Source organism: Dermacentor variabilis, chromosome 8 (assembly GCF_050947875.1).
Source record: "Dermacentor variabilis isolate Ectoservices chromosome 8, ASM5094787v1, whole genome shotgun sequence".
Lineage (NCBI taxonomy): Eukaryota > Metazoa > Arthropoda > Arachnida > Ixodida > Ixodidae > Dermacentor > Dermacentor variabilis.
The window spans coordinates 81,669,395-82,246,110 of record NC_134575.1 but is presented as its reverse complement, the minus strand read 5'-3'; the positions used below and the strand labels follow the sequence as shown (position 1 = coordinate 82,246,110).

General features: G+C 46.0%; 4 protein-coding genes and 1 long non-coding RNA gene across 23 annotated transcripts; 3 read left to right on the top strand and 2 right to left on the bottom strand.

Moving 5' to 3' along the window:
* Nucleotides 1-55,343: 55,343 nt before the first annotated feature.
* On the top strand, nt 55,344-68,704 carry LOC142591461 (uncharacterized). The gene is made up of 2 exons (XM_075703788.1): nt 55,344-56,399; nt 68,599-68,704. The coding sequence occupies exons 1-2, from the start codon at nt 55,363-55,365 to the stop codon at nt 68,702-68,704; spliced, it is 1,143 nt and encodes a 380-aa protein (XP_075559903.1). The 5' UTR covers nt 55,344-55,362.
* Nucleotides 68,705-108,730: 40,026 nt separating this feature from the next.
* Nucleotides 108,731-150,155, top strand: LOC142591138 (uncharacterized). The gene is made up of 7 exons (XM_075703516.1): nt 108,731-108,881; nt 123,783-123,812; nt 124,487-124,513; nt 126,286-126,312; nt 142,038-142,111; nt 145,085-145,195; nt 149,653-150,155. Coding segments are annotated over exons 4-7 (378 nt in total). The 5' UTR covers nt 108,731-108,881; nt 123,783-123,812; nt 124,487-124,513; nt 126,286-126,310; the 3' UTR covers nt 149,844-150,155.
* Nucleotides 150,156-150,959: 804 nt separating this feature from the next.
* Nucleotides 150,960-238,833, bottom strand: LOC142590377 (uncharacterized). Its single transcript, XR_012830081.1, has 3 exons — nt 238,714-238,833; nt 194,546-194,660; nt 150,960-151,786 (listed from the first exon to the last, which is right to left on the bottom strand). It is a non-coding gene; the product is annotated as an uncharacterized LOC142590377 (long non-coding RNA).
* LOC142590374 (uncharacterized) lies at nt 204,564-375,203 on the top strand. Of its 18 annotated transcripts, XM_075702455.1 has the most exons (13): nt 204,564-204,588; nt 210,563-210,703; nt 226,124-226,506; nt 239,854-239,941; nt 247,023-247,202; nt 252,443-252,537; nt 277,639-277,790; nt 285,113-285,139; nt 291,182-291,208; nt 301,214-301,287; nt 343,639-343,787; nt 352,640-352,778; nt 369,608-369,686. In XM_075702455.1, the coding sequence occupies exons 4-12, from the start codon at nt 239,884-239,886 to the stop codon at nt 352,760-352,762; spliced, it is 885 nt and encodes a 294-aa protein (XP_075558570.1). In that variant the 5' UTR covers nt 204,564-204,588; nt 210,563-210,703; nt 226,124-226,506; nt 239,854-239,883; the 3' UTR covers nt 352,763-352,778; nt 369,608-369,686. The 18 variants fall into 18 exon arrangements, with proteins under 18 accessions (XP_075558570.1, XP_075558569.1, XP_075558571.1 ...); XM_075702454.1 differs by lacking the exon at nt 226,124-226,506; XM_075702456.1 differs by lacking the exon at nt 210,563-210,703 and having other exon boundaries at nt 204,574-204,588.
* Nucleotides 315,872-341,289, bottom strand: LOC142590376 (uncharacterized). 2 transcript variants are annotated; one of them, XM_075702467.1, is made up of 4 exons: nt 341,193-341,289; nt 337,337-337,611; nt 324,825-324,930; nt 315,872-316,084 (listed from the first exon to the last, which is right to left on the bottom strand). In XM_075702467.1, the coding sequence occupies exons 2-4, from the start codon at nt 337,449-337,451 to the stop codon at nt 315,997-315,999; spliced, it is 309 nt and encodes a 102-aa protein (XP_075558582.1). In that variant the 5' UTR covers nt 337,452-337,611; nt 341,193-341,289; the 3' UTR covers nt 315,872-315,996. The 2 variants fall into 2 exon arrangements, with proteins under 2 accessions (XP_075558582.1, XP_075558583.1); XM_075702468.1 differs by lacking the exons at nt 337,337-337,611; nt 341,193-341,289 and adding an exon at nt 327,925-328,043 and having other exon boundaries at nt 315,952-316,084.
* Nucleotides 375,204-576,716: the final 201,513 nt, after the last annotated feature.

Below are 576,716 nucleotides of genomic sequence, written 5' to 3'. Positions count from 1 at the left end.
ATGGCACAATAGAAATAAAAATCAACACTTTGCACCCATATAATGTGAAATAAGTATGTTCATTTAGTAAAATGTTAAAAAACACTTAGGTTTTGGTCAAACAAAAGCGAACTATATTTATTTATTGTGTTGATTTGATTCTATCCCCTAATGCTATCTAAAGTAGGCATTTAGACAGGGAACATTTTCCTAAATTAATCAACAGATAATTAAACAAGACAAACACTAATTACATTCAGGTACATTTCAAGCGGGGATTCTTAGGAAGCTAAAGAATATTTGAATTTAACAACATGCACTACTCTTTCAAACTAAAACAAAGGTGGCTACACACAAAAAAGAAATTAAGACATTCTTTATTCAATTCCCACTGTATTTTCTATACTATTACACAATTGAAATACCAAATAAAACTACTTATTAAGTACTAGCTAAAAAAATAAGTAAATAAAAGCCTGCGCCGGTGCGTGGGAATGATTAGAAACGCGTCATGCGGCAACAGAGATTATTTTTGGACACTCTGTGTCATCTAATGGCACTGCGTCAAAGTCTGCACTTAGCCAACGAGAGAAGTGTGGCGCGTCGGTACCCGGGAACTAAAAGAATTATTCCCTCGCTTTCAGTACTCCCGATAGAACGCACTGAATGAGCCACGTGGGCGCAAAGTTCACTGAAGAGCGGTATATAACCCAGACCTTTCTTGGCGCTGGTCGCTAAGGGTTGGCTTGAAAGGCGCCCACTGAAAAACCGTACACACCTAGGACATTCGTGGTGCGGTTTGCTAATATGTCGCATTCCGGTGCTTGAGGAACTATTGTGCTGTCGCTTCAATTCCGCTCAGCATCAGAGAAATTCCAGGAATATTTTAATGGCGAGTAGCACTATTTCTTTACTTCAGTCGTTTTAACCTGCCGATCTATCTATCTATCTATCTATCTATCTATCTATCTATCTATCTATCTATCTATCTATCTATCTATCTATCTATCTATCTATCTATCTATCTATCTATCTATCTATCTATCTATCTATCTATCTATCTATCTAGCTAGCTAGCTAGTGTTCTTACGCCAAGTCACGCAAGTTGCCTACGAGCTTCGATCATTAGTTATATTTCGTGGTCACAAGGCCATTCTGGTGATTCCATCGTCAGTATTCCATCTTCGTGATCTGTCTCTCATCATGCCGTCGTCTCCACCTCTACTGAGCTTACCACTGGTATAACTTTGTCCGCGAGGCATGCGATTAGGGTCATAAGAATGTTCTGGTCAATGCATTGTCGGCATTGCAGATTTCGCATCCTAGTCTCGTCACAGCGTCGTCGTCATGGATTAGTTGTTAAACTAAAGTGATCGTTCGATCATCGCCAGTCCAGCATCATCTTTCGACTCTCGTCATGCCGTCGTCAGAACGCTATCGTCGTCACGCCATTGCTAGCATACACTAATCATCATATCATTGCATTTATGCGATTGACATGCCATCGTTGTAATGGTATTGTTATCATACTGTCATCTTTATGCCATCGTTCTTTATTCGTCATTCTAACTTAGTCATCCACTCGTCATGCCATCGTCGTGACGCCAGTTACGTCATAAATGTTCGTCTTACCATTGCTGTCATGCTGTCGTGCTCGCACGGTCGTTTTACCAACGTCAGCACTTCAGGAACATCATCCTGTTGTCTCCATGCCGCTGTCGTGATACAACCCAAGTCGATCCATGGATGACATTTCTTCTTCGTCATTCTGTCGTAAGCATGCTGTAACCATTCAGTCGTGATTACTTGCCGTTGTCGTGCCATAGCCGCAATTGCGCCGTGGTTGGACAGTGGCTATGATGCATCCATTGTAAAACCGTTGTCACGTTGCGTTGTACACAGTGATAGCATCATTGTCACTCAATCGTTGTAATCCAGTTGTCACCATATCACCTTCGTGGCGCCGTTGTCTTCATCATATTGTTACGTAAGAAGACGCAGATGAAAAGCTATATACAAGTATATTTACAACGTAATACGCCGCACTTGGCTACTGTCGGCGTCGCCAGGCTCGTCTAGCGGGTAAGGAGACAGGTAGTCAGCGTCCTTGTGTAGTCGGCCAGATTTGTAGGTGACAGTATATGAACATTCTTGGAGGCGTAAGGCCCAGCGACCAAGTCTCCCTGTAGGATCTTTCAGTGAGCATAACCAGCAAAGCGCGTGATGGTCTGTGATAACGGAAAAGGGTCGGCCATATAAGTATGGGCGGAACTTCGCAACCGCCCAAACTAGGGCCAGACACTCGCGCTCAGTGATGGAATAGTTGCGCTCGGAGGGTGAGAGGAGCCTGCTTGCGTAAGCGATAACACGGTCGTTGCCGCGCTGGCGGTGTGCCAGTACTGCGCCAATTCCGCGACCGCTGGCATCAGTAAGGACTTCGGTAGGCGCAGAAGGATCGAAATGGGCCAGAGCGGGAGGCGTTGTGAGAACGTCGATTAGATGCGAGAATGCAGAGGCCTCGTTATCGCCCCACTGGAAAGGGGCGTCTTTATTCAAAAGCTCGGTTAGTGGTCGTACTATGGCCGCGAAATTTTTCACGAAACGGCGGAAGTAGGAACAAAGGCCGATGAAGCTGCGCACATCCTTGACACATTTCGGAACAGGGAAGTGCGTCACAGCATGTATCTTGCCTGGGTCCGGTTGCACTCCGTTCGCGTCAACGAGATGCCCAAGGACGGTAATCTGGCGACGGCCGAATTGCCACTTCGATGCGTTCAGTTGCAGACCGGCGCGACGAAAAACTGCCGAGACTGCCAGGACTGCCGAGAGGCGCTCGAGGTGCGTAGCGAACGTTGGGGAGAATAATTTAACGTCGTCCAAGTAGCACAGGCGTGTGGACCATTTGAAATCGTGAAGAAGGGAGTCCATCATGCGTTCAAAAGTGGCAGGAGCGTTACATAGACCGAATGGCAACACTTTGAATTGATAAAGACCGCCCGGAGTTACAAAAGCAGTCTTCTCGCGGTCGAGATCGTCCACGGCAATCTGCCAGTAGCCGGAGTGGAGGGCAATAGAGGAGAAGTAGCGAGCACCATGGAGGCAGTCAAGGTCGTCATCGATCCGAGGTAGGGGATACACGTCCTTTTTGGTAACCATGTTAAGGTGCCGATAGTCCACGCAAAAGCGCCATGAGCCATCCTTCTTTTTTACCAGTACGACACGTGACACCCATGGACTACGTGACGGTTCTGTGATGTTCTTGGTAAGCATTTTGCGAACTTCTGCGTGAATAACTTGACGCTCAGCCTGTGACACTAGATACGGGCGGCGATGAATAGGAGGGGCATCGCCGGTATTAATGCGATGTTTAACAGCTGTAGTTTGGGCCAAAGGACGATCGCTAAAGTCAAAAATATCGCTGTAGGAAAACAGAACGCGGCAGAGCTCACGAGCGTGCTGGGCGGCATGTCGGGCACAATCATTTTCTGTAAGTCGGCGATGGTACAAGTTGTCGATTGCGATGGTAGAGGAGGAACGGCTGAATTGTCGTCTACCTCAAAAGATGCTATTGAGGGATCCTCGAATGAGCAAAGCTGGGCCAGAGACATCCCGCGTGGCAGCACTTGTGTCGTCAAGCCAAAATTGACCACTGGCAGGCAGACGCAATTCGCCGTAATAGATGAAACGGTATGAGGTACTATGATCCCGTGTGTAAGGAGGACGTCTTGCATAGGAGCCGCGATATAGTCACCGTCGGGCACTGGTGGCGATGACACTAGGTCAACGTAAGTCAGTGCCAAAGGTGGCAAGCGAACGAAGCCGACGGAAGTGAGCCGAGTAGGGTGTTGTTCAGCGGGATCCAGAACAGGCAGGTCGAGGCGGAGAGTACTGGCGGAGCAATCGATGAGAGCAGAATGTGCGGAGAGGAAGTCTAAGACGAGGATAATGTCGTGGGGACAGTGGGCGATGACTGTGATTAGCACAATTGTGGAGCGATCGGCGAAGGAGACACGGGCGGCTCACATACCAATTACGGGGGCTGTTCCGCCGTCGGCGACACGGACAACATGCGTCGTGGCTGGCGTGATTATTTTTTTCAGGCGGGTACGAAGGTCAGTGCTCATTACCGACAAATGCGCCCCAGTGTCTATAAGAGCAGATACAGGAACACCGTCGACTTGCACGTCAAGAAGGTTAAGATGAGTGGGCAACGTCAGTGGAGGATTTGGCGGCATTGGGAGCAATGCAGCGTCACCTTGAGGCGCTGCATCATCTAGTTTTCCGGCTGGGAGTGGCGTCCGAAGGGAGTCGGCGAAAAGGAACGACGAGGCTGGGGAGAGCGAGATGGTCATCGTTGGGGCGAAGGTGAACGAGAATAGGGGCGGTTCGGCGCAGGAGAGTCAGTGGCGGCATTATCGGAGCGTGCGGCATAGGGACGAGAAGGGCCACCTGAGGGGCGAGAGTAGTCAGTATAAGCAGAACGGGTCGGGGAAGTCAGGCGACTTCGACAGTGACGAGAAATGTGCCCGATGCGACGGCAGTGAAAACAAATGGGCTTGTCGTCAGCAGTGCGCCATTCACATGAGTTGCGGAAACGTGGTGGGTAAGAAGATGCGGGACGGGGCGGAATCGAAGAAGCCGGATGGGTATCAGGGCGATGGGCCGAGCAGATGGTGTGAAGGCCCATGTTTTCGAACCCCTGGCGGACAACTGCCTGGATCAGGAAAACGGTGACTGCAGGTGCGTTGGTGGGGCTGGATTCGAAGGCAGCCGGATAGGCGGCCTCAATCTCACGCCGGACAATCTTGGTAGTATCTCCAGTGTTGTTGGAACGAGGAGCGTCGGCACAGGAAGATGTCGCTGGGGTGTTGCGCAAACGGGCAAACTGCTGGTCGATACGTCGGCTTTAGCGAGTTCCAGGCGGCGGCACTCTTTTATAACAGCATCCACCGTCGCGACGTTGTTGAATACGAGCAAGTTGAAGGCGTCATCGGCAATTCCTTTGACGATGTGGGATACCTTTTGTGACTCAGTCACGTGTGCATCAACTATGCAGCACAGAGCCAAGAAGTCCTGAATGTACGCGACATAGGGCACTGTTGACGTCTGCACATGGCGGGAAAGCGCCTTCTGCGCGGCAAGTGTTTGACCGTAGGGGTTGCCGAACAAGTCTCGGAGCTTTTGGTTGAGCGAATCCCAACTGGTGAGCTCATCTTCGTGCCTCCGAAACCAAACTCGAGGTGCACCACCGAGGTAAAAGGCTACGTTGGCGAGCATGATAGTAGGGTCCCACCGGTTATTGCGGCTGACGTGTTCGTACAGGCTGATCCAGTCATCGACATCTTCCCCATCTTTGCCCGAGAATACGCCAGGATCACGAGGAGCAGGGAGAGTGATTTAGGTCGTCGATGTGGCAGCAGGTGTTGGGGGCGGCTGAGTCGAGTTGTCATCGCCGGGAGCCATGAAGCTAGGCTCGCCGTACCGTCCACTGCGAGGCTCCGTGACGAAGTACAGGGAACATCCACCTCCACCAGATATGTTACGTAAGAAGACGCAGATGAAAGCTATATACAAGTATATTTACAACTGAATGCGCCGCACTTGGCCAAGAGGCAACAGCCCGCACTAGCCTCTAGTCGTCGTCATCTTCTTCTTACTGCTCGCCTCTTCGTCATTGGTAATACTATTCCGTAGCAATATTATCCTCATGTTGTCATCGTCACCCTTTCGCCGTTATATTTTTGTCACAATTAAAGAACCATGATTTCATTACCTTCGTGCCGTCTTCGACAAACTTTTGTTGACGCCTCATTGTAACTGTGTCAGCATTGTGAGCTGGAATATGTCACCATCAATAAATATTCTAAGCAGTGGAAGTCTCAGAACAACCGCTAGCTATATCAAATGAACGTGACTAAGAAATTACTATATTGCTAGTCGCATTGCTGTGGACGGTTATCGTGAGATTGTTTCTGCCGTACTTTAATCGTCAATGTATACCTGCACAACGTATACCCGTAATGTATACCTGCGCGCAGGCCGCCATTGGAATATGAACTTGGCAACGTTTAACGCTAGAACGTTATCTAGTGAGGCGAGTCTAGCAGTACTATCGGAGGAATTAGAGGGCAGTAAATAGGATATAATAGGGCTCAGTGAAGTTAGGAGGCCAAACGAAGCGTATAAAGTGCTGAAAACGGGGACGTCCTATGCTACCGAGGCTTAGCGGAGAGACGAGAACTAGGAGTCGGATTCCCGATTAATAAGAATATAGCTGGTAACATACAGGAATTCTATAGCATTAACGAGAGGGTGGCAGGTCTCGTTGTGAAACTTAATAAGAGGTACAAAATGAAAGTTGTACAGGTCTACGCCCCTACATCCAGTCATGATGACCAGGAAGTCGAAAGCTTCTATGAAGACGTGGAATCGGCGATGGTTAGAGTGAAAACAAAATACACTATACTAATGGGCGACTTTAATACCAAGGTAGGTAAGAAGCAGGCTGGAGACAAGGCAGTGGGGGAATATGGCATAGGCACTAGGAATGGCAGGGCAGAGTTATTAGTAGAGTTTGCAGAACAGAAAAATATGGGGATAATGAATACCTTCTTCCGCAAGTGGGATTGCAGAAAGTGGACGTGGATGAGCCCGAATGGTGAAACTAGAAATGAAATAGACTTCATACTCTGCGCTAACCCTGGCATCTTACAATATGTGGACGTGCTCGGCAAGGTGCGCTCCAGTGACCACAGGATGGTAAGAACTCGAATTAGCCTAGCCCTGAGGAGGGAACGGAAGAAACTGGTACATAAGAAGCCGATCAATGAGTTAGCGGTAAGAGGGAAAATAGAGGAATTCCAGATCAACCTTCAGAACAGCTATTCGGCTTTAACTCAGGAAGAGGACCTTAGTGTTGAAGCAATGAACGATAATCTTGTGGGCATCATTAAGGAGTGTGCAATGGAAGTCGGTGGTAACTCCGTTAGGCAGGATACCGGTAAACTATCGCAGGAGACGACAGATCTGATCAAGAAACGCCAATGTATGAAAGCCTCTATCCCTACAGCTAGAATAGAACTGGAACAACATTCGAAGTTAATTAACAAGCATAAGACAGCTGACATAAGGAAGTAAAATACGGATATAATTGAATATGCTCTCAGGAACGGAGGAAGCCTAAAAGTAGTGAAGAAGAAAGTAGGAATTGTAAGAATCAGATGTATGCGTTAAGAGACAAAGCCGGCAATATTATTACTAATATGGATGAGATAGTTCAAGTGGCTGAGGAGTTCTATAGAGGTTTATAGAGTACCAGTGGCACCCATGGCGATACTGGAATAGAAAATAGTGTAGAGGAATTCGAAATCCCACGGCAATGACGCAAGAAGCAAAGAAAGCCTTGGGAGATATGCAAAGGGGGAAGGCAGCTGGGGAGGATCAGGTAAAAGCAGATTTGTTGAAGGATGTTGGACAGATTGTTCTATAGAAACTGGCCACCCTGTATACGCAATGCCTCATGACATCGAGCGTACCGGAATCTTGGAAGAACGTTAACAAAATCCTAATCCATAAGAAAGGGGACGCCGAAGACTTGAAAAATTATAGACCGATGAGCTTACTGTCAGTTGCCTACAAACTATTTACTAAGGTAATTGCGAATAAAATCCGGAACACCTTAGACTTCTGTCAAGCAAAGGACCAGACAGGATTCCGTAAAGGCTACTCAACAATAGACCATATTCACACTATCAATCAGGTGATAGAGAAATGTGTGGAATATAACCAACCCTTATATATAACTTCCATTGATAACGAGAAAGCATTTGATTCTGTTGAAACCTCAGCCATCATGGAGGCATTACGGAACCAGCGTGTAGACGAGCCGCATGTAAAAATACTGAGCGATATCTATAGCGGCTCCACAACCACTGTAGGCCTCGATAAAGAAAGCAACAAAATCCCAATAAAGAAAGGCGTCAGGCAGGGAGATACGATCTCTCCAATGCTGTTCACAGCATGTTTACAGGAGGTATTCAGAGACCGGGATTGGGAAGAATTGGGGATAAAACTTAACGGGGAATACCTTAGTAACTTGCGATTTGCTGATGATATTGCCTTGCTTAGTAACTGAGGGGACCAATTGCAATGCATGGTGACTGACCTGCCGAGGCAAAGCAGAAGAGTGGGTCTAAAAATTATTCTGCAGAAAACTAAAGTAATGTTTAACCGTGTCGGAAGAGAACAGCAATTTGCAATAGGTAGCGAGGCACTGGAAGTGGTAAGGGAATACATCTACTTAGGGCAGGTAGTGACTGCGGATCCGGATCATGAGACGCAAATAATCAGAAGAATAAGAATGGGCTGAGGTGCGTTTGGCGGGCATTCTCAGATCATGAAGAGCAGTTTGCCATTATCGCTCAAGAGAAAATTGTATAATAGCTGTGTCTTACCAGTACTCACCTACGGGGCAGAAACCTGGAGCCTTACGAAAAGGGTTCGACACAAATTGAGGACGATGCAACGAGCTATGGAAAGAAGAATGATAGGCGTAACGTTAAGGGATAAGAAAAGAGCAGATTGGGTGAGGGAGCAAACGCGAGTTAATGACATCTTAGTTGAAATGGAGAAAAAGAAATGGGCATGGGCGGGACAGGTATTGAGGAGGGAAGGTAACCGATGGTCATTAATGGTTACGGACTGGATTCCAAGGGAAGGGAAGCGTAGCAGGGGGCGGCAGAAAGTTAGATGGGCGGATGAGCTTAAGAAGTTGGTAGGGACGACATGGCCACAATTAGTACATGACGGGGGTTATCGGAGAAGTATGGGAGCGGCCTTTGCCCTTCACTGGGTGTAACCAGGCTGATGATGATGATGATGATGGTGACCTGCTCAATTGCAGTGGCACATCCCGGGCTATCCAAATTGTCGTGAAAGACGTTCATTGAAGAGCGGCACATACCTACTGGTATATACGCAGTGACCATGTTGGCAACAAATGAGTTTATCGAAAGCCAGCACAGACTGACTAAAACCTTACTAGTGCTCGAAGTCAAAATCAAGGAGCTTCTTTGGAGAGCGGTATCTTGACAGTCGGGCATCTACACTCGCACATTTTGGTGTGAAGGGGTTCTCTAAAAAGCTGCACTTAGGTAGACATTACCACATACTCAGGCACCCTAGGTGGTCTAACAGCTGGTTTTGAACCCTGTTCCTTCAGCACAGCACAGCCCTGTACGCTAAGAATCCACCACAGACAGTCCAGACACCCAGGCAGGTCGGAAAAATGTTTAGAATATAAAAAACGCACATGCCAATGTACCTAAGAACGACCGCGCACCCAGTCGGTGCCTTCACTACCAGGGGGGAATTGCCAATTTTTGTAAACCCTGATATATATATATATATATATATATATATATATATATATATATATATATATATATATATATATATATATATATATATATATATATATATATATACATATATATATATATATAAAGAACTGGAGCGGTACTACAACAATGTAAACAGAACAAGTATTTAATTTCAACAGTTTCGATCGGTGGAACGATCTTCATCAGGGTTTACAAAAATTGGCAATTCCCCCCTGGTAGTGAAAACACCAGACCGGGTGCCCGGTCTTTCTCAGGTACATCAAACCGAGAGGGGCAGTTGTGGCAGTGATTGACTTTCTGCGCTGTGGCAGATTTACAGATGCCTTTGGCAACTATGCAGTGCAAGGGGAAAGCGGAGTCCCATGTGTGTAGAGCAAAGAGGTCAGTGAGAAAAAAAGGAAGAGAAAAGAAAAAAGCGCACATGGGGAGGGAGACGTACGTCGGAGAGTGAAAGGGGCGGGAAGTAGCGGCAGCTAGTTTCCCGTTGACCCGACGTAAGGAGGGAGAAAACGGTCGTTGTGCAGCACCAGTGCGCGCGCTGGCGTTCTAGAGGGAGAGAGGGCAAGTTGAATCGGGTGGCGGGAGACATAATAGAGAAGGGGCCCAGAAGAAATATAGAACAGCGGCGACTTGTGGAAAGAAACACATTGTCACGGTACGCATACACAAGGCACGGCCCGTTCCGGCAACTCTGTGGTCCAGCTCCGGTGCAAAAAAAAGATATATAGTTCCAAAAAGAATATATGCTAAGGATTCGCAAAGCAAGTGCGCCCCTGGGCTTAGCTTTAGGGCGCCGAGTTAAATAGCCTCCTTGTGGTCCAGTTTTTGAACGTTTAAAATAAAACACCAATATGTGTTCTCCGTTCTTCATTGCAATGTGCGCAGTATCAAAAAAAATCTGAACTTACCGAGTGCCTACCTATCAACCGACAACTGACATCAAGTCAGCTCATGCGGATTCCAAGAAGGGGCAATAGGTCACTCAGAATGACTGCTTGAGTGGCAGGGTGCACGAAAACTGATTTTATTGGTTTTCCGCTCACTCCCTTGAGGCGCATGGGAGGCACGTGCAAGCAGTGGCCAGCGTCTCTATTTTAGAGTACAGAACATGTATTCGCGCTTCCCATGCACTCTCACGGCATATCTCGGAGGCACGTCAGTCGCCCCGGACTCTTATTAATTCCTTTAGCGTACGTTCCATATTGATGGATGAAAAAAGATCCTCTCTGCTCGCGTGCATGGGTGTGTTGGAAACCACACTGCAAGAGCACAACGCTCACACGTTCAAAGGAGTGATCTGGCAGCCGAACGTGCCTGGAGGAGGGTAAATTCAGGAGAATTTTCACATGCGCGTGGTGATTGTTGAACCGCAGGCGGAAGTGGGTCTCTGTTTGTCCGATATATTCGTGCTTACACACCTCGCATCGAATTTTGTACACGACGTTACTAGAATGACAGTCCAGATTTGCGCTAATTTTATTTATGAAGGTCGAGTTCGATGCCTCAGCCGTGTCTGTTGCCGTGATGTGACGGCATACCTTGCAACGAGCTTTCCCACACCATCGACAGCCCTTGGGCGTGTTTGACTTCCACGTACTCGCCCTGAATAACAAATACCTCAAATATTAGTTTCTTCTATACACAATCGGAGGCGGCTGCTTGAATATAGTAGCGAGTCGGATGCTATGTTTCATGATGTTGAAATGGCGGTGCAGAATGGCATTGCCCTGCGGAGCACCGTTAGTGTATGTGAGAACCAATTTCGGATCTGATTGGGTATTGGTATTGCTTACCCTTTCTCCCATTATATGTGCTCCATCTAAGCTGCGGGCGCGTTCAATGGCATCGTCTATTAATTTTGGAGGATATTTTTGGCGTATGAGAGCAGATTTCAGTTTCCGCGTGTCGCTCAATTTGTGCAGATCCGGAACAGACTCTGCTGTATCTGTGGGCCTGGGAGTAGGGAATGCTTCTTTTGCAGTGAGGGGGTGACTACTGTAGAAATGCAGATACTGCTGACGATCTGTGCGCTTTTTGTATAGGGACGTGGAAATGCGACCGCCACTCAGTGACAGAGTGACGTCGACGAAGTGAATACTATCTTGGGAGAAGTTGGGCGTAAATCAGATGGACGGGTGCAGAGAATTGAAATTGGAAATTAAGTCCAAGAGACTTTGTTCAATGTCGGCCCACTCAGAGAAAATGTCATCCAGGAATCGCTTATAAAATATTGGTATTACGGCCGAGTTTGCGAGGAAGGGTATTTCTAAAGATGCCTTAAAGATATTGGCATAATTTGGCGTCATCTTCGTTCCCATGGCGGTTCTGCTGATTTGCAGATAATGCTTGTTGAGTTGAGTTGAGTTGAGTTGTTGTAGGCTACTATTGGGATTAGCCTTGCAGTTGCTGCCGGCAATTGCTCCACCGTAGCGACACTTAAAATAAATAAATCACATAATCAGACACAGACCTACCAATTACAAATGGTCACTCCTCAGTTCATCATGTGGAAGCCAAATCCGTGTCCTGTAGGTAAGTTAACAGAAGGCGAGAGACCTCCTTCCAACACAATCGGTTCCCGCGCTGGAAAACAATGTCCTGAAGAGAGCTGTGAGGAAGTCCTGTGTTCTTGAGGGACCCGAATAACACTCTCCTTTCCGCGTTATACACAATACAGCACATTAGGTAATGCTTTATGTCACCGCACGCACCACACGTTGAACATAATGGTGATAACGCCAGGCCAGTCTTATACTTCCACGCAGGGGTAGGAGCAGAGCCCGTGCGAATGCGGAGCAGTAAGGTGGCTTGGTTTCTTTTGAGACCCTTGATCACACATGGCTTGTGAGGTGAGCTCCACAAAGAACTGAAGTAGCCCGATACCGCTTCTCTGAAGAGTCTCTTGTCGTCTGGAGGCACTTTTCTGAAAGGATTCCGAACAGGTTTAAGCGCGCAAGATAGCGTCTTGCACTTGATAAGCCATATTGAACATCATAAAGCTTTCGGCCTTTCAACACTAGTTATTTTCCTAGACGTATCAAAGGCTTATGATAACGTCCTTCAGAGCTCAATACTAAATAGTTTGCAGGCTTGTTCTCAAACTCAAAGTGATTATATTTCAGTACTAGATCTAGAAGATTCTCAACTGTATCTTTCTCTGATTGCCTATGTTGGCTGGAGCCACGTAAGCTGAAACTGCGGAAGCTATGCCCTAGGCGTGAGGTATGTTGGTATACAAAGATGCGAGATCTATAGTGACAAAGTAACCCCCGCCGGTACCGTCAGGTTTGATACCTCTCGAAGGAAGTCATTTGTGTCTTTAATGTACGAAGGGAATAAAGATGGGATGTACTTGATGAGACAGTCAATAAAGCTGGATATTTTTTCAGTCACTGTTCCATTACTGGAAACGATAGACCGACAGGGATTGTTTATTTTGTGAATTTTGGGTAGTAGGTAGAAACGGCCGGGGCCAGAGTTTGTTGGTATCAATGCTTCGAAAGGCTTATCGGTTATCTCCACTGCCTTGCGCAGAGTGGTTAGGGCGTCCTTTATTTCGCTTTCAGATTTATCGCTAGGATTGCTTGGGAGTTCTGTGTAAAAGTTAGAGTTGCCCAGCTAACGGATACCTTCGGCTATGTAAACACTCCGGTCAAGTACCACCACTGCCCCACCCTTGTCCGCCGGCCTAATGACAATTGTTTGATCATCACACAGGGTTCGCAGTGCCTGCTCTTCCTCTTTTGAGAGTTTACTGCGGATGGGACGATGCCCCTCGTACCCTTTTATAACGTCTTTTTGAACCGCACAAATACACATGTCCAAATATTTGTCGCGTGCCTGCCAGGTGTCCATGATTTTTCGGAGAGTTCAGGTAGCTGATCAACACACCCCTCTGTAGCTTTTCGATCATTAAAGTACTCCCGTAGTCGCACATTCATCGCGAAGTCATCGAAATCTTGAAACAATTGAAACTCGTTGATCCTTCCTGGCACCGAACAAAAAGTTAGACCTTTCGAAAGGAGATTTAGTTGTGTGATTCAGTTGTTGACTGTGATTCTAGTAACGTCATGCACAAAATTTAATGCGAGGTGTGTAAGCAGGAATATATCGGACAAACAGAGACCCCTTTCCGCATGCGCTTCAACAATCATCGCGCGCATATGAAAAGTCTCCCGAATTTACCCTTCTCCAAGCACGTTCGATGCCAGATCACTCCTTTGAACGCGTGAGCGTTATGCTCTTGCAGTGTGGTTTCCAGCACACCCGTGCACGCGAGCAGAGAGAATCCTTTTTCATCCATAAATTTGGAACGTATGCTAAAGGAATTAACGAGAGTCCGGGGTGTCTGACGTGCCTCCGGGATATGCCGTGAGAGTGCATGGGAAGCGCGAATACATGTTCTGTACTCTAAAATAGAGACGCTGGCCACTGCTTGCACGTCCCTCCCCATGCGCCTTAAAGGGGTGAGCGGAAAAACAAATAAATTCAGTTGCCTGCACCCTGCCACTCAAGTGGTCATTCTGAGTGACCTATTGCCCCTTCATGGAATCCGCACGAGCTGACTTGATGTCAGGTCTCCGTTAAAGGTTCAAAAACTGGAACACAAGGAGGCTATTTAACTCGGCTCCCTAAATCTAAGCCCAGGGGCGCACTTGCTTTGCGGATCCCACGCATACATACTTTTTCGAATTATATATATATATTTTACGCACCGGAGCTGGACCACAGAGTTGCCAGAACGGTCCGTACTTCGTATATGTGTACTCTGACACTATGTTTCTTCCTTCAAGTTGCCGCTCTTGTGTCTTACTTATGGCCCCTTCTCTATTGCGCCCCCCGCCTACCGGTTCAACTTGCCCTCTTTCCCGCTACAGCGGCAGCACGCGCACTGGTGCTGCCTAGCGACCGTTTTCTCGCTCCTTGCCTCAGGTCAACGGGAAACTAGCTGCCGCTACTTCCTGCCCCCTTCATTCTCCGACTTACGTCTCCCTCCTCCTGTGCGCTTTTTTCCTTTTCTTTCTTTGTTTTCTCACTGACCTCCTCGCTCCACATACACCGGACTCCGCCTTGCTCTTGCACTGCATAGTTGCCAAAGGCAGCTGTAAATCTGCCAAAGTGCCGAAAGTCTATCACTGTCACAAGTACGCCTCTCGATTTGATGTATCTGAGAGAATGACCGGTCACCCGGTCTGGTGTTTCCAATACCAGGGCGGAACTGGCATTTTTTTTTGTAAACCCCGATGAAGATCGGTCCACCGATCGAAACTGTTGTACTTAAATACTTGTGCTGCTTACCTTGTAGCACCGCTCAAGTTCGTTACGTTTGAAAGGTAGCCTGCAGAATTTCTGTTTGCCTACTATATATATATATATATATATATATATATATATATATATATATATATATATATATATATATATATATATATATATATATATATATATATATATATACATATATATATATATATATATAGCTACCAATATACAAATCCCCTGGAAAATGCGCGAATTACCCTAGGAACGCTAGCATTAGGACCTGTGGTTGTCGCGTCGTTTGGCGCGCATCTTGACAGCTGTGTGACTGCTGCGATGCACACAGCACCAGACCGGGCCATGGAAGTCCCGCAGGATGTGCATCAGCATCTGCAAAAATACTCGCACATAGCCCAACTGTCAATTGGCTGCTGCTCTTAGAGCTCTGCCTGGGCCGTATTGCAGTCAAATTATTTTGCCGCTTGTGTATGTGTTGAGGAATGGCAATTGATCTCATGGATGATTCGATTTTAATGTAGCGCGCGCGTGCCCTCATGAACTTTCTCTTTCTCTCTCACCGATGACATGGTGAACCTTCAACTTTCCGGTGGCGTGGATGTTGGCCGCCTATCTATTTAAAAATTGGCGTTCTGTCAAAGGCAGCACTGTCATCGCATGATGGAGACTGTGTTGACAGTAGTAGTAAGATGGGTGTGCCCTTTCGCATGTTCGTTAGGAGCACACTGCCTTGTCTGGTGTGCTTTAGGCGGTCTTCAGTGCCCGCCATTTATTATTCCATGGTGCCTCGAAGTGTGGCAGTTTTGCGCATCTATGAAACGTCTCGACGCTAGCATCCTTTGGTGGCCCTTTACGACGGGAAGAGCTCATCTGTAATGCCATTCCATATAGACTCCTAAGCAAAATTACACCCTTTGGATCGTATCTTGCCATACAACAATTATAATCATCTGTCTTGTCCGCATTCTTTCCTTTAACGCTGTGAGCCTGGTACTTCCTTGTTAGGAACGACGTGCGTCTTATCAGCATGACAGAGCATTCTCGACAGGAGAGTAGTGAGCGCAGAGTTTGCAAGAAAGGAAATGCAAGCAAGAGAGATGACGATTATCTTTTTGCGGCAAGATACGATCCAAAGGGTGTGCATTTGCTTAATACTATAGGTTCAGTGCTGAGCAAAACAGATCATAAAAATGTGCAACGCACTCGGTATGCAAGTAATGCCCTTGCAACTTTTCTGCATGTATCTGAACTACCACCACCCTCGCGGACGCAGAACCTTTTCCTGAGGGGCACAGCCGTCTGCCAGGTCTGATGAAGACAACAAGCCATGCATCCGCTATGCCCGTGAGATCAACAGGTATCCCCCGAATTTGCCCTGGTTTCTGCGCTTGCTGTATTGTTGTGCAGCCGAATAAGCGTGATGGCTGCTTCTTCTTGTTCATCCTCAGATTCCCACTTAATGGGAAGCTGAAAGCTTTTTCATAAAGAATGAGTGAAGAGCAGTACGCCGTGGTTTTCAACCCTCTGAATTCGAATATCGCATCGAAATTGAGCGAAAGAAAGCGCAAACATACTTTATTTCGACGAAAAGTGCAGCAGAAGACACGCCCAGGTCGCGCACCTCGTTTCCACCTGTGATTGGTCGGGCGCCTCGTGACGTCAACAATGGTGTTCGTCCGGACCGACTCCTGCCGCTACACACGAAGCACGGTGCAAAGTAGTTTGATTGGGTTTTGCTGAGACAGTCATGGAAATTTTCGAGGGCTTGCGTTTCTCTGAGGAGTTCGGCGTTAAGTCCATACTCTACGAGAGCGATTTTGCGCTCGATGGTGACTGGCGACGGCTTCGAGCGACAAAACGGGCTGTCGCTTGAACAAATCGCTCGGTGTTGTCGCTCGATTGCTCGTTTCTAGAAATCTAGAACTCGTCGCTCGTCGCCCGGAAATGCTATGAGTGACTATCCAATTGTGCGAAGCCGAAACTGGATGTACATAACTCAAATACTGCTGTATGTCGCACGGAACGAGCAAACTATAGAACTTTACACGTGCGAGAATAAGAACTTAGTGCAAGACCTTCAGAAATATTTTATGCTCCTTCTTCAGTAAAATATATCAACTTAAATTGATAAAGCATGCGCCACGCTAGTTTAGGCTCGTTTATTGCTGCCCTCATACCGGGAAGTAGTCGCTCAAAGCCGTCGCTCGCGTGGAGTTCGGCTTGCAAAAGACGAGTGAACGCGACAGCAATCGCCTCGCGTGTAGCATTGTCGCTGTCGCGTGCAAGATCACTTGTAAGGGCTTTATACTTGTACATACTACACGTTCGTGCATACTTGTACATACTACTTGTACGAGCCGATTGCGAAGAGCCGGCCTCTCCAAGAAGCAAAAAAAGGCTGGTGCAAGCACTGCTTTCCGCGCGAACGAAGGCGAAGTGTTAGCTTCTCCTTGTATTGGAAATGTTCTTTGGCGAGTATGTTTTTTGCTAAGCTGCATTCAGTTTTCCAGTAAGTACGTTTCCGGGCAAACAACTGTGGTGTTATGTTCCTGCATGCATCCTCGTAGAACGTAAGCGGTGATGCGATCTTCAGCATTTGTGCGCTGCCCCAAAGCTGTCGGCAATCTACACAGACGGTTTAAACGCGGGAGTAGTTTACCGGCTGTTGTAGGTCGTGTGGTATAAAACCTTCATCAGCGCGCCATCCGCACACTACTCGTAACCGGCGAATTCCGTCGGCTACGTGAGATGTTCGGCTTCTTATGTGTGCGAGAGAAGGGGGAGCGGAGCATCTTGGCGTGATGAAGCTTTCCAACACATGCAAACTTTACGCTTGCACTGCGTTATGGTAGCTTCATGCAGGCTGTTTCACAACACACGCGCGAATAAAAAATTCGCAGCGCTTGGTGATGAAACCTGCGTCAAGGGTGGCAATAAACATGCACCTTCCGTTCAGCGTGCTATTTTTTTATTATTATTATTACTATTATTAGTACGCATTATTGACAAACTCTGGTAGTAATCGTCATGGAAGTGGTTAGAGCACAACACTTGTTCTTGTGCGCTTGAAACCCGCCGTGGTTGTTCAGTGGCTATGGTGTTGGGCTGCTGAGCACGAGGTCGCGGGATCGAATCCCGGCCACGGCGGCCGCATTTCGATGGGGGCGAAATGCGAAAACACCCGTGTGCTTAGATTTAGGTGCACGTTAAAGAACCCCAGGTGGTCAAAATTTCCGGAGTCCTCCACTACGGCGTGCCTCATAATCAGAAAGTGGTTTTGGCACGTAAAACCCCAAATATTAATATATTATTAATTGAGCGCTTGAACTTGTTTCGCTTCACAGCAGCCTCCCACTTAGCTGAAAGCTTCTTGTCTTGCAGGAACTAATAGAACATCGGAACATCGTCGCGGCCGCTGGTGTTCGTGCAAGCGTAGGCTGCGGAGAACGCCGGCATGATCGGCCTACAAGTTCAATTGATGCTGCGCACGTCAACTACCACTCCTGTATATACATAAATAAAGGAATCTAGGGTCGAGCGCAGCAGATTAGGACGGCACGCATGCAGAAATAAGCCCGGTCAGGCACGGTCGCGGAGACTGCGAAGGAGCGGAACACCAGTGTTGACGTCACTAAGCCGCGGTTTCCGGTCTCCGCTCGCATCGTCAGCGTCAGCAGCAGCGTGCGGCGCTCGAGGGGGGCGGAGCTACAGCGCAATTTTAACCGACGATTGCGATGGTGGCATTGCGATGCCATTCTGATGGTGCGTGTTTACGTGCCCCTTCTTCATATGTGGCCAGCACATTATTCAGAGGCCAGCCCCAAGCACTCTCTTCGGTCTACAGACGAATGTAGTGTTTACACTATCACAGCCCACCATGGGACTTCCATAGCCAAGCACCTCCATTTGGATCACATGGTAAAGCAAGGACAGCACGTGCCACACGCACAAATGATGAAACGCTGCCGTGGCAGCGCTGGCCGCGATAATTATGATGGTGATGACTATGATTTAATGACCTCCTCTTTGAAACTGGGCTGTGCCAAATAGTCACCTAGCCTGCTTGATTTAATCAGGTACGCTATACTTGTTTTCTATCTAGCATTTATGTACACATCTTCTTAATCTTTCTCTTTTTTTGTGCAAAGTAAAACTTGTACAGCTAGCTATGACTAAGAGATCCGGTCATATAAATATGTTCCCTGCTTTTGCATACCAATACTCTAAACTTCTTGGGCTTGTCTCGACCGCTGACGAGCCGACGTTTCCGTCCACTTTAAACGCGAGCTCTTATGGAAGGTATACCCTACCTACGGTTCTCACTGGGTGAACGCATTCGCATCCAATTAAGGCGTGCTGTGTGGTCTCCGGAGTTTAGCTGCAGTAAACACATGCCTGATCTATTTCCGAGTATTTGCTCTGGTATTTTCTTTTGTCCTTAGGCAACCGGCTCGTGCCTCAAAAAGCAAGGAACTACCCTTTTTGTTATCGTAAAGATTTTCCTGTCTAATTTGTTTCTTCTCAATCATGTAAACCTCCCTGGTCCTTTTTGTACCAATTTTTTGCATCCAATCGACTGTTTCCGTTTCTCTCACTTTCTTATGACTACTGGTTGTCTATTTACAGTTTCCATTGCCCTGTACTTGGTTGCCAACTTTCTTGACCTGTTTCTCCAATCAGTGTCCGCACTTTTCAAGTGCACATACTTGTGGTTTTAGTTGTCCAATTGTTTTCATCCATGTTACCGAGTCTTTCTCCAAACTAATTTTTCATTGTGCTTCTCCAGCTTCAAACGCAGCTCAAAACATGCCACCCTGCTCGAAAAGCCGACCGGCCTACCAATCTTTGGTTGATTTCGGACCCCGACAAGATATCCGATTTTAAGCATAGGATGGCCTTTGCGAACGTTAGTGCTGGCACCATGACTTCTTTACAGATTCCAGGCACCACATCATATTTATTGTGGCTTCACAGTGCCCTGTTTTCGTTATTGCAGCATTCCGTTTCCCCTTTATTTTCAGATTCGCTTGGTGGGTGCTTGAGTAAGGCTTTCTTTCGTTTGCGTATACACCGAGGTAGTTAAACTGCTTGACTTTGGGTATTATTTCGGTTGAATTGGCACCACGTAATTACTCCTCCCTTCATTGAAGACCATAACTGCCCATTCTTCTGTGCTAAACTTGAGGCCTAGATTTGTCGCAGCGTTACGACAGATATTGGCAAGGGTCTGTAAAACTCTTCTATTGTCCGCTAGTAGCAATATGTCGTCCGCATACGTCAGTCCAGGGAGCTTCTGTTCCACCATTTGCCCATTACCCACGTAGGCGAAATCAAACGCTAATTCACTGCTTTCCAGTCGTTTTTCTATGGCCTTAACAAAAGCGTGAAATGCAGTGGAAACAGCAGGCATGATTGCTACAGTCTTTGTTGAATTCCCACGACTTCATTACCTTTGTGACCTCCCCATAAAAGTTGCACTCGGTTGTCTCTATATATATCTAGCAGCAGCTCCATGAAATTGTCCTCTAGACCTTCGTTCTTAAGAAGCTTCCATAATAATTGCCTGTGTAAATTGTCATTGGAGCCTTAATTGTCTAGAAATGCCATTGATAATGGTCTATACAGAGCTACTGAATTCTATATGCACTGAGTTACTGATATCCTCTACGCGTCTGCTTCTGCCTCACCTGAAGAAATTCTGTAGTTCTCCCAGTCCACCATTTTCCTCCACCCACTTCGACAGTTCCAATTTTGTGGGTTGCATTTTCATTCTATATGTCACCCACTTTACTTTCTCTGGCCTGTGCGAGCTCGTCTTACAATTTTTCACCTTTAACTTTGCAGATGAGGTTCATCTTGCTTCACGCCATCCAACCAGAATTTTCTTCCTTCTAATCATTTGCCCTAGGCCATTAGTCAGCAGTTCCCGGCTCTTTGCGCCGAGGTTTTTGATGAGCTGTATTGCCTTGTCATCGGGTCATGCTGCCGTATTATTAGTGACATTTTATTCTGTTTTTTTTTTCGCAATAAGAGCCTCTTGTGCTTAGCTTTGATCTCTTATTTGTTGTTGCTGGATCTGTTTGTGTCTGAACTATGATTTTTTTCGTGACGAAGTTATCCCCAATAATGGATGTGATGTACCGCAGAGCATCGTCTCCTTCGTAGCTTTTAACGTCGTTATCCCTTATAATAGTTTGGAACATTCTAGTTGGAACTCGGAGTGCTCCTGTATGGTTCCAGAATGTTTTTTTTGGGCGTCTTTGTCTCTTTTGCGAATTTTATGCCCCCACCGTTCCCTTCCACATGTAATTTTCTCTAGCACCAGCTCACTCAGCACCTTGTTTATCTTTTCTCAGTATTTGTTCCATCTAAGGACCACCTCTTCGTGTTTTCATCTTTCTGGCTTCTCGGTAATTCCTAGACGTTTGTATCTAGGGATAGCTTCCTTTATTTCCTTGTTGCCCCACATACGTTGTTTCCTCTTTCCAATCTAGCATTTTTCTTTGGCGCGCCTGTCTTATTTCTTGCTGCTGTAGGAGAAGCCTCCATTTCTTTCTGTATATTTTTTGCGATCTGTGTTATTTCTTAATTCGTACTTAAAATTTTGATGCTATTGGTTTGTGTTTGGTTTATTGTGTCTCAAAATCTTTGATGTTAAACGTCTATGATAGCTTTTTTTCATCTTCGTCTATAATCATTTGGCCTCGTTTTTCCTAGACAATTTCTTTGACTAAGCCGAAGTTTATAGATGACTTCCTGTTTTCTCATTGCCACTTTACCAGTCCAGGACACTTATTCTCCCTGTTAACTGTTATAAGGTTCTCGTTCATCACACAAATCGAGAACCATTTTAAACGTATACCCGTCTAAATTATCTATGTGCGCGTTCATATGTCTGACTAATATCTCCTTGCTTCATTTGGTGAATTCATTATTATCTCTTCTAATGCAGTAAATCAATCCCTTATTTTTGTCCTTGCTATCAGTACCTGTTCATAGGTAAGCTATTCTCAGCCACATCTTTTTGCCTTTCCATGAGCCACTAATCAATAAATGCTGCTTACATTTCTCTTTACGCTTTGCCACTGCAGACCTCGCCTAGTGAGCATGCCTACGCCTCAGCCCTTCCTTGACCCAGTCATCCTGTTGCAGCCTTCCCAATATCTTCCAATAACAGGCAGCTGCTACAAATCTCGTAGATGCGCATCAGTCAAGGCGTACATGCTAATCGCGTCATGATTCGCTGCGTTTGAACTTCCAGCAATTTTTTCTATTGCGACCACCCTGCCATGTTTATGTACCAAATTTTGCCTTCTCGTTTCTTATTTTTTGTGCGTCTTTTCGTAAATCCCTGTGGCCTATTACTATCCTTTACTGGTTTGGCGCTACCATCCATACATAATCTTCCTTCCATGATTGCCTGGGGCTCGCCTAAAAAAAGGTACAGCGAGCGCCGCGAATCAACGTACAACCGGTGTTCGTACACTTTCGCTAAAATATATCCCGTCATGCACAACGGCGCCTTCACGGCCTGCTCGGTGCAATTCTGGGTTGGTGTCGAGCATAATAAAATTCCGTGCCTTACCTAGCATGAAAATTTCCCTCTTCAAGCATTGCCATTTCAATTGCATACACTGTATTTCAACATCTGGCTACGTGCACACTGCGATTCGTACTCCCTTTGAATCATTCCACAGCGTGGTAACCCATTTTGCTATTTTCTTTGCGATCCCAGGCCCTCGGGCTTCCAGTACGTCATTCACTGCGCCCGTTATCACCACTAGGTGCATCTCGTTCCTTCCATCCTGCATGCGGTTCTTGGCTTTCGCTATCACCTGCCTAATTGGTTTTAGCGGGGGCGCACTAAACTAGACTCGTTCGCTTGCACCTAGCCTCTCTGTTATCGTGTTCTACTTTACGCATAAAGTTGATGCTTAGGCGAGTAAGTGATTCAATATCGGCCTTCCTGCACGGCTCAAAAGACTGATGTGCCCTTTTTGCTGTTGTAGTATTTTGTGCTGTGCCGCCCTGTGCGCTTGGTGAAATCCCCAACAATGTCAACTCGACGCTTTTACTCCTCGTCGCCGTCGGAAACTGCACCCGAGGCTGTGACGCCTTCCTCTCATTTGTTGCCATTTGCTTTGTTTTCTTCTGCGGCCGGCACGTGAGTGGGAGTCCCTTCGTGACCATCACTGACATTTCCGCCAGCGCTTTCCAGCGTGGTCATTTCATCTTGCTTAGCTGTTCTTACTTCGAAGTCAGCGTCGTTCGCGGTGCTCGCATCGAAGTGTTCACCATTGTTTTGTGGAATGGGGTCCTCACCTTCATTCCTACATTCGGTAGCGTTTCCTCTGCTTTTCGCTCTTGAGCTCAACTTCTAGCTTTCCAACCCCCTTAGCTAGCTTGTCCTTATTCTGCTGTAGACGGTCGAGCCGTGACCCTAGCAAAGATCCTAGCGATAAAAGTTGGACAGTTCGCTTCGCATACTGATTTAAACCGTGTTTCTTCCTCTCTTCGAATGTGTAAGAGCGCTCGCACTATGAAGAACCCACACGAGGGTTCCGGTAGCACGAACTGTCATCTCGGGCCAACAAGGTGCAGTACAAAGTAACCCTACTGTGGAGAAAATACAGTTATTCGTTAGCTACTTGTATCTACGCGAGAAAAACCTTAGAAACTAAAAAGCATGAAAATTAATTTATAAAGATTGCTCGGTTAACCCAACACTCCAAAAAACAAATGAGCGAAATATTGAATGAGAAGCTTGCCGCTTTGACACGCTGCAGTTGCTGCGCTGAGAAGGCTCCTCCACTCGCCACGTCTGTTCCATTCGGCGCCGCTCGCGTGATTGAGGTCAACGTCTCTGTGCACAAAAGAATAATTGAAGGCGTTTGCCAAATCTTCGTTCAGCAACCATCTACCGCTTAAGCTAATATATTTGATTCGATCACTCCTCTGTTTTATATTCATCACAATGTTTAGTCTATTCCACAGTTTGAGTCATTCATAGAAGACGAAAACATCTGCAGAAAGGCGGCATAACGTGCTTTCCGTGTTATTTGGTCAATTTTTTACGAAAAATTTCGGATGTTCTTAAATCAAGAGAGTCTCATGTTTTGATAAATTTGAATATAGTTCGTTACAGTTTTTTTACTTTTTTTTCAAAGAGCTTTTGTTAACCATGGCTTTCTTACACAATTTTTCTTCTATTGATTTTATAAACAACGTATTTTTATACACGGCAACAAACTTGCTAAGAAATATATTATAGGCTGATTCAGCATTATATTCTTGTAAAACATCATCCCCATTAATTTGCTTCCACTCTGTTGAAAAGCTGTTAGGCTATCCTCGGTTACTTTCGGCAAAGTTCCGTTTGTGTCTCTGTGCTAGGTGCTTGCTATTCCAGTTTTGACAAATGTACAAAAAGGCATATGATGAGCAAAACGAGAACAAGGTGAAAGCGGGAACCAACGTTTCCAGAAGTGGACTTGCCGTTTTCAAGGTGACATATGCTTTCCTCGGCACAGTATATATAGGTAGGGCTCTTCTGAAGGGGCGAGGGGGTGAGGTGGCTGGGTGCGACAACCACTGAACGTGTGTTAGTGGCGAGGGTGTACAATTGGTAATATATGAGGGCTGTGCACAAGGACGATGACACCACCATCAGTCAGCTACTTGTCAACGGCCGTGTGTCAGCTGGCGTGTCAATGGCGTGCGCAGCACCCCTCTATATCTGCTTCGCTGGTGCTCGTGGGCTATCATGTCTCTGAAAGAGATAATAAAAAAAGCGGTAGAAACCGGTGCTCTGAAAAAAATATATAAAATAAATACTGAAATGAACAAATAAATAAATAAAACGAGAAAAAGGGGAGGAGAAAAACACTAAGCAATCAAAATAAGTGTTCCGATGAGCACTCAATGCCAAGCCGTTGCGCTATTTCGTTTACCTGAGATAAGTTCTGACCCTCAGTCCCAGGAACTTCATCTATTTCCAGGTTCAGGCGCCTGCTATGCCATGAAAGGGTGTCAACGCCCTTCCGAAGCTTATTGAGGTCTTGAAGAGCCTGAGACCCTTCCATCTTTCCCGCCTTACGCTTCACATTGTTGATGTATTTTCCGTGATAGTCGAGATGTTTCTTAATTTCATCAAAATGATCGCACAGAATTTGCCTAGATTGGTAGAGTCCAAAAGCAAATTAAGCTTTTTATTCATTTCTAGCTTTGACCTGACCCTGTACAAGCGAATAAGTTTTGCTCCATTTTCTTTGACATGTCACACACTTGCACTTTTTCTTGAAGGCTTGTGGTTTGAAATCATTGACGCACGAACACTGTTCAATATAAAATAGAAACCCGCAGTCGGAGCACGTCAATGTCGCTCAGGCTCGACGATTACTAAACCGGCGCGCACAACAACGAGACATTGCAGGAAGCTCTTACGTCACCACAACCTCCAGGACACGCAATTATTGTTATTACTATAGTGGTCGAACGCATTAAAGATAAACAAAGTGCGCAATAACAGGAGGGCTCAAAAACATAGATAGACCGACCTGTAAAACAGAAGACCGTTCAAGCTTTCATACACGATGCGCTCAACCACTACAGCTAAATGGCGCGAGACGCCATCCGCTAAGCTGGCCATGATATGTGTTGTGGATTTTCAGAATGTTTGGCAGCACAGGCAGCTGGGTAGTGTCCAGGCGCGCAGATCCAACGCCAGGTTTCTCTGTAAAACAGAAGACCGTTCAAGCTGGCATGCACGACACGCTCCATCTCTGCAGCTAAATGGCGCGAGATACCCTCCTATAACCTGGCCATGTTATCTGTGGCGGATTTTTAGAATGTTTCGCAGCACAGGCAGCCGGGTAGTTTCGTGGCGCGCAGATTAAACACCAGGTGTCTCTGTAAAACAGAGGTCCGTTCGAGCTGCCGTGCACGACACCCTGCATCTCTGTAGCTAAATGGCGCGAGACGCCCTCCACTAAGCTGGGCATGTTATCTGCTGCGGATTTTCGGAATGTTTGGCAGCACAGGCAGCCATGTAGTGTCGAGGCGCGCAGATAAAACACCAAGTTTCTCTGTAAAACAGAGGGCCGTTCAAGCTGCCGTGCACGATACGCTGCATCTCTGCAGCTAAATGGTGCCAGACGCCCTCTGCTAAGCTGGCCATGTTATCTGTTGGAGATTTTCACGAACGTTGGCAGCACAGGCAGCCAGATAGGGTCTAGGCTCGCAGATAAAACACCACGTTTCTTTGTAAAGCATCGGACCATTCAGGCAGTCGTACACGATTTGCTCAACCTCCGTCCCCGCAGGGGGGTCTGCGTGAGCACGCATTTGATGTGTTGCGTCACCACGTACCCAATTTCACGAGGACTGGACCCTCCCGCGCCTAACCGGGCGTGGCTTGGCCGTGTCCGGGGAAAAGAAGATCCTGGTGGTTGAGCCAATGCCGGGTGTTTGAACCTTTACTGCCCCTCAGCGGCGGCAACACACGTCTTTGGCCTATGCTTCACGTAGACGACAGCCCCTGACTGACCCACCCGGGGGAAATCGGTAGTTGTGTTTTCCTGTCCTCCTCTCCAACCTTCATCTTTCTGTTGCTTTCGGTCTTTCCTACATTCTCTTTGCTTAATTTTACTTCCTCCTTTTCCAACCAGCAAGCGCTAACCTTGCGCGAGATAGCCAACCTTTGTTATACGATACTTCGTTATAGTAGTGACGTACAGCTGGCGCATGCAGGACGTGTCTTCTCACGGTCCTGCAGCTTCCCCTTGTTGGATTCCAAGGTGGGCGGCTGGTGGTGCTGCCGAACTTCCGCATATATCTATGGCAAGTTCTTTTCTACCACTTCCTGATCGTCCTCGTAAATGATGGCGCACCGAAATATTTAGGTTCTATGGACGTCACAGTGAACACTTTCCCAAATATCATGTGATTTACTCCCACAAAAGCACAAAGTCAGCGAGAATGACCTCTCCTTTTCCAGTGCCAAAATCAATAGTCGATGTTTCTGGCGAAGCCTTTAACGTTTCCATTGTTGCAAAAGTAAATCACCTTTTGGAACTCCGAGATCAAAATCAGTATGAAGGGCTGCCGAATCTTGTGTCTTTTGTGGACGTTCCAATGAATGTGACACTGCATCGCAAGATGAACACCAGCCATGGTGTTGTATGTGATAGTGATCTGATTGGTCTGACATAGGCTGAACTACATGAAGGCTGTAGTGACCACGATGTGATCATTGTAAAACGAATCAATATGAGGCGCGATGGTAAATAAATACACACTAAGTATCTCATTCTCCTATTCGCTTCAATTATTCTGCCCGATATAATCGAGGCAGACTATGTGAAGATCAGGGTCAGGCCGATTCCAAATCCGCTCCGACGCTCAAATATCAAAGGTTCTGCCACAGTTCCCGAACTGCCGTGGCCGACTAAACGGTGCGAAATGTAGCGACCATTTACATCCGCACGAGTCATGTGAGAACACTCCACACTGTGTGAATTGAAAAGAGGAGCACCCCTCGTACTCGCAGTCCTGCCCAAGTACGTGGTCATCATCATCATCATCATCATCATCATCATCATCATCATCATAATCAGCCTGACTACGTCCACTGCAGGGCAACGGCCTGCCTTATACTTCTCCAACTACCCCGGTCCTGTGCTAATTGTGGCGATATTGTCCCTGAAAACTTGCTGATCTCATCCGCCAACCTATCTTTCTGCCGCCCCCTGCTATGCTTCCCTTCTCTTGGAATCCAGTCCGTAACCCACAATGACAATCGGTTGTCCTCCCTCCTCATCCCATGCCCCGCGCGTGGCCATTTCTTTTTCTTGATTTCAACTAATCATGATAATCAGCCTATTCACGTCCACTGCCGGACGAAGGCCTCTCCCTGCGATCTCGAATTACCCTGTCCTGTGCCAACCGATTTCAACTGGTGCCCGCAAATTTCTTAATTTCGTCGCATTATCTAGTCTTCTGCTATCCTCTACTGCGCTTCCCTTCTCTTGGTACCCTTTCTGTAACCCTAATGGTCCAACGGTTATCTAGTCTGCGCATTACATAACCTGCCCAGCGGCATTTCTTTCTCGTAATGTGTGTTAGAACATAGTCTATACACATTGGCTCTCTGATCCAAACTGCTATCTTTCTGTCTTTTAAAGATTGCCTAGCATTCTTCGTTTTATCGTTCTTTGCGCAATTCTTAACCTGTTCTCGAGCTTCTTTGTCAGCCTCCAAGTCTCTGCGCCGTATTTAGGCACCGGTAAAATGCACTGATTGTATACTTTCCTTTTCAATGATAACGGTAAGCTCCCAGTCAGGAGCTCATGATGTCTGCCGCATGCGATGCAATCCCCTGCTTTATTCTTCTGTGAATTTCCTTCTCATTGTCCAGGTTCCCTGTAATTAGTTGACCTAGGTAAACGTACTCCTTCACAGACTCTAGAGGCTGACTTGCGGTCTTGAACTGTTGTTCCCTTGCCAGGTTATTTCTCATTACCTTTGTCTTCAGCATATTTAGCTTCAGCCCGACACTTACACTCTCCCTGTTAAGGTCCTCAATCATTTGTTGGAACCTGCCTGCATTGTTGCTGAACAGAACAATGTCATCGGCAAACCGAAGATTGTTGAGGTATTCGCCGTCGATCTTTACGGCTAAGCCTTCCCAGTTTATTAGCTTGAAAACTTCTTCCAAGCATGCAGTGAGTAGCATTGGATAGATTGTGTCTCTTTGTCTGACCCCTTTCTTTATAGGTGTCTTCCTACTTTTCTTTTGTAGAATTAAGGTTGCTGTGAAATCTCTGTTGATATTTATCACGGTATATATGTAAGCGGGCCTGCACTCCTTGATTACGCATTGCCTCTATTAGTGCTGGTATCTCTACTGTTTCAAATCCTTTTTCGTAATTTACGAAAGCCACACAGAGAGGCTTATTATACTCTGCGGTATTCTCGATAACCTGCTTAATGACATGGATGACCTGGGTGTGATCTATTGTAGAGTAACCTTTCCTGAAGCCAGCCTGCTCCCTTGGTTGACTAACGTCCAGTGTTGTCCTTATTCTATTGAGATTATTTTGGTAAATATTTTAGATAATACTGGGAGTAAGCTAATGGGCCTATAATTTTTTAGTTGTTTAACGCCGCCCTTCTTGTGGATTAGTATCACGTTTGCATTCTTACAGTTTACTGGTACCCTTGCAGTCAGTCGATAGACCCTTCATATAGGCAGCCGCCAGTTTTCCTAGCATAATGTCTCCTCCATCTTTGATTTATACGACTGTTTTTCCCTCCATCCTCTCCTGCCGCTTTTCCCCGTTTTGTTCCTTGCAAGGCATTTCTGACCTCATCTTTGGTTATAGGAGGAGTTTCTGTACACTATACATTATTGTTTTGAATAGAGTGCTCCTGAGTCGTTTGGGTACTCTAAAGGTCAGCATAGAATTTTTCCGCTGCTTGTTCTATATGTTCGAGCTTATTGATGATAATACCGTGCTTATATTTTAGTGCATGCATATTGGTTCGCCCTATGCCAAGTTTCTTTCTCACTTATTTCAAGCTGCGTCCAATTTTTATGGCTTCTTCAGTCTTTCTCGCGTTATAGTTTTGAATATCACTTATTTTCGCCTTGTTGGTCTGTTTTGGCAGTTCCGCGAATTCTATCTTACCTCTTGAGTTGGACACTTTCATTCTTTGTCGTTTCTTTATTAGGTCCTTTTTTTACCTGGGAGAGCTTGCCTATTGGTTGCCTTGGTGCCTTGCTTCCCACTTCCATTGAAGCTAGCCTGAAGCCAGCATCGTTACGGTTTCATTCACTACCTCCATGTCATCATCATCATCATCATCTCTTTGTTTTAAAGCAGTACATTTCTTTGCAAGTACAAGCCTAAATTGGTATGCTTCAACCTTACTGCCTCTAAGTTCACCTGTTCTTTCTTGAACAATTTTACTCTTTCTCTGTTCAAATTGAGGTCAATCCTGGCGAAACCTATTACTTCTACATCCTGCACTATGCTGGGATTGGCAGAACTGATGAAATCAATTTCATTTCTTGTTTCATCATTAGGGCTTTTCGAGGTTCATTTTGTGTTGCTGCGTTTCCTGAAAAAAGGTGTTCATTATTCGAAGCTTATCCCTTTCTGCAAATTCTACCAGCATCTCTGCTCTAGGGTTCCTAAAATTTACGCCATAGTTGCCAAGTGCTTGTTCACCAGCCTATTTTTTCACCAATTTTGCATTGAAGTCGCCCATTACTACAGTATACTGAGTTTGCACTTTTCTCATCGCTAATTCAATGTTTTCATAAAACTGATGTACTTCATCATCATCGTGACTGGATGTTTGAGCGTAGGCTTGTACTACCTTTAATCAACACCTCTTACTAGGTTGATTGCGACTTCAGCTACTCTCTCATTATTGCTGCATCCTTCTTCAATGTTACCCGCTATGTCCTTATGGATTGGGATCCTACCCCGTATTGCTTCTTATCTAGGAGACATCTGTAGCAGAGGACATGCCCGTTATGCAGCAGTGTGTCAGCCTCGCCAGTTCTAATCTCGTGCAGGCCGATGATATCTCAAACAACGTCTGATAGTTCTTTGAAGAGTCCTTCTATGCTAGCCTCATTCGAAAGGGTACGGGTGTTAAACGTTGGAAGGGTCAGTTTTCATTTGTTTCTACAAAGATCTCATTAACTTGAGTTTGTTCCCTCACCCAATCTCCTTTCTTCCTATCCCCTCAAAGCTACACCCATCATTCTCCTTTCCATAGCTCATTAAGTCGTCCTCAATTTAAGTAGAATCCTTTGCATAAGCCTACAGGTTTCTGCCCCGTAGGTGAGCACTGGTGAGACACAGCTGTTATGTGCTTTACTCTTGAGGGATAATGACTACTTGCTGTTTATGAACTGAGAATGCCTGCCAAGCGCACCCCAGCCCATTCTTAGTCTTCTGATTATATCAGTCTCATGATCCGGATCCGCTGTCACTACCTGCCCTAAATAGATGTATTCCCTTAGGACTTCACGTGCCTGGCTACTTATCGTAAACTGCTTTTCTCTCCCGAGACTGTTAAACATAACGTTAGTTTTCTGCAGTATAATTTTTCCACCAACCTTATTGCTTTACCTCTCCAGGTCAGTGAGCATACATTGCAATTGGTCCCCTGAGTTACTAAGCAAGGCAGTATCATCAGCGAATCTCAAGTTACTAAGGTATTCTTCATTAACCCTTGTCCCTAATTCTTCCCAATTCAGGTCTCTGAATACCTCCTGTAAACACGCTGTGAATAACATTGGAGAGATGGTATCTCCCTGTTTGACGCACTTCTTTATTGGGGTTTTGTTGCTTTCTTTAGGAGGACAACTGTGGATGTGAGGCCGCTATAGATATAATTCAGTATTTTTACACACGGCTCGTCTACACCCTGATTCCGTAGTGCCTCCATGACTGCTGAGGTTACGACTGAATCAAACGCATTCTCGTAATCAAATAACGCTATATATAAGGGTTGGTTATATTCCGCATATATCTCTAACACCTTATCGTTAGTGTGAATATGGTCTATTGTTGAGTAGCCATTACGAAATCCTGCCTTCTGCTTTGGTTGACAGAAGTCTAAGGTGTTCCTGATTCTATTTGCGGTTACCTTAGTAAATACTTTGTGGGCAAGGGACAGTAAGCTGATCGTTCTGTAATTTTTTAACTCTTTGGCGTCCCTTTTCTTATATATTATGATTATGTGAGCGTTCTTCCAAGATTGCTGTACGCTCGAGGTCATGAGGCATTGCGCATAAAGAGTGGCCAGTTTTTCTCGAAAAATCTGCCCACCATCCTTCAACAAATCTGCTGTTACCTCATCCTCCCCAGCTGCCCTCCTTCTTTGCATATCGCCCAAGGCTTTCTTTACTTCTTCCGGCGTTACTTGTGGAACGTCGAATTCCTCTAGACAATTCCCTCTTCCGTTATCTTTGTGGGTGCTACTGGTACTGTATAGATCTTTATAGAACTCCTCAGCCACTCGAACTATCTCATCCATATTAGTAATGATATTGCCGGCTTTGTATCTTAACGCATACATCTGATTCTTGCCTCTTCCTAGTTTCTTCTTCACTGCTTCTAGGCCTCCTCCGTTCCTAAAACTATGTTAAAATATATCCATATCATACTTCCTTGTGTCAATTGTGTTACGCCTGTTGATGAACTTCGAAATTTCTGGCAGTTCTGTTCTAGCAGTAGCGTTAGATGGTTTCATGCATTGGGTGGGAGGGGGGCATTTCTTAAACAGATCTTTCGCTTTCTGCGTTATCTTTCCGGTATCCTGTCTAGCAAAGCTACCACCAGCTTCTATTGCAAAATAATGATGTCCATAACATTGTCGTTCATTGCTTCAACACTAAGGTCCTCTTCCTGAGTTAAAGTCGAGAACCTGTTCTGTAGCTTGATCCGGAATTCCTCCATTTTCTGTCTTACCGCTAACTCATTGATTGCCTTCTTATGTACCAGTCTCTTGCGTTCCCTCCTCAAGTCTAGGCTAATTCTAGATCTTACCACCCTATGGTCACTGAGGCGCACGTTGCCGGGCGCGTCCACATCTTGCATGATGCCAGGGTTCGCGCAGAGTATGAAGTCTATTTCAATTCTAGTCTCTCCATTCGGGCTCCTACACGTCCACTTTCGGCTATACCGCTTGCGGAAGGTGTTCATTATCCAGAAATTATTCAGCTCTCCAAACTCTAGAAATAACTCTCCCCTGCTATTCCTGTAACCTATGCCATATTCCCCCACTGACTTGTCTGCAGCCTATTTCTTGCATACCCTGGCATTGAAGTCGCCCTTCGCTATAGTGTATACTGTTTGGCTTCACCCATAGTCGATTCGACGTCTTCAAAGTGGTTGTGGACTTGCTGGTCATCGTGACTGGATGTAGGCGCGTAGACCTGTACGACCGACAATTTGTACCTCTCATTAAGTTTCATTACTAGGCCTGCCACCCTCTCGTTAATACTACATTTCCTGTATGTTACCAGCTATATCCTTATTAATCAGGAATTCGACTTCTCGTTCTCGTCTCTCCGCTAAGTCCCAGTAGTACAGGACGCGTCCGCTTTTTAGCCCTGTTTTTGCTTCTTTTGTCCTTTTAACCTGACTGAGCCCTTTATATCCCATTTCATGGCCGCGAATTCCTCCAATAGCACTACTAGAGACGCCTCAATAGATAAATTCCTAGAGGTAAACGTTGCCAGGTTTACATTCCAACAGCGGCCTGTCCGAATCCAGATGTTCTTAACACCCTCTGCTGCGTCACATGTCTGACCACCTTGGTCATCTGCTTCGCAGCTGCTGATGACTGAGGGCCGGGGTTATAATTGTTGTATCCGTATAGGAGTTTGTGGCCGAGTTCTGCACCAGGGTGGCCAATCCTGCTCTGGTGAGGGTGTGCGTTACCGGTTCTGGCCACAGGAATCAGGCCGCACTCCAGGCCTTTTTATTCATGATTACAACGAAGACGCCCAATATAACAACGGAGGAAGGAAGGCGACATGGGACAACCACCTAGGCGCTCTAACAACTGAACGTTTTATTTCTTGACACAGGAATAAATAGTTGCTGTCAAGGATCAAAACAAGAAGAAGAAACAGGGCCGTCGTCTGCATCGCACGACGGAACCACGATACAGAACAACTTCTATGTGCCGCTCCCAAGATACGCCAGTTCCTTTGTCGATAGAGAAACTGAGGCTTCACTGATACAATCGTCATCACGCTTCTTGATCTCAAGCGCTTCCAATATGTCCCATGCCAGATGATCATCAGCTCTTTGCAAAGCACAGGTGCTATCAAAATCTTAAATGCACTTTTGAGCCTTACAATGCGTACTAATGTGACCGGAGAGGTGGTTTTCACCTTAAACTGATGCTAATGTAATGTCATTCAGACATCTGCCCGTTTGGCATGCATATGATGAACCACTCGACAAGGACACCTAATTAACTAATTTCTTTACACATCCGACATGCTTCTGCCCGTGTTTTTTTTTTGTGCACACCTGTTTATTTTCCCGATGTCCTGCGTTCACCTTGGCACACATCAAACAAATACGTTTCGGAGCGGAAAACAAAACCTGAACTCCAGCTCAGTTGCCTACATTCTTTCAGATTGTGAGATATGCCAAGAACATATGGAATGGTAACACACCTGGTTCTGAAGGGCTTGCTCCACCCTTGTTTACAACGTTACGTTCCTTGAGCTGCCTGAGCATTTTTTCTGCAACAAATATGATCATATGTATACTTTTTGTGCGCAAAAATATGATCACATGGTAAGGATAACGAGCCCCTTTGAGGCGACTGACCTGACAATGAAAACTGCTTTGTAGCCGATGCACACATGACTTGTTCAGTGCGTTGGTTAGACATTTCATTTCATTTGATTTTCATTATATTGCCTTAAAGACCCCTTGCGAGGTATTACATAAGGGGTGGGTGATACAAAAATACAGGGGTTTAGCATGTTATTTTACAGAAAGAACACTTGTTACTTCTTCCACGAACGCAGATGAGGTGGCCATAGCAGCGACGTGGTGGGGAAGGCCATTACATTCTTTAGTTGTGCGATTAAATAATGATGACAAGCAGGAGACAGTGCGTGCGCTAGGGCGAGAAACATTTAGTGGGAGACATGTGCACAGCGATATGCGTGAAGGTGGCAAAATGTAAGGTGCGTGAGGAAGCGAACTGATGTAGAATATATGGAATACTGATAAGCTGGTGATACGGCGCGCTAGTGTGTTCAAACCAGACTCTACTTTTAATGGTGATACGCTGATATCATATGAGTATGAAGGGTGAATGTATCTTACGGGGCGGTTCTGTCTGGATTATAATTTGTTACTGAGATAAATCTAGTGAGAGTGCCATATGGGGGATGCGTATTAGAGTTTTGGCCTAACCAATGCTTTATATACTAGTAGTTTTACTTGCTGAGGATCATTGCGGAGGTAGCGTTTCTGAAATCCCAAGGTTTTGCTAGGAGATTATATGATGTTACGGATATTCGAAGACCAGTTTAAATCATGCGTGATCGTAATACCTAGATACTTAAGAGAGTTCACATTGTCGAATGGGATATCATTACTTGTGTAGAGAAAGTCATGCTGATTACGGCTGCGGGAAATTGACATAAATTTACATGTATTATCGTTTAGCACCATTACTCAGTGATCACACTAGGCTGTAATGTTGTTAAGGTCATTTTGGAGATAAATGCAGTCATTACTGTTAGCGATAGTTCGATAGACAACGCAATCATTAGCAAACATGCGAATCTGAGCGGAAACATGCAATGGAAGATTGTAATGTATATTAGGAACAGGAGGGGACCTAAGGCTGAACCTTGGGGCACGTCTGATGTTACAGGAAGGAAATCCTGAGGTAGTATTGTTAACACTAACGGACTGTGTTCGGTTACTAAGGAATGATTTTACCCATGTTAGGACATTGGGGTGGAAGTTAAATCTAGAAAGTTTTAATAATAAGCGTTGATGAGCTACTTTATCGAACGCTTTTGCAAAGTCAAGAAAAATTATATCGATATTAGTATCGAGATTTGAGTGTAGGTCATGAAGTAATGTAGCTAATTGAGTGTAAGCCTAGCCTCTACGTAAGCCTAGCTGCGACGAATGAAAAAAGTTAATACTGTCTAGGAAATTCATTACGTGTGAGTATATGACGTGTTCCATTATTTTGCAAGGGATATATTGGACGATAATTTAAGGGTGAATTACGGTTACCTGATTTGTAGACTGGAACGACCTTGCTCGTTTTGCACTCGTTAGGGAGCATGCCTGTTGATAGTGATTGGGAATAAAGCAGGGTGAGGTACATGGCAGAGATGCGCTTCGTGCTTTTTAAGAGCTTTGACGTGGTATTGTCAGCATCAGCTGATGAAGTTAACCTATGATTATCAATGAGTGCGGATATTCCATCTGGTAAAAAAATGATATTCCGCACTGCGTACATGCCAGCAACAAGGAAAAGAGGAAGAGGCACGTGTGGTTCGATAGAGAAAACAGATAAAAATGCATCGTTAATCAGTTTGGCACAGTCAATATCAGGCAAAATTTCACCATATCTCGAAATTCTGACACCAGGGAATGACTAGGGACCTGCCAAAACTTTTTGGGGTTACTGCTGAGCATGCGAGGTAAATCAGAATGAAAAAATGAGTTCTAATTTTGCCGGATACCTCTCAGGTAGGCGCATTCAGATACGTAGTATTTTTCCCAGGAGCTAGGGCTTGGCCTCAGTTGTGCGGAGCGAAATAGACGTATGACATAATAGTTCAGCTGAAACCCGCAAAGTGGAGAGAAATAAAAAATAAAGGGAATCAGGCATACAGCCGCGAAAGAAAAGCCTCGCAGTTGAAGAAAAACCAACTTCGGCAGCAACGAAGTTAGTTAAAAAATTCCAATTAGGAAGTTGTAAAGCGCTTGGCAAAACAGCCGATTATACAGTTTCTAACTTTCTGTCAGGCATGAGTGTTTTTCGGCTTACTTCAGATGTCCCGAAAATAAAAAAACATATCACGTGACATGTCCACTTGCACGCCGTGTTTGCAGGGCTGCGAAACGCTCCGCGTACAAACGAACGTACTATTCAGCCAGGTGTTCCGCCACTGCGCTTGGTTATTGATATCTTTAACCGCCTCAAGTGAAGCACATGCGTGGCGTAAATCGAACAGTCAACGCCTTTGTCCCTGCCTTTTCGTTTTATTAATGGCAGCACATCATGTTAGATGCTCTGTTCGGTTGTACGAGAAGCGTTTAAGAGCGCTGCAATCCCAACAAGCAAGTGGGCATGTCACAAGCTTTTGCGTTTCCCTAAGATTCGCAATAAGCGAAAAAACACTAATGCCTGATAAATAGAATGTTAGAAACTGTTTAAGCGGCCGTTTTTTCACGTGCTCTACAACTTTCTATTTGGAATTTTTTTCCTAACTCCATTGCTTCAGAAGTTGCGTAATTATTCTGGACTAATTATGCTACTAAGCAGAATAAATAAATAGTGTGACTTACTACATGCGATGGTCAGGAACAAGCATTTGGGCGCGTCGTTTTAGAATACATAGGCATGTTTTCAAACTCAGGCTAAATCTAGCTGGGACACCCTGTATATAGTCCACTTAAGCTGCGATCCCATTCCATTGCATTGTCTCCCACAGGCTGAGTGTATTTTTGGCATACAAGAGCAGATTTAAATTCCTCCGCGTTTCTGCGGTGGTATGACTTTAAAGTGAGGCATAATTTTCTGCGTGCTATCATAGACCAGACCAAGCGTCACGACTAACCTTGAGGGCTCTGCAAAAGTTGCTTGAGCATCACTTTTACTGAGAACGTCATCCTATTTTGTTATGTGGCCAAGCGAAACACTGTGAATATAATAACCGTGTATATAGGTAAACAGAAACTGCGAATTTTAATTGCTATAAAGAAAATTAAATGAAAGTAAATTACCACTGAAAAGGAGAAAAGAAAAGTGTTTATGTATGCTGGGTCGTCATGACTGCTGTGGCAGGGGGAGGCAATGCCAGAGTCTTCCAGGGCTTACGGGGCACGTGTACTATCGTTGTACCAGCCACGGAAAGCACTAGCAATGGTAGTGTGCTACCTCACAGCAGGTGATCCACAACGTCCTCTGCTGTTCATGTTTCTTGCGATAAAAATGACTTATTAGCAATACCAAGAAATGCATAGCATTGTATGGTAAGTGCTTGCAAGGACATTGTGAAACAAGGGCTAATTCCGGACGTGCTCTGGTTGTAACGAAAGCTAAATAGACCTTTAAAGACAGACTATATGTGCGTTACACATTTCTCTATCATTCAAGCTGTAGCTAGAAAAATGTAATAACACTTGGAAAGGGATAGTAAAAGTGGTATGTTTTGCAATGATAGCGAAGCGCTAAAATCAAATGACCGTTTTAGCATTTCTCTGAACCTGCTAGAATGGTGACCGACCTATACGAGGGAATAACGAATCCACAAGGCGCAACAGGTAAGGCAACTTCTACGGCGCAGCATAAGCAGGACCCTGGCATTTACCAGGCCTCTCACAATGCATCGCACATCGGATATTTGTGGGATTGGAATGGCAGAAAACCGTCAGATTGTGCAGCTTGAGCATATTGTACGTCCCCATCCAACCTACGTATACACGCAGCTGTATTGCAGCTGTATTATTTGTGCGCGCAACGCTCCTTCCGGAACCGGAAGGCCGAACTCAGCTAATAGAACTACTGAATGTGCACATGATTCCGCTTGGCTTTGTTTTCTACGAAGTGAAGCAATACGAGCCTGTCGCGTATTCGGACACCTATACCTCTTTATGCGCAAGCCACGCATCGACCAAGACTGCATGGCAGTGACAAGGAAGCCGACTAAAACGCGTTTAGAGCGTCCGTATGTTCGCTATCGCAATAATATAACAAGGCTACAGCCATTTCAGAAGGAAGGGCCTCGTTTTCCAAAGATCTTCCTGCTCTAAATAAATTCATTCTTTTCCGAAGCCATTCTCAAATGTTGCACTCATAACCATATCTGACAAGAAATTTTTTTTGGTTTGTTGATCATCGAACAACGGAAAAAATGTTTTAGGGTTGAAATGACAGTAGTATTCAAAGGGCATAGCTATCGATGAAAACAAAAGAGTTCACTGTAAAATACCACCAGGAGAATAACGACATAGTTCTATGAAAGAAAATTCTAAAGCTAACAATTTCCTTCTTTTTCAGGAAAGGGCATCTGTCTACTGTGGAAAATATTATCTGATTCAGTGGAGCATGACAATACATGCCGTGCTTTGTTACAGTCTGCATGCACAGACTTCCTAGAGTTGGTGCAACATATTCCTGAGTGCAAAGCACGCGACGCTTATGAGAAAAGAGTCCAAGATCATATCACCCGAGAATTGACACAACGTTGAGCGACTTCTCGACTGTAATATTTAGTTGACATAGACTAAATAATTTCGAGTTATCATCTTATGTTTAGCACAAATTTACCAGAATAAACGTTTTGACTTAGCTGCCTTGGAGGTTGATACTGAGTTAATGTGCACGTTCCTTTGGAGAAATGGAACGATAGAACTTGTGGTGTGGACATATTTTTATTGCTTTAAATGTCCTATTTCAATGTAACGTCCATAAAAACTCAGCACAGGTGCAAAACCGGGGCATATGGCTTCATGTTCAAGGAAATGCGCAGTCTGTTTAAACCATGAGCTCCTTGCACAAGTATTTATAATAACTGCAATAGTACTTTACGAAAACTACCAGCTTCGTTGCCACCACTTGCGTGTACCAGTGCTTTGGACGTATGCCTGCACGTAACTGTAGCATAGGATAATGACCATAATCCTTATATAACCAGATACTAACCAGGACTTTTACCCAACATTTTTACGCAGTCTCTAGAGAACATTACACTGCCGCAGGAGTAGAACGTGGGTAACGGAGTACCGCTTTTCAAAACTGGTAATGCTCACTCTGCTCTTAACTACAGACCAATCGCATTAACAAGTACCCCGTGTAAGCTATTGGAGCCCATAATGCATTCTAACCTCATATTCTTCCTTGAATCAAACGCATTTTTAGTCGCGCTCAGCACGGTTTTCCTGAACACTATTCATGCCAAACGCAACTACACTCTCTTACTAACAGCATAGCTTCCTCCCTCGAGCATCGATCGATAATCTACTGCATATATCTCGACCTTGCAAAAGCTTTCGATAAAGTCCCTCATAGTTTGCTTCTTTTAAAATTACATATTCTAAACATTGACCCTTCCGTCGTGCAATGGATTGAATGTTTTCTTTCTTACCGCTCAGTTTGTAAAAGCTAATAACTGTGACTCATCTACATATCCTGCAAAATCCGGTTTTCCACAAGGTTCTATTTTGGCCCCTTTATTATTCGTAATGTATATAAATGACCTTCTGGTGATATATTTACTCATCCAAAAAGCTTTACGCCGATGTCTGTGTTCTTAATCGTCAAATGACTGACCCTTCATGATACCCTTCTCTTGCAATCTGAGCTTGACGCTATCTCTAATTGGTACAACAGTTGGCTTATGACTTTAAATGTTACTAAATGCAAAAGTATGACAATATCCCGCCGTATTAACAAGCCTTTACCCTATTGCTGCCGAATTAACTCGATACCCCTTAAAATATCACTTCCTGTAAATATATCAACGTATACCTAAGAAATAACTTTTCATGGCATGTTCACGTAAAACATATCACCAACAATGCTAATCGCACTTTGGTTTACCTGCACAGAAACTTTTCCCAATCGCCAAAACATCTCCAACTCATTTGTAACTAAGCCTAGTTCGACCTAAGCTTGAATATGCCTCCGCAATATGGGACCCAGCTGTTTGTACTTTAATTGACGATATCGAAGCAGCTCAAAATCGTGCAGTGCGTTCCATACTATCTAACCAGTTATCATTCACATTCTTAGAATAACATGTACACGCATTCCACACGCACACATGTTTATAAATCTACAAGGAATAGTAGTATACACGAAAGAAAAACACATTAAGCAGGGCAACGTCCTACTCCAAAACGCATTGTTAGAAGTTCATAACATTTTGCAGTAGAAGAGTGTTTTGCACATACACATAAATATTCTACTGAAGTCATATTAGAGAGCGCCACGAGCCAGCATATCTCGCCACAAAATCTTCAAGTCTGATAAATGTATTCAGCTGTTGTTAAGAAGGAAATGGCAGTAATTCAATCAAACTATATCTATACATTCTCCCATACTGAATGAAACAATGTTTCTACATAGGAAAAACATAAATATCGAAGGACATAAGAACCCCAAAGTTGCACACAGTTTACTCTCAAGCGAAAATTTCTTCATTCTACAGGTAAAAAACTTCACCTTCTATTAGATACCTTTTGATGCAATGTATTGCAGCCCTAGCGCAGTCCTTTAGTTTTCCTAGCGATTTCGCCATTAGTGCATTGCAAACGGAATCGATGTTGTAGCAAGGAAATAATTTTCCGGGTATTTCATTTGCTTCATAGTGCCAGGTGTCGTCATAGTGAGTTCGAAGTGTTTGATTGAGAAGTTAGCAGTTTCGCTCACAGAGCGAACCATTGGCCTTGGTAGCCAGATTGAGCACTGTGCTTGAACTCCACGGATAGTGTTGTAGATATATCTGTGTGCGACGTACCTTGAAGCAGCAAGCAAGGGAACTTCTGCTGGACATGAGAAGCAATGCCCTGGTACCTACCAGCCGCCTGAGAACTTCCAAGTTTAGACTCGTCCGAGTTTAGACTGGATGAAACCAAGGAAGATATTAAGCTTCTTTGGATGAGATGTGACCAATGGGAAACTCCAGCCATTAGTCAACTCCCAGCATCGTTATTATTAAGGCCATAAATTCCTATCGTATTAGATGCTTATCAGATGTAAAGAACACTGCTCAGTGCATTTTTAGAGCTTTAGCATAAAACACGTACACTGCGAATGAAATGTTCGGTCTTCGATTGCCAAAATGTTTATGATGAAATCAGCCGACACCATGAAACCTGATCAGATGAACTTAGGTGTTTTGATAACAAAGCATCTATCTGAGATTTCGAAGTATCCCTATAAACCAGCAGACCAATACTGGCACCCGCACCGACGGCAAATATCGGGCAGGAGTGTCCATGTAATTGCTGTCACTATAAAATATAATGCAGAAACTTCGCTGGGGTTGTTAAGCATGCGTTAGCATACCCCCAACTTTCAGTTGGCCCATCTCCAAACTGAAGTTCGCCAGCCACGAAATTCAAGCTGGCCCTCCCGAATTGCAAGTTGACCTACCCCGAATTTCAAGTTGGCCCACGCCAAATTTTAAGTTGTAGCACGTCCAAATTTCAAGTTCGTCCACCCCCGAATTGCAGTTGGCCCAGTCTCAAATTTCGAGTTGGCTCACCTTCAAATTTGGCGCACCACCAAATTTAAGTTTGCCTACCCACAAATTTCAACTGCCTCACCCCTATATTTCAGTTGGCCAACCTCCAAATCATTAGTTGACCCAACCTGATTTTTCAAATTGACCCAACCTGCTTAATTGACCCACACTTGCTTTAAGCTTCACAACGTATATTTTATGGAGCTCTATGTATAGGATGGGTACTTTCTCGCCATATTCTTTATTAAATTGATCCCTATCGCTTCAACGCTACTAGTCGTTTTAATAAACACTATAATAACGAGTAAATGTGTTCGCTTTGCAAATTACGCTGATTTGTGTAGAGAGAAGGCATAAAAGTGTGTGCTTGATAGAGCTGGGGTACTCGCCAAAAGAATGCTCACGCATGAAAGGAAGTGCAGGATGCGACCTGGGTACGGTGATATGGTAGACGCGGCGTCATAAACCATTACATCTTGCGAACCTAGTAATCCATTAGACGAAGAGAAAATTATTGGGCTATATATTTCCTCTGGAAGTGAACTCCTTTTGGCTATGTCCCAACAAGGTTCTTGAACGGTGTGATATATGCCACGAAGACGTCTTATATAGACGTGTCAGTAAACCTTGCAAGAAGATTATGCAAAAAGACAATGTTTAGAAGACGAAGAGCGAGAACAGCCAGAAGAACATTATTGTTGGCCGGTGAGCTTTGACTATTCCATATGCCATTACAAATTTCACGCAGTTGCAGTCGACAACATCATGTGCCACTTGCCTGGATAATTGTTATTTTCCAAGGACCATGTGTGCCGACGTCACTGCCACTAATATGGATGTCGTCAAGCCGGAGAGTGGTGTACGCTAGGGCCTCAATGAAATTTCGACCTGTCAGCATTATTGCGTTTGCGTATGCTTTCGTGCGACTCAGCGATATTGACTATTCTACAGAAAATGCGTCGATCGTGAAAATAACGCAACGAAAACTGATGTGTACTATTCTTTGCTGAAAGCCGCTTCCGTGCTCGCCGGGCCAGGTGTCGTTGAAGCCAACATTAATGCGACGTCATGCGGTGGCTTGTGCCGGAAATAGGGCGCATGCTTCACTTACTAGTTTGCGTTGTCAGATAATATTGTGGCGGTAAGAATTTTCTTTCGTTATTTATTTCAATTCATGGGGTGTTCTTGCCACTTCATGTCTTGTAAAGGCTTATACAATAAGCTGAACCAGTATGCGACATTTTTTTCTTACATAAAGCGTTTTCTTTATCGCTAGTATTTTGAGCCCGCGCCGTTCATATTAGCGATAATATCGCTGCGGCGATGACCAAGTTTTAATCTTTACCCAAAAGACACATCTGGCCTTCTTGGGTAGTTTCCGCTACAGTAGGCAAGTATTTCAGTGGAAAAAAAGACCCTGAGCTTCCATGCCGGCCAAATGTCACCGCAAAGAAGCAGAGCGTGAACATCCGGTGGCTTTAGTCGAGAGCGCTGCATTCGCTAACTAGGCTCCTAAAGTATGGTGGCTAGAAGTCACCATACCTGAAGTAGAAAACAGTGGCTGTAGCCCTAGGAACTTATGGAAGCACTGTGGCCCCAATATATAGGGAACTGGGCTGACGAAGCCAGATGGACTTTCCAGCAATAAAGGAAAATATCTTTCGAGAACAACGACATTGCGAAGACTTAAATTGTGTGCAAGAAATTCACTGACGATTACAGTACTCCCTAAGGCAAAATTGGAGCGCAGCTCTACACGTCTTTTCATTTCGCGATATATAGGTTAGCGCGGGCAGTCTGTCTAGTGCTGCACTTTGCAAATGAAGCGAACTGTGATGGGACTGCCTCTCTGATCGGGAGATTCCGGGAGGTAGCGCGTTCGTGACTCATGGGAACGATTCACACCAGCCACCGAAAAGAGACCTCCGCTAATGCGGCACTTTGTTTTCATATATACTATGGCTGGAAGCGCTCGCCGCATATTATCGGTGATAGAGTGCGCGCTACTCTTGTGCCACCTGATAGCCATCGCCGCCGACGAGCGACACATGGCTTTTCTTCCCACACATTCGCCACATCGTCCTCCTCCATTTTCCGTCGCATGCTTTTATTCAAGACTCATACTTCGCTTTCCTTCTCGCGCTCTCTTTGCTTTTCATCCCCCGCTGCGCACCACATTCGGTCTTCCATCATTCGCCCGGCTCGTCCGCTCGGTGACGAAGCCTACGCCGATGCATACCGACGCTGAACGCAGGAACGGGCGCTTAACTGTTGTGGTCTAAAAGTGAACAGCGAATTGCAAGGGCGCCTGTCCGATGCCCATATTATGACAGGCACCTTGGGGTCTTTAAGAGGGCCAAATTAAAACATGAATCAGATGTCTATAAAGGATAATTGGAAGAGGGCACAGGCCTGGTTTAATATATGTGAATGCGTATGTTATCGTAACTTTTCCATGCAGATTCTGGCAATGATATGAACATACGGTTGAATTTCGCCGCCCTCGCAACGACCTGGTAGGATATTCGAGGAACAGAAAAGCCAATACTTCTTTGAGGGAGGGGAGAAACAATTTTCGAGTCCATTTTCTGTCAATAATGTCAGAACATCAGACAAAGGAACCGCTATAAGGTAGCTTCCAACAATTTTCTTGACTTTCTATTTATGAAGTGAAGGCCGTTGCCTGCCCACGCACGCTTATATCTCCTCTCGTTTCTTTACCGCGGGTGCGCTTTAAAACCACGGCACTGCAATTATGCTTTAGAAACTTTCCTTTTCTTTCTTCTTTTCCTGCCTTAAAATTGTTCTCTTAAATACTACACGGAGAGACCAAGCAACAGCGCTTGCATTCGATCCCATAGATACGATATATATATATATATATATATATATATATATATATATATATATATATATATATATATATATATGGAACATTATCAGTCAAAGCACTCGTAGTACAGCCCTCTAGTCTCACTCTTTTTCGAAAGTAGTCTTATTAGGGTTATTATAATTACGCGACGGTATTTCGCCCTCGTGAGCAGCACAACTTCAGACAGTTACTCGGGCTAGATTCACCACGCTAAGAGTGCCGCGCTCGCATCTGTTTAAGCTTTTCCTAGACTCTAGAGCTATACTATGTCCGCGAAGCCTTGAGCGATCGGAACGCACGTTTTCTGCGCTTGGCCGGGAGAGAAGGGGCTTTGTTACGTCTCAGTAAGATGCCTGGTGTGGTCTCGTGCGGACGCTGTCCTCTCGGTGAGCGCATATTCCATTATCTTTTCAAAAGTTCTACAATTCCAAGCATTTGTCTCGCAAACCATACTTAGTTCATGTGAATTTTCCACGTCTCAATAATTTCTCTCGTCGTATTCGAGTGCTGATTGCGCTGTTATCGGTTGTTCACGAAACTTTCTCTGAAGCTTCTAAATATTTTAAGGCAGTTTGTCGTGTGTGTATCATGGCCACGTACGCTTATATATTCTCACGTTTCTCTACCGCGGGTGCGCTTTAAAACCACGGCACTGCAATTATGCTTATGAAACTTTCCTTTCCTGTCTTCTTTTCCTCCCTTAAAATTGTTCTCTTAACTACTGCGCGCAGAGACAAAGAAACAGCGCTCGCATTCGATGCAAGATGTGAGATCAATAAGTATATATATATATATATATATATATATATATATATATATATATATATACATATATATATAATTATCAGTCATAGCACTCGTAGTGCAGCCCTCTGGGCCGTTCTCTCTTTTTCGAAAGTAGTCTTATTAGGGTTATGATAATTACACCGAGGTATTTCGCCCTCGTGAGCAGCAGTCCTTGAGATAGTCACTCGGGCGAACTTTCCACGCTTAGAGTGCCACGCTCGCACCTGTTTAAGCTTTTTCTAGACTCTAGAACTATACTTTGTCCGCGAACCCTTGAGCGATCGGAACGGACGTTTTCTGCGCTTCGCCGGCAGAAAAGGGGGCTTTGTTCCAGCCACAAAGCGCTCCACGTCTCAGTAAGATGCCTGGTGTGATGTCGTGCGGACACCGTCCTCTCGGTGAGTGCATATTCCCCTCATCTTTTGAAAAATTCAATCATTCCAAGCATTTGTCTCGCAAACCATACTTGGTTCAAAGGAATTTTCCACGTCTCAATAATTTCTCTCGCCGTATTCGAGTGCTGATTGCCCTGTTATCAGCTCTTCACGAAACTTTCTCGCACGTCTCTAAAAATTTTAAGACAGTTTATCGTGTGCGTGTCATGATCACGCACGCTTATATCACCTCCCGTTTCTCTACCGCGGGTGCGCTTCAAAACCACGGTGCTGCAATTATGCTTCAGGAACTTTCCTTTCCTTTCTTCTTTTCCCCCCTTAAATTTCTTCTCTTAACTACTACACGCAGAGACAAAGCAACAGCGCTCGCATTCGATCCCATAGATGAGATGAACACACGCACACCCGGATATATATATATATATATATATATATATATATTGTAGTGGGTAACATGCATGTGGCGCTGTGCGAACTGCCACCGCTGCGGCGCGACACCCGAGCTTGGGCTGCTGATGCGAACGCCTAGGACTCGCGATCACGAGCTACTTGCGATCCCTCGTACGAGCTACAATAAACCCCCTTTCATTTGGTGGAGGTGCTGGGTAGACCTCGGAAACTGGAACTCCGAAGCCAGACGCTACCGACTGCTGCGACCATGCCTGACGAAACCACCCAGGAAGATGCACCACAGCCTCCGGCGGTCATCGTTTCCGGTGTGTTGCGCCAGCGTGATCCTGCCATCTTTAGCGGCACCGATGATCATGACGTGGAAGATTGGTTGTCATCTTACGAACGGGTGAGCCAGCATAACAAGTGGGACGACGTCACCAAGTTGCACAACGTGCTGTTTTACTTAACCGGCGTCACGAACTTCTGGTTCCGAAACCACGAACACGATTTCGCAACATGGAGCACATTCAAAACAAGTTTCGCTGAAGTGTTCGGGCGCCCCGCTGTGGGCAAGCTTCGCGCAGAGCAACGCTTACGGGGGCGTGCGCAACATCACGGTGAAACTTTCACAAGTTACATCGAAGATGTCATTGACCTGTGTAAGCGCGTGAATCCGTCAATGTCAGAACAGGACAAGATCAAACACATTATGAAAGGCATTGATGAGGACGCCTTTCAGATGCTGTTAGCGAAGGATCCGCGTACCGTGGCCGAAGTTATGGATTTGTGCCAAAGTTTTGACGAGCTACGGAAACAACGCATCTTAGCTCGGCGCCCACCGCCTACGGAAGATTCGTTAGCTGCATTAATTATTGGCGACAACCACACAACTTTGCTGACGCAAATAAAAGAATTTGTGCGCGAGGAGGTCGCACGACAGCTCTCTATTTTGCCGACCACGGAGAAGCCTTCTCAATGTTTGGCTCCAGCGCTCCGACAAATTCAAGAGCAAGTGACCGAAGCTTTTCCACCTCCGTGTCAGCCGGCTCCCGTGGCCGCGCCTCTGACGTATGCTGAAGCCGTTGCACGGGCGCCTCGTCTACAGGGGTTCTCTCCTCCACCTTCAGCGCCTCGCCCGCCGGTGTTCTCTCCTCCGCCTTCGCCTCGCCAGCCGGTGGATCCCTTTTTCAGTGCACAGCTGCAGGGTCCAAATCCTTGGCGCACTGCTGACAACCGCCCAATATGCTATGCCTGCGGTACCCCGGGTCATGTAGTGCGCTTCTGCCGCCGGCGCTTGCCGGCCTTCGTGGGCACCTCGCGACGACCCAGCTCCGACTTCCGACCTTTCCGTATGCCTTCACGACCACCACCGGAAGTCTACGCTGCTGATGACATACCGGCACCGCAGTCACAGCTCTACGGCACTCGTCGCTCGCCTTCCCCTCGTCGGCGCTCACTCTCACCCATGCGTCGTACACCCAGTGCCAGTACTACTGAGGCGGAAAACTGATTTCCGCAGTTCCTGAGGCACGAACTGCGTCATCGTCGGAACATCAAAGTCCTCGTTTTTCCCCCGCTAACGTCATTGAAGTGTGCGTTGATGGCATCAAATCCCTTGCGCTCGTCGATACCGGTGCTGCTGTATCCGTGATTAGTGAGAAACTTTGTCGTGCATTGCGGAAAGTGACCATGAAACCTTCGGTTCCATTGCTTAGCAGAGCCAGTGCGCAACAAGTACAGCCAGTCGCTATGTGCACTGCCAGAGTGCTGATTCGAGACATTTTGTATTCCATTGATTTCTTTGTGTTAACTTGTTGCTCCCATGATGTCATTCTCGGTTGGGATTTTCTGTCGCGCCATCATGCCGTCATTGACTGTGCACGTGCTGAGGTTCAGTTCTCCGTTTTGTGCGATTTGCCATGTCGCGACTTTCAAGTTCACGACCTTAGCAGGATCTGTGTAACTTCAGATACTGACCTTCCTCCTCACAGTGCTGTATTTGTCCCTCTTTCATGCGCATCGCTTGCCGAAGCGACGGTCATGTTTACACCCGCTGCCGTCTTCATTCGCCGCCAGCCTATATTGTTGCCTTTCGCCCTCCTCACGGTTCACCATGGTGCTGCAGAAATACTGATTTCTAACCCAAATTCGTGCCCTTTGGCTTTGCACTGTGGCGAGACTTTTGGCACCATCGAGTCTGTGGACGCTGACGCTATCGTGCACTTCCCCATGGCCGACGACGTCGATACTGCCAACGTAACAGCGCTGAGGCCCCATGTGCCATTTAACCGAGCCCCACCATATGTTTTTTGTCGCTCCATTGCCGATGACCTCGAGCCGACACAACGTGAGCGGCTAATTACTCTTTTAAATGAGTTTCACGCGTCTTTTGACTGGAACCAAGCATCGTTAGGCCGCACAAGTACCGTCTCTCACCACATTGATACGGGACACCACTCACCATTACGCCAGCGTCTGCACCGCGTGTCATCCACCGAGCGTCGTGTCATCACCGAGCAAGTTGAAGACATGCTTGACCGTGGTGTTATCAAGCCATCCTGCAGCCCTTGGTCATCGCCCGTAGTACTCGTTAAGAAAAAAGATGGCTCGATTCGTTTCTGTGTGGACTATCGTCGCCTCAACATGATTACACGAAAAGATGTCTATCCTCTACCGCGCATAGATGACGCCCTGGATTGTCTACATGGTGCTGAATTCTTTTCTTCTTTGGACTTGCGATCGGGCTGTTGGCAAGTGCCAGTGGATGAATGCGACCGCTCGAAAACAGCTTTCATTAGGCCTGATGGCCTGTATGAGTTTACAGTAATGCCATTCGGCCTCTGCAATGCGCCCGCGACATTCGAAAGAATGATGGACAATATTCTGCGAGGCCTCAAATGGAAGACGTGCCTGTGTTATTTAGACGACGTGGTAGTTTTCTCCCCTGATTTAACCACTCACCTCTCTCGTCTACGCGAAGTCCTTACTTGTCTTGCCACCGCCGGCCTTCAACTTAACTTGAAAAAGTGCCGCTTAGGCGCCCGCCAGCTGACCATACTTGGCTATGTCGTTTCCAAAGACGGCGTCCTTCACGACCCTGACAAACTTCGTGCTGTCGCAGAATTTCCGCGGCCGACTACACTGAAAGAGCTCCGAAGTTTTATCGGCCTTTGCTCGTATTTTCGACGCTTTGTACGCACTTTTGCCTGCATCATCGCTCCTCTGACGAAGCTCCTGGCTGGCCCAGGTGATCTTCGCGATTGGACTCCGGCATGTGACCAAGCCTTCACCACTTTGCGTCGTCTGCTTACCTCACCACCTGTTCTACGCCACTATGACCCGACTGCACCGACCGAAGTTCATACGGACGCCAGTGGCGTTGGTCTTGGAGCCGTCCTTGCGCAACGCAAGCCTGGCTTTCCGGAATATGTGGTTGCATATGCGAGTCGGGCCCTCACGAAGGCAGAAACCAATTATTCTGTCACAGAAAAAGAATGTTTGGCTATAGTTTGGGCCTTACAGAAATTTCGCCCTTACTTGTATGGCCATCCGTTCGATGTTGTGACAGACCACCACGCGCTCTGCTGGCTTGTGTCACTGAAGGACCCGTCAGGCCGTCTTGGACGTTGGGCTCTTCGGCTCCAAGAATTTGACATTCGCGTCATCTATCGATCCGGGCGCCAAAATTCTGATGCCGATGCACTCTCCCGATCGCCCATGAGATCCGACGAAACGCCACCCTCACCCGTAGAGGTTGCTACACTTGCTGTTACTGACATGCCGTCTGAACAGAGGAAAGATCCGTGGATTGTGTCTCTCATTGACATTCTTCACAGCTCTTCGACTGCTAGATGCCCTCGAGCCCTTCGTCGCCAAGCCACCCATTTCGTGCTACGGGACGCCCTCTTGTACCGCCGAAACTATCAGCCGGATGGTCGCAAATGGCTGCTAGTCATCCCTCGCCATTTGCGCTCCGCCATATGCACGTATTTCCACGCCGACCCCCAACAAGCTCATGCTGGCGTCCTGAAAACCTACGAGCGGCTCCGTCAGCGCTACTACTGGCGCGGCATGTATTCTTATGTCCGCAAATACATTCGGTCATGTGTAGCCTGTCAGCGACGCAAGACATCTCCTCATAAGACTGGCCCTCTGCAACCTTTGCCGTGTCCTGCACGTCCTTTTGATCGGATTGGCATTGACCTCTATGGGCCTCTTCCATCCACTGCTAAAGGAAATCGTTGGCTAATTGTTGCAGTAGACCACCTCACAAGATATGCCGACACTGCTGCACTTGCTTCGGCTGCTGCTCGCGACGTCGCCGCATTCATGTTACGGCATTTCATCTTACGGCATGGCGCTCCGCGAGAACTGCTCAGCGACCGAGGCCGTGTCTTCTTATCCGAAGTTATTAATGAGCTACTCGCCGCTTGCCGCACTATTCACCGCACCTCTACGGCGTATCACCCACACACTAACGGTCTCACGGAACGGTTCAACCGCACTCTGGGTGACATGCTCACCATGTATTTTGCGTCTGATCATTCCAATTGGGACGATGTGCTCCCTTTTGTGACGTACGCGTATAACACCGCCGTTCAGGCTACCACAGGCTTCTCCCCATTTTTCCTTCTTTATGCACGTGAACCATCCACTACCCTCGACACCGTGCTCCCATATCATCCGGATGCCTCTGAATTCACCCCTCTTTCCGAAGTTGCTCGCCATGCTGAAGAGTGCCGCCAACTGGCTCGCTCGTTTACGTCGGATACCCAAGGTATCCACACAGATCGACGTGACAACGGGCAGCCCACACAGTCCTTCGCCGTGGACTCTCACGTCTGGCTTCAGCTGCCCTTCCAATCCCCAGGCCTCAGCCCAAAGCTTGCTCCGAAATATCAGGGTCCGTACCGGATCGTCGCGTGTACATCGCCGGTGAATTATGTGGTCGAACCGGTGACGCCATCTTCGGACAAACGCCGCCGTGGCCGCGAGACGGTTGACGTCAGTCGCCTGAAGCCGTACCACGACCCCCTTATCGCGTCATCACCTTAGGTCGCCAGGATGGCTCCTCTTCGCCGTGGGGGCAATTGTAGTGGGTAACATGCATGTGGCGCTGTGCGAACTGTCACCGCTGCGGCGCGAGACCCGAGCTCGGGCTGCTGATGCGAACGGCTAGGACTCGCGATCAAGAGCTACTTGCGATCCCTCGTACGAGCTGCAATAAACCCCCTTTCATTACATATATATATATATATATATATAATTATCGGTCATAGAACTCGTAGTACAGCCCTCTGGGCCGTTCTCTCTTTTTCGAAAGTAGTGTTATTGGGGTTATTATAATTACACGAAGGTATTTCGCCCTCGTGAGCTGCAGTCCTTGAGATCCAAGGGCGGCCATTTTTCCGAGAAAGTATGTCTTCAAACCAATCGGCAAAGGCCAGCAAAAACTAACCACCGCGGACAGTATCAGTCGCTTTCCACGTAAGTACGTGGCTCTGGACAGGAGCTATGGCGCTTCAATGTAACCTGGAGCCTGACGGACCTACCGACTGAGCTATCTTTCCGGGCAACGTCGAAGGGTCAAGAGTTCAAATCGCCCGTTCTCTTCCTCTTTCTTCTTTTGTTTTTCTTCTTTTTTTTCTCCCTCCCTTTTTAATATGTCTTTTCTTTTAGTTTATCACTGTACAGGGACCCTCCTAAAAGAAGGAAAAAGATCTTCTCTATTATGTACGGCCACACATGTGCAGGTCATAAATACCAGGTTCTCTAGTTGAGTGCCATCCATTCGGTATAACCGAGCTCAGATTGGTCAACCTTGAGTGATCAAATAAGGCCCCACTGTTGTTTAAACGAGGTGTACAACTCCTGCGCAGGTGGTAGAGTATCCGCCTCGCGTGCAAGAGGACTTGGTTCGAATCCCGGTGCCGCGCGATTCTCCACCGGAAAAAAACCGTGTGTTGAGAAAATTGCACAAACAGGCCTGGAGTGCGGCCCGATCCCCGTGACCACAACCGGTAACGCACTCTTTCACGAGAGCAGGATTGGCCACCCTAGTGCAGTACTTGGCCACAACCTCTTATATGAATACAACAAGCAAACCCCGGCCCACAGAATCCAGCAGCCGCGAAGCAACTGACCACGGCGGCGGTCAGAACTGTGACCCACCAGAGGGTGCTAAGAATACCTGGCTCCGGACAGGCCGCCATCGGAATCTTAACCTGGCAACGTTTAACGTTAGAACGTTATCTTGTGAGGCGAGTCTAGCAGTGTTATTGGATTAATTAGAGGGTAGTAAATGGAATATAATGGGGCTCAGTGAGGTTAGGAGGACAAAAGAAGCATATACAGTGCTAAAAAAATGGCTGTGGCTTAGCTAAGGTTAAGCCCAGGATACGAAGCATACTAGCCTTTATTTTAGTTGTTGAACCACTGTTTAGCCTGGTGAACTGCTGTTGCTTGGCTATATTTGGTTCGGCTAGACGAAGAAACAACTCATGCGTTACTCTGCTTCGCCTTCAAGAGTGGAACGCGACAGCGTTCCCGTCGACCCGTCAAGGGGTGTAAGACAATGGGCTACGGCGCAGCGACTACGCGCCCCGCATTGGACGCGGTGAGCGTCGAGCAACGCAGCGTTCGGCGCGGCAACGAAATGTGCGCCTGAGCAAGCGACGCGCGGTTGAGCCTTAGAAACAGCTCGTTTCTATGGCAACACCGCATTCACTAGAGGCGCTTTTGTACCGCTTTGAAGCATCGTACTCGTGGCTCAGTGGTAGCGTCTCCGTCTCACACTCCGGAGACCCTGGTTCGATTCCCACCCAGCCCATCTTGCAAGAGTGGAGCCAAAGCCACCTAGAAACAAGCGTAGCTACTTATATACCACCGCGACGCCGCGAGCGACGGCGCGAGTTGGAGCCCCGTTTCTCCTCTGTCGTGACGTCACGGTGTCACGTGGTATTGAAGGCGACACCGCCGCGCCTGAGGAGCTGGGTTGAGCTCTAGTAATATGCTTCGCATAAAAGCGGGATCGTACTGTGCTACCGGGGCTTAACGGAGAGACGAGAACTAGGAGTCGGATTCCTGATTAATAAAGATATAGCTGGTAACATACAGGAATTCGATAGCATTAACGAGAGGGTGGCAGGTCTTGTTGTGAAACTTAATAAGAGGTGCAAACTGAAGGTAGTACAGGTGCACTCCCCTACATCCAGTCATGATGACCAGGAAGTCGAAAGCTTTTATGAAGAGGTGGAATCAGCGATGGGTAAAGTCAAAACAAAATACACTATACTGATGGGCGACTTCAATGCCAGGGTAGGCAAGAAGCAGGCTGGAGACAAGTCAGTGGAGGACTATGGCATAGGCTCTAGGAATAGCAGGGGAGAGATATTAGTAGAGTTTGCATAACAGAATAATATGCGGATAATCAATACCTTTCTCCGCAAGCGGGTTAGCTGAAAGTGGACGTGGAGGAGCCCGAAAGGTGAGACTAGAAATGAAATCGACTTCATACTCTGCGCGAATCCTGGCATCATACAAGATGTAGACGTGCTCGGCAAGGTGCACTGCAGTGACCATACGATGGTAAGAACTCGAATTAGCCTAGACTTCAGGAGGGAACGGAAGAAACTGGTACATAAGATGCCAATATATGAGTTAGCGGTAAGAGGGCCACTAGAGGAATTCCGGATCAAGCTACAGAACAGGTATTCGGCTTGAACTCAGGAAGATGACCTTAGTGTTCAAGCAATGTACGACAATCTTATGGGCATCATTAAGGAGTGCGCAATCGAAGTCGGCGGTAACTCCGTTAGACAGGAGACCAGTAAGCTATCGCAAGAGACGAAAGATCTGATCAAGAAATGCGAATGTATGAAAGCCTCTAACCGTACAGCTAGAATAGAACTGGCAGAACTTTCGAAGTTAATCAACAAGCGTAATACAGCTGACATAAGGAACTATAATATGGATAGAATTGAAGATGCTCTCAGGAACGGAGGAGGCCTAGAAGCAGTGAAGAAGAAAGTAGGAATTGGCAAGAATCAGATGTATGTGTTAAGAGACAAAGCCGGCAGTATCGTTACTAATATGGATGAGATAGTTGAAGTGGCTGAGGAGCTCTATTGAGATTTATACAGTACCAGTAACACCCACAACGACAATGCGAGAGAGAATAGTCTAGAGGAACTTGAAATCCCACAAGACTTGTGGGATTTCAAGTTCCTCTAGACTATTCTCTGTAGTTGGTCCAAATTTCTGGAGTCACCCACTACGGCGTGCCTCATAAACAGGTTGTAGTTTTGGCAAGTAACACCCCCTAATTTTTTATTATTTAAGGTGAGTCCGCTCGCAGCTGCAGCCACACTTCCTCACTACAGCGTTTTTACAGCAAGCTTCTGTGGTATGTTCTGAGATGTGTTCATGTTTGCTTCTGCACGCGTGACACCATACTAGTTAACTTAGTTTGTAATCGTGTGTTTGGCAGTTAGTACAGCAGATAAGTCTGCTATCGTTACTTCGTGTACCGGTCTACAAATTTGCTATTACAATCGATGGATCGCCTTTGGAGTGAAAATACGACATTTTTATGTATTAACAGTGCGTTACCGCGTATTCGAAATGTTTCAGGCAACTCGCTTCTGCCTCAGGTGAATCAGGGCGACATGTTTCAAATGACGAGTTTTTGATAAATTTCAAGTGCTGACGTATGCATATATACGAGAAAAAAATGTTCGGCCGTGAATATATAAGCAGCGTAGCAATTTTACTGGAAAATTTTTCTTTAGCTGAGAGACCTGGGCAAGTATGCGAGTTTTTATAAAAATAAATTGGTCGAAAGAAGGCCCTTACAAAAATTGGATGGCGCTTAAGCTTCTCCTTCAAGAGTGGAACGTGATAGCGTTATCGCACCCCGTTCGCACCGCCCACTCATTCGCTCGGCATGCTCTTGACGAGACGAAGGGGAGAAACGGGCGAGTGGCGCACCACCTGTCGGGAGAGCGCTGTATGTTGCGACTAGGGGGTCTTCTGTGTTTGTCGGAAGATGGCTCTGCGTGTGCGCCAAGCGCAGAAGGAATGGAGCGGAAACGCACTTCGCTACTGGTTTAACTGCCACTCCTGTAATTTATATGCTCATAATTACCAATATACACCGCAGTATAACTTTCGACGGCGTGTTTCTAAGACAACACCGCATTCACTTGAGCCGCTTTTGTCTCGCTTTGAACCAAGAAGACGGCGTTCCGAACGGTCGCTTTTCTCATGTTCTCCGCTTCAAAGGTTTTATCGGCCCCTGGCCGAGGTGCTGCTCAGGCTTCAGCCAGCAGCAATGACTACCGTGTTGTGTTACCCCGTCTTCCTACCGGTAAGCTGGTTGTGGACTCCGTTTTCCTGCATGCTGACTTAAGTGGTCGACCGTACAGAGCCCAAGACTTCAGAGACGCCCTTCGGAACGTTATTGACCTGAAGGAAATAAGTTCCATCGGACAATTTCAGATGTCGCACGTGTGGATGGTGACGTGCAAATCAGGGATGACAAAATCAAAGCTAGTCGCATGCGGGGAATTATCCGTAAAAGGTAGACGCTGCGTCGTCATTGATCCTGAGCCCACGGAAGTTCAAATGAAGCTTTTGTGGCTTCCTGAGCGTTTGGAAGATGACTACATTCGAGATGCGCTTCAGGCTTACGGGAAAGTCAAGTCTATATCAGCAGAAAGCTGGAGAGTATCGGAGATGGAACAAATGCGTACGCTAAATCGGGACGTGGTGTTGACTCTTGCCGATGGAGTGAGCGTGGGGGACGTTCCACATCTACTACCTGTTTGTGGAGTGCAGAGTCTCGTATTAATTCCAGGCCGGCCCCCACTTTGTCTGCGCTGTAACAGGGTGGGGCACATTCGTCGAAACTGCAGAACCCCGCGTTGTGAAACCTGCCGACGCTTTGGTCACACATCTGAAGAATGTGTCGTAACATACGCTGATAAGTTACGACACAGAACAAAGCCTCCGGATGAAAGCTTGCAAGAACACATAATGGACATTACGGAGGTTCTTGACGCGACGGGAGACGTTCCCTCTTCCGCGGAGACCCGCTGTGCCAGTAAGGCCCCTCTGCCTGTTAAAGACAGTCACAATGGCATCGCAGAACTGCCCGTGAAAAACGAAAGTAGCGAAGAGAAAGATGACCAACCGAAGCAACAACCCAAAGGAGCACCCGCTACCACGGAGCCAGCTGCTGCCCAGCAAGCGAATGAGGGAGCCGGAGATGACTCACCTGATGCACCCAAGCGTCTCGACACGTGCGCTGAGCCGGCAGAGGACAGACGAAGTAACGCGGATACTTCAGTTCCGAAGCGCCGTGCGACTAACAGATCGGAATCAAGCACAGACAGCGAGACGACCAGTACCACAAGAAAAGCACGTCGCCGCAAAACATCGAAACACTCAGGAAAGTGCCGTCGATCACGGTCCAGAAGGCCAGGTGCGGTTTTGGAGGGAGCCTCACCGTTGCCCTCTAGGACCGATAGTTGGGAGTCACCATGGCCCTGTCCCAGCAACTTCTATTCGCAACCTTCAACGTACGAGGCCTTCGGTCTTTGCAGAAACAGGCGCAGCTTCGCCGGCTTTTGTCTCGGAAGCACCTCGACTTCGTCGCCGTGCAGGAGACGAAGATTGAGCGTGATGACGAGACAGAAAGGGCTTTGCGACCTTTTCTGTCTGAGTATAATGTTTGCGTTTCAGACGCTCTTGGTTTATCCGCGGGCTGTTTCCTGTTTATGAAAAAGAGCCTACTTTATTCAGCTTTCAGTTATCATGTCGACACTGAAGGTCGATATATATGTTGTGATTTTGTGTTGCAGGGTGTGCCATGGCGCATAGTCAACGTCTATGCATTTAATGACGCTGCAAAACGAACTCTTTTATTTGATACTGTGTCTAGCCTATTGGACTGTGATCGCTGCATTGTTTTAATGGGAGATTTCAATTGTGTATGTGATCCCAACGATCGAAGCGGCATTAACACTCAGCGGGACAGGAGTGGTGAAGTTTTGTCTAACATCATAGAAAATGCAGGGCTCGTTGATATAGGAGTGTCGGGACAGGGAGCTCGCTCTTATACAAGAATTCAAGGTCATTCCTACGCCCGCCTTGATCGGATTTATGTTTCTTCATCGCTCCTCTCTCGAGGACTATCCTGCATTACTATCCCCGTTTCATTCTCTGATCATTGTATGGTTATCGCTAACGTTGGTGAAAAATTTGTAACTAATTTCCGACCACAGTGGGCAGTCTGGAAGCTTAACTCTGAGCTCCTAAATGATCAGGAATTTATTAATCGCGTGCGCATGGCTCTAGCCAATTCTCTTTCTAGTGACTTGCCATTATTTGCTGCTTGGGAACTCTTTAAACAAGAGGTTCGTGCAGTGGCTATAGAAATTGGATCGGTGAAATCATTCTATAGAAAGAATGAAGAAAAAACGCTTCTTAAGAGCCTATGTAGCCTTTATGAGATTGAATGCGAAATGCCAGGCACTTACATTGTTGACATAGAAAACATTAAATGTGAGTTACAAAAGTATGACGCGCTACGTTACAGAGGTGCGCGAATTCGATCTCGAAACAGGCGTGCTCTGCAATCTGAGCAACCAACACGTCAAGCTTTACTTGACGAGCGACGTCACGGTATTTCAAAAGTAATTCCGGAAATATACTCCGAAGGTAGTCTTGTAACAAATACTAATGACATAATTTCTCAGTTCGAAACTTTCTACACTATGTTGTTTAGTGCCCCTCCGGACGATCACGATGCAAAAGTTTTAGAGAGCTTTGTATCTCTTGTCAAACCATTACAGGATGATGACTGTGCAGTCATCAGTGGTAACCTTACGATTCAAGAAATTGAGCTAGCTATTGATCAGCTGCCTTTGTCGAAAACACCCGGCCCCGATGGACTTTCATGTGAATTTTACAAAGCTTTCAAATCAATTATCAGCCCCATATTATTGGTTATTTTTATTTCAAGTTTAGAGATTGACGCCCTTCCGCAGTCTTTTTGCAAAACCCACACAGTTTTAATTCCCAAAAGTTCAGATAAAGAGAAACTGCGTTCCGTTGAAGGCTATCGACCAATCACATTGTCAAACGTGGATTACAAAATTTTTGCGAAAGTTCTATCTAATAGATTGCAATTTGCGATGTCAATTCTAATTGGTTCCCATCAGACATGTGGAATCAGGGGCCGATCAATTCAAACCAACATACATATCGCCCGTACCCTTCTTCAATACTGTTATGGTTCCACTGAGCAGCTTGCAATGCTCCAGGTAGACCTTGCTAAAGCTTTTGATCGTGTCAGTCACTCCTATTTATTTTCCCTTCTGGAGCATGTCAATGTTGGCTCCATTGTGCTTAAAGGCGTTAGGCTTTGCTACACCTGTTGTACTACTCGTTTAGTTATTAATGGCCAACTCTCCGAACCCATTTCTATTTGCTCATCAGTAAAACAAGGCTGCCCGATGTCCCCACTACTATTCGCCCTTTACCTGGAACCGCTATGCTTAAGCGTAATTCAGTCGAGTAACATCCATGGCTTCAATATACTGGGTAATGAAGTTAAAGTCTTAGCTTATGCAGACGATCTAGCGTTCTTCTGCACGGATAAGTCCAGTGTTGAAAAAGTAGTATCGAAAATAGAAGAATTTGGCAGCGTATCAGGAGCGCGAATGAACTCCTCAAAAAGTTTAGGCTGTTGGTTTGGCTCATGGTGCTATACACCAGAACAGTTTGCAGGCGTTAAGTGGACTGATGTCCCGCCAAAGTATCTTGGCGTGCCGCTAGACGCATATAAATTAAGCGCACACTATTGGAAAGAACGGGTTTCGGTACTGCAAAGTTACGCCCAGACATTCCTTCCACAACGACTTTCTATTTTTGGGAAAGCCGAAGCCTGCAATAAGTTCTTGGCAACAAACATTTTCTATGTATTGCAAGTTATCCATTGTGCTAGGCTATACATCCAACGCTTTCACCGTATCTTTGCAACCTTCGTATGGTCTTCAACTTTTGAGCCCATGAGGCGCGATAATATCTTTAGGCCTGTTAGTGAAGGTGGGCTGGGCTTAGTACATCTTTATGTGCGGCAAATAGTGTCTCGTTTCTTCTATTTTCGCGATACTTCCCATCCTGTAATTCGTTCATACATGCAATTCACACTTGTTAATGTGTTACCTGATTTAGTTGTTTCTTCAAGTTTTTCTTCGCGCTTATGCTTGTGGGGGTTCATGCAAGAAGTTTACTTGGCGGTTCGTTTCCTGACAGTTCGGTTTTCCACTGAATACTTGTATTCTGTGTCGCGCAAAACGTTGTACAAAGACTTACTATCCATTCTATTTCCGCCTCCACTTTACCGATCAATATACATTAAATTGCCAGGCCACGATGTGCTAAAGCGAGTTCGCAAAATGTATTTATCCCCTTGCTGCAAAACATTCTTTTATAAAGTTCATAGTGAAACCATACCGGTTAAAACATGGCTACAAAAAAAGGGTATGTTTGTCTCTTCTGTTAACTGTCGCTTTTGTGATGTACCAGAGACAATTGAACATTGTTTTATTAGCTGCACCGACGCCATCCTATTTTGGGATGTCCTCCAACGGACTTTAAAGAAATACTTTGAGATTAACGCTCATACTGTGCGATACCTGCTACCAACCTGTGATAATAGTGCGCCTTTCGATATGTTTTTTGTAATGGGAATGCACAGTTTGTGGAAAACGCGAATGATGGACCGCAACGCCGAAACGGTTGTACCTACAAGGGCAAATTTCATCCAAATGACACTACACCTAAAGCAGGTTTATGATGGACTCGGTGTACAACCGGACTGGTACCCTATTTTGTTGAGGTGCTTATCCTTGCCACCCTTCTAAAGTGACACGAACGTTTCTACTCACAGTATGAACGCTACCTTTTCTGTGTGTGACTTTCATTGTGCCCTCCATCATCTGACTATGCAGAACTGGTGAACGTCTGGTTGAATGGTTGAATGCAACTATAATAAATACCATGAAAGAAAAAAAAAAAGAAATCATGGCTGAGTGGTAGCGTCGCCGTCTCACACTCCGGAGACCTTTGTTCGATTCCCACCCAGCCCTTCTTGTAAGTTGTTTTTACTTATGAATTGCCGCCGAGATTTTTCGCTCACGGCCAACGCTTTTTTGCGACACGAGCTCCTTAACGCTGTCACGGTAAAAGGGAACAGGAGCACATAGAAGACCAGCCTTGGATCAAACGCGCACACTTGAGAACCCTGCCTTGTGAAAGGTTTTCCTCAGCTGGCAAGCTTGGTCGTTTGTTTTCGACACGCTGCTAGCCTTTCCATTCCTGCAGCTTTTCTTGTAGACATGTGGTTATCCGCGTTAAATACAGGCCCGTTTCGTATAAGTCTTCTTTATTTTTATAGAATGTAACTTCACAGCGCGCATGAATAGGCTGCATTTTTCTATACGATGTATTTCATGACGGAATGCTTATGGTACTGGTAGTCTTTGTCACTGTTCTTGCTATAGCCCATGAAGTGTCGGCTTCCCTAAGTCTCGCTCACGCCACTCTCCCGAGAAATAGCAGTAGTCTACAACTCTTTTCGAATTCGTCTTGGCTAAGGCGGCCGCATTTCGATGGGGGCGAAGTGCGAAAACACCCGTGTACTTAGATTTAGGTGCACGTTAAAGAACCCCAGGTGGTCGAAATTTCCGGAGTCCTCCACTACGGCGTGCCTCATAATCAGAAAGTGGTTTTGGCACGTAAAACCCCATAATTTAATTAATTGGTCTGTGGTGGTGGTAAAGTAGAAAATCTGGCTAATCTGAGAATTATGTGGCACATCTATTTGTGTGGCTTAATAAAAAGATAGATTGCGCTAAAACCCATCTCACCATGACTGTCGAATGTAATGCGTTAGCGCTGAATCAATCTATAATAGGGTACGACATTATGAGACAGGACGAGGGGGGATAGGCAGAGTTCTCGTTATTGGAATGCTATAACACATGCACGATCGCGAGAGAAAAATAACCCCATACCTGCGAAGACCATTCGCGTCGTCTGCTTTTAGCTCCATTGGAAGAAAAAAAGTAGAAAGAGAAGCTCTGCATGGTTTTTGCGCTGCTTTACGCGTACACCGTACAAGCACGCAGGTTGTTTGTTTCTAGTGGTGCGTCGCCGCAGGATTCTGTTTTCAGATTAGGCGTATCGTAGCGTCAGCGATGCTTGGTGCAATCTTTCTTCTCGGGGTCACGGTTCAGAGCGAACGGACGCGGCAAAAACGACGCATCGTAAGCTCGTAATAATATTTCCGGCATCAGAGATCACCACAAACAGTTGGGGAATTCACTCTGACGAGGGGCAGACGCACGCGATTGGCGCGACACGACCTAGTTTGAAATGCGGCCGGCCATCTTATAAATAGGCCGCACGGCACATGAGGTCAGTCTAGAGCAAACGCCCCTTTTTTCTAAGTTTTACCCGACTATAGTGACACAACGCACTTCCACCGTGAAAACCAGTTATGTTTGATGCGTGTGCTGCAGCGAGACTCCTATTTACTTGAAGTACTTCTCAGGACTCCTCAATATTTCTGGACACGCTGCGCCATCTAGTGGTGCTGCCGAGGAGTTCGCGCGTTGCCTTCGAGATAACAAGCGGGGCGCCCTGCGTGCTTGCGAACACTGAGACTTTTTCCCTCGCCGGCCACACACTCAATAGCGCATACTCAGTGACCCATGTTAGAGAGAGGTTCACTGAAGAGCGGCACATACCGAGTGCATTCATGGCGCAGCTTGATAAAGCTCTAACTAGACAGGCTTTCATCGAAAAAGAGCAAACATCCACTGAATTTTCAGAGCAGCCCGCAAGTGCAAGAAGTTGGTGTTTGTGAAGAGCCATTCTGACGTGAGTTTGATTCCGCTAAGCACCGGATAAATTTACCGGATCTTTTTTTGACATTCTTGAGTGGCACATTAAGGGGCTCATGCCTAGTTGCGAAATCTGGCGTTAGAGGCGATCATCCAAGCGTGCAACTATTGGCGCATATACAGTGACCCACATTGGCATCAAAGATGTACAACGGAGACCAGCAAAGACCGAACGGCACATTATGAGCAGTCCAAGTCAGCGTTGCTTCGAACATTGGTAACTACCCGGTTTCGCATATCAGTGAGCTATTTCGGTGTGATAGATGTTCGTTGAAGAGCATCACGTGCGTACACATTGTCACATACACAAAATCAGTGACCCAAGTTGGTCCGATGATCGGTAGCGAACCTTGTTACCTCAGCCCAACAGGTTAATGCGATACCTATTCGATTACTGATCATCCACTGACCTTGGTACGCGGGAAAGCGATTAGATACAAACCTACTGTTACGGTTAATATTGAAGTGGCCTTATTTAAGGAACGAGATTGATGGTGAAGTCAAGATGGCATCCCGAGGCCGCACCAGCTAACGTCTTCTTCCTCTTCTCCTCACCCGGCTCATGACGTAGCAATCCCCAGTTGCCAGACGAAGCCCGCTGGGCAAGTCCAAATCACTCGGAAAGCGTATGGGGAAACCGCTTAAGACGGGCAACATGTACTAACTGGGTCCGGCTAGACCGACGACCAGCGGACGTCAAGCGTGCTACCACGTATGTCAAGTCACTCAAGTGATCTACAATGACGAATAGGCCCGTATACTGGGGTAAAAACTTTTCGCATAAGCCACGTTTACGTTCCGGAGTCCACAACCACACAAAGTCTCCTTTAGCGTACGAGACAGACTGGTGTCGGCTGTCATAGCGCTCTTTCGATCGGTTTCGCGATGCTACAGTACGAAGACTAGCGATACGGCGGGCTTCTTCGGCTAGACAAAGTGTCTTGGCAACAGAGTACTCGATGTGAAAGTCAAACGGTAGTATAGTGTCAATGCAGCTTAGCGGTGAACGTGCGTAAAGGAGATAAAAATGACCATAATCTATTGTCTCATGCTTTGCAATATAATAGGCATAGATGAAGAAGGGGAGTTCGTCATCCCAGTCCTTGCGATCGGAAGATACGTATATGGCCAGCATGTTAGTTAGAGTTCTGTTCGTACGTTCTACAAGCCCATTTGTCTGAGGATGATAAGGCGTTGAATGACGGAACTGCGAACTGCAGAGATGAAGCAGTTCTACGGCATCCGCAACGAACTGACGACCGCGATCACTAATGATGACCCGCTGGGGACGATGTCAATGAATAATGAATCGAAGCAAAAACGTTGCAACGGACGCAGCTGTTGAAGATGGTACGGCGACCGTTTCCACGTAACGGGTCAGATGATCGAAACATACGCTCACCCATCTGTTCTCATCAGATGATCGGGGTAACGGGCCCAGAAGATCGATACCCACTTGTTCAAATGACAGGCGAGGTGGCGACAAAGGTTGGAGAAGACCTGGCGGAGCGGTCGTAGGACGCTTGTAGCGTTCACATTGTTCGTAACTGGCGACGTAGTGCATGACTGTGTCCCGCATTCTGTGCCAGCAAAAGCGCTCCTGTGTCCTTTTCGAAGTTCTGATGAATCCTAGATGGCCAGAGGTCACATCGTCGTGCATGGCTCTCAGTATGTCCGTACGCAGACTCTGCGGCACCACCAGAAGGAAGCGCGAGCCTTTAGCCGATTAATTGGTCTTGTAAAGCAGGCCGTCACGGACGCAAAATCTACCGGTGGCTTCAGGACGCGATGCGGCTAAAATAGCGGTTCTAAACTAATATCATTTTCCTGCTCAGCTTTGAAAGTCATCGAGTATGGAAATGTAGAAGAAATGGGAGAAAACAGTCATCAAAATTGTCTTCGTGACACTCCGTCGTCTTCAGAGGAAGGCGGGAGAGGCAGTCCGCATCTGCGAGGCGACGCCCGGACTTGTAGGAAATAACGAAGTCGTACTCCTGCTGTCGAAGAGCCCAACGTGCCAGTCGTCCACTCGGGTCACGGAGGTTCACCAACCAGCATAACGCGTGGTGGTCAGTAACGATAGGGAACGGGCGTCCGAGATATAAGACCGAAATTTGCGGACAGCGAAAACAGCTGCCAAGCATTCTTGCTCGGTCACAGTGTAATTGCGTTCCGCCTTAGTCAAAAAGCGACTAGCATAAGCCACAACGTGTTCTGCTCCTTAAAGAAGTTGCACTAGTACGCTACCGATGCCGGTGCGACTGGCATCAGCCTGCACCTCCCTAGGTGTGGATGCATAGAAGCCACGCAATATGGGTCCTGACGTTAGTAGACATTTTAGCTCGCGGAACGCGTCGTCGCAAGCGGATGTCCAGCTGAAGGGGACGGCTTTTTAGAGAAGTCGTGTTATGGGGTACACCTTGTCGGAGAATCTTTGGACGAAGCGACGAAAATACGAGCATAGGCCCAAGAAACTCCTCAACTCCCGCACTTACTTCGGTGCTTCGAAGGAGCTTACTGCCTCAATATTCCGTGGATCTGGCCTCACATGGTTTTTGTCGACCAGTTGCCCAAGTACTAACGTCTGGGTTTCCCCGAAACGACTTTTCTTCGAATTTAGGATCAAGCCGGCTTGTTTGACACAATCCACAACAAGATTGAGATGGCTGTTATGCTCACTCAATGTGTTGCCGAAAATTACCTAATCATCGAGGTAGCACAAACAAATTTTTTATGTCCTCGGAGGATAGTGTCCATGAATTGTTCGAATGTTGCTGGCGCGTTAGAAAGGCCGAACAAATTCATAAAGATCACCTGGTGTCACGAAGGCCGTTTTCTCCTTATCGTCTGGGTGCATGGGTATCTGCCAATACCCTGATCGAAAATCCAGTGATGAAAACTAGGCAGCGGGATGTAGATAATCGATGACATCATCAATTCTAAGGGAATACACATCCCTTTTGGGGACCGCATCCACTTTTCTGTAATCAACGCAAAACCGCCACGATCCATCCTTCTTTTTTACTAAGATTACTAATGCCTTCCACGGACTAGAGGACTCTTGAAAAACACTTTTCCACAGCATCTCTTTGACCTCTTCAGCAATAACTGTTCTCTCTGTTGAAGAAACGCGGTACGGCTTTTGCCGAATGGGGTACGCAGCTCCGGTGTAAATTCTGTGGCGAGCACGAGAACGCGGGAGTGAAGCTTGGTTGTCGCCTTGTGTGGAATCGAACACAGAAAGATGTGCCCACAAAACTTGTGCGAGAGAGTGGCGCCCATGTGAGGGCAGCGCCTTGTTCATCATCCGTAACATCTGCTCTTCAGAAGTGCTTCGGTGGGGATCCCTAGTATGAGACTGCTCCTCCTCGCCTAGAACTGTAATGGAGCTGTAAGTAATCTCGTCAGATTCAGCGAGCTTCATATCATGCAGAAGAACAGCAGGGACGCAAGAACAATTCAAAGCCCACAAATGTGAGGCGTCATTCACTACTCTCATGACAGTGCGCGGTACAAGTACAACTTTCTTTGCGCAGCTCGACGTAAGTGGCTGGACTTGCGCGTCAAACGATGAAAGGTCGGCATCAGCGAAGTTGACAGGGACACGTGACAGGTAGCAGCAAACCGTTCGAAACAACACAATAGTTTTTCACTGGCAAGGATGTGTCGGCAAGGGTGGCGAGAAGCGCGTTATTCAAAGTAATTTCGCCTGTGGTACAGTTAACGGATGCACCCCAATCCTGAAGAATGTCAATCCCGAGAATAACATCATGAGTGCACCGCGTTAGTACGAGAAATTCTGTTTTAAGATCTTCTCCTCCGAACAAAACACTTTCAACACAAATACCAAGGGGAACTAGGCACTCTCCACTGACACCATGAAACGTCACATCACCAGTCCACGGGAACATAACTTTCCGACCCAGCCTCCCTTTGAAAGTCACACTCATGACGGAAACGGTAGCACCAGTATCCAGTAATGCTGTTGCAGGTATACTATCAATTAACACACGCACTTTGTTCTTCATCATTATAATAGGCAGGGGAGTATTTCGCAGAGACGCAGACTGTCCGGCTACCTTACCTCCATCGGCCGCGCCGGCTACTTTCCCGACGGCGTTGGTGACGTAGCACGTCGCCGTGGTGACGGTGAACGGCGTTGGCGACTGGTTGGGGGCGTCAGGCTGCGGTCTGAAGCTGGCGAGCCACTCCTTCTACTATATTGACGGAAGGTATTCCGGGGTGGCGCGCCTGTGCTGTTTGCTGCATCAGGTTTTGTCGACCAACGGTCGTCATAACTGTCACGGTCAAAATTAGGCCAAGTTGGTGGTGGGCCATATTTTGTTGCCTGTCGGCGCCGGCGACAAAAACGAGCAATGTGTCCTGAGGCGCCACAGCCGTAACACACAGGCGATGCGCGACCGACGTTGTAAACCTCGGGGTCAACCCTGGGACGCTGCGAATAATAAACGCCATCTTTCGAATTCCGATTCGTGGTGGTAACTCGGCGAGTTCATTGATCGTGCGTCATGTCGCCGGGAAAGGTACGTCGGTGCTCTCGCAGCTGATAGACTCGACACTCTGCAACACCTGGCATGGCAGACATGGTGGCCACACCAGATGCCCGTCCTTGAGGTTGCTTGGAAGCGCAGCCGAGCTCTCAAGTTCTTCGTGGACAATTCGCCTTATAGTTGCCGCAAGGTCAAATTGAAAACTGTGGTTGTCATTTTCGTCAACGCTTGCCAACGTTGTGACATTTGATAACCTGCCGAACTTTGGCGTGATACGGCGCAGCTTCAAGGCCTCAAATGTGCGGCAATGCTTGATGAGGTCAGTGACCGAGGCGACACTCTCCTTTCCGAATAAATAATTGTACACATCCTCGGCAATGCCTTTGACAAAGTGTCCAACCTTGTCCTTTTCGGTCATTCGAGGATTGACTGTTCTGCAAAGCTTCAGGATTGCCGCTATGTACGTAGTACGGGTCTCACCTGGGACTTGAGCGTGCTGAAGCAATGTCTGCGCCGCCCGCTTCCTTTTCGTGGTGGAATCGCCGAAGCACTATGTGAGGTGAGTAACGAAGCTGTCCCACGTTGTGCAGGTATCTTCATGGTTCTCGAACCACACTAGCGCAGTGTCTGTGAGGAACAGAACCACGTTGTCGAGCTGAGCCGTGGAGTTCCAGCCGTTGTACTTGCTCACACGCTTGTAGTGGGTTAGCCATTCCTCCACGTGAGTGAGTGAATAAACTTTTATTTGGTCCAGCAAAGCGCGATAAAACGCGCACCTGGAAGGAACAAAACCTGACCAGTTATTGACCAGTTTCCTTCACCCAAGAAGATCACGGTATCGTGACGCCTTCGGCAAAAAGGACTTTCTACGCCCGCCGCCAAGGTCTGTGAGTGGTGGCGCTGGCTAACACTCCCAGCTTTCTACTAGCACACATAAGTACCCAAGAAAGTGGATGGGGAAACGCCGCCGCGGTAGCTCTATTGGTAGAGCATCGCACGCGAAATGCGAAGGTTGTGGGTTCGCTTCCCACCTGCGGCAAGTTGTTTTTTGATCCTCTTTAATTTCCATTAATTTATCGTTACTTTATTTCATTTATTAGGCACAAGTAATTTCCCTTATGTTGTGCATGGTGTCAGTGTTTGTTGGCTTCTCATGATATGACATATATATATTTATATATATATATATATATATATATATATATATATATATATATATAGTCACGTGGTAGGGACGGTGAAGAACGCAGCAAACTAGCTATGAGGAAACTAGCGTTTTCATGGGCGAACCTGTGCCCTGAAAAGCAACTTACATCCAAGAACAGCGATAGCGTCGAATACAGTCGGCGATCGTCGAAAACCGATCAGCGGGTCAAGCGCCTAGGCTTTTATACATCGTTCGTCGGAGCATATTATAGGTTGGATTGCGCAACATTTTGACGCATCACGCAGAAGAGAAACACACCACAGAGCGCGTCTCTTCTTTGTGTGCCTTCAATATGTTGCGCAATGCAACATGTGATATGCTATACCAACACGCCCAGTCTCCAACCTTGGCAAGTCATCGATGGTTCCAGAGTAATCGCAGGGGACCGCGTGTCTTCGAGAAAGTTCTACACCATTCGCGTCGCGCGATGAAATCAGATTACACAAGGTTCGGTGAAAACAAACTGCTGATAGGACCATCGATAACATTCGAGAAACTTCCGATAAATGTAGGCGCATCCTGCGCAGTGCGATAACATTTGTTAGGATGTGAAACCTGAACACGCGATAAAGATAAAGAAGTACACCTGTCAATATCCCCCCTCTTATAAAGCGTCGTCGCGATGCTACAAACATAAGAGAGTGAAACACAAATGGACCCTTAATAAATAACGTAAGAAACCCATAAAGAAACAAAGTCCAGTGTAACGCAGTTCATAAACAGAAGGTTCAGAGTTCAGCTATGCAAAGTCAAAATGTACACTAGCGCTGGTAGAACGGGTTTAATCGCACAGCTTGGACTATTTCAGGTCTTGGGCAGCGCCGCTGTGGCAGCGAAATGCCGCCTGGTACGGCCTCATGGTCGACTGCGCCAATGCATCGGTTGATCTTGTAGCGTTCGAAATAGCGCCGTAAAATCTTCATGCAAAGTCCTCGTCAGCATATTGGGGCACATACCCAAAAGCGGTCCCCGTTCTTGTACTCGACGTAGCGTCGTCCCAGGTTGTAGTGTCGGCTGTAGGTCCTCTGGTGGTTCTTGATCTGCAGGCGGGCTATCTGTAGGGCTTCTTCGGCACGTGGGAGACACGTGGCGACATCAAGATTCTCTTCGTAAGTGACGTGAGTTCTGCATGGCGTCAAGAGTCATCGTCGTGTTCCTTCCGTAAACCAGCTTGAACGGCGGGATCTGTGTTGTTCCTTGCACCGCCGTGTTGTAAGCGAAGGTTACACAATGCAAGACGGCATCCAAGGTCTTGTGCTCGACGTCGACATACATCGATAGCATGTAGGCGAGGGTCTTATTCAAGCGCTCCGTAGCGTCGTCTGCGGGTGATAGGCAATTGTGCTCCAGTAGCTTGTCTGGCTGTATTGCAGAATGGCTTGAGTGGGCTCCGCTGTGAAGGCCGTTCCTCTGTCGTTGATGAGGACCTTTGGCGAGCCAAGTGGCAGCAGGATGATCTGGACGAAGAATTTCGCCGCTTCGGCTGCGCTACCACTCGACAGAGCTTTCGTTTCAGCGAAGCGCGTGAGGTAGTCGGTCTCCACGGCGGTCCACTTATTTCCAGTTTTTGACGACTGAAACGGCCCCAACAAGAATATCCCTGCCTGCTGAAATGGTCGGCAAGGAGGCTCAATCGGCTGTAGTAATCACGCAGGCCTTAGGGGTGGCGTCTTGCGTCGCTGACAGTCTCGGCATGTCTTGACGTAATGGGCGACAATGGTGGTGAGGCGTGATCAGTAATACTTTTCCTGTATCCTCGATAGCGTCCAAGAGAATCCGAGGTGCCCAGCGGTCGGATAATCATGTAGCGAGGGCAGTACTTAAGGACGCATCACTGAGGGAACAACAAGAAAGCAGTTGGTGGGGACTGGTGAGAAATCGTTCTTTACGAGGAGGTTGTTTTGAAGCAAGAATGAATACAAACCTGGCTTAAGTGCCCTAAGGACAACGTCGGTGCGGCCTTCCAAATACTCGAGGAATCTTTTTAGCTGAGGGTCTGCTTGTTACTGTTTAGCGAATTCTTCCGGGATTATTATTCCAAGGAAGGCATCGTCATCCTCGTCATCTTCCGGCGGTGCGTGAATACGGGTGCGTGATAGGCAATCGGCATCGGAGTGTTTTCGTCAGGACTTGTCGATTACAGTGATGTCATACTCTTGCAGTCTCAGGTGCCAGCGTGCCAGGTGTCCTGAAAGGTCCTTTAAATTCCTGGGCCAACACAACCCGTTGTGGTAGCTGAAGACATTGAATTGCCTGCCAAATAGGTAAGGGCGGAAGTTTGCTGTAGCTCGAACGATGGCGAGACATTCCTTTAAGGTAGTAGAATGATTGCCTTCCGATTTTGACAGTGACCGGCTAGCGTAAGGTATCACCCGTTCCAGTCCGTCTTTCTTCTGGATTAGGACGGCACCGAGGCCTAGGCTTGTGGCGTCACTGTGCACTTCTGTATTGGCGTCCTCGTGGAAGTGCGCAAGTACCGGTGGCGACTGCATCCGTCATTTGAGCTATTGAAATGCGCCGGCCGGAGGCGTTTCCCACTTTAGCTTGACATCACATTTAGTTAGACGTGTCAGCGGCTCCGCGACGCGTGAAAAGTCCTTGAAAAAGAGCCTGTAGTGGGCACACCATGCCAAGGAATCTACGCACTCTATTCTTGTCGTTTGGCTGCTGAAACTTCGCGATGGCAGCTGTTTTCTGCGGATCGGAGCTGACTCCAGATTTGATGATGTCGTGGCCCAGGAACAGAAGCTGATCGTAAGCGAAGCGGCTCTTTTCCGGCTTCGGAATGAGCCCTGATGACTTGATGGCCTCTAGTACTATTGCAAGCAGCCTAAGGTGATCGTCAAATTCCCTCTAAAGAAGACGACGGCACCCAAGTAAACAAAACAGGTCTGCTGCGTCAATCCTGCTAACCCCGTGTCCACGGCGATCTGGAACGTTGAAGGTGCTGAGCACAGTCCAAATCGCATGACCTTGATCTTGTAGAGGCCGTCTGGCGTGATGAAGGCTATCTTTTCGCCATCTCTCTCAACGCATTTTATTTTCCAGAAGCCGGACTTGAGACCCATCGACAAGAAGTATTTAGCACTGCAGGCGGATCAAATGCGTCTTCTGTCCGTGATAGGGGGTATACGTCCTTCTTCGTGATCTTGTTCAGTGGACAATATACGATGCGAAAACATGGAGTTCCGTCCTTTTTCTTGACCAAGACAACAGGGGATACCCACGGGCTTTTCGACGGCTGTATAATACCGACGCGTAGCATTTCGTCAACATATCTTATATTTTCACGTGCTCGCGTCGAAACTCGGGAAGGGCCCTCGCGGAGTGGTCGAGCGCACTCTTCCGTTACTATCCGATGCTTTGGGACTGGTGTTTGCGGAATCCTCGATGACGTCGGAAAGGAGTCTGCGTATCGTCGGAGCCGACTTCCGAGCTGTTGCGCTTTAATCATGGGGAGACTTGGGTTTACGTCGAAGTGTGGCTCGGGGACTATGGTCAGCGGGTTAGATGCGGCAGAATCTGAGATGAGAACGGCATTGCTTGTTTCCACAATTTACTCGATGTACACGATCGTCGTGCGCTTGTTCATGTGCTTGAACTACCAGCTAAGTTTGTCAGGACCACCTCCGCTTTCCCTCGGTGCTGTCGAGGGAAAGCGGTTGTGACATCTTGCGACGCAAATTGCACGGTTCAGCAGCAGCCGTTGGTCGCCTTCGATTACGCCTGCTACAGCTGCGAGTCGTTCAGTGCTGACAGAAATAACAATGCTGGAGCGAGGTGGGATGCTTACTTGATCTTCGAGCACACCCAAGGCATGGTGACTATGACAGCTTTCTGGAGGTATCGCTTTTTTTTCCCACCGCGTTATCGACTTCGTATTCAGGTCGATGATTGCGCCATGTTGGTTCAGGAAGTCCATGGCGAGAATTACGTCTCTTGAACAATTTTGAAGGATAACGTAGGTGCAGGGTAGGTCAGGTAATGCACCATAATTTTTTGACGTGAAGATTCCAGTCGGCGGTATGAGGTGTCCTCCAGCTATCTGGATTTGAGGGCCTTCCCATGCAGTCCTAACTTTGTCGAACTGGGTTGTAAGAAGTCAGCTCATCACGAAGTAGCCGACTCCTCTGTGCACTGAGGCGGCCACTGCATGGCGATCGAGAAGCCCGTCGTGGTAGTGGTTTTTTTCTTTTGTCTTGCGTTGCTGTTTGGTCTCGGCGTTGGATCACGGCTGCGTGGTGTTAACGTGTGGCTGGAACGTCGCTTCGTCACTTCTTCGTTTGTCGGCGCATTCTTTGCTTCTAGATTTCGTCGGGACGACAGCGTCTCGTCGATATATCGTCGAGGTCGTCTTGCGGCGTCTTCTTCAATGGCGTAGGATATTGGACCGCTTGACGAACAGCAACCGCACCTCCATCGGTTTAGCTTTCTGGATGTGGACTCGCAGAGCGGCCCCGGGGTGGGCCAGTGTATGGTCGGCGTCGCGGCGACAGGTACGCCTGATAACGGCGAATGGGACGGCCATCGAGAACTCCACTGAGTGGTGGTGAGGTGGTCTGCAACATCTCGAGGACATTAGGGAAGCTGTGGTCGGGCTCGTTAACGGCGAACCCTCGCAGTCCCATCTCCCGCTATGATAATCGTCGTTAGACGTGACCAACTTCTCCGCAGTGGTGGCAGAGCGGGTTGTGGTCAGGAGCGCGCCAAACGTCAGTCTTCCTTGGGTAGTTTCACTGGACGACCGGCGGGCGAGCTGACGGTGGTGGGTGACGGAACTGAGTCGTTATAGCTCCCTTGCACGTGCGAAGAGGATTAAAGTGACAGCAGGCGACGGCGGTGTAGGTCGTCGCTTCAGGCTGGCCTTGTGGCGATTGCGGCTGCGCTTCGGAAGGTTCCTGCGACCGCTGTATTTCTTCTCACGCCGTCAGCGATCGAGGCGATTTGTGGCTGGGATCTTGGAAACATTTTCTGAAGTTCCTCTCGTACGACAGCTCGGATGAGCTCGCGTAGGTCTTCGGTGCCCAATGGATGAACTTCGGCGTTGTTTGCAGTGAATTATGCGGTGGTTCAATCGGCGGTTCCGCATTTCTAGAGTTTTCTAGATGCATGTTCAGTCGCGACCATACCTTTCGATGGTCTTCGTTGTGTTTCGTATCATACTTCCGAAAAGTTCTTTCGTTACACCATGTATGAATAGACAAACTTTCTTATCCTCGGACATTTAGGGTTGGCCTGGCAGAATAGATGGGCTTATTTCTTCTGTAGAGATGGCAACGCTCTTGTTTGGTAGCTGCACTCGTGCTTCCAATATAACTTCAGCCCTTTCTTTCCAGACAAGGCTTGTGATGGTCCTCAGAAAATTATTGCGGAACAAGTCCTACGTTGAAAGGGTGGGCTCCCGATTTTCGAACCATGTCCTCACGGCATCTTCTAAGGAGAAGTATGGATGGCGCAGCTTATCTATAGATGTCCAGTGTTTGAAGTGTAAAATCCTTTCGATAGTCTTGAGCCAGGTTTCTGGTTAGTCCGCTGAAGCTTCGCGGTGGGAAGGTGACGCCCTAGTTGCTGAAGTACGTTGGGAATGCTGAGGCTGTCATTGTTGGTGACTTGGCGATGTTCGTTCTGGTCTGCACGAATAAAGGCCGTACTCCGGTAGCAAGTTTGGTATTCTGCAGCTTGCGCAATGGTGCGGGGAACGCTGGTGCTATCAATGTATATATATATATATATATATATATATATATATATATATATATATATATATATATATATATATATATATATCATTGGCCTAGCAATGCCCACTGCCGGGGAAAGGCCTCTCCCATGCTTCTCCGACTACCCCGTTCATGTGCTAATTGTGACCATGTTGTCCCTGCAGACTTCTTAATCTCATCCGTCCTCCTAACTTTCTGCCATCCCCTGCTACGCTTCCATTCTCTTGTAATCCACTCCGTCACCTTTAATGACCACCGGTTACCTTCCCTCTACATTACATGCCTTGCCGATGGCCCCAGTTCCTTTTGTTGATTTCAACTAAGGTGTCATTAGCTCGAGTTTGTTCCCTCACCCGATCAGCTGTCTTCTTTTCCCCCTTAACGTTACACCCATAATTCCTCTTTCCATAGCTTGTTGCGTTGTCCTCTCTTTAAGTAGATCCCCTTTCGTAAGCCACCGCGTTTCTGCCCCGTAGGTGAGCACTGGTAAGACAAAGCTGTTATACACTTTTCGCTTGTGGGACGCAACGCGTTCCTTGTTCGTTATTCGTTGTGGTCATCGAAATATCTCTCAGTCATATTCAGAAAGTCCTTATCATCCTCTACTGTACCTTCTTCACGGAAGTTAGCCAATGTGCTCCCTGTTTATAATTCTGTAAATAAGCAGTTTAATTGCAGGCCAATTTCACTGACGTCACAGTCATGCAAAATTCTGGAACACATCATTCATAAGCACATCACGCTCTTTCTGGAATCAAATAATTTACTGTCAAACATGCAACATGGGTTTAGGCGTGGTTTTAGCACGTTAACGCAGCTAGTTGAGTTCACGCATGACATTTAATTTAACCTTGATTTAGGCAGCCAAGTTGATGCCATGTTTATAGATTTCTCGAAGGCATTTCTAAACTTATTCCTAAACTTAATGCTGTACTGAATAATCCTCACCTAGTTAACTGGATTTTAAGCTTTCTCTCATTTTGCCCCCAGTTCGTCTCTTACAATTCGACTGACTCCACTACTGTTGATGACACATCAGGTGTGCCTCAAGGCTCCGTCCTTGGGCCTCTTCTCTTTTTTTTTATTATATATAAACGACTTGCCACTTCACTGCTCTTCTAACATCCGTCTCTATGCTGATGACTGAGTCCTATATGAAGTGATTAACTCTTCTAATGATCATTATCGCCTTCAAGAGTCGTTTTCTACGTTTTGAGATCGGTGTAACACTTGGCAAACGAACATTAATTTCAATAAAACCATTCTGATGTGTTTCTGCAACAAATCTTCCCCCTCCCTTTTCAGGTACTCGTTCAGTGGCCATGCTGTAGATAAGGTTTCTGAGTATAAGTATCTTGGTGTCATTTTTACGCATAACATCTCATGTTCCAAACACATTGATTACATGTGCGGTAAAGCACTAAAAAATAGGTTACTTGAGGCAAACGCTAACCCGATTTCCTAAAGACACAAAGTTACTGATGTATAAATCTCTAATCCGCCCTGTTCTTGATTATGCATCTGTAGTTTGGAGCCCGCATAAGCAGTTAGAGATTAATAAGCTAGAAACAATACAGAGAAAACCTGGGCTATTTATATGGCATCGTTCCGATCACGACTTTTCGCCCTCTTCAACACTTTCTCCCTTGAACCTAAGCACGCTCTCTTCTCGTCGCCGTGTCAAATCATTGAAATTTTTGCATTGCATTGTCGATTCTTCGGTTAGGCTCTCAAATGATAATTACATTAACTTCGCGACGGGATCATCAACGAGAAAGAATCATGAGCTAAACTTGATGCCCTACTACGCACGTACTAACATGTTCCAATTCGCTTTTCTCCCCACTCACTCGAAGAGTGGAATTCATTACCTGGGTTCATTCGCTCATGCTCAACCCAAATTTTTGCAATCGCCATCCTAGAGGCATATTCGGGCTCACCCATGCCCGGCAGCATTTGTATAACTTCTTGTGTAATTTCCTTTCATCCGTGCTCTTTTGTAAATGTGTTCACTTGTGTTTACCGCTGTATATTCAATTGTATTTTCTGTACCATTTCTTAACCTACTCCTGCTATAGCGCAAATTGCGCTGCAGTCTGTATAAATAAATAAATAGTAAATAATAAATGGTAACCTGCTGTTCTTGATCTGCGAATGCTTGCCAAAGGCACCCGAGCCCATTCTTATTCTTCTGATTATTTCAGTCTCATGATCCAGATGCGCTAGCACTACCTGCCCTAAGTAGCTGTATTCCCTTACCACTTTCAGTGCCATGCTACCTATAGTAAACTGCTGTTCTCTTCCAAGACTATTAAACATTACTTTAGTTTGCTGCAGATTATTGTTAGACCCAGCCCTCTGCTTTGCCTGTCCAGGTCAGTGGGCATGCATTGCAATTGGTCCCCTGAGTTACTAAGCAAGGCAGTATCATCAGCGAATTGGAAATTACTAAGGTATTCTTCATTAACTCTTATTCCCAATTCTTCCCAATCCAGGTCTCTGAATGCCATCAGTAAACACGCTGTTAATAGCATAGGAAAGATCGTATCTCTCTGCCTGACTCCCTTCTCTATTGGGATTTTGTTGCTTTCTTTATGGAGGACTACGGTGGCTATGGAGCCACTATAGATATCTTTCAATATTTTATATACGGCTCGTCTACACCCTGATTCCGTAATGTCTTCATGGCTGCTGAGGTTTCGGCTGAATCAAACGCTTTCTCGTAATCAATGAAAGCTATATATATTGGGGTTGGTTATATTCCGCATATTTCTCTATCACCTGATTCATAGTGTGAATATGGTCTATTGTTTAGTAGGCTTTATGGAATCCCGCCTGGTCCTTTGGTTGACAGAAGTCTAAGGTGTTCCTGATTCTATTTGTGATTACCTTAGTAAATACTTTCTAGGCAATGGACAGTAAGCTGACGGGTCTATAATTGTTCAAGTCTTTGGCTTCCTCTTTCCTATGGATTAAGATTATATTGACATTCTTCCAAGATTCCGGAACGCTTGAGGTCAAGAGTGATTGCGTATACAGGGCGTGCAGTTTTTCTAGAAGAATCTGCTGTAACGTGATCCTCCCAAGCTAGCTTCCCCTTTGCATACCTCCCATGGCTTTCTTTGCTTCTTCCGGCATTACTTGTGGTATGTCCAATTGCTCTAGACTGTTCCCTCTTCCTTTATCATCGTGGAAGCGACTGGTACTGTATAAATCTCCACAGAAATCCTCAGCCACTTAAAATATCTCATCCATATTGGTAATGATATTGCCGGCTTTCTCTCTTAACGCACCTCATTCTTTCCTATTCCTAGTTTCTTCTTCGCTACTTTTCTCCACTGCAGCGGTGGCGTAGAGGTAGAGCATCCGCTTCTCGTGCAAGAGGACCGTAGTTCAATTCCCGGCGCCTCGCAATTTTCGAACAGATCAAAAAAATATCCGCGTGTTGATAACATTGCAGAAACAGGCCTGGAGTGTGGCCTGAGCCCGCTGACAAGAACCGCTATCGCACTCCCTCACCAGAGCAGTACTTGGCCACAACCTCCCTTATGAATACTATATATATATATATATATATATATATATATATATATATATATATATATATATATATATATATATATATATATATAAATATATATATATATATATATATATATATATATATATATATATATATATAGGGGATTTCTTCAAAGTTGAACACGCAGGACCCGGCGTAACATGCTCAGGAAAGAGACGGCGAACTTTTAGGCAGACTTATGTACTGAACTTTCTCGGCAGGTGGTCCAGCCTTCGTCAGAGTACAGTCACTGTACTCTCTGACAAAGGCTGGTCCAGCAGCCGAAAACGTTCAGTAAATAGGTCTTCGCAAAAGTTGGTCGTCTCTTTCCTGCATATATATATATATATATATATATATATATATATATATATATATATATATATATATATATATATATATATATATATATATATATATATATAAATATACACCTCCTAGTAGGTGACAGTTCAATTGCACGGCCTGAGGCACCTCGTACCTCGGCTCATCCCAGACTGGCATGTCTGGGATGAGCCGTACGACAGGCCGTATAAACCAAGCATGGTAAGAGGAAACATTTGTTTTGTGCTGATTATGCCGCATAAATACACTTGAATGAAAAATCGAAGTTTTATTGCACATACATGCAATGAAGAAATAATTTCAGGATGAAAGATTCTTTCAGATAGAACATAAAGAAAGAATTCACTATACCAGTTCCTGAGCACAACTTATGACGTTACTTATAAGCATATACAGTGCGACTCCATAACAAAATAGTTTGACTAGTTGTGAAAACATGCCCTATGCCGTCGGCTTGATTTATTTCGCTCCGTCGCAATAAATGAATCTTACATTATGGGGTCTTACGTGCCAAAATCACTTTCTGATTATGAGGCACGCCGTAGTGGAGGACTCCAGAAATTTCGACCACCTGGGGTTCTTAAACGTGCACCTAAATCTAAGTACACGGGTGTTTTCGCATTTCGCCTCCATAGAAATGCGGCTGCCGTGGCTGGGAATAAATCAATAAGCGTCCGTGTATGTGCTCCCACAGGGGGCAGTGTTGCGCATAACTTTTCCGGCACCGCTCGCATCGCTATTCGCCGAGTGCTATCACGTGACGCAAAATGACGTCAAAAGTTCAACTACGCAACTAGGAAGCTAACTTTACTCGTGCGACACCGACTCGTTGTTTCCGTCAATGCCATCGACATTTGCAACCAGCAGACCGTCGAGCGTGTGTTGCATTCATCGGCTGGGGGTCCTACGCTAATCTCAAAAAAAGCGTTTGTGCATTTGAAGCTTAAGCTCGTGCCCAACTCGGACGCTGCCTATCGAAATAAATGTAAAACGCAAAAAAGCTTTTCTGAGATAATGCCTGCATCGATTTTAATAAAATATGTTGCATTTGAGAGCGGAATTTCGATTTAGGGCATGAATACTGTGGAAGGAATCTTCAAAAAATTAGGTTCGCGAACGATGGACGCAAAAAGTTTACAAATTAATAGCTCTCTGTCAATAACAGATATCGTGGTTCGGTAAATGACTTTGATTAGATTATTCAAAACGTACAAATTAGATATGTCAATTTATTTTTTACGTGAAAATGTTGCGCCGTCTACAATGGTTCTGCAAATTCTGTATTTACACATTACTAGATTTTATGAGATTCATATGCAGCAAATCAATTTTCTCCGCTTTAGTTGTACTACGAGATTAAATTGTCATAATTGGGATATTTTTAATTGCTGAGTTACGGAGATGTAAACTTGATAGTTTTGTTTTATGAAAATACGCAATTTTGTCCATATTTAGTAAAAAAATTTGCGACTTTATTAAATTATAAATTCGAAGCAAATAGTCACTCGACTTTAAGTTTGTAGCGGCAGCATCATCGGCGTCGCACGAGGGATGACGTAGACGCTCGCGTCTACACGAGGCTCGAGCGGCTGGCGCTCCGGCACGGGCTAGCGTTCCGAAGGAGATCATTAAAAAGAATGCTACGCTAAGAGACGGAGTGTCGGTTCTTCCTCTCCTGCGAGAGCCCGAGACTTTAACGGTCTACGTGGTCGCTCGTCACCACAGTTTGGTGACTCGGGACGTGATACTGCCATACGCTCCTGTGGTAGAGACGACCATGGACCAGACCGACGCTACGAGAGCTCAAGGCCAGAACCCATCCGAGGAACGCGGTGAGCCCTCCTGTTCCGCCATCGCTGTCCGCCTCCCACAGTACTGGGACCAGCATCCTTCGGCGTGGTTTCTTCAGGCCGAAGCGCAATTTCAAGTCGCTGGTATCCGCTCTCAAGCCTCGAAGTTCCATTACGCCGTCGCAGCGCTATCGCCCGCCGCCATTGACGAGGTGGCAGATTTGCTGAACTCCCCATTGTCTGCCGCCGCCTATGACGATCTCAAGGCAGCACTGCTACAGCGCACAGCAGCTTCACAACGTTCTCGCATCCAGCAGCTTCTGTCCGCTGAAGAACTCGGCGACCGACGCCCTAGTCAACTTCTTCGCCGAATGAGCCAGCTGCTCGGAAACAACGCGAGATCCATCTACGACACGCTGTTGCGCGAACTGTTTTTGCAACGACTCCCGGCTAACGTGCAGATGGTCCTGGCGACAGCCTCTACCATGGACCTTACCGGACTTGCCGCTTTGGCCGACAAAGTCATGGAAGTAGCCACCCCAACCATTGCAGCCACGTCACCGTCTCCGGGTGACAATACAACCGCTCTGCAAACTCTTCCCTGCTCTTCCGCAGTGCAATCTCCACTCGACTCCTTGTGTGAGCGCCTGGAACGCATCATCTGTGGAGCGGAACATCGCCGCGCGTCTCATCGCCCACGCAGCCGTTGTTCCAGCAGGTCAAGACGCACGGGCACTCAAAATGAAACCTCAACTACAGCGCCTGGCGTTTGCTACTACCACCGCCGTTTTGGAAACGACGCTCGTCACTGTCGGCGTCCCTGCGCTTGGCAGGGAAACAGGCCGGCCGACCTCTAACGGCGACGAGTGGTCCGGCCCAACACACAAGTCGCCTTTTCTACGTGACGGACAGAGTTACGGGACAACGATTCTTAGTCGACACAGGTGCTGACGTCAGCATTCTCCCCGCCCAGCGCTCCGACCGAAAAGCGACTCCTGTGTCGTTTTTGCAAGCCGTCAACGGCACCAGGATTCCAGTTTTCTCGTCACGCTCCGTCATGCTAAACCTTGGCCTTCGACGAGCATTCCGCTGGATCTTCCTGGTTGCAGACGTCCGTCATGCAGTCATTGGAGCAGACTTCTTGCATAACTACGGACTCCTTGTGGACATCCAACGACGCCGTCTCATCGACTCCGTGACCCAGCTATCCGTTCCCGGCGTCCCATCATCAGGCACATCGCCCATAGCGCCTATTTCTGCCATGTTGGACGAACCTTTCGCCGCGCTCCTACGCGAGTTTCCCACTTTGACGCGCCTGCCGGACTGGACGCCACCGGTACAACACGACGTGTGCCATCACATCGTCACCTCCGGCCCACCGGTCTACTTCCGACCCCGGCGTTTGTCCCCGCGGAAATTCAAGATCGCTCGCGCGGAGTTCGAACACATGCTGCAACTTGGCATCATCCGCCCTTCCTCCATTAACTGGGCATCACCACTTCACATGGTGCCTAAGAAGACGGGAGACTGGCGCCCATGCGGTGATTACCGGGCACTAAACAACGTCACCGTTCCTGATCGCTACCCTCTACCGAACATTCAGGACTTTACGGTAGCGTTGCACGGAGCGACGATCTTTTCTAAGATCGATCTCGTTCGCGCCTACCATCAACTACCGGTCGCTGAAGAAGACATTCCCAAGACCGCCATCACCACACCCTTCGGTCTTTTCGAATTTCTCCGCATGCCTTTCGGTTTACGGAACGCGGGCCAATCCTTTCAGCGTTTCATCGATTCCGTCACCCGAGGTTTGCCTTTCGTTTTTGCATACATTGACGACCTTCTCGTCGCAAGCTCTTCGGCAGAAGAACAGCTTCACCACTTGCGGTTGTTGTTTTCACGCCTTGCCAGTAAAGGAATTGTCATCAACGCCGCCAAGAGTGAATTCGGTCAAACCGAACTCGAGTTCCTCGGTCATATCATCGACGCTAACGGCATTCGACCACTGCCGTCCAAGATTCGCGTCATCGAAAACCTTCCCCGACCGACCACACTCAACAAGCTTCGCCAGTTTCTCGGTTTCGTCAATTTCTACCGCCGATTCATTCCCGAGTGCGCACGACTTATGGCTCCGCTAGACGCCCTCCTGGTAAACAAACGCAAACAAGTGCTTCAGTGGACTGAAGAGGCCACCGACGCTTTCACAAGAGTCAAGTCTGCCCTCGCCGACGCCACGCTGCTTAGACACCCAAAGCCAGACGCACCCACTGCCATCATGACCGACGCTTCAAACAACGCCGTTGGTGCCGTTCTGCAGCAATTCATCGACAATGCGTGGCATCCACTCGCTTTTTTCCCCAAGAAACTGAAGCCTGCGCAGTCCCGCTACAGCGTGTTCGGCCGTGAATTACTCGCTGTTTACCTGGCTATCAAGCATTTTCGCCATTTCCTCGAAGGCCGTGCGTTCACTGTCTTGACGGACCACAAGCCCCTTGTGCACGCAATGCATCGTTCGGCGTCCTGTTACTCGCCCCGCGAGATTCGACACCTTTCCTACATCTCCGAGTTTACAACAACGTTCCGCCACATCAAGGGCACCCACAACGTTCCAGCCGACGTCCTCAGTCGTGTCAATGTCGTTTCCACGTTGACATCGGAACCTTCTATCATCGAGGCCGACTTACTCGCCAGTCAACAGCGTGACGACACTGAACTTCGTACACTCCGGAATTCTTCAACGTCCCTGAAATTGGAAGATGTCGTTGTGACCCCAGATGGTACATCCGTCGTCTGCGACACTTCTAACGACACACCTAGACCATACATTCCGGCATCCCTTCGCAGACGTCTATTCGAAACCGTGCACAACCTGTCGCACCCTGGCATACGCGCGACACAGAAGCTCGTTTCCAGTCGTTTCGTTTGGCCTCGGCTAAACGCGCAAGTTCGCGACTGGTTTCGCTGCTGTTTGTCGTGTCAACGTTCGAAGATCCAGCGTCACCCCATTCCGCCTGCCAAGTCTTTTCTTCCAGCGGATGCTCGTTTTGACACCATACACCTGGACCTCGTCGGCCCTCTCCCACCCTCGAAAGGCTACTGCTACATACTGACATGCATCGACCGTTATACACGGTGGCCAGAAGCTACACCTATATCTGACATCTCAGCGCCCACTGTTGCAGCACTTTTCATGTCTACGTGGATCGCAAGGTTCGGCTGCCCATCCACAATAATCACAGATCGCGGTCGGCAGTTTGACTCAGCACTTTTCAACGAGCTACTCAAACTACTCGGAACGACGCGTTTTCGCACAACTGCTTACCACCCTCAGTCCAATGGACTAGTTGAACGTTTTCACCGGCATCTCAAGGCCTCCCTTATGGCGCATGAATCGCCGGAGAAGTGGGTCGTATATTTGCCCCTTGTCTTACTTGGCATCAGAGCCGCACTCAAGAGTGACCTAGGTTGCTCCTGTGCTCAGCTAGTCTACGGCACCCACCTACGCCTTCCGTGCGATTTCTTTGTCGCCACCCCCCAAACGCCTATGCCATCACCTGCCGACTACGTTGCCGAACTGCAAGCTTTCTTCAGCCAGATGCGCCCCGTGCCTACACGTTCACAAGAAGCAAGGTCCCCGTACGTTTCTCCCGCACTCAGCTCTGCTACCCACGTTTTCGTGCGTAACTGTGCCGTGCGGAAGCCTTTGCAACCACACTACTCCGGGCCATATTGTGTTCTAGAGCGTCGTCCGACGACGTTTGTTGTCAGTGTCAACGGCCGATCAGACACAATTGCCCTGGAACGTCTCAAACCCGCCTACATCGAAGCACCCGCGCCATCTGCTCCACCAGTATGCGACGCGACCCTGCTCCATCCTTCGCCGCCGCCTGCGCACGTGACACCCAAGACTAACGCCAAGACACGCCGCGTCACGTGGACTTTCCATCGTTCGTCGAACTTTCCTCCTCTCTAGGGGGGGAGCCCTCTGTAGCGGCAGCAGCATCGGCGTCGCACGAGGGATGACGTAGACGCTCGCGTCTACACGAGGCTCGAGCGGCTGGCGCTCCGGCACGGGCTAGCGTTCCGAAGGAGATCATTAAAAAGAATGCTACGCTAAGAGACGGACTGTCGGTTCTTCCTCTCCTGCGAGAGCCCAAGACTTTAACGGTCTACGTGGTCGCTCGTCGCCACAAGTTATTCTTTTAAATGCATCAAATCGTGTCAAATTCGGCGCAGTGGTTGCCGAGAAAAACGAATTCTCCTTTTGCATGTATTTAGATAGGAGCACCCGAGCTAAACCTTTTTCTCAAAGGGGCATTAAAGGCAAATAATAAGTCGACGTGCACTATCTAAATACTATTCCAGAAACATCGGAACACTTGTTTCCGGATATGAAAAGACATAGTTTACGAGAAAATTGTATCTGAAGGGTCCGAATACCTTTTTCAAAATTCATATCTCCCTTCTCACAACCAGGGAATGGTAAAATTGCATACGCCGTCACCGTCCTTTGCTGCCGTCTGCGAGAAAAACTGCGCCCGACAGACGGCGGCACCGAGCCAAGACAGAGCGGTGGATTCACCGCTGTAGCTTCTTTTTGGTGAAGTGGCGTAGACCATTCGGGCATCCCGCGACATCACATTTAAGTTGAATTCTTCGCTACTTATAGTTTGTGCGAGTTTCACGAGCCAGCAATACCAGCGCAGCACTTCGCTATCAGCAAAGTACTGAAACACGAAAGCCTGGGCGGCGCAGAGCCGAGTGGAAACGAAACCTTTCGACCACCCGTGTCAACGGTAATTTCAATGAGTTCGTTTTTCTGAACGTGTCATGGAACTGGACAAGTATCACTTTATTTCATCTTATACTGAGCACATGCTGGTGGGTGAGTTGGTTATGCATGATTACAAAGAGCGCCTACGTGTCTCGTGTCTCCTTCCTTCGTCTGTTGTTTTATTTGGCGCCCTCTTTGCATTCATCTTATAATGCAATACAGTGATGTGTAACGAAGAAGAGTAGCCGCCTGCGCCACAGCACCATCGCCACCGGCATGAGCTCGTGGTTGCTGTCTTTCGCCGGACGCTTGTGACAGCTACCCGTTCGCGCCCGTTGCTAATAAATCTCTTAGCAAGTGGTGGAGGTGCGGGGTTTCGACCACCCTGGAACTTCGGAGTCGCACTCTACCCCCCATCATGCCCGACGACGCACGCACTCCTCCTGCTCCTCCAACGGCGCCGGCCACCTTGGTTTGTGCCGGTGCCTTGCGTCAGCGAGATCCCCCTATCTTCTCCGGCACAGATGACAAAGACGTTGAAGATTGGATCTCGTCTTATGAGCGAGTGAGTGCCCATAACCAGTGGGACGACGTTACCAAGTTGAGAAACGTCGCATTTTATCTTACGGACGTTGCGAAACTATGGTTTCTAAACCATGAAGCCGACCTCACTTCGTGGTTGGTCTTCAAGACCAACTTTACCCAAGTTTTCGGTCGGCCTGCAGTAAGAAAGCTTCGTGCAGAACAACGTTTGCGCACACGAGCCCAAGAGGCCGGAGAAAACTTCACAAGCTACATTGAGGACATTGTCGACCTTTGCAAACGGGTGAATGCGTCGATGTCAGAGGAGGAGAAGATAAAACATATAATGAAGGGTATTCAGGACGACGCATTTCAAATGTTATTATCGAAGAGTCCTCACACTGTCGCTGAAGTGATAGAATTGTGCCATAGTTACGACGAGTTGCGCAGGCAACGGCTTCACACCTGACGTCCCACCCCACCCGCCGACTCTCTATCAAGCCTTGGAGTCGACGACAACCATGCTGCTCTCTTCGTAAAAATCCAGGAATTCGTTCGCGCAGAGGTCGCCCGCCAGCTATCTTTGATATCTTCTGTCCAGGAACCACCCCCTGCTTTGCATCCTACGATCCGGGACTTCATTCAAGAACAAGTCTCTCAGGCCGTTCCTCCAGCCGTTGAGCAGACACCAGTCACGGCTCCTCTCACTTACGCTGAAGCAGTTTCCCGATCTCGTCCACAAACGCCCCTGCCGCCCTCTATGCATCGACGACCGACATTTTTGCCGCCATCTATGCCGCTTCACGACCGCCGGCATTTTCCTCCTGTGCCGCTTCCCGACCGACAGCATTTTCCGAATCCTCAACCGCGACTGGGACCTTACCCCCACCAGTGGCGCACCTTCGATGACCGCCCAATATGTTTTGCTTGCGGTGGTGCTGGTCACGTGGCGCGCCATTGTCGTCGTGGCATGCTTCCTCTTCAGAACATCCGGCGAGCGCCACCTTTCCCCGCTCCGTTTTCCTCTTCGCCTTCCAGCCTTCCTACCTCTTCCTTTTCCCCTGACCGCCCAACCGCCTCTACTCGCCGCTCACCATCTCCCCGTCGTCGCTCGCTTTCTCCGATGCGGCGTCGTCCCGTGTCCACCGAGCAGGAAAAGTGATGGCCGCAGTTCCCGAGGCACGAACTGCGTCCACGTCGCAATGCCCAAGTCCTCGTCCCTCTCCAGCCAACGTCATTGAAGTCTCTGTCGACGGAATCGCCGTCCTGGCACTTGTAGATACAGGAGCCGCCGTATCCGTAATTTCCGCCGAACTCTGCCGCACACTACGAAAGGTTTTGACGCCTCTCTCCGACTTCTCCCTTCGAACCGCGATCGCTCAAAATATAACGCCTCTCGCTGCCTGTACTGCTCGCGTCTTCATTCAAGGTCTACTGTATACCGTCGAATTCGTCGTGCTGCCCACTTGTTCCCATGACATCATATTAGGCTGGGACTTCCTTGCAAATAATAACGCCGTTATTGACTGTTGCCACGCCGAACTCGAACTTTCTGCACTTCCCGACGTCGAGCCTATCGAAAACGACCCTTCCAGTGTTAAACTGCTTGTGTCCGAAGACAATTCCGTCCCTCCACGCTCTTCCCTGCTTGTGCCTGTGTCGTGCGCCGCTATTTCTGATGCCACTGTTCTCTTTACGCCCTCTGAGCTGTTCATTCGCCGCCGATGTTCTCCGCTGCCCTTTGCTCTCCTTACTCTTCGCGATGGCGTCACGAAAATGGTCGTCGACAATCCCACAGCCTGCCCTTTAGCTTTATCCCATGGTGAATGCCTAGGCCTTGTTCAACCGGTCGACACCTTTTGCATCTTTGACACTCCTGCCGTTTCTACTTCTGCGGGACTTGGCGCACTTGTGACTCTGCGATTGATCAGTCACTCCTCGACGCTTTCCACTGCTCCATCGACGATGGCACGTCATCTACAGAACGAAGCCAGCTTATTGCTCTCCTGCAGAGGTTCAGCGCTTCTTTCGACAGCCATGCTTCCGGTTTGGGCTGCACATCGACCGTTTTTCACCAGATAGATACCGGCAGTCATGCACCTTTCTGGCAGCGCCCTTACCGAGTTTCCGCCTCTGAGCGCCGTGTCATTGACCACCAGGTTGCTGACATGCTCAAGCGTGGCGTTGTGCAGCCTTCCAACAGTCCCTGGGCATCACCGGTCGTCCTCGTTAAGAAAAAGAATGGCTCTATTCGATTCTGCGTCGACTACCGCCGTCTGAACAAGATAACGCGCAAGGACGTTTACCCGTTACCGCGCATCGACGACGCCCTCGACTGTTTGCAGGGAGCTGAGTTCTTTTCTTCGCTGGATTTACGTTCCGGATACTGGCAAGTCCCCTTGGCACCATCTGATCGACCTAAAACAGCATTTGTAACACCTGATGGATTGTACGAATTCATCGTAATGCATTTCGGCCTGTGCAACGCCCCAGCCACTTTTGAGAGAATGATGGATAATATTTTACGCGGCCTCAAATGGAACACATGTTTATGCTACCTGGATGACGTAGTTGTCTTTTCTGCTGATTTCCGAACCCATCTCAGCCGTCTCGAGCAAGTTCTCAAATGCCTCACTGACGCGGGACTTCAACTTAACTTAAAGAAATGTCGTTTCGGCGCCCGAAAGCTCACTATTCTTGGCCATGTTGTATCACGAGACGGCGTCCTTCCGGATCCAGCCAAGCTCCGCGCTGTCACCGACTTTCCGCAACCAAAGAAGTTAAAAGAGCTTCAAAGTTTCCTTGGTTTATGCTCATACTTCCGACGTTTCATTCGAAATTTCGCTTCCATAAGTGCACCCCTGACAGCCCTTCTAAGTGGCGACAAAGAACTTTCCGCTTGGTCACCCGCCTGTGATGACGCCTTCACGAAATTACGCCACCTGCTAACCTCGCCACCTATCCTCCGCCACTTCGATCCTGCAGCGCCCACAGAGGTCCACACCGATGCCAGCGGCGTCGGACCTGTCGCCGTACTCGTACAACGAAAAGCGGGCTTTCATGAATATGTCGTTGCCTACGCGAGCCGAACTCTGACAAAGGCCGAGGCTAATTACTCTGTTACAGAGAAAGAGTGTTTAGCCATTATTTGGGCCCTTGGAAAATTCCGTCCTTATTTGTATGGCCATGCTTTCGATGTCGTCACTGACCATCACGCCCTTTGTTGGCTGTCTACCCTTAAAGACCCATCTGGCCGACTTGCTCGCTGGGCCCTTAAGCTACAGGAGTACGACATCTGCGTTCTCTACCGTTCCGGCCGCAAACACACGGACGCTGACGCCCTTTCTCGCTCACCGGTCTCCGCTGCCTGCGCTTGCCTATCCGCCCTTGAGCCCACAGTTCCATCTCATGCACTGCGCGACATGCCGTCGGAGCAGCGCAAGGATCCCTGGATCAGTGCTCTCATCAGCATCCTTTCTGATCCATCCACCTCTTCACCATCTCGCGCTCTTCGCCGCCAGGCTACCCACTTCTGCATTCGCGACGGCCTTCTTTATCGTCGTAATTACCTCTCTGACGGTCGCAAGTGGCTTCTCGTGATACCCCGCCATCTCCGTGACCTTATCTGCGACGCTTTCTACACAGACCCTCAGTGCGCACATGCCGGCCTCTTCAAGACCTATGCTCGGCTACGCATCCGATTTTATTGGCGCGGCATGTATAACTACGTCAGAAAGTTCATTCGCTCCTGTGCTCAGTGCCAACGCCGAAAATTACCTCCCGGACAAGTCTACCCATCACAACCCCTTCCCTGCCCTCGTCGGCCCTTTGATCGTGTTGGTATAGACATCTACGGACCGCTACCCTCCACTCCAGCAGGCAACCGCTGGATTATTGTTGCAGTGGATCACTTGACCCGCTATGCTGAAACAGCTGCTCTGCCGACTGCCACCGCCCGTGACGTTGCATCGTTTCTGTTACGACATTTCGTTCTTCGCCACGGTGCCCCTCGCGAACTTCTGAGCGATAGAGGCCGCGCCTTTCTTTCCGAGGCTTTGAAGGCACTACTCGACGAATGCCGAATCGTTCACCGCACCAGTACAGCGTACCATCCGCAAACTAACGGCATGACCGAGCGCTTCAACCGTACTCTTGGCGATATGCTCTCCATGTACGTCGCCTCTGATCATTCAAATTGGGACCAAGTTCTCCCTTTCGTGACGTATGCGTACAATACTGCGACCGAAGCAACTACTGGTTTTTCCCCTTACTTTCTCCTATACGGACGAGAACCTTCTACTAGTCTCGATACCATTCTGTCATACACACCTGACGCCTCCGAAAGTACTCCGCTATCTGAAGCTGCTCGCCATGCCGAGGAATGCCGCCAGCTTGCCCGCTCTTTTTCCACCGAGGACCAGTGGCAGCAGCAATCCCGTCAACCTGCCGGCCGTTCTGCACCAACTTTTTTGCCTGGCTCTCTCGTATGGCTTCGGGTACCCGCTACTACACCCGGCCTCTCCTCAAAACTTGTCGCAAAGTACCTAGGACCCTACCGCGTTCTCGAGCAAACGTCCTCCGTCAATTACATCGTAGAGCCCCTCACGCCATCGACGGACCTACGCTATCGTGGCCGCGAACTTGTCCACGTCTCTCGCATTAAGCCGTACTACGACCCAATAGTAGTCTCTTCGCCTTAAGCCGCCAGGATGGCGCCTTTTTCTGCGGAGGGCGATTGTAACGAAGAAGAGTAGCCGCCTGCGCCACAGCACCATCGCCACCGGCATGAGCTCGTGGTTGCTGTCTTTCGCCGGACGCTTGTGACAGCTACCCGTTCGCGCCCGTTGCTAATAAATCTCTTAGCAGATGTTTTTTTTCCAACGAGTGCTTGAGTACTAATGAAAGAATTTAACTTAGGAGTGCTTTCGTCATCGGGCAAGTGCTTGAATGTCCCGGAGCAGTCTCTAATCATGTCCTACACTTACCTCCATTTCTTAATTATCAAGGCTTTGTTCGCCATAATATCGACGCCTTAGATAGTCCCGAGCTCTAATCTAACAGTTACGCGTGACTTAGTGTTTGCCTTTAGTGTCCGTTAATTCAAGGGCCCTGGTGAAGTGATACGAAACACATCATATTGGCACTTGGGCTCCAGCATGAGAGGGTGCAGTGCACCAAACTGCGCAAACCACACGGAAGGTGGCAAAGTTCTTCACGCAGTGCCGTGTGAACGGACAGATGTGCGCCGGTGACTTGTATGGCTACTGCGTACGGGCCAAGTGGCCGGCTTCGAAAGGGACAGGATACGCTAGGTGCGTTCGCCTTGTTTACACTAAAGCAACATTTATACTAAGTAACACCGCTTTTAATGCCGAGATGCGCACGCCTGGCATGAGAGGTTGTTCACTTTTGAACGATGTTTGGCGTATATGTGCAGCGCGACAGAGACGAGGGACAAAGAATAAACGATATGTCCGTGTCGCACTGCACATATACGCTAAGAATGTTAACTTACCAACTCGCCCAATTTCCTGTGCTGCTTTTACGATTGTTCTGACCATGTGGGTCTCGAACAGTGTGTTCATAACAGTGTAAATACTAGCTGGTACAATTTGCCCGCTGCACCCTCATTTTTCTCGCTTCTGCTTTTTTTGCAGGCGTTGTAATTTTCATGTAACGTTGATTGATGTGCTAGTGTTTGTTTTCGCTTCGTTCGCGATAACCTCGCACGCTCCCGCTAATTAGACAGGTGTGATAGCTTCAGCATTTACCGCCCGCAATAGATCTTCCCTCTTGTTAGATCGGCCTTAGTCGACATGACGAATGTAAAATTCTGTCTGTATGTTTAATAAACGCTGTGTTACAGTAAATTGACCTGCGTAGTGAGAAGAGACCAAGCAAAATGTCTTCTGACATTGCAGTCTGTAATGGGTCTATAATTACTTTGCATGTTTGCCATCTTGGTGTGATTAGTGCATTAAAAATAAGCTGTTACTGGTAATAGCATACTGCTTTTCCAGTGCCTTTGAATTCTGGTCCCCCTAGGCTCTACGAACCATCAACTCATCCCCTGCTGTAAGCAGCGATTAGTTATCCATTCTCTTGCACGAAATAAATTTGATCTAGAAAGTCCTGCACCTTGAATCTTTTTCCACTGGTAGATTTGCTGCTACGAAGCAGCTGTTGAGCCTGCGGTGTGAATTAATTGTAAAAATAAGCTGTGCATAAAATGTGCGCATGTGAACATTTGGAGTGCGTTTAAGTCTACGTGCCTGCAGCGCATATATAGAAAAGGTGCAGCTGCTGTGAAAGACGGTTAATGAGGTTAGTGATAAAGGACGCTCTGATAACGGTCACAGGCATAACTGCAGTAATGATAGTTCGCCTGGCGACGATAATTAATCGTCTGGCTACGGCAGCCAAAATACGCTCACCTAATTCACTACATTAAATGTGTGAAGTATTCTTTAAACATCATTTGAAACATTTCTTGCCTTCCAGTATCGACGAGAAGAGTTCATAAGCTTGCTGAAAAACATTGCACCGCTTTTGTTTGAAGGTACTGCGCGTTTGCACGCGAACTTTTGAGGTGTTTGAGCCATGGGCATAGTCACTCAGTCAAATACCTGACTACCCCCGTGGCTCAAACAGTCTCGATCGCCCTGCGGTCGATGGGGGCTATAGGGGTTGGTAGGTAACCCTATATAACTTGCATATAGGAGTCCTGCCTCTATATGCACGCTATTGCGTGTGTTTATATATGTGCGTGTACATATATGTACATACAAACTAAAAATTTCGGGGGGTTGGAACACTACTCCCTCCCAACTACGCCAATGGTTCAACCGTAACCTGCTATAAAAAGTGCTATCTTGCTCAATGCCGCATGTAGCTCGCGCCCAGCGAACAAAAAGGACATGGAACACCGCGCGGAATTTGCCTCCTTCGCGTGCGAGGAGTGGTTTCACTGCATAGCTGGACAAATGCTTGACCTATGCGCAATTCTGCTCCCTGCGGGAACATTTCCAGTGACACTAAAATGAATACGCTTCAGGTTCCGGCTGCCCGTACGCCTGAAGAGTACTACATACGCGGGTCGCACGCATTATTTTGCAAGTAATGTACGGCGGCTTCAAGCTTCGCATGCGGGATGCCTTGCCACTTCGCGTGCGCTCTATAGTTGCGCGGGCCTAGGGTTATGTTCCCGCTGGTACTTATACAGTGGAAAATACGCTTCTTTCTCAGCGTCAAACGGATACTGTGGAAGTGACGATAAGCGACGTGCCCACTGTTGGCTTTTCGTTGGCGCTCATGCTGTGTTTGTAGCCTGTGCACATTGCGACTTGCGCAGCAGCGTTAGAAGCGAGCTCGACGCAACGCATATGAGTGACCAACCTATACATAGTGGGTTCGAAAGTAAGACGTAACAGTGAGCCGGAAAAGATCGCGGTTTGACCAGCACTATGGTCCCACGCGCTCAGTATTCGGGTTAGTGAAAAGTCACGTGCTATTGAAACACGTGCTTGGCACGGAGAGTGCTCGTCTTCTGCTCTATCCCTGACGTTGCTGTGAACGACTGTGCGCGACTGACGCTTACGCCACCTGCGAGCCGTATCTAATTGATGGCATTCGTTGAAGAGTGGAACGATAAAGGGCGAGCCTGAATCGCTACAAAATTTATGGGGCTGTGTTCCTTCCCAGTTGGCTTTCTGTGCCCCTAGGTGTTCCAGATTTTCCATTCTAAGTTGAGACAGTGGTAATTGAAGATCGCTAACAGAGGCCGTCCTGCAGCGGACATAAAAAATAGGCAGGTGCTGATGATGGGTCTAATTTGCGGAGTCGCTGTGAATTGCGTGGCTGTACGAACTCTCCACCCGAGCTGCCGGCCTTCTTCATAATTCCAGCGTTGTGAGAGCGAGGGCTAGTGGTCATCCAGTGAGATATTTACAGATTTAAATGGCCCGCGCATTAAACGATGCTTGTTTCTTTATGAATAAGTGAATGCTTACTACAACTTATATTGCCGTTATAACTAGCGGCTAGACTCTTGTAAGCGCCGCAAACTTTAGTCCCGATTCTGACGAAGCTAAAATGGGACCGCGCCATTTGACGAAAATTTTCAAATACGTGTATGGAATCTGCTGTGAACGTTCGTGATTACCTTCTCTCGTCATCTAGTACTGACGAACAAAAGGACGCTGCAGGCGAAAATTCGCTCATGAGGGTGATCGGAATGAGAGCAGCGAACGCAATTGCTTATCTGTTGGATTGTGTTTATCACTGGCTGCCAAATCGGGGGTGCGGCCCTTACATAAATGCTGCCTTTAAGCGGTAAGAAATTTTCTTCATGTAATTGTGTTATACCGCCTCGCATCTCCTGCGAAACTGTGGCTTTTTTTTTCACTGTGAGTCCGTGTATAAGAGCTTCTGCGCACCACTGCTATTGATTCTTATTTCGAGTGAATCCGTCTTCGCCTCATTTATGTTACTTAGTGAACTATATATTTATATTTATATATTTATGACCTCTGCATTCAAGTGGCGAGGGTTCGATCCGTAGGAAATATTGCAAATTTTTAGACCATTTTTTTTCATGAGTCATTAGTACAGCCCACTGCAAAGGGAAGCAGTACTGAGACGCATATCTTTCACGTGCGTTTCACACATTGTTGATAAAATATTCTGGAGAAGCAGTGAAGTGTGAAAGTTCTCTTTCAGGATCAGAAAAGCACGCAAAGCAATTTGAATCGAGGCGAACATACTACAGCATATTAATTACCTAGGCTTAGGCTAGGCATACCATTATAAATAACTATTATTTGCTACCTCCTATCTACGATAAAATACAACAGACTTTGACCTGTATATATATATATATATATATATATATATATATATATATATATATATATATATATATATATATATATATTGTGTTTGCGCAGAATGTTCATAATGGGAATTTTGAAGAACCTTGAAGTTAAAAATTGAGATGGGGTAGCCGCCGCTGGTGCTTCAAATGCAATTGTCTTTTTGCTCTCAGGATTTGTTAAAATAAAGCGAAAGTAATCATTGTCCACAGTAAAAATGATTCAGTGACCTTTAAGCTACAATAAAATTTAACTGAAAAGGTCGCGGGAACTCAAAAGAAACCTCAAATGACGGGGGTAACAGAACTCTGGTACTGACAGTTTAGGGTGGGGGGACAGGCCTCGGCATCGTCAAGGGGTGTTTATGCCCCCCTCCCCACGGAAATTTTGTAGGGCACTGGCGTCCGGGAGCCCCCCAGCAGTCTGCATGGCTATGTGAGGATTCCATCGATGGAATCCTCACATAGGATTCACGGGATGGCTATGGTTCCATCGATGTTATCCCAAATTCATTATCCATCCTCAGTGCGTCGGCATGATACAGTAGCCGTCCTGCTTCCATGTTCATGGGCCACTTTGATAAGCGAGCGTGATGCGAAAATTGCAAGATATCGGAATATGCGGCAAATAGTCGAAGCAACGAATGAGGCAGAATTACCACTTCATAAGTTACGTAAAGGTGACTTCAGGAATATGGTCAATCGCTGCATTTCCATATTTCTATTTCCATCAAAGTTTACCTTGATCGTGAGATGAGTTCTGCTGTACTTTATTCGCATTCGATTCCTATGCGAAAGAGTTTATATTCAATTTGATCAAATCACAGAATTAATCGACAGGGAACGACACAGTTAAGACATTAGAAATTGCTTGCAATTGGTTTATTGCCATGTGAAAAACTATAGACCATTGTAACCAACTGGCGCATCAGTTCATCATGAGGCAATTTATGTTCATCCCTCTATATATTATTTGTGTCTGTTGCATGGGACCACATGTGGGAGACCTAAATCAAAGCTTGTCTAGAGTGATAATGTGTTCCGGCGGATTATCGAGTGCCTGTTTTTGTATCATGATGCAGTCGCCAAATGTTCTGGACAACATGGCCTTAACCGGCTGTGTTTCAGGTTTCGCCGCGTTGTTCTGGATAGAGTTCCTGCCGCTCCGCGAACCGTCGTCCTCCTTTAACGGATGATTAAGGAAAAGCAAGCACGCACGTTGGCAAGAACGTACATCATACAACCAACAACTTAGCTGCATGTCATGATTACATTTATTCTGGATAGTGCGATTTTTGCTTCAGCGACCAGACGTCTAGTTTGAACAATTATCAGCGATATCGCAAATGCAACACGCCGCAAAAAAATGCTCAGAACTCTGCCTAAGAGGAAGCCTCGGGCACTGAAAGTCCTCATTTTGTCGGAGTCCATCAAGTTTTTCCCAGTCAGGCTAGGCGATTCGTTAAATCTCTACGTGACAGTTTTGCGAGAAGCGCGCCTTTTGAAATACTGGCTGCGACTTAGATGGGTTACGTAACTCGGGTCTGACTCGATACCGTAGCTTTGTGCATAAACTGAAGTAATGACGCAGCAGGACCGAGTCAACGCCGGGCACGAAAGAAGCGAGGGCTAGTGCACTACGTGGACAAGGTTGCCGACAATTAAAAATAGTCAAATAATGGTAGAACTGCATCTTTGTACGTATATTTAGGAAACTGACGTGTACCTGCTGTGCTCCTTTCCAAAGCCTTCATAAAAGCTGACATCTCTGCGAAAGCGAACGCTGTTTTGCAATCTAAGGTTATTAAGACCAGTTAACAAAAGCAGTCTTCACAAATACTTTGCTCGTAGCAGTTATGTGATCAATTTGAAATTTAGATCTATTATCTGCACCGAGAGCAGTGCTGTGCTGGATCATATGGATATACCATTCTGAATATTTGTAAGGCTACTGAAAAAAAAACACAGAATATTGATGTTGAATAATTTGCGCCTCTATGTAGTTATCGCAACTGATCTCCTAAAAAGAAAGAAATCTGTATACAAAGATTAGCGGGAGCATACGTTGCATCTAATTTATACATTTCATACATAAAATGCCTTCCTGCTATTCACGCTCAATAGAAAAATGCAGAAAGCTTTTGTAGATCATCAATGGCAACGTATATGAACGATTGATGTCATTTGTTTATTCTGTACCATGGAGGACTCGCGTTCAGCTGAACTATTTATTGTGTTCGTTTCCGTCATTTCATTTTTTCCGTATTGTTCTCTTTTGCAATCACCACGATGTACGGTTTACGAGCCGTTAACTATCCTTAGCATATCTGAACAGCGTTGTGCAGTTCCGATAAAGTGTCATATGGAAAGACTCTTGGCTGTACGAAACGGATCACTCATAGATTTAGCGACGAAACGAAGTATTGAAAATAACAAAATAATGATTACTGACACTAATGTATACCTAGAACAATTTGAAATTATAATAGGGCGTCGTCCTCTTGTACCTCAAGCTAATGCTCTCGATCATCGACGCCTGATAGTTTTCACACTGATGACCTCCGTGATTTGACGTCTGTCCAAAATAGGAAATATTAATTATCCGTGAGTCAATACCTGCGTGCTGACGTATTGCTCCCGAGGCTGATGAAAGTTCATATGCTATTAGTTCTCATGAGTAATTCGTCTTGACACTTCATGTTGTTTTTCGAAACATTCATAATACACATCAATGTCGTAGCTAATAATGCTTTCTGTATTTACAGCAATTATAATGCCAGTCACGTCATCATGTTATTTTACATACATGCTTCTTGTTTCTGCTATGATTGTCGGAAATATAAAGTACATTATTAAAATTACAATAGTAATTTTAATTTGATCAAGCACCATAAGTGTAGCCAGAATTTCACGTAATTATCGCCAGCAAAGGTGGGATTTAAAAATTCTCCTGTAATTATGATTTTTATAATTGTGCCGCGAGTGAATTATGCAAATAAAGAATTGAATTCGTTCAATACGAAAACAATACCAATTCGGTGGACACTGCATGGCTATAGTCAAAGCTTCTCGAAGCATTTAACAGTTAAGCGAAGTGAAATTCACAAGTGCATATTCTCATAGTATTCTCCACAGTATAATTCCGCAGTGGCGAAAATCATCATTCGGTTTAGGATCCTTTGCTATGGATCCTAAATTAGGAATGAGCTTCTGGTAAAAAATTTGCAACGTTCGGGATTGAATGCAATGTTGAAAATAGAACAAGCCCTTCTAATTCAATAAAATGGGTACTCCAGTTTCGCCAGTCGGAAATTGTAGCAGCGGATTTGGCAGGAATTCCTACGTGCGCTACTTCAATGGTAATTGAATTGCAAAAATGGGAATTTTATGGCGCATTCTCCATATTTATTCCTATAAGACGAAATTCACAGAAATGTGCTTTATACAGCACTGCCCGAAGAAGAAAGGGCCCTCAAACGTCTCGTTTTAAAGAACAATCATGAAGAGGTCGTACGAAGAAAGCTAAGAAAGACCATCAACCAAAGAAATACTCTTTCGCTTTATATGTTTGAAAAAGGTTCACCTAGAAAAACCATGATACCAATAATGAATAACTTATAAAGTTATTCGTTAAGAAGCTTTAGCTCGGGCCCAACTCCGATGTGGGTTATTCAAATACATGTAAAACACAGAAACACTTTTCTGAAATAACCATTCATCATCATCATCATCATCATCATCAGCCTAGTTACGCCCACTGCAGGGCAAAGGCCTCTCCCATACTTCTCCAACTACCCCGGTCATGTACTAATTGTGACCATGTTGTCCCTGCAAACGTCTTAATTTCATCCGCCCACCTAACTTTCTGCCGCCCCCTGCTACGCTTCCCTTCCCTTGGAATCCAGTCCGTAACCCTTAATTACCATCGGTTATCTTCCCTCCTCATTACATGTCCTGCCCATGCCCATTTCTTTTTCTTGATTTCAACTAAGATGTCGTTTACCCACGTTTGTTGCCTCACCCACTCTGCTCTTTTCTTATCCCTTAACGTTACACCCATCATTCTTCTTTCCATAGCTCGTTGCGTCGTCCTCAATTTCAGCAGAACCCTTTTCGTAAGCCTCCAGGTTTCTGCCCCATATGTGAGTACTGGTAACATACAGCTGTTATACACTTTCCTTTTGAGGGATAGTGCCAACCTGCTGTTCATGATTTGATAATGCCTGCCAAACGCACCCCAGCCCATTCTTATTCTTCTGGTTATTTCAGTCTCATGATCCGGATCCGTGGTCACTACCTGCCCTAAGTAGATGTTTTCCGTTACCACTTCCAGTGCTTCGCTACCTATCGTAAACTGCTGTTCTCTTCCGAGACTGTTAAAACATACTTTAGTTTTATGCAAATTAATTTTCAGACCCACCCTTCTGCTTTGCCTCTCCAGGTCAGTGAGCATGCATTGCAATTGGTCTCCTGAGTTACTAAGCAAGGCAATATCATCAGCGAATCGCAAGTTGCTAAGGTATTCTCCATCAACTTTTATCCCCAATTCTTCCCACTCCAGGCCTCTGAATACCTCCTGTAAACATGCTGTGAATAGCATTGGAGATATCGTATCTCCCTGTCTGACGCCTTTCTTTATAGGGAATTTGTTACTTTCTTTGTGGAGGACTACGGTGGCTGTGGAGCCGCTATAGATATCTTCCAGTATTTTTACATATGGCTCATCTACACCCTGATTCCGTAATGCCTCCATGACTGCTGAGGTTTCGACTGAATCAAACGCTTTCTCGTAATCAATGAAAGCTATATATAAGGGTTGGTTATATTCTGCACATTTCTCTATCACTTGATTGACAGTGTGAATATGGTCTATTGTTGAGTAGCCTTTACGGAATCCTGCCTGGTCCTTTGGTTGACAGAAGTCTAAGGTGTTCCTGATTCTATTTGCGATTACCTTAGTAAATACTTTGTACGCAACGGACAGTAAGCTGATCGGTCTATAATTTTTCAAGTCTTTGGCGTCCCCTTTCTTATGGATTAGTATTATGTTAGCGTTCTTCCAAGATTCCGGTACGCTCGAGGTTATGAGGCATTGCGTATACAGGGTGGCCAGTTTCTCTAGAACAATCTGACCACCATCCTTCAACAAATCTGCTGTTACCTGATCCTCCCCAGCTGCCTTCCCCCTTTGCATAGCTCCTAAGGCTTTCTTTACTTCTTCTGGTGTTACCTGTGGGATTTCGAATTCCTCTAGGCTATTCTCTCTTCCACTATCGTCGTGGGTACCACTGGTACTGTATAAATCTCTATAGAACTCCTCAGCCACTTGAACTATCTCATCCATATTAGTAACGATATTGCCGGCTTTGTCTCTTAACGCACACGTCTGATTCTTGCCTATTCCTAGTTTCTTCTTCACTGTTTTTAGGCTTCCTCCGTTCCTGAAAGCCTGTTCAATTCTATCCATATTATAGTTTCTGATGTCCGCTCTCTTACGCTTGTTGATTAACATAGAAAGTTCTGCCAGTTCTATTCTAGCTGTAGGGTTAGAGGCTTTCATACATTGGCGTTTCTTGATCAGATCCTTCGTCTCCTGCGATAGCTTACTGGTTTCCTGTATAACGGCGTTACCACCGACTTCTATTGCGCACTCCTTAATGATGCCCATGAGATTGTCGTTCATTGCTGCAACACTAAGGTCCTCTTCCTGAGTTAAAGCCGAGTACCTGTTCTGTAGCTTGATCCGGAATTCCTCTAGTTTCCCTCGTACCGCTCACTCATTGATTGGCTTCTTGTGTACCAATTTCTTCCGTTCCCTCCTCAAGTCTAGGCTAATTCGAGTTCTTACCATTCTATGGTCACTGCAGCGTACCTTGCCGAGCACGTCTACATCTTGTATGATGCCAGGGTTCGCGCAGAGTATGAAGTCGATTTCATTTCTAGTCTCACCATTCGGGCTCCTCCACGTCCACTTTCGACTAACCCGCTTGCGGAAAAAGGTGTTCATTATCCGTATATTATTCTGTTCTGCAAACTCTACTAATAATTCTCCTCTGCTATTCCTAGAGCCTATGCCATATTCCCCCACTGACTTGTCTCCAGCCTGCTTCTTGCCTACCCTGGCATTGAAGTCGCCCATCAGTATATTGTATATTGTTTTGACTTTACCCATCGCCGATTCCACGTCTTCATAAAAGCTTTCGACTTCCTGGTCCTCATGACTGCATGTAGGGGCATAGACTTGTACCATCTTCAATTTGTACCTCTTATTAAGCTTCACAACAAGATCTGCCACCCTCTCGTTAATGCTATAGAATTCCTGTATGTTACCAGCTATTTCCTTATTAATCAGGAATCCGACTCCTAGTTCTCGTCTCTCTGCTAAGCCCCGGTAACACAGTACATGCCCGCTTTTTAGCACTGTATATGCTTCTTTTGTCCTCCTAACCTCACTGAGCCCTATTCTATCCCATTTACTACCCTCTAATTCCTCCAATAACACTGCTAGACTCGCCTCGCTAGATAGCGTTCTAACGTTAAACGTTGCCAGGTTCAGATTCCAATGGCGGCCTGTCCGGAGTCTGTCTGAAATAACCATTAGGCCAATTTTAATGAAAGTTGCAGTATTTGAGAGAGAGTTATATTCTACTGACGGTTGGTAGCTGAATTTCGACTGAGGGCTGTAATTTTGTTCCAACAATTTTCGAAAATTTCTAAGGTCAATAACTAAAGCACAAAATTAACAAATTAATAACTCTGTATGAAGATCAGATATAGCGATGCTCTAAACGGCATCTATTAGATTATTCAAGGCGGACCAGTTCAACATGCCAATTTTGTCTTACGTGAATTCGCTACATTTGCACAAGGGTTTTGCAAAAGTTGTATTTCTATTATACTAAATTACTTTAAATTCATGTGTGACACACGCAATTTTGTCTGCTTTAGACGTGCTTTCATATGCAATTCATAGAACTGTGATGTCATTTTTCATTGCTGAGTTACGGAGTTTTAAAATTGATAACATTGTTTGCAGATAATTTGGGATTTTGGCAATATTTATTGAAATATCTACAAACTAAACCAAGAAGTCGAAACTAACGGTCACTAGATTTTTGGTTTTTCATTGGATGAAACAAACCTTGTCAAATTTGGTGCAGTGGTTGCCGAGAAAAATTAACTCTCATTTTGCATGCATTTCGGTAAGAGCACCCGAGCTAAGGCTTCCTCTTAAGCATATGACAGTTTTTCTAGGTGCACCTTCTCCAAATGCATGAAACGCTAGAGTATTTGTTTGCGAGATTTTTTTTATTAGCTTTATTCGTACGTGCTCTTCGTGGTTCCCCAAAACGAAGCGTCCGAATTGCCTTTTTTCTTCGGGCTATACCGTATAAGTAAAAATAGGGGATACGTCATCAAATTTAATCTTCGCTATTTGACTATCATTGAAGCTGCGTATGTTGGCATTGGTGCCATAATGATTGCAACAATTTTTAACGAGCAGCAATGCCCTAGCCTTTATCATCGACTTAGCAGGTCATGCTGTATTTAACATTTCGAATTCAATCTATAAAATTGCAAAATTTTTTGCAAGAAGCACATTCATAATTTAAGATCGCTAGCAATGTACCATTTTATCCAACTATGCTTTTCCCCAATCAGGAATTATAGTGTGGCGAATACTACGAAAGCATGCACTAGTGAATTCCACTTTGCATAATCGATATATACTTCGAGAAGCTTTGACTATAGCCATCCAGTGTCCAACGAATTGGTATTGTTTTCGTAATGAATGAATTCAATTCTTCAATTGCGCTGGAGGTACAAATATAAAAATGATAATTACAGGAGAATTCTTAAAGCCCACCTGTGCTGGCGATAATTGCGTGAAATTTCCGCTACCCTTATGGTGCTGGATCAAATCAAAATTACAATTTTATTTTGAATAATGTAGTTTTATTCATTTCAGACAATCCGAGCAGAAACGCGAATCATATATGCATAAATGAACATGATCACGTGCCTGTTATTATAGCTGCTGTGAAATACATACATTATGATCTAAGATGATGATGTGCATTATGAATGTTTTTGAAAAAATAGCAACTGCCAAAACGTATTACTCATGAAGGTCAGTAGCATATTAAAGTTTATCGATCTCGGGAGCAATACGTTTAGCGCGCAGTTATCGACTGATTGATAATTACTAATTAATATTTAGGACAGACGCCAAAGCACGCGCGTCATCAATGTGAAAACTATTAGGGATCGATGATTGCTATTAGGCCTCGCTGATTGTTCGTTCTGCTTTCTGGCCCTGCCCAGCTCTTCTCGAAGTTCCTTATTCTCTCGCTCCATTTTCTCCATCCTCGCCGCCAGGAGGGAGTCGGGGGCTTCCCTCGTGCTGCCAGAAAGTGGGGTGCTCTCTACAGAGGATCCATTTCTTTCCGCGACTATGTCGGACCAGGTGACCTTGCGCGGCCCTGTCTGTATGTCGCCATGTGTGGCCCGCACGCCGTCTGGCATGGGGCGGTTTCGGTTTCGGTTGCGGCTTCCACTCCGACTCCGGCTTCGACTTCTGTTCTTAGGTCTGTTACGACTTCGGCTACGTCTTCTTATCGGCGAGAGGGATCCGGATCTCGAGCGACTTTGGCCTTTTCCCTGCGCCATACTGTACCCCGATGGTGATAGGGTCCGCTGAGGGGTCTTTCCTTCTTCCAATGTGTGTTCCTTTTCTTCTCTGCTTCTCGCCCGCCACCTTTTCTCCTTCACAATGTGTGGCAACTTATATTTGGCCTTGCACATTCGGTCGGCCGTTGGGTGCGCCTCGCCGCAGATCCGGCACTTGGGCGTGCACTCGTGTTCGATGCTCGGGTTCTTCGACCCGCAGGCCGGGCATAGTTTGATCTCCGGTCTAGGGCATACGTCGGGTCGGTGGCCGAGCCTGCCACACTCTTTGCAAAAGTCAATCTGTTTCCGATACAATGATACTCTTATCATGATGCTATTGAAGTAAGCCCATGTGGGGACTCTGTTTCCCTCATACAGCAATATCACGGTGGTCGTACTGCCAAGCCGCTTGGCGTATGTTAAAGAGGGGTTTCTCGAGTTCAGCAGAGCATGCATGAGCTGGTCTTGCGTATACTTCAGGGGAATGTTGCGGATAATCCCTTTTGCCATTCGCTCGGGCGCCGAAACGTACGCGTTGGTCTCGTGCCTCTTCCCGTTAATCGTCAAAAACTTGATCTTAGCGATTTTCGTCGCAGTTGTCTCGTCCGGTGTGCTTATCACCAGGATGTTTTGCATGGCATTGGGACAGATCGTGATCATCTCGTCGTCGCCCACTACCGCTTCTTTGCGTATCGCCTCGTCGAGACTCGTTCCGCACGTGTTCCTTATATTCAGCCCGTCTTTCGGTCGAACAATTATCTTGATATCATCCCTGGGAAGTCTGGGCATCCTACTTGCTCATAGAACTTTGTTCACTATGCTTCGGCCGCCTCGGGGCATCGGGCTTCGCGAGCGGGTGTCGTCCTTTCCCGCCATCTGGGTAGCGTTCGTGCGGTGCCTTCTTCTGTGTGTAACTTCGATCCAACCGTCCGCAACGCCTTCAGCGTCTTCTCCCACGGAAACGCGTTTTGCGTCGTTGGGTCCGTTTTCCGGGGTCTCCCCAGTTCTTGCCTCGTCTATCTCCATCTCGGTGGTATTTCGTTCAAACCCCGAGTCCAACGAAGGATGCGCCAGGCCCAACTGTCGTTAGGCCTGGCCTCGGTCACACGGGACTCGTGTGATTTTCGTGCCGTAAAAACTCGCAAAGTGTTCATTACTCATAGCTCATTCCTTTCCGCAAATTCTACCAACATCTTCCCTCTAGTGTTCCTAGAATTGATGTCGTAGTTGCCAATTACTTGTTCAGCAGCCTACTTTTCACCCACTTTTGCATTGAATCCGCCCATGACCGCAGTACACTGAGTTTGTACTTTTCTCGTCACTAATTCAGCATTTTCATAAAACCGTTCTATTTCTTCACCATCGTGACTGGAGGCTGGAGCGTAGATTTGTACTATATTCATTTCATACCTCCTATTGATCTTTATTACAACTACTGCTACCATCTCATTAATGCTGTAAAATTCATCAATTTTGCCCGCTATGTCATTTTACATTAGGAATCTTTCTCCGAGCTTTTTCTTACCTAGTAGTCATCTATAGCAGAAGATGTGTCCATTTGTCAGCTCTGTATAAGCCTCACCAGTTCTTCTAACCTCACTAAGGCCAATGATATCCCAATCAATGCCAGATAGTTCCTTAAGGAGTCCTGCTAGTCTAGCTTCACTGAACGGTGTTCTGGTATTGAAAGTGGCAAGGGTCACTTTCCAGTGGCGGCCTGTACGAATCCAAGGATCCTGAGCACCCTCTGCTGCATTACAGGTCTAACAACCGCCTTGCTCAGATGTTCCGCAGCTGTGCGGAACTGACAGTCGGTCACTGGGTAATCGAATGAGGCATATGGGGGGGGGGAGGGCGTAATCAAGTACTGCCCCATGGAGACCAATTCCAGTTCTGGTAAGGGAGTGTCTTGTTGACGCTTGGTGCGTCTCTGATTTGGAAGTACCGGGAATAAAATAGCACCACTTGCTTTCAGCTTTTTTGCCGGTAACAGGCGCCACTCCAAGCCTGGAGATGTAGCGTACTGGGGGAGCTGAGTCCGAGTTTCCCACCTCCAGGGAAAAGAAAACTGCGAGGATTCGAACTTGTTACTGTAGGAACCGAGCATCCAAGCTAGCTCAGTCAGATAATCCTGTGGGTTGTCAGGTGACCTTATGTTTGAGAATTCCAGCCCAGAGGGTCCTACGTTCCTGATACATGCTTGAATTATCCGCGATATACGGGTTTTGCTGATCGCTGCAGGTGGCATGACCTAGTATTTCACAATGGTTCTAACATCGTGGTTTCGTAGTCTCCTGTACGCATGCGGCCATGAACACGGCCAGATACACGATATGTTGTCGGCGCATTTCAACAACATACAAATGTAGTGGGGAAAAAACAGAATTAAAACACACATTTCAGCGCATACCGTCTCGACTTGGGCGTCGCCTAGGATTTCGACTCGAGGAGCTCCCCGCATGGGATCTCCAACAGCTTAAAACTCCTCAGGACCTCAGTAAAGTTCTTGACTGAATGACAGCGCTTACAGGGAATTCAGTAGTCGCGTATAGACGGAGGTACACCAAACAGCTCGCGGTCTCATCAGCCTGCCTCAGCCATCGGAGAGGTCTTTTCGAACGAGGTGGAGCTTATGCTGAAGAGCCACCCAAGGCTGAGGCGTCGGATGAGAGAAGGGTGCATTGGGAGAGACTTTCGCTCGAAGGGCAAATTCTCAGAGTACGGAATGGGCAGTCAAACAATATGGTTATGAGCCGCGATTAAAATTTGAAAACTTGGAAGCGGTCTTGCTCTATGCTTGGAAATCACTTATACGATGCCTCCGATAAGCTACAGGGTATGAATCTGCGAACAGTTAGACATTGTTTGTACACTTCGACTGGTAAAGCTACTGACGTCCATTTTGCCGCCACACAAATAATAATACCGCCGCACTACACACAAGCTGTTATAAAACAAAGTGTGGGTTTCTAGAGCCTCTATTTTTGCATGGCATTCACCAAGGCAGTCACGACAGAAAAACGGAAAGAAAGACGTCCATGAGCGGATTCGTCGTGCAGCTCCTACGCCTGAGGATTACTAACAGTATTCGAGAAAGTAAAAGCAGCCTAAGGTATTAGTCTTGGAGCTAGCTAGAAACACATGCCGTAGAGTGAGTAACGAAGTGCCAGGTAACACTCAGTACGTGAAAGATGCGACAGCGCTGCAGAACATTATCGAATTATGCTATTTGTCACTTGCCTACTTACGGTTGTATAAATTTGTCGAAGCAACTGGTGACGCAACCTGCAACCAGAAAAAAGAAAGTTGTTCTCAGCAATGCGTTATTATTGGATAAAAAATTATAAACTAAATTCTAATGCAGCACTGTCGTCAATTCTAACCCTGTGGTGATGCATTGCTATGAGCGCCATGCCGTATACATGAAAGGGCCGAGATAAAGCTTGACTATTGATGGCATACTTTAAAACGCACTACCAAAAATGGGGACGAAGCGGAATTCGTAGTCGTTGTTGACCTCGTAGACCACAATATGCTTTAGGCGATGGTGCCAGGCTCGGCCTCCAACATTGGCAGATAATTTTGCCCGTGTTCTGCCTGAGTGCTCTGATAAGCACATCGCCATATGCGTATTAAAAAAAGGCCTGTAGTTTGGCAATGGCGGATCGCTTTCATCGTACGGCATGAGGATATTGAGAGATGTTGAAAAGATCTGTCAAATTTTCGAACAAACTTAAACCTACCCAGTTTGTTGATTACCAATGAATGTGGGCCGTGGGATGTAGCGAATAGCAATGAGCGTAGGAATCATTGTAAACATTGGTAGTAAACTTTTCCGTACTTGTGAAGAATAAGAAAAAACACACAGAGAATAAAATGAAAATGACCATCCCCCAGAAAGCTGTAAAAGGGCAGTATAGGAGTAGAGAGCAGACAGTGGGGGGATGCTAAGTAAAGTGACAGGAAGACCTTATTGGAGAGAACACGAAAGCATCCCTTTGTGGTAGTAATCGATACTTACTGCCACATGCCAAATTATTTCATAAATATCATTTGGAATAAATATACTCTCGTGGTTCTGTGAGCACCAATATGGCGTTGCCGGAAAATAAAATATAAATATGTGCTAAATTCGAATGCACAAACTATCACCTTTCAGCTTTGTGATGTTTTGGTATTGACATCGGGAAAGAATAAATAGATGCCAAAGAAAGCATGGTGTAGTGAATAGTCTCACTTTTTTGTAGAAATAGATAAGAAGTTTAAATAAAATTGAACATAAAGATAACATGCCGGACGTGTGGCCTAACCAGAATTGCCATGTCACAAGCGCTTTTTTGTTCCGAGAGGGCCGTCATGGCATGAGCACTCCCAGTAACGTTTCCTGGATATTTTTGTTACGTAAAAAATCGTCCCTTGAAATCTTAGATAGCGGTGCTCACAGCCAAGAAGGCAGATGTGGAGCTACTTTTTTAAGTGCTGGCGTTGGGCAGTATGGGACCTATGTCTCATATTAGCCTGCCAATTATGGCATCTCACCAACATATAGAACCTCTTAGTTCACCATACACACCTTGATCACTATGTAGCACAGTTGTCTCCGGTCTAGAGGCATTGATACCTTGAGGAGGCAAATCTAGATTCAGAAGTCATCAAAGCTTCAATATATCAACGTCTACGGTGTAAGCAATGTCTTACATACACTTTCAATACTCCTCTGGCTAACGATTTGAAAGCCAGTGCAGACATATATGCATATGAGAATTTCAGATGTTGTGTATGGCGTACAACAATCTCCTGTGGCACATTTCATAGAAACGATCACTTTGAAGTATTACATATATTACTGTCAAATCACCTTGACGCGCGGAACACAAAATTTATTACATTTATCAAGAACAATTCTGATGTGTGGCGCGGCACAATTAAGTCTCAATTTCATTTCATTTCATTTCATTTATTGATACTGTGAATCCCATCAGGGATGGTAACAGGAAAGGTTTTATGTCATACATAGGAACATGGTATAAGGTGTTACTTACTAAATCTTATACAATAAAAAACTTTGGCATATAACAATTTGATTACGTGATTATACAAGAGAATAAATAGAACGGAGAGGTTATGACAACGATAATTGCAGTTACAGAAACCAGTTACAGGGTCAGTATTGAGGTAATAACCGCCACGCAACAATCAAGGTTACAATAATGTCAACAAGAAAAGAAATGTATTGCATCACTGCCGTAATTATAGTCAAGCACAAACACCGGTAAAATAACAAGGCAACAAGAAACTACGTAAATAATGTGAAGAATTATTGCTGCAATGCGTATAGTTGATCCGCAATCAGGGTACCAAACGTATCTAAGGATGAGCTGGCAGTGATACTTGTGTTAAGATTATTCCATTCGCGTCTCGCCCTTGAAAAAAATGAGTATTTGAAAATATCAGTGCCGAATGAAAATTCGCTTAATGTGTGTGTGTGTTTATGACGAGTTAGTCTATTCAAGGACGTTGATATGTATTGCATAATAGGCAGTTAAAGTTGATTGTGTATTAACTGATACATGATTTTTAGTCTAGCAAACTTGGCTCTGTTATGCATGGTTAGAAGTTCTGCCCGTTTCAGTAATGCTGTTGATCAGTCTGTGATGGAGTGTTTATTATATATGTATCTCAGCGCTTTTCGCTGTACCCTTTCAAGTTTTTTAATCAGCTTGTTAGTAAACGGGAACCAAACGGTGTTGGCGTATTCTAGAACCGGTCTTATAAGTGTTTTATATGCGATTAACTTTGTTTCAGATGGTGCTAGTTTAAGGCGTCTGTTAATGAAGAATAGCTGTCTTATTATGGTTGATGTGATATTGTTAACGTGATAATCCCACCTGAAGTCAGATGTTAGTGTCACACCAAGGTACTTATGCTCATGAACAGATGCAAGAGGAATGTTGTTAAGGGTGTACTGGAAGGCTGATGTATGTTTTTTTCTGGTTATAGATAATCGAACAAACTGCACGATTGAGATGCTTCTGAGCTAAAATAGCTGCTGGCTAGAATATTCTGAACAAGCATTGAGATAGAGTACAACTAGAGACATGCATGCCACATCGAAAAGCTCTGAGCAGTTCTTGCTGGTAACCTATGTTTCCTTATTTAAATAATTATATTGATCTAACTCGATATGTTTGATATTGATTAGCAAATTACTGTTATGCATAATCATCGTACATAATTATTTGCTGTAGCGTACACATACTTTTATAAACTACACTGTGACTAAATACTTTAAATTGATTGTACCAGCATGCCTAATTCACTAACTTTATCATTCTGATTTATTCCTGTGCAATTTTGAACTACCTGACGTGCTGTTTATTTGCTCATACTATGTTTATTTCATATTTCTACTGCTTTAAACGTTAGTTGAATGCTTAATCGTGTTACATTTCACACATAGTTTACTAGGAGGCCCCATAGACAGTTATTGCTCTGGGACCTTCTTTCGTATTACACTTACTTTGTAACAAAACAAATGTGAGTAACAACATATCAAAAAACTTGTTTTTCCTAGCCGTGCAGCCATTTCAACATTATTGTTTGCGGAAACGTTATAAGAAGTTGCTGTTTTATAGATCCTTGCCATCCACCGCCTAATTTCTTTAGTTTTTTGTTTTCTTTGTACAGTTTCTTCAGAATACCAGCGATGTATATCTTGTGGGCATTTCAGAAAATGTAGACAAACTTGATGATTGTGTCTGCCTGAAGTCTGGATATCAAGCGAGCATAGTGAAAGAAGTCGACCGCACCGTAGTGTGCTACGCATACTTAAATTCTTCGTGAGTATACACTCAAATTGTTTTAGTACCTGTTAAGCAAAAAAAAATTCCTCCACTCGAAGCGAACAGATACGGAAGGCATCTAGAAGATTACCTTATTTCTTATTACATTACCTTATCGACTCTATCCTTGACGGAACTCAGATGCCCGAAGAACAAAAGAAATTGATCGATCGATGACTTAACGAGGAATCTTTATAACAAGGGGGTATATTCTTGTGTTATGCCAATCTCGCAATATTTTTATGTCTCCTACACTTCGAAGTGTAATCTTAAAAATAATAACTTAAAACGAACAGCGCCAAGAGAAGGCTCACAGCAGTATAGCTGGGCTGAGCAAGCATGTGCCATGGCTTTGTTGTAGGCATTTATCTCCAGCCCATTAGCATCAATGAGCGCAAAGCAAAAGGTCTGTTGTTCTCTTAAGTTAAAATTTTACTCCATCTTAAGCAACATTTTATTAAGAAGAGTCATTCTGCATTTCCTAACTTTACGGTGGATGTTTCTGAGATGTGCCTTTTATGAAGAATTGCCACACCTACTGCACCGAATAATAGTCAACCCAACAATCGCTGCAATAATTTATTTATTTATTTATTTGTCGGAGACAGTTCCCTACCTTTTCGTAGCAACGGCAAGAGCGGGCACGTAATTACAATAAAAATTACAAAAATTAAGAAATGCTAAAGTATAAAGGGCCAGAATCATGCAAACCGCAAAATACCAGATAAAGCGAGGGCGTATATCTGACCAGCCCTAAAAAATATTCACTACTGAAGTTATTACGCTAACAGCGCGAGAAATATCAGTGAGGAAAAATAAATTTTGGGAGAACCCGATTTACGATGACTTTCAACGTAGTTCGATTAACACTGCAACAATGTAGCGAGACGCAGTATTGGTAAAGACCGGTTCATTCAGAATTTGACGTATTCATTTTGATACTTCAGTGGCTACAGCTATATGCTATGCATATTACTTCCAGTATTAGCTGATTTCGCTGGCACTCGCAGGCGCATGAGCAGGACGGGATGATTACGACTATGTGACGATGACCATGGACGTAGAAATGACGTCTTTGTAACAAATACGGCGTGAAGACGATCCCATGACGATATTGACGGGGCGATTCTGATGTACTTGCAATGGTGTAGTGACGAACTACCCATGGCTATGGCATCAGAACAGCAGGATGACGAGTGTATGACGACGATGACCTAACAATGACAGCATAACATAATTTACATAATAAAATATATTGACTGCAATGGAAAGGTCACTGTGGTTACGCGAATACGTTACGGCAACGGATTTTAGACATGAATATTAGGGCATGAAAACGACTGTATGACGATGAATGGGTGAAGACGATTCTGAAATATTGACAACGGTATAACGACAACGGTTTGACCACGATCGGCTGGCCACCAGCGTATGCTGACGATGGCGCGACGACAATGCCACGATGGCAACGGTGTGATGACCTCGATTGATGACAGCCAGATGACGAAACGACGACTATGAATCAATCTGCACGCCGTAACAATGCCAGTATGACAACCAATTCAAGGTGACTACTATTCGATGACCACTTCAGACGACGATGGCAACACTACGGCAGTATTATCACGATTGAAGGGCGGCAGCTTGATTAAAATAGAATAGTGAAGAAATGATGGCATTGGAATAAAGAAAACGGCATAATAACTATGGCACGACAACAATGGGATGACGCTCCTGAAGTTCTGACTATAATAACATGATTGCGCTATGAGGACAGCAAGATGACAAAATATAACGATAGAACACTGATGACTCTGTGCAAACAATCGGTGTGACATGATGACTCTGTGCAAACAATCGGTGTGACAACGATGATATGTCGAGAGTTGGATAAATGAGTAAGAATGACGTCGACGAGACGTTCACCATAGCATCACGACGAGGGTATGACAACGAATCCAAGACAATGATGATGAAGCTTGAGTTATTCAGGTATGCTATGCATCCTAATAATTTACAGCGTTTTCTATACATTCCTTAACTTTTTTTCTGTTCGTTCAAACATGTATTTACCTTAAACTTCAGCGATGCCTGTATCGGATCCCGTCGTATGAATCAATTCCCGCTGGCACATTGATGCATCCATCCACTTTAAATCGAAGCATTTCTGGAAGGTGTGTGCATCCCACAGATTTTGCATTCCATTATATTCCATTCTTCCATTCTGTTATATTCCATTTCGTATACTTAGATTACATCGGGATGTGCGGAATCGTCCCCGGATTTTTGCTGCCAATGACACATGCCTTAACTTGTTGCGAATACTTTCTCCGGTATGTTTTTGTCCTTACACAGGTTGTTCAAGCCTCAAATAGCAAGGCACAGCGCTTTGCCATGGTAATCTTGTTTCCATTCTTTGCATACTAGTTACTGTCTCTGCCTCTGACTCTCTCTTTGATGATTCCTGGTTGTCTTCTTACTATATGTTACTCTGTACTTAGATGCTAACTTTCTCAAACTCTTCCTTCATTTTGTGTCATTGGTTTTGGGGAACAGACACTCCTTCGCTTTAGCCATCCATTTTCTTCAACAATGTTCCTTAGCCTTTCTTCACAACTAAATTTGCTGTGAACTCCTCTGACAAAAGAGGCCCAAGTCATGTCACCCGGCATTGCCTCACTTGTGGATTAACAATGGGCTCCCAAAGCAACACAAAGGGCCATTTTAAACACAAAACAAAGGGCCTTTGTGAACGTTTGCGGTGGTACCATTACTCCGTTCCAGAGAACACGCATCGCTTCATTACTATTATATCCACAAAGTTCCCTTTCTCGTTATTGCTGCCATTACACTTCTCATTGATTTTCATAATGCGTTGGTGGGTGTTTGATTAAGCTTTTCCTCAATTTACGTACACGCTGAGGTAGTTGTACTGCTTCACTAAGAGCATGACTCAGTGTTGAAAAGATACCACGTAATTGTTCATATCTTCATCAAATATAATGAATGCCCGGTTTATCTAAGCTAAGCTTAAGGCATAAATTCGTCGCTGCGTTGCCACACATATTAGCAACTCCTTTTATATTTCTTTCATTATCCACTAGTAGAACTATGTAATTCAAGTATATCAGTCCAGAGAGCTTCTGTCGCACCCTTTACCCATTACGTATGCAGCTTAAATAAAACCCCACTTTACTGTTTTCCAGTCATCTTTATTTGTTCTGAACATAAAGAGTGAACAACGCTGGAGGCTGTAGACATCCGTCTTTCCGTCCTCGGTAAAGTTCAGGCCCTTATTTGAATTTCTGGCCTTCCCATACAAGTTGCAATGACTTGTCCCTATACACCTCCATCGACAGCTCCTTGAAACGGTCATCTATGGCTTCGTGCTTGAGAAAATCCTGTAAAAACTGTCAGCCTGCGTTGGCAAAGGCTCTCTTAGTATTATCAGAATAGTAACCGCAGGTGCTGAACAGAACAGACTAGCCGCTGCACGAAATACGACGAATTGACCTTGGGCTAGGGAGGCCGCTTACACACAGCGTAAATACTCCATCATATGTGCGTCTTCCCAGGCGTAATCTTTCGTCCGAGGTTCGCAATTCACGTCCTCACCACTGCGCTCCACTGCGGTCGGTAGATCGAGTTTGTCACCATGCATCCAGGTGAAGAGATAGCGTAAGCAATGGCTGCGGCTCCTGAGACTGCTCGATTCCTCATTGTTGCCCATCACCGTGACCCTGATGGGATTTGTCGCAACGAAGGAGACGGCGTCAACGAATGGGTCGAGCTCTATGAACGCGTCAGTGCAAATAACAGTTGAGACTCAGCGATTATGCTTGCCAATATCAACTTTTATCTTAGCGGCACATCACACGTGTGGCTCGAAGTGCATGAGGTCGCATTATCCAGCTCGAACATTTTAATGAAAGGCTAAGCGAATTGTTTAGCGATCTCTTTTAGCGCAAGATTGCCGCAGGAAAGGCTCGTGCGACTCGAGGATTAGAAATATACAGGTACGTCTCATACAAACAAGGCGTTGTGGCTCGTTGCCGTAAAGCAGACGACAGGATACCTCAAGCAAAGTGGATACATACTAAAAGGAATTCTGGGCAACGCTTTCAGCTTGTTTGTTTTTGCAACTTATGCACTATTAACGCAATCATAAAAAATGTCATCGCCTTTATTAAGTGAAGAGCTTCCGTACGGCGCAGGACATCACGCGTCTGCCCAATGCAGCTGCTACGTGGATTTGTGAGGATCTTTCTCCGCAACGAAAACGCGAGGCACGCGTCGGCGGCGACGAACGCGCTTCACCTCGGCTCCGCCAATGATCGTCTCTAATTGCGGCCATTCAACCCGGATCTCGCAAATTTTGGTACCATCGTCTCCGTGAAGATCAGCGGCACAAGTGGACACGACTTTCATCAAGGTGGGCCCATTTTGAGATTTCGGAGTGCTCGAAACTTTCGCCGACCGCCGCGCCGCTAGGCCTAATGGCGGTGCGGCGTCCGCCAGCCCCCGCCGGAGATTGCCCGGCAATGGCGGCTCCGAAGACTGTGACTGGCTACGATCCTGCTTCTATGCAATTCGTAAGCATGGATACCGCTCAACTCGAAGACCTTCCACCATCCGAAGAAGAATATTTGGACGACATGTTCCGCATGTGGCGACGCAAGTAGAAGCCTCACGTTCCCTAAGTCAGCGGTGCCACCAAGCAGCAACAGACGCTGGCTCGCTCCGCGCATGCTGCGCACGGGGACGCGGCTTGCGCGACCTTGAAAAGCGGAAGCCCGCAAGGCCCCATGGCGGCCGCAACAAACGCCGCGCTTTGGGCGCGACCAACTCGTCGTGGTGCTCAAGCCACAGACAACATTCGATCAGAAGGCGGCCTTCGTTATACATGACTAATACCTCATACGTGACTGTGGAGAGGTGGACGTATCTGTATGGCCTGTGTGAGATCAAATGTGTTAGTGTGTGGACTGAACTCGGCTTTGCCACCGAGAGGCTCCTCGGGGACCCGCGGGGCCTCTCGGTAGGACCGCCATACATGGGAATTGGTGGTCAGGGACCGCCAGCTTCTATACCGTGGACACGCCAAAGCCTCGGGCGACGTCTGCAAGTGGGTCCTCAGGTCATCAATACTGACCCCAACGATACATCGGTCTCCCTCAAGCAAAAGCTGAGGTAGAGGCATGGCGAGATTCTCTCCGTGAGGAAACTGGGCGACTCTAACGTCGCAGTGGTCACATTCGAAGGGAAGAGGGTGCGCCGTCTATTCTACTGCAGTGACTAGGGCATCCCTGTGAGACTGTGTAAGACGATCCCCGCCTTTGACTGCTGTGGCACGGTGGGGCACCGGGCTGATGTCTACCCGAGTCCAGAGTCAGGACGCTGTGGCCGCTGTGGCTCTCAAGTAGCTACCATTTCCGAGGGCCTGCTGAACTTGAGTGCATCCCTCGTTACGTCATCTGCGGGGGCAACCACCTCACCGGTGCTGCCGGCTGTATCGGGAAGTACCGGAAGCCTATGAAAGCGAGGACTCTACCGACCAACGCCAGACGGAAGTCAGCTCCCAAGCAGGCTCCGCCCACCAATGTCAACAACAGGAAATCTACCACTGCGACGGGCAAGTCCGGACAAGTCACGAAGAACGCGAAGTACGGGACCAGGGCGAAGGCACCGACTTTCAACGCTGGGGATTTCCCGTCCCTGGAAAACGTCCAAACCAAGGAGAGCGGTTGGGTTAGGGCTGTTTCTGGGCCTTAGGAGCCCATGCAGCAAGCTGAGGTGGCAGAAGATGACAGGGCCTTGGTCACGTCAGGACTACCAAGCATCTCGCAGTTCTCTGGCAGCACAACAGTCGAGCGAATGCCCATTATAGAGCACCGTTTGGAAAACTTATAACGCACAATTGCGGACATGCCAGGTAAAATTTTAGCCGACATCACGGCTTCCTTCCGTGAACTCTGGGAACAGCAGCTCCTGCACATTTTACAGAGCATAACTCCAGCCGTGATTGACTTTGTCCTGTCCACAGTACAGAAATGGGCTAGCGTCCAATTTAGGAACAGTCGCTCTCGCTCTCGTTCCCCTCGACCGGATTCGCGTAGGCGAGAGGTGGTCACTCGTCAGACCATAGGCTCCCAGGAACAAAGTCCGGCTGCCGCCTCCCCGGAGATCGTGGTGCCTCTTTCTGAGGCCCCATCGCCTTCGGGGAGAGGGCATGCCCCTCAAAAATAAAAACAACCTTCACTATGGCTAGCCTACCTCGGCGGAAAACCCATAATAAAGCCGTAGCAGAGAAATTCGAGATCATACAGTAGAACTGCTGGGGCTTTTGGAGCTGGAAGAAACGGTCGCACCTGCAGCTCTACATGCAGTCCCTCGGTTCCGTGCCGGCGGTCCTGGCTCCACAGCAACCCGGCGCGGAAGCTAAATTCATTGGTTATAGCTCGTTTCAGAGATGTCCAACAACGTGTATCATGGTGAACAAGGCATACATCGCAGTCCCGGTCGATCTCGACTTGGAGATTGAGCAGGAATACACCATGCTCAAGTTCCTACCACTTAAGCGCCATCACCCGTCAATACATATTCTTTATACTTACTGCCCCCCCCCCCGCACAAGCAGCGCGTAACTTTCAACGAAATCTACCGCGCGCTCAAATCGGCTGACAAGGAACCCCTCGTGATTGTTGGGGACTTGAACGCCGCCAGCCTTCATTGGGGATACCGCTTTGAGAAGGCCAGAGGACGCAAACTGGCGGAGTTCATCTCCACACTTCGTCTGACGCTGCTCACGGATCCTGCACGGCCCACACGCGTGGGCAATTCGGTAACGCATGACACATGCCCTGACATATGTCTCGCTAAGAACGCTAAAGGCGCCCAAAAATAACGTACAGCGCGAAGGACAAAGACAGCGATAGACGAGATCCACAGCGCTGACTTCCAACAATATTTTATTGCGTTGCCACATCGTGTGTATATATACAAGAAAGGGCATGCGCCGAAAATGTAAGATAGTCACATGGGGTGTTCTAACAGCAAGTCACTGAACTAAGAGCATGGTCACCTGAAAAAATATAAACATTCAAGCATTACGATTTCTATCTGTTTAGGTACGTGACTTCACTAGGGGTCAGTGCGATAGAGGGCGCACTAACGCAAATACTACATAGTTTTCTGATGAAATCAGCTTCCACAATTTCTCGGGTGAGCTGTGAGCTGTGTCTCGCTAAAACTTCGGTATCTTCAAAGAATGACACGCAGCCGCAGCACCGGCAATAGATACCCAAGTGGCCTTGTAGAGTGCTGCGGACGTTGTTACAGTGCTCTTTTACTCGATCGAGCTAAAGATACCGCCTGGGAGAACCTGGGGGACAGTCTTGGTAGCGATCACTGCCTTCTCCGGATTACTCTTCTGGCGAAGGCGGCTCGCAAAAAGTGAGGCAAGGCCATACTGACCAATTGGCGTAAATTCAGAATGCGGGAGGTACCTCCCGTGCTCTTTTCCGGCGGTTACGCTCAGTGGGCAAAGCAGTTGCACACAATAGAGGAACAACACGTTACGACAGTTCAGACTTCCGAACACATCCACGCAGTGGACAATCACCTAATACACCTGTGGGAGGTGCGCCGAAGCCTTACCAAACGGTGGAAGAAGCAAAAAGTGAATCTGAAGCTTAAGGCTCATATTATCGAACTCACGGAGCAAGCCGCAGCGCATGCTGCCCAGCTCACGGACTCAAATTGGATGGAAAAGTGCAATTCGGCAGCGCGTCAGATGAGCTCGAGAGGGACGTGGCGTCTCCTTAGGAGCCTCATTGACCCCACTCAGACGAGAGGGGAGACGCAACAACAATTTCTGCGGGCTTTGCACGCGTACCAAGGCACGACAGCTCAACTCGCGGACACGCTGTGCGACAGGTATCTCTGTCGTACAGAGGACCCATTGGGCCCGAGTACGAGTACGCGGGCAAGCCTAATCCAAACTTTGATGCCCCTTATACATTCCACGCCATTAGGGCGGCGTTAGCTAAGATGCGCAGAGGTACGGCTCCGGGCCGCGATCGCATAGCAGTGAAATTATTGGCGAATCTTTTGCGCGTTCTGCTGGCGCGAGCAGTACACTCCCGTGATATCACTCTTGGTAAACACTCGTCGCGCTTTGGACAAGTGCACTGTTAGAAAAGTTGAACCCTGGGGGTGTAAATTTGTCCCACGACGATATTTGTCATCTGCCGTGCTTGCGTTTCCTTTCTTGAAAACACTCGGCTGTGTACTTTCCTGTCGAGATGCTATGCCGCGCTGATAACGCGCATGCAGTTCGCGACATGGAAGTACAGGGCTCGCAGCGTTAAAGAAAGAAAATGCAAGCAAGAGAGATGACTATTGCTGTGGGACAAGATAAACTGCCTAGGGTGCAAACTTTCTTTAAGAGTTCGTCAGTAGAGAAAGAAAGTATGTCTTGCGGGGCCATAAAGAGCCAGATAAATATGTCGCACTAAGATCCAGTACACGCCATGGTATATTTATTCTCACGGCCGAGACGCTTTTTGCTAGCTCCCTCACAACGAGAGCTGCGATAAGCGCACCTCAAAAGAATCCGAAGAAGTAACGAACAAATTACAGTAAAGTTGTGGGTCAGAGAACCCGTCACGAACATGCCCCAACTAGTTTCAGTACACGCGAAACTAAGCGTCATACGGCCGTGCTGCTTTTCTCTAACTGCATCAAAAAGCCGGGTGCAGCGAGCGTGCCCAATAACGACCGAAGCAAGCTAAAGTAATGTCGATGCCCATAGAAATAGTCGGAAACATTTCGCAGTACGTGTCAAGCCCGTTTCACATGGAGCGAATTTGACTGTCAAACAAGACTTCTCACCTGGCCGTAGCCCAATACAACAGTGGTGAAGTGTCGAAGTGCAGAAAGAACGCATGAATACGGCGGAAGTCCCAAGACAAGGTTACACTGAAACATGCTTAAGCGTGTTTCAGTGTAGCCTTGTCTACACTGAAACATGCTTACACTTGTCTACACTGAAACATGTCTGCACTGAAACATGCTTAAGCATGTTTCAGTGTAGCCTGGTCTGGGCGGAACGCGATAGTATTAAAAGATTCCTGACTGCTTCTCACTCTTCCCAGTAACTGGAGTGTATGCAATCTTAATGTTTACCGGGAAACGCTGGTCACGAAAGCTCTGCACAAAGGCATGCATCTGGTGCGTCTGTCGCGCTGTTAGCTTGTTGCAAAGTAACTCAAGAAAAATAAATAGCAAAGAATAAATTTATTTGTACGCATAAGTTTTACTTTTAGCGGCAACAAGAAAGAAAAATTGTGTGTAAGCTCATTTCAGATTGTTTTTTTTTTCGATGCTCACGTTAGCTAACGGATCGGGCGAACAAAAAACAGGACGTTTGTCCTGTTGCCAGCTATCGCCGACTCTCCGCTGTTGTTGAATACCTGTATGCTACAATGTTGATACTTTGTCACACTTTACCTACGCTACAAAAGACACCAATTCAAAACCCCGCTTCTATATGTAGTAGCAAATATTGGATGCGTTTCCGATAATACAACGCAACAATAAGAAGCAAAGCATTCCGAGCGATTCAATGAAAGGCGAGCAAAAAGGAGATATAGGCCGTGCGATGATACATTTGCGATGCGCGATAGTCGAGTGAGCCAGCTCTGCCGCATCCATTCAGTAAAACTCAGGGGAGGTTGTGACGCAGCCGAACAGGTGGCACCCCGTTGATCTTTAGCGGGCATAGCCAAACCTCACCAGAGAAAGCGCCATGACATGCTGGCCGTCATGGTTGGACGCATATCCAACTCACCGCTTTGGTGTCGTTTTCTAATGTAGGTGCAGTGCCGCCTGTAATCGCATTGATGCAGTCTGCTACGCGCTCCCGAGATACGTATATTTTGATCATGGGTGTAGGTACTGAAGATGGTCTGACTACCGACCACAAGTGCAACGGCGTCCCCCGAGGAGGTGTTCTATAGGACCGTTTGCGGCCTTGCACTTCATCGTTCCGTTGAATCCCTATTGGGAACATTGAGTGTCTCAATCTGCGCTGACGACATCTTCGCCTGGGCATCAGCAGTGACTCACCTGCGGGTTAGTCTACTGCTTGAGAAGGCAGCGGCGCGGGCATCTCTCGGCGTTTGTACGCAAGGCCCAACGATCTCGAAAGAAAAGCGTGAGTTAGTTGCTTCCCCTCTAAAAGCGATTAGTGGTTATCTAGTATGCATCAATGGCAAGCTTGGCCAGTATAACATAAGGCTTTTCCAATCTGTTTATATTCCAAATTGGCCATTGGCCCTCCGTGATAGGGGAAAATAGGTAAGGCCCTGCCCATTTGGGTGTGGCGCCCGCACATATCAGTTGGACCACAACCATCCAGACCTATCAGGCAGGGCTAATAGCCGATTTAGTCGAACGTCATGACCGATAATTACCTAACCTTAAAGGGTGCCAGACTCCTACAAGAGTGTAATTGTTAGCTTGGACCTCTCCTGAAGCGCTCAGGTTGCCCACTTGAAAACGAAGCTCACATGTATGGGTCTGTCGCGTAGTTCAGCGTGCTCTCATGAAACCTGGCGTTACCGAGCAGTCTGCGCTTGATGCAACCGATATAAGCATAGCTAAAGCTGCAATAAATGCCTACTTTATGTTGGCGAAGCAGCAGTTGCGGCTACTATACGTGCTTCTAAATACTATGCCATATTTGTGCAGATGTTATGCAAATTTTCATTGCACCCTTCACCTAGCCTGCTGCCTCCAATTCAGCATGGTCTTACGGGCTCCCGTGCGGCTGATGAGAATTACCTGAACATTTTCTTGGTTTATTCGGCGTGGTATGACGCCGATGTTCAGCGTGCTCTCATGGGACTTAGCGCTACCGAGCAGTCTGCGCGTGGTGCCAGCTGTGAAACTTTACCCTAGAGACGCCACGAGCGCCTCGCCTATATTCGGCAATCAGCTGATACGGTTCATCATCATCATCATCATCATCACCACCATCAGCCTGGTTACGCCCACTGCAGGGCAAAGGCCTCTCCCATACTTCTCCAACAACCCCGGTCATGTACTAATTGTGGCCATGCCATGCCTGCAAACTTCTTAATCTCATCCGCCCACCTAACTTTCTGCCGCCCCCTGCTACGCTTACCTTCCCTTGGGATCCAGTCCCTAACCCTTAATGACCATCGGTTATCTTCCCTCCTCATTACATGTCCTGCCCATGCCCATTTCTTTTTCTTGATTTCAACTAAGATGTCATTAACTCGCGTTTGTTCCCTCACCTAATCTGCTCTTTTCTTATCCCTTAACGTTACACCTATCATTCTTCTTTCCATAGCTCGTTGCGTCGTCTTCAATTTGAGTAGAACCCTTTTCGTAAGCCTCCAGGTTTCCGCCCCGTAGGTGAGTACTGGTAAGACACAGCTATTATATACTTTTCTCTTGAGGGATAATGGCAACCTGCTGTTCATGATCTGAGAATGCCTGCCAAACGCACCCCAACCCATTCTTATTCTTCTGGTTATTTCCGTCTCATGATCCGGATCCGCCGTCACTACCTGCCCTAAGTAGATGTATTCCCTTACGACTTCCAGTGCCTCGCTGCCTATTGTAAATTGCTGTTCTCTTCCGAGACTGTTAAGCATTACTTTAGTTTTCTGCAGATTAATTTTTAGACCCACTCTTCCGCTTTGCCTCTCCAAGTCAGTGAGCATGCATTGCAATCGGTCCCCTGAGTTACTAAGCAAGGCAATATCATCAGCGAATCGCAAGTTACTAAGGTATTCTTCATTAAATTTTATCCCCAATTCTTCCCAATCCAGGTCTCTGAATACCTCCTGTAAACACGCTGTGAATAGGATTGGAGATATCGTATCCACCTGCCTGACGCCTTTCTTTATTGGGATTTTGTTGCTTGCTTTATGGAGGACTACGGTGGCTGTGGAGCCGCTATAGATATCTTTCAGTATTTTTACATACGGCTCGTCTACACCCTGATTCCTTAATGCCTCTATGACTGCTGAGGTTTCGACAGAATCAAACGCTTTCTCGTAATCAATGAAAGCTATATATAAGGGTTGGTTATATTTCGCACATTTCTCTATCACCTGATTGATAGTGTGAATATGATCTATTGTTGAGTAGCTTTTCGGAATCCTGCCCGGTCGATTGCTTGACAGAAGTCTAAGGTGTTCCTGATTCTGTTTGCGATTACCTTAGTAAATAGTTTGTAGGCAACGGACAGTAAGCTGATCGGTCTATAATTTTGTCTTTGGTGTCCCCTTTCTTATGGATTAGGATTATGTTAGCGTTCTTCCAAGATTCCGGTACGCTCGAGGTGATGAGGCATTGCGTATACAGGGTGGCCAGTTCCTCTAGAACAATCTGTCCACCATCCTTCAACAAACATGTTGTTACCTGATCCTCCCCAGCTACGTACCCCCTTTGCATATCTCCCAAGGCTTTTTTTACTTCTTTCGGTGTTACCTTTGGGATTTCGAATTCCTCTGGACTAATTTCTCTTGCATTATCGTCTTGGGTGCCACTGGGACTGTATAAATCTCTATAGAACTCCTCAGCCACTTGAACTATCTCATCCATATTAGTAATGATATTGCCGGCTTTGTCTCTTAACGCATACATCTGATTCTTGTCAATTCCTAGTTTCTCCTTCACTGTTTTTAGGCTTCCTCCGTTCCTGAGAGCATGTTCAATTCTATCCATATTAGACTTCCTTATGCCAGCTGTCTTACGCTTGTTGATCAACTTCGAAAGTTCTGCCAGTTCTATTCTAGCTGTAGGGTTAGATGCTTTCATACATTGGTGTTTCTTGATCAGATCTTTCGTCTCCTGCGATAGTTTGCTGGTATCCTGCCTAACGGAGTTACCACCGACTTCAATTGCACACTCCTTAATGATGCCCATATGATTGTCATTCATTGCTTCAACACTAAGGACCTCTTCCGGAGTTAAAGCCGAATACCTGTTCTGTAGCTTGATCTGGAATTCCTCTATTTTCCCTCTCACCGCTAACTCATTAATCGGCTGCTTATGTACCAGTTTCTTCCGTCCCCTCCCCAGGTCTAGGCTAATTCGAGTTCTTACCATCCTGTGGTCACTGCAGCGCACCTTGCCGAGCCCGTACACATCTTGTATCATGCCAGGGTGATCGCAGAGTATGAAGTCTATTTCATTTCTAGTCTCGCCGTTGGGGCTCCTCCAGGTCCACTTTCGGCTGTCCCGCTTGCGGAAGAAGGTATTCATTATCCTCATATTATTCTGTTCCGCAAACTCTACTAATAACTCTCCCCTGCTATTCCTAGTGCCTATGCCATATTCCCCCACTGCCTTGTCTCCAGCCTGTTTCTTGCCTACCTTGGCATTAAAGTCGCCCATTAGTATAGTGTATTTAGCTTTCACTCTACCCATTGCCGATTCCACGTCTTCATAGAAGCTTTCAACTTACTGGGCATCATGACTGGATGTAGGGGCGTAGACCTGTACAATCTTCATTCCCCGCCTCGCATCAACACCCGCCTCGCGTGCAAGAGGTCCGTGGTTCGAATCCCGGTGCCGGCAATTTTCCACCGGATTAAAAAAAAATTGGCGTGTTGATAAAATTGCACAAACAGGCCTGGAGTGTGGCCTGATCCCGGTGACCAGAACCGGTAACGCACTCCCTCACCAGATCAGGATTGGCCACCCTGGTGCAGTACTTGGCCACAACATCCTATATCAACACAACACAACAAACGGTTCATCAACGTACTTCTAAACATTACGCACTCTTTGTGTAGCTATGTCACATTCCCTTTGCCTTTCTATCACTGCTTGACTTCGCGGCGGTGGCGTTTTACATAACACCTAGTTTTCGTTTGCATATCACCGACGCAAACAAAATAAAAACTGCTTTTGCTATTTGTACATTCATTGAAAGTAGCTACCTTTTCCGACTAACGCATTGTTATGTTTCCATTTTCTTTCATCCGTAGTCATTTAATCTAGAGTGTAACTACGTTTGGGAATACATATTAATCCTATATTTTATTGGCGCACCAAATCCAGTACTAGGCCATTTCATTGCGTTCAGTGCTCCCATATTAATAGTTCTTACAAGATATGGCAATGCAACATTTTAATTCTTAGGAGGTTATTTCGACTTAAGTTTATCTGATTTTTATGCGCTTGTTTTTTAACATGACAAATCGTCATCTGCCTTTTAAACTTTTCAGCATCGACCTACTAAACACTACACTCTTAAACAAATGTGCACCCTTTGGGGTGTGTATTTGCCACACAACAATAATTGTCATCTGTCTTGCTTGCAGTTGCGCTGCGCTTGCTACTTTCCTGTCGAGAATGCTCTGTCATGTTGATAATGGGCATGTCGTTCGTGACTTTGAAGTACCGGGCTCGCCGCGTTAAAGGAAGGAAATGCGGACAAGGCAGATGACAATTATTGTTGTGTGGAAAAGGGGTGTAATTTTGCTTAAGAGTGTAGTTGTACACGTTGTGCGTCGGAAAGAATTTATTATTACCCCGATTTCGTACTAATTACGGAATAGGAACCTGCTCATTTACAACCATCTCATTCTGGAGACTCTTTGCCCCCCGCTTAAATTTGTTGTTTAAGCGTTATACATTTATAAACCTCTGAATCGTTTTGTTCTCTCATCTCCACCTTTTGACAATGTCCAGCCAACTTGCAATATTATGTGCATTTCGTCGTTTGATGTATTCGTCATTGTCATTATTACACTATGATTTCGCTGTATTGTGCCAAAGGCACTGCTTCATAAGTGTTTCTTTTTTCTGGATCCTTAACCATGTATTTTATGCCCTTGTATGTTTTATAACCAGTCCTACTGCAGTCTTCGCACTATGGAAAAGGTCTGTAAAACGATTTTGCATATCTGTACCATTACCCTTACGAAAAGAATAAATTCTCACATCTGATGAAATTTGGCCCTGCTTCGGAATTCTAAAGAGATTCATAATAATTAAAGCATAGCTGAATTGAAAAATTGCAGGATATGACACATATTGGTGTAATACTAATATATGCAATGCTTATAAAAGACTGAAAACATCCAAAAGATTCTAAATGGATCATCATTAGGTTCAGTGGTACACTCTTAAGCAAAATTACACCCTTTTGTCACACAAAAATAATCGTCATCTATCTTGTGCGCATTTCCTTTCTTTAACGCGGCGAGCCCGGTACTTTCCCATAATGAACGACATGCACGTTATCAGCATGACATAGCATTCTCTACACGAAAGTAGTGGGCTCGGCGTTTTCAAGAAAGGAACGGCGAAGCAAGGCAGATAAGGATTATTCTTGTATGGCAGAGATAGACCCCAAGGGGTGTAACTTTGCCTAAGAGTGTATAGGCAGTGCTGAAGGCTTCGGTCATTTGAATGTACCCAGCGCCTTACAACAGGCAAGGACATTAACGAAAATTGGGATTTCAACTGCGACCTGAAATATTATATTCAATTTACATACAGTACGTACTTTATTGTACTTGCAGTTTGACTAAACGCCTTGCTTTTCTTTACAGAGCCGCTATCGGATCCAACGCAAATGTGTAAGTAAAATTTAAACAATTTTTATTTATATAAATTGTGGGTTCAGTTTTTATTGCACGCTTCTGTAAACAGGGAAACATAAGTTTGAAATTTTTGAGAAACTCAGCCGTTTAGTTCAGTTGGGATGTGTTACAATTGAACATAACACGGCATGTACACAACTGAAAGAAAATATTAGCGTACAAGGGCACTAACTGTAATGAAAAGCTTAAGAAGCTTTTTCTTGCATCAAAAAGCCTCCTACCTTATGTAAATGCCAAGCTCCGCTTTTGAAACCTCAGCAAGGCTACAGAAAATTGTACATAAAGGGTTACATAAACATAAAATCTAACCTTAACATGACTGCTAAACTAAAGTAACAGACAACATTACAGCTGTCTGATTACATCACGCATGAATGGTGAACGTTTCAGGCACATGGGGATCAATTATGACACACGATGCTTGCTAAGTAGAAAACACGATAAAAGATGAAAACATTCAAATGAAAAGAAAATTGATAGGAGAAACTGCAGGCCTCGAGCACGCCTAATGAGCGGCACTTGTGGTACACAAAGACCACTCGTAGTTCCTCGTATATACAGCACGCACATGAACATACCCTCCAACCTTAGTCGAAGTGGCTAAATCGCTCGAAAAGGTGACATTGGCTCGTTCCGTCAGTCGTATGAAGCAATCACGTATGTTTTTCTCGGGATTGCCTGCGCACGTTTTGGAGTCAAATAACTAATGACCTGTATTCTATTACTAATGTGACGTGGCCTTATGTCGTGACGTGTATGTCGTCTATCGCTGTCCTGGTCCTTTGCGCTGTACGTTATTTTTGATCATGAATTACCAACTAGCCCAAGCAACCACCCTAGGCCTTATTCCTCTTCTGGTCGTTAGGACAGCAACACATGAAATTCACGTGCTCTCATCTCATAGTAAAACCAAACGACGTGAAGACGTGCTGAATACATTTGTGCTCTTTGACATTCGCTGGCGTTCTTACCCGTGGCACATTCGAGGCTCCATGCGTATGACTGTGACTGCGAAATATTTACAATCTGGCTACGAAGTGACTGCGCATCGCATACCTATTAATTGCGCGAGTCAGGTGGCCTGATCAGTTATACTTTTCGATTCGCACTTCAATTTATGCTAATGTCAGATTCTTCTGAATATCAAAGCCATTGTCTAGATCACACAAGTGACGAATCAGGCAGCGAGATCAGTTGTACGTTTCGCTTCGCACTTGAATTTATGCTAATGGTACATTTTTGTGGAAGTCAGCAATTCCCTAGACCACACAAGTGGTGAATCAGGTTGCCCTATCAGTTGTACTTTTCGCCTGGCACTTCATCTTATGGTAATGGTACATTATTCAGAATCTCAAAGCAATTTTCTAGATCACACAGGTGGCGAACGATAGGAACTTTCTGATATGTCTAGTTTCGCACTGATTTTTGTGTCGCGATCTGCCAACTCTGCTCTACTGGAAGTTTTGCATAATGTGTATCGTATCGAATTCTGTTGTTTTAGCCCCATTTGATTTGTCCAGTATTTTTTATTCAGAATCTTCTAATATTGTTATTTCGGTAGTTATTTACCAAACCATCTTTATATATCCTTGCTCTTTGTCGCCGCTGTATCAGCCTAACTATGTTTCACAACTTTGTCAAAATATAATCGACTACACATGGTAGATAGCTCCAGCAGTTGGCATTTTACAGCGCCGGACATCTTCCTTGGATAGAGACATCAATAATGCATGTTTTCTCTTTTACAGGCTCTCGAGTAAAAGAATAGTACCTATGTACGTAAACAATAATCTTTGTGCTCATTTAGAGTATACATTTTGAGGGGAAAGGATTATACGAGAATAGACGGTTGATGTATACTACCTGGAATGTACAGGCGTTTGTTTTGCATTCAACACAATTTTGATATTCATTACATAATAGAACACATATGTATTTAGATTACTGAGATGTTTACAATTTTTTACGAGGAATCAGGATGCATTTACAAATTATCAAATTTTAATGAAATACTTTTACAGATATGGCAATTGCTAATAATTCAGCGGTTTTACAAGTTATGCCCGCTCAAAATAAAATTTCAGCAGCATCCCTTAGAGATAAACACTCTTGTAGGTACAGTGAAATCTTGATTCTGCATTGTTATTGCCAAAATGCTTTATATGCACTTAAACTCATACGTATTAGGAACACTAGTGCATTTTGTCTCAAATTTGGGAAATGTTAACTCTATTGTGCGGTCATTCCTAAATATATATTCCGTATGGATATGTTTATTTATTAATTCACTTACATGTTTATTTAATGCTACTAGAGGTGCTTCTTGCAATCGTAGGTATGTTGAAACGAAGCAAGTAAATGAACAATAAGACAGAAATCAAACACTTACAGAGCCTAAATGAGAGAAGACACTAGAGAGAACACGTGATGGAGTCATACTTTATTACGAGGTGAAAATAATATCTTTAGAAATCAAATAGGTATCAAATGGTTAATACGTACAAGCCGATGTTCTACGGTTACGAATTTTCGCATCCATATACATGTGCAAAGGTGATATCATATATATTACACGTTTCACTCCCCACAATTTTTAAACAATTCACTGTGCATTTCCCATCGAACTCCCTTAAATTCTTTAATTAGACTAAAGTTGAGTTCTTATATTCATTTTATGTGTATCACGTAAGTTTAGGGGCATTCAAAACCGAATTTGTTGATACCTTTCTCTTCTCTGCCGCTGTACTAACGAAAGCGTGTTCCTCAAGTTTTGCCCCCATAATCGACTCCACATGGCACATAGCACCACGAGCTCGCATTTTTCTGCGCCGGACATGCCTGAAAATTGCCTCATCACATGACCGCACTGCTGCGATTCTTGCTTCATTATTACTCCTTCTCCGCAGAATGAAACGGCCTTTCATGCAACATTACCGCTATTACCAGCCCGACTGTCTTTATTTTTGAGCTATAACCAATTGCTTCTCGAAGTAAACACGATTATATATTGTTCATCATTTTCTATATTTGAAGCGGTTATATATTTCCACCTAGTGGGGTCTATAAGGTGATAAGCTGCATTGCGTTAATTTATTAATTATAGTAAGAACTCATATTTCTGTCAGTTGCTTTCAGTTAGAAATCACACGCGGAAATTGGAAAAATTGCTGTTGGTAATGTGACTGAACGTCTTTGTTGTTACGTTGCGCTATTTTCTGGAAAAGAGAGGAGGAGGAATAAAATCTATCTTAGTACAGATTTATGACTCTTAGAATCAATGATATTCTTAGACAAGGAAGGAAAGAAGGAAGGAAAGAGAAAAGCAGAAGGCAGGTAGGTTAACCAGCATAACGTCCGGTTGGCTACCCTACACAAGAGGAATGGGAGAGGGCGAAACAAAGAGGATGGGAGGGAGAAGAACGAAGGAAAGAAGGAAATTAGCGATGAGTTCGCTGACGCGTGTGGGCTAATAGTAATTGCATTAGAGAATATTCTCACAAATACTCTAAAGTAGTATTATTGTGCAGTAAATTTAATTCTACAGATTTCTGCGCGGTACATGTGTCTTTAACGTTGTCATGTAAAAACAGCCACATGGTCGATAAAGGTAAAAGTCGAGAAAATAAAGCTCCGCGCAAACTGTTTCACGTTTTTTTTTATTTTTGCAAATAAATGTTGGCTCAGGACCAAGAGGACATCCCCACAGACTATATTTTTTTCTGGGGAGTGTTTCGCAGGTAGTACGTTCCACCGCTGGACATTATAACCTCGATTCAATTAAAGAAAACTACTCTTTACTGAGTTGCTACAATGAGTATAATATGTGGTTTTCCGTTGATATTTTCATAGGCGTAACACCTAGGTAGTTTACTTCCCTATATTTAACGCTATCAAGGTTATTTGCAGCATCAACAGTCTCGAGACCATGTTTTGGCAAAGGTAGTACAACTTTCCGTTATTGAATTCGTAAGCTTTAAACTCATTTGCTACGTCATGAAGAAATCAAATTTAGTGCATTGGTGGGGCTATCTTGTCGGCCTCGGTTACTTAGGTTTAAAAACATTAAGTACCCATCTGAATAAAATGTAAGCTTGATAGGAAGCTAAAGACGTAAATGATCCATAATATCGAAGAAGAACAGAAAGGCTCTGTAGGGAAATTTACTACTGCTTACATGTGGAAATGAAGGTGTTTATGCGCATTTCGTCGTGCACGTTGTACACTTTCGCGGCATTGCTTTTGAAACATTTTGCCAGCGGCACTCCACATTTTGTAATCTCATGATTTGGCATCAAGAGTGTTGTTTTTTTCCTGTCAAGTTTGTGCCTCCTACTCATTTGGCAGATTGGCCAAGAAATGAATACGTCGATAACATCAGTGCCATTTCGTATTGAAGGACCCTTAGCGCATGACTGAAGACGATAGCTGTGACCCGTACACCATCAAAATATTTGTGTGGGCTTTTGCATATAGGGAAGACAGGATGTCGTGGTTTGCAATAAGACACTGAGGAATTTGACATCAATCCGATCATTTTTGACGTGTTTTATTCGTTGAGCCGTTGGTCATTTTTCGTATCATGTTCTAGTTACGATGCCGCCGTATTTGTGCGAAAAGGGTAATATACCGCACTCGCAATAAAAAAAGACCCAGTTTAAGCACGAACGGCATACCATCAAATGCGATAGCAAATTATAGCAAACTAAGGATAGGTTTCCCGGCCGTATAGAGTGCACAACGTTCACTTACTAACCAAATTAACAAGCATGGTGTAAGCGCACACAGGCTAACATCACACTCGATGACCGCGGACAATCGCTTTAAGTACACCGGCTAGAGGAAGCGTTGCAGCAGCAGCGAGCGAAGTCACCTTTGTGATGTGTATTTCATCAACGGAAACTGAGCGGCGAAGACAGTACACACAAAGGTATGAGCCGTCTGCATATCGCTTTTAATATAGGGCACGGGCGCCCTCTCGCGGCATCTGAAAGGACGCACTTGCTGGCGGAGTAAGGACGCCCGTTCCCCTGCGTCCCATACTGTCTTCCCACTTTCCTCTCTTTTGCGCGCGAGATTTAGCCGCGATCGTCAGTGCCCCTTGTGCCTGGTCGCAAAATACGCCTTACTGCCTCAGCGCCACACCATCTTCCTTCGTTCTCTCCCCACTCCCCACAGCCCTTTGTGCTACGGAAGGCGGCGCGTTTTCTGCCAGCTTTACTCCCTCGCGCGGACCACACTGAGCAACCGTCGTCGGTTCCCATCACGTGCTTTCACTCGTAGGTACAGCATACCGTGCGCGGCGACAGTCTTATTGCACTTGGACTTTATCCCAAACATGAAGGCGATGGCGACGCCGACGGCGACGGCAAAATGCTCCTTGGGCGTCTCTATAATTGATATCGTAATAAAATTAGAGCAGAACTCACCTCACAGTGGCTATTGACAGTAATGCAAATAGCAGTCGACCAAATGAGCGACAGGTTCTCCTCCTGAAGTCACGTTTATTGGACCAGTGGAATGGTAATTATGATTTTCCTTTATTCGCCCATATACCACATAATCCAATATTGTCTATCTTTGCTAAGGTACTCACTTGCCAAGGTCATGCCTTCTTGCTCCCCCATCATCAAGATGGCATGGCGAGGACTTTACGACGCTGACGCAGTCACGATAAAATGATGACGGAATGATATTGATGAACGACAAGGACGTATAACGACGACGAAATGGTGTTAATGAGATGTAGATTCTTAAAATATGACGAAGGTAAAATGACAACAACGTGATGAACACGACAACATGAGGATAATGAGATGGAAAGAAATGTATAACGACGATAGAGAGATGATGACGGTATGACGACTGCGGGATGAAGAAGTGGGAGTAACTATGCATGATGAGTGGCTAGATGATGAGATGATATTGACACCGTGGCCAATATAGGAAAACAGTTCATCGTGGACTTGACCAATGCCACCAACGTCTTCGCTGAGGACAGAATTCAGTCAGCTAGATCACAAGCAATGTTACGACATGTTTTGTCGAGACGTCCCCTTTTGTCCTGGAGAAGACGAGCTATTTTTGACTCCCATTCGTACACCCGCATTATGTGAGATATTTGAATCGTGCTTCCTCGGTTCCTAGATTATTACGGAACAAAATCCCCAGTCAACTATGCTGTTACTCCTGTTGAGGCATTTTCGGACCGTCGATATCGCTGTTCAGAGAACGTTCACGTTTCGCGCTTCAAACAATTCGTTCCGCGTTTCCTTCCCGGCTATGTCCCAGCATGTAAGGCCGCTTGGATGCACGGGAAAATTAGTGGGAGAAATATTCATACGCTTCATCTTCCCCTCGGTACATACTCATCATCACTGTTCTGGGTTTTCAGAAATGGTTTTAGGCTCAAAATTAGGACACACATAACAGTATACGAGACAGCATACATGTGCCTAAAACTGTTTCTAAAATCCATGTACCAACTATTTTTTGTGTTAGCCATGTATTGCAAAGCCATGTATTAACTTAAACCTTCCTCACTGAAGCAATGTATACGGTGAACGATTATTAGAGTTGTTTGATGCTATAACTTGGAACACTGTGCCTGTGGAAATAAAAGTAACCAGAAATTTTGATCTTGTATGTAAACGCTTTTTCTTGTCTAGCCAAACCTAACAGCTCTTCCTTAAAGCAAGTACTTGTTCATGTAAATAATGTTCTTACTCATTGAGCCGATATATATTTGGCTGACCTGTATATGTACTTTTGTGTATTGGACCAGCTACTAGCCCATAGGCTATTGGTACACCTATTTCTGTACACATTTCTGGACTTGTTTAAAAAAGCTGAATTTTTTATTTCTTTATTGATTGATCCCAGTAGGATACGTTGCTAAACTGTTTTTCGTCTGTGGCGTGGGGCTCTCGCTCGAGAGAATTCCTGGCAATATAAACATTCTCTCGCAAGACGTGCATGGCTCCCACAAAGTATATGAAATATCCAAAGACTGGCAATGCTATAAAACACTAAGAGTTCTAAAACTTGTTTGAGAGTCTAATTTCCGCTTGTATTTTACGCTAACTACATTTCGCTGCATGGTAGACATGATTCACTCAGGCTTAAAATGTGCATAAATATTCAGGCACTTAGAGGACGTGGTAATTCTTTATGACACGTTTGAGGAGCACGAGGAGCGCCCTGAGGTCGTTCTTCAAGTGAGTAGGAGGCCTAGGCTATCTCCCTATTCATAGTATATTTAGTTTAGGCAAGCAAAACTGAAATGTTTTGATCACGTCGTGAACAATTCCAGTATCCGCCCAGACCTGGAGAAAACTAGTACGCTTGACATTTTGCATACGGTCACTAGTCCAAGTGATATACGCCAATTTCAGTATTCTGTACATACTAGACAAAGCTCACGAAACTGGATGTCACTTTTGCCGAGGCAGAGGAACAGCGTCAGCTATTGAATACAATCTGAAACCATCTCCAATCTTCAAACGTACTAGGTCCTTTTGGCTTAGATACCAGCAGGGAATATCGCATAGACGCTAGCGCTATTGTTCTTCAAGCTGTGTTGCAGCAGTCGCACACTGGCGTTGAATGCGTCATTGACTTTGGTATTCGCACTTTATCACCTGCTCAAGAAAAAAAATTAATGTGCCGTCAAAATCAAATAATGTTTAACCAATGTCCGATTCATCAAAATGCTTTGGCTATTTTGTGGTATCGCGCATTCAGAGTAGTCAGCGATGACCATTCGCTCTACTGCTTTGCTCCAACATCCCCTGGCCATCTGGTGCCGTGGAGCAGACTGTTGCAAGAATTTCTTGTTATCACTTATCACACATCAGGATATAAACACAACGATGCGGACGGCTTTTCACAAGTATCCATTTGAAATAGCATCACTGAACTTGAAAAAAAGTCACTAATGTTTTGCAGCACTGTCAGCATCCGGATTGGCTTACAAAGAGCGCGATGAATTGGAGGGCAACCTTCTCATTCTCTGCCTAAAGGGTGCGCAAGCAGTTCTAACCGTAGACTGGCAAAGCTCCATATCATTGTTTTGTTTTCATGACGGCGTTGTTGGCGGAACTTGAAAACTAGGGAAGGTGTACCTACGAGCTTGTTCTACCAACGAAGCTGCACGAGGACATTTTACACGACTGTTGCTACGTGCCATCTATAAACCGCCTAGGATTCAATGGCACGTTAGAAAGAATTCGCCGCGCCTAATACTGACCGCGTCTTACGAATAGTCTGTAGCAGTGCGTTCACATATGTTACAATGGTCAACTACGCACGACTCTCCGAATTGGCCCAGCAGGATTACGGCAAGTCATAGCTCCCCATCGAGCGCAGTTTCAGTATAGTCGTATGAGCTTTCTCAGACCATTCCCCTCTTCATTACTCAGGCAACTATTTTATTGTGGTCAGCACCGATCCCCTGATGTGTTCAGAAAACCACGAAACCCTACTCCAACGGACATAGTCAACGTTAAAATCTACTGGATTGGCTTCGGCATTGGAGATCCAGTGATAGGCACTACTGATCTTGGGAGACTACTTTCCGCCATGATTCTACAGGAAGTATTCAGTCTCTAGCTCTAGTCTCTAGCCACCCCCAAACAAATGCGTGACCGAACATTTGGAGCGGACTATCTCGGATATGCGCTGTGTGTTTCACGACTTAGCTCATAAAGTTGCACAATATCTTGGCTGTGCAACGTTTTCTTACTAAACTCTAATTTAAGAGACTCCATGCGTAATCTTTTTTCGCAAACTCCTCGGCCAAGAAGCGGCCACAGTTGTTCGACAACCGCCGCGATGACGCCACGAAATTAACCCGTCTTTATGAAACAACTTTCTGCAGATTTACACCAGCATCACCTAATGACCTAGTAACTGCGTAAAATTAAAGCTCCTCGCAAAATTTGAAAGCAGCAATACTCTCTTCCCGGCGGTGCTTTCGTGCTTGGTTCTCCTTATAGGCTGCGCACGGCATCTTTTTCTCCTTGGCTACGCGGATGGGCCGCATCGTTCGATAGACGCGCATAATTTTAGGCCCGTGGCACGCCCCAGTGGCGTCGATAAATTTTAAAATTCGTGATATAAACATAGATAATGCTGAAGGTAACGTTTATGAGGAAATATGTTTCTTCTTAAAGCCGTATGAACTGACCTAAAAGAGCTTTGAGGCAAGTGCTATAATCCTGACATTTTTTCATCGGCATGGTGAGACGAATTACATTGCGCATCTGATAATATTGCTTGGGACACATTCTTCGGTGTTTCGCCTTTCTTTTCTTGCCTGTGCGCGCATGTGCATTGCAGGTATTATATTGTTACGGAAGGATGAAAGAAAAGAGGATGAAGATTAGAGACGCGGGCTGATGCTTGTTGTTGGTGGTCAGCCATCTTAACTACCCTGACTAATCCTGTATATATATAATGCAAATGTAGTCTTTCTATACTCGCAACGTCCCCGTGCCATATTGTTGGGAGGTGCGGGGTAACACAGTTGGAAACTGAGCTCCGCAGTGGTCATCACATCACCGTACCACCATGAATGACGGTGAGCACGCGGGATCAAGGTTGTTGCCGCCTCCAACGTCACCGTCGCTAGCTACATTGCTGTAGCCTTCGGTTGTGGTTGTGCAAGCCAAGGATCATCGAACTTTCTGCAGGACCGATGGCGCCAACATTGAAGCGTTGGTGGCTATGTACGAACTTGTGAGTGGAATGAACAGATAGGACCCAACGCTAATGCTAGCTAACCTGTTGTTCTACCTGAGGCACGGCAAATATGTGGTACAAAAACCATGAAGAGGAGCTAACCAGCTGGGACCACAGCAAAGATGGCAAACCAGCCGGCCGTAAAATGCCGCAAAGCAGGAGCTGGCATCCCGTGCCCAGTCCCCTATGGAGTCCTTTCTCTCGTACATCAAGGACGTGCTGGCACTTTGTCGTGAAGCCGATCACGACATGACAGAAACTGAGAAGGTCGGGTAGGTGCTTAAGTGCATTACTGACGAAGCCTTTAATTTGCTCATGTGCAAAAGCTGCTCTACATTTGATGCTATCATTAAAGATTGCCGACAATTCGAGCAGGCCAGAAGCCGACGCTTCTAGCACGCATTCGCCAGACTTCCCAATACTGCCGCAACGTCGACGTGTGAACATCAACCCACACAGCAGCATGCATCGCCATCAGAGGACGTGTTGCAAATCGTTAGCCGTGAACTGGATGCGATGGCGCCCGCAGCTTTCTGTTTGCGTAACCATGATGCTACCACCTTTTCCGTTTCCCTCGTACAAGCCATCGTTCGCCAGGAACTTGAAAACATTGGTTTACATTCTGTATATGCTGTCGCCAATCCCAGAGCTAACGAAAGCCTATCTACTATTTTAGATCCACCTCGACGCTTCTCTCCGCGTTCTTACAACCCCACTGGAATGGAACCCGAATGGAGAACGGTGGAGGACCAGGCGATATGTTTCCCCTGTTGCGGCATTGGACATGTCGCCCAATACTGTCGCAACTCGTGGGCCTCAACACCTCGCACACCGACCAACCTCAGCCGTTTTGATGCAAATGTCCAGAATGTTTCGCCCACCAACGAGTCTGACAGCGCCGACACTTCTGCTAGGAACACATGGTACAGCCGCTGCACCATCGCCGCGCGGACACCAGCTTTGTTCACCACAAACATGTCGTCCATCTTCCCGTTCGCCGCAGCCAGGTTGCCTTTCGCCCCCTGTGGCGTTTAGTCGCACCCTTTCGGAAAAAAAAAAGAAATGCAGGCCTCGACGGTGGTGCTGCATCGCCTACTACTGCAGCAAATTCTCTGTGTTTGCCCACAAGGAGAAGTTTATTAGACACTAAAATAGACAGCGTACCTCTCCAAGCACTTTTCGACATGGAGCCCATGTGTCTGTGATGAGTGCAAGCCTACATAGACGTTTAAAGAAGGTCCTCACACCAGCAGCGGCCCGAGCGCTTCGTGTGGCCGATGGTCGTGTGCTGGTCGTTCTTGGAACGTGTACTGCGCGTTCAATTATAGCCGGCCGGCCTACTTCTCTCTGCTGTTCTCTACAGCTGCCCTGACGACGTTATCACTGGATTGGACTTTTTATCCGCTGATTCTGCTCTCATGGACTGCGCGGCTAGCGTTCTTCAGTTTGAACTACAACTCACCGATACTCAGCCTCCCAACGTAGTTGTGCTCGCTTCATGGTGTGCGTCTGTCACCCAAGGCAGTTACCTACGTCACTTTGGCCGCCAAGCCACAGGTTCGTGACGGTGAATATGTGCTCCACCCCATCATTTACCTACCTTTTGAACCGGAACATTGCTGCTCCGCGTACCTTGGTCACGGTTGCTAATAATGACGTCGTTCTATCACTTCTGAATTTCAGACTGTGCCCTCAAGTAATTCCGGCGGGTATGTTCTTGGCCAGCATTTCCAGTGGTTACGAATTTCACATTGAGAGTCTAAATGCCGATAGTGGCTTATTAGCGCCAATTGCAACTCACAGCTCAGGTTCCTTAACGGATGACTCCACGAAAATGATGGCACCTGACCTCACCTCTACACGGACCACGGACATACGTCTCCTGCTTGAATCCTACAGTGGCATTTTCGATTTTGGCGACAGGCCTCTAGGCCAAACATATATTGTTCACCATCGCATAAACACGGGAGACACGAATCCTATTCGTCGGCGTCGTTATCGGGTATCGCATGCTGAACATCGAGTAATCCAATCAGAAGTGGACAAAATGCTTCTCAATGGGGTCATCGAGCCATCAGCCAGCCTTTGGGCTTCGCCTGTAATCCTTGTGAAAAAGAAAGGCGGTACCTGGGGTTTTTGCATCGATCATTGCCACTTAAACAAGATCACGCGAAAAGACGTCTACCCGCTACCACGAATTGATGACGTCTTGTACTGCTTGCACGAAGCTAAGCGCTTCTCGTCCATCGATCTCCGATCTGGCTATTGGCAGATTACAGTTGATGAAATGGACCGCAAGACGGCCTTTATCCCGCCAGATGGCTTATATCAGTTCAAAGGCATGTCACTTGGCCTATGCAATGCTCCTGCGACATTTGAACGTATGAAGGGCTCCCTTCTGTGTGGCGACAAATGGTCCACCTGTCTGTTACCTTGACGCCGTTATCGTTTTTTCTCCCACGTTCGCCAGCCACCTTACCCGACTTGCTGCAATCCTTGCGGTCTTCGGAAAAGCCGGCCTTCAACTGAACTCCACAAAGTGTAATTTCAGGCGTCGTCAAATTACCATATTAGGGCACCTTGTTGACGCATCCAGTGTCCAACAAGATCCGGAAAAATGTCGCGCCATTAGCAGTTTCCCTGTGCCACGTTCTGCTTTTGACGTGCGCTGCTTCCTCGGCCTGTGTTCTTACTTTCGCCGTTTAGTTAAAGAATTTCGCCGACGTGGCTCGGCTTTTTATAGATTTTCTAAAGAAAAACACGCCATTCTCATGGGGCATGGAGCAGGCTCACGCGTTCGCCGCACTCATCGGGTTTCTAACCACCGCTTCCATGCTGTCCGTTGTTGATCCATCTGAACCGACTGAAGTCCACACTGACGCAAGCCGCCATTGTATCGGCGCTGTTTTCGCCCAGCAAATGGTACCGAGTGCGTGACACCTTACGCCAGCCGGCTGCCTTCGGTCCCCAGCCGAGAGAAATTACTTCATCACCAAGCGGGAGTGCTTGGCTTTAGTTTGGGGTGTGGCGATGTTCCGGCCATATTTGTAGGGTCGCACGTTTTCCGTCGCCAGAGACAATCACGCACTCTGCTGGCTGTGTTCCCTTCGGGACCCGACTGGACGCCTTGGTCGCTGGGCTTTGCCGCTCCAGGAATTTTATCTTAGTGTCCATTACAAGACTGGACGCCTCCACAAGGACTCTGACTGCCTCTCGAATCAGCCCGTGGATCCTCCCGATTCTGTTGCGCATAATCTGGTGACCTGCGGGATGGCTTTGACTGACATGACCGACATGCGCGCTGAACAACAACGCGACGCATCCTTACACTACATCATCGCCAGGGTGCAATCGAACCACACCGACGGCACGTGCCACATGTTCGTGCTGCATGATGGCAACCTCTGCTGCTTCAATATCAACCCTGACAGCCCTGAGTGGCTCCTTGTCCTTCCTCATCATCTGCGATCTGTTGTTAATGAGCAACTTCACGATGCACCGACGGCGGAACACCTTGGAGTTTTGCGTACATGTGACCGCGTACGACTCCAGTTTTTGTGGCCAGGTCTCCACCGCTCTGTGCGTCGTTATGACACAACTTGCGCATTGTGCCAGCACCGGAAGAAACCTCCCCTGGCGCCTGTCGGACGACTCCATCCTATTGCAGTTGCCTCTGAACCGTTTTTTCGCGTAGGCATTGACCTGCTTGGCCCTTTTCCGGCGACGACTAAAGGGAATAAGTGGATCACCGTCACTAATGATTACGCGACACACTACGCGATAACAAAGGCGTTTCCGAATGGTTTCGCAACAGGCATTGCCGATTTTCCCCTCCACGACGTCATTCTCCACCACCGGGCACCTCGACAGTTACTTACACACCGCGGCCGCTCGTTCTTAGTTCGAGTCATCGACTGCCTCCTCCGCTTTTGTGCCACTGAGCACAAGTTGTCCGCCGCCTACCACCCACAAACAAACGGTCTTACGGAATGTCTCAACCGAAAAATCAGAGACGCTGCCGATCTAGATCTCCAACGATCAAAGCGACTGGGGCGCCACGCTAGCTTACCAGGCGTTCGCGTATAACTCGTCCAGACATGACACAGCCGGATATACACACTTTTATCTCTTGCATGGTCCCGTCCCCACATTGCCGTTTGACACCATCCTCCCTTTTTTGCCGCGTGTTGCAACTGAGTGCGCTTGTGAAGTTATCCATCGCGCTCACATTACACGTCAAGTCGCTAGATCTCGTTTATTAGCCTCGCAGGATATACAAAAGACCGTGACGACCGCTGCCATTGCGTTGTTAAACTTGCACCAGGCGCTTGGGTGCTCTTCTGGCCACCATGTCGTTGGGTTGGCCTCTCCCAGAAGCTTCTCTCTCTCTACACAGGGCCTTATGAAGTCCTTCACCAAGTAAACGACTTAAATACGAGATTTCGCCGCTAAATTTTGATGCATCCTGAAGTCAGATGCATGTTAACGTCGTGCACGTTTCGCGGCTGAAGCCATACTTCGCTCGCAATTATTGGCCTACCATGCACCGAGACGGCGCTTCACCACCCGGAGGTCCTGTTACGGAAGGATGAAATAAGAGAGAGGTAGAACATTCGAGCCTCTCCGTGCAGTGTGTTGTTGGTGGTCAGCCATGTTAACTACTCTTACTCATCCTGTATATATATATATATATATATATATATATATATATATATATATATATATATATATATATATATATATATATATATATATATATATATATATATATATATATATATATATTGTAAATATAGACTCTCTATACCCGCAACATCCCCCTAACTTTATTAGGCGTGCCCGCTTATAGCGAGGTAGTCGAGAATCTATCGCACGCCCATGTGTTTGCCTTCTTCATTTGAAAATAACCTTTGAGCTGTGGTTTCCAAGCTGAATAGGACGTTTACGCAATTTAGGTGCTAGCACGCGTGCACTATCATGTGAATATCCTTTGAACATTGTGCATCTACCTCAGAGCAAAGTAAATAATCATTGTCAATAACTTATGCGTGCGTACGTGGCAGCCCAATTCAAAGCAAATTCAAAAACCTAAAAAAACGTAATTTTGTCTAGCTAGCGCTCATAACCTGCAATACCACGGGTATACTTGTTATAAATTTTTTTCAGGGACTTCAATTCATAATATCTAAGTGACCGACGTACAGATCCAAATACGTTGGAAAGAAACCTTCATGAGGTGCTATTTTACTTTCAGCGACAAGCAACGGATCCTAACAATCTTAATGATGCGCACTAGAGTCGGTATCTTTGCACATAATTGTCCACAGCACGTGGAGAACCTACAGCGGTGCATTTCGGTCAGAATAAGAGCAGACGACGTGCGAGTTGATGACGTCCCAGCAGAACATTCAGCATGCTGAGGACAGCCACATTTTCATCCAGCGTACAAATTGTGCAGAAAACACTGATGAAGAGGTCGGAAAAATAAAAAGGAAGTTGTTCAGAAACTCCATTGGAGTTGTCTAAGTATGTGCACGCATACCGCCCTATTTCAGTTGTCTTATCTTCGAATTTAGGCTAGCCAACTGCAAATTTTAATTCGGTCACCCCTAAATTTAATATTAGTGTGCAGAAAACTAAAGTAGTGTTTAGCAGTCTCGGAAGAGAACAGCAGTTTACGATGTGGTAGCCAGTAACTGGAAGTGGTAAGGGAATACATCAACTTAGTGCAGATAGTGACCGCGGAGACGGATCAGGAGACTGAAATAATCAGAAGAATACGAGTGGGCTGGGGGGCGTTTGGCAGGAATTCTCAGATCGTGAAGAGAAGGCTGTCATTATGCTTCAAGTGAAAAGTCTATAAACTCTGTGTCTTACCTGTACTCGCCTACGGGGCAGAAACCTGGAGGCTTACGAAAACGGTTCTACTTAATTTGAAGACGATGCAACGAGCTATGGGAAGAAGACTGATGGGTGTAACGTTAAGGGAGAAGAAGAGAGCAGATTGGGTGAAGGAACAAACGCGAGGTAATGACATCTTAGTTGAAATCAAGCGTGGGATGGGGCAGCAGAAAGTTAGTTTGGCGGATGAGATTAAGAAGTTCGCAGGGACAAACAACGCCACAATTAGTTGAAGAAGTATGGGAGAGGCCTTTGCTCTGCAGTGGGCACAGCCAGGGTGATGATGATGAACAAAGCTAAAATGGGCAACCCTACATGGCAGGTTGGGCCACCACCAAATTTAATGTTGACGCAGTTCCAATCTCCAACTTCGCACACCCTAAAATTTACCTTAAGCCACCCCCAAATTTAAGTTCGACCACGCAGAAATTTCAAGTTGGCCCACACACCAACTTAAGTTCGCCAACCCCTATATTTCAAATTGGCCCACCTCTAAGTTTTGGTTGTCGAACCCCCAAATTTAAGTTTGCCCACCCCTAATTTAATTTGGTCCACCCATACTATGGGCTTCGCCATGCATTCTTGGACCACTATGTATCATGATAGGAAATTTCTCTAATCACCCTATTTTTTATTTTGTTTTTATCGTTTTGTATAGCCTAGGATAATATGCCTAAAATAATATACATTTACACAATCGTAACGTGTCAATGACATAACTTCGGAACTGATGTATTTTGTGTAGATACAAGAGCATTAGAGTTTTCGCGCAACGGACTGGGATAGTCGCGAAAAATATGGTTACGCATTAAACATGCAGCATTAGGTGTCACTTTCACACCAACAATAAGGAAAGCACCTTACTTGGCAAACAACGCTGTTCTTGTCGGAATAAAGTTACTTCAGGCAATGTTGCGCAGCCACTGCTTCTTGTCTAAGACGTCACCTTTTCCTTGGGGTATCATGAAAACTGTATAACCATCTACAGGTTTCCTTCTGCAGTTACATGCAGCCTACTTACAGCAGATTCCTGCTGCAGGTAGGCTGCAAAGACGAGCACGACCTCAGTAACAGTTGTGTTAAGCCATCAAAATTCTTCAGTGTAGTTCAAAAAGATTACATAGGATTGCATCCGTGACAGCCTGTTGCACTGCACTGGGCTGTGGTCATGTGGGCTTGCTTTGTTGCTTAGGACATAGTGAACTATGCATTTCAACAGTGCTGCGCGCTTAAGTGCTGGGATGGCCTCCGACGCATATACCCTGTATAACCAGCTGAGGTCTTGTCACAACCTCACAAGACAAGCAGCTTCCGAATTTTTAGATTGTGTGGTACAGCGCGAAGTAGCCCAAAACTAGCCCAATCCGTCACCATTCTAAGTATCTGAATATTGGAAGTACAAAACCAAATTTGATGTCGCCACTTTGAACGCAATATTACGTCCTGCTTTCGGCATACGTAGACGCCTAAAATATCCCCGTTGCAGATACTTTGGTAGACGTTCATAAAGATATCTATGAGCATGATATTTACAAATATCCAGCCAATGGTGGCATTCTGGCACCATTGCTTCGTCAAATGCGGTTAAGATGGCGGGGGTCGAACAAAGCCATAGGAGAGCATGACTGATCTCTACAGTAGCTAAATATATGTTTCCGGCTGCAATGAAGTGAGGCACTTTTAACTCGGGTGTTCATGGCAGCATTGTCTTGTATGTAATATGAATAACTCATTATGTTTAAAAATGTTGCAGGACCACTTTTAACTTCACGCTCACGTTTGCGTTTCGTTGCTTATTTTAAAGACAAGACCGCCTGAATAAAGTGCATTTAAATGAAAACAACGTCGCTTTTGTTTTCAGGACGCAGTACGTCGAATTCAGTGTCAAGAGCAAGGGCGATCAGGCAAGCGTCGTTCTCCAATATGCACAACTCCGTGAGATGTCATTTCTTGCCTAGTAATATTAGGCATGATAAATTTGCCCGTTTACTATCATAATTATTTATAGGCAGAAATTGGTCTCAATAATCTCCCTCTTCATCAATAGAGTGAGAACTTGGTAGATGCAGAAGTAATAGCAGTTCCTTTCCTTGCTTGTACATTTAATAAAACGTTCTACTTGTAGCACATGTGCAAGTTTCCTAATAATATTTGTTCCGCAGTTTATTAAAATACGTCATTCTTGATTAGCAAGCCATGAAATTGTAAGCTCGAAGAAAAAAATAGCACGCATACACAAATTGAGACTCTGTCTGCTTTTGCTCAGCAAGAAGGAACGTACTAGGCCACAACTTGTGCTGCCTCAGTGATTATCATAAGTCGCCACAACAAAATGAAAAACAATTTCAAGACAGAAGTACATCAATGATGCCTATCTCACTCACATAAGCTAGCTCTATCATGGTTAGGTTTGTGATCATCCGACTCGACAGAGCCGGTATGAATTGCATATGCAAAATACCTCGAAATGTACACTGGTCTTGAGTGCATGGTTTATGTCTGCGTAAAAAGGCTAGTTCTAGTAGCTATAATATGGCGTGCAATGTTGTCTTAGCGCAAATAAGTTTTGCGCATAGACACTTTCATTCACTGCGTTGTAGAAATAGTGACTCTTCTTAAATGCCCTCTTTCGCCAGGGGCGAAGCATAACAATAGAAGCAGAGTATAGAAGTAGTGAGAACATTTGAAATGAAGAATTTTTTAAAGTCATTTCGCAATTAGTTATTGATTGCGCATTGTATTTATTAAGTGATGCACCAAACTGATCGACGTTAGGTTTGCTTACAACTTCGGGAACAACATTTGGATTGAAGTTTTTACTACAATGCTGTAACCAAGTCTTTGCAGCTCGATGTTATAGATTTGTTATATAACTCTCCAAGCGCTAGGTATGTGTAGTTATGCTGGTATGCGTGTTCGTTTGAGTTAGTCAACCAATTATTGTGACACTGTCGCCTCCATGCGACTTTACCACTTTGTTAAGCTCTTTCATTGTACGAGTATATGTGATGAGTTCTTCCATGCACCGAAGTGTCGGTTGGGGTAGCAGTCGTAATAACAGTAAATAGTTGAAGAAAATTTTAAGAATATTTAAAATATGTGACAGCACTATTATTCAAACTGTGCTGACATTTAAATGGAACCAATACTGAGGAAGAGATTTCTGAAAATCCTGACGCAAACTGTTATCAAGCGTTCATTACCACAGAAGTGAACCAGTGCAGAATAATTGGTGTAGCACTGAGAATGCTCAAATACCGTAATACAATGAGGAGTGGGTGAGGACACGCGTGCTAACTTGCAACTCAGCATACACATGGTAACAATCTTTCTTTTTAACAGTAACGCATGCATAAATCAATAATTTCTGCACAGTGCGCTGCTGTCACATAGTAAGGTCACTATTGTGACTGCATTGTTCGATCGTATTCAGTTACACGCTTTGCAAGGCGGGTTATAATAATAATAATAATAATAATAATAATAATAATAATAATAATAATAATAATAATAATAATAATAATAATAATAATAATAATAATAATAATAATAATAATAATAATAATAATAATAATAAAACAATAATACTTTCATTCACGAAAACAAGTGGTACAAAGTGTCAAGGCATAAGAAAAAAACTTGATACAAAAAAGTAACTTGACTGGCCCTATTAACCAGCAGGTCCAAAAGACCGCAGACATCTGGGAGCGAGAAAAAAAAAGCAAAAGAAAAAGGGAATGAGGAAGAACGAAAAGAGAGAAAAGAAAAAGTGCGTAAAGGCATGTAGCACATAGAGGGGAGGGGGATCTCATTTTAACAAATTTGCTTCGCACATCAAACAGCTCGGGACAAAGGAGCGTGTCCCCCTATCCCTCCCCAATTGAAGCTACTTATATACCACGAACAACTACTTTGTGACAGGTGTGTAAGTGCTGGTGGCTTGGAAGGAAGGAATTCACCCCGGCTTGGGAGACGATAGCGACTTCGAAACTATGGCACGGCTTAACTGTTGTCCAATTGGATTTCTGACATTGTGTTATTATAACAGGGACTCAACTATAGCTATTGTCTTATTGGATGCTTACGTACACTCTATGTCAATAAGCTGATGCCGGAAGTGTGTATTTGAATGCAACGTGGCAATGTTGCTGGAAAAGTTACTTCTACTATAAGAGGCCAACAATAATTTAGGATATTCTGTACTCATGCGGCATTTTTGACATAGTAAATTAGTACCAGCGTATGTTTAGACGCACATTACCACAAATATTGGTCAGTAGTGCTCTCTGTCTTCCTTATGGCAGCAATTTACCAGATTCCGCACGCGAAATATGCGGCCAAGAATGGCGGCGCTGTTAATTTGATAGATATAAACTCACATACACCTGACATGCAAAGCTCTTGAAATCTAACGGTGCTAAGGAAGCTGGAATTATTAATCCTACAAAACTACATTCTCAATTAAAAATTGGCCAATTAATTTTCGTAAAATCTCGCATATAGGTAACTAGAAGACATACAAATTACCTGCGAAAGCAGGAAACATAGTTACAGAATATGTATTAGGGTAGAAAGCATTATATATCAAATGCATATTGGCAGGATAGTTTTTTTACAAAATAAGGGATCGTGGTAACGGCGTAACTTGCTCTAATATGTCTCTAAATAGACTGCGAACTCTGCATCTTAGAAAAGGATAGACAACGAAGTTTCATTCTTTTATTTAGGAGAGGGGAGCGGGAGTTGAAATGGTTTCTGCGAAATTCTGAAGTACTGATTTGCCATGTAGGGAGACGCATGAGCAAACTCTCCCTTAGGTGTGCTCTGAGTTACTAGAAATGTGTACGCTTTTTTGGGATGTTTCGTATTCCGAGCAAAAGCAATAATGCACACGCCTCTGTGTTTCAGCGGACACCGTGAAGCATTTAAATGAGAAACAGTTGTACGTGGGCGGTGAATTCACAGTCATCCATGTTGAAGAAGATTGCTTAATGGTGGAACTTGCGCGCGAAAATGAAGGTGAGAACTGCTCTACCAGAGCAATTTGAACTTAGTCACTATAATTTATTCTGCAAGCTTGGAGGGACGCCTGTGACAGGCAAAACATGCCGAGAGTGAGTGGGGCTATACTAATCCACGTACACCAAAATTAGGAAGGCCCACTAAACTTCAACAAGACACTCCTTCACCAGAACAGAAATTGTCCTCCCTGGTGCAGTACTCGGCCACTCCCTCCGAAGTGACTCACTCAATTACCCAATGGCCCTCAGACCCCAGTAGCTGCGGAGCAGTTGCTGGGGACTGTGGGCCATTGGGTAAATGGTAACTGGGCCAGCAGCTGTGGAGCCCTGTAACGCAGCAGAGGGTGCTAAGAATCATTGGGTCCGGACAGGATACCAACGGAAACTCACCCTTGCAACGTTTAACATCCGAACCGTCTCGTGTGAGGCTAGCTTAGCAGGACGATTTCAGGAACTATCAGACATTGTTTGGGATATCATTCGGTCTTAGTGACATTAGAATAACTGGTGGACCTTATACAATGCCGAATAACGGACACGTCATCTGCTATAGAGGTATGCTAGATAAGAAACAATGCGTGTTCGGATTCCTAATCCATAAGACTATAGCGGGCAACATTGACGAATTCTACAGCATTATTAAGAGGGAACTGTAGTCATAATCAAATTTATTAGGAGGTATACATGAAAGATAGTACAAGCCTGTGCTCGAAGATCCAGTCACGATGATGGGGAAGTAGATCAGTTTTATGAACATGTCGAAATAGCGATGACGAAGTGCAAACACAGTACAATTTATTAATGGGCGACTTCAATGCAAAAGTGGGGAAAAAGCAGACTGGGGAACAAGCACTTGGCATCTACGGCGTCGATTCTAGGAACGCTAGAGGAAAGATGCTGGTAGAATTTGCGGAAAGGAATAAGCTTCGAATAACGAACACCCTATTCAGGAAGCGCAGCATCAGAAAGTGTACCTGGAAAATCCTTAAATGCACTTTACTTCATACTTTCTCCTGATGCCAGCATGTTGCAGGATGTAGAAGTGATAGGCAAGGGTAAAGTGCAGTGACCATAGGTCAGGTTGAGGATTCACCTCAATTTGTAGAGCAGCTGATGAGAGCTGATGAGCAGGCTGCGTTGATGGAACAGCAGCAGAAGCTGGCTGCGTCGTCCGTTCGGCCGAAGAACAGGCGGCATTTGATGAACGTCACCTGGAACTCGCCCGTGAAAGGGCTCGTCGCCGACGTGCCCACCTCGTCGTGAGGGAGCGTGAAGCCGAGGCGTCACGACAACGAAGACCAGCGGATCGCGAACTTCGATTGCACCTCTCTTCAAGTAGTGAAAGGGCGGTCAATTTTTTCCTTTTTATTTCGAAAGCTGGCTGCTATGGGGGGGGGCATAACAAAAAGGCAAATCATGAGTACACGATCCAATTTAATTAGCGGTAGCGGTAGCTAGCTTCCCGTTGATACCAGGCAGGGAAGGAGGAAACAGTCGCTGCACAGCACCAGCGCGAGTGCCGCCGCTGTGGAGGGAGAGGGCTGATCGAATAAAGCGGTCCGGGCGGGGGGGGGGGGGGCGCAGCAGAGAAGGAGTCCGGAAGGTAAACCGAAAGGCAACAACTTTCAGGAAGTAACACATTCTTACAACCCACATATACAAGTAACGTCCCGTTCCGGCGATCATTGTGGCGCAGCTGAGGTGCTATAAAGAAAAACATAGAACATGTACACGCGAGTTACAAAGCGAGTACGTAGCTGGGCCTACAACTTTAGGGAGCCGAATTAGGGAGTCGCCGTGTCCGTGTGCAGTTTTTTATGTTTTGCGGACAACTGGCACCTACTCTACTCGTGTGGATTCCTAGAAGGGACGATAAGTCACTCAGAACGAAGGCTTAAGTGGCAGGATGGGGGAAGCTGGATTTATAAGTTTTCCGCTCACCCCCTCAGGAGTACGTGAAAGAAACAGCAAGCGGTGGTCAGCGTCTAAATTTTCGAGTAGAAAGCGTGCATCCGCGCTTGTCTCTGTCATTGCATAACTCGGAGGAACATCAGGCACCCAGCACTCTCATGAATTCCGTTCGCATATGTTCCAAATTTAAGGATAAAAATATAGTCCCTGTACTCGCGTGCATGGGTGTGTTGGAAACCAGAGGAGTGATCTGGCAGTCTAGCATGCCTGGAGAAGGGCGTAAGCTCGGCAGACTTTTCCCATGCCCGCGGTCGTCATGCAGGCTAAAAGGTGTTTCTATCCGATACATACCTGCTTGCACACCTTGCATAGAATTTTGTACATGATGTTACGGGAACCCTTATGAAGCTTTTTATTAATTTATATACAAAGACGGAGCTCCATGCCTGAGTTGTGTCTGTTGTCATGTGGCGAGAAGCCTTGCAGCGGGGTCGACAACTCTTTGTCCGAATGGGCTTTGGTGCTCTCGCCCTAACAATTCCTTGAATTTTTTGTTTCTTCTGTATGCAAAATCAGGCGATCGCTGAAAGATAGTAGCGACTCGGCTGTTTTTTTTCCTTGATGGTGAAAGTGCGGTACAGTATTGCATTGACCCGGGGAGCACCGGTGGTATATGTGAGGACCAAGTTCGGGTCTTATTGGGTATCGATCTTGTTCCCCATTTCACTCATTACATGGGCTCAATCTGAGCGGCGGGCCCGTTCAGTGACATTTTCTCCTAGTTGTGGAGTCTATTTTTGGCATAGAAATATGCATTGCAGTTCCTCTACATGCCCGTGGCGGTGCGACTTTTAAGTCAGGGATACGGTTCCACGTGCTATCATAGACCAGGCTTGAGGCCTCTGCGACAGTTACTTGAGCATGAATTTCACTTCAATCATGGAAGTTTTAATTCACCAAGCGAAACGCGGAATATGACAACGGTATGTATAAGTAAACACCAAAGCTCAGCAAAATTATATTGGATATAACAACATAAATGAAAGCAGGTTACCACCGAAAAAGGTATAGTCTATCGGTCTGTTTGTATGCTGGATCGTCAGGGCTGCTGCGGCAGATGATGGCCATGCCTTGGTCTTTCAGGACTTGTTGGGCAGTTGTGCTATTGTTTTACCATGCACTTATTGCAATACTATTCATACTGTGTTACCTCAGAGCGGTTGACACACAACGCCCTCAGCGGTTAATTTTTCATGCAATAAAAATGATCTATTACAAAAACCAACAAATGCATAACAATGTATGTTAGGCACTTGGAGGTGCATCGTAATACAAGGCCTAATTCAAGGCATTTTCATTGTGTAGCGAAACTGAAACATATTTTTAAAAAGAGAGCTTTAGATTATATCTGTCTTGCATTTTTTTTTTTGCAAATATCATTCAAGGTGTAGTCGGAAAACTGTGCACTTACTTGGAAAGGGATAGTAAAAATGAACAGTTTGGCTACGGTGAACACTAAAACATGTACTAAATTCATTTGAGCGATTTAGCGTTTCGCTGAACCTCCTAGAATGGTATTCGAGCTATGAGAGAATAAGGTATCTATTCTATGGAGCACGCGAGGCAACTTCTGTTGCGTAGGATAAGCAGGGCTCTTGCACTTACCAGGCGTTCCACAACGCTGTCATGATCAGTGCCGCCAGTATCTTTACAGGCGTCGCACATCGTTGGTTCGCGAGATAAGAATAGGGAGAATTATCGTCTTGTGTAGCCTAAACTTACTGTATTTCCAGCTATGGCTTACGCACGCACACAGCTGCATCGCAGGAGCGCTTGTGTTTATGCGCAAAACGCTTCTGCCTGCACCGGAAGGTCGAACTGAGCAGATAGAACTGAACTTGACCATGATTCCATTTGGCTTGGTTGCTTTTGAAGATAAGTAATGCAAGCCTGTCGCTTATGCGGACACGTGTAACCCTCCATGCGCAAGCCACGCCTAGACCGAGAAAGCATGGTGGTGAAAAGGCAGAGGACGAAAACTCGCCTAGAGCTACGCTGTAATGAATACTTGTTGCGCCAAAAAAGGAAAATAAAGACTTGGGTAGGAAGTGCACGAAACTTTCATACTCTTTCTTTCCAAGTCTTTATTTTCCTTTTTTGGCGCAACAATGTATTCATTAGATCCCAACCAACTCGCCCAGCAACAACTTCTCCTCAGCTTCGCCGTAGTTGCTATCACAACAAAATAACAATCCTACAGTTCTTTCAGAAGGAAGTACCTAGTTTGCCAAACTTTTTATGCTCGGAATCATTAATTTTTCTCTGAAGCATCGTTAAATATGGCGCTCATTACCGTATATGATCAGAAACATTTTTTTGTTGCCAATAGAAGCAACGCCCATAAGGCGTTACACGATTGAAAAGGGAGTATAACAGAGTTTTCAATAAGAACAAAAGCAAACGCTTCAGTATAATATATGAAGAAACACTAAATTCTTGACGTTAGCTATGAAAAAATTCTAAAGCTATTATTATTTTTTCCAGGAAAGCGCAACTGCCTATTGTGGGAAATTCTCGGTGATTCAGAGAACCACTCCAGCAGCTGCCGTACTAAGTTAGAGTCGGAGTGCACACCTATCTTGCTGGACTTGACACAACATATCGCTGATTGCAAAAGAAGTCACGATTACGAGAAAAGAGTCCAAGAATACGCCAACCGAGAAGAGACAGCATAACTTTTTGCTATTTCAACTCTTATTTTCAGTTAACATAGACTACATCAAACCGAGGTCATTGTGTTGAGCAGAATTTTGCAGGAATGAACTTTTCGACCTACGTACCTTGGAGATTCATGTTGAGTTAACATAGATGTTGTTCTGGACAAGCGAAACTATAGAACTTGGGGTCTATGCTTCATTTTATGCTTCGCAGAAAAACTCATCACACACATAAAACCATCGCAAAGACATCCGTCTTCAAAGAAATGTACAATCTGCCTTAACCAGGAAATGGTTCCACAACGTTTTTTAATAAACTGCACTAGTACTTCAGAAAAAAATGTTACGTGCCTTGACACTCTCTGTACCTACCGGTCATATGGACGTGTACTTGCACATACCTAGGCCATATGATAATGGGCCAAACCTTACATAACCAAATATATAGATGTAGATAGCGACCACATCATGCCTACGCCAAGCTTACGTGGACTACGGCAAAGCGCAAAGAATAGTCTTTTATTTGAAACGTCCGAAATGCATTTCCACGAATCAGGTGTAAATTATTAACACAAAGAAAAGCAAACTGTATCCTAAAATAATTTAGAAATTGAAGTCACTCTGTACATCAACATACATATTTGGAACAGCCATCTTGAACCATCCAACACTCGATGCGTTTCAACATTTCCGCGTGATCTGGAAAAGAAATAACCCGCCGTGGTTGCTCAGTGGCTATGGTGTTAGGCTGCTGAGCACGAGGTCGCGGGATCGAATCCCGGCCACGGCGGCCGCATTTCGATGGGGGCGAAATGCGAAAACACCCGTGTACTTAGATTTAGGTGCACGTCAAGGAACCCCAGGTGGTCGAAATTTCCGGAGTCCTCCACTACGCCGTGCCTCATAATCAGAAAGTGGTTTCGGCACGTAAAACCCCATAATTTTATTGATCTGGAAAAGAAATACTGCCCTTTTCGCTGTTTATTGTCTTGATAGAAGCGGAAATGAAGCACAATATAGAGCTGACTGTACAAAGACCCAGATATTCTTCTCATCCCTACAATACCATGCACACGCATACTAGAGACACACAAACAACAAATGGCAGTACAAACGAAACAAAAAGAAGCTAGGCAGGGTGAAACCCGATACAAAAATGCCTTGTTTGATGTTCATGCAGTTATTAAGTAAAAAGTTAGTTATGCAGGGACACATGAATCGTGTACTAAAGTTATGCTCGAAAACACTCAGGGCAAGTATATGTCGCCATCAATGTTGCAGGTCAAACAAAAATATTCAGCTGCTACTCAGAAGACTCAGACTAGCACACGCTACTCAGACTAACATATGTATTGCTCTGAGCAAGCAGCTAATGCGAGTGAAGTACGGTAAATTGCGTTCTTTACGTTCTGCGCAGACACATTTCACATATACCTGTGCTCTTCAAAATCAACCCAACGTGCTTGGGCTTATGGTTTATTCACAGTCACATTTCTTCTTACTTACAGGTAATAACTAATTGGCCAACATTGTCAGCTGGCACTCAAGGGCATTGATTTATGTCCCTTATACTTACTGGCATTGGGCTGAACTTGCTTTCATTCACACTCTTGTAAACTAACTCTTGTGAAATGCGCAAAAATGAGCGAGATGCCTCTTGAATGTGTGTTAACCTGTAGTGATAGCAGAGCGCGTGCAAATGCTTCAATGTCATTCCTATGCGAGCAATGTTGAAACGCTTGTGTCTTTCTCCGCCCCACCCCTCTTTTGGTATGCCATCAGCATTTTCTTCGCGTGCTTCACCACAAGCAGATTAACTTTGTGAACTGCAATGAACAACCATTCTGGGCCTGATTTTTCCTTAGCAGCGCTATGACGAACTCTGTAATTGCACTGTAGAGTCGGGTGTTTTGCATTCTTTGATGGCGTCGTTATTAGTGTCGACCTCTTCCGCTTTATTCCTGTATAGAAATAAAGCCGGTTAGTTTAGAATAAAAGGAAATTTCATAAATTTGATAATTCGAAAAGCAAAAGCTGATAAGAAGGTATTAGGCCTATTTTGGGGCTAGGAGGTACGGAAAAGCCAAAAGTAACGCCACATAGCAATAACTAGAGAAAAGAAAATGTCTAACTTGTTGACATATTTATCTTTGTTGTTTCAAAGCTTTTTAGCAATGCAGCACTGTTTTCTCACCTCATGAGATGGCGCAAGTACTGAAATTTACACATTTTTCAATCTGCAATAGAATTATTTAGCTGCTAGCCCGACGGGAGATAATACGCCGTTGAAATTTCGCCCGTAGCACAGAGTTTTGCCCCTTCTTTAAGTAGTAAGTGTACTGCTCCTCACCAAGAGATATTGTGGAAAATCTAGCTTCAAGCCCAAACCGACACTTCAGTGCGTCTGCGTTTTTGAAGTTAAATGACTGTTATCACATCACGCAAGCTTCGAGCTAACTTGGGCATCGAATTCCAGTGAACTCGACCCTTGAACTGTAAAGACAGAAACCCACTCAAATCCACACATTAGACGGAGGAAAATGCGTAACACTACAAAAATTGTTCAATATAAAATCGTCGTTTGACCGACGTAAATTACCAAATCCAATGAAGTTATCTCGCAAATTTCACGAAAGGGATAAAAAAGAACGAACGATTTATTGCTACACGCCATTACTGAGGGCACGATAAAACACAGAAGCATTATGAAAATCCGCGCAAGAAATATCAACGAAAGGACACCTTACTGCGAAAGAAAGCAAGTCGCCAGCAATAATGCGATTGGAGGAAACCGAAAGGGAATTAGGCCTGCAGGTATAGCTAGTTCACACGCGAAAATTTGAACGCGTGTGTCCGCATTAGTACTACACGTTAAGATGTTTAAACCACTTACGTTAGTTATCTGCTGGTCCAAATAATGCAGCGACGGACATTAGGCCTTTAGTAAGTGTAGAGCATGGAAAAGGAAAATCGGCCTACCGACTTGACACCACCAATTCACAGCTGTACAGGACGCGCTCGCTAGGCCCGACGATCCGGCGCACATGGCCGTTAATTCAGCGTGGCTATCACACTGCCACGAGTTGCCAAAGCTGCACTGGCATCTTGCGATTTCCCGTAACATCTGCGGAACTGAACATCATTGAGATCACCGAGAGCGCTCATCGACGCGGTCAGGTGACTTCACAACGCGAGTGCAGCCGCATTACATCCTGGGTCCAAAATATGACGATAATTACCGCCGACAAAAACCGCCTTGTGTGCCAGCTGGCGCCATCTTTCTGCTAGTTCCCGGCCTGCACTATCTTTCCTCCTCCTCCTCCACCATCAAAGCTACGCACTTAGGCGACGACTTCTTCTTTGGTCTGTTTGTTATCTCCTTTCACTTCTCTTTCTCACTGACTGCTCCTTGCAGCTGTCGCTTTGGCACACTCAAATGTTTCGCCACGCTTTTTGGACACCAGATTTGCAGGGCTACATGGAAACGTTGCGTCTGCTTATCGGCGGCGTACAGTCGGTCGCATTTTCTCACGCATGCTCTCGCTCTAGAATACGCTTACATGCAGTAGTCTGGACTAACTCGAGAACACGCCCCTTATACGGAGGCTATTATTCAGGACTTGACTAGACTAAGAGTGCACAGACGATTCGCACTACTCTTGGGCCATGCCGTAGGCATCGTCGCCGCAAACCCAGTCTTGCATGGCACTACGCTTTTCTTCTCAAATTTCCGCAATACCCACCTCTTCCACTTTTCTCCTCGTGCTCTTTTCGCTATCACTGTCCTTCATTTCCCGCTGTGATCCGCGTTCGCTTTATTGCTTCGCTTTAGGGCTGGCGTTCACTTTAAGGCTGACGCTTGCCGCAGGAACGGGCAACTGGGAGCTTAGCTCTGAAAACTCACCAAAGGTATGATACGCACACAGTCTTTGCTTTACACACGCGACACTCTCACTAACTGACCTACAATGGCGCCGTTCTCTCATCCACGTTCTGGGGTTTTTATATTTATCGATCATCGCCAACCCTGGGAATCTAGTTAGTTTTTTTTTTCATATACTAGAAATAACGCAACCTCGCTTAATGTGCAGACGTGTGTGCGTATCCCACCTGCGCTTAGGTAGTTTTTTACGTCAAAGTAATTTCTATTTATTTATCTTTTTTATAAGTTCAGTTATAGACTAGAATTAATTACCCCTATGCTGTCCTTGTTCCCATTGTTTGTTGCCTCCTTATGATAATGATTATTAAAAGCTGGGCACCTAAGTTTTATTTATTCTCATTCATTTTGTCATGATACTTCCCTCTAAAGGAGTGTCTACGAAGAAGGCGCTTTTGTTCTGCCTCGAACCATATGGTTCAGCGCTTGATCGATTCGATTATACATTGTAAATAGCTTTTCCTGTTGTGTCTGCGTCCACCTAACACCTTGGTGGAGGTGCTGGGGGTCTGACGCAAGATGGAGCTCTACAGCGACCGTCAAGTCACCACTCAAACAATGACTACCGGCGCTCAACCTGCATCATCGGTGGCCGTAATGCTAGCCTTTATACTGGCTCCACCCCGTCACCCTGCGGCTTTTTGAGGCACTGATGCCGACAATGTCGATTACTAGATTGGACTTGCACACCGAAGCGCACATCCAAGAAGGGACCCGATCTTGATGCGGGCGACCATTACATTTCACCTAAAGGGAAATGCGAAGGCCTGTTCCATAACAACGAAGAAGAGCTCAAAAGCCGGAGCGCTTGTAATACTAAACTCCGCGACTTGTTTTGCCAACCTGCAGCCTGCCAGAGTGCCGCCAAGAAAGAACTTGCCTCTCGAGTGCAGGCGGCTACTGAGTATACTTGACGTACATTCAGCACGTGCTGGCCATTCGGCGAAAATATGACGCCAATACGACAGATGCCGATAAGGTCGCGCACCTATGAAGTATGATCACGGTCGATGCGCTTAATCTGATCGTGTTTAAAACATCTTAGATAGTCAATTGGTTTATTAGTGCAGGTCGCCGATTCGAAGCTGCTGAATGTCGACATATCGCCCTCCACTTCGCCTGCCGTCCGAACACGGAAGCCTTCAAGGTCGGAGACTAGCACCCGAATCTTTGGGAGGGATATCGAAGGCGCATCACCTGCACTCTTATTTCGCGGAGAGCCCCATTATGCCTGAACGACTATATCACTTATACGATCCATTGTTCGTCAAAACTGGGAGACATGGGTCTGCAACCTCCTGCTCTGTGAATCGCCCTGACATTTACCTATGCGCCACCCTAAACTCTGTCCAACATCGTTGTTCTAATCCGAATTTCCACGCCTGAATGCGTGGAGGACTCCTGACGACAAGCCAATTTGCTTCCGGTGTGAACGTGTCGGACCCATTTCATGGTATTGGCGAATTCCTTGGGTCTCGCCTTCTCGGACAAGCTACTCCGGCTTCCACTCTCCACCCTGAAGTGTGCACCAGGTACCAATACAAGCTGAACCAGAAATGTCTAGCGAGAACGCTATCAAAGCCACCCAATGCAGCGCTCGCCCTTACCACGGAGTAAACCTTCGAGTTCACCTCCACCACGCCGTTCCCCACCAAGTTCTACTACTAGCGTTTTCCTTCGGGAAACTGACAGCTGCAGCTTCTGGAGGTGACGCCGCTACTGCCGCCTGCCCTCGAATCCCTCGGTTGACGCTCCCTATCAATGAGAACCTGATAGATGTTGAAGTTGATTGTGCACTTGTTACCGCTTTAATCGACATCGGCACCGATATTTCTTCCAGGAGCTCTCACCTTCATCAAGCTCTCAGGAGCTCTCACCTGAGCAAAGTCATGACCCCTGCTCTATCAAATGTGGGAGTTGTGGCCGACGGTGGTGTGTCTCCTGCTCTCCTGCAGCTGGCCTTTGAGCCACATGTGCCAGTGTTGCTGGTGATCAAACTTTTGTTTCGGTAATTGTCCTCACCCCCTGTTATAATGATGTCACCCTCGGTCTTGACTGTTTTTCTGACCATTCCGCCCTCATGCACTGTCCAGCTGGTACTGTACAGCTTCACGTACTAAGTGTTATTGTTCAATCCCGAACAATCGAGTCACCTATCTTCCTGAGGACAACCGTATGCCGCCGCAAGTCGTGACTTCACTTGGTCTTACGCTTGCCCCTCTAATACATAGCATATGTGCTCGATCTTTTCACTGCTGTTTTTTTAACGCACACTATTGGTATTCCACATACTGTTATAACTCTAGGCGACAATCTTGTCTTTCAGTGGGGTATTTCAGCCTGTGCTCACGAGTGTTCCAACATGGCATTTATCTCGCTATACTGACGCCCTCCTACAATAAAGTTATAGCGGCCTTGGATCCAGGTGATGCTGCTCGCCCGCAACCTGCCGATATACCGTATTCCTCATCAGATCCGTCTCCTACCCACTTGAACAAAATAATTGCTCCAGACATCTCGCACCATCAAGCTTACGATCTCATTCGCCTCCTCTCTTCTTATCTGAACGTATTTGACCTTTGTGAACGTCCTCTTGGTGAAACCTGCGCTCTCAAGCACCGTAAAAACACTGGCGATTCCCGTTCAATCCACCGACAGCCATACCGGGTATCTCTAGTTGAGCACCACGTTATTCAAGAAGAGCTTGACAAGGTGCTCGTGAAAGATATAACCGAGCGGTTCTGCAGCCCTTCGGCTTCTCTTGTGGTTCTTGCTAAAAAAAAGACGGCAATTGGAGATTTTTGGCCGATTACAGGCAACTTGACAAGATTACCAAAAACGACGTGTACCCGCTCCCACGTATACATGACGTCATGGATTGCCTTCAGGGCCCCAAGTATTTTTCTTCCGTCGACGTCCATCAGCACTCCTGCACCGGCGCTACAAAACCTTGTATATGCGCAGTGAACTCACGCAAAATGTGCAAACCTAAAAAGCAGACCACGAGAAACTTGCTGCACGAGCGAGAGCAGCTGTCAGGTTGATTGCTTTGGGTAAATTGAAAACTTGGGACCAAGCCGGAGCACTTGTCAAACGTCGCTAAGAAGCTTGAAGCCCAGAGTGAACCAGTAGCCATTGTCCTACTAGTCGGCTCATTTGAAACTTGTACAACGCAGTGTTATTAGTACGTGTTTCAATAATTCCCTTATGAACTCCTGCTTTGACTCTGTAAATGCCAGCACTTTCACCTAATCACATTGCTTATACAATGGAGGTCACCTTAAGCACATTCGAGTATGCGTTACCGAAAGATAGCTAAAGCCACCGCTTTCGCACAATTACGCTAATGCTGTGAACAATCCTAGAGTCCAAGAGCAGGTTGGAGTAGTGCCATACTTAAAAATATACTCCTAACGGCATAAAAAAGCGGGAAGCACATACAAGTGCAAAAGCTTTCTTTTCTGCGCATGCAGATACAAGGCAGTGCAAAATCATCAATCCGTGTGGAAGCAATATGCAAGGGTTCATTAAACTGCACAAAACTAGCTATGTTGTCTCAAAGAGAGCGTAGTATATTCAATAGCTTTCAGTTGTGTTAGATATTGCCTAGGGCAGACATGTAACTACCCACCCAAATGACAAGCTTATTGAACGTGGCAGCATTGTTCACTGAACTTCTTCGAGGCAGGCCTCGAAGAGGTAGTTGTGTGACATACGGCATATGCATACATCAAAGACTCTGTCACAGAGGGAGGCGAACGTAAAATTTCTAGATGTGAAGTCTCCTTCCATCACACTTGGGAGCAAGGGAACACCACAAGGGTCGGTGCTATCCCCCTTCCTATTCAACATAGCGATGAGGGGGTCTCCCGGCGGAACTCAATAAGATTGAATCGATAAAGTTTAGCATGTACGCGGATGATATCAAGATCTGGGTTAACAATGGGAGTGACGCAGCCATCGAACTTAAACTACAGATAGTGGCGAATACGGAACAAATGTATGCGGCCAGCAGAGGCTTGGCCTGCTCCCCACAGAAATCGGAGCTAATATTCATTGAGCCAAAACATCAAAGGGGACACGCTGAAAACTGCAGACCCATCAATGTTTTCGTAAGCGGAAATGAGGTTCTCTAGTTGGAGGAAATCAGTCTGGGCACGTAACTCCAGAGAAATGGATATAACCTCATGACAATCAAGAAGTTAGAAGGCTACGCGGCGCAGGTCACGGGGATCTTTAGGAGAGTTGCACTCAAAGGCAGGGGCCTCAAAAGAACAGCCTCCTCGGACTCATGCAAGCCTTTATTACCAACCGAAGAGCGTATGCCACACCGTATCTTGTGTTTAAACAAGAAGAAAAAAAGAAACTTGATGCGATCATTAGGGAGACGTTAAGAGAGCCCCAGGGCTCCCAGACTTGACCTCGACAGACCTCCTTCTCAAAGTGAGGTTTCACAGTCCGCTAGCTGAGCTCACTGAGGCAGTACGAGTGTATCAGTTGGAAAGATTAAACCTGTTCTAAACAAGGAAAAATATCATGGAATGGGTAGGATTCCAATGCGACAGGGGTGCCCCATCTGGCAAGAAGAACATTTTGTTGGACGTGTGTAAACGCTTCCGAATTGCACCCCCCCTCTACTTAAATTATGCATCCTATCTACAACAAACAGAGCAGAGCTCACAGCGCTCAGGCTCTAGTAAATAAACTTAAAACACACCGGCGCATCAAGTACCGTACGTGGACGCCACTTGCGGCAGAGACGGGGCTGCAGTATCGACGGTGGTTGATGGTGACGGGTGGGTTAAGATAGCGGGATCCACGTGCACGAAGGACACCTTTAAAGCCGAGGAGGTTGCAGTAGCTCTCGCTTGAGCGGGTAGAAAAGCGGGAATCATATTATGAGATAACCAATCATCTATTCGAAATTTTAACAAAGGGAGAACCTTGGAAGAGGTCCTCCAAAATCTACTCGACAACCCCCCAGGGAAGGACATAACTTTTATTTGGGTCCGGCCCACGAAGAAGTCCCAGGCTACGAATCCGCTCATGAGCTCACCCGAGCACTCTACCATCGGGCAACTCTAGAGCAGCCAGTTCCACGGATCAAAGATAACATCATCACCTACAGGAAAATTGTATATCACTACAAAGCCCAAAGAATCTTTCCACCTCCGCATCGGCCTCTCTCTCTAGTGCACACTCGCATTTGGCGGCGCCTATACTCGCATTTGGACTCCAGCGCACACTCGCACTCCACTCGCACACACTCGCACTCTAGTCTCACTCTACTACACTCGCACTCACAATCATACATCACGATATTGGATCTACTTTACTCAAACGAGGGGCTTTAACGGCGTTTTCTGCAAAATTTGTCAAGAGAAAGCTACGCTAGATTGTGTAATATAGGAATGTACTGGCTCCACAGGGGCCAAGGAAAATATTGACAGTAGAGAAGCCTGGGAGGCCTTGCTCCAGAGCGAGGCTTAAGACGACCAGTGTCGAACAATCCACGTGGCTGTTGAAGCTCTCAAGGCAGCGTCCGAAACGCGCGGGGATTGCTTCTTCCTCCCCCCATCCTGCGTGTAGGGTAAGAGGCGGGCGCCCCAGTTTGGTGGAATAATAAAGTTTTTAATCAATTAGTCAATGTAAAAATTTATGGTTCTTTAATCGTGATTAGTTTACGCATGGCGTGTAAGACACTTCAGCGTCATTTGTATACTGGCGGACAACTTTCTGTGGCTATGAACGGAAAGCTGAGGGCACGCGGCTGTTGCCCATGTGTTGCCGCGCCACGTAGTCCGGCAGCATTTGACAGTGCTTTTGCTTTCTCGCAACAGACAATGAATCCACTCAGCTTCCACGCAGAAGGAAACAACCGCAAAATAAGCAAACCGTTACACTTAGTGACTTGTTTGGTCTTATTGAACTGTTGCTAACACGATGTTTATGATTTGTCTTCCCGAGCTTAAACTAACGTGGATTAAAACGCGGGACTCATTTCTGAAGCGCTTTCACTTGTGCGTGCTTTGCTTTCCTAGCTTTTCCTTCATAGTCACAGAAAGTTATCCGCGAGAATATATGTATATACAGGGTGTCCCACGTAACTTGAACCAAAGCTTTAAAAATTAAAGGCGCGCGGGCAGGAAATTGAACCGAACGCATACCATTCGCAATTACCTCAAGTAACTCAAGCAAGTTTTTGTTTTCTTCATAACTCAACAAATACTTAGGTTTTATCACCCAACTTTTTAATAATAGGTTGAAGACTACAAGTATGACATGCATACTGTGAGCACTTTCACAAACCTGCGATTGAGTTATTTCTGTCAGACGTAGTCTGCCGTAGTCTAATGCGTCTGATACGTCTGAAGTCAGACCTCAGAATAATCTTGATTGTCATCGACGCCTAATAATTTTAACACTGATGAGCTGCATGCTTTGACGCCTGGCCACAATGCGAATTACGAATTTTCCATGCGTGGAGATCTCCGGTGCATACGTATTGCTTCCGAGAACAATGAAAGTTCGAATGCTATTAGGCTTTATGAATAATGCGTCTTGGCACTTGCTGTTCTTTTCGGAAAGAGTCGCTAAGCGCAGCATCGTGGTAGGCAATAATGCTGTTTACCCTTGACGGCAGTTATATTACCATCCACGTGTTCGTGTTAGTTATGTCCATATACTGCGCGTTTCTGTTCGAATGTCTCAAGTAATTACAAGTACCTAATTGGAATGAAAATGACAACGTTTCTTTGATGAAGCACTATAAGGGTAACGGGATTATAATTTCCTCGATTATCACTAGGAAAAAACAGTATTTAAAGATGTCCCTTTAATTACTATTTTTCTTACTGGACGTGGAGCGCTTTATACAATTGATGAATTGAACTTAGACTTTATCAATAAGATACCGTTTTGTCAGAAACTGCATGACTGTAGTCAAAGCTTCTCGAAGCATATACCGATTAGGCGAAGTGAAACTCACTACTGAATGCTTTAGTGCTATTCTCCACAGTATCATTCCGCAGTGGGGAAAAGCATATTTCGTTAAGCGGTGCCCATTTCTACAGATATTAAATTAGAAATTAGCTTCCTGCAAAAATTTAGTAATATTAAAGATTGAATTCAAAATTATAAATACGACATGCACTTCTCATTAAACGAAGAAAGTCTATTTCTGTTAGTTTGAAATTGTAGGATTGATTGTGGGAAACATTCTAACGTACGCAGCTTGAGTGAATTGTTTCTAGAAATTGTACTAGAAAGATGAAACTTTATGACAACCCTTATTTTATTGCTCTGAGACGAAACTAGCAGAAATGTGCTGTATACAGTAGCAGAAAGGGAACCCAGGCACTTCGTTTTTAGGAACAGCCAGGAAGACCTCGTGCGAATAAAAGTAACAAAAACAATCACGAAAACAAATACTTCAACGTCTTATGTTTTTGAAGGTGTACCAAGACTATCCAAGAAAAAAAAGCGTCATATCAATTATGTAAAACTTGGGAGACGTCGTATTAGTAGATGCATTCACCATCGGCTTTTACATCTCCATGCTTCTAAGTATTTAGATTGCATGGCACTGCGCTCCTTGTAGATATTTGAACAGTGCACCCGTCTAAATCTGCCTCCATGAGCGTTCTTTTCTCCCTTTCTCCATATTATCTATAGCTTCATGCGGTGCTCCCGCTTTGTCGTTCAGGTCAAGTACCAGCCTGTGCGCAATCGTAGATTCTTTGTCTCGAGTCCCAGCCACAGCGGCCGCATTTCAATGCGGGCGAAAGCGAAAACACCCGTATACTTAGATTTAGGTGGTCCAAATTTCCGGAGTCCCCCACTACGGCGTGCCTGATAATCAGAAAGTGGTTTTGGCACGTAAAACCCCATAATTTATTTTTAAGATTCTTCGTTCACGATGTGTTGTAGCAAACGTTTAGAATCAATGGTCTTCCATGGTTGTTATTTTGTGCCTCGTCATTACTAATAGAATGCAGCTAACGTAGCTAACTCGAAGCGCTCTGAATAACTGAAGTACACACGAGCTGAGGGGTTCCGACTGGGGCGTGTAATGGAAGTTGGCGCGGCATATACGGGATGTCTTTTAAATGCGAAGCCTTTCTTAGCAAACAATGGTACGTTGACAGCATCTACCCATATCTATCTAGCCACCTAACTCATTGTACTCTCCTGATCGTTTCGTTAACTTCGTGCGTACCAAAATTGGCATAATATGACATAAGTGCACGACGAACATAAATTATCGGTCATAACAAGTGTATCATGATATGTATGTCATGTAGGTAATGAAACATGAATGTCATAACAACGCATAGGCATGTCAAGACTTCGTAGGCCCCCGCACACTCCTCCGCATAACATCGACTCACACTGGGCGTGGGGTCTGCCGGCTTTTTTTTAAGCACGAAATCCTTTTAATTTCCGTTGTCGGCAACCTTCAATTGGCCTTGAACCTAAAGCCTGGGCCGTCATCCTGGCGCTCAAAGAACATAGGGGCAAGTTTCGGCAAAAAAAAAAAAAAACGTTATCGGCGGGCCAACGAGTCCAAACTTAAGAAAATGACGTTTCTGGCCCCCTATCTTTTGTACAGGGCAGCATTACATACGCTACTTACTTCCCAAACTATTTACAAAAACAATTCTTTCCATTCTTCCTAATTTTTGATCATAATACCACTGAAGCCGTAACTTCTAGTAGGTTGAAGTCCATTTGTCATTTCCAATGGCGACATTCTAAAGCCAGGCACAGGGCGCCATATACTTCATTGTCATATTTTGGCGCTGAGGCAGGGTTGCCTGTCAGGGTATTTACAGGGTGCCTGTTGACAGGGTGCCTTTGGACGCCAGCGGTCCGTGAGTTCCGCGGCATCAATTTTGCGTCACCTCGACAGATGGTGCCACGCTGCGTGACACCCCCTTCAAGCGCTTTTTCTTGTAGCTGAGCAGTGTGCGCGGTCTCCCTGGTGTTAAGGATTGTATGCGCTTTGCAATCGTAACTCTAGCGCAGATCAAAAAGTTACAGTGACGTTTCACTTCGTGAACGCGGGTGACACGCAAGGGCATTGGTGCTAAGCCACACACGACACTATGTGCCTTCGGAGCGCCTAGCACCTACACCGTCCGCATCGCGGATCGTATTCAAGACAGGTGTCGCGCGGGCGCGCCATACGGAGCAGCTGTCAGAGTAGAAGGCCCCTTTGTAAACATTTGCCTACTATCTAAACTTACGGTGCATGGTGGCCGAGTAAAGGCAAAGATTGGCACTTCAAACTAATGGACGACCGCGGACACTCGTCATGAGAACACTCGCCTGAGGACGCGAGGCGGCAGCAGCGTTGTTGTTTACACGTCTTTATTCACATTTTTGTCCTTAAAGGACAGCGGTGAATTGGCTTGGGAAGTGACGGGAGTGAGAAGGTAAGGGAAATAGTGATAAGGGGAACATCATCTCATTATCATCATGATTATCTACATCATGGGGTCTGATGCTTTCGATCGTATGCTCGAAATGAAGAAGCGTGGTAACAGTGGCTGGAGCGTCAGGCTCATCCAGGAATCCAGGTCTGCATGGAGGTTGCTCTCCATTCCGTTGCGAGTGAAGCAAGGGCCCATTGCCTGTGGCCAAAATACAGCGGGCAGTCCCAGAATAAGTGTTCGAGGTCCGCCCTGGTGTTGCAGGGGCTGCAGGTTCCCGCACGTGAACATTCCAGGCCACGAAGATCTTTCTTCCTGCGAAACCGCTGCGCGCGGAAGGGAGTAAGGAGGGTGCCAGTCTGTACCTCCCAAAGCAGAACCTGCTGTCGACGAGTAGCAGCCTGGGAGGAAAGGGGAGGAATCACCATGGGATTTGAGGTAGTGATAAGATAGCTGCGCCGGTGGCGCTTCGCTTCGGCTATTGCTTTCAAGGGATCGTACCAATGAGTGTGTATTTCCGTGTCTTCAGGTACGTTGTTCAGTAATTGTTCAGGCGGTTTCGACTGCGCGGATAGTAGCGTAGCGCGTGCTAGTCCATGGGCCAGTTCATTTTCTGGCATGCCCGTGTGTCCCTGGATCCAGTGTAACTGAAAATCATGACTTTGGTCACGCAGACGATACACGTGGAGGCGGAGCTGTGGGACCACAGCAGTGGTTGTACGAGTGTCCTTACGAACTCTAAATGCATTTTGAGGGTCCGTAAGCACTCTGTGGTGCTGCTTAGCATCTCTTGGAAAGTTGTTGGCAGTGGTGTTCAGCATGAATGGCAAAATCTAGGATGATACACAGTTCTCCCGTAGAGCCCTGAACGAGATGTCTTGTGAGGTGAAGTTTACTGGCCTGTTTGGTTGCTTCCATATTTGTCGACGCAGTAGTGAACATTGGCTCCTCTTCTGTTTCCGCATCAGAAGCATTCACATAGGCTATATAACAGCTGCCAGTACTCTTTTCCCTCACGTAGTTGGTGCGTATATTTCTTATGGCGTTTGGCGTGCGCCTGCCTTCTTGCCAATTGATCTCGTCCCATGTTCTTCGGCAGTGGCTTGGGTTCCGCAATTGGTACGTGCTCCCAAGGAGGAGACATCCGTGGAAGTGCCGGAAGGTTATACATGTCATGCCCAATTTTAACCAACGTGGCGCTTCCTGCGTTTGTGGACTTAAGGCGTGTCACATGACTATGCTTGTGCGTTGAAATACGAACAGCGATGTCACCCAATGCGCTGCAGCTCATGAATGCAGGGAGTGGCATGTACATTGGTAATCCTGTCATTACTCGCCTTGCCTCGTTTTTGAGGCTTTCCCGAGTATGTAGCAGTGTTCGAGTAATGGGTTGAAAAGGGGTGCCGTACAGGATGCGAGTATGTAGGAAAGTCTGCACAAAGTGTCTCATTTCTATTTCTTTAACGCACCTTGTGCGCTTGGCAATCCTCCGAAGGATTTCGGTGGCCTGCTTAGTGACCTTTACTGTTTGATTCTACCACGTTATGGACATACACTGCTCACCTAAGCACATTCTTAGTGTGCGGATGACCCGCTTCCGGAGAATGGGTGTCTGTCCGATCAGGAGATGAACGCTGGCTTTATCGGCGTCCATGGACTTCGAGCTTTTCCCACCATGGATAACGAGAAACTCGGTCTTCTCCGATGCTAGCGTAAGCCCTATCTCCCTCGTGGAGCTTTCGATGTTATTCAATGCCGTCTGCGTCTCCTCTTGTTAATCCAGCGAACCTCGAGTAGTCCAAAGCGTCGCATCATGTGCGTAGATAGCGTGCTCAATGGTTGTAATTGTCTGTAGTTTTGCAGGAAGAGCTACTAAGACGATGCTAAATAATGTTGGAGAGATGATGGCTCCCTGTGGGACTCCAACAACGTTATGATTATAGAAGCTACCTTCTGTCGTGTAGGAACGCAGCAATAATCGTGTGCATGTTGCCTTTAATGCCCATTTCTTGTATCCCTGCTTGATAGAGACGTGTGGAAGGCTGTCGAAAGCTTTGCTAATGTGCACCCCCCAACTATGCGAGGACGAGACGACGAGGCATCGAGCACGTCATCGTTTAGGCGGAGCATAATAGCCTGAGTAGAAAGACCATGCCGGAATCTATGCTGAGTGTGAGGCATACGACAACTTACCTCGAGCCATCATATTTAGCTTGTGTTCACAGTGCTCCCCAAAAGTTTGTACGGAGATGACGGGAGCGAAATTGGTCTCAACTTTCCCAGGCAGTTGGGCGGCTTGTTCGGTTTCCGAATAGGCTTGAAAATAGAGTGACGCCATTCTTGTGGGAGAGTTTCTTCGTTCCATATACGGTTAAACTCCGCCAGAAAAACATTTTTGGATCGTTCGGTGAGGTTTTGGATGTGCGCTGCTGTGATTCCATGAACCTCTGGCGCGCTACGGGTGTTCATTCGGCTTATGGAGTCTTCGAGCTCGCTGGCCGCTAAGGGCTTGTTTAGATCATCGTGTCTGTCTTGGTCATGGTCCCTCGCATAGGTTTTATTTGTGGTACTATTTGAATGGGGAAAAATTTATCTGCCGCTTTTTCTGCAAGTTCAGCATTGATGATGCCTTCTTTCAAGGCAACATGGGCTGCGGCGTCTGCGGTTTTACGGTGCCCAAGAGATCTCAATATAGCCGACACCCCGCTTGACTTAGTCGATCCACTGATTTGCTCGCACACCTGCATCCAATGCTCGGAAGCTAGCTTTCCCGTATACTTCTCAATTTGCTCCTGTAAGAAGCGTATTTTAGTTCGTAGTGTCCGGGGCCACCCCTTCGCTCGATAAGACAGAAGACTCAGCCTGCGGTTCTATAGATGCAACAGGTGCCTATCCGGATCTTGTTGGTATGGAGAAACCCGCAGCGTCTTAGTTTCTGTGCGCTAGGCACGCGTCATTGTTTGCGTTAAGGAATCAAGATAATTAATTGGGCCGTTTTCTTCTAGCAGCATCCAAATATCTGTGCCAGTAGGTAATCGTACAATCCCGTTTTTCAGACGACGGGCGGCACGAGGAACCAATTGTTCTCACTGTGATGGCAATTGGAAGATGGTCACTGCTAAGAGAGTCCTCTAGAAGTTTCCATTTGCAGCTTCTGGGTCTCAAGGACCATGTTAGGTTTCGCGTTGTGTCTGCTTGACTTGTGTACTGTCCGAGCCTATAATGCGATAGTCTATAGGCAATAGTCCATAATGGTCAAACTCTTCCATGATACGACGACCGCGTGGGCTGTACTTATTTTATGCAATGCTTTGTAAATATTATATTATATTATTTTTATTGAAAGGCCAATATTGACGATTCTTCTTTAGCTATCATTTTAACTTCCTGTTTGAATAATTCCCACACAGCAAAGAGCGGCAAGTCCTTGCGGCATGACACATGAGCTATAAGTTCTGTAACACGATTTAAGAAACACTCACACGAAAGTAATTGGTTATTAAACTTCCACAGCTCCCAGTACATACGCCGACTTTGATACCGACGGCTGCCAAACGATGCTGAGACTAGGCAATGGTCACTAAAGAATATATGGTGCACAGTGCAACCATAATTGAGAGGTAGCGTGCTAAGCGAAACGTAAATTCCATCAAGCCTTGCATGCGAGGCACCCTGGAAGTGCGTATATCGACATCCCGCCTTTTCATTTTCCCCATTGTCCGCAAGCTTATGATCACATATCAGGCGTTGCAATGCATCACTACTTGGATCATGCCTCAGCTTCAGTGACGTACGATCTTGCGCGTTACACACACAATTGAAGTCACCAAAGAGGACCAATGCACGATCAGTACAGAAATGATGTTCTAGAGATAAGAAGAAACACTTGCGATCTGTACAAGTACTCCATTGTTTCCTTCGAACCTTGTCGAAGTTAATCTGTTTTGCCATGTTCTTCGCTTCACAGCAGGCATGAAATGGGGCCCCACGGAAGGCTCATTACTGAGACTTTATCAGTGTCTTTTCGTAGGCTACATTCGATGCAGCCTTCCGATACTCTCAAACTTGACCATTTCCTGCTTACGGACATTACAGAGCGTTCAAGCGCAGGCACTCAAAATATGCCTCCGGTTGCCACGGCGTACCTCCAACAAAGGCACAATTGAGGATGCCCGCGTATGCCCGTTATCGATATACCTGTCCCACGAACCACTTTGGGTGTATTTACGCTTACTGACGCGACACCATTGCCATCCATTGACGTCGGTTCTACATGAGCGGCCGGAAAGCACTTTCACAAGTGCACTCCCCTGCCATCTACCCCACATAACATCAGGCTATGCCCTTCTATATCACCCCGTCAAACCACCGTTGCTGATGTTTCAACCTTCCGTATGCGTACATGTCCCCGGCATACTAAAGAAATCACTGGTTCCCGTATGTGGACTACAACAGCTTGCTCTCGCGTACATCTGGTCAGAATACCAGACATATGCTCATGTTTACACAGACGGCTCCGCGTCACCAAAGGCATCAACAACAGCTGTGGTGATACCAGCCGAACAGATGACTCGGGGTTTCATACTAGACCATAATTCTACATCAACCGCTGCAGAGCTTGTGGATATTCGGGAAGCGATTCGCCATATCTGCGGGGAAAGACCTCAAGAGTGGTGCATTTTCACGGACTCAGAACCCGCGCTGCAAATTTTGCGATGCTTCCTGCGCCAGACCGCATATCAGGCTCTGGCACTGCAGATCACTGAGCTACTTTCATGCGCTCAGGAAAAATACCACCGCATAATGTCCCAATGGATCCCGGGACACTGTGGGCTCAACGGTAATGAGATGGCCGATGCTGCAGCAAGGCGCGCCCTCAGCAATGGCCTGCGAACTGTAGTGCCATTCTCCAGACCAGACATCACATGCCTCCTGTCGGAATTGATGAGGAGTGCGACAAGGAGATACTGGGCCCAGCCAGACGCTCGTCACGTCCGCCTTAAAAGGCTGGATGCCGATATGAAATTTCCTATTCTGTGTGGAATTCCTCGCCCTCGTACCTGCCTGATACACAGACTGCGATTAGGCGTCGCCTTCACGCGCAAATATTTGCACATTATTGGACGGACAGACTCCCCGGACTGTTCAGTGTGTGGCGCTGTAGAGACTATAGAACATGTGCTCGTGGTGTGCCCTGAGTATGCGCGCGAAAGACTGAAAATGGCAGATACCTTGAGACATTTACACAATGGACCACTGTCGGAGGACCTCTTGCTAGGCGCATGGCCACAGAGTTGGCAGACGACAGAGACAATGCGTGCTCTTTCACGTTTCCTAGGTGACACGGGCCTGGACTCACGCCAGTGATACCAGTTGTATAACGTGTCCTTCATCTCGTTCCTCTCATTATCATCCCCCATTGTGACACTTTTTCTTCCCCTCTTTCCTTACCATTAGGTAGAGTAGCAGGCCAGGTACTCCATTATCCGGCCAACCTCCACATATTACAATGATTAAAATGCTTCTTACTGTTGACGGGGTCCCTAACGGTGCGCTAATTGATACTGGAGCAGCCGTGTCTGTCCTAAACAAACGCCTCTCTTGCGCTTTACGAAAAGTTACGACGCCACTTTCTGGGTTTTCTTTTCGCACTGCAAGCGCCCCGCCAGTTCAGCCTTCAGCAGCATGCACAGCTAGAGTTGTTATTCAGGGCGTTCACTATATTGTGGAGTTTGTGGTTCTCCAGTCCTGTTCGCACAACGCGATCGTTGGGTGGGACTTTCTTTCGCGAAATAACGCCGTCATCAATTGTGCACGAGCTGAAGTCGAATTATTGCCTCTGTGTGACGTGCCCCTCGTCGGCGCCACTTCTCTTCCCGCTAAGCTAGTTCTTCGAGAAGACATCGCCAAAGCGCCGTACTCGTCTGCCGTTGTTCCCGTCTTCTGTGGCGCTGTCTCTGAAGGCGCTGTCCTCTTCACTCCGTCAGAACTCTTCATGACCCGCAAAGACGCTCCCCTGTCTTTCACCGCGCTTGACGTTTCAGCCGGTTTCAGCGCCATCGTTGTCTGCAATCCGCTTTCTACAGCCCTGATAGCTCTTCGCGGCGAAGCACTTGGCCATGTTCAGCTTATTCATGACATGTTTATAACCGACATGCCGGATGCTTCGTGTGCAGAGCTCACCGACTTCTGTGCACTTTCCACTTCTGCTCCGCCATCACCTGACTTATTCATACCTTTCATTGCCGATAACCTTGCTTCCAAGCAGTGCTCCGAGCTTCTTCACCTGCTTGCCCAGTTCCGCTCTTCATTTGATGTCGCTCAGCCTACTCTGGGTCGTTCGTCAACTGTCAGCCACCACATCGACACTTGCTCCAACGCGCCATTGCGGCAGCGCCCGTACCGCGCATCCGCCAAGGAGCGTCAGGTGATCAGTGAGCACGCGGACGACATGCTTCAGCGCGGCACATCCGACCTTCCAATAGCCCGTGGGCACCACCGGTGGTTCTCGCCACAAAAACAGATGGTTCCATTCGGTTCTGCGTCGATTATCGCCGTCTCAGTAAGATAACGCGCAAAGACGTCTACCCTCTACCGCGCATTGACGACGCTCTGCACGGCGCTAAATTCTTCTCTTCGTTGCATTTACGCTCGGGCTGCTGGCAGGTCCCGATGTCAGCAGTTGATCGCCCGAAACTGCATTCATTACGCCAGATGGTTTATACGAATTTAATGTGATGCCATTTGGCCTCTGCAATGCGCCTGCTACCTTTGAACGAATGATGAACAATATCTTGCGTGGCCTAAAATGGAGCACGTGCTTGTGCTATCTCGACGACATCGTTGTGTCCGCCCCTGATTTCAGCACGCATCTTCTTCGCCTTAGGCAAGTGTTGACAACCTTGACCAACGCACGCCTGCAACTTAACCTGAAAAAGTGCCAGTTCGCCACGCACAAGCTCATCATTCTAGGTCACGTCGTTTCACAAGACGTCATTTGCCCCGACCCATCAAAACTTCGCGCCGTGGCAGAATTTCCGAAACCTAAGACACTCAAACAACTCCGGGCCTTCATCGGCCTCTGTTCTTACTTCCGACGCTTTGTTCGCAATTTTGCCTCGATAATATCACCTCTGACACAACCCTTAAGTGGCGCCAATGACCTATCCTCCTGGTCTCCTGCATGCGACACCGCGTTCTCGACCTTACGCCGTCTCCTGACGTCTCCTCCTATACTGCGACACTACGACCACACCACCCCAACTGAAGTTCATACCGATGTCAGTGGTATTGGCCTTGGCGATGTCCTTGCGCAGCGCAAGTCTGGCTACTCCGAGTACGTCGTTACTTACGCCAGTCGTGCACTGACCAAAGCGGAACGCAATTACAGCGTCACAGAAAAAGAATGTCTGGCAATCGTTTCAACACTCGGGAAGTTTCGCCCCTACTTATACGGCAGGCCTTTCAATGTGGTTACTGACCATCACGCCCTTTGTTGGTTATCCTCTTTAAAAGACCCGTCTGGACACCTTGGCCACTGGACTCTGCGCATTCAAGAATACGATATACATGTCATATACTGCTCAGGTCGCAAGCACACTGACGCTGACGCTTTGTCCCGCTCTCCGCTGCCAGCCGACACGGCCTCCCTCTCCACCATTAAGGCGGTATCCTCGGTCGACATCGACATCTTCGCGTCGGAACAGCGCAAGGATGCTTGGGTGTCCTCTCTTTTGGATCTCTTTTCTGGCTCGCCTGCATCTCCAATCTCCCGCTTCCTGCGTCGCCAGGCTGTCCATTTTGCTGTCCGGGATAAACTCTTGTATCGACGGAACTACCAGCCCGATGGTCGTAAGTGGCTCCTGGTTCCAAGGACTTTGCGTTCCGACATGTGCGCGTCTTTCCATACTGACCCACAATGTGCACACGCAGGCCTTTTGAAGGCGCATGTGCGCCTGCGGCAAGGTTACTACTGGCAAAGAATGTTTACTTTTTGTAGTGGGTAATATGCATGTGGCACAGTGCAGACTGCCACCGCTGAGGCGAGAGACCCGAGCTCGGGCTGTTGATGCGAAGCGCAAGGACTCGTAATCTGTAGCTACCTGGGATTCCTCGAACGAGCTCCAATAAACCCCATTTCATTTGGTGGAGCTGTGGGGTAACCTTGAAAACTGGAACTCCGAAGCCGGATGCTACCGACTACTGCGACCATGCCTCACGAAACCACCCAGGAAGATGCACCACAGCGTCCGACGGTCATCGTTTCCGGTGCATTGCGCCAGCGTGATCCTGCCATCTCTAGCGGCACCGATGATCATGACGTGGAGGATTGGTTGTCATCTTACGAACGGGTGAGCCAGCATAACAAGTGGGACGACGTCACCAAGTTGCACAACGTGCTGTTTTGCTTAACCGGCGCTGCGAACCTCTGTTTCCGAAATCACAAACACGATTTCACAACGTGCAGCAGATTCAAGACAAGTTTCACAGAAGTGTTCGGGCGCCCCGCTGTGCGCAAGCATCGCGCAGAACAACGCTTACGGGGGCGTGCGCAACATCACGGTGAAACGTTCACAAGTTACATCGAAGATGTCATTGATCTGTGTTAGCGAGTGAATCCGTCAATGGCGGAACAGGACAAGATGAAACACATTATGAAAGGCATTGATGAGGACGCATTTCAAATGTTGTTACCGAAGGATCCGCGTACCGTGGCCGAAGTTATCAATTTGTGCCAAAGTTTTGAGGAGCTACGGAAACAAGGCATCTTAGCTCGGCTCCCACCGCCTACGGAAGATTCGTTAGCAGCACTGGTTATTGGTGACAACCACACGACTTTGCTGACGCAAATAAAAGAATTTGTGCGCGAGGAGGTCGCGCGACAGCTCTCAATTTTGCCGACCACGGAGAAGCCTTCTCAATATTTGGCTCCAGCTATCCGACAGGTAATTCAAGAGCAAGTGACCGAAGCTCAACCACTTCCGTGTCGGCCGGCTCCCGTGGCCGCGCCTCTGACGTATGATGAAGCCGCTGCATGGGCGCCTCGTCTGCCGGGATTCTCTCCTCCGACTTCAGCGCCTCTCCAGCCGGAGTTTTCTCATCCGCCTTTGCCTCGCCAGCCGGTGGCTCCCTTTTTCAGCGCACAGCAGGAAGGTACAAATCCTTGGCGCACTGCTGACAACCGCCCAATATGCTATGCCTGCGGTACACCGGGACATGTAGCGCGCTTCTGCCGCCGGCGCTAGCCGGCCTTTGTGGGTGCCGCGCGACCACCCAGCTCCGGATTCCGACCATTCCGTATGCCTCAGCGACCACCACCAGAAGTCTACGCTGCTGATGACATACCAGCACCGCAGCCACAGCTCTACAGTACTCGTCGCTCGCCTTCCCCTCGTCGGCGCTCACTCTCACCCATGCGTCGTAGGCCCAGTGCCAGTACTACTGAGGCGGAAAACTGATTTCCGCAGTTCCTGACGCACGAACTGCGTCATCATCGGAACATCAAAGTCCACGTTTTTCCCCCACTAACGTTCGTTGATGGCATGAAACGTCTTGCGCTCGTCGATACAGGTGCTGCTGTATCCGTGCTTAGTGAGAAACTTTGCCTTGAATTACGGAAAGTGACCATGATGCCTTCGGTACCATTGCTTAGAACAGCCTGTGCACAACAAGTTAAGCCAGTCGCTATGTGCACTGCCAGGGTGCTGATACGAGACATTTTGCATTCGATTGATTTTTTTGTGTTAACTTGTTGCTCCCAAGATGTGATTCTCGGTTGGGATTTTCTGTCGCGCCATCACGCCGTCATTGACTGTGCACGTGCTGAGGTTCAGTTCTCAATTCTGTGCGATTTGCCATCTCACGACTTTCAAGTTCAGGATGTTACCAGGATCAGTGTAGCTTCAGATACTGACCTTCCCCCTCACAGCGCGGTATTTGTCCCTCTTTCATGCGTATCGCTTGCCGACGCGACGGTCATGTTTTCACCTGCTGCCGTCTTCATTCGCCGCCAGCCTATATTGTTGCCTTTCGCCCTCCTCACGTTTCACCATGGGGCTGCAGAAATGCTGATTTCTAACCCAAATTCGTACACTTTGGCTTTGCACTGCGGCGAGATAATTGGTACCATCCAGACTGTGGACGCTGACTTTATTGTGCATTTCCCTGTTCCCGACGACGTGGATACTGCCAACGTAACAGCACTGGCACCCCATGTGCCATCTAACCGAGTATCACCGAATGTTTTTTGTCGCTCTATTGCCAATGGCCTCGAGCGGACACAACGTGAGCGGCTTATTACTCTTTTAAATGATTTTCACGCCTCTTTTGACTGCAACCAAGCATCATTAGGCCGCACAAGTACCGTCTCTCACCACATTGATAGGGGACACCACGCACCATTACGCCAGCGTCCGTACCACGTCTCATCCACCGCGCGTCGTGTCATCGCCGAGCAAGTTGAAGAGATGCTTGAACGTGGGGTTATCAAGCCATCCTGCAGCCCTTGGTCGTCTCCTGTAGTACTCACTAAGAAAAAAGGTGGCTCGATTCGTTTCTGTGTGGACTATCGTCGCCTGAACAAGATTACACGAAAAGATGTCTCTCCTCTACCGCGCATAGGTGACGCCATCTTCGGACAAACGCCGCCGTGGCCGCGAGACCGTTCACGTCAGCCGCCTGCAGCCGTACCACGGCCCCCTTATCGTATCATCACCTTAGGTCGCCAGGATGGCTGCTCGTCGCCGCGGGGGAAGTTGTAGTGGGTAATATGCATGTGGCACAGTGCGGACTGCCACCCCTGTGGGGCGAGACCCGAGCTCGGGCTGTTGATGCGAAGAGCTAGAACTCGTGATTTAGAGCTACCTGCGATCCCTCGAACGACCTGCAATAAACCCCATTTCATTTTGTCCAAAAGTTTGTCCGCTCGTGCCCGAAATGCCAACGCCGCAAATCTCCGCCTCATCCTGCCCACGGATTATTACAGCCGCTTCCGTGCCCTACTCGTGCCTTCGACCGTGTGGGAATTGACCTGTACGGGTCGCTACCACTAACACCCGCTGGAAAACGATGGATTATTGTCGCAGTTGATCACCTTACACGCTATGCCGAAACCGCTGTTCTGTCTGCAGTGACCGCCAGTCACGTTGCATCCTTTCTGCTCCATCGCTTCATTCTTCGTCATGGCGCACCTCCGGAGCTGCTGAACGATAGAGGCCATGTGTTTCTGTCGCAGGTGGTTGAAGCTCTGCTTGCTCAATGCCGCATAATTCACCGGACTACCACGGCGTACCATCCTCAAACTAACGGACTTACCGAGCGTTTCAATCGCACTCTTGGTGATATGCTCGCCATGTACGTTTCATCGGAGCATACAGACTGGGACATCATCCTCTCATTTGTCACGTACGCATATAATACGGCTACACAAAGTACCACAGGATTTTCTCCATACTTTCTTCTCTACGGTCTCGATCCTTCCCATACCATTGATACGGTTTTGCCTTATGTACCAGACGCGTCAGAATGTGCTCCCGTTTCAGCCGTCGACCGATACGCCGAGGAATGTCGTCAATTAGCCCGAAAGTTCACCTCCGCTCACCAACAACGACAAAAAGCCAATCGTGATGGCGACGCTACGAATCCGAACTTCGCTCCCGGCACCCTTGTCTTGTTGTCCGTGCCTTCTACCACGCTTGGATTTTCAACAAAACTTCTCTCGCAGTATGATGGACCATACCGCATCGTCAAACGGACCTCTCCGGTCAACTATGCCATAGAGCCGCTTACATCGACATCCGACAAGCGCCGCCGTGGACGGGACGTTGTTCACGTGCCCCGCCTGAAACAATTCTATGGCCCGCTCGTCTCCGCGTCGTAAGTCGCCAGGATGGCTCAATTTTTGCACCGGGGGTAATTGTAATGAAGAAGAAGAGCACAAGAACAAGGCCAGCGAGATCGTCTCGTCCATGCCTGCTGTACAACCAGTGGGCGAGCCGGATCGCCAGTGCTTGGCAGGAGTGTGAGCCGTTCGGGCAACCAGCTGTTCCTCCTCTGCGTCACCTGCCTCCTCGGTTACGAAGAGACGTTACCCTCGGAACTGTTCAGTGCACGCATTACAATATATATATATATATATATATATATATATATATATATATATATATATATATATATATATATATATATATATATATATTGTGAGCCAACGTTTACGCCGTCAGGCTCGTCTTCATTTTCTCCAGCGAGAGCCCTGCGACAGAGCCCCACAACCGACTTGGTGAGTATGTACAGGGGAGAAGATGCAGCGTTTGAATCATGCTCACACTAAGTTTCTCGCGCGTGAGTGGCCAGCGAGGTCGGGACTTAGCCAGGAAGGAACCACCGAAGGAATCGTTTGAGGCGCGAAACGTGAATGATGTCCAAAGCACGTTAACGTCAGTCCGAAGAAACCTCAACGAGAGCAACACGATAAGTCACTGAGGTTGTTTGATCAGTAATATTATAGGGTCGAAGAAAGCGTGATTTAACCTGCTCAGACAATCTATTGTGCGAAAGGGCGTCCACAGGAGCACTCACGTGGCGGTAGAAGGCCAGAGCGCTCATCCACTTAAAATCCGGTATAGCCACGTCATTCATCCTGTTGACGGCGTCTGCAAAACCTGCAAATGTGGTCATGGATGCCGCAATAGTAGGAAACAGGTCGAGGTGGGCTCCGGGCGCTGTAAGATTGAAGTGGTTGGGGTCTTGTTGTGAGAGGATTCAGAAAACCGTGCATTGCAGGTGCCTGCGATGTTGTCTGCTGGGAGGGTGATATTATATAGGCAACCTGAGCGTAATATGGCGTAGGTATGAGGTGTGGGCTCGGCACTTGCAGGCGTGACACGGCAGCTATTTCCTCCCTCACGATATGGCGTAGGCTACCACCAGGAGGCGTCACGTGTACCTCAGGAGGGATTGACGAAATTTTTACCTGCATTTCCTTTCTCATAATACAGCGGATCAGTGCACGCAACTCGCCATCGTTGGACGCCCTGAAATCAGATGTGTCAAGGTGTAAGGGCATCATATTGTTACGGAAGGATAAAAGAAGAGAGAGGAAGAAGGTCACGAGACGCTGGATGCTGCGTGTTGGTGGTGGTCAACCATCTTAACTACTCTTACTCATTTTGTATATAAATTGTAAATGCAGTCTTTCAATAGTCCCGAAATCACCGTAACAATATGGAGCTCGTCGCGGCGCTGGCGCGTACTGATGATGTCCAAGGTCGATCCAAATAGGTAGCGAAGCTTCGCGCGAAAAGTGGTTCACAACAAATTGTCACCGACATCGTCAACGGTGGTTATGGGAGCAGCGATTGAAGCGCGACTATGTTTGAACGGAACAAACCTTGGGGAAAAATAAAGCGTTTTCTAACTAAAGGGAGAAATATTGAGATTCGTTCTACAAAAATAAAATTCCGGGATAATTTAATGTAGGCGTGACGAGTAAAGCAACACTGCTTTATTTTATTTTATTATTTCAATTAATATTTTTTTCAGTGCGCCCATCGTAAGAGGGACGCTATCACTTGCAATGCAATGCAGCTTGTGAAGTGTGCAGAATGGCGCGATCGTAAAGTTCACCTTTTACAATACGCCCCGGTAATGCGTTGTGTTGTTTTGTTTGTCGACGTTTCTGTGAAATTAGTGACGCGGGTAACGTCATCGTTGCTTAACCTGTTAAGTAATAAGTAGTAAGTTACGACCTCCACACAGTTGTTGAACTGTTTTTGTGCAACTGCGCTGGCCGACTGGCTCGGCTTCCAATGATCAGACTAGCACTCTGCACCTAAACCTTTCATCAGGCTCCAAAGAAAGTATGTTCTCTGCAGGAGTGCGATTTCGAGAATCGTATGGCTGGCGTTTTCCTGCATCGCTTTATAAACTTAAAACTCGAAACACCCATCACGTCGAATGACGGGGCATTTGAATATAGAGCTCGAATGGCAGGCCAGCAATACAAATCGCGTGCCATCGAGAACAAAATGACATCACTTCTGTTTTCAACGGATATGTCGTCACACTAGTTTTTCTAGAGCCGGAAGTGTTCACTCGTAACACAGCTGGCGCTAAGCCCCATGAACTGGCGATGAACTGCCATGTTTTAGCATATGGGATTCCATGGGAGCTTCGCTACGAGGTATCTTGTGATGTATGCGATCGTTGTTGGGTTCTGCATCACAAGGGCATTGAATGCCACAGCGCCAATACTTTTGAGCAGGGGGCGCACACGGTCACTTTCCGCCAATGAAGTGATTACACGGCGGCAGGGTGCGAGGACATCGTCTCCGTACGAAGTGTAATGCTCTACCGTTCGGTGTACCCGCTCAGCAGGCTCCTTCTTGGCTATATTTGAGCGTACATAAGAGTTCGCGGTAGTCTGGCATAGGTGGTGTTTAAACTTGATCCAGTTTACAAAATAGAACTCATGGTGCTAAAACGAAGTTTTGCGAAGCCTCTTAGGTAAAATGCGACGTGCGCAAGTTTTTCAAATGTGTCAGAATGGTTAGAAAAACCCACGCGCCTTTACTGCTCCAACCACTGTTCAACGTCGTCACCACGAATTCCAGCCAACACTGGTAGATCCTTCGGAGGGGTGGTTCCTGTCGGAGCAGGCAAGGTGGATGTCGCGGTACTGGCCTGCTGGTATTGCGACATGCTCCAGTGCAGTTGGTAGAGGCGGTGTCCTGAGGAGAGCTCCAGGGATGTAGTGTAGGTGCAGCTAGAGAGGGACCAGGAGCGATAGGATTGAGCAGCCGGGCAGCACATTCCACCCACTTGTAAAACAACGACGACGACGACGACGACGACGATGATGATGATGATGATGATGATGAGGGTTGTGGTGGTGGTGGTGGTCTCGTATTATGGCTCATACCCACAATGGGGGATTGGTCAAGAATTTTGGGCTCAAGTATTTAATTACTGTTTTGAAGTTTTACACATTCAATATGAACAAGAAAAAATGCGTACAAAAACAAACAAATCAGCAAAAACATTTCAAAAATTCTTCGTTTAGTTGATTGCATGTAACCGCAAACAGCGTCAAACACATTCCTGTGGTTGTGAATGGACGGACGGGCGCACCGACAGGGAAAGAGAGACTCGAAATGCCTCAGCAAGGCAATGAGTTAGAGCCGCATCAATAATAGACATTGCGTATATGCCGCACGAATTTCCAATAAACGTGCCAGTCAAAACCGCTTAGCTCCTGTGTACTTCATTTGAGCAGAGCGCGCTGCGTTAGCTACGTTAGCTGCATTCTACTGTTAATGATAAGGCAAAAAAGCCCTGGAAGCCCTTTGATCGGGAAAAGTTTGCTACAACACATATCTAACGAAGAATCTACGACAGCGCAATAGCTATGACTTGACTTCAACGTTGAAAGAGACAACAGGAAAGGTGATGTCGTCCAAGCGGAAGCGCAGACTGGGAACAAAAGGTAGCTTATGGTGACTCATTCAAGCAGCTGCATCGTTTAATTATCCACAAGGAGAGGAGGACCGTGAAATCTGAATACTTTGACGCATGAACATGCGAAAGCCTTGGCCGAATTCATGAACCCATCAATTGATACCACATCTGCCAAGTTATGCATTAAGGATATGACGGTTCTTCTAGGTGCACCTTCTTCAGAGGCAAAAGAACGCGGGAGTATATCTTTTCGAGATTGTTTTTCTGAACTTTATTCGTACGAGCATTTCATAGTTCCTAAAAAGAAAGCGTTTTAATTGCATTTTTTCTTCGGGGTATACCATATTAAGCGTGTTTTTGTGACTTTCGTCTCATAGAAAAAAAAAAGAAATTTGATAGATCATAAAATTTAATCTTCGCTATTTGAGTATCATTAAAGCTTCGTGTGTTCGAACTGGCGCTATATTCATTCCTACAATTCTTTACTAACAGGATTGCCCGAACCTTTACCATTGACTTAGCAGGGCACGTTCTTAAGAAAATTCCGAATTGAATCCCTAACGTTACCAAATTTTTGACAAGAGGCTCATTCATAATTTACAATCTATAGCAATTGACACAATTTTATTGAATTATGCGTTTCCCTACTGTGAAATTATAGTCTGGCGAATACTGCGAAAGCCTACACTAGTGAATTTCACTCCGCATAATTGGTTAATGCTTCGAGAAGTTTCGACTATAGTCATGCAGTGTCTAACAAATCACTATTGTTTTGGTAAAGACTTAATTCAAATCTTCAATTGTATAAGCACTCAAGATCCAATTAGAAAAAACGATAACTACAAGAAGAATTTTTAGATGCTATCTGTGCTGGTGATCATGGTTCGAGTTAAATTTCCACTACCACTACGGTGCTTGATCAAATCAAAAGTACTATTCATTTCAAGCAATCGTAGCAAAAGCGCGAAGTATACATGCATAAGTTACCATTATGGCGTGGCTGGTATTGATACTGCTGTCAAATGCAGACAGCATTCTTAGCTACGACCATGGTGTTAATTATGAATGTCACGGAAAGGAATAGATAGTGCCAAAACGCATTACTCATGAAGGTTAATAGCGTATGAACTTTCATCGATCTTGGGAGCAATACGTCTGCACGCAGGCATTGACTTATCGATATTTACTAATTCATAATTTGAACAGACGTCAAAGCACGCAGGTCATTAGTGTGAAAACAATTAGGCGCCAATGACCGAGAACATTAGTGCGAGGAATAAGGGGACGACGTCCCATTATAATTTCAATATGTTCTAGCTATACATTAGTATGAGTGATTGCTATTTTGTAAGTCTTCAATTCATAGCTTCGTTTTGTCACTAAACCTATGAGCGATTTGTCGCGTACAGCCAAGAAAATCTTTCCGTACGACAATTTATCAGAACAGGACAATGCTGTTCAGGTATGCTAAGGATAGTTAACGGCTCGTAAACCGTACGTCGTGATGGCTGCAAAACGAAACAATACGAACACAATGAAATGCTGGCAAACGAACACAGTAAATATTTCACTTTACCTTAGCTGCTCCTTAATTCAAGAATCAACGAATGTTGCACACTACTGTTCATGATCTACGAAATCTTAGTGAGAAATAAGGGAGCTCGACTCATCTTCTTTTATTCTCCTGGTCACCGTGACGTACCTTAAAGTCCAAAGGTTATACGAATGAGCATCGTTGGTGCAAGGAAAAGCACATAACAGTCAGCCGAAAAGGGTGCCGGACGATGGACATTATATTCCCACGGACTGAATATTCAGCGTTTGGTAGAGCTCACGTGATCAAACGCGCGCTTAAAAAGGCGAGTGCGCCTCTTGTCCCCTATCACTACGGTAGCTGCGAATGAATGTGCCCGGCTGACGCTTACGCGACCAGCGAGCCATATCTAATTGTTGGCGATCTTTGGAGAATGCAATGATAAAACGCTAGCAATGATGACTGGTAACTTCGTGCACGCTGTATTCCGTCCCGGCATGTCTTTCCGCCCCCATAATGCTTCAAATCGTGTAGTCTAAGTTAAGAGACAGTGGCAGTTGAAGATCGCTTGCAGAGGCCGCTTTGCAGTGCACATAAAAATTACCAGGCGATGATCCTCAACCTAATTTGCAAAGTCGTGTTGAATCGCGCGACTGTTCCGTCTCGCTTGCTCTGTGTTGTGTTTTTCGGTGCTATAACCTATTCTGGAAACATGCACCAACTAGCCCCCCAACAAGTATTACTCTGTACAAACCATACACACCCGCTGCCGGCGTTCTTCCTAATCCCATCGTTTTGAGAGCGAGGGCTCGTGGTCATTTATTCAGATATTTACGGGTTTATATGGCCCATGCATTACACTGTGCTTGTTATTTTAATTAGTAAGTGTGTGCTTACAACAATTTATAAGGCCGTTATAACTAATGTATATACTCGTGTAAGCAATGCATCTTACCTTCGCGATTTTGACTAGCCTTACGTGGGACTGGGAGATTTGACCAAAATATTCCATTACATGTATGAAATCTATTGTGAGCCTTCGCGAGCACCTTCTCTCACTATCTAGTAGCTGCGCGCAAAAGTACGCTGCGCGCGAAAATTCGCTGTTGAGAGCTGTCGGAATCAGCGCACCGTACGCGATTGCCTCTGGGTCGGATTTTATGCAATATTCGCTGTCCAATGGGGGGCGCGGCCCTTACATGTATGTGGCCCTTAGACGGATTTATACAGCAAGAAATTTCCTTCGTATTATTGTATCATACTTCGCTATCAACTATACTGCTTCGCTTCTCAGACGAAACTGCAGCTTTTTTTTTCGCGGTCAGTCGGACTGTAAGCGCTGCTGCGCATGGCAGCCTGCTATTGATTCTGATTTCGAGTGAATCCGGCTTGGCCAACTTTTCGCTTAGTGAGTGAATTATATTTATTGTGAGCGCAACACATCCCTGACTTCTATGTCCGTTTTTTTCTAGATATCGGCATTCCTTGCACGTTTTCATCCGTATATATCAACACGAGCTGCACAGCTTGATCCTCGTGGTGGTGCAACGGGCGCGGCTGTAATGAAGTGGTTCCTTAAAAGGGCAACGTGATTATATATATATATACATGGAGATCACACACACACATGTGTGTGTGTGTGATCTCCATGTAAGTGTCCATGTTTCCATCTCTAATGACGGTTGTGCATTATTAGACGAGTTTTTTTTCCAGGAGTTCAGGCTCGTCCGCAGGGCAGAAAGGATGGCGAGGGCCAGCGGTGCCTTAGAATAGGGGCCCGACCACACGGCGTTACCCCGTTTTTGGGGCAACGAAGTTTTTTCTACGAATAAAGTTTTGTTCTTCTTCCTAATATTGTCACTAGTCAAGATAAGCAATACAGAGACACATATCATTCAGGTACGTTTCACAAGCCTTTGTTAAATATCCCTGATAAGGAGTCATTGAAGTCGGCAAGCTTTCATTCAAGATCAATAAACCACCCCAAGGAAGTTGAAGCGAGCTGAACACGCACAAACATATTCATTATTTAGACATATGCCATCCATACAGTTAGAAACAATTGTTAGTTGGCTACCTCCTTCTCAGGAAAAAAAAGTATAGTAAGTACTCAAGCTTTGACGTGTACATACTTTAATATATGGTGTTTGTGCACTAGCTTCATGGCTTAAGGTAAGAAAGATATGTTGAAGTTGAAAAATATGGATGATTACAAAAACTTAATTATGGGGTTTTACGTGCCAAAACCACTTTCTCATTATCAGGCACGCCGTAGTGGAGGACTCCGGAAATGTCGACCACCTGGGGCTCTTTAACGTGCACTTGAATCTAAGTACATGGGTGTTTTCGCATTCCGTTCCCATGGAAATGCGGCCGCCATAGCCGGTATTCAATCCCGCGACCTCGTGCTCAGCAGCCCAACGCCATAGCCACTGAGCAAAATACGGATGAGCTCGCGGCCGCTAGTGCTTGTAATGCGCGTCTCCTCTTATTGTGCGAAATTTCAGAAATAAAGTGCAAGTATGAATTAAAAGCTATGCACGTACACGCCTACAATAATGTGGTGACATTTTAGCCACAATAAAATTTAATTGAATAGGTAGAGACAACTCAAAAGAAACTTTGAATTAAGTGGGTCACAGAACTCTGGTTTGACATATTAGAGGGAGGAGGAGGGGGGGAGGTTTGGGCATCGCCGGAGCGTTGGGCCCTGCCCCCCCCTCCCCCAGGCTGGAAAACTTTGGAGGTGGCTCACACAACATAGACCCCTCTTACTTTCCCCCCTCCCCATTGTCGGCGCCTCTGTCGTTCCATTCATGTCATTGCTTATTCAATCTTGCATCGTCACTGCGTCGGCGTCATTAACTTGTCGTCATGCATCCATGCTCATGGACCATCTTGGTATGCAAGCACCGTAGTAAGATAGGACATCAGAGTGTGTGGCATATAGTCGAAGCTACGAAAGTCACAGAATTACCGCTACACATGTTACGTGGGTGGACTTCAGTAATATTGTCCATCGCTGCATTGCTCGATTTCTGTTTGCACCACCATTGGCATTCATCGTGAGATGAGATAGGCCGTACTTTATTCGTATTCCATTCGTAGTCGAAACAGTTTATAGTCCATTTGATCAAAGCACAGAATAAATTGACAGGGCCCGAGAGAGTAAAAACACTATAAAATTATGACTACAATAACGTTATCGCCATGCGGCGAGCGAGAGACACGAGTATTTAACTAGCGCACCAGTTTATCCTCAGCCAGTTTATAATCGTCCCCCACTATAACATTAGTGTGTGTTGTAAAGGTAAGGTGCGCGGAAAAGCAACTGGGAAACCTAAAGGAAGGATAGGTTAGAGTAAGAGTATGTCCTGGCGTATGACCGAATATCTCTTTCTTTGCAGCAAACGAAAATTCAGCGCAAGCAGGCTTTACCTACTGCGTACCAGGTTTCGCCGTGTTCTAATGGAAATAGTTCCGGCCACTCCACGAACTGTTGTTCTACACCAACCAATCGTGAAGCGAAAGCAAGCACCCATCTTGGCCAGAAGACCGCTCATGAGTCTAATACCTAAATATTGAACCAACGACTTAGCTCCACGTAATAATTACGCTTATTCTGCGTAGTGTCATTTTATGCTTCAGCGACCAGTAACCAAGCTTGAAGAATTGTCAGCTATATCACATTTGCAACATGCCGCTCCAATCGTTCAGGCGTCTGCCTAAGGGAAGGCTTGACCCACAGAAAGTGCACTCGTTGTTTAGAGTCATAACTTTTTACGAGTCAAGTCAAGCGAATCTTTTAGCCCTCCACGTGATAATTTTTTTAGAAAATGCGCCTTTTCAAATACTGGCTGCGACTTGAATGGGTTCCGCCACTCGGTTCGCACTTGATAACAGAACTTCGTGCATAAACTAAAGGAGTCACGGAGAAGGGCTAGATCAGCGCAGGACATAAGAAAGAGTCAAGGTTAATGCACTACATCCCCAAAGTTGCCAACAGTTTGGAAAAAAGAAATGTCAGATAATGGTACAGATAGATATTTGTACATTCATTTAGGATAATTGATGCGTGCCTGCTGTACTTCTTTCCAAAGTCTCCATAAAAGCTGATATCTCTGCTAAAGCGAACTCAGCTTTGCCCTCTATGGTTATCCATACCTGTTTGTTATCAAGAGCCGTCTTCACAAATACTTTGCACATAGCAGATGTGCGATCAATTTCTTATTAAGACCTCTTTGTGTTGACAGAGGTGCTGTCCTGGGTGTTCTCGATGTACATTTCTGGAGATGTTTTTAGGTTAGCGAAACAAACAACTGTGTATAGGCATGTTTGATAATAAAGGTCTCTATATTTATATATTAACATATATCGCAAGAAGTAAAAAGAAATCTGTATACTATGATTAGCCACAGCATTCGCTGTGTCATATCTAGTCATTCCATACATAAATAGCGTTCCTGCCATTCACTGCACATCAAAAAACGCAAAACGCTAGGGTCTCTCCACGCAGGTTGGAATGCTTCTCTTGAAAAAATCCATATTCGAGGACGAGACGCGGCACATCGAAGGAATAATTGCACTCGACCTCGCTAACGCCTTTGATAAGGTGGCTCACGAACACATCTTGAACGAAATTTCCTCTCTCAACCTAGACCGGAAATTCTTTACTTCACTCTCTCGTACCTATGGGAAAGGAAAGCGTTCCTTCGACTAGTCACGATCTCGAGCGGTTCTTAAGAACTGGGGAACTGCAGATCCTCTCAAGGCTCGGTCGTGACTCGGTCGTGACTAGAATAGAGGTAATGGAAGAATTTCGTACATACACGGGTCGCAAACTTTCACCAAACAAATCCTAATTCTTCTTCTACAGACAGTCCTGTCATGGCGCTAGGGACCGCGAGCCTCTGGAAAGGCTGCCACTCAGAATAACAACACGAGAAGGGCACCCCATTCCGAGGGTGAACTCCATCGAAATTTTAGCAATATTAATCAACGCCAAAGGCTGTTATACCAAAGCTCTAAACCAGGTAGGCGTGCAGGCAAACAGTATACTAAAACTCATCACTAGAATCACAAGCAAGAGGGAAGGATTCAAGGAGGACAGCTTACTCAGGGTCTTCTAAGCTTCCTTCACCGTTCATTTTACTTACGCGGCAACGTTCCTCAAATCGAGCAAAATTGAAAAAGAACAAACTCGACACGCTGATAAGGTCCGGCGTAAAATGAATACCCGGAATTCACAACACCAAAGACGAATTCGTCGAAGCACAGTTTACTGCACAGATTTCCAGGTTTTCATCAACTAAACCGGGCATTAAGATTATTGATGAAGCTGGTGTACTCCCTACACAGCCACTTCTCGACAGATACTTCTGTCTAAATTAGCCAAGGACTGTAAAAAGGTAGAGCCCGTACCGAGGAACATCCACCCGGTATATAACGAAGGCCGCAGAAGAGCACGGGATAGAGCCATCCTTCAACAAATCGATCCTCAAGGGGCAGATACATTTTTTGTCATCGCCACCAAATACAGCAGCGAAGAGAGGTTTTCAATCTCGGTCGTTGACGCGCGCGCGTCGCTTGTCAGCGCCGCGTCAATCTACAGTAAGCACGCGAACGAGGCGAAGGTAATCGCGTTAGTATTGGCTCTTCAAGCCCCAAAAGGCCGGAAGACCATTGTCGTCGACTTGCGCACGGCGGTCAGGGCTTTCTCGTACGCTCTAGGTTCTAAATACACAACCGACATCGTGAAAAGACAGATCCTTTCGTATTACTACGGGCGAAGAAACTGGAGGTTAGCGTGGTTCCCGGCACCCCTGAACGATATAACTAACCAAGCGGGTTGAAAACCTAACGAGTGGGCCAACTACCTGACGAGTGAATTCACGAACCGCGCCCGAGCTAACGGTCCGACTCTGTGACAGGATCGCCCCTTCAAAGATCCTCGTACCACCTATCACGAAAATACGTCGCACTACAGAAAATCAGGAGGAAATTCCTTGGAAACTTAGCACGGTTCAGGCCGGTACTTTCAGGCTCTTACAGACAAGATCGTACCTCACCCCCGGTGCGCTTAGTTGGATAGACCCCAACTTCCGCATCTGTGCTCCAAATGTGGTCCATAATAAAGGTCACGCATGCTCCTCCTTCGACCACACGCTGTGCCTGTGCCCGTACAAACCGAGCACTGAACTTCAATACAAGTCCAAGTGGGACGCCTTGCTGAAGAGCTCTGAATTCACGCATCAACTACAGGCCGTCCAGAGGGCCTGCGACACCGCAGAGAGTCGCCACCTGCCGGTCCCATCGTGGGTGGAGTCACCAACTTTATTATGGAGCTTTCGGCTCCCTCCAGTCCAGTTCCTCAGGGCACTTTCATAAAGTTTTTGTCTGTTGTCGATTCCAATGATTACGAACCGCTATGTGTATGTAAAAAATTAACGACACCCGCTTATTCTTGAAATAAGGAGGAGCTACGGTGAGCTGAAGACTTTATTGAGTTCATTTTCTGTGATTTCGTTGTTTCGTTATTGTTCTCTTTTGAAAATATCGTGATGTAATGTTTGCCTGCCGTTAACTGCCCTTAAAATATCTGAACAGCATCTTGATGCCTTCATACAGTGTCAAAGAGAATGACTTCCACGGCTATACGGCGGAGACCGCTCACAGAGTTAGCGACGAAACGAACTTACGCATTCAAGAATAGCAAAATAGCAATTAGTCACGCTAATATATTCCTAGAACATTTTCAGTTATAATAGGACGTCGTCCCCTTAGGCGTTGCACTAAGGTTCTCGTTCATCGACACCTAATAGTTTTCAAGCTGATAACCTGCGTGCATTGACGTGTGGCCAAAATATTAATTAGGAATTATCCATCATTCGACGCCAGCGTTGCGAGCTTATTGCTCCCAAGAGCGATGGGAGGTGATATGCTAATTAGCTCTGTGAGTAATTCGTCTTTGCGCTTTACATGCTTTTCGGAGAGTCGTTATGGACAGTGTCGTCGTAGCTAATAATACTGTCAGCACTTGACGGTACGTATAATACCAACCACGAGATCATGTTAAGTTATACACATATACCGCGCGTTTCTGCTAGTACTGTCTGAAGAACTTAAAGTACGTTATTGAAAATAAAATATTAACTTTGGTTTAATCAAGCACCATAAGGGTAGCGGAAACTTTATTCGCACCAATAACACCAGGACAAACGGATTTAAAAAGTCTTTTGTAATTACAATTGTGTAATTCTACCTCAGGGTGCCCTACAAGGTTGAAGAATTGAACTCAATCATCGCCGAAATCAGATAATTTTCTTAGAAACTTCACGCTTGTAGTTGGAACTTGTCAAAGTACATACCAAATGCGCAGTGAATTTCACCAGTACATGCTTTCTGACTATTCTCCACAGTACAATTCCATAGTTTGGAAAAGAAAGATTCGCTACATCGGGGCAATATGCTACAGATTTTAATTTAGGAATGGGCTATGTGCAAAAAAAGAGTTAACCTTAGGGATAGCATTCGGAATTGCTAATACAACATGCCATCTTATTCAATGAAAAAGTTAGTCCAGTTACACTAGTTGAGAATTGTAGGAGCGATTTTGCCAGAAATTGCAACGTGCGCTGCTTCAATGATACTTTGGTTGCAAAAATGGGAATTTTATGACTTATTCCCAATTTTTATTATTCTGAGACGAAATTGACAGAAATGTGCGTCATACAATATTGCCCGAAGAAAGGTATTGAAAAGTATTAGAGAGTATTGCCCGAAGTCGCAAAAGTGTGCTTTATATGGCATTGCCCGAGGAAAAAAGGCCCCTGAAAGGCGCCGTTCTTAGGAATATTCATGAAGAGCTCTCCCGAACATAGCTAAGAAAAGAAATCACGAAAATAAATAATCCAACTGTATATGTCTTTGAAGAAGGTGCACAGATAATAACGATCATATAATTCATGAATAGCTTGGCAAACGTGGTACTCAATGTCAATCGATGCGTTCAAGAATTCTTGCAAGGCTTTCACATCTCCATGCGTCAAAGTATTCAGTTTCTATAGCGATATTCTCCTTGTAGATATTTGAACAGTGCACTCTGAAGGCTGTCACCATAAGCGGTCTTTCCTTCGCTGTCTCCATGACATCCGTAGCTTCGAAGTATGCCTCCAATTTGCCACCATATGACCTACAGTTGATTCTTTCTTTGTTCAAGCGAAGTGGCAGCCTGTGCGGAATTGTAGATTGTTGATTTGCGCTGTATTGCAGCAGGACTTTTGCAAGGAAACACTTCCACGATTTTTCAAAGCGAAGCTTTCTTCGTCTTATTGATTCGTCCGTAAGCACTGAAAATGCACTGCAGGACAGCCAACTTCGATATTTGTGTAAAACACTGCAGTTTACGTTCGCAATACCGTCAGTACCGCGCCAGCGTCGGCATGCCGGCCGGTCGGTCCCTGACAACGGCGCCAACTGACGCCGTTACTCGTTAGCAAGAGTAGCGCATGTGCACAAACTTCACTGGAAGCGCAAGTTTCGTCTGCTAGGCATGACACCACCCATGTCGATATTAACTAAGCTTCCCTGCTTATCCCAGAAGGCTAGAGCGCATGAACGGAGGCTCGCCTTAGGCTCAGGAAAATAAAATCAAAGCCCCTTTCTTAAAGGAACGATGGTTGAACGCCGCACTACCAAGACGAACTGCATATATCTGCATTGCATTACGCGCGGCACGAAATGCATTCCTGGTCGTCACCATGGGTAGGCCGCGGGTGCAGCGCATGAGAGCAGAAGAGGAAGCCGTACGTGAATGGGAGTGCGACCGTGCCCGTAAAGCCGATATCGTGTATAGGCAATGGCATGCAGAAGCAACGTGGGAGACGCTTCCGCATTCGAGATGCCTATTGGTCTTTTGATCGTCAGCGGGTACATCAGACCGAACACGTCTAGTTGTGACGCCGAAAGTTCCTGTTAGAAATGATGAGTACCTTAAAGCCACATTCTACGCCGTACCTCGTGTGCGGTGACATTAATATATATCTGGCGAAAATCTGCTGAAATCTGCTGAAAATTCGCTGAAGCTTAAGATGCTACAAATACCCACGACGCAAACCGTTCCTGCATTGATCTCAGGTTTGCAAGCAGGCTGTGACAGGTTACGATGGCAGAACCTCTGACTGCCTACCAGAGCGATTACAAGTCAATACTGCGAAAGTGCAGAGGCGTCTGTAGAAGTGTGAGTGCGTGCGCGTAAGCAACAGTTGCATGATCTAAATCTATGCAACCTAATGAAATGTGTATTCATTCAACTTCAACGTTCAAGAAATACAATCCAAAATAGGCAATGAAATCTCAAATTCATAGCATCAGGTCGCTCAACGTTTCTTGGATTCATTGCGTGGTCACTGGCTTCGGACTTTCATTCAATTTGAATTGGACGGAAAGCTTCGCGTTAAACCATCTTTCTTTAAGGAAATGGCTGTGATCCTTCGTGAATGGTCGCTACTAATAGAATGCAATTTACATAGGTAAGGCCCATTGCTCTTCACAAGTACACGTAAGGTGAGCGGTTCTTACTGGTGATCTCATTGGAAGTTGACGTGGCATATACACAATGCATATTAATGCTGTTAGCAATATTTGCCTACTTCAGAAGTTTCGAGCCTGCCTGCCTGCTTGCTTGCCGGTCTGCCTTACACTGTCCTGCCCTGTCCCGCCCTGTCTGTCTGTCTATCTGTCTGTCTGTTTGTATGTCTGTCCTTCTGTCTGTCTGTCTGTCTGTCTGTCTGTCTGTCTGTCTGTCTGTCTGTCTGTCTGTCTGTCTGTCTGTCTGTCTGTCTGTCTGTCTGTCTGTCCAGCCAGCCAGTTAGTCAGCCCACCTCTTACGCCGACATAGTGAGTACCTGTCGTCTACCATGTTGGAACTCGAATGATGCGCTTTCAGTCACGATGACTTCGTAGTCGTTCCATCGTCGTCATGCCAGCTTCGTTAACCGTCTCTCTTCACGCCGTCGTCCTAACGCATTCTACCCTGACCTAGTAGCTGATGTTATCTAATTAATTTGGACATTAGGCACATGCTCGTGGTGGTTATGCTATAGCGGTCGTTGCATCGTTCCCAGGGTGTACAGACTTCATATCCTCGGTTTATAGTTATAGAAACACGACGGAGTAGGACACGCCACACTGAAGCTACAACACATGATCACACAGATCTTGCGCATAAGGCAACGAGTTACCAGCAGGAGGAGGGAACTCAAGGAAGAGGACCTGATCCGGCTAGTACAGACTCTGATTGTCAGCGGTGCTACGTAATTCGCACTATATCTAAATTTCCAAAATGTGGAAGTTGAGCCCTTTCGACCGGCTTATATGCAAGGCATATGAGCAAGTGCTTGGACTCCCACCCAGAAAGGGCAACTTTTCAGTACGAGGAGACAGGGGTGCACAACAAGGTACAGGACATTTTAAGGCTACAGCACACGGCAGTGGCAGGCTGCTTCTTCAAACCTCTTTGATATTGCCTACAGAAGATCAGTGCACCGACAAAAATGTGCAGAGGAGTAAAAGTAAGTATGCACGCCTCAGCAATTTTCAGGAACATGCACCAGATCTTCCATATCGGACGGCGATGAGGTAGAGCTAAGACACTCGGGAGGATTTAGGAAAATTACTCCAATGTCTTGTTCGTAGACGCACCTGGAAACGCAAGAAGCACCGCATTCGTCACCAGCGTAATCCAGAATTCCGAGACTGAAATAAAAATGTTGTCGTTTCCCGGAGCGAGCGCTGCGGAGGCACCTGTATAGCGCAAAGCCATCACGACGAGACCGGTATGGGCGTGCGCAATAGTTCAGGCGTACCTTCAGACGACACGCAGAAATTTTTTCCAGGCCAAAAACTTCCGGGGCAGCACGTCGCATTCGGAGTGGGGTGCCCCAGCTCCCACCATACAATCAATGTATGGGCTCCGGTGCATGAATCTTTACGCAGCAATCAACAGGCGCACGCCTATGCCCGAGCGCATGCAGTCCGGGAGCCGCGAGTTCGACCCCTCTAATAGTTCGCCCACCCCACGCCAATGCTATTAACCTACACGCCAATTCTACAACGTCATCGGCTTTCACGAACCACCCTGCCATCGCCTCTTAATTCTGTCACGCGATGAAACTTCAGTATGGCAGATACCCTCAACAAAGACTTATGGCAGAACCTTCAAACAAATAGATATCCACGATCTTGTCGGCTTGCGCAAGCAAGCAAGAGATGGTGATGATATGTGTTGACATGCCCTTGGAAATTGGCTGGTGACAAATACATAACCTGCTCGAGCGTCTAAGGTATGCTATACAGATGCATAGCACACCCCACCACACTGGAATGGGAGGCAACGTTGCCTAGTTCGACGGACAAGCTCAGCATGGTCAGCAGAAGAACGGCAGGTAATGCCGTTGCATTCTAGGATTGGGGGGACCAGCCACTGCATAGCGGACGGCTACCTACGCTAGCGTGCTCTCTAGTGTAAAATCCGTTCCCTCTCTCTGATCAATCTAGCCTATCAACGAAATATTTCCCTGCACTTGTCAGAAAATCGTCGCCATGCAGTCGTCGTGTGCATGCTGTCACGTCGCAATCAGGAGGCCATTGTAGACCTCCATCGTCTTAACTACAGCTTAATCATACGACTCTTGTCATGCCGTCATCGCCACGCCATTGTAGTATTACATGCTTCGTTATACAGCCGTCTTCACGCCATTTCCATCATACCGTTGATATTACATCATCTTTATGTCGTTATGATCCGTTCATTGTCACGCACTCATACTCGTACCGTCGTGATGCCGTCACGTACCCTATATCTATAGGTATACTTTGTGGCCCAAAATACATTTCTTGAAAACGGACAGAAGAAAGGAAGACAGTGAAGATGTGAACAAGGTGACATGGAACATCGCGGCAGCCACATGCCAAGCACGCTATCTAGGCTTCTGCATAAGAAAAAGACAGGGGGGGGGGGCACCACGTGAAATCACATTGGCGCTTCACTGTCTTCCTTTCGTCTGTCCCTTTTCGAGAAATGTATTTTGCGCTACAAAGTATACCTAGGAAATCTAAGCACCAATTTGCCAAAGAACAAGTCCTTTTGGAGTGCCCTCTATCGTCGTGATCATATGACGCTCTCCATGTCGTTGTCGTGATGCCATCATCGTCACACATTCTTCGTCATATTATTATTTTCGTGCCATTGTCGACACGCTATGGTTACATTAGGGTCGTCATTCAGTCACATCATCACATTGTTATGACACGGCGCTCGTCGATCCATCGACGTTGCTGGGCTCTGGTGCGAGTGAGATGGTTCATGATCTTGAAGCAAACTTTCACCAGCGCGAAGAAAAATAGAAGAAACACCAGGAACGAAACATAGCGCTCGTCTGCGTTTCTTCGTGTTCGTCGTCCTTTGCCTCGTTTTCTTCGCGCTGTTAGAAGTTTGCTTCCATACCATCGACGTCAATTCTTCTTCGTCACTCTATAGTGATTAAGCTGGTGTCGTCACGCAGTCGTCCTTCTTATGTAGTCGTTAGAGTCGCTATTATGCTTTCGTTGTCATATCATCATCGTAATGCCTTCGCGGACGTGCCATCGTCGACAATTTATTCGTAATGCTGCAGACGTTACACGACCGTAGTCATACATTAGCCACTGCCCACTTTAGCACATCATACATTAGCACATCATACATTAGCCATTACCCACTATCCTCATTCCACTGTCCTCATACTGTTCTTATGCCGCAGTCACTATGTGGTTCCCATGCACCGGTCGTGGTATTTTCGTTGTCATAATTCTGATCTCTGATAATATAAAAGATGTAGCTTCAATTTTTATCGCAAACGTTGGCATTCTGTAATGTGAGCATTGTCTTTTTAGCGCGCAGGTCAAGCAATAGCGATATAAAATTAGCACTGCAGTATTGCACATCAGCCAAATGAAGGCAATTTACCCATCCAAATCGGCCTCATGCAAGAATGAAACTACAACATAAATTTGCAGTCACCCTAACAGGAATACCTTATCTTTACAATTGAAATGCAAGTAAAATAGGGCCGCAATAACCTAAACCCATTCCAAACTTTTCTATTCTAATTCTGCAAGCAGCCCTCCACGATTAGTCAAAAGCTTTTTTGGACCACCCTCATTTCACCTCTCTCACGCGACCTCACGAAATCTATCCGCAATAGCTTTCCATCTGATATGACGTGTACACACAGATTATGCGTGATTTGACCGAACAAAAGAAAAAAATTATTTCGGATTCGACACCTTTTCGCCATTAGCCCTCGACTAATAATCCAAAGTTTTCGGGCTGCCCCCACTTCAACTTGCTGTCACTCGACGTCACAAAACAGCAAAAACTCACGGCGTCAAAGTGAAGTGTACGCGGTAAAGATGCTATAGTATGCCGAACACAACTGAATTTCCTTATAAATGGCCCCAGGCTGCCCCGTTCCGAAAGGCATAAAAGATGGCTGCCGCTGATCGCTCAGGCACTGGTTCCTCGTACCTGCCGGAGAGCATGCGTTTATTTCAGTATAATAAAACTTCTGTGTGTGGCCATGCGACATTGTCGAACACTCTCGGCACGTTTACGACCTCGTTCTGTCAACTCTTCTTTGCTGAGGATCCATTTAAGTGACATTCTTAAGCTTCCGTTGCATGCCGCTGCGATTTTCGACCAGCCACCGCAGGCTAAGTAAGGGAAAGCGGACCAATCGCAGACGCCAGCACCACCCACTTCATCCGGTTATCAATTTTCAGTGCGTTGGCTCGGCCCCTTCAAATCCCCCTCCACTTGAGCGTGCTCCTCGCCCTTGTCAGCTAAGGAGATAAGACAAGCCACTCAGTGCAGGCAATGTTATTCGTGTTTCAAGCAAACAAAAGTGACCTCCTATGAACGAGGAGAGTGTTTGATTCGTCTGCTCACGCAACACTGCGGGTGACCGCCCGATGCATGCGTCGGTGGTTACGCAAATTTGACTATTTCATATGTAAAAGTTGGAGCGATTTGATTGCACCAGAAAACTAGAGCAAATTAACATAATTTCTCACTGTTTAGCTATTTTGCCGGCTAGACCACAATCCAATGACATCATTGTATTACCTCGGGGAGCCTAATTGGGATTATACATTAACACCTTCGCATATTGCCACATCTGTAATCTATTATACATGGTATAATATTTAAAGGGTGCTTGTATACCAGAACTCCTACGCCACTAACAGTGATCACCCGCACAGCTTAGTATATGGTCAGGAATCAGACAATAAAAAGGTGAAAGGAAAAAAATCCACTCACTTCGGAACACTCAATTCGCACCACAATCGCAGCACTATTGCGATAGCTTGAAAGACATAGGCATATGGCCGGCCGCAGACCTCTTCTCAGTTCTAGTAGGACAACAGCAACTCGTCTATCAATAAAAGAAAGGGATGAATTAGTTAACTTATGTTACCTTGTTCCTGCTAGGTAGCATTCCATTTATCTGATTTTCATCCATATCTAGTCTCCGCTTTAGCTATACAAAATGCGTATTTAAAAAATAAAGAATATGATGGTTGCAATCACCTCTCTGGTATGTCAAGTTTTTTTTTTTTTTAACTGATAGGACATTTACGTCTAGCTTAGCGACATGAATGTCGTGACTGCCCAGAAATCACTCCAAGCGAAACGTCTTGCTACACTGCAAGCATAAGGGCTTGTTTCAAGAGCAAATTATGAGCGCGCATAGACTGTTGAACATCCGTTAAGGGCATGCTATCGCATATCCAAACGCGTACTTGCAACCGAACACAAAATAAGTTCCTCGATGTAGCACCGTACAAGTTTTAGATGAAGTGAAACACATCTAGCGCAAATATTCTCGCGCTATGGCGGCACATTACCAGCACACAAGCGTACACCACAAAGCGACAAGTTATAATATGCCGAGTCAAGCAGCGTGCCCACCGATCACTTTCACTGTTTACTGTTCTTCGCTCTGTTCTCTCTGTTCACTTCGCTCTGATCCCTGTTCTTCACTCACGAAGCGTGAATCTCCGTTCCTTGGAAACTTGCTCCGCTGTTGAGTACAAATCAAGACACATTTGCGGTAAATTACCAATTTTTGCAATAAAGCATGATAAAAGCTGGCTGACCATACATTTGCAGTTTCACAAAACGCTCGTTAGATGCTTTGGAATGTTGCCGTCTGGTCATAAAGGTAAACAGCCACAACTCAAGACAAAAGTAGTGAAATGTATCCAAGTCTTACTTTGGCGCCAGACTTGTCGTCTTCTGAAGAAGAAGCGATGAGTAGCATGAAATCAAGGATGCGAATGTGCATCATGGCATGTAAATGCTGCCAATAGTCAGTAATTAGCAACCATTTTACCAACCAGGTTGATACCTTATCACTAAAGACACCCCCGAACTATATTGCTTCCATGCTCAAGAAGATCGATATCTTGTTGACGAAACCCACCGACAAGCTCGTAAAAGTTGTGCTTTGAAATTGTGCCTTCAAAGTTCGTTGCAAGTTCTTCAAACATAAGTTTTCAAGCTCATGAAATCATACCGAAGGATCAGTGATATCGTATTTTTTCGCGTGCCTTACGGCAGGACGAAGGACGCACGGCACACCGCACTTGTGTTTGCCTTCGTGTATGGGTATATCTGTCGAGACATGCAGAAATTATATTTGAGGTCTTCTGCTTTACCAAAAACTGTGCCAAAACTTGAAACTGTGTCAGTGTACTGTCAGTGCCATGTAGTGACAGTGCAAACATTTTCAGTTCTATCTTTCCCTTCTCTAAAAATATGTACAGCGTTTTTATAGGCTTCCTGTCTGCAGCTGCTGTGGGCAAAGTAGTCATGGATCTCGCGAACTATTTTTTCTACGGATGAGTGAATTTCGTCCATTTACTTGGATACTTCAAAGAGGCTGTAGCACGAACGCAGAAGTGATGTTTTGAAGAGGTCTGCTCAAAGGAATCTTGTGTTGCCCACACATTACATTCAATCCATAATTTCATATTTATTCCATCTAATGTCTGCTTGAAATGTCGAGAAAAAACATTACTGAAGATAGCTGTGCATTTTGTTATGTGCATCTCAAAACCAGCAAATCCTCGCCAAATTCGTTAATGGCTGTAATAAATCAGTGCATGGCAACGAACAGGGGAATTCATAATTAACGAGCTCTTTTGTAGGTAGCATGGCGGTAAGTGCAGAATGAAATAACATGCATGACACCAGTCATTCTAGTTGGTACTACATGGCACTAGTTAAACAAGAAATAAGAAAATAACAAAAGTGAAAGGTGAAGTGCAACTGAAGTATGCAAGAAATTGACATATGCACAGGAGAAAAGAAAATTTTATCCTTAAAATTTGACTCAGCTATTGTTGTGAAGAAGGAATAATTGCGCATTTACACCGTTCTATGATTTCGGCCTGTTCAAAAAGATACTGAAAATGGGAACGAATCTTGCATTTACAGTATTTGCAATTAACAGTGGTCCCAGTTAGAACCAGTGGCACCAGGCATGCAATCCGCTTTGATGTCTTAACCAAACATCCCAGTTCCTTAGCCTGCAACTTCTGCACGACAATGCGAACAAGCCACGTACCATCTCTGCTATAGTGAATACGAGCGAAAAGTCCATGCCATATAGCTATTTATTTTTCATAGATGACTATAGAAAATGATGTTTTAGACGTTGTACACAGCCTATAAATATATAGATTTGTTAAAACGACTTTATAAATACATACCATGGATAATCTAAGTTCCATTCAAATTACGTTGCTGAAACGTTGTAAGGATATTGCAACTTCACCTATGTGATTTCTAAGTGAGGCTCACTTTAGTGCACGCGAATCGAGCATCAATTGGATATTTTGTAGTTAACGCTAGCGAGCTATCTTTGCAGGTGCTACAGCAGATGTACTATCAAGGACAAATTCGATATTATGTTCGTAGTAGATGCTGCATGCGGCAGAACACCCACACAGCAAGGTCAGATACATCACGTACACACATTACTCAGCATGCCCACCACGCGAACGCACAGCGTATAGTCAATCTTCGTCATCTCTGTCTTGACCCACTGCACACTTTGAATCACCGAATGTTTTGCAACTAAATTGTTTGAGAAAATAGGCGGAGCAGATGTATACATATGACATGCGGAGATGATAGTTTCGGACTTTACTTTTTAGAAATGAGAAATTATAATGTTGTCGCAGCAAAACTAAAGAAATGCCTATGTGCAAGAGGAGGGGACTATTCATGTGTAGTCCGGAAAGAAGTATGTTTGTCATGCGATCAAAAAATTATGCATTAGATGTCATGTGACCAGCAGCGCAATGCCATAACCACGGACTACTATTTTCTGAACAAAAATCCCGAGATAATTTTCGTTGTGCCTTCACTTTCTAACATGAGCTTATCGGGATCGGCTATTGCTTCTGAAAAATTTAGTTCCCACATTCAACGTGAAAGGCATTTCATGCACAACAAAGCTCCGCGAATGTAGTGTTTTTAAAGATCTCGTCACATAAAAGCTTTGCTAACCAATAATTGCATCTCCTAAACCGCCACGGTATTTTAAACAAATCCTCAAGACAGGTAAGGAGTATTCAACCGATATGACGTAGCGCGTACAACCCTATAACGTGAGCATGTAATGTTCTTGAACAGCCTAATGCAAATGTAGAATAAACGTCAATAACACATCGGCTACTTAACACTTGCAAAATATGTCAGTTGGACGTTCCTTAGATGTTATGTCAAGATGTGCACGAATGGATCATACCTGGTTGTTGACAGTATATAAGCGGTTCACTGGGGCATGCGACAAAGATAGAAAAGATTCTTGAGCCCGATCCCTCAGTCACCTTCCCCTTTTTCCTTACCCATTTCAATAAATTATACAACCACCATCACCAGTAGGTGGAGGCCAAGGAACGCGACACTGAAAAACGTTGTAGGCAGCTATGCGTGCTTTCTCAAGCGCTTGAATCATTAGCCATATATTTTGCCAAAATATAAGCCAACAGTTGCCAGGAAATTGTCAGGGAGGCAAAGAGCCAATCTCAAATATTAAGCGGCAAGCACTCCGAAAATGCAGCTTATCTAGCGCAAAGTAGGGACCGAAAGCAAAACATCCTTCGAAACCGGAAGCGCAGCGTGGTGCCACCTGGGGCCGCGCTCTGTCAGCACGGACAACAAACGAAAATCGGTTTGATTTTCGCATTTATGCTATGTTTGCTGGAACAGTAAAATACTGCATGTCACCTAATATTAATTCTGAAACAGGAGAAGACTTTCTCTCGCGCAAGGCAATACATTTTGTACAAAGAGATCGAGAAAGCAATGGAAGGAAAGGAGAATTGATTAACCAGACGAGTGTCCTGATTTGCTACTGCGGATAGCAAACCCCAGCGTTGCACTGTAGTGTTCGGTGATGCGTCAATAGGCTGTAGAATTGGTGGCGTCGACTTACGAAGTCGCCATCTGTCGGAAACGCCTCCTTTGCGTTGTATGAGGGATAACGCGGCGCGTTGCTCATAGGTTTGGCTTGCGGCGTTCAATAAAAACACCACCTGGTGATTTCTGTAAGTCCTCTCAAAATGCCGGAAGCTTTTTACTGTCAAAATAATAATCTTGGGGAACTGGAAGCACAGAATCGTTTACAGACGCTATCTGTTTGCCGAATATGTAATGAACGCCACAGCGCGCGGTCACCGCGATGGAGTCTCCCGAACCGTCTTCTTTCGTGAAAGGTGGGCAAACGCTGAGAGTAAACTTTGAAATATGTCCTAAATTATAATGGTTTCTCTGTATAAGCGAATGGAGCATAACAGAATGACGCCTCAAATCAACGATTGCACGGGTTCGCAGCGACCGACTGTGCGTCTTCATGAATGTCTTGCACGCAATTTTTTTCTTTCGCTGCGAGTGCGTTTTCGCACCGCACCGTGAGCTTTAGGACGCAGAATATGAGCATTTGGCAGTACACAATAAGCAATAGGTGCGTGGATGCTACCAGAGTTGTTCAAAAATAATTTCGTTATAGATAGTTCGGCGCCTACTGTGACTGTGATGTGCCGCCGAAACAATTCAATCTTCTTTTCTATATTCTTGGACTTTTCAAGATTACTTCTGAAGTTGCATCGCACTGTATGTTTATCGTTCTTCTCATTGTCCGATTTCCTCCTGCAATTTTTTTCGTAATCCAGTACATTATTTCATAACACAAACACAACCATGAGGCGTCCCTTTATAATGTGCTTCTTGTTGCTCCCCTTCCATTTGAGTGAACTTGCCAGAATTTCGCATCAGCAAGTTCATAGACCAAATAAAGCGTCCTGACATTAGCCAGGCAGTGGGCGCGGGCGAGCGATTTAGTGCACGTTTTCTGCTACTCACCGAACATCGCAGTCTCGACGCCGTAGCAGCCGTCTTCCTCGTGTCTATGCTTGCTGCATACCCGAGTTGTAGCCGATGGCTGTTTGCCGGTTCCAAGTTTCGCGAGCCAAGCTTCACGCAGCTTCGTATCGTACGGCTACGTGTGAATAAGGCTGAAACCACGCTCGGTTGCGCACGTCCGGAACTGTGGCACTGAATGTAGCTGACCATGCTGCACTCCTACGAAGGCAGCCACTACATATTATAGCGCTTTCAAATGCTGTCATGCAGATAGCCAAGACAGTAAAACCTCACCGGCTGATTAGAACAGCAGCGGAGGAGAGACTTTAAATTTTCGTATTCAGTTCGCTTCGGCGCTTCCGAGGCAGCCGAGGCGGCCGCTGTGTGCACGTGATACATCATGCCACGTCACGCCGACTGTGACGCCAGCTTATCCAGTGGGGAAAGTCGCCCACCATAGTGCTAATTGGGCTGGTAGGTGCATGCGGTTAAAGGGTAAATAATGAGTGTTGTCTTAACTTTTACAGCGAAGCTGTCAGCCTCTAGTCGGTCGTTATTTTTCGTGTCTACATCCGTCAGCAAACTTGTAGGCTGATGCGGTAGCAGTGCTGTGCCAGCAGCACTGGCTCGTAACCTCTAAGGCAAAGGCTTCAAGCAGTCAGTAAAGTGAAGCGAACAGTCCACATATATTTTGGGATCACGCATACAACATACCGAAAAGCTTACATTTAAATAAAGAACAAGCACAAAACAGTCACCCCTACCATATAATTGATGACAAGGCACTCTTGATAACAATGCCAAGCTTCCCGCATACGCTTCCCGGTAAAGATTATACTGTGGCCAAGGTGCCGCGCCGACTGCAGGTTGGTGGCGTAGTGACAAAATTACCATTACTCGCAATACTAAGGTTACTCGGAATTACCCTTACAACTCTTACTTTCAAGCAAAAAAAATTGCAAATGACCCTCCGCAGTTGTAGCCGTGATTTTCAACAGCTTCGCTAGAGATCCACTTTCGCAGGGCAAGAATGGGGAAACAATTTTTTTCCCTATTGGCAGAATAAATCTCTTGGTATAAATTGTCTTGCATGTGGGATAAAAAGAAATAAAGGTTGAATCCTTACGCCAACTCGTCACTGGCATTTGTTTTTGTCTCACTAAACACAGTAATGGGCCCCTCATCGTTGGTCTTCTTCATGTAGCTATCACATATATTGTGCATGTTCGCAAACTTTGTTCTCCGGTACAAGAACATGGGTGCTCGACGGCCTTGTTTTGAGCAGAAGGGACAAATGCGTGTGATTTTACTTTTCCGTAAGCATTGAAAACACATGAACAGTGCAGGTTATGCGTAACAGAAGTGTGTCAATGAATGTGCAGCTATTGTGAGAGATGAGGTATTTTGGACTACTCTAGGGTCGTTGAAACCAACTAGTGCACAGTTCAGTAAACTATTTTCCCTATTGGCATTTAGCACTTTCATGTGGCCGTAGTACTTAAATCTACATGCCGCCAATTCCCTTCGGGACCATTCGATGCCCAATGTGAATGCAATCACAGTCATACCACTCCCCGCTTTTTCTACTGGTTAACAGGGCACACATTTTCTTGCGTAGAATACAGGTCAGCTGCACCTGCGCGGCGCAAGTTTGTGTTCCAACTCTTTTCGCTCACTAGAACACACACACACACACACACACACACACACACACACACACACACACACACACACATATATATATATATATATATATATATATATATATATATATATATATATATATATATATATATATATATATATATATAGCAATGCTCTAAGCCTTCACAGGTTCATACAGCAGTGGGTAAAAAGCAAAGGCAATCACAACCTTGTGGGCCAGAACAGTAGAAAGTAAGAAAATGCTGCAATGAACTGCGGAAGTGACGTGAACGGTGTGACTATGCAAGTATGGAGTTTCCTCAAAGTACGTCAGATGATCCTGGCCATGCGTTTTAAACAGGCTACCTGCCGCTATCTGGCAAACGCTTATATCTTAGTGTGAAAGTTTCCTTTTACAAAGACTTCATCGTTGATGTATACTGCCAATAAAGTGTTGCTGTAAAGAAATGCCAAGCATAAAGAAGTGTCAAGGGCCAATCTGGCAAGTGTAGTGGAATTTGCGCCACAACCACATCCTGAACACTGTCCGAACAGCAACCACGTTATTCCTACACCTCAAATTGAACAGTGGGATGCCAAAACACCGAAACTATCGTCAAGCTAGACTTAAGGAACTCATAGTTAAACGAGATCGATGCCAGATTTGATCACGGACCAGAGACCCATGTCTTTTTCCACCCGTTCCCATACGCTTCTCCCGGCACGTTGGAAACAGCCCTCCCTGCCTTGAGGTTTCCTTACGCTAGACAAGTTTGATTTCCATAACCCTGGATGCGACGTACTATTCAGGGATTATGATCCAGCGTACTGACATTCCGACAAGCTGCTCGCCTGAATACCGCGTTTCAGGTACTTTGTTTTGCATCATGGCACCCATGCCCACAGCGGCACCCAGTCAATACTGACCTAGTTGATTCCTCTAGTAGCTCCAACACCTTCAGATGGTCGCACAGTACCTATGCAGCGGGCCATGGAGTAGACCAGGGGTGAGATGCATGAGCACACCATATATAAGATATTTCCCAGAACCCAGACCTGACTTCGTCCAAAACCGTCCTTCACCTAAGGATATAGGGAAATACATTTTCGCCCCTTTGTTCACTGCCGCAATGATTGGACGCTCTGACACAGGACACCCCGCTTCGACCTGACGGCGAAGTCGACACTTTCTACCAACTGCAGGATAGGTACTCCATAATTAGGAACTATGCTTTAACGCAATTTTCTTGGATGCAAACGAGTCGTGAGATGGCTCGTTTCACTTTCGCTCCTAATCAGCCTCCCTTGACTTCCGATTCTTCTACATCAAAGATGCCCATGACCGACAACTTAAATGACATTGCTTATTTATGGCATTCGTGCAGTCCGTTGGAAGAGATAGAGCCAATGACCACCATATGGTGAGCGCGTGTTAGCGCGTCGCGAAACGCATGCTAATCGGCATATACTTTAAGCCAAGCAGCCATGAGGTATTCTAAATAGTCTACCTTGCGGCCACTCCCAGCTTGTTAGCTATACGATAATTTCAACTTCATATAAAATTATATTTAGAGGGGTGCTCATTGACGTTTTCACAAACCACTGGCTCCGCCGGAAAAGCAACTGAACGAAACTGAGATACTTGAACTTTCGAAGCAACGCCACAATTATGCGCGCACAGACGCCCTCTTGCTACATCATCATAATCATCATACCATTTAGGCCCACTGCCAGGAGAAGGGCCTCTCCCTGTCATCTCCAATTACCCCTGTCATGCGCCAACCGATTCCAACTTGCGCCTGCAAATTTCCTAATATCGTCACCTCGCCTGGTCTCCTGCGATCGTCGACTGCGCTTCCCTTCTTTTGGCACTCATTCTGTAACTCTATTGTTCCCCCGATTATGCATCCTACGCATAACATGGCCTGTCCGCCTTTCTTTTTTTCCCTCCTAATGTCAATTGGAATATCGGTTATGCCCATTTGGTCTGTGATCTACACTGCTCTTTCCCTGTCTGTTAACGTTAGAACTAATATTTTTCGCTCCAGCGCTCTTGGCGCGCTCGTCTTAACTGGTTATCCAACTTCTTTGTCAACCTCCTGGTTTCTGCCTGACATGTTAGCACCAGTAGGATACAGTAATTGTACACTTTTCTTTTCAAGGACAGTGATAAGGTCCCAGTTAGTATTTAGTAATAACTGCCGTATGCACTTGAACCCATTTAAATTTTTCGCTAAATTTTCTCATCGCGATGAAGGTCGCCTGTAAGTATTTGACCTAGTAAACGTGCTCCTTTACGGACTCAAGATGCCAATTGGCGATCCTGAACGGAAGTTGTTACTTTGTCAGGGTTTCTTTGTCTCCTTCATATTAATCTTTAACACCACTCTTGCACTCCGTCTGCGGCGGTCCTCAATTAGTATACGTCATGAGGGAGGTAGCGGCCGAATACTGCACAAGGGAACCGAATTCCTGTTCTGGTGATGAGGTGTCTAAGTTGAAGCTTAGGGGCCTTCCTAATTTTGTTCCATCTGGACTATTATGGCCCACGTGCTCTCGGCATTTTTCTTCCTTTTTCCCGTGGTTAAGCGCTACCCCAAGCCTGGCAACTTGGTGTTGCATACGATCTATGTATTCTAATCACTTTTAACAAAAGAGGAAGGCGAGTTATGACAGCTAAAGGTTCCGGGCTTAGCTAAGGTGTACGTCAGGATATCTTGCCCCTTATGAACTTTACTATAAATATGGCCTCCACAACTTCTTATCAAATAGTTGCGTCCGTTCGTGAAGCTAAAAGGTGCAGTTAGATACATACCTAATTTTATTTTACCAAACTTCTCGCCACATTTTGTCATGAGCATTTCAAGATGTCTTTTTGCTGACAGTTTTTAGCGAGTCATTTATCAACATTGTATGCCACAATATATTATTCACCATAAAAGATGAGCGAACAGTATAAATTTCGAAGCACGTCATTTACATGACAGGTATTGTCTTCAATATGTCCTATTAAAAGTGCACCTTTGTGGGTGTAATTGCAGTTACAATCCTAGTAAAAATGCCTAGCGTCATATTTTTTAGTGAGAGTGACTGAGCGGATTCTCCTTGTTATTTTTTTATTGCTATAGCTGACTCTCATTCATATCAAAGTCAACAATCAATTATGACGGCGGGCAAAATGTCAACTTGATATTTTATTGTACTGACTCTAAACGTATATAAGCTGCTTAGCCGCTATCATTAGGAATCTTTGTGAACTGTTCTGGCGGTCAACATCGGCAAGGGTGAGTTTATGCTGGCTTGTATTCTCTAGTATTGACATGCGCGTGCTCTTAGGGAAGTGAAAACAAAGAAAAGCTGCCAATGGGAACCAAATTTTCCTACGGCTTTGTCTTCCGTACCTCATTGTTAACGAAATATTTTAGGCAAGAGTACAATTGAAGTTCCATTCGTGCTAACTGCTCGAAGTATCGGAATTTCTCAGATATCATGTCTTGATTAGGCTGCATAGCATGTTTACTAATATCCTTAAGGTCCTCAAGGTTTTACAATTTCGCTATTTAGCATCCATTATGATGTATTCTGTTGATTTTGAAATTGCTTTATCGGTTGCGAGACATAAAATGCTATAAATAAGTAGCTACAATGCCTTCCTACTTGGGTGCTACGCTACGACAATATAGGACAGCAATAGTTCCACTCGTCTTCTGCAAAAGGAATTTAGAAAATATGGAGAAATAGCCGCTGTCTCTTTTGTGAGAATACCTTTCTTTTAAAACAGAATCTAACTAGGTCCATGCCGTTTCTGTAGTTAAAACAACGTATCCAGTACAATATAATGTGGAGAAAGATTTTTCGCGATTATTACGCTAGTGATCTTAATTATACACAATACATTCCTAATTGCTTGCATTGGGGCCCATGTGTTAGTTGGGAAACTGAAGCCGAGGGGAACTGAAGCGGTGTCTCCGTAGCAGAAATCTGAACACTGGCACCACTTTCAACACAAGTTCCTTCACAATTTAGCAAAAAGAAAATATCTCGTCATACATGTTAATGTTGCATCTAACTGTTAGAGGCATGTGCACTTTTCGGAAAGTGTTTACGTATTGGTGTAGTAAAAAAGTTGAAATTATCCCTGTATCCTATTGCCTAGTTCGAGCAAGCAATGGTAAAATATACTGGCGGCTATAGTTTGGCATTTCATTTGCATTCCAGATATTCCTGTTCATAGTGCTGGCATATATATATATATATATATATATATATATATACGTATGTATTGCCGAAGACAAACAGATATTACAGGGTGTCCCGCGTAACTTCAGCCAAGAATTCAAATCACAAAAGCGTGTCGCAAGCGAATTGAACCGAACTCATACTAGCACTAGCCTATAGTTACTCAGCCAATGTTTGTTTTCCCATAACTCACAAATTATTCGTGCTTAATTACCCAACTTTTGAATTATTGGCTGATCACTCCTAGTGTGATAGGCAGATTTGCAGAGCACCTTCAGAAACCATCGATCGAGTTGTTTCCTTCACGATACGTCTAACGTAGATCGTTTCTCCTCGTTGCAAAGAAACCCCGCGAAATATGAAAAAAAGCCACGTGACGGAGGGTTTCCGCAATGGTATTGTGCTGCACTCAAGTGTGCGTTCGGTGAACAAGGTCGGCTGCATCGTGACTGGCGCCGAGGAAGCGACAGGGCGTTCTTTATCTCATCGGCAGTGCTCGGCTAGCAGCATACATTTACGCCGTCTTCCGACGGTAGCCGACACCCCCCCGCCAGCCATGTTAAACACAATTTCTCAACTCGCCCTAGTCCAATAATTCAGTGCTGCCCTCTCGAAGTGGTGCCCTGTCGAACGCAAGAATACGCCGAGAGCCCAACACACAGGCTACCTTGAAAGGAGAGAGTTCGTCTAACAGGCGAACTTCTCATGCGCAGCCGGCCTCGCTCGCTTCGGTGCCGTGACTGGCGAATGACGAATGCATCTGGCGTGTCTAGCGTGGCGTTAGCTTGTTGCTGGGTATGGTATGGTATAGTATGATATAGTAAAACTTTATTCTGGTCATTCTCAACGCGCGTCAGCACGTCGCGGCGGGTCGCGGACTGAATGTACCCCATATAGGTGTGGTTCAAGATCGGGGCTGCATAGGACCGGCTCCCATTTGGACGACGTGACGCCGTCGCCGATGCGTAATGCGGGCGCCACTAAAGCACGTGTTCCTCGTTAGCTGCGTGTGAGCATAGCTCGCAAATATTGGTCGATTGTATTTCTGGAAAGATTCTGTGTAACAGCGCGGCGTTAGGGTATACCCCGACCTGGAGTAACCTGGGTGTTAAAGCCTGTGTACTGCCTTGTTTCTTATGTGGCGGTGGATATCATCTCCATCCGATGTAAAAAGTCTGATAAGTTTGTTATATGAGAAGGGAGCATCCCGATTGTCCATAACCTAAGCGCCGCGCCGCCCGGCATCTACGCAGACGACGACTACTCGCGCAGCTCTATGGGCCGACTAGTAGAGGTTTGGAGGGGTCCCCTCGATGTACCCTGTGTGTTCGGGGAACCATATAATCGCGTGGGGCTTGATATCCTTTCCCTGCAGAATACTCAGGACCTGCGCCAAAATGGTGCCCTTGGCGATCGCTCGGACAGCCGTCTTCCAATCGCCGTAGATCGTGGTCCATCTGTCGTCCAGCAAGGTCAGGGCTTTCATCACCTACTCCGCCACCCAGACCGACTTCGTTCGAACTGTCGTAGAGTTCGTGATTTTCCCATCGTGATCGATGTCCAACGCTATTAACGCCGTCCCGTCGGGGTACCGGGAAGCATTGATAAAACAGCAATCCCAAGTCCGTTTGTGAGCCTCGATAAGGCGAGCCTTGACCCTATCTCGTCTTCGGCCCACGTTAAGTTTGGGATGAATGCTGCGTGTAATTGGATTGACGACTATGCGTTTCCGCTGTTCCCGAGGGAGATAGCAAAAGCGACACTCGATTTCCACCGGAGGTATCACCAGCTCCCGAAGCATGCTCCTACCTGTTTGGGTGGTGGACAACCTAGCTTACCTGGCCGTTTCCTGCACTTCCGCAATCTCTTCCCTCTTACTGTGCATGCCGAGACGCATCAGTCCCTCTGAGCTGGTGTATATTGGGAGGCCGAGTGCCCTCTTGATAGTCTTCCTGATCAACCTGTTCAGCTTGTCCCTCTCCGACCTTTGCCAGTTCTGCATGGCCACCACGTTAGTAAAATGGCACATCACAAAGGCGTGCACCAGCTTAACGAGATTGTCCTCTCTAAGACCCTGCTGCCAGTTGGCAACTCTCCGTATTTGTGTTATGGCATTATCTGTTTTCTTGGCTAGTTGGAGCCGTTTATTTGTAGAGTGATGTCGACGTCCTCCACCGGCTTCAAACCCTTCGATTTGAGCCCCCTTCCTATGGGTCTGCAAAGGAGAAGTTCTGATTTCCGTGGTGAACACCCTGGACCAATCGGCTTGAGATATTCTTCCGTGATCTTGATGGCTTCCTGCAATGCAACCTCCACCCGTTCATCACTGCCTCCGCTACACCTAATGGGGACATCGCCTGCATATATTGTGCCACTTTTGCTGTCGACTTCGGCGAGTCTCCTTGACAGACCGATCATTGAAAGGTTGGAGATATGACAGACCTATGTGGCGTCCGTGTGCAACCCAGCCTAACCGAGTCCGAAACGAGGTCTCCCACCCTGAGAGTGGCTTCTCTGTCTGCAAAAAACTATCTCGTGTAGTTGTGAAAGTGCTTGCCCAACCCGAGGCTAGAGATTTCGTTAAAAACAATGCTGTGGAGAACGTTATCAAACGCCTTATCCATGTCTATTCCTAGCATGGCTCTCGTGCCCTTAGTTTTACGGTCAATCTCTCGATCTTTGATCAGCTTCATGGCATCATGTGTTGACAGTCCAGGTCGAAAGCCTATCATATTGTGCGGGTAAGTCTCTCGATCTTCCAGGTATTGCGTGACCCTGTTTAAGAGTGCGTGTTCGGCCATCTTGCCAACGCACTAAGTAAGTGAAATCTGCCGGAGGTTGTCGAGACTGAGGGGATTGCCCGCCTTAGTATGAGGATGGTTGGAGCCCTCCTCCTCATCTTCGGTACTCTTCCATCTTTCCACATCTGCTTAATGACGTCCGACAGATACACCACTGACTTGTCGTCCAAGTTCCTCTATGACTTGTTTTTAACTCTATGAGGACCCATGGCCGATCTGCCGTTTTAATCGTGCAGGAACCACCGAATCTCCTCGACACCAAACTGCGCATCCAGCTCCGAATTGTTGCTAGGTGACGCAAAAAAAATAAGTCCCAAAGTATAAGTTCATTTGTGCGCAAAGCTTTTTAGTTTTGGCGGCAAGGAATGAAAAATAAATTCAAACCTTGTCTATCAGTTCATTTCACATTCTATATTTAGCGATGCTCGTCTCAGCTAACGGATGTGGTGAACACTAGGCATGAAGTGTTTTCGGGTGCCAGTTTTCTCCGAGTGTGCCCTCATGTTGAATTCTTTTCTCTATGACGGAACCTTGAAACTTAGAAATCTAATGTTTTCGCCTAAGAATCGCAAAGCATTTTTTCGCTACCTGAAGAAAGTACAATAAATAACTACACATCGCTATGCTGAGGGGCAACCGGGCCCGGTCACTAGGACATGTAGCACCGGTCTTGTGGACAACCGCCTCCTCTATATTGTGAGGAGAGAACGCAAGAACGCGCACAGAAGGACGAAATGTTCATTTTCTTATTCTTATTCTTTGTTTGTGCTGTTTGCTCACATTGTGAAATCAAGCTAACTAGTCACACTCTCATTCATGACTTCTTCGCTATGTTATTCATCACATCATGATAACCGCTTTCTTATAAAGACGGGAAGAGAAGGTAGCGTACTCCTTGCCTGCCTACAGGATACACAATTAAAGCAATTGACATGCCAACTCCAAGCGGCTAATCTCTCGCAGATTTCCGCATGCGATCAACGCTCGCAAACTTGGAACCTTGTAATGCACATCAGCCTCTGTTGGGTTTTGATGGTTCTTCGCAGAAATGAAGCAATCAACAATGCTTGCTTTGTTGCGTACTCAAAATTGGTTGGGAACGTTCATGCGTGTGACCTTTTCTGACTTCGCCCCTTTCTTTCTATGGGGTCCTCTCTTGCAATCCTAAAACCTAAAGGGTGAGAAGGTGTGGCAAAAACAATCATTCTTCACAATATCTATATCCTGACCTCTCCTGTAGGCGACACTTCGCCATTACTTGTTATCAATTCATTTTCCAGGTATACATCGTACGCCTCGCCTCTAACAGCTAGCCCTCATCTTTTCATATGGTCACGCAGAAAAACCGGTAGGGCGATTGTCGAGATCAGCGTTAAGACGGTCTACAAGCAATATCATTTTGTTCTTATCCATGCCTCATCACCTAGTTTATATTAGTGGGCGTTTTGTTGAAAATGAACCTTGTGAAAGCATCCATCACATTCCCGTACCGCAAGTTGACGTTCTCTAGACGGGCATTACTAAACGAGTCAGCCTCCTCCAGTAAAGCCTCCATCATGGCTGTCAGGGACGTGAAAGCGGTGTGGTGCGGCTGCTGCTGTTGATGACGGTAATTCATTGCCGTCTGCTTTGAAACAGGGTGGTGACAAATAGTTGCCTAGCCTACTTATCTCAATCAGGGGCACTATAAAGTAAAGCTATTTCAAACTTTTCTATTCGGATTCTGCAGTTAGCACTCCACGATTGGCAAAAAAAAGATTAGAGCCACCACACACTGCGCCTGTCTATTACGTAGCATCGCGAAAACCGCAGAAATGCACCGTCAAATATTGCATGTGTTCACATATTACGCATGATTAGACCGAAAGAAAGAAAAATAATAATTTCTCACTAGAGGCCTTCATAGCCACTAGCGAAGAAGGCGTCGTTTGAGGAAGTGCTAGTGGTCAAACTTTTTTCGGGCTGCGCCCAATGTGCCTGTCTGTAACACGAGGTCACAATACCGCGAAAGCTCACCGTGTCAAATTGACGTGTATGCGTTATAGACAGATTAATAAGCCAAACAAAGCTGAAAATTTTTTTTGAATACCCGGAGACTGCCCCGTTTCGAAAGGAATAGAAAATATCTGCCTGCCGATCAGATCACTGTGCAACTGGATATTTCAGCTGCCGGGTAACGTGGATTTATTTGGGAAGAATAAATGGTTTTTCTTTGCAGTATAACGTTATGGAGACCTTTCCCTACGCATGCGACATTGCTCTGCCAACTCTACTTTGCTGAGGATTCATTTTAGACGGATTTTCCACCTTAGGCCGCACTCCGCCGCGACATTCTACCAGCCACTGAAAGTTAAATAAGGTAAGCGGACTAATCACAGGCAACGGCATCACCCTCCTAATCCGGTTGTTTACTTGCACTGTGCTGGCTCGGCCCCACCGAAACGCTTTCCACTTGAGGGTGCCCCGCTTCTCTTCTCAGCCAGTTGCACAACAAAACCTGCTAAATGTAGGCAATGCTATTCGTTTTGAAAGCGAAAACAAGGGACCTTCTATAAACGTGGTGCGCTTATGATTGGGCCTCTCAAACAAGTCTGCGGGCTACTGCCTGGTTCTTACGACGGTGATTACATAAATGTTACGTTACGAGATGGGAATAAGAACGATTGTAATAGTTTTATGTTATAGGCCCTAGGTATGCTGCACATGGTTTTCATTCCATCATTTTAGCGCTTCAAAGACTGTTGGTGCCCCTTTATGGATGAGGATGGAACAATTTAAAGGGGATTTATTAGCGGGCAGGAGCTCACCACTTGCAGTCCAATGCAATTCCTTTGCGTGGCTCCTCCTTTTTGATGGTTCTGCCCGATGACAGGAGAAGCCACAACGGTTCCAAGCTGTTTATCGAAGCGCAACTTGGGCACGAAAATACACCCTATATTGACACACATTTAGGCTGCATGACCACCAGTATGCACCCTGAGATCTATCTGCTTGGTTGTCGAGAGCTCCGGTATAAAAAGAAGAGGTCGTGTCGCGAAATCGTTCTGCGTTTTTATGAAGATCATAAACGTAACTTCGAGCTGGCAACTTTCGTCTGCCAAATTCTTTGTTGGCTTTGGCAGCTTTAGTGTGATTTAAGCGTTTAGAAGAAAATTTTGCGTAAGCACGCAAAAGTGCCGGGACTACACAGAATTCCGCAAATTCATGGTGTTGTTGTGAGTTAGCCACCATCGCAGCTGGTAGAGAGGCTGAAATAATCTGACGTCAGAAGCGTCCATGAAATAGCCCTTTTGTCCACATCAATTTCAGCCTGCATGATGTTTTGCTGAATCGCCATTGCAGAGATTTGGCATCAAAATTTGTGCTGCCATTGGCCGCGTAGTGTATGGCGATGAAGGGCCACAAGCACTGGCCGCCTACGGTTGCGTGCATCACCACTTTTTCGCCGATGTGTAGAGCAACAAAATTTGTTCGATCCTGAATCGACCTCACAGCGTCTGCATCGCTGTCGCATGGCGTCGGAATTTCTCTTTTAAGGCTTAATTTCTTTAAAAAAACGTTATAGAGTTGCCATTGTTCAAATCGTAAAAGCTTTCCCAGTTTTGGCTTGTCATTTGTGTTGTAACCAAAAATAATGCTTTTCCTGTTCATTAGACAATTTTTTATTATAATTGTGAAAGAGATGTATGCAAGGTGGAGCCTTCAAACTTCCTCTGGAATCGATGCCTGATGCGCCTAAGCAGCGAAGTGAATTAGAGATCACTATGGTGGCGCTTGCTTTATAGAAACAGTCGCCTGCGGTTTCAGCTTATCACCATCGAAATTATTTGGATATTTTTGTAACACTTTATTAATACACTACTGCTTGCATACAATGGAGTGATGTTTCTTTTGAGAGCTCTTTGAGTTTATTTGAGAGACAGTGAAGCCGAGCAAAGCTTGCAGTGGGGCTACCGGGCTATACTGTGTTGCTTGCATGGATCTTGCAGCTAGCCATAGGGTGTACGTTACGATTTTTAGCAGAAATGTAGGCTACAAATGAGCCACTTCTACAACCACGTGTTATGCTACCTCAAGGAGTGCTATGGCGGCATTTACTGTGTGTCTCAGCTAACGTTTCCCAAGCTATTTAGCGAAACAGATAAAGACACTATACGACAACCTTGCTAGTTTTATCGCAAGGATGATTTTTGTCTTGAAAATCGAATCAGATTTTTTGTACTTTCCACAAGCTTACTTATTGGATAAAAATTCCTTGCGCGGACAACGTTTAAGTGTACCTCAGCATAATCAGAGAACTGTTCTGGCTGGTATTCTATACCCCTCTTTCACTTTTATTTTCTTGATATTCGGCCTGTAGGTTTCATGATTCGCTAGAAACTCCTCCTTGCGTTGAAAACACGGTAGCTTTGCGCCGCGGCCGCTTGAGGCGCTAATTGCTAGTTCATAAGTCAAAATCGCAGTGTGCGCGGAACCAGAGAAAGAGGTGAAGAATGTACGTAGAGGACGAAAAAGCTGGCAACAAAGTACAGGGTAATTGAAAGTGTAAATATACAACGAGGAGTCATCAACAAGAAAATGAGAAAAACTAAGACAGGCAGTGTACCAAAGGGATTGCAAGAATAGGAAGAAAGAATTAGAAGGGAGAATGATTACGGCGACACCCATGGCAGTGCGTTGCTATTTAATAACCGAGCAAGTTGCCTGCGGTCACAAAGATACTGGAGCAGATATACGCAAAAACATAATCCATGTGTCTGGGGTAGAAAATTCAAGAAAGGGACATGCGAATGTATTCACCAATTGATACTCCTTGGTGACACCATACCGAAGTGCTTAAATTTAAAGTGCATGGAGGCATCAGCCGGTCCCAAATCATGATAAACAAGATGTGTTTAGAGTACTGGTGGCAAAAAGGCAGTGAAGAAATTCATACGACCGGATAGGTTGTAGGCATGAAGGCAGCGATACGAGGTAGCAAAGTTTTGAAGATGGGAGGGCAGTTTGAGGAGATGTGCCGAGAAATGGTAGAATGAAAAGCGTTTATAGCATAGTTGACTAATTCATGCCGGCTATGTGTCTATTTTCATTACGCTATTTCAAATTAGATGTCAATAAATCATCATCATCGTCTAGAAAAGCTGCTCATGAAACATACATAGGATAGATAACTATCAAGTCAAAACAAATTAAGCGCGAGAGAGGATCCTGGTTCCGGCATGACGTGTTTCGCAGTTGTGGCAAGCGCCGGTGCGCCACGCGTTTCATATGTAACCTCCGGCTTCGCGGCTACTGCGCTAAATGGCCGACTGATATTAGGGAAGGGTATATTAGGGACTGGTATTAGGGAAGCGCGAACGAGGAGTCCAGCTACACAAAACCTATTTTCCTTTTGAAGCTTTGGCTGATTGCCCAAGATAGATTCGGAAGATAAAGTATGTGTTTGTGGCAGCAAAAATTACGAGACAATTCAGCATATCATAATGGGATGCAAATGTACTTAACCAGTGAGACCCGTAGACAACCTACACCTTGCAGAAGTGTTTTGATTGAAAGTGAATGGAAGGCCGGAACCGCTCCGCATTTTAGATAAGCAAAATTCGTAAAGAATATTCGTTAGAAAAGAAAAGCAGGAAAAACATTGACTGGACCACAATCCGTTACAGGCATAAGTAGCGGCAGACACTAGATGTAGACATTTTAGGAAAGAGAATGCTGATTAAAAAGATGGGTACAAAATCAACGAATAAAAGAAAATGTATAGCATACCTGATTAACTGAAGCAGGCTATGAGGCTATCTTTCATTACCCGCTTTCTAAAGGAAGGCCAATAAATCTTGATTGTTGCCTAGAAAACTGTATAAGAAACCTACAAAGCTTACACTACGATGGAGTCACTACGCAGCGGCGCCTGCCCACGAAATCCGTGAAAGAAAAGAGAAAACCAACAAAATCCGTCTCCTGAGGATTGTTAAATTTAGTACGATTAGCAGTGAACAACTGTGGCGACACACTATGTTGCCATCACCGAAGCGCGTCAATTATGTGGCGCATGGAGCAGGCAAACTCCTCTCCTCCTTCCCTCAAGACCCGCAGTGCCATCTAGGGGTGCCGCGGCGAAGTCTGCGCATTTCTTTTCGTAGGTTCTGATATTTCGCCGGTGGCGCACCAGTGTATAAGAACCATGCACTGCTGCTGCGCTCCTCTCTTGCCCTTCCTTCTGGACAAGATTTGCCACCTATCCGTACCCCCGCAACGCCCACGTGTGGCTTCGAAGATGCGCTGCGTGTCGATGTGCACGATGCGCAAAACCTGAGGATTGCTCCCTTAATTCCATCGCTACTCATGGGGATTCATAGTGTAGTGCCCTGAAGCATCGAGCTGCATTTATTGGAAAATCCGTGTAACAGTGTTCGACTCCGCTCAGCCCTGGGGAAGCTATAAATAACATTTATTTGACATTGGTATTTCTTGCCAACTTGAGTCCCGTTGAGCCTCTCTACCTAGCCTTTTATGTCAATTTAGTAATCAATGTTTTCTACTAGCTTCAGCGATTAGGTATGTGCTAATATTTAGGATGTGATGGAAGTTACATTATCATTTTTATTTGTGCTATGAAACCCTCGCCATGCCGTTGTCGTCTTGCTATATTTAGTTACCGCAATCCCATCGTCATCTCACTGTCGCCACATGCCGCTGTTGTCACACTTCTGTTATGCCATTGTCATCGTACAGCACGTCTGTAGTGCGGCAAGGACGATGACAGGAGAATATATCGGCATATAAAGGTCCACAGTTACGAAGCGACTAGCCTGCAGTAGAAAATTACCGTCCTTGTTATATATGCACATCGCTTCCTGTTCTCCTGCCATCTATGCAAAGTCTTTCAAATTAGCCGATAGCTCGGGCCACCTGTGTAATGCTTCTTGAACGTGTACACCCTGAATAAACAAACAACTCTACTTCTGCTCTCAACTCCGCTTGTCCTTTGTCGGACTTGATCCAATAGCAATAAAACATAATTATAACATGGTGTCAGAGTAATCGGAACCATCCCACAACTATGGTCAACGCATTCCTGCACCCACCTGCACACTTCGAGCAAGGCGGCAATCCGCATCAAGCCTGGGATGAATGGAAAGAAGCGTATACCTGCCACGAAGAAGCCTAAGCTTATGCCACAAGACCCGCTGCCAAACGAAAGGCCTTACTCGGCCATTTACACAGGGCCCGCGGCAGCCGCGTCGCCAAGACATTTCACATTCCACCTCCATGATGGACGGCATGCAGCCGACTGATCAAGCTACCTACCTTCTAGAACAGTTCGACGCCGTTCGCTAGCCATATAAAAACGTAATATAGGCGTCATCTGGCTTCAATATAATAAAGGAAAAAAAAGAACACACGTTCGACGAGTTTGTAACAGGCCTTCGGAGGCAAGAAGAATGCAACAATGAGGCGAAAAAAGACAGACTCATTGGCGGCCACCTAATTGCAGGGATAAGGCACGCAGTACCGCATGGATGCTGTTTCCACGAATCGGACTTCATGATCGACAGAATAATAACCATGTGAGAGGCAGCGGAAATTTAGAAAAAGTACGTCAAACCGCTTGAAGAGACGAAGCTTGAAGTGGAAGCCATAGGAAAGCAGAAAGAGCTGAAATAAAACTCGTAGTAGGCAGGAAGTTCTAGGAACCAGAAACTGAAACCGCAGGTGAAACCACAAGAATTGTTCCTGCTGTGGAACAATGCAAATACCGCGCGAATGCCAAGCATATGGCTGCAACTGTTAAAAGCATGAGAACTTCGAGCATATATCCAGCATGGATAGGCAAGGGCAACCAGACAGCATCACCTCCCGCCAGCGCATAGGTCTCCTCGACGATCCACAGCAGCAGGATCACCGATTTTTTCTCCGATTGTCTAAAGCGCTACAAACTAAACTCTGACTGGTTGGAAACAATCAACGTAAATGGGACGAACGTCTGACAAGCTAGACAACGGCTCAGACGTAAATCTAATTTCTAAGGATCAACTCGGCACATGGCCATCGGAACATGAATCCAAGCTAAGTACGACACGACTCACTTCCCATCGACACTGATTGCCAATTGCGCTGATTAACTAAAGAAAACGAGTGCACACTAAAATTTCTTTTCGTTATCCAACCGCTGAAAGCAAGTTTGTGCGCACATGGATGCAATGTATTTAATCTCATCACGAGAACACAGCCGCTTCGAATAACGTAGCTGCGTTCAAAGCAACGGAAGTGCTTCAAACCTGCACGACGACCTTCCTGGTGTAGTTGAAAGCATCGGAAAACTGTCTGAAGTGTATTCCATACAGCTAAACGAAGTAACAACCACGGCGTTCTCTGCACGCCGGGCGCCTGGTGGATTAGAGCACAAAGTCAAGGCAGAACTCCAACGAATGCAACAGATTGGAATTATCGTGGGTGTCACGGAGCCTTTCGACTGCGTTAATCCGATTGTCATGATGAACAAAAATGGTAGTGGCGTTCGACTATGCTGGAACTTGAATAACGCTATATAAATAGAGAGAAAAATAAGGGGCAAGTAGCGAAAGGGCTCTTCGAAACCCTGGTGGCACAAACATTTTCTGTGTTCTCGACGCGAAAAGTGCATTTTACTAGCTAGTCCTGGGTGAAGCAGGTTCGCGCTTGGGCACGTTCACGGCGCCTAGGGGAGTATTTCAATGTTTTCCTGTTTTATTTGGCCTCGGAACAGCTTCTGGGCTCTTCTAAAAAGCCATTGAGAATGTCTTCGAACGCCAAGTCGCCGTCTAGGCCTTTTTCGACGACGTTATAGTGGCGTCACGAAACATTCAAGACCACGCAGCGGACTTCGGAAATGTGTTCACACTAGCACGTGTTGACAACCTTAAGTTAAGCAAAAGTAAACTCCCGCTAAATTTAACGATAGCCACGTATCTGGGTCATCAACTCACAGCTGAAGTGATTGCTGCAGGCCCAGGAAAAGCAAAGACCACTGAAACCACAACACTTCCATCGAGGGGGAATTGTCAGTGAGGAATCAGCCTCCAAACAGCCACTTGAATGAAGACGACGGCCGCAGAGGAAGGCAAAGACCTCACAGTGGTGCTGCTTAACCATCCATCAACGTCATTTGTAGGAGAACCATGTCCATCTGAGCTCATAACAGTAACGAAGCTGCGTACTTTCCTACCTGCCGTGTCAAGCGCTCAGAAAAGGAGCATCCCAACTTCACCCCGCCATGTGGTACTCCAGCAATGGCAAAAAGAGCAGCACAGACATGCAGACTACCACACAAGAAATCTACCACCACTAATGCCAGGTTAGCCTGTGTAGCTTCGGCGCAATCAAAACTAAAAAAAGCTATAGAGATACTTAAGTCCACTTACATGCACTGAATGCGAAAGCATTCTGGCTTCCGCGCGGTAGTTTTCTATTTGCCATTTGCTGGAATTTGGCAATGACAATTTTGAAGGAAGGCCGTCCTTGTTTTGCGGGTGGGTAAAGTCGACTTTCGCAGTGTGCCAGCTCGGTTTTGAACGGGGGTAATCGTTCCGAATTTTTGAATTGGGCAAAGCAATTTTTTTTTTTGCGTGGACTATGGCTCCCGTCTGACGCCGTGGCTATTCCCCGCAAGCCGTAGCTCGTAAAGCGTCGGGAGCGTGACGCGTTCACTTGGCCACATAGGTTTAGTCAGTATCGGATGTTTACGCCGGACGCTTGCCCCACTTTCCGCTTCATGGGGCGTATAATGATATCGCATTAAAAAGGCACAGTGCTCAACAGCGGTCTAGACTTTCGTACATACGCTGTAAAGAGAAGACACCGGAGGCTTCTTCAGAAACTGCATCCCCCTACTACCGATAGCTGTAGAGCGGGCTGTCACTGAAGCTTTACCAGAGGACTATGACATAGCTGAGCCAACTATAATCAGCGTTCACCCAAGGGTATCCACCAGTTCTAGCTCAGCAAATTCAACCACCGTCACGTTCACCTCAAGCTAGTCGTTCCGGAAATAATGTCAAGCCTCATGCGCGACACCCCTGCTTGGGAAATGACTTCACGTATTTAGAATAAACGCCACTTACTATTTCCCTAACATGCAATAAATGTAAAATCGGCTTTTATAAACAACACATTTGTTAGCTAGAACGTCGACTCTCAATAACGTGAAGGTCATGTTATTTGTGCCCATTGGTTCGTCTCCCCCTACGTCTCTGCAACGTCCTTCAAATTAGCCGAGAGCTCGTGCCACCTAAGTAACGCTTCGAGAATCTGAACATTCTGAATGAACCCAGTTCTATTTCTGCTATCAACTGGGCTGGTCCTGTGTCCAAGTCGCTCGAGCAGCAACACAACACAGAAGTTGTTACAGTTTCTGCTGATTAGTGCTTTTTGCACTATAGCTGCTGACGCCACCATATTGGTGGAGGTGCTGGAACCTGAACACGATGCTTGGGGCCCATAGACTCAACCTCTTGTCGCTATTCGACTTCACCAATTATTTCGCAACCTGTTACGCCTGCGCCCGAAGTTCACCTCCGGTTCACCAGCATGGAAATTCCTACGTCCACGAATCTCCTATCTTCACAGATGGTGGCCCAGCTTTCGCACGTAACTTTTGGTCCTCCTTGCATTGCAGGCACCTTTCATGGCAAAGCATTCCGAGACAATGGCAACTAGCTTGGCTAGCTGAAAAGGGCTCCTAAGGTCTTCAACTGGAGCGCGAAACAAAAACGTTTCCATGCTTATTTCAATGTATAGAAAACAGTGCTCGTAAACGGTTTAAGAAGAAGAAAGCGCTCTTCCAAACGTGTAATAACTGGCGTCGTTCGCTCCTTGACATACTCTTCAGGTCGGACCAGGGGATTTGGAGCAACAGCGTATTGAAGAGCACCTTGAGAAATCCACTGAAAGCGTCATCATGTTTGCTGTGGATATAGCCCATTTATTATGCTTAGCTGACCCCAGTATGCCCTAGAATGTGTACCATCTTGTACGATCGATTACAGCCCCATTCTTGACAGGCTGGGCACGAAATCTACCAATCACGGTAGCCGAAATACAGTAGCCGATGGATATAATTGTAATGGGAAGGACAGCTTGGCAATAACCGGTAATTTCACCACCTCTACAATAAATAATTGTTGAGCGCCGCCACTCCCAATGAGCAGGGAGAGCTCTCTGCAAGGACCGATTCGTAGAATAGAGCGTGAGCAGCCACAGACACTGGTTTTTGCTTCTACCGAGCAAGAAGTTCTTTTGTCGTCGCTAGGAGCTGAGGCAAGCGTTTCCATCGGAAGCGACCTTCATAGTAACAACTGACTTGTGGAACTCTTCACTTCGTCAATAACTTTTTTACTGAAGCGAGCCGGGCCACCTTGACCGTTAGTTACATGGGAGGCTTTTTACATCCTCGCTTTGAAGACCGTCAAACCAAGGACGAGCATCACGTTACGGCCAAACAAGTTATTTCGCAACGTCGTCGCTGGTAGTCTCCGTCGCCTATGCGTCACTCTTCCCCGAGACGCCATACTTTCGCTGAAGTCATCAGGGGCCGTTGCACTAATCGACGCCGGCGAAACTAATGGTAGTTTCATCCGGTGAAAAACGCTGAATAGCTTCCAACTGCCGGAAAAAGGCCATATGGCCAGGACGATTTCTTGCAGGTGACGAAGCTGACAAGCTGACCTAAACCATTATATTAACGGACATTATGCAGTACTGGCTTCTTGATTATGCGTCAAAAGCTTTCTGAACTAGAAACGTGAAAACACTATCGGCAGGGCCACACATAAGCAGTTTCTGGGGCAAGGGAATCACGCCAACGGGTAAGTGTACCGCCAGACTCCGCATCAATGATCCCAGCTTCTTTGATACGTTCGGCATCCTCCCCGATGCTGCAGAAAACTCATCCAGAGGTTGAAATGATTGCGGAACGGTACTAACTATTTTGCAGCGTTTGGGCACATTTTCCGCGAGCCAATACGAAGACAGCATCAATAAAGGATGGCGCTAGTGTTTACGAATAGCAGAATGCGAAACAATACTGCCACGAACCAGCTGCCATGTGTCTTTGTCTTGCGAGATGCCTTAACAGCGTCATGCGAAAGCATATTGCTCACGCGTGTTTATAATTATTCCCTTAATAATCATCCACAGGCTGCCATCTTCTGAAGAGAAATTTGGCGTTTGCACGATATGTACCGCATGCTTCACGGCCAATCCCTTGTTGTGGATATGTAGCATAGTATAGAAAGCATCATCATAATTAAGCCGTGGATAAGCTTCTTGGCCGATCCCCGTTAAGGGAATGTACCACAGTGAGAAAATCATCCTCATATTCAACATGGAGCGACCACATGAAACTGCTAGTTGGTGTTCCACACGAAAGAACTGTACATCGAACTTTGGCTTAGTAAAGACCGAAACATACTTCGCCAATAGCCGGCTGTGGATATGTAACATAGTATACGAATCATATTCATCAGCATGAGACGATCATCTCAAAGGACTACTAGGTGTTAGTACAACTACCATAGTATCGTTGTATTCTCTAAAGAAGTGCACGAGTGGTTGTAGCCTGATCAGGATGCGGACATTCTTCATGGCTAATCGACCGATGTGAATATGCCTCTGCCTTGGTATTGGAATCATAATCATGAACAGGTGACGATCACATTGAAGATCTAGTTTGCGTTGGTACGACATGTACTGCCCGCTTCATGGCCAACACTACGTTTAAGGTATCTGGTATAGCATGAACATCATCATCATAGCCAACACGCGGCGATCATCGGAACGTGATAGTTCTGTTGGCATCAGAGAATCGGTGGTGTACTTGTGGCCTAATGGTTAAAGAGTCGTGCTGCTGGACTGGGGCAGCGAGGTTCGAACTAAGCCACCGGACGCGTTCCTTTTTTAACGTGAATAAGGGTATCCTCGGTGAGCACCCGCAGAGCCCAATTATGCAGCAACGGCAGGCTCCAGCGCTCTCAGCCGACACCTTGCTGGTGGCTGCGAAAGACGAGAAACATAACGATGGGCAGTGCGTACTTGACCCGCAAGCACGACACGTGCAGATCGTCGGCTCCGCCTCTTTGTTGAACGTCTGACCATTTCTAAACGGCAATTCCATCACGTATCCGCTTCGACACATCGAAGATCTCATAGGGCCCATGGAAAAATTAGACCCTCTGAAAAGCGGCCCAAAACTGTATGACGTCCGTTAGGCATTGAAACAGCCATCATAGAAGGCCATGATGTAACTGCGCCTCACGTTACCAAGAATCCTCTATCGACGCCGAACCTTTTCTATCACCTATGCCCACTTGAAACCCCCCTTGGTGACAGAGAACAATAAAAATGCCGCCTAAAAAAGCGATGATCCTACGTAACCACACGGGAACAATTCAATGGAGCTGACATCCGAAGTCCCGAATTAACTGCCAAGCAAGTTGAACAACTGACTTGAATGTGCCCTTCAACAGCCGCAAAGTCACTGCTCTGGTGCATAACTTAGCCGCGTACACTGTTATCCGAGCATGCTAGACTACCATATTCTAAAGGTTCGAGACTGCATGGAATGGCTCTCAAGTCTCAACACCCCTGCCCCCGCCGTTCATCTGGATTTCATATGAAAACGCTACTTACAGACCTTCGTTGTCTTCTATAATAAAACCTACACTGCGACATTTAGTTAGGTAACACGGCTTCACTGAGCTTATCTGGACCTTGAACGTCCTTAGCGAACACTGCCCACTCAGTACTACCCGGCAACAACAATAGCGCCGTCTGCGGAACAAACTATTTGTCAGTACAGGACTTTCAGGCAGCATTCTGGCTGTATTGGAGATCAAATAAGCGTTCCACCTAACTTCGGCATTAGGCTTTCATCGACGCTAAAACATCCGCACACACGCCAGCATGCGCGAGGGCAACGAGTATCCGCTGCTCGACATTGAAATATGCGTGCCAAAAACCACTCAAGTGCACGGAAAGAAGTGAATTTGGAGAAGAAAAGCTTAGCGAAGAATACAAAAGCCCCAACAAAAATTTTACGACCACATACATAAATGCTGCACGTTTGCTATTTAAAATTCAACGTCGATATCCGAAAGTGCACGTTCTTCAGTTAATACTCAATGTTAAGCAATAAGAATTTATTGTACAGCGTTAAAAGGCTCCAACTTGACCAACGGACTATTTTGCTTGTCGTAACTGTTGTGCTTTCAGTACAACTTCACAAAAAAAGTGGTCCCAAAGACTCTGTTGTCAGACACAACCGTACGACTGATCAAAACAATGTAGCCCGAGAAAGCATCGGGGAAATAAAAGTAAAGCCTTAGACGAAATTTCGAAATAAGAGGTAGAAGAAAACTGGCCGGCAGCTTGTACATTATGCGTCCGCTACATTATCAAAAATAAAAGTAGTGCCGGTGCTATCTTGTAACCTCTTTGGTTATTGGTATAAGTGTACATCATGCACAGGAGGTCCCCTTTGAGTTTCTAATTACGGGACCTCCTTCTGCATATCCCGATCTTTTTCATTCATATACTGATTGCGATTCTTAACTATGGGGAATGTTAATATGCTCTACTGATCACCAATGTATGGTTTCAAAGGTTGTCGAAGACAGTATAAACGCTGCATTGTTATACAGTGCACCTGCCTCTCCTATCCAGCAACATAGGTAGCACAGAAGAGCGGCGTGGATTTATACTCAGGGTTACCGCACTATATCACACAGCAGCTAATGGACTAGCTTAGCGATGCTTTCTTAGCATCAAACGCTACATACAAAATGCATACGCACTTCTCAGCTTGATGTAATTGCGGATTTGAAGCTGCACTCACTTATTATAACCGTCCCTATACAACTTTGAGATGAACACTGCCCCTTTCATGATACCGGGAAGCCTACTTAATTACCAGCCGGTAGCTTTCTAAGAGTTGAAGCAATCTTCCATATAACAAGTACGAAGACCTAAGAGAGCGCAGTTGCATTAGTGGATGAAAAGAAACACCGACAAAAAACGGATGACACTGATACCAAAAAGGTGGGTAGGAATCTTGGTGGCAGTGCGAAAAGGATTGTGAATCTCAGTCTTAATCACACAGGGTTGCTCTCAGTGTGTCAAAACAGCAAGCCAGCAAGGAAATTTTAGGGTGTCTTGTACTCTTTGTAAGCCCCAGTGACACCGTGAAGCCAGGGTACTTAGCAATGTTTTAGATACCATCTCAGGCGGGATGAAAACAAGGGCTGGCGAGTAAAGCCTGCTCAGACAGTTCTTAAAACAGGAGACAATCTACAGTAATGAAGCTGAGTGGGGTGGAGGAGAGTACAAATAATAAGATTGAAATGGCAACATGAGACGATTGCCTTTTTATCTAATGCGGCCTTGTTAGAAATAAATTGATCGTATGGATTCGCGAGACCTACTAATAGATATGGTGTCTCATGTCTTGAAAGGTCAGTAGAAGCACTTTATCAAAAGTGGTAAACGAACTTCTGCCACTTGTTTCAGTCATTGTTAATGCGCTCCACCTGCTTAAGCAACATGTAGAGCAATAACTGCAGCGCTGAGTAGTTGGTACAACAGGGTGTCTGGCGGTGTATACGTTTACTGAGTGAATTTCAGTGTACCTATATCTACCATGTTAAAAATTCTGCACTACGAAAAAACATCAAAACTGTTGCGAATTTCTGATTGCGTGGTGATTGACTGGCTTTGTTTTAATATGTCTTTAGGCAACAAAACGTCTCGTACCTGGAATAAATTTGGTAAGCTTTACTGAAATGCTGGAGGAAGGCTGACTGTGGGGCTAGTTGGTCTTGCATAGTAACTATGGAAGATTAGCGTAAATTCATAACGGACGCATAGAAGCAAAGGGCACAAAGGGCAAAATCGGACGCTTAGGACAAGGAAGACAAGGATGACGTTGACAAGAGAGCGCCCATTCTTGTCCAGTTTGTTATTTGTGCATGTAATAAATTTGAGCTCATAGAACATAGTTCAGTCATTGCTTCTTAGATTAGAAGGTATACGGCTTGCACTGTAGTTCATTAATAGTCCGGAAACAAAAGAAGTAGGTCAGGTGCAAACAAATGTATCGTACACATAAGAAAAACACTAATTACTGAAATGAAAGTAATTTTCACGATGTGTAACTGAACCCGTCGTGCTGGTTTGCGCAGTGAAATTGACCACGGACATCAGTTCCCTATAATGAGGAAAGTGAAAACAGGAAAAAATACAGGACCGTATAAGAATGTGTTAAGTACATGTGAGACAGAAGTCAGTGTACAGGATTTATTTAACCAGAGACTGTAATTGAAATGGTATTTCCTATAAAATAATTATAGAGCTATGGGCAGCTAGATTGGAGCCATAGCTGAGTTCTGCTACGCACGGAAACGCGGCTAGGTAATGATAGTTGCCAACGACAACGAGTTCTTGGGTCGAAGCAATTACCCATCACCGATATACCGGGCACTTTCACTCATTGATACTTCTCATTACAAGAAAACCCAAAATGTAAGAGTGTAAGTTGTTTAGCTGATATTTAAACCTCGCAAAGGAATGATAGTACAGATGTACCAAAGTGAAAGGAGAGGCGTTGCACCTTTCATTACGCTGTCACAACTGCAAGATAAGCCATAAAAACATTTCATCCTAAAGGACTTGTCATGCCAATCTGCAATATTGACATCTTCTGGAGTTATGAAATGAAAGCTTTATTCAATTCTTCGTTTTTTCTTTCGTTGACAGACATTTTATTTGTAGGTAATTCTGTAATATTTCCAGTCCATTCTTCTGTCAATGTTTAGACTAAAGTGTGTGCCACTCAAGCTAGAGCTTTCCACCCGTTTTTATTTAATAACACGTGAACGCATTCGCGGATTATTTCTCACTAAATAACCTTGTGACTAGCAGTGAAAATAAAACATTCGTGCATTAGTCGTAAAGCAACAACCAGCAATGTGCTCTCATTCGAAAGAAATAATAACGTCTCCTATCAAAGCTTTAGGATCCCTCATTTGGCTTGTGTACATATAGTGAACGCCGAACTGAAATTTATGTCGCATTTGAGGCCCACGATATTTATTTATGCGTATTACCACGATCACAGCTGATGTATTGTGTGAAAGAACATACTCCGCCGAGCGTGGTAAAAAATCGGGAATGTCAAACGGGATTACTTGATTATCATTGCTTGAGCTAGCTGGGCGCAATTAAACTTCGCCTAAGCATGTACCTTTGATTCAAAACAATCGCCAATTGTCACAAGAAGCTGCAAAAGTTCCAAATAGTATTGCAATGCAACGCCATTTCTAGTGAAGCGAGATACACTACATGGCATCAAAAATCACGAGAACATATTTAACAGGAGATCTGCTTCAAAAGAAAACAGTTTCAGCAAGCTTCAAGGAACTGCCTGTTGAGAATATGTGCTCTCTTTCACTTCCCGACGAGTATTTATCCAGCAGTACAGTTTGAGATCTCTCCCTGTGAAATTCTTTTGTGGGATTTTTCTGTGCGCCCAAAGCTGTCAGAATGATTACATAGAGATCAATTAGATCTTTTGTCGTCACACTCTAGTTGAGTTCCGTTGTTGCCCTCTACAAATTTTTGTGATGCCCAAACGGTAATGGTATTACCAATGTGACACAAAACACCCTTAACGGTATGAAAATGTTGTAGTGTAAGGCATGAGCAGATAACATCGATAAACCTGCTGTATCTTCCATTTTCCATGCAGGCTACAACAGTTCGCGTTGGACAGTTTCGGAAACATGTTTGCGGGACCTTGACACTGCACCTTGATCTTGTTTTTCTCTGATGGTTGCTGAATGATACTTTAGTTCCGACTTCAAATCGACGGGTCATGGCTGTCTGATCATAATACACCTTGGACCTACACTGGGCTTTTCACATCGCTTCTCCTGACAACTTCTGTGCCTTGCTTGAGTGTTGCAGTAGTTCAAGTACCTACTCGACAACAGCTGGGTCTTCCCCTCGTCCTTCCCGTGATTCCCGGAGCATTCGCAATGGCGATCGCCGCGAGCGACCTGTATACAAGTTCTGCTGAAGAAAAACCGTTGGCTTCATGCGGCACAGCCCTCAGCGCAAACATGGTAGCAGGTAAGCAGCGCTCCCAGTCTGTCTTCCTTTCGAAGCATAACGCCCCTAACGCGCGCTTCATAATAGAGTGTAGCTTCTCTACGGAATCGGACTGCGGATGGTACACTGGGCTATGAGTGTGCCTTACACCACACCATTCTAGAAAGGCCGTGGTTAGGGCACTAGTCAACATGGCACCTTGGTTTTATTTGATTAATTGACTTCCATCGACACACAAGCACAAATCAGTGGTAAATGGAAGTTAATAAGGGGGGCAAAGCCGCACAGTCGCGGCTTAGGACAGCCTCACCCCCTTAGGTACAGTATATACAGTAAAAGTGTTGGCACCCTTAAGGATGTTTTCTTGTGGAACTGGTAACACTCTTACTGTTAGCCTTACAAAATTTATACAGGCCAGCAATGAAGCTCTAAATAGACGTGAGATGACAAAAGCCGTAGTAGAGAACTATGTAACCATTCTGACAACCTTGGGCACACAGAAATATCCGACAAGCGAATTACACACAGTAAGATATGAAACTGTCCCGTCGGATATTTCTGTGCGTCCAAAGCGGTCAGAACGAGAACATAGTTTTCAACTACGTATTTTCTTATCGCACGTCTCGTTAGAGTTCCGTTGTCGTACTTTATAAGTTTTTGTAAGGCCCTAACGGTAAGGCACTGACCATTGCCACAAGAAAGCACCCTTAAGGGAGTGAACATTTTTACAGTGTCGCTGCATGGAATAGGACATGAATCACCTTATATAATATGTTGACACAGTGGCCATCAATCATTGCATTTATACAATATATGGTCGGACTGTTCTCGGTGCCAAAGGCAAGTTGCGCGAATATTAAAAGGTTAATATTAAAAATATTAACCATTTTCACTGAACTGTTTAAATGGGTCCACTCCGAGAAACTTAGTCGCAAGACAAATCGCCGTAAAAATGTGACCGTACCCCGACCCGGTTACTGGAATTGGCCTTACTGCGTTCACTACGAGCCGGCGATAGGGCTCAATGATGATCGGCACTAGCTTCATCAGCGCTCTTGCCTTTTCTCCAGCTTCCCCACGCGCTGACAGGTGTCGCAAGTTATCACAAATGGCTGTGCATCGCGGAAACAACTTGGCCTATTATAGTCCTGAAAGAGTCAATCCTTAGTTTCGTTGACACCTAAGTGATAAACGCCAGAGCTTCCGTCTCGACAAGCGCAGCAGATCCTGCCGTTATGCCTGGGGTACGAGCAGCTAGTCAAAGGTGACACCCCTGCGATCTGCATACTTCCGGTACAGTGGGCTGCATCTCTCATACAAATGCACGTTTTTCTGTGCTACGCCCTCGATTAGGTTGCTTTGAATGTTCCGCTGGCTGGGGTCCTTGTTTTGTTCGGATTAAGGCTTAACTCTCTACATTTCACAGCCACTGTAGGCCTTCCAACGTAGGCGCTGCAGACGAATATGGTGACTGCTCTTCCAATAACGCTGCTGCTGCCACTACCGGGCCCTCCGCCTACGTTGATCCAAACTCCTCTAGTTCCAACGTGGAGGCGTTCCCGATTTCCGCTTCCTGAGCTTCCCAACTAGCTTCCGAACTGGCATCCACCTCAGTTAGTGCAGTTTCCCCGGCTGTTTGGCAGGTAAGTCACAAGATGTCGCTCCCGTTAGTGCCATCACGCTAGCCTCCCACAACATTAGTCCTTTCTCGCGCAGAACCTGATCCGACCTATTTGAGAACAGGTAAGGGCAGTGCGGAGGAAGCGCTGGTGATACTGCAGTTTCCGTCTCAAGTTTGCTGAAAGGACCTTTAATAGATACCTTTCCGAGCGGAATACATGCACTGTCAGCTTCTTCAGCTTGCTTGATCCAGGCGAATTCACCCGTGAACACCTCTGGTTCCACATAAGAGCTGTGAGCCACATCCATAGTAGCCATGCAGTCACGCAGTGCGCGACATCATTTACCGTGTACCTCAGAGTCACGTATGTACGGTTCGAGCAGCTTCATGTTCGCGTCATTGCAACCGACCGATGAGAACACTACCTTACCCTTGTTACATTGTGCAGTGATGTGCGTTGGTTTGTGACGGTTGAAGCACAGAAGCAAATTTTTTTTTGCTGCTGTGCCTAAACTTAGGGGTCCCTTTCGTTCAGAGAATATTACAGTTTCAGGTACCTTAAATCATAGGCTCGTTCTTTCTTTTTTCCGGCCTGGGCTTCCCCTGTGAAGCCTAAAATTGAGATAGTCTTTTCGACCGTCGCTGGCATCGCGAGCGCGATGCGCCACAAATTGCTTGGCTAGTTCAGCGGCTCCGGCTATCGCGCTATCCTCTGACCTATTTTCAATCTAGTGCCATACGTTCTCAGGTAACCTGTTAAAAACGTGTTCAAGTGCAACGCACTGAACAACCTTCGCGTTACCACCACAGGCATTTTGTTCCGTGAGCTAATGCTCCATCTTTTACATGAGCTTGTATGCAAATTCTGCAGAGGACTCATTCCTAGCCTTTTCTATATCGCGGAACTTCCCCCGGAATGATTCCAATAGCAGCCTATACTTCCTCCGTAAACTGGACTTTACCTTGTCATAATCCTGAGCTTCCACCCTGGTTAAGCGAGTGATTACGTATGTTGCCTCACCCAGTAACAGTGTGACCAGACGATGTGTCCATCTTTGGCGGGATAACCCTTGCTTCTCGCACGTCCGTTCCAAATTCACCAAGAATAAGTCAGTGTCTTTTCAGATCTTAAAGGGCCGCATTAGCTCTATCATCTTTAACGATACATGCTCTCGAGCACTGTTTCCACCACTACTTTGACCTGCTGAACGAGTACGTTCCCTTTCAAACTCAAGTCGCTTCAATACAAGTGCGTGTTCATTTTCCTGAAGTTACCGCTCTTTCTGTACTTTACGTTCCCCTGCCTGACTTGCTGCAGTTTCCCTCTCTTTAAACATCTCCAGGTATTCGGTAAACACGTCATCCTCAGCCTCTAGAGCATGAATAGTCTCAATCAGCTGTGATTTTCGGAGTTCATGTGTGACATTCAGGTACAACACCTTCGCTAGCTCCAACACCTCCGGTTTAGGCGATCACTTCAAATTATTGGCTGGTTTCAGTCCTGCTATCTCTGTTTTATACAATTAAATTGGCGCAACCTAACTAGGCGACAAGAATAGCTCAAATTACGCGTTCTGTTCAAACTCTTCAACGAAACCTCACACAATTCCGCAGCGAAAGTACCACACTCACCATCTTGCAGCCAAGAATCGAGCGCAGAACATCGCCAACGCTGCATTCACTTGTGACTGGGTAGACGGGGCTCATAGATGCATACCACTCGATTGCTTTCCACTTCCTAAGGCTGCCACCAATTGTTACAAGCTGGTAGCTTCATTTACTACGGGGAAGTGGTTTCGGTGACATTCAGCAGTGTCTGCTTGGAGCTTGAATCAAATTGAGCATCAGAGAGTGGTCGGCAGGGAAGACGGTATGATGAAAAATAAATAACCGAAGTTGAAGGCATCGTTACGATTGAGTGATGTACTCCATAACAAAAAGCACAAAAACGTGCGGCGTGCATTCTCCTGCAGGCAAGCGCAGAATGTGTCGACCTGGTGCTTCGCTGGCATTATAATAACCTACACCATCCGGGTAACCTCATTCACTCTTGCTTCGAGGTAGAGAGCCTTGCCAGTGCACTGGTCAGCTCACACATAGTAATTCGGAAAGAAACCTCTCCCTAGCGTAAAGTGCGTGAACGTAGTACAATGGAAGAATATGCTTTAGAAAAGTACATAATGCCATCCCACACATTTTCCAGACAAGTCTTTTCATGTTCACGAGCGGGACATTTAGGTACGTCGGATCGTGGTCGCCACACACAGTGAACAGCAACTCCTCCAAATTTAATTTGGCCCATGTACAAATTTCAAGTTGACCGAACCACAATGTTCCGGCAATGCTAGCCCGTACCCAGCGCCTCCACCAGTAAAATGCCACGAAGGGACCGAAGACGGGTGCCCCTAAACAAAACAGCCTTCTTTAATGATGGCCGACACTCAAAAAGGCCCGTCGCACAACTGCGTCCTTCGTCGCCTTCTCTCTGGCGGTCGGTGCCTGTAGTGGGCTGCTTACCTTCGTGTCAGTATTCTTTTGTATGGATGGAAACAACTTTATTCTGAATCCGGCAAATTTGATGACCGGGCCCAGGTCTCCCATGAGGGGACTTCGTAATCGCCGAAACTGACCTGAACACACACACACGCACGCAAATATATATATATATATTAGCGTTATGTCCGCGACCAATAGAACCACGTCGTTGTTACGGTCATCAGCGACGACACAAATTGCCCAAATGACAAACCTATCTGTGCCGTTGAACAAAAATGCAGACCATGATCAGACATGTGTTCATGTGAACCTGGCACCTCGGTACAGATGCAATTCCGACACGTATCCGCGTTTGACTTCTTCTAAGGTGAAAACGGTACCACTCTTCCATCTTCGTGTACCTATAATCGGATTGACACCAGCACAGCTCACCCTATCCGGCCGCAGCCTTAGTGAGCACCTTTATCATAACGGGTTATTATTGCTTAGAACTTCAAGATATGTTAAAGAAAAAGATCATCGAAGAGTCCTCGACCCGTGGGCAGCACCAGTTATCATGGTGAAGAAACATTTACCAACGATTGCGATACTCGCTAATGCGAAATTTGAGCGCAGCTCTTACATATCTTCTTTTCGTGATATATTGGCTTACACGTGCAATCTCACTTGTGCGACACGTTGTAAATGGAGCAAAGTGTGATTTGACTGCCTCGCTAATTTGGAGATCATGAGAGGCAGCGTGCGGGTGGGGCGCGATTCACAGCAGCCGCCCCTGGCAGACCTCCCAGACAACGTACTCTACTCTGTGATGTATCGCCAACTTCATCGTCATCTTCATCGTGCCTTCATCGGCACTGCCATAGTCATCATGACACGTGAGCAGCGGAACACACGGACGCAGGCTGCAATAAAGCTGCGGGGCTTGCAGCGTTATGTCTGATTGATGTCAGTGTTTTTAAGCCTAGTGCGACATATCAGTGGCGACGAGGCCTAGCGTCGCTAGGTGAGAAGACCCGCGTCAGCATGAGTGCTGGACGGCCACCGGAATTTGCCGATGCAGAAGGTACGTGGCCTACGTATCGCGTTCGCCTGGAGGCGTACTTTGAGGCTCATAGCATCGTGGACCCAAAGAAGAAGCGAGCGCTGCTCATCGCTTCGCTCACGGACAGTGCAGTGCGTGTGGTGCAGGGCCGGTGTCAACCAAAAAAGGTGACTGAACTGAGCTATGAGGAAGTCGTCGGGTATCTGGAAGATCACTATGCTCCGGAGGTCAACGAGATCGCTGCAAGTTATGCTTTCTTCATGCGTTCGCAACACGACGGGGAAGCTGCTCAGGACTTCATTGCGGACATTCGACACCTAGCTGAGCAGTGTAACTTCGGCACGTCATTGGAGCGCATGTTGAGGGATCGAATCGTTTGCGGAGTGCTGGATGAAGACGTTCGGCGCCATTTACTGACGCGACGGAAGCTCACCTTAGAAGAGGCTGAAGACTTTGCTGTCTCGGCACAGAGAGCTGTTGAAAATGCCAGGAGCATGAACTCGGCGCACTCAGAAGTACATTTTGCCCGACAAAAGAGCCATTCCTCGAAGCGACTTCCCAAGCCGGAACAACGCGACGTGTGTGGAAGGTGTGGAGAATCGCATGCTGAGGATGAGTGCAAACACCTTCGCGCGGTGTGCCACCGGTGTGGAAAACGAGGACATCTACGTCGGATGTGCCTGTCTAGCACAAATAGTGACCGTCGGCAGGGATCTTATCCAGCAAGACAACGGCGCCAGGGTTCGTACGCCATGGCAGCCGGAGAGGACACAAGCTCGGACGACAACGACGCCTTGCACACGATTACAGCGGTTCTCCATCACGCAGCCAGCATCCGCAAGGTTAGGCCTATTTACAAGGACATCAGTTGGAATAACGTTCCGCTCACTATGTTGGTGGACACGGGGTCACCTGTAAGCGTCATTCCCGTAACGGTGTTCCGCAAGTACAAGCAGCTCTGGCCTCCGTTGGAGAGTTCACAGCTCAAGCTCTCTTGTCTCTTGGGAGAACTTCCAGTTGTCGGCCAGATTAGCATGACCGCTACGTGCGACGGGAAAGATATTCCTGGTACTGTCATAGTGGTCGACAGCTCCGGACCATCTTTGTGCGGCAGAGACACCATCAAGGCGTTTAATGAAGTTGGAGTGGCAATGTTGTCGAATGTGGTAGCGAATCTGCAACCGGCTGGAATACAGGCTGTCAGCACAGGTCTGCAACAGCTGCTTGACGAATATGCCGACGTGTTTGCTCCGGGACTCGGCCTGTGCAAAGGACCACCGGTCACATTTCAATTGAAAGAAAACCCGTGTCCACGGTTCTTTAAGGCCCGTACTGTGCCCTACGCTCTCAGAGATAAGATGTCTGAATCGTTGGATCAGCTGGTCGCGGAAGGCGTTTTGACGCCGGTAAAAACCGCTGAATGGGCAACCCCTGTGGTACCCGTTTTGAAGGGCGATGGGTCCCTCCGACTGTGTGGAGACTTCCGTATGACTGTGAATGCGGCCACTGTGGTAGAACAATACCCGTTGCCTCGAGCGGACGACATTTTTGCTAGGTTAAACGGTGGCGAAGTATTCACGACCTTGGATTTGCGTCAAGCCTACAACCAGTTGCCATTGGATGAGGAAGCAAAGAAGATAACAGTCCTCAACACCCAGAAGGGTCTTTTTTGTTTTAACAGATTACCGTTTGGCGTAAGTTCTGCTCCAGCCATATTCCAAAGGCGAATGGACAGACTGCTGGGGGATATTCCTGGAGTGCAGGTGTACCTGGATGACATTATCATCGCCGAGAAAAAACATGATTCATCTAGGCTCAAAACCGTGCTGCAGCGGCTGCGGGAGTATGGTCTCCGACTGAACAAGGGAAAGTGCAAGTTTCGGCAAGACGAAGTCACATTTCTCGGTCATCGTATCGCCGCGAAGGGTCTGCGACCGAAGGACGACAATATCAAAGCCGTTGTTGAAGCCCCAAAGCCCACATCGGTGAGTGAGCTGAAAGCTTTTCTCGGTCTCATAAATTACTATGGCAAGTTCCTGCCCAATCTGGCCACCATGCTAGCTCCGCTACATGCTCTCTTATCCAAAGGAGTCAAGTGGCAATGGAGCCAGGAACAGGAGAAAGCATTTCGGCAAGTTAAGCAGGCAATTGTGGCTTCCAAGTTTCTGGCTCACTTCGACCCGGATAAGCCACTGCGGCTGGAGTGCGATGCATCACCAGTAGGCATTGGGGCCATTTTGTCGCACCGCGTGAATGGTGTTGACTACCCCATCGGATTCCGGTCCAGGACACTTACCAAGAGCGAGCGCAATTACTCGCAGTTAGAAAAAGAAGCTTTGGCACTGGTATTCGGCGTCGCCCGGTTTAAAGACTACCTGTACGGACATCAGTTGGTCTTAGTAACAGACCACAAGCCTCTTACTGGTTTATTCAATCCAGGTAAAGCCATACCACCGATGGCGGCCGCAAGAATACAGCGTTGGGCCTTGTTTCGTGGCAACTACAACTACACATTGCAGTACCGGAAGGGCAGTGACCATTCCAATGCTGATGCCCTCAGTCGGTTGCCCTTGCCAGTAATGGAGGAGCCGCGGGACTTTGCTGCCGACGAGTACGTTTTGTATGCCCACTCTCTTGAGGAAACAGCGCTTTGCGCCCGCGAGGTTGAACATCTGACTAATCGAGACACCAGCCTTCTGCAGGTTAAAAAATGGATTTCCCAGGGATGGCCGTCATATCTTCCGCAGGGCCATGAGCATCTCCGGCCGTACTTCAACAGAAGAACAGAGCTTACAGTCAGCCATAATTTGGTGTACTGGGGACATCGCATTGTTCTACCCCTGGCAGCGGCAAGGCGTGTGTTGCGTCTTTTGCACGAGACACACCCCGGCATGACAGCCATGAAAACCACAGCGAGAACGTTGTTTTGGTATCCGGGACTGGATTCCGACAGAGCGACTGGTGAACTCATGTTCCACATGTGCGCAGGCTTCAGCGATGCCACCAGCACAGATACCTTTGGCCTGGCCAGCCACCGGGGAGAGGTGGAGCCCGCTGCACGCAGATTTCGCAGGCCCGTTGGACGGACAAATGGTCTTAGCCGTCGTCGACTCGGAAACGAAATGGATGGAAGCCATTCCAATGAAAACTGCCACTTCGCAAACCACGGCCAACGCGCTAAAATCAATATTTGCACGGTTCGGCCTTCCAAAAACCTTTGTTTCTGATAACGGACCACAATTTGTGGGCAAAGTTTTTCGTGAGTTTCTGGCACGGAACAATGTGCAACTACTCACAACAGCCCCTTATCATCCACAGTCGAATGGGTTAGCCGAACGAGCTGTGCGTACGCTCAAGGAAGGACTAAAGAAGAACCCCGGAATAGACCTCAGAATACGCATAGCGCAGGTTTTATGTCGATATCGCCGAACGCCCGTCAAGGATGGGAAGTCACCGGCGGAACTCTTATTGGGGTACCAAATAAGAACAAAGCTGGACTGTATCGCTCCCGATGAAAGGTCACCAGAAATCCAACCACGAGTTGGAGGGTCTCCAGTTCAGGCAGGTGACCCAGTCTGGATGCGCGATTTCCGAACAAGTCGTCACAGGTGGATACCAGGAGTAGTGCGAGATCAACTGGGGTCCAGAATGGTCACTGTTGATTCCGGGAAAGGAATTCAGCGGCGACACTTGGACCAGGTGAGACGTCGAACTGTCTCAGACTCTTTCTCGACACAGAGGGTAGCCGTAAACACTGCAGATAGCACTCCAATCACGTCGCGACAAAGTCCAGAAGTGGCCCAGACGGATAGCTCGCCACCGTTACGAAGATCGACCAGACAGCGACGGCCTCCTGAACGCTTGGACCTGTAAGAGGGGGAGAAGTGATGTATCGCCAACTTCATCGTCATCTTCATCGTGCCTTCATCGGCACTGCCATAGTCATCATGACACGTGAGCAGCGGAACACACGGACGCAGGCTGCAATAAAGCTGCGGGGCTTGCAGCATTATGTCTGATTGATGTCAGTGTTTTTAAGCCTAGTGCGACATATCACTCTGGCGCCATCTCGTAGCCATTGTAGTCACAGAACGCTTTTCTTCTCACGCTTTCGCCGTACGCTCCTCTTCTGCTTTCCGCCTCGTGGTTTCGCTGAACCCTCCTCCTCTGCTTTCCTCATCGTGCCTTTCAACTCCCTCTGCGCACCGCGTTTGCTGTTTCATGCTTCGCTCTTCTCGTTCACTCGGTTACGCAGATGCCGACGCTTGCCGCAGGAACAGGCGCCTAAGACCTGCCCTCTAAAAAAGATGGCTTTTGGAATATTTGCAATAATAAAAGGTAGCTAAACGCGGACACAAAGAAAGATGTGTACCCTGAACCTCCACCAAAGCGTTTACGGATGTTTGTTTGTCAATTTACAGATTAAGACTCAAGGCAATGATCGATCGGTAGAATAGCTGTTGAAATTCTGCTGCTCGCAACAGTGACCGTCATCACCCTCCTCTTCTTCAACCTCTTGTTCCCAACGTGCTACAATATGGCATCCGTATATAGTTTGAACAGTTTGGTGCATCGTGCAGGCACTTTTAACAACATATACAATGCTGAAATAGTGCGTAGAATTCCTGAAACAGAATCATATTTTCGAAAAAGGTGACACGAGGAAAAAAAAGATGCACAATACGCCGGAAACAAGAATTTTTAATGTAAACACTCACCTGACAGATAGCCTCATTAGAAATTATGTATGAAGGCAGTTGTATAAGACGCATTCGGGTACACTTTTTTTTTCTTTATTGCCTGGCTGTGGTACATAGTTTCACAAGAGGCAACGCTCACCAAAACGAATACAAAAGTAGAATATACATTTTCGGTATGTGCACATATTCAACCAGCATTGTGCTGGCACAGTCTAATCAAAATTCGCGCAATGCAACCAACGGTTCTACTCTTGGGAGCCAGTCGGGTGGTTCCCCTGCCGCTTTATGGATAGCGACAAACCAGTGCATGTTTTCGCTGAAATATATACGTGCAGGCTGCGCATCTTTATCGACATGGTATCCTGCCATTCTCGCGCGCCAAATACAATGGAGGCCCGAGAGCATAGTTAAATCAAAAAGCACCCCATCCTCATTATCTATGCTTAAGTAACGGATGCCATACGGGTCCAGTGGAAATTATTTCTTTAGTGTCCTCTGCAATACATCCCAGAAGAACACACCTTCCCAACAGTTTAAAAAAAAAACATGATCTATTGTCTCTGGCTGCTTGCAAATTAAACAGTGCGTTCCCCACGGTACACATGCTAAATACGCCCAAAGGTTATAAATAGGAAACTCTACCGCACCCGACGTGAGGAGAACGAGTAACGGGACGTGCCGCGTCGCGTTTCTAGCACATCGCACTCATGCAAAGAGTCGGGATCTGTTATATGGACGACCGCACGCCAAGTTTCATCCTAGACACCAGCGCTCGTTTCTCCCGTGGCGGAACGATTTCACCTCCAACGGGTGTAGGTTTCCGTGCGAAACGTCTCTTGTTTGCAACGGCGTCCCTTCGGATGACCGGAAATTATTATTGTGTTGATAACTGTCACGACAGCAATGTAAACATGAAAAGGGTTGATGCCACCAGTGAAATTCTGCCGATTCACAAGAAAGTGGTACGAAAAAAGCAGACGACAGACATGGTATATTGCGGTGCGCCGAGCGAAGTAAGCAACTGGCAAACGAAGCGAGCTCGTTCATTGATCACTTCTGAGTGTATGACGGTTTTTATATGTAGCCCACATGAATTTAAGAATTACTCGGTACTTAATCCTTTTATTCATATAAAAACTTTCAGTTCGACGAGCGCTTGTCCTTTCTTCTTTCTCCCGTTTCGTTTGTGTGTGCGCTGCCCAAGAATGGAAACCACTTTTGTTGTATGCGCTAGCAGTGGCCGAAGTTCACTCGTGCCGAGGAATTGAATATGTGCACTATACATTGAACATGACCGGAGTTCATTCCCGCTTCACCACTAAACCGATCGATCGAGTAACTGGACGATACACGCCCGCGTCTTGGTCGCGCCGGCATTGCTGAAGCAGGAATGATTACTGATACTTTCAACTTCCGCCTCTTGAGCACTGTTAAAATATGGCCCAGCTGTCTACATTGCTGCGTGTATTCATATTGTAGGGGACGTACTAGTTAAAGTTGTGTGCGCATGTCGTACTTGTGCTATGCAGCGATATATTTTGTTTATTTCCGCATAGTGTCGATGGAAGTCCGTTGTCGCCATCAGAGACAACACGGATTTGTAACAAACATATTGTGAGAAACTGCAAAAATGACTTTAGCTCGTATATGCCGTATGCATGTGCCGCATCGTATGTGCTGACGGCTTTTCCGGCGGCGCATACGATGTCGTTTCCAATTACCTGCTCAGCGTCACTTACATGGTTAACCAGACGCTGCCCTTTCGCCGCAGTGCAGCCATAAAAATAATCAAGCGTACCGATCTTCTTAAAGGCAAATACAAGCTTGTACAGTCTGTTTCATATTTAGGTGAAAACTCGGAACGTATTGCATCGCGATGCGGCAAGCAATGGAGTCGTGCGAATAATTCACTACACCAGACAGACCCTGCCCGCCGGCGGGGAATTGGACACGTCACGCTCGGAACTTCGGTTAGTATCTCGTCATGTCCCCAGCGGCAGCGATGACAGCGCTCATCCTGGAAGGCAGTGAAGTGTAGAATGACTTGATCAGGGATGTGTTCATTCGCAGCACGTCTCAGTCGCTGACGATGGTGGATCGAAGCCTAGCCGCGGGCGACTGAGAGGGAATGGTGCGGCAGCGATACTTTCAACGAGCCCTAGACATTTTAAATGATGTTGGCGCACGGGGATTGAGGCGACCACTCCAAGAGAGTGACTGCGCGCTCTTCCAGCAATTCTTGCACAACACGAGCAGTGTGGATCGGCGACCTATCGCATTAGAATATATAATCGCCTTCCAGAAACGGACCGTCAAGAATGTGTGGAATCACTACGTCGTCTATGACTGCCCTGCAGCGATGAACTTACCTTCGAGGCGTATCAGTGGGCGTCGCACAACGCTTAGTAAAGAATACCGGCTCATTTCACGCAGTAACGATGAGATCGGCGCCCTGCAACTGACAGTAGACGGTTTCCCGACAATGCGGCCAGCGCGCGCCGCCGTAGCAGACGACGCCGTTCAAGATCCCGCCCCTCGAGCACCTGCGCGAGCTGCTGCCGCCGCCTGACTCAAGCGCTCGCCGCATCGCGATGCAATGCGCTCCATGTTTGCCCCTAAATGTGAAACAGACTGTACACCGCCCTTCGAAGGAAATGTCCACGCGCGCACACGTAGGCACACACCGCGCGCGCGCCACGAAACGTGCCCAAACACGCGCAGTGCAGGAGGCAATCAAGGCGGTGCGAACGAGAGATGGGAGAAGGGTACCACCCGCTAATAGAATTTTGCTTCGGATGTGGCGCTCTCAACGCCGGTGCAGCAGCGCCGCTCCCGGTGCCGTTCTTGTCCATAGGAAGGTGAATGTGAGTACTGTGATAGGAGAGGATAATACGAGACAGGATAAGTCGTCTCGCATGGTGTATGTTCAATCGCGGTTCGCACTGAGGCTGAGAGACGGCTGCCACAGTTTGGTCTATTCCAGTCATAGACACAACGCAAATTGTTGAAGACAGATCCCATGTTGTTTGAGACAAATTAGAATGAACTCCATATAATCACTGTCGCATAATAATTACTGTGATGTCTTAAATAAGGTGACACGCTAATTCCTTGTTTGTGTAAACGTGGCTACACCAGCAAGTATCCGTGACATATATGCAAGTTGGAAATTTTCTGGCACTATACTAACTTCTAGAGCACATTTTTGTCCACTGAAGTAATCTTGCGCCGTTCTCTTTTGTCTCATCTTGAGCTGAAGCAGAATATATAATTTACTCCTTATTACTATGTAGTTCATTATGAAACAGCATTCACAGTAGGTGTTTGTTCGCAATGCTTATAGTGGTAGCTTTGCGCCACAAATAGCCATACTATTTTCTTGATTTTAATGTTTCGTAGCACAAGGTGCTAAGGTAATGCACTAATAAAACGATGCACTCTTTCGATACAATGTGTTATGCGGCGTTATTTCATTGTAAGCATGGTTATAATTTCAATGTGTTTTGCAGTGCTCAGTCAGTGGAAAAAGAAGAGCTAAAATGAAGGCATCATTCTTGACTCTACTTCTTGCATCGATGGTGTCTCCTCTAATGGGATGTAAGTGTGACCCTTGCACAGTTAGAGAACCACATTCATAGCTGGATGAGCAAATTAATAGGATCAATGGAAATATCAAAGACAAGAACTGTCCAGGTTTATTATATTCAGATCTTGTAATGCACCAGAATGGCATAAATATAGAAGATAGCTCATGCATATATGTAGTTATTTCCTGCCTTTATGAAATCTGTAAATTGGTGTTGGATGAGCGACTATTTTATGCAAGTAATTGAACGCAATGCACGATATTGCTAAGATTGAAAATAAAATGTTGCAAATATTGTATGAAGTGACACGCAAACATTTATCTGTCTTAGTAGAATTGATCTGTTATTATCTAAAGAAAAATAGTGCTCTTAACGTCAGTCACGCTGAAGCCCCAACCCAGCTTTTGTAAGCGGGCGACATGCAACAGTTGGGCGATCATGGCATCGGGAGCTGTGGTTTGCGATGGCTAAATCTTTAGGTAAAAGTGCTCGAGGTCCCTAGCATCAAAGCTTTAATTTACAGTCACAATTACTAGCCTCGCTACAATGCACTGAGTGCGCTACTATGCAAAGCTCCTCTTCAGAAGACTCACAAGTCACTCACTACCTCTTATAATTATCATAACCGTCACTGTGGCATTTGCTTGGTTACTTCTTTCATCTATTTTGCCACATACCAATAACTAGGCTAAATATTGTGAACAACGTTTCATTTATAGAAATGTATTTGCAGTGCCATGTAAATATTTTAACGGATACGAAAGGCACGTACAAGAAGAAAGAAGCGAAGAGAACCAAGAGCCTGAGAGGCCTAATTTCAAGAAACTATAGCATGAAAATTCTTAATAACCATTACATTTCATTTTATATATCATTTCCCGTTAAAAAATAACCTATTTAGGTATTTATTCTTTTTCGCCCCACTGCCACCCGATTCATGGCCCATTCCCCGTAGTCGGTTGTGCTATAACTACAGGCACCAAACCAAACCAAACCAAGCCGGTCTCCGCTACGAACACGCTACGATCATGGTCCATCTCCTGTAAATAAAACAATTTCTTCGCAACTCTTCGTAACAGTGGTGGTGGAAGGGTCGTAGTAATCGAAACCCGAAGATGGAGGCTGAACCAGAAGTTCTTCGGCGGAGCTGTCGCCGTGCTGGACTCCCACCGAATCCTCCGGAGTTGAATGCGTCCCACGACGCAGACGAACAACGGCCCATTCCAGCTGCTGCGCCGACATGTTCCGTTCTACAACTGAGAGATATGCGTCCCTTCTCCGGAAGATCGGACGAAGGTATCGAGGAATTGCTCATCCATTATCACCGGGTGGGGGCCACCAACAAGTGGAACAGCGCTTCTCAGCTTTGGATCGTCGTGTTCTTTCTAAGGGATACTATATTGTTGTGGTTCGACAATCACGAGGAAACGTTCACAAAATGGGTAAGATTTGTTTCGGAAATCAAAGAGCGATTCGGTGACTCCGCGTCGAAAAAGAAAAGGGCAGAACAGACGCTACTGCAACGTGCGCAAGTGCCAGGGGAAACGTGCACGACCTAAATGGAGGCAGTAATAAAACTGTGTAGGATGGTGGAATCTGGAACGTCTGAGGAAGACAGATGTTTACAGAAGATGTTTACAATTTCCTCAACTCAAAAGACAACCTGGCTTCCGTCGCTGACATCATTCGGCACTGTCGCACTTTCGAGCAACTGAAGTCGAGGCGCATCACGCCGAATTTTCGCAGGCTAGTCAATGTGACGACAGTTGCAAGCATGGACAGCAACCAGCCCCTCGATCTTGCATCAACGATCTGACATAAAGTTCAGGAAGAGCTCAGCCTGCAAGCGCAAGTGACACATTAAGGCACTCAGATTCCGCCTAACACCAGATTTCGAGCCAAATGTGGCATCCTTCTCCCCGTATCCTGTGGCGAGGGGCACTGAGGAATATGAACTCGCGCCCCGAATGCAACCACGTCTCTACGACAGAGGCCCTACTTATGACACTGGGCACCAACGAGAGCAGCCGCGTTTTTACCCCCGAGGCCCTGTGAGTTCTGTCAGGCCACGACAAGAACAGCACCAACCCTACTACTTATGAATAATATAACGGAGTTCAGCAAGCAACTGAGACACGTTATCCACATGACAACGAACTTTCTCGCCCCAGCATTCGTTTCGAGGAAGATGCTGTCGACAGCGACCCTCCCGTGTGCTACAACTGCGGTTCCACAGGCCATATAGCTCGGTATTGTCGCCGTGACCGTCAATCACGGAGGACACCACCAATTTACTCGCCACCGGGAACCCTCACCTCATATGGCTTACGAATGACCGATTTGCTTCCAATGGACCACTTTGAGTACAGTTTCACGCCACCAAATCACCGCTACCTTCGCTTTCCGTCCCTTCGACGCCGTTCTTCCTTACCGCCGCCGGGAAACTAGCATCCGCGGCCAAATGAGGTGAGGTCGCCGGACGGTCTTTGCGAGAAATACTTCTGCCTGTTGTGATGCTCAAAAACACAGTGAATGCATCGATTGACGGAATACCGACCATGGCGTTAGTTGATACAGGGGCAACTGTGTCTGTGATGAGCATGGCTTTCAAAAACCGTCTAGGTCACAAAGTTGTTTTCTTCGAACGACGGTATTACCTTTCGTGGAGTAGGCGGCGAGTGGCTTCATCCCCTTGGTATTTGTGCTGTGAGCGTTTTGTTCACCGGAAAAGTGTTTGTGTCGGAATTCCTTGTCCTTCCTCGTTGCTCGCACGATGTTGTTCTTGGTATCGATTTTCTTGAACAGTGCGGCGCTTCCGAGGAATGTGGTTGTGGCGAAATATCATTGAACAAGTTGTCTATATAAGCACATTCCGAAGAAAGCTCGCGTGGCAAAGACAGGGGCACAGACATACTCAGTGTTCTTGATGTAGTGATTGCACCAACATGGTGCCTGATGCCCGTGCGTGTTTCTGCAACTACTGTGGAAGCTGATTGTGTCGACATTGTAGTTTGGCCTCTCCGAATAAACTGTGCTAAAAAAGATATACTTGTGCCCTGATCTGTCGTGTGCATGACGAAAGGAGTCGCCACATTGTGGGCGCTGAACTGTTCCGCCACGCCGGTTGTCCTTCCTCGCGGCATGAAAATCGCGCTCTTCAATGAAGCAGCATGTACCTCAATAGCGGCCCTCACTACGGACGTCTCTACAGCTTGCTCTCCTTGCGATAATAGCCATTCTGAAGAGCTAATCCTTGGCATGATCAGCAAGGCCCTCGACACATTGGAACGGCAAGCACTGGTGCAGGTCCTTGCCAGGCATGAGGCTGCATTCGAATGCACGCATGGAGGTGCACCCCTTGATTTAGCATCGTCCCGCGCTCGTCACAGAAGGGATACCGGCTCAGCACACCCCATCCGCCCGAAGCCCTACCGAGTCTCATTCTTAGAGCGCAAAGTTATTGCAGAGCAAGTCAAGGAGATGATGAGCAAAGGTGTCGTTCAAGAGTCGTCTAGTCCTTAGGCAGCCCCAGTAATGCTGGTCCGAAAGAAAGATGGCTCCTGGAGATTCTCCGTGGATTACAGACATATAAACTCAGTGACGAAGAAGGATTTCTATCTACTGCCGAGGATCGATGACGTAATTGATTGCTTACATGCTGATTCTAACTTCTCAACCCTTGATTTGCGATCAGGGTATTGGCAAATACCTATGGACCCTGCCGATAAAGAAAAGACCGCTTTCGTGACTCCAGATGGCCTACTCGAATTTAATGTTATGCCTTTTGGCCTGTGCAATGCTCCTGCCAACTTCGAGAGAGTAATTGACACAGTGCTACGTGGTCTAAAGTGGTACATATGCATGTGTTACCTCAATGATGCTCTAATCTTTGGCCACACGCTTAACGAACCCCTCATCCTTGTTGTTCTCGACGGCATCGAGGAAGCTGTACTGGTTCTAAACTAAAAAAAAAATGTCGGTTTCGCGACCGTCAAACATTGGTCCTGGGACACTTAGTTGACAAGAATGGCGTCAGACCCGATCCTAGTAAGAGTGAAGCGGTGAGCTCCTTCAAGCCACCGCAGTCAGCACGAAAACTTCGCTCATTCGTTGCCCTATGTTCGTATTTTCGTCGTTTTGTTCCCCGGTTTACCGACATCGTTTACCCGTTGACAAGTATTTTGCGACAAAATGCATCCTTCAATTGGACACCAGAGTCTGACTCATCCTTCTCAGAAGTGCAGTTGGTACTAACGTCAGAACCCCTCTTGCGTCACTTCGATCTATCTTGCCCGACTGAAGTTCACACTGATGCTAGGGCAATCGGGATAGGAGCGGTGCTTGCACAACGTCACAGTGGCGCAGAACATGTGGTCGCATATGCCAGCCGTTGCCTGAGAAAATTTGAGCGCAATTATACGGTTACGGAACTGGAATGCCTGGCAGCTCTTTCCGCCATACAGAAGTTTCGGCGTTATCTTTACGGTAGACGATTGAAGATTATCACCGACCATCATTCTTTATGCTGGCTGGTCAGTTGGCGTGATCCCTCTGGTCGCCTTGCACGTTGGGAGCAGCGCCTCCAGCAATACCACTTTGTGGTATTGTACAAGAGTAACCGCCGTCATGCTGACGCAGACAGCCTTTCTCGGATTCCTGTTGCGACTACCGACTGCGTCGCTGACAATTTTGACGATTGTGTCGCTGCTGCTACTTCTACGAACCCTGACGCGGCAGACTTTCAGCGAGCACAACAGAATGATGTTACCCTCGATCCGCCTTTTGTTGCCGCCCGTACTTCTCAAGGCAGCGGTCGCTTTACTGTCCGTGATAAATTGCTCTACAACACTAATTACTCCGGGCGTGGAGCGCGTTTTCTGCTTGTTGTCCCTGAAAGTCTCCGCTCCGACGCTCTACGCGCCATGCATGACGATGTGGCATCTGGTCATTGCCACTTCGTACGAACGCTACACCGCACGCAGGAGCGGTTTTACTGGCTCAAGATGTACGAAGCAACCAAGGGCTACGTCGCTAGTTTTTAAACGTGCCAACGTCACATGCGACCGACCACTGCAGCCCCGGGTGCCCTTCGGCCATTGACACCCCCATTATGCCATTCGAGGAAGCAGGCATTGATTTTTTGGGTCCATTCTCGTTATCTAACAACAAGAACCTTTGAATAATTGTCTGCGTAGACCACCTTACATGGTACACAGAAGCTGCAGCCATACCGTCTTCAACCGCTGCTTGCGTGGTCGTTTTCCTGCTGCGTTCCGAGGTCCTTCTTCATGGCCCACCACGTGTCATCATCAGCGACCGTGGTCGCCACTTCACTGCTGATGCCATTGAAGAGTTACTTCGTTTGTGCAGTCCACAGTTCCGTAATTCCACGTCGTGTCATGCACAGACCAATGGCCTCATTGAAAGGACAAACAGAACGCTGACCAGCATGCTTGCCATGTACGTCTCCTCCAATCATAAGAATTGACACGACCTGCTACCCTTCATAACTTACGCACACAACGGGGCGAAACACGAAACCGGGAACTATAGCACATTTTATCTCCTGTATGCAAGGTTACTGCAATGCCCCCTGGACGCTTTCTTACCCGTCGTTCTGCAAAGTGACGATTCTGTATCGAAGACGCTGTGTCTCGCCGAAGAAGCCCGTCGAATAGCTCGCCTTCGTACTCTGGCCTCGCAAAGTCGTTCGAAAGAGCGGTACGACGACCGTCACGTACAAGTATCGTTCGAAAAAGGTGACTTGGTCCTTCTTTGGATACCGCAACACAAGCGTGGATTGTGCCAAAAGTTCTTGTCCCAATTTTGAGGCCCATTTGTAGTTGTGGACCGCCTGAGCGAACTTATTTACGTTATAGCTCGCCTCCTGTGCAATGGTCGGCGATCAAGCGGAACTCATCTTACACATATTGCTCGCCTGAAGTCTTTCTACCCTGCTTGTCCATCCTGACTCGCCCCAAGGGCTTTCTCTGCTTGCGGGGAAATGCAACGGATACGAAAGGCAAGTAGAAGAAGAAAGAAGCGGAAACGAAGAGAACGAGGAGCTTGAGAGGCCGGTATGCGCTACGATGAAGCTAAGATCATCGTCCATCTCCTGTAAGTAAACCATGTATTCGCAACTCTTCGTAACAATATCTTCAATTGCTATATTCCTAACTTTTTATATAGAAAACAAATCCACACTTGCGGTTTAACGCCTTGCAAACATGACATTTTCTGAAAAGTATAAATTACCAAAATAGCTGTGTCTACTTTTAAGCATCAGATGCGTCTTAAAAAATCCAAACTATTCTGCTACACATAAATAGAAAGTAAATTGGCCGCACTATAATACGCTCTTTTAGCGTGCTTGATATTTTATTTCTTACTATTTTTCTGACATTTTTCGGAAATATATTGAGGAATGAAATTTGCTGTTTTTTGAACATCGCAACAAAGCAGGCTATAAAGTTTATAATTTACGTACCGTGTTATGTACCGCAGGAGCAGGTTTCCCTTATTAGCATTCACAATGCACTGCAGCTATAGCCGCCGTTTTTTTTTTGTCGCAATAACAAACACACCAGGTACGTTCTTCGTGTTTGATTTAAATATAGTTAAAAGAATAACCATCTCAGCATGAACGTTGATACAAAGTTCCCTTTTGTACTCTAATAATTGGTTTACTTCCACTTCACGTATACTCCCGCTTTTTATTTGTTCGGACGAGTTCCTTGCAGACATATCAAATAGCTGCTAATGCGATTGCCTAATATGCAGCATTCTGCAAAACTTCAAGCAGACGTAGTCTTCATCTACATCCGTCAGTTGTCGACAGAGTAGTTGCAACCTTCGGAAGTTTGAACAATAAATGGCAGTTCTCGCATCAGAGACCGATGCCTGTCGGTCAAAATGACCACATTACTTTGAAGGCGTAGTCTACCCGCACAATAATTAGAGGAATGGCTACCATTTGAATGCCGCATAGATAAAACAATTGCCATATGCAGTCGGTTTCTCGCTGATATAGGCAGCGCAATTGTGCCGGACTATACATTGGAATTACCACTTCCGCGCTTTCTTTTCTTCAGCATGCAAGGACAATGAAGAACCTATGTTCTGCAATGGAGCTTCCTATATCCCGCAAGTATACTGTGACGATGCAAATCTTGAAGAATGGCAATGCTCACAAAAGGAAAATGTAAGGTGCGCGTGCGGACCAGGCTACGCCCGCACAAAGCATAAAACATGTGAGCCGGAAGGTCGTTGCGGTAAGTCACAAAAACGTACAAGGCCTGCCATTTAGATGTCGCGACATATATTGTTTGTTCAGCTGCAGTAATTGCTCACAGATGTTTCAGAAAATGTGTGTGCAACGCTACTATTTAAAACAAAAGGCGCTTCAATAAATCGTTGCTTCTGCGAACAAGGTAACCATTAGCACTTCTCGGCAGTATTTCTTTAGTTCTACCCTTTTCAAATCGCTTACACACAGATATTAGCACTACAGGTAGTGTCTCAAACCTCGGAAAACTAGGCCAAAGGGCATACTAGAAATCTGGTTTGGTTCAACAATCTGAGCAGGAACTAATCGGAAAGGAGGCCAGAAATTCTGCGCCAGGAATTAAGGGGGTGTCGCGATCAGGGCTTGTTCGTACGCTACATTGGAATGCTATTCTAGATGCACCAACACGAAGACTATAGAAAAAGGACACAGAAATACTGTGCTACATTGCAGCAGAAATATTTATTACCAAGTACCGCGAAATACGTATGCCTTCATAGCTACGGTGTTACGGAACACGTATACAAGCGGAAACGCATGTGCAGCACCAAAACCAACAAGTGAAAATGCTGACGCTCATAGCTTCTTCTCAGCCCACCATGCAGGAATTCTAGTTATTTCACAAAGCAACAAAAGGTTTACTAGCACAACCATGAACAAGGATGGCACTAAATTTTGCGTTGCTTTTATGCGCAATCCAATTGCACCCATTTCAGCCAAAAAGTACGTTGCGTTTACTTCATGGATGGCCGCTCCAATTAAAACAATGAAGGAACAAGATATTCTCATGCCGTTTTGTTGTCCTTATTAGTGTGCTTATTTATTTTGACGTTCGAAAAATTTAACTATTTTGTCAATGTCCACTTTGATAACGTAATGGGGCGTGATATATAACAGCATTTCAAAATTCATACTCTCTGCATTTGACAAAATTCATACCCAGCTTCTTTTTTTACCTATCCCTTTTGCGTCTCTTACTGCTTTGTTTTCTTGAACAGGCTGCCTAGCTTATCTGGCACTGAAAGCAAAAGCTTTTATGGCTAAGGCCTTTTCTGCGCATAGTTCTTTCGCGCTTATCTAACTTGCTACATATTGCGTGGAAGGTGCTTGCAATCCCCAAGGTCTGGAACTCCGCAGTCGGAAGCTGCCGCCTATCTTGCCTTACGATGTAACTTGAACACCACCGCTGGGCTCGCCTAACGTTCTCTATTCTGACTCACTGCGTGATACTCGAGCTTAACGCAATATTACAACTCACGGGCGCGACCAACGTGCGGCTGCACCACCTCCAAGCTGACCTGCACCCATGGGCCAACTCAATATGAGCTTCACGCCAGTCTTTGGTCGTCCTGCACTGCGGAAGCTTCGTGCTGAAGAACGCTTAGGAAGAAGATTTAGCTTGGGTCCAAATCCAATGCCGCCTATTAAAATACATGTAAAACGCAGAAACTATATTATTAGATAACCACTGGGCCAATTTTTTTAACTTTGTTGCACTTGAGAGAGAAAGTAAAAGTGTAGTGACTTTTGTAAGCAAAATTTCGATTTACGGTTTGAATTTTTTAATGGAAGTTTTAAATATTGATAGGTATGAAAAAGAGAAGCACTTCGTTTACAAATTACTAGCGCTGTACCTAGAACAGATATTGCAGTTCTGTTAACTGCATCCATTAGAGCATCCACGCGGACAAATCTGATATGTCAAATCATATTTGTCGTGAATCTGTTACAATGTGTACAAGGGCTGTGCAAACATTCTAGTCACGACTTGGTGGTCTTCTCGATAGCCATCTATAATAAAACAATTTTTTTCCGCTGTAAATGCACTAACAGATGCCATTTACAAAACTGTGATATTGCTTTTCATTCCTGAGCTACACAGATGTGAACGTCATAGTTTTCTGAAAACTGGCGATTTTAAACAATCTTTCGGTTTTGTCGGTTTTGAAGAGTGTCTAGAGACGGGATTTCTACACGCTGGATACAATAACACTATAATGCGGGCGACAATTACAATTCGTCCATTAGTGTTGTTATTATTCTGACGGAGGGTAACAGCCAGTATTTGGAGAACTAAGCATAACAACACAATTTTGGTTGGAAGTACAACAATACAAAAACAGATTTTCTCTTTAACGCTATGCCGTCGCTAAAATAATGGCGTTTTATGTGCCAAGAGCATGATCTGATTACGAGGCACGCCATAGTGGAGGACTCCGGCTTATTATTGGCGCCCTGGGGTTCTTTGGCGTATACCTATTGTATGTACATGAACATTTTACGGCGAAGCTGTATACGTCTACCATCCAAGGAAATTTTCGTGTCATTGCGGTAAGCAAGAAAAACTCCCCATACGTGAGCCGATCCCGGAGACAGTGCAATGGCGGACCGACCCACGGCGAGGGGGAAGCAGGCGTTAAGCACTCCCCATACATGGGCCAATTCCGAAGATAGTTCAACGCCGGCCCAACCCACGGCAGAGGTGAACCAGGTGTTAAGCACTCCCTATACCGGGGACGATGCCGAAGATAGTGCGATGCCGGGCCGACACGCTGCGGAGAAGCAGGCGTTAAGCACTACCCATATGTGGGCCGATGGCGAAGATAGTGCAATGCCGGGCCGACTCGTGGCGGAGGTCAGTTCGCTATTAGGGGCCCGCATATGATCCTTCTTCATAGTGTAGAAGGACTCTGAGATTTTTTTTGCACATCGCCCCCTGTCAAAATGCCTACACCGTGGTCGGAATTTGATCTCGTGACCTCGTGCTTAGCAACGTAAACTACTGTTGTTGCGATAAAAATAAGATCGTGCGCAGTGACATGATGACAATGCTAACTAATTGTCAATCACAGCGATGCAGATTCTTTGGCATGCGGAACATAAGCCGAACGCACATAAAACACATCAAGAAAGAGGCAGAAGAAAGGAAGTGTTGCTGAGTACCAGTTACCCGCTTAAGGACAGTTTCAGTTTGAGTGACGTATTATTTGAACACTCTACGTGTTTTGTGAAAATCTTTGGTATTGGAGGTGCAAAGGAAGATGAAGATGGCGATCGGAGTTTGGAACGAGCTTGCTTCCATCTTGGTCTCTGTATGCAATGCTCTTTTAAATAGAAATAGTTAATTCCTAAGCTTTTACTCTTTGCGCGTAACAGTATAGAATGAAGTTCGCACAATTGGCGCGTCCTATCACCAGACCATCGGTCCTAATCACCCACTACGAAGCATCATCATGTACAGGCGTGGCCACTGTTAGAGGTAACACGGCGCGCGTGGCCGCGCTCCTCGGACCACTAAGCGGGCGCCGCGAGAAGTGTTACGGCGCAACCGCAATCAGCGCCAGAGGCGGAGTTTGCTGCGCGTTTACTACGGTCCCTCCCACTTCGCCACACGCGCTCTCATACAAAAGACTGTAGTCATGGTGCTGGAAACGAGGGAGACCATCTAAGCTTCATCTGCAGCCGTGGTCTGGGCTTCTTCATGTTTACCATACAATAAATCTGAAGCACAGATTCATAAATATGCCTCAATTGTTTGTCGTGTGACGTTTGACTTCCTCAGCAAGTGAATTCTGAAATCGACCCTCTGCGACAAATAGGACCTTTTAGAAGTAAAAGGCGCAGTTAAAATTTTAGGCGTGCCGCATGCCTGCGTGCTTTAATAACTGATTTATAATACTACCTGTTGAAGCACCATTGCTACAGGGTTTGTGTAGTCCAAAGCACGTTCGCAATCTAGGTTTCGCTGCTCGCACGAAGTGGGAGGAGCCGTAGCAGATGACGCGCCGCTAACTCCGCCCCTGGCACTGATTGCGCTTGCGCAGCAAGACTTCGCGCGGCGCCCGCCGTGGCGCTTCGCGAAGTGCGGTCATCTAACAGTGGCCATCTAACACCTAACAGTGGCCGCGCCTGTACATTTTAATGCGTGCCAACAACCAGCTATTTAGGCTAAGGCGGTAGTTTGGTCTCGCGGCCAATAGTGGCACTCGCGCGCAGTTCAAGCACCAAGACAAACTTTACCACTGTTGCCAGTACTTCGCCTGCAGGTGAAACTACTATTGTTATTGCGTTAGCGTTATTACGTTACTTCACTTACTTTCCGTGTGCACTGTATGTATCTGCCTATCTATTTATGCATCTATGTATCGCGCCACTTTCCCGCCCACCTGGATCTTTGTAATCTCTGGTCCAAAGGGTAGCGCATCGGGCTGTTTTGCTGAGGGAACAGGGTTCGAAGCTAACCATCAGACCAGTTCAAGTCCGTGAGTATGTTGGCATTGCGTACATACACGCAGCTCTTCAACGTACCTCTTTCACGCCGACATGGGCCAGTGTAGACTCGGGACAGGGAAAGTGCCACTGCTCGAAGAAACACTTCGAGGCCGACTTGGAGCACCATGGGTATGAGCCACTCGATCTGTGATAGCCTTAGATGAACCTATTTGATGCCAACTTGGGTCAGTGGATATATATCAGTAGGTGTGCGCCAGTCTTTAATGACAGTCTTTAACGCCAACTTGGGTAACTATGCATGTACCACGGGGATCGTGCCGATCTATAATGATGAAAACGATCCTTTATATTTATCCCATGCTGAACAGAATCGAACCCATGTCACAAGGGTTCCTCAAGGGCAGAAACCCGACGCATTATCAGGCTATGCCAGAAATGCACTTTGTATGTGCGGCTTACTATGAACACTTGGGGAGGTGTACCTTAACGCTTAAGGGAGCGGCACCATGAATGCACTGGGTATGTTCCGCTCTTCAATCAATATGTCGCCAACTTGGGTCACGTAGTAACTGCCACTGGGTAAGCTGCAAGCTAAAGAATAATTCACAGTGTTCGCAGGCACCGGCGCACCCCGCTTTTTGTCTCGCATGTAACGCACGGACATCTCGGCAGTGCCACTAGAGGGGGCGGGGTGTCCAGACAGACGCACGAGGGATACATGAAGACACGACGGGTTGCTAAGCGTTTGCTTACACCAGTGCGCCATGCATTTAGGGGGCAGCACACTGTCTTCGCAGTGACGGTGCAAGCTGGCGCCAGTGTTCTTAGGGAAGTACAGGCACTAGTAAGGGTCTGTGCTGCAGTACAAGCCTCACACATAATTTTTTTCGACGGTATGTATATGTCGCACTATTATTTGATTTAATTTTAAGCACATTACCATGGATAGCCATTCTGAGATATGTTCGTCCTCTTTTTTTTTCGTTAACGCAGCAATTCATGGCAAAGGACCTGCAACAACAAATACACCGGCAGTGGAAGGAACTGACAGCGAACAACTCAACGATATTGGTAAAAAAGCTTTACAGGTTAGTTAACCTCTTGTGTGCATTATCTTTTGCTTTGCGACAATATGCTTTGCTTATTTAACTTTCCTTTCATGCTGCCACGCTTACAAATTCATTTTTATTGTGACTGTCGTTTATTTATAACAAATGCTAAATATTATCGCTTTGCACGCGCTGCGCCTTTCTGAATCGGAAGTTTGTCGAGTGTTATCTCTTATTCTACATGTCACCTATGTTGTCGCCGATCGAGCCTTGGTTAATGAGACCCCATGAAGTTGCTGAGTGGCTATGATTTTAGACTGCTAAGCACGAGGTCGCAGAATGGAATCCCGGCCACGGTGGCCGCTTTTCGATGTGGGCGAAATGCGAAAACACCCGTTTACTTAGATCTAGGTTCGCGTTAAAGACCCCAGTTTGTCCAAATTTCCGGAGTCTCCTACTACGACATGCCTCATAATCAAATCGCGATTTCGCCACGTAAATCCCCATAATTGTTTTCTAATCGGACTGCGTGCGCGTCTCGACTAGTGGCGCACATTCTAGAACTCACGCGATCGCCGACGATAAGGCTGGCAGGGTCATTGGGCCATGCATACACAGCTATGTATAATATGCGTCTGATCCGGAGATCAGAGTTTCGACGACCGATGCATGTGCTGGTTATTAGCGTTCTACCCGAGTGCAACTTGCTTTTTGGGCAGAAAGGTTTAGCCGTTATAGTGTTTTGAGCTCGCCGTTTTTCCACGATATAATTATACAACATCACGAAACATCACATCTGATGGAGGTGATTTTGCTTTCATGTACAGGACGCCCCTTTACATCACGTCAACGTCCCCCTCGACTATAGAGCTAGCGTCTGGGCACAAAGCTTGCCCTGCAGCACGGTCCTCTGCAGAGGAACACGAAAAAAAACCAAGATCATATCAATGGGTACTATGATGGACCAAGCTTCGCCTGCCGCCGCCGTGCTAAAGCAGCCCACGGTGCCACCGTTTCTCCGTACATCATAGTTGGACAACTCCAAAAGCTAACTGGAGACTTACGAAAACGTAGCGGCGTTCAACAACTGGTGCTGCGAGGGAAAGCTGCGCTACCGAAATTTCCATTTCGAAGTTGGCGCTAGGGCAACGTCGGACCTGTTTCGCACCACGCTCTTGTGCACCTTCATGAACTTCGTGCGCAAGGAAGCGACAAAAGCTCTGTTAGAAGCTCAGGTGTAACTTCCTAATGCGAACACCGCAGTCTTCACTAAAGGAATGACTTGCTTCTTTTGACACACCGATGCACACATATCGGCTAGAAAGAAAGTTTGCTTCCTGGTGCGACATGTGAAAGAAGACTACTTCGCAGTAATAATTCGAAACTCAACTCATCGGAGCCTGTCCCAATCAGCCACATCCATTGTGATTACACCGGGAAAGCTGACCAGATATTACAACCATGGCACTTTGACATCAAAATACGCGGAACCTGAAACAATAGGCGCCTGCGATTTCCAGGAGACCATCAGAAATATTGTGCCCGGGGAACGGGAGAAGCTGTGGTCGAGGCCGCTGCCTCAAATACTCTCCATCGCTGACTTAGCTGGGAAGACCTTCTAAATTTATTTGCAATTCTGGAAATGCAGCATGAATGGAGATTTTATTGCGTAACCATTCTTAGGCATCTCACCCGGGAAATCTGCCCATCTGTTTGTGCCGTCTTAACGCGTAAGACGATGTGTTTCATAAAGAAAAACAAAAAGAAAAGAATCGAAAGGAAAAACGTTGGCGGTGTTAAGTTTCGAATCTACCACGCCAGGCTCCGAATGCGAGTGTCTTACCCACTGGGCTTAACAACCGTGCTTGCTCAAGGCGAGCATATCTGAACCATACGAATGTATTGCACCAGTGGCACAAAACGACTGTCGAAGGAGAGCAGTTTCTATGAAGGCTTTCTTAGATGATTTGGTAATAGTGAAATGGAAATAATCTCTGGGGCCACATGTAGAGCCGACATAGAGGCATGGAGACATGAGGAATATTGCCGTTTTGCCAAAACTTACTGCCAAAGACACCACAATCATGATGTGTTTTGGTGGTCATTGGATACACCATCTGATGGGGCGCTGCTTCGCTACAGAAATGCCAGCGGTCTCTGAGGGCTCATGCCCTACGCGTCGCGCAACACAGACACATGAGCAGTCAATCAGCTGATAAAGATGATAAGCAGTGATATGGGCCTGTATGAATGAATGAATTCTGGAGCTTTGCGAGCCAAAACCAAGCGCTGATTATGAGGTCCGCTGGAGCGGAGTACTCCAGAATAATTTTGACCAACAGAGGGTCTTTACCGTCCCTCCAGTGCACGGGACATGGGCGGTTTTGCATTTCCCCCACGGAAATGCAGTCACTGCAGCCAAAATTTGATCCTCCGACATTGTGCATAGCATCGCAACACCATAGCCGTTAAGTCACCGCGCCTGTTCAAGGAGTTGTACAATTCTTATCCCGGTTGACACTTTCGGGCACGAATGCATAATGTGTTAAAGGAAGATAAAGGCTTACAACGGCCGGATCAATTTTGATAAGGTTGATAAGAATCGATGGGGGTTGATAATGGTCGCATCTAGTCCGATAAGCTTTCTAAGTACAGATAAGGATGGATAGAGGAATTCGAAATCCCGAAGGTAACGCCGGAAGAAGTAAAGAAAGCCTTAGGAGATATGCAAAGGGGGAAGGCAGCTGGGAAGGATCAGGTAACAGCAGATTTGTTGAAGGATGGTGGACAGATTGTTCTAGAGAAACTGGCCACCCTGTATACGCAATGCCTCATGACCTCGAGCGTACCGGAATCTTGGAATAACGCTAACATAATCCTAATCCATAAGAAAGGGGACGCCAAAGACTTGAAAAATTATAGACCGATCAGCTTACTGTCCGTTGCCTACAAAGTATTTACTAAGGTAATTGCAAATAGAATCAGGAACACTTTAGACTTCTGTCAACCAAAGGACCAGGCAGGATTCCGTAAAGGCTACTCAACAATAGACCATATTCACACTATCAATCAAGTGATAGAGAAATGCGCAGAATATAACCAACCCTTATATATAGCTTTCATTGATTACGAGAAAGCGTTTGATTCAGTCGAAACCTCAGCAGCCATGGAGGCATTACGGAATCAGGGTGTAGATGAGCCATATGTAAAAATACTGGAAGATATATATAGCGGCTCCACAGCCACCGTAGTCCTCCATAAAGCAAGCAACAAAATCCCAATAAAGAAAGGCGTCAGGCAGGGAGATACGATATCTCCAATGCTATTCACAGCGTGTTTACAGGAGGTATTCAGAGACCTGGATTGGGAAGAATTGGGGATAAAAGTTAATGGAGAATACCTTAGTAACTTGCGATTCGCTGATGATATTGCCTTGCTTAGTAACTCAGGGGACCAATTGCAATGCATGCTCACTGACCTGGAGAGGCAAAGCAGAAGAGTGGGTCTAAAAATTAATCTGCAGAAAACTAAAGTAATGCTTAACAGTCTCGGGAGAGAACAGCAATTTACAATAGGCAGCGAGGCACTGGGAGTCGTAAGGGAATACATCTACTTAGGGCAGGTAGTGACGGCGGATCCGGATCATGAGACGGAAATAATCAGAAGAATAAGAATGGGCTGGGGTGCGTTTGGCAGGCATTCCCAAATCATGAACAGCAGGTTGCCATTATCCCTCAAGAGAAAAGTATATAATAGCTGTGTCTTACCAGTACTCACCTACGGGGCAGAAACCTGGAGGCTTACTAAAAGGGTTCTACTCAAATTGAGGACGACACAACGAGCTATGGAAAGAAGAATGATAGGTGTAACGTTAAGGGATAAGAAAAGAGCAGATTGGGTGAGGGAACAAACGCGAGTTAATTACATCTTAGTTGAAATCAAGAAAAAGAAATGGGCATGGGCAGGACATGTAATGAGGAGGGAAGATAACCGATGGTCATTAAGGGTTACGGGCTGGATCCCAAGGGAAGGGAAGCGTAGCAGGGGGCGGCAGAAAGTTAGGTGGGCGGATGAGATTAAGAAGTTTGCAGGGACGGCATGGCCACAATTAGTACATGACCGGGGTTGTTGGAGAAGTATGGGAGAGGCCTTTGCCCTTCAGTGGGCGTAACCAGGCTGATGATGATGATGATGATGATGATGAAGGATGGATAATGGTCGGAGCATGTCCAAAAACGTCAATAAGGATAGGTGAGAATTGATAACGCTTGAATTGTGATAAGGTTGATAACGACACATAAAGATCACATCGACTCTGATAAGGTTGATAACAACTGATCAGGGCTGATAAGAGTCGGATTGTATCTGAAAAGTTGATAAGGCCCGTTAAGGGTTGATAAAGGGGTTGTTTACTGGTGGTATCAATGATGATAAGAATAATAATGACACCTGCCGGTGAAGAAGTGAGCAAGTGGCACAAAGCTTACGCATACTTTTACAAGTTCAGTGGAGTTTCTGCGTATTTTTTTTCATGAGCGCCGCTGCGTTCCGAGGAAAGAGGCGCCATCTACGCTCATTTGGGATGCTGGTTTGGGTGAGCGCTCCATGTTGTATGCCAGGTACATGTTCGGCGGCAGTTTCTTGTAGTTGATTTTGTGCTTGCGCGATCTGTTAATATGGTGTCACATGTTCTACGCGGCAAACGGTTCTCTGATAGATATAGAAGTGTTTGAGATCGACAAAGCCAGAGTTTCTGCTAGCGTTGAGACAGCTGAACACCCAGCGCGATGTCTGCTTGCGTCTTGAACCTACGATAAGTTTCGCAGTTTAGTTGTGTACTTTGCAAAATATCTTTCACGAATGCCACCTTACTGCACCATTGTTTCTGTAGTTGAGAGCTGTGGTTCAAGCAGCAAATAGTGCCAACCTGTGACTACCCTAACAAAGTGGGTACCCTGATGCTGCGGAATAACTTGTGCTGTTTGCTTTGGCAAACGTTCGAATTGTTATCCTTTCATAAATTGCGCGACTACGTTCTTTGATGGATGAGGTTTTCACTGGCAAATAAAGCAGTTTTGGTGAGTAGGAACAGGATATCGCACCGTGCGAGTGAATCGCACTTATCGAGTGGGCGAGCGCCCAGCTGCTGACTGCGCGAGGGTCCGAGGCAGTGGTAAGAGCTGGTATAGATATCTGTTTCTTGTATATAGCGCATGGTTCAAGCACGCAGCATGATCATGCGAGCCCTTATTGCGGCGGTAACTAGTAATCTCGCGAAAGTAAATTTTCAAAAGATTTTGTTCTCGGGTCCTGTTCGTTCCATCCTCTACGACGCACTCACTCGTTTTAGCGCAAATTATGTCATACAAAACGTCTGTTGCGTTCTTTTTATGGGATCCTCTTTCGATATTAATTGTTTACCAGGCTAGAACACCATCCCGAAGCACGAAGCTTATAAGTGCCATGCTGGTTTACCAAAATACAGTGATGTCATTGTTTAACGAAACCGTGCGTTTCATACATGAGGCTAACCTTGGCATACCATAGTGAATTCAGTCTAGAAGACTTGTAATGCTCGAGGATGATGCCGGTGACTGACGCGAATATTATATAATGAATGACGCCTAGGCGTTTCGGGTCCAAGCGATCCGAATGTGACAAAGTTTTTCAATTCATGCTAGCAAATAACAAAGCAGCTGCACTTCGTCAAGCAAAACCCTATACAGATAAAATAGTTCACAACACGTACAACATCGTGGCTGATGAGGCAAATCGCATGTTTCTCCAGCCAAGAAAAGATTCCGGATATTCTAGTTACCGATTTACAGAAAAGTTACGCAGTGTTTCTTTGATTACTTTTTTATGAACTAACAACACGCCACAGCCACATATTCAAGCAGTGTGGCGCCTGGTCGCACAAGCCAGACCGGAGGAGAGGCTCGCCACGGAGTACCATAGTATATGACTGGAGAGGTTACTCAAGCGATTTTGCGGCCAAGCTATGGAGCTATGGAGGCGGTACGACCAAGCAGGTCTGAAGCACAGTTAGACCTCATCGCCGGGCTCGCGACGTCGTTGATCTGTGAAATGTGCCCAAGGATCGCTGTTGGATTCTTCTTCCACCGTCTGACACTACTGCTTCGTCGCCGTTTGATGGTGACGCCGCAAGAAGTTATCTTGTGCGTTGTTAAATACTATTTCTATCTCTATTTCCTTGCGTCACCGTTAGCCCCTGGAGCTTCTGAAGAAGGGAGGCATGGAGTGCTTGAATTCATAAGCAGCTGCTGCCCATTTGTACCGTTAAATTTCGTTTTGTATTCTTTTTTATCATGCTCAGCAACTAGTGGTGATTACATCGTTAACCGAGACGGGGCAGCGTGTGGGCTGCGTCGCAAGCTTGAGGTACTGAAAAAGTTCGAAAAGGAAGAAAACTCAAATGATTCGTTAAGAAATACGACCTATCAAAACATTTCGTTCGGTGCAGAGGGTCTTATGTTGATTCTTAAAGAAGGTTTCGAGCACCGTTTCCGGAAAAAGTATGTTGCGCCAGTTTACCAAAAAAATGTGGATATTTACTATGTCGTACACGTGCACTATTTGCAGTATGGGAATAATGGGAGCTCTTTGAACCTCTGTACGATCCTATGAACGCTCGAGCGTTAATTGTCTTGCATTGCGCTGAAAAAAACGTGGTTTCTTGTCTTAATCGTGAATCGTGTAGGTAGTCCTTACACTGGAAAGTTTTTGCTCTTTAGCATTTATAACATTGCTTCCTTGACAGCCATTCTTTCTAACAATATACAATAATATTCGTGCCTTCGTACAATATGCATTGTACGAAGGCACGTAGCATCCACATTCGAAAGCTTCGAAGGCTCCAGTATTGCGTGCCTTCTGCCTGTCATTCTATGTACTGCAGAAAACTCCACTATTCCTTCCTAAATAGGAAGATACTCTACAGCCCAAGGACATCATGCATATTCAAGCGCAAGTTTCCAAATATTATAAGAGAAATAAAAACTTCGAAGATTGCACGTGAAAACCGTCAGCAAAGTGAAAGTGCTTATTTGCCTTCGACGGCAGTATCTTGCATCTGTTTAATGAGGGACTTACTGGATTGCACAATAGAGACAACCATGCTGACGCGTAACCAACTGTTTATGGAGCCGTTTTATTCTCTTACGCAAAACTTCCCATAATTTGTTTGCCTTATTCGTCCTCCTTCACAGACGTACAAGAAAGATCATCATATTTATTCCTTCTAAAACAATTCCATGTGAAGTAAATAAATTCTCCCCTTTTTGTACAGTTTTTTATTACCTGAATACTTGAAACACGTCTTGTGTGTGTTATGCATGTGTTAAGCTCATTGCCATCACGCCATTCATTTCCGAGTATTCTTCATTACTTGCATTTCGCAGTTTCGTTCTGCTTTGATGTGTCTGACACTTTTCTCACAGTCGTGCTGGAAAAAAATTATTCTCTGACACTTTCGTGTACTTGGCTGTCCACCAAGCTGACTGATATGGAAGGAACATGACATATGTATTTACGATACTGCTTTTGGTATGAATAACTAGTACACCATAGCAAACAATCAAGTTCTACTTCCTCAATAACAGTTCGCATGATTGTAGCGCTAAGTTACTGAGGGAAACACAGCGAACATGAATTTGAAGAAGACTAACCTAAACTAAACAACAGCGTTGTGCGCCTGCCATCGCAACAATTAAGCAGCGGCACAAGCGCCTCCATGAAAACACTTCACGTTGCATGTAACGTGCCCAGTAAAAAAAGGCAAAAATTAAATTACCGCCTGCAAGATTCGGTGGCTTGCGGAGGTCATTTTGGAAGCTGCGGCGTTTCGCCGATTCCTCTGGGTACGCTCCGAGCAAAATTCGGTCCCAGGTGCAGACAGCAGTGTCCACTCTTTAAGTTTACTACATTAGTCAATGGGCTCGCCGTACGCCTTTTCCTCGTTACCCGAAGAATAGGTTGCAGCTGAAGCTCCAGCCGGGAGCGATGGACAGCGGCAGAGCTGCTACGGTACAGTGGCCCACGAAACAAGGATGTTTCGCTCTCCGCCAACAACCGCTCTTTATGGTATCCTGCGAAAAAGCCGTCTACGTCTACCGCAAATGCCTATTTTGTGATGGGGAACACCGATGTTTCTCCATCAACGCGTTGCGTCCTCTGGAAGGCCAGTGGTCTCGTGAGATCGCTGTCTAGTTTGTTGCCACTCAAAGGAATTCACGATGACCATTTCGTTCACCGTAGCCAAGACGCTACCTTTCACCGCAATGTCAGCAGTACACTGGCCCAACCAATGACCTGTCTGTCTGCTCTGATTTGGAAAACTCAAGCAGCAACCAATAGAAATGCAGTTGCTATTCGTTGAAATACAGATGATTCTCCTTTAACAACTACGACGCCGCAAGAACCATCTCGACGGTGCACCAACGACACGCCATGATCCAGAGGATGGCTCGAAGGAAAGAAAATGCAACCGAGACAACACTTTACTACGAGCCACAAAGAGAATAGGGCAGTGAGGTGACGGCGTTGGGTCGCGGCCGCGACCCAACTCTAACTTTACCGCAATGCAAGAAAAAGAACCGCGGACTCCAACTGCGTCTCCACTCCTGTGAAATTACCGCTCTTGTAGACAAAGAAGCCGACAATTACATTATCGGTGGAGTCTTCTCCATGAGATTGAAGAAATTAAAGACTTCAGGAGGATAGCCAATTGCGCTAACTGGAACCTGCAAGGCAAGAGTTATAGTTGGTGAACAGATTTATCTTATAACCCTTGCTATCCTTCAGCAAAGCTGACGGGTTCTAATACTCGGCATTGACTTCCTCACCAAATACAGTGCAGTCATCGACTCATCGACTTAAGATCGCAGGTGATAAGGCTGTCGAGGAACCAAGCGGTACCGCTGTATAAGGCTCTCTGTTGGCATTCCTTGAATCTCCTCGAAAACCAGGTCGCTGTGCTATCTTGCACCCGCCCCTTCATTTCTGCCGGCACCAAAACAACCGCACTCGTGGAACGCATCGCCGAGGGGGACCAACTTCAGCTACTCTACCATGAAATTTCTGTGACAAGAGCAATCGCTCCATTGCACAGAGGAAAAGCGCAAGTTATGCTCACATACTTCAGCCAGGTGTACAGACAGCTCAATAAGGGCGTGGCTATTGCAGTAAATGAACAAACTGTGGAAGGCAACAATGCGTTCACCCTCTCTGGTTCTGCCGCATCTGCCTCAAAGACCATCGTTCCCGAAACAAAGTTCAATATCAATCCAAGTATCCCAACTTATAAACAGCAGCAGCTAAATGGTGTTCCCCGTAAATACAAGAACTATTCATCAATTAGATAAAAATTAGATAAAGAACTATTGCAATGCATCGCATAACTGAAAAAAAGCGTTTGACTGCTCCGTCAACGCGATAAAGCAATAAGTTGACGAAATGCTGACCGTCCAAACATCCAGCCGCTTAAGAGCGTGTGGCGTCTCCAGCAGTTTAGCAAAAACGTATGATTCCCTAAGCGTTAGCACGAATTGTTGTCGCCTAAAGAAGATCAAAAAGAAGGGCGTGTACAACCTCCCATGAAAGTGGACGAAAGGAATCGCGAAAAAACTACGTCACTGAAGATGGACTCGACGCGTTCAAAATTATGCTCGAACCCTGGAACGTTCCAGGCGTAATGGACTTGGCATTAGCACGATCCAAGTGACGGACGTGTCTTGACTACATGGATGACGTCGTCGCCCTCACTGTAAATTTTGTCGATTACTATAGCCAGCTTGGACAGTTGCCACTGGCAATCAATTCATGCGGGTTTCCTCTGAACTAGGAAAAGTGTCACTTCGCTTACGATAAGCTTACTGTTGCTCCTGAGCCGCATCATATGCAAATCTGGAGTCCATCTTCATACGCGGAAAATATCTCCCATTACTAGGTTTCCCCAGCCCACCGACAAGAAGGGAGTGCGCGGATTTCTTGGCCTGTGTGCCTATTAGAGGCGCCCTGCCCAAGGCTTATCACGCATGGACGAGCCACCGACCGGTCTAACAAAACCCGACGATGACTTCAAGTGGGGAACGTTGCAGATTGAAGCATTTAAAGAACTTAACAGCACCAGCCATTGAAACCAGTACTCACACGCTTCGATGAAGTCGCCTATACCGAAGCAAATACCCACACATGTGGCGTAGGTATCAGCATAATTCCCATTCAGAAAAAGACTGAACAGAAAGGGCCCTTACTTACGCATTATTACGCGCACGCCGTTATTCAGATCCAGATGGACAAAGCAGACTTCACACTTGAGGAGCTGCGATATGCGCTCAGCGCCTCCAAACACTCCAGGGTCTTACATTTGGCCAGTGTGACGTGCCAAGCACTATGGAGCATTGAAAAGGCTTTTCATGACCGTGTCATCATCTTCATCATCATCAGCCTGGTTACGCCCACTGCAGGGCAAAGGCCTCTCCTATACTTCTCCAACAACCCCGGTCATGTACTAATTGTGGCCATGCCGTCCCTGCAAACTTCTCAATCTCATCCGCCCACCTAACTTTCTGCCGCCCCCTGCTACGCTTTCTTTCCCTTGGGATCCAGTCTGTAACCCTTAATGACCATCGGTTATCTTCCCTCCTCAATAAATGTGCTGCCCATGCCCATTTATTTTCTTGATTTCAACTAAGATATCATTAACTCGCGTTTGTTCCCTCACCCAATCTGCTCTTTTCGTATCTCTTAACGTTACACCTATCATTCTTCTTTCCATAGCTCGTTGCGTCGTCCTCAATTTGAGTAGAACTCTTTTCGTAAGCCTCCAGGTTTCTGCCCCGTAGGTGAGTGCTGGTAAGACACAGCTATTATACACCTTTCCCTTGAGGGATAATGGCAACCTGCTGTTCATGATCTGAGAATGCCTGCCAAGCGTACCCCAGCCCATTCTTATTCTTCTGATTATTTCCGTCTCATGATCCGGATCCGCCGTCACTACCTGCCCTAAGTAGATGTATTCCCTTACGACTTCCAGTGGCTCGCTGCCTATTGTAAATTGCTGTTCTCTTCCGAGACTGTTAAACATTACTTTAGTTTTCTGCAGATTAATTTTTAGGCCCACACTTCTGCTTTGCCTCTCCAGGTCAGTGAGCATGCATTGCGATCGGTCCCCTGAGTTACTAAGCAAGGAGATATCATCAGCGAATCGCAAGTTACTAAGGTATTCTCCATTAACTTTTATCCCCAATTCTTCCCTATCCAGGTCTCTGAATACCTCCTGTAAACACGCTGTGAATAGCATTGGAGAGATCGTATCTCCCTGCCTGACGCCTTTCTTTATTGGGATTTTGTTGCTTGCTTTATGGAGGACTACGGTGGCTGTGGAGCCGCTATAGATATCTTCCAATATTTTTACATATGGCTCATCTACACCCTGATTCCGTAATGCCTCCATGACTGCTGAGGTTTCGACTGAATCAAACGCTTTCTCGTAATCAATAAAAGCTATATATAAGGGTTGGTTATATTCTGCACATTTCTCTATCACTTGATTGACAGTGTGAATATGGTCTATTGTTGAGTAGCCTTTACGGAATCCTGCCTGGTCCTTTGGTTGACAGAAGTCTGAGGTGTTCCTGATTCTATTTGCAATTACCTTAGTAAATACTTTGTAGGCAACGGACAGTAAGCTGATCGGCCTATAATTTTTCAAGTCCTTGGCGTCCCCTTTCTTATGGATTAGGATTATGTTAGCGTTCTTCCAAGATTCCGGTACGATCGAAGTCATGAGGCATTGCGTATACAGGGTGGCCAGTTTCTCTAGAACAATCTGCCCACCATCCTTCAACAAATCTGCTGTTACCTGATCCTCCCCAGCTGCCTTCGCCCTTTGCATATCTCCCAAGGCTTTCTTTACTTCTTCCGGCGTTACCTTTGGGGTTTGGAATTCGTCTAGACTACTTTCTCTTCCATTATCGTTGTGGGTGCCACTGGTACTGTATAAATATCTATAGAACTCTTCAGCCACTTGAACTATCTCATCCATTATAGTAATGATATTGCCGGCTTTGTCTCTTAACGCATACATCTGATTCTTGCCAATTCCTTGTTTCTTCTTCACTGTTCTTAGGCTTCCGCCGTTCCTGAGAGCATGTTCAATTCTATCCATATTATACTTCCTTATGTCAGCTGTCTTACGCTTGTTGATTAACTTCGAAAGTTCTGCCAGTTCTATTCTAGCTGTAGGGTTAGAGACTTTCATACATTGGCGTTTCTTGATCAGATCTTTCGTCTCCTGCGATATTTTACTGGTATTCTGCCTAACGGAGTTACCACCGACTTCCATTGCACACTCCTTAATGATGCCCACAATATTCTCGTTCATTGCTTCAACATTAAGATCCTCTTCCTGAGTTAAAGCCGAATACCTGTTCTGTAGCTTGATCTGGAATTCCTCTATTTTCCCTCTTACCGCTAAGTCATTGATCGGCTTCTTATGTACCCGTTTCTTCCATTCCCTCCTCAGGTCTAGGCTAATTCGAGTTCTTACCATCCTGTGGTCACTGCAGCGCACTTTGCCGAGCATGTCCACATCTTGTATGATACCAGGGTTAGCGCAGAGTATGAAGTCTATTTCATTTCTAGTCTCGCCGTTCAGGCTCCTCCACGTCCACTTTCGGCTATCCCGCTTGCGGAAGGAGGCATTCATTATCCTCATATTATTCTGTTCCGCAAAGTCTACTAATAACTCTCCCCTGCTATTCTTAGTGTCTATGCCATAATCCCCCACTGCCTTGTCTCCAGCCGGCTTCTTGCCTACCTTGGCATTAAAGTCGCCCATTAGTATAGTGTATTTAGTATTCACTCTACCCATCGCCGATTCCACGTCTTCATAAAAGCTTTCGACTTCCTGGTCAACATGACTGGATGTAGACCTGTACAATCTTCATTTTGTACCTCTTATTAAGTTTAACAAGACCTGCCACCCTCTCGTTAATGGTATAGAATTCCTGTATGTTACCAGCTGTATTCTTATAATCAGGAATCCGACTCCTAGTTCTCTTCTCTCCGCTAAGCCCTGGTAGCACAGGACGTGCCCGCTTTTTAGCACTGTATATGCTTCTTTGGCCTCCTAACTTCACTGAGCCCTATTATATCCCATTTGCTGCCCTCTAATTCCTCCTATAGCACTTCTAGACTTGCCTCACTAGATAACGTTCTAGCGTTAAACGTTGCCAGGTTCATATTCCAATGGCGGCCTGTCCGGAGCCAGTGATTCTTAGCACCATCTGCTGCGTCGCAGGTCTGACCGCCACCGTGGTCAGTTGATTCGCAGCTGCTGGGGACTGGGGGGCCGGGGTTTGATTGTTGTGTTCATATAGGAGTTTGTGGCCAAGTACTGCACCAGGTTGGCCAATCCTGCTCTGGTGAGGGAGTGCGTTACCGGTTCTGGTCACCGGGATCAGACCACACTCCAGGCCTGTTTGTGCAATTTTTATCAACACACGGATTTTTTTTTCTAATCCGGTGGAAAATTGCCGGCACCGGGATTCGAACCACGGACCTCTTGCACGCGAGGCGGGTGTTCTACCTCTACGCCACCGCTGCATGACCGTGTATTCTACGGATATAGTAAAGCGTGGAAAACTTGTGTAAACTCTCCAGAATCGAAATCATGCGTGGTAATAACAAGTTTAGAAGCCGGAAGCCCTGCAAAACGCCGCGTCCTGGCGGTAAACATCCCTATCTTCTAATTTAATCAAGGTAACAGAACGAATGGCCCTTTTCGCGTATATTGCAGGCTCGAGAAGCTCAATTTTGTCTCTCGATGTTGTGAGTGGCTTTCAACTCCGCCATTCCAGGCTGAGGAGCATTGCATACCTTGTGTCAGCGGTGGAAATTACTAGAGAAAACTAGCACTCCGCATTCATGCTATCCCTGGAAATGCAGCGAGGTATCGACTCGGCCTCGCGTAAAGTAATTATTGACCTCTTGCGACCGGGGTTACCTCGCGTCATTTGCTCCGTTTAGTGCACGGTTGTGCATGTACTTTCGTCGGAGCGCCAGACGAAAGGGCATGTCGAAAGAATAGCAAATGAATCCCGCACTGTGAAGTGAGGGCTCCCGCAACACAGGGTTTCATCGCCGCTTCTGTTTATCAGCCTGCTCCCCGCCGTGCCAAATATCGCTTCCCTCAGGAAAGTGATGGCTTTGACAGCTATCTAAGGTGATGATGTAGCTCTGTGTATAAAAACTCCTTCGCACATTGGCCCTCGGCGTCGCGTAGGACTGCAGTGAGCCCTCAATGCAACATTGTAGTACTTGAGTGAAGTTAGCCTGCAGATATAACTCGCACGCAAGTCACGCTAAGTCGGATGAAATAGCAAATCACCCTTAACATCGCGCTTGATGAACCATGAGCCGACTGTACTCCAGACGCTGATATATTCTGGGTGTTTAAAACACCGCTATTTAGCATCCATCCTGGATTATCGTTTCCTTGACGTCCTGCAGTTAAATTTGTACAGCGGAAATAGCAAACCTTCCTTAAATATTTGACCGCCTTGACTAGAACGGTTGTGCAGGTGTACCACTCAACTGTTCTTTCAGACATGATAAACAGGATACCATTCCTGAACGTGTTCTTTTTCTGAGGGCCCAAGTGAATTACATGTATGGAGTACCTATAAGGTGCAGTCTGTTGCATACATACAGAAGCACATCGGATAACCCTGACGCTACAAGGGGGGCAGAGCGCCCTATGCCACATCGAGCTTCTGCACTGCGCATTGAATGGCCAATCGTTCCTTTTTAGGTTCACCAACCTCCCATTTTGTCGCGTGGGAAAAATGGCAGCATCATTTATAACCATTGCTGGCCGTTCTGAACATGCCGCTTCAGTCACGCCTCCGTAAGACATCAGCAAATGTGTATTCTTTAATAAACTGATGCCTGTTTGTGTTATGCCTATTTCGTCCGTATTCCTATTGGCTCAGTCATACCTATTCGAAACTTTTGAATGTACTCGAAAGAATTGACAGATTTATCTGTAAAATCCGATGGTCCCCTCTGCAGTTTTCTTTTGCTCACTTTCTTTGCTCACTTTGCTCACTTTGCTTTTTTCTTTCGGCTCACCTACGACGTATATTTCAAGCACCCCATCCAGACTCATCAATAACTGCGGAGCTAGCAGTGATTGATGTTGCACTGAAGAACAAGCAAGATGAAAAACCGAGATCGAACATTGCCATCTGTATGGACTCCTGCGAAGCCCTGAGCAGACTACGACGAAGTCACATCGATTGTTGCTTTGTGGGCCGTATTTCTGGCACTGCCAACAAGATTGCAACACGTGGGGTATTTCTTGCTGCCCGCTGAAGACATTCGAACTTAGGATCGCCAGAAATTAACAGGATGATTGTCTTAAACTTTCGCCCATAACAACAGTGACAACCAAGAAATTTTGCACAAGCTTGATGAGGCTCGTCTGCTCGTTTGTTGCCACATACGCGAAGAGCACCCAGACCAGCGTGTCACAAGCTGAACATTTCCGTACCTTAGTCATGGTCGAGGCTTGCTTGGTCACGGGTCAGTACAACTGATCAAGCTAAGAGTAGGCTGTGTGAACGTGCGCGAACGTTTATAACGGCAATTACGTCTGGACAAGCCATCGAGTATGTACTGTGGTTCCTGTGGAACCATTAAACACCTTCCATTGGAGTGTCCTGCTTTCTTTGCGCAGCACACGCCACCTGTGTTGTACGACACACGGGTGATGCTACAAACGTGAACGTAAGTTAGTTCTAGGAGAATAACTTCTTCTTCGAGTTGGTATTTTCCTAACATGCTGCTTTCTGGAACAAAACTGCAAAAAGAAGACACTGGCAGGTAAAAGCAAAACAGAAAGAAAAGGGAACACGGGTGCTCGTTTTTCCTTTCATTTCGCCTCTCACTGTCTTGTTTTTTTCGGGTTTCTTGTGCTTCTAGGAAAGCAGGGAAAGCGCAATGAGCTTAGCCGCGTCAAGATGGACGGCAGGTGCTGTCTGTCTAGACGCAATCAAGATCATCGCGATCTCTTTACTGTGATAGTGCTAATTCAAGTTCACGTTTGCAGCTTATTCTTGTTTTCAAATGACGAGACCTCAAACAATAGTCCTTCTATTTTAACCATTTTTAGTACCCTGACCTACAGGGAATGGTTCCAATTTGCGGCATGTCACGGCATATCACCGGTTCCCCGTGGAAGCAAAGTCATAGACGGGGTATATAAGCCAGTTGGTCGTTATGTACACAAGCGAACACAGCTAAGGAGTAAGGGTCTGGAGAATGAGAAAAAAATATTTATCGGCTCACAACGACACACATTTTAACGAAACAAAAAAAAACAGTACAACACTAACACATGCACTTAATCAAGATCAACGAGCACGAGGTCGCGGGATCGAATCCCGGTCACGGCGGCTGCCATTCGATGGGGGCGAAATGCGAAAACACCAGTGTACTTAAATTGAGGTGCACGTTAAAGAATCCCAGGTGCTCGAAGTTTCCGTAGTCCCCCCCTACGGCGTGCCTCATCATCAGAAAGTGGTTTTCGCACGTAAAACCCCATAATTTTTTAATCTAGATCAATGATGAAGACAAAATAAATACAACGAAAAGGTAGCAGTAAATATAGAAATTTACACTACACAAAACACATCTAACGGTGGTCAACTAAACAGTGTTCATTAGAAAACAAGTGATGGCATACGCATGGCCGGGCAGCAGCAGCAAGTCCATAAAGCGTGGAGTCGACGGCAGAGCTTTCCCGAAGAAAGCCGGCAAGCCGATCTCATTGGGGTGAATGTGATTGCTGGGCAGGGTTTCCCAGGAGTCAAGGCCTGACGCCCTCCCTCAAGCAGGCGGAGCTAACTTGAGGGGAACTACCGTGAGCTTTGTTGCAGACGTTGATTTGTCGTCTCTTACGACAAATAGTAACTTGCAGTTTAGACACTAGGCGGCCCAGGCGATACTGTACGACACTAGCTCCTTGACGCTTCTCAGCAGTATATAGGCTCATCTTCTAGCCTGCTTAGCTAGGTCTAAAACCTTCGTTTAAATAACTTCTCCTCTCCCAAGGTCACTGTGTTCCGAAACGGCATCTATTGGTGACGATCCCATCAAGTTTAACCAAATGTATCTCGGCTGATCCCAAGTTCTTGACAGCGCTCCTTTTGATCTGGGGCGAGGGAATGGATGATATCCCCTGCTGTTAGAGGCGCCCACTTGTACTGCACCACAGACGCACACCATTGAGTCCATGGCGGGCCTCTATTGTTCGTTCACTAACACAGGACAAACGATGGCAGCCAGTGACACGGTGCTGTTGGCACACATACACTCTCAACAATTTGTGGACACAGGATTGTACAGACGCCACATATTTCGGAGCATTCGCACCCCTACCTTCGTTGCAAGCTTCTCATGCACGTGCGAGGCAGAGAATACACAGGGGTTCCTGCAAAAAGCCGTTGGGGCGTCATAGTCGTGCTAACAAAAAAATTCCTCAAAACCTTCGCGTGACTTCTTTTGGCTGCTTGCTCGAGTGGCAGTCAATAACCGTGCTGCTCGTCGGTTACTATTCCTACGGCGTTTTGGCGCCCGTTGTTCGACGCTTCGCCGAACGGAATAATGCCACGCCGTTACAACTGCCCCCCACCCCCATTCAGAATATGATAAATCATATTCGCTTTCACAAGCGGCATTTTCGAAAAAGAAGAGCAGAAGCACCGTTCCATGTATACAAAACCCTAAGCACACAATACAATATGCGTACTACACCAAAATTAAGTTAAACAAACAAAATATACATGTCTATGTATACAACATAAAGGCCTTCAACTGCAGAAAAACCCTATAATCGACTCAAATAATTGGCTCCCACATTCTTGCTTACATTAATGTGGGCGGAGTTCAACTATTGCTCCTGAAGCAGTAAGCTCCATTGAAGTACCCGACCGTTCAATAGTTTCGCTCGTCAGATGTCGCTGAACGGTGCGAGGTCGGTTTGGACGAAAAAATGAATGCCATGCAAGTACATGGAGAATTTTCGCACCCCCCCCCCTCCGACCCACGCTAAACGCTCGCGCTCCACTGTGCTATAGGTGGCCTCCAGAGGAAGTAGCTTTCGTCTGGCATAAGCTACGGCGAGGAGTTCGTTCTCGCAGGTTTGCATGGGCACCATACTCAGACCCGTGTCCGATGCATCTCTGTGGAAGATGAAGGGCTGATTTAAATTCGGGAGTTGCATTATTCGGTCCTTGTGGATCTGTCGTTAGGGTTGCCGAAACGCTCCTTCGCAAGCTGGTATCAATTTGACACAGTTGCTCTCTCCCTTCCGGGTTAATTCCGTAAGGGGAGCACTGATTTCAGAGTACTTCGGGATGAATTCCTGATAGTACCCGGCATTACGTGCATCCTTCCAAGTGGAACGTGTGGCACTCTGCGCTTTGGAACTGTGCGCCGATAAATATCGCAAGAAGCGACTAACCTTTTCACATCGGCCGTGATGCACGGCCAATAGAATTCTTCAGAAATGTAATCCTTAGTCTTCGGAGTGGCTGAGTGAACAGGCATTATACCGTCGTGTGGTTTTTTAATACAGCGTTTCGACGGCACCTCGGCACGACGAGCTTACGCGCTGACCGTACGTTCGTCTCCATGTAGCACCGATAAAATAGCTCCTTTTCCTGTTTGAATTTGACACTTCCCATCTCATTTGAGCATGTCTGCTTCTGTTTGATTCTAGCGAAACACTGCTGAAGCGTCTCATCACTTCTCTGCTCACTTGCGTGCCCGTCCTCGCCTGGTAACTCCGCCGCGGCCTCGCGAGCCTGGATTTTGGGAAGCGGTTTCTGCTGCCCCCACGGGTTCTTGTTTCATCTCGTTCTTACCGCCATATTCTTCGGTATATTATTTCGGACCCTCTGGGAACCTTGCGCCTTCTATATTTTCCACAGTTAGGTCGCACAGTGGTTCACGCATAGTTAGCGCTGTAAGGGGGCTGGTAATGCACGGAGTGTCGACTTCAATTCGCCCCTCACGCATTAGCTTTCAAGTTGCGTCAACCTAGTAGACGAGGCCACTTGCGCCCTTTAGCTGGTCTTCGTTCACCAGGTAAGCCTTTGCAACCACCGTGTTGCACCCTGTGTGCCGCATCACTGAAGTATCTCTCCCTCCGAGGGTCCTGGAAGCAACCGGAAGGGCCTTGGCGAGAAATTTTGGCTGCGTCGCCATTATCGTGTTGATGACGGGAACCTCGGCCCCGTTTCTCAGCTACAGATAGCCGTCGCGTATCTGGTCCTGGTGGTCTAATTTGATAAGGCTGTAAACGCGCGAAGCCTGTAGTCTCTTATTAGAGGCCGCTTGGCAGTTGTACGGTCTGTGATCCTTTCCGCCACACGTGTAACAGACGGTGGCCATGTTGGCCACGGGTTTCTGTCGACATAGCTGGGGTGGGTGGTTTCCCCGATTGCTGAGTTTAGATAGCCTAACTATCTAAATGCGGTAGAAAAAACGAAATATCTTTTGGTTATTGCATTTAATTTATAATCTCGTAACCACAACTACTTGTTTTGATTTGCTCTGGCATTCATATTAGCATGTTTTCTTTGAAAACATGCTAATTCTACTCCTATATTCATACATACTTTCATACATTCATACATACATACATACTTCTCCTATAGGTTCTTTCTTTGTGGTCGTCAACCATTTGCGTGCTGGTTGCAATAAATAATGCTGAACTTGACAGCTTCGCCGTTCTTGTAAACACAAATACGACTGAGCTTTTGTTATTTCACTCCAGCCACCCTTTTTCTTTGCTACATCAGCAATTTAATATGGTTGGACAATCATAGTCATTAAATAGTTGCATATACCGACGGACCTATTCCTTCGATTATCTTGCGCTGCTACGTATGAACTGGCTGCTGTCTTGAGGAGTTGAGAACATCAGCAACTGGATAACGAGTAGAGAGCTTGTTGCAGACTGATGTGTTGACGTAGTTGTTAAGTTGGCCCGCTATGTATGCGACTGAGCAAGCAAAGTTGTCTCTTAGCATGTGATATTGGTGTATGCCATTTTCGCTAATGTCACAGAATGAAAGTAAAACAGTGAGATAACAGGCGCAAAGCCCTAGTTACATGAAAAAAGTTACCGCCCATGCACCCCGTACAGATGGTAAACCAGCGAAGCTGAAATGCGCAGCCCCATTGTTTATCGCTGGTTTAATTACGACGGTTTATTAACCTTGTTTTCAATAATTGGTTACGTCTTTGTGTTTCTTAATGAGGGTACGCATATTGTCACGTGGAGTGACGTGTGAAGAACACAGTAGCAATACTGTGAAAGACAAAACTAACTTTTATTGGGCGAACCTGTTCCCACAAAAACAGGCTACACTTAAAGAATGGCGACAATGGGGAACACAGTCGGCGATCGTCAAAATCTCATCAACAGGTCAAGCGCGTCGGCTTTTATACATCAATCGTCGAATGTTCCAGACTAATCGTTGGGACCCGCGTGCCTTGTACAAAGTTCTACACCATTCGCGTCAGGCGATGAAATCTGATAACATAAGGTTCGGCGACAACAGGAAGCGGATAGATGTATCGATAACTTTCCAGAAACTTCGGATACATGCAGGCGCGTCCCGCGCTGTGCGATAACATTTGTTGGGCGGCGAAACGTGGTCGCCCGATAAAGCTAAGTACACGTGTCAATATTCTGTCGCGGCATTACTTCATAGTGTGACTCGCGGCGAGACGGACCCCCCTGTGTATGATGATATGCGCGTAAAGGTTTGAAAACGAATTTATTTGCAACAAAATCATATTGCACAAGGAAGCATCCGCTGAGTTCGACAAGCATCTTTGATAGTTTCAGTCACTGTTTTTCTTGTAATGCAAATTTAGGGTCCAATAGCCACCGAAGTACATGTTTACATGAAGTAACCACGCATAGGTAAGTTGAAGCGAAGAGTGAATACAGGAATGTCTGAACCTGCAATTGTCGCATTGACTGATGTTTTTTTGCGGGAGCTAGGTTTACTTTAGAGAAAACTTAATCAGCAGCTAATTCTTTATTACTGTCTGTCGCTCGAACAATTCGTTTCTGTAATGGGTGCTTTGGTTTATGGTTTTTGGTTTAATGGGTGCTCTGTGTTTTTTGTAAATTTTGCCCATTTGGGGAGAGGGGCATGGTGGGATTTTCAAAAAATTTAGGAGAATGCACATCTAGCAGTGGATACGATTGTGACGCAATAGTTTACGCGCATTAGTAAAACACGTCAGGAAGCATTGCAATTGTAGTTTCTGAAATGCCCATAGACCCATCGCGCTTTCCAGGTGTTTGTTGCAGAGAGATGCATCAGAGAGATCCGCTAAATAAAGACGTGTAAAAACACTAGTTAATAAAATGAGGGCAGACGCGGGGCCTTTTACAATGGAGATGGATATAAATGTATTGTGCGTCTCTCTAGTGAGCCAATCTCCTGCTCTTGCGCCGTTCTTACGCTGTCGGGTGCAAACACCATGGTGCTTTCTTGAACCGTATGTACATCCACCAAAAGTGCTCCACAAGGTCGCGCTTCAAATCATCCTAACTGAACTATATAGTGATGCTCATACTTAATTTTACAGACCGAGAATTCTGGTAGCGATTCGTTTGATCTCCATGCGCGAATTCTTCAGGACTGTCAGGGCTTCAGGGCTTTCGTTACGTGTGTTACAAATAGGCACAGTGGTTAATGAAAGTGATCGGAAGTGCATGCCTTGCGCTAAGAATGCATTGCCTCTATTCACTCAACCCATGTGCCAAGAAATGCACTAAAAGCGCCTTTCTTGACGTGTAGTGTGAACAGTGTGCTGTTGAAAATAGAGCGTCAAATTTTGCAGTAAATTGGCTTTTTTTTACGGGGTGTTTTATCTGAAATTTCCCGTCGCAACCGCGATCTCACCGAACACTGGTACTGAACTGGTCCATTGAGGTGCAGGTGGACTCGTACGTCCTAAATATTTGACAACGCGCACCTTGCTTGCCAAGAAAGTCTATTCAACATGTTTCTAGAAGCCATCTAAATGCAGTGTGATGTTGTAACTTGCGCCTTTGGTAACTTTAATCGAACTGTTTGAAAAAACATGCTTAATAAACACGATGTAAGAAACGATTATAATACCTAAGCGGCTTGATCGTCATAGCTGCCACGACCAAATACCGTAGGTATTATAACTGCCCAGCGTTATTTATATGCTTTTTTCTCCTATCAACTTGGCCGACGGTAGTTGGGGCATCGTATTAAAGGGAAGCTGAAACGGTTTTCAATTTCCATGAATTGCTGGGATTGGGAAGAACAGACCTAATAATTTACGGTTCCGAAATTTTTTTCTTCGTTTTCTTAATATAAGAGGCGGAAATCGCTTTCTAAATCACCTCCGCGGACACGCCCTCATCGCTTCCCGGAGCGCCGGGTGAGGTGGTTGCCAGAGGAGAGAACCGGCGAGAGTGACGTCACGCGCGGGGACCGAGCTGCCGGACCGGCGTGCTGGCATGTGTTGGCATGCCTCTTTCTGTCCTGCCCTTTAATGAACGACGCTACGAGAGATTTGCCGCCGCCAACACCGCTCACGTTTGTTTTCTTTTGCAATTTTCGTAAACTGTTCTTTCCTTCGGTGCTGCGTGAGTGCCTACAGCCAAGGGCGCCCAACATGCCCTCGTTCTGTGCAGCATTCGGCTGCGCGAACACAGGCGGGCGAGACGATGTGGTGTTTCACAGGTTCCCGAAGGACAAGAAGCTTGCAGCGCAGTGCGATGAGGAGAGATAAGTTCGGGCCGACGAAATCAACTGTGCTGTGCTCGGACCATTTCCGCGATAACCGGATAGCCTTACGACAAATCCGGAAACGCGTTGTTGCTAGCGTTGCTATACTCCGTTTGATACATCAGGTGCAACGCTGTGGAGGCTTGAGATACTTCTTGCAGTGGCTGCGTTCGCACTTAGAAAAAGTTCGGTGTTTCTTGACCCGATTTTTGAAAAACATTTTCATATATAAGCTCAGTCCTGAATGAAAAAAAAGAATTTACCCATAGAAACAATACGGCTCCTAACACGTTCTTTTAAAACAATTTTTTTGGCATATTTTAATTGCAGCCCGTCGCGGCAGCTTCACGTGCATGCTCGCGCGAGCAAACGCCGCTGGCACGGTGCGAAGCATAGCCGGAAACGCGCGCAGTAATAAATTTTGGTGACAAGACTTCGTGCGCAGCTTCCACAGCGTTGCACCTGAGGTATGAAATGGAGTATAGGTGTGCCTAGTGACATTCGACGTACACTTGCAGTTGTCGTGTTTACCATACGGTGGTGCTAAAACTGCCTAATATCTTTATGTCAATACTAGCATGGAGCACGCATACCGATTCTTGATTGAGCCACAACCGCAAAGTCGTCGAACCATAGTATGAATATTGCACATATTGTCACGTGGTGGTGACGTTGAATAACACAGCAGCAATACTGTGAACGACAACACTAACTTTTATTGGGCGAACCTGTGCCCACAAAACAGGCTACACTTATAGCACAGCGATAGCGGCGAACACGCTCGGCGATCGTCGAAAATCTGATCAGCGGGTCAAGCGTGTCGGCTTTTATACAACAGTCGTCGAATGTTCCGGACTAATCGTTGGGAGCCGCGTGCCCTCCACAAAGTTCTACACCATTCGCGGCAGGCGATGAAATCAGGTAACATAAGGTTCGGCGACAACAGACAGCGAACAGAAGCATCGATAACTTTCCAGAAACTTCGGATACATGCAGGCGCGTCCCGCGCTGTGCGATAACAATTGTTAGGCGGCGAAACATGGTCGCCCGATATAGATAAGTACACGCGTCAATATAATACCTCTGGCCATCTCTGCATGTGTATGATAAGCAACTTCCATAACTGTACCTCGCAGCACTGCATGTGCGCGCTTTGAAATGCGGCACTTATGTTCGCGATCGTGTATCAACACTGAAAAAACCACTGCACTTTAGACAAGCAGCGGCAAGGTGCTTGACATCGCGGAATTGCACCCGTGTTTACAATCTAATGAGAAGTTAGAGCTTCGCCATTCTTCCAGCAGCAAGTTCCCAGTGACACATTAGCGCATTTTTTCTCCCGTCATTGGAACGTGCAGCTACATGAAAAAAAAAAAAACATACGTAGCAGCTAAGATTTCCAACGCGCGAGAAGGTGCACACATCGCTCTCGCTTTTGTCACACTCAACATCGTCGTTGCCGCCGTTGCCGCCATCGTTTTCCATATCGGCTGTCGGTTCGAACATGTACGGCGAAAATCCAAGCTGTCCGAGACAGCGAGAACGTTCCATAATGCTTACAACTCAGCTATGAAGCCAGAGCAGAACAGCGTGCTTACGCTCTAAAACGACGGCGCCGACCGGCGACTGCCGCGAGTGACGTCACAGCGGCCCCGACCAATCACGGGCAACAACGGTGTTCGCGCGATACCCTGAGGCGCTGGTGCGCGTTTTCACGAAGAAACAGCCGCTTGCACTTGTTTCCGCCTTTTTTAACCAGATATTCGTGTTCAGAGGACTCAAAACTGTAGAATGCCGTAGAGAACTCATTTTTTTCGAAACGTTTTTGAGCTTCCCTTTAATATTACGCTTTTTTATTAGCGGTATTATAATTTTACCCGTGATCGCTCTACTACGCAGGCTTTGCTTTCAGGACATATAAAACCCGCCGTTGTTGCTCAGTGACTATGATGTTGGGCGCCTGAGCACAAGGTCGTGGGATGCAATGCCAGACACCACGGCGGCATTTTGATGGGGTCGAAATCCGAAAACACCAGTGTACTTAGATTTAGGCGCAAGTTAAAGAACCCCATGTAGTCGAAATTTCTGGAGTCCTCCACTACGGCGTGGCTCATAATTAGAAAGTGGTTTTGGCTCGTAAAACTCCATTATTTAATTTATTTAAGGACACATTCATAAACTTTTTCTGTAGCTGCTACATTGCCTTGAATGACAAGAGACTTTCTGGTGAAACTAATGTGGAGGTGTTTTTCTGATGCAGTTTGTTCAACATAGTGAAGATATTTATCTGGCGAAAGCTTCAAGTGAGGTAGAAATAAATGGGGAATGTCTGTGTCTGAAATCAGCATTTTCTTCACGACTAGTTAATGGAGCGGTACGCACAGTGGAGTGCTACTACTACATCTCTTCATCGTAAGTACACTGTTCCGATATTTCATTTATAGCTACTCTCTTTTTAATCATTGAATTCCTCAGTGCTGAAGTCTCTGACACAACTTCCCCCAATGCTCTCCATGAGATTAAAGAAGTCAAGGTAATTGACTGCAAAGTGAATATGACGCTTATGCATACTTGAAAACTAGAAAGAGAATACGCAATGCGCACGCAATATTTAAGTTCTTCTGCTGCATATCAACAAAATAGCCTGCGTGATCATGCAAAATATTAATTTCAATGCTGCCCAATTGCAGCTGCGTTACAACCTAGCAGATATATTTCTGACTTAATCTGTCGGAATCGGTTATCACGTCCTCTCTTGAGATGACACGACAAATTTTTGGTCAGATGTGTCATCTTATGATAATTGGCGGATATGTGTTTTACGTCTGTTGTCTATATGGAAGGTATTTTCTCAAGATATAAACTAAATTCTATATATCTATGGAAATATAGATATTGTAATAATTTAGCCATGGTTGCCTCTACAATAGCTGTAGAGGCTTCGAGGTTTTAAAATTTCTTAGATTGAGATAGCTAAGATAAAATACCGACAAATATTACGACTGCTGAAATCACTAGCGCGGCTTCTCTAGTCGCTAAGAGATTTTGACTTGCAAAGCTATAACACTTTTCTTTGTCAGTTCTTAATTTAACCTACCTTAACAGGAAAGCATAAACTACTTAAAAGCAATAACGCGACACTATTGCCAGATACCGACGAGTGACGTGACTGTTCCCGTTTTACTATCGGGTGACCATGAGCAGGTCTCGCTATCAGCCTCCAATCTCGCTCATTTTATGTTCACGCTATGGTATGTAGGCAATTTTCCACACTGTTTTGCTTACAAATATTTGTGGATATTTAGGAGCACACAATGTATTCATTTTATCAGCAGCCAGGTAATATCTTTCCCGCTTGCGTACACGTCTGCCTACTGATACTCCATGTTTTGCCTAAGAATACTTACTTTTGCATGTGTTGATTAGTTAGACTCGTGTGCCGATAATAGGTCCTTTTAAAACCTTCTTCAAGGCCAATATTCCTTGTCTGAACGCACATATTTGTGTAACGTCTGAAGTACCGAACAAATGAGCTGTCAGAGGAATAATCTTGGACATACCTCATTCTGTACAATACTTTATAAAGTAAGGAAAACTTGCTCAGTTAACGTACATAGGGTTATGGAATATGCAAATTTTTCAACTTATTGCTGAATAATATAAGTGATCAGCAGTGCTTAAAATCCTGGTTTCTACTAAAACTTCTTTTCTGCTGATAATATATAAGGAATTCTTCCAACAGCTGCTTTGTTTGCAAGTTTGAATGCAACCGCGACGGATTTCGACGCATAATGAGAGTTTCAGCACGATATGCAGAAGGCTTTTGAGAAAAATAATATTTTTTTTAATCTTTTAGGAGCCTCTAGAACGTCTCTCACTTTTCAACTGTCTAGAATTGGCACGCTCTCGTCCAAGTGAATGATAGTCTCTTAATCTTTGAACTTTCTTTAGCTACAATGGCCACATTGTATGGTGGAACCGTCTCGCACAAAAATCTATGCGAATCTTCCCACGACCTGTGGGAATGGGGTTTAGGCGAAACTTTTATTTTTGCTTGTGAATAATTCTATGCCGGTTTAGCCATCATCTACAAGTAGAGATAGTGCTACCAAGTTTGACTTAATTTCACTAGGAACCGCTTCGTTTAACATAAAGCTCTTGCGCTCGTACATTCAGTACATACCACGCATGAATAGGATGGAACAGCCATGGCGGCATGATGATTATTGTATGAGGACGATGATGGAATGACGACGGCATGATGACAATGGCATCACGATATTGCATTCACTCCACAAATATTACAATGATGCAGCGATGAAAACTATACACCTAAAAGAATGGCCTAACGACCATGGGATTACGATGATGGAGCTACAACGATGGTATTATAAGGACGGCCCGCGACCACGGCATAATGATAGCATGATGTCGATGGGATCACAACGATGGTATGGCAATGATGGTGTAACATCGGAATGACTGAGATGAAATGATGACGACTTCATGACAATTCGAGGATGGTGCCGAAATGCTTGCAGTGATGTGACGACCAAAGCCTGTCGACAATGTCAATCACTACGACAAAGTGACGCTGGTCGGACCACCGGGATTATACGACGACGAAAGCATTACTACGGTGCAGAGGTGGTGACGGCATGACGACGACTAAACGGCGATAACGAAAAGACGACAATGGCACTACGACAGTGTGATGCGGGCGCTGGAATTTGTCGACGAATTAACGGAAGCGATGATGGAGTAACGATGATAATGACGGCATATGGCAATAACAGGAGATTGAAATGATCTGACAACGATTTCTTGACAATAAGGCAATAACTGTAGGACGACCATACAATGACAACGATGACGCCTTGAGAATGGAATGAGGTCAACGCTATAATGACCACAACCGAATGACAATAGTATTAGTCGAATCGATGCGACAAATTACGACAATGGAGCAACAACGGTGTCATGACGGCGGCTCCGCGAAAATGACGCAAAGAGGAGCTGACCAATAACGAAGCAACGACAAGTGCCCATGACGATGTAACGACAATGGCTCAAATGTGACGACGTGATGCTAACAACATGACATGAAGTGACAGCGACAAAGTGAAAACAACAGAAGGCTGACGTTGACATAGCAACAGAGGAACAATGACAACGGCATGAAGACGCAGATACGGAATGATGACGATGGCATGATAAATATGGCGCACTCCGGTACGAGCTCACGTGTGGGCTGATGTGCATCACTTGTCAACGCAAGCTGCCTATTTGAACTATATTCGCTTTTTTACAGTATGTGGAGTATTATTGAAACGTTAAAGAATGCAACCAGCAGCCAGAACAAATAAAAAACGGCACCATGACGACGGCATAATAATGACTTCATCCAGTATAACCCACGCAATCTACAACAACTGTTCGGTAAGATAGCCGCAGCAGAATAGTCAACGAAAGAGGCTGAAAGTTTTTTCTTATTTGCGTCGCAATTTTATATCACTTTCGGCGCTTGAAGCATTGTGCGCTGGACACACTTCCATTCCGGTGCATTCTAGAAAGAGTCAGCCACAAGTTATTTACGGGTAATTGGGTCCGGTCTAGTTACAAATAAATGATAACGGCAGGTTACAATAAAGTAACGACGAAATGGTGTGGTGAAGGTGAACTCGCGTTTCCAGCAATTATGGGGATGTGATCGATGCGGTACTTGTCATTGGGAGCTCACAATGCAGAGGAATTCTGAAACTGTGGTGCAAATTTTGACGCGAGTGAAAGTGGAGTGGCAAAGTTTGGCTGGTCATGCGAGTAGGGACATGCGGTGTCGGTTTAGGGGCAAGGTGTTTCGCTGCTAAGCCTGAGGGCGCAGGATCGAATTCCGGCCATGGCGGCCGCAATTTTGCGGGCGAAAAATGCAAATACGTCCGTGTAACGCGTTGCGCAGACGTTAAAGAACTCCAGGTGGTCTAAATCATTGTGAAGTTCCATACTCCCGCGTCACTCGTATATGTATTGTGGTTTTGGGACGTAAAATCCAGGAATATTAGTTTTTATTGGAATGGGGGAGCCGAGGCAATAGAATTAATACTCATGTTTGGTGATTTTCCTGATGAAGGCTGCTTAGACTCAATGTATTGCAACCTGATGTGGACTGAAAGACTTGGGTTACACAGCCGTCATAGAGCCTTCATAGAGTTCACGCCACACCAACTTACACGTAACATTATCGCAGGTTGTTTTTGGGCAACAAAGAGGTTCACATGCCAATGTCGCTACTGTATTCTGAAGGTGTGTACAGATGAGCGATCTATCAAATTATGGCTTGTTCAAGGCGTCGGCATACCCTAATAATAGCTGACAGTTATGTAATATTCGTAATCGCAACAAAGTAGAGAAATTGCAATAATAGTACACTTCTGAGAAGCTACGTCTCCGATTTTAAAAGCAACTCTGCCTCCATTCTATGGTATGATAGCTGATGTACAGCAAAGCTGGTGTGAACGTTAGACAAATACCACTACCCCAGCTGACATTCGACGACGTTACAGAAGCACCACCACCAGAAGCGACGCACGTCACACGTGCACGTACATTTGCGTAGGTGCAGCATACATCCTCATTCTACAAGGCTGTTCGTGCACAAGTGGCTTATTAAACTAAAATAGTGTCTAAAAGTAAATTGCGTCAGTAACTATATTTAAAGTTCGGCTTACACAAAAGCTGTAGACATACCTTTGCATTGTAATACAAATCTGCCAAAACAAAATTCTGTTTAGAAAATGTTCATTTGGACGAAACACGATGAGAACACTGAGTCACAATTCCACCAGGACGACCACATTTACAATGTACCGATTTTCGTATACACTGTACGTTTTCAAAGAAATGCCCGAGTCCTCAATCACTAAAATATAACCACGCACAACCACGGAAACATTGAGTTACACAAAGTAATGGTCACAATATATGAAATAATATTGTGTCGAGTACAATGTACGTTGTGGTTACGTAGAATGATAATGTGAACGATGCGCTTCACATAATTTTGCACTGGTGGCGTGTATATGTGTGTATGTTTATATATAATAATTATTGGTGCCCATGAAAGCATGCGCACACAGAAGTCATGGCGAGCTATATAATATGTTCTTTCAATGAATACTTCAGATGGCCTGGCTACATGAAACAGGTTGGTCGAAAATTAAGCCATATACGTCCAGCAGCCACCAAGAGGAAATAACACGGCCACTGTCGAAGGAACTCTTTTTTCTTAAGGAAGAACAACTCCTCTGACAGAAGCGGCAGTAACTCAGCATAAACCCTCTCCACAACGGGTGCAAGTTACGCCACAGGCCTTGCACCCATTACGCCATAGGCAAAATGCCACCACTGCAATTAAAAGTCGAGCGGGTCGGCCACGTGAGCAACTGCCAGATGAAAGAAGGCGGTTTAATCTGAGTCCACGGAAATCAGCATATTCCACCCTCCAAATACCATAGCAACAATGAATTGCAAAATCCCACGTTCGTTGTATCCTAAAAGAAAGCAAATGGGACACAGCGAAGATGGGACCATGTCCCACCACTTTAGTCTCTCGCTCATTGGGGGCACCTACCAACCTAGACACCGCATGAAATCGTGTAGATGTCCAGAAAGAAAGGACGGAGTTATAGCACTCCACGACACATTATTTGAACGTCCGCGGCGCTCGCGGAAGCAGAGGACGCATTAAGGCAGACCTTCTATCCTCGACGCGGTTTTCGAGGACGTATACATCAGGACATGCCTAGAGTGCGTGGCGCTGAAATGTCATGCCCGAAAAGCAAAATGCTGGCGCGTTTAACCCTTGTGGCTCGCGATTGAAGTGTACACTCAGCAAGAGCTAACGACATTTTTATTCGAAGGAAATAGCAGGCAAGTTCACGAGAGGTATCTGATGAGGCTGTAACTGGCGGAACAGAAATTGGAGAGCATGAAGCAGGCAGCGGGAAGACAGGAATGTAAACACGAACCCGCCGTTACAGCGTGGCGGCCGCTAGCCCCTAGCGACAGACCAGTTCTGCGCAGCCCGACCAGAAGAGGAAACCAAGAAGGGACTGCAATGATTTGGTAACTTCTCTTAATGGCTGTAGGACATGACAAACACAGCACACAGGGCCGAAATAAACTATGCTACGTATCTTCTTTTTATTATGAGCATCCTGAATATTTCACCTTACACCTTCAAGAACTGAGATCCAGACAGAGTCTGATATGCCATGATAACTGTAATCAAGGCCTAAAATACGATTGGACTAGTTAGTTTGAACACAGAAAATGGGATTTAATCGTGTCTGTGTCAACCAATAATAAGAAAAAAACATTTTGAAAAATTAAGCTCAACACCTGAAATATTTCCAGACTTACTGAACATTTCAAGGCTGCGGTATAAGCTGTGTTCGCTCCTCAGATACAATATGATGCCATCAGCAAAGGTTGGTACCTTCACAACACCGCTACCAGGAAGTCGGAGACCACGCATGCGAGGGTTTCGGTACTGAGCGCGGAAATGCCTGAAGCATGAGCAAAATGAGCACTGGGGATAGGGGGCACTCTTGAATGACACCACGAGTAACGGAAAAGTGTATTTTCATGACCATCAAGAAAAATTGTACTTCGGATATTTCAATAGGTATTCCGAATAAGTGCAACAATATTTGACGAAAAGCCAGACGATGACAGCACTCTAAATAAACGGCTATGTTCAAGGCGATCGAATGCCTTTCTGGATCTAGTATAACCAAGAGAACACGTGCTGAACTGGTCAGCGTGTACGTCATTATGTCACGCGTAACGAACGAGAGACTGCGTATCTCTCTGCCAGCGATCGAGCGTGCCTGATGGTGTCCTACTAAGGAAGGCATCAGGCTCCTCAAGCGAGTCTGGGAAGGTTACGTAGTCAACGTTGAGAAGCGTGATTTGTTGCCATACCTTTGGACGAGGTGATGATGGATCGTGCTTTCGATACTAACGCAATGTGACCATCGCAAACGCTAGTAGGAAATTCAAAATTGTCTAAGCAGCGGCTAATACCATACATGAAAGTGGTTCAAATATCTTTCTAAAAGGTTCAATAAAACCCGTTGGGCCCTGAAGCCGAGTCACGCTTCATGGAAGATAACGCCGCCTTGGCCTCATCAGCTGACGGTCGTGTACAAAGGCAGTCTGCAACCTCATGTGCAGCCATAAGTAGCCCATTGAACATTGCAAAGTAACGTTGAGTGCCACGATTCATTTGCATATGCGCACGCGCCAGCTTTTCAAACTGCGTTAAAAGGGAGTGAACAATTACGCGAGGCAGGTGCCATAGCAGAAATTGATACTGTGATATCACAACAGAATGATTTTGCTGCCTAAAAAGCGAGTTCCTTGTAGAGCGCACAACTTCAGGGTGTGCGCAAGACTGCCGTGTTGTCCGTATAACCTCGACAACAGGGCGCTACCGGTAGAAGGGCCCGCTGTAATTCCTCGCAATCTATATTACTGGCAATGTGCAATTGAACCATATCTTTCACAAGGTTCATTAGTAGAATGCAGCATAAAGGCACTTTACCACAGTAACACTTGAATGATCAGTCAATGAAATAGTGACTTTACACTTCAACTCTCCAATCAAGGTTAATTCATTATAAAGTTTTACATGACAGAAGCCGTATACCTGCATTTCTGGCTTTCTTTTCCAGGGCTGGTCATGGATCAAAAGCGCGTGTGTAAGTAATATTTAAGCTTTCGCAATTACCGCCAATACAAATTTTTGACCACTTTGCCGTGGCAATGAATTCCTTTACATAGATATTAAGAGCGCACGCAGGCTGATGACTTTGTATCGCAGTGCTATTTTGGCTTCTGTTCAGCGTAGCCTAATTTTTGACACATTCGAAAGAATAAAAAGCTTTACGCCGTATATATTTAATTTTTTTTCCTTCGCGTCTGATTTACTATTAGGTTGTTAGGCCATGCCCCTCTGATATGCGCCTTCGCAATTAAAGACAATGAAATCAATAAACCATATACATTGAAACCTTCAAATGTTTTAAATGTATTTTATTATTTTTATTTAGATTTAAGAAATAGATGAGAAACATGTAGAAGTATTAACTTTCGCATATTATGAATTCATTTTTCTATCTGTAAAAAACGCATCTGAACCTAAGGCAAACCTTTGAACGCCAAATCAGAATCCACAGTAATATTCTAATGAACAATTCTTGACATCCTATTTTAGGTTCCTTGGCTCTATCGTGGCTGTGTGTTTGATATTTTGTAGTTGCTAATTCAGAAGCAAGTTCGGCGGCTACACAAGCCCATATGCGATTTCCGCAAACTGCTTTCAGATTCATTCTTGCTGGTCACTCTTGCTGGTCTTCCAAATTGAGCTGAATAAACGAGACTTCAGAAACAAAACTTACGAATTAATGCCTAAGATAAATACGAAAGAAATCGCACTTCAACGAAGCATAGGCAAAGTAACCTGTTCTATTATACCTACTGATAACTACGCTCCAAAGACAATCCGAGAATCTGCAGGTTGCGTTGATGGCGGTTTTTAAATAACGGCTCAGATTGTGTTTCTTTATTCTTTAAGTATACGAAGAAACATACGGAAACGAATGGTAGAGCAATACGTAACCGAGGCATCCGTACCAGTTCAAGAAGAAGATATAGCATTTCAGTTACATAGTGACAACTTCACAGAATTTAACGGGTAGCAAAGTGTAGCAGCAAGTTGAAAATATATTCTAAAAAAATGACTCCTGTGGATTTAGCTGCCAAAACTACTTTCTGATTATGAGGTACGCCGTAGTGGAGGATTCCGGAAATTGGACCATCTGGGGTTCTAAAATAAATTTCAAGAGTGAAAATGTAGACCTCTTGGTTGATTTTGATTAGATAAAATTTGGCCCCTTGCTTCCCTTTCTTCTGGTTCATTGCATAGTGAGGGTCTCAGCTCCAGTAAGTTTGGCGCGTTCAGATAGCATGAAGCTTATAAAGGACACATGCTACGTGGGGCATCGGGCAAAAAGGTGGTTTCACAACCACTTCGCTTGTCTGAGCGGGGCGGGCTAACACTTCCAGGGCTACACATTTACGGTGTCCCTACTAATATGCACCAAGATTTAGAGTAAAGCAATTCCACACAGCTGTAGAGAACCAAGGTAATGGTATTTTCCATCGCTCGGAGATCCTCAGATTATTATTTGCATTCATTCTAATTACATAGTTAGTATTAATAATAATCGACTTTTCAAATAATGTAATTAGATCAAAAGTATCAATTAGAAAAATGCAGACGAATATGAAAAACGCCCGATAGGGGTTTCAGTTGATCAATACATGCTACTTAAAGTGTTTTTGCGGCCGTGAAAAAAGCCCGCGAATACACAAAAAATTGCTACGCGACTGGCCACTTGAGGCATTTTGCGGCGCTAGTCAAGTGGGAGCGCGAGATACTAGTCCTACTGCATAGACGCCTTATACAAGACTCGTGTCATCAGTTGCAGTAAGGTACGTCCAGGCATTGTTTCAGTGGTAATCGCACTAACGTTGGCATTCATAGTGGTCTGAGTTGTACCTCTTTTTTTTTTGTTGCGTCCTTGAAGAGAAGGAAAAACCCCGTGACTCAAGTTTGCGTCAAAGATCACTCAAGAGCGGCAGCTACCGCGGTTGTTAGTGGCTGTGGCTTTTGCCTCTTAAGCACGAAGTCACGGGATGAAATTTTGGCCGCAGCGACAGCATTCCGATGGAATGCTGTCGTGTTTCCCGTGTTTTAGATACGCGGTAAAGAACACAAGGTGGCCCGAATTTCCGCAGCCTTCCCAATAAGGCATGCCTCGTAATCAGATCGTGGTTTTAGCAAGTAAAACTCCATATTATATTTTTTTACCTGAAGGGCAACGCGTACACAGTAAGCGCGAAGGAGTTTCATTGAACAGCGCACGTTCCCAATGATCCCCCCCCCCTCCAGGTCCCCACCCCGGTTAGGTGAAAAAGGAGGTTTATTGAAGACCTTCAAAGTTTAGTCCAGCATACCCATCAGTGGAAGTTTGCTTGGTCTGACGGTTGATTTTGAGACGCGTTACCTTTGCAAGCAGACCACTACAGACCAACCAGTGACCGAAAATAGGTTCGGGCCACGGCAAACGATGAGAGAGGGCCGCATATAGTTATAAATAGCTGTTTGGTCGTGAAGTTTCATAAAAATATTATTCGGAATAAATCCTGCCCACGTCTCCATGGCTATCAACGCCCAATACCGACCACTAGGCAGTGTGTGACTTTAATTGCGGCAACTTAGTTACTGGCTGCTCCACGTACAGTTAGACTTCCATGCCACCATAGGCAGTGCTGCCAACCTCTGAAGCCATTTTCCTGTAAATTTGATGAAGGAAATTTCTGTACTTCCTAGATTTTTGTAACAGTCCATTGTTCAGTTTTCTGCATGTCGAGTAAGGGGGGGGGGCGTTGTCAGGATAAATTATTATAAGCAAATAGACTGCTCATTAATATGTAAAATTAATTTCTAAGCTCATTCTGTTATATTTACATAATAGTGTTGATGCACTAATGCTTAAATGATGTTGCGCTAAGCCTCAGAACACAGCCTCCTGCGTGGACTCATATCTCGATAAGATGCCAAAACTTTGTAGTGTGCTTACATCCAAGGCACGTGCAGACAAAAGGCAAGATTAACATGCAACCACACTCAAGGTGTAATAAATAGGAGCGTCGGACCTTGCTTGCGGTACTTAAAAGTGTAAGATAGTGTACTATTCCCCTTAGGGTATTTTAAGGTATGTGCATATTTTTTTTTCAGTGTCTTCAAGTGCTGGGGGGGGGGGGGAGGGGGCGTGGCACTACTCCGTTTGCGCACTTACATATGCCGTTTGCGCACTTACATACGACCACAGGAAATCTCCACTTTGTCGTTTGCTTGACTAGATAATTGAAGTGCGCTGCAGTAAGATCATAGGAGATACATATCAGCTGTTGTCGCACTTCTGTGCGTTTTTCTTCCACGTACTAAAGCAAGGTCTCTCTAGTTGTGGATAAGTTTTTGTATTGCCCTCAACGAGACTTATATCAGGGGCATTTTTAAAGGTTCTCCGCAATACTCGAAGGTGTTGAAAGCAGCATGAAGACTCAGTCACTCCTTGCTGCGCTCTTCCAATCGCTGGTCTCCCATCATCGTCTTCCTTCACCAGCATACGCAGCGAGTCTTCTTTAATCTTTACGCGTTCCAAAGCTAGACTGGCTAGGCCATGACTACAGTTCGTTCATATTAGTGACCAAGTTGCCGACACATTGTGGTTGGCAATCAACAAACTCCTTAGATGTTCTCTTTGCCGCTGAACTAACGAATTCATCGACAATATAAACACAAGTTTCAAGCCCGGCATTTATAACACATCTATGACACCGATGGTAACAAAGGAGGCCCCGTCACATGGGGCCCCGTCAAATGGCGCCCCGTGTGAACGGCCGTGTGTCAGCCGGTGTGTCACCGACATTTATACAGCGCTCCTTTATTGTCAATTCTACACCCTCGCCACCAACACACCTTGCCTCATTGCCGCACCCACCCGTCATACCCCCTCTTCCATTTAGAAGAACCCTACCTATATATACTGTGCCGAGGAAATGATATGTCGCCTTGAAAAAGACAAGTCCACTTGTCGAACGTTAGCTCCCACTTCTACGTTGTTCTCATTTTGCTCATCGTCTTGAATTTCCATCTCCCGCCTTCCCCTGGTTTTCTATACCTTGACAGAACATTTTCATTGCTCTCTATCTTACACGATTGCAATATAAATCCGTCTCCATCATATGAACTCTGAGGAAGTCCTGCCATTTGTAAATTGCGCGTTCAGTACTGTTACAAAATCCACAACAGCTTCTTTCATCGTTTCACCTCCGCTACTACTCCTGACGAACTATTATCCTAAATTCCATTTTGCTCTGGGCTCATGTACCCTACGCCACTGTCGAGTGCACCCTTCGCGAAGCCCAAGTGTTTTTGACAAAAATCGGAACAAATACACTATAAAAATTAACAGGAAAACATTGTTGAAGGGAACTTATGGCAATGTTATAAAACACCATTCAATTACTTGCCTTAGAAATAATCGCCATTCATGCAAATCGCAGTATGTATCATTGCTTAGAAGAGACAAGGTGCTTTGTTGCGTTTTTTAAACCATGGGCATATTATGCTCATATATTCCCTAGGTGTCTGAGAACGCGCGTTCCTAATTCATAATTTTTATACAAACGTACGCGGCACCTTCGCGCCTCGAGCACCCGTAAAACATCACGGGTGTTGTCACGTTTCGCTGCTATCGAGAGCGCGTGTGTGATCGGCGCGTAGACGATTGCCGAAGTTCAGCAGGGGAGGAAGGGGAGGTTTAAAAGCGGCAATGCAAATTGGACCTACCGTAATGCTTTCCTCAGTCAGCTGCGCCGTAGCGAAGGCGTCGGTTAGGTCTCCACTGCTGGCGTTATCGTTTTGCACGACACATTATAATTCGCGTTGAAGAGCTCTGTGAGTTTGAAGACACCATGGTGTTTGTCAAGCTCAAGATCTGCGTTTCTTTTCTTGAATGATGACTTACTCCGACAGTTTTCTTTTGGTCTCTTTCTGCACCATATAACTGCAACACCTGCAACGCCACTCGCACAGTCCTTATATTGTCAGCGTTCTCACGTGCATTCAGTGCAGTGCCAAAATCTGCTACCGCTTTTACTGTTTCACCTTCGGGTAAAAGTGTTCATCTTTAGTGTATTTATCTGTAAAACAGGAAAAAAAACCTGAGCTCCAAGTCAGCGTTGTGGTCTGTATCGTGTTCATTGTTTACCGCTTCATGGGATACAGTTGCAAGAGCTTTACTTTGCAAGGCCACATAATTGAATGGTCGCACACTGGCAAATGTTTGGAGAATTGGAGTTGGAGAACACCACATGGAGAATTTAAACCTTACTACTGCTGAGTCACGCAAAATAAACGAATGTACAGTCTATATTTCAACTGTAACGATTATAAACCATGGTGTTATGCAGAATTATTAATGTTGTACATCTCCTCATGTAGGCGTTTTTATATATTATGCCTAAATCGCATAACTGAACCTACTTATTCTTTCTAAATTGCAAAATGGCTGTTTTTTAAATGCAAGCCTGCACACACACCAACTGCAGTGTAAAGCCGTAGAACGGATGCGGGACCTTTCGCTAAGTGTCCTGTTATGCTTACCAAACCTTGTGTGATTGCTAGGCAACATTTGTCTACGGTAGGCTTTTTCAGCATGTGTACTTATACAAGCTTCTGCCGTGGCCACATCGACATTGTATGATTAATAAAAGAGAAATTTAATTTGTTTTGGCCGGCAAAATCCGCTGCCCATGAGTAAGAAATTTTGCTAACTTCTCAGAAAAAATGTCTTAAAGAGCAATTGTTGCGCTTCGGTAGGAACAAATTGTGAATGCCACAAAAGTTCTGGGAAGCGATTGTGTAAACGTTTTAATCTGCTACGACCCACTAATCTTCTTCCCTTTTGAACATTATAGAGGGTGTAGTTTGTTCACTCCTTAGTATCAAACAGATTCGTAGCAAGCGTAAAAGTTCTCGTGAACTTTCAAGAGCAAACCTAATGAGTTGTTTTTGCTGTCTAATTTTTAGTTTTGTGATAATTGTTAGTTTTCTTTTGTGGCACTAAAGATATTAACATTGATCATGCATGTTCATTTCTCTATTTCAGATTATCTAATCGGACCATATTCACTAGGTATGTAAAGAGAGTGCGACGCGATTTTCTCTAACTTTATTTAAACCCTTGGATGAAAGAGTAGTTTACGTAATGCCAGGCATTTGGCACTAGTGACAAGCGTAAAACATTCATTCATTTAATGATGTCTTCCTCAGTCTATATGTTCGGCACATAATTACGAAATATAATACGACCTAAAAATATACGGTGCCAAACCTGAATGTGCAGTTAGTGTTTAGAAAGTAGACAAATTTTACAACGATTTATATATGATACTAATGAAATGTACATAATCACGGAAAAATAGAACAAACACAGTATGTATGCATAAATTTATAACTACCAACGTTGCTTATGCGTGTTGTCACCATTAGGGGAACCAGTTATCTTATCAGAAATAATTCTGATACCCCAATAAAGTGCTGACAAAGCTGTGTGCAGCAACCATTACAAGAACTGAAAAATGGCATTACCATAAATTTGTGCAAGAGTGGCATGGCACATGACTTGTTATATTGAGGAGTAATATTATGGCTCAATGGGCAAAAGAAATTGCGCATAACAACTTTTAAACTATGAATACCACTCACTGAGATTCCGGATATAACTCTGATACCCGACCATAGAGTTGGATAGTAGCAATTATTTCAAGCTATAAATTCCGTTCCTTCAAGAGCACATTGAACGAAGCCTTTAAAAAATTATCTAATCAAGCCCAGTTTGTGTAGTCTAAAGATATTGTTACGGGGTTAAAAACAATCAGACGTATATTTACAAGAAATTTACAATAATTATAGCACAATTGTAGCAATAATTGTAACATGGTAGACAGCGCGCGAAGTCCAGAGAGTCGTCTTCTTCCGAACAGGATTAAAACATTTTCGTCATCGTGTCACGTGACCTCCGGCGGCTGAAGCATTGGTTCGGTGCTGGTTAGGAGGCAGGCGAATGATACAACTTAACACGCGTGACGTGGACCACGTCGGAGCGTTGCTGAGCCACGGTTGGCTCAAGAGGGGCGATTTCGTACTTGACGTCAGTTACTTGACGCAAGACACGGTAAGGGCCGGAGTAGCGTGAAAGTAACTTCTCCGATAGGCCAACACGTCGCGACGGCGACCAAAGGAGAACCAGGGCGCCCGGTGTGTAATGGACGTCAAGATGGCGGGCGTCATATAAGCGGCGCTGACAGTCCTGCGACTCCACAAGTCGACGCCGGGCAACATGGCGTGCTTCTTGTGCTTTGAGTATGGCTTCACGGGCGTACTCGGATGTGGAATTCAGACTCGCAGGCAGAGCGGTGTCGAAAGGTTGTGTAGGGTCGCGGCCAAGCAAGAGCAAGAATGGAGAGTAGCCTGCGGTATCATGGCGAGACGAATTATAGGCGAAAGTAACAGACGGCAGCACAACGTCCCAGTCGCGATGGTCAACGGAGACATACGTGGACAGCATGTCAGTAAGGGTGCGGTTAAGGCGCTCGGTGGGACCGTTCATTTGTGGATGGTAAGCAGTAGCAAGTTTGTATTTAGTCGCGCACGAGTGTAGGACGTCATTGACATTTTCAGAAAGGAAGTAACGGCCTCGGTCGGTGAAGAGCTGTAGAGGGGCGCCGCGGTGAATGATGACGTTCTCTAGGAGGAACTTGGCAACATCGGTTGCACAGCTTGTCGGAAGAGCCCATGTGATTGCAATCACATATCGGGTGGTGTAGTCTGTTGCTACAGCAATCCACTTGTTTCCCGAAGCAGACGTAGGGCAAGGGCCTAAAAGATCAACACCGACACGGAAGAATGTTTCTGATGGTACTTCAAGTGGTTTAAGGTGACCAGCAGGGAGTGTGGTCGGCTTTTTGCGTCGTTGACAAAGGTCACACGCAGCGACATAACGGCAGACGTCACGGTACAGACCAGGCCAAAAGAAGCGCCGACGAACGCGGTCATAAGTCCGTCACACGCCATGGTGACCTGCAGTCGGTACATCATGAAGCTAGGCGAGAACAGTCTGACGCAGATGCTCAGGCACAACGAAAAGTTGGGCAGGGCCGTCCGGGCGCATGTCAGAGCGGTACAATGTACCATCTTGGAGTTCGAACATGAGAAGGGAAGGATCGGGCGTCTTTGAAGTGAGCCGTTGAATAAGGTCTTGTGAGGAGGCGTTCCGACGTTGTTAGGCTCCAATATCGCTAAAAGCAGCCTGAGAGAGAACGGTGACAGGTATGCCCGCCGCAGGGTCGACAGGATGGCGGGACACGCAGTCTGCATCTTGATGAAACCGGCCGTTCTTGTATACAACTGAATGGTTGTATTCTTGAAGGCGGAGTCCAGCGGCCAAGGCACCCTGAAGGATCTTTGAGGGACGAAAGCCAGCACAGACGTGGTGATCAGTGATGACTGTGAATTGGCGGCTGTACAAATAGGGGTGGAATTTACCCACTGCCCAAGCGAGAGCCAGACACTCGCGTTCGGTGATAGAATAATGGCTCTTCGCAGAGGAAAGAAGGCGGCTGGCGTAGGCAATAACACGTTATCGCCCTTGTTTCTGGGCCAACATAGCGCCAATACCGTGGCCACTGCCATCGGTACGGACTTCTGTTGGAGCTGACGCATCAAAGTGAGCGAGAATTGGTGAGGACGTAAGCAGCTAATCAGCTCGGTGAAAGCACCAGCTTGCTCAGGGCCCCAAATGAATGCAGCGTCTTTCTTGAGGAGCTGATTGAGAGGGCGCGCAATGTTCGCAAAATTTTGGACGAACCGACGGAAGTAGGAGCAAAGGCCAAAGAAGCTTCAAACATCCTTGGCACATGCTGCCACGGGAAATTCTTTCACTGCCCGTAATTTATCGAGATCACGGCGTGCACCAGAAGAATAGACGAGATGCCCGAGCACCGAAATTTCCCGGTTACCGAAGTGGCTCTTCGACGAATTTATTTGTAGCCCCGCCTGACGGAAAACAGATAGGATCGTCGATCGGCCTTCGAAGTGCGTCGCAAAAGTAGGCGAAAAAACGATCACGTCGTCCAGGTAGCAGAGGCAGATGGACCACTTGAAACCGTGTAGGAGGGCGTCCATCATTCGTTCAAATGTGGCCAGGGCATTACATAAACCGAAAGGCATCACTTTGAACTGATACAGGACATCGGGAGTAATAAAAGCTGTCTTCTCGCCGTCCATGTTATCGACGGCAATTTGCCAGTAGCCGGAGCGAAAATCAATGGACGAAAAATATTGTCCTCCATGCAGGCAATCCAGGGAATCGTCAATGCGTGGTAGCGGATAGACGTCTTTCTTTGTTACCTGGTTGAGGTGCCGACGCAGAATTGACGCAGAATCGACGCAGAATCGCCAACTGTTGTCATTCTTTTTAACTATTACAACAGGCGATGCGCATGGGCTGCAAGAAGGTTCCATGATGTTTCGAGAAAGCATATTGTCAACTTCATGTTGGATTATAGGTCGCTCAGTAGGCGAGACGCCGTAGGGTTGCCGATGGATTGGGCTCATATCACCGGGGTTTATTCGATGTTTTACTAGAGATGTGTGTCCTAGAGGGCGCTCTCCAAGGTAGAATATGTCGCAGTATGAGGCAAGGAGGCAACGTAGTTCTTGAGCGCGCTGGGGCGGAAGATCTCGAGCAATCATTTTTGTTAGGGCATTCAAGTCTGAAGGGACAGGGGGCGATGTAGGCGTTGAACACGAGGAGCTGTCACAAGTTAAAGCCGAAATGTGGTAGTCTCTGACTTGCGTTATTTGCGCCAGGGATATTCCGTGCGGGAATACTTGTGTACAGTGTCCAAAGTTTACAAGCGGACGGCAGGATGTGTTGTCCGAAATGATAATGACGGTGTGAGGAAAAGCGACGTTATGCGAGAGCAGGACATCCGGGTTAGGGATTACGATTTAGTCACCGTCTGGTACAGATAGAGCGGAGGAGACACCTATGTAGGTAACGGCACGGTGAGGGAGGCGAATATGCTCTGCGGAACATAGCCGTATCGCAGCACTATCGGGAGGTTAAATAATATTATAAAAACAAAATAAAAATAGAACGTTATGTTAGTACAAAATATGGCGCCGAAATAATGTTCAGAAATAATGTTCACCTGCAAAAAAATGGAAAATTGGTCCAAAGAAATTATGTTGGCAATAAGTGTAGGTGACCCCAGATGAGGGATTTTATTGGAAGAAACATAATACTCTTGTTATTGCGACTATATTATTCGTGCCGGAAAACTGTACTGATATAAGGCAAAGAAACTTTCCTCGAAGTATTGTCCTTCTGATACGAGGTCACACTGTTTCCGATCTATCTGAATTACAAGTATTGAAACAAACAGTGGTCTCAGAAATATAGACTCTGCGGCTGAATTCATTGAATCAGCACGTGCGGTGCTAATGTTAAACCTAGAGGCGAGGAGAAATTTCTGTACTGAGATTCAAAGATTCCTTTGGAGGAATTCTGGAGTGGAGACGCAGAACAAGATTCCAAGTAGAACACTAAATGTTGCTATCAATGTGAATGATTCACTCTTCTGTTCCGATTGCCACTTTAAAAAAAATAGTACTGACAGTGCCATTAAGTCCTTAGTCATAGCAGTAGAGGACACCGCGATTGATACTCCCGCTAGGGGAAATAATCATCAGCAAATAGTTTGATTTCGGAAGAAACCAGGTGGGAGGCCATTATAGCATATGCTAACGGTCCGGTGACCGAGACATGGTGGTTGGCCGAAAGGGACAGAAAATGTGTGCGTATTTGAACGGTTGGTAGTTGTATGATTGCAATAAGATCAAGTTAATGTTTATCATGCTTATATTTCGAAGAAATGCACGACTATAAACCGAATCAAAAGACTTCTGGAAGTTTAGCAATATGCAAGCGCTATGCATTGTTAGCCGCGGAAATCAAGTCATTAGTAAAGAGGAATAGTTGCGTTTTGCAAGAGTCTCCTTGTTAACACCACGCTAACTCTTCCGGAAAAGGTTGTCGAGTTCGAGAAGACTGATTTGGTTAGAGCATATAATGCGCCCAAGAAATTTACACGCGATGCCAGTGAAATTGATCGCCCGTTCATTAGTTCCGTTGTGGGAAGCAGCGCGCAGAGTTAGCCGCCGTAGTCATCGTGTATTTAGGCCTGACACCCATGGTGCAGCGGATTCCAGGGAGTGGCTACAACGCGATCACTCAGATCGAGCACGCTAGCGTTTTCTCGCGTAACCTGCTCGTGAGCCTCTTTTTCGCCTGCTTTGGCGGCGATAGTAGTGCCGCTACAGGGCCTCCTGCTAGTGCGTAGCACGATTAAAGTCCGATGGTAACTTCAGGTAAAGTACGCAGATCGTGTTGTCGTTCATTGTTTCGGATTCACACAATGCGAGACAGACGTACCCGGCAGCACTGGCAGCGCAGGTTGTGAGCGAGGCGCAGCCACGATGATAGAGCCGTGCGAAATGACGACCTGCCACAGGTTCTCGTAGAAGCCTGGGCCTTTAGAAGTCGGGGCTCCAAAAGTAGACCATCTGGCAGCTCGGGGCTTGCGTGGAGATTGCGCTTGGGTTGGTAACTTACGAGGTACACGTGGAAGTGATGCTTCAGCTGAAGAAACCAGATGGCAGAGCTGCTCCTATAAAACTTCGGTAGGCCATGCATCCGCTGAACGTGTGAATACAGAACGTCAGACGGCTCGCCGGCTCCTTCCGGTGAAATCTCGAATACCGATAGCATCAGGTTTGAGATGGTTGCTGAAGGCACCGCGAAGGTGGTGCTTGTGGCGTCGCCGTTCCTACAGGAGTGAAATTTGTGCCTAGTGAAGCCGGTGAGAGAGCCTCTTTATTGATGATTAGTGACGTGCGCCCGAATGGACCATGGACAGCTTGCCGGAAAATCCAAGCAAGGAGAGCGGCGGGCCGTAGAATAGGCGAAAGCGCATACGTTCGGCCCAGTGAATATCCTGCAAAGAGTCATCATGCAGCTGCTTGTGAGCTGAGGAGAAGGCTCGCGAACCGAGTATAGGTCCGATGATTGTGTTAGCGCGTTGGAACGGGTGAACGCACGCAATGTGAGACGACATGACGTGGAAGGACGTGGCGGTTCCAATTTCGAGAAATGCTGCGATTGAACGCTCGAGGTGGCGTAGTGAACAAGGACGGCTGCCACCAAGTACACGTAGAAATTGGGGCCGGGGCAAGGCAACCGGTGCCTTGAACGCAGCCGGAGCCTGGAACCTTATTCCGAAGGAAGTGGCTATCCAGCTGCATGAACAATTTTGTCCGGCATGTCGGTGTAGAATTCCTGGACGCCCGCGGGAGGTGTGACCGCGCGAGGCCACGTCACTTGCCTTGGTAGAGTCGGTGCGCTGACGCTAGCATGGCTTGCCTTGGTCGTCCAGGTGACCAATATTTAGGCTGACGTTGGCATGGCTCGGCTCGATCGTCCGGGCCGCCAGTTTGTGGGCTCACGCTGGAATGGCTCGGTTCGATCGTCCGGGTCAACAATTTTTGGGAGGTGGTGCAAACTGGTAGCCTCTGTAGCCATAGTTTATCAAGACCCGCCAGCCATGGTGCAGCGCGTTCTCGTGAACGGCCGATACCGCGGGCGCTCAGGTTGAGCACACGACAGTGCTCTATTCTCGCGCTACCCGCCTTCGAGGCCATCTTCTTCATCGCCTACTTTGGAGGTGACAGTCGCGCCGCTATAGCATCACTTTCTTTATGAGATGTATTAACTTAGTCACCTTTCCATCGATTGGCAATGTTATTCAGTGCAATGAATTTTTTCAAAATGCGGAAAAATTACTATGCCAAGAAATGACAGTCTGTCTTTAGAACGGGAGTAATTTGGTCGGCAGTAGGTGCTCACATTTTTAGGCTTAGCTGGAGATTAAAAAGTCTGAAATTATCACTCGTAATTGTGTCCAAGGAAAGAAGACAAATAGTAATTGGGGTTGGTAACATGGTAGAGAGATAAAAATATTTTTAAGTCATTCTGTAAAACTTCACCGCAGCACCCTCTTCAGTTACTAAGTCATGGCCGTCACAGAATCATAGGTTTTTACTGAATATGCATTGTTTTTAGCGGTTTCTCCTCAAGAAATAAAAGAATTGTATCGTTAAAAATGCTGTGTGATTGCGTGTTGATGCTTACACTGATACTCGGACGTTGCACTGCGATACTGTGCCCACCTATTTGTTTTACCTGTTGTTAAATTCCTGCCGCACAGCTGCTTTTCTTTTTACCTAAGTGATGAAGAGATAATGTGAATTGTGCTAAGAGGAATGCTGCTCAAGCAGTACGCGCAGAAACGTGACGTTGTGTAAATGAGGTATTCTTGGTTTATTACCATTCTTTGCCTACTTAAGACACTTTGAGGGTACCTGCCCATACTCTTACAACCTAACATAGGCGCCAAAGTTTCCTAATAGATTGGGCCACTAGGTATAGGCCCATACACATTTTTTTCTGGCTTGTGTTCCCGCTCACCTTCATGCAGTGGCTTTCAGTAGGGCATCACGTAAAGCTCCTTCGGCTCTCACGTCTACCATCTCACTGCTACGGAATGTTACGCACCGTATAGATAACCCATGCTTTCTCTGACTCGGACATCAAGTGCCTTGCAATGCGACTCGAAAAATTGGATCAACCACGAGAATTTACTATCAGTGCATTAGCTTTTGGCTGAAAAATCATCTTCAATAAGCGTACGCCAGCTTTACATGTCTCTATCACAAGGAGATGGATGTGGACGCTATGGACATGGATTGATATCGGCGTGGACCACTTGGCGCGGCAACGTGCTGAAAACACGATGAACTGTCCCCTTTCTTGATAGCCTAATAAATAGCTTTACCCACCCCCTAGCTCCTCTACACGCCCCCCTTCGTGGCATACTTCCGACTTACATAATCTATGACTAGCAACATTTGAACCTGATACTTCAATTCGTGACACATGGGGTAAATGTAGACACTTAGCAACAAAATTAAATGCCTCGTTTCTTTCTTTTCTAAGCATGTAAGACTTGTTCCGCTATTGATACCGTTCATTTGTACGACCCTAACGCAATCAAATATAATCTCGCTATTACACTGGCCCCGCGCAATACGGATCGCCGACACCTCGCACGTTTGTTTACATCGTTGGCGTACAGCTTCCAGAAATACCGTTTTAGCATTTCCCAGCCTTCTCACACATTTTCCGTTGGCTAGCTCACGTGCATCTTAATTCCATGTTATGCTCCTGGTCTGTCTCTTATGTTTTCTACAAAAAGTAACGGTCATTATGGCATCGTCAAATTCACAAAACAGGTAAATTACAGAAATAAACCGTTACTTTCAACATCAAAAACGCTGCTGTGACTGCTATGTGTCACCAGAGGTGCTCTGCTGCGTCACGTGGACCAGTCAAATTACCATACAAATAATTATACGTGAGACGCTAGGGAAGATGAAATGAGCAGCTGTTTATACTTTGAATCATAGCCTGTACTATTCTTTGCCAATTCATCCGTGTTATTATAAGCCATTCAGAAAGAGAAATAGAGCAATTATCTTTATTTAGCCTAAGCACGGCTTCGTTTGCAGGAGTGGTTGCTTCTTCTGGGGAATCCATGCAGCGTCTAGGCTGCGACCGCCCTCTCAACGAAGTGGATCCGGTCTGAGAGGCGGGAGCTGGACAGTAACGTCTCACACTGCTTTTGGGGATGGGGTGGGGGGGGGTAGGTGGTAGAGGAGGCAAGACTGCATTTTTTTTGCAATCTATGACATGTACCGGAGGATTCCTAGTAATTGGCAGTGTTTACAGTGTTCGTCGTATTGAGTAGGGAACATGAGATGAAGCCACCTTGAATGAGGTGACCTGTTGGCTCAGCACCAAGGGCGGTGCGAAGCAAGAGCAGAAGCCCTGCGCAGGAGTTACGGGGTCCTCTAGGAGGTGGTCTACACAGATGCAACGGCACACAGTGGCTGAAGAGCCAAATCCGCTGTGGTGACGACAAAGACGGATCTTCTCGTCCACGCCACCATACCAAATACAACAACAATGGTAGCAGAATAAATAGCCTTGGCAAAAACCTTCACAAAGACTGCGGCTACAGTCATTATAACTGGTTGCCAAGAAGTGTGCAAGAGCTTTACGTCGGGCTGGATGGCGCCAACAACTTAAACAATACTAACATTCGAACTGCCAGAAAGAAATGTTAAAATATTGCACGCAATCACGCCTCCCTGGAGGGCGAAAAACTCACCCACTCCGAGGCCCCAAAACTTATTGACCAGATCCAGGAGGACACAGAAGCGCTCACTACACTGACAATATCCCAAGAAATCACTCAACACTACCGACCCAACCGCAGAACACTCCTACCACCGCATCCACAGCTCACGAAGACGCAAAAGACAACACTCAGATTGTTGCCATTCTGACGTAAGGCTCTCGCTGCTCATCTGCGCTACCATCAAACTGGTATGAAACTTAAGCTGAGGTTTTCGGACTTCCACTGTACTTTGTGGCGCGGCTAAATCTCGCAAATAGGTTGTGTTACAGTTGGGCAAAAGTTAAGAAGGACGCTCTTGACTAGAGGAAAGTTCCAAAACGAGCCTAAAATTGATGTGCCCGGAGAAAACGCAGTTTGCGTTCATTAATGCATAACATAGACACGAAAGGGCACGATTGAGCGAGTATTAGTGTGAGTCAGCTTGTGAACTCACACTTGAGAGATCTTATCTATTTGATGCCATGTTTCAACATAAGGAGTATTATGAGGTTAGTCATAAAGAATTAGTGATTACGGATACGTGAAATATAGGGCTAATTATTTTGTCAAAAAGTAACAGTGATTTTCAATTAGTCGCATATCAAGGTGCGCAATTTTGTTTTTGCACTTCTTTGTCCGTCATAATATCAGAGTGAAACAAAGAATGTTATTGCATAGACTGGAGTATTTTGAATTAAAAGCCATGGAGTCACTATTTTTATAAGTACAGGCCAATTAAAACGTACTACACTGTAAATACTATCTTTGTTTTGTTCCAGGCCGCATTACGCCGATTTCATTGTCCAGAATGCGGGCCATTCGGCAGTTATCACTGTTGGCTCCACCGAACTCCGTAAGGGTTTATGACATGACTTTCTTTATCAATGACGCGCGGTATGTTCGTCGATCTTTAAAGGTTTATGTGCTAGTCAAAAATAGATACATATTTGTGGTCACTGTCATAAAGAGGAACATGAAACATGCATATGTATTACGAGTGATGCAAGTGAATGCGAGCAAGCAGTATTGGCTCTATAAGTTTTATTAGGTATGCATGAACCAGTAAAGTTAAAATCAGAAGGACAGCACAGGAGGGCACTTTTTGGCTACTTTGCACGTCAGGTTTAAAAACACTACTAAAGAAGAGCAATAGACGTCACATATACGCCCTACGCATAGCAAGTGTGCGTATCCAAAACTTATGGGCTAGAAAGTTCACATACCTGAACCATCACTGCATATAGTTGAAGGATTTGGCTCAAAGGCCAATACTTGGTGGCATGAAAAATTTTGAAACATTCAACAATCGTTGTACGGACCGTGGCTCTCAGGTTGTGTTCTGCAGCACAAGGAGTTTAAAACCTCTTAAGTTCATTCTCGTTATTTCTTTTTCTGTTTTATCTTCACTTACTGGAGTAAGCAAAAGTACGAAAAGTACGCAATGTAAATATTTTGCTCTTATACATTTTATTCTGCTGATTAGCCAATGCTTAACGTAACCATTGCACTAAGCAGCTGCACAAATCCATATCAGCAACAAGTATATGTCTATGTCGTCCTTCTTTGCGTGCTATATTGAGAACTCTCTTATTGAGTACTGGTGCTGGCAACACAGTGAAAAAACAGAGATGGCTAAAACATTCAGGGTCGCGGCGTCTCTTACTATCCAATCGCTTGGTTCCCTGCATAGGTTTCCTCTTTTTAGCGTTAAAGCGAAGCGTTTCGTCGAAGCCTAAAAGGGTCCTTGCTGCCAAACGCCTTATCTTAATCGGTCTCAAAGATTATAGGAACAAAATAGGGAGAATAGTTGAGCTGTGCGTGCAAAAATGCGACTGGCCTAGCGAGTGCATCGGTTTTTTACGTCGTGAGCTGTTATGCGTGGGCTGATTACATTAGCCGCTTCGGTTGGCGCTGTTTTCCGCACCGCCGTCGGTGTACGTCTCAGCTATCACTAGCAAAGGAAAAAAAAACATTTTCGCCGGGATAGAACTCAGGCCCGCTACGCAGGAGCCAGCTACTGTACCATTGAGACACGCCAGCGTTAGCCAGCTTCCAATCACGTCCTAGAGCGCGACGAGATACGCGATGTGACATGCGCGCCGCATACCGTATATACGTGCACAATTTGAATTGCAGTAGCATATGACTAGAAGTCGCACGCCATGTCGCAATTGCATAGGTAGCGGTACAAGGTATATAGAGAAGGTTTTAGAAAGAAAAGGTTAACGAGATGTATAAAAAACTGCTAGAATGAAAAAGAAGCTGTGCCTTATAACCTCCGCCTGAAGACCCAAGATCATAGGCTCGATCCTGACCAAAGGTCGCGGCTTCGACGCCTACCAGAAATCGTGGGCTCCAGTGCCTTAGTTAACTCTATCTTGATTATACGTTACTAAATTAACACCAAAGGTCTTGGGTTCGCCTCTCAACAATGGTAGAGGGCTCGACGATTTTATTCGTGCCAACGCTGAGAACCACCGCATATTATCCTCCTGATTAAACATATAATGCTTTCGCAATATAAAGCCACGACCACCATCATCATCATTAGCATATTATTGTGCCACTTGTCTTGCGATGTGAGATGTGAGATGCGCACCGTGTAGTGTCTATACGTGCGCTCTTTGCATTATGGTTGCACAATATTCAACCAGGTAGCACGTCATGTAGCAGTAGCAGGTAGTGGTGGAGAGAGAGAGAGAAAGAAACGTTTATTGTACGAAACAGTGTCCCGAGCGAGGACGGGGATCACCCTAAGGTGGGAAGGCTCCTTAGTCCAGGAACCCTCTGGCTTCGACTGCCCTCTTGGCCCTGGCGACGAGTTGTCGTTGGTCTTCCAGGTCCCCGAGGGTTAGCTTGGCCTCCCACGTTTCGAATAGGTCGTTTGATTCTATTGCTCGTTTTGCGTGCGTCTCTAGTTGCATTTCGCTGCCTTCCTGCCACGGGCATTCCAGGAACAAGTGTGCCAGAGTGTCGGGTACGTTGCAGAGTGCGCAGAGGTATCCGTAGAGCGTCGGGTAGAGGCGATGCATTATCATTCCGTGCGTGTACGTATTACTTTGCAGGCGTCTGAGGATCAGGCTTTCTTCTCTGTCGAGTTTAGGGTGCGGTGGAGGGTACACTCGACGCTCGAGCCTGTAATGTTGCAATATGGCCGAATAGTTGGTGGGTACGGCCTCCGTCTCTTCTGTCGCGGGTCCGAGAGCGCGTGGGGAGAGGGGAGCCCGGCTGACGTGCTCGCGGGCAGCGGCGTGGGCCGCTTCGTTCCCCTGTAGTCCCTCGTGTCCGGGTACCCACGTTACGGAGGTGTACGGGAGCGGAGTGCCTCGTCGTTTTAGTATCTTGAGTGCATCGGCCGAGATGCGGCCCCTCAAGAAGTTGCTGCAGGCGGCCTGAGAGTCAGTGAATATAACCATTGAGTCTGTGCATGTAGTGGTGGCGAGGGCGATGGCCGCTTCTTCTCGCCTTCCCCTCGTCGGCGCTCACTCTCACCCATGCGTCGTAGGCCCAGTGTCGCTACTACTGAGGCGGAAAACTGATTTCCGCAGTTCCTGAGGCACGAACTGCGTTGTCGTCGGAACATCATAGTCCTCGTTTTCCCCCCGCTAAGGTTATTGAAGTGTCCATTGATGGCATCAAATGTCTTGCACTCGTCGATACAGGTGCTGCTGTATCCGTGATTAGCCAGGAGCTTTGCCGCGAATTACGGAAAGTGACCATGATGCCTGCGGTACTATTGCTTAGAACAGCCAGTGCACAACAAGTTCAGCCATTAGCTATGTGCACTGCCAGGGTGCTGATTCGAGACATTTTGTATTCGATTGATTTCTTTGTGTTAACTTGTTGCTTCCACGATATGATTCTCGGTTGGGAATTTCTGTGGCACCATCACGCCGTCATTAATTGTGCACGTGCTCCGTTCTGTGCGATTTGCCATCTCACGACTTTGAAGTTCAGGATGTTACCAGGATCTGTGAAGCTTCAGATACTGACCTTTCCCCTCACAGCGCGGTATTTGTCCCTCTTTCATGCGCATCGCTTGCCGAAGCGACGGTCATTTTCTCAGCCGCTGCCGTCTTCATTCGTCGCCAGCCTATATTGTTGCCTTTCGCCTTCCTCACGGTTCACCATGGGGCTGCAGAAATACTGATTTCTAACCCAAATTCATGCACTTTGGCTTTGCACTCTGGTGAGACTATTGGTACCAAGCAGACTGTGAACGCTGACGTTATTGTGCATTTCCCTGTTCCCGACGACGTGGATACTGCCAACGTAACAGCGCTGGCACCCCATGTGCCATGTAACCGAGTATGACCGGATGTTTTTTGTCACTCTATAGCCAATGACCTCGAGCCGACACAACGTGAGCGGCTTATTACTCTTTTAAATGATTTTCACGCCTCTTTTGACAGCAACCAAGCTTCATTAGGCCGCACAAGTACCGTCTCTCACCACATTGATACGGGACATCACGCACGATTACGCCAGCGTCCGTACCGCGTGTCATCCAACGAGCGTCGTGTGATCGCCGAGCAAGTTGAAGACATGCTTGAACGTGGTGTTATCAAGCCATCCTGCAACCCTTGGTCGTCTCCTGTTGTACTCATTAAGAAAAAAGATGGCTCGATTCGTTTCTGTGTGGACTATCGTCGCCTTAACAAGATTACACGAAAAGATGTCTATCCACTACCGCGCATAGATGACGCCCTGGATTGCCTTCACGGTGCCGAATTCTTTCCTTCTTTGGACTTGCGATCGGGCTATTCGCAAGTGCCAGTGGATGAATGCGACCGCTCGAAGACAGCTTTCATTACGCCTGATGGCCTGTATGAGTTTACAGTAATGCCATTCGGCCTCTGTAATGCACCCGCGACATTCGAAAGGATGATGGACAATATCCTACGAGGCCTCAAATGAAAGACGTGCTTGTGCTAGTTAGACGACGTGGTAGGTTTCTCCCCTGATTTCACCACTCACCTCTTTCGTCTACGCGAAGTCCTTACTTGCCTTACCACCGCCGGCCTTCAACTTAACTTGAAAAAGTGCCGCTTCGGAGCCCGCCAGCTGACCATACTTGGCCATGTCGTGTCCAAAGACGGCGTCCTGCCCGACCCTGACAAACTTCGTGCTGTCGCTGAATTTCCGCGGCCGACTACAGTGAAAGAGCTCCGAAGTTTTGTCGGTCTTTGCTCTTAATTTCGACGCTTTGTGCGCAATTTTGCCTGCATCATCGCTCCCCTGACGAAGCTCCTTGCTGGCTCTGGTGACCTTCGCGACTGGACTCCGGCATGTGACCAAGCGTTCACCACTTTGCGTCATCGGCTTACCTCACCGCCTGTTCTACGCCACTACGACCCGAGTGCACCGACTGAAGTTCATACCGACGCCAGCGCCGTTGGTCTTGGAGCCGTCCTTGCACAAAGGAAGCCTGGCTTTCCAGAATATGTGGTTGAATATACGAGTCGTGCTCTCACGAAGGCAGAATCCAATTATTCTGTCACGGAATAAGAATGTTTGGCTATAGTTTGGGCCTTAAACAAATTTCGTCTTTACTTGTATGGCCGTCCGTTCGACGTTGTGACGGACCACCACGCGCTCTGCTGGCTTGCGTCACTGAAAGACCCGTCGGGGCGTCTTGGACGGTGGGCTCTTCGGCTCAAAGAATTTGATATCGGTCCGGGCGCCAACATTCTGACGCAGATGCGCTCTCCCGTTCGCCCATGCTATCCGACGAAACGCGAACCTTCATCCATAGAGTGCCCGGTTGCTACGCTTGCTGTTGCTGACATGCCGTCTGAACAGAGAAAAGATCCGTGGATTGTGTCTCACATTGACATTTTTAGCAGTTCTTCAACGTCTACATGCCCTCGAGCCCTTTCTCCCCAAGCCACCCACTTCGTGCTACGGAACGCCATCTTGTACCGCCGTAACTATCAGCCAGATGGTCGCAAATGGCTGCTAGTCATCCCTCGTCATTTGCGTTCCGACGTATGCACGTATTTCCATGCAGACCCACAACAAGCTCATGCTGGCGTCCTGAAAACCTATGAGCGGCTCCGCCACTGGTACTACTAGGGCGGCATGTATTCTTATGTCCGCAAATACATTCGGTCATGCGCAGCCTGTGAGCGACGCAAGACATCTTCTCATACGACAGGCCCTCTGCAACCTTTACCGTGTCCTGCACGTCCTTTTGATCGGGTTGGCATTGACCTCTAGGGGCCTCTTTCATGCAGTGCTAACGGAAATCGTTGGATAATTGTCGCAGTAGACCACCTCACAAGATATGCTGAAACTGCTGCACTTGCTTCGGCTGCTGCTCGCGACGTCGCCGTATTCATCTTACGGCATTTCGTCTTACGGCAAGGGGCCTCGCGAGAACTGTTCAGTGACCGAGGCCGTGTCTTCTTGTCCGAAGTTATTAATGAGCTACTCGCCACGTGCAGCACTATTCACCGCACCAATACGGTGTATCACCCACAGACTAACGGTCTAACGGAACGATTCAACCGCACTCTTGGGGACATGCTCACCATGTATGTTGCGTCTGATTATTCCAACTGGGACGATGTCCTCTCTTTTGTGACGTACGCATGCAATACCGCCGTTCAGGCTACCACAGGCTTCTCACCTATTTTCCTTCTTTATGGACGTGAACCATCCACTACCGTCGACACCGTACTACCATATTACCCGGATGCCTCTGAATTCACCCCTCTATCCGAAGTTGCTCGCCATGCTGAAGAGTGCCGCCAACTGGCTCGTCGTTCAGTCAGATACCCAAGGAATCCGCAAAGATCGCCACGACAACTATCAGCCCACACAGTCCTTCGCCGTGGACTCTCACGTCTGGCTTCGGCTGTCCTTCCAAGCTGCTGGCCTTAGCCCAAAGCTTGCTCCGAAATATCAAGGTCCGTAGCGGATCGCCGCGTGTACTACCGCTCTGAATTATGTGGTCGAACCTGTGACGCCATCTTCGGACAAACGCCGCCGTGGCCGCGAGACCGTTCACGTCAGCGGCCTGAAGCCGTACCACGACCCCCTTATCGTATCATCACCTTAGATCGCCAGGATTGCTCCTCTTCGCCGCGGGGGAAATTGTAGTGAGAAATATGTATGTGGCACAGTGCAGACTGCCACCGCTGCGGCGCGAGACCCGAGCTCGGACTGTTGATGCGAAGTGCTAGGACTCGTGATCTAGAGCTACCTGCGATCCCTCGAACGAGCTGCAATAAACCCCCTTTCAATATATATAAATAAATAAATATACATATATATATATATATATATATAAATATATATATATATATATATATATATATATATATATATATATCGTCCGGCGCGCGCGATATTGGGGCCTGCGCGCCATGAGCCTAGAGCGGAGACTACAATTATATATATATATATATATATATATATATATATATATATATATGTTGTAGTCTCCAGTCTAGGCTCACGGCGCGCAGGCCCCAATATCGCGCGCGCCGGACGACCACCGCGGGTTCGAGCACTCCGAGCCGCCACGCCCGCAGGGCACCGCGTCTGCGCCCCACTCTACGTGCCGATGGGCAGCTGCATAATATATGGGCAGCAACATAAATAAAAGAGACATCAAAGGAAGAAAAGCAAGCTATAGAATAAATTTAATAGGGAGGTCTGAGGTACACAACAGCAACACAAAAGAAAGTCCACGCGAACCCACGCTTTATCGCGAACATGCACAACAAAAGCATCCACCGAAGAAAATGTAAGAGTAACAATACAAGAAAAACGCTTAGAGACGTTATGACATTTGGACACAAACGCGGACAAGGGAAAATAACAAAACGTTGGCCTATACCATCAATCAAAGCAAAAGAGAATAACAAACGGTTCAGAGGATGTACATAGAATGTCCGCGCTAAATATCTCCGGCGAGCACGAATAAAGCCCGCATGCCACTCGTGCGACTCCAAGCCACTTTAACAGGCTCCGGCAACGGCCTCTTGTGCCGGTGCTTCTGGCGGTGTCCGCTTCACGGTACAGCCATGATCCGCGCAATCGTCGTAACCGCACCGCCCTATCCACAGCCCCGCCGTCGCCAGGCTTCGATCCAGGTCGACATCACCAGTTGACGCAACACGGCAGCGAAAACATACGCGAAACATTCTCGAAACGCAAGACACATAGATACAAATAAATCACTAACACAAAAGCAACACGAACCATACCCTAGGAAACACATACACAAAAGCGAAACGAAGACGGCTAGGTAAGACACAGAGAAACAAGTAGCCTAACGTAGAAACACTGAACAAAGGGAAAACAAGGACATAGAAAAGCAGATAGCAGCCTGCCTGATTGCAGCGAAGTGGATAGCTGAGAGCTTTTTGAAGAGGAATGGTTGGCTGACCCAAAGTTGTGGATCCGCATAGGCATGCCTCATCTCAGTATAAATGGTTACTCCGTCTGAGTTCAGCCGGACAAAGTACACGTGGTCTTCACTAGCGCGATGACATACGACTTCGACGCTAGCGGAAATTCCTTCCACGGACGCACACTGTCCATCTGCGACACCCCAATCAAAATTGACTTCGACTACGCCATGTCTATGTAACGAACAGACGTGGAAGGTTCGGCGATGGACGAAGAGTCGCTCCACGCCGGGCCAAGTCACAGCGCGAATCGATTTTACCGCAAACCTTGGCGCTGTGACGACCGTGCGATACTTGCCGGAGTGGCGCTAAATCGCGTTTCTCCGGCGCCTTACCACCTTGAACACAGCTTTCACATTGCAGTTTTAGCGGGTGGCACGCGATCTACATCGGCCGAGCTCGTTGTGACCCCGCAGAGCGAAACCACCAAGGGCAACAGCGACACACGCTGTATCCGGCCCCCCGCGCCCGTTGCAATGCCAGCAACGCTACGGCGCCCGCGCCCGTGCAATACCAGCCACGTTCCGGCGCGCCGCCTCCCCGAGGCCGTCGAACAACTATGTACAATTATTTACAAACGGGTCACTCTGCGGTCCCTTCGGCGCTCTTCGGGCAGTTTAAAAAAAACATAAAACAACGATTCCGACACCCTAGTGGGGGTAGCTGGTTTCGCTATCCAGGCTGGCTTTCCACCCGGGCTGTCCTCCCCGTCATCGCGGCGAGGTTGCGGGGGAGCGTATCCTTCTGCGCGCGCAACGGTGGGATGTCCGGGGCGCTTGCCTCTTCGCGGAGCGGTCTTGTTTTGTGGCCTTTGTCTCCACTCGGCTATTGCGCTGCCAGTTTTGCCTCTCAATTGATGGTGCAGAAGGTATTACCACTAACCGGTCGGCCTAAATGGAGATTTTCGCTGACAGAGGGCATAATAATTGTGCGTCAGCTATCACGGCTTGAATTTTTACGAGGAAAGGCACGCATCAACTGAGAACTGCCGGGCAGGCCACTGAGCCGCGCCAACAATAGCAAAAGCGCGTATACTTGCAGAATTAGCCGGCGTTAGAGGCACTGTTCCCAAGCAGTACGCGCAATTAGCAGCCGCCAGAATGGTAATGATGCTAGAGACCCACGGAAATCTGTCGGACTCACCGAATCGTCGAGCAGATTTAAGGACGGAAAAGCCATCCCTCCCGGTACGAATCGGTGAGACCTCCGGCCCCGCATGGTCTGCACAACCGAGGACGACTGCAGCATTCCGGTGGCCACTTGACTCTGTCCTCGTCCACGCTTCGCAGCACGGAACTTCGAAGCGGTTGTCCGATACGCTTACCAAGCTACTTTTACCGAAGCGAGGTATGACAGAAAGAGTGTGAGGAAAATAGACGAATTTAGCACACGGACGAGAGACATGGCTCGGTTAACAAAGCGCGTTCGCAACGCAGCCTCTGCAACGCAGCAGCCCGGACATTCAGCGACCAGAGGCTGATTAGGCCCCTGGTCCCACGTCGGGCGCCAATTTGTGGTCACCACCCTACGCTCCGATATCGCGCGCGCCGGACGACCACCGTGGGTTCGAGCACTCCGAGCCGCCACGCCCGCAGGGCACCGCGTCTGCGCCCCACTCCACGTGCCGATGGGCAGCTGCGCGTGTACGCGCCCCGCCGGCCGCAGCTTAGGAGAAGGCGAGACCGCGCGCGCACCAAGGGAGACCGTAGGCAATTTCTCTCGAAGTCACAAACAACATTTATTAAGGTTGGACTCAATACAGACACACGTTTTACCATCACGTCCGAATCTGAAGCTAATTAATACACAAAACATGACCAAATGGTCGCCGGTGGCCGCTAACGGCGCACCGCGACAGAGAGAGAACAAAGAACAAAGAACCCCAGCTGTAAGAGGCTGGCTATCCTTCGGTCAGCGCCTGCCATCGCGCTCCCCACAGCAGAGAAAAGGGAAACAGAAAGAAACGACTTACGAACAGACGGGGCCACGATCGGCAGACGCTGCCTACGGACATCGAGACGATGGAAGAGTGCGCGCGCCCGCCGGGGCCGAGACCCCGACGAGCCGAAGTCACTATCGGCCGGCGGCGGGCAATGGGGACCGCCGCCGGCGGTCCCCATTGTATATATATGTATATATACATTGTATATATATATATATATATATATATATATATATATATATATATATATATATATATATATATATATATATATATTGTAACGCGGAGCAACGTATGCACTCAGCAAGCATGTGCAAAACGAAACTAACTTTTAATGGGCGAACCTGTGGCCACAAAAACTGGCTACACAAGCAGTTCTGTTGCAACACGCACCTAAAGAACGGAGACAACAGCGAACACAGTCAGCGATCGACAAAATCTGGTCAGCGGGTTAAGCGCGTCGGCATTTATACAGCAGTAGTCGAATGTTCCACACTTATCGCTGAGGCCCGCGTGTCTTCCACAAATTTCGACACCCTTCGCGTCACGCGATGCAATCAGATAACGCAAGGCTCGGCGGCAACAAACAACGGATAGAAGCATCGATAACATTCCAGAGAGTTCCTATACATGCAGGCGCGTCCTGGGCTGTGCGATGAAACTTGTGAGGCGGCGAAACGTGGTCTCCCGCTAAAGATACGCAAGTGCTCGTGTCCATACCCCCATCCCTTTTTTAAAAAGCATCGTCTCGATGCTGCAAACAAACGAAAGTAATAAAGGAAAACACCCGTAGTAACGAAATAACAAAACAAGGAAGTCTGTCAGCGTACGTAAAAGGTTGCAAGAAGCACCACGTGGACATCTTCAGGTCGTGCGCCTTGCCGGTGTGAAAGCGAAATGCCGCCTAACACGACCTGATAGTCCCGGGCGCCAGTACCCGAAATGACCTTGTAGGGTCTGAAATAGCGTCGCAATAGTTTCTCAATGAGTCCTCCTCAGCGTATTGGGTTCCCAACCCAAACATGGTCGCCGGGCTGGTGCTCGGCGAAGCGTCGTCTCGAGGTGGTAGTGTTGGCGGTCGAACGCTGCTGGTTCTTGATCCGTAGGCGGGCGAGCTTGAGGGCTTCTTCGGCGCGCTAAAGATAGCTAGCGACGTCATCATTCTCTTCGTTAGTGACGTGCGGCAGCATGGCGTCAAACGTCGTCTTCGGGTTCCTACCGTAAACCAGCTTAAACTGCGTGATCTGTGTTGTTACCTTGCACCGCCATGTTGTAAGCAAAGGTTACGTACGACAGGACTGCGTCCCACATGTCTTGTGCTCGACGTCGACGTGCATTGCTAGCATGTCGGCGAGGGTCTTGTTCAGTCGCTCCGTGAGACCATTCGTCTGCGAATGGTAAGCAGTTGTCCTCCTGGGTCTTGTATAGCTGTATTGCAGAATGGCTTGGGTGAGCTGAGCTGTGAATCCGTTCCTCTGTCAGTGATGAGGACTTGTGGGGCATCATGTCGCAGCAGGATGTCCTGAACGAAAAATTTCGCCACTTCGGCAGCGCTGCCTTTCGCTAGAGCTTTAGTTTCAGCGAAGCGGCTGAGAAAGTTTGTCGCCACGACGATCCACTTATTTGCGGATGTTGACACCGGAAATGGTCCCAACAAATTTATCCCGGTCTGCTGAAATAGTCGGCAAGGAGGTTTGATCGGCTGCAGTAATCCTGCTGGAGTTTTCGGTGGTGTCTTGCGGTGCTTCCAGTCTCGGCATGTCTTGACGTAACGGACGATGTCGGCAGTAAGACGCGGCCAGTAATACTTTCCTGTACCCTCGACAGCGTTCAGGAGAACTCGGCGTGCCTAGCGGTTGGATGGTCATGTAGACCGTACAATACTTGTGGATGCAGCGCTGACGGAACAACAACAAGGTTGCTGGCACGGCCTGGTGAGAAGTTTTCTTTACGAGCAGGTTGTTTTCTAACGTGAACGAAGACAATCCGAGCCTAAATGCCCTAGGGACTACGTCGGTGTTCCCTTTTAAATACTCGACGAGGCCTTTTAGCTCTAGGTCTGTTCGTTGCTGTTTAGTGCAGTCTTCTGCGCTTATTATTCCTAGGAAGGCGTCGTCGTCCTTGTCGTCTTGCGGCGGGGGATCGATGGTGGCGCGTGATAGGCAGAAGGCGTCAGAGTGTTTTCCTGCGGACATGTAGGTTACCATGACCCATATTCTTGCAGTATGAGGCTCCACCTCGCCAGCCGTCCTGAAGGGTCCTTAAGTTATCTAGCCAACACAACGGGTGATGGTCGCTGACGACTGTGAATTCTCTGCCATACATCTAAGGGCGGAATTTCGATGTAGCCCAAATGGTGGCATGGCATTTGTTTTCAGTCGCAGAATAATTGCGTTCCGCTTTTGACAGCGACCGGCTAGCATAAGAAATCACCCTTTCATGGCTGCCTTTCTTGTGGATTACGACGGTACCGAGGCCTAGGCTACTGGAGTCACTGTGAATTTCGGCATCGGCGTCTTAGTCGAAGTGGGCAAGTACCGGCTGGGACCGCCTGCGTCGTTTTAGTTCTTGAAATGGGTCGGTCTGCGGCGTTTTCCACTTCAACTCGACCGTAGATTTGGTTAGATACGTTAGCGGCTCAGCGATGCATGAAAAGTCCTTGACAAAGCGCCTGTTGTAGGCACAAATGCGAATGATTGTACGCACTGCCTTCTTGTCGATGGGCTGCGGGGACTTTGAGATGGCAGCGGTCTTCGGTGGGTCGGGGCGTATTCCGGATTCGCTGATGTCGTGGCCTAGGAACAGACGCCGATCGTAAGCGAAGCGGCACATTTCCGGCTTCAGAGTGAGCCCGGATGGTTTGATGGCCTCTAATATGTCGCAAGACGCCCAAGGTGGTCGTCGAAATTTCCGGCGAAGACAACGTCCTCATTCAAGTAAACAAGACACGTATGCCACTTCAATCCTGCTAACGCCGTATCCATGAAGCACTGAAAGGTTGCAGGCGCCGAGCGCACACCGAATGGCATGGCGTGGAACTCGTAGAGGCCGGCTGGCGTGATGAAGGCGGTCTTTTCGCGATCTCTCTCGTCGACTTCTATTTGCTAGTAGCGAGACTTGAGGTCCATCGACGAGAAGTATTTAGCTTTGCAGAGCCTATCCAATGTGTCTTCTATGCGTTGAAGACGGCATACGTCTTTCTTCGTGATCTTGTTCCGTCGACGATAGTCGGCGCAGAAACGTAGGGTTCCGTCCTTTTTCTTACCCACAACAACAGGCGACGCCCTCGGGGTTTACGTCGGCTGGATGATGTCGTCGTGGAGCATTTCATCGACTTGTTGCCTAATCGCTTGACGTTCCTGCGACAAAACTCGCTAAGGGCTCTGCCGGAGTGGTTGAGCGCACTCTTCGATTATTATGCGATAGCTGACAGCCCTTTCCTTCGGCCATGGCCAGCGGACTTTGCTGCCAACGAGCCACTCATGCTGAACGAGCCCAGACCGGCGGGCGTCTCTTCCTCTCCTGGTGCATGGGCCTGGCAGCTTGGCCTGCCAACATAGCCGCGGTCGTTCAGTCTAACGTGAAAACTTGCCGTGACACTGCGTGTGGATCAGTCGCGGGCGGTGAAGAAATGGACACTTGAAGTCGACGAACTCTAGTGCGTAGCCACGGATGATTAAATAGGCGCCTGGACGGCACGTTTCCATTTTTGCTAGGTGTTACATGTTTTCGTGCGTATTGTGCGCTCGTAACTGACATACGCATTCTATTACACGGCAGATAAACGCAATGTCGGGTCGCCGCTTATTACTCACTGTGAGTTGCGCCGTTTGGACCACGAACCGCTGCTATCACGGCCACACACCACGGTGCACGATGTGCAATCGAACCCGGGACCACAGCGTGGCTGGTCCTGACCCTACCGCTACGCCACCAGGTGTGGTTGCCTTACTGGTTGCCTCATTCTTAACATAACCATAAAACGTCTCGGGCTTCTGCATTACATTCAGAGCGCAGCTCTCAGGCGCACGCTTTCCAGGCGTGCGCTTTCCAGGCGTGCGCTTTTCTCAGGCGCACGCTTTTTTTCAGCGTCGACGCTTTCCCTCAGGACCAAGCGAACCAACACAACGAAAAATGAAAGCGGAGCGCAGCGGAATATGAAGGAGAGAGCTCGAGGAGGAAAGCGGAAGAGGAGTGTGCAGCGGCACGATGAGGTGGGCAGGACAGGAGTAGTGTATGGCGAAAGCGTGAGAAGAAAAGAGTAGTTCCACGCAAGACGTACTTTGCAGTGACGATGGCTGCAATACGGCACAATGTTAACGCCCATCGTCTGGAACGAAACGAAGCGCTGCGTGAGCCGGCGCTTCGTTTACGGCGGCTGATGTGAATAGCGCCAACGCGCACCTTCTCATGATGTCCCAATTATCGAGCCTGTTTGGCGAACTGCGCTCCGTTTGCGACGTGCCGAAGCAACAGGTTGTCCGCGCCACCCAGTATATCACGAAAAATAAACAGGTTACCGCTGCACTCAAATTTCCCATTATGGGGTATTACAACCGTAGGCGAATTTTTGTTGATTTCAGCTTTGAGAAGGCCGATTATCACGCACTTTATGAAAATTCTACTTTAGGAATTTGTTAATAAAGGACTTAACGCATATAGCCACTTCTAAATGCTTCTTGAAAAAGTGCTAGCTTTGATCGTTGTCAAAGTGAGCTAAGCACTTCCGTTCTCCCTATTGGTAGCACATTATCCCAGTTAGCACATTTATTTACGGGCTGGTAGTTGTTTATGTTAAGCAACACTTCTGGCCACTGCACTTTGGTGGTTGTGCGTAGCTTCGTGGAAGCAGGTCCCCGCAGGGGCGTCTGCGTCAGCAGGCGTTTGGTGTGTTGCGTCACCACGTACCCGAGCATACGAGGGTTGGACCCTGCCGCGTGTAGCCGTGCGCGGCTTAGCCGTGTCTGGGGAAAAGGGGATCCTGGGGGTTGAGCCGAAGCTGGGTGTTTGGACCTTTAAGGCCCCCCGGCGGAGGCAACACACCTCTTCGGCCTCGGCTTCACATAGACGGCACCTCCAGACTGACCCACCTCGCCGTGTAGTTTTTGATGTTTTCCTCGGCAAACGTTTCTCTGAAACACAATTTCTAAAAGCAAATTAACTTTATTGAATGAAAAAGAATATTGAGATCTTGCAGAGTCTAGCAAACACGGTCGTATCTGCAGCAGATTGGATACTTCTCCTTTTTTCGATGTAAACAGTCTCCTTCAGGTCTTGGATTTGGGCAGCTGTAGGAAAAAACAATGTAGACAATTAGACAAGCGTAAACTGATGAAACCTCATTTTTATTGACAAATGCTAAATAGCTGGATTATTTTGCAGATTTTCCTGACATTGAAGCGCAAACAAATGCACGAATACCGAAACAAGCCAGGCGCCTAATAAAGCTCGTTCTTCCGACTCATTAAATAGCTGCAGTAGTTCTTTTTATAAAGATAACCAAGGAATACGCGGACCCTACATAACAATATACATTTTCGACTAAATTCGCCTAAGTGGCACCTATTGATGACGTCAGGATGTCTATTGGCTACATGACGGCAGTTGACTCGAGCCATGTAGTTCTACAGAGAAGCTTATATGATGTTTCCCTCAAAACAATGTAACTTGTTCTTAAGCTGGTTGGTTCATTGTTGGTGCAACCATTGTTGCACAAATAAGACAGACACAACGAATAAAAGAGCGGTCACCAAGGGCGCTACGTCTAGAATACCGCATGGATGCCTTCCAGAGAGGCTTTTCTAAAATGTGAAGAGAAACAGACCTTAAGAAAATTTGTCAGCCCATAAGGAACACTGTGCGTAGTGGTGCCTCACGTCAGTAGAAAACGAGAAGAAAGGAGGTTAACTGAGGGGCCCCATTTTTTGTCAGTGTTTTTACTCTTCTTATGTTATGATGACGTCTGCTAGGGATATAACAACGTCATGAAGGTTTCAGGTAGGCATTGTGTTGACATGTATTTTTCTTTCTCTGATGACGCGGAAACTTGTTGGCCTAAGCTCATACGATTTAAATGAAAACAGTCAGCGCGAGTGCCACATGAAAATTGACAGCCTATTGGCGAAAGGCGCAAGTGGCGTTGTTTACTTGATGCCGTTGTCATGCGAGAAGGTCGAAACTGGTGAAACCGCAGCATGCATTAAAAGCCGCAAATGGTAGCCCAAATATTCAATAACGAATAACGGCAATGCGCACCTTCCTGCACTTTGCAAGGTGTAGGAATGTGGACCACGGTTTTGTGAGACTCAGATGCCGCGAAGAAGCAAGAAAAACTACTGCATATGAACTTTCGGATAAGTTTCATGTCAGAAAGATGCATGCACTGCTTGTACGATACTTGTGTGTGTCTGTTTAGAAGCGAGGGAGCAATTGCTTTATTACTTCCAGCAGTAATGAACTTCGTCGATTTTGCATCTAATTGTATATTTTCGTTTTAGCTTTTATCTTTGCGTAAACAAATGGGAATAGCGATCTAGCTAGTTGGTATTTTTCCATGGTGTAAATTTCCGCAGCGTGAACCACTGAAATGCGAAAAGGCATGAAATGGCGAAGGAAGAATGATTAAGTGAGGTGCGAGTGTAAAGCCGTGGTCTTGCATACTTGAAATTTCGTTATTTGCGCTAATGGCTTCGCCTAAGACTTCTGTATATATCGAATGTGTCCAATAAATAGGTTTTTTTCGGGCACACTTCACCTGTAAATCTCCGTGCATATTGGTTGGCATTCGCAAAAAACGTCTCCCACCATATCCCGACATAATTATTGCGTTCACTGCCCTTGCAGTTTCCCGAATTGAGGGCTCACAAAGGAGTTTGCATTTAAAATCAAAATTATCTTAGGTAAATTCTGTATCACGGGTAAAAAATAGGAACTATGACCCAAACCCAAAGCTACGACAACAGAATTTGCAGCAGCTTAAATTTACGCTAAAACAAAGCAGCAAAATAAATGATAGAACTTCTCGGATTTTTCCCCTTGTCCTATATAACATCTTCCAGTGTGAAATATATTGTAAAAATTATGGGAAACAGTGAAGTGTTTGATTTCATGTAGGAGGGTCCTTCCAAACTGCCTAAACGATAGTAAATCTAGTGCAAATGTCACCCAAAATTTCTACGCAACAAGCTAATTTACGGTTGCGAGAAGAATTATATGGGAATTTCAGGCACATCCTTATCGCCACTGTTGGCGTTGCCGTGATTTTCCTTATCAATTCCAAGGGCGCTAACGTCCTCCCCACTTACTGTATGCCGTATGTGCGAGGGAAACGTGCGAGGGCGAGGCGACGACGGCGGCTCAATCTCGCATGCGCGAGGGAGGAATGTGGAGGGGAAGTGCGGTGTCTTAAATCACACGAAAGACACCGACGCGCGAGGAGGGAGGTGCTTTCCACTGCGGGGGCTGCGGCGTATGGCGTGGCCACAAGGCGCTTTCTTGAAAGTGATGACCGATGAGGACACAGTCTAGGCATCTATGCGCACCGGCGGCAGTTAGCTTGAAGTGCTCTGTGTTCTCATCGTTATGACGACACTCGGTGGCAGCGCGGGAGAGAGGAGGATGGAACGGCCATAATTCGCTCATCTATTTTTCCGGACGAGAATCGACCAGTTCACCGCAGACCAGATCCTTCGATCGAGCGCCACCGATTACCTGTGAACTAGCGTGCACCGCAACAAGGAATAAGCCACTGTAGATCTTTCGCCGGGAGTGGTGAAGTGCGCGGGACGCAACGGTCTTATCTTGCTCTTTGATTTCTTTAGGTTGGTGACCGTCTGTCCGCCCTGTCTTTTTACTTTTGCTGCTGCCATCATTGGGCGAAATATTGTGCTATAGCCTAATGGTGCATTTTTCGCGATGTGTGGTTGTTACTGTTGCCGTAAGGTACTACCCGACGTTGACTCTGTTGTGACTTGCTGTCAATGTGAGTACTACATTCATTAGGATGAATGCTCTGGAGTAAGCGAAAACAAGCTGAAGCGTAAACGGGAGCATTAGAGCAAAAACTGCGAATGTGAGGCCTGAAAGACTGGCGTAGGTAAAAGTGCACCACCAGCCTGCAGGCGCCAAGGACAGACTCAGAGATTTTTATGACGTTAGCATAAACGGACCATAAGCTCAGTTCACTCGTTGTGATACCAAAGAAATTGAGAGAAATCGAGAAATATTTCATATGCTATGCGACCAATTTGACAAAATACAGAATCATCAAGATATACAAGAGAAGGATATCAAGGAAGTGAAATTTAAGATGGAGAGGACTGAGAACAGTGGCGGTTCCAGGACAACTTTCACTTGAGTCGGACCTTGAAGCACGTGAGCGATGCAGTAGAAGGCGGACCAATGAAACACATGCGATTGCTGAAACCGAGGGGAGCATCTACTCAAGAAGGTCCGTGACCTACGTGGAAATGCAACCTATCCCAGCAGAGGATGCAGTTGCGAATCACAGAAGTTGCCGTTCACAGATTACGTGCTAAGTGACCATGTCCATGACCTTCAAGTGACCATGTTTTCCTTCATGTCCCAGGTGACTAGAGACGCTTCCATTGCCAAACGAAAGGTTGTGAGAGAAAATAGGAACAGGGTTTTTATTAGTCGAAACCTAACGTGGCCAACCAGACAGTTCCAGACAGAAGAATGGGCGAAGGAGGCAGACTATCACTTTGTTTGGCAGGCAAATGTTAAGGTACATGTGTGCAAATCGGGCAGTGAACCAGCGACGGTAGTGAAAGACGCGAATGAAGACCACGCTACTAGTACCTGAGTCTTCCTTTCATATCTTACTGCTCTCATTACGATCAACCAGCTTGGTCATATCGATAAACATAAAAAGTTTTCTTCTTTTTTCGCAATTAAAGGCGCTTACACACGAATGTACATTCTGGTTGTAACAAACTTGGTGAACTAAAAACCTTTTGCGACGACCTAAATGATCTCTCTGACTTTCTTATATTATGAGAAACTGGATACACAAATTATGTAAAAATTCTTCGACTACTGCAAAAGAAAACATTTCGCCGAAACTACTCGGCATGGCAACGGTGTATCTCTACTGCTGAAACATTCCATAACCTGTGGCATATTAGAAGACTACAATAATACCACCTAATGGTTAGACCGCGTGCGTTCAGGCCAATTGCATTATACTCGTCGTCTGCTATCGTCCGCCAAACTGTATCGTGCGGGAATTTCTCGCCTTTGTAGATCATCTGTTAGCGCATGCATGCGAAAAGAAGCAAGAAAGTAATCTTTGGTAGCGATTATAATATCGACACGAGTGCATTCGTAGTGCTAGACAGCATGAACTATTCAATGTAATCTTATTGAACGGTTGTATAGATGATACAGAAGGGAGAACTAGAATTACTATTTATTCTTAAACTATGTTAGATGTATTTATTACTTAGTATGACCCTTCATATGTAAAACGCGGTTTTGTTAAGCTACCAAATCGGTGATCATCATCCAATATGCATTTTTATCTGGCGTTTACTAAAAGAATAACAAAAATAAAATTAAGGGATCTCAAAACATCAGCGAACGTACAAGGACAGTCTTTCAAACAGAGCTACAACGATTAAGTTGGCAGGAAGTACTGGAGGAAAATATTGCCTAAGCCGCTTGCAATAATTTCATTGAAAAATTCTTATTTGTGCGTAAGAAACACTTTACCCTCAATCAAAATAAAACCATCTTGACTAAAATCATGGATAACAGTAGAGATTTTAATGAAAATCAATTAACGAGGAAAGTCGATTTCAGTGCGAGGTTCATTAAATCTCATCAAATTGTGAACATTCTAGAGTTTAAATATTATTGTAACAGCCTGAGCAAGAAAATAAGGAACACCAGAGATTATTGTTATCTTCAATCTTTCTTTAGCTTGGGAAGCGAGCACAGAACTGTGTATGAGCATTATTCACACAATGGAGTGAACGCAACGTACAGAACCTATTGAAAAAAATTGGGCTAGAAGATTGTTTAATGTCCGAAACAGACATGGTAAATCCGTTTAACGAACACTTTATAAAACGAGAAATACAAACGTATACGAGGCCCAAAGCCGCTCTCCGCCTAGCTCGAAGATCAAACATATTTTTTTTTCTTTCAACAGATCTCCCGAGTTCTGCTCTGTATTCATGGCAATGTAAACTCGAAAAGGTGTGCTCCTGAAGACCTGCAGCTGAGGCCCAACACATATGTCATACATGATATCGTCCCCATTCTAGGGCATATCTACGATACCTCTATTGCTGAAGCCAGCTTTCCATGAAAAATGAAGATTGCCAAAGTCACGCCAATATACAAGAACACAGATGGGATTAATATTCCCAAATAGCGCCCTATATCAGTTTTACCAGACATTTCTAAGGGACCTAAAAACAATATGAACGCCATTACCGTCTCTCTGTGAAAAAATGCCGCACTATCACGAAAGTTCAGCATCGCTTTCAAGATAACTGAAAAAGAAATCAACCGAGTAAACCCTTCTATACCAGGAAGACCATACTGTAATATTTTGAGAGGAGATACGGAGAATAGGTGTATTCATATACTTTACTCAGGCCTTATATCATATTAACCATAAATTATTATTAACAATACTTGAGACATATGGTATCTGGGGCATCCCGCTACAGTCCTTTATGTCTACTTAAAGAAACGACGCCAATGTGTGCACATAAATAACATTTATTCAACAATCTAGAAACGATGTTGCTCTGTTGTACCACAAGCGGAAATTCATCATATATGCAGACGATACTAGAGCATTTACTTCACGGGCAAGTTCATACTGGCTTAATGAATAGTGCAGATGAGTTTCTCCAGAAAACATTCACAAGGTACACAAAAAGTTTAGTAACACTAGAGTCAAATAACAGCAATGCCGGATTTCTTATGTGGAAGGCGAAAAGGTTCTACAAGGTAGATTTTAAACATGAAAACGAAAGGATATAAATAGTGAATGAAACTAGAGCACTAGGCAAGTACTACTCCAGTACGCTACAGTGCGATCCACGCAGTCTCTGCAGTGCGTCAGCTGAGCCTCTTCACAAGAATGCTAAACAGGAACAGATATCGTCTGCTAATAACATTTGAAGAATATCAATTTTCTCCTCACCATTACCATCTCACATCCAATACACAAAACGTATGTGGGGTACAATAGACAAATGTAACCTCAGAAAAAGAAATCAAAAACAGAAAAAAGATAATACGTATCATAGCTAACGTATCACAAACGACTGACAGCGAGCACCTTTTCAACATTACAACACCCGCACAATTTGCTCCCTGCACAACCGCTCTCGCCTTCGTAATGGCACTAGAACCTAAAATTTGGAAACAGCGTATTGATGGAAATTGCTTGTCTGCCAAAAAAGTACAGCTACCTGTACTACCCCTCATGGAGAATTTTGGACTATGCCCCTTTCAAGAAGCAACTACGGCTTGCAAATGAACAAAAATTTCCAGGAATAACTTTGTAAAGAATGAAAGAGAAGGTATGTGCAACTTTGCTAGAAAAACAGTGGTCGTGCATACGTGGCTCGGAATGTCGTTCGAAATTCTTTTTGCCGGATTTTCTCCGACATGGCACCCTTAACGCTGTCGCGTTAAAAGCAAAAGTAGATCGCGTTGAAGTGAAAAAGAAGCAGCGCGAAGGTTCATACGCTCGCAGCTGCACCTGCGCTTCCTCACTCCAGCCTCCAGCAGCGAGTTTCCGACGTCATGGAGTAAGATGTTTTCATGTTTGCTTGTGCACGCGTGACACCATGCATGGTAATTTAGTTAGTAAGTGTTCGTTAGCAACTTCATACAGCCACTCAAACTGCCATCATTGCTTCGTACAGCTGTCTAGTAATTTTTGGTCGCAATCGATGGTTCACTTTTGCGGTGAAAGTGCGACATTTTTATTCATTAACAGCGCGTTACCTCGTATACGATATGTTTCAGGAAACTCGCTTGTGCTTCTGATGAATCAGGGCCACTTGTTCCGATAGCCGAGTGTTTGATAAATTTCATGTGGTGAGGTATGCATATATGAGAAAAAAAATTAAATGGGTGTAAATATATCAGCAGCATTGCCATTTCAGAGGAAAACTTTTCATTAGCAAAGAAACCTAGGCAAATATATGAGTTTTGATAACAAAGTAGTGGTCGAAAAAAGGCCCTTACAAAAGTCAACAGGAGCACATACAAGACCAGCCTTGGATCATATCTGCACACTTGAGAACATGCCTGTAAATGGTGTTGCCAAGCTGGGAAGATTGATCGTTTCTCTACTACACAGTACCAACATTTTCATTCCTATAGCTTTTCTTGTTGATATGTGCAGAATTGCGCCAAATTCAGACCCATTGCATATAATTCTTGCTTATTTTTATACACTTTAAGTTCTCTGCATGTATGAATAGACTGTATTTTTCTATACGGTGCACTTCTTGACAAAATACATCTGATACGGGTTGTCTTGACCACTGTTTTTGTTATAATTGATGAAGTGTTGGCTTCCGTATGTCTCGCTCAAGCTGCTCTCCATAAAAACAAGCAGTTGCCTAACGTCCTTTTCGAATTCGTCTTTGGTGGTGGTAAAATCGAAAATCTGGCTAATCTCAGACTTTAGCGGAAGAGCGTTTAGTGTGAAAAATATTAAGAAAGAAACCCATCTCATGAGGGCTGTCGTCCTTCATGAGTTAGCGCTGACTCAATCTAGCAACACATCGCATTGCCACCATGTAAACGAGTTATGTAGGAAGCGTGTACTGCAGCAAGCCTCCTCTTTCGCGTTTCCCCAAGAACACTCGGTGCCACCTTGGGCCGCTGCACCAAAGCGTGAGCCTGCCCTACTGTCTTTAAGGCGCGCCAGTGCGTGCGGACACCGACAAGCCCGTTGCGCGACAGCCAAGCTAATCTCTCGTGCTAATTTCTGGACATGCGGCGCCATCTAGTGGCGCTGCTGAGGAGTTACCACGATGCCTTTCCGATTAGCAGGGGTGCGCATCCGGGGCCTGCGAACGCTTAGACTTGTTCTCTCACTTTCCACACCCTCAGTCATGCATATTCAGTGATATAAGTTGACCAGAGGTTCACTGAAGAGTGGCACCTATTGAGCGCAATGATGGCGGAGCTTGCAAAAGCTTTAACCTGGAAGGCGTTCATTGAATAAAGGACACACATTCAGTGCATTTGTGGAGGAGCCTGAAAGCGCACGGGGGTTGCTGTCCTTAAGGAACCATGGTGATGTGTTTGATTGCGCTAAGCACAAGATGAAATTAATGGATACTTTTGGAATTATGGAGTAGTAGATTCCGAGTGGCACATGCTTGATTACCTAATGAGGAGCAAGAAACGATCACCGATGAGCGAACATACTGGCGCCTTGCCAGTGCCCAAGACGTTGATTGGAGACCAGAAAAGACTGAATGGCGCATTCCCAGTAGTCCAAGTAGGCGTCAGAGTTTCTTCGAACATGTGGTGCTCACCCAGATTCACGTCTCAGTGACCTTCATCGGCACGAAAGTTGTTTGTTGGTGAACATCACGTACATACGCATTGCTACATACGCATACTCAGTGACTAAAGCTGGTCCGTTCATTGGTAGCGAACACTCTTACTTCAGCACAGCAGCCTGATGCGATGCCTATTCTATCACTGATTATAAAGGGACCCAGGTAGGCTGGAAAACGATCGGATACAAACATATACACATACACAGACACAAAATAAATAGATAGTTTAGATAGATAGATAGATAGATAGATAGATGGATAGATAGATAGATAGATAGATAGATAGATAGATAGATAGATAGATAGATAGATAGATAGATAGATAGATAGATAGATAGATAGATAGATAGATAGATAGATAGATAGATAGATAGATAGATAGATAGATAGATAGATAGATAGATCCCAAGAAGTTCGTGAAGAACCCCAAGAATTCCAGCCCATTCAGAATGCTTACTCTGAAAGCGTCAGTCCTCCGTCTTTGCAGAGCAAACCCACACAAGGGTCCTGCAATCCCAACGTATTTCCCTCATCGATCCTTGTGTAATTAAACCAGCACTCCGCTGTAAAGGAAGAAATATTAATACACATTTTCGACTAAATCTTCGCATTCTATTTATTGTCCCTCTTAAAAAGAAGGCTCAGAAGTATTACACAGACTCGCCTGTTATTTCTTGAAAAAAATGAAGGAATTTTTTCGATAAAATGATTGTTTGCTCACGATCTTTCGTTTCTACTGGACCGGTGAATTCTTCACAATAAATTCTCGCTCCAAGGTAATGTGATGGTAATGAAGTTTGTCTTGAAATACTGATCAGACCCTTGCTAGTAATTGGAAGGCGGAACGAAAACAAGGCCTAGAGCATCAGGTAAGACACGAACAGCTCCAGTATGTCTACGTATTTTGTTTTATCATGACTTCTGCTTCGTTTTTCCATTTCAAATTAAGAATCTGCAAAGTCTGTCCTGGTCAGCTTAAGCACTCATGGATGTGAAATATCGGAATTTAGGGGATTATGATAGAATATAGTCATGTCCTGGTAGTGCTGGTGTCAATGCTGCCGCGGTACATGAATAAAAGGATCGTTATCTCAAGATACAGGAATACCCATTAAACCAATAGCGATTGGCTGATAAACGCTGTTGGTTCTTGCGAAATGAGAATTACCCAATGAAAGCGGAAAAAAGCCTCTTGTGCACTGTAGCCCGGCCGCCAACAGCTAGCATACGCCCACAGACACACAGGAAAATTAACTATTTTGATCGAGAATTGATCGGAAGAATAATATATATTATAAAACCTTCCCGTTGAAGCAAAGGGTTTTCGCGAGAGTGCAGGAAATGTGCTGTTTTTTGCGTTTGAAAAACTCGGATGACACCTAAGCTTCGTCTTTCATGGTGGAACGCGATAGCATTCAAAGATCTGTGACTGCTTCTCGCACTTCCTGGCAACTGGCGCGTATGTAACCATAATGTTTACCAGGAAAGGCTGGCCGCGAACGCTATGCACAAAGCGGTCTTCGTGGTAGAAACGTGGCCTCTTGCGTTGGCAGCGATGCGGTGGAGGTGAGCGCCATGTCGAGGTACTGTAAGCAGCCGGGAGCCTCCGATATATGGCCTCCGATATATTCCGATATGTGGCCTCCGATATATTCATGCGCCGGCGCGCGCAAATGACGGACGCCGTTGCCGGTATATAATTGAATGAAACGCTGGAAAAGGGGTTTGTTAGAGTTTTCTCGTAACAAAACCACGTTTTCTTGCTAAAGCTACCATGTGTGACGCTACCATGTCTGTAGTTTGTCTGTAAATAGTACTTTCCAATTTTCCTACGTATTTTAGCTTGACAAATTGAATTTGTTCAGTGACTTTCTTAGGACACATGGAGGGCCTGGGTATGGGTGAATCGAAAACCGTTCTGTCGAATTGACGTCCGAAGCCGGACACCGACGCCGTATTTCCTGCGACACGGGGACTTAATGCTACCGCGTTGATATTTCGAAAGGGGGAGACGCGCGTTATGAAGACGGCGCGAACAGGTAGCGGTGAGTCTAAAGATACGTATATACCGGGACTAAGACAATATTTGGCGCGTTTCTCACATTTCGTGGCATTTTTGTTTCTTGTTGGAACGCGCTCTCCTTTGCGTTTTGAATAATTAGATAACGTGCGCTGGCTACGATTAGGCTACAGCTGTTCTTTTTCCCCGCTAATCTATTAAATGATGCACTCACCGTTTTCGGACTGCCATCATTCATCGACTACCATAGCACAAACTGCATTGAATCTCAGGTTGCTGCAATATTCTTCTATTTTTACATATCGCCGCAGGGCAATAGAGAAGGCCGTATAAAGAAAGGCGTGAATTCCACTTTTCTACAAAGGGCTGAAATAGACGCGTCGGATGCCGCAGCCCATTTTACTTTAAGCAGAATATGGTGGCATGCCCAATGAAATAAGTGTCTGAAGCTGGCTATTGCGCACTGTTACATGAAACTTCGCACTGCGCTATACCACCTGGACGTAGTCGGTTGCATGTATGGTCCACTTTGGGAAATATCTGCTCCAGCTGTTGGATCACTGACAGTGATGGTTGTTTCTTTTCGCTGGAAGCACTGGGTGTCTTTGAAGGGGCACAGGGTGATTCCGGTTTTCCACGCGATCTTCCATTTCAAGCAGGTTGCCGTGCCTAATGACGCCTTGCTTGCCAGTATCTGTAAGTCGCTGTCGTAGTCATTGATTCAATGATGAACGGCACATGTTCGTTCGGACGGTCGCCTGGTGTTTCAGCTTTTAGCTCCTTGTTATGAAATGAATGAAGCCTACGAATTTTTGTTTCTTTGTCTTTAACCCATTCACCAAGCAAGGCAGCAGTTCTCTCGAGCGACGCTGTATCTACCATGAGGCTATCCGGTTTGAAATCCACACCATCTACATATAACGCGTAATACCTCAAGTAGAGAAAAGCTCTATGCATGGCTTCACCTACGACTGCAGCTGGCGCAGTTATAGACGTGGGCGAGTAATTGGAAGTGCATGAAAAAGCATCGAACAAGAGGAAACGCATAAATTAGGAGAGCCATAAAGCATCAGTGCTGGTTTTACTGGGCCATCACTTTTGGAAATATCGTTATCCCGTGGCTAGCTTATAATGTGTTGCAGTCTGCGGGCGACAACCTTCTTGGTGCAACACTAAGCACTTAGATACAGCACAAATTGAGGAACGTGGTGGCCTGCACATTCCTACGTTCTCGGTGCTAGTGACGTCAACACCCGCCGAAGTAAAGAGATCCATGAAACCGAGCCCTAATGAATACCACACCGGCTCAAAAAATTAATTATTATCATACTTGTGAATGGGCGCTGTCTAGCGGAACAAATGAGAGTTTAAACCCGGTGGCATTGCCGTAAACATCGTTAGACAGCTAGCCTTACGGTTCGATATCAGAAAATCGCATTTTGCATCAGTTAGACCAACAACAAAAAGTGAATATTTTGGCGGGTTTAGAATAATTTATATATTCCAAGTGTTCATAAATCAACAAAACGCCACTTACCCGTTATCGTCTCAAATTGCAGCATGGCAGCAAGGAGAATTACAACAATAAATGCCTGAAGCTTTGCCATGTTTGTCAAAGATATTACTTCTTGTTTGGGTGAAATAAAGCAATTGTATCATTAGTAACTATTTTATCAAAATTGCATCTAATGTATTTCTTTATCATGCCCAGAACAGCTTCTCTCTGACGACGATTTCGACGATCCGCAGCGCTATCTAAAAACTTGCTCATGCTAATAGATGTGCTCCATCGTCTTTGTCCTCTTGTGGTGAATCTCACACAGGCACCGTACTCATTTTTCGAGTGAAAACTGATCGTCTCCCGGAAACTGCTTGCTGATTGTACGGTCTCACTCAAGGGTAGAGTGACTGTTCGGCTCCAGCAAGTAGGCGCTGTTGTCGTCCGATAGTACTGTTATGATCCAATTTTTTTGAAACCAAGGCGATGCTTTTTCAGTCTAGCGCCCGAGAAACAGGACAAGGTGTGTCTCAGCCTGCCTACTTGTTGTTTTGGTCCCGCTTGCTGCCTCCAAGTATATTGTGCGAGCAACCTGCTTGCTTGAAAGTCTTATTATCAAACAACCTTTGCGAGCTGTCGTCCAATATCACAAGAGAAATTTCTTTTTAGTCTAAGCTATTCATCATTATTGCAATTAGTGTACTGTCACTGTCGCTGTAAATAACTTTTTTTGTAGCCTTAAAGCTTGTGGTTCAGTTTCTTCTGGGCATCAGGATAAAGATTACTTTGCGGTGCAGCAGAACACACTTTTTTTGCGGTTTAAAGATGGATTAATGTTCAGGAATTACAACCGAAACCAATGTTTCTCAGACTAATAGACGTAAAAGTGTACTGTTGTTAATTTTTTATGCCCAGCGCTATGGTCCAGCCTTGAAATATCTAAATTTGTGCTCTATGAAAACTCTAAATAAAGGCACTTTTCAATTCAGTTGGCCTTTGTGAGCGTTGGCAAGGGATATATCTACAAGGGCATCTAACTGAAATCGATATTATATCCCTAAAAGGCGTGGTACACCAATGGGTGATAGATTATTGGGTCAAAACCAAGTGGGCAATGAGCCATCATTCTTGTCTCCCTGTTTTGACTTGGACGTCGGCGCTGTGAGAGCTTTTCCCAGAGGCTTTAAGAGGTTCTTATTTGTTCTTCAATGCGAAAGCATTGTATGCTCCATTATGCGAAAATCCAACGTTGTTTTCTGGCATGCGACCAAAAGATTAAAAATTGGAGGACGCTTAAGCTTCGCCTTCAAGAGTGGAACGCGACAGCGTTCCCGTCGACCCGCCAAGGGGTATTGGGCTACGGCGCAGCGACAACGCGCCCCGCATCGGACGCGGTGAGTGTCAAGCAACGCAGCGTTCGGCGCGACAACGAAATGCGCGCCTCAGGAAGCGACGCACGCCTGAGCCTTCTAAGGTAACACCGCGTTCACTAGAGGCGCTTTTGTACCGCTTTGAAGCATCGAACTCGTGGCTCAGTGGTAACGTCTCCGTCTCACACTCCGGAGACCCTGGTTCGATTCCCACCCAGCCCATCTTGGAAGTTGCTTTTTATTTATGAAGTGCCTGCCGTGATTTATCGCTCACGGCCAACGCCGCGGACGCCGACGCCGACACCGACGCCGACGCCGACGACACCGGCTTTTCTGCGACACGAGCTCCTTAACGCTATCGCGTTAAAATATGCGAAAACAAAAAACAACGCAGTGCTCTTCCACTCTGGGAAGAAAGATAACCTGCCTACTGTGTAGCAGGTCGCAGGTCGGCACGGCAAAGCGTTATCTCCGGGATCGGCTCACGTATGGGTTTTTTTTTTGCTTACCACGCCAACGACACCAAAAATTTCCTTGGAAGGTAAAGGTAGACAGCTTCGCTGTGAAAAGATGGAGGACGCTTAAGCTTTAAGAGCGGAATACGATTGCATTCAAACATCCCTGACTGCTTCTCACGTTTCCCTGCAACTGGAGCGTATGTAACCGTAATGTTCACCGGGAAACACTAGCCGCGAACGCTATGCGCGAAGGCAGGCTTTCTGGTAGAAACGCGGTTTCTCGCCTTTGCCGCAATGCGTTGGAGACGAGCGCCATGTAGTGGTACTGCGAGGAGCCGGGAGGCCGTTTCGTGGCGCTCGATATGCTCACGTGCCGGCGCGCTCAAATGGCGGTCACGATGGCTGGTCTATGAGTGGTAGAAACGCTTGAAAATGCGGTTTTTTGGTTTTGCACGCAATCAATTGTTTTCTTAGTGCAGTCCGACCCCCCCCCCCCGAATTACAAGCTGGCCATATAATATCTGTAGGTTGTGTGTTATTCCCACTTTATGATTTTTCTGCGCCTGTTAGCTTCAGAAATCCGATTACCTCAGTGCATTCCGTTCGCCACATGCAGGGCTGGGGTATGGCTCGTTTGAAATCCGAATGGGGGTCGCTAACGCCAGATTTTGTGGGACACGGGGCTCTTAATGATCTCGTGTTGATATGCTCGGATTGAGGCTTCGGTAAGTAATGTCAATTCATCCAATTGAAAATATAGTTTGGTGCACTTTCGTCTGGGCGTTGATCTCCCGCGGCGTGCGGGTGCCGTTTATTGAAAGCAATCTGCGAGTTTGCAGAGTACGCCTAGTTGTGGTAGCTTCGTATAGGCTGAGCTTTCGAAGTGCGGTTCGCGTTGGATGCGACACGAAGGTCAAATATATATCTTCTGATGCCACGATTCCTCACTCAAGCATTTGGACAAAGATATTCCGCCCTCATCGAGCGAGATGTGTTCATGCTAACCTTTGCGCGCGTGACTTTGTGCTTGTTAATTTAGATAAACCATGTTGGTGGGCTAGCTGGCTTGAATTCTTGATAGAATGAGTCAAGTGGCACGTAAAAAGAAACAGACACACCGAGACAGCTGTGCCTGTGTGTGTCCGTTTCTTTCTCTTCTCTTGTTCAGCCGCGTTTATACATTCTATTCCTGATAGTTCAGTTAGTAAGCGAACGTTTGCGAGTTTATAAGGCCGGGAAAGCCACTATCGTTACTTCATAAAGCTATCTACTAATTTCTTATCGCAATCGGTGTTTTGCCTTTCCGGCGAAACATTACGTTTTCTTACTATTTGAAAGCTTTTATAATTTTCGGTGCTTTCTTTACCATCCAATTGTTATTGTGATAAGAATTACATGGACACTCCGGGCAGGGGTGTAGCCAGTAGGGTGAGGGGGCTTTTGGGGCTTTTGGGGCTTTTGGGGCTTCAGTTCCCCGCGCCCGCAATTCTTTCGTGCTGTCCATGCACCGCCGACTAAAGCAACCCCCGGCGTCGGCAATCATTCTGGATTTTGTCTAGAATGGTATTTTTCATGCTCGAAAAGGCATTTCACCGTGAAGATTGCGAGCTCGTGTTGTACATCGTGGCAACACCCACGCACGGGGATTTACATAACGGAAGCAGCCCCATGCGTGCACAAAGTTTTAATGGCCTTTTGATGACAAACGGGCTCGCCGCGGCATCTCGCGGAGGCCGCACGGATATCAGTTCCGAAACTTTGGGGGTATAAATCTCATAAAATTTTCATGTCGACGGTGAATTGACATTTCCAAAGTTGTGCTTTAGATTTTAAATTGCGGAAGTTGTTTAATGCTGTTATAAACATTTGACGCCAAAGATGCATTGATTTTTCTAAAGTCTTGCATCGGAACATACAACTAGACAAGCCATATGAACAAACTATGAAACATGTTGACAACAATAATAATAATAGAAACTTTATTGCAATGGAAAATATTTGAACGAGGGGTGGTCCAAGGCCCCACTGGCCAAGCACCCACTGGGAACGTCCAAGGCCCCACTGGCCTCTGCCGCCTGCCTGACCTGGCCTATTAAGGACTTTTGTCCTGCCAGGTTGGAGCGCGCGATCTTTGCCTCCCACTGCTCCATTGTGTTGCTGGTATTTCGGCTGAGGGTGCTTAGTGCACCCCGAGTTTATACGTATTAGGCTAGGCATGCGACCAAACCAAGGACAGTTTGCCCTCTAAGGAGTTGGATACATGGCGTTTAGCAATATGAAATGGGGGAACACCCCGGTCTGTATTCTACGCCAATCGGCGGCCTCTTCCCCGCTAAGTTGCGGGTGAGGCGGCGGATATTTTCTGCCGACTCCGCGCTCATGAGCACGGAGGTCTTTGGCATTTAAATTTGTGGAATTTTGTGAGGGATAGTGCGGGTGGTTGGGGTTCGAAGAGGACGCCGTCGCTCGGTTAGTGAACCCTCGAGGTAACGCGTTAGCCTTTTTGTTCCCCTGTAAGCCCGCGTGGCCCGGGCACCAGAGTAGGCGATGATGGTGGTTGAAGGATTTGGAGATTATCGCGAGGCTAGCCGCAGTGACGTGCCCCTTGAGAAACGTGCGACATGTCTCCTGGGAGTCCGTGACCACGACCGCGTCCCTTTGCGAACGCTCCGCGTGAGCGAGTGCGATAACCACTACTAATATTTCAGCCGAGGGAGGGGGGGGGATCCAGCCGTGGCCGACGCGGTAATTTGCTGTTGGCTGATGGCGTTCGCGACTGCCAGGGTGCACCTCCTTTGGTAGCGCTGCCCGGTCGCTTGTGCATATACAGCTGCGTCCGTGTCGTACGTGTTGTACCTATGGTTATTAGAGTACGCTGATTGAATGTGTTGTGCGTGTGCTTTGCGCCTTTCTTTGTTGTACTCGGGAGTCATATTCTTTGGAATTGGGGCTACTGTAATTTTGGATGTCGTCAAAGGATGGAGAGGTATGGCCTGCTCTTTGAGATAAATGGCGTATGCTGGGATATTGAGTCTAGCCAATATTGCCCTACCAGTTTTTGTGAAGCTCAGGCGCTCCCTCTGTCGCATCAGGGTGGCCTGCCTCAGTTCGTCGAAAGTATTGTGCACTCCCAAAGCTAACATGCGCTCCGTTGAAGTACACTTAGGCAGGCCCAGAGCAGCTTTGAAAATGGTTCGGATTATTGTGTTAGCCTGCTTTTCCTCCTCCCTGTTCAGGATTTGCTGCGCTAAGCCATACGTGATTCGACTAACCAATAAGGCCTGTACGAGCCTTAGGGTATCGTCTTCTCTCATTCCCTCTTTTCGATACGTCACGCGACGTATCATTTGGGCTAAGTTGTGGGCGCTGGATTTAGAGGTCTTGAGTGTCTGCAGTGCTCTCCCGTTGCTCTGAAGCCACAAACCCAGGACTCGCATCGTGGGAACCTCTCGAGCTGATTGGCGCTCAACCACGATGTTAATCGATCCTCTGGATTTGTAGCCTTTCGCATGTATCCGGATCACCTCAGATTTTTCGGGTGCGCACTTCAGGCCACTCCATGTAGAAAATTTGTCCACCGCTAATACTGCGCTTTGGATCGTATATTCCTTATCCCCTATGAACCTCTGCTCGTCCACAGCGTGATGTCGTCCGCGTAGACCGTGTAACCTAGGTCGGGTATCCGATCAAGATAGCGCGCGAGGCGACACATCGCCATGTTGAAGAAAAGAGGAGATAGTATAGCTCCTTGAGGTGTTTCTTTGTCAGGCATTTTAAATAAATCCGAAGTGATTTGGCCAATACTGATGCTCGCCTCGCGGTTGGAAAGGAACGCTCTTAAGTAATTCTATGTGCGCTCACCACAACTCGCGAGTTAGAGTTCCTCTAACATTGCGGTGTGAGAGACGTTGTCGATGGCTCCTGTGAGGTCTAGTGCTAGGACTAGTCTCTCGTCGCCATACGGTATATTAGTTAGAATTTCCTCTCTAAGTAGGAGGAACGCGTCCTGGCAAGATAAACCCGTGCGAAATCCTATGATGGAGTCTGGGAACCAGCTACGCTCTTCCAGGTATCGCTGCAATCTGCTATGGATAACCCTTTCATAGAGCTTACCCAGGCATTACGTGAGCGACACCGGCCGTAGTGTATCAATCGAGGGATTCTTTTTTGGTTTGGGGATCATGATTATTTTAGACAGTTTCCACTGCTGGGGCAAGTCTCCCTTGGCCCAGCACTCGCTATTGAAAATCTTTGTTATTTTCGCTAGGGCTACCGAATCCATGTTTCGAATCATTGCATTTGTGATCGATTCTGGACCCGATACCGAGTTCTTAACTGCGGATTGTGCCGTCTCATAAACTTCCGCGTACGTTATTTCTTCGTCTAATTTAGGGTTCGCTTCCCCCGCGTATTGTCTCTTCGCGTATGACGATCCCGTGGCAGGTGTACTTTGTACTTTTTCTGAACAGCATGGACTAGATCTTAGTCTGTGCCCTCGAAGTTGTCTGCTATAGTTTGGAGCTTCTGGTTACTCTCAGTACGCGTGCTCATCGGGTCTAGCATGCTTCGTAGTATTCGCTACGTATTGGTCGTTCCCAGAGTTCGTGATAGGGTTCCACAGAACGTCGCCCACTCATTTTTAGCGAGCTCGTTGGCGTGGCCTTGGGCATGCTCTGCCAAGACAGCGATGCGTTGTCTGAGGTTTTTGTTGAGACGTTGTCTTTTCCACATGTTGGCCAGTTCCCGGCTCTCTTCCCATAGGCTGACCAGGTGGGAGTCTATCCGCTGTACGCTCAATGGCTTTAGTGGTGTCCCCGTGTGCTCGTTGAAGGAATTCGGTCCATCCTCGCATGTTGGTCGGGGCTGTATTCGACTCCTCCAGTGCTCTCTGGAGTTCTCTATAACGAAGCCAGTCCGTTAATTTAGTCATTCCTATTGTTCTCCGTATGTTGGGCGTGGAGAACACTAAACCGATAATGTCGTGATCGCTTCCCAGGTTTTCGCCAAAGGAGACCCATTGCGCGTCTCTGGTATTAATTGTAATTGTAAAGGCACGGTCGGGCGCCGTGTCTCTGCTGACGCTGTTACCCGTGCGCGTCGGTTTGCCGATCTGAATGATTGCCCGTAAGGCCAAGACCGTTGCAGTGCGCTCGACTAGGCACCCTTTGGACGACGTTTTCGCGCATACCCATAGTATGTGTGGTGCATTAAAGTCACCCACTGTCACCGCCTTATCCCTGGTGCCCGCTAAATATTTTGTTGCTGAGAGAATGTGGGGTAGGTTGTCCCCTTTGCTTTTGGGATTACTGTACAGATTTGTGATTATTGTGTGGGCCTTACTTCGTTTCTTTGGCATCACACTGATAACTATGGAATAAGTCTCTCCGTCAGTTTGCGGAAGTGTTATTAATTGAGCGTTTATCGACTTGCTCATCAGCGTGGCGACCTCCGAAATTTAAGGATCGCTCAGGGTGTAGTATCCCTGCAGTTTGGCCGGCTTGGCCCCGACCTCCTGCAGACATATCACGCCCATAGCGATTACGCAGTTTTTGATAAACTGGTGGAACACTGCTGCTTTCCTGGAGAAGGAGCGGCAGTTTCATTTCCATATCTCTAATTGTCCTGAATTTTGTATTCGTTGTGATTTCTTAGCGTGATTAGCCACGTTGCCCACTCTTATTTTAAGCCCGTGACGTTACCGTATTCGAGCCGTCAGATTCTGTTACGCAGTGGCTTATTTTAGTTTTTGCTGAACCCGCTCCTATCGTAATTGCGCGTTTTTTGGTGGAAACAGCCTTCGAGACTGCCTTAAGCTGTTCCGCCACTAATACCTTGTGTTTCTCGAAGTCGTTCGTGCATAGTTTTTGAAATTCCATTAATCTTTGGGTAACTAAAGTCATCGTTTCATGCATGGATATTTTCAAGTTTTCCGCGATCATTGTCTGGATCTGCGCTGCCGTTATCTGTTCGTTATTTGAAATTGGGGTTGTTGGAGACTGCGCGGAGACGGAGTTTATATCTGCTGCCACTTTCGTTTTGGCTATTTCTTCAGACTGACGCTGCGTTTCGAGCTGTTGTATTGTGCTATTGAAGCGCGCCTCTATTTTTTTCTCAAGTGATTGTCATTTGTGTTCTTCTCCTGAGAGCTGTTCTCTTAGTCGCGCATTTTCCTTTTCCAATTTCTGAATACGTTTATCATTTTCATCATTATTCCAGTTTGGGGCAGTGGGAGAAACAATCCTCGTCCAGCTCACCTGCTGTTTTTTAGGCAGTGGCGAATTCGACCGCAGCGAAGCCCTGGAGCTGGAGTGGTCCCTCGAGGTGGTATTGCTCTTCGCTCTGCTTCCGTGTGTAGATCTGGATCTCGATCGGTGCCGGTAGAAGTCCTCCACTTCCGTCGACTCGAACCAGCGCCCCGGTGCCTTTTTGGTGTTCTGTCCCGACCACTCCCGCGAACGAGAGTGGCGGGAATCACTTTGTTCGGGCACCGACGCCTCTCGTGCCCCGCCGCCCTGCACACGGCGCACGTCACTTCACATTCGTGTCCTTGTGGGGGTGGATTCTCGAGTCCGCCCCCACGGCATATATTCTTGGGGTTCGGACAAACGTCCGAGTGGTGTCCTTCTTGCATGCACTCCAGGCACATTTGGATTCTTGGCCTGTACTCCGTACACCGCATCTCTACTCCCATTTAGTACACGCATTTGGGGCGCGCCTCCCGAGAAGGTGAGGAGAGCAGTGTTTGAGCTTCCTAGCATTCGGGCCCTTTCGATGGTGACTCCTTGGGTCCTGAATCGCAGGTGTTGCTGGAGATCTGCTGATTCCGCGTGTGCGAGGAATCTGTGCACCACCCCTTTGTAGCTATCGTCTGGATCCGCTACGTACACTTTGAAGGGGTGTCGATTGCCTCGCAGCTCTATGCACGTGATTCGACGAATGGCGTCCGCCACTTCCAGTGAAAGTGTGGAGACGATGCTGATATTCGTTCCCTCTCGGATTCGCACCATGAAATTCTCTCGGGTGATGTTTTGCTGGTTCGGTCCACTTCCTGTGATTATTGTCCCGATAGCCCGAATAATCGCTTGCGGTGTTTCTGTTCTCAGATATTCATCCCATGGGGCTTCAGTATTATCTTGATGTCATTATTCGGTAATGGTGGCAGAGGCTTCCCCTCCGTTGGGCGCATGTTGCGACGACCGATTTGCGCGTCTCCTTTCGCCTCGCGTGCTGATGGCTGTCCGTTTATGTTATTCTTTTTGTTGGAAGCCTTTTCCCTGTCGCTGTGCTTGACAGCCTCTCACTGTCACCGTGATAGAACTAACTGCCAGCCGTCAGTCGCCTGGTTGAGGGCGGCGATCTCTTGGCTTGTGCTAGTCCCCGCTTCGGAAATTATTCTTGTGTCCCCGTTTTCGTCCGCGTTCTTAAGCGGATGCCGGTGGGGGGGGGGGGGGGGGTATTCTGAGGTCCATGTCTTCTGATGAAGCCATCTCCTACGCACGGCAGAAGCGATCCGGTTATTAAGGGGTGAGGCGGTCGCTCACGCGCTAAGTCAATCGAGGCCTAACGGGGATTCCGCCGCTTCGAATTTTCAAAGTCGCGTGGAATGACGAAAAATTCACTCACCAACTTGAATTTGGTCTTGAGACAGAGCGTTTGTCGAGTGGAACCCGATGGGATGGTCGAGGCTGGTGCAGCTGACGAGGTTTAAGCTAGAACGTCGATAGTCGGCGTAGCCCATATGAAGAGCGTGTTCTGCCGGAACTTCACCGTTGCCCTCATGTTTCGTACAAAGCCCAAGGGCGACAACATCGTTACCGAGTGCCGCATGCTGTATGTCCGGGTGAAAGCGTACGGGGGGGATGCGCTGGACTGGATGAGCCAACGATGGTGACTAAGTCCTGTGTGCGCAAAGGAGTAAAGCGGAGAGCAAGCTAGCCGTCTTCCGGTAGATTTATTGGATACATATATGTATATTTAAATACCTACTTGCGAGGTTTTGTGTATACGTGTACTGAACTTTGTTTACAGTGACAGTCTTTTTGCCCTTTATCAAGCTCTATCTTCGCATTTGTTGATCCCATTGTATCTTCGCATTTCTAATATACGAGGGCAAGTCAAATGAAAGTGAGCCTACCTACCCAGCGCCATAAGGGTCCGGTTCCTTATCTACTAGTCATGTGCGTAGAAGAGAGGGATGTCTCATTTACAAAAGTTACACGCAGATGAGAGGGTAAAGGTTAGCTAATGCTCTCATAGACTGCGTTGAACATGGTTGCCTGACATAGTAGGAACCGCAAAGGATGAACAGCGTCGTGCAGTGAAGTTTTTGACTGCTGAAGCCATTTCCTAAAAAGAAATTAGTCGCCGTATGCCTGCCGTATACGTTGAACAACGCATTTCATCGGCCACACTGAATCGCTGGAGCAAACGGTTCAAACAAGGACAAGAAAGTTGCAAAGGCGATCCAAGACGGGGCTAAAGCCATCGTGAAATCACCCTTAACAAAATAGCAAAGGTTGATGAGCTGATGAGACAAGAACGCAGGATAAGCATCGATGAACTGGCAGAGCGTGTCAACATCAGTCACGGTTTGGTTCACGCCGTAATTCATCAACACCTCTGTTATCGGCTATTGTGTGCGCAATGGATGCCCAAGGTTTTGCGCCACCGTCAGAAGACGGAGAAGTTCGGTGCTGTCTTGGCTCATCTGATCCGGTATCACAATGAGGGTGACGACTTGTTGTCTGCAATTGTGAATGGGGCCGAACTATGGTGCCACTACTACGAGCCTGAAACATGAAGGCAAAGCTTACAGTGGAAACATTGGAATGTACCACGTGCAAAGAAACCAAAGGCCGTCATTTCCGTCGGAAAGGTGTCCTTGACTTATTTTTTTTTATCGTCAGGGACCATTACGGATAGAATTTGCTAAGTCTTGAGAGAATATCAATTGTTTCCGATACAGTGAAACGTCGGAGCGGCTGCGTGATGCAATCAAGAAGAAACGACGAGGAAAATTGACGAATGGCGTCATCTTGTTCCGCCACAATGCCCGGTCCCACGTCGCTGATGTGTTTCATGAAAAACTGATAAAATTCAAGTGGGAAACGCTGCAACATTTGCCATACAGCCCAGACCTGTCGCCTTGCGACATCCACATTTTGACGCAACCGAAAAAACAGCTCAAGGGAAGGACATTCGTATCGGACTACGACGTTAGTTAGTCAGACTTTTGGAAGCAGCAACCCAAGGAATTTTATGATACCGGAATCACGGGACTCCCTTGTCAATGGGACGAATGTCTAAATGCTCATGGAGACTACGTTTAAATAAACTACCCCGTTTGTCATATATTCGCATTGACTTACTTTCATTAGACTCGCCCTCGTATATTTTGCAGAGCTCCTGTTTTTTCTACGTGCTCGCTGTTGCGGCTATAATTTTGGTGCAGTTACTCACGATACTTGACCGGTGACATATTGTCCTGCGTAATACGTTGAAACAAATTCCAGCCTCATTGATATTTTTCACTGGCCGTTGCACACGTAGATGAATGTAAACACGGTTCTTGAATGACATTTTCATTAGCAAATTTGCCCTCAACGTGTACATTTCATGGCCTTTACATTTTCCATATCAGTAGCATGCACGGCTTTGCTGGTTTCGAACTGATGTAGTTCTAATGTTCGTGTGATATTTTGTTTACTTATTAAATAGGCAAAAAATAAACATGGAAACATTGATGTCAGTTAGTTTGAGCACAGTTTTTGGCACATACGAGTACATTCTTTTATGAAAATTATTTAATAGGAGTCTGAAGCTCGGGCCCAATTCCGACGGGGCCTATTCAACTATATGGAAAACACAGAAACACTTTTCTCTGATAATCTCTGGATCGCTTTTAACGAAATTTGTTGTATTTGAGAGAGAAAGATAAATTCTAGTGCCTGTTGAAAGCGGAATTTCGATTACCGGCTTGAAATTTGTTTGTTTGTTAGAAATCGCAGAGTAAACGCGCCGTCTTCTGTCGTCTGAAAGGACGTGGGGAGGAGGGAGAAAGGGAGGGGGGGGCGGCGTCGTGCTGCGGCTTAAACTACGCATTTCGCGAGCGGGCGCAAGGGGAACTGACGATCGCGGCTCAATTTCGTGCGCCATATATACATCAAAGCAGGGAGGTCGCGCGGGGAGAAATGGGGGCTGCTTCGAATCCGCGAACAAGCGCGTACTTTTCACTGCCGCGCGCTGTTGCTGGTGCCGTATTTTGAAAGAAATCCGCAGACGGCTCATACCTTTGTGCGCGCTGTGTTCCCGCCCTTCTTGCGTTGAATTGATAGACCCCGAGACGGTCACCTCGCCCGCTGTTGCTGCTGCTGCTGTATTTGCTCACACCGCAGTCTTCAAACCGAGTGGCATTCATGTTTGCTCGTGTGGGTGAACGCTATGTTTGTTAACTGAGTTAGTAAGCAAGTGTTTCCAAATGCGACTGATAAAATACTACCCTAATTTCTTATATCTGCCTACTGATTTCCTATCGCAATCTATGCTTCACCTTTCAGGTGATACTGCGCGTTTTTTTTAATATCAGCGAGTATTTGTGTCGTACATAAGATGAGCGAGTATTTGTCTCGCACTTAAAGAACACTAGAAAGAACACTCGACATCGCGGATTGCTTGGTTCACCTCAGGAGTCACTGACTTCATAAGAACAAACAAGTCAACACCTACATAAAAATTATTTCTCCGATGGCGAACTGCGTATATAGCATGGCTGTATTACAATTTCATTCAAGGCGAACTATAGAGGCAAAATGTCAAGCCAGTTTATGCAGCCAAGTTGAAAAAAATGCAACGCTATTTGAAATATTGCTGTCGTTCGCGAAATTGCATATTAAGGAATTAAAGGCGCACTCTCGCAAGGAGTTAAAAAGCGAGGTTACCCTAGATATTGAAGTAAAATTTAGGAGGGTGTTCGAAATACGTGAGAAGCTCAAGTTACTGGCGAATACAAAATTGCCTGCTCAAAACGTACAACGCAATGGGGCGTCTGAGAGTCAAGACCTGTCCTTGCTCTCAGGGCCCCGCTCAGGTACCAATGTGAAGTGTGTGTTAGGCTTTAGGTCTCTCTATGGATGAAATTTATACTTTATACCCATAGAAATGAAATGCATTCCAACGTTACTAAATAAAGTTGAAATCACTCATAGACAGCACTCGCCCCCAAATTAAAAATGTTTTTTTTTGCGTGTGTATCAAGTTGTAGAGCAGCGACCAAGCAGGACATGTGCCCATGTATCAGTCAAGCAAAAGTCCCATGAATTTGAGTCGCTGCGTGAACAATTTATACGCTATAGATAAAAGAGAGCATGCCATATATGACCTTGCCAAGTATGATCTGGACAAAGAACCAGGTAGCATAATTTATCGTGCTCTTATTTCTATGGTTCCTGCGAAGGCGATATTATAAGGCTTCTGTGCTCACCAATTCTTGTGCAGAGATGGGATGCTCTCTTGATGTGTCCTTGCTGAACTGTGAGAACCTGATGGGACTACCCTCCTTTTATTGCTTGGTGGAGTGCAGATGCTTTCCTCCTCAAGGCATTACCCTCGCCGTTATGAGCTGTTAGCTTTGACATGTAATGAGTTATCTAAATTTATCATGGCAACCAATACTTGACAATAGAACTACTTTGAAAATGGATGTGTGCATTGTATGCAAATAGTTTTCGGAGCTCATATGAAAGCTTGAACGCTTTGCTTTGTGCAGGCGAGACGACAGCTTTAATACTACAGAATTCTTCAAGAAACAACCAAACATGCAAAGTGAGGAATAAATGTTATCACCACCACCATGACAATTGTCATCATCACCATCAGCCTTATTTTACGTTCACCGTTAAGACGAAGGCCTCACCCAGCGATCTTCAATTATTCTTCTTTTGAGCTAATGGATTCTTGTTATGTCTGGAAATTTTCAAAGTTCATCACACGTAATTTTCTTCTCTCGGCTGTTATTCCCCTTGTTTCACACCCATTTTCTAAGTGTGATTAACCAGAGGTTATGTTGCCTACGTGATTTCACAACCAGTATGAGCAAAACTGCAAACCTGGAGCTACTAACTGACCGAAGAAAAGCTGTCAGATGAAATTTTTTCCCCACTATTACTACGGGATACAACGAAAAAAACCGCGCGACTACATTATAAAGAACACATCTCGAATTTTGCAAGTCAAACACGCCAGTATATTGAACGAATATTTGCGCGAAGAAACTTTTTGAAATACTAATCTTTACAGAAAACAATCAATGATTGGAATGTTTTGACCGGGAAGTCCCGCTTGTGACAACGCCAAACTTGATGTATTTATTCACTCTCGTTTTTCGTTACCCTTGTATATCTTTGTATGTACGCTTTTCTTGTATTTGCTCATATAGCCCCTCCTGTTTGCACAGATGTCCGTCGTGTTCTACAAATAAAATAAACAATAATTATCTTTTTCCAAATGTTAACTAGAACAAGGATTAGCCTCAATTGCTACGTAACCCAGACCGCTGTCTTGCTATCTCAAGGTTAAACCTCACATTTATCGTTTCATCTCTCGTTCCGTGCTTCATAACTTATCAAACTTCTTTGCTGATCTGCAGTTGGTTGCCTTGTTTGTTGATATCTCTAGAATGAAAAGATTGCACATCTTTTGTTTGAAGCATAGCGGTAAGCGGGACTGATCTAGTGATGCCTCCCGTATGTGCTGCACCATATATCTCCTCGTAATCATTGAAGGGGAAAAATCGACACTGTACTTTGCTTTTTGGAAGGTATATATTGATTGCAGGAAATATTGAATGCAACTTACCTTTCTTTATTCAAGAAAAAAATGGTGTATCTGAGAAATTATTATTTAATGTGCATATAGGCCTCATTTAGACAACCAAGAAGTGTTAGTAAAGGCGTAAGAATAATTTGCAATTCCGCCTGATAGGCGAAGCACCGACGGCGACACGAAATTAGTAGATACCTGTGCGAAGTAAGGATAGTTGTTTTATGAGTCGTATATGCTTGTTAACATTCGCTTACTACTAAATAAACAATGATAGAATTTGTAAGCGTGACTCAACGATGAGGTATAAAGAAACATACACACAGAGACAGCGCTGTCTTTGTGTGTCTGCTTCTTTGTAGGCCCTTGTTCAGTCCACATTCTATCATCGATTCGAACCAACATGCCCGTCAACGTGTTTTAACTAAATTAACTAGCACGGTGTCACGCACGCGCAGGTAAACATGCACACATGTACACATGTCGCTGGATGACAGCGGAAACTGTCTGTGAAAACGCTGGAGTTAGGAATCCAGGCAGCACGCGCAAGCCGATTGAGCGCCGTGCATCTGTCACTTCAACACGAACTGAACGTCAAACGCACAGCGCATACGAAGCTCTGTAACATTGCCGATCGATTTGAAGATGATGCCCGCGCGGGCGCGAACTTTGGCCACGTCTCCGATCGCGTTCAAGACACATAAGTCCAGCAACGCGTCCCTATGGCGTCCGCGATTTGTGTGCCGAGCGCCGTAGTAGACGCCTCGTTTGTCTCCACTTTTTACGAAGTGGTGGGCTGGAGGATATCGAGGCACCGCAGCAGCCACCGGAGAACACCTCTCCTTGCTCGCCTGATCCCCCCCCCTTTCTGCCTCGCGCTTAACAGAAGACCGCACGCAATCGGGCCGCGGTTCTCGCTCCCGCACGCGAAATGGAAGCGCGTTCGCCGGCTCACCCTCACACGCTTTCACTCATACGGAAGCTAACGGCGGTGGCATCGCTGACGTCAGAAATGCGTCTGGAGTGTCCATATAATTGCTATCGCTACAAAAACAAACTGCAATATTAGATTTCTCCTCATTGTTTCCTCGCTTCCGAAACTATTTCAGGCAATCGGCACAACAAAGTCGGGTGCGCTACCACTGAAGAAAGGTCACCACAGTTAATAACCACAATAAGTAGCGATCGCGATCTCCAATTTTTGTCCAATGGAGGACAACGGCAGCTTCTACAAGCGTCTTTTAACCTAGAAACGCAAGTAAGTCCATGCTCTCCGGCGTGTTCGCATTGCCAGTGCCTCAGCGATCGGCAGGCAGCCATCTTCCATTACTTCCGGAACAAGGCTGTCTCCCGCTGTTGATGAAAAAGAAATCAGTTTTCTACTGTGCATTAATGCATCTTTAACGCGTATACATCATTACGACGCGGTAAGTTTCCGCGATTTGTCGATGTCGCGTGGCACACATGCGAAGTGCACGCGTCCGGTAACTTTTCAGCACTCGCAGAAATAATTATTTTTTGTTTGGTCTATTCATGCGTAATCATTGTGTACACACCATATGAAATGAGTGCTATTGAGCCTTTTTGGACGTCGCGGGGCACAGGCGAAGTGGGGTTGTGCCGAAAATTTCTTAACCAATCGTAGAGGGCTGTTTGCAGAATTGGAATAAGAAAACTGTTGAAACAGCTGTACGTCATAGCGCTTATGTACTGAGAAACGTTGTCGCTTTCCACTCTTAAATGCGAAGTTTAAGGGTCCTCCAAGTTTTATTCTCCACTTGGCACTAGGCATGTTTGGAAGGTACATGTGAGAAGAATCGCTGGAAAGCGTGAAGTGTCAGGGAATTGGCGAATATAGTGGATGCCGTCTAAGCATTCCTTTCTCTCTAGCAGCCGAAATCACACTAGGAATGTTTTGGGCTACGTTGTTGCGAGAAACGAGGAAGCTCGAGTTTGTACAGTTTAGTAGGTTTCGTCAGCTCAGTTACAATTCCATTTCTGGACTTTGCAATTCTTCTTAAGTACAGCGGAGGGTTGCGATTCCGGAGACGCCCACCATTTGTGCGTAGGCGCGAGTAAAAGATGGTGCAAAAATGAAAATGTGGGGACTTTTGTTCCTTGAATGTCTGACGTTGCCTCGGCACTACGACGGACAATTGCTTTTCTGGTGCTTTATGTGTTTGTGGCGAGTCTCGCGGCCATTGCAAAGTGGTGGAGAGTTTGTTTACGCTCCGACGCTGGCTCCCTGCGCGTTGAACCACGTGAAACAGTGGGCACTGATGGCCCATTTGGTACTCACTGTTTGTAAAGGTACGTTGGACGTACGTGAAGGCAAAGGTTCGTCGGACCAACATTCTCGGGCCTGTGGCTCTCGCGCTGAGTCAGTCATGCCGGGATATACCTTTCTCACTACTTACATAGCTCTACCTAACGAAAAAAAAAGCTCACTCATCCCAACGGGGGAGGGGGGGTGCTTCAGGGGCCGTAGTAGAGGCCTGCTCTTCTAGAGGAGGATCGTCGCTGATGCCAGGCTTTTTGTATGCTGCGGCTCATTACTTTTCAGGAGCATTTTCTAATGGTCGACTTTGAAAGAAATACACACGTTTGTGGACAAACACGTGCGAACATTGCTAGGTGGTCTCCGCGGAGCAAGCGAAACAAAAGGAAACTAGGTACGTGGAACGTTGCATTAGCCTTGTGCGAGCGATGATACTGCTCCAGGAGAGCAGGTACGTCCGTCTCTATTGCGATCCTTACTTCTCCCCCAGGAAAATCAGTGATGTTATTTTTAAGGTAGAGCGCCATAAGGCGCGAGAAACGCGTTATTCAGTATGACTGACCCAGCATGATCACAGGCAAGAAATGGCGCGTCAGCGCACACTACTCCACTTGGTTCACCGCGCCGGCAGCCAGAGTCCGAGCGTACGAAACTGAAAAAACGGAACACAAGAAATAATGATGTCAAATTAAACAACTTTTTGTCAACATCATCATCACCATCAGCCTGGCTATGCCGACTGCTGGGCAAATCCCTCTTCCATACATCTCCAACTACCCCGGTCATGTGCTAATTGTGGCCACGTTGTCCCAGCCAATTTCTTAATCTCGTCCTCCGAACTAACTTTCTGCCGCCCCTGCTACGCTTCGCTTCTCTTGGAATCCAATGCATTACACTTAAAGACCATCCCTTGCCTTCCCTCCTCATTGCATATCCTGCCCGTGCCCGTTTCTTTTGCTTCATTTCAACTAAGATGTCATTAACTCGCGTTTGTTCCCTCACCCTATCTCCACTTTTCTTATCCCTTAACATTAGACCCATCATTCTTCTTTGCTTAGTTCGTTGCGTGGTCCTCAGTTTAGGTAGACCCTTTTCTTAAGCCTCCATGTTTCTGCCCCGTACGAGAGTACTGGTAAGACACAGCTGTTATACACTTTTCCCTTCAGGGATAATCGCAACTTGCTGTTCATGATCTGCCAAACGCACCCCAGCCCATTCTAGTTCTTCTGATTATTTCAGTCTCATGCTCTGGATCCGCGGTCACTACCTGCCCTAAGTAGATGTATTCCCTTACCCCTTCCAGTGTCTCGCTATCTACCTTGAACTGCTGTGCTCTTCGGAGACTGTTAAACATTAGTTTTCTTGCAGATTAACTATTAGACCCACCCTTCTGCTTTACCTCTCCAGGTCAGTCAGCATTGCACTTGGTCCCCTGAGTTACTAGCAAACAATGTCATCAGCGAATCGCAAGTTACTAAGGTAATGTCCATTAACTCTTATCCCCAATTCTTGCCAATCCAGGTCTCTGAATACGTCCTGTAAACGCGCTGTGAATAACCTTGGAGAGATTGTATCTCCATGCCTGATGCTTTTCTATATTGGAATTTTGTTGCCTTCTTTATGGAGGATTTAGGTGGCTGTGGAGCCTCTATAAATATCTCTCACTATCTTTATATATGGCTCGGCTACACCCTGATCCCGTGATCCCTTCACGTGTGATGAGGGTTCTATTGAATCAAACGCTTTCTCGTAATCAATGAAAGCTAAATATAAGCGTTGGCTATATTCCGGACATTTTTCTATCACTTGATTGACAATGTAAATACGGTCTATAGCTGAGTAGCCTTTACGAAATCATGCCTGGTTCTTTGGTTGACAGAAATCTGCGTTCCTGATTCTATTTGCGATTGCCTTAGTCAATACTTTGCGGCAACGGACAGTAAGCAGATCGCTCTATAATTTTTAAAGGCTTTGGCGTCCCCTTTCTTATGGATTAAGATTATGTTGGTTCCTCGAAGATTCCGGTACGCTCGAGGTCATTAGGCATTGCGTATAGAGGGTGGCAAGTTTCTCTAGAACAATCCGCCAACCATCCTTCGACAAATCTGCTCTTACCTGATACTCCCCTGCTGACTTCCTCCTTTGCATAGCTCCCAAGGCTTTCTTTAATTCTTCCGGTTTTACTTGTGGAATGCCAAATTCATCTAGGCTATCCTCTCTTCCATTGCCTTCGTGGATGTCACTGGTACTGTAATAATCTCTATAGAACTCCTCAGCCACTTGAACTATATTATCCATATTAGTAATGATATTGACTGCTTTGTCTCTTCACGTATGAATCTGATTCTTGCCTATTCCTTGTTTATTCACTGGTTTTAGGCTTCCTCCGTTCGTGAGAGAACGTTTAATGCGATCCTTATTATACTTCTTTATGTCAGATGTCTTACGCTTGTTGAATAACTTGGAAAGTTCTGCCAGTTCTATTTTAGCTCTTGGGTTACAGGAATTTGTACATTGAGATTTCATAATCACATCTTTCGTCTCCTGCTATAGTAGTACTGGTATCCTGTCGAACGAAGTTACCACCGACTTCTATTGCACACTTTTTAATGATGCCCATGATATTGGCGTTCATTGCTTCAACTACGTCTACGAATCGAGAAAATAACAGACGAAGCCAGAAATTACTCAAACGAGTTGACGCAGCGAAGTTGGCTACAGTTTTGCACCTCGCTCAATGATAACCTGAGTAAGGCGCTGACCTGGGCCATCCTACGTTGCCTGATCGAGCTCGACAAGGCGAAATCCACAACCAGTCGGACGCTTCTAGAAATCGCTCACAAGTTTCCCGGAAACGACCAGGATCAGATTGACACCCTAAAAACCAGATGCCTGGGTAGGGACCCCATACAACCCTCCCTCCAAAAATATGAAGGAGAACCAAGACCAGAACTGGACGCTCCGATCACGGAGGAGGAGGTGTATGCCGCGGCACGAGCATCACAGCGCAAGATTGCTCCCGGGGTTGACAAAATCACCAATGCCATGATTAGAAACCTGTGTCCGATGCGCATCCAGGACTTGACCGAATACCTAAACGAGGAACTCTGGAGCAAGGGCCACCTACCGAACGAGTGGAAACGCGCGGATATCGTGCCCATTCCCAAACCCGGCAAGAAGCCCGCGATCGACGCCCTGCGTCCCATCTCGCTGACTTCGTGCCTCGGCAAGCTGTACGAGAGGGACATCGAAACCCGCCTCCAACTTTACATAGAGGACGGTGATCTCTTCCCGCACACCATGCTTGGCTTCAGGCCGGTACTTTCTGCTCAAGATGCGTTCCTAATCATAAGGGAAGAAGTTCACAAGGGCATCCCGAAGGGAGGAGAACACCTGCTCGCACTCGACCTAAAAGGGGCCTTCGATAACATCTCCCACGAGGCCATTCTCAAGGGACTGAACGACATCAGCTGCGGGGAGCGCATCTTTAATTAGGTTAAATCGTTCCTGACGGGCCGGACGGCAACCATTGGAATAGGAAAGACTCGATCGGATACGATCGACATGCCGAACAAAGGAACACCGCAAGGGGCGACAATTTGCCCGATTCTCTTCAATGTCGCGATTACCAAAGAGCTGCGGAAGATCCCCGACCTAGGTTACGCCCTGTACGTAGACGACATCACACTCTGGGCCACCAAGGGCTCCCTTGCGCGAAAAGCGGCTACCCTTCAAGACGCCGCGGCGGCCGTTGAGAGATTTGCGGCAGCGAGCGGGATGCGTTGTACGCCCGAAAAGTCCGAGGTGATCCGGGTGCACGGAAGAGGAATCTACAAGTCCCCCGGCCCTATCGACCTCTATCTTGAGGGCCAGACGATAACGGAAGGCAATATGACTAGGATTCTGGGTTTTTGGATCCAGAGCAACCTGAAATCCTCCCACACCATCCAGACCCTAAGGTCTGCCACCAACCAGATCTCGTGGATTATAAAACGAATTACAAGAAGCTGCAAGGGCATGCGAGAACAGGACACGATTCGCCTAATCCAGGCTCTGGTGATCAGCAGAATAACGTATACCATGCCGTATCACTATCACTCGCTAAACAAACGCGACCAAGAACAAGTCTATGCCATCATCAGAGGCGCGTGCAAAATGGCCCTGGGTCTCCATGGCACCACCTCAAACGAGAAGTTAGCGGCCCTCGGGATCCACAACACCTTCGCTGAGCTGTCGGATGCGGTTATGGCTTCGCAAAAGGCCAGACTACAGAACACGGCGGCGGGCAGAGCCATCCTCCACCGGGCCGGAACGGCAACGGAGCTCCGTGCCATCGATGGGCAACGAGCACTCCCGCCTGAGGTCAGAGTTAAGATCAAGGCGAACCTGATACCGAAGCACATGAGTCATGAACTCCATGAAGGACGACGCAAGGCTCGCGTCGACAGACAGCGCGGACAATTCAAGGGTGACCCGTACGTAACGTACGTGGACGTGGCGGCGTACCCTGTAGGGGGCCTCTTCGTGGTAGCCGCCGTGAACGGGAGAGACAACTCCTTGGCCCTCGCGGCCTCCGTAAGGGCAGAGACCCCAGCTGCGGCTGAGACCATAGCCGCGGCGCTGGTAATAAAGCAAGAAGATAGGGTAGGCAGGGAAGACCATGTCGTTGCCGACTCGCAACAGGCCTGCCGTAACTTTACGAACGGACGAACACCGCTGCTGACGGCTCAGATTCTAGGCCCGAGGCTGCAAGAATACCATGAAATCACGTGGACGCCGGGTCACGCGGGTCTGGAGGCGAACGAAAGGGCGAACGCCCTAGCTCGAGCGCTAATCAACCGAGCGGGGCAAGACCAATCGTCTCATCAATCCCCACCGTTTATCTTCATGCCCCTGCCATCCATTTACTGCGACCGACTCGAGATCCAGCGACTCAACCACAGGATTTATCCTCCGCCTCACAAAAAGCTCAGCACTGACGATGCCGTAGCTCTCCGACTTATACAGACCAACACATTTGCAAACCTACACAGATAAAGTAAAATGTTCCCACATACATATCGCCGCATCTGCCCCTGGTTCGGCGACACACGCTTTACACTCTTTCACATCTTGTGGGGGTGCGAGGGCAAACCTCAACCCTTAAAGACTCCTAGCACGCCATTTGAGCGGTGGGAGGTACAGCTGACCGGCGATACCCTGGCGGGAAAAGAAGTTCTCGTCCAGCAAGTACGTCGAACAGCCATTGCCAGTGGAGTCCTGGAATGAGGACGCCGCCCATTCGACCTTAAGAGCAACCACCCCGATGGTCCGAATAAATGTTTTTTCTCTCTCTCTTGCTTCAATACTAAGGTCCCATTCCTGAGTTAAAGCCGAATGCCTGTTCTGTAACTTGATCAGGAATTCCTCGATTTTTCCTCTTACTGCTAACTCATTAATCGGCTTCTTATGTTCCAGTTTCTTCCGTTCCCACCTCAACTTTAGCCAAATTTGAGTTCTTACCATTCTATGTTCACTACAGCGCACATTGCCGAGCACGTTCACATATTGTATGGTGTCAGGGTTAGCCCAGAGTATGAAGTCTATATTATTTCTAGCCTCGCCATTCGGGCTCCTTCACGTCCACTTTCAGCTATCCCGCTTGTGGAAGAAGGTATTCATTATCCGCATATTATTCCATTCTGCAAACTCTGCTAATAACTCTCGCCTGCTAATGCTAGAGGCTATGCCATATTCCCCTACTGACTTGTCTCCTGACAGCTTCTTGCCTACCCTGGCATTGAAGTCGGCCATATTGTTATGTCTTTACCCAGTGCCGATTCCACGTCATCATAGAAGCTTTCAACTTCCTGGTCATGAGTGGAAGTTGGGCGCAGGCCTGTACGACCATCAAACTCCTTTCCTAACCCTCTAGTTATCTCCCATAAGTACATCCCGATCTTCTCCTGATTGCATACTGTGCGATGAGAGAGCTACCCTCCATCATAACTTTGGGGAGTCAAGGAAGATCCCCCACCTCAAGTATTACGGGAAATCCTGCTTCAAATGACTGGGAAACTTTGCTGTGCCTCTAGGACACGGGCATCCAAGACCGGATCCCCAAGCGCGTCTAAGACATCCCCAGTAGACTTGACCTACTGGCCAACTGTTAGGGATATGTAACCCGGCGCTCTGTAACTATCTGGATAAGCAAATTGCTCTTCTCTCTCTCTCTCTCCCGAGCAGCGTTTGTCGGCACCCTCCACTGGTGCGCTTGGAAGCTCATTCCTTCGTCCGGAAGCAGTGTCTCGCTGTCGTTCAGCTTTAGTTGACTTCATGACGCGGCGCAATCGCGGGTAATTTTACTTAACTGCGCCTGTGGCGTTGCCTATGTGGAGTGGTACTGCTGGTATGCTCTGTGTCGCGCGCAACTACCTCGAACAACAAGTTGAGGCGGACTTTCATCATTGCTCTCGCGAAATGCAACTCGATTAAACGTCGCCGATGTAGCTTCCGCGCGTAAACGCGGTGCCTTGACGGATGGAAAAAGTATAAGCAGGGAACATGACGCCGGGCAGCTAGCCTCGGTAAGCCAGCCTTCTATGATGTCACCCCAAGGCATACTCTCCTCAACCAGCCTGTGCAGTGAGTGTTCAGGAGTATGCCCTGCACGGTTATTGCGATTTTCAAACACTGGATCATGTTAGGTTTCAGTTGCGCGCTCCATTCCAGGAGATCGGTCAATAAAATTATTGTTTTCGCATCACGTGGTGAAGTCCTGTTTGTCGTAAACCTTTTTTTATAGATTTGTCAGTATACTACGACAGCATCGCCTGCTCCCTATAAAATCTTTTCCATCCTCCGTGTGTGATGCTTATGCTCAGCGTGATTGGCAGCAAAAATGGCTGTCAGCAATATCACTGTTTTAATTGCGCATGTACAATTATGACGCGTATATAACGTCTTTTGCGGCAATGCCCAGCAAGCTGGGCCATGGACGCAATGGGTATGTGGTGGTCTTCAACGAACCCCTCGCCGGCTTGCGTAACAGAGTGTGTGCTACACACTGTGCGCAAAGCTAGGGAACACATTTCAGCGTCTACAAGAACGAGCGCGGCAGGCTTCCAGTCACAAAGGGCACCCCCACACTTCTCAACAGGGCCACCAGAAAGCGCGGTATGTCAATACAGATCAACGAGATCTGGCCACTCATCGCTTTATTCGCGACCACGTTGGCGTCGCCGTTCGCAGCTAAATTGTTGCACACACATTTCGTGTGCGTGCCACTCGAAGTGACAGGATTTTGTTCGGTAGTTTTAAGGTTTTCTTGGGAAGGACTGTAGGAAGACGTGACTTGTGTATGTCAGCAAACCTGTAATGCGTTTCTACTAACCTGAGACGCGTTTCTCAGCGTTAATACGCGCGCGCCATGCATTTCGGAAACCACGTGCAGGCTTCGCGGCAGCTGCCCATGATTCTGCTGAGTGTTTATATGAATGCGCGAAAGAGGAGTCCTGCTGCCGTATTCGCCTCATAGATAATTAGTTTCGATGGCTTCAATACGTTGTCGCTGCATTGATTCAATGGTAACCAAGTACCGCCGACAGTGATAGCAAGATAGGTCCCACCCATTCTTTTGTTTAAATTCCTAGTTCCTATTTCTATATTTAGAAAAATATATTCCGCAGAACCCATCTCACGGTGACTATCGACGGCGGCTACCGGAATCGGTATGAGTGAAACAGTATGAGATCGGCCTCTTGGATTCAAACGGTAGCTCATCTGCAATGCCATCGAATATCTGCCTGATTTTGAAATATTGCTGTTAAACAATAAGGGTATTTCATGTGCAGAACCACCATCTGATAAAGAGGCACCAAGTATTTGAGGACTGTGCAACGATTGGGACAACCTGGAGCTCTTTATTGCAAAATCAACGAGCGGTACCTGGGTGTTCTTGGATGCCGCCTCCATAGGAACTTGCCCACAGAGGTAAAAAATAAACCCAGTATTTGGGGCTCTGTACTGCAATATTATTTCCACTAAGCTACACCAGAAGCCATGAGGCCAAAATGGGCGCAGGCTTGCCGGCGGGCGAAGGCTCGTGCGCATGCGCCTCACGCATGCGCAGGTTTGCAGGAGAACTCATAGGCGTCGAATCTCGGCCAGAGCAAAGGTATTTGCTGCAAAAAATTATCTGTCTTCTAAATGCTTCACAAAAATGCAAACCTATGTGTACCAAGGCGAAAATAATGAGCAAAGGTGGCCCATGCTCACATGCATCTCCTAGGTGCAAACCGCCATTAGTCGCGAGGCGCGGCAAACGCTAGTGGCGTGGGTGCAAGCTTTCGCGTTTCCGCGCGCGTACCTGTAGTTTGGCCTTTTGCCTTACAAGTGTGATACTTTGTCTACCGGCACGATAACAGCTCCATGTCGGCATGCAAGCGACCATGCTAGCTATGTGCCCTAAGGGTTTCTTTAATTTTTAGTGTGTGCTGAAATTTCATTGTACTGTCATTTTCGCAGCATATTGTAAGTTCCAGAAATTATGGATTGGAGAATTTTAGTCAGTAAAGACGTTAGACATGGCAGCTAAGTATCGTTAAACTCAGTCGCAGAAAGGAGGAAGACATACAAGGAATGCGTCGCCTCGGTCTATTAACTATTCTTTTGTCATGATCGATCCAGGGATTCAAGATTCAGAATATTCATTGCACAAAAGCATATGATTTAGGATTGGTACGTTAGGCTTTAGTCTTATGAAACGTTCAACTATGCGCATCATGCGCTTCTTATTCGAACAAAGGTACTGGTTTAGTTGTCACGACCTCAGCAACATTTATGTAGCTCACAACCATCGTAGCATTGCAAGTTGATGTCGCTTTTGTTGTATTTGTCATTGTGGAGATGACTGACGCTCCTTTGACCCCCTAGACATCGTTAAAAGAATTTGTTAACGTCAACAAGTGATACCAGCAAATAATTCGTCGTTAATCTGCTTCATATACTTTGTATCAAAGGATGAAACGCTGCTTCATATTTCAGGGATTAGTTATTCATGTTTAATGCTTACAATGTATTCCAGCGAAACTTCAATGCGGTCCTTCCTTCTAACGTGGCCTTGCGTGAGAAGGCTATGCGTGAGAATTGTCTAAATATGTACTGATTCAAGGCTGTCTTATTGAACAGCACCAGCGAAATTTTAAATAATTTTGTTTTTGCCTTTGAACCGAGGCACAGACCTAACTAAGCATTAAAAATGTTCATTGACGAGCACCTCATAACGCGTGCGACATACCCAACAACATACGCTGGCGTGAAAGAAGTAATAATGGCTGTTTCTTACCGGTGAAGTCACCCATTGCGCTAAGACATTCAAAGAACAGTGACTCAGTACACGAACAAGGCAAGCGCGATGCCGAAAACCTAGCGAACATCCTTACCCACCGTTCCAGTAAACATGGATGGGCCGTTGAGGTTCTTTCTGACGACAACTTCAGGGAATAGATGTATCGTCGGAGCTGCCGACTAGCTTATTTGCTGCGCCACAACGAAAGCTCTGCCCAAAAAAAGTGCGGGCGAAGCGGCCAATTTCTTTGTCTGCAATGTTCTCATTCGACAAGGTACTTCTGAAGTCCTGTTTAAAGTCAGAAGAAATAAGTTTACAGGGAAGCATATTCGAGAGATCTTGAAATACAGCGATACAAGGAGCCTCCGGGAAATCGTCCAGCATTCTCTGACCAATGACGTTACGCAGCGAGTGAATAAAACATGTTAAGAATATACCTACACGCCTAACATGGGGCGTTAGATGCAGTCTTTCCGTGAGCAACTGTTGCTTACTATACAAAAGTCCGAGAAAGAACTTTGATGACCGCGTTGTCGGTGTTCTTCAAAAGGATCCCGGAGAATTAGCGTCCTGCCATGCCTTCGAACGTAAGCGTTGAAGACAACCTCGGCGTCGCTGCATATCTCCTGAGCGTAAAGAAACCATATAATCGCCCACCAGCATAGCGCACATTATGCTACCTAATGACCTAAAGGCTTATTAGCAATAACGGCGCCATGTGAAATACGAGTCCCGCTTAGGTGTTTGTGTTGGGACAAGACACCGCGACGTCATGGTGCAGAGGACTATGAGTCCGCGTCAAATGGTGTTGCATAATCACAGCATCGCTATTACGAACTGGAAGTTTGGGACGTAGCGCGCGTTTGCTCCTGCTACGTGGGTTAGCAAACTCTGCAACTTTAGTTCATAGTTGATTGTTGAAGTACTTGATTTCTATGTGTACCGTTTGTGCGCATATCTGTTTGCACCATTGTGTCAATGCTTTCTAAAAGGAGGGAAACAACAGGCTCATGTTGTTTAGTTTTGTATTAACAATTTCACACCATATAGCCAAGCTTACAAGTTCTCACTCGGTGCGAGGCGTGCCCGCATGGATGGAAGCTTTGCAAATGTTCATGTTCATTCATATTCATGTTGCGTGCTAAGCAAGAGTATTGGTGTACATTCAGGAATCATGAATTTCAGTGCCATGGGCGCTGCTGAGTGGCACCACTATTCCGGAATAGGTCAAACAATTACAGCGAAGCAGGCAGCCTACCGCACCGCTACTGTGTTCCTCGCACCACGAGCAATATATCCGCTCCCTTCATCCGTTCAAACACAAGAACGACTTGAGAGAAGTCAGCGAGCAGTGGGTTATTTCGAAGCAAGCTGCCATAGTAGAGTCACGCATAAAGTCATGTAGGAAACCTCGCATGGTCCAGCTTTGAGGCGAAGGAAACGCTAGCGAGACCCCGAATGATGGCAAACTCCAGCTGAGGGCCAGAGAACACCTTGCACGTAATGCGTTCCATTCCATCAGGGCTCAGTGCGTCTTCAACCACAGGATTAAGCGCATTCAAAATCTGCGCCGGAAATTCGGCTTCTCGGCAACTCCATTTGAGAGGAAGATGAGCAAAAGTGGAACGGAGGAGTGTAGAAACGTGTTCGCATTTAGGTGAGCGAGGCATAGCGCCTGAGTCTGCAGTCAATGTTCACGCTGTAGCAATACAGAGCTTGGAAGACGGACATCTGTCTGGAGCTAATGTGAGATAAGAGCGTAGGTAGCAGCTTGTCATTCGAGGCGCCGGAACGAGCCCTTCGTATGCGCTCAAGAACGCAGGTTTTGAAGTAATGAGCATGAATGTTATAAAATAAATACAAACCCAAGCGGCCTCGTGTGTCATGCTGACGTATCTACTGCTTTACGTACTATGAGATCATTGGACCACGTCATGGTAGTTCTTTTGTGTATTTGCATATGTTTGCCTTGCCAATTAGGCTGTGTTTTTACTTATTTTTTCTATCCCCTTGAGGAAAATGTCTTAAATCACGTGATGTTTGTACCACTCCTGCCTGCGCTTCCAAATGGGAACCGGCAGTATTGTCAAATAAAAAATAAATAACATTAACATCTGTTTGCTACACTTGTCTCTAAAGTGACAACTTAATGCTTTCGTATCTATATAGTTGGGACGTAAAAAATATGGAATGTTGAAAGGGTACACTAAGAGGAGTTTTGCAATAGTGTATTAGGTACAGGTACAAAATGTAGTTGTTTCGAGACGCAGCGGATCGTAAAAATCTTGTTAAGTGATATCCTTCACGCAGACACCTCCTCGAAAGGCGTCTGCAGGACAAAATGCTCGAAAGCACCTGATTTAAGTCCAACTATTGCCGCGCATCCGCGCGAAGCAACAACGCCAAGCTCTTTGAGGTAGATAGAACAGCGTCTAAAAATTCTGTGAATGTAAATTTCGGGTGTTTTTCCGGAACACGCAGTGCCTTACGACTTAGTCTACAAGTAAATTAGTTTATACCCGCCGTGGTTGCTCAGTGGCTATGGTGTTGGGCTGCTGAGCACGAGGTCGCGGGATCGAATACCGGCCACGGCGGCCTCATTTCGATGATGGCGAAATGCGAAAACACCCGTGTGCTTAGATTTAGGTGCACGTTAAAGAACCCCAGGTGGTCAAAATTTCCGGAGTCCTCCACTACGGCGTGCCTCATAATCAGAAGTGGTTTTGGCACGTAAAACCCCAAATATTATCATCCGGATAACATCGAGGTCCACTAACAATTCACTATATATAGGTGTCAATATTGCTGAAGGGGTTAGTGCTGTGTCTAACAAAAAGATGGTTAAGCTAACTGTTAGATATATTTTCAGGCTCTGTGATTTGGAGTATTTTTAGAGATGCAGGAAAACCCGCTACTCCTTAGGGGCTGCCTCCGCTGTCTCACAGAGTGACTGATTGTCTGAGGGCCGTCATATGCGTCATGGGTTTAATGTCTACAGTTTTGAAGCACACTTGCACGAGGTCTCTCACTCGCACATGTTTGTCTAAACGCTACATAACTGACTAATGTCATAATTGTTGTTGATGGTAGCTATAACTAAGAGCATAAAAAGCTGTAGCCACTGAAAGCGGCAGCGAGAGTGCGAGTAGTAACGACAACGTTTTGGCGTCATCACGAGATTATATATTTTTTTTTCTCATCACCACAGGTGAGTGCACCGTTTTATCCGAAGTAAAAATGCTGGAATTTGTCTTTTCTTTCTCCAACTAAATGGCGGAAAATTGAGTTTGGAGCTAATGGAGCACTGATAGCGCTTATTCACATATGAACTAACAGAAATTGAAGAAGAAAAAAAAACTTTTGGCAATATAGCTAGAGTTGGTTTACAATGCAATCGAAAGTTGTTTATTTTATTTTTAGCTTGCGCATGGAAATTTGAGCGCATATGCTTTATTTACCGTGAATATTCAGCTGACATGTTTTAGCTCGAGAAGCATAACGTTAAGCTATTCCACTGATACTCAAGGATAAGCACAGCACAACAATTGTATATGGAAACCACGCACCCACAATCAAACATTTGGCATGGAAAAAAAACTAGCAATTTATTAGAAATATAACAGCATCCCGAACATAAATTCATGTTGAATCTAGTTCGCCATACATAAGCCAGGCATTGCAAGAAGAAGAATCAATTTCGTGCTGTTAACAAACACACTTGTTGCTCGAGAAGCATTCCCTGTGGCTTTTTGGTGCATTAATGTAGGCTCATTTAACTAATTGCGAAATGTTGTAATCAACACTAAAGTTTTTTGACAATGCCAGTACGGAACGGCTGCGCCGTCAATAGAAGACGTGACCTTATGCCTTACAAAAGCAGCATAATTCTGCTTCTATACCATCTCCGCAATTTAAATGGCATTTCGTACTTCTAGAATTTTAACATCGCCTTCCTATGATTTACTGAACGATGCTTGCGCATGAACGGGACAACCATGAATCTGAGTTGCATATGGTAAGTCGGAGTGCGAGTGAGCCAGGATGTCTCAAATTTTGGCTAGTGTGAGTGCGATTCAACCCTGCGTAAAAATAAAATATTCCATGAGTGAGTATTAGTGAGTGTTGCTTTCTTTGCCGACCTAAGGACAAAGAAAAACGCACCTAAATTTGCGGTAGCGATGACAATATAGTACTGGATACATCACACGAGTGCACAAAAAATTATGAAGAACGGTAATGTGCATCTTTGTTCCGCAACTGCGATTTCCCCCTCCGTTTCACAAACGCGCGCTTACACTTTTACCTGCGTCTTTCGCTGAGCACCCGCAGCGAAAGTCGACACTACAGCGTCTTGACTACTTGAAAACAATCTAGAACCTTTATCATGTTCCTATATTGGCTCATAAAGCCCGACTTATCCTCCCATTCTTCTAGTGCACTTAAATATTGTGCTACTATAACGCTACACTCCATCCGAGCTAGTGGGCGCATTCACGGGAAATACCTTTCCTTAATGCGACGCAGCGTGATTAGAGTAAATCAATAAGTACGACCAATTAAAATAAAAAACTTGAAAAGAAATTGTGCGAGATTTCCAAACCAAGTCGCAAATAAATTTACACTAAGGCTTTTTATCTTCAGCCTACTTGTCCCTCATTCCCCCCTCACGGCACACGGGAATCGGTTGGGGACAGTCTAACATTATCTCGAAAATTTCGTAGCCACCGGTTTTGCCGCTGCTAAGCCGGTCTCGCCACAACACGTGACGCCCAATCCACGAACACACGCGGCCGCCTTCCAACCGTCACGCTCCCGGACCGACCACCACAAGCATCAAGATGGCCTGGCGAGATGAAGCGTTCCGCATCTGGCAGTGGAACCGCGGGGGTTTTACTACGCGGAAAGCCTCCTTTCAGCAATACCTACGCAGTCACGACGCTTAGCCCCACGTAATCCCACTGCAATAAACTCCAACACGCACCGCCACGTTCAACTGTTACCAGTGGTTACCAGGCCTCGCGGGAGGGCGTGGTATCGCCACGCTGGTCTCTAAAAAGCTCACCTGCCTCGCGCATTTCCTCGGCACGTCCGAGGTGGACAACGTCATGACGGAGATTCTCCCAAGCGACGAGTCCCGACAAAGTGCGTACATACTCAACCTGTACAGCAGCCCCAGACAAAAGAGTCACCGTTTCCGACGTCTCTTCCATGGAGCCATCCGTCTTGCAGGCTCAAACCCGCCTGTGATAGCTGGCGACTTCAACGCTGCGCATCACACCTGGGTAACGTATATGACATCCCGAAGGGCACCGCGCTGTGGCGCTATGCGAACGAGCTTGACCTCACCCTAGTGACAGACAAGACGTTCCCTACCCACATCCGCGCCTCCACGCACAGAGACACCACTCCAGATCTCTGCTTCGTGAAGAACAAAGCCGATGCCCGCTGGTCCAATCTTGCAGGGGATCTTGGCAGCGACACTTACCCAGCATCGCCAGGAAGCCCAAGTCATACACGTGGGTAGACTGGGACCTCTTTCGCAAGACTGGCGCCTCACGACTCCCTCTAGACACTGCCCCGAACCTCGAGACGTAGACGGCTCCGCTCAAGGCCGACGTCGGTAAGGCCACGAAAACATTCAGCACGGATATGCCAACCGAGAAGATGGACATCCGCCTCGCCCACTAACTCGAAGCCAAACAGTCTCTACTGACACGATGGAAGAGCCAGCGTCTCAACCGCAGGCTCCGCAAACGCATAGCAGAACTGAACCAGACCTTAATTTAATACTGCAGCACCCTATCCAAACAACAATGGGATGAGATGTGTAACTCGGTTGGCGGACAGGTCCGCAACGGGAAGACGTGGAACCTCCCCAAATACTTGCTCGACGACACCTACAGGCGCTCGAAATTGCGCCACTCGCTCACCAAAGTCCTTCATAGGGCCAAAGGCACCGCTTCGCCGGATGAAATCGTCAAGACGCTCGTCTATAAGTACCTACCAATACCCACAGGCCCGCCGACCCTATATCCCGATTACAGAAGTACCGACAACACCCTCCTCGACGCCGTACTTTCCGTCGAAGAGATACGCCGGACTCTCTACTAACTAAACGGCCATTCCGCCCTGCGGCCCGATGGCATGACTAACAAACTCCTGCGGAACTCAGACGACCCCTCGGTCGGGTACCTCACGGGCGCAATCAATGACGTGTGGGGGCGGGACGAGTTACCTGATGCCTGGAAACTCGCCCAGACGATCCGCATTCCGAAACCGGGCAAGGCGCCTGACGTCGATAACCTTTGCCCCATCTCGCTCACATCGTGCGTGGGTAAGGTGGCCGAACATGTCGTACTCAACAGGGTTGACCGGTATCTTGAAGACCAAGACTCTTTCAGACACCACATGATCGGCTTCCGACCCGGGCTCTCGACGCAGGATACTATGCTTCTCTTGAAACACCAGATCATAGACGCCGGGGCTACTTGGGGCACCCGCGTCATACTCGGCCTTGACCTGCATAAGGCTTTCGATAACTTCCAGTACTCGGTAATACTTAAGGCGATCGCGGACTTATGGCTCGAGCGCCGGTTCAACGATTTCGTCCGCTCCTTCCTAACACGCCGAAAGGCCGTGCTCCGTGCCGGAGACCTCACGTCGGAAGAAGTCGAACTCGGACAGCGTGGCACCCCCCAGGGCTCCGTCCTCTCGCCGACGCTCTTCAACCTGGTAATGATTGGGCTCTCCGAACGCCTCTCGTAGACACAAGGCCTCAACCATACGGTATACGCGGACGACATCCCCATCTGGAGCTCCACGGGGTTGGAGGCCTTTATCGAATCCGCTTTGCAGAAGGCAGTCGAAACTGCCGAATCCTACTACGACAATACGGGCCTCAAGTGCTCCTCCGCCAAACCGGAGCTGTTGTTGTGCAGCCCAAAACGTCAAGGCACAAGTACTAACGGATGGAAACCACCGACCGAGCGCAACATCACCGTCCGGACTAGGGACGGTCGTCCAATCCCTAGGGACGAGTGCATCCGATTGCTCGGAATGATTATCGAGGTGGGCGGATCAAACATCCAAGCGGTCCACAAGCTGGCGACAAAGACGGGCAACGCAACACGACTCGTACGCAGGGTGGCCAAGCCTCACCACGGCCGCAAAGAAGGCAATCTGCTGCGTCTCCTACACGCGCTCGTCCTTAGTCACTTTACCTACGTCGCAGCAATGCATAAGTGGAAACAATCGGAGCGTGGCAAACTCAATACACTCATCCGAAAGGTAGTGAAGCGGGCCCTTGGGTTCACGATTACGACGCCGACGTATTGACTCCTGGAGCTCGGTGTGCACAATACCCTCGAAGAGATCGCTGAGTCTCAGGAGAGAGCGCAGATGATACGACTGACGATGACGAAGACCGGCCGTCATATGTTGCGCGAACTCGGCTACTTCCCACTGAACGCCTAGGATCTACCGGAGCTTACGCCGTTTCCCCGCGAGCTCCGCGACCTGATCACGATCGCGCCCATTCCGCGAAACGTCCATCCGGAACACAATCGAGGCAGGAGCCTAGCCTGGGCCATCGCATTCCTCAAACGAATAAAAAAGAAAGCGGACGACGTCACTTTCTAGGACGCAGCAACCTACCGATGCAACCGAGCCTACGCAGCGGTAGCGGTCTCGTCCTCGCAACGGACTTTAAACGCCGCTACGGTACGCGCACGTGACACCGTCGTGGCGGAGCAAGTGGCCATAGCCCTGGCATTGCTCGACGATAAGCGAACGACAATATTCAGCGACTCGAGACCGGCCATCAAAGCGTTCGAGAGACAAGTCGTCTCCGACAAAGCGTTACGCGTCCTCGACGGCGCTGATCCGAGCACCCTCAAACACGACACCGTCATCTGGTTTCCCGCCCACCTGGGTCGGATCCCATGCGCACCGCCCAACCTCAACGAGACAGCCCACGACGCTTCGCGCGCTTACAGACCGCACCGTCCCCCCCCGGGCAACCACGTCTCGATGAGTTGGAGGCACGGACAAAGCAACATTTGGGAGTGGAAACTCCGCTGTTTGCGGCGACTAGAAAAGGTCACAAGCCCGCGGAGCCGTTATCGTGCTGGCGGCACCTGGCGGCCTGGAAAGAAATTACCGCCGTTGAGAGCGCGCCAAGCCGCCTGCCCGGGCGCTACATTTTTTTTTCGCTGCGGCTTCTACGACGCGCCGCATGGCGCCGCCCCTGTATATGGTCCCGTCGGCGCATACAACAACTGGGACTTTATCTGGTCGCCCGCGCTCGCTCTCTGTGACGGGAGTTTCACCTCCTAAATGTTTTACTCTGTGGTTGGAAGTGAACAGGGACGCCCCAGTAACCTACAATGAAATCACGAAAGACTTTTACTTGGGACGTTGTCTGTTTCCATTCCCGCACCCCTAGCTAAAGAGCCCGCAGGCGCTAACGCTACGCTTATTACTGAGATACCTAACCAAACCCCGCCACCTTACACATCATCTACCCGTATGTCTACACCGACGATGCGTGCCCCTCGTGCGGGGTCACGGTGACACTCCCACACGTGCTCTGGGAGTGTGCAGAAACGCTCCGCCCGATTCTACCTCCGACAAGTGGCAGAAGACCATACGAAGACCGCTCCTACAAGACCAGCAATGGGCCGCCCAGCAGGCTCGCGCAGTGGCCGCCAGCTACTCCCTGCCGGTCCCTGCGTCGGAGACGCCCATTGCGTGCTGAAGTCCGTCCTGCAGGACCTTTATTGAAGTTTTTCCAATCCAATCCTACGTGTCCTTGTAACTAAATAAAACGAAAACCCTGACGCTTTCTCTAGTGTTCAACAATCACGTTTTCATGGAAGTGAACAAGACTAAACCAGAAAAGTAAAATTTACCATACTCCGCGCATCGATGTCGTCTGTTTAACAAAAGCTTGTAAGACGTTCAAAATTTATCTCGCAGAAAAAATAAAGCTTATGAGCGCAATATGCAAAACGTGATTCCGAATAAAAGAAGAAGCTCCCGCTAAAGCATAACTTTTCAAGCTGGGCGTGACCCTATAAACTAGATGCAACACTCACTCTGTTTGCGTTACAATGCTACCCCTTGCGTCATGTATACTTTCCCCTTAATTTTTTTGATGCCACCTGAGCCGAAACAAATAAGAACCTAATAAAATGTGGTATTCCTTAAGCTTGTGGAATGTTCAGCGCTGTACAAATCTTCCACAAAATAAATGCTAAAGAAGATTGTGTATATATATATATATATATATATATATATATATATATATATATATATATATATATATATATATATCGTCACGTGGAGGGACGTATCAACACAATAGCAAGACTGTGAAAAGCGAAACTAACCATTACTGGGCGAACCTGTGCCCACAAAAACGGGCTACATAAGCAGTTCTGTTGCAACGTACACCTAAAGAACGGCGACAATGGCCAGCGCAGTCAGCGATCGACAAAATCTGCTCAGCGGGTTAAGCGCATGGACTTTTATGCAGCAGTCGTCGCATTTTCCAGACTTATCGCTGGCACCCACATGCCTTCCACAAATTTCGGCACCATTCGCGTCACGCGATGCAATCAGATAACACAAGGCTCGGCGGCAACAAACAACGGACAGAAGTAACGATAACATTCCAGAGACTTCCGATACGTGCAGGCGCGTCCTGCGCTGTGCGATGAATTTTGTGAGGCGGCGAAACGTGGTCTCCCGATAAGGATAGGCAAGTGCACGTGTCATAACTACCCCTGGTAAAAAGCATCGTCTCCATGCTGCAAACAAACAAACGTAATAAAGAAAAACACCAGTAGTAAAGAAATAACAAAACAAGGAAGTTCGTCAGTGTTCGTAAAAGGTTGCAAGAAGCACCACGTGGACAACTTCAGGTCGAGCCCCTTGCCGCAGGGAAAGCGAAATGCCGCCTAGCATGACCTGATAGTACAGGGCGCCAGTACCCGAAATGATCTTGTAGGGTCTGAAATAGCGTCGCAATAGTTTCTCAACGAGTCCTCATCGGCGTATTGGGTTCCAAACACAAACATGGTCACCGGGCTGGTGCTCGGCGAAGCCTCGTCGGAGGTTGTAGTGTTGGCGGTCGGAACGCTGCTGGTTCTTGATCCGTAGGCGTGCGAGCTTACGGGCTTCTTCGGCGCGCTAAAGATAGCTAGCGACGTCATCATTCTCTTCGTTAGTGACGGGCGGCAGCATGGCGTCAAACGTTGTCTTCGGGTTCCTGCCGTAGACCAGCTTAAACGGCGTGATCTGTGTTGTTTCTTGCACCGCCATGTTTTAAGCAAAGGTTACGTATGACAGGACTTCGTCCCACATGTCTTGTGCTCGACGTTGACGTGCATTGCTAGCATATCGGCGAGGGTCTTGTTCAGGCATTCCGTGAGACCATTCGTTTGCGAATGGTAAGCAGTTGTCCTCCTGGGCCTTGTTTAGGTGCATTGCAGAATGGCTTGGGTGAGCTCCGCATTTAATTCTGTTCCTCTGTCAGTGATGAGGACTTGTGGGGCACCCTGTCGCAGCAGGATGTCCTGAACGAAAAATTTCGCCACTTCGGCAGCGCTGCCTTTCGGTAGAGCTTTAGTTTCAGCGAAGCGACTGAGAAAGCTTGTCGCCACGACGAGCCATTTATTTCCGCATGTAGACGCCGGAAATGGCCCCTACAAATCTATCCCGATCTGCTGAAATAGTCGGCAAGGAGCCAACACAACGGGTGATGGTCGCTGACGACTGTGAATTGTCTGCCATACATGTAAGGGCTGAATTTCGCTGTAGCCCAAATGGTGGCGTGGCATTCCTTTTCAGTCGTAGAATAATTGCGTCCCGCTTTTGACAGCGACCGGCGAGTAAATCACCTGTTCATGGCCGTCTTTCTTCTGGACTAGGACGGTAACGATGCCTAGGCTACTGGCGTCACTGTAGATTTCGATATCGGCGTCTTCGTCGAAGTGAGCAAATACCAGCGGGGAGCGCATGCGTCGTTTTAGTTCTTGAAATGGCTCAGCCTGCTGCGTTTGCCACTTGAACTCGACCTCAGACTTGGTTAGATACGTTAGCGGCTCAGCGATGTGTGAAAAATCCTTGACAAAGCGCCGGTTGTAGGTACACATGCCAAGGAATCTACGCAGTGCCTTCTTGTCGATGGGTTGCGTAAACTTTGCGATGGCAGCGGTCTTCTGTGGGTCGGTGAGTATTCCGGATTTTCTGATCACGTCGCCTGGGAACAGAAGCTCATCGTAAGCGAGGCGGCACTTTTCCGGCTTCACAATGAGTCCTGATCATTTGATGGGCTCTAATACTGTCGCAAGCCGCCTAAAGGCCAGAATACATGGAGCGAATATGCGACGAATAGTCGGCGTTCGACGCCCGGCGGCGTACGCGCGACGCGCGGCGGCGGAGAAAACGTCGTTCGCCGCCGATCCAGCCGGCGCAGAAAAGTTCGTCGGGCGGCGACGATACCGGAAGCGGCAAACGAGCGGCGCCCCAAAGCGAGCCAATCAGGCCTCACTATACGACCCGACTTCCGGCTAGGCTTCCCCGCTTGTCCGTGTATCCAGATCCCGCTGTATCGTTCACGCCGGTGTCCCGCTTTTTGTATTCATGGCATCCAAAGTGGCGCGGTTGGAATTTAACAAGTTAACAACAGCCATGGTTAGACAAGCTCACATGCGCTACTTTCGGGTCTGCTTGCTTCGGCCGCGCGCGTTGAGCCACAGAACAGAGCCGCGGAGCTGGAGAAGCCGAAAGTTGTTTACCCGCCCAGTGTCGCCACAACGCAAAGCATCGCCGCTTTCTTTAAACTACATCGGCACATGAATGTCTCAAACACATAAAAACGACTAGAAATCATTTCTAAACAAAATTTTACGCGTTTTTAGAGTGTTCCGTAATTCAAAAGCGATAATAATTGTCGGTAAAGTTTTTTTTTTTTGTCATGTGTTTCACGACAGCGTATTTGCCTCGTCTAGTCACAATGGTAACAACGCAGCGACTCGCTGGCGGCGGCCGGCCTGTCTTCGCTCCATGTAGCGCAGCCCGGCGAACATACGGCGTCGCGCCGTGGCAGATTTTCTGCCGCCCGAACTTCGTCATGAAAGTTCGCTCCATGTATTCTGGCCTTAAGGTGGTCGTCGAAATTTCCGGCGAAGTCAACGACGTCATTCAAGTAAACAAGACACGTCTGCCACTTCAATCCTGCTAACACCGTATCCATGAAGCGCGGAAACGTTGCAGGCGCCGAGTGCACTCCGAATGGCATGTCGTTTAACACGTAGAGGCCGTCTGGCTTGATGAAGGCGGTCTTTTCGCGATCTCTCTCGTCGACTTCTATTTGCCAGTAGTGAGACTTGAGGTCCATCGACGAGAAGTATTTAGCGTTGCAGAGCCTATCCAATGCGTCTTCTATCCGTGGAAGAGGGTATACGACCTTCTTGGTGATCTTGTTAAGTCGACGATAATCGACGCAGAAACGTAGGGTTCGGTCCTTTTTTCTTCACCATGACAACAGGAGATGCCCTCGGGGTTTACGTCGGCTGGATGATGTCGTCGTGGAGCATTTCATCGACTTGTTGCCTAATTGCTTGACGTTCCTGCGACAAAACTCACTAAGGGCTCTGCCGGAGTGGTTGAGCGCACTCTTCGATTATTATGCGATAGCTGACAGCCCTTTCCTTCGGCCATGGCCAGCGGACCTTGCTGCCAACGAGCCACTCATGCTGAACGAGCCCAGAGCGGCGGGAGTCTCTTCCTGCCGTGGTGCCTCGGCCTGGCAGCTTGGCCTGCCAACAAAGCCGCGGTTGTTCATTCTAACGTGAAAACTTGCCGTGACACAGCGTGTGGATGAGTCGCGGGCGGAGGAATAATGGACACCTGAAGTCGATTAACTCCAGTGCGTAGCCACGGATAATTAGATACGCGCCGCGAAGGCACTTCTACGTTTTTCCTAGGTGTTACATGTGTTCATGTGTATTGTGCGCTCGTAACTGTCATACGCACCCTATTATAAGGAAGATAAACGCAATGTCGGGTGGCCACCTCTTCCTTACTGTGTGCTGCGCCGTTTGCTATCGTTGCTATCACGGCCACAAACCATAGAGCACGACGTGCAATCGAACCCGGGACCACAGCGTGGCTAGATGAGATCCTACCGCAACGCCAAAAAAGGGTGATTGCCTAACTGGTTGCCTCGTTGTTATCTTAACCATAACACTGCTCGGGCTTCTCCATTACATTATGCTCTTGCGGCGAGCGGCGACGTTTTCCCTCGGGAGTAAGCGAACGAACACAGCGAAAAACGAAAGCGGAACGCAGCGGAATATGAAAGAGGGAAATTGCTGAGAGAGATGGAGGAGGAAAGCGGAAGAGGAGTGTGCAGCGGCAAGATGATACGGACAGGACAGGAGTAGTGTATGGCGAAAGCTTGAGAAGAAAAGCGTAGTTCCACGCAAGACGTAGTTTGCTGTGACAATGACTGCAATACGGCGCCAGGTTGGCGCCCATTGTCTGCAACGAAACGAAGCGCTGCGTCACCGGTTGTCTGTCTACGGCGGCTGATGTGAATAGCACCAACGTGCACCTTCTCATGATGTCCCAATTTTCGAGCCTGTTTGGCGAATTGCGCTCCGTTTGCGACGTGCCGAAGAAACGGGTTGCCCGCGCCACCCAGTATATCATATTCATACCATATTTGTTGATTTTAGTTTTTAGCAGGCCGATTATCACATACTTTATCCAAATTCTGCTTTAGGAATTTGTTAATAAAGAACTCAACGCCTATAGACACTTCTAAATGCTTCTTGAAGAAGCGCTAGCTTTGATTGTTGTCGAAGTGAGCTAAGCACATACGTTCTCCCTCTTGTTAGCACAATATCCCAGTTGGCACATTTATTTACGGGCAGGTAGTTGTTTATGTTAAGGAACGCTTCTGGCCACTGCAATCCGGTGGTAGTACGCAGCTTCGTGGAAGCAGATTTCGAAAGAGCTGTCGCATAATGGATACACCTTGTATTCAACAAGACAAACTGGATCGCTTGGGTTTGCGTCCGACGTACATTCAAAGACTACGTTAAGAAAATACGTGAAGCTTGAATATGGCCGTTTCAAAGGGAAGAACCATTAATTCAGATTTATTGAGAGGCTTGCTACGTTGCTTGACCTGAAGGTGCCAGTGGACAAGCGAATTGCCTAGAAGGGACATAGGATCGAGCATCTTTATGGAGCTTGGCGAAGCCAGCGAGCATACAAAGCCTCCGTAGTTTAATTCTGATAGTATGAGGCGCTTCTACATGTTCATTAGGCACAGTTTACAATATATTGTTTCTGACATGATCTTAAGAGACTTCATTGTCTTAGACAGTGGTAATTATGATACGTTATGCGTGGAAAGAAACTTTTAGTCTAGTATGATTACTAAGAATTCGTTCAGCGTTCATTATGTGTATGTTATACACGGAATTATACGTTGTGGTATACAATAAGACCTCTATTTTGTTTGAAAGAAACAAGGGAATGTTATTTGTGTTTAGTTTAGAGCCATGTTCACAGTCCCGTTTAATGCATTGTTCAGATTAAGTTGGGTTTACCGCTCACAGATTGCAACGCTACAGGACCTAAGTGCTATCTGTAAGTCATCTAGATTTTCCGAATAAAACATACTGCTTGGTTTTTCTGTACCGAAGCAATTGGGTCCAGAAGAGTGTCAGGGATAGAGTACTACAAAATCTGACTTGGAATGTACTGTTTGATAAGCACTTTGCAATGGAGAGAACGTTGTTACCTGAGATACACACTTTCAAAAGGTCTAGCGAATATCCGTTGCCTGTTGCCTGTTGTTGCCTGTTGCCTGTTGCCTGTTGCCTGATGCCTGTTGTTCTATACGTTGTTTATATCGATGAAGGTAAACAGAAATGTATGCTCCAATAATGTATCGATGTATTTATGCTTCAGTGAATGAATGGATGTATGCTTCAATGAATATGAGATTTTCAGCGATAGATCAGCCTTCACTAAGACTACTATAGAAATCTAGCAACTTATTTGCATAAAGAAATTGTACAACACGGCAATTTATAATTTTTCAAATAGAATACAGTGAGAACTTGATAGTGCTCAAGGGCGGTAACTTGCCAATCGTTAGTCACCGTGTATGTTTTGTTGTTTTCCTCGGGAAACGTTTCTCTGAAACACAATTTCTAAAAGCAAATTAACTTTATTGAATGAAAAAGAATATTCGGATCCTGCAGACTTTAGCAAACACGGTCGTATTTGCAGCAGGTTGGATACTTCTCCTTTTTCCGATGTAAACAGTTGCCTTCAGGTCTTGGTTTTGGGCAGCTGTAGGAAAAAACAACGGAGACGATTAGGCGAGCGTAAACGGATGAAACCTCATTTTTACTGACAAATGCTACATAGCTGGATTCTTTTGCAGATTTTCCTGACATTGAAGTGCAAACAAATGCACGAATACCGAAACAAGCCAGGCGCCTAATAAAGCTATTTCTTCCGACTCATTAAATAGTTGCAGACGTTCTTTTTATGAAGATAACCAAGAAATACGCGGACACTACATTAGAGAATACATTTTTGACTACATTTACGATTACATTCGTCTACATCACACCTACTGATGACGTCAGGACGTCTATTGGCTACATGACTGCAGTTGACTCGAGCCATGCTGTTCTACAGCGAAGCTGATAAGGGCTAGTTACCCCTGGATCGTGTCCGTGCGTCGGCACAAAATCCCGAAGATAGTGCAAAGCGAAGCAGAGCTGTGGCGGAGGTTAAGCAGCCGTTAAGCACTCTCCATATGTGGGCTGATCCCGTAGATTGTCCATCACCGGGTTGACCCGAGGAGGAGGTGAAGCAGGCCTTAAGCCCTCACATCCCGATCTCAACGACAGTGCATTGCAGCGCCGACCCGCGGCGAATGTGCAGTGCGCCATTAAGAGGCCCACATACAGAGCTTGGCTGGTCATCTTTCTTCACAGCGCAAAATGGCATTCAGTTTTTTTTCTCGCGTCTCTGTTAGCCGTCCTCAATGATGTTTCCCCCAAAACAGTGTAACTTGATCTTAAGCTAGTTGGTTCATTCTTGGTGAAACCATTCTCGCGCAAATAAGACAGACAGAACGAGCAAAAGAGCAGTCACCACGGGCGCTACGTCTAGAACACCGCCTGGATGCCTTCCAGAGAGGCTTTTTTAAAAGGTGAAGAGAAACAGACCTAAGGAAAATTTGTCAGCCCATAAAGGACATGGCGCGTAGTGGTGCCTCACGTCTGTAAGAAACGAGAAGAAAGGAAGTTAACTGAGGGGCCCCATTTTTCGTCAGTGTTTTTTCTCTTCTTATGATATGAAGACGTCTGCGAGAGATATCACGTCATGTAGGTATCACGTAGGTATTGTGTTGACATGTATTTTTTCTTTCTCTGATGACGCAGAAACTTGTTGGCCTAAGCTCATACGATTTAAATGAAAACAGTCAGCGCGTGTGCCAGATGAAAATTGCCAGGATATTGCTGAAAGCGCAAATGGCGTTGTTTACTTGATGCCTTTGTCATGCGGGAAGGTCTAAACTGGTGAAACTGCACCATGCATTAAAGGCCGGAAATGGTAGCCCGAATATTCAATAACGAATAACGGCAATACGCATCTTCTTGCACTTTGGAAGGTGCAGGAGTGTGGACCACGGTTTTGTGAGACTGAGCTGCTGCGAAGAAGCAAGAAAAACTACTGCACATGAACTTTCGGATAAGTTTCATGTCAGAAAGATGCATGCACTGCTTGTACGATACTTGTGTGTGTCTGTTTAGAAGCGAGGGAGCAATTGCTTTATTACTTCCAGCAGTAATGAACTTTGTCGATTTTGCATCTAATTGTTCATTTTCTTTTTATCTTTTATTTTTCCGTAACAAATGGGAATAGCGATCTAGCTAGTTGGTATATTTCCATGGTGTAAATTTCCGCAGCGTGAACCACTGAAGTGCGAAAAGGCATGAAATGGCTAAGGAAGAATGATTAAGTGAGCTGTGAGTGTAAAGCCATAGTCTTGCGTTCTTGAATTATCTTGATTTGCGCTAATGTCTTCGCCTAATACTTCTGTATATATCGAATGTTTCCAATAAATATGCTTTTCTTAAGCGCACTTCATTTGTAAATGTCCGTGCTTATTGGTTCGCATTCGCATAAAAACGTCTCCCACGATATCCCGACATCATTTTTGGTTTCACGTCCCTTGTAGTTTCCCGAATTGAAGGCTCACAAAGGAGTTTGCATTTAAAATCAAAATTATTCTAGGTAAATTCTGTATCACGAGTCAAAAATAGGAACTATGACCCAAACCGAAAGCTACGACAACAGAGTTTGCACAAGCCTAAATTTCCGCTCAAACACACCAGAAAAATTAAACGATAGATCTTCTCGGATTTTCCCCCTTGCCCTACACTAACATCTTCCAGTCTGGAATATATTGTAACTATTATGGGAAACACTGAAGTGTTTGATTTTATATAGTAGTGCCCTTCAAAACTGCCTAACGATAGTAAATCTATTGCATGTGTCACCAAAATTTTCTACGTATCACGCGAATTTACTGTTGCGAGAAGAATTATATGAAAATTCTAGGAGCATCTTTATCGTCACTGTTGGCGTTGGCGTGATGTTCCTTATCAATCCAAGGGCGCTAAAATCCTCCCCACGTACTGTATGCCGTATGTGCGAGGAAAACGTGCGAGGGCGAGGCGACAACGGCGGCTCAACCTCGCATGCGCTAGGGAGGAATGTGGAGAGGAAGTGCGGTGTCTTCCATCACACGAAAGACACCGACGCGCAGGAGGGAGGTGCTTTCCACTGCGGGGGCTGCGGCGTATGGCGTGGCCACATGGGCGCTTTCTTGAAAGTGATCACCGATGAGGACACAGTCTAGGCATCTATGCGCACCGACGGCAGTTAGCTTGAAGTGCTCTGCGTTCTCATCGTTATAACGACACTGAGTGGCAGCGCGGGAGTGAGGAGGATGGAACGGCCATAACTCGCTCGTCTATTTTTCCGGACGAGAATCGACCAGTTCACTGCAGACCAGGTCCTTCGATCGAGCGCCACCGATTACCTGTGAACGAGCGTGCAGCCGCAACAAGGAATAAGCCACTGTAGATCTTTCGCCGGGAGTGGTGAAGTGCGCGGGACGCAACGGTCTTATCTTACTCTTTGATTTTCTTAGGTTGGTGACTGTCTGTCCGCCCTGTCTTTCTACGTTTTGCGGCTGCCATCATTGGGCGAAATATTGTGCTATAGCCTAATGGTGCGTTTTTCGCGATGTGTGGAAGTTACTCTTGCCGTAAGATACTACACGACGTTGACTCTGTTCTGACTTGCTGTCAATGTGAGTACTCCATTCATTAGGATGAATGCTCTGGAGTAAGCGAAAACAAGCTGAAACGTAAACGGGAGCATTAGAGCAAAAGCCGGCAACTTGAGGTCTGAAAGACTGGCGTAGGTAAAAGTGCACCACCAGCCTGTAGGCGCCAAGGACAGACTCAGAGATTTTTATGAAGCAAGCATAAACGGACCATAAGCTCAGTTCACTCGTCGTGATACCAAACAAATTGAAAGAAATCAAGAATTCTTTTCATATGCTGTCCGACCAATTTGACAAAAATTCAGAATCATCAAGATATATAAGAGAAGCATATCACGGAAGTGAAATTTAAGATGGAGAGGATTGAGAGCAGTGGCGGCTCCAGGACAACTTTCACTTGAGTCGTACCTTGAAGCACATGAGCGATGCAGTAAAAGGCTGACCATTGAGACACATGCGATTGCGGAAACCGAGGGGAGAATCTACTCGGAAAGGTCCGTGACCTACGTGGAAATGCAACCTATCTCAGCAGAAGATGTAGTTGCAGTTCACAGAAGTAGCTGTTCACAGATTACGTGCTAAGACGGAGAAACTTCACGTGATCATCTTTTCCTTCGTGCGCCGTGTGACTAGAGACGCTTCCATTGCCAAACGAAAGGGTGTGAGAGAAAATAGGAACAGGGTTTTTATAAGTCAAAACCTAACCTGGCCAACCAGAAAGTTTCTTGCTACCGCTAAAGAATGGGCGAAGGAGGCAGACTATCACTTTGTTTGGCGTGCATGTGTGAAGGTACTTGTGTGCAAATCGGGCTGTGAACCAGCGACGGTAGTGAAAGACGCGAATGAAGACTGCGCTATTAGTAGCTGAGTCTTCCTTTCTTATCTTACTGCTCTCATTACGATGAAGCAGCTTAGTCATATCGATAAACATTATTAGTTTTCTTCTTTTGCCGCATTTAAAGGTGAAAGCTGCTTACACACGAATGTACAACCTGCTTGTAACAAACTTGGAGAGCTAAAAAACTTTTTCGACGACCTAAATGATCTCTCTGATTTTGTTATTTTATGGGAAACTTCATACTCAAGTTATGTAAAAATTCTTCGACTAGTGCAAAAGAAAACATTTTGCCGAAACAACTACTCGGCATGGTAACGGTGTATCTCTACTGGTGAAACATTCCATACCCTGTGACTCATTAGAAGACTACAATAATACTACCTAATGGTGAAACTGCGTGCGTTTAGGCAAATTGAATTATACTCGTCGTCTACTATCGTTCGCCAAACTGTATCGTGCAGTAATTTCTCACCTTTTTAGATTATCTGTTGGTGCATGCATGCGAAAAGAAGCAAAAAAGTAATCTTTCGTGGCGATTATAATATCGAAACGAGTGCATGCGTAGTGCTAGACAGCATGACCTATTCAATGTAATCTTATAGAATGGTTTTATAGATGTTACAGAAGCGAGAACAAGCATTTCCATTTCTTCTTAAACTATGTTAGATGTATTTATTACTTATTATGACCCTTGATATGTAAAACGCGCTTTTTTAAGCTACCCAATCGGTGATTATCATCCAATATGCATCTTTATCTAGCGTCTAATAAAAGATAGACAAAAATAAAATTAAGGGATCTCAAAACATCAGCGAACCTACAGTGACAGTCTTTCATACAGATCTACAACAATTAAGTTGGCAGGAAGTACAGGAGGAAAATTTGCCTAAGGAGCTTACAATAATTTCTTTGAAAAATTCCTTATTGTGAGTAAGAAACACGTTACCCTCAAACAATATAAACCCGTCTTGGCTAAAACCATGCATAAAAAGAGTGATATTAAAGAAAATCAATTAACGATAAAAGTCAGTTCCAGGTTGAGTTCCAGGTTCACTAAAACTCGTCAAATTGCTAACCTTAGAGAGTTTAAATAGTATTGTAACAGTCTGAGCAAGAAAGTAAGGAAAACCAGAGAATATTGTTATATTCAATCAATTTTAGCTTGGGAAGCGAGCACAGAAGAACTGTGTATGAGCATTATGGACACAATGGAGCGGACGCAACGTACAAAACCTATTGAAAAAATTGGGCTATAAGGTGTTTAATATCTGGAAAAGACATGATAAATCCGTTTAACGAATACTTTGTGAAACGATAAATACAAACGTATACGAGGCCCAAAGCCGCTCTCCGCCTAGCTCGAAGCTCAAACACATTTTTTTTTCTTTCAACAGATCTCCTCGAGTTCTGCTCTGTATTCAAGGCAATGTAAACTCGTAAAGGTGTGCTTCTGAAGACCTGCAGCTGAGGCCCATCATATATGTCGTACATGATATCGTCCCCATTCTAGGGCATATCTACGATACCTCTATTGCTGAAGCTAGCTTTCTATCAAAAATGAAGATTGCCGAAATCACGCCAATATACAAGAACGCAAAAGGGTTTAATATTCCCAAATAGCGCCCTATATCAGTCTTGCCAGACATTTCTAAGGGGCTTAAAAACAATATGAACGCCATTACCGTCTCCCTGTGAAAAAATGCCGCATTATCACGAAAGCTGAGCATCGCTTTCAAGATAAATGAAAAAGAAATCAATAGAATAAACCCTTCTATACCAGAAAGACCATACTGTAAAATTTTGAGAGGAGATACGGAGAATAGGTGTATTCATATACTTTACTCAGGGCTTATGTCATATTAAACATAAATTATTAATAACAATACTTGAGGCATATGGTATCGGGGGCATCCCGCTACAGTTACTTAAGTCTAGTTAGAAAAACGACGCCAACGTGTGCACATAAATAACATTTATTCAACAATCTAGAAACGATGTTGCTCTGTTGTACCACAAGAGGAAATTCCTCATATATATGCTGACGATACTAGGGCATTTACTTTACGGGCATGTCATACTTGCTTAATAAATGGTCCAGATGAGTTTCTCCAGAACACATTCACATGGTACACAAAAAATTTAGTAACACTACAGTCAAATAAGACCAATGCCGGATTTCTCATGTGGAAGGCGGAAATATTCTACAAAATACATTTTAAACATGAAAACGAAAGGAAAGAAATAGTGAATGAAACTAAAGCACAAGGCAAGTACAACTCCAGTACGCTACAGTGCTATCAACGTAGTCTCTGCAGTGCGTCAGCTCAGCCTTTTCACAAGAATGCTAAACAGGAACAGATACTGTCTGCTAACATCTGAAGAATATTAATTTACTCCTCACCATTAGCACCACAGATCCATTACACAAAACGTATGTGGGGCACAATAGACAAATGTAACCTCAGGAAAATAAATCAATTACAGAATAAGATAATACCTATCATAGCTACGTACCACATCCCACTGACAACGAGCACCTTTTAATCATTACAACAAACGCACAATTTACTCCCTGCAAAGCGCTCTCGCCTTCGTAATGGCACAAAAACATAAAATTTGAAAACAGCGTATTGAAGAAAATTGCTTGTCTGCCAAAAAAAGTACAGCTACCTGTACTACCCATCATGGAGAATTTTGGACTATACCCCTTTCAAGAAAGAACTGCGGCTTCCAAATGAACAAAAATTCCGGGGAATAACTTTGTAAGGAATGAAAGAGAAGGTATGTGCCACTTTGGTGGTGCATGCGTGGTGGTGCAGCTTTGGTGGTGCATGCGTGGCTCGGAATGTCGTTCGAAATTCTTTTTGCCGGATTTTCTCCGACATGGGGCCCTTAACGCTATCGCGTTAAAAGCAATACAAGTTCGCGTTGAAGTGAGAAAGAAGCTGCGCGAAGGTTCATGCACTCGCAGCTGCAGCTGCGCCTTCTCACTCCAGCATTTTAGCAGCGAGTTTCCGCGGTCATGGAGTGAGATGTTCTCATGTTTGCTATTGCACGCCTGACACCATGCATGCTAATTTTGTTAGTAAGCGTAGGTTAGCAACTTCATACAGCCAATAAATCTTCCATCCTTCCTTTGTACAGCTGTCTAGTAAGTTTTGGTCGCAATCGATGTTTCACTTTTGCGGTGAAACTGCGCCATTTTAATGCATTAACTGCGCGTTACCTCGTATACGATATGTGTGAGGCAACTTGTTTCTGCTTCAGATGAATCAGAGCCACTTGCTCCGATAGCCGAGTGTTTGATAAGTTTCAAGTGGTGAGGTATTCATATATGAGAAAAAAAATTAAATGGGTGTGAATGTATCAGCAGCATTGCAATTTCACTGGATAACTTTTGATTAGCAAAGAAACCTAGGCAATTATGCGAGTTTTGATAATAATGAAGTGGTCGAAAAAAGGCCCTTGCAAAAGACAACAGCAGCTCCTACAAGACCAGCCTTGGATCAAATGTGCACACTTGAGAACCTTCCTGTAAATGGTGTTGCAGAGCTGGGAAGATTTATCGTTTCTCCACTACACAGTACTAACATTTTCATTCCTATAGCTTTTCTTGTTGATATCTGTCGAATTGCACCAAATTCAGACCCATTGCATATAAATCTTGCTTATTTTTATACATTTTAAGTTCTCTGTATGTATGAATACACTGTATTTTTCTATACGGTGTACTTCATGACAAAATACATCTGATACGGGTTGTCTTTGCTACTGTTTTTTGTTATAATTGATGAAGTGTTGGCTTCCGTATGCCTGGCACACGCTGCTCTCCAGAGAAACTAGCAGTCGCCTAATGTTCCCTTCGAATTCGTCTTTGCTGGTGGTAAAATCGAAAATCTGACTAATCTCAGACTTAGCGGAACAGTCTTTACTGTGAAAAAATTATAAGCAAGAAACCCATCTCAAGAGGGATATGCTCCTTGATGAGTTAGCGCTGACTCAATCTTGCGACACAAGGCATTGCCACCATGTAAACGATTTATGTAGGAAGCAAGTACTGCAGCGAGCCTCCCCTAGCGCCGCTGCACCGAAGCATGAGCGTGACCTACTATCCTTATGACGTCCAGTGCATGCGGACACTGACAAGCCCGTTATGCGACATCCAAGCAAATCTCTCGCGCTAATTTCTGGTAACGCGGCGCCAACATTAGCGCTGCTGAGGAGTTACCACGTTGCCTTCCCGATTAGCAGCGGGGCGCATCTGTTGCGTGCGAACGCTTAGATTTGTTCCCTCACTTTCCACACCCTCAGTCATGCATATTCAGTGACATAAGTTGACCAGATATTCACTGAAGAGTGGCACCTATTGAGTGCAATGATGGCGGAGTTTGCAAAAGCCTTAACGTGGAAGGCGTTCATTGAATAAAGGACGCACATTCAGTGCATTTGTGGAGGAGCCTGAAAGTTCAGGGGATTGCTGTCCTTAAGGAACCTACGTGATGTGTTTGATTCCGGTAAGCACAAGATAAAATTAATGGATACTTTTGGCATTATGGAGTAGTAGATTCCGAGTAGCACATGCCTGGTTACCTAATGTGGAGCAAGAGACGATCACCGATGAGCGCACCTACTGGCGCCTAGCCAGTGCCCAAGCTGGCATCACAGATGTTGATTGGAGACCAGCAAAAACTGAATGGCGCATTCCCCGTAGTGCAAGTCGGTGTCAGTTTCTTCGAACATTGGTACTCACCCAGATTCACGACTCAGTGACCTTCATCGGCGTGAAAGATGTTTGTTGGTGAACGTCACGTGCATACGCATTGTTACATGCGCATACTCAGTGACTAAAGTTGGTCCGTTCATTGGTAGCGAACACTCTTAGCTCAGCACAGCAGCCGGATGCGATACCTATTTTCTCACTGATTATCAAGGGACCGGTCCTCATCATCCCTCATCACATGTTTATGTCCCCGTTCCCCCTCCCCTTGTGCAGAGTAGCAGCCAAGAGCGCCTTAGCTCAGGCCGACCTCTCTGCCTTCTCTCAATTAAATTATCTCTCTCTATCAAGGGACCCAGGTAGGCGGGAAAACGATCCGATAACAACACATACACATAAAGAGACAAAATTATATATATATATATATATATATATATATATATATATATATATATATATATATATATATATATATAGATAGATAGATAGATAGATAGATAGATAGATACATAGATAGATAGATAGATAGATAGATGCCAAGAAGTTCCTGAAGAACCCCAAGAATTCCAGTCCATTCAGAATGCTTACTCTGAAAGCGTCAGTTTTCCGTCTTTGCAGAGCAGGCCCACACAAGGGTTCTGCAATCCCAACGTATTTCCCTCATCGATCCTTGTGTAATTAAACCAGCACTCCGCTGTAAAGGAAGAAATAATAATACACATTTTCGACTAAATCATCGCATTCTATTTATTGCCCTCTGTAAAAAAAAAATTCCGAAGTATTACACAAAGTTCGCACGCTGGCCTGTTATTTGTTGAAATTAATCAAGGAAATTCTTCGATAAGATGATGGTTTGCTCCCGATCTTTTGTTTCTACTGGACCGGTGAATTCTTCACAATAACTTCTAGCTCCAAGATAATGTGATAATAATGAAGTTTGTGATGAAATACTGATCAAACCATTGCTAGTAATTGTAAGGCGGAACAAAAACAAGGCCTAGAGCATCAGAAAAGAGACCAACTGCTCCTGTATGTCTACGTATTTAGTTTTATCATGACTTCTGCTTCGTTTTTCCATTTCAAATTAAGAATCTGCAAAGTCTGTCCTGGTCAGCTGAAGTACTCATGGATGTGAAATATCGGAATTTAGGGAATTATGATAAAATATAGTCATGTCCTGGTAGTGCTGGTATCAATGCTGCAGCGGTACCTGAATAATACGATCGTTATCTCAAGATGCAGGAATACCCATTAAACCAATAGCGATTGGCTGATCAACGCTGTTGGTTCTTGCGAAATGAGAATTACGCAATCAAAGCGGAAAAAAGCACCTTGTTAACTATAGCCCTGCCGCCATCTGCAAGCATACGCCCACAGACACACAGGAAAATTATCAATTTTGATCGAGAATTGATTGGAACAATAATATAAATTGTAAAGCTTTCCCGTTGAAGCAAAGGGTTTTCGCGAGAGCGCTGAAAATGTGCTGTTTTTTCGCGTTTATAAATTCGGATGACACCTAAGCTTCGTCTTTCTGGGTGGAACGCGATAGCATTCAAAGATCTGTGACTGCTTCTCGCACTTCCTGGCAAGTGGCACGTATGTAACCGTAACGTTTACCAGGAAAGGCTGGCCGCGAACGCTATGCACAAAGCGGTCTTCGTGGTAGAAACGTGGCCTCTTGCGTTGGCAGCGAAGCGGTGGAGGTGAGCGCCATGTGGAGGTATTGTGAGCAGCCGGGTGCGCCTCTACGTGGCCTCCGTGATATTCATGCGCCGGCGTGCGCAAATGGCGGACGCCTTGGCCGGTATATAATTGGTAGAAACGCTCGAAAAGAGGCTTGTTTCAGTTTTGTCGTAACAAAACCATGTTTTATTTCTAAAGCTACCATGTCAGACGCTACCATGTCTGTACTTTGTCTGTAAATAGTATTTCCTGGTGCAGTAAATAGTACTGTAAATAGTAAATTGTCCTAAGTATTTTAGCTTGAGAAATTAAATTTGTTCAGTTTCTTTCTTAGGACATATGGAGGGCCTGGTTATGGGTCAATCAAAACCGTTCTGTCGTTATGACGTCCGAAGCCGGGCGCCGGTCACCGATGCCGGATTTCCTGCGACACGGGGACTTAATGCTACCGCGTTGATATTTCGAAAGGGAGAAACGCCGTTATGAAGACGGCACGAACAGGTTGCGGTGAGTCTAAAAATACGTATATACCGGGACTAAGACAATATTTGGCACGTTTCTCGCATTTCGCGGCATTTTGGTTCTTGTTGGAACGCGCTGTGCTTTGCGTTTTCAATAATTAAGTAACGTGCGCTGGCTACGATTAGGCTACAGCTTTTGCTTTTCCCCGCTAATCTATTAAATGATGCACTGACCGTTTTCGACTGCCATCATTCATCGACTACCATAGCACAAACTGCATTGAATCTCAGGTTGCTGCAACATTCCTCGATTTTTACATATCGCCGCACGGCAATAGAGAAGGCCGTAAAAAGAAAGGCGTGAATTCCACTTTTCATACAAAGGGCACCAATAGATGCGTCGGATGCCGCAGCCCATTTTACTTTTAGCAGAATATGGTCGCATCCCCAATAAAATAAATATCTGAAGCTGGCTGTTGCGCACTCTTACATGAAACAGATTAACAGAATAGAATTTATTGATAGGAAAGACAGAGAGGTCGACCTGAGCTAGTGCGCTTTGGTCTGCTACTCTGCAGTGGGGAAGAGGGAAGGGGAGTGAAAGTATTGGGGTGGATGATGATGATAAGAAAAGTGGTGAGTGCTTATGTACATGAGACAGTTGCCTCGCTAGAGCCGCTCGTCGAACTTGGTGTCCTGCAGGAACTTCAACAATACTTTTGTTGCACGCATTGAAATTGCAGTGTCAGGCCATGGGCGGGTGATAGCTTCCTCCGACAGTAGTTGTCTGCCAACGCTGGCTAGGAAACTGTCTAACGTCCTTCGCTCCAGCGTATATGCTGGGCAGTCGCACAGTATGCGTTGCAGTGTTTCGGATATCTGGCAGCTTACACAATCAGGGCTGTTCGATTGGCCGATGAGGTGCGCGCAGCGACGGGTGAAAGCAACGCCGAGCCTAATCCTGTGTAGCAATGATGTTGTGCTCCGTGTAAGCTTTGGGGGCAAACAGAACTTACCGTCTGGGTCAATCGTATGTAGACGTCTGTGAATGTTATCAGAGTGGGCTCAGTAAGCCTTTGTAAGGCCCTGCATGAGTGCCTTGATCATAGAGTTGGTTTCAGGTCGCGAGAAGGCAATCCGTACTTCATCAGAGGCAGAGGAGGCCGATCTTGCCTCACTGTCCGCGAGTTCATTACCAAAAACACCACAATGGCTAGGCACCCATGGAAAGGTGATCACGTGGCCACTTAACTCGGCACTGTGATAAAGTTCGGCGATTTCCAGCCCGAGCAGATAGTATGGTCCTTTCTTTAAAAAGTATTTTAGCGCCTGCAGCGCTGATTTGGCATCGCACAATATCGTCCATTTATGCGGTGTCTTCGTTCTCATAAAACGGACAGCCTCCCGTATTCCCACAAGTTCCGCAGCGGTAGATGTCGATTTGTGGTCTAATCGAAATCGTTGAGTAATTCCAAGTTGTGGGATGACAAATGCGGCCGTTGTGGCAGATGGCGTGACCGAACCATCAGTATATACTTGTACGGTCCCACTATATAATGTAAATATATGGCACAGGGTGAGCTGCTTCAATCCAATGGAAGAAACCTGAGATTTCTTCCTAATTCCGGGTATCTGAAGCCTCACTAGTGGTCTTGGCCATGTCCATGGAGGTGTCAAGGGGATGTCGGTGGCCTGGAATCTTGCAGGTACAATGCTTGCGTGACATGCAATAGCTTTGGGAAAAGCACAGTCAAGGTTGGTGCTTGGAAGTGTTGACAGTGGATGGTGTGAGTGTCTGGTTAGCAGGCGAAGATAGGTTCGCACAGGTTCACAAGACCTGTATATGTCAATAGGACAAGCCCGTGCTTCCGCTATTGTGCCCTTAGCTGACGTGCAGCGTGGCAAGCCAAGACATATTCGTAGTGCTTGAGCCTGAAGGCTCTCCAGCGTGCGTATACAAGATGACCACATGTTAGATAACACAGGCATGCTGTAGCGTATGTAGCCCACAAAAAGTGCCTGGTACACTTGGAGCAAACTTCGCTCAGACGGGTCCCATCTCAGTCCTGATATTACACGAAGAACGTGTATGAAGTTGGTCAGTTTAGCCCTAAGCGCAGTAACATGTTTGGTCCAAGAAAGACTGCGGTCCATTATCACGCCAAGATATCTCGTGTGAGTGACTAAAGGGAGCGGCGTTCCGTCGACAACGATTGGATAACGTGACATTGATTTGCGCGTTAATGCCATGACTGCACACTTAGTTGCTGAGAGTTGCAGGCCTCTACGGCGCAAGTACTTCGCCGTTATGGTAGCCGCACGTTGGAGCCTTGCACGCATTTGTGAACGTGTGACCCCAGATGACCAAATACAGATATCATCCGCGTACGTACTGATACGCGCTGTCTCAGGTAGCTCGTCTGCAAGGCCCACCAGTATGATATTGAACAATATTGGGCTGCACTGCGCTATACCACCTGGCATGTACCATCCGCATTTGAGAAATATGTACTCCAGCTGTTCCATCACTCAGAGTGATGGCTGTTTCTTTTCGTTGGAAGCAGTGGGTGTGATTGAAGGGGCACAGGGGGATGCCGGTTGTCCACGCGATCTTGCATTTGCAGCAAGTTGCCGTACCTAACGAAGCCTTGCCTGCCAGTATCTGTAAGTCGCTGTAGAAATCATCGATTCAATGATGAACGGCATATGTTGGTACGAACGCTCGTCTGGTGTTTCATCTTTTAGCACCTTCTTATGAAATGAGTGAAGCCTACTAATTTTTGCATGTTTTTCTTTAACCCGTTCACCAAGCAAGGCACCAGTTCTCTCCAACGGCGCTGTATTTAGCATCAGGCTATCCGGTTTGAAATACTCTCCATCTACATAAAAAGCGTAATACCTCAAGCAGAGAAAAGCACTATGCATGGCTTCACTTACGACTGCAACTGGCGCGGTTACAGAAGTGGGCGAGCAATTGGAAGTGCATGAAAAAGCATCGAACAAGAAGAAACGAATATACTAGGAGAGCCATAAAGCATCAGTGCTGGTTTTACTGGGCCATCACTTTTGGAAATATCGTTATCCCGTGGCTAGCTTATAATGTTTTGCGGTCTGCGGGCGACAACGTTCTTGGTGCAACACTAAGCTGTTCGGTAAAGCATGAATTCAGGAACGTGGTGGCATGCACATTGCTACGATACCGGTGCTAGTGATGTCAACACCCGCGAAAGTAAAGAGATCCTTGAAACCGAGCCCTAATGAATAGCGCACCGGCTCAGAAAATTAATTAAGATCATGTTTGTGAATGGCAGCTGTCTAGCGGAACAAATGAGAGTTTAAACCCGGTGGCATTGCCGTAAACATCGTTAGACAGCTAGCCTTACGGTTCGATATCAGGAAATCGCATTTTGCATCAGTTAGACCAACAACAAATAGTGAATATTTTGTTGGTTTTAGAATAATTGATATATTCCAAGTGTTCATAAATCAACAAAACGTCACTCACCCGTTATCATCTCAAATTGCAGCATGGCAGCAAGGAGAATTACAACAATAAATGCCTGAAGCTTTGCCATGTTTGTCAAAGATATTACTTCTTGTTTGGCTGAAATAAAGCAATTGTATCATTAGTAACTATTTTATCAAAATTGCATCTAATGTATTTCTTTATCATGCCCAGAACAGCTTCTCTCTGACGACGATTTCGACGATCCGCAGCGCTATCTAAAAACTTGCTCATGCTAATAGATGTGCTCCATCGTCTTTGTCCTCTTGTGGTGAATCTCACACAGGCACCGTACTCATTTTTCGAGTGAAAACTGATCGTCTCCCGGAAACTGCTTGCTGATTGTACGGTCTCACTCAAGGGTAGAGTGACTGTTCGGCTCCAGCAAGTAGGCGCTGTTGTCGTCCGATAGTACTGTTATGATACAATTTTTTATGAAGCCTTAACGCTTGTGGTTCAGTTTCTTCTGGGCATCAGCCCAAGGATTATCTTGCGGTGCAGCAGAACACACTTTCTTTTTGTGGTTTAATGATGGGGTAATGTTCAGGAATTACAATTGAAACCAATGTTTCTCAGACTGACAGACGTAAAAAGTGTACTGGTGTTTATTATTATATGCCCACCGCAATGGTCCACCCTTGAAATATCTAAATTTGTGCTCTTTGAAAACTCTAAATAAAGACAATTTTCAATTCAGCTGGCCTTTGTGAGCGTTGGCAAGGGATTTATGTGCTAAGGCTCCTCACTAAAATCGACATTCTATCCCCACAAGGCGTGGTACACCAATGGGTGGTAGAATATTGGGTCAACAACAAGTAGGCAATGAGGCATCATTCTTGTCTGCCTGTTTTGACTTGGACATCGGCGCTGTGAGACCTTTTCCCAGAGGCTTTAAGAGGTTCTTATCTTTTCTTCAATGCGAAAGCATTGTATGCTCCGTTGAGAGAAAATCCAACGTTGTGTTGTGGCACGCGACCAAAAGATATTATCAAAAATGGCAGAGAGTGTGACGAGTAACATCATGCGCAAAAAAAAAACTCCGTGCTCTTCCACTCTGGGAAGAAGGATGTCCTGCCAACTGTGTATTTGGGACCCTTAATGGCGAACTGCAGCTCCGCCGCCGGTCGGCCCGGTATTGTATTATCTCGAGGATTGGCTCACGTATGGGGAGTTTGTCGCTTACCACGCCAACGACACGAAAATTTCCTTGGACGGTAGAGGTAGACAGCTTCGCTGTAAAAAGACGCATGACGCCTAAGTTTTAAGAATGGAATGCGATTGCATTCAAACATCCCTGACTGCTTCTCACTTTTCCCTGCAATTGGAGCGTATGTAACGGTAATGTTCACCGGGTAACACTGGTCGCGAACGCTATGCGCGAAGGCAGGCTTTCTGGTAGAAACGCTGTTTCTTGCGTTTGCCGCACTGCGACGGAGACGAGCGCCATCTAGAGGTATTGCGAGAAACCGGGTGGCCGTTTCGTGGCGCTCGATATGCTCACGTGCCGGCGCCCGCAAATGGCGGTCACTATGGCTGGTTTATGAGCTGTAGAAATGCTGGAAAATGCGTTTCTTTGGTTTTCGCGTAAAATAATTACGTTTTCTTAGTGCAACCCCCCCCCCAAATTACAATCCGGCCCTATAATATTTGTAGGTTGTGTCTTATTTGTACTTTATGATATTTCTGCGTCTGTTAGCTTCAGAAATCCGATTAGTTCAGTGCATTCCTTACGCCACATGCAGGGCTGGGGCATGGCTCGCTTGAAAATCGGATGCGCGTCGCTAACGCCGGATTTTATGGGACACGGGGCTCCTAATGCTCTTGCGTGGAAATACTCCGATTGAGGCTTCTGGATATACAGTCCATTCATGCAATTGAAAAGATAGTTTGGTACATTTTCGTGTGGGCGTTCTGCTCCCGCGGCTGTTGCTTACGGCGAGGCGTGCGGGCGCAGTGAATTGAAAGCGATCACGAGTTTTCAGAGTGCGCGTAGTTCCGGTAGCTTCGTATACGCTTAGCTTTCGAAGTGTGGTTTGCGTTGAAGTGACATGAAGGTTAAATAGATCTCTTCTGCTGCCACGATTCCTCATTCAACCATTTGGACAAAGAGGTTCCGCCCTCATCGAGCGAGATGTGTTCTTGCTAACCTTTGCGCGCGTGACTTTGTGCTTGTTAATTTAGATAAACCATGTTGGCGGGCTAGCTGGTTTCAATTCTTGATAGAATGTGTAAGCACGACTCGACTGGGACGTAAAAAGAAACAGACACACCTAGACAGCTGTGCCTCTGTGTGTCTGTTTCTTTCTCTGCCCTTGTTCAGTCGCGTTTATAGATTGTATTCTTCATAGTTCAGTTAGTAAGCGAACGTTTACGAGATTATAGGGCCGAGAAAGCCACTATCGTTACTTCGTAAAGCTATCTACTAATCTCTTATCGCAATCGGTGTTTTGCCATTCCGGCGAAACATCACGTTTTCATACTATTTGCAAGCTTAATAATTATGGGTGCTTTTTTAACATCCAAGTGTTATTTTGATAACAAATATATGGACACTTCAGGCAGGGCATAGCCAGGGGGGGGGGTGTTTGGGGTTTCAGCCCCCTGCCCCCGCAATTCTTTTGTGCTGTCCATGCACCGCAGACCACAGCAACCACCGGCGCCGGCAATTATTCTAGATTTCTCTAGACCGTATTTTTCATGCTCGAAAAGGCATTTCACCAACAAGATTGCCAACTCGGGCTGTATTTGCGGCAACGCCCACGCACCGCGATTCACATAACGGAAGCAGGCCCATCTGCGCACAAAATTTAAGGGCCTTTTGATGACAAACGGGCATATCGCGGAGGCCGCGGAATCTACAGAGCGCATGGATACCAATTGGGAAACTTTATGGTTATCAATCTCATAAAATTTTAATGTGAAGGGTGCATTGGCATTTCCAAAGTTGTGCTTTAGATTTTTAAATTTCGGAACTTGTTTAATGCTGCTATAAACATTTGACGCCGAAGGTGCGTTGACTATTTCAAAGTCCTTCATCGGAACATACAACTAGACAAGCCGCATGAACAAACTATCAAACAAGTTGACAAAGAACAGAGCGAGGTCCAATGAGACGAAGCGTGGTAGTAGTTCATCTGTGCCGTCAATATGTGCCGTCAATATGTTCATCTGTGCCGTCATGAAAAATGTCAATATTCTTTCACCACTTCCTTTGCGGAAAATATAGGGCCAGGGGACGCCTCAGTTACCGGATAATCTTATATTATTGCGATAGCAATATATATTGTCACGTGGTGGTGACGTTGAAGAACACAGTAGCAATACTGTGAAGGACAAAACTAACTTTTATTGGACGGACCTGTGCCCACGAAAACAGGCTACACTTATAGCACAACGATAGCGGCAAACACGATCAGCGATCGACGAAAAATCTGATCTGCGTGTCAAGCGCGTGGGCTTTCATACAGCGGTCGTCGAATGTTCCAGACTAGTCGTTAGGACCCGTGCGTCTTCCACAAAGTTCTCCACCATTCGCGTCACGCGATGAAATCGGATAACACAATGTTCGGCGACAACAGACAGCGGGATAGAAGCATCGATAACATTTCAAAAACATCGGATACATGCAGGCGCGTCACCCGCTGTGCGATAGCATTTCTTATCCGGTGAAACGTAGTCACTCAATAAAGATAGGGGAGTGCACGTGTCAATATGGGCACTCCAGGCGCATTCCTGCCATCACCGTTGCTCTCATGTTTCGTGCAAAGCCCAAGGGCGATAACATCGTTACTGAGCGCCGCATGCTGTATGTGCGAGTGAAAGCGTGGGGGGGGAGGGGTGTTTGGCTGGACTGGGTGAGCCAACGCTGGTGACTGAGGCCTGTGTGCGCAAAGGCGTAAAGGTGAGAGCCAGCTAGCCGTCTGCCGGTCGCGCGCGATACATCGGGCGGAGTGGATGGAATGCGGGCGGTATCTATATATATAATATAATATAATATTTGGGGTTTTAGGTGCCAAAGCCACTTTCTGATTATGAGGCACGCCGTAGTGGAGGACTCGGGAAATTTTGACCACCTGGGGTTCTTTAACTTGCACCTAAATCTAAGCACACGGGTGTTTTCGCATTTCGCCCCCATCGAAATGCGGCCGCCGTGGCCGGGATTCGATCCCGCGACCTCGTGCTCAGCAGCTCAACACCATAGCCACTCAGCAACCATGGCGGGTGCGGGCGGTATCTAGGATTCTGTGAATCTGTGATTTCGCAACATGTTTATTTGCCTTCTTTGAGGCATTATATAGCGTTAGGTTTTCTTAGATACATAGATTTATTGGACACATATACGTGTATTGAAATATCTACTTGCGAGGTTTTGTGTATACCTGCAGTCAACTTTGTTTACAGAGACACTTTTCTTGCCCTTTATCAAACTCTATCTTCGCATTTGTTGAACCTATTGTATCTGCGCATTTCTAATGTACCGAGGCGAGTCAAATGAAACTGAGCCTTCCCAACGCGCACCATAATGGTTCGGTTCATTATATGCGAGGCATGTGCATAGAATGGCATGTCTCATTTACAAAAGTGACTTGCAGATTTGAGGATAAAGGTGCTGTAATGCTCTCACACACTGCCTTGAACATGGTTGCTTGACATAGTGGAAACAGCAAAAGATGAACAGCGTGGTGCCGTGAAGTTTTTGACTGCTGACGATATTTCCTAAAAAGAATTTAGTTGCCGTATGGCTGCCGTGTACGTTGAACATCGCATTTCATTGGGCACAGTGAATCGTTGGAGCAAACGGTTCAAACAAGGACGAGAAAGTTGCAAAAACGATCCAAGACGGGCCTAAAGCCATCATGAAATCACCCTTAACAAGATAGCAAAGGTTGATGAGCTGATGAGACAAGAACGCAGGATAAGCATCGATGAACTGGCAGAGCGTGTCAACATCAGTCACTGTTTGCTTCACGCTATAATTCATGAACATCTCTCTTATCGGCTTTAGTGTGCGCAGTGGATGCCCAAGGTTTTGCACCACCGTCAGAAGACGGAGAAGTTCGGCGCTGCCTTGGCTCATCTGATCCGGTATCACAATGAGGGTGACGACTTCTTGTCTGCAATTGTGAACGGGGGCGAACTATGGTGCCACTACTACGAGCCTGAAACATGACCTCAAAACTTACAGTGTAAACATTGGAATGCACCACGCGCAAAAAAAGCAAAGGCTGTCACTTCCGTCGGAAAGGTGTCTTTGCCTCATTTTTTTCTATCGTCAGGGACCATTACGAATAGTATTTCCTAAGTCTTGAGAGACTGTCAATTGTTTCCGATACGGTGAAACGTCGGAGCGGCTGCGTGTTGCAATCAAGAACAAACAACGAGGAAAATTGACGAATGGCGTCATCTTGTTCCACGACAATGCCCGGCCCCACATCGCTGATGTGTTTCATAGAAAACTGGTAAAGGTGAAGCGGGAAACACTGCAACATTTGCCACACAGCCCAGACCTGTCGCCTTGCGAGATCCACATTTTGAGGCAACCGAAAAAACAACTCAAAAGAAGTAAATTCGTATCGGACGACGCAGCCATCCAAGGAATTTTATGACACCGGAATCACGCGACTTCTTAGTCAATGGGACGAATGCCTAAATGCTCATAGAGGCTACATTTAAATAAACTACCCCGTCTGTCATATATTGGCATTGACTTACTTTCATTTTACTCGCCCTCGTATATTTTGCAGAGCTCCTGCTTTTTGTACGTGCTCCCTGTTGCGGCTATAATTTCGGTGCAATTACTCACGATACTTGACAGGTGACAGCTGCTCCTGCGTAATACGTTGAAACAAATTCCAGCGTCATTGATATTTTTCACTGGCCGTTGTACACGTAGATGAATGTAAACACGGTACTTGAATGACAGTTTCATTAGCAGATTTGCCCTCAACTTGTACATTTCATGGCCTTTACATTTTCCATATCAGCGGCATGCACTGCTTTGCTGGTTTCGAACTGATATATTTCTAATGTTCGTGTGATATTTCATTTACTTATTAAACAGGCAAAAAATAAACATGGAAGCATTGATGTCAGTTATTTTGAGCACAATTTTTGGCACATACCAGTACATTCTTTCAAGAAAATTACTTAATTGGAATCTTTAGCTCGGGCCCAACTCCAACGGGTCCTATTCAAATATATGGAAAACACAGAAACACTTTACTCAGATAATCTGTGGATCGCTTTTAATGAAATTTGTTGTATTCGAAAGAGAAACATAAATTCTTGTGCCTGTTGGAAGTGGAATTTCGATTTACGGCTCGAATTTTGTTTAAAATATTTCGCAAAATTCGGAACTCCGAAAATATAGGAGCTCGACGTTTACAATTAAACACCTCTGCACCAAGAAGAGGTATCGCGGTTCTGTCAACGGCATCTAGTACAAGAGTCAAAGCGGACAATTTTGGTACGTCAGTTTTGTATCTTACCTGAATTGGTTACGTTGTGTACAAGTGTTCTGCAAAAACCGCTTTTACATAGTACAAATTTTTTCTTTAGATTCATATGTAACAAAGCTATTTTGTCCGCTGTAGATTTGCTATTGGATGAAATTCACAGAAGTGTGATATCATTTTTCATTGTTAAGTTGCAGAGTTTAAAACACGATAGCTTTGGCCAATTTTTAATAGTAAATTGACAACCTAAATAAAAAATTTGAAGCCAGCAGTCACTATAATACCCCCCTCCAAGTTATACAGGAAAGGGTTGGGGGGAAGGCCGCGCGGGAAGGAATGGGCGCTGCTTCGACTCGGCGAACAAGCGCGTACTTTTCACTGCCGCGCGCTGTCGCTTTTGCCGTATTTTGAAAGGAATCTGCAGACGGCTCATACCTTTGTGCGCGCTGTGTTCCCGCCCTTCTTGCGTTGAAGTGATAGACCTCCCGACGGTCACTTCGCCCGCTGTTGCTGCTGCTGCTGTATTTGCTCACACCACAGTCTTCAAAGCGAGTGGCGTTCATGTTTGCTCGTGCGGATGAACGCTATGTTTGTTAACTGAGTTACTAAGCAAGTGTTTCCAAATGCGACTGATAAAATAGTATACTAACTTCTTATAGCTGTCTACTGATTTGCTATCGCAATCTATGCTTCACCTTTCAGGTGATACTGCGAGCTTTTGTAAGATGAGCGATTATTTGTCTCGCACTTAAAGAACGCTAGAAAGAACACTCGACATCGCGGATTGGTTGGTTCACCTCAGGAGTCACTGACTTCATAAGAACAAAGAAGTCAACACCTATATAAAAATTATTTCTCCGATGGCGAACTGCGTATATAGCATGGCTGTATTGCAATTTCTTTTCAAGGCGGACTAGAGAGGCAAAATGTCAAGCCAGTTTATGCAGCCAAGTTGAAAAAATGCAATACTATTTGAAATATTGCTATCTTTCGCGAAATTGCATATTAAAGAATTAAAGGCGCACTCCCGCAAGGTGTTAAAAAGCGAGGTTACCCTACATATTGAAGTAAAATTTTGGAGGGAGTTCTAAATACGGGAGAAGCTCAAGTTACTGGCGAATACAAAATTGCCTGCACAAAACGTACAACGCAATGGGGCGTCTGAGAGTCAAGACCTGTCCTTGCTCTCAGGGCCCCGTTCAGGTACCAATGTGAAGTGTGTGTTAGGCTTTAGGTCTCTCTATGGATGAATTTTATACTTTATACCCATAGAAATGAAATGCATTCCAACGTTACTAAATAAAGTTTAAATCACTCACAGACAGTACTCGCCCGCAAATTAAAAATGTTTTTTTTGTGTGTGTGTATCAAGTTGTAGAGCAGCGACCAAGCAGGACATGTCCCCATGTATCAGTCAAGCAAAAGTCCCATGAATTTGAGTCGCTGCGTGAACAATTTATACGCTATAGATAAAAGAGAGCATGCCATATATGACCTTGCCAAGTATGATCTGGACAAAGAACCAGGTAGGATAATTTATCGTGCTCTTATTTCTATGGTTCCTGCGAAGGCGATATTATAAGGCTTCTGTGCTCACCAATTCTTGTGCAGAGATGGGGTGCTTTCTTGATGTGTCCTTGCTGAACTGTGAGAACCTGATGGGACTACCGTCCTTTTATTGCTTGGTGGAGTGCAGATGCTTTCCCCCTCAAGTAACAACCCTCGCCGTTATGAGCGTTTAACTTTGACATGTAATCATTTATCTGAATTTATCATGGCAACCAATAGTTGACAATACAACTACTTCGAAAATGGATGTTTGCATTGTATGCAAATAGTTTTCAGAGCTCATGCAAACGCTTGAACGCTTTTCTGTGTGCAGGCGAGACGACAGTTTTAATACTATAGAATTCTTCAAAAAACAACCAAACTGCAAAGTGATGAATAAATGTTATCACCACCACCATGACAATTGTCATCATCACCATCAGCCTTATTTTATGTTCACCGTTAAGACGAAGGCCACTCCCAGCGATCTTCAATTATTCTTGTTTTGAGCTAATGGATTCTTGTTATGTCTGGAAATTTGCAAAGTTCATCACACGTAATTTTCTTCTCTCGGCTGTTATTCCCCTTCTTTCACGCCCATTTTCTAAGTCTGATTAACCAGAGGTTATGTTGCCTACGTGATTTCACAACCAGTATGAGAAAAACTGCAAACCTGTAGCTACTAACTGACCGAAGAAAAGCTGTCAGATTAAATTTATTTTGCCAGCCTTAGTATGGGATACTAGGAACCCAATTGCGCGACTACATTATAAAGAACACATCTCGAATTTTCCGCCTCGAACACGCTGGTATATTGAACGAATATTTGCGCGATGAAACTTTTTGAAATACTAATCTTTACCGAAAACAATCAATGAATGGAGTGTTTTGCCCGGGAAGTCCTACTGGTGATAACCACCCACTTGACGTATTTACTTCATACTCGTTTTTCGTGACCCTTGTATATCTTTGTATGTAGGCTTTTTCTTGTGTTTGTTCATGTAGCCCCTCCTGTTTGTACAGATGTCCGCAGTGTTCTACAAATAAAATAATAAATAAATGTGTTTTTCCATATGAAAAACTAGAACAAGGACTACCCTCATTTGCTGCCTAACCCCGACGGCTGTCTTGCTATCTCAAGGCTAAACCTCACATTTATCGTTTCATCTTTCGTTCCGTGCTTCATAATTTATCAAGCTCCTTTGTTGATCTGCAGTTGGTTGCCTTGTATGTTGATATCTCTAGAATGAAAAGATTGCACATTTTTTGTTTGAAGCATAGCGGTAAGCGGCAGGTCATGATCTAGTGATGCCTCCCGTATGGGCTGCACCATATATCTCCTCGTAACCATACAAGGGGAAAAATGGACACTGCAGTTTTCTTTTTGGAAAATAAATGTTGATTGCAGGAAATATTGAATGCAACTTACCTATATTTATTGAAAGAAAATTGTGTATCTGAGAAATTATTAATTAATGTGCATATACGCCTCATTCAGACAACCAAGAAGTATTAGTAAAGGCGTAAAAACAATCTGCAGTTCTGCCTGAAAGGCGAAGCACCGATGGCGACACGAAATTGTAGATAGCTGTACGAAGTAAGGATAGTAGTTTTATGAGCCGTATAAACTTGTTACCATTCGCTTACTACTAAATAAACAATGATAGAATTTGTAAGCGTGACTCAACGAGGTATATAGATACAGACACAAAGAGACAGCGCTGTTTTTGTGTGTCTGCTTCTTCGTACGTCCTTGTTCATTCGACACTCTATCATCGATTCGAACCAACATGCCCGTCAACGTGTTTAAACTAAATTAACCAGCACGGTGTCAAGCGCGTGCAGTTAAACATGAACACGTGTACACATGTCGCTCGATGACAGCGGAAACTGTCTGTGAAAGCGCTGGAGTTAGGAATTCAGGCAGCACCCGCGAGCCAATTGACTTCCGTGCATCTGTCGCTTCAACGCGAACTGGACGTCAAACGCACAGCGCATACGAAGCTCTGAAACATTGCCGATCGCTTTGAAGATGACGCCCACGCGGGCGCGAACTTTGGCCACGTCTCCGATTGCGTTCAAGACACATGAGGTCCAGCAACGTGTCCCTATGGCGTCCGCGATTTGTGTGGCGAGCGCCGTAGTAGACGCCTCATTTGTCTCCACTTTTTCGAAGTGGTGGGCATGGAGGATATCGAGGCACCGCAGCAGCCACCGGGGAACACCTCTCCTTGCTCGCCTGATCCCCCCCCCTCCCTGCCTCGCGCTTAGTAGAAGACCGCACGCAATCGGGCCGCGGTCCTCGCTCCCGCACGCGAAATAGAAGCGCGTTCGCCGGCTCATCCTCAGACGCTTTCACTCATACGGAAGCTAACGGCGACGGCAACGCGGACGTCAGAAATGCGCCTGGAGTGTCCATATAATTGCTATCGCTACAAAAACAAACTGCAATATTAGATATCTCCTCATTGTTTCCTCGCTTCCGAAACTATTTCAGGCAATCGGCAGAACCAAAAATTGGAGGACGCTTAAGCTTCGCCTTCAAGAGTGGAACGCGACAGCGTTCCCGTCGACCCACCAAGGGGTGTAAGACAATGGGCTACGGCGCAGCGACTACGCGCCCCGCATCGGACGCGGTGAGCGTCGAGCAACGCAGCGTTCGGCGCGACAACGAAATGTGCGCCTGAGCAAGCGACGCACGCCTGAGAAGAAACAGCTCGTTTCTAAGGCAACACCGCGTTCACTAGAGGCGCTTTTGTACCGCTTTGAAGCATCGAACTCGTGGCTCAGGCTATACAAGAGATGAAAGTTGAAAGCGAGGAGCAAACAAACAAAATGGAAACACCTTTCAGAACATATTATAACATATGCACATGTCACGCTATCGGCACGTCTGGTGGATGCGCTGTCTTGGTTCGAAGGGGTATTGGTATAAATGAAGATATGGTTACTGTGAGCGAAAGTGGGCGTTTTATTGTTCTTGATTTTTCTTTTAATGGATCACAATGGAGGATTATATGTGTGTATGCACCAAATGATATCAATGAAAGATGTCGTTTTTTTCTCGAATCTAGAAGAGTACCTTCGTTGTGACAAGTACATCATCTTTCTTGGTGACTTTAATTGTGTGTGTCATGCAGAAGATCGTGCTAAACGTAAATTCCCGCAGGACAAGAGTGCAGTGATATTGAACACCTCAGTAAATGACTACTACCTAGAAGACGTTGGTCGCCTTTTGGCCGGTACTTTGCAGCCGCAATGTACGAACTATCAACGAGATAGCCAAGCACGACTTGACAGAGCTTACATCTCGTTAGATCTTGTGCCTCTATGCGATAACTATGTCGTGAAGCCGGTGTCCTTTAGCGATCACAGTATAGTGTGGTTTGCACTCGGTGCCAAGCCAAAAAAGCCGCGGTTCGATTGGGCACTTTGGAAATTCAACGAAAAACACTGAAGTGATGACAAACTTATAAACGATGTAAAGCACGAAATTCAAAGCATGTTGAGTAATGAGAGTGTACCTTGGGCAGAAGTATGGGAAGACTTTAAGGTTCGCGTTAAAATGGTTGCGATTGAAGTAGGAACTGTTAGACGACACAATGAAAAAATGAAAGAAAATGAGCTCCAGAAGGAACTAAATTATCTGATTTCTATGGACAGTGCGGAACCTGGAAAATTTAGTGATGAAATCAGAACAGTTAAAAACGCGATGGAAGCTATTGACACGGAAAAATATAGAGCAGCAGTTATTCGGGCACGGACGGAAAGACTGTGGGTTGATGGAACGCCGAACAAACGCGCCATTGCCGATGAAAAGAGGTACGCAAGGAAAAATGAAATAAGACAGATTAATTATCGGAATGAGGTTACTTCCGACTCGAATATGATTGAACAGGCCTTTACTGAACACTACCGCAAGTTGTTCGGCGTCCCAATCCACGTGGGAGCAGAATTTGAAGCAAGTTTCGTGAATTTTATGCCGCGCGTTGATGACGACGTAAAAGCCAGTCTCGAGGAACCGATCAGCGTCCGAGAAATAGAACACGCGATCGAAGAACTTCCTGCAGGCAAATCACCGGGTCCCGATGGCTTAGGAGCCGCCTTTTATAAGGCTTTTGCACCTGGGCTTGCTCAAGTGTTGGAGCATGTATACTCTGAGGCACATAAATATAAGCGACTGCCACCTTCTTTCAGAAGTGCACACATGGTTTTAATACCGAAAACAGATGACCACAAGGCGCTTTTATCGGTTGGGTCATAGAGGCCAATTAGCCTTACAAATACCGATTATAAAATACTCATGAAGGTATTGGCAAAGACACTTCAAACAGTCATTACAAATCTTGTCGGTCCGCATCAAACTTGCGGCATAAAAGGCCGCACTATTACTACAAACAGCCACGTAGCGCGAAGCGTTCTAGAGTGTTGCGACGTCTTCGCTAGACGCGTCGCTTTGTTGCAACTCGACCTGGCGAAAGCCTTCGACCGTGTGTCCCACGATGCTCTTCTTCTTGTTTTGGAATATGTTAACGTAGGGAAAGTAATCTTAGATGGCGTCAAAATGGCCTACGACCAATGCACGACACAGATTATAATCAATAAGTCCCTCAGCGAGAAGCTGTCACTCAGATCTTCCCTTAGACAAGGGTGTCCACTAAGTCCATTCCTTTTTGCATTGTACCTCGAGCCTTTCTGTTTAGCAGTGATGCGCAATGAAAACGTCCGAGGATTTCGCCTACAGCTTTCTGGCATACGCCAGGTACTGGCATACGCTGATGACATCGCAGTCTTCTGCGAGGATCGTGATAGCGTACTTGAAGTTGTACATCTTGTAAAGAAGTACTGTGAACAATCTGGGTCCCAGATCAATTGGCAAAAAAGCATCGGTATATGGCACGGTCATTGGGACATTATACCAGCTCACTTTGCAAACATCCGGTGGTCAACAACGCCAACTAAGTACTTGGGTGTGCCGCTCGAGCACTATAATGATACCGCACAGTACTGGTCCGATGAAGCTGATAGAATGAGGGAAAAATCAAAGGGTTGGCTTGGCCAAGATTTGTCAATGTTTGGACGTGCATCTGTGTGCAATCTCTTTTTAGTAGTGAAAGTGTGGTATATTATGCAAGTGTTGTCAATGTGTCGCTCAAGTGTGCAAAAAATGCATCGTGTATTTGCCGTATTCATATGGGCTTCCAGTTGGGAGAGGATAAGCAGAACCAATTTGTTTCGTTCAGCTCGAAGTGGTGGGCTAGGTCTGTCGCATTTGTTTATCAGACAAATTGTGTCGCGTTTTCTTTTTTTTCGGGATCAGAGAAATGATTTTCTACGCACAGTAATTCAAGTTCGTTTGGGAAAAGCACTGCCGCAATATGTTGTAACGACCAGTGATGTGAAGGGAGGAAGTATTAGGGGATATCTGCGCGAAGTGGTTGATTCACTTCGTATGTTGCGTGTGCGGTTTTCCATGGAATATCTGTGCTCTGTGACAAGAAAAACACTGTATAAAGACTTAGTTGATACAATGTTGCCAATACCATTGTACAGGTCTGTAAACTACGGAGGCCAAGGAGATGATGTACTTAAACGGGTGAAAAAAATGCCAGTTAGACCCTCTCAAAAAACGTTTTTCTTTAAGCTACACACAAACACGCTACCCGTAAAAACATGGTTAGACGAAAAAGGAATATATGTGCCATGGACAGTAAACTGCTTACTTTGTAAAAAGCCAGAGACCATTGAACACGTTTTCATCGATTGCTGGGACCCAACATTTCATTGGGATATCTTACAACGTACACTTAAAAAGAACTACCGATTACACCTCTTGGTATTCGATATTTGCCAACCGATAACGAAGGAGGAGTTCCGTACGATATGTTTATGCTCCTTGGCCTCCACAGTCTGTGGAAAACGAGAATGGCAGTGCGACACTCGGATGTCGATACCCGTCCGGCGAGAATAAACTTCATCGAAAGTGTCGCGTATATTCGGGAAATATATCGTGCCCAGAGTGAGCCTCCCGAGTGGGTGGCTATTCTTGATGAACTGATCAAGCTGAAGCGATTTTAATATATAATGTTAGCCAAAGTGTGGTTGACATGTTTTAGCATTTGAATGTGTTCTTGGTTTGTGCTGCAAACAGGCAATAAAGAAAAAAAAAACTCGTGGCTCAGTGGTAACGTCTCCGTCTCACACTCCGGAGACCCTGGTTCGATTCTCACCCAGCCCATCTTGAAGTTGTTTTTTATTCATAAAGTGCCTGCTGGGATTTATCGCTCACGGCCAACGTCGCCGACGTCGATACCGACACCGACGCCGACGACACCGGATTTTCTGCGACACGAGCTCCTTAACGCTGTCGCGTTAAAATCGGGTGCGCTACCAAGGGTCACCACTGTAGATAACCACTATAAGTAGCAATCGCGATCTGCAATTTGTGTCCAATGGTTGGCGACGGCAGCTTCTCCAAGCGACTTTTAAGCTAGAAAGGCAAGTAAGTCCATGCTCTCCGGCGTGTTCGCATTGCCAGTGCCTCAGCGATCGGCAGGCAGCCATCTTCCATTACTTCCGGAACGAGGCTGTCTCCCGCTGTTCATGAAAAGGAAATCAGTTTTCTTCTGTGCATTAATGCATCTTTAACGCGTATACATCATTACGACGCGGTAAGTTTCCGCGATTTGTCGATGTCGCGTGGCACACATGCGAAGTGCACGCGCCCGGTAACTTTTCAGCACTCGCAGAAATAATTATTTTTTGTTTGGTCTATTCATGCTTAATCATTGTTTACATATCATATAAAATGAGAAGCTATTGAGCCTTTTGGGACGTCGCGCACTTGGCACTAGGCATGCTTGGAAGGTACATGTGAGAAGAATCGCTGGAAAGTGTGAAGTATCAGGGAATTGGCGAATATAGTGGACGCCGTCTAAGCATTCCTTTCTGTCTAGCGGCCGAAATCACACTAGGAATGTTTTGGGCTACGTTGTTGCGAGAAACGAGGAAGCTCGAGTTTGTTCAGTTTAGTAGGTTTCGTCAGCTCAGTTACAATTCCATTTCTCGACTTTGCAATTCTTCTTAAGTACAGCGGAGGGTTGCGATTCCAGAGACGCCCAGCGTTTGTGCGTAGGGCGAGTAAAAGACGGTGCAAGAAAGAAAATGTGGGGACTTTTATTCCTTGAATATCTGACGTTGCCTCGGTACAACAACGCACAATTGATTTTCTTGTGCTTTATGTGTTTGTGGGGAGTCTCGCGGCCATTGCAGATTGGCGTAGAGTTTGTTTACGCTCCGACGCTGGCTGCCGGCTCGTTGAACCAGGTGAAACAGTGGGCACTGATGGCCCATTTGGTACTCGCTGTTTGTAAAGGTACGTGTGAAGTACGCGAAGGAAAAGGTTCATCAGACCAACATTCTCGGGCTTACGGCTCTCGCACTGAGTCAGTCATGCCGGAATATACCTTTCTCACTACTTACATTGCTCTACCTCCCGAAAAAAAAAGCTCACTGATTTTAACGGGGGAGAGGGGCGGCTGCTTCAGGTGCTGTAGTAGAAGCCTGCTCCTCTAGAGGAGGATCGTCGCCCATGCCAGGGTTTTCGTATGCTGCGGTTGATTACATTTCAGGAGCATTGCTAGGTGGTATCCGCGGAGCAAGCGAAAAGCAAGGAAACTAGGTACGTCGCACGTAGCTTTAGCCCGGTGAGAGCGACGATACTGCTCCAGGAGACGAGGTACTTCCGCCCTCTATTGCGGTCCTTACTTCTCCGCCCGGAAAATCAGTGATGGTATTTTTTAGAGCGCCGTAAGGCGCGAGAAACGCGTTATTCAGTATGCCTGACCCAGCATGATCGCACGCAAGAAATGCCACATCAGCGCACACTGCTCCACTTGGTTCACAACGCCGGCAGCCAGAGTCCGAGCGTACGAAACTGAAAAAACCGAACGCAAGAAATGATGCTGCCACATTAAACAAATTTGTCGTCATCATCGTCGTCATCATCATCATCATCATCATCATCATCATCATCAACAGCCTGGCTATGCCCACTGCAGCGCAAATGCCTCTCCGATGCTTCTCCAACTACCCCGGTCATGTGCAAATTGTGGCCATGTTGCCCTTGCAAACTTCTTAATCTCGTAATCCCAACTAACTTTCTGCCGCCCCCTGCTACGCTTCCATTCTCGTGGAATCCACTCCGTATCCCTTAAAGAGCATCGGTTGCCTTCCCTCGTCATTACATATCCTGCCGTTGCCCATTTCTTTTACTTGATTTCGACTAAGATGTCATTAAGTCGCGTTTTTTCTCTCACCCTACCTGCTGTTTTCTTATCCCTTAACGTTACACCCATCATTCTTCTTAGCTTAGCTCGTTGCGTGCTCCTCAGCTTAAGTAAAACCCTTTTCTTAAGCCTCCATGTTTCTGCGCCATACGTGAGTGGTACGACACAGCTGTTATACACTTTTCTCTTCAGGTATAATGGCAACCTGCTGTTCATGATCTGAGAATGCCTGTCAAACGCACCCCAGCCCATTCTAATTCTTCTCATTATTTCAGTCTCATGATCTGGATCCGCGGTCACTACCTGCCTTAAGTAGATGTATTTCCTTAACACTTCCAGTGTCTCGCTATCTATCTTAAACTGCTGTTCGCTTCCGAGACTGTTAAACATTAGTTTTCTGCAGATTAACGATTAGACCCACTCGTCTGCTTTACGTCTCCTGGTCAGTGAGCATACATTGCAATTGGTCCCCTGAGTTACTGATGTAATGTCCAATACCTCTTATCCCCAATTCGCCCCAATCCATGTCTGTGAATAACATTTTAGAGATTGTATCTCCCTGCCTGACGCATTTCTTTATTGGGATTTCGTTGCTTTCTTTATGGAGGACTTAGGTGGCTGTGGATCCTCTATAGATATGTTTCATTATTTTTACATATGGCTTGTCTACACCCTGATCCCGTAATGCCTTCATGACTGCTGAGGGTTCTATTGAATCAAACGCGATCTCGTAATCAATGAAAGCTAAATATAGGCGTTGGTTATATTCCTTTACGAAATTCTGCCTGGTCCTTTGGTTGACACATATCTGTGTTCCTGATTTTATTTGCGATTGCCTTAGTAAATACTTTGTAGACAACAGACAGTAAGCATATCATTGTATAATTTTTAAAGTCTTTCGCGTTCCCTTTGTTATGGATTAAGATTATGTTGGCGTTCCTCCAAAATAACGGTACGCTCGAGGTCATGAGGCATTGCGTATAGAGGGTGGCCAGTTCCTCTAGAACAATCTGGCAACCATCCTTCGACAAATCTGCTGTTACCTGGTACCCCCACGCTGCCTTCCTCCTTCACATAGCTCCCAAGGCTTTACTAACTTCTTCCGGTCTTACTTGTGGAATGCCAAATTCCCCTAGGCTATTCTCTCTTCCATTGCCTTCGTGGATGCCACTGGCACTGTAATAATCTCTATAGAACTCCTCAGGCACTTGAACTATATTATCCATATTACTAATGATGTTGCCTGCTTTGTCTCTTAACGTATGCATCTGATTCTTGCCTATTCCTTTTTTATTCACGGCTTTTAGGCTTCGTCCGTTCGTGAGAGAATGTTTATTTCTATCCATATTTTACTTCCTTATGTCAGCTGTCTTACGCTTGTTGATTAACTTGGAAAATTCTGCCAGTTCTCTTCTAGCTCTAGAGTTAGAGGACTTCGTACATTGACATTTCATAATCACATCTTTCGTCTCCTGCTATTGTGTACTGGTATCCTGTCGAAAGAAGTTACCACCGACTTCTATTGCACACTCCCTCATGATGCCCCTGAGAGTGTCGTTCATTGCTTCATTACAAAGGTCCTCATCCTGAGTAAAACCCGAATACCTGTTCTGTAGCTTGATCAGGAATTCCTCTATTTTCCCTTTACTGCTAACTCATAGATCGGCTTCTTATGTTCCAGTTTCTTCCGTTCTCACCTCAACTTTAGGCAAATTCGAGTTCTTACCATCCTATGTTCACTACAGCGCACATTGCCGAGCACGAGCACATCTTGTATGATGTCAGGGTTAGCCCAGAGTATGAAGTCCATGGTTCTTCTAGTCTCGCTATTCGGGCTCCTTCACGTCCACTTTCGCCTATACCACGCGTGGAAGAAGGTATTCATTATCCGCATATTATTCCATCCTGCAAACTCTATTAATAACTCTCGCCTGCTAATCCTAGAGGCTATGCCATATTCCCCTACTGACATGTCTCCTGACAGCTTCTTGCCTACCCTGGCATTGAAGTCGGCCATATTGTTATGTCTTTACCCAGTGCCGATTCCACGTCTTCATAGAAGGTTTCAACTTCCTGGTTATGAGTGTTAGTTGGGGCACAGGCCTGTACGACCATCAAACTCCTTCCCTAACCCTCTAGTTATCTCCCATAAGTACCTCCCGATCTTCTCCTGATTGCATACTGTGCGATGAGAGAGCTACCCTCAATCATATATTTGGGGATGCAAGGAAGATCCCCCACCTCCAGTATTACGGGAAATCCTGCTTCAAAAGACTGGGAAACCCTGCTGCGCCTCTAGGACACGGGCATCCAAGACCGGATCCCCAAGCGCGTCTATGACATCCCCAGTAGACTTGACCTACTGGCCAACTGTTAGGGATATGTAACCCGGCCCTATGTAACTATCTGGATAAGCAAATTGCTCTTCTCTCTCTCTCTCTCTCTCCCGAGCAGCTTTTGTTGGAACAATCCACTGTTGCGCTTGGAAGCTCATGCCTTCGTCCGGGAGCAGTGTCTCGGTGTCGTTCAGTTTTAGTCGACATCATGACGCGGCGTATTCGCGGGCCAATTTGCTTAAGTGCGCACGTGGCGTTGCCCATGAGGAGTGGTACTACTGGTCACTATATGCTCAGTGTCGCCCGCAACTACCTAGAACAACAAGTTGAGGCAGACTTTCATCATTGCTTTCGCGAATTGAAACTCGATTGAACGTCGCCGATGTAGCTTCCGCGCGCAAACTCGGTGCCTTGTCGGATGGAAAAAGTATAAGCAGGGAGCATGACGCCGGGCAGCTAGCCTGGGTAAGCCAGCCTTCTATGATGTCACCCCAAGGCATACTCTCCTCAAGCAGCCTGTGCAGTGAGTGTTCAGGAGTAGGCCCTGCATGGCTATTGCGATTTTCAAACACATATACATGTTAGGTTTCAGTTGTGCGCTCGCCATTCCACAAGTTTAGTCAATAAAATTATTGTTTTCGCATCACGTGATGAAATCCTATTTGTCAAAACCGTTTTTTTATATTTTTTTGAGTATACTACGAGAGCATCGCCTGCTCCCTATGATATCTTTTCCATCCTCCGCGTGTGATGCTTACGTTCAGCGTGATTGGCAGCAAAAATGGCTGTCAACAATATCACTGTTGTAATTGCGCATATACAATTATCACACATATATAACGTCTTTCGCGTCAACGCCCAGCGAGCTGTGCTATGGACGCAGTGGGTTTTATGGTGCTCTTCAACGAACCCCTCGCCAGCTTGCGTCACTGAGTGTATTTTCCGCGACCACGTTAGTGTCACCGCACGGGCGCTACATTGCTACACGCGCATTTCGTGTGTGTGCCACTCGAAGTGACAGCATTTCGTTAGGTAGCTCTAAGGTGTTCTTGGGAACCGTGATTGCACGGTTCAAGGTAACACAAATTTGTGTACAAAATGTGCATCCAAATTTAACGATTTCATGCACACTCACCCACAATATATTGCGGTGTGCGCGAGTGCGTGGCCAAACGTCCCTCCTCCCCTTCTAGCGGCGAAGCGCTGGTGTCGAAACGCATGCCTGCGCGCATGCGCCTCCCTCCAAGACTGCAAGCGTGCATGTTTCCGTGCTTCCCCCTTTCACGCCATATGCGAATGGAGCCGCGAGCTTGTTGGGATATGCGCTTTGGCGGCTTCGACGTTCAAAACTATGTAAAGCATGTTTAAAAACGTGAGCTTGCGCGCGCCGCTGCGGCCGCTTTTTGTCGAGTCACAAGCGCTGACGTATAGGGCCAGGTAGCGAAGGCCAGAAGATTTTTTTTTCTGCGCTGCAGCTTTGGCATAGAGTGAGTATACCAACTATACAGGAAAAGCTGGCACGAAAAAGTGGGAACCGCTAGGGCGCCGTCCTGTTACTACTGGTAAATGTGGCCAGCGCAGTTACTATTCAAAGAGCTGAAAATAAGTACAGGTCACCTTATGATTTGCCTTTTAATGTCGCATACCTTATGGCTTTATGATGGTGATGCGTTAAGTTTAGAGAAAGGGCTTGCTATGGTGAGTCACTTATGTAAACCACGTTGTACGCATTCATACAATAAAGGATGACACAAATTTCGGTGTCGTATCTTTGTTTTTATGGTGCCAAGTAGTTTCGTACAGTTTAGATTTGACATGCGATCGCGCATCAACATCGGATGCTGCGGCACATTCGTGCCCTTTGTGACACAAAGCCCCGAAGTTCTCTGGCAAAAACCTTCAGATATGTGAAGTAAACGAATGTATCTTCTTGTTCAGGACATCACGCGGGTAGACAGTTCTTGTGATGCATCACAATCGTTTGAGAAGCGTCACAGTAGAGCATTTGTTTTGCATGCGGAGCGGTGTTTTTATTTGCAGGTTTCCCTTCAGTAGGAAATTGCTGGATAGGCGGATCAGCGCACCGGAATTGCACAGGCGAATCCACAAGCAAGTCATAAAATCTGGTTAATTGTTGCACTTTGAAGAATCATGCTTCTACAAAGGCCACATAAGAAAAGCGGCCTGATGCCAAGTATTTCTGGGCCACGAAGCAATCAAGAGGCGAGTGCTTAACACGGACGAACTCGAGTGCATAAACACACATATTAATTGCGTAGGCGTTTTATTAACAGTGCAATATTTTCATCGCCTACTTGCATGCCATCTCATGCAGCGTATCTTTTCTGGTCACAAATTCGTGCAGTGAATATATTTTCATAATCGACTCCGGGCCTGTGGGACCGTTCACTTGCACTTGATGCTGAATCTTTGACACGTATCCATAAACTGCAGATATGCAAGTCAGATCCTTATGAGCATTTTCAAAATTCAATTCTTTTAGGCAACACTCACATATGCAATACTGACAATGTCAAATACCACTAAGCAGGTGGGACACATTTGTGTTGAGTATACGCGCAGCTAAAATAAGTGGATTATGTGGACCGCTCCAGTTTCCTTAAATAAGTGTGTACAAGGGGTATGCAAAAATAACTATTTTCTCACGCACCAATTATTTCGCTGTATATGCAAGAGAAGCCACCACGTCCGGGTAACAAATTCTGTAGATCACACTAATATGTGCTTTAATTTACCAATTGAGATGTGTTACTTTTGTGGCTCATTCAGTCAAATCACATTGCAAGCTGCATTCATCAATCTTCTATTGGATGTTGCAAATGTTTAATGAAACATGTTTCCCTGCTATGCAGTTATGCAATGAAAAGCCTCCCGAGTGTTCCAGCAGTAAAATTTAAGCTCGGGATTAAAGAAGACATTTCTTATCAGAAACAAGAATAAAAAATGGCGAATGATAGTATCAGAAGCCCAAGGTACAGAAATTATGAGAAGTGTCGAATGAGTTTGAGGAAAGAATGGTATTGAAAATGCAAGACTTTAGTGGAGGTCAAGCAAGTCAATATAGGTAGAATACTCTGAAAAATTATGTGAGTGATGGGTTGGCAAAATATGGGTCAGGAAATGCGTTGTTTTTCTGCAAAAGAAAAGCTGATGATTGTCAATACATAAGCCACTTTAGCATCATGAGACTTCTGCTTGATAAATTCAGATAAAAACCAAAAACCCAAGACAGGCACAAATAAAAAAATCAAATTAATGATGCTCTCTTCACAGCGAGATCAATAAAAAGAACGGATCACATCTTATGTGGACATATCAGACGCCTTCTGAAACACTAAAGGAAGAATTCAGTTTCGAGCTATGGCACTTGCCGCATAGATGTGGAGGGCCTTGCACCAATAGTGATGGTTACCACTGCATTAAGAAAATGAAACACTCATGCAGAAAAGGATGGTTTTTTATATTTTTGGATACCACTTCAAATGCCTCCACCAGGTGTTACAATGCTGCATGCAGCCATACAAAGGATCTCACAGCAACTCCTACAGGTGGAAAGTAAAAGCAGTCAAAATTCTGGTGTATTCTGGACACTATGTTGGAAAAGCACACCTCGAACAGCCACCTTGACTGCAGGTGTGTCACCATAGTCGCCAAGGATGCACTTGGGTGAAAGCGATAGGCAATGTGAACAGCCACATCTCCATGTAAACGATGCAGACCCATGCAGACCATGCAGACCCCACCAACAAAGCTGCCACCGAGGTCCGTGCAGGTCAGAGGCAAGAAGCAGTGGCATTGGTGTCTACATTCAGCCAATTTCTTTCTTTTTCTTACACTGAGGCAGCTAGCACACTTCGAACGGTCGCCTTGACAGCGGGTGTGTCAGCAGATTCATGTTATACATATGCTCATATTATTCTTCAGTAAACTTGAGCTTGATAATAAACTTAAGGGCAAATGGCACATTGATGCATTGCAGTTTTGAACATTTAGTGTGCACATACATGTTATTCTTTGCAGTGCTACTGAGCGTATTTTGAAGCTTTCCTCTAAATTTTTCACCTTTAATTACGATTGTGTTGTGTGGCCCTCAATGCAGCTCATATTGTAGCATCTGGTCTGTCTGTGTATTGCACGTTGGATTAAGCTTCTGATATCCAAATGTCCAAAAGGCCTGTACTTCTCTCCCATATACAAAAAAACGTTCTATGTAGTCCTCAGTGTTACAATAAAAAATAAAAGTAGGCAATCCCCTTGTCGAACTGTGTTTATTACAGTAATTCATATGACAGGTATTGGCAAGTTGACAACGTGACCTGGGCAATCCGTCATGGTAAGGAATTGTATGTATACATGTAGGAAAAAGGGGTTGTGTGTTTGAGCTGTCCGTGCGAAAACTCCCTGGCACACACCTGCCTCGGCGGCCCCGACCTGCGTGCCGAACAGCTTCGAGCTTTGATCCCCCCACTGTCTCTTGGGGGCCCGGCAGTTCCTGCGCCGCCTGCCTTATTATAATCTCAAGTGCTCTCCCGAGACTTCCGTTTGTCGGTTACATGTGCCCTACTGCTGGATCACTATTTGTAATAATAGAAAAACAATCTATCGTCGCGACGATAGATAGCGACAGGAGCTGCTGCAACATACCACGCCAGTGCGAAGAGAATAACGGAAAACCAACAAGGAATTTTACCACAGCTTTGAGCTTCTACTGGTAACCTGGTCGAGTGACACACCTGCATGAGGTGTGACCGCTGAAAACCGCAAACTCTGGAGACTTCAACAGGATCATCCTTCGCTTGCATAATAGCCATCTGCACGGCCAACATGACAGCATCCACAGCATCGCGCCACATAGAATTAAGAACCAACTTATGAAAGCCAAAACACACGGCTGCACGCACACCACATCACCAAACCACAAGCGAGACGCCATGCGGCTATGCTGCTACGGTTGCCAGATTAAAACTCACTACTGCCACCAAGTCTAGCAAGCGTCTGTGGAACTGGCAACCTCGGCGCGTAGGAACATGGCGGTGTTCTTGCGGCTCCCGATTTCGATGCATGGACCCTATGGGTAGCTTGTCCTCTATAGTCAGTATAGTAACTCAATGCCTCTTGGTGGCCAATCTTTCTTGTTTGTTTGTTTTTGCGAACAGGGTGTTTGCCGCAGAAGAGCGTGGCAGAAAGCCCGCTCTATACAAGGAGACAGGCAAGCCGAAATTGAACTCTTGATCTCCATTGTATAAACGAAGGTATGCCCATTGAAGCCGTCATAGTGCCAATCGCAAGAGAGGCACCTCGTGGTTACATTCCGATATCGCCGGCGCTCAAGCAGGAAGCGCGGAAACATGCACACTTGCTGTGCCGGAGGGACGCGCATGCGCGCAGGCGTGGGTCTCGACACTAGGGGTTCACCGCTGGAATGGGAGGAGGGTCGTTTGACCACGCGCTGGCACATCCCGCAATATTTTTTTGGGCGAGTGCACCAAGCCTAGATGCAGGTAATGTGGGAATGTTGCCTCCTTAGGTGGCTTCAGGGCTATGCGGAAGGGCATTCACATCCAGCCTGTCATGAAGTGCAGTTCGCTTTCACTTAACATTTTGATTTCTAAGATATTTTATCACGAGTTATGTGCGCAATGATGCGCTAATGTATGTAAACTGGAATACGAAATATTTCTATGGAATACGGAGTTGTGTATACTGTGTGCAACGCTGGGTTTGTTAGTGCGAACTTTGTTGCAGCTGGTTATTTGCGGCTCCCTTTCAGAGCCTTCTGCAAATGTTTCAAAACGGCAGTCTAAGGTGACGTGCGTTGGGCTTCGTTTGAAGTCCGAGAAGCGCAAAGCTGCATTAGCTGTGGAGAATGACCCAGCAACGTGGATGAAAATAAATGCGCGGTTAATACGATCAACTATCTGTACTTTAAATATATGGGCACAGAATCGAGAAAAAGATAAGAAAGTTGACAACCAAGGACAGGGATGTTGAAGCTGTACGTATACAGCCAGGAGTCATCAAAACGAAAGTGAGAGAAACAAGACAGTGATTTGCATGCAACCTACGTAAACCAAAACGGAGTGTGGATATTTATAAGAAAGACAAGAAGTTAACGAAAGGGCAAGTCTGCACGGTAACACGCAGGGAAGTGCCTTCCTGCTTGAAGATATAGTCATTTGCCCCTTGCTAAAAAGATACCGCAGCATATACTTGCAATAAGATCAGGAATACATGTGCTTTAAAGAAAATCCGCAGACAATTCAGCACATCCTAATAGTATGCGAACGAATTCTTGCATTGAGATACGTAGAAAACGTGCATTTTCCAGAAGTCGTTTGATTTAAAGCGGCCGGAATCATCAACAGATCGGCAGTCGAGATAAGCAAGAGAGATGTAGTGTATGGGAGGAATAAAAACAGGGAAGAGATTGAAAGGACAGGATTCGATCAGACCTAGGCAGCGGAAAATATAGATAAGGAAGTTTTTGCATGTAACGAAGGGGTAAATAGACCTATGTCATAACATTTACGCATGGCTAAAGCGGATAAAACAAATGGTGTTGCAGGCCGGGTCAAAGATAAATAAAGCTCGAAGCATCACGTAAACTCGGCACTGGGGCGTTCTTTCTTTCTCTGCGCGTAGAGGTGATATAAAAAAATGGTGTTTAGAAAAGAAATCAGGGATCTTTTTAATTTAGTAAGAGATTCGGCGTATTAATATATGATATTCCGCGTAAGGAAAAAAATAATGAAAAGGCCACTTAGGAATGATTTCACACGAGCTTGGTTAAATCTTCTTCACATGAAATTGAGATCGCACGTAATCCGAGTTCCTACCTGACAAAAAATCTTTCCATCGGACGACCAGACAAATTTCTAACTCAGCTTGCAGTTGCGCAACTATCACCTCCAAAGCTAGCGAAGAAGATGGATTCACGTGTATGTATTGCAAAAACTAAAATACGCTTGCGTGGTTTCGGCCACTCCCGAGAACCTTCTGCAGCATTGCCGAGAGGCCTAAATAAAGCGAGGCCAGGTATGCCAGATAGGGGCCAGCGTCAACCCACATGCTCATTGGCCTTGGTCTTCGCCATGCAATGAGGTTTCATGTTTAAGGAAATTAGGTTACCGAAAATCCGAATAACATCGTTTACTCTCCTTAGTTCAACATGTTTGGCCATTCAAGCGGCTTTCACAGATAGCCGCGCAAATTTAATTCATATAAGAGGCGGTTTTCCCTGAAGTGACGACAATCACAGCATGTAGCATAGTGGGTCTGGTGGGGATGACCGAGCTTCTTCGTGTGGTCATTCACTTTCGACAGGATATCTTTTTCATTGACAGGCATGCCATGAACTTCTAGGTTTAGGGGGCGGCCTTATTGCTAAAAGACATTTAGGTGTTGGTTTAGCCCGATACATAATTTATACGTTTACCCGACTACTGGCTCAAACCTGGCTTTATACCTCTCTCGTCCAAGGTTTCAGGCTGATCGGTGGTGCCCGCTGGTCTTCCAGAGACTAGCACTACACAATTAGTCTCGCACAGACAATCTAAGTGCGTGTGGTGGTGGGGGAGAACATACTAAATCAAGGATAACATTCCAGTAAGTTGTTAATCACGTAGGGGCGGATTGCGCTGACCTAGAACGTTAAGATGTTAGCGCGTGAAACGCACACTCGGATAAAATCATAAATATACACACGTGTGAATACCATCGCGCAATGATGGACAACCTGAGTGCCAAAGTCGTCAGCCATACTATGCAAAGAGTAAGAGTATTAAGAGATGTGGTGGAGTCATTACTTTGTTAGTTCTGCACACGTAGCGGCGGTCATCCTTCTGGGCACTTCGTAGAATTGTGGTATTTTTTATTTGTTAGGAATGTTTCAGAAATTTGCGGAAGAAAAGACGCTATGAGGTCAGATCCAGCATTTCTAGAGATCAAGGTTTTAGTTCACGGGGGTTTCAGCAAGTTGCGCCCGACGTTTGTATCTTTAAAACACCCACCATTCGCTCAAGCTAGCTCACAAAACAAAGACACTGAAGTTGACCGAGATGCTCCATACGCTGCACTTATATACAAGGAGAGCAATGTTAGGCTAATGTAATTTTTAAATATAGCCTGTTGCAGACAATATAATTGTAGTCATTGAGCAGGAATCTTTAGATAGGTGGGCAATGCTTGAACACGAAATCGAAACACACGTTCAACTAAATAATAAAGGTGTACTTCTTACCTTTTCAAATAACTACTATATCGTACATAATGCAATTTAAAAATTGTAGCTGGTAAATTTGCAAGGCATATCCAACTGGACTGAATTTCCAAACAATGCCACTTTGCAGACATGCGTAATTGAACTCGCCGTAAGGGTACACTGTTGTTCCACTTACTTTTTTTAACAAATTGCTCTTTTATTTATCGAAGCGCCAAAGTAAGTGGAACGCCCATGTATTTCGCCTAACTTTGGAAAAAATATCTCGAAACTGGTGTCATCCAGGAAATTCACTTCGAGCGGACAAGTCGGGCAATCTCACCGGATACTGTTAGTAAATTGCAATATGTCCCCCAGAGTGGACAATTCAGAAGTTATTTATTGAATATCTTTTAAATAATGTGACTATGGGTTTCGATAACTTGTGCCAGTAACGGCCGCCCCTTAAGATATTCTAACTCAGCGAAAATAATTATGCTGTGAACAATTAAATGAGGATTTAAAAAGAGTAACTGTGCAGATCCGCGCTTGGTAAATGCAAGAGCAGAATCTCGCTGTGCGAAACAGCTACTTAATTCGACAGTTCTCTAGCAGAACCACGAATTAGACGGGCAAAAAGGTGGCGATGGACGCACAAAAATTTCGAACAGCTAAACATCGATTTGGAAAGTGAGGCTTTCAATGCCGACCTTCCCCTGGGTTTGGTGGTGTGCCATAGTGCTCGTCGTATATCAAAATACATGAGTTTTGACCAATTAAGAGAAGCGTCAGTCATCTCTACTCGAAGCCCTGGCTCGAAACCATCAAATTCACGCGTGATATATATATATATATATATATATATATACGCAGATTTTCTAATAATAATAAAGCATAATAAAGCACAAGAAAATCTGCGTGTATATATATATATATATATATATATATATATATATATATATATATATATATATATATATATATATATATATACGCAGATTTTCTAGTGCTTTATTATGTCGTTTACGTTTACCTCTCAAATCGATTCCACCAGAGTACACTTATTTCACATAACTGGCGTTTTTTTTTTCGAATTACATTTTCTCGGGCGTCGATTATTCGAACTGCAGACTACGCTATGGAGTCGTATATGCTGAAAAGTCTGAAAGAATGTCGTTTTGAATGAGGCCATTATTTTAATATTATTCCAATCAACGGAGGCTAGTTGCATGGATGTATATACCGAGGACAGTCATATAACGTTCCATGTTCAACATTGTAGGGAGATCCTCTTTTCAAAAAGGATTCCTGATGCCATTCTTTTCTTTGGCGCGAGAGAGCCCGAGTGACTCAAGCGTTTAATTCATAGATGACTGCATATTATTATTCGGATTTTCATTGGTCGCCTCTTTAATCAAGCGGATTACAACGAAGCTGATGAGAAATCTTTCCATCAGGTGACCTCTGGAGTCGAACCCGCAGTCTCTCTATGAAGTGCATGGGTCACCGAGATCTCCCACGAGTGCGTCTGGTTCTGGAAAGTGGTCAATGTGGTCGTAGAAATCTGTTTTGCTAAGTTTCAAATTTGGAGGAATATATCAAGAGCAGACAGTGGCCAATGTATCAAACAGGATAGCCCTCGATGACAATACGTCGAAGGGTGTGCATAGTGGTAAATGCTGACAAGCTAGAGACATGTCCACGATTATTACCACACCACGAGATGAGACGCAGGCATCATCACTGTCTTTGTAAACAATTTAATTTTGCAGGAAAGTTGTATGCGTTCGTTTTAAGTCCGTCAATTGAACACACAGCACATTTGGACTATATTTATAGAGGAGTTCTCAGATTTTGCCGAGGTTACAGATAAGTCCTCTTGCACTCCGTTATAGAGTCTTTATTCATAGTAGAAATGTTGCGTGTTTATAAAATGAACTGGGCCATTCCCGGGTTCCATGGAGCGTGGTCTGCCTTTTTTGGAGCGCACGGTAGAATCGCTCTGCTCATTGAGCGCTCACTGCACCGCCAAGCTCGGTGTTGTTTCCATCGCCTCTTACGATTCGCTGGACTTCCGCTATGGCGAGCTGCCTTCTTGCTGTGAAAGCCTCGCATTAAAAAATGGGACGCCATCCACCGAAACGACGGATGGCGTCATCTCCACATTACTGTGCGTGGGCCGAACAGCCATCGCTTGCCATTGTGGCGCTGCTCCATGACGCGTCATTCCGGGAAAGCTGCTTTTTTGGTAGGTATGATACCTGCCTTGCTTCTTCCTCAATGAAATGTTCTACCTGACTTGGGTCCTTGCAATCTCTCTTCTTTTGACTATACAGGACGGGCAGGGCCGCAAATACGCGGCATGTTTGCTATCGCTGGTTAGTATTAGTTGTGCAAATGCAGCGGTGGTCATCGTTCCGGGCACTTACTTCGAAATCAACAAGAATACTGCGGTATTGCGTCCCATCACCATGATCTGATTTTCGGGCATGTCGTAGTGGGGAGCTCGGGATTACTTTTGAACAACTGCGGCTTAATATTTTTCACCCACACGAGCATTTTCAGACTCTGTCCCCATATAAATGCAACTACTGCCACGGTGATAGAAGCCGCGACTTTGAAATTGATAGCACACCGCCACAGACAATAAGATACCGGGGCTGCTTGCCCTTCCTTGGTTGCTGACATTTAGGAATTATACTCGCCTCTTCAATTCAATGATATTTTCTTTGTAATGGTGAAAAATGGTCATCTAGCGCGCTTTAGGAAATCAAGATATTTACGCATTTTGTTCAATCTAGGTTTTGTCTACTTATTTCTAATATTTTGTCTGCTACCTATTAGCTATTAATTTTCCTTGTAAAGTTGCCTAAGATTGCTGCCGATCAGGGCGTAGCAACCCGTTCCCCATTTCTCAACAATAATCGTAAGGTATTTTCCTTATCACGACGGCCAGTCTAAGGCAGCAAAAATGTCGGCCCTAACACTTGATGTGGGTCATCTGTTTTACCTCTGGCGTCTCGTATTATCTGAGCTTTTTACAAGACAAGTTTCGAAACATGCAATTACTCTGCATGCATATAAGTGTACTTTTCTGCTAAAATATCTAAAGAAATGTGATATTGCTCAGTTCATATATTTGCGTATTTACGTATATGTGAGAATATCTCACCACTTGTTCTGAGATAATTATCTCGAATATTCTATATAGGCCTTAAATAGACCACTTTTCGTCAGTTCTATTCTATTTCTGCGGAGATATGGCTTGACTAACGTCAAATCTGTTCAATTCCTTATGTGGTCATATCTACATTTTCCAACCTTGCGCCCAAAGAGCGCTTAGTTGTACAAAAATGTAGTTTACTAATATAACAGCGCGGTACACCCAATTCAGATGGTAAAAAATTTGTACATAAATTTTAAGCTTGCGCATAGCTATTTATCTAGAAGAGGGAAAAGAGAAAACAACACCTCATTGAAATGCACAATTTCTAGCGTGCGTGGCATATAAAGCCGCCCGGCGAGCTCCGCTGATACAATAGCTTATTCAATACCTAAAGCTATCCCCCCATCGCTGTTCATTTTGTTAAAGATGGCTGCTGAAAATATTGTAAGTGACCGTCAATGCCAAAATAACCATAATAGTCCAAAAGGATAGACATTTGGGCGAGTTGGTATGTTAACATGATTTTGGGTTCTAGCGCGAAGTGAAACACGGACACAGAAAGGAAGCAGACAGGACAAGCGCTAACTCACAACTAAATTTTTATTGAAACGAAGAACATATATAAGGGCGATTGCAAAAACCGTAGCATGAGAACATGACAAAGTAAAAAGCATCAGTTAAACATATCAGGGGGTATGGAAGTCAAAGAACAAAAATTATTTCAGATTAGTACACGTATTGCGAAGGAACTCAAATTCGCAATCTAACGGAGACAACGAAGCATGACTGACGCAAGTGTCTCCTAATCTTTTTATGTGGAAAGCCTCGATAATTTCCCGCGTGGTTTGGCATCTATGTCTAGAAAGAATTTTCGTGTCTTCAAAGAAAGGATTGCAACCACAATCGAAACAATGTGCCGCTAAATGTGATGCGTTAGGGTTGTTTAGTGAATGTTTGTGTTCTTTTAGTCTAATGTTAATGCACCTACCACTCTGTCCAATGTAAGCTTTCCCACACGCTAGTGGAATGTGATAAACTATACCCGTGTTGCAACCTATTCAATCCAGAGGAAGCTTTAACTAGGCGTCAACTCCGATTACCCTATGCAATGTAGAAATATTCTGATGCTGCGCACGCTTTATGAATCTCAGTAAAATATCCGGAATAATTTAGAAAAATGTGTGTTTTGGTGACCACCAGAGGCAGTATTTTTATTTCGGTCATTGTTTATTTCTGGGGACTGAGGGTCGAAGAAAAGTAAACAAACCTCATCAAATTCGGTGCTGTGGTTACTGAGAAAAAACATTTCTTTATTTCCATGTATTTAGATAGAATCTACTAAGCACCGGCTATCTCTTCTGACGATGGTCTAATCTAAATTACTTAAGCTTCTTTACATTAAATATTATAGATAGGCACCTGAGGCCCGCTAACATTAGATCAGAAAACCTTGCCTTCACCTGAGAAAAAATGCATGTTGTCACGTTTAAAGATGGAAAAGATCGTATGATTGAACCAATTATAAGAATTTTGAAGACATTGTTACATACTTGCACGCTGGTATACAACGATATTCAAATAGTACGTCTTGCTGTGCGCATACAGCGAGCATAGAGAGCACCGGGACGAGATATCTTTTATCGAGCAACGGAATCTTTTCTTTACTTGGTAGCTGTGGGTCGGCCACATACGAATGTATTCTGAGAGTGACATTAAGTTTATTATACGGAAAGGCGTTTTTGCGAAGTGGGTTATTACTTTGGCTGCGCAGCAGGGAATCGTATTCTATGGAACCACAAGCGCTTTTAAAGTATGAATTATGCATGGGAAGAACGACGCTTAGTTTTGAAGCGACAGAAGTACGTAAATAAGACTATACATCACTAGCTTCGTTGACATCTACAATATCACAGAGGATCCACCTCGGTTAAAGAAATTCTACCTTTGCAAAGGCTGAGCTTAGTGATATCATACGTATTTATATTAAACTTATTTCGCATCTGTTAACTGAACGACAGTTCGCGAACCACATTGCTATACGATATATCATAAGAAGCCAACAAACACTGACACCAAGGACAACATATGGGAAATTAGTTGTGCCTAATAAATGAAATAAAGACACGATAAATTAGTGGAAATGAAAGTCGATGAAAAAAACAACTTGCAGCAGGTGGGGAACGAACCCACAACGTTCACATTTCGCGTGCGATGCTCTACCAACTGAGCTACCGCGGCGCCGTTTCCCCATCCACTTTCTTGTGTATTTATGTTTCCCTTGAAGAACCATGCGAGCGTTAGCCAGCGCCACCGCTCACACACCTTGGCGGCGGATGTGGAACATTGTTCCTGCCGCAGGCATTTTTCATCCTCGTTTATTTGTTTCATTTTCATCCTTTTGTTTTCGTCCACTTTACTTTGTTTTTTCATCCACTTTAATTTCCAAAAGGTTGTAGTTGCTTTATTTTATTTATTAGCCGCCCATTATTTTCCCCACGTTGTCCTTGGTTTCAGTTTTTGTTTGCTTCGGATGGTATGACTAACAAAAATCGGGCCTTTCGCTTAACCCGTTTCTTCTCGTTTATAAATGAGGGTCTCGAATCTGGCAACACTGATGCCTCCAGGTAGCACGTGTGGGTTTATTGACCAACTGCTCTCAGCCAAAAGTCATGTTCTTGAGATGCCGAGAACGAGAAATGTCGGGAAAGTTTACGTGAATCGAGACGCCGCTCCTTATCGTCGTTCCGACGCTCCGTTTCTCATGTATGCCCCCTTCCCATGTCCCTCTACAAAGTCCATAAAAGAAACCAGTTCAGTATTTCGAGAGAAAACTACGCGTTTCTGGCCTGTTATCAAACCTACTGGTTTCCAGAAAACATGTTCTTGGTGCCTGGGGAAGATGTGCGATAATTTGTTTAGGCTGACACGGAGCTGCTATTTCTGTTACGGGTGCGAACTAGTGCTCTCGCCTCCTTTCGTTGAACAATTTATGCGTGGAGCGGATGTCGTAATTATTTGACCGTACGGCGCCATGTACATCACGCGTCATCATTGACAGCATCCGTAATCCCATACAGGTGGCGACTTTATTCCCTTGCGGTCATAAACTCACTTTTGGTTGGTACTTTCTCTAGCCGACATCCGCTTTTACTTGTTGACATCAAATGTGTCGTACATATGACCGGGACCAACCATCCGACTGGCGTCGACGGAAGACGATTGCTTTTCCTCATTACAGCCGAATATGTCCTGCCTCCCAGCCACGAGCAACGTCTTGCCATTTCCTCTGCCAACATCACCGATGGCGACGTGTTTCTCACTCATCACAGCCGTTTTCTTTCCGGCATGTGTTAGCGTCAAGAGTCGTGGCCTCAAAGATGGCACTGAGTGATGAAGAAGAAAAAAAAAACATGAACATGGGTAACCGAAAGATATTCCCACAAAAGCAACTATTCTTTTTTTTCATTACGAAAGTATCCTCACGGTACCCCACCACAGCATTTATGCTACCTAGCACACGTAGTGACGCATTCTTAAATTGTGACTACGTGTGCTAACGTGTTGCTGGATCACGCTAAGGAAAGTTAAAGCTGTGCGATAGAAACGACGACAAGCGTAAGGAACCCACAACGCACCGCGAGCATAGTGGTTGTACTTGTTTTTCCTTACACAGTTTTAACCTCCGCTTACATATGAACCAACTAAACCTCAAGAACGTCCTACGCCCTGTTATGCCGTGCGGATCTCCTTTGTCCTACATAGATATTAGGCCAATCCAGTTTGTGCGCTTCAAAGTTCAACACGAAGTTCACTACAAAGTTCGCTACGAAGCCGAGTACGAAGCACGTGTAGCCAGGAGCAGTTGCAGTGAGCACGCGCTGGCGCCCATTCCCTTGTAAATGCTAACATCTATTTATCGCGACGTGCAGTAGGCCTAGCCTACGTATAGAGTGGGCTTAAGTTTCGCGCAGTCCGAGGCTAGCCGGGTGTTACATAGTTATCGAAATGAGCGAGAGATGACGGTTACGGCACCGTTCAGCAGTCCACCCAAATTTTCGTTCCCACGTGGGCGGGCACAACCGAGCGTGAACAGACGATAGTCTGCCTAGGCATCTTGACTAATGTTAGTGTTTGGCCAATAGCAGCTCTATGGTTATCTACCATATGACGAATTAGGTCAGTGGCCCTTGCCCCAAAGGGGGAGAAGAAGGCTTCGGTTTACAAGAGTATTTGATAAAAAGGTGACTGGGGCTCCGTACGAGAGATCCACACCCTGCGCACGTGCGCTGAAGTTCCCTAAAATGTTCCCTATGTATGTATACGCGGATTTCTTTCACCTAGCTAGGAGGAGCTGGTTCAGGAGCCTTTAAAGAGGTCACGTGATAGCGGTTAGGCAGCAATGCACCAGAGTGAGGGTGGTAGGTTAAGACTGCTGATCGCATCTTCAACCTAACGTAATCGTATAATAAAGTAACGAACCATCAACAAAACTTTGTTCGTACATTGATAGAAGTACGAGTACATTTTTCATACGCACCCCTCTAAATTTACCGACGCGGACGGTTAACCAATTCTACGTGTGGTCTGAGAACAATACCACACGAATACTGATGCGTGGTCCATACACGACACGGAAGCAGATATAGTCACTTTCATAGGGATAATTACCTGGTACAATTCAGTAGAATTACCAATTTTTCCTAAGTGATTCATCAGTATGCGTGAAAAGATTGTTACGGAAGGATGAAGGGGATAGAGGAAGAAGAATATTGCTAGACGCTGGCTTTTTCGTGTTGCTGGTGGACAGTCATCTTCTTTTCGCTGACTCTTCCTGTATATATATTCTAAATACAGTCTTTATATATTCCTAACATCCCCATACCATATTGGTGGGAGGTGCGGGGTACCACGGCTGGAAACGAAGCTTCGCAGTGGACGTCACATCCCCGTCCGCACCACGAACGACGGTGAGCACGTGGGATTAGCATCGTTGCCACCTCCAACGTCACCGTCACTGCCTACGTCGCTGTCGCCTTCGGTTGTTGCAACTCGTGGCCCTCATGCTGTCACAACTCGTGGCCCTCAACACCTCGCACGCCGACCAACCGGAACTGTTTCGATGGAAATACCCGCAATATTTCGCAGTCGGTCACCTTCGACTGCGATGGTGACCTCGAAATACGTCGAGTACAGTCGGTCACCGTCGACGCATGGACACTAGTCGTGCTCACCGTAAACACGTCACCCATCTTCCGGTTCGCCGCAGCCACGTGGCCTTTCGTCCCCTGTGGCTTTTGGCCGCAACTTTTTGTAAAACTAAGAAAGGCAGCCATCAGACGTGGTGCTGCATTGCCTACTACTGCAGCAAATCCTCTATCTGTGCCCATAAGGAGAAGCGCAATTGACGCTAAAATAGATGGCATACCTGTACAAGCACTCGCCGACGCTGGAGCCCATGTTTGTGTCATGAGTGCTAGCTTACGAAGACGATTAAAGAAGGTGCTCATGCCAGAAGCTGCTCGAGTGTTTCGTGTGGCCGACACCGGCGTGCTGGTTGCTCTTGGAATGTGTACGGCGCGTTTAAGTATAGCCGGCCGCCCTACTTCTCTTCTGTTTGCTGCGATGGAGAACTGCCCTCATGACGTTATCGTTGGATTGAATTTTTATCCACTCATTATGCTCTCATCGACTGCGCGACCGGCGTTCTTCAGTTAGAACTGCCTCAGCTCGCCAATCCTCCGAGCACCGTCCCACCGCACTTGTGCTCGCTTCACGATGTGCGTCTGGCCCCCGAAGCAGTTACTTACGTCACTTTGACCGCTCAGCCACAGGTTGCTGATGGTGCATACGTGCTTCGCCATATCGTCAACGTGCTTTTGAACCGGAACGTTGCTGTTCCGCATACGCTGGTCACGGCTACTAATAATGATATCGTTCTACCACTTCTGAATTTCAGCCTGTGCCCTCAAGGTATTCCGGCTAGCATGTTCTTCGGCAGCGTTTCTAGTTGTTCCCAATTTGACATTGAGAGCCTGAATGCCGAGAATGGTTTCTTAGCGCCTATTGCAGCTCATAGCGCAGGTTCCTTAACGGATGACCTCGCGAGAATGATTGCACTCGAACTCACATAGGCACATGCCACGGACATACGCCTTCTGCTTGAATCGTACAGTGACATCTTTGATTCTGGCGACATGTCTTTAGGCAAGACATCTGTTGTTCGCCACCGTATAAACACCGGAGAAACTAATCCTATTCATCGGCGTCCCTATCGTGTATCGCATGCTGAACGTCGAGTCATCGAATCATAAGTGGACAAAATGCTCCGCAAAGGAGTCATTGAGCGATCAGCTAGCGCTTGGGCGTCGCCTGTCGGTGTTGTGAAAAAGAAAGATGGTACCTGGCATTTTTACGTTACGTTACGTAAAACGTTACGTTAAATAAGCTCCGCTGATGCCGTAGCTTATTTCATACCTAAAGCTATCACGCCATCGCAGTTCATTTTCTTGAAAATTGCTGTTGCAGGTATTGTAAGTGACGTCAATAACAAAATTACCATAATAGTCCATTTAAATACATGTAAATGGCTCTGCCCCTAGAAACGTTTGCTGGAGCCCGCAGTTGGCTGCTCAGATAACAGAATAACAATGAATGCTCTGATTCCAGCGCCATGGCAACTGAGATGTTTTCCTCGAAAATGCCGTTTACAGCTGCTGTAATGCATCCATCTTCTCATAAATGCCGGTCAGCACAGCTCCAAAACACTTCATTTATAGCAACTATCCGTCTTTCTTACCCCACTCATTAGGACGCTTGCATCAATAGAATAGTTTTCAACACCTTTTTGGCAAAACAAGTGCGAATTATTCCTTCCTACAATGAGGTACTGAATATTTAAATGATCTTCCCAATGACATTGCAAACATTGTTGATCCCGTGACATTGAGAAACATATATGCAGCCTTGTTACCTAATGTTCATGTGTTGTTTCAGTGGAATCCACATAGGAAGGAGTAGGTTATCGTAAACATAACAGCTAATATGCGACACATATTTACGTCTAGATCAGGTGTCACACGGGATAATCGCACATGCATTTCCACGTTTGATTTTACACTGGGTAACCATGTAGGCTTCTCTTCGTAGGCGACGTACCTCCAGAATGTTCATGTGTTATCTTTTGCTAGGATGAGGCGTGCAAGGATATCAGCACTCAGACAATATATTAAACAATGAATGGACGCTGAAATAGGAGAGGAGAGTGAGCAAGCATGTGCCAGGACGCGCGAAATAAAATTTCAATTAGGGTTATTTGCCGTGTGCGACGATGCGTTTCAAAGTAGCACTGCACTCCCAACTTAGTGCTGATATTAAAATCGCGAGGAGTCACCCGAATGAATTTGGCTGTATTGCTCACCTCACAAACTAAATACCTCCTTTCCCGCACCTGTAAAGTCGGTACAAACTTCAATACGGATCCCTCGTTGCAAGAGGAAGCTAGAATTGACACATAACAATCCTTGCAGTTTGTTCAGAGAAATGGGAGAAAAACTACTACCGTAGCGTTTTTCACATTTCTTACAAGCGATGTATCATTGATGTGTTGTGTGTCTGCCCAAAAGATAGGTCCCTATGTAGCATGAATCGTCGTTGTCCATGCAATTACTGAACTGCGCAGCATGTCAGCGATGTGTGAGGGCGTGCGTGACAAGGAGCTAGAAGACAGCACGATAACGAGGATGGCGACGACGACGACATGCCGGATGATTTCTTGCGCTCCGGGGTAGAAACATTGCAACCTATTCCATTCAAAGGAAGCTTTACCCAGGGGCTAACTCCTATTATCCTATGCAATCTGGAAATGCTCTTATGCTGCACACGCTTAACTGTTCACAGTAAATTATCCTGCATTATCGAGAAAAATGCATGATTTGGTGACCATCTGAGGCAGTCTACTTATTTTGGGCATGGTTTATATGGGGGACTGAGGGCGATTTGTTTATCGAGTGAGTCCACAAATCTCATCGAACCCAGTGCCGTGGCTGCCGAAAAGAATGATTTCACATTTCCAGGTATTTACATAAGTTATATCAAGCACTGACTATCTCTTCCGATGATGATCTATATTTAAATTAGAGAAGCTTCTTTATATTAAAGTAATATATGCAGCCTTAAGGCCCGCTAACTTTGGGTCAGAATACTTTCTGTTAGGCTGATAAAAACGAAATACATCTGCTCACTTCTCACAAAGAATAAAATCCTAAGATTTAACCAAATATAATAAATTTGACGACTAAAATGATATTATTCAAATAGTACATCTGGCTTTGCATATTTAACGAGCACCGCAAAACAGCCTAATTATATCGCTCAAAACCGTATATTTAAATCTTAAAATCTGTTCTAGAAACAGTGTCTTTGCAAGCCAGTTTCTTGCCAACGCCTGAATTTATTATTTTGTAGATCTCACAGTAAAGACGAATATATTTTCGGGAAATTTAACAACAAAATAAAAAAAGTTATGAGCCAATCTACTCTGTGAAGTTGGTTGGTCAGCGATGCTGCTTGGCATACGATGTGGAGGTGACACAAAATTTTCAACAAAGGTACGAACTCGTTTATTGTCTTGATGGGTGGTCACTCTAGAGAAAGCAGGCACGCATTTATTTTCTTGTTCGGTGGTCATTAGTTCACTCGCAACTGCAATCACATTCTTAGATTATGTGAAATCGATGCATGCACGCCAGTGGGTGTTCGGTTGGACCGGGTCGGTGTCGCATGGAACCGTCGGCAACACGGAACGCGAAAACCGCTCCCTTTTCAGTACCGACACATCTATATTTAAATTAACGACGACGACAACAGGGGTACTGTCATCGCCGCTAATCTACGCAAAGTGACTAGCCATGGACCTTACGGGACTATGAATCATTGCATTTTTCGCTTGCCTACAGAGGTATGAGCCATTGCTCACGGTAGTATGAGCCATTGATGATGACAGTATTTGGCACGCTGCTCCGTCCGGCGTACCTGACGAGAAGGCTCGGAGCTTCACCGTGCAGAACTCAACTTTTCTGTGGCACAGCTATGCGGGCCTCTCTGTAAGGAGAGACACCCCCAGAACATGTGTACTAAATGAGTTCTTTGTCGACAGCATGGGCAGTCCGGACTAAAGGCGTTTGGATAGATAGAATGAAGTAAAATCAAGTTTGAATACAACCCTGTCTGAAGCATGCGCAGGGTGCATTCTTGGCCACATCAGCGGGCCAAGCCGTGTAATATTTTGTCTGAAATACTCTCTTTCCAATGATCGCTGGTCTTGCTACAGGTTATTGGCAGTTCGACCGTCAGAAGTGTCGAGAAAAACAGTATGCGCTGATACTGCCCCTTAAGGGTTGCTGCAAGGAACATTGGCGTATGCATGAATGAAAAGCAGCAACCGTGAAAAAACAAAGTTGAAAGATAACTGCCTATTAGCACATGAACCAATGTCCCATCATTCACTAGTCCAAGTAGAACAATTGCGGTTAGAGACTGCAAACCGAATTACAGAAAAGTCGTTTTTCTTTCATCTCTCTGCGACAGACCTGCAATGACTGTTGTGTCAATTCTAGCTTCGTCTTACAATGAGGGTTCTATGTTTAAGTTTCTTCATACCCTACAGGTGCGCAAAAAGTAGGTATTCGGTTTGAGAGGTGAGGTATACACCCACCTTCATTGGGATGTTTTCTCGCGGTTTGAATATCAGCATTTGGTTGGGAGTACAGAGCTACTTTGAAGCGCACTGTGGCACGCGGCAAATTTTCTTAAATTTTATTTCGCGCGTAATGGCGCATACTTGCTCACTCTCCTCACTTCGTTCAGCGTCCATTCATTGTTTATTATATTGACTTAGTGCTGATATCCATACACGCCTGAACCTTGCAGAGACAACACGTGACCATTCTGGAGACACATAGCCAACGAAGAGAAGCCTACATGGTTAGCCTGTGGGCAATCAAATGTGGAAACGCCAATGGAATTATCACGTGCGATATATCATGCAGATGTAAATATCTGTCGCATAATAAATGTTATATCCAAGATAACCTACTCTTTCTTATCTGTATTCCACACAAATAAAACATGTACATTAGGTAACAAGACTCTATATACGTTTCTCATTGTCACAGGATCTCACAATGTTTACAATGGTACTTGGAAAAACATTTCTAAATTCAGTGCTTGGTTGTAGGACAGATGAGGCATTCGCGCTCGTTTTTCCAAATAAGGATTGAAAAGCATTCCAATTATGCCGGCGTCCTGATAAAAGGAGTAATAAAGACGGATAGGTGGTATAAATGAAGTGTTTTGGAGTCGTACTGACCCACATTTATGAGAAGATGGATACATGCCAGCTGCTGTAAACGGCATTTTCAACGAAAACATGTCAATCATCATGGCGCTGATATCAAGACAATCACCGTTATTTTCCTATCTCAGCAGCCATCGTGGGGCTGCAGCAAGCATTTCTACTTAGAGAGACATATACATATCTCTCAAATGGGATATTATGGTAATTTTGTTTTTGACGTCACCTACAATACTTGCAACAGCCGCGCGACTTTGTGTGACACGCAAGCTATAGAGCGTGCATTTCAATGAGGGATTGTTTTGTGTTCTTACTCTTTTCGATAAAGGGCTACGCGCAAGCTTAAAGGTTATGTATAATTTTCACACCATCTGAGTTGACTGTACCGCGCTCTTATCTTAGTTTAAGAAAACGAGTTTCATCCTAAAGAAAACTCAATTTTTGTGCGACTAAGCGGTCTTTGGACGCATAGGTTGGAAAGCTTTAGATGTAGCCACATAAAAGATTAAACAGATTTCACGTTAGACAAGCCACATCTGCAGAAAAAATTGAATGGAAATGACGAAAAGGAGTCTCCTCTAGGCCTTTATAGAATATTGGAGATATTTATCTAAGAACAACTGGCGAGAAAAATCATCACATAACCGTAAAGACACAAACATATGAAGTAAGCAATGCTACATATTTTCTTTAGATATTTTAACAAAGATATATTTATATGCATGCGTTGTTGGACAGTTGTCTGCTAATAGGCTCACATAATACGACACGCCAAAGGTAAAACACATGACCCACATCACGTGGGGGGCGGACATTTTTGCGCCTAACACTTGCCGTCGACATAAGAAAAAGACTTTAGGATTAATGTTAACAAAAAAGAGGGAACGGATTGCTAGGCCCTGATCCGCTGCTATCTTAGGCGACTTTATAAGGACGATCTATAGCTAATAGGCAACAGACAGAACATTAGAAGTAAGTAGGCAAAACATAGATTGAAAAGAAATGCGGCATATCCTGATTTGCTCAAGTGCGCTCGATGGGAATTTTTCACCAGCCCATCCCAAAGCGAATATCATTTAATTAAACGGGCTAGTACAATCCCTAAATGGAAACAACCAAGGAAGGGCAACTCGTCCCAGTATATTATTGATTTTAGCGGTGTCCTATCCACTTCGAAGTCGCTGCTTCTATCACAGCCTAAGTAGTTGCATTTAAATGGGGAGAGAGTGCGAAAGTACTCGTGTGGGTGCATAGTATTAAGTCACAGTTGTTCGGAGGTATCCCGCAGCTCCACAATACGGCGTGCCCGAAAATCAGATCATGGTGATGGGACGCAATACCCCAGAATTCTTTCTGAATTCGAATGAAGTGCCCGGAACGATGACCGCCGCTACATTTGCACAACTAAAACCAACCTGCGATGGCAAACATGCCGCTTATGTGCAGCCCTGCCCGTCCTGGAATGAAAAATGAGAGATTGCGAGGATCGAAGTTAGGGAGAAAATTTCCTTTAGAAAGAAGGAAGGCAGGTATCATACCTGCCAAAAAAGAAGCTTTGACGAAATGGCGCATCATGGAGCAGCTTGTTGCACACGGGTCGCAAACCCCAAGGGTAGCGTTGGCCTAGCGGCCTGGGGCGCAGCTGGAAGCATCCGAAGCTCCTGCCAAAGGATGAGTCGACTACTAACAGAACAACTTGTTTATTCTAGCATCGCAAAAGAGCGGCCGGTCAGGTCGACCAAAGTGGAGAAACGGGTGACCACGTTACTCGACTGAAGAAATCGAAGCTTCTCTCTCGGCGTCCGGGGGCAGCTGCTTTTATACTCTCAGAGTCGAGGGCAAGAAGGAACGCCTCGATAGAGGCGCACGTGACGGCGGCGCACGGACACGTTGTGACAAGAAGTGACGTATCCGCCGGGCCGGCGCCGGTCTGACCTCCTCGCTTCACAGTTGGGTAGCTCCTCTCCCCGGCTGCCGCGCTTTGACAAGCGTGGGCACCAACATGCACACGCACACACGCACACACACGAAGACACGTGACATTGAAACATGCCTGGACGCGCTTGGTAGGAGGCGTTGGGGCAGCGCTGAACTGGCCAAAATGTCCGCCGCTGTAAACAAAGCCCCGGTGTCCGTTGCATCCGCGCCGGCTATACCGCACGTCGGAGGCGAAACGTAACAGACCGCCCCGCCGGGAGAAGGAGATCGCGATGGTCAGGGGACTGCATCCGCTGACCGGAGGGATGTCGCTCGATGATGCTCATAACCGAAGTCAGCCGTCCCTCGGCGTTTCTTGAGCGCAGCGCACAGACAAGGCCTCGTTCTCACGTTCAGGTTCACACAGGACACTGCGAAGTGACTTCAGGAGAGTTGCCATTTCTTTTCGCGTTCCCAGCAAGCGTTAGAACTACGCCGAGACTTAACCGCTCAGTCAGCAAGCACGACACAACTCTCACTAAGCCATGCCAGGCTGTTTCCCCTTTTATACTACTGCCTAGTTCCTTACAGTAGTCTAGCAGCACTCAAAACGCGTCCACAAATTGGAAAATTGCACTAGAAAGCACGTCATGACTTTGAAACACTAAACAAAAGCAATATGTTAAAAATCCTGCCTTAGGAAGAAAAACTTCAGTAACAAACAACTTTGAGGCTGATTCGTACGTGCGGGGGCCTCGACTTAAGCCATCGGCGTTAGTGTTGAGACTCCCCTTTTTGTAACGCACCTCAAAGAAATATTGTTGCAAAGCGAGGCTCCAGCGCAAGAGGCGGCCATTTTTGGAAGAGATGGTCTGCAGCCATTGGAGAGAGCAGTGATCCGTCTCAATTATAAACCTCGAGCCGGCTAGGTAGCATGACAATTTCTGAACGGCCCACCCGAGACACGCGCACTCTTTCTCGGTGGCGCTGTACGCCTGCTCACGACTGGTCAGCTTACGACTAGCATACACGACGGGGTGTTCCACATCTCCATTTTCCCGTTGGCACAGTACAACGCCCATGCCTCGCTCATTAGCATCGCACTGAACAACGAACCCTTTTGTGTTGTCTGGCGATCGTAGCACAGGCTGGCTTTTTAGGGCGCTCTGAAGAGCGCTAAACGCTCTTTCCTTTGTCTCGTCCCAGACGACTGTTTGGGGCTCTGTTTTTCTTAGAGCATCCGTAAGGGGAGCCGCGATATCAGAGTACCTGGGGATGTACCTCTGATAGTAGCCGGCGACACCTAAGAACGACCGAATATCGGTCTTCGTGCGCGGTTGCGGGAAGTCTCGCACAGCGGCCACCTTTATTTGAGAGGGGCGGCGACGACCCCATCCAATGACGTGGCCGAGGTAGACAACCTCGGCCTGTGCTAACTGGCACTTGGGAGCCTTGACTGTCAAGCCCACTTCGCGCAGGCGGGTTAGCACTGCGCGCAAGTGTGCCATATGCTCAGACCGGGATGCGAAGAATATCGCTACGTCGTCTAAATACGGTAGAGCGAATTCTTCCAGTTCCCGCAACACTTTGTCCATGAGGCTTGAAATGCAGTACGACGAGTTCTTCAAACCAAAACTCAAAACTTTAGGACCGAATGTTCGCATTGGTGAAATGAACGCCGCGTACCTACTAGCCTCTTCTGGAAGTGGAACCTGCCAATAACCCCTGACAAGATCTAGGGTGGAAAAAAACTGAGCGCTACGAACTTTCTCAAGGCGCTCCTCGATGTTAGGGATCGGATAAATTTGATCCTTAGGGATGGAATTAAGCCTGCAATAGTCGACGCAAGGACGAGGTTCTTTGCCCGGTACCTCAACTAAAATCAAAGGGGAGGTATAATCACTCTCACCCGCCTCAATAACACCGAGCTGTAGCATTTTCTTTACCTCAGCCTCCATAATATCGCGCTGGCGGGGTGGCACCCGGTACGCCTTGGATCATACTGGCCCTGGGGAGGTAAGTTATATTTCATGAGTAAGGACAGAAGTCCTACCAGGCCTCTCAGAGAACTGACCTTGAAACTCTTGTAAGAGCAGGTGTAGTTCGGATTTCTGCTCAGGCGACAGCGGTGCTTTACAGATTAAGTCACTAATGACTTGATCGGTGTCTTCCCTGTTCGTCACTGAGCCTAGTCCCGGAAGCTCAACCGGAAGCTCTTCGGGAACCTTTACCATAATACACACCACTGCTTCCCGTTGTCTATAGGGTGTCAGCAGATTACAGTGGTAAACTTGCTGTGCTTTCCGTTTTCCTGGCAGACTCACCGCGTACTTAACGTCCGACAGTTCTTGAACTACCCGTGCTGGGCCCTCCCACTGCACGTCGAGTTTGTTTTTTAGCGATGTGCGCAATATCATTACCTCATCGCCCACCTCAAAACGATGGGCCCTGGCTGTCCGATCATAATAAACCTTGGCCCTCTGCTGGGCCTTTGCCATTGCTTCACCTGAGAACTCCTGTGCCTTTCTTATGCGTTCGAGGAGCCTAAGCACATACTCCACCACGACTGGGTCGCCGCCCCTGCCTTCCCACGAGTCTCGAAGCATGCGAAGCGGAGACCGCAGTGAGCGACCGTACACCAGCTCAGCTGGCGAAAATCCCTTAGCCGCATGCGGCGCGGTCCTTAATGCAAACATCACCCCAGGCAGACATAGCCCCCAGTCAGTTTGTTGTTCAAAACACAATGCTCTCAACACGCGCTTCATGAGGGAGTGGAGCTTCTCAACGGAATTCGACTGTGGGTGGTACACTGAGCTGTGTAACAGCTTTACCCCGCACCTTTCGAGAAAGGCTGTCGTCAAAGCGCTAGTAAACACTGTGCCTTGATCCGACTGGATTTCCGCAGGAAAACCAACTCGCGCAAATATCGACAGTAGTGCATTGACTATCTCAACTGAGCTGAGTTCTTTAAGCGAAACTCCTTCAGGGAACTTTGTCGCTGGGCAGATCAAAGTCAAAATGTGTCTGTACCCAGTGGTTGTTACCGGCAGAGGTCCCACTGTATTAATAACGAGCAGTCTAAAAGGCTCCGTAATGATAGGTACCAACTTCAACGGCGCCCTCGATTTGTCCCCTGGTTTGCCCACCCGCTGACAGGTGTCACATGTCCTCACAAAGTGTTCTGCGTCGCGAAAACACCCTGGCCAATAGTACTCTTGCAAGAGAGGGTCCTTAGTCTTCTTAACTCCAAGGTGTCCGGACCACGAACCTCCATGCGACAAGCGCCACAGATCCTGACAGTAGCACTGAGGCACGATCAGCTGATCGAACTCCACTCCCCTGCGGTCTAGATACTTTCGGTACCGGACCCCACTTCTTTCCACAAAACGAGCATTTTTCTTGGCGATACTTTCCTTGACATTGCAGCGCATGTTTTCTAGGCTGCCATCCTTTTATTGCTCGGATATCAAAGCCGACCGGCTGACTTTTAGCAACCTATTAAGTCCATCTGACGTAGGCGCGATGAGCAAATCTGCCGATAGCTCTGCTCTTCTAACTTTTCCGTGTCGGGCATTTCCTCTCCAGTATCTGGTGCCTTCAACGCTACAGGCTCAATTTTATTCAGTTCGGACGTGCTCTGAATATCAGCTTGCTGCGCCTCCGACCCTTTCTCATTGTTCGACAAGGTCGACCCCGCAACTACCACCTTTGCAGCGAGCTCCCGAACTCTCGATCTGGTTAAGGCCTGAACGCTAGCCTCACCAAACAAAAGCCCCTCGCGCAGGAGGTGATCGGACCTGTTCGAAAATAGGTACGGGTGCTCGGGGGGCAGCATAGATGACACTGCGGCCTCCGTCTCAAGTGCTCCGAAAGGTCCTTCAATAAGCACTTTTACTACGGGCAGACACAGGCTATGACCTTCCACGGCTTGCTTGATCCATGCGCACTCGCCTGTGAACATATCGGGTTCTACGTAAAAGGGGTGAACTACATCCATTGTTGCTGCGGAACCACGAAGCACTCAGCACTCTTTCCCGTTCACGAGGAGGTCTCGCATGTAAGGTCCGAGAAGCTTTGTGTTCTCGTCAGTGCTGCATAATGACAAAAACACGACTTTTGTTTTTGTTTCTGGACACTGCGCCGAAAAGTGACCCGGCTTCTGCCACGTATAACACACGCGCGCTTGCCTTGTCTCGAGCCGCTTTCTGCGTTCGGCTTCGGCTGCCGCGGTATCCTTACGTTCGGTCGGACTCCTTTCACTCGCATCCGCACTACGTGTGTCCCCCCTTGCTCTCATGGATGTGCACTTGGGCCTCTCAAACTTGGAGCCAAATTCACCCTTTTGGCCGTCCTTAGTTCCGCGAGCCCGACGCGTTACAAACTCCTCGGCTAGCTCGGCGGCTTTAGCCACCGTGCTAACGTCTGGCCTATCCAAGACCCAGTACCACTAGTTCTCAGGTAACCGACTATAAAACTGTTCCAGCCCGAAACACTGCATGTTTGACATAAGCCAGTAGGCAAACTCTGTATATGACTCACTGTGCCTTTCTCAATTTCCCGAAACTTCCTACGGAACGCCTCCGCTGACAGCCTGTACTTTTTTAGCAGACTCGATTTCACTTGGTCGAAATCCTCTCTCTCCTCTCTGTTCAAGCGAGCGACTATGTCGGCCGCCTCGCCGGGTAACAAAGGGAGCAAGCGCTATGGCCACGTTTCCCGAAAGAACCCCTGCTTCTCGCACGTTCGCTCAAAGTTAACCAGGAAAAAACGAATGTCCTCTCCAAGCTTAAACGGCCGCATCAGGTCAGTCATTTTGAAAGCTAATCGTTCTCCTGCACCGTGTGCCTGGCTTCCATTACGAGCGCGTTCCATCTCTACCTCGAGACGCTTCATTTCCAAAGCGTGTTGACGGTCGCGCTGCTCTTTCTCTTGTTGCTCTCTCTCTTTCTCTTTCTCTTTTTGCTCTTTACGTTCGCGCTCCTCTTTATCTTGTTGCTCTTTACGTTCGCGCTCCTCTTTTTCTTTTTGCTCTTTACGTTCGCGCTCCTGTCTTTTTGCCGTCTCCCTCTCCTCAATGGTCTCAAGGCATTCCGACAGCTCGCAATCCTTAGCGTTTAACTCAAGAATAGCCCTTAGCAGTTCTGGTTTTCTGAATTTGTCTGAGACATCCAGACCCAACACTCTTGCAAGCTCCAGCAATTTCGGTTTGCGCAACAACTTCCAATCCATGGCTGCTCTGAAAGCTGCTTTCTCTACTGCCTTCTATTGTCTTGCCGCAAACTAACCCTGCAGCAACGACAACCACAATTACCTGCTCTATTTCGGACACTAACAAAAGCCTGGCAAAACTCACAAGAAAATCCCGCACTCACCAAACCTCGCAGCCAAGAATTCAGCGCAGTCGTTCCGCTGCAGGAAACCAGTCATCACACAGGGCTCGTTGCACTGCTGCCGGATGGTCGTTGTGCTGCTCAGCATACAGTCGACCGCATATCTTCGCTGCTGGCCTCCGTTGTCGCGATCTCACCGCTGGCAAACAGTTGTTGCAAATGGGTCGCAAGCCCCAAGGGTAGCGTTGGCCTAGCGGCCTGGGGCACAGCTGGAAGCATCCGAAGGTCATGGCAAAGGATGAGTCGACTGCTAACAGAACAACTTGTTTATTCTTGCAAAGCAAAAGAGTGGGCGGTCAGGTCGACCGAAGTGGAGAAACGGGAGACCACGTTACTCGATTGAAGAAATCGAAGCTTCTCTCTCGGCGTCCGGGGGCAGCTGCTTTTATACTCTCGGAGTCGAGGACAACAAGGAATGCCTCGATAGAGGCGCATGTGACGGTGGCGCATGGACCCGTTGTGACAAGAAGTGACATATCCGCCGGGCCAGCGCCGGTCAGACCTCCTCGCTTCACAGTTGGGGAGCTCCTCTGCCCGGCTGCGGCGCTTTGACAAGCGTGGGCACCAACATGCACACACACACACACGCACACACACGAAGACGCGTGGCATTGAAACATGCCTGGACGCGCTTGGTAGGAGGCGTTGGGGCAGCGCTGAACTGGCCAAAATGTCCGCTGCTGTAAACAAAGCCCCGGCGTCCGTTGTATCCGCGCCGGCTATACCGCACGTCGGAGGCGAAACGTAACAAGCGCCACAACGGCACCTGATGGCTCTCCCACCCACACACAGTGAGGTGGCGATGGCGCTATTCGCGCTTTCGGTGGATGGCGTCCCATTTTTTTATGCGAGGCGTTCACGGCAAGAACACAGCTCGCCATAGCGGAAGTCCGGCGCATTGTAAGAGGCGATGGCAACAACACCGAGGGCGACGATGCAGTCGGCGCTCAAAGAGCGGCACGATTCTATCGTGCGCTCCAAAAAAGGCAAAGCACGCGTCATGGAACCCGGGAATGGCCCAGTTCATTTTATAAACACGCATCATTGTTTATAACTAAAGGTGCTATAATGAAGTGCAAGAGGACTTCTGTGTAACCTCGTCGATATCTGAGAACTGCTCCATAAACATAGCCCAGAAGGGCTGTGTGTTGAATAGACAGACTTAAAACCAACGCATACAACTTTCCTGCAACATTCAATTGTTGGAAAAGAAAGTGATGATGCCTGCTCCTCACCTCGTGGTGTGGTGATAATTGTGGACATGTCTCTAGCGTGTCAACATTTACCACTGTGCCTACCCTTCGATGTAGTGTCATCGAGGGCAATCCTGTTTGATAGGTTCGCGACTGTCTGCTGTTGATATATTCCTCCAATTTTTAAACTTAGTAGGACAGTTTTTTTACGACCACGTTGACCACTTTCCAGAAAAACAGGCACTCGTTAGAGATCTTGGCGCTCACACTACTCCCTGGAGAGACTGCCGGTTTGTCTCGAGAAGTCGTCTGATGTAAAGTTCAAAGGATCAAAAATGATTGCAATGTGACTGGGAAGATAATTTCAATATTCGGTAGCTTGTTGAAGGGCGGATGAGTTATTCGCGCTTTTTTGCGAAAAAGGGATAAAAACTATTCTATTAGGCAGGTGTCCTGAAGAGGAGGGTGAGGCAGAAGATTAGTTGTTATAAATGAAGTGTTTTGGAGCTATGCTGACCCTCATTTACGAGAAGATGGATGCACGCCAGCAGCTGAAAAGGGCATTTTGACAAAAACAGGTCAGTCAGGATAGTGCTGAAATCAAGATAATCATCGTTATTGGTCTATCTCAGCATCCGCCATGGGGCTGCAGCAAACATTTCTACGTACACAATCATTTACATATACTTTTAATGTGCTATTATGGTAATTTTGTTGTTGACGTCACTTACAATACTTGCAACAGCCATTTTCAAGAAAATGAACTGCGATGGTGTGATAGCTTGGGGTATTGAATCAGCTAAGGCATCATCGGAGCTCGCCGGGCGGATTTGTATGCCACGCACGCTAGAAATCGTGCTTTCAATGAGCTGTTATTCTCTCTTGTGTTCCTCTTCTCGATAAAGAGCTACGCGCAAGCCTAAAGGTTATGCATATTTTTTTATTACCTGAGTTGACGGTACCACGCCATTATATTTGTTTAAGAAAAGAAGCTTCATCCTGAAGTAAACTCCTTTTTTGTAGAGTTAAGAGTTCATTGGGACTCATAGGTTGGAAATTTTTAGATATGGCCACATAATAAATTAAACCCATTTGACCTGAGACAAGCCATATCGGCACAAAACTTGAATGGAACTGACAAAGAAGAGTCTCCTATAGGCTTGCATCAAATATTCAAGATATTTATCTATCAACTGTCGAGATATTGTAACATATACCTAAAGATGCGAATATTTGAACTAAGCAACACTACACGTTTTCATCTGATATTTTAACAAAAAACGTACGACACGCCAGAGATAAAACACGTGACCGAAATCTAGTGTTGGGGCCGTCATTCTTTGCTCCCTAACACTAGCAGTCGAGAAAAAAGAGGTATTGAATTGGTATGTCCTGATCCGCTGCGATCTTAGGGAAATTAACAAGGTAGGTTTTTAGCTGATGGGTAACAGACAAAGCATAAGAAATAAGTAGGCAAAAACCTAGGTTGAAAAAAATGCGTAAGTATCCTAAGTTGCTCAAGCGCGCTAGATCGCCATCTTTCACCAGCCCATACAAAAGAGAATATAATTCAAATAAAGGGGCTAGTATAATTGCTAAATAGAAACAACCAAGGAAGTGCAACCCTCCCTGGTGTCTGGTGGTGCCTAATGCCTTTCAAAGTGCATATAATTAAGCTACAGTTGTTCAAAGGAAATCCGAAGCTCCCCACTACAGCATGCCCAAAAATCAGGTCATAATAATTGGACCGAATACCCCAGAATTTTTTTTTGATCTCGAAGGAAGTGCCCGGAACGATGACCGCCCCTACATTTGCACCGCTAACAAAGCAACGAGCCCCCCACATCTGTTAATATTCTTACTCTTTGCATTGTATGGCCGACAACTTTGGCATTGAGGTTGTGATACACTGTACGATGGTATTCACACGTGTATTTATTTATCCTTTTCTCAGAGATTCCGAGAGGGGGCTAAGCAGTGCTAATGCAGATCGCATGGGCTCCGGCATTTTTTGGCAATCTTCTGGAAACCTGCTTTCATGCATCGAAACTGTGGCATCGACGGAATCGTCATGGAAGTGGTAGCGGAGGATATAAATTTTACGAGCGGTACGTGGAATTACCGTCATTTTCTGCCATTTGAAAGTTTCACGCCACGCTTGCGGATCTAACATTACAAGGCTAAGCGGCCAGCCGAACGCGCGTGACCAGTGACCCGCGGAGCGTGTCCCGTGGATCGTGATCGCTCATGAGCCACCGCTCGCTCTCTTCGAGAGCGACTCGGCACTGCCGCTGACTACGAATGACTGACGCATCCGACGCAGCAAGAACTGCACGAGGACTGAAGCAGGAAAATAACAGCATTGAAATGCAGGTGGAGACGATACAAGAGCCGCAACAACTGGAAGCTGAGTGGGCGTAAGACGAGAGCAGCGGAAAGGTGATAAGCATCCAGGGAAAATGGCGCACATGGGTGAGGAGAGGCAAGAAGACTCAGATGCATATAAAACCTACAGCCTAGGAAGCAGCCCAACTACAAACGCAGCAAGCTGGAGCTAGAATACGTATTGCGGGAGACATGCCACGTTATAGAAAAGCGAGATTTCCGCCTTTGCCAGGGGACGACACGAAGGTCATCTACAAGCCTAAGGCGGGATTACAACTGTCCAAATGGACATTGGTGGCAGTGACACGTGCCATCGACCGAGCTAGCAAGCTGTCCCAAACAGACTTCTATGACAACATCCGGATTCAAGTGCAACATGCAGAGAATATAATAATCGCAAGTACACCAAACAAAGACATAGTGTACGACATGATCCCCAAGATTACCAGCATCCAGCTTGCAGGGTTCATTTACGAATTTAAAGCCCATGTCACGACACCAGAGGGTATCAACAAATGCGTAATCTAAAACATCCGGCCAGGCACGAGCGAAGAACTACTACAAGGGCTACGAGTATCCGCAAGATACACGGTTCTTACTGCACGCATGCTGGGACGATCATCCACAGCACTGATCGGCTTTGATGGATCGCACGTCCCATGCAATATCACATATAAATGCTGTGACTACCACTGCAAAGCATACAAGAAATCCGTGCAATACTACACAACCTGCGGAGAACTAGGGCACCGGCAAGATATCTGCCCGAAACCTCTTATCAACTTGTGCTACATATGCGGGATGGAAAATCAACCGGGTGACCATGACTGCCAACCCAGCTGTAAAATTTGTCAACGACCCCACGAGACAGCAGGAAAGGAGTGCTTACGTAAACTGAAACCAAATCCACCACCATACAAGATCAGACTGCAATGGGAAAACAAGATCCAAGAGCAGCAACGCAGATGAAACTCAAATTCAGACTCACACTTCCCGGCAGTATCCGTATCAAGCAGTACCTCACTACACGGTCCTCGCCGATCCAAAAGTAACTCCAAATCAACGGGTGGTCAAGCAAACGATGGACCCCGGTCAAGATCACGGTCTGGATCACGTACACGTAGCGCACAAAAGCGAGTCACGTATGCAGGCGCTGTAGGAGGAAACACACGAGCACAAGAACCTACGGAAACCGAACAAGATCTGTGAGCACAACTCCAAAATCAGCAAGCCCGCATTGACAAGCTCATACAAAGTTGCAAAGAACAAAACAGCACCAATCATGTCTCGTTAACCTCAAGGAATGCCAAACATCCCACCGCCCTTTACGGAAGGAAGAATGAAGGAAATTGTAAGAATGGAGGTGCAGAGCAGATACAGGAGGCCATGACCACTGTTGTGAAGGAGATAACACAACAGCTCCACCAACAAATCAGCGCTCAGCTGGCCACCATCCATGCTGCCCTGCAATACCTCAGCAACTTCATGTCCTATGCCAATCAGGACCGCGTAACGAAAACCGCAGTAGAAAAGCTACTCAACACCGACACGGCTCGCAAGAATGCACGTAAAGAACTCCACAATGCAGCCAGACCGGAATCCACGGCCCGGGGCGAAAACAACGCTATCGAACAAGATGGCTAGTAATACCAAGAAGAGATTACCATAATTACCAATGAAGCTGTGGCAATGGAACTGTCCCTCTACCCGAACCAGAAGAACAAACCTCCAAGAACTGACCAAACTGGAACATACAAATATCATCGCTATCCAAGAAACTGATCACACCAATCTGCGCATAGAGGGGTATGTAAACACACCGGATCTCAGAGAATAGCCGTCCCCACGAAGAAAAATCTCCCCACGCAAGATCCCACAATCCAGAGAGCAACCGTTGAGCACACCCCAGTGGAAATGTTACCTGAGAAAAAGACACACCACAGACTATACGTAATATGCTTATATAGTCCACCCAAGGATCCGTTATCCGACATTGTAAATTTCATCACGCAAGCGAGAAGTCCATGTAAAGGCCATAAACTCGTAATAATAGGGAATTTCGATGCCCCCCCACACAGCATGGGGTTACCAGCACACAACCAAGAAAGGAGTGCGAGTTCACGATTCGGCGCAACAGAATCACCTCACCTTCTGGAATGATCCTAAACTAAAGATTCGAATAGGCAACACTGTGTCCAGGGGTAGAAATCCCGACCTCAGCTTTAGAATAGAAATAACCAAGGCGGAATTGACCCGACTGGAAGAAAATCTCAGCAGCGACCACCACATCCTTCAGCTTTAAATCCTGAAGCTTTAAATCCTGGCAAGGCTGGCGGACTGGAAGGCCTTCTGAAAACATGACATAGAAGAAAACAACGAAAATATTGAACAGTAGTTCAATGTAGTGGTCAAAACGGCGGAGAAGCACACTAAAGTAATGGAACTCACAATGGATACCCCGGGCGTAGACTCTCACCTCCTACATATTTGGTATGCTGGAAGAAGACTACTGAGGCCGTGGAAAAAGATGAAACTTAACCGCAAAGTGCAGAAAGGGATCGCTCATATTAGCAAGCAAGCAGAAGAATACGGAGATAGCACCTTAGAAGAAATGAGTGAAGGGCACAGAGCCAGTTACATGGAAAGCCTTAAGCTGACTCAAACAAGGAGTGCAGTACTTCGCAAACTCGCATACAGCGAAAACTTCATAGCAGACGCAGACGCGAAATGCCGACGGCTGCCACTTCTTCGTGACAGAAGACAAGCAAGAATTAGAGCGCTCAGCAAGAAATACTCAATGAGACCCAACACGAGATATAAAGATGCACCAAATGTCTAGGTAGAAGAGCATACGCAATTACACTGACCAACAACCAAGGGAATGAGCTAGTCGCTGCCACCATACCGGCCAGAAATCCCTAAACGGCGGAGGAAGTGGCAATCGTCCTCGGCATCGCCACATGGAAAGACACAGCAATCATCTTGAACGACTCGCAAACAGCAAGTAGAAACCTACGAAAAGGCCTAATTTAGGCCGCAGCAGTTAAAATTCTAAAAGAAATGACAAGACGCCAAGAACTACCCGAAACCTACGTCGCATGTTTCCCAGGCCACGAACACCTGGCAGAAAACAAAGGAGCACATGCTGTCGCCCGAGAGCACACCAGCCGGGATTTCCTGGCGCACGGTTTTCAGAAAGAGACGAGGGTGGAAGACATTCCCATCAACTACGCCGTAATATTGCAACATTAGCGACTGAAAAGAAGAGAATGTCCTGCACCACATCCAAAATTAAGCAAGGAAGAAGCCACCGCCCTCCGCAGACTACAAACGAATACGTATATCCATGGAATTATCATGGAACGAATGGACCCCACTAAATTCTCATACCAATGCCGATATTCTAATGTAGCAGACACCCTCCAACACATGGTGTTGGTGTGTTAACACCAGGAGAAAAACATTCAGGATAATGCCTCAGAACGGCAACAAGCGACCGAAGAAACATGGGAGGCAATCTTAAAGGCACAGAGCCTGGAAGATCAGCGTAGTCTGGTGGACCGGGCCCGGGCTGCGGCATTAGCCAACGGCATTCTGGACTAAGGCAGCCGCCCACCTAGGGGAAGAAAGAACATTTTGTCGCTGTTTCTCACAATAAACGTTCATTCCTCCTCTTACTAAGAGACTGCGTTTCGCGCGCTAACATCCTAACATTCTAGCTCAGCGCAACGCGCCCCTGCGTGATTGAGAACTTACTCTAATGTTATACTTGATTTAGTATGTTCCCACGAAATCTTGCGCAATGATATTGTATACGCGAGATGAATTGTGCAGTACTACTTTCTGGATGACCCGCTGGCACCACCGATCAACTTGGAATCTTGTACGAGAGATGTATAAAGCCAGGTATCAGGTTGTAGCCGGGTAAACGTATGAAGTAAATATCAGGCTAAACCAGGACCCAACTGACTTTTAGCAATAAGGCCGCCCACTACACCTAGAAATTCATCGTGTGCCTGTCAATGAAAAAGGTCTCCTGTCGAAAGTGAATGACCTCGTGAAGAAGCTCAATCATCCGCACCTGTCCCACTGGACTGCATGCAGTGATTGTCGATACTTCAGGGAAAACCGCCTCTTATATGAATGAAATTTGTTCGAATATTTGTGAAAGCTGCTTGGGTTGCCTAACGTGTTGAACTAAGGAGAGTAAACGATGTCATTAGGATTTTCGATAACCTGACTGCCTTAAACAAGAAACCTCATTGTATAGCAAACACCAAGGCCAATGAGCTTGTGGGTTGATGCTGGCTTTCCTGGCCTCGGTTTATTTAGGCCACTCGGCAATGCTGCAGCGGCCGGTGCAGCCCGAACCAGCTTGCATGTTTTATTCTCGCAGTACATGCACGTGAGCCCATCTTCTTTGCTTGCTTTGGCGGTGATAGTTGCGCAACTACAAGCTGAGTTACAAATTTGTCTGGTCGTCCGATGGAAAGATTTTCGTCAGATAGGAACCCGGATAACGTGCGCTAAGAATTTCATATGAAGAAGACTTAACCAAGATCGCGTGAAATGTTTCTTGTGTGGCATTTTCATTATTCTTTTTCTCATAAAAATATCATATATTACAGTGCCGAATCTTTCATTAAATTAACAAATAGCGCTGATTTTCTTTCTGAACACCATTTTTCTTTATATAACCCCAAAGCACAGAGAAAGAAATGACGCCAGTGCCGAATTTGCATAATGATTCGAGATTTTTTTTCTTTTTGACCCAGCATGCAACACGTTTCGTTCCATGTGCTTTACCGGCGGGTAAATGTTATGACATAACGCTATTTACCCATTCGTTACACGAAACAACTAGCCCAAAGTTGCACCGTAATGGAGCCATTGACTCATTGCAGTGCACTTTTTTGCACTGCATTGCAACACTGGGGTTTTCTATCCCCATTTGCACACCGTCTGGTTGACCTCCCTCTCTTTCTTCTTGGATTGTTGATCTCTTTATAAAAAATGCACTTTCTTGTGGGAGAGAAAGCCTCCTCATCTTTTAGAATTCAATCACTTGTCAAGGAATTATTTTGCTGTTCCAGAAACTAGAACGCAAATGCGAAAGCGAAACCGATACTGTTTTGTGCTCTTTGCAGAGGGCACCGCGCGCTGCGCTTCCGATCTAACGAGCGGTAGACAATGCCGCACATGTGTAGTGAGGCGGCTTTAGCGTTTCATGCTTTTAGTTTACCGCAAAAATGTCTTGACTTGTACAGAGTGCAGCAAGGCCCCAAGGAAGAGACATTGGCGCATCGGTAGCGAAGAACAGAAGCAATGGATGGTTACTCTGCTTGAGTCTCGACATGCTCGAGTTGGCAAAGTTCCGAATTTGTCGCTGTGTGATGCACGCTTGTGTGCTCGTCATGTGCCGTCATAGCACGGGGATGCTTGCGCTGAATGTGTTTCACTTCGTCCACAAATATGCATGCATCGAAGAAGTTGTCTTGTGTTCGGGTACCACGTATGCGCTTGGACACCCATAACCTGCTCTAGATTGATGTTCAACAGCCTAGGCGGGCTCTGTACTTGCTCATGAGCAAAGCCCATTTTAATTTATTAGGTTTGCACAACTTAGGTGTAGAAATGATGTGCGGTAAGTCCGCGTCCCGAACTGAAATGCTGTTTAACAAGGCCGCGAACCAGCGTCTTAGGGCAGAAATGACGCATAAATGAGGAAAACGATCACCTATCTTTTCAGATCGATTTTAATGGTAGCGCGATCGGCTCAATCGTGATCGTAAGTTTTCATGTGATACTTATAAGCTCTTGCGTACTTGCGTTAGGAGGGTATAATAAAACTGCATTCAGTGGCGCACCTGTATTGATGCTAGTACCCGCTTGAGAGGATACTGTATCTTATACGGCAAGAACTTCTGTTACAATAAGGAACTAAACGTTACATAATAGCAGTGGAGCTCACTTCGTGTGATCGTTACTTTCTTGCTTGGATGCAAGTTTTAGTGTAGAGACAATTAAATTTCTTCGCTGTGGCTGCCCCGCTGTGTGCTTCCTTCGTGCAACAGTTTGCGGTTCATGAAAACGTTTTGCTTCCATTGATATCTGGGCAGTCAAGGCATTGGTTCAATAAGCAGGCTGTAGATGTTGTATCAGTTGCCAAAAAACTTTGGACATACAAGAGAAGCGGATGTACTCATCATAGACACTATTTTACGTATAATTCAGTCGTATTACTGAACCAGAGAGTAGATATGCACGGAAAGGATATTGTATTGATACTCAGAAGGAACTAGGAAACTTATCGTTATGAAGAATCATTTTCTTTTAGTGAAAGACTAATTGCTGTTGTCCTGCTAGAGTTGAGAAGAGGTCTGCTGCCTGGAATGGGTCCATCGCTCTGAAGTTATCGCAGCATAGTTGCTCTCAAAGTGAGCGGACTTTTTTCTCACAATTTTGCTCCCGAATCATGACCAGCTACTTAGCTATTAGGTGACCATGATTAGTGACACGGGAATGCTGGTGCACAAGCACCCCTTCTTTATTGCGGCACATATGACGAAGTGCAGCTGTGGCAGTATGCAAAGGTGCTAATATCTAAGACAAATTAGGTTCTCTTAGTAAATATGTTTATAGATTGATGTCTTTGGATTGTGCTCTAGCAGTCAGAAATGGTAAACGACGAGAAGTAATATTAATTTGTCCTTGTGAGCTGATGTAATCAAATCAATTAAGCTCTTACACATGAAATCCGACATTTCCATATGCGTTCTACAATGCTGATGTCTTGAATAGCTTTAGAGGTAAATGATGCCCCTATAATTTCTCTGTAAAGGTTGCAGCAGGTTCAGCATTGTAGGAGGCTGGCATAAATGCTGGTCTATTGGCTGTGAAGTTCAAATGAGGTGTTCCTGTTACGGTGAATACATAAAATTTGTGCTTTAGTTCTACTTTTGTTTGAGGCAGACAAAGATGGGAACATTTATTTGGTTTTTACAATGACAGAAGTGCATTATCGCTACATTAATCGCTACTGTTTTACCATGTGGTGCCCCTGCATGCAAAAATTACAGGGCTTTGATTGAATAATATATCAACTTTTGTTGTACGATTAAGCCAACGGTTTTTATAATGCAGTTTTCTCTCTTTATATTTTCAGGCACATCAAACTGCAGCGAGCTAAACCAATGGGCAGTAATACTGCAATCGCTACCGCGTGTGGAGCTGTGTTTAAAGAAACACTAGAAAACACGGCTTTGCCTTGACTTTGACTTTGACTGACTGTCTGACGGCGCCTCTGAAATAATGCATGTCCAACAAACCTTAGTGCCATGGAAGAGCCGTCCACTTCAATACGTTGCTTTGGGTTTGATTGCGGTTTCACGTCACATTATAATTGTAATCTATATGTTCTTTCCCTAAGAGGTTCATGGCCTCCTCTTGTGTTATATATTCAGTTTCATTATTTCGTCGAGGTTAGATTTTATCCCAAAGTAAGCTGATAGTACCTAAACAATTCTGTATAGCTGGGAACCAAAGCCCAGCTGCACAGGTGCACAATGTACCTCTTTAATTCTTGCTGAACAATTAAGCTATGTGAAAAATTTATATTTATGTACCTTCAGCGACGTCCTATTGGCCATTTATCCTGCTCTCAGCAAATGTAGAAAATTATCACGGCATTTCTTTTTCAAACTCATTTTTTCTTACAGCCGTGGGATTACGGCGTGGGTAAGTAGGAAACGAATGAAAGGTAAACAAAGCCAACAATGTGTAAACTTCGTACTTTCATTGTGTTGTTTGATGACTCAGAAGAAGTAGAAGTAAAGCATAAACAAACGACAAATAACTTTTACTCGACACAGGGCTAAAGCGTACAGTAGCCATACTGTGTGCTCATAAAGTGTCACGTAAATTTAAATTGTACTGTAAATTTGCAGTGTATCCTTCTTTTGTTGCAATCTGTCAGAGCACTGGTAACATGTCTTACACGTCTAGCAACAGTACTAAAAATGTGCCAACTGCCATTTTTAATGATTTGATAGAATATGCAGGCAGTTCGCTTAGAAAAATAAAGCCATAGAATCAACGCAGTACAATGTGACTTACTCATACTACTCATACTCGAAATCAATGCTGAACATACTCAAAATCAATGCTGAACTGAGTTTTTTGTCCCCTTTCTCGACGCCAGCTGAACATCTGGTAAACTATTCCCAAAGCAGAAAAACAGAGGGCAAGGGCTCTGAACACATCAAATTTTAAGGTGTCTGGTAGTGGGAAAATCAAGTACTGTGGCATAGTAGACTTGAACAAGGCAAGCTAGCAGCCAAACGGACTGCTGATTTTTTGCAAATGGCCAAGATAATGCAAGCATGTTGAAGTTTTAGGTTATTCTTATCGCTTAATGTTTAGTGAAGACAGCTTTCACAACTGGAGAAGAAGCTATGGAGGTACGAAACACTTCACGAAACCAGCTGCTATATATCATGTCTACATCACATAATTTCATGGCTGCGTGAGTAACCTCACTGGCAAAAATTTAAATACGTTCATGATGTCGCCATCCATTATCCGCTTTATCTGCAGGTCAACCCAATTTCGAGACTTAAGCTGGTGTTGCCTTTAGAGAAAGTGTGGCTGAGATCTTGCATTCTGACTGCCGGCTTCTGAGAATACAGGCTGAGCGCAACAGCTTAAATGCCAAAAGAATTATTGTGGGTTGCAGATCGAGAATCTTCTTGAAACCCCATTTATTTGGTGCTGTTATTATTCTGTTTAAAGTTGATTGTTAGCTACATGTCGTGCCCAAGAATTGCGGTAAAAACTACTACACTTGGAGTACATGGCAAGGGTACTTCATAAAAACTTATTTCTGGGCGAGTTGGTGCATACTTTATTTTATTTTTTTTAAAGCAAGGGTGTACTTCATATGGTCCTGTGGCTTTCTGCTACATTTTCAAGAATAACTTTCTTGTTCAGTTGAGGTAGCCATATCTCGCAGTCTTTATTAGGTGTTGTGTGGTGCATTCTTTTTCTACAGCTTCTTAGGTAAACATCTGAACAGTGAACAGAACTTGACATTTTGCTTGATTTTCTAGATTGCCTGCCCTTCCTACAGAACAATTTAACTTCAATACTGCTTGCACCTTACTGAAAGAACCATATTAAAGGACCGATAGCCACTAAGAAGGCGCACAACGTGATTACGGAAATTCTAATATTGTTTGTTCATCTCCAGGGTGTCCCAGCTATCATGCATGAAGATTTAGTAATATGTAATTGCCATGTAACAGGACAGAATCAAGGCAACCTATGCTGTCGCTTGAAGAAACACAGATTAATTTTACATTCATCCCAATTACATAAGCAGTCCCAAATACTTATTAAATGAATCCAATAATTATATGAAAAGTGTCAATGAGGACGTAGAGGAACATGAAAGCCTCCTGATACAGCTTTCTGTTGCTAATTGTGCACTTCATAAAAATGTTTGTCCAAGAAAAAAGCCCGCGAATACACGTCAAGGGCCTCGAGTGGCCAGTCACTGGGCAATCTTGTGTCGCAAAGCTGCGAATACAACTTAAATTTGTTCTTTTAAGAAAAAGACATACCTCACAAAATTATCCTTTTTTATTGGCAGCCTGTGGAGACAAGGTTGTTTGGACATGAGCATGGCCCTCAAGAAAGATGCGATGCCACAGCAGTTGACTGCAGCAGCCAATACCACAAGGTAGTGTCTCCAGCGACAGTGAAAACATCCTCTGGGACACAAGTGTAATTCGGTGCCACCAATTTTCCCCTGCATCTATTCTGCCTACTTAGCTAACCGGGTGGGTCAAAGATGGCAAAGGGCATCATTATGGCAAATGTTCGCACATAGAACTTGCTCACGCTCAACGCAGTTTAAGTGTGAAATTCTCGTTTACCATTTATCAAAAAACGGGAAATAAGTAGATGGTATGGTCTTCATATGGCCACATCTTTCCCGTAGAAAATCAGCAGTGGAGAAAAGCAGCTTATGAAGGCTTGAATATCGGCCAGGATGATTTCGTGTAGACGGGATAATGATTCAGAACGTTTCTGGCGGAGGTAGTGGTAGGAGACTGTATGATGAAGGAGTTTAAATTTAGAATAGGAGAAAGATTTGATGCCACTGCCAGAATTTTTAATCATTTCAATAAGTCCTATTAGAAAGTTTGTATGTGTCGAGTCACAGTGCTTCCTGATAGAGTGCTTCTTGATACTTGCTTCTTGCTGACATTATTCTTATGCCGCATAATTCTCCTGTTTTAATTACCTGTGTCTTCCATAGAACTAAATTTAAATTCATTATAAGGAACATTGTAGATGATTTCCGGACACTTGCTAATCAGAATAGAGTGCGGCATGCAGCGCAGGCTTAGATATGCATTCAAGAGCCTCTTATCTTGGAAATGCTTAAGATATAGTTTTGATAAGCAAGTTCTCGGTATCATCCACAAGGTTATTTACGAATACGAATGTGCCTAAATTGGGAAAACAGTCAATTTAAAACATGTCATGCGATATCGCTGACAATGCATACACATTCTAACTGAAATAAATAAAAATAAATATAGCACCAAATGCAAGAATCATTGTCATGATGCCATTCTTTCAGTGAAATAAAATTTGCGACAAGAAATATACATAGGGTTGCGACGTGAAATATACGTATTGTATTTATTCCTCATTCTTTTACTATTAGAACCGATGAAGCTTAAATAGCAGTGAAAGAACTTAAGTGATATCACTTAAAGCTTCATATTGCTCCAGAAATCAGTTTCTCTGTGGACCGCAGCAGCCCGAACTATGAAATTTTGAGAGAAAATGTGAGGCCGAAGGTACATAACATTTAGGGTGGTTTATTCACTTTGATTGTTTGTGAATGATGATCACAGTGTACATGTTATGGCCCTACGTGTCATTACCTTTACGCAACAAAAATGGGGGTACTACATTTTGAAGAACTGCATGGAGGATTTTACTGTGTGCAGCATAAATTAGAACCCTTCAAAACTGATACTAAATGCACTTTACATAGCCTTATGCGACACAGGTGCATTAGTTTGCACAGAACACGTTCTTCGTCTTGTCACGCCCCAGGCGGCGATTTAGTTTCTTCAAAGGTGTTTCATTGTATGGGGTGGCACATAGCGCTTCACTCATTTGCAGACTATTGCATTCCGGCTGTGTCATATGAGCTATATTTATTGGAGAGTTTTAACTTCCTCTATAAGTAATACAGCTATGTACCGATAAAGTGAAAGCTGCTTGCAGTAACTACAGCTTATGGAAGAACAATTGTAGCTGCCATAATATATGTGACTGCTAGTGAGCAAGCATTGGCAACAGCAATGATTAGTCTACACTAGTTTCTTCAACTCTGGAGAATGCATCCTCCACCACACAATAAAGTAATTCCCTCCTTTTCCTCTACCAAATTGGAATATGAAGCCGGGTGTAATTTTAGGGCATACTCAGGCATAAACATCATAAGCAGTTCTCCATGTCTGTGGCGCAGATCATTGTTGCTACGACTGAAAGCACCCGTCTGTGAACCTATAAAGAAGAGTAAGCATAATGTATATTCGGATAATTTTTAGTAATTTTCAACACATTTTCCACTCTTGGCCTTCCACTGTGGTGTTTTTCAAACTCTAAGGTTGGCACATATGCAAAAGGTTTGACTGCACGATGTCATTTTGCGCGAAAGATTGCACTTCTGTAAAAAACACCTCATGGGCAACGTTCTGCTGCACAGAATGTTATGAGCTTTCGTATGCATTGCTCACCATCTCACAAACCGGCTGCTCTTTTGTTAGTTGGAACGTAAAACTATTGTAAAGCATATTTGATGTTCTAACAAAAAGAATTGTTCCCTCTGATCCCCTAATTCTCCTCAATTATGGCCAGTGTTATAATCAGTATTGTGAAATGCTGTTTGGTGTTCTTCACTCATTGTTACCAAACCTCACATTGGTTGCGCCAACATGTATATCGCAGTTTGCGAACGCTCCTGCCAGCATATATAATGTGTAGGCATCTGTGTTAAAAAACATCAGCTAATGGTTTGCCAGGAGGTAACGTCCATTAAGACCGTTAAAGTTCGAACTTACACCTGTGGTTATTAGTGCTGAAGGAATACCAGCCCATGCGAACTTCCCAAAACGTTTCGTTCTATTTTAATTAAGCTAGAGCTTTTAACAGCATTTGAACTAAGGCTTGTTTAAAATATTACCCATTTCCTTGTTGAAATCGGAAAAAAATTGATTATGGGGTTTTACTTCGCAGAACGACTTAATGATTACGAGGCACACCGTAGTGGATGACTCCGGAAGCTTCGATAAGCCGCGGTTGTTTAACGTGCACCTGAATCTAACTACACGAGTGTTTTCGCATATCACCCCCATCGAAAGGCGGCCGCCGTGGTTGTAATTCGATCCCGCGACCTCGTGCTCTGCAGTCTAACGCCATAGCCACTGCGCAACCGCGGCGGTTTCTTCAAGTAAGGCAAATGTTCCACAGGAAGACTGAAACTTGAAGTCATCACGAGTGGCATGATTATGAACAGGACTCAAAGTTTCGGAAACTTGCACCTGGTTGCCATATTACCCATCCCATTTTTTTTCAACGGCTGTTGTACTTTACTATTATATTGTCACATCCAGTTTATTTTTAATTGTCTATTTTATATATTGTTTACTATATGCATTTTTAAAATTTTTCAATTCAGTAACACATTTCTTCTTGATCGCTTTTCAACAAAATGTGTAATAATATTGTGCCTTCATTTACCGTTTCCACTGAGTTTAACAAAATGCATCTTGATACAAAATTTAGTTTCCTTCATTCTTCGTTGCTTATTTTTCAAAATGTGCAAACAGCTTATATTCATTTCTACTTTGTCTTGTGGACAACCTAAGCCTACTGGAAATATAATTGCTTCCATGTGTAGATCATTCTCGATTTGTTCATGCCTACTCTTTTCGAGAACTGGCAGCAGCGCCCCTACCCGCTCCGTCACGATCACCAATGCTAAGCACACCCTTCCTGCTTAGATTTTAACACTGTGGCTTCTCTTGACCTATTATATGCACCAGCTTCTACCCAATGAAGGTATAATAATAATAACATAATATTTGGGGTTTTACGTGCCAAAACCACTTTCTGATTATGAGGCACGCCGTAGTGGAGGACTCCGGAAATTTTGACCACCTGGGGTTCTTTAACGTGCACCTAAATCTAAGCACACGGGTGTTTTCGCATTTCGCCCCCATCGAAATGCGGCCGCCGTGGCCGGGATTCGATCCCGCGACCTCGTGCTCAGCAGCCCAATACCATAGCCACTGAGCAACCACGGCGGGTCCAATGAAGGTATGGGCCAGTGAGCTATGCACAAAATAATGCTGCCAAGAAAAGCATTTGCTACCCTGATTAGAAGCACCTTTGTTGAATTGTTGGCTACAGCAACATTCCATGTTCCAACAGTGTTGGTCTACGTATGTTTTTCTAACACAGAAGCTACTTCTTTGTTGTGGTCTGTAATAATCCATTTTTGCCACTCTCTTTACGATGGAAATTCACGAATACTATTTGTTTCTCCTAAAAGCAGCAAGTTTAGCCTTGCAAAGCCTTTGGGGTCTTTCACAAGGAAAAAGTGCGAGATGAGCGATTAAAGAAAGTATGGTTGCTGCTGTGGTCTAAAGCTTCAGGACTGAAATTTTGCACCATTTTGTATATACGAGGTGTGACACAAAAATAATGAGACTGATCCAGTAACTTATTGTACACACTGAATCAGTTCTCTGTGACATTATCACCTTCAAAGTGGTCCCCTTCAGCATTCACACACTTCTGCATTCGGTGCTGCCATTCCTGGTAACAGTTCTAGAACGAGGTCTTTGGAAGGCCCTTCAGGAGATTTTCTGTTTTTGCCTGAGCCTCTTCAACTAAAGTAAAATGGGTTCCCTTTAAGCAAGATTTAACTTCAGGAAATAAAAAAAAGTTGCATGGAGCCAAATCAGGGGAATAAGGAGGAGGCCCCATCACAGTAATGTTTTTGCTGGTCAGACACTGCTTGATAGATAGGGCCGTGTGAGTGGGTTTGAGTGAGAACGATTGAGTGGGTTCCCAGAGGTCAGACTGTTAATCAACTACTACATTGAAGTACTAAAAAGTCTTCGTGAAAAAATTAGGAAGAAGAGGTCACAGCTGTGGAGTGATGGATGGCTGTTGCACCAGGACAACGCACCCGCTCACACGGCCCTATCTATCAAGCAGTGTCTGACCAGCAAAAACATTACTGTGATGGGGCCTCCTCCTTATTCCCCTGATTTGGCTCCATGCAACTTTTTTTTATTTCCTGAAGTTAAATCTTGCTTAAAGGGAACCCATTTTACTTTAGTTGAAGAGGCTGAGGCAAAAACAGAAAATCTCCTGAAGGGCCTTCCAAAGACCTCGTTCTAGAACTGTTACCAGGAATGGCAGCACCGAATGCAGAAGTGTGTGAATGCTGAAGGGGACCACTTTGAAGGTGATAATGTCACAGAGAACTGATTCAGTGTGTACAATAAGTTACTGGATCAGTCTCATTATTTTTGTGTCACACCTCGTATATACAAAATGGTGCAAAATTTCAGTCCTGAAGCTTTAGACCACAGCAGCAACCATACTTTCTTTAATCGCTCATCTCGCACTTTTTCCTTGTGAAAGACCCCAAAGGCTTTGCAAGGCTAAACTTGCTGCTTTTAGGAGAAACAAATAGTATTCGTGAATTTCCATCGTAAAGAGAGTGGCAAAAATGGATTATTACAGACCACAACAAAGAAGTAGCTTCTGTGTTAGAAAAACATACGTAGACCAACACTGTTGGAACATGGAATGTTGCTGTAGCCAACAATTCAACAAAGGTGCTTCTAATCAGGGTAGCAAATGCTTTTCTTGGCAGCATTATTTTGTGCATAGCTCACTGGCCCATACCTTCATTGGACCCGCCGTGGTTGCTCAGTGGCTATGGTATTGGGCTGCTGAGCACGAGGTCGCGGGATCGAATCCCGGCCACGGCGGCCGCATTTCGATGGGGGCGAAATGCGAAAACACCCGTGTGCTTAGATTTAGGTGCACGGTAAAGATCCCCAGGTGGTCAAAATTTCCGGAGTCCTCCACTACGGCGTGCCTCATAATCAGAAAGTGGTTTTGGCACGTAAAACCCCAAATATTATGTTATTATTATTATACCTTCATTGGGTAGAAGCTGGTGCATATAATAGGTCAAGAGAAGCCACAGTGTTAAAATCAAAGCAGGAAGGGTGTGCTTAGCATTGGTGATCGTGACGGAGCGGGTAGGGGCGCTGCTGCCAGTTCTCGAAAAGAGTAGGCATGAACAAATCGAGAATGATCTACACATGTAAGCAATTATATTTCCAGTAGGCTTAGGTTGTCCACAAGACAAAGTAGAAATGAATATAAGCTGTTTGCACATTTTGAAAAATAAGCAACGAAGAATGAAGGAAACTAAATTTTGTATCAAGATGCATTTTGTTAAACTCAGTGGAAACGGTAAATGAAGGCACAATATTATTACACATTTTGTTGAAAAGCGATCAAGAAGAAATGTGTTACTGAATTGAAAAATTTTAAAAATGCATATAGTAAACAATATATAAAATAGACAATTAAAAATAAACTGGATGTGACAATATAATAGTAAAGTACAACAGCCGTTGAAAAAAAATGGGATGGGTAATATGGCAACCAGGTGCAAGTTTCCGAAACTTTGAGTCCTGTTCATAATCATGCCACTCGTGATGACTTCAAGTTTCAGTCTTCCTGTGGAACATTTGCCTTACTTGAAGAAACCGCCGCGGTTGCGCAGTGGCTATGGCGTTAGACTGCAGAGCACGAGGTCGCGGGATCGAATTACAACCACGGCGGCCGCCTTTCGATGGGGGCGATATGCGAAAACACTCGTGTAGTTAGATTCAGGTGCACGTTAAACAACCGCGGCTTATCGAAGCTTCCGGAGTCATCCACTACGGTGTGCCTCGTAATCATTAAGTCGTTCTGCGAAGTAAAACCCCATAATCAATTTTTTTCCGATTTCAACAAGGAAATTGGTAATTTTTTAAACAAGCCTTAGTTCAAATGCTGTTAAAAGCTCTAGCTTAATTAAAATAGAACGAAACGTTTTGGGAAGTTCGCATGGGCTGGTATTCCTTCAGCACTAATAACCACAGGTGTAAGTTCGAACTTTAACGGTCTTAATGGACGTTACCTCCTGGCAAACCATTAGCTGATGTTTTTTAACACAGATGCCTACACATTATATATGCTGGCAGGAGCGTTCGCAAACTGCGATATACATGTTGGCGCAACCAATGTGAGGTTTGGTAACAATGAGTGAAGAACACCAAACAGCATTTCACAATACTGATTATAACACTGGCCATAATTGAGGAGAATTAGGGGATCAGAGGGAACAATTCTTTTTGTTAGAACATCAAATATGCTTTACAATAGTTTTACGTTCCAACTAACAAAAGAGCAGCCGGTTTGTGAGATGGTGAGCAATGCATACGAAAGCTCATAACATTCTGTGCAGCAGAACGTTGCCCATGAGGTGTTTTTTACAGAAGTGCAATCTTTCGCGCAAAATGACATCGTGCAGTCAAACCTTTTGCATATGTGCCAACCTTAGAGTTTGAAAAACACCACAGTGGAAGGCCAAGAGTGGAAAATGTGTTGAAAATTACTAAAAATTATCCGAATATACATTATGCTTACTCTTCTTTATAGGTTCACAGACGGGTGCTTTCAGTCGTAGCAACAATGATCTGCGCCACAGACATGGAGAACTGCTTATGATGTTTATGCCTGAGTATGCCCTAAAATTACACCCGGCTTCATATTCCAATTTGGTAGAGGAAAAGGAGGGAATTACTTTATTGTGTGGTGGAGGATGCATTCTCCAGAGTTGAAGAAACTAGTGTAGACTAATCATTGCTGTTGCCAATGCTTGCTCACTAGCAGTCACATATATTATGGCAGCTACAATTGTTCTTCCATAAGCTGTAGTTACTGCAAGCAGCTTTCACTTTATCGGTACATAGCTGTATTACTTATAGAGGAAGTTAAAACTCTCCAATAAATATAGCTCATATGACACAGCCGGAATGCAATAGTCTGCAAATGAGTGAAGCGCTATGTGCCACCCCATACAATGAAACACCTTTGAAGAAACTAAATCGCCGCCTGGGGCGTGACAAGACGAAGAACGTGTTCTGTGCAAACTAATGCACCTGTGTCGCACAAGGCTATGTAAAGTGCATTTAGTATCAGTTTTGAAGGGTTCTAATTTATGCTGCACACAGTAAAATCCTCCATGCAGTTCTTCAAAATGTAGTACCCCCATTTTTGTTGCGTAAAGGTAATGACACGTAGGGCCATAACATGTACACTGTGATCATCATTCACAAAGAATCAAAGTGAATAAACCACCCTAAATGTTATGTACCTTCGGCCTCACATTTTCTCTCAAAATTTCATAGTTCGGGCTGCTGCGGTCCACAGAGAAACTGATTTCTGGAGCAATATGAAGCTTTAAGTGATATCACTTAAGTTCTTTCACTGCTATTTAAGCTTCATCGGTTCTAATAGTAAAAGAATGAGGAATAAATACAATACGTATATTTCACGTCGCAACCCTATGTATATTTCTTGTCGCAAATTTTATTTCACTGAAAGAATGGCATCATGACAATGATTCTTGCATTTGGTGCTATATTTATTTTTATTTATTTCAGTTAGAATGTGTATGCATTGTCAGCGATATCGCATGACATGTTTTAAATTGACTGTTTTCCCAATTTAGGCACATTCGTATTCGTAAATAACCTTGTGGATGATACCGAGAACTTGCTTATCAAAACTATATCTTAAGCATTTCCAAGATAAGAGGCTCTTGAATGCATATCTAAGCCTGTGCTGCATGCCGCACTCTATTCTGATTAGCAAGTGTCCGGAAATCATCTACAAGGTTCCTTATAATGAATTTAAATTTAGTTCTATGGAAGACACAGGTAATTAAAACAGGAGAATTATGCGGCATAAGAATAATGTCAGCAAGAAGCAAGTATCAAGAAGCACTCTATCAGGAAGCACTGTGACTCGACACATACAAACTTTCAAATAGGACTTATTGAAATGATTAAAAATTCTGGCAGTGGCATCAAATCTTTCTCCTATTCTAAATTTAAACTCCTTCATCATACAGTCTCCTACCACTACCTCCGCCAGAAACGTTCTGAATCATTATCCCGTCTACACGAAATCATCCTGGCCGATATTCAAGCCTTCATAAGCTGCTTTTCTCCACTGCTGATTTTCTACGGGAAAGATGTGGCCATATGAAGACCATACCATCTACTTATTTCCCGTTTTTTGATAAATGGTAAACGAGAATTTCACACTTAAACTGCGTTGAGCGTGAGCAAGTTCTATGTGCAAACATTTGCCATAATGATGCCCTTTGCCATCTTTGACCCACCCGGTTAGCTAAGTAGGCAGAATAGATGCAGGGGAAAATTGGTGGCACCGAATTACACTTGTGTCCCAGAGGATGTTTTCACTGTCGCTGGAGACACTACCTTGTGGTATTGGCTGCTGCAGTCAACTGCTGTGGCATCGCATCTTTCTTGAGGGCCATGCTCATGTCCAAACAACCTTGTCTCCACAGGCTGCCAATAAAAAAGGATAATTTTGTGAGGTATGTCTTTTTCTTAAAAGAACAAATTTAAGTTGTATTCGCAGCTTTGCGACACAAGATTGCCCAGTGACTGGCCACTCGAGGCCCTTGACGTGTATTCGCGGGCTTTTTTCTTGGACAAACATTTTTATGAAGTGCACAATTAGCAACAGAAAGCTGCATCAGGAGGCTTTCATGTTCCTCTACGTCCTCATTGACACTTTTCATCTAATTATTGGATTCATTTATTAAGTAATTGGGACTGCTTATGTAATTGGGATGAATGTAAAATTAATCTGTGTTTCTTCAAGCGACAGCATAGATTGCCTTGATTCTGTCCTGTTACATGGCAATTACATATTACTAAATCTTCATGCATGATAGCTGGGACACCCTGGAGATGAAGAAACAATATTAGAATTTCCATAATCACGTTGTGCGCCTTCTTAGTGGCTATCGGTCCTTTAATATAGTTCTTTCAGTAAGGTGCAAGCAGTATTGAAGTTAAATTGTTCTGTAGGAAGGGCAGGCAATCTAGAAAATCAAGCAAAATGTCAAGTTCTGTTCACTGTTGAGATGTTTACCTAAGAAGCTGTAGAAAAAGAATGCACCACACAACACCTAATAAAGACTGCGAGGTATGGCTACCTCAACTGAACAAGAAAGTTGTTCTTGAAAATGTAGCAGAAAGCCACAGGACCATATGGAGTACACCCTTGCTTTAAAAAAACAATAAAATAAAGTATGCACCAACTCGGCCAGAAAGAAGTTTTTATGAAGTACCCTTGCTATGTACTCCAAGTGTAGTAGTTTTTACCGCAATTCTTGGGCACGACATGTAGCTAACAATCAACTTTAAACAGAATAATAACAGCACCAAATAAATGGGGTTTCAAGAAGATTCTCGATCTGCAACCCACAATAATTCTTCTGGCATTTGAGCTGTTGCACTCAGCCTGTATTCTCAGAAGCCGGCTGTCAGAATGCAAGCTCTCAGCCACACTTTCTCTAAAGGCAACACCAGCTTAAGTCTCGAAATCGGGTTGACCTGCAGATAAAGCGGATAATGCATGGCCACATCATGAACATATTTAAATTTTAACCAGTGAGGTTACTCACGCAGCCATGAAATTATGTGATGTAGACATGATATATAGCAGCTGGTTTCGTGAAGTGTTTCGTACCTCCATAGCTTCTTCTCCAGTTGTGAAAGCTGTCTTCACTAAACATTAAGCGATAAGAATAACCTAAAACTTCAACATGCTTGCATTATCTTGGCCATTTGCAAAAAATCAGCAGTCCGTTTGGCTGCTAGCTTGCCTTGTTCAAATCTACTATGCCACAGTACTTCATTTTCCCACTACCAGACACCTTAAAATTCGATGTGTTCACAGCCCTTGCCCTCTGTTTTTCTGCTTTGGGAATAATTTACCATATGTTCAGCTGGCGTCGAGAAAGAGGACAAAAAACTCAGTTCAGCATTGATTTTGAGTATGTTCAGCATTGATTTCGAGTATGAGTAGTATGAGTAAGTCACATTGTACTGCGTTGATTCTATGGCTTTATTTTTCTAAGCGAACTGCCTGCATATTCTATCAAATCATTAAAAATGGCAGTTGGCACATTTTTAGTACTGTTGCTAGACGTGTAAGACATGTTACCAGTGCTCTGAATGATTGCAACAAAAGAAGGATACACTGCAAAGGTACAGTACAATTTAAATTTACGTGACACTTTATGAGCACACAGTATGGCTAGTCTCCGCTTTAGCCCTGTGTCGAGTAAATGTTATTTGTCGATTGTTTATGCTTTACTTCTACTTCTTCTGAGTCACCAAACAACACAATGAAAGTACGAAATTTACACATTGTTGGCTTTGTTTACCTTTCATTCGTTTCCTACTTACCCACGCAGTAATCCCACTGCTGTAAGAAAAAATGAGTTTGAAAAAGAAATGCCGTGATAATTTTCTACATTTGCTGAGAGCAGGAGAAATGGCCAATAGGACGTCGTTGAAGGTACATAAATATAAATTTTTCACATAGCTTAATTGTTCAGCAAGAATTAAAGAGGTACATTATGCACCTGTGCAGCTCGGCTTTGTTTTCCAGCTATACAGAATTGTTTAGGTACTATCAGCTTATTTTGGGATAAAATCTAACCTCGACGAAATAACGAAACTGCAAATATAACACAAGAGGAGACCATGAACCTCTTAGGGAAAGAATATATATATTACAATTATAATGTGACGTGAGGCCGCAATCAAACCGAAAGCAACGTATTGAAGTGGACGGCTCTTCCATGGCACTAAGGTTTGTTGGACATGCATCATTTCAGAGGCGCCGTCAGACCGTCAGTCAAAGTCAAAGTTAAACAAGGCTAAGCCGTGTTTTCTAGTGTTTCTTTAAACACAGCTCCACACGTGGTAGCGATTGCAGTATTACTGCCCATTGGTTTAGCTCGCTGCAGTTTGATGTGCCAGAATATATAAAGAGAGAAAACTGCGTTATAAAAGCCGTTGGCTTAAACGTACAACAAAAGTTGATATTATTCAGTCAGGGCCCAGTACATTTTTGCATGCAGAGGCACAGCATGGTTAAACAGTAGCGATGTAATGTCTACGTATACAAGTATTACCCGTGCACTTCTGTCATTGTAAAATACAAATAAATGTTCCCATCTTTGTGTGCCTCAAACAAAAGTAGAACTAAAGCACAAATTTTATGTATTCACCGTAACAGGAACACCTCATTTGAACTTCACAGCCAATAGACCTCCATTTATGCCAGCCTCCTACAATGCTGTGCCTGGTGCATCCTTTACAGAGAAATTTTAGGGGCATCATTTACTTCTCAAGCTATTCAAGACATCAGCATTGTAGAACGCATATGCAAATGTCGGATTTCAAGTGTAAGAGCTTAATTCATTAGATTACATCAGCTCACGAAGACAAATATAATATTACTTCTCGTCGTTTGCCATTTCTGACTGCTAGAGCACAATCGAAAGACATCAATCTATAAACATATTTACTAAGAGAACCTAATTTGTCTTAGATATTAACACCTTTGCATACTGCCACAGCTGCATTTTGTCATATTTGCCGCAATAAAGAAGGGGTGCTTGTCCACCAGCATTCCCGTGTCACTAATCATGGTCACCTAATAGCTAAGTAGCTGGTCATGATTCGGGAACAAAATTGTGAGAAAAAAGTCCGCTCACTTTGAGAGCAACTATGCTGCGATAACTTCAGAGCGATGGACCCATTCCAGGCAGCACACCTCTTCTCAACTCCAGCAGGACAACAGCAATTAGTCTTTCACTAAAAGAAAATGATTCTTCATAACGATAAGTTTCCTAGTTCCTTCTGAGTACCAATACAATATCCTTTCCGTGCATGTCTACTCTCTGGTTCAGTAATACGACTGAATTATACGTAAAATAGTGTCTATGATGAGTAAATCCGCTTCTCTTGTATTTCCAAATTTTTTGGCAACTGATACAACATTAACAGCCTGCTTATTGAAACCAATGCCTTGACTGCCCAGATATCAATGGAAGCAAAACGTTTCCATGAACCGCAAACAGTTCCGCGAAGGAAGCACACAGCGGGGCAGCATCAGCGAAGAAATATTTTTGTCTCTGCAGTAAAAACTTGCATCCAAGCAAGAAAGTAACGATCACACGAAGTGAGCGCCACTGCTATTATCTAACGTTTAGTTCCTTATTGTAACAGAAGTTCTTGCCGTATCAGATACAGTATCCTCTCAAGCGGGTACTAGCATCAATACAAGTGCGCCACTGAATGCAGTTTTATTATACCCTCCTAACGCAAGTAAGCAAGAGGTTATAAGTATCACATGAAAACTTACGATCGCGATCGAGCCGATCGCGCTACCATTAAAATCGATCTGAAAAGATAGGTGATCCTTTTCCCCATTTATGCGTCATTTCTGCCCTAAGATGCTGGTTCGCAGCCTTGTTAAACAGCATTTCAGTTCGGCACGCGGACTTACCGCACATCATTTCTACACCTAAGTTGTGCAAACCTAACAAATTGAAATGGGCTTTGCTCATGAGCAAGTACAGCGCCCGCTTAGACTGTTGAACATCAATCTAGAGCAGGTTATCGGTGTCCAAGCGCATACTTGGTACCTGAACACAAGACAACTTCTACGATGCGGGCATATTTGTGGACGAAGTGAAACACATTCAGCGCCAGCATCCCCGTGCTATGACGGCACATGACGAGCACACAAGCGTGCATCACACAGCGACAAATTCGGAACTTTTCCAATTCGAGTATGTCGAGACTCAAGCAGAGTAACCATCCATTGCTTCTGTTCTTCGCTACCGATGCGCCAATGTCTCTTCCTTGGGGCCTTCCTGCCCTCTGTACAAGTCAAGACATTTTTGCGGTAAACTAACAACATGAAACGCTAAAGCCACCTCACTACACATGTGCGGCATTGTGTGTATAAAAGCAGCTGCCCCGGGACGCCGAGAGAGAAGCTTCGATTTCTTCAATCGAGAAACGTGGTCTCCCGTTCCTCCACTTCGGTCGACCTGACCGGCCGCTCTTTTGCGATGCTAGAATAAACAAGTTGTTTTGTTAGCACTGGACTCATCCTTTGCCAGGAACTTCGGATGCTTCCAGCTGCGGCCCAGGCCGCTAGGCCAACGCTACCCTTGGGGGTTGCGACCCGTTTGCAACAAGCTGCTCCACGATGCGCCATTTCGTCAAAGCTTCTTTTTTGGCAGGTATGATACCTGCCTTCCTTCTTTCTAAAGGAAATTTTCTCCCTAACTTCGATCCTCGCAATCTCTCATTTTTCATTCCAGGACGGGCAGGGCTGCACATAAGCGGCATGTTTGCCATCGCAGGTTGGTTTTATTTGTGCAAATGTAGCGGCAGTAATCATTCCGGGCACTGCATTCGAATTCAGAAAGAATTCTGGGGTATTGCGTCCCATCACCATGATCTGATTTTCGGACACGCCGTAGTGTGGAGCTGCGGGGTACCTCCGAACAACTGTGACTTAATAATATGCACCCACACGAGTACTTTCGCACTCTCTCCCCATTTAAATGCGACTACTTAGGCTGGGATAGAAGCAGCGACTTCGAAATGGATAGGGCACCACTAAAATCAATAGTATACTGGGACGAGTTGCCCTTCCTTGGTTGTTTCCATTTAGGGATTGTACTAGCCCGTTTAATTAAATTATACTCGCTTTGGGATGGGCTGGTGAAAAATTCTCATCGAGCGCACTTGAGCAAATCAGGATATGACGCATTTCTTTTCTATCTATGTTTTGCCTACTTATTTCTAATGTTCTGTCTGTTGCCTATTAGCTTTAGATCTTCCTTATAAAGTCACCTAAGATAGCAGCGGGTCAGGGCCTAGTAATCCGTTCCCTCTTTTTTGTTAACATTAATCTTAAAGTCTTTTTCTTATGTCGACGGCAAGTGTTAGGGCGCAAAAATGTCCGCCGCACCACTTGATGTGGGTCATGTGTTTTACCTTTGGCATGTCGTATTATGTGAGCCTATTAGCAGACAACTGTCCAACAACGCACGTATATGAGTATATCTTTGTTAAAATATCTAAAGAAAACATGTAGCATTGCTTAGTTCATATGTTTGTGTCTTTACGGTTATGTAAGAATATCTCGCCAGTTGTTCTTAGATAAATATCTCCAATATTCTATAAAGGCCTAGAGGAGACTCCTTTTCGTCATTTTCATACATTTTTTTCTGCAGATGTGGCTTGTCTAACGCGAAATCTGCTTAATCCCTTATTTGGCTACATCTAAAGCTTTCCAACCTATGCGTCCAAAGACCACTTAGTCGTACAAAAATTGAGTTTTCTTCAGGATGAAACTCGTTTTCTTAAACTAAGATAAGAGCAGGGTACAGTCAACTCAGATGGTGTGAAAATTATGAATAACCTTTAAGCTTGCGCGTAGCCCTTTATCGAAAAGAGTAAAAACACAAAACAATCCCTCATTGAAATGCACGATCTATAGCTTGCGTGGCACACAAAGTCGCGCGGCTGTTGCAAGTATTGTAGGTGACGTCAAAAACAAGATTACCATAATATCCCATTTGAAAGATATGTATATGTCCCTGTAAGTAGAAATGCTTGCGGCAGCCCCACGATGACTGCTGAGATAGAAAAATAGCAGTGATTGTCTTGATATCAGCGCCATGATGATTGACATGTTTTCGTGCAAAATGCCGTTTACAGCAGCTGGCATGTATGCATCTTCCCATAAATGTGAGTCAGTACCACTCCAAAACACTTCATTTATACCAACTATCCGTCTTTATTACTCCATGTATCAGGACGCCGGGATAATTAGAATGCTTTTCAATCCTTATTTGGAAAAACGAGCGCGAATGCCTCATCTGTCCTACAACCAGGCACTGAATTTAGAAATGTTCTTCCAAGTACCATTGTAAACATTGTGAGATCTTGTTACAATGAGAAACATATATTGAGTCTTGTTACCTAATGTTCATGTTTTATTTGTGTGGAATACAGATAAGAAAGAGTAGGTTTTCTTGAATGTAACATTTATTATGTGACAGATATTTACATCTGCATGACATGTCGCACGTGATAACTCCATTTGCGTTTCCACATTTGATTGCCCACAGGCTAACCATGTAGGCTTCTCTTCGTTGGCTATGTGTCTCCAGAATAGTCACGTGTTGTCTCTGCAAGGTTCAGGCGTGTAAGGATATCAGCACTAAGTCAGTATAATAAACAATGAATGGACGCTGAACGAAGTGAGGAGAGTCAGCAAGTATGCGCCATAACGCGCGAAATAAAATTTAAGAAAATTTGCCGTGTGCCACGGTGCGCTTCAAAGTAGCTCTGTACTCCCAACCAAATGCTGATATTCGAACCGCGAGAAAACATCCCAATGAAGGTGTGTGTATACCTCACCTCTCAAACAGAATACCTACTTTTTGCGCACCTGTAGGGTATGAAGAAACTTAACCATAGAACCCTCATTGTAAGAGGAAGCTAGAATTGACACAACAGTTATTGCAGGTCTATCGCAGAGAGATGCAAGAAAAACGACTTTTCTGTAATTCGGTTTCCAGTCTCTAAACGCAATTGTTCTACTTGAACTAGTGAATGATGGGACATTGGTTCATGTGCTTATAGGCAGTTATCTTTCAACTTTGTTTTTTCACGGTTGCTGCTTTTCATTCATGCATACGTCAATGTTCCTTGCAGCAACCCTGAAGGGGCAGTATCAGCGCATACTATTTTTCTCGACACTTCTGACGGACGAACTGCCAATAAGCTGTAGCAAACCAGCGATCATTGGAACGAGAGTATTTCAGACGAAATATTACGCGGCTTGGCCCGCTGATGTGGCCAATAATGCACCCTACGCATGCTTCAGACAGGATTGTATTCAAACTTGATTTTACTTCTTTCTATCTATCCAAACGCCTTTAGTCCGGACTGCCCGTGCTGTCGACAAAGAACTCATTTAGTACACATGATGTGGGGGTGTCTCTCCTTACAGAGAGGCCCGCATAGCTGTGCCACAGAAAAGTTGAGTTCTGCACGGTGAAGCTCCGAGCCTTCTCGTCAAGTACGCCGGACAGAGCAGTGTGCCAAATACTGTCATCATCAATGGCTCATACTACCGTGAGCAATGGCTCATACCTCTGTAGGCAAGCGAAAAATGCAATGATTCATAGTCCCGTAAGGTCCATGGCTAGTCACTTTGCGTAGATTAGCGGCGATGACAGTACCCCTGTTGTCGTCGTCGTTAATTTAAATATAGATGTGTCGGTACTGAAAAGGGAGCGGTTTTCGCGTTCCGTGTTGCCGACGGTTCCATGCGACACCGACCCGGTCCAACCGAACACCGAGTGGCGTGCATGCATCGATTTCACATAATCTAAGAATGTGATTGCAGTTGCGAGTGAACTAATGACCACCGAACAAGAAAATAAATGCGTGCCTGCTTTCTCTAGAGTGACCACCCATCAAGACAATAAACGAGTTCGTACCTTTGCTGAAAATTTTGTGTCACCTCCACATCGTATGCTAAGCAGCATCGCTGACCAACCAACTTCACAGAGTAGATTGGCTCATAACTTTTTTTATTTTGTTGTTAAATTTCCTGAAAATTGATTCGTCTTTACTGTGAGATCTACAAAATAATAAATTCAGGCGTTGGCAAGAAACTGGCTTGCAAAGGCACCGTTTCTAGAACAGATTTTAAGATTTAAATATCCGGTTTTGAACGATATAATTAGGCTGTTTTGCGGTGCTCGTTAAATTTGCAAAGCCAGATGTACTAGTTGAATAATATCATTTTAGTCATCAAATTTATTATATTTGGTTATATCTTAGGATTTTATTCTTAGTGAAAAGTGAACAGATGTATTTCGTTTTTATCAGCCTAACAGAAAGTATTCTGAGCCAAAGTTAGCGGGCCTTAAGGCTGCATATAATACTTTAATATAAAGAAGCTTCTGTAATTTAAATATAGATCATCATCTGAAGAGATAGTCAGTGCTTGACATAACTTATGTAAATACCTGGAAATGTGAAATCATTCTTTTCGGCAACCACGGCACTGGGTTCGATGAGATTTGTGGACTCATTCGATAAACCAATCGCCCTGAGTCCCCCATATAAACCATGCCCAAAATAAGTAGACTGCCTCAGATGGTCAGTAAATCATGCATTTTTCTCGATAATGCAAAATAATTTACTGTGAACAGTTAGGCGTGCGCAGCATAAGAGCATTTCCAGGTTGCATAGGATAATAGGAGTTAGCCCCTGGGTAAAGCTTCCTTTGAATGGAATAGGTTGCAATGTTTCTACGCGGGAGCGCAAGAAATCATCCGGCATATCGTCGTCGTCGCCATCCTCGTTATCGTGCTCTCTTCTAGCTCTTGTCGCACACGCCCTCACACATCGCTGACATGCTGCGCAGTTCAGTAATTGCATGAACAACAACGATTCATGCTACATAGGCAGCTATCTTTTGGGCAGACACACAACACGTCGATGATACATCGCTTGTAAGAAATGTGAAAAACGCTACGGTAGTAGTTTTTCTCGCATCTCTCTGAACAAACTGCAAGGATTGTTATGTGTCAATTCTTGCTTCCTCTTGCAACGAGGGATCCGTATTGAAGTTTGTACCGACTTTACAGGTGTGGGAAAGCAGGTATTAGGTTTGTGAGGTGAGCAATACAGCCGCATTCATTGGGGTGATTCCTCGCAATTTTAATATCAGCACTAAGTTGGGACTGCAGTGCTACATTGAAACGCACCGTCGCTCACGGCAAATAACCCTGATTGAAATTTTATTTCGCGCGTCCTGGCACATGCTTGTTCACTCTCCTCTCTTTGTTCAGCGTTCATTCATTGTTTATTATATTGTCTCAGTGCTGATATTCTTGCACGCCTCATCCTTGCAAAGACAACACATGAACATTCTGGAGGTACGTCGCCTACGAAGAGAAGCCTACATGGTTACCCAGTGGAAAATGAGACGTGGAAATGCATATGCAATTATCCCGTGTGACACCTGATCTAGATGTAAATACGTGTCGCATATTAGCTGTTATATTCACGATAACCTACTCCTTCCTATGTGGATTCCACTGAAACAAGACATGAACATTAGGTAACCAGGCTGCATATATGTTTCTGAATGTCACGGGATCAACAATGTTTCCAATGTCATTGGGAAGATCATTTATATATTCAGTACCTCATTGTAGGGCGGAATAATTATTCGCACTTGTTTTGCCAAAAAGGTGTTGAAAACTATTCCGTTGATGCAAGCGTCCTAATGAGTGGGGTAAGAAAGACGGACAGTTGCTATAAATGAAGTGTTTTGAAGCTGTGCTGACCGGCATTTATGAGAAGATGAATGTATTCCAGCAGCTGTAAGCGGCATTTTCGAGGAAAACATCTCAGTCACCATGGCGCTAGAATCAGAGCATTCATTGTTATTCTGTTATCTGAGCAGCCATCTTCGGGCTGCAGCAAACGTTTCTAGGGGCAGAGCCATTTACATGTATTTAAAAGGACTATTATGGTAATTTTGTTATTGACGTCACTTACAATACCTGCAACAGCAATTTTCAAGAAAATGAACTGCGATGGCATGATAGCTTTAGGTATTAAATAAGCTACGGCATCAGCGGAGCTCGCCGGGCGGTTTTGTTTGCCACGCACGCTATAAATCGTGCATTTTAATTAGGTGGTGTTTTCTCTTTTTTACTTCTTCTCGATAAAGAGCGACGCGCGAGCTTAAAGTTATGCATAATTTTTTACTACCTGAGTTGGCTCTTCCTGAAGTAAACTCCATTTTTGTACAACAATGAGGTCTTTGGATGCATAGGGTGAAAATTGTACATACAGCCACATAAGAAATTAAACTGGTTTGACTTTAGACGAGCCATACCTGCACGACAAATAAATGGAACTGACTGAAATTCATGTCCTATTAGGATAGAATATTGAAGTTATTTCTGTCAAACCTGCTGACATATTCTCACATATATGATCTAAACTAAGCTACATGTTTTCGTTAGATATTTTGACAGAAATGTACATCCATATGCATAGCAATTACGTTTTTGGATACTTCTCTGCTAATTAGCTCACATATTACGACACGCCAGAGGTAAAACACGTGACCCACATCTATTGGAGGGCCGTCAATCTTTGCTCCCTAACACTGGCAGTCGAGATAAGCAGAATACTTTAGGATTTTTGATAAAAAAAGAGGAGACAGATTGCTAATCCCTGATCCGCTGCGATCTGAGACAACATTACACTGTAGATTTATAGCTAATAGGGAACAGACACAATATTAGAAAAAAGTAGGCAAATACTACCTTGAAGAATATACGTACACTTCAGGATAAGCTCAAGCACGCTTGATGATCACTTATCACCAGCACATTCCAAAGAGAATATCAATCCACTAAAGAGGCCAGCATAATTTCTAAATTGAAACAACCAAAGAAATGCAACTCGCACCGGTGTCTTGTTGTCTATGGCCGTGTCCTATCAATTTCGAAGTCGCGGCTTCAATCACAGCCGCAGTAGTCGCAATGAAATGGAGACAGAACGTGCAAATGCTCGCGTCGGCGCATAATATTCAGCCACAGTCGTGTAAAGGTAATCAGGAGCTCCCCACTACAGCGTGCCCGAAAATCAGATCATGGTTGTGGGACGCAATGCCCCAGAATTCTTTTTTGATTTCTAAGGAAGTGCCCAGAAGGATGACCGCCGCTACATTTGCACAACTAACAAATTATAGAGACCACCAGATCTCTTAATATTCTTACTCTTTGCACAGTATGGCTCACGACTCTGGCACTCAGATTGTGAAACATTGTACAATGGTATTCACACGCGTATTTATTTATCCTTTTCTCCGAGACTGCGTTTCACGGGTTAATATCTTAAGGTACTAGCTCAGCGCCATGCGCGCCTGCGTGATTCAGAACTTACTCGAAAGTTATCCTTGATTTACTATGTTTCCACCAAATCTTGCGCACTTAGATTGTCTGTGCGAAACGAATTGTGTAGTGCTACTTTCTGGAAGACCCGCGCGCACCACCGATCAGCCCGGTACTTTGGACGAGAGAGAGGTATAAAGCGAGGTGTCAGCCAGTCGCCGGGTAAACGTATAAATTATATATCAGGCTAAACCAACACCTAAATGACTTTCAGGACGAGGGACGCACCCTAAACCTAGAAGTTCATGGCGTGCCTGTGAATGAAAAAGATCTCCTGTCGAAAGTGAATGACCTCGTGAAGAAGCTCGATTATCCCCACCAGACCCACTGTGCTCCGTGCTGAGATTGTCTTCAGGGAAAACTGCCTCTTATATGAATAAATTTGCTCGGCTATCTTTGAAAGCTGCTTGGATTGTCAGACGTGTTGAACTAAGAAGAAAAAAACAATAAATTATGGGGTTTTACGTGCCAAAACCACTTTCTGATTGTGAGGCACGCCGTAGTGGGGGTCTCCGGAAATTTCGACAACCTGGGGTTCTTTAACGTGCACCTAAATGTGAGTACGTGGGTGTTTTCGCATTTTGTCCCTTTGTCCCCATCGAAATGCGGCCGCCGTGGCCGGGATATGATCCCGCGACCTCGTGCTCAGGAGCCTAACACCATAGCCACTGAGCAACCACGGCGGGGGAACTAAGAAGAGTAAACGATGGAATTATTTTTTTCGATAACTTGACTGCCTTAAAAACGAAACTTCATCACACGGCAAAGACAAAGGCCAATGAGCTTATGGGTTGACGCTGGCATATCCGGCCTCGGTTTAATTAGGATTCTCGGCAATGCTGCAGCGGGTTCTCGGGAGCGGCCAAGAGCACACACTAGTGAGTTTTGTTCTGGCAGTACATGCACGTGAGCCCATCTTCCGCGCTTGCTTTGGCGGTGATAGTTGAGCAACTGCAAGCTGAGATACAAATTTGTCTAGTAGTGGGATGGAAGCATCTTTGCCGGAAAGGAACCCGCATAACGTGCGAATAGAATTTCAGCCGAAGAAGACTTAACCAAGACCGCATGAAACCATTCCTAAGTGGCCTTTTCATTATTCTTTTTCTTATGAAAAATATCATATATTACTACGCCAAATCGTGATTAAATTAACAAAGAGCGCTGATTTCCTTTCTGAACAAATTTTTTTCTTTATATCACCTCAACGCGCAGACTGAGAGGAATAAACGTGAGGAAATCGAAAGTGAATTGGTACATTGATGATTTCATTTTGACATCATGCTTTAATTGAAACTTCGTTTTTTTCTAATACGGAAGTACTTAACATTCAAGGCTACAACAATGTATCTGTCTTTCCTAGTGGGAAACGCGGAGGCGGTATGTCGCTGCATATAAAGAAAGCCTTGATTATGAATCTTGGTGTGATGGTTGCACAGTGTTGCAGTGATTATGAAGCAGGCAGTGTGATGCACCGTAAAAACCCTGTAATATTTGCATACCGACTCTCCATTTGCAATACTGATGCATTTCTTGGATATAAAGAAACTCTTATTCAACGTGTGACTGCTAACAAATGGTTTACAGTGGCTCCTAGTGACCTATACCTATCTATTTTGAAAAATAGCCCTTCGCAATTAAACCTGTTCGAAATAATGGTATTGTATGGCTGTGAAAATGTTACTGTTTCCCCTCGGATAAGCCAGACATCAGAAACGCTTATGGATGTATTTTCATAAATTTGTTCCCTCAAAGTGCTTCGACTGGAGTATTTTGGTCTGGTGTAAGTTGCACTGTAAAAATTTTGCGTCGGCATACGAAGGATTTCCGTTGTTATACGCAGGAATTGCAGGTAAAAATACCGAAGAGCCGTGGACATACCTGCAAATGTAAATAACTTGCGGCACTCAGTTGCCGCACTCTACCCCACCGCAGCGGTGGCGTAGAGGTAGAACACCCGCCTCGCGTGCAAGAGGTCCGTGGTTCGAATCCCGGTGCCGGCAATTTTCCACCGGATTAAAAAAAAATCCGCGTGTTGATAAAATTGCACAAACAGGCCTGGAGTGTGGCCTGATCCCGGTGACCAGAACCTGTAACGCACTCCCTCACCAGAGCAGGATTGGCCACCCTGGTGCAGTACTTGGCCACAACCTCCTATGAACACAACAATCAAACCCCGGCCCTCAGTCCCCAGCAGCTGCGAAGCAACTGACCACGGCGGCGGTCAGACCTGCGACGCAGCAGAGGGTGCTAAGAATCACTGGCTCCGGACAGGCCGCGATTGGAATATGAACCTGGCAACGTTTAACGCTAGAACGTTATCTAGTGAGGCGAGTCTAGCAGTGCTATTGGAGAAATTAAAGGGCAGTAAATGGGATATAATAGGGCCCAGTGAAGTTAGGAGGCCGAAAGGAGCCTATACAGTGCTAAAAAGCGGGCACGTCCTGTGCTACGGGGGCTTAGCGGAGAGAAGAGAACTAGGAGTCGGATTCCTGGCTAATAAAAATATAGCTGGTAACATACAGGAATTCTATAGCATTAACGAGAGGGTGGCAGGTCTTGTTGTGAAACTTAATAAGAGGTACAAAAAGAAGATTGTACAGGTCTACGCCCCTACATCCAGTCATGATGACCAGGAAGTCGAAAGCTTCTATGAAGACGTGGAATCGGCGATGGGCAGAGTGAAAACTAAATACACTATACTAATGGGCGACTTTAATGCCAAGGTAGGCAAGAAGCAGGCTGGAGACAAGGCAGTGGGTGAACATGGCATAGGCACTAGGAATAGCAGGGGAGAGTTATTAGTAGAGTTTGCGGAACAGAATAATATGGGGATAATGAATACCTTCTTCCGCAAGCGGGATAGCCGAAAGTGGACGTGGAGGAGCCCGAACGGCGAGACTAGAAATGAAATAGACTTCATACTCTGCGCTAACCCTGGCATCATACAAGATGTGGACGTGGTCGGCAAGGTGCGCTGCAGTGACCACAGGATGGTAAGAAAAAATACAAGGGAAGGGAAGCGTAGCAGGGAGCGGCAGAAAGTTAGGTGGGCGGATGAGATTAAGAAGTTTGCAGGGACGGCATGGCCACAATTAGTACATGACCGGGGTTGTTGGAGACGTATGGGAGAGGCCTTTGCCCTGCAGTGGGCGTAACCAGGCTGATGATGATGATGATGATGATGACTCAGTTGCTCGTGCACTGGGAATTACAGTGGTGCTCTACGCCTAAAATGGCGCGCAATATAAGTCAGTTCCGACACGCAGGTAGTGGTATAATGACCGTAACTGCTTTTATATTTAGCAACAATTTGTCTCGAAGCGAACTGGGGCATTATAAGTACAAGCACAACGGCTGGATGAAATTTTCTAATGCAGGAAGCAATTCACCCAAGAGTGAACGGGCTTTGCTGAAATGCAATGTCGTTGGTTTAACTCAATGACATAACAGTTATAGAATATCTAATTTCTCTCAATAACTGTCCATTCACTGACCCATCACGATTACGCATAATCTTCACTGTTCATGTGTTGTCAATTCCTCTGGTAAGATGTTATCGAAACATTTGGCGCTTCATCTTGAAAGAAGACCGGTGAGCGTGCACTTTCTTGTACGGCAAAATTAAGATCGCGAACATGCACCGACATGTGTGCAAACTACGGAAAGGTGACTAAATATGAAGAACGTAGTACAATGATAGTTCTGTGTGTACCGTGAAGGAGAAAAAGAAAGAAAAAGAAAAGAAATAACACCATGTGCGCCGTTTGCATAATGATTCGAACTTTATTTCTTTTTGACATATCATGCAGCACCATTTGTTTCATGTCATTTACCCATGGGTAACTGTTATGACAAAACTCTTTTTACCGCTTAATTACATGCACCAACGAGCCCAAATTAGCACTATACCATAGCTCATTGACTCATCGCAGTGCACTGCTTTGCACTGCATTGCAACAATGAGGTTTTCTGCCCCCAGTTACATACCGTCTGGTTCCCTGCCTTTGTTCTTGCTTTCTTGATCTCTTTGTATAAAATGCACTACTTTGTGGGAGAGAAAGCGCTTCCCTCTTTTAAAATTCAATTATTTCTCAAGCAATTGTTTTGCTGTTCCAGAACGCACGCTCACAGAGTGCGTGCCGCACTCTGTGAGCGTGCGGAGGGCAGCGCGCGCTGCGCTTCTGATTAAAGGAGCGATAGACGAAACTGCACATGCGCAGTCGGCCGGCTTTTATCTTTCCATGTTGTAAAAATTTTTAGTTTACCGTAAATATGTCTTGAAATATACTCAAGAATGGAGTAAGGCTCCAAGGAAGAGAGACTGACGCATCAGTAGCGAAGAAGAGAAGCGATGGATGGCTACTCTGCATAAGTCCCGGCATGGGTCCCGGCATCTTCGAATTTGTCGCTGTGTGGTGCACGCTTGTGTGCTCGTCATGTGCCGTCGTAGTGCGGGGATAGTATTGCTGAATGTGTTTCATTTAAAATATGTAAATGCCACATAGCTGGACAGAATCTAGTAATCTTCTCTGCTGTCGGGGCTTGAAGATACTCAGATTAATTCCTGCACTTCACCTAATTATATAAGTAGCTTTAATTGATAACGCAACTTCTTAAATAATATAATTAGGTGAGAATTGTGGAAGAGAAGATTGTATCGCCACTGAAATTCCAGATGCAGCTTTCTGTTGCTTGCAGAGTGTATTTGTGAGTGTGAAAGAAGCCCGCGAATACAAGCGAAGTGCCTGTAGCGGCTAGTTGCGGGGTAATGTTGCATGTTTTCACGCAAAATAGTTACGCATACGTAATGTTGTGGTGCGTACATACCATGGTGGAGAATAATGTCATGAAGGAGAAAATCGGAGACTGCGGTTGCGCAACTAGTCGGCAACGCCTTTGTTAACCCGTAGCCTGTCGCGTAATCAGTAGCGACGGACATCCACTTATTCCCTCTAGTCGTCATCGGAAGAGGGCCAAGCAGGTCAAGGCCTACGCGAAAAGACGGTTCAGAAGGAACTTCAATTGGATGGGGTCGTCCGACAGGTGGCAGGGGAGGTTTCTTCCGGTGCTGACACATTTCGCGAGCTGCGACATAGCGACGCACAGAGCCAGACCCGGTCAGAAGAACCGCCGTCATCATCATCATCATCATCATCAGCCTGGTTACGCCCACTGCAGGGCAAAGGCCTCTCCCATACTTCTCCAACAACCCCGGTCATGTACTAATTGTGGCCATGCCGTCCCTGCAAACTTCTTAATCTCAACCGCCCACCTAACTTTCTGCCGCCCCCTGCTACGCTTCCCTTCCCTTGGGATCCAGTCCGTAACCCTTAATGACCATCGGTTATCTTCCCTCCTCATTACATGTCCTGCCCATGCCCATTTCTTTTTCTCGATTTCAACTAAGATGTCATTAACTCGCGTATGTTCCCTCACCCAATCTGATCTTTTCTTATCCCTTAACGTTACACCTATCATTCTTCTTTCCATAGCTCGTTGTGTCGTTCTCAATTTGAGTAGAACCCTTTTCGTAAGCCTCCTGGTTTCTGCCCCGTAGGTGAGTACTGGTAAGACACAGCTATTATATACTTTTCTCTTGAGGGATAACGGCAACCTGCTGTTCATGATTTGGGAATGCCTGCCAAACGCACTCCAGCCCATTCTTATTCTTCTGATTATTTCCGTCTCATGATCCGGATCCGCCGTCACTACCTGCCCTAATTAGATGTATTCCCTTACGACTTCCAGTGCCTCGCTGCCTATTGTAAATTGCTGTTCTCTCCCGAGACTGTTAAGCATTACTTTAGTTTTCTGCATATTAATTTTTAGACCCACTCTTCTGCTTTGCCTCTCCAGGTCAGTGAGCATGCATTGCAATTGGTCCCCTGAGGTACTAAGCAAGGCAATATCATCAGCGAATCGCAAGTTACTAAGGTATTCTCCTTAGTACCGCCGTCATACGCGGTCGTATGTACGCAAACCTCCAAGGTGTCCCGCCGTCGGTGCATCGTAAGATTGTTCGAGAAAGATGGATCGCAGATTGCGATAAAGGACAAGGAACAACTTAGGGTTGTCAATGTTGATATTGCGGCGGCAGAGGATGCCGTCATGCGGTATGAACAAGCGGCACGTGCCGTCAGTGTTGCCAGATTGCACTACGGTGATAGTGGACTGCAAGGATTCGTGGTGTTGTTGTTCAGAGCGCATGATCGTCATGTCAGTATAAGCCATCATGCAGGTAACCGGATCATGCGAAGCAGGATCAGGAGGATTGACGGGGTGACGAGAGAGGCAGTCAGCGTCCTTGTAAAGGCGGCCAGTCTTGTAACTGACAGTAAATGAAAAGTCGTGGAGCCGCAAAGCCCAGCGACCACGCCGTCCTGTTGGGTCCCGGAGTGAAGAAAGCCAGCCGAGTGCGTGGCTGTCTGTAACGACCGAAAACGTACGGCTGTAAAAATATGGCCAGAGCTTGTCGACTTCCGAAACTCTCGGCGGGTTTCACCTGGCGCCTGGCGTAGTCTATCAAGCGCTCGGTACCATTCTGTTGTTGGACGAGAACAGCGCCGATGCCATGGTCGCTTGCGTGAGTGTGAACTTGCGTTGGCGCAGATGGATTAAAGGGGCAAGTATGTTAGATGCGGTCAGAAACCCGATGAGGGCGGCCAACGCGTGCGCCTGCTCCGGGCCCCATGAGAATGGCGTGTTCTTCTTTAGAAGATTTGTCAAAGCCCGAGAAATGTCGGCAAAGTTGTTGACGAAACGTTTTTGACGAAGTTTTTGACGAAGTTTTTGACGAAACAGCGCACGTCGGAAGGAGAACGTGACACATGGAAACTGCCTACGGCGCGAACTTTTTCTGGGTCTGGTTGACCAGCGGATGCGTCAACCAGGTGTCACAACACGGTATTCTGACGGCGCCGAATTGATACTTCGGGGAGTTCAGTTGGAGGCCGGCTTTTCGGAAGACCGCAAGAATGGCCGCGAGTCGGGTAAGGTGGCTGCCGAACGTGGGAGAAAAAACAATAACGTCGTCAGGGTAGCAAACACAGGTAGTCCATTTGTAGCCTCGTCGAAGAGAGTCCATCATACGTTCAAATGTCGCAGGTGCATTGCATAGGCCAAAGGGCATGACTTTGAACTGACATAAGCCATCCGACGTATGAAGGCCGTCTTCTCGCGGTCCATTTCATCACCTTATATCTGCCAGTAGCGGGATCGAAGATCGATGGACGAGAAGTATTTAGCTCCGTGCAAGCAGTCTAAGGCGTCATGGATGTGTGGTAATGGGTAGATGTCTTTCCGCGTTATCTTGTTCAAGTGGCGATAGCCGGCGTAAAAACGCGAGGTACCATCTTTCTTTTTCACAAGACCGACAGGCGAGGCCCAAGCGCTAGCTGATGGCTCGATTACTCCTTTGCGGAGCATTTCGTCTACTTCTGATTGGATGATTCGACGTTCAGCATGCGATACACTATAGGGACGCCGACGAATAGGATTCGTGTCTCCGGTGTTTACACGGTGGCGAACAACAGATGTCTGGCCTAAAGGTATGTCGCCAGAATCAAAGATGCCACTGTACAATTCAAGCAGGAGGCGTATGTCCGTGGCCTGTGCCGATGTCAGTTCAGGTGCAACCATTCTCGCGAGGTCATCCGTTAAGGAACCAGAGCTATGAGCTGCAATAGGCGCTAAGAAACCATTCTCCGCATTCAGGATCTCAATGTCAAATTCGGAACAACTAGAAACGCTGCCGAAGAATATGCTAGCCGGAATAACTTGAGGACACAGGCTGAAATTCAGAAGTGGTAGCACGATGTCATCATTTGTAGCTGTGACCAGCGCATGAAGAACAGCAACGTTCCAGTTCAAAAGCACGTTGACGATGTGGCGAAGCACATATGCACCGTCAGCAACCTGTGGCTGAGCGGTCAAAGTGACGTAAGTAACTGCTTCGGGGGCCAGACGCACATCGTGAAGCGAGCACAAGTGCGGTGGAGCGGTGCTCGGAGGATTGGCGAGCTGAGGCAGTTCTAATTGAAGAACGCTGGTCGCGCAGTCGATGAGAGCATAATGAGTGGATAAAAATTCAATCCAACGATAACGTCATGAGGGCAGTTCTCCATCACAGCAAACAGAACAGAAGTAGGGTGGCCGGCTATACTTAAACGCGCAGTACACATTCCGAGAACAACCAGCACTCCGCCGTCGGCCACACGAAACACTCGAGCAGCTGCTGGCATGAGGACCTTCTTTAAACGTCTCCGTAAGCTAGCACTCATGACTGAAACGTGGGCTCCAGTGTCGGCGAGTGCTTGGACAGGTATGCCATCTATTGTAACGTGAATTACGCTTCTCCTTGTGGGCACAGATAGAGGATTTGCTGCAGTAGTAGGCAATGCAGCACCACGTCTGATGGCTGCCTTTCTTAGTTTTACAAAAAGTTGCGGCCAAAAGCCACAGGGGACGAAAGGCCACGTGGCTGCGGCGAACCGGAAAATGGGTGACGTGTTTACGGTGAGCGCGACTAGTGTCCATGCATCCATGGTGACCGACTGTACTCGATGTATTTCGAGGTCACCATCGCAGTCGACGGTGACCGACTGCGAAATATTGCGGGCATTTCCATCAAAACAGTTCGTGTTTGTCGGTGTGCGAGGTGTTGAGGGCTACGAGTTGTGACAGTATGAGGGCCACGAGTTGTAACAACCGAAGGCGCCATGGCGTAGGCAGTCGTTTCTATCGCACAGCTTTAACCTTCCTTAGCGTGATCCAGCAACAAATTAGCACACGTAGTCACAATGTAAGAATGCGTCGCTACGTGTGCTAGGTAGTATAAATGCTGTGGTGGGGTACCGTGAGGATACTTTCGTAATGAAAAATAAAGAATAGTTGCTTTTGTGGGAATATCTTCCGGTTACCCATGTTCATGTTTTTTTTTTCTTCTTCGTCACTCCGTGCCATCTTTGAGGCCACGACTTTTGACGCTAACACATGCCGGAAAGAAAGCGGCTGTGATGAGTGAGAAACACATCGCCATGGGTGATGTTGGCAGAGGAAATGGCAAGACGTTGCTCGTGGCTGCGAGGCAGGATATATTCGGCTGTAATGAGGAAAAGCAATCGTCTTCCGTCGACGCCAGTAGGATGGTTGGTCCCGGTCATATGTACGACATTTTGATGTCAACAAGTAAAAGCGGATGCCGGCGAGAGAAAGTACCAACCAAAAGTGAGTTTATGACCGCAAGGGAATAAAGTCGCCACCGGTATGGGATTACGGATGCTGTCAATGATGACGCGTGATGTACATGGCGCCGTACGGTCAAATAATTACGACATCCGCTCCACGCATAAATTGTTCAACGAAAGGAGGCGAGAGCACTAGTTCGCACCCGTAACAGAAATAGTAGCTCCGTGTCAGCCTAAACAAATAATCGCACATCTTCCACCGACACCAAGAACATGTTTTCTGGAAATCAGTAGGCTCGATAACAGGCCAGAAACGTGTAGTTTTCTCTCGAAGTACTGAACTGGTTTCTTTTTTGGACTTTGTAGAGGGACATGGGAAGGGGGCATACATGAGAAACGGAGCGTCGGAACGGCGATAAGGAGCGGCGTCTCGATTCACGTAAACTTTCTCGACATTTCTCGTTCTCGGCGGCTCGAGAACGTGACTTTTGGCTGAGAGCAGTTGGTCAATATACCCCCACATGTTACCTGGAGGCATCAGTGTTGCAGGATTCGAGACCCTCATTTCTAAACGAGACGAAACGGGTTAAGCGAAAGGCCCGATTTTCATTGGTCATACCATCCGAAGCCAACAAAAGCTGAAACCAAGGACAACGTAGGGAAAATTATGTGCGCCTAATAAATAAAATAAAGCAAATACAACTTATTGGAAATTAAAGTGGATAAAAAAACAAAATAAAGTGGAGGAAAACAAAAGGATGAAAATGAAACAAATAAACGCGGATGAAAAATGGCTGCGGCAGAAACGATGTTCCACCTCCGCCGCCAAGGTGGCGGCGGATGTGGAACATCCGCTTACTGGTGGCGCTGGCTAACACTCCCATGGTTCTTCAAGGGAAACATAAATACCCAAGAAAGTGGATGGGAAACGGCACCGCGGTAGCTCAGTTAGTAGAGCATCGCACGCGAAATGTGAACGTTGTGGGTTCGTTCCCCACCTGCTGCAAGTTCTTTTTTCATCCACTTTCAGTTCAACTAATTTGTCGTTTCTTTATTTCATTTATTAAGCACAACTAATTTCCGCTATTTTGCCCTTGGTGTCAGTGTTTGTTGGCTTCTTATGATATATCCTATAGCAATGTGGTTCGCGAACTGTCGTTCAGTTAACAGATGCAAAATAAGTTTAATATAAATAAGTATAATATCACTAAGCTCAACCTTTGCTAAGGTAGAATTTCTTTAACCGAGCTGGATCCTCTGTGATATTGTAGATGTCAACGAAGCTAGTGATGTATAGTCTTATTTACGTACTTTTGTCGCTTCAAAACTAAGCGTCGTTCTTCCCATGCATATTTCATACTTTAAAAGCGCTTGTAGTTCCATAGAAGACGACTCCCTGCTGGGCAGCCAAAGTAATAACCCACTTCGCAAAAACGCCTTTCCTTATAATAAACTTAATGTCATTCTCAGAATACCTCCGTATGTGGACGACCCACAGCTACCAAGTAAAGAAAACATTCCGTTGCTCGATAAAAGATTTCTCGCCCCGGTGCTCACTATGTTCGCTGTATGCGCACAGCAAGACGTACTATTTGAATATCGTTGTGTACCAAATAGCAAGTATGTAACAATGTCTTCAAAATTCTTATAATTGGTTAAATCATACGACCTTTTTCTTCTTTAAACGTAAGAACATGTATTTTTTATCAGCTTAAGGCAAGGTTTTCTGATCTAAAGTTAGCGGGCCTCAGGTACCTATCTATATTATTTAAATATAAAGAAGCTGAAGTAACTTAGATTAGACGATCGTCTGAAGAGATAGCCGGTGCTTAATAGATTCTATCTAAATACATGGAAATAAAGAAATGTTTTTTCTCGGCAACAACGACACCGAATTTGATGAGGTTTGTCTACTTTTCTGGGACACTCAGTCCCCAGAAATAAACAATCACCGAAATAAAAATACTGCCTCTGGTAGTCACCAAAACATTCATTTTTCTCAATACTGCAGGGAATTTTACTGAGAACAATGAAACGTCTGTAGAATAAGAGCATTTCTATATTGCATAGGGCAATCAGAATTGTCCCCTGGGTAAAGCTTCCTCTGAATGGAATAGGTTGCAGCGTTTCTACGCCGTACTGCAATAAATCAGCCGGCATGTAATCGTCATCGCCATCATCCTCATCCTGCTGTGTTCTAGTTTTTGTCGCACACGCGGTCGCGCATCACTTACATTCTGCGCCGTTCACTAATAGCTCGCACAGCAACAATTCATGCTACAAAGGCAGCTACCCTTTGGGCAGACACACAACTCATCAATGATACATGGCTTGAAAAAAATGTGAGAGATGGCACCATCGGGCATTCAACGAGTGTGATCCGGAGTGCACTCCACATAGATCTTGCTTCAAGAAAAAGAGAACATTGAACCATGTTCTCTACATGTGTCTGTCTTTAATTGCAATTATCATTCTTTGCCTACTTCACGCGCGTAGCGCTCCTCTAGCTACCTTTTCTAACATGGTGACCCAGTCACCCAAGTTGTATCCAACTTGGGTTGCTGAGCACGAGCTCGTGATGGAGTCATGGTCCTTCCGCCATCGTTATCCCTGATATAAGATCCGACTCGTCTTATGACGTCGACGTCACGTACTCTACGCCACATCAGTGGCCAAGTCGCGTAATAGCTTGTCTGAAATACTCTCTTTTCATTGAGCGCTTGTCTTGCTACAGCTTACTGGCAGTTCGTCCCTCAGCAGTGTCGATAAAAACAGTAAGCGCTGATAGCCCCCCTCAAGGCCTGCTACAAAGAACATTGGCGTATGTGTGAATGAAAAGCAGCAGCCGTGAAATAAACACAATTGAAAGATAACTGCATATAAGCACATGAACCAATGGCCCAGCATTCACTACACCAAGCTGAACAATTGTGTTTATAGAATGTATACTGGATTAGAGAAAAGTTGTATTTCTTGCATCTCTCTGAGACAAACCTGCAATGATTGTTGCGTGTCAATTCTAGCTTCGTCTTACAATGAGGGTGCCATGCTGAATTTTCTACAGACTGTACAGGTGCGGGAAAGGAGCTATTTGGTTTGAGAGGGGAGGCATACAGCCACTTTCATTGGGATGTTTTCTCGCAATTTGAGTACTAGCATCAAGTTGGGAGTGCAGAGTTACTTTGGTGCACACCATCGCACATGGCAAATATTCCAAAATGAAATTTTATGTCGCACCGTCTGACGCATACTTGTTCACTCCCCTCCCTTTGTTCGGCGTCCATTAACTGTTTATTATATTGTCTTATTGCTGATATCCCTACATACCTCATCCTTGCAGACACAACACGTAAATATTCTGGAGGTACATCGCCTACGAAGGGGCGAAGCCTGCGAAAAGCTTTTAAAATGGGTAAGGAGCCCCGCTAAGAAACAAGAACAAAAAAATGTTTGCTGTGGTGCCCTATGTACATAGATTATTCCATGATTTACGGAACATGGCCAATAGATATGATGTCGATACAGTTTTCTTGGCCCCCGCAAGTTGTCTATCATGTGCCCTACGATAAATAGGAAACTTGAACACGGTGACAAAAAAAGAAAAGATGATTGCGGCATTAGACATGTGTTCCCTTTTGTGCCTTGTAACACTGGTATAGTTTATCAGATTCCCATCAAGTGCGGGCAGACTTACATTGGACAGAGCGGCAAGTGCATTAATATTAGACTAAAAGAACACAAACGTTCACTTATTAACCCTAATGATTCACATCTAGCGTCACATTGTTTCAACTGCGGTTGTAAACCTTTGTTTAAAGGCACACAGATTCTTTCAAGACACAAATGCCAAACCACACGGGAAATAATTGAGGCATTCCCCATTAAAAAAAATTAGGAGAGACTCGCGTTAGACACGCGTCTTTGTCTCTGATAGAATGCGAATTTCAGTATCTTCACAACGCGTGTATTAATCTCAAGTAGTGTCTTTTTGTTGGTTCCTTTCTTGACTTCCCTACTTCCTGATGTTTAACTGATGTCTTCCCTTGTCGTGTTATTATACTGCGGTTTTTTGCAATCACCTATATATAAATGTGTCTTCGTTTCAATAAAAATTTAGTCGAGAGTTAGCGCGCGTCCTGTCTGCTTCTAGTGTGTGTCCGTGTCACTTCGCGCGACAATTCAGGAACGTATGCGAACAAAACATGGCTAGTAATAACTAGTGAGCACTTCACAAAAGTTGAACATGAAAAATAGTAATAGTAAAGGCATATACTTCGCTCAGCTGAACTGCAAAATCTTGAAAATATCACAAATACAGCATAAAAACTGGGCAAGACAGAGCACTGAGTGTTAGTTATAGTTGCAATATGCACACCAAATCTAGACATAAAAAGGCAGAACTAAACTGCCGGTAATGGTCATGTCTCTCCAAGAGACCACTGAGGAACAAAAGGTATACTTTTTATAAATCCATCTCATATTGAACTGATCTATTAAACTTTAGACACATGACCCCTTGTGTGTCACAAATATCCTGTTCTCATTACCTTTGTATGATTACGAGCCTTGGTGAAAGAATGACTTGCACTAATGTTTTGAAGAAACACCGGTAAATATGCTGCTTCTTCTCAACTTTCTGCTGTGACAGCACACTAATGTGCAGTTGTGAACGCAGTTGCCTATAGGGTTCAAACAATATGTTTTGGCTGCACAGGTACCGTCTACCAAACACCTGGTTCAAGATAGCTTGTACCCGCCGTGGTTTCTCAATGGCTATGGTGTTGAGCTGCTGAGCACGAAGTCGCGGGATCGAATCCAGGCCACGGCGGCCGCATTTCGATGGGGGCGAAATGCGAAAACACCCGTGTACTTAGATTTAGGTGCACGTTAAAGAACCCCAGGTGGACGAAATTTCCGGAGTCCTCCGCTACGGCGTGCCTTATAATCAGAAAGTGGTTTTGTCACGTAAAACCACAAAATTAAAAAAAAGATAGCTTGCATCTCGGAGTGTGCCGCCAGACTGGTGGCACAGCATTCTTTTTTCACCTTGCCAGTTGACAAAGTCTCAGCAGCTGCAATCACCTGCGACTGCTCGTAAAGGTGCCATAAGGTCAGGCAGCAAACAGATACCACGTAGCAAAACTTTAAGAGTACATTGTGTGAGTCGAGGTGTGTAATTTGCACTTTAGTTCGGCAGCATTTCCACAGTCACAAATATTCATTGCAGCTCCTAAATTTCAACCACATCAAGAAAATAAATTAGGACACTTCATTCAGTACGGTGGCAGATGCTCAGCTGCAGGCTTTCTAGAACCATGCATTATCGTCAGACAGTGCTAGTATAGCCCATAGCAGATCTTTCAAGCACTCCAGACAAGTACACCGATTACATTGTACACAGAGCATCTGGTGTCCATTTACCTATAGAGGCAAGGTAGCCCCTAGAACACGCTTTGTGACAGGCATACTGGACAGTTTGTCCACTGAAATGCAAGTGCTATTTGGTACTTCAGTGCCTGTAGTGTCCTTTACATCTAAATTAATATTGAATACATAGTAACAACATCAAAAGGACAAAAAAACTATCAGCCATCAAGTGTGTGGCAAATCTGAGCGCAAGCTATTCTCTTATCAAATATACCTGTAGGCATTGCGACCAATGTGCTCCCAAGGTGTATGAGGCATTAGTCATTGCAGAACTGTAATGACATGACAATCCTAGGATGATTATGTTCTCGAGGCTTTCTTCCCCACTTTCCATCTTTTGAAACGTTTATACTACAGTCATGAAAACAAAAATGCTACAACTGGCGTGCGATAAGTTTTGCGTCTTATTTCCTAGCAGCTCATGGAAATGAGCCACTATGACAAATTAAAATGCTGTTACATCATCAGAAATTCAAATTTCTTAAACAGTAACAAAACGAGATAGGCATAGAGTGAGCATCACCTAAATACATTACACTGGTTTAAAGTTATTGCACCACTTTGTGCAAGGTAAAAATGTTAGAAACATGAAAAATGTTCAGATTCTACGGCCAACCGTGAAAAGAAAATAAAAACATCATTAAGCTTTCTGAAAGGGGTTCAGAAGCTTTACAACTGGCAGTCTTGGTGATGGACACGCTGATAGATGAGCTACCATTCCACTGAGACGAGAATGTTGCAGGTTTCGCATGGAAGTCTGCGAGACACTGAAGAGTAGTTCTTGGTCCACATGAAGGAGGTTGCTTGCATACACGTCTGGGCCACCATGCTGAATGCATGGTGTTACCGGAACCTTTTGTCCCTGCGTTGTGATAAGAAAGCATGGTTAGATTTAGACTATATTTAATATGCAAAAAAGAGGTGAGGCGTGCAGACAGGACACAAGAGTGGAGAAGTGGACAACACGAACGCGAAAAACACGAAAAATTTCATGAAATTGTTTTAATACATAAAATTTTTGTACTATGTGTAATTCATTATGAGGGTTCATAACCGCAACATATTTCATATATAAGCAGGTAGAATTATCAGCTTGGTGAGTTTGTGCAAGCTCGTTTGAGGCAAGAAATCGAGTTTCACAGGCAAGCTCAACATTCTTGATTGAAAAAGGAACAGCTCAGATGACATGCATTCCTTTGAGGGGGAATTGCACAGTTCAAGAAAAACAAATTAAAACTGGCGCACTGTTGCTGAAACAAGAATAAGCACCTGCTACTGCAAAAAGCTAATTAATTGATAGATTTTAATAGCACAAAGGCAGCTTTGGCCAAAGAGCGCCAAGTGTATACTGCAAAAGATAAACTTAGCGCATCTTTACAAAGCAAATATATAAAGATGACTGATGCCTCTCTGCACTACAGTTGCTTTGCTCTAGCATGAAGTAATTTTAATGCATGCACACGTACATATCCAAGTGTAAAAGCTGCAGAATTAAAATTGGGCAGCAATGAAGTCGGAACCTTTAACCATTGATCCTGAGCTGTACTAATGACTGGAGGTAGTACCAATATCGCCAATGACGAGTCGCACTATTTCTGCCCGATGTTATGCTGCTCTTATTGTCAAAGATGAGTTACAGTCGGCATTGAGGGAAAGCTGCCCTCAAGAGCAGCTTTTATTTTTGTGGTATTTCTAACCAGAAACCAACGAAGTACTATATATTTAGAATGAGAATGACACCGAAAAAATGAGTACATAAAAAAATTGGAAAATTTGGTATATTTACCGGAACTAACTTGGGGGTTAACGGGTAAAGCGGCAATCCTTGAACAAATTTTGACATGTTTGCTACCAGTGAATGCTAGAAAATATGTTGGCATTCTGTAGTTTTGTACCAAATGCAAAAGGGATTCTTAATAATAAAAGAAATAAATGGAACGGTATCATGAAGTATATTTCGTGAATGTAATGCAGAACCACTCAACTTCTCTTACTAATCTCCACTCGATTAATCTGCACTTTCTGAACTAGTTCAGGAGGTGCCGCATTTCATTACTCGCTCCACCAGTTCAACACGGCAGCAACTGCACGTTGTGAATTGTTTTACAGGCTTTGTACAGGGCGAGCACACAGCATTTCTTCCACTTGGCCGAAAGGTAGTGCATGTCTACGCAGCAGGTGTGGTGCCGCATCTGCACGAGCGAGGTGCAGAAATTAGTTTCATACAATAATTGCTAGAGGGCACTCTGACGCTAGTGTGTACAGGAGATGAAACAAGAACGGTTGTACCAGCATGGGAATTACGGGAAGTACATTGATTTGCCTAAACTTCGTCTGTTGGCTTAAAACGGCTTTGTGACTTTGTAAACTAGCCATCTTGAATAATATACTGCGTAATAAAGAAATAAACATCATTAACATTGTCCGACGACAGGATTCGAACACAGGAACTCTAGAACAGAAGTCTGATATTTAAATCATTAAGCCACGGAGGCACGTAACGACAAGCGAGTGCAACGCCCTGAAGAATTTATCGCGGGCATACCAGTGCCTTGAGACGCTCGGTGCGTTTCGATTTGGCCACCTGGACAAGCTCAATTGTTGCAATTATTAGCATTTATGCACGTTGGCGGCGTCTTCTGTACTTCGAGCAGTATAGACTGCGCAAAAATTTACGACAATAAGATTTATATAGCGTGTAATATACAAAGCCACAAAAAGGTCTGAATTCACAAGCACGAAGATCAGAGAAATCCATGTGCTTCCCATCATTCCCATGGTGGTACAACGACCGCAGCGCCAGAGTTCTCTCTAGTAATTACTGTAAGAAACTGTATGGCAGAAATAACCGAAGTGCCTGGCATTTTGTTCTGGAGTATTAAACTAACTTTTGCTGTCCCATAATTCTTACTGGTCATTAATGTCTAGTAGGCAATTGTGGTATTTGGCATAAACGTTGCAGAGCCAACTGTGATGAAAGTTCACTCCGGTAAATTGGTTATGATCGAGCAGCAGACTACTGAAGCAAGCTCAGCTATCTCTGGAAGGCTAGTGAAGTAATTTTCTTATTAGCAGCCTTTAAACAGCATTCGAGCATATCACACATGCACCTCAGATATGCAGATATTTCCTTGACTCAGCAAGAAGCGATGCTTCATATTCCACAAGGCTACTTCAATAAACGCAGTATTGGTGCTGTCTAAAACAATGCCAATGCAGATGATCCAAATATATTTCAGGGACAACAGTTATGCTGAAATCATGTTAGTTTTTTTAAACACATGATCAGACCACGTTAGAAGTGCTTCTTAAAATCCACCTATTTATTAGGCTAGTCATATCTCTGTACGCAAAGGCTACTAATTAGGTCCCATGCTATATCATCATCTTAACAAAAGCTTCGCTTAGTAATACACATGCTGTGGTAAGATTTCTTTGAGACGACCATGAGATGCCGTACAAGTAGCATTCATTATTTTTAAAATGATGCTCCTGTTCTTCCAAACGAGAAGAAGGGGGACTGAGGTTCAATATTTTTCTTAATGACAGCTGGGAGATGACAGCGAAGGCACGTGGAAACTTATTTTTAATATTATATTTTATTGCAGAAATGATAAATTTAAATAAAAATGATAAAAAAGACAACCAGCCATGGGTGGAGAAAGAACCCACAACCTTTGCATTAGGCATGCAATGCACTAACCACTATGCTACCAAGGCAGCATTCAACCGTCCACAATGGCCCCTCAGATTGTCGACGCTCGAACACGGCCGTAGTACCACAGCGGTTAGTATGTCACATGCGTAATGTGAACTTTATTGGTCCGTCCCCCGCCCACAGGTGGATTTCCTTTCATCCACTTTCATTTCCCTTTAATTTATCATTTCTATACTTAATATAAATAACTTAAAACATGTTCCTGTTTGCTTTCCTTGGCCTCATTATCTGTTGGCTTCTTCAAGTTCTGTTACTTCCAACACATACATATTCTTATCTAGTAAGTAAACAGCTTCTGCATGACGCTGGAATGCAATATAAAACATTATTGCAGGGCCGTGTTACGTAGAAAGCCTTACATTGCCCAGTGTGATGACCCTAATATGGGGGCAACGGTTCGTGTACTCAAAAGGTTCTGATGGTTCTCTTAGGCGGAGCCTCCGAGAACCGAATTGAGGACAAAGCAGCTCGTTTCGAACACACACACAAACGTTTAATGGAACTAAAGAAGGCTAAAAAATAAATTGAAGAAAATAGCAAACATAAAAGAAACACTCAAATACACATCAAGACACACATTTGGGGCTAGTATGGAGCTAAGTAATGCGCGAGTCCGGGCTTGCCACGACGGCAGGGATACATAACAGTCTCGAAGCTGCGACGCTGAGAAAAGCGGGTGAAAGGAGTGGCGCCGTTCTCACCAAAGGTCGTGGTCTAAGTTGGTTGACCGGGCGACCGGAGCTGGCCAACTCTGTCTCGGAGAAGTAAACCAGGCGGCTTGGTGACACGAGCAGACGGCGGTGGCGTTCTGGCGGGGCAGCTGGGTGTAGAGCTCGGGCCCGTAGCCCGACTGCTCTTGTCCTGCCCACGGGCACAGAAGCTCGAACGCCGGCCTCGGGTAGCCGGCGACACGACAGACGGGGCGGCGTTCTGGCTGGGCAGCTGGCGTAGAACTCGGGCCCGTAGCCCGACTGTTCTCGTCGTACCCACGAGCACAGTAGCTCACCGGCCTTGAGGAGCTGGCGGAACGCTCGGGTAGACGGGCGACGCACAGGAACAGGTTGGCAGGAGGCCCCGGTCGGGTGAAGTCCTGGTGTCTCAGGTCCGAAACCCGACGGCCCGTCTTCAACGCCCGCTCCGGTGGTTGACCTCCTCCTGGCGTCTTTTCCTGGAACTCTCCTGGCGTCTCCCCTGCGTCTCCTCTCCGTCTCCCCTTCTGCCAGCGCACCACTGTTTTTCTTCTTTCTGGCCGATTAGGCATTCTCCGATTGGCTGCCTGATGCCCCGTGGTTGTACCTAATTGGTTTGCTTTTCTTCTTTTAGTTGTTTTTCTTGCGGCGCGCGTTCACGTGCCGGACGCTCTTCGGCGTTGTCATTTTTCACCTTCCAGCACGGAATTTGCCTCAACGCGCGCACTCCTTGCCGTCTGCTCCTGACCGTCCCGATCACCGCACCATGCCGCGCACCACACATCACACCCAGACAAGGTGTATTAACGTAACTCTGAAAAAAAGGAAAAACAATTCCCACTCTAGACAGCAATGCTGTGTACTGCTGTGTGCAACAGGGTTTAAAGAAAACAACTTGTTCAGAAATAAAGCCAGCAAACAACAAGGAAATATGAAAACTAGATGAAAATTTGTGCAGTTGCATGTGAAAAATTTAGCACAGCAACAGACGAAGACATAATGAAGGACGCGCGAGGGTGGTTTATTTTAGAAACACGAGGCAATATACTTGAAAGATGCATATGAGCTTGCATGTGGAGAAACATTGTTTATGTAGCAGCTAAACTACGAACATGCCTAGAACACACTGATAACAGGTGTCGAGCATGCAAATGTCATCGTGCCCTTAAGTAAAAAAAAACATGGCTTTCTCATAATTCGCTACACATGGCTGGCTCACACAACGTAGCCGGTTCTAATATGCCTTGTAAGTACCAGTTGGTCTGTGTGGCTTGTGAAAGCTTTAAATATGTGCAAGTGCGACGTAGCTGGACAGAACCAAGGTAATGTCGTTTGCCATCGTTTTGAGCAAGTGAAACGAATTTGCGCATTTTTCCTAACTAGGTAATTAGTTATTAACGATTATTTAACTGCTCAAATATTATATGCAAAGTAAAAGTGTCAGTGCGAAAATTGTAGAGCATCCTGAAAAATTCCCAATCCAGCTTTCTACTGCTCAATAGCTGCGATACAAATTTTTTTTTCAAGCTTGACAGAGGTTCGTGAATAGATGCAAGAGGTGCTGTGCAATTAACCACTCGTGCACCTGAACACCATTTGGCTCCCTCTTTCATGCTAGAAAAAATTACTCTTTGAGAAGAATATTCTAAAAATTAATTATTATTGATTTTGTTTTAGCCAAAATGTATGAAACAGTGTAACTGCCACCTCTATTTTCAGCGACATTAATTGACTCCCTTTTCATGTCCAAATCCAGCTATACATTGTGCGTGTTTTGAGCTGGTTCTGTAATTTAGGCTGGTTCTGACTAATTGAAGCTTCGCACCTTAATAGCGGAGTCTACAGCCTAAAAAGAAATTGGTGCATAAACGGTCGCTGTCAGTACTCCATACTCCTTTAACTTAGTGCAAAGTACTTGTCATCCAAGAAGTTGGTGGTTCTAAGCAGTATTTCTCATTCTGATGTGGTGTTGTAGCCCAGTTACTATGACGCCATGCTGCTCAGTCATGCTGGTCACAGCCTCAATCTAGGCCATGGCAGCTGCCCTCCAATGGGGGCAAAATGAAATAACGGTTATGCACTTAGATTCAGGTGTAGATTAAAGAAGCCCAGGTTCCCAAAACGTCAGGTTGTGACTTTGGAATGTAAAAGCCCTTTATTTAATTTTAAAATCTAAAGGGGCTTTATTAGCAGCAGGACATCATCTTGAGCTTTTACTGCACTGCCATGGCACCAAGAAGCTCCGAGTAAAAAAAATGTCTTAGACAGTCTGCATCTGTTGCAAACATATACTAACACTTCTATGCATGCACGTCTGTTGCTGTTATATTTAGTTCCATATGCCAAGGCGGGTTAGGATGTTAGAACAACTTTGAAACCTGTCTTTTTTTACTGCTTTAGGTTGTCGGTTATTTTGCATCCCTGTGTGTTCTGAATGCAGATTTCAGTGCATCAATTTCTTAATAAAGTGCACTCTTTATTTATTTGTGCATGCAAAAAAGAGTTCAAAAGAACTGCTTTCTGAAGTTCTGTATAACAAGCAAAAAACAATACTATGTAGGCTGCACAAAGAGAAAGGATTATTTTGCAAATATGTTATTTAGTTCTTAAAAAAAGGCAGCTGTCAGTATTCTGTTCCAGAGTGAAAATTGCGCCTACCTGGCTGTGCTTCATTTTCCAATGTTGATGGTCCATTCGGGGGCACTCAACTGACAGGCTGCACTTTGGCCATGTGCGGTGTGCTGTCACCAGGCCCAAGGTCGATCGACATCCTCACCAAAAGTCGAGTCCGACCTCTATAAAAGAAACAACTAATCATTTTGCTATCAGTTTTGTCATTTTGTGTGTTTCACACACGGCCGTCAGTAAAATATTCCGTCACTTGGATAATGAAAAAAATTCAAGCATTTTCTGGCAGCCAAGCTGAATACACTATAAATGGAGAACATTAAAAAGCAAATACAGTTATCACATTATATTGATCAAGTACAGCAGAAATGGAAATAAATCAGTGATACTGTGTCTGTTGGCTTTGAATGCAAGAAACATAAAAACAGGAACTTGCAGCCACGCCACTTTGAATTTCCCGTGTTTGCTACACCTCACAACAAATTTGGCATCATCCGGTACTGGGGGATAGTAATCACTTCAAAATTAAGATGAACGAGCGTCGGCATAAATTAACATGATACTTAACCGGGCAATATTTCCGCATAAAACAACTCACGTAGCGAAGCTACTGTCAAATATCCAATGATGCGTCTGCGGGCGGTGCGGTTTGGGCGAACAATTCAAAAAGGAATGCGAGTTTCACTTGTTTCACGCCTACTAAGCTAAGATAGAATTTGAGTTTCCTACTACACTATACTGGATATCTACGCTCCGAACAAAACGCTGGAAATTTCGTTACATCAAATTGCATACGTATGAAAGTGAGAGAATTGCTTTTACTGTATTCTGCCCAGGCGGCATGTAGCAGCTACCACTCTCATCCAACAAAAGCATGAAAGTGGTACTCGCGGAACGGACAACAAACACATTCAGCGCCAGCGTTAGGCCTCTTGGAGTAAGAACTAAGCACGATCAAGATAGTTTTCTAGCCTTCATAACCCCATGAACACGACCAACCATCGAGCGAAACAACTGCCTGCTCTCGAAAATTATTACCGCTTCCATTTATATACCAATCGCTGCCACAAGCAAAAGTCAACGGGCTAGCTGTCCACAAGCCGCAGGTTAGACTGACAGCAACATATTACGGTAACGTAAAACAATTTCCTCGCTGACTTAGCAGTTGCAGTGTGCGCTAACTGCCGGAGTTCTCGTTTGGCGCTCGAAATTACACCATGATGACGGGCACTGCACCTATCACATGAAATTTTGCACACTTTGCTCCGGAGCTCAATAGGAGGGCGAAACGCATTTGCACGTACCTGAAATCCGCATGCCGGACAGCTTCCTCGACGCTTCCGAACCCCGTACGGCCGCTTCACTTGGACGGGAGGCACCTCTATCAAACATCTCACATGCGACATGTCTCACACCGATTATGCGAACACGAGAAAATGACGCAGGCCGCATTGCGACACCGTGCAGCCGTGCATCCACCGATGAGCTGCGTGCGCGGACTAGCAGAGAACAAAACCATACAAAACATTATGCGCGAGAAGATGGCGGCTCTCATTGCGGAGACGAAGCAGCGGTGTAACCATGGAGGAAGGAAACTGAAGAGAGGCGCTAACCCCTCCGAGCGCCAGAAGAAAAGTGTGGAGGAAATTACGTAGTAGGTTCTCTTCTTTTTTGCTGATTTTGTATTTATTTGCCGTGGCGGCCACGCCTTTCGGCGTGCGTCTATTTGTCGTACAAAAATCCCTCACGTGACCTGATCCTAGGTGCCTAGGGGCAGCATCATTTAGGGATTTTTGAGAAGGCGCGATGCTGGCGCCGAGCGACGCCGTGGCGTGTTCGTCCTCGGCGGGATCGTTTTCTGGACCGCGCGTTGTTCAACATTGCTCATGTGATTGTACGTGCGTTGCTTGTGTGTATGTTGTAGGTTCTGCGTTACTTGGCGGAAAGCCGCGAGTACTGGTGGTGCGGCAGTGCGGTTTTCGCCTCGGTGAGCTCTGGCCGTAGAGAATCTGCGTTGTGTGACCCGTGCTTCCTTGACAATTGAAATGTCGAAGTGGCCTAGCGCCTCGGCAGCGAAGTTCTGCGAACCGCGATGTGGCGTCGCCGTGTCCGACTTTGCTTAACGGACATCGAGGGATGTGCTGCTCGCTACAAGTCATGTATATGCGACTGCGTCGACCGCCCACTGTTCAGTGCTGAATGTGTGTTAGGTGTTCTGTGCTTGAAACGAGTGGTTCAGCTGTGCAGCGGGGTGTGGTGGAGGAGCAGAGTGGCTTAGGGTCTCCATTTGCACGTTCACAGATATGTGCTCCCGTTTTGGTCTCATTAGCGGCTTCCGCTGGATTGTGGTGTGCTCCTTGCCTAGTATGAAGTTTACGATGCTAATACACAGCATGTTCACGTTTTTCTGTGCTATATGTCATTTGCATGACGACCGAGTTGAAAACAAGGCATATGTCTCTGTTGTTTCCGTTTGTGAGTTTGTGATTCCCTTAAGACACAGCTTCGAGTCTTGTTCGGCAACCCCTACGGCAACCCCTAAGGCGCTTTCCGGCCGTGTGCAGACGTCCACAGAGCCCTATGTCACGTACATTCAGGACGTCTTGGCTCTGTGCCGCAAAGTTGACACCCACATGACTGAGTCAGACAAGGTTTCCCACATCCTCAAAGGCATTGCCGATGACGCCTTCAACTTGCTCGTGTGCAACAACGTAGCGACGGTGGATGCTGTTATAAAAGAGTGCCGCCGCCTGGAACTCGCCAAAAGCCGACGTATTGACCAGAAGTTTGCCCGTCTGCCCAACACCCCAGCGACATCTTCCTGTGCCGACGCTCCTCGTCCCAACAACACTGCTGATGTTACCAGGATCGTCCGGCGTGAGATCGAGGCCGCCTATCCGGCTGCCTTCGACTCCAGTCCCACTAACACATCTGCAGTCACGGTCTCACTGATCCAGGCAGTTGTCCGCCAGGAGTTCGAAAACATGGGTCTTCACACCATCTGCTCGGCCCATCGCCCTGATACCCGCCCGGCTTCTTCCATTCCGCCCCGTCCCGCGTCTTCTTACCCACCACGTTTCCGCAACCCATCTGAATGGCGCACTGCTGACGACAAGCCCATTTGTTTCTACTGCCATCGAATCGGGCACATTTCTCGGCACTGTCGCAGTCGCTGGAGTTCCCCGATCCGGTCTACTTACACTGCCTACTCTCGCTCCCCAGGTGGCCCTTCTCGTCCCTATGCCGCACGCTCCGATAATGCCGCCACTGATTCTCCTGCAACGCGCCGCCCCTATTCTCGTTCGCCTTCACCCCAATGACGACAATCTCGCTCTCCCCAGCCCCGTCGCTCCTATTCGGCGACTCCCTTCGGACGCCGCTCCCAGCCGGAAAACTAGACGATGCAGCGCCTCGAGGTGACGCTGCATTGCTCCCTACGCCGCGAAATCCTCTCCTGACGTTGCCCACTCATCTGAACCTAATTGACGTGCAAGTCGACGGTGTTTCTGTGTCTGCACTCATAGACACTGGGGCGCATATGTCCGTAATGAGCGCTGACCTTCGTAACCGGCTCAAGAAACTTATCACGCCCGCCACGACGCCTGTTGTCCGTGTCGCCGATGGCGGAACAGCCCCCGTTATTGGTATGTGTACCGCCCGCGTCTCCTTCGCCGATCGCTCAACAATCGTGCTATTCACAGTCATCGCCCACTGTCCCCACGACATCATCCTCGGCTTAGACTTCCTGTCCGCACATTCTGCTCTCATCGATTGTTCCGCCAGTACTCTCCGCCTTGACCTGCCTGTTCTCGATCCTGCTGAACCTCAACCCAGTCGCCTCAGTTCCGCCGACTTCGTTCGCTTGCCACCTTCGGCACTGCCCTACGTTGACCTAGTGTCATCCCCACCAGTCCCCGACGGTCACTACATCGCGGCTCCTATGCAAGACGTCCTCCTTACACACGGGATCACAGTACCTCATACAGTTTTATCTGTTACGGAGAATTGCGTCTGCCTGCCAGTGCTCAACTTTGGCTTGACGACACAAGTGCTGCCACGTGGGATGTCTCTGGCCCACCTCTGCTCCTTCGAAGATCACTCAGTAGCATCCATTGCAGTTGACGACACTTCATCCGATACTCCTCTACCATCGCAGTCGGCAAATTGTACCATCGCCGACTTCCAGAAAATGATTGCCCCCGACTTGCCGTCCGAGCACGCTCGTGAACTCTACCACGTTCTGTTTTCCTACCACGATATTTTTGACTTTAACGATCGTCCTTTGGCCCAAACTACAGCTGTCAAACATCGCATTAATACCGGCGATGCCCCTCCTATTCATCGCCGCCCGTATCGAGTGTCACCAGCTGAGCGTCAAGTTATTCACGCAGAAGTTCGCAAAATGCTTGACAAGAACATTATTGAACCATCATATAGTCCATGGGCGTCACCTGTAGTACTGGTCAAAAAGAAGGATGGCTCATGGCGCTTTTGCGTGGATTATCGGCACCTTAATCGGGTTACCAAAAAGGACGTGTATCCCCTACCTCGGATTGATGACGCCCTTGACTGCCTCCACGGTGCTCGCTATTTCTTCTCTATTGACCTTCGCTGTGGCTACTGGCAGATTGCCGTGGACAATCTCGACCGCGAGAAGACTGCTTTTGTCACACCCGACGGTCTTTATCAATTCAAAGTGATGCCGTTCGGTCTATGTAACGCCCCTGCCACTTTTGAACGCATGATGGACTCCCTTCTTCACGGATTCACATGGTCCACGTGCCTGTGCTACCTGGACGACGTCATCGTGTTCTCCCCAACGTTCGCCACGCACCTCGAGCGCCTCTCAGCAGTCCTGGACGTTTTTCGTCGAGCCGGTCTGCAACTCAACGCATCCAAGTGCCAATTCGGCCGTCGCCAGATTACCGTCCTTGGACATCTCGTTGACGCGAACGGAGTGCAACCGGACCCAGGCAAGATCCATGCTGTTGCGCACTTCCCTGTTCCGAAGTGTGTCAAGGATGTGCGCAGCTTCATCGGCCTTTGTTCGTACTTCCGCCGTTTCGTGAGAAATTTCGCCGCCATAGCACGACCACTAACCGAGCTTTTGAAAAAGGACGCCCCTTTCCAGTGGGGCGATAACGAGGCCTCTGCATTCTCACATCTAATCGACATTCTCACAACGCCTCCGGTTCTGGCCCATTTCGATCCTTCTGCGCCTACCGAAGTCCGTACTGATGCCAGCGGTCACGGAATTGGCGCGGTACTGGCACAACGCCAGCGTGGGCACGACCGGGTTATCGCTTACGCCAGCAGGCTCCTCTCACCCGCGGAGCGCAACTATTCCATCACTGAGCGTGAGTGTCTGGCCCTAGTTTGGGCGGTTGTGAAATTCCGCCCATACTTATATGGCCGATCCTTTTCCGTTGTCACCGACCATCACGCGCTTTGCTGGTTATGCTCACTGAAAGATCCTACAGGAAGACTTGGTCGCTGGGCCTTACGCCTCCAAGAATATTCGTATACTGTCACCTATAAATCTGGCCGACTACACAAGGACGCTGACTGCCTGTCTCGCTACCCGGTCGACGAGCTTGACGACGCCAAAAGTAGTAGCGCCAACGGCATTTTCTCTGTGTCTGCCTTCGCTAACATCGCCGATGAGCAGTACCGAGACCTATCGCTGCGAGCACTTATCGAGCGTCTGCGCTCTACACCTACCGACGCATCCGTTCGCCGATATGTCCTCCAGGGCGGCATTCTGTATCGAAGGAACTTCCTCCTTGACGGCTCTGACCTTCTTCTTGTCGTGCCAAAACAGCTACGACAGACTGTGCTCTTTGAGATGCATGACGCACCCACTGCAGGACATCTTGGGGTAACCCGCACGTACGACCGCGTCCACCGCCGCTTCTATTGGCCTGGTCTCGCTCGCTCCGTTCGACGCTATGTTGCTGCCTGTGATCCCTGCCAGCGTCGGAAAACACCTCAGGTGCTACCTGCCGGTCATCTCCAGCCGATCACCATCCCCATGGAACCGTTCTTTCGTGTTGGATTAGACCTCCTCGGTCCCTTTCCCACGTCATGCTCTGGGAACAAATGGGTAGCCGTCGCGACTGATTACGCCACCCGATACGCTATCACTCGGGCTCTCCCTACCAGTTGCGCCACTGACGTCGCGGACTTTTTCTTGCGTGACATTATCTTGCTTCATAGCGCCCCGCGACAGCTCCTTACTGACCGTGGTCGAAACTTTCTCTCGAAAGTTATCGCTGACATTGTGCGTTCCTGCTCCATTCAACACAAACTGACTACCTCATACCATCCTCAAACCAATGGCCTGACAGAGCGGTTAAACCGTACTCTTACCGATATGCAGGCCAAGTACGTTTCCACGGACCACCACGACTGGGACATTGCCCTTCCTTACGTAACATTTGCGTACAATTCTTCCCGGCACGACACCGCTGGATTTTCTCCCTTTTATCTACTGTACGGTCGCGAACCTACCTTGCCCTTAGACACGGCACTTCCTCCTGCTGCGGTCTCAACAAGCGAGTATGCGCGCGACGCCATCGCCCTCGCCGACCATGCACGCCAGCTTGCCCGTGCTCGACTGACGGCCTCACAAACCACTCAGCAGTGCCAGTACAACGCCCGCCATCGTGACGTACAGTTTTCGCCTGGGGCGCTCGTGCTTCTGTGGTCGCCCACTCGTCACGTCGGACTTTCCGAGAAGCTCCTTTCGCGATACACAGGGCCCTACCGCGTGCTGCGCCAGGTGACGCCTGTGACTTACGAAATTGCTCCTGTGGGTTCAACCTCGTCCTCTCCTCTGGCATCTAGTGATGTCGTACACGTCAGTAGGCTCAAGGCCTTCTACACTGCTTCCGAGTCCGATCTTTAGTCGCTCCGGGACGGCGCTTTTGCCGCCGGGGGTAGTGCTACGGCACAATATGTGCGATCACGAAAGGCGAGCAGTGTGAAGACGACGACGATTAGAAGCTAGCGCGGGCTGTTGCCTCTTGGCCAAGCGCAGCGTATTGCCTTGTAGCCTTGTAAATATACTTGTAAATAGCTTTTCGTCGGTGTCTTCCTACGTAACATATTAAGACATATTATGTAATTAGGCGGAACGCAAGGAACAATATGGGCAATTCCAGCGACAGCAAACAGCATTACCTTGATTCTGTCCAGCTTCATAGCATTTGCATATTTCTAAATATTGATGCATGATAGCTGGACACCGTGTATAATATTTACGAGAGAACATTAAAGCGCCTGTTGGTATACATAATAATACTGACACAAAGAGTATCTTCTTTGTTTTCTGATCCCGTTTATACCTCTATCATTTCTTGATATACGTGCACTTTATCCACTTTGCTTCTCCTAATGGAAACGCACAAAAAATTTCGGATATAATGAGCCGTTGGAATCGGCTTTCGCGAAGCTTCTATGGACGTTTTTCAAACATGTTTCTTTTTTTCTTTTTAAGTGACCATTTTGAGTTGTTGGGCAAACGAACAGTTTCTACTAATTTAGGACGCGAAAGTCTTTGATGAACTTATATGCCATGGAGAAGTTGGGGAACCGAGTGGCCACGGGTGTTCCACGGCTGGTGATGCGCTGATGCCGGGCAAATCATACGTTCAGAACATCATGCATGCGAAAAGAAATGAAGGTTTTAACGATAAAGTTACATTTTATGGCGCACACTAAGGGCTCGACGATTCTCCAAGCACGCCAAATGTCAATATCTTTACAGGTCTGGCCACCCCTGACGCAATACTCCAAGCTCCTCTTTTCAAGGACTTCATTTGCCCCGTTTTTCTCGACAACAGAATTGAATGTCTTTCTATGGGCCAATCAGAATTATTGCACTGCCCACAAAATACAGCCGATGGTGTCGCAACACCCTGTCAGGATTCTTTTGTGATGTAAACTGTCGAAGGATTTTCAATGAAATCAAGCGGCAATTACATGTGAAGCAAGCGTTAACGCTGTTTTCACGAAGTCGTTGATGCTGGCTCTTTGCAGCGCTTAATGGGTTCTTCGTAACTGTCAGCGTGTGGCTTATCCAACAGTCTCGTCTTGACAGTCGCTACCGCTTCCGAAGGATGCGGCGGTTGTGCTCATGTAGAAGGTTGGTTCTTCAACTCCCGCCAGCCATCGCCGCTGGGCTCTGTTGTCATGCAGGTGGTCACTTGTGAAGTGTTCTGTTCGCGGGAAGCACACGAAGAGTGTTCTTGCCGTTTATAGACGCAACACAGCCGATGACCTAGTGCTGTTTTGTGTCTCAGAACTAATTCCGCTAGTAAGCTCTGGGGCGTTGAAAAGACGAGACAGCGACACCCAGGCGCGGTCAATTATGGTCAAGTGACGCTGGTTTCCTCGCCAGCTCTTTGACCTCGAAATAACCATGAGGAGTGGATGACATTGTATAGCATCACACTCTCTGGTGAAGCACCTTGTGACCAGTAGGAAAGCCAGGAGCAACAGTGCGGCGCTAAATCATGCACAAGGCAGGCGCGATCACGCATGGTAAACAAGTACGGCATGAAGACAATGTCAAGACAACTCTAGAGGGATGACGGCATGGCAGCGATGGCATAATGAACGCAGGGCGGCGAATACAGGACCACGATACTTGAATGATGACGATGGCCTTAGAACATTAAAATCACCACAACATAATTACAGCGTTGGAAAAAACACGACAGTATAACGAAGACTGTATGACGACGGAATGACTACGTTGGTTTTAGGTTGGTGTGTTATGACGACGATTGACGATGACAGTGAGAACTGCGGAATGATGAAAATGGCAGGACCACGAACGAATTATCACGACAGCATAAAGGTGATTACGTATATGCTGTGTTGCCCCATGCAGCCTCGATTTGAACTACCTCTCGAGCTTGCTTGCAATATATCCTGTAACTTCCAATCATGAAAGACAAACAAGCACTCAGGAACTGGAAAGGCGAAGATTGCTTTGGTTTTGTAGCTATTAAGTTCTTGCCTAGAAAAACGACTCCTCCATTGACGTGTTTTTAGAAGGAAGCTCCTGAAGAAAAATTCATGTCAAAGGCCCAATAAAAAGAAAATCCTTGCGCACATATTACACAAGAAAACACTTCCTATAACCAGATCCCGAGCAGAAGGGTTGAAATCTGGGCCAGTTGGTACATACTTGAATGAAAAAAACAGTCAAAAATACAAAGGACAAGAGGAGAGGTTCACACCGCGATGACTGGGTGGTGTGGTTCCACCAGTGGTGGTGTGTGGTGGGTGGTGTGGTTCCAGATCCCGACTTATGATTCACTTTTCCTGCGTACATGTGGACTATGTTTACATAATATCACCGTGGTTTTCATAAGCGGTGCGGCGATGGTGAGGGCCAATGTTACATTGAGAGAAGTACGTCCCCAGTGCGAAAGATGAGCTTGGTATCTGATAATACTGATAAGATCGCTCCCCGTGTGCCGTTTTCAATGGGTAAGCGTGATTTAAGAAGGCTCCTGGCGCCCGCCTCTCTCACGTGTACATTGTTGCAGGTTGCGTGATCAAAATAGTAACGTTTGAAATACAAGGAAATATATATATATATATATATATATATATATATATATATATATATATATATATATATATATATATATATATATATATATATATATATATATATATAACTTGAGCGGTGCTACAAAATAAACAACACAAGTATTTAATTTCAACAGTTTCGATCGGTGGACCAATCTTCACCAGGGTTTACAAAAAAAGTGGCAGTTCGGCCCTGGTAGAGAAGACACCAGACCGGGTGCCCGGTCGTTCTCAGATACATCCAACCGAGAGGGACAATTGTGCCAGGGATTGACTTTCTCTCGGCGCTTTGGCAGATTTAAAGCTGCCTTTGGCTACTCTGCAGGGCAACAGGAAGGCGGAGTCCCATTTATGTAGAGCAATAAGGTCAGTGAGAGAAAAAAGAAAAAAAACAAGAAGAAAATAAAAAGAAAAAAAGCACACAGAAGGAGGGAGACATAAGTCGGAGAGTGAAGGGGGCGGGAAGTAGCGGCAGCTAGGTTCCCGTTGACCCGAGGCAAGGAGGGAGAAAACGGTCGCTGAGCAGCACCAGTGCGCGTGCTACCGTTGTAGCGGGAGAGAGGGCAAGCTGCATCGGGCGGTGGGGGGCACAATAGAGAAGGGGCCCAGAAGGAAGACAGAAGAGCGGCAACTTGTGGAAAGAAACACAGTGTCACAGTACACATATACAAGGCACGACCCGTTCCGGCAACTCTGTGGTCCAGCTACGGTGCGAAAAAAATATATAGCCCCTGGGCTTAGGTTTAGGGAGCCGAGTTAAAGAGCCTCCCTGTGGTCCAGTTTTTGAACGTTTAACCGACAACTGACATCAAGTCACCTCGTGCAGATTCCAAGAAAGGGCAATAGGTTACTTAAAATGACCACTTGAATATCATGGTGCAGGAAACTGGATTTATTGGTGTTCCGCTCGCCCCCTTGAGGCGCATGCTTAGGATCGAGCGAGCAGTTGCCAGCATCTCAATTTTAGAGTACAGAAGATTATTTGCGCTTCCCATGCACTCTGATGGCATATCCCGGAGGCACGTCAGCCGCCCCGGACTGTGATTATTTCCTTTAGCGTACGTTCCAAATTAATGGATGAAAAAAGAATCGCTCTGCTCGCGTGCGCGGGTGTGTTGGAAACCAGACTGCAAGAGCACTACGCTCGCGCGTTCAAAGGAGAGATCTGGCAGTCGAACGTGCCTGGAGAAGGGTAAATTCGGGAGACTTTTCACATGCGCGCGGTGATTGTTGCATCGCAGGCGGAAAGGGGTATACGAGGCGGAACGTACACACTTCGCATCGAATTTTGTACACGACGTTACTGGAATCACGGTGAAGATTTGCGTTAATATTATATACGAAGGACGAGTTCGATGCTTCAGCCGTGTCTGTTGTTGTCATGGGACGGAAGCTATGCCCGAGGGCATAGCTTCCGCAGTTTCAGCTTACGCTGGCTCCAGCCAACCTAGGTAACCAGAGAAAGACACAGTTGAGATTCTTCTAAATTTAGTGCTGAAATATAATCACTTTGAGTTCGAGGACAAGCATTATCTGCAAATCAGCGGAACCGCCATGGGGGCGAGCCTCAAGGGGGCGAGCGGAACACCAATAAATCCAGTTTCCTGCACTCTGATGCTCAAGTGGTCATTCTGAGTGACCTATTGCCCCTTCTTGAAATCCGCACGAGCTGACTTGATGTCAGTTGTCGGTTAAACGTTCAGAAACTGAACCACAGGCAGGCTCCTTAACTCCGATCCCTAAACGTAAGCCTAGGGGCGCAATTGCTTTGCGAATCCCACACATATATCTCTTTTGGAACTATATATTTTTTTCGCACCGTAGCTGGTCCACAGGGTGTCCGGAACGGGCCGTGCCTTGTATATGTGTACTGTGACACTGTGTTTTTTTCCACAAGTTGCCACTCTTCTGTCTTCTTTCTGGGCCGCTTCTATATTGTGCTCTCCACCGCCCGATGCAACTTGCCCTCTCTCCCGCTACAACGGAAGCACGCGCACTGGTGCCGCGCAGCGACCGTTTTCTCCCTCCTTGCCGCGGATCAGCGGGAACCTAGCTGCCGCTGCGTTCCGCCCCCTTCAATCTCCGACTTATGTCTCCCTCCTTCTGTGTGTTTTTTCTTCTTTTTCTTTTCTTCTTTCTTTCATTTTTTCTTTCACTCACCTCCTTGCTCTTCATACATGGGACTCAGCCTTCCTGTTGCCCTGCATAGTTAACAAAGGCAGCTGTAAATCTGCCATAGCGCCGAGAGAAAGTCAATCACTGTCATAACTGTCCCTCTCGGTTTGATGTATCTGAGAAGGACCGGGCACCCGGTCTTGTGTCTTCGCTACAAGGGCCGAACTGCCATTTTTTTTGTAAACCCTGATGATGATCGGTCCACCGATCGAAACTGTTGAAATGATATACTTGTTCTGTTTGCCTTGTAGCAGCGTTCAAGTTCTTTACATTGAAAGGCAGCTTGTAGAATTCCTCTTTACCTGCTACTACTACTCATGGCTGCTAAACCTCCTACAGGGAAACAGATCCCATGGAAATTCCCGCATAAGGTACCGCACTGTGCCGTCATCGGCGAGTCGCAGACCAAGTATGTCTTCAGTAATTTTGACCCGCACGAGGACGCCGCCCCAGCCTTCGCGTCGCAGTCATGTGCGTCGATTGAGGAGACGTTGTCGCTTTTGGACTTTGTGCCACGCTCCGTGACTACCTTGGTGCAACATGTGGGCACCAACCACCTCACCTCTCAGTCAGGCAGCATGGTCTTCCAGTAGTATAGAAACCAGCTGGACACAATTCGCAAGCGGCGCCCAGCAATCAAGAAGTTGTTCGCCACCTTGTTGCTGCTGAGAACACCAAACCACCGCCAAGCGTGTCGCAACAGACGGTACGTGGTGCGCTTCAACAAGGACGCATGTCACTTCAATGCCTTGCTTTTTCTTTTCTTCTTTTTTACGTTTCTTTTTTCTCTCACTGACTTCCTTGCTCTACATGGGACTCCGCCTTCCTGTTGCCCTGCATAGTTGCCAAAGGGAGCTGTAAATCTGCCAGAGCGCCGAGAGAAAGTCAATCACTGTCACAACTCTCCCTCTCGGTTTGATGTATCTAAGGACGACCGGGCACCCGGTCTGGCGTTTTCACTACCAGGGCCGAACCGCCATTTTTTTGTAAAGCCGGATGAAGATCGGTCCACCGATCGAAACTGATGAAATTAAATACTTGTCCTGGTTATCTTGTAGCACCGCTCAAGTTCATATATATATATATATATATATATATATATATATATATATATATATATATATTGTTCCATTTCTCTACGGCCTTTGATAACATCCCCCCGATAATCTAATTATTACGTGTCGAATAATGAGTAAAGCGAAATTTTTTTCGGATTTCAACACTCCTAAATAATCGCAAACATTACAAAGACGTGGTTGGCCGGTACTCGGATTATCTTCCAGTCATTTTCGACGTACCACACGGCAGTGTGCTAGGGTACCACACCGCAGTGTGCAAAGGGCACAACGTCATCCTCCAGGATGGGGGATAGGAATCCCCACCAAGCGTTTGACCCTGGTCGTCCACCACTGGCTGCATCGAAGACAAGGGACCGCACTGGCCCTTCCAGTGTCGCCCTTAAATCTTCCGACAGCTCAACGGTTGAAGAAATGGAATCGGACAACGATTTCACTCTTGCCGTGGGTCGCCGTTTGAAGAGAAAACTCAGGAGGACATCAACAGACAGTGAATCGTTGCCCAGGCTGGACAGTGGTAAGCAATCATTCACTGTTGCTTACGTCCCTACCACAGCTACCGGCGATCTGAATACCTTGAACAGGCAGAGCTTAACAGAGTACTTTGAGCGAATTGCGCCAGGCCAAGTCAACGAGATCAGAATTAACGCACGGAGGAACATCCTTTCGGTGGACGTGAACAACAAGTGAATTCTGGATGCGCTAAAGGCTGCCACACTACTAGGAAACATCCCAGTGCGCTCCTTCTTTGCGTATGGAAAAGGAACCTCGACTGGCGTTATTTCTGACGTGGACAAAGAAATCGCAGACACTGACCTCCAGAGGCTTTTGAATTCCACCGCACCAATAGTGCAGATTCACCGCTTCGGTCAATCCCGGTGTATTAAATTAGTCTTTGACTCTAAAACATTACCTGACTACGTAAAAGTAGGATACGTAAGACACCGTGTGCGCCCTTACGTGCCAAAACTGGTGCAGTGTCGGAAGTGCTTCAAAATAGGACACGTAAGCGCAGCTTGCAAGGGCGGCGTAAAATGCCAACGGTGTGGAGGGGCCCATCAAAATGATAGCTGCGATGCTACTGCCCTAAAATGTCCTAATTGCGCCGGTCCACATGAAGCGACATCAAAAGACTGCCAGAAAATCAAGGACGAAATGTCAGTGCTTCGAAAGATGGTGCGGGACAACTCCACTCACAGACAGGCTGCTACATCGATACGCCGCCGCAGACGTCGATCGCGACACAGACGACAGCACGACAAGAGTACTTCCCATACAGATGGACCATCGACCGCATGGCAAACTCCTCGCTTGCCAAGTTTGCTTCTGCGATCAAGATGCGGGCCAGACGTACCTTCTTCGGCAGCAGCACGTGGAACACATGCGCTGCATAAAACGACGCTTCCGCCGACCGACTCTGACATTGACTGGCCGTCGCTCCCACCGAAACAAACAGGCTTAAATGTGTCGGATGATGTGTCTTCAAAGGTGGTTGAGAATGATAAGACAGAAAATGAAAATGTACGAAGTATGCTGAAACACCTGATAACTACGATGCGTTCACTTCTCTGCGGATTACAGACGCCGGTTGCTAAGACCGCGCTACATGTTCTAGATGCTTTGGAACCGCTCCTCGCGGCTCTACAATAAGGCATCATGGCGCTCTCTTTTGAAAACCAATTACGAAGATCTGCAATAATGCAGTGGAATGCCAGAGGCCTACGAGGCCGCCTCGCAGACTTTCGGCAATGGATGTTCAAATACCAGTTTCCCGTGGCTGTAATATGTGAACCAAACATGACGTCTTTAGTACGTGTATCTGGATATGTGCCACTGTGGTCAAGGAATGATCACAATTTAAGCAAAGTGCTCATGTTTGTTCGTCGGAATTTAACGTGCCTTCGTAAAGACATTCCTGCACACGCTTCCAACGAGTACGTTTGCATAACTCTGAAGTACAAGCGGCGCACACTCTCAGTAATTGGCGCGTATATACCCCCAACATCGAGCATAGACTGTTCATATTTGCTGTCCATACTGAAAGCTTGTCCGGGTCCCCACGTAGTCATCGCTGACTTTAATGCCCACCATCCCATGTGGGGCTCTGCTTCGACGAACGCCCGCGGTAGAGACTTGGCTGACTTCATGCTTAGTCAAGGCTTGATGGTGATCAATGATGGCTCACCGACATATCTTCGAGGCTCTTACTACAGCAGTTGTCTTGACATTGCGTTCGTTTCAAAAAGCCTGCTGTCTGCTACGCGATGGTGTACTGATCTCGACACCCATGGAAGTGACCATCTACCAACATATGTTCAGTTGAAATGGTTACATCCCCCAGCTCCGCACACTGTGCGTTCTATCGATTGGCCAACATTTCGAGAATCTGTCACCACCGCATGTCAAGCCGTCCAAGCACCAACCAATATTGAAGATGTCATCGCGGCAACCTTACGTGACACAACAAAACACCTCAGCGCACCTTCACCTAGATCATCTATTGATGACCAGTACGAGCGACTTCGCGCGATACGGCGTCGAGCAGAACGGAAATACAGAAGGACCAAATCACCATTAGACGTCACTGCATCACGCCGGGCTCAGCGTCATGTCCTGCGCCACCTTGACAAGCTTGACAAACAACGCTGGAGATCATTCTGTGGCTCTCTGGATCCGAGAAAACCTCTCTCTAGAATTTGGCAAATTGTGCGAAGCCTTCGCTCGCCTCCACAACAGCTTCACCCGTTCAGCGCTGTGGCCATACGGCAAGGCCGGCGTGAAGTCGAGGTCGCCGATGACTTTTGCTAATTACTCGTGAGCTCCTCGAACGATATACCAACCCATTCACGACTGACTTTCCCGTCATCTAGTGATCACCGTCTGGACGCGCCTTTTACTATGCACGAGCTCGACGCTGCGATATCTTCTTCCCGCCGATCAACTTGTCCAGGACCAGACAGAATTACATACTCCGCGATTTGTCATCTTGGAGTAGAAGCTCGAGAAATTCGCCTGGCGCTCTACAATTCTACGTGGGACACAGCAACTGTGCCTAATCACTGGAAGTGCAGTCGTCTTGTGGCTTTGCTAAAACCTGGGAAATGCCCGCATGATCTCTCACATTATCGGCCAATAGCCTTGGCAAGCTGTGTCGGTAAAGTGATGGAGCGGATGGTACTGAGCAGACTGGAATGGCTACTCGAGAAAAGTGGTGGACTTCCTGATTTCATCAATGGATTCAGAAGAGGCCGATCATCCATTGATGGTGTGATCGACCTAGTATCTTCTGTTCAACAGGAAAAGAGACGCCGTCGTCTGGTATGCGCAATATTTCTGGACATCAAAAGTGCCTACGACAACGTCTTCCACCATTCGATTCTTCAGGCGCTTGAGGATATTGGTGTTGGTGGCCGGATGTATGCATGGCTGCAGAGTTACCTCAGTGGCCGCACCATTTTCATGTCCACTTCGGATGGCGAGACTGATAGACATGAAGTTCGCAGGGGTGTTCCGCAGGGTGGCGTCCTTAGCCCAGTATTGTTCAATATGATACTGGTGGGCCTTGCAGACGAGCTACCTGAAACAGCGCGTATCAGTACGTACGCGGATGATATCTGTATTTGGTCATCCGGGGTCACACGTCCACAAGTGCGTGCAAGGCTTCAACGTGCGGTTACCATAACGGCGAAGTACTTGCGCCGTAGAGGCCTGCAACTCTCAGCAACTAAGTGTGCAGTCATGGCATTTACGCGCAAATCGATGTCAAATTATCCAATCTTTGTCGACGGAACGGCGCTTCCTTTAGTCACCCACCACAGATTTCTTGGCGTGATAATAGACCGCAGTCTTTCTTGGACCAAACATGTTACTGCGCTTAGGGCTAAACTGACTAACTTCATACACGTTCTTCGTGTAATATCAGGACTGAGATGGGGCCCCTCTGAGAGAAGTTTGCTCCAAGTGTACCAGGCACTTTTTGTGGGCTACATACGCTACAGCGTGCCTGTGTTATCTAACATGGGGTCATCTTGTATACGCACGCTGGAGAGCCTTCAGGCTCAAGCACTACGGATACGTCTTGGCTTGCCACGCTGCACGTCAACTAAGGGCACAATAGCGGAAGCACGGGCTTGTCCTATCGACATATACAGGTCTTGTGAACCTGTGCGAACCTATCTTCGCCTGCTAACCAGACACTCACACCATCCACTGTCAACGCTTCCAAGCATCAACCTTGACTGGGCTTTTTCTAAAGCTATTGCATGTCACGCAAGCATTGTACCTGCAAGATTCCAGGCAACCGACATCCCCGCGACACCTCCTTGGACATTGCCAAGACCACTAGTGAGGCTTCAGATACCCGGAATTAGGAAGAAATCTCACGTTTCCTCCATTGGCTTGAAGCAGCTCACCCTGTCCCATATATTTACTTTATATAGTGGGACTGTACAAGTATATACCGATGGTTCGGTCACGCCATCTGCCACAACGGCCGCATTTGTCATCCCACAACTTGGAATTACTCAACGATTTCGATTAGACCACAAATCGACATCTACGGCTGCGGAACGTGCGGGAATACGGGAGGCTGTCCGTTTTATGAGAACGCAGACACCCCATAAATGGACAATATTGTGCGATGCCAAATCAGTGCTACAGGCGCTAAAATACTCTTTAAACAAAGGACCATACTATCTGCTCGTGCTGGAAATCGTCGAACTTTATCACAGTGCCGAGTTAAGTGGCCACGTGATCACCTTTCAATGGGTGCCTAGCCATTGTGGTGTTTTTGGTAATGAACTCGCTGACAGTGAGGCAAGATCGGCCTCCTCTTCCTCTGATGAAGTACGGATTGCCTACTCGCGACCTGACACCAACTCCATGATCAAGGCACTCATGCAGGACCTTACAAAGGCTTACAGAGCCCACTCTGATAACATTCACAGACGTCTACATATGATTGACCCAGACGGTAAATTCTGTTTGCCCCCGAAGCTTACACGGAGCAAAACATCATTGCTACACAGGATTCGGCTCGGCGTTGCTTTCACCCGTCGCTACGCACACCTCATCGGCCAATCGAACAGCCCTGATTGTGTACACTGCCAGATGCCCGAAACACTGCAACACGTACTGTGCGACTGCCCAGCATATATGCTGGAGCGAAGGACGTTAGACAGTTTCTTAGCCAGTGTTGGCAGGCAACTACTGTCGGAGGAAGCTATCCTCGGCCCATGGCCTGACACTGCAATTTCAATGCGTGCAACAAAAGTATTGTTGGAGTTTCTGCAGGACACCAAGCTCGACGAGCGGCTCTAGCGAGGCAACTGTCTCATGTACATAAGCACTCACCACTTCTCTTATCATCATCATCCATTCCAATACTTTCACTCCCCTTCCCTCTTCCCCAGTGCAGAGTAGCAGACTAGAGCGCACTAGCTCAGGTCGACCTCTCTGTCTTTCCTATCAATAAATTCTATTCATTCATTCATTCAGCAATATATTGATATCATAAATTTTTTTCTACACCTTTTCTGAAATTCATATTATTTATCTACGACAAATTAGGATGATGCTACCATAAACACACCCATGGTTTCCTCGCATAGACGCTTTGAAGTTCAGAATTTGATTTTTCTCAGACGATCGATACCAGTAGCCACCGCATTTTTTGCGCAATGTATTTTGTTAGTAAGTTACCGTGGAGGCAAGCAAATATCAGGATGCGCTCGAATACAAGTGAACACTCGAGGGCTGCTCTTCGTGAAAATTACATCGAATACGCAGCGATACGGGTGAGTACTAACTTCCAGCAGGCCAACAAACACATAGCTTGTGCGGTAGTTTTTTTATCTCAGATTTATTATATAAAACCATGTGAAATATTTAAAAGCAAAGGTGGCATGTGCTCCAAACTATTGCAAGTGCGCATAAACGGTGCATAAATATTTTATAGGGAGGCACTTTGAAGTACGTTATGTATTTCGGATAGTGCTTATAAATTCATTTATTTATTTATTTTACGTACCCTCAGGGTCAAAGGGATTAGTAATGGGAGTGGGTTAAATGTGAAACAATATATATATACGAGCTAACACATAAAATTATAATTATACAATGTTAGCTAAGGCGTTTTTGAACAAGTGGTGATTTGTGATAGAGGTTACATGTGGAGTAAGGTAATTCCCCTCTTGCGGTGTGCGTGGTAAAAATTAACGAAAAAGAAACAGCAGTTTTGAAAAATCGGATTCGAGCTTTCAGTGGGTGATCTAAGCGGGATGAAAGATATTGAGGACGTGATAAAAACTCATAATGGGGATTAGGATGATGAAATATGGCGTGAAAAAGGCTCAAATGAAATAACTTACGATGGGATTCAAGGGATGATAGGTCAAGACTTGATTTCATGGAAGATATGCTTGCTGTTCTTTCATAGTTAGAAAGAATGAATCATGTAGAATTATTCTGAACCATTTCTAGTGAACGAACTAGGTTTTCATGGCTTGTATCCCAGACGGAGACGGCATATTCTAGTTTCGAGCGAATGAGTGTTTTGTAGACGTCTAATTTTAAAGATGAAGGTGCTTTTCCGAAGTTATGACAGAAGTATCCCAAAATTCAATGGCATTAGTAATTAAATACGAAATGCGGTCTGCCCAAGTGAGGCTGATGTGATGTCAACTCCAAGGTGTTTATATGAGAACACAGTCTCCAAATAAGTATTGGCAATGTCGTAAATGAACGAAATACATGTTCTAGATATTCGTGTAAGTTTTCATTTCTTGACGATAGGTTCACTGAACCACATTTTGAGAAGCCAACAAACAAATGACTAAAAAAGAATTGGGCCCCTCGGTTAACCCCCGTGTAGCTCATAAACCATATGTTTCAACTTTTGTTATTAGCCTCAAGGTCAGAATGAAGGGTCTCAGTATAATCAGCGCAGGTTATTTCTCGATTAACAACACGGTCATCGGCAAATATGTTAATGTAGGAGGAAACATAGGATGGTAAGTCAGTAGTGTAAATAAGAAAGAGCAAATTACCTAGTACCATTCCTTGAGGGACCCTAGATCGAACAGCAGTATGCTCTAAATTATTATTATTATTTGCAGTCACGAACTGGCAACGGTTAGTAAGGAAGATTTCTAGCCAAAAGAGCACGTTAAAGTCTATGTTAAGCTGGTGGAATGTGTATAGCAGCAGTTTATGGCATACTTTGTCATGATCTTTAGAGATGTCTAGGAAAATGCAGAACGGTCAAGGATGGGGAGAAGTTTATGAGTAAATGATATTAAATTCATTCTTTAAACAGTTCTTTGTTCTTTATACAGTACAAGAAAGTCCGTCTGCAAGAAACATTAGGCCTTAGGGGAATCAAACTTTTCTAATGTTTGGTGCGAAAGCATCCCTTCCAATTCCCCTAGACAAAAAATAATTATTTGTTTTATCTGTTATATTACCAATATATTCTATTGCTGTGCGCGTTTCTTTTAGAGTCTATTTTTGGGAAGCTAATCTCCTCATAATGAGCTTAAGGTTTCTGCAATAGCAAATAAAAGGGCACAACAGGTGAAGTTCCGCCGGATGCACACAAAATCCCAATTTAATAACATCGAGGCCCCATAGGGTATGGTGCGGGTGCGCAGGGAAGAATACGAGATTCAGCCGAGAAACATAGGTGCTTGGCATGACGAGAGAGAGAGAGAAGCAACTTTATTGACCGAGAGGTTCGGACACGTAGGTCCCAGGGTCTCCGCACGACCCCACTGCACTACACGTTTGTGAGCTCATGGAGTTTCATGACGTGGGCGGCCCGGTCAGTGGCGATCTTGTGCCCGGCCGGGTCCGTCGAGCGCAGAAGGGTCTCCCATTCCTCCCAGGTAGTCAGGAGCTCCGGGCCCCGCGGGGGAGGGTCCGCCGGGCATTCAAGGAGAATGTGGGTAAGCGTAGCATAGGGGTGAGTGCATTGAGCACACGAGGGGGTGTATGCTCCTGGGCGGATGCGGGAGTGGAAATAAGGGGAGGGAAGGGTGCGGGTCTGCAGGTGGCGCCATAGTATTTGGTGATAGCTGCCAAGGGTTTGGTGGGGCGGGGGGTATAGCTGACGTTCGGCGCGATATGCCTGGGTCAGCTCGCTGAAAGAGTGCATGCGCTCCCGGGAAGAGCTCGACTCCGATTCCACCGCCGCCCGGTTGATGAGACCTCGGGCGTGGTCATTGGCGGCTTCGTGGCCGGGGTTCCCAGAGTGCGTGCGCACCCAGATCAGTTCCACATGGCGGGGCGGGTTTGCGGAGGGCGAGCTGAGAATGCGTAACGCGGTCTCGTAGACTCTTGCTCGTGCAAAATTTAGGAGTGCGGTTTTTGAGTCGGTAAGGACGTACCGAGCATTAGTGTGTGTAAGGGCAAGCGTGATCGCCGCTTCTTCCGTGGATTCCGGGGTGGATGCATCAGGAACGTGGAGAGTTGCGATGGGTTGGAGTGTATTGTCAACGGCTACAGCTGCCCCGTCTTAGCCCGTGCAAGCCGCATCCACCCATACGGCGTCAGCTTCGAAACCGTAGTATTTGTGTAGAGCTTTTGCGCGGGCTTTGCCGCGGGCCGAATGATAGGTGGCGTGGGTGCTTCGAGGGAGGGGTTTTACTAAGAGCTGAGTGTGTATGGGGCGGGGAACTGATTGGAGTGTGGGGTCGGCTGCTGGTATGTGAATTCGGAGAGCGTCTAGTATGTAACGTCCCTTGATAGACTGAGCTAAACGAGTGTATTGTGCTTGTCTATGGGCCTCTATGAGTTCGTGCGTGGTGTTGTGGAGCCCAAGCTGGAGAAGTTTGGTGGTTTGTGTGTTAGGGGGGAGGTGTAGGGCCACCTGGTAGGTCTTTACGAAGCATAGCATCTAGGGTGGCGATTTCTTCTTGTCGAACTCGAAGATATGGTATTGTGTAGAGGAAACGGCTAAGTATGAAGGCGTGAATGAGACGACACAAATCGCGCTTTTTCATGCCATAGTCTTTGCCAGAAAGTCTTGGATAAGGTGCGACAGCGCTTCCGTCACCCGCTTGAGTTTCCGGATAGTGAAAGTGTTCCGGCCGTCGCTCTGGATGTGTAGGCCTAAGATCCGGAGTGTGTAGACCTCCGCGACAGGGTGTCCGGCCAGAGTAACGGTGATTGGGGCAGTGGGAAGAGTACGTGGTGAGAGACGCATGATAATTATCTGAGACTTTTCCGGGGAACAGGAGCGACCAATGCTTTGTGCGTGCTGTTGTGTCATATTTCCAGCGGTTTGTAAAGTTTCCTCTATGTCACCATCACTACCGTGGGTGGTCCACAGAGTGATGTCATTGGGATACAGGGTGTGGTGAAGGTGAGGGATATTTTGAAGAGCATGGGCGAAGGGAATGAGTGTGGTATTGAAGAGAAAAGGGAAAAGGACAGATCCTTGCGGAGTGCGCACTCCGCTGAGGGTGTACGGAGGGGACGCATGAGAGCCCATATGAACCTCGGCCGTGCGTCCCGAGAGGAACGCTTGTATCTAGGCGTAAATACGGGCGCCTACATTGAGGGGGGAGAGAGCCGCCATGATCGCTTGGTGTTCTACGCGATCAAAGGCCTTGGACAAGTCCAGGGCCAAAACGGCTTTAGTATGAGCGGGGATGAGAGGGTCAAAGATGTCGTGCGTCAATTGAAGCACTGCATCTTGGGCGGAGAGACCTGGGCGGGAGCCCACCATGCTGTGAGGATATAGGTTGCGGTAGTGCATATGCTGATTGAGTCTGTTTAAGGCAACATGCTCCAGAAGCTTCCCGAGACATGATGTGAGTGATATGGGGCGGAGGTTCGATATGGTGTTGGGTTTGTTCTGTTTCGCGATGAAGATAATTTTGGCATGGCGTCAGGACTGTGGCAGGGTGCCCTCTCTCCAGCATTGATTAAAATATTCTGTAATTTGAGTGATAGATTCATCATCCAGGTTACGGGGCATAGAGTTTGTTATTCTGTGCTTTCCCGTTGCAGAGCTTGTGGGGATGTTTTGCAGGGCCATGCGCACCTCTTGCTCCGAAATATCGGTGTCAAGGGCCTCATTCGCGGCTTCTGTGTAGGGTCATAGAGGGGGGAGGTGCCGGGTGCCGTGTGTTCTGTCCGGAGTTGGTCCAGAGGGGTGTCGAGGCAGAGCGTGTAGTTGGGAATGAGGCGTGTGATGTGATGTTGTGATGCTGTGCGCGAGTGTGTGGGGTCAACAAGATGCCGTACGAGTTGCCATGCGTTCTTGGTAGAGAGGTTGCCAGATATACTGTTGCGCACCTGACCCCAGTTCGAACGGCACAGCTCCTCGGCGTGTGCAGCGATTTGTGTCTGTAGCGTGGCCAGTCTTCGTTTTAACTTTCTATTATGTTTTTGCTTTTCCATCTCTCTAGGATGCTGTGGTGTGCCTCCCAGAGGTGGGCTAGGCGCGTATCCAGTGTTGGGGTGTCGGGTGACGTGGTAATGTGTTGTGTGTGTGCGGTTATATCGTTTAGGAGAGATGCGACCCAATGATCAATGTCTTGTATCGGGGTGTCTGGGTGTTCTTGTGCGGACCGGATTGCATCCCATTTAATAAGATTGTGGGTGAGGAGCCGAGGGCTGTGTTGTGTGTGAGGTATTTGGATGGCTATAATGTAATGGTCGCTTCCGAGTGTGTTGCGTGCGTGACCACGAGATACCTTTGAGGCAACGACTAAGTGTAAGGTCCGGACTAGTATCCATGGTTACACTGTTGCCAATTCGGGTTGGTGTTGCATGGCGACATCTTTCGCGAGTGCAACGGAGGTCGGCGGGGTGGGTGCTCATCAACTCTTCGCTCGGAAAGCTGAGGGAGCGGCAAAATTTACGTGCGCTAAAAGTTGGGGAAGGGGAGTTAGCGCGCTTCTCCACTTCTCCGGCCACAACCGCGTGCTTGTTATTTTAGAGGTAATTTGCAATTGGTTCGAAGGCAAGCTGGAGCCATCGTAGGTGATAGCTGCATGTGCACTGTGTTGCCGTACGCCTCGTTGAGCTAGTGTGGTGGCTGCACGGCGGGTAATTCGCTCGCCGTAGCCGTACCGCTTCATCGTGCCAGCGTTCTCATAGCGTGTCGATTGAGATGTGTTCATGTTTGCCTTTGAGCTAGTTACATCGTGAGCGATAGTTTAGTTCATAGAAAATATTTACATCACTTTATACAACTGTTAGTCTACTTACCTTCCTGTGCATAGCTATATAATGATCTGTTGTCGGAATCAACTGATTTTGGCGTAAGTGCGACATCATTATATAATAAAATCACCTGTAAGTTTAGAGTATTGCATTCCCATATTTATTTATTTATTTATTTACTATATTTAACAATACTGTAGGCCTTTGCACAGGCCCAAACAGGAAGTGTATTGTAATATATAGACATGAGCATGGGAAAAACAGGAAAAAAAAACAAAATATATAAAGCGAAAAAAAACTGCCATACAACAGCACTGGTATTCAACACAAGACACTTTTTTGTTTCACATGAATCAGGGAAAAAAACAATTGCAATATTATTCCTATAATATTCTTATAGTTACCGTGGATCTATAAAACACCACTATTCAGCACATTGCAATATTCACATTTGAAATCATAAGGCAGTATGCAAACGCACGTGCACTAGTGTCCAATCACTCAACCAATGCTTTACCTTTGAACTACGCACTCAAATACTTTCATCAACAGCCAAAATATGGCTCAAATTTTGCGACAAAGCCATCCACAGAATCTGATTCTATAATTTCCTGTGGCAACGAATTCCAGGTTTCAATTGCCTATGGGAAATATGAATATCTAAACGTGTCGCATTGTGTCGGATACTGCCTGATGTGTTTATTATGGCAGGTTCCATTAGAGCGTCGGTGTGGTGGTTGCACGTAATCTCGCTTATCTATATTAATGTTGTCATTACGTAGCATAAAAAGAAATTTCATGACAGCCACACGACGCCGACAAACAAGGGTAGGCAGTGCTGCCTGGCTTCTAAGAGCACTTACGCTTTCGTGTCGAGAATACTTATGGTATATAAATCGCAACGCTTTATTTTGAATGCTTTCTAATTTCTGTGAGAGTCCTTTTTGGTGCGGGTTCCACACTATGCTACCATACTCAAGAATTGGCCTTACTAAAGTTTTATATGCTGTTAGTTTCACATAGGATGGTGCTGCAGTTAATTTTCTTCGCAAGAAACCGAGTGTTCGGAAGGCCTTCATGCATGTATTATCGATTTGAGTATTCCATTCTAACGCGCTTGTAAAGGTTATGCCTAAATATTTTACTGTGTCAGTTTGTATTAAATCGTTGCTCATTAATGTATAATTTAACCTAAAGATCGACTTTCTATGAGTTATGGTCATATACTGTGTTTTCTTAAGATTAATTTCCATTCCCCACATGTCACACCAGCGGCCTGTATTCCTTAGTGTAGTATTTAGTTTAAGCTGGTCCTCGATTCCTTGCACGATTGTATAAATTACCAATTACCACTTTTATTGCGATTCGCCTCTTTCGTATGCGTGTCCTTTAAATCTGATTTACAGAAATGGATAGGATCGTGAAGTTTTCATTTTGGTACGGACAAAATTGCTTTATATTACTGCAGATGGCTGATGGTCATCGAAGATCCTTCCAACCAGAGTTCCTGTCCAGCGTTGTGTTCCTTGCGTGCCCACAATTTCATTTTAACTGTAATCCGAGAAATATAACAGGAAAATACCATTGCTACAGATATTCTAAATGGAAGAATGACTATCCCATTTTGTTAAAGTAACGGTATGCGCACTCAGAAGATATACTACAATACGGCAACAATATCTCTCTAGGATATGTACGAGCAAGTCTCGTGAACACAGGGAAAGTAATCACTACCGAGAACGTTTGTGTGGAATACAGTTCGCGTTCCCCAGACAGAAAATACCGCATCAGTGCTTAGTTTTTTCGAATACGTGTTGATAATTTGTAGATCAAAGCTGTAGCAAAGTACTGAAATTAAGTTTCTGATGAAATATTGAAATGCAGTATGCTTTGTGATGTTTTAATTTTCCTGAATTTTTTTGAAATGATTAGAGGATTTGTTGAATCTGCTTGTATTCACTATTGTTACTAACGCTCTGTGCTTGTTTATTCATTGATACCAAAGAGTAAGCAATCTCCACACAATCTAACACATTCACAATTTTTCGCTTAAGTTTTGCACATGCCTTTCCAGGAAAAATAATTTTGAAGACTTCTCTAGCGGAACAACGGCATTCCTTAGAGAAACATAGCAAAATACAGATTGTCCACGCTAACCTGACATTGTTCTAGCAAACATGCTGCTTTATTTCTGCTAAAATGCTTGATATTCTCAATTCTAATCTAGGGTAGTCCTTGTGTGGACTATCGTGCTCTTCTTTTTCTTACTTTACTTCACTTCCAGTTTATATGAAGCATTCTTGATTTGCTGAATGGCAAGGCTACATTGAACGAAGTTTTTAATGAACTTATCACCTGTTCCAGTATTTTATATCATATGATATCTGGGTAGCGCAGCTGTTGGTCGGGTCCTTTTCGCGAGAGGAGTCACTCTTTCTTCTTGACATAGCGTTTGGCCGATAGAAACTTTTGGCAGCCATGCATTCAACCAAAAATATCATCTGCTTAGAACATACTCGCACTCTTCCCTAAGCAGACATATTCAAGAAATTATCAGGCCAATATACTCTGTAGTACGTTCCTGTTTGACGGAGCAGTATTCATTAGTACTTAGCTGAACTCCAACATATATGATGGCTGGGCAAACTGTGACGCCAGCAATGCGCAATTTCGGCATGATATTCTGTCTTTCACTTGTGTGCACAACCATAAAAGCGTTTGAGCCCGCCCTTGTGAGTCTGTGCGCTATACATACGTGATTTCCAACCTGCAAAGCTCAAGTTCCAAGAAGGTCTTTTATAGCCACTTATTAACGACTTATAGCCACTTATTATAGCCAGTTATTGATTTTATAGCCACTTATTTTTGATGACTGCATCTTCGATGCAGTCATCAAAAAATATGTAATGTTTCCGGGCGGGCCAAATCAGTTACCAGGCATATCTTGCGGCATCAAGTCCCCATTAGCATTCCCTGCCTTATCTGTTGTATTTATTCAGACAGGCACGCAAATGCGCCGATTCTTCGTGGTCACGCGTATCTCACATGCGCGTCTACATTTACGTTATAGTTTATGCCGTTTCTACTCATAATATCATCAAGGCTATAAAAAATCAGGAAACTGTAACATTTCTTGGGGAACGCAAGTCATATAAAGGTAAGCTGACGCAGATTTGCGAAAACGCTAGGCATATGACACGTCTGTTTTCTTTTTCTCCAGTATTCATGTATCGCGCTAGTGGCCGGTCAGAACTGACACTCTGTCACTGAAGGCGTAACGCGTAAATATCAAACATATTATAGTAAGGCCAGTGGTAAGACGGTAGTTCGTCAGGTTGTTGCTGCAAACTTCTAGATCGAAGAAGACGAATCGATTGTATCGGTTGAAATTTGTACATATTGATATATCTGCCGCTGTGGCCCACCAAAACTCATTTGCAGGAAATATCAGTCGTACCACCTCTCTATAAATTCGAAACTCTGAAATTGCTCGCACTTCCTTGAAATTAAACATTGTTATCATGTTATTGAATAAATTGACAGCGCGACGTAGATTAATCGTAGTCTCTGGACGATGAAAAAATGGCACGAATATTTTGGAACAAGTAACATGTACAGACCCGCAAACGAGCACAGGAGAATGGAGGTCGATAAACGAGCATAGGGGTTTATTGCAAAAACACACTATCGATGCTGATAGCAGGCAAGGCAAAATGAAGTTTCAATATTATCTCGGCCATGACAGGATATGGTGATTTCTGCAAACTTGGCGAAAAGGCAATACGGTTATACCTTACAAAAATAAAAATACTTGGCAGACCATTAAATGTCAAGGCAAACTTTACGGTTGTCCCTGGCTGGATATCCTAGGGTGGTGCTAGTGTCTGTCGCGGAACGCATCTTAAGAGAAACGCAATCCAGCACGCAGAAGTCAGTTGCCGATGCCCCTCCTGGCATACGCCCTAAAGTAAGTGTCATACCATACATGCACGGGATATCCCACAACTTGAAAAAGATTGCCCAAAGGGCGAACGTAAGAGTTGTTGTTTTTTCTGCTCCCGACAAGCTCGGCAAGCTTTGCAGGCTGACTGATCCAAATGCCGTCCCTTCCGATAAGTGCAGAAAGCATCACCGAAAAAAGTTTGTCGAGTGTGTACACCGGGTGGTGTACAACCTCCCGCTTTCATGTGGGAAGAAATATATCGGACAAACTGGGCGTTGCCTCAATGATCGGCTCCGCGAACACAGCAACAATGTGAAAAAACGGCTCAGGTGGTTTCTTGGCGATCCACTGTCGCGATCATGGGTGCAAGCCTCTTGAGGATCAATGCACGATTGTTTCCCGTGGCAGAACGCAGCTCATCCGTGAGATATCTGAAGCGCAGATGATCGCGAAATTGGGTGATGCGTGTGTTAGCTTCCCGTCTCTGGCTCTCACAGAAAAAGAATTACGTTACTTGGACGCGGCGTCACATGACACGTAACCATGTTACATGACTTCGCACTTCATTTCCGTGTAAGCGCATGCGCGATCTACGTTGCCTGCCATGTATAAAATGATGCAGTGGCACAATAAACTTAGTTGAAAGTTTGCGCTTGGTGTGTCTTCTTCTTTCACGTCCGTGTCGTCTTTTATGTCGCGCAATATCATTTAAGCAATGGATTACCAACTTGCCCGGAATGCTGCTCTCATGAATAAAAGGTATATCCGTAAATTTTAAATCAAGATGTTTACTGTGGAAAATCAGCATCGACCACACTGGCAGCAACGAGAAACAGAATGAAAGACATATAATAAAGGATGGCATGATTATTGATGAGCCTAAATACATGGCCTTGCTGGCCACTTTTGAGTCCTATTGCGGTTTCATCATCTTATTTTTGAGCTGGGCTCGGCTAGGGTACTTTGCAATTGAATAGTGATACAATAAAAGGTACTCGACAACAAGTGAGACACACGGAGTACTGCAAGCGCGAAAAGGAAATGCATCGCTAGAGCAGCGCGGCGTTGAACTTACGTAAACATATGGATATGCATACATCAAGATACTATCGCACTTATTGTATCCGATTCCATACTTTCCAATTGTATCTTCAGATATTTTCATACATTTGCAAATTTGTTATTACAGGGCTACATATTGCAGTAGACAGCAAATTTCTTAGCTCCGACCAACCTTGTTTTATTTGAAGGAAATGTCTCTGAGTACTTAAATTTTTTTGTCTTTTTGCTCTAAGTATATTTGCATTAAAAATCAATTATTGAAGTTGATTTGGCTGCTTAACATAATAGCTATTTATACTTGACGCTGTCAGAGGTTCTTGCTCGTCGCTATTGTAATTCATAGGAGTCGCTGCTCTGCTTGCCGACCAACTAGCGGATCGCCATCTAATTAGAACATCAATAAGAAGCCTCCCCGCAATGGTGGAAACGCGCTATGGAGTTTTACCCTATCTGTAAGCGCGTTACTGCTTGCGCAATCACCGCAAATATAACGGTTTCTCCGCCTCCAAATCTAACATGGCCGATTCCAGGCAAGCGAAGCGATGGATGCGACTAGACCGACGAACTGTGCTAGTTCGCGGCTGGAAAACAACATGCGAGGCATATGCATAGTCTACGGTACTGATATTTGCAAAAATAAAAAAAGCACTCGATCAGCTGTCTTAGGCGCATACAAGGAAGCAGGTGCAAGTGCGACACGATTTTTTAACGATGCCTTCCGCTCAACTGCCATTCCCATCACCCACCGTTGACGGCTGGCCGATCATGTTAAAACGCCGGCGGAGCGTCGCTCTAACCACTATCGAAGCGCGGAAAGGAAAGGCATCGCTAGAGCAGCGCGGCCTTGAACTTACGTAAACATATGGATATGCATACATCAATCCGTCGCACGCACGCACACACGCACGGACACAAAAACGCACACACACACACATGCTTATTTAAACATAAAACCCCTTGATAATTTGAAAGTAGCGACACTCTCCTCCTCACGGCACTTTCCGCCTCGATTTTCCTCGCCCATCGGCTGCGCACGGCTCGCTTTTCCTCCTGGGCTCCCGCGGACGGGCCGCAGGATTCTATGGAGGCGTGTTATTTTGGGCCAGTTGCGCGCCCCACTGGGGTTGAAAATTTTGAGAAATGCTAATAACAGCATCGATAATGCTGGAGGCAACGTTTATGAGGAGGTTGGTTTTTTCTTAAAGCCGTATCAACGGGGTATACCGATGTAATGGGAGCTTTGAGGCGAGCTAGTGATTGAATTAAGATGAATTCGGGAGTATTAAGGAAGGTTAAAGTGGATTAAAGTTGATGAAAGTGGATTAAGGTGCATAAAGAAGGACAAGGTTGGATTAAGTTCGATGAAGTTGGATTAGGGTGGATGAAGGTGCGTTGAGGCGCATTAACGACGATTATAGTGGATTAGGGTGGATTAAAGTGCATGAAGACGGATGAGGGTGAATTAAGAAGGATTAAGGTGCATGAAGGAGGATTATGGTGGGCTAAAGTGAATTAAAGTGAATGAAGGAGGATAAGGGTGGATTAAGGAGGATTAGGGTGGACTAAGGTGGGTGCATGCTGATTAAGGTGAATTACGGACGATTATAGTGGATTAGGGTGGATTAAAGTGAATGAGGAAGCAGTAGGGTTAATTAAGCAGGATTAAAGTGCATTAAGGAGGGTTATAGTAGATTACGGTCGATGAAGGTGGATTAGGGTGCATTAAGGAGGACTCTCATGGATTATGGTGAATTTAAGTGAAGGAGGATTAATTAGGGTCGATGAATGTGGCTTCGGTGGATTAATGTGCATTAGGAGGATTATGGTAGACTAATCTGTCTTAATACTAAATTAACCCTTATTCACCTTAGTCCACCCTAAACCACCTTAACGCTCCTTCATCCACCTTATTCCAGCTTAATACTCCCAATCCACCTTAATACAACCTAATCAACCTACATCGCCCCTAATGCACCTTAGCCTACCATATACGTTCCTAATCTTCCATTATCATCACTAATCCATCATAATCCCCCATCATCCACCTTAATCCTTATTCGCGCACCTTAATCCAACTTAATCCTGCTTAATAGTATCAATCTACCGTAATAACTCTAATCCACCTCTATCATACCTAATCCAGCTCCATGGTCCCTAATCCACCTTAATCTACCCTAACCCATCCTAATCGGTCTTAATCCTCCTTTAGCAACGCTAATTAACCTTAATCCACATTAATCGACCTTAATCTTACTTTATCCACCTTAGTCCTCCCTAATCCTAGTTCATGCACCCTAATTGACCCTAATCGGTCGTTTCATCAACCCTTCATCTTAATCCACCATATTCCGCATTAATCCTCCTCCACCAACCTTAATCTTTATTCACGCATCTTAATCCGTCTTAAGGCACTCTAATCCACCTTAATCTTCTCTAATACACTGTAATCAACATTAAAAATTCTCCCTAATCCACCTTATGTCAATCACTAATAATTCACTAATTAACTTGGGTAATCATTCTCTTATATAGGGGTGGACATGATTTGGGTCACCTCTGGCCTTCCTTGGGCCACGTGATACTTGCAGTTTACAACGCGACCTTGAAACATATTATTATTATATATGGATATATATATATATATATATATATATATATATATATATATATATATATATATATATATATATATATATATATTATATCTAAAGGCTGTCGCCTTAAAACTTACAAGAAAAACTCAATGTTGGCTAGCTAACGCTGATCACCTGCAATACCACGAGTATACTTGCCAATAATTTTTTCAGGGCGCAAAGCCGAATCTACAATTCTGCACTTCTGATTGAATAACAACAGTTAGCGACGTGCGAGGGGAATATTAAGCATATTGAGCACAACCGCAACAAAAACGCTGGTGAGCAGGCCGGAAGAATGAAAAAAAAATGCAGCATTAAGGCATGCTTTGCTACGAGCTATAAGAAAGACGTCTCAGCTCGCAAACAACGCTGTTCTTTGTCGGAACAAAGTTCTTTCGGCCAATGTCATGCAGCCACTGTTTCCTACGCAAGCCGTCACGCTTTCCTTGTGGTATATTAAAAACGGCACAACCACCTTCAGGCTTCTTGCTGCAGTTATATGCGCAACAGCCCGGCATAGCGCTAGCACATAGAGCAGGAAACACGGCGTACATCGTTCGCTACGCCGAGCTAAAGCGCCGAGAAAGCCGTGGTCAGGAGGAAAACGGCGCGAACGAAAAAGAAAAACACAAGCAAAACTCAAGATCCGCGTGTTTCCAAGGGCAACGGCAGGGAGACCAATCGTCGTGCAGAAAAACGGGGGCAAAACTGGTTACCGCGGGGGGAACGCGCAAGGGGCGAGGAGGAGGCGAGGAGGTCGCGCGGCGGCGGCACAGTTCAAAGAGTGTCGCTACTTTCAAATTATCTCAATTATCGTCGTTAAAGTCCTTTCAAGGGACTTTAACGACGCATAAAACCCCTTAAACTTCGTAATGTAGTGCCACGCTTTGAAGAATGCCGCCTCCCCCTCGAGCGCTCTGGCCGAAACCAACGCCACGTCGCTATTGGCCTAATTGCATCACGTGGCCCCTTGCACCGGCTTCGTTTGTTTACATTCACGCTTCAGTGCCACTTTTGTTCGAGAAGCGGCGCTTGTTGGCGCCATTCCTTCCGTTCCTATTCTGTGTTGTTTTGATTTTGCGAACGCCTTGAAGGATGTTTTGTGGCAAGTGCAACGTCGCTTCACGTCATTGTCTGTGACCGTGACCTGCTGCGCGTTCGGATGCCAATATAGTTTTAGCAAAGGCAAGAATCTGTTCGCGATACCATCCGGTAAGCGCGACGGGTTAAGGAGAAAGACATGGCTCCACCGAATCGGGAGGGAGAACTTCCGACCAACCTTTTTCGCGCGACTATGCGAGCTAAGTTGTCTCTCAGATTATTGTATGTGCCAGGCTTGCGTATTGTGCTGCGGGCAATAACGTAGTAGATATTGCACAGTTCACTGTGCATGTTGTCATTTGTAAGCACGCGTTAACACGATTTTTACGAAGCGTCTTTCTTTTTATACGCACTACGTGGTCGTGTTAGTCGTATTTAGTGCGCTCAATCGTTTTGTACGCCAACCGGCGTGAGTTCGCGGGCACGCGAGGTTGCGTGCTATAACATGATTACGAAATTTTTATGATTCAGCGCAGTCCTTTGGCAAAATTTCAGTCTCAATCATGAAAGCGCCTCAGGAGAGCAGCTATCTGCCTTTTGTGGTCACTTACTAGCCTTCTTTAGATAGAATAGCTTTGTTTGTCTCATTTGTTCGTATTCCTCGTTGGCGGTCGCCCGGTGGATTTGCGATACTGAGGCGCCGAAGAAAAGCGTGCGTACTCTCCCGAAACCGTGTTACGCGGTGCGTTTATCGCCGAGCAACAGCATCATAGGTAATTGAGACGTATGTGCTTATTCGCATGACCTTTAAAGCGTGTGAACCTTAAGATGCGGCGGTGGAGCACTTGCAAAGAAAGCGTTCGCTGGCTGGTTTAGTCGTCGTTCGTGCTTAGTCGTTTGCTCGTTCGTTCCCACGCTCGTTTAGTCGTTTGCTCGTTCGTTTAGTTCGCGCGCTCGTATAGTCGTTCGCTTGCTCGTTCATTCCACTATTAGTTTCCACAGTCACTCTGCCTAATTGAGACGTGCTTGCTGTAGGACTCTTAGACTGGTGCGTTTATTTACGCAATGAGACAATAAATGGTGCACACGTCTTTTGTGACTGCAAAGGCAAATCTGTAATGCATCTATGCTGAAAATAAACTGTTAGCTTGCAACTCGAATGCCGTTTCATATCATGTTGACCTAGAGATAAAACATCATTTCACTTGCCGCAATTTTGGTCGCGTCATGGCGGGGGGATTCTTTGCGCGATCATGACTTCACTAATAAAGTCATGTCTCGAAAATATTACTTCGGAGGGAGTGCAATCGTCCTCAACGCACGCACCTCCGTGCAGCTCGGTTCGCGACAAGTATGTCACTTAGTAAACGGACGAACCAACGCACGATGAAGTGTTGTTCGTGATAAGTCATTAACCTGAAAACAATTACTGAAGCCCACAGTGGTCTTGTTTGAGATTTAGTCAAGCATTGTTATCGCGCTCCCGCTTCGCACATAAATGCTAAAAACTTGTTTTATTTTCTTGTGCACGCAGAGTCCCGACTCGATGATCGGCCGCGGTATTTCTGTCGACGTTGAGACACGAGAACCATAATAACACCAGTGCCCACCTCTGAGCCTTTGCGCTCGCGCGCGCTTAGATTGGTAAGCACACACGTTGGCGGCACTGTAGCTTGTAATACACTTTCGAGCCTTGAGAGCAGCGATCTCCGTCAGCCTTTGCACGTCATAGCTGATACGCGCCGCGAATTCACATGGTAAGGGCGGCGCGGATGCTTTAGGCTGAGGGCTTGCTGGAAGTCAAGATGTTGTCATTCGATCGTAAACCTGTTATTTACAACCATTCGCAACAAGATCTTGCGACACACCCTTGACAAATGTTGCGTACCTAATTGTAGGGCGTGCGGTACATTCGCAGTCGTCAACGCACAGCGTTAACACTCCTTCAGATACTTTTTTTAAGAAATAGATATCAAAAAATGAAATAAAAGCTGTCGCTACTGAATTTGTATAACCATCCTACTAGAAATTCTATGCTGTACATGAAGTTGCGCGGAGCTGGAAAGCCAACGTGAATGCCCAAAGAGCACTGCCTTGCTATGCGTGCATTCACTCTGCGAAAGGTCGTCTGCTCCGCTCGAGCATCGTAGGCGGCGCTACGGTCGAGAAGGGAGCTTGAAAGAGAGGAGAAACGAGAAGAAGTGAAGGCGGAGGAGGAGAGTGTCACTACTTTAAGAAGTTTAAGGGGGTTTAACGACGCAAGCTGACGGCGCGTCTGGTTTGGATGTTGTGGCGAATGAACGTGCTTTTCGGGGCCCCGTGGCAACGACGAAATCATAAGTTTTTGTGCATGCTTGGAGCTTGCTTCTGTTTTTTATTTGTTGGTTTTTTGCATTTAAATAGCAATTGTGTGGTTTTCCTTTTCTTGCCTTTTTTTGTCTCTCGTATTTCGAGTGCGCGAGTGTGCTTCGTGTACATTTGTTTTGCAGGGTGATTAGAGCGTCCTTTCGTGCCACGTGTTCCAACACGTGCAGCCGGGCGGGACGTTCAGTGTTTGTAGTCTTTAAATAGTACCTTGGAAGTGGCAAGACAAATAGCTATTAGTGGTTCACTGTGCGTGTTTGGTAGAAAAGTGAGAGCGTGGCCGCGTGGTTGAGCGCGTGCGAGAGCGTGTCCTACCTTCGGTCTCCGCGGCATTGATTGTTCTTGAAACAGTGGTGAGAGTTGCTTTCCGGCATTTTGAGGACTTGGATCCTGTGCGTATCGGTTTTTTCTACAAGGCACGCGCTCTGAATTGATATAGTAATATAGTATTTGCAAAAAGCCGTGCAATACATGGCGAGAAAGCCGGTAAAGCAGGCAGTACGGGGTGGGTCCCTCAAGCAAGATCAGGAGACGGATGAGAATGGAGGGGGCGTGGAATCAATCGGCACAAAATGTGATGTCGATACTAGGCTGCAGAAAATGGAGGATTTCCAGGAAGAGCTTCTCAAACAGGTGCAAGAGCTCAAAAATCAGCTTAACAAGGAGCGTGAAGCACGTAGGGTAGTTGAAAAGAGACTTGAAGCAGCCGAGGGAAAGCTGAACAGGGCCGCCATTGTGACCGAGAATGTGCGTAACAATGGAACGCAGACCCTCGACGCGACAGGCGAGGGAGGGTCAGAGAAATATGTGGAACACCTACGAGCACCTACCTTGAGGTCACTACGCGGAAAAAGCAGGAGCCCAGGGGACAATGCCCCTTGTCGAGTCCGAATCACGCGGAAAATGACAAAAGGAAGAAGGGAGAGGTAGAAGGGAGTGAAAGGGTGATTACCGCTGAAGACTCAAACCTGGCTGGGTGCTCAAGAGCAATTGTGGCGAGGGTGAAAGGCGACAAAAGAGTAGCGGTAGGGACATTTCCAGGGCGCACAGTGGGTTCTGTCATGGAGCGTGCAAAAGAAAGCTCGCGGAAAATGCCCACGTGCGCAACTCGTCATAGTAGCAGGTGGGCTAAATGACGTTCTAAACAGGAAAAGGCCAGGGCTAGCCCAGCGCTTGGCGAAGGGGGCGGAAGACTTGCGTGAGGTATCCCCTCAGGTGCAGATCGTGGTGTGCACGGTGCCGGAGGTGCCTGTGCGTGACAGTCATGTAAAAAGAGCCGTAGTGGCTGCTAATGAGGCAATATGGAAAATGAGCCGACAGAAGGGCTTCGAGGTTCTCGAAAAAAACAGGGAAGTGAGAAGTTATGGCGGTTTTAAACGAGACGGGATCCACTTCAGTTACAGGCTAGCACGAGAAGTGGGCTGGTGACTTGGTGGTCGCGCTGTTGCTTTTTTAGGGGGCCCGCGGATGCTCAGGAGGACAGAGTAGATAATAATGAAGAAGGTCCTCTAGGGGAACATCAGCAGAGCATCGGTGTCGATAACAGAAAAAGGAGGAAAGCAAGAAAAAGAACTCGCCATGCAATAGGCTACATAAACATGCAGGGGGGCAGAACAAAGGAAAAGTGGGCAGAGATTGAGGAGCAGTTACACAGAGAACAAACAGGAGTGTATGAGATTACAAAAACCCACCTTAGAGACTTAGAAGAGCCGCCAGTTATTGAGAATTATGTTTGAGAAGGGTGCAACAGAACTAAGTCGGAAAGAAGGGGAGCGGGAGTCGGAACGCTCATCCATCAGGGAGCCGAATGGAAAAGAGTAAAGTCAAAATGTCAAGAGCATTTTTACTTATCAGGTACAATAAGTGGGAAAGAAACTTGGCTGGGCGTTACGTATTTGTGGAACGGAAAAAATTGCACAGAGATGAATAAAGAGTTAGTGGAATGCATAAGCGTTTGTATTACGGGTTTCGGGAGTGGTGCTGAAATTGTCCTATCAGGTGACATGAATGCCCACATACAGGATTTAGATGGCTATACCGACAATATCGGGAAGTCAATGCTGGACCTTTATGAGCAGCATAACCTCGTGATCGTAAATACAGGGCCTAAGTGTGAAGGACAGATCACGTGGGAAGTGGGAAACCGGCAATCGACCATTAATTACTGTCTGATGACAGAAGGAATTCATGATAAGTTCAGAGAAATGGTCATCGATGAGGGAGGGTGTAGCAGCATAGGGAGTGACCATAAACGCATCATATTAAAAATGGGATATGTAGTTGGGAAAGAGAGCAAGGAGAGCAAAATGGCCAGTCCATATTTGAACGCTGAACAAATAGCAAATAGAGTAACTAGATTTGACGAAGAACTTGGCAAATGGCCAAGTAGAGAGTGGGAATATGGTGAGCTTCTAAGTGCAATAACGACAGAAATACGGAAAGAGAAACAACATGTTCGTTGGAAAGGAAAAAAGAAACCGAAAAGCTGGTGGAACAAGGAGATACGAGAAGCGATCGCCGAACGACAGAAATCATTTTGAGAACACAAGCAGGCAAAAAAGGCGCAAGTTGCCACATGATGAAGTAACCAGTAAATGGGAAATATACCGGGAGAAAAAGTCTATGGTTTCAATACTGGTCCAAGCAAAATTAAAAGGTGAAAGTGAACGTTGGTTGTCAGAAATACGTGAGAAAAAGAAGGCCGCACCTTGAATATTTTGGAATCACATAAAATTATTAGGCAGGAAGTCAACAACAATACAACAACATATCCTAGACAAAGATGAAAACAGACTGGAAGGAGAGGCGGCAATAAATTACATCCAAATAGTAACAGCCGAATCTTTCCAAGGCAATGACGAGGTTGTACATGAAGAAAAAAAAAGAGCATGACAGAGATCCAAGTGGAAAAGGAGCTCGTGCTGAGAGATTTGAACTGGAAGAAAGCGGAAGACAAAATTCCTAAGCGCACAGCCACAGGGCTAGACGGGGTTCCCGTTAGGTTGATAAATGAACTAGGACCAAAATGTAAGGAAGCTCTGGTGCAAGCAGTGGAAAAAACTTCAAAAGATAGACGAACACCAGACAGTTGGCGACAAAGTGGAATGAACTTAATTTATAAAGGTAAATGGGAGAGAGATAGAATTCACTCGTATAGACCGTTGACCAATACATCGGTAATATACAGGGTAGCAATGCAGGCGATCAAATTAAAGCTTCAAGCATGGGCAGAGAATAATGGCATTTTTCGAGAACTTCAGAATGGCTTCAGAATAGGTAGGCGTTTAGATGATAACTCATTTGTTCTTACTCAGTGTATTGAAATATCAAAATTAGAAAGCACACCGTTTTATGTGGCCTTTTTAGGCACTACAGGAGCCTATGACAATGTAGACCGCAACAATTTGTGGGATATTCAGGAAGAGGAAGGCTTAGGTGACGATTGTCTACAGCTTTTGAGAGAGATTTACCTAGAAAATACAGTTTGCGTTGAATGGGAAGGGATGAGGAGCGAGGAGTAGGTTCATATCAGCAAGGGACTAAGACAAGGGTGCCCCTTATCCCCGCTGCTCTATATGATGCAGATGGTAAGTATGGAGAGGGTACTATAAGGAAGTAATATCGGGTTTAATCTCTCATACAAACAGGCGGGTACAGTAATAGAGCAGCAGCTCCCAGGGTTATTTTATGTGGACGACATTGTGCTGCTAGCTAACAAGCAAAGTGATTTGCAACGTCTGGCTAATATCTCTGGGCAGGAAGGCAACAATTTAGGTTTGAAATTTAGTGTTAGAAAATCAGGTGTTATGGTATTCAATGAAAACAGTGAACAGACAGGGGAGATACAGGGCCAGGAAATACCTCGGGTAAGAGAATATCTTGTTATACGGATAAACACACGAAAAAAAAACAATAACTGTGAAGGGAAAGAGAAATACAGCCATAATGAAGCCCAAAGTGCTATGGGGATACATTAGGTACGAGGTCCTTCCTAGGTATGTGGAAAGGTGTAATTGTTCCAGGACTTACTTTTGGAAATGTGGTTGTTTGCTTTTAATTAGGGGTACAATCAGGACTCGACGGGAACCAAAGGTCAGTGGGTCGCCTCACATTGGGCGCTCACGGTTAGACTACAAATGAAGCTCTGCAGGGTGATATTGGCTGGACTATTTTAGCAGTGAGGGAAGCTCGCAGTAAAATTGAGTATGGAGAACAGCTGAGGAATATGGAAGAAAGTAAAGGGGCTGGAACAGTGTTCAGGTACCTGTACAGGAAAAAACATTGATTCACAGTGGAGGAAAAGAACTAGCAAGCTTACCAGCAAATATAAGGCCTGTAGGGCGGGCAACAAAGCAACAAAGAAGGTCAAACGGAAAGTCAGAGAGGTTGAAATAGTCTAGTAGCGTTCCTAGTTAAAGGACAGAGTAGACGTAAGGCATTGCTGTGGCACTGGCGTCCATCTCGTCTACATTTTAATCTCACTTTCTTCTTCTCTTCTTCTGTCCCCGGTTCCCGCGCTTCTTCATCTTCTACTCGAAGGCTCATACCGCTTCACCCTTCCAGGTTTCTTTTGGAAACCCCTCCTGGGGTAACACTTGAAAACGTTTCCAATAGAAGCCCGCTCAACTGAGCCCCGTTCACCAATGTACCACACAGTCTTCAATATTCCTTTCTGAGTGGCTGTCTTTGTCACAGAGTAAGGACCATAAAATTTGGCACTGGATTCTCTTACTCCTTTCCTAACTAGAATGAGGTCGGTGACTTGAATGTCTGGGATATCTGAGCAATGTCTCTTGTCAAATTTTTTTTCATTCGTTTACGGTACCTCTCCTCCTGCGATTTTTGTTTCCTCTCCTCGAAGATTTTGAGATTTTCCAACAGCCCCGGTTCACGGTCCGCCTGAAGAATAGGGGTCTCTCCTGAAGAAGCGAACTGCGGGCTGCATCCCAAGCCACTGGTGCAGGAGTGATTGTGATGTCTTACAGCTGCTTCTAAAGAGCACTTCCATCCACCAGGGAAACTATCGTACATCCTGATGTGTTGTTTCACATCTCGTATAGCACGCTCTGCAAGCCCATTCGCCGCGGGATAATATGGCGCACAGAATTTGATTGATATATTTTGGTCTCCAGCCCATCTTGCTAGTTTTTCACTCTTGAACGCAGGACCATTGTCGCATACGATCGTCCTGGTTGTCCGAAACATATCCCGATGGGGGAGGGCGATGACACTATTCCCATCTTCTTTTCCTGCCTTGCCGCGACCATCCTAGTGCACTCATCTATGGGCAGAAGGAAAGCTTGCGTTTTTTGGACTCCTTCTCGTTTCTTATTTAGCTCGGCACAATCCAGGTGTATAACTTCAAAAGGCACGTTCGAGTGCCAAGGTATTATCATGGCATCCGTAGGCTGCTTATATTTCACTTCGTTGACTTGAAAAATGTGGCGTTAACGAACGTATTGATTGACGTCTTCTTTCATGTGAGGCCACGTAAATCTCTTGACTAGCTTGTTGTAGGTGCGCCAAAATCCGTCGTGTCCTCGAGATTCTGGGCTATCGTGGTACAAATAAAGCACCCTGGAAAACAGCGTTGGCGGAATTTGATAGCGACCTTCCATAAAAATCAATTTTCCAGTGCCTTCCCACAATTTTACTTCATTGATTTCTTCCGATTGTTGTTTGTTGGCCTGTATCATCAGTCTAGACAATGCTTCGGCATCAGTCAAAAGGGGACCAGGTCTGTTGGAGATGGTGAAATTAAACTGCTGCATATAGTTCACCCATCTGGCGATACGTCCCTTAGGTTCAAGAGATGAGTGAGTGCCTGGTGATCCGTGAACAAAGTAAACTTCGCACCTTCTCGGTACATACGGAAGTACTGCATTGCTTTAAGGAGAGCAAGAGCTTCCTTTTCAGTAGTGGTGTAGTTGACATCAGGTGGCTTGAGGGTGTAGCTGTAGTAGCCTACTACATGTCGCTTTTCTCGGCCAATGCTTCTGGACATTTCTGGTACAAGACTGCACCTGTTCCATAATGTGAGGCGTCGGTATTCAGTTCAAAGGGTAAAGTGAAATCTGGTATGCGCAGAATAGGTTCAGCAGAGATTTTGTGCACCAAATCACGGTAGACTCTTCTCACATTCCTCATCCCACACAAACGGAACTTCTTTCTGCGTTAGGCGCGTGAGGCATGTTGTTTTTATGGCAAAGTCTTTTATGAAAGGTCTGAAATGTCCTGCTAATCCCAAAAACACACGCAATGAGTGGACGTCATATGGTTTCACCAGTTGGGATATTCTCTCGACGGACTCTTGTTTCGTGCTTTTGGTAGTCCCATCAAAAGACTCTTTCAAGAAACACAACTTTTCTTTGTAAGAATGCACTTTTCTTAAATTAACCTTGAGTTGTGCCAAGCTCAAGGAATTTAATACCTGAGACAGGTGTTCCTGATGCTCAGCCTCTGTTTTGGAGAACACGATAATATCGTCTGTGCACACGTTACAAAAGACAACCAGGAAATGCTCATGCACTTCGTTCACAATCTTCTGGAACCATGCTGGCGAGATTTCCCAGCCGAAATGAAGCCGGTTATACTCGTACAGATCGAAGGGCGTAATAAAAGCAGTGTTCATTTTTGTTTCTTCGGTTAGCGGGACCTGCCAGAAACCTTTGCACATGTCAATGCGTGAAACAATGCGGCAACCACATGTCTCATCTATAATCGTGTCTATTTTCGGCATGGGAAACGGTACAAGTTCTGTCTGGCGATTGAGAACCCTGTAATCTGTGCACAGTCTGAAATTTCCATCTTCCTTCAGCGCAATAGTTATGGGAGAGGCGAAGGGTGACACCGAAGGCCGGATTATATCGGCGTCTAGCATCTCCTGCAATTCTTTCTTCAACCATTTCTTGCGTTCTCTTGACATGTTATAAAGTGATTTTCGGATGACGGTCTTGTCAGTTAGTTCGAAAGACACCTTGTGCGACTTCATCGCTTGTGGATAGCTTCCTATGCATACCAGTTCAGGGTAGGTCGTTGCAATAGCCTCCGCACACTCGACAATTCGCAGGTTATCTTTTCTATCCTGCTGTGTCTCTTCCCTTGATAGCCCTTCCACTGAAACCGCATCGTCCCAGTATACGTTGATTTTTAGTTTCTTATCTGTTCTGGATAGCAGAAAGTCGTACGTCACCCCCTCTATCACCAGTACTTCACTCTCTATTTCATGGCCTTGGAACTCGATGTTTACTGAGGCCCACTGATTATGCATTTTCACTTTTCCATCATAACCTTGCACGCGTAGTACTCTTCCACTATGCAGGTGACTTGCATCTACCAGCTTGGCATTTATTATAGACACAAAAGCACCGCTGTCAACCAAAGCCATCATATTTCTGTTTCCCACTTTGACAGGAATGTGAAGTCGTCTAGAGCAAGTTAAATAAACAATCTCAGTTGTGGTCACAGGGTCGGACTGATCACCCTTCTTTATCAGATTTTTTGTCGTCGGAGACTCTTGAGCGTCTGAAAGTAGTGGGACAGGGTCGTTGTCGACGTTATTCATTCGACTTCTGGGAGCACGCCAACCCAACTTCTGTGTGCTGCAGGCAAGGCGGCTCGGTTCTCGCGGATTACGGCTTGACCAATCCGCGGCAGTCCGTCTGAAACGACTGCTTGAGCTAGCGGTTATATTTTCTTCTGCAGTAGATGGTATGTCTTGAAGGCACTCCACGAGCCCATCCATACTTTTACGGGATCGTACTAGCACTAGCTTCAGGATTTCCGCGTGCAGTACGTGCATTATTAGTGGTACTACGGCAGAAGGAGGATGCATAGGCACGGCCAGCTTTAAAAGGCGGCGTTTTTCAAAGAAATACTCGACGGCGGAGCCCTGCTTGAATTTGAAATTAAGCGCGGCGTCCCATCTTTGCACTGGGTTGCTTCAGAATGTCCTTAAGAATTTTCTTTCCACTGGTTCCAAGAGTTGCCAGTGTTGCAAATGGGTCGCAAGCCGCAAGGGTAGCGTTGGCCTGGCGGCCTGGGGCACAGCCGGAAGCATCCGAAGGTCCTCGCAAAAGATGAGTCGACTGCGAACAGAACAACTTGTTTATTCTAGCATCGCAAAACAGCGGCCGGTGAGGTCGACCGAAGTGGAGAAACGGGAGACCACGTTACTGGACTGAATAAATCCAAGTTTCTCTCTTGGCGTCCGGGGGCAGCTGCTTTTATACTCTCGGAGTCGAGGGCAAGAAGGAACGGCTCGGAAGAGGCGCACGTGACGGCGGCGCACGGACACGTTGTGACAAGAAGTGACGTATCCGCCGGGCCGGCGCCGGTCACACCTCCTCGCTTCACAGTTGGGGAGCTCCTCTCCCCGGCTGCCGCGCTTTGACAAGCGTAGGCACCAACATGCACACACCCCCACACACACACACACACACGAAGACACGTGGCATTGAAACATGCCGGGACGCGCTTAGCAGGAGGCGTTGGGACAGCGCTGAACTGGCCAAAATGTCCGCTGCTGTGAACGACGACCCGGCGTCCGTTGCATCCGCGCCGGCTATACCGCTCGTCGGAGTCGAAACGTAACAGACCGCCCCGCCGGGAGAAGGAGATCCCGATGGTCAGAGGACTGCATCTGCTGTCCGGAGGGATGTAGCTCGATGATGCTCATAACCGAAGTCGGTCATCCCTCGGCGTTTCTTGAGCGCAGCGCACAGAGAAGGCCTCGTTCCCACGTTAAGGTTCACAAAGGACACTGCAAAGTGACTTCGGGAGAGTTGCCATTTTTTTTCTCGTTCCCAGCAAGCGCTAGAACTACGCCGAAACTCAACCGCTCAGTTAGCAAGCACGACACAACCCTCACTAAGCTATGCCAGGCTCTTTCCCCTTTTATACTACTTCCTAGTTCCTTACAGTAGTCTAGCAGCACTCAGAACGCCTCCACAAATTGGAAAATTGCACTACAAAGCACGTCATGACTTTGAAACACTAAACAAAAGCAATATGTTAAAAATCCTGCCTCAGGAAGAAAAACACCAGTAACAAACAACTTTGAGGCTGATTCCTACGTTAGGGGCCTCGACTTAAGCCATCGGCGTTCCCGTTGAGATTCCCCTTTTTGTAACGTACCTCGAAGGAATATTGTTGCAAAGCGCGGCTCCAGCGCAGGAGGCGGCAATTTTTGGAAGAGATGGTCTGCAGCCATTGGAGAGGGCAGTGATGCATCTCAATCATAAACCTCGAGCCAGCTAGGTAGCATGACAATTTCTGAATGGCCCGCACATGACACGCACACTCTTTCTCGGGGGCGCTGTACGCCTGCTCACGACTGGTAAGCTTACGACTAGCATACAGGACGGGCGTTCCACTTCTCCATTTTCTCGTTGGCACAGTACAATGCCCATGCCTCGCTCACCAGCATGGCACTGAACAACGAACCCTTTCGTGTATTCTGGCGATCGCAGCACAGGCTGGCTTGTTAGGGTGTTCTTTAGGGCGATAAAAGCTCTTTCCCTTGACTCGTCCCAGACGACTGTTCGGGGCTCTGTTTTTCTTAGAGCATCCGTCAGGGGAGCCGCGATATCAGAGTACCTGGAGATGTACCTCTGATAATAGCCGGGGACACCTAAGAACGACCGAATATCGGTGTTCGTGCACCGTTGCTAGAAGTCTCGCACAGCGGCAACCTTTATTTCAGAGGGGCGGCGACAACCCCGTCCAGTCATGTGACCGCGGTAGACAACCTCGGCCTGTGCTAACTGGCACTTGGGAGCCTTGACTGTCAAGCCCGCTTCGGGCAGGCTGGTTAGCACTGTCCGCACGTGTGCCATATGCTCAGACCAGGATGCGGAGAATATCGCTACGTAGTCTAAATACGCTAAAGCGAATTCTTCCTGTCCCCGCAACACTTTGTCCATGAGGCTTGAAAAACAGTATGGCGCGTTCTTCAAACCAAAACTCAAAACTTTAGTACGGAATGTTCCTATTAGTGAAATGAACGCCGAATAGCTACTAGCCTCTTCTGTAAGTGGAACCTGTCAATAACCCCTGACAAGATCTAGTGTGGAAATGAACTGAGCGCTACTAACTTTCTCAAGGCGCTCCTCGATGTTATGGATCGGATAAATTTGATTCTTAGTGATGGAATTAAGCCTGCGGTAGTCGACGCAAGGAAGAGGTTCCTTGCCCGGTACCTCAACTAAAATCAAAGGGGAGGTATAATCACTCTCACCCGCCTCAATAACACCGAGCTGTAGCATTTTCTTTACCTCAGCCTCCATAATATCGCGCCGGCGGGATGGCACCCGGTACGCCTTGGATCGTACTGGCTCTGGGTAGGTAAGTTCTATTTCATGAGTAAGGACAGAAGTCCTACCAGGCCTCTCAGAGAACTGACCTTGAAACTCTTGTAAGAGTTGGTGTAGTTCAGTTTTCTGCTCAGGCGACAGCAGTGCTTTACTGATTAAGTCACTACTGACTTGATCGGTGTCTTCCCTGTTCGTCATTGAGTCTAGTCCCGGAAGCTCGACCGGAAGCTCTTCGAGAACGTTTACCATCATACACCCCACTGCTTCCCGTTGTCTATAGGGTTTGAGCAGATTACAGTGGTTAACTTGCTATGCTTTCCGTTTTCCTGGCAGACTCTCCACGTAGTTAACGTCCGACAGTTTTTGGACAACCCGTGCCGAGCCCTCCCACTGCACATCGAGTTTGTTCTTTAGCGACGTGCGCAATATCATTACCTCATCGGCCACCTCAAAACGACGGGCCCTGGCTGTCCGATCATAATAAACCTTGGCCCTCTGATAGGCCTCTGGCATTGCTTCACCTGACAACTCCTGTGCCCTTCTTAAGCGTTCGAGGAGCCTAAGCACGTACTCCACCATGACTGGGTCGTCAAACCTGCATTCCCACGAGTCTCGAAGCATGCGAAGTGGAGACCGCAGCGAGCGACCGTACACCAGCTCAGCTGGTGAAAACCCCGTAGCCGCATGCGGCGCGGTCCTTAATGCAAACATCCCCTCAGACAGACACAGCTCCCAGTCAGTTTGTTGTTCAAAACACAATGCTCTCAACACGCGCTTCATGACGGAGTGGAGCTTCTCAACGGAGTTCGACTGTGGGTAGTACACTGAGCTGTGTAACAGCTCTACCGCGCACCTTTCGAGAAAGGCTGCCGTCAAAGCGCTAGTAAACACTGTGCCCTGATCTGACTGGATTTCCGCAGGAAAACCAACTCGCGCAAATATGGGCAGTAGTGCATTGACTACCTCAAGTGAGCTGAGTTCTTTAAGCGGCACTGCTTCAGGGAACTTTGTCGCTGGGCAGATCACAATCAAAATGTGTCTGTACCCCGTGGTTGTTACCGGCAGAGGTTCCACTGTATCAATAACGAGCCGTCTAAAAGGCTCCGTAATGATAGGTACCAACTTCAACGGCGCCCTCGATTTGTCCCCTGGTTTTCCCACCCGCTGACAGGTGTCACATGTCCTCACAAAGTGTTCTGCGTTACAAAAACACCCTGGCCAATAATACTCTTGCAAGAGATGGTCCTTAGTCTTCTTAACTCCTAGGTGTCCGGACCCCGAACCCCCATGCGACAAGCGCAACAGATCCTGGCGGTAGCACTGAGGCACGATCAGCTGATCGAACTCCACTCCCCTGCGGTCTAGATACTTCCGGTACAGGACCCCACTTCTTTCCACAAAACGAGCATTTTTCTTTGCAATACCTTCCTTGACATTTCAGCGCATGATTTCTAGGCTGCCATCCTTTTTTTGCTCGGCTATCAAAGCCGACCGGCTTACTTTTAGCAACCTATTAAGTCCATCTGACGTAGGCGCGATGAGCAAATCTGCAGATAGCTCTTCTAACTTTCCCGTGTCGGGCATTTCCTCTCCAGTATCTGGTGCCTTCAACGCTACAGGCTCAATTTCTTTCATTTCGGACGTGCTCTGAATATATGCTTGCTGCGACTCCGACCCTTTCTCTTTGTTCGACGTCGGCCCCGCAACTACCGCCTTTGCAGCTAGCTCCCGAACTCTCGATCTGGTTAAGGCCTGGACGCTAGCCTCACAAAACAAAAGCCCCTTCTCGCGCAGAAGGTGATCGGACCTGTTCGAAAATAGGTACGGGTACTGGGGGGGGGGGCAGCATAGACGACACTGCTGCCTCCATCTCAAGTGCTCCGAAAGGTCCTTCAATAAGCACTTTTGCTACGGGCAGACACACGCTATGAGCTTCCACGGCTTGCTTGATCCATGCGTACTCGCCCGGGAACATATGGGGTTCTACGTAAGAGGGGTGAATTACAACCATTGTAGCTGCGGAATCACGAAGCACTCGGCACTCTTTCCCGTTCACGAGGAGGTATCGCATGTAAGGCTCAAGAAGCTTCATGTTCTCGTCAGTGCTGCATAATGACACAAACAGGACTTTTGTTTTTCTTTCTGGACACTGCGCCGAAAAGTGACCCGGCTTCTGGCACGTATAACACACGCGCGCTTGCCTCGTCTCGAACCGCTTTCTGCGTTCGGCTTCGGCTGCCGCCGTCTCTTTACGTTCGGTCGGACTGCTTTCACTCGCATCCGCACTACGTGTGTCCCCCTTGCTCTCATGGGCGTGAACTTCCCCCTCTCAAACTTGGAGCCAAATTCACCCTTTTGACCTTCCTTAGCTCCGCGAGCCCGTCGCGTCACAAACTCCTCGGCTAGCTCGGCGGCTTTAGCCACCGTACTAACGTCTGGCCTATCCAAGGCCCAGTACCGCACGTTCTCAGGTAACCGACTAAAAAAATGTTCCAGCCCGAAACAATGCAGAACTTTCTCGTGGTCGCCAAACGCTTTCTCTTCTTTGAGCCACTCCTGCATGTTTGACATAAGCCTGTAGGCAAACTCTGTATATGACCCACTTGTGCCTTTCTCATTTTCCCGAAACTTACGACGGAACGCCTCCGCTGACAGCCTGTACTTCTTTAGCAGACTCGATTTCACTTGGTCGAAATCCTCTGCCTCCTCTCTCTTCAAGCGAGCGACTACGTCGGCCGCCTCGCCGGGTAACAAAGTGAGCAAGCGCTGTGGCCACGTTTCCCGAGAGAACCCCTGCTTCTCGCTCGTTCGCTCAAAGTTAACCAGGAACAAACCAATGTCCTTTCCAAGCTTAAACGGCCGCATCAGGTCATTCATATTGAACGATACTCGTTCTCCTGCACCGTGTGCCTGACTTCCATTACGAGCGCGTTCCATCTCTACCGCGAGACGCTTCATTTCCAAAGCGTGTTGACGGTCGCGCTCCTCTTTCTCTTTTTGCTCTTTACGTTCGCGCTCCTCTTTCTATTGTTGCTCTTTACGTTCGCGCTGCAGTCTTTTTGCCGTCTCCCTCTCCTCAATGGTCTCAAGGCATTCCGACAGCTCGTCATCCTCAGCTTCTAACTCAAGAATAGCCCTTAGCAGTACTGGTTTTCAGAGTTTGTCTGAGACATCCAGACCCAACACTCTTGCAAGCTCCAGCAATTTCGGTATGCGCAATGACTTCCAATCCATGGTTGCTCTGAATGCTGCTTTCTCTACTGCCTACTATTGTCTTGCCGCAAGGTAACCCGGCAGCAACGACACCCACAATTACCAGCTCTGTTTCTGGCACTAACAAAAGCCTGGCAAAACTCAGAAGAAGAAAGTCCCGCAGTCACCAAACATCGCAGCCAAGAATTCAGTGCAGTCGTTCCGCTGCAGGCACCCAGTCATCACACAGGGCTCGTTGCACTGCTCCCGGATGGTCGCTGTGCTGCTCAGCATACAGTCGACCGCATATCTTCGCTGCTGGCCTCCGTTGTCGCGATCTCACCGCTGGCAACAAGTTGTTGCAAATGGGTCGCAAGCCCCAAGGGTAGCGTTGGCTTGGCAGCCTGGGGCACAGCTGGAAGCATCCGAAGGTCCTGGCAAAGGATGAGTCGACTGCTAACAGAACAACTTGTTTATTCTAGCATCGCAAAAGAGCGGCCGGTCTTGTCGACCGAAGTTGAGAAACGGGAGACCACATTACTCGACTGAATAAAACGAAGCTTCTCTCTTGGCATCTGGGGGCAGCTGCTTGTATACTGTCGGAGTCGACGGCAAGAAGGAACGGCTCGGAAGAGGCGCACTTGACGGCGGCGCACGGACACGTTGTAACAAGAAGTGGCGTATCCGCCGGGCCGACGCCGGTCAAACCTCCTCGCTTCACAGTTGGGGAGCTCCTCTCCCCGGCTGCCGCGCTTTGACAAGCGTGGGCGCCAACATGTGCACACGCACACACAGACACACACACGCACACACACGAAGACACGTGGCATTGAAATATGCCTGGACGCGCTGAACTGGCCAAAATGTCCGCCGCTGTGAACGAAGCCCCAGCGTCCGTTGCATCCGCGCCGGCTATACCGCACGTCGGAGGTGAAACGTAACACCAGCATCTTCAACAATACGCGGATCATACCACTTGCGTGCAACACCTCCTAAATAACTACGCATGTTAGTAATCTTCTCCTCATTAGAGTGCAATTTGTTTTTCCCAGCGGCACGTTCATAGAATTCAAGCCAACGTTCTGGGCTTGAATAGATGCCATCAAACGCATCGGGTTCTCCAAAATTAGTCGCCCGCAACAACGTTTAGAGAGCTTATAAGCGATGTCACCAGTTGGTTTTGTTGCGCAATCTGTTCTTGTTGTAGCTGAAGAGCTTTCAAAACGAGGATCACCTCTTCTGTTGAAGACCGTGATCCAGAGTCCTTTCGACGCATCGGTTGAAGAACTAATCCGTCGAAGATCGCCAGACGCAACTTCACTTTCACTGCACCCTTCCGACGTAGTTCAGCAATGTCCATGGAAGCCTCCTCTAAAAGCAGGTTCACGAATTCTGACGAGTTCATTTCGCAAGGTAGTTCCACCGCTGGTTCGTCTTGAGCTTCGTATCTCGAAAAGATGATCTCTGCTGAGGTCTCCTCGAGGAAGAATGTCACCCACATATTGGAGTCAGTTGTCGGCTGCGCCAAAATAATGTAGCGTTCCTAGTTAAAGGACACGGTAGACGTACAGCATTCGTCCATCTAGTCTACATTTTATTCTCACTTCCTTCTTCTCTTCTCCTATCCCCGGTTCTCGCGCTTCTTCAGCTTCTATTCGAGGGCTCATACCGCTTCAAATGTCATAGGTGGCGGCCATGTAAAAGAAACCTGCCATGAGTAGCTACTTAAGAGGAAAAAACGAAATTAGGAAAGAAACAATTTATGATAACTCAAAGGGAAGCTCATTACTTTTCGAAGCGACGTCAGTATGCCTTAGAACACGCACCTATGAAGCGAGATATACGACGGAAGAAGAAGCATGCGCTTGCTGCGGTAAAACTAGGGAGACTATGGAGCATGTTTTATGAGAATGTGAAGACGTCTACCCAGCGGTCGATTTAGGTGCCACTGGCCTCCTTGAAGCGCTTGGGTAAGCGAGAGCAGTGGAAAAGGAAACATTTCCGCAACAGGCATTAGTAAGAGGCGCTTAGAGGATTGGTGGAAGAAAAGTAGGGAAACGACAAAAAACGGAGACGTACAAAAGCACAGTTCGAAATAGGGGATCAGGAAATTCGGGTGGGGTAGTTTATAGTGTTTCTTTCTCTTTTTTATTGTTTAACCTAGGTAGGACATTAGGCAGTATAATAGAAAGAGCTTGGTATCGCAACCCACCGCCCCGTTCGAAAGGGGACACTCATAACATCCATTCATCCATCGATCTACAAAAATCTGCTGTTTTTTGGTTTTTACGTTTTTCAGAGTCACGAAAGAGCAACACACAACGCTTTCTACACATACTATGTACAACAGAGCAACAAGAAGCACTTTCACACATACTGCTCAGAAGAAATCACCCAAAACACAGCGCATATACACAAACACTGCTTTTCTTTCTTTATTTCCGAAGTTCACATATGAGAAAAAAAAACTCACAAACAATAAAATACTTCAGCTACACTTGACCTGAGGCCTTGGATTGCTTCGCTTGTTCTTGCATCAAGTGGTATCACAGTTTATTTTCTTTCGTGATCAAAATGACACATTCTTAAGAACGGTTATAGAGGTCACATTGCAAAGGCTACTCGCAAGAAGCATAGTGCCCTCTCGTGAAAACATGTACGGTGCTCTAACTGGATTTTTGCTTGAGGTTCTGCTTTCCTATAAGTTGTTAAATGTGCGTTTTCCATCAGACTACTTGCACAGTGTTCCGAAGAAAAGGCTTTATAAGGATCATGCGCAAATACTGCTCTATCTGCCTACAACCATATTCCTTGGAACCTGCTTATATAGCCATGACGTTTCGACAACCAATGAAGTGCGAGTGCGGACTCTCTGCTATACATACCTGAGCAATAAATTTTGATGGAATACTTGTTTTGGAACGATCACCTGATAGAGACGTCAAATCCACGTGGACCTGTTATTATAAACTGCACCATAATGAGTGGTTTTGACTGGCGACATTAAATTATCAACACGGTGGCGGCAGCGATTTAAGCATTTGACTTCGAAGCCATGGCGAATGACGCTTCAAGAACCGCTGGCGTTTACAAGATACATTCTGTTGACATCGCTTCAACGTTTTCTCGCCTAATTTCATACAGAAAATGGCAAACAATCTGGTATCTGCGGAGTCCGTACGCCGCTGCAAAGTGGGTACGTGCGAGCCACCGCGGGGAATGCCAGCGCATGCCGACATCCGGACTTCAGGCCGGGCGTACAGCGTAGGGATGAATCTGACGAGGACGCTTAAGCCACTACGTTCGAGCAAGCCTTCGAAACCGTGTTTACCCTTGCTGTCCACAGACTAAAAGTATTCGCCTACGTCGAGGACGTCGTTCGCTGCTACATGTTGAGCAGCTGCGTGCGATTTGTAAGGATATTGGAGGAGAGCGGACGTAAATACTAGCATAGCATCCAAGGAGGCTATGCTACAAGCTACTCGCGATGATGTCAGGATACTACTACATACGAGAACCAAAGACTATCCACCGCGGTTGGCATGACTGTCCCAGCTCACCATTGAAATATCAGAATGCAGCTGCTGGTCTCAGTTTTGTTTTATCTATCAGCAGCAGAGTCGTGGTAACGAAGAGTGTTGCGATACAGCCTACTAGGCTATAACTACAATAGACATAGCGTAAATACTGTGACTGAAGCGTAACCGTCGCAACAAGTGAGTGGGAAGGATCGCTCCGTCTTGGGAGTGTGCCGTCTCTCGCTGAGCGCCTCTACTGCAAAGCTGTGTCTACGCAGTGTTAGCCGTGCTTTCTTCTATAGAGAGGGCGGTTTGGCTTCATACCAACATTCGAGTTCGACAGTGCCCTGCAGCTTTCTAGAATCCCGGCACTCGAAACAGTGCACAAGCGGCCGTACGCATGTGTGCCCCATTAGCTTGATCTGCCGTTCAAATCTGAGCATATTCGTTTGCTCCGTACCCTTGTGCATCTCATTAGGCTTTTCGTGCTTTGTAGTTTCAATTGTCCCTCTACACGTAGTCTTGAAGAGTGTCTCCTTTTCTTCACAGACATCGACAGCCGCAAGTACAAAAGTGCAACGCGGAGTTAGCAATTTGTCAAAGCTTTTTTTAAATTTATTTTCTTGATGCTTTCTATTAGTACGTTTGGTTGTACCCCGCCTTGGAGGAAAGACATATTCTGTTGTTGGCCGGTGCTTCCTCTCTCTGTAGTGCCGCGCGCTACACGCTGCATCACGGAGAAAATACGGCTGGCGGGCGGAGACGCAGTCGAACAGCCACGCAAGTAACGCTGCATATATTTTTGCTTCAGTAATGTTATTACAGAACCTACGCGTGTCAGTCATATATCTGCAACACTACTCGATCTATTCATCACAAACTGTTCTGAAGATACGACCAAGACCAAATCGGGAGTGATTGTAGTTGATGTGAGCGACCATTTGCCGATATACATGTTCTGTAGACTTCATCAGACTTCAAAATCAGTGCGTCAGTCTCAGTGATTTGTTTTCCAGGAAATAAATTACAAAACATTAAACACTTTACGGCAAAAGAAAGTATAATATTAATTGGAGTTCAGTGCTTCTATATCAGGACGCTGATGATGCATATGGTAAACTGATGCGTTTCCTTAAAGAAGCGTATGACAACGCCTTTAAATATAAAACGCTAAAGTACTCAACTAGAAAGCGGAAACCATGGCTGAATAAATAATGCCTTAGAATGATCCTTGAGAAGGATCCACTGTATCATAAGTTTGCCAGAACGAGAAATCCTGGTCTTATGGGCCTTAGAAAATACCATAACTATGGCAAAAAATTTGTACGAAATGCTAAGATGCTGTATTACGAGAACCTATTTCAAGAGGTGAGTTATCGGAGCAATCTATTATGGCGCGAAATTGAAAAGCTCTTGCATTCCGATGTCGACAATAGCGTTGACTTTGAACTTGTAGTTGAGGATGGAACGCTGAGAAGCAAAGAATTACCAAATGTGTTTAATCATTATTTCACCAGTCTGGAAAAACATACTCCCGACACAGCAGTAACCAACTATTTGGGCACACGCGACGTACGTGCTGTTTTTCCTAAACCTACAGATCCACATGAAGTTTAGACGATCTTCACGTCATTAAAGTATGGTAGATCCTGTCATGGGGGGAACGGGCTTCCAATAAGACCTATTAGGCTTGCGCTTGATCTCTTGCTACCAGTACTTACTCATATTTTTAAACTGTCACCGTGAACTGGAATTTTTCCTGAATAAATGCTACACGCGAAAGTTAGTCTTAATAAAGTCTGGTTACAAAAATATGCTGTCCAATTGCAAGCCTGTCTCAGTACTGCCTGTCCTATCCAAGGGACTAGAAGAAGTTATTTGTAAAAGATTAAATTCATTTTGTGATACACATTCCATCATATCGATAAACAGTTTTGGTTCCGTGCGGGAATGTCAACTGAATTGTCTCTGCTAACCCAAAAACAGTTCATTTTAAATGGTTTTCAAGATAAGAATCTAACGCTAGGAATTTTTGTGGAATACTCTACAGCGATTGATAGGCTAGAGCATCACGCTTTGCTTGCGAAACTAGAGTATTACGGGTTTCGGGGCATTTCTCTCAAACTTTTACAATCTTATCTTAGGCACAGAAAACAACTCGTTTCGATTTCATCAGACAGACTCACATCTCCAGGAAATTACAGAGGCCGTTCCCCAAGGAAGTATACTAGGGCCAGTATTGTTTAATTTATATGTTGACGACATTGTCAACATTTCTATTCACGCGAACTTCATAAATATTGCGGAAGACACAGCCTCTTTTTCCAGTCTCGTAATATCAGCGATCTCTCGTTGTTGGCAAATGTCACCCTGAAACAATTGGCCAAATGCAGCGAGGTCAACGATCTCAAATCAAATACAACAAACACAAAAGCTGGTATTCTTGCAGCTCTCAAGAACTCCTGAGTTAAGATATACTGTTGCAGGTTGGCTCTGCACTAAGTGAACTTGTTCCTAGCGTCAAAACTTTGGGTGTTATAATAAATCAAAAATTAATGTGGAGTGGACATGTGGAACTTATTGCATACAGTTTAGCCAAAGCTTGCGGCGTTCTTTGTAGACTCCATGAGACGATACCATCTAAAGTTAAGCTGATCCTTTATAATGCACTATTCTGACTTAATGTGTGGCCACCTTGTGTGGGGTACCACGTCAAGGCAAAATTCAGTAAATTATTACTGCTAGAAAAGAAAAGGCTGTTCGTCGTATCGCAGACGTGCCATTCGACGCAGATTCCTTTGAACTATTTTCGAAGTTTAAAATCATTTGTCTAGCAATTTTATATTATGCCAACCTTGCCCTAAAATACCACAGGTACTTTAAGTATAACAGTGAAGCGTTCTTGGGGTTCTGCGACCTAACAGGACGAACAGATACATCCTATAAGATTAGGCAAAGAAAGAGATGGCTGCCACCACTCTCCTGCACAAATAATGGATCAAATCGTATATCCAATCGCCTCCCATCCTTCCTAAATAAACTTCATGACAATGGTGTCGAGACAACTGACATTACTAGGAAAACAATACGAGACTTCCTAATTTTAACTCAGTAATTATTTTTAAACATTCTTTTGGCTAGGGGAAGTCACTACTTACCTCCTTTGATTAAGTGGTTTTACATTTTGATGACATTTTCGCATACAGGATGTAACCTGGAAGACATTTATACACACCTCTATTTGCTATCTCTGTTTTCGTATGTAAAGAGAATGTTATGACAAATTATTCAGCAACTGAAAGTAATTACATATATCTGTTATATACTGTATATTCATATATGTCATTTGTACTGACCAAACACACTGCTTTGTATCACTGATTGTACATAGCGCCTTACCCACTTTCACTTATACATATTTACAGCGCACACATTAAAGTGTACAAACCTTATTTCATTATGTCCCCGTTGTTTTAGCAGCCTTTAGTTCTCATCCAAGATGTAATTTTTTCTAAATCAATGAACGCGAAATAAATATTTATTGATATCTTTCTATTATTATCATCATCACTCATCATGTGCCTTTTTCTTTCTTCTTTATTTCCCTTTTCTCTTTACCCAAACACGGAGTATCTGGCTAGAGGAATGTACCTCACGCCGACCTCTCTGCATTTCGTATCATTAAACCTTTCTCTCTCTCTCTCTCTAGATAGATAGATAGAGAGCCCTGAAAAATGTGTGATGTACTCAAAGAACGCTGACGAATTAAAATTCCTTTGCTGAACTTTCGTAGTTAAAAACTTTGCTAAACTTTTGGAGTTGCAACATTTAGCTTCGGGTCACATGATCATCCTTCGCCTCCCATGTATCGCAATTTATCGCGGTCAAGATAACACGACATATACCATGTACCGAAGCATGTTTTCTCCACGTACTGCCAGCGGGGTGGACATTCTTCGTTGCATTGCATTTTACGTTGAGTTCAGTCCCTTTGCACGCGATCATCTACGACGTGAAATATGTTACTGGTACTTAAATGTATTCTTCATGCTACTTCTTCCTGTAGCCTGCAATCCTCGTGTACGGTGCGACGGTTGGTGGACCATAATACCATACTGATCAGCAGAAAGGAAATCCCCTGCAGAGCTGTTTGAAAGTAATGAACCGCAGGTGAACAAATATATTATGCATGCATCTATTTCAACGTTATGAAAAGCGGTGTGCATTTTGGAAAGCTCATTGCATCAGCCAGTCAAGAATGGACCTATAACGAGAGAAAGTTGAGCTAGTTGGTAAAGATTGATAATGCAAAAAACTGTGGATCGCCTTCTACTTCTACTCTTCTAATCTGTGAACCGCCTTCTGCTTTTTCTTACATTGCCGAGACTGGCAAGATTCTAACAGCATGCCTGAGTTTGATGAATGCGCGAAACTTCCCATGTATAGGAATGAAGATACGCGTCTTATGGTCGAGGCATGGCGTATCAATAATGGTGTAAGTGAGCGCGTGATTCAGCCTTCGATTACCTTACATGAGGAAGAAATCAATTGCCTCAAGGGTTATCTTTCACCTAGACCGGCACGCGTAACCGATGGACATGTGGTGCCATCATTCCATAGCATGCGCAGGTGAGTTTTGTGGCTTCTTTGTCTTTTCGCCTACGTGCTTCCTTCAGTTGATAGTCGCCATTCGGGTTGCCCTCTTCTCTTGTGTGCGTGTCTGCGTTATCATTATTATAGTAGTTTTTGTCACCGTTATTACCTTGCACAGGGCTGTAGGGCAACTTTCAGTGAGATAGGAAAGTGTAGATGTGTTTTTCTAGGCAGCATTTACGTCGCGCAATGGAAATAACGATAGTCGGCCGTGACCTATTTCTGATTAGTCACCACGCTCTCCCATACTACTACAAATTCCTTTTAAAACTTTCTTCAAGCAACAGAAGCGAGGCGCTCCCAGCTACATTTAAGCCCACACACAGCACAGACTCAATGGAAAGAAACAGAACATATCTAGTACGATCATTAATTATTAAAATATAATCTCAATTACCAATCTACAATTTAGGTGTACGCTGGTAACAGGAAGGAAACAGCAATTCAGCAATCCTAATTTTATTTTATTCATAGCAAAAACCCCTGTCTGCCTACCACCATGTACAACTGCTACACTAATATAGATTTTTGCGCCATGGTTCGCGTTCAGAGCACTTGAACACGTTAAAGTTGGCTGCACCACGCGTGGTATCCATTTAATCATACTGCGTTGCATTTATTGCAACAATAAGGGAATTGTTGGCCTGGTGCAGCGGCTCCAGGTGCTCCGGGGTGTGGGTTTTGTCCACCTTCAAATGGGCACCTGCATTTAAACACAATGTTTGCAATATATAAAGTCAGCGCATGTATGAAACACCTCCGTGCAACGTGCCTAAATAAATAAACACCAATAAAAAGTGTTAACCACAAGAAAGTAAATATAACTAAAAAAAGAGTAGTACAGAGGATATTTATCTTTGGATGTAAAAAAAGCAATCTATGTTGTGATTTGACAGAAGGAGCCTACCAGAAGGTACTGTTGCTACTTTACCTTAGTTTTATGTTTGTATCTTCTTACTTGTGTTCGCTTAATTTGCAGCCAACAATATGATTTTCGATAACGATGTACGGAAATTTATGCAATGTGCGCACTTCGGAATATTTTAACTGATGCCTAGCCTTTGGGCGAAGAGCAGAATTACAAGCTTTATGGAAGCGTTGAAGCTGGAGTCTGGGAGCCTTTTTAATTATTTCACTTTTACAGTGGCTCTTGTATAGCATCTAGAAGCGCTTGAAAATGCAACATGTTTGTATATATGGTCTGCAGTTTGAACGTAATGTTCCTTTGAAATTATATTTAAACGTAATTTAGGCTATGCGGGGCTGATGCGAACAAATTTTGAAGAACGGTGGGTAAACAGCCGCAAAATAAGCTTACTAAACCATGCATTTGTCCAGCTTGGAAGCGTAACATGAATCACCTAAAAGGCTTCCCCGCTGTGTCGAGAGACCCGAAAGAGTTGGAAATGTTACCTTACCCTGGAAGAATTCGTAGGCAAGTTATTCTTGAGACACAGACGAATACTAAATACAGAAACTGCCATGCAAACACGAGCATTGAGTTGCAGCTGTGCGTTCGTGCTCGTTAGATTTAGTGTTGCAAAGTTTGTCAAAACTGCGCAGCATTTAAAGCGACCAAGCAACAGAGTATGTGTTTCCGCTTTCCTTTCCTGTGCTTTGCGAGGCGCCTTAATGGTTTGCCGGTGTCGTGAGAGACGGAAACAAAGTACATTGCTTATATTTCATCAGAACAAGAAGATATGTTGCAGAATATATTATTAATGTGTGAAACTTGCGGAATAAGAACAGCCTTTCCAAGAATTTGCTTATGCAAGCGCTCTAGAGCTACATAAAAGCATTTTCGTATGGCGTTGAGTGTTTCCCAACCGGTCTCAATGAACAAAACAATTTTTTAAGCTGTCATTTCTAGGAAAAGGGGGCCGCATAACATTTTGATATTTTGGCAAAGTTTCGAGGCTGTTTGTTATTACACCCATTAAAAAATTTGTAGGTACTCAAAACCATTGTACGGCAGACAAGGTTATGCTTTCTTATGTTGCAAACTGACTACACGTCATTCTGTGCATCCTATTATTATTCCTTGAAGTGAGAGTCATAATATTTTAATGGCAGGCGAAACATTAACTTTTCTGACCTAACTATACGTCCAGTCATAACTTCCAGTCATAAATACGAGTTCCGCAATATGTTCACACTGCGCTGGCGGTCAACCGAATGGGGCACTTTGTTTTTATTAATAGTCCATGGAGTGACTACAACGTATCGCTTATACAATCACTCAGAAATATTAAAGATGTGTGTTACAAGCTGCAGCTACTTTTGCCCATTGCTTTCACAAAAGTATAACCGCCAGCAAGGCTATAGGGACGAAACAAAGTTATTTGTCTAAGTTAAAGCTAAACTTAAGATTATTTAACTATTCCTCGGATTTGTATGCTGCTTTTATCCGCTGTGTTTCCCGGTGTCCTAGAAAACTATTTGTGGTACCAAGTTTACTCTCAGTGGAAAAAGTGGAAATTTGAGAGGTGAAGTACGGGAAAAGTTTAACGTTCCTGCCTTAGTTATGATTCAGAACATTATGCAAATTCTCGTTTTATGCCTGCAATTATGCCTTTCATGAGCAACGTAGGCAACATCTTGAGTATTCTTGGAACAAAACAATGCACTCTGCACGTAATAGACCACGTGAAGGCAAAGATCCAGGTGTGTTGCAAAATTATAGTCTGTGCAGTCAATTGTGTATTCAACCGCGCTGAAGCATTATATATACGTTTTAGCAGTGGTGCCGAATTCAGCATGACAGCCCGTAAGAACCGGTTCCAGCAAGATGAAATTTAATGGAAATGAGTGATAAAGCACGAACACTGTATATCCGAAACTCAAATGTCAATAAATTGCGGCCCCTGTAAAACGTTGTTTATATCAAGAGTTTGAAACCATTCTTCAGTCTTCTTCTGCTATTACACATTTTTATTGTGAGATAACTGTCCGCAGTAGCGAATCAATATCCATTCCGAAAAATTAGCAATTTCAATGTAGTCTATGGTGAACGTTTAGTGTCAGGCGCATATAAAGCTGCAGGCCGCGGGAGGTCTTACTGGTTTCAAAAGATTTGCATAGAAGCTGCCTGACAAATAAACGCTGGACATGTTTAGAAATATAGCCAACTGAAGGCTTTAGATGCTGACTTTATGGTTGGCTGAATGTTCCTTTTTTTACTTTTAGTAAATCTTCGTAAAACGTGCGCTTCCGCAGTGAGACACCAATGGGCTCGAAAGCAGCGGGCTAGACGTATCTTACCCGACATTACATTGCCGGCGTATCTTATCCGGCATTACATTGATAACTTAAGTAATCAATGTAATGCAATGTCTGATCTACCGAAAGCGACAGTATGCGAGAGTTTGTACTTTTCAGTGCTGTACAACTCATGCATAAGCGTTTCATGTTATAACAATTGCACACAGAATAAATCTTTGACGAAAAGATTTTGTTGTGAACTAACAAGAATCTGCTTCATTTTGCAAACTTAAAAATTATGTAGTTTCACGTGCCAAAACCACTTTCTGATTACGAGGCACGCCGTAGTGGAGGACTCCGGAAATTTCGACCACCTGGAGTTCTCCAACGTGCACTTAAATCTAAGTACACGGGTATTTTCGCATTTTGCCCCCATCGAAGTGCTACCGCTGTGGCCGGGGCTCGATCCCGCGACCTTGGCTCAGCAGCCCAACACCATAGCCACATTTTGGAAACTTGTGAGTTGTTATTTTTTGCCCTTTTTTTACTGTAGAGAGCACGAAATAAAAGGAATAAGTTGCCTACCGTGCACACGGAGAAAAACATATAGGAACAGTGAACCATTAGGTTAGCAGATCATGTTTGATAGTCAATGGGCGTATATTTCTGGCTTGTTTATGAGCTTTGGAAATGTTTACAGAACTCTGGGTTCCTCAGCTTCTTTTATTACTTGTATAGAAGGGCTTCCGCAGAAGTGGTTTGCCGTAGTACACTTCCAACTTGAAGATAAGAACAGCCATAGAAAAACGAACCCCGGCAAGTGGTAATTGCGAGCGAAGATATAATTTAGAAGGTGCAATTATACAAGGGTAAACACAATATGAAGAATAGCAGAAGAAGAGAGAGAAGGTCGAAAACAACCTTGCCACCACCGTACTACTCAACGACACGTGGAGGCCTAAGACGTACGAGCCTTATTTCGACGCCATGTTGATCAAGATCTCCTCGAGATACTGCAACATCCGCAATCAGCACCGTTCGCTGACATTAAAATTTAATCATGAGAGTGCTCTTGTCGAATCTAGGTTTGAATGCGCATATACGATAGTGGGCCGCCAAATTACCTGCGCTTTGCCGATAGACACTTTTCGCAAGTTAGCAAAGACGAGCTTTGAGGCCTTCAGCAGTGCGGTCCATATAGAACATGCGACGTGTAATATTGTAATTTAAGGGGAGCACCGATTACACATGGGACATATCGGTTGCGATTTTTAAATTTTGAATGTGAGATCATTCTGCCGACCACATTTGTAAGTGCAAGTAAATCGTGTTTTGAAGTCTACAATAATGAAGCCCGAAGTAGACCTAGACCATTCTTGCCCTTGAAGTAAACGTGTCACCTTTTTTACATTGAGATATGGGGAACGCCATGCGCGCAGATTAGACAATACTCGAATTTTGTTGGTTAATTACTACATTTGCAGTAACTTGGGAGTGCAAGTGCTCTTCTCCGTTGATATTCTGTCTGCCGAATGGAGAAGTTTTACTTCGGGTGTCTGACAGAATCACTAAAGCCAGCAAGCCCTAATATTATATTGGAGAAAGAATACGGCTCGTGTGCATGGAAATTAAACGTGTATGAGTGAGACTCAGGGCTCGCTCATACACGTTCGCTCATACAATTTTTTTCAGTATGTGCTTGAAAGTATTAATCTGCAACACTGTATGCGAGTCACCTAAGGCCAGTGTTTTAAAGTGGTTCGTTTAATACAGGCAACTGAGATTCCTGACACCAGAGCTACGTGGCTTTCGTTGTCGGTTAAGTGAGCATCCGCCGACCAGGTGCGGCTGTGGGGATAACTTACAGTAATTGATCCGGCACAGTAAAAAAAGTAATGTAAGTGGTGGCGATAAGTGACGATGTTATCCTGAGCGAGAGGAAACGAAACCATGATGATCAGCTCGTGGTGTCGTTTTCGACCTAGGTGGCCGTTGGCGGAAGAAGTATCGTCGATAACTTAACAGAATGACATTCGTGAAAAGGAGCTGTTTCTTTCTTCTATGTTTGTGTGAAAGTTAAAGTATCGTCTCTGTCGGGCTCAGCGTGAGTTGTTACATAGGTGTTACTAGCTATGTAAGGGCGTAACTAGAGTGCGTAAAACTTAAAAGTAAATACCACTTTCAGAACGCGTACTTTCACATTTGAGCTCACATGTGCTCAGGGAACAAGCGCTGCTTACCCGCGCACTGTTGCTGAAGTTCCATCCGCGGAGCACGAAACTTGGACGCACGGATTTTGAAGGTTCCTAGCTTGACCCCTAAGAACAAGGTACTGACCAAACCTACAACCCCCTGGAAAAAAAATTAAATCAGGAGTACAGTTTTGTTGTCGCTCAAGAGAGCACAAATAAATAATAAAACACTTCATAGAGATATCAAAGAAGTATTTCAGTTGGGAACGACTGAAATGTAACCTTCTCCCATGGCACTCTCATTCGTTTTATTGGTTACTCTCTCTGGCGTAGAGGAATCTCAGAAGTGTTTAGAAATGACTGCCTGGTCATAATATCACCATGTTAGAAACAAAACAGAAACGGTACAGCCGCCTGTCCAGGTACCAACCTTTCAAGCAAATCTTTCGTGCGGCATTTGCCATACGTTGTTCGGACTGCACACAACAATATGTTATAATGATGCGCCTTTTCCACAATAATTTTTGTACATGCACTTTAGAAAAGGATTTCGGCGGTGTACAGGCCATAAGATACCGCAAAGAAAACTCAATTTCTTTGTATCTTTTACTTGAAAGCATTTTTACATTTAGAGTGCTCGGAGCCACACAACCATGAAAGGGTAGCTTACATCACTTATTGTTAAGATTGGTGTCTCTTGGTTGGCAGCGAACACTTTGTTAAGCCCACCCTGCGCTGAAAAGAAAAGCCTTCGGAATATATTACCGGTTACTGGGATGCGATAAAAGGCAAATTGATTGGATGCCATGTCTAAGAAGGACAGCAAGAAGTAGAGGCCGAAGTAACTACTAAGCAACGGTGAAACGACGCTTTCTTTATTTAGAAAAATTTATGCAATATTAGGAGACATTGGTGGCTGCACCAGTCCTCTCGTGTGTGTTCCTTTTTGTTACGTCTTTGTGATGTGTGGTGCGCGACATGGTGCGGTGATCGGGACGGTCAGGAGCAGACGACAAGGAGTGCGCGCGCCGAGGCAAATTCCGTGCTGGAAGGTGAAAAACGACAACGCCGAAGAGGGTCCGGCACGTGAACGCGCGGCGCAATAAAAACAACTAAAAGAAGAAAAACAAACCAATTAGGAAAGACCACGGGGCGTCAAGCAGCCAATCGGAGAATGCCTAATCGGCCAGAGAGAAGAAAAAGCGTGGTGCGTTGGCAGAACAGGGGAGAGGCTAGGGAGACGCCGAGGAGACGCAGAGGAGACGCCGGGAGAGTTCCAGGAAGCGACGCCAGGAGGAGGTCAACCACCGGGAGTTGAAGACGGGCCGTCGGGTTCCGGACCCGAGCCACCAGGACTTCACCCGACTAGGGCCTCCTGCCAGCCCGCTCCTGTGCGTCGCCCGTCTACCCGAGCATGCCGTCAGCTCCTCAAGGCCGGTGAGCTTCTGCGCCCGTAGGCAGGACGAGAACAGTCGGGCTACGGGCCCGAGTTCTACGCCAGCTGCCCGGTCAGAACGCCGCCCCCGTCTGTCATGCCGCCTGCTGCCCGAGACCGCCGTTCGAGCTTCTGTGCCCGTGTGCAGGACAAGAGCAGTCGGGCTACGGGCCCGAGCTCTACATCCCACTGCCCGGCCAGAACGCCGCCGCCGTCTACTCGTGCCACCAAGCCGCCTGCTTTACCTCTCCAAGCCAGAGCTGGCCAGCTCCAGTCGACCGGTCAACCAACTTACACCAATACGTTTGGTGAGACCGGCGCCACTCCTTTCGTCAGCTTGTCGCCGCGTCGCCGCGTAGCCGCGTCGAGATTGTTGTGTGTCCCTGCCGTCGTGGCAAGCCCGGACTCGCTCATATTAGCCCCAAGTGTGTTTCTTTCTGCGATTATGTCTATTTGAGGGATTCTTTTATGTTTTCTATTTTCTTCTATTTATTTTAAGCCTTTTCTTCATTAAAAGTTTGTGTGTGTGTTCAAACCAACGGCTTTGTCTTCAATTGGGTTCTCGGATGCTCCACCTAAGATAACCGTTAAAACATTTGAGCGCACGAACCTTTGTCCCATATTTGGCCATCACAGTCTTTAGCGCGTTCTCATGAAAACTGTTAATTTCAGAACTGTGCGCAATTTAGATTACACATAATTTTGCTGATACTTTTACACAAGTCATATTTTTTTTCCATCAGTGCTTCTTACATGTGAGCAATAACATGCCTATTATGGAAACTTCCTGCATCGTCTTGCTCTATGTTTCTGCGTGAACAAATGAATTTTGCAACTTTTTCTGCAACTGTGCGGGATGTTAGCAAGAACATTCCGTGAACTTATCATTTTTTCGATACGGAATGTGCAGTCATCGGGAAGCCGCTTTAAGATGCTTAATAACCGAATTTATGATTCCTAAAATGTATGCTCTTGTTTTTGAAAATTTGGCACTCTTGGTTTACAGAACTATAATTATTTGCGAACATTATCCACCTCCATAAAATGCAAGCGCACTGTTTCCAAGTTGTAGCGACAGAGTGGAACCTGTAAGAGATAGAACTCCGAGCGTTGAGTCTAATTCTCTAGTTTGTTTACGTGTTATCTGGAAATCAAGTAACACACAAAGAACAAGGATAACGGCGAGCGCAGCCGTCGGTTGTCGAAATGTGATGTAGAGTTCAAGTGCGTGGGTACATGCAGTTCTGCGGTGTCAAATGGCAATAAAGAAAATGTTTGCCTGTACGGCAAGCACTTTGAGGCCTACCTAAGTGGAATTGTTATCCTTATTTTTATGTCTTCAGCAATAAAGATATTCCAGCAATTGCGTACAACGAATAAGGCCTGTTATAGTTTCAGAAAGTTTCTGCAAATTTGTAAGTGCATTTTTTACGCGATGCAACTTTTTTATTTATTCTAACAGATTTTCCAGCAAGAAATTGTGGGGTCCAATAACGTAAAGCTATTCCAATCTGTTTTTATTCCAATCTGGTAATGTAAGATTTACATAACCACTGAAGTGAGAACCAGACGGTGGTGACCAGCAGCCTTGTTTGAAAAACCCAACCAAACGGGCTCCTCGTTTATAGGAGTTAACTCTTGTTTGCTCTCAAAGCGAATAGCATTGCCTACATTACGCGTTTTTTGCAGAGAAGGTGCATATTCCTAGCCGATTCGTCCATCCCTCCGTCCGTCGCCTGTGCGGCGAAAGCTCCTCCGCCGTAGCCCGACGCACATGTGCGAGAAAAAAAAAAGAGAAAGAGAGGCGCGAGGTTTGGCTGCACCAGCATTGACGTCGCTTCTTTCCATCACAGCCGAGCGTGAGCGCCGCAGTTTTTTTTTTTCCTGCTTTGAATTAGGTCGGCCACGCGTCATGTGTACTCCCGAGTAGCAGACAGCTTTCGATCAGCAACGCCGCGAGCAGAACAAGTAGCGAGCCCGTCTACACCACGCCGATGCTGCTGTCCAGGCACAATAACACGCTCGTCTAGCCGAACCCAAGGAGCGACTGCGTACCGAGGATCCGACAGCCTACCAAGCCGTCTTTATTGGACCATTGCAATCAACCAGGTGATAAACGTCGGCGCCGCACATTTCAGCTTCGCTGGGTAACCATCTGTACCGGGTGCTTGGGAGGTGATTTGTTCTTATCTAATTGGTTGACAAGAGGGAGGATCACGCTCAAGTGAAGGAGGCTTCGATGGGGCCGCGCCAGCATAATGAAAGTATATAGCTGGGTAAGGAACGTGGTGCCGGCGACAGCGATTGATTCACTTCCTCTTACTTAGCTCGTGGTGGCTACCAAAAATAGCGGCGGCATGAAATGGATGGTTAGAGAAACCGCTGCAACGGGTCCTCAGCAAAGATGAGCTGGCAGAGCAATGTCGAAAACATGTCGAAAGGGCTTGATAACGTTACGCTGCCACGCAAAAAATGTTATTACACTCAAATAGATCCATTCTCCTCGTCAGCCCCGAGCAGCCAGTGCCATAGTGATTGGCGGGTAGCCATCTTATATTCCTTTCGGAACGGGGCAGTCTTCGGCTATGCAGAAAAAAAAATCTGTTTAATTCGGCATAATAATGGACCTTTAACGAGTGCACATCACATGCAATTGGGGAGTTTTTTTCGGTTTTGTGGCGTTGCGTGGCAGACAGGCGAAGTGGGTGTGGCCTGAAATATTCTGACCAGCAGCAGGAGGCTAATGTGAAAAAAGGCGTCCACTCAAAAATAATTGTCTTTCATTCGTCCGCTGTCATCATGCATAATCAGTGTGAACATAGTATATGATATATGAAATTTTCGCAGTTTCACTGAAGTCGCGTGCCAGGCTGGCGAAGTGGCGGCGGCACAAAATTTTTCTTCGCCCAAATGTGTCGGGCTGCTTGCAGAACTGGAATTGAAAAGTTCGGGATATCTTTGCGTTCTATCGCCCGTGCACTTCGCAAGCTTCACAGAAACGCTTCAGTGTATGTGCAGCACATGAACTTTATATCTTTACATGTATTCAAAAAACAGGAAGCAGTAAATCTTAAGGCTATGTTCTATTAAGGCCATACAGCCAGCTGTCACAAATCCAGTATTGCTTCTTTCATTCATTCTAATAACAGCAGCATTCAATATTTTTAACAAGATGCTAAGTTCAAGGCAAGTTTATAAACGCGCCCATAAGAAAGTCTTTTCTAAATAATAAGCTCCTTTTTTGACATAGTGTATTGTAAATAGGCAGCAGCTGTTCGCCAGTTCAAATGCAATATAATCACATTTTCGTGCGCATATGTGCATTAGGTTTATCAGAGTACTTTGGGATGACGAGCTGGCTTCATTCAATCGTTCGCCAAACAGAATGATCTTGCTACATTCATTTACCAATTTATTTTAAGAACATATGGTGCTATAACGTAACGCTATTCCAAACATTTCTATTTGATTTCTGCAATCAGCAATCCACGACTGGCCAAGAAATTTTCTACCCACCCCCACTTCGTCTGCTTGTCAAGCGACATCCCAAAACCCTCGACAGCTCCATATATAGTATTACGTGTGGACACTGATTATGAAGGATTAGACCGAACAAAAGAAAAATAGTTCGTTATTTGACGCCTTTTCGACATTAGCGCTCCGCTGTTGATCAAAACTTTTCGGGTGGCGCCCACTTTTTGTTGCTCTCACCCGAAGTCACAAAAGCTCAAAGATTCGCCTTGTCAAAATGATGAGTGCGAGCTAAAGATTAAATATTGTGCCGAATAAAACTAGATCCGAAAGGAATGAGACATGGCTGCCCGTCCTTTTTTGAGCTGCTTTCAAGTTGCGCCTGCCGGAGAGCAGAGGTTTATTTGCAATTAATAAAACTTCTTGTGTGTAATTATAACGTTATTGAGTGCATTCAGCACGTATTTAACATTGCTGTGACATCTATTCTTTAATGAGGGTTTCTTTTAGCGGCATTCTTAACCTCACGTTGCACGCCACCGCGATTTTCGACCAGCCACCGCCAGACAAGTATGGGAAGTGGGCCAATCGCAGACGCTGGCTCCACCTTCCTCATCCGGTTATCTGTATTCACTACACTGGCTCGGCCTCACCGAAATCCTCTCCCCCTGAGTGTGCTTCTGGCTTATTGTGAGCCAGTGAGGTAAGAAAAGCCGCTCAATGTAGGCAGTGTTATTCGTTAGGAAAACGTAAAAAAATGACCTACTACAAACGAGGAGAGCGTTTGATTGCACTGTTTAGACAACTCTGCAGGTCACATTCGGATGCTTGAGTCGGCAGTTACGCCAGCTTGACGGCAGGAGATTGGGGTAAAAACATATTGGAGTAGTTTTATCATGTAACGCCCATAGACACTCTGCGTTAGGTCGAATCAATCGAATTTTAGTAAATTATATTCTGTTTTCATCATTCCAATTCGTTCGAGAATACACGGACACTGCTAATACTGTGCGCTGTCCACCAAGTATACGACGCCAGGTTAAAAATACTTCATTTGCCTTTTGTAAACAAACCACCTGCTGGTACGATCTTCATAACATTGACTGTATAAGGCTACTTAGTTCAACTGACAACCGTTACTCTCAATATTTTGTCTTACTTGCAGTGAAAAACAAGCAGTATTTGATTGATATCTGAAGTTGGCAATTCTTAGACTCACTTTTTTTATATTCCCAAGCTTGCACCATTAGATCATCGCTCTGCAAGTTAGATTTACCCATATTTTGACGTGACATCTTAGTTAGCAAAGACGAGCTTTGAGGCCTTCAGCAGTGCGGTCCATATAGAACATGCGACGTGTAATATTGTAATTTAAGGGGAGCACCGATTACACATGGGACATATCGGTTGCGATTTTTAAATTTTGAATGTGAGATCATTCTGCCGACCACATTTGTAAGTGCAAGTAAATTGTGTTTTAAAGTCTATAATAATGAAGCCCGAAGTAGACCTAGACCATTCTTGCCCTTGAAGTAAACGTGTCACCATTTTTACATAGAGATATGGGGAACGCCATGCGCGCAGATTAGACAATACTCGAATTTTGTTGGTTAATTACTACATTTGCAGTAACTTGGGAGTGCAAGTGCTCTTCTCCGTTGATATTCTGTTTGCCGAATGGAGAAGTTTTACTTCGGGTGTCTGACAGAATCACTAAAGCCAGCAAGCCCTAATATTATATTGGAGAAAGAATACGGCTCGTGTGCATGGAAATTAAACGTGTATGAGTGAGACTCAGGGCTCGCTCATACACGTTCGCTCATACAATTTTTTTCAGTATGTGCTTGAAAGTATTAATCTGCAACACTGTATGCGAGTCACCTAAGGCCAGTGTTTTAAAGTGGTTCGTTTAATACAGGCAACTGAGATTCCTGAGAGCGTTTGATTGCACTGTCTAGACAACTCTGCAGGTCACATTCGGATGCTTGAGTCGGCAGTTACGCCAGCTTGACGGCAGGAGATTGGGGTAAAAACATATTGGAGTAGTTTTATCATGTAACGCCCATAGACACTCTGCGTTAGGTCGAATCAATCGAATTTTAGTAAATTATATTCTGTTTTCATCATTCCAATTCGTTCGAGAATACACGGACACTGCTAATACTGTGCGCTGTCCACCAAGTATACGACGCCAGGTTAAAAATACTTCATTTGCCTTTTGTAAACAAACCACCTGCTGGTACGATCTTCATAACATTGACTGTATAAGGCTACTTAGTTCAACTGACAACCGTTACTCTCAATATTTTGTCTTACTTGCAGTGAAAAACAAGCAGTATTTGATTGATATCTGAAGTTGGCAATTCTTAGACTCACTTTTTTTATATTCCCAAGCTTGCACCATTAGATCATCGCTCTGCAAGTTAGATTTACCCATATTTTGACGTGACATCTTAGTATTACAGTCTATACTTCTGTGTTTTCTGTGATCTAAATTGTATGAAAACCCGAAAGGGCGATGAAGAAAGGGAAAGAAATTTTCAACCAACCAAATGCGGCACAAAGCTACAAAAGAAGCCCATATGGGTTTCTCTCAAAGAAAGCTTCGCAGTTGAAGCAAAATAAAGTACAGAAAAACTGGAACAGGGGAATTATTTATTCACCTGCACAACTTTCTTTCAGAAAAACACAAATAAATTTTCTGTGTAGATATGTGCTGCATTCGGTGTTCAATATTGCTTTTCTGTTTCTTTGTTACTTACTTGATACGTCATTCCTTGCAATGCAGTCATCAGGCTTACACGCAACAATTGCGATCTGCATTATAAGCACAATCACCAAAGCAGATGTCTTCAGTGTAAAGAAGCACATCCCGTTGATTTGAGCACCTGTTGAGGAGGCAGTCACGCATTTTGTACATTGAGCAGTGTCACACCAAAAAATATGGTCAAGTATACACAAATTCGTGAATATTACGTGCAACTACGCTCATCAAAAACCTTATTAATACACTAGATAAAGATATTGGTTTGATTATACATACTCTCTCGAATGATGTCAGCGAGAGCACAGATTGCGAACCAGATGAAATGTGCGAATACACATGCTCTTAATTCATTTTCCTTATGTGATTCACTATTAGGTGAATATATATGTGTGCATGTCTTTGGGCGTACAGATATAACTATAGCCAATCAGAGCTACAAATTATGGTTTCTCGCTAAGTTCACGGCGTGCCGGTGGTCAAGCTAACCAGATGTTTTTTGTCAGAGTTGTCGTAATTAGCTTTAAGTCCCTAAGACGACTGCTGGTGTGAGCAATAAAACATTCAATGCCTTTGTGCTGTGGTACAAGGACAAGGCGAGCAAAGATACCTGCGTGAATATGCATCTCGGTGTGAACGTCCTGATCGAGTTGAGCAAGGGCAGGTTACTTATGAAAGTGATGCTGCTAGCTCGGTGAGAGCTGCCTCGTGCGCATCACTGCTGCTCTAAATCGCATCATTCGATGACAGTGGTTCAGCGATTCGGGATCAATGAGAAATGAAGCAGCCACCGCATGTGCACACAGGCCGAGCAAGCGTCGTGTGGCTTTCTTGGCACGAGGAAGAGTAAAAGCAGCGATTGCTGAACATAATGCTCGGGATTATCCCGAAACCCTCGGCACGCACGATATACCCGCGAAATTGTAACACGTAGCTACCAAAGTGAAACATTACTGGGTTTAGCGAGAGGCTAGCTGAGCTGAGCGTTTGAAGCGCCGTGCGTAGAGGAATATTGTATTATGAACACGCCAAAAGCATGACGACATGCTGCAGATAGACTAGGCGATTTAGCCACTTCCGACCAGTGATAGGAATCTGGATATTTCTGTGGGGAAACCTGTGGAAAACAGAAGCCAGAAAGGAGAGGTCTAAGTTATTATAAGCCCTCCGACGGAACAGAGGCAGTTCCCTCGTGATCTGGCACGTAAACCTCAACCTCCAGACACGCACTCCTCAAGACTATATATGAAAAAATACGTCGCTCATAGCAATCATGATATTTATATTTATGTACGTGATAGCCTATGGCGGCAAGGCGGACGAGGAGCTCGACGCCCCCTTCTCCGTCTCGGAAGTCAGAGCGGCCCTTCAATGCCTCAACGGAAGTTTCGCGCCCGGGCCAGATGGAATCTCGAACAGACTCTTTCGAAATTTAGATGACGGCTCGATCGAACTGCTCACCGAAGAAATAAACGATGTCGGGGGTGCCGGCATCGTACCGGATTCCTGGAAGGAAGCCACGGTGATCCTAATTCAGAAGCCGGGCAAGACACCAGCCATAGACAGTCTGCGACCCATTCCGCTCACGTCTTGTGTGGGCAAGGTGGCGAAACATGTCATCGACAACAGGATATCGAGGCATGTCGTGGAACGACACCTCCAGCCGAATATGGTCGGCTTAAGACCCTCGCTGTCCGCTCAAGAGGTCATGCTGCTGATCAAGAAGCAGATAGTCGACGTGGTCACGAGAGATATCCGAGGCATCTCGGCGCTGGACATTGTCAAGTCCTTCGACGCGGTCAAACATATCCACGTCCTTGACTCTGTGACGAGATTTAACCTCGGCGAACGCTTTTACGCGTACGTGAGCTCTTTCCTAAGGGATCGCAAGGCCATAATCAACTTGGTCTAGATCAAGTCGCACGGATACGCGCTGGGAGCCTGCGGCATGCTGCAGGGTGCGGTGTTATCTCCACTGCTTCTCGATATCGCCATGAGAGACCTGTCAGTCTGACTCAACCGAATCGGGGCCGTCAATCTCAATCACACTATCTACGCGGACGACATCACCGTCTGGTGCGGCGGTGGGTCGCACCCAGTTGTGGAGAGGGCCCTGTAAGAGGCCTTGCACGTCACGGAAGAATTTCTCGAGGGCACGAGACTAGTCCTATCGCCAACTAAGTCGGAACTCTTGCTGTATCGACTCGACAGAAAAGGCCGCAAGTTCGACACGACGCTTGACCAAGTACCGATCGAACTCAAAACGAAGACGGGTCTGCGCAACCAGAGGGTGGATTCTCTCAGGGTGCTCCGACTGGTCCTCAATGCAAAGGGCAGCAACGCGCAAACGAACGCGCGCCTCAGTGCGAAGACGGAGAACATGCTCAGACTCGTTTCGCAAGTGACGAGCAGGAGGGGGGGCATCAGCGAAGACAACTTCATAAGGATCTACCAAGCCTTCATCATGAGCCATATCAACTACGTGGCTTCTGCCCTAAACTGATCACGGTTGGAGGAGAACAAGGTCGACGCACTCATCAGGAAGAGTAGTAAACGAGTCCTCGGCATCCCCATGACGACCAGCAAGGAGAAGTAGATGCAACTCGGGGTCCACAACACCCTGAGCGAAGTCGTCGAAGCGCAGAAAACGGCACAAATCGTTCGCCTCTCTACCACCAAGGCCGGCCGCCGAATACTCGAGATCGCGGGTCTGGCAGCCATGGCCGAGAAGTCGTGCGCCGTCCCGCTATGCCAGGGTGAAAGGGAAGCCTTTCGAGTTTCCCCCTTCCCGTGGAACGTTCATCCACAATACAACGAGGCCCGGCGCGCAGCCAGAGCCCCAGCACTCATCAAGACAGCCCTGCAGAACCCAGAGCTCACGTCCTTTGTCGACGCGGCGCGGTATCCCTGATCAAACTCGTACGTGGCCACGGTGGTTGACGCCCAGGGCAAGAATGCGGCGTCTATCCAACGATCGACGGCGTCCGTCGCAGAGCAAGTCGCAGTGGCGCTGGCTCTGTGCGACCCTGGGCACACGCCGATCTTCACGGACTCCAGGTCGGCGGCGATGGCCTATCTCGCCGGCTCGGTCTCGAACGAGGCGGCGGCGGTGTTGAGGACCCACAAGACAGGCACGGCCCGTCATGTCATCCCTTGGTTCCTGGCTCACATGGGTCGGAGTGTCTCCCCCGGCTCGATCAATCCCAATGAGCTGGCCTAAGACCAGGCGCGAGGTCTCATGAACCGCGCCAGTCCGAAGGGACCGGCTTCGCAGGGGATCGACCCAGCCATGGACCCGCTGCTTACTTTCCACTAGATCACTACTCACTACCAGCTAATGGTGGTGGTGGTGGTGGTGGTGGTGGTGGTGGTGGTAGCAACTTTATTAACAATCCGGCAAATTCGTGGCCTGGGCCTATGCCGCCCCCGAGGAGGTCCGGAGATCCTGTCTCCTAGCCGCTTCACGGGCTTGCTGGATGGCCCATAGTTGATTTTTGAGGTTTGAGCTGCGCAACGCGGCCGTCCATCGCGCCGCAGCTTACTCTGGGGAACCTGCATTTTCTTTGCATATAACTTCACATTCCCAGAGAAGGTGTCTAAGAGATGCGTGAGCCCTGCTGCATAGTTTGCAGTTGTCATCTGAGTAGACGTCCGGATATATCCTGAGATGGACGGAGTTGGGGAAGGTCTTTTTTGCAGCTGCCTCCAGTCTACCGCTTGGGCCCTGACGAGTTGGGGTTAGGGGGAGGATAAAACCCCCTTGAGTTTTGATAAAATTTTGTACTATCACAGTATCTGGTCATTCTGTCCCTCTCTGTCCATGCCTCCGTTGGATTTCCAACCCCAAGAGAGGATCCTCCTTCGCGGGCACGGAACGTGAGACCTCGCGCTACGTGGTGGACCTCCTCGTTGAGGCAGGCCCCAGGCCTCGGTGCTGAGAATGCTGCAGACGGGCTCCTTTCCTCTCGCTCAATGCTGAGCCACTACACCCCGGGTGCGGATCCCCGCGGCCCAGACTGCGGCGAGGAACGATCCACCTTGAACCACATGCTCTGGCAATGTACTGTGTTACGCCACTCGCCTTTCAACAGGCAAGAAGACTGGGATGAAGCCGTCAAGAGCGACGACCTTCAAGCCTAGCTTTGGGCTGTCCAAAGGGCCTGCGACAGGGTTGAAGAACGCGGTCTTCCGCCCCCGGCGCAACTGCGGCCCGCGACTATGACAACGTAGTCCGTTAGGACGAATTAAAGTTTCTTGCCTGTCTGTCTGTAGCCTATAAACGACTGTCTATTTGTGACGTTATTCAGCTTTCTGAGGCACACAACAAATGTCTTCGGAAAGTTTGTATAAGGTCATCCTCAAGTTGTTCATGAGTGTGTATCTGAATCAGCCTGCGACGATGTGGTGAAACACTGCCTACACAAAAATGCTTCCTGACTTTCTTTAGAACTTTTATCAACTTTCTATCAACTTTCGTAACATCCCATAGACTTTTACTTGTTAGTAATGTTTGTCAAAAGAAAGTTGGTTACTTTTTTTTCAGTATGTTAAAAAAAGTCACTAGAATGTTAATATGCGCTATTTTAATTTTTTAGAAACACCGTTCAATAGGAAGTCAATAAAAATAATTATGTTTTTTAAGTAAGTAGCCCAAGTTACAGAACCGTGCATGAATATTATTAAATGAGCTTTTAACTATTCAGTGAACATGGCTGGTGCAAGACAGTCTTTATTCATACACAGGTGTAAATTTGCTTCATTTTCGTTCAACCTTCTAGTAACACAGGTTATTAGAAAGTTTGTACAAATGATTTATTGAAAGATGAACCGATGACGTAATCTTAATTGTGAAGGAATATGCAATGACTGGCTGCATAAAATTTTTTTGCACACTAACTGTTTTCCTGATTTTAATCAACTTCCCAGTAACAGGTGATAGTAGAATGTTCATAGAAAAAATTGCTTCTAACAGCGGACGCTAAGAGGAAATATGGCTTCACCAATTAAAGATGAGTCCAAAAACAAGAAAGGGGCTTACAGATGGAATAGCACACTGTGTTATAAAGTTTGTAAACAGGGATAAGGTGCCTCAGAAAGGCTGGCCATCGTTTCGATAGGAGGACCTATCTTCGTCAAAGGTGGCCTCGTCATCCTCGACGTGTTAGTTTTATAGGGTTAGTGCAGTGATGTCACGTGTGGGTGTTGTCGCTGGCAGCTGGTTTTAAAGAGAGAGACTATCAGAGGAAACGAGCGCTGTCGTCCGACGTCTGCGAGCTTCGTTCCCAAGACAAGGGGACTAGAGCGGGAGAGTGGGAACACAGGGAGAAAATAAAAGAAAGAAAAGCAGGAACAAAAAAGGAAAAAAGAAACGAAATGGGGGGGGGGGAATTCTGGGCGCCACCAAGACAGAAAGAAAAGGGGAGAGAGAAAGAACAAGGAAGAGAAAAACAAACTTTTAAGAAAGACGGGGGCTTGGGAGCGTGTTGGGGATGCGAGAGGTTAGGAAGCATTCAGGGGGAGTCGTTGGCGGCATGTTTTTGTGGCATTAGAAGGGCCAGTTAGGCGGTCAGTGCGCGAGTAACACAAAAGACAAAAAAAAACATGATTGAAAGAGTAACTTCAGTAGCATAGCAGCAATACGTCGAGTAATTTTGAAACAGTTAAGATGGCGACGAGGTGTCTGCGGTGAAATGTATGGGTTGACTGAAAGGCAGCGGCATGGTCTTTCAACGGGCATTGCCCCACTCGCTGAATGTAGGTGTCGTTACGGCGGCATCCAGAAATGGCGATGCTCTGGGTGGAGGCGTCCAAAAAGCCATATTGACTTCGGAATGCGTTGATGAGGGGGTTTCAAAAAATTAGATTAAAAAAGAAGGAGGATGGGAAAATAGAAGGCGAGGGGGACCGAAACCGGAATAACAAACAGGAGGGTGACGCAGGCAGAAGCGGGCGGGGGCAAGTGTACATGGAAGAAGGGGGTCGTACAGTTGATATATGCGCAAAAACCTGAAAGAGTACATTAAATTGAGCAGAAGGCAGGAAAAAATTTTTTCCAAATGTGTTTTGTGTCTTGGTTGATGACATGAGAAAACTAACACGCCGAGGATGACGAGGCCTCCTTTGACGAAGATAGGTCCTCCTATCGAAACGTTCGCCAGCCTTTCTGAGACACCTTATCCCTGTTTACAAACTTTATACCACAATAAAAGATGAAGGTACTTATTCTCGAGAACACGACAGCTAGCGCCATAGGAAGCGTGTATATGAGCGGTGATCATGAATTTGTGCTCAGTAGGTGTCAAAGAAGCCCGTAGGCCATCCACGATTGCAAGCAGACGGAGCTGCACCGACGGCGCGCTGATCGGCTCGTGTGCGCCAACTAAAGCGGGAGACACACGGTCCGATTCGGTGTCCGATCCAGCGTCCGACGCGCCGGAACGGCAGCCGGAATCGAAGTGTTCTGCCGTGCCGAAGCGCCGGATCGTACGTCCGGCGTGCGACAAACCGGGCAGTTCTTCATCGTCCGATGCGTCGGACAACCGCACTGACCACATCTTCTTTTGGCCGCAGCCAATGATAGCACGGCTGGCATGTGACGTTCTCTGAAATTCCCTCCACGGAGGCGGCGCTGGCAGGCCGGTATCTCGCCGTCTTTTTAACGCGATAGCGTTAAGGAGCTCGTGTCGCAGAAAAGCCGGTGTCGTCGGCGTCGGTGTCGGCGTCGGCGTCCGCGGCGTTGGCCGTGAGCGATAAATCACGGCAGGCATTTCATAAATAAAAAGCAACTTCCAAGATGGGCTGGGTGGGAATCGAACCAGGGTCTCCGGAGTGTGAGACGGAGACGTTACCACTGAGCCACGAGTTCGATGCTTCAAAGCGGTACAAAAGCGCCTCTACTGAACGCGGTGTTGCCTTAGAAACTAGCTGTTTCTAAGGCTCAGGCGTGCGTCGCTTGCTCAGGCGCACATTTCGTTGTCGCGCCGAACGCTGCGTTGCTCGACGCTCACCGCGTCCGATGCGGGGCGCGTAGTCGCTGCGCCGTAGCCCATTGTCTTACACCCCTTGGCGGGTCGACGGGAACGCTGTCGCGTTTCACTCTTGAAGGCGAAGCTTAAGCGTCCTCCAATTTTTTTTTTCCTTGCCTGCTGCAGTTTGTTTCCGGCATGAAATAGTTACCAGTTCAACAAAATTAGCTTGAACGTGTGCTTATTAGGCAAAGCAGTGCCTAGTACACTAGCACTAAGCTACTTACGAAATCGGGAGCCGCGAGGCGAGGACATTTCCGCGGGCATACGGCACACACCGACCGTCTGAGCGAGGCTGCTCGCTTCGCTTGCACGTTTGCCCTTTGCAACGACTGCTTCGAGTAAACCAACGGCATTTAATTACGGGTTACCTAACTGCACAGTGTTAATTGTTTTGGCAAAAATAAGCGCTCTTCGACGAGCTCGAGCTGGATCGCAAGCGCCGTCGGCCGCAGCGTCCACCTATCTAGGCCTAGCGGCCGTATCGCTCACTGTTACCAGAGCCGTCCGTGGACAACGCGCCGTCGTGAAGGGTTCTGTCACTCGCAGGGGCATAATTTTATTCACAGTGTTCGCGTAAAGCGAAGCAGTGTTGTGCAGAGTTGTTCATATTGCGTTTCTCGACGTGGATATGAACTCAAGCTGGGGGGCTGGATAGGGCGCTGATAACGCGCCGCTCGACCGTTCGGATGCACGCAGCGTGTGCGCCGAATCGTCGTGTGCCGCATGCCGGAGCATGCCGCGCCACACGTCGGATCGGACGCCGAATCGTACCGTGTGTCTCCTGCTTTCTCGCTCATGGTTCAGCTTAAGTCCCTGTATATGCTTCATAAATGAGGAAGCCTACCAAGGTACTGTAAAACCAACAATGGGGGTCTAAATGCGTGCCCTCCCCCCAGCTACGGCTTCCGTTGAGCGACAATGCCCGATCTCGAAGGCAGTGCTTTTGGAAACTGCATGCGCCTGAAGGGGTTGCGAACCTTGAAGGCCACATCCACTTCGTGTATACATATATACACATTACATATATATATATATATATATATATATATATACACAGATTTCCTTAAACTTCGTATCACACAAAGTACACATTTTTACATAGTACGCACTTTTGGACCCAATAAATTTGTTAAAGGGTCCCTACCAATTGTTATTAGGAAAAAACACGCAATTTTCTGACATATATTTTTCCGACACCCGCAGATTGGCGCAATTGCAACATTTGTTTGGTCGACATACCACGTTGGTTTTACTGAATGCTCCTTGCAGTAAGGCGGTATTTGAGTTATATTTGGGAAGTGCCCAGACAAAATGTGCTCCTTGTCGTGTGCATAAAGCATCGAGAACTCTCCGGACTCCTGTACGCCATTAGTTCGCCGTCTGTTCCGTGCGATCCACCAGTGTCGACAGTGAGTGTCCTACTACAGCACCCGTCCGAGCTGCCTTTGTTTTGCCGAGCTGCCTGCCCGCGCTCTCGTGTAAAGTCTGGCGCTGGGGCTTCGAATCGTAGTGTATGGAAGGATTTGTTCAAGGTTGTGCTTTTGCGGAGCAGGAGTTCATCGGAAATTCTACTATGCTTGCGCCAGAAAAACGTCGGTGCCTCGGTACCTGTGAGACGAACGAGCGTTTGCCAAGTCTTAAATGGTAAGCAAGTTTGGCGCTTGCGCGCATTCTTGCAGTTTATGATTTACGTAATGAGCGTTGCGTAAAAGCTAGAGCAAAGCGCGTTCCGATCGTAGGTTGGCCATGCTGCTGTGCACATTTAGCGAACAATTTCACGAAAGCTTCCTTTGATGTTACAGCGTAGTTGCATTCTGCTGTGAAATATATGCTACCTGCCTTGATTGCTATGCCTGAATGGGCACACAATTATGAAACACTGAAAGTTGCTGTTCGTTCGGTAGTTTCGTGGCAGGAAGTTATTCGCTATATAGGCATTCCCGCAAGTACAGCACGTGTGTAATGTATACGTCGATGTATCATGGGCTTCGCGCGTCGGCACACGATTGCTATGTTTGACGCTTCAGCAAATAGAACCTTGTATGAAAATTTTTGTATATGTATACAGTTCGGTTTGGAGGTCCGCGTCGCGAGAACGTGTGTGTATTATGCATTTGAGTGTCTTCGCGTATTTCTCTTCTGTTTTGCAGAACAGCTATAAGCCGATATTACATTAACGTGGTTTATTTTTAATCGAGACACTTCACAGGGACGCCGGCATTTAAGAAAGACATAGGCCAACCGTATCTTAAGAACGGGATGTCAGCTCTTGCAATCGTAGGTTACGGCAGTGCGTAATAAAGTAAGGACTGCGACTTTGCAGCGATACTTAGCCCTCGATTCTATACCACTCTTGTCTCCGACCGCTTACGGCCGGCTGCTCCAGTACGTAGCACGGGCCGGGGCGTCGGTCAGACCACTAACGAACAGCGAAAAGGAATAGCATCGCTACAAAATTGCGGTCTAGCTTTCAGAATGCTTTTCATGTGCTCAATATTTTTTATTCAATGCTCTATTGTTCTAATGCATATTTGAGTTTTGTTTTTGATTTTTCTGGTAGTCTGTTGTTGCTGCTGATTTCGTTCCTTCCTGAAATTTCACTTGTTACAATATAGCAGTATAACCTCCTGAGATATAGCAAAGAGACATTTGTACAACCAAACGCAAATTCATGCAGCTGCCTGTGTGAGGCTCTCTTTGGAATTCCACATGACGCGGGTAAATCACAAATTTTCAGGTTCACAGCGCAATAAATTAAACATTTCTTACTTTGGAGGGTTATACGGATTCTGGAGGCATCCCTACATCCCTGAGGAACCTCCTGCATTGCTGGAAGCTGGACAGCACGACGATAAAGCACCTGATCTGTGTGCTTTCACAAAGATGCATACAAAACGCATTGCCTTTCGAGATGAAGGATACAATTATGTAATATGCAATCATTTTACTGTATTGCTACATTTAGGATTTCTAGTGGCTGATCACGAATTTTATGTTTTGGTGGAGTACCCTCAATTTAATGAATTTACCTAAAGCAGCCTCCTTTGAGTTTTACTCCACACAGACTATATTATTCTAGCCAAATTGCCTTTTTAAGAACCACGAATTGAGGTTTCGTGCTGCGAATAATGTGCTCTAAGCGTCTAGAAAAATGTGTTCTACCACCTAAAGACATGGTTTAGGGAAAATTGCCTTAAGCAATGCTTTCGCACAAATATTGTAGCGCCAAGGGCTTCGCGGAAGCCTTTGTGGCTGGTACGAAACATGAGAAGCAAATACATAGACCAACCAAATACAACATTAAAAGCAATACATTTCGGTTTCCATATGGACGCCTTGTTCACAATGGGGCAAAAAAAGTAGAAGTGCATATTTAAGTATGTGCTAGCATAAGAGGGCTGGTTCCTTGGTTTCAGATGAGCGCGTGTCCTGTTAATTGCATCTCTAGGGAATCCGATTACAGGCATGGCTTCCAATTCCTTTCCTTCCGATTATGCTAGACACTATCCAGTCACTATTGTGTTTAGTCATTGCTTCATGCTTCGCCAAAGCATTTGATGCCACTCATTTGTTATCCACATCGTTCTGATGTTGGTGCAGCCATTGTTTAATGTTGCCCATCGCCCTAATGTAGATAACATTCATACACACATGTTATCTTTCAAACGTTATAATTCATGTCAGTAAAATTTTTGATACGGTTTGCTACTGGGAAGGCTGTCTCGTTACTTTAGCATGGCTTGTCACTGGGATTGCTCTATTGTATGTTTAGCTTCTAGTTGGGTTCTTATGGATTTGATTTCGTGCACAATGAGATGTTACAAACACACACTGCATATACATGAAAAAAAGGTTTACAACAGAGATAACATATATGTATGGGTACAAATATGTGTCAATATTATACTCGAGCCTTATTTCTGCCTACAGAATTAAAAAGTTATTTCTCCTCGAGGGCATGGCTGCTTCCACTAATGAACCTCCAGGTGAAGGTTTTCTCTAATCCCTATTTTTGATATCTAAATGCTTATGTGGCATGTACAAACTGCTTGCATCAACTTCTCAATGGGATGAGCTGTCTAAAATTTAATATTGTGTAATAATTGCAATAATTACATCATTTCACCTGTCTTCTAATGACTAAAATTCTATGCTTTTACCTTGAGAGACCTTTTATGAAATTAGTTTGATGAGGCCCAATATACAGAGCGTTCTATATTGAAGGTATCAGTACCTATTAAAGACGATGCTACGAAAATGCTTATTTATTATTTTTATTTATTTATCAATACTGAAATCCCCATTGGGGATTTTAGCAGGGTGGGAAACAATACATATGTAATACATAGGCAACGAAAACAATACAAATCAGGTTAACAGAGCTTGAACATAGCAGTGGCACAGCAAGAAAACAAATTGTTACTCAATACTTGAAACAAACGCCGAAAGTGATGATTTTAAAACTTGGTCATTGGTTAGATGATTCCATTCAACGACTGTTCGGGGAAAGAAGGAATACTTAAAACAATTATTACGTGTACTAAATGGGGTTATTGTTCGGCTATGTCGCTGTCTAGTAGCATAACCAGATGAAAAAGTAATTATTCCCGTGAGATCTGTCTTATAATCACCGTTAATAAGTTGAAAAAGAAATTTTAGTCGTGATACACGATTTCTTTGCATTAATGGTGGCAGGTTTGCTTTTGTTAAGAGGTCTGTCACTGAAGTGCATCCGAAGTTGTTATAAATGAAACAAGCTGCTTCTCTTTGCACCATTTCTATCTTGTTAGTGCCAGTTTTAGTAAAAGGGTCCCAAATTACACATGCATGGTCTAGCATCGGCAGAATTACAACTTTATATGCGAGTAGGCGTACAGTGGGAGTAGAAAGTTTCAAAGCCCTCCTTAAAAAATAAAGCTTGCGGTTAGCATTAGATACTACATATTCAAGGTGCTTAGCCCAAGTGAGGTCATTTGTGATCCAGAGTCCTAGATACTTATAATGTGTTACTTCGGATATAATTATATTATTAATACCGTGTCGAAACGTTAGTTTATGCTTCTTAGGTGAGGTGGACATAAAAACTGTTTTCTCGAAATTAATTGATATATGCCAGGTAGCGCACCAGTCGACAATTTGTCGAAAAGCATCATTCAGCAACTCCTGGTCAGTAATATTGTCTATCTCCGAGTACAATACACAGTCATCTGCATAAAGCTTAGCCATAACAGGAATACCATGCAGCATATCATTAATGAATAAAAGGAACAAGAGAGGTCCAAGGACCGAGCCCTGGGGAACACCAGAGCCTACCGGAAGTCGTTCAGAAGCATGATTATTAAAAACAACAAATTGTTCTCTGCTATCAAGGTATGCTGTGAACCAATTAATTAGTCTGGAGTTTTTCAGTATCTTGCTCAATTTGTAAAGTAGTTTTTTGTGAGAGACTCTGTCGAAAGCCTTTGAAAAGTTCATGAAAATAGCATCTATTTGTTTCCCATTGTTAATTGCTTTCGCAAAGTCGTGCACTGTTAAAACTATTTGGGTAATTGTAGAGTAGCCTTTTCTGAATCCGTGTTGATGCTTTGGTAGTACATTATTGTTTTCCAAGAATTCTGAGATATGATTATGGATTATGTGTTCCAAAAGTCTACATACTGCAGATGTTAAAGAAATTGGCCGGTAGTTTTGAATGCAGTGCTTTTTTTCTGTTTTATGTAATGGCTTCACTCTGGCAGTCCTCCAGTCACTCGGTACTTGTTCCTCGCACAATGACCTTGTGAACAGAACGTGCAAGTACTTTGATGCCCATTTTGCATACCGTTTTAAAAATGTGTTTGAAATGTTGTCCGGGCCAGAAGATTTTTTAGTGTTGAATTGTAAAAGCATGTTGAGCATGGTTCGCTTATCTGAACATCGGGTATTGGCGGCACACACATTTCGAAAGGTGGTATTACATCATTATCATTTGTATAGACGGACTTAAAGTGTTTGTTAAACGCATTTGCTATTTCTTTGCTTTCGTGAACTGCCTTACCATCAACATCAAATAAATCACATTCCTTGGAGGTCGGAGAAATAGAACACCAAAATTTCTCTGGAGCCGTGGTTGTGAAACTTGGTAGCGATTCACCATAGTAGCGCTGTTTATCGGCATGCACTTGACTTTTGAGCTGAGAAGAAATGTCGATCTTTTGTTTTACTGACTGCACGTTTTCAATTTTAAATTGTTTCTTTACGCGTTTCAGTTTCCTTTGGAGCCTCAATGTCTCGCGGGAGATCCAGGGATTATTGCGATTTTTCTTTTAAGTCGACAACGGGACAAAGCGGTCAATGCACTCTTTAACTGTTTTTTTAAACCTGCACCACAACGACAGTACGTCTTCCATGCTACTTGAAAATACATCGAAATTTAGCGAAAGTATATCAATAATTGATACATCATCGGCTCGAGAGAAATTTTGGTAAGGTGAACATTCAGATTTCTTATCTTACACGGTGTCTTTAACGATGAGTAGTACAGCCTCGTGATCCGATATGCCAGGTACTATCTCGCAATTCGTTTTGGCACTAATGGATCCGCTGACAAAAAAAAAGGTCAAGCATTGACTGAGAACTGCCTTGAATTCGTGTGTTTTGTTCCACAATTTGCAATAAGTCAAAAGCAAAAACAATGTCCAGCATAGCTTCCCCTAGAGGGTCATGTTTTTTAAGTGAGCATGTTTGCCAGTCGACACTAGGCAAATTAAAATCTCCTGATAATATAATACGATTACCGGGTTTTACATTCGCTTACAAAAATTGCCTAAGCTCGTCAAATACGGCAATGGTAGAATTAGGGGGTCGGTATATTGCTGCAATAACATATTTACCATTTGCATGGTAAGCTGTACAGAAAATACACTCTACATTGGGTATTTCAAGCATTAAAAAAATTCGCAAGGATGATTTAAAAAGAATGCTAACACCCCCACCTCTACCACCACGGTCTTTTCGATACGAACTGTAGCCAGTGGGAACGAACTCACTGTCAAAGATGGTGTCATTAAGCCAAGTCTCAGTGAAGACCACTATATCTGGGTTGTGCAAGACCAGAAGAGCCTCCAACTGAGTGGTCTTGTTGAGTATACTCCTACAATTGACATTTAATACTTTCAAGGTTCGAGATGTCTTAGTCAAAAGTCAGTTTGAATTTTTTAAAGCCTGTAGCGAGAACCCTTTGATTCGTCCCAACCAAATAAGACGTTATCAATGCTTAGTTTATCGAAAATTAGTTTCACCTTGGCTCCGTCAGCTTTCTCTTTCTCGCAACTTTTCCACAATTGTTTACGTGTCTCCCGAACTCGCTTTGAACAGTCATCGGCTATCGATATTCCGGAGCCTTTTAGCTTATCACATGATCGTAATATTGACATTTTTTCACGATAGTCGGGAAGTTTCAGAATAACTGGTCGCACTCGGCCTGCTTGCCAGTCGGCCAGTATATGGCATAGCTCGACGCCACTCACTGTTAAACCAAATTTTTTTCTGAAAAACATGATGGGTTAATTTCATTTCCAGTTCCTGACCATACTACCCCCCCCATGCTATCTTCCTCTATACCATAAATGATCAGGTTATTTCTTCTGCCTCTGTTTTCCAAGTCGTCCATCTGGTTACTAACTGAAGTAAGCTGCCCCTGAAGTTCTGATATTGCGGCTTCCATATCTTGTACCTTCGTGGCTAAGACTTTTAGGCTGGATAACTGCCTCTCAATACTGCCAATCCGCTTAGTTAAAGAGGAAAGTTTGTCCTGTATCTCGTTCTGGGATACCTGCAGGCATTCCATAGTTGAATTCATCTTGGTCTGGCCAGATAGTATTTCCACTAGCATCTCTTTTTCTGTCGGACCAGGATTTGATTCAATATCGCCGCAAGACAACAGGTATTTCGATCATGAAAAAAACAGAAGACAGAAAGCTCTGAACACCCAGTGGGCAGGGCAGCAGCACTAAAAAACGGTCGTCACTTCGGTCACAATGTTCACATTTAAAATCACTAACCTACAGCGCAAAGCAAAAAGGATTGCTCAGCATGTCGCCGTGTCTGCTGCTGCCGTGCCCCGTGCTGCTTGTGTATGCGGTTTATTCACATTGTCAGACAAAATGTTTACACCCAAGTGCAGCCAGTAAACTGAAAACTGCATGTCTGCAAGGGGAAGTCACACAATTGTATTCGAAGACAATTGCATCTTTTTGACATTTCTGGAGCAATCGTGCGTCACTAATCAAGCACAGCTTGACCCTTGGCCCAATACTCAATCAGGCTTGAAGCTTTCAATGTCTGCTTTCAATCGCTAGAACAGCATCAGCTCTCACTCTGTGTCAACGGGTGGCTCGCATTTGCTTAGATCTAGGCACATGCATGTGTTTCTTTCGCATTGAAGTTCCTAATACTTTCTAATCTTAGGCAAAAGTACACAGCTCAGCCTAATGCATGTATGGTATACGTAAGGCTGCTTTGTTCTTTAAAGGGACACTAAAGTATACCAGAAAGTCAAGTTAAAGTGGTAAAGCAATGCTCTAGAACGCGTCAATATAATCGCGAACAGAGCTTTCATCATCATCATCATCATCATCATCATCAGCCTGGTTACGCCCACTGCAGGGCAAAGGCCTCTCCCATACTTCTCCATCAACCCCGGTCTTAGAGCTGACAGAGCTTTAGTAACCGAGAAATTGAGGTAAATGCACGACACAATTTGCGACCCCCCAGCGACATTGCGGTACTAGCCCGATGACGAAAGCACTCCTCTTCATAATTTATGTCACTAGTACTCAACTACTCGTATTAAAAAGATCATTTCATTAAATTATAAGACGGAAGAAAACGCTACTTGTCTACTTCTATTCGATTCTAAGAAAAAAACATTTTGACGTTACCCTTGAGTAGTATGGGTGATCGAAAGGTTTCGTCTTCGCTCGACTCTGCGCGCTCGACTTTGCGCCGCGCGCGCTTTGGAGTTTCAGTTGTTTTTTTATCGCGTCGTGCGTCGGTGGTCCTGCTGGCTCGCGAAACTTGCATTTGGAACAAGCAGCGAGAATGCCGTGTCCATGTGATGTCGCGGGATGCGCGAACAGTCCGCGGAACTTGGCCAAGGGCAGTTTCAGCGGCAAATCCAACGTTACTTATCACTGTGTGCCAACGAGTGAACCTCTCCGTTCGAAGTGGTTAAGTGCCGTACCTCTGCCACAGCCCGCTGGCAAAGAGTCGAAAAATCACGTAGTGTGCTCGTTGCACTTTCGTCTAGAGGATTACGAGCTCAACGCCGACTTACTGAAGTCGCGTGAAGTGCCTTTCAAAGCAGGCCGTCGTCGTAGTAGTACGCAACGACGCCGGCAGCGCAAGCCCTCAACAGCACGTCACGTTCATCAGTGCTTAAATTGCTGAACTCGAGCCCAGCATCGCGAGCTAATGTGCCGTTGTCAGCGTCATCCATTGCAAGGAGCGTCGAAGTTGGCGTCATAAAATAAAGAACCAGCTTATCGTCGTGCGCTTTCCCTTCCGCTAGCCACCATATTTCCGCTTTTGCGCTGCTGTCGGCTTTGTCTTGGCTCTGTTTCTGGCCGCGCGTTTGCGTTTTGTGCAGAAAATCCGAAGCGCCGTCTGCGGGAGCCGTTTTACTCACCGACGGCGCAACGTCACTATGAGACCATGACGTCAATACTCCTCGATCGGAGGGCGGGTGATTTGAACTGCGATAGAGGTACGCAGACGCTTCAGAACGCATTTTCTCTTAAAATAAGTCGCTTCTTCGCAGGAAACAAGCGTTTCGAGGTTTCTGGGATGGTATTTCAACAGTCCACCTTGACTTAATGTTAACCTTTAGTGTCCCTTTAAACAGAATCAACAAGAAGCAGCTACTTCCGTGTTTGCAAGCCTTAACCTATTTCCTAAGAATTCCTTGATCAAAAGTGTATAAAATGAATCTGTGGTTCTATTGTTTCACAGGTAGACATCGGTGATGGTGTATATGTTGAAAAGGTCCTGCTGAAGAGGCTGCGCCTGGATGCTATCAACTCAGGCTTTCAGTTCGCGGGAGGCCTCCTTAAAGCTCCTTATTCAAAAGAAGAGTTTGAAGGGAGGTCCTTCTTTGGGCGGCCGTCAAATGTCTTCCACAGAAAGATCCGTTGGATTCCAAGAAGGTCAACGCCATACTCGGTACGTGTGTAACAAAGAAGCATCTTAATATTCATTGTGCAGGTTTAAACAAAACTCATTTCATGGCAATTTCAGTGCTATCTTAAGGTAGTGCTTTCTTTCCTGCTCAAATAGCTATAACCTGATTATAATAGGCTGTTATAATGAAAGCTTTGCCACCATAACTAGAAAATTGTCATTACTGTTAGCATATGTATTTTTGCGCTACAGGCCCTGGTCATATGAATGCACTGATAATATTGACACGTGTACTTATCTTTATCGGGTGACCACGTTTCGCCGCCCAACAAATGTTATCGCACGGCGCGGGACGCGCCTGCATGTATCCGAAGTTTCTGGAAAGTTATCGACGCTTCTATCCGCTGTCTGTTGTCGCCGAACCTTGCATTATCCGATTTCATCGCGTGACGCGAATGGCGTTGAACTTTGTGGAAGGCACGCGGGTCCGAACGATTAGTCTGGAATATTCGACGACTGCTCTATAAAAGCCGACGCGCTTGACCCGCTGATCAGATTTTCGACGATCGCCGACCGTGTTCGCCGCTATCGTTGTGCTATAAGTGTAGCCTGTTTTTGTGGGCACAGGTTCGCCCAATAAAAGTTAGTTTTGTCTTTCACAGTACTACTACTGCGTTCTTCAACGTCACCACCACGTGACAATATAATGTCCTGTCTTGTGGAAAGCTAGCATGTTAGTAACAAGCTCACTTTCACAATGTCTTCCTGCACAGCAAAAATATTTTATAATTTTGCTGTAGAACGTCCATAATGCCTGCGCAACTGCTTACATGTTGTTTGTATCATTTCTTGGTTCGTAAGTGCTACACATAAGACAACTCGTCTATGTACTACCTGTGCCCAAGCAAAGCTGCATCACTGTTTCGACTGGCACCTTGCCTTCCTAAGAAACTTCACACATGAAACTTTCATGTACTGGTCACGATACAAATTTCGAAGCTCATTAAACTGAAGTTGATTTACAGCTTTTGTTTATAGATGAGAATTGGTATGATAGAGCTTATGTGTCGTGCATCTGATGGTGTTACGCACATCCATCACGCTCCCAGCTCTAATTCAATATCGGTGCCCAATAGTCGGTAGGAGGTTAGTAGGAAGTTGTTACGGTGTCTAAAGTAGGTTTATAGAATGCCGATAGGTTTTAGTAACCTTTGTCTTAAGACGGTTTATAAAATGTTGCTAAAACTTTTGTAAGGGTGTAACATAAATCTGGTGAAACACTGCAGCACTGTGATGTCGAATTACATGGCCGATTGACGCGTATTTGTTGTTCTCTGCTGCGATTATTGCGCCAGTGACAAGGTCCGCAATGGAGCGGGTGATATCGGAAGCAATACGACTAAACTGGGCCTAAATTTTCTGATTAAATTCGATACAACATACTCAGAACTTCCACTGCGTATCCTGACCAGACTTCGAGCAGTATAGACACCTCGAGTAAGTGAGAATGATAAATCGCACTGTTAACTATTTATCGCCTCACAGCTAATACCACTTACAATCTATTTGTCACGTAGGTGATAGCGCTCTTGGAGGTCTGCAACAGCAGCCCAGTCCTGCTGAATGTTGAAACACAGGATGACTTCTGAGAATATGCAATAAGCACAAAGGAGTCAGCCAATAACGTGAAAACGCAATCGGAATCTGATCAGAACCAGTAGTTATATGCCACCTTTGGCTGGCATGAACTTGCGTTCCAGAACAAGGTGCTACTTTTCCGAAAGGCATCGCAAACTTCAGGATTGAGTAGCAAACGATAGTGTCAAATCAACCAGTAACGTGGTGATCTTCAAGCACCAAAGGTATGTGTAAGGTGAGCATGTCACTGATTTAGTATCTGTATTCGTCGAACCGCTAGAAATTTGTGCATGTCTCTATGGCAGGCGCTCAGAAAGTCGATTTGCAGCGGCGTTGGCTAATAAACTTCCAGTGCCTTTATTTCCTGGCGAGAGCTGTGCACACTTGGTTCTTCTCAGAATGAATACATATTCTTTGCTCATTTCTCTCCTCTAAAAAAACTATAACTTTGCCCGACACGGCGCAGTTATCGTGCCCGATAACGGTACACGTGCCACTATCTACCATATACGTTTGATAACCCCAACATGACTTCATTCCTGAGAGTTCGCATGCTACAACAAACAGTGATGTTGCAGGGATACCCTTACTCCTCATTTATAACGCCCTTGCGCTGTTAAATATGACTCTTTTGGTAACTTAAGGTAAACCAGCGAAATATTGAAAAGTGCACAAAAGTGCCACGCCATCAAGGGGATAGCGCTAAAGAGCATTGACAGATACTGCGGCTTCCCCTTTTTGAGACACCACTCATTAGCTTGATTGGATGCTGTCCTCATAGCATCCGCATCGGTTTGTAACCCACACAGTGCATGCGCCCTTCAAGCCGAATGTTTCCGCAAAAACAAATAGCGGTTGCCGCAGTCCAACCAGTGCATTTGGCTGTGGAGGAGCACATCCTTATGCTAGTTCCTGACGGTGAAAATGACGGACCGTAAAACTAAAAATTTTGCTATGTAATCATTAACCCTAATCATCATACATGATGAATTTGAGCGCTTGCCGCGGCACGAAATACCATCAGTTGCTTGGTGGCACTGAAGTGAACACCAATTTTTAAAATTGCTTTCGTAAGCACTTGTTGGGTTGTATGAGTATCGTTACAAGTTCATTAGAAAAAGTACGTTAGAGTGCAGCT

Coding starts and splice junctions, on each gene's coding strand:
- LOC142591461 (XM_075703788.1), top strand. CDS start 55,363: ATGTTCTCCGCTTCAAAGGTTTTATCGGCCCCTGGCCGAGGTGCTGCT. Junction 56,400..68,598: donor GCACCCAAGCGTCTCGACAC/GTGCGCTGAGCC, acceptor GGACTATTTCAG/GTCTTGGGCAGCGCCGCTGT.
- LOC142591138 (XM_075703516.1), top strand. Junction 142,112..145,084: donor TCTCCAATATGCACAACTCC/GTGAGATGTCAT, acceptor TCTGTGTTTCAG/CGGACACCGTGAAGCATTTA. Junction 145,196..149,652: donor ACTTGCGCGCGAAAATGAAG/GTGAGAACTGCT, acceptor TATTTTTTCCAG/GAAAGCGCAACTGCCTATTG.
- LOC142590374 (XM_075702447.1), top strand. CDS start 239,140: ATGTGGCGCTCTCAACGCCGGTGCAGCAGCGCCGCTCCCGGTGCCGTT. Junction 301,288..343,638: donor TGTTGGCTCCACCGAACTCC/GTAAGGGTTTAT, acceptor AAACTATTTCAG/GCAATCGGCACAACAAAGTC. Junction 343,788..352,639: donor CTTTTAACCTAGAAACGCAA/GTAAGTCCATGC, acceptor TTTCATGTGCAG/AACCACCATCTGATAAAGAG.
- LOC142590376 (XM_075702467.1), bottom strand. CDS start 337,451: ATGGGCTACGCCGACTATCGACGTTCTAGCTTAAACCTCGTCAGCTGC. Junction 324,931..337,336: donor TCAAGACCAAATTCAAGTTG/GTGAGTGAATTT, acceptor CTTCCTTTACAG/CGGAGTGCTGGTTTAATTAC. Junction 316,085..324,824: donor GGAGGACTGACGCTTTCAGA/GTAAGCATTCTG, acceptor TTTTTCCTACAG/CTGCCCAAATCCAAGACCTG.